At 38.2% G+C, this 509,814-nt stretch overlaps 1 protein-coding gene across 10 annotated transcripts; it reads right to left on the bottom strand.

Moving 5' to 3' along the window:
- Window positions 1-22,784: 22,784 nt before the first annotated feature.
- On the bottom strand, window positions 22,785-290,994 carry GLRA2 (glycine receptor alpha 2). Of its 10 annotated transcripts, none has more exons than XM_070502445.1 (11): window positions 290,648-290,992; window positions 248,835-249,023; window positions 197,026-198,277; window positions 194,744-194,877; window positions 148,400-148,467; window positions 139,808-140,031; window positions 121,289-121,371; window positions 118,483-118,620; window positions 116,622-116,836; window positions 56,766-56,915; window positions 22,785-24,317 (listed from the first exon to the last, which is right to left on the bottom strand). In XM_070502445.1, exons 3-11 carry the CDS (start codon window positions 197,091-197,093, stop codon window positions 24,039-24,041), a joined length of 1,359 nt encoding a protein of 452 aa, XP_070358546.1. In that variant the 5' UTR covers window positions 197,094-198,277; window positions 248,835-249,023; window positions 290,648-290,992; the 3' UTR covers window positions 22,785-24,038. The 10 variants fall into 10 exon arrangements, with proteins under 10 accessions (XP_070358546.1, XP_070358549.1, XP_070358548.1 ...); XM_070502448.1 differs by lacking the exon at window positions 248,835-249,023 and adding an exon at window positions 195,934-196,146; XM_070502447.1 differs by lacking the exons at window positions 148,400-148,467; window positions 248,835-249,023 and adding an exon at window positions 148,237-148,304 and having other exon boundaries at window positions 290,648-290,994.
- Window positions 290,995-509,814: the final 218,820 nt, after the last annotated feature.

The raw sequence follows: 509,814 nt of genomic DNA, 5'->3' as shown, positions 1-509,814 counted from the left end.
AACCTGGGAAACCCTGGGCCGCAGAAGCAGAGCACGCGAACTTAACCACTCAGCCACGGGGCCAGCCCCCTTTTCACTTTCTTGATAGTGTCCTTTGACGCACAAAAATTTTTAATTTTGATGAAGTCCAGTTAATCTATTTTTTTCATTGCTTGTGCTTTTGGTACCGTAACCAAGAATCTATTGCCAAATCCAAGGTTAGAACTACTTTTAAATGTCTATTTCCCACAATGAAACTTCATCCTGTAGTTTACCCAAAGTGAATATCAAATGAGTCCCTGGACATGCAGTTTCCTTTACCTGGCAAACCTTTTCCCTTCCTTCCAGATCCAGTTCAAATATCACTTCAGTAAATTCTCAAAACCCACAGGGAGTGTTACTTGTTCAAATACCCGCCTCCCTCAGGCACTGATCCTACCTCTGTACTCACCTGGTATATAAATTTATCTGTGTCTTTCTTTCCTTTTAAGATTGTGGTGCTGTGAGCACAGGGATGAATTTCATTTTGCTCTGAAGCCTATGCCTTTAGTAAATGCTCAGTGTTTGTGGAATGGATGGTGGAATGAACAATTATGAGAAATAACACATTCTCCTATCATTTAGCTTTAAAGCCATTCCTTGTATCCTGTCAGTTTTGTGGAGAAGGGAGATAGATTTCCCACTGCAAGGGTCAGATAGATGTAAGACTGAAATACATGGCGTTGTCATTTAGTACTGAACACCCAGCATGGTTCTTCTTGTCTCATCTACTCCCCATGGCACTTTTTGGAGACCTTTCAATTCTCTAAGACTGCCGTGACCCTCTTTACATGAGAAGTCAGGAGAGGAGAATCTCACACGAGGTCTAACTTGGCCTTTGTATTTCTAAAAAGATAACCCACATCCTATTTTAGTTAAAGCTAGGGATATGCTATTAATAAGAATAAAAAGTCAATCATGAAAGTCAAGAATTCTTTCACAGAAGTATGTAAAAAATGAATGCTATCCAGAGTTTTAATCTATTCTCTGATTCTAAGCATAGTTGTAATAAGACACAAGATTATATTTACCTTGGTTTGTTTTTTTCTTTCCCTTTCTGTTTCTCATCAATATCCCATGCTTTCTCTTATTCTCCTCTTTTGTCCTTGTATTAGGGCAATCAGAGAGACTATGCTTTCAATGAAATACCATTTTTTGTACTTACGGTTTTTGTAGTTCATGAGGGTGGGAACATTACCCTTCAGAGGAGCAAGATCCACCTGTCTACATTGATAGAGCTTTTCTTAGGTTGAGATGGGAAGTGGCCCTGACTTTATACTTGGACAGCCGTGACTTCACAGGGGAGCCACACCCCATGTGGTAATATGCTCATAGCCCATTGTGAAATAGCATCTATGACCATGTGAGGTCCTGATAATGTAACCTTTGCCATGTCCTCTATTAGTTTTACAGAGTTAGTTCTGAGAATTCACAAAAAGCCCCCATGCTTCTAGGAAGACAGCCCATTCTCTAGCCATGGTTAACAATCAAACCCCAGAACAGGATCTAAAGCTGTTTTATCCATCACTGATTACTCTCTGAATGCCAGCCAATCAGTGACAGTATCACACTTTGACAGTCAGCCAGTGGGAAGCTGCTGACTCTGAACATGTTTCAAGGGCTGACTTACTGTCTCTTAGACAAATGGAACCTCAAAACAAACCCATCCACTAAATCAGCAGTTTGTTTTGCTCAGAGAGACTCTGCCTGACCAGCAAAACTCTCCCCTACTTAAGTAAGAAATAAATTCAGGCTTTTGATTTCAGAAATTGTGTGATGGTTGTATCCTTCATCAGTTATCCATGACCCCTTGAATGTCTGTGTATGCCAGTATTATAAAGTTCAGTCATCTATGTTATATATGATATATGATGCTAAAGACGGTAGTTATTGAGCATAAAGGTATATCCATGCTTTATATATGATGCTAAGTCTTATAGTTATTGAGCATAATAAAGGTATATTTTACATAGTCACTCGTTAAGAGAGGTTTTATATCTCTCTGAGAGAACTGGATAAGCATTCCATTTATTCAATTTTTAAACCCTTTCTGTTCTTATAATTTGATTTTTTGATGTTAGATTAGAAAAGTCAAGTTTTCAAATTCATGGCCCTTGGGCCTAATTCAGCCTGTAAATGTGCTCTTAAAAATACTTAAACCAACATTTAGAAATCTGGAAATTTCACATTTAAGTATAGATTTCCATATTTTCTTGAAAAAATGGTAAATTTGTTATTCCAGGGCCTCCATTGCTGCATTGCAGCACTCATCAGAATGAAGGAGCTGCTGCTGTTGCCTTTAAAGGGGGCGTAGGCTCTCTTCTCTACCATAGTCTCAATACTCCCTATCATTGCCCCAAAAGGAGGAAGATTGTCAATTTCCCTTTATCATCATTTCATAGTTGTTGTTTTTCTTATAATAGGAACCGATTACTCTGTACAGAATTCTCTGTGATTCAGTTGTTTGCGTTAATTCCATTATAGCTTCAGAGAGTGAGCCTTATAGTTCATTTACGCACTTTTAAATTTGGCCGCTTTGACCAATAAAAAAAGCAGGGTGGAAAATCCTTTAATAGTCAGCTTGTGTTATATGCCCTTTTCCCTAACTGATGTGGCATCTTGATTTCATATTCTTTCAAGGCTATACATTAAGTGTTCGTACCTCACTATTTTGGAGGCTTTTGTCTTTTTCCCTCATTTCTTCCATTAATAGCATATTCTTTCTCCTTTGAAAAAATATTTTATCCCTTGCCTTTAGCTGATGTGGTAGAGTGTAAAAATGGCCACAAATTATTCTAGTTCTTTTATCCATGATCTATGGGCGTGCTCTCCCACACTGACTCTGGGCTGGCCTTGTGACTTCCTTTACCCCAATGGGACATTAACAAACATGATGCAAGCAAAGGCTTGGAAAACGTTTGTGCATTGGGCCTTGCTCTCTTGCTGAGCTTTAGAACTGTGACCACCACCATGTGAATGAGCCCAGGTTAGCCTGCTGGATGATGAGAGACACCTGGCTAGGTCATCCTTATCATTCCAGCTCATAGTCAGCCAACTGCCAAACATGTAAGTGAGGTCATCCTAGACCAAGCTAGCCCAAAACAGAAGGATCATTTAGCTGACCCATTGAATTGTTAGAAATGATAAATTTTTGTTGTAATAAATTTTTTCTAAGCTACTACATTTGGGGGTAGTTTATTATATACCAAAAATTAACCGATACATCCTAAATTAAAGAACAGTCTAGTACAAATAAAAGCCCTGCATTTTTCAAAAATGTCATCATGAAAGAACAGAAAAACTAAAGAACTGTTCCAGATTGGAGGAAAGTAAAGATATGAAAATCAAATGTAATATATTATACTGGATTGGGTCTTGGACTGGGTGGGGAAATGCTCTAAAAGATATTGCTGGGACTGTTGAAGAAATTGGAATATGGACTATAGAGTAAATAATAGTATTGTGACAACATTAATTTTTTTGAAGTTGATAATTATACTGTGGTTATGTAAGAAAATATTCTTATTCTTAGGAAATGCACACTGAGGCGTTATGAGGTAATGGGCATGATTTATGCAACTTACTCTCAGAGGAAAATAACAATAAAAATATTCTCTCTCAGAGAATAAGTAATAATATGTGTGTGTGTGAGAGAGAGAGAGAGAGAGATTGAGAAAGAGAGAAAAAAGAAGGAAGGTGGGAGGAAGAGAGAATTACAAAGCAACTATGGCAAAATAGGGTTAAAAATTGATCAGTTTGGGTAAAGTATATGGGAGTTCTTTATACTATTTTATATCTTTTCTTAAAGTTTAAAAATACTTCAAAACAAGTGAAAGAAAAACCTCTACAATTGAGGAAATAAAAAATTAACTGGCATAGTTTCCTTCAGGAACTTCTTAAAACATTATCTCAATAAATTTGTTTTAGGCAAGAGCCAAAACATTTATTTATGTAGATATCAGACCTGGGGGCTTATGATTCAAATGGGAAATGGAGAATTCTGGAATCATGTTCCTTTTTTGCCAGATACATGTGGATATAAGCAGAAACCCTTTAAAGGTATGGGGTAGTGGAGAGGATGCTGGATAGAGAACAGAAAATCTGGGTTTTTGTCTTGGTTCTGCCACAACTATCTTTATGTTTTAAAGCAAGTTATTCAACTCTCTTGACTTCAGTTTTCTTTCTAGATTAAATAGGAAGGTAATCTCTTAAGGTTCCTACTGATGCTAACATTTATAAATACTTAAAAAATGAAACCAAGTGTGTTGATAAATGACTTCTAGTGTTGTAATCTTAGTGACTCTTTGTTATTATGTGATAACCACATGACGTGTATTTATGGTCATAGAAGGGGAGCTTGTTAAATATGTAGAAGTATAGTGAGCATAGGCTCGAGTTATTACATGGTTGCCCCCATGGAAGCTAGGCTGTCTGGGGGTGATATTAGCAGAGAATGATTTTTGCATAATCATGATGTTGAAAGCTCTCATTGGTGATCAGGGTGAGTGATATAGATTGCAAGGATTGGAACTGGTAAGGATCAACCTCCCTCCCTCATACATGCACATGCATATAACCCAACTCCCCAAAATGACACAGGAAAGAAGAATCACAATGACAGAAATGACAGGGTGGCATATGGAATGGAAAGATACATTATAATCTGGAAGACATGTAGTGGATTGCCCATAGGGAAGATTTGTATTTTTAGCAGCATTAAAATTTAGCCCAAATAAGAATGCCAGTGTCACTGTGAAAGAGTGTCCTGAACCCTTTTGTTATTGTCAGAGATTTGGGGCATATAACACAAAATGGCATTTTTTAGAAAAGTGGTAGATATCTCTCGCTCTTGATACTCTGCAGCCTTATTCTGCGTCATTACCATCTCTCCTCCTCTTTGTGGCTTACTTTCACATATCTCCCTTCCTGCTCCTTTTACTCTTTTTTTTCCCTTCCAAAGGCTGGTGGTACTTGTGAGCAATATGTAAACACTTTGGGAGTCCCTTCAGGGAAGGACAATAGTTTTAAAAACTTTCTATTGATGTAAGTGCTCAGCTTAATGAATTCTCAAAAACTGAATGTACTCTGTACCCAGCACCCTCATTCCAAAAGAGAACATTACCTGCATCCCACAAGCCATTCTCACATCTGCTCCCATTCAATAGCTCCCAAGAGTAACCATCATTGTGACTTCTAGTAGCATAGATTCATTTGGTCTGTTTGGAACATTGTATAAGTGGAATCACACAAGAGGTATTCTGTTGTATCTTTTGCTCAATATGTGTGAGATTCATTCATGTTGGTGCACATAGCTGTAGTTAATTTTCATTGCTGTGTAGTATTTCATGTAAGATATACCACAATCTATTTGTCCATTCTATTCTTGGTGGGCATATGTATTGTTTTTGCATTTTTAGCTATTATGAATAGTGCTACTCTGAATATTCTGGTACTTGGCTTTTGGTAAATATGTGTATGTGTTGGATGTATACCTGGAAATGGAATTTCTGGGCCGCAGGGGATGTTTGTGCTCAACTTCAGTAGATGATGTGAGGACACTATCTTGTGAGTGCCTCTTATGGGCCAAAGCACTTGCCATGCTATTTCAGTGAGTCTTCACAAAATCCTTTCAGGATCTTTTTGAGCTTATGCGGCTGCTGAAGACATTGAGATTTAGAAGGGTTAAAGACATCATGCAAGGTCCCTTATTGTTTGGGCTGCAGCAGAGATTAGAACCCAGCCTGACTTGACTTCAAAGCCTTTTTTTATGGTGCCCTCTCATAAGCTTCTGATCTCTGATTTAGAACCATGCCAGGCTATTTTCATATGATTTAATGATAAATGCCAGTGGCTTTCTAAGCAATGCTATCTGTTTTATTGGTAATGTTTCTAGCTATAAAAACCTTTGATGTTTTCATTCTAGAAATGCTGGCAAAAGGTAAGGGTGCAAAATGGTAGAGATCTGTATTCTCTCTGTTCCCAGGTGAGGCAAAGGTGGCTACATGTTCCCCCTAAAATTTCAGCTCCTCTTTCATAGTGTTGAGTTATTGCTGGCAAACCAGGACCATCCTTCTTGTATCTAGTGGAACCATGTGACAGGTTCTTACCATAGCAATGTGAGTGATAGTGATGTGTGTCATCTCCAAGCATAAATAGTTGAAAGCAGGTGTTCCTTCTTCTCCTATCTTTTTCTGTACATCAGGCATATACAGAGGATTCAGCATGGACTTTTGAGCCCGTGGTGATGCTAGAGCCATCAAAAGAGCCTGGGTCCCAAATCACTGCTTGGAAGAGAGGAGAGCTACCTGTCAATCAGAAACGTCCGTTTGGACTTTGCATGAGTGAATGATAAACTTCTATTGTGTTAAGCCTCTGAGATTTTGGGGCTTATCTGTTACAGCAGCTAGCATTACCTTAACTAATACACCAGGGAAGTCTCCACACTCATCCCACTATTTCCCCCTGCTTCCATCATTCGGATTCTGGTACTTCTTCCATGGCTGAAACCTTGAAGATTTACTTCCCTGCCTCTCCTTATTGGACAGGATCATGGGAATTAAATGCTCTGCTTTGCAGGGTCTTGATCCTATTATCTTTGTGAATCATCTTCAGCCCCATTATTTATTACATGTACTGTGACAATGTGATGTAATTTTATGTAGTTTAGCCTTTGAACTTCTTTGTTCTTTGTGAGGAAAACCATTACAGAGTGAAAAAAAGGCCTTTTTGTGGCAACAATGGAAAATTTAGGGGAACTTCTTTTTATATATAGCCATGCATTTGTACAACTCTTTTATGCTTTTCAAACTTCAACCCTCACAGAAGCTTTGTGGCATAGGACAGGCAGTGTTTGTTATCTCCATTGGGCAGTTGAAGAAAATGAAGTACAGAGCGGTCCGGTCACACTAGACTGGAAAACAGACTTATGACTCCAGTCCACTGTCCTTTTGACTCCTCTCTGATGCCCCAGTTTTTGTGTCAGGAATCAGGGAATTATCACAGAATCTACCAAAGCACATTACGACATGCTCTTATGTTTGGGATTGTTCAATCTGGGCCTGAGGAATCAGTAATATGAAGAAATCAATAATTTCTCAATAATTTCTTTAAAATTGGCTTCTTGTGAGCTAATTACACATGTTAGTTCCCAAAGCTTTATTAGCCTATCACAAGACTGATGTATAGCTGTGTAGACTGGACACTTCATAACCATCTGTCAGCTCATATAGTCATGTAATGGATGATACAAATGCCACAAGATCCAGGTAAGGGTTTTGGCACATGCTAAGCACAGATTTGAGCCCATCTCTATAGATGTAAGTCCTTCCTCTTTCCTTCTGCTTCAAGACTGAAACTAGCCAGTTTCCCCAATTATGATGCCCACAATCTCTTCCCATGAATCCATTTTTCTTATTTCCAGATTCACTCTGGCTGCCTGCCATAAAGTCTCATGCAAATATTCCTTCCTTAGTTTACCTAACAAGATTTGTCCTCCTTTCTCTGCTGGCCTCTGTTCCTTATAGGTACCATTTCTTTCCAAGGCCTCCCCATCCTCAACTTTCATATGAGCTTCAAGATGATTGACCAAACCATGGAGATTTTGATGTTCAGCACCCTTCACGGGAGGCGTAGCCCATCACTGCTTTTCTGTCATGTAGACCTCTCATGTAGAGTGCCTTCCCTAATCCTACCCACTCTTCTGGGCCCTGCTTGAGACTTACTTTCTGCATTCAGGGTTCCTCCAGCCCTTTTAGTATCCCTGTCCTCTAAACACTGCCATGGGATGCTGTGGAAGAGCCCTGGAATGGGAATCAGAAGCCTTGGATTCTAGAGTGACACTTCTATGGACTCTGTGGCTCTGGGCCAGTCACTTAGCTCTTCTGAGCCTCAGTTTCCATTTCTACAAAGTGAGGATATTTGTCTAATGACCTCAAAGTTCCTTTCCAGACAGAAATTCTCTAAATTTAGGCTTGATTTAAACTGATGGGATCCAACCAAGTTTTTGGCACATGCCTTATTTAGTTTTCTACAAACGCCAGAACATATTCAGAAAGTCTTCGTCCATTTTCTGGAAGTAAGTACCTAAGGATCCAAATCAGTTAAGCTCTTTGGAGAATAATTAAGTTGTGCATTTATTCTTTCATCAGCATAATTTACTGAATGTATTAATTATCTACTGCTGCACAACAAATTGCCTAAGAATTTAGAGGCTTAATACAACAAACATTTATTATTGCATAGTTTCTGTGGGTCAGGAATCTGTGCATGGCTTAGCTGGGTCCCCTGGTTCAGTCTCTTACAAGGCTAGAATCAAAGTGTTGGCCTGGACTGCAGTCAACTCAAGGCTCAACTGGTGGAGGATTTGTTCCAAGTTCATTTACATGACTGTTGGCAGGATTCAGTTCCTCATAGGCCTCATAAGTCTGAGGGCCTCAATTCCTTGCTGAGTGTTGGCCAGAGGACCCTCTCAGTTCCTTGTTACATAGGCCTCACTATAGGGTTGTTAAAAATATGGCAGCTTGCTTCGTCAGAGCAAGCAAGCAATAAGAGCCAGAGAGAGAAAGACAGAAGCAAGAGTGTTCTGTAACCTGGTTTCAGAAGTGATATCCTGTCACTTTTTCTGTATTCTGTTTATTGGTGGAGGCCAACAAATAGCCATCTGCTTCTTCCGTTGAGTTGCAAACTAATTGAAAAATCAGACAAATAGGTGAGGCAGATGGGAGGCCCAAAATGCAGACATCTCTTGCTTAACATTGGTTTTCTGTTAAGGAAATCAGATGTTCTGCACAAAAGTGCTAAAGGAGCCCTTTTCCAATTACTTTAAATGGGAAAATTATTATGCATTACAAATCAACCCCAAATCTTCAACCAACTAAAACACATCAAAACGCCCATATGTAAAGAACAAACTGTCATATCATGAGGTAAAATGCTTAAAACATTTCTTCCTTAGTTAACATATAGACATGGAGAACCGATCAGTGGTTACTAGGGAAAAGAGAGGGGGTGGGGGGAGGGCACAAAGGGTGAAATGGTGTGCCCACAACATTACTAACAATAATGTACAACTGAAATCTCACAAGGTTGTAATCTATCATAATCTTAATAAATACAAACAAACAAACAAACAAAAAACGTTTCTTCCTTGACACCAAGTAATTAATATGGTTGTTAACAAGCAGTTGCTTTGTCTACAGTCATATCTTTCTTAGTGCCAGCAATATCCTAGCCACAAATCCCCTCTGTTGACACTCTGGAGCACTTCAAAATATCTATGTGTGTTTCTGATCCATCTAAACTTGATTTATTTTAAATGCCAATTGTATTACGAGTGAAACTTGAGATGTTTCCTGCATGCTCTTTTGTTAAAAAGGTTATATTGATTTTTTAAAGCACAAATGTAATTTTTTAATATAACCCTCATTCTCCTGAAAAGTAGTTAGGTAGAGTTTGGATATTAAAAACCAAGGGGCATTTTCCTGAGAAAACATTAACCAAGGATACATTCTGTGTGGTATACCTGTGTCACTTTTATTGTAAGTAGTGCTGATATTGGAAAATGTGATTTACATCTGTGGGCTAGCAGGCTCTAAAATTGTGTGCTCTAAAATTAGTCAGACTTATCTGTTGAGTCATAGATTGTGCTGGAGAACTGTGGGCTTTCCCCAAAGGGGAATGTTGAAAACATGTTCATGGAAAACATTTCCATTATGTTGAAAACATATGGCAAGACCAGAGTACAACATGCAATTTTGGAGAATCAGCCATCCTGCAAGAGAAAAGGAAGCAGAAGGGGCAGGAAGACACCTTGGAACTCCACAGTCAGATTCAGTTACTTTTCCTTTCTGGGAAGGAGTTGAGAGAGGCCAGAAGGAACACTCTAGTGAGTTCCCTTCACATGTAAAGAAACCACCAAGTTTGGGAGACGTAACCCTTGCCACAAACCCTTTAATGTAGTTTCTAACACTTTACATGCATGAATCTTACAATGGCATTGCAAGATGCCTATCATTATTGCTATCATTATTGACATTACAGATGGAAAAACTGAGAATTCAAGAGATTAAGCAACACATCAAAGGAACAGAAACAGAAAGTGATAGATTTGAAGATTGAATCCAGGCTTATCCAATGCTAAAGCTTGTGTTCTTAAACCACAGGGTGATAATACCTCACTGTTTTGTGTACTATGCTTAAATCTTGATTGTAACCAGAAGCGGAATGTTGATGAATTTGTAGCTAGTAACATGGTGAATTTGGACAAATTTTAACTGGTAAAAATTTTTATGCGTGTTTCTAGGGTCCATTTTGTTTCTTTGTCTGGACTAGAAGCTCTTCTCCTTTGCTTATGTTCGGCAGTAGATGAATCTTGTTAGGTTTCGATAGGAATACTTAATTTCGAATCTTTAGAGATTACACCTCTTTCATCTCCCTCTGGTCTCCTATACACTGTAGCCAGAGTTATGATCTGAAATGCAAAATCGATCTTGTCCCTCCCCTGCTTAAAACCTTATAATAGTGTACTATTACTTACAAGAGAAATCCCAAGGTCTTTAACCAGGCATGTGACTTTATATTTTCATCCCTGCTTTTCTCTCCAGCCTCATCTCTCATTCTCATTCCAGAATAAAATCCAACCATTTTAAACTATCTGCAGCTGGCATAGTTTCTCTATGAAGGAGGATGTGGAATGCTAAGAGTTTTGACTGAATGCTTTTGTAAAAATATAAACATAGAATCAGACATCCCTGAAAGACCTCAAATACATCTCCAACTTGCCCCCCAAACGCCCTGAAGGACCCCTAATATATTCATAATGAGTTGTTTCTAAGACTTTTTGAAAAAAATCTGGAGTCCTCAGTCATCAGTCTCAAGGCTTTAATTGGGTTTGGAGGCAACCAGAGGCTCCCAGCAAAATATCATGTTGTGTGTTTGTCCAACCAAGTGGAAAGGTGACTGTTGTTGCAGGATTCTGAACAGGCTGGAAGGGAAAGAAACTGAGGAGGTATAGCTGGAATAAAAAAAAGAGTCATCTCCTCAGTGAGACTACAGAGGAAAGATGTAAAATCAGCCTTACTTCATTTTTAGTCTGAGGTTTGGGATTGTCTTGCCCCCGCAGTTAACCCACAGGCTGGATGGAGCCAGGACAGAGTAACTTCAGGTTGATTTGCAACCTAGTGTTGCCTTGCCACTTCATTAATGGCTTGTTAAATCAGTTCCAAAAGCCATTAAGAAAATCCCTGTTAAGAGGAAACCAATGTGAGCACGTGTTGAATGTTACCTTGAGAGTTACCTCCCAGGATCCACTAACAGGACCTTTTTGCCTGTCTTGATGTGTGGTGTTCAGACATTTTCAGTCTGCAGACCCTTATGTGTGAGCCCATTTTAATGATACTGGAGAGCAAAAAAGAAAAAAGTTGTATCCATACAAGGCTTTCCTGAGATCAATACCATAATTACATTTTGGACCCTCCAGGTATTAATCTTCTACTTTCTTTCAGAAAAGCAATTCTATTTTCCTAGCATGGTCTCTTAGAAATAATACTGCTTCTCCATGGCTCTTTTGAATTCTTTTTCCCTGGGGGAGAAGGAAAGGCAGGCTTTTTCCTTTTCACCTCCTTTGCTCCTACAGCCTTTCTTTCTCTTAAATTGAATGTTCATTGATGCTCTAAAAAGACTATGCACAGAGAAAGGGCTGATGTGAAAATATTTTATAATATTAGCAGCTTGAATAAAGCTGTTTTCAATGCTTTCTGGCACTCCTTGCTTTCATTATTTTATTTAACAAATATTAATTGTATTTGTTGTCTAAAAATAAAATAATGCTAATAATATTTGTTGAACACTTGTTATGGGCTAATAATTATTCTAAGCACTTGACATGAATTGACCAAATTAAATCTCATTAGAACTCTGTGAAATAGGTACAATTTACACATTAGGATTCTGATGCTGAGAGAGTTTGGAACTTTTGCTCAAAGACAGAACTAAGACTTAATCTTGGGCAATCCCACTCCAGCACCTGCATGCTCAATCACTAAGCTATATTTGGCCGAATCTGTATGTGCCTTATACTGGGCTAGTTCCTGGATGGCTGTAAAAAATTAGACATTATTGGTGCCTCTGCTGGGTTGAATAGTGTCCCCCCAAAATTCATGTCCACTTGGAACCTCAGAATGTGACCTTATTTGGAAACAGGATCTTTGTAGATATAATTAATTAAGATGAGGTCATACTGGATTAGGGTGGGCCCTATAAGGTGTCCTTCTAAGGAGAGGGAGATTTGGAGACAGATAGATACATGGAGGAGAAGGCCATGTGAAGATGGAGGCAGAAATTGGAATGATGCAGCTACAAGCCAAAGAATGCCAAGGAATGTCAGCAACCACCAGAAGTTAGAAAGAGGCAAGGAAGAATTCTTTCCTAGAGCCTTCAGAGGAAACATGGTGCTGTTGGCACCTTGATTTCCTGTGTCTGGCCTCCAGAACTGTGAGAGAATAAATTTCTGTTGTTTTAAGCCACCCAGTTTGTGATAATTTGTTACAGCAGCCCTAGGAAACTAATATAGTGTCCTTGAAAGTTTCATAGGCTCATAGAGGAAATGGATAAGGAAATGAATAATTTTAAAAGATACGCTAAAATCTACAAAAAATAAATATACAAAATGTATATCCATTGTGATATTTTTTATATTGAAGAAGCAATAGAATATGGTAACTAAGAGCATGGATTGTGCAGAAAGACTGCCTGAGTTTGAATCTCGGCTGTGACATTTATAAGCTGTATGCCTTTGGCAAGTTACTTTACCACCTTGTGCCCCACTTTCCTCATCCATAAAATAGTTTTCAGATACCTGTGACATTTGTGGTTTCATTTTATTCTCACAGCCACCTTGAAATGTGGGTAGCTGGGGCAAATATCATCCTCATTCTGCAGACATTGTCTAGAGTCACACGGCTAGTACCTGATGGCTGGATCTACCTCTGTGACAGTGGACCAGTCCCTTAACTGTGCTATGTTTTGGTTTTCTTATCTTTAAAATGGTGATGATAATGATGGTGGTGATACTGCTGCTGCTGAAGGTAATGATGATGATGATGGTGGTGATGCTTCTGCTGCTGATGGTGATGGTGATGATGGTTATCATCCACTAGAGACCTACTGAGTGCTAGGCTCTCTGATGGGAAACCATTTTTCTTCTCCATTTTACAGGAGAATAAACTGAGATTGTGAGAGAAACTTGCCCAAGGACACCATTCCTGTGAACACAGGATGATCTGGTCAAATTTATGTGAAAGCAGTTTGTAAACTGTACTAGTGCTGCACCAATATTTGTTATATAGAGCGAGAGTCCTCCTAATAACTTCCTCCCACTGGCCCTGGTCATGCCATCTTAAACTTTTCAACATTTAAATCAGGAAAATGTTTTCCTTTCTGTATTAGGTCAAAGTGAAACAAGAGTTCTGTTGTTTCCTTTCACGAAAGGAGTGTAGTCAGACTGTCTCTAGATGTGGTTTATTCACTTTCAATCAGCTTTTTTGATATTCAGATCCTTTAAAATTACAGTATTTACAGTAGACAACACAGGAATTGAGTCCATTCATAGGCTTTGAGTGGTGTCATTAGTAAAATAAAAATTATTAATTGAAGGTGGGTAGGAAGGGAAATGAGAAATAGTATTATTCAGTACCCATTAGGTGTCAGGTACTAATCAATTTAGTCCTCACCTACAATTGTATGAGGTAGATATTGTTATGTGATATTTTATAATATCTTCAGTCTTGGGGCATTAAAGCATTGCCCAAGGACACCTTGCAAATACAAGACAGAAATAGAATTTGAACTCAGATCTGACTCCACAAACTGTGCCTTTATAACCATGCCACCTGCCTTCCAGAATAATGGGCAAATAATCACATGGAGGTAGAATAATTTAAAGGAGAGAAATTACCCTTTATAACTTTTCCTACTTGTGATACATGGAAAAAAGCTCATGGGAGAATTTAGAAAGGAACCAGGATAGAATTCAGGAAATTTTGGTGTGAGCCCAAAGTTACATTAACATGCTGTGTGATATGGGGCATGTCACTTTAATGCTCTGGGTCTTGGTCCTGTTAAGGTATGCTATCAATAGTCACATAATAGTTAAGCATTAAATTTGAATGGTTATTGTCTGTCCGAAAAACTGAAACTTGGAAATAGACAAAAAAGGTTACAGGTGCTCTTTTAGTGCAGTGCTGGGTTTGACGTCATCTTGTCGGGCTACTTTACCTTCTGCAGAGGCAGAGGTGAACTTCAGAATTTTGTTCAGTAGAAATGCAAATAATTTCTGTCCAAGGAAGAGATAACCCAAAAGATTATTGTTATGGCCTTGGTGAACATCAACCAGTTTTGTATCTAACCCAGGAAACTTATCCTAACATTTCTTATAAATACTTAACTTCTCAAATGCTTTTTGGATTAGCTTTAACATTTTACTGTTTTTTAAAATCAATTAATAAGTTAAATGCAATTTTTGACATGTGTTAATTTTATATTTGCATGAGAGTCATGATTTTATCTTTTGAAAAGTTATGCTTGAAGAGTATTTAGATAGAAAGCCTCAAATATAAAGCTCTTTCTGGAATCTCTGCCTTTGCTTCCTCCAAGTGACACAACAATGGAACTGGAAGTTAAGAGTGCTTTCTGGCAGTTTGGGCTCTTCATGCCAGGGAGTAGGCAGGCAAAGAAAAGGTTTACTGTAGTAGCAGGGGTGATTGATCCTGGGGATTGATCAAGGGGGAAATGAATTGCTACTACATAATGGAGGTAAAGAGAAATATGTCTGAAGTGAAGCAGTTTCCCTGAGGTACCTCTCAGAACCCATATTTTAGAAGGCCCATGTCTTCTGATAAAAGTCAATGGGAAACTACAAAAACTCAATCCAGGCAGATCTGCTAATGCGTCAGATGCTTAAGGATCTGTGGAATTAGGGTTTTTCAGAACACGCTTTGGAAAATGCTAATTTAGTACAATTCCTTCATGTTACAGACCCAAAACCTGCTTAAGTTTTGCCAGCAATTTTTATCTAAATGAGTACTATTAGGTTCCTTAGTTCTATCTCTAAGCCTCCCATGCAAACATTCAGTTAGCTCCTTAATAAGTATTAATTCAATAGTCATTGAACAAATACTATATTAATTGAATACCTACTAAGTGCCAGACACAGATCTAGACACTGGGGATACAACAATGAGCCTATGTTTCTACATTCTCACACGGAGCTATTCTTCAAGTGTGTGTGTGTGTGTGTGTGTGACAACAAACACATAAAAGCATCAGCTGGAGAGTGGCAAATGCTGTGCAAAATACAAGGCAAGAATGGAAAATATAATATAATGTTTGGAGGGTACTAGTTTATATAGAGTGGTCAGAGAAGGTTTCCCTGATAAGAAGACACTCGAGCAGAGGCCTGAATTAACTGAGTGAGTAAGCTCATGTATCTAGAGCAAGGGTTGGAAAAGTACTGCCCATGGGCCAAATCTGGTCTGCCACCTGCTTTTGTAAATAAAGTTTTATTGGAACACAGCCATTTGTTTACCTATTGTCTATGACTGCTTTCATACCACAATAGCAGAGTTGAGTAGTTGCAGCAGAGACTGTATGGCCTAAACCATTGACTGTCTGGCCTTAAAAATGTTTGACAACTCCTGGTCTAGGGAAAGAGAGTGCCAGGCAGAGGAAACAGCAAGTGCAAAGGCTGTAAGATAGAAGGGTGGTTCGCATGTTTAAGCACTGGCCAGTATGCCTAGAGGGAGTGGGGGCAAAAGGGTGGGAGGTGTGGAGGGGAGATCAGATCATGTGTCCACAGTGAGGATTCTGGCTTATTCTGTGAGTAAGATGGGAAGTCATTGAAAGTTTAAAGCAGAGTGACATGATCTAATTTATGCCTTAAGAGGAACTTTCTGGCTACTATCTTCCTTTTATTTCTTCTCTCTTCTTCACTACTCTGCCCCTAAATCTTTCTCTTCAGAAAGCAAGAGTAGCTTAAGAAATGATTATCTATTGAATTTGATGAAATCTTGGTTGGTTATGATCCTTGCACATGAAAGATCTTCTAGCCCTTGGTTCTATAATTTTTGAGGACCTGGAGCCTCTGATGAGGCTTCAGTCTTCATGAGGACTGACCAAGCTGTCCATTCCATGACCAGCCCTGGGTCCTACCAGAAAAAGGCCAGTGCAACGCACACTTCACAAAGAGCACCCCAAGAGCTTTGCTCTCTACTTTGAAGACGCATTCACCTATTTATGAATCATTTGTGCCAAAGTGATAATGTACTTTCTAAATGCTGGCTTGTGGTCTAAAAATGTCTAATACACACTACCCTCAGCTTGGGGGAAACGATATTACTTGTTATTTTGAAAATGCATTTGCACCAAAGTAGAAATATTGCATTTTTTCTTATGTGGGGGCATGTGTGACAATGTGAAGGTCATTTTTCCTCTTTCAAAAATGGAAATAAACACCTTCTAAATTGAATTCCGTTGGTCTTTCTTGCAACCCCTGTATCTTTTCAGCCATTCAACCACACAAGATATTTGCTCTCTGTGAAGATGTTGTTATTGCTGTATGCAGCATTTGAGCTATTGCTCTTAGGAATTTTCAACAGAAATATTCTAGTGTATGTCCTATTTTATCAATTTATTTTGTCATCCATAAGGGTGGGTCACTGGTACCATGATTTTTTACTTTCCAGACTTTTATTTTCCTGACAGTGAAAGGGTATAGTCTGGGGAGTTAGGAAAGAAATTATGCTGGACGTTTAACCTCTAATGTGATAGGTGATTTTGGGTGAAGTGATTAACTCATGAAGCTTCTGTTTATCTATTGACCAAATGATGGATATTGATTTTTTGTGATCTGGCTACCTTGGATGATTATTAGAATTGTATGCTGTCATAGACATCAAAACATGCTAATATGTCGAAAGCACTATATGAATATGAGGTTGTGGTGTTATCTTCAGTTCTTCTACTTTGTGATCTATGAAGAACATCCATTATTTGAATCTTTCAAATTATACTTTAAAAAACCAAACTAACCCAAATTGGTGAAAATAAGAAAAAGTTTAAAGCGGAGGTTGAAAGATTAAAAAAGAATATCTGGAAGACATATGACTTATATTCATTCCACAAATTGGCTTCAGGTTTAAGCTAGGAAATGCACAAATCCTAAAAGAACTTCTGAATGGATTTCTTTTTTATTTTCCAAAGCTGTGAATCATATGATATGGAATTTTGTGCTGTGTTTTGGTTAGAACCTTCTTATTTGATATTAATGGGGTAAGAAAAATATAAAATGATATTCATTTAATCTTTATTGGAAAATTTGCTTTCAGAATTTGGTAGTTCTGTTCAGCAGCATAGATGAGGAGCTTAATGTTTACACTGTGTGGAATAAATTTTAAAAATCTACAGCCAGTCAGGTTTGTAGCATCTATTTTGGGCCAAGGTGTTTGAGACTGCCATAAAGTCTTAAGCCTTAAGTCATCTCAATCCATTCTTAAAACCAAGTGGTACTAGCTGAAAAATGTTTAAAAGTCAAATCCCCTAGTAATCTATTATCTGAAAAATGGTAGCACTAGTTGGTTACTTCATGTCATTGCGTGGTTGGCAAAAACATATAACTTTGTCAACAGGCACAGCATATCCTCCTTCACCAATTTTTTCCTAGCTATACTAATAATATTCATTGCACATTTGAGCTTTGGCAGGCAGTGCAGAAAACCCATAAGAACATAGCTTTCTTCCTGAAGCTTCTAATCTAATGAAAACTGGTAGTAAATTTTCTTCCTTAGAGCCAGATTTTACTCTTGAACTATTTTCCTTCAAATACTATTGTGAAAGAAAAATGTCCTAAATAAAATCTACAATGACATTATATGGGAATTATCTATTTCTCCAGAGTACATGGCACTCAAAATCTTTTCCCTGAGATTTTATCTTATTTATATAACCCAAATTGGTGCATTCAAGAGTTCTTTCCACTGGATGTGGACTAGAATCAGAAAAAAGTCAAGAATCCGTCTTGCCATCCGGGATGACTTTGCCTACTTGAGTGGCTAGCAGATATATTTGGAGGTGAATCTTTCTAAAATTTTCTAATGTGGGGACCGCACCCCCCCCAAGAAATTATATGGTACACACATTGATTATACATGATCATGTAGCTTAGGATGTTTCCCCAAGGTGCCTCACCATCCAACTGTATTCAGCATCAGGGCTCTTCCTAGGACACTTATGGGATCAGGCCCATCTTTGGGAGGCATTTTAGCTTCAATTTTACTGTTTTTCAGTGGGAGGAAGAGAATTGAGCCCAATCAAAGACTGCCTTATTTATTTCAAAAGGAATGACCAATAAGACCGAAATAGTGTTTTAGGAATGATGCAAAAAGCATGGCATTAATCTTGGCCATACCAACTCATATGGGATACAGCAAAAGCTGTACTAAGAGGAAAATTCATCGCAGTACAGGCACATCTTAACAAACAATAAAAATCCCAAATAAGCAACCTTAAAGCACACCTGACTGAACTAGAGAAAAAAGAACAAATGAAGCCCAAAGTCAGCAGAAGGAGAGAAATAATAAAAATCAGAGCAGAAATAAATACTATTGAAATGAAAAAGGCAGTAGAAAGGATCAATGAGACAAAGAGCTGGTTTTTTGAGAAGATAAATAAAATTGACAAACCACTAGCCAGACTTACAAAGAAAAAAAGGGAGAAAGCTCAAATAAACAAAATCAGAAATGAGTGAGGAGAAATAACAACAGACTCTGCAGAAATACAACAGATTATAAGAGAATACTACAAAAAACTATATGCCAACAGAATGGATAACCTAGAGGAAATGGATAAATTCTTGGAGTCCTACAATCTCCCAAAGCTCACTCAAGAAGAGGCAGACAATTTGAACAGACCAATCACAAGGAAAGAGATTGAAACAGCAATCAAAAACATCCCAACAAATAAAACCCCAGGACCAGATGGCTTTCCTGGGGAATTCTACCAAACTTTCAGAGAGGATTTAATACCTATCCTTTTCAAGCTATTCCAAAAAATTAGGGAAGATGGAACACTTCCTAACACATTCTATGAGGCCAACATCACGCTGATACCAAAACCTGACAAGGACACCACGAAAAAAGAGAACTACAGGCCAATATCACTGATGAACACAGATGCAAAAATTCTAAACAAAATTTTGGCAACCAGAATTCAGCAATTCATCAAAAGAATCATACATCAGGATCAGGTGGGATTCATACCAGGGACACAGGGATGGTTCAACATCCGCAAATCAATCAACGTGATACGCCACATCAACAAACTGAGGAATAAAAACCACATGATCATCTCAATAGATGCAGAGAAGGCATTTGACAAGATCCAACAGCCATTTATGATAAAAACTCTGAACAAAATGGGCATAGAAGGAAACTACCTCAACATAATAAAGGCCATATATGACAAACCCATAGCCAACATCATACTCAATGGGCAAAAACTGAACCCCATCCCCCTGAAAACAGGAACGAGACAAGGATGCCCTCTATCACCACTCTTATTTAACACAGTACTGGAGGTCCTGGCCAGAGCAATCAGGCAAGAAAAGGGAATAAAAGGAATCCAAATAGGGAGGGAAGAAGTGAAACTCTCGCTGTTTGCAGACGACATGATCTTATATATAGAAAACCCCAAAGAAGCCATTGGAAAACTGTTAGAAGTAATCAACAACTACAGCAAAGTTGCAGGGTATAAAATCAATTTGCATAAATCAGTAGCATTTCTATACTCCAGTAATGAACCAACAGAAAAAGAACTCAAGAATACAATACCATTCACAATCGCAACAAAAAGAATAAAATACCTCGGGGTAAATTTAACTAAGGAAGTGAAGGACCTATATAATGAAAATTACAAGGCCTTTCTGAGAGAATTGGATGATGACATAAAGAGATGGAAAGACATTCCATGTACATGAATTGGAAGAATAAACATAGTTAAAATGTCCCTACTACCTAAAGCAATCTACAGATTCAACACCATCCCAATCAGAATCCCAATGACATTCTTTACAGAATTAGAACAAAGAATCCTAAAATTCATATGGGGCAACAAAAGACCCCGAATTTCTAAAGCAATCCTGAGAAAAAAGAACAAAACGGGAGGCATCACAATCCCTGACTTCAAAACATACTACAAAGCTACAGTAATCAAAACAGCACGGTACTGGTACAAAAACAGGTACACAGATCAATGGAACAGAATTGAAAGCCCAGAAATAAAACCACACATCTATGGACAGCTTATCTTTGACAAAGGAGCTGAGGGCCTACAATGGAGAAAAGAAAGTCTTTTCAACATATGGTGCTGGGAAAACAGGAAAGCCACATGTAAAAGAATGAAAATTGACCATTCTTTTTCACCATTCACCAAAATAAACTCAAAATGGATTAAAGACCTAAAGGTGAGACCTGAAACCATAAGGCTTCTGGAAGAAAACGTAGGCAGTACACTCTCTGACATCAGTATTAAAAGGATCTTTTCGGACACCATGCCTTCTCAGAGAAGGGAAACAATAGAAAGAATAAACAAATGGGACTTCATCAGATTAAAGAGCTTCTTCAAGGCAAATGAAAACAGGATTGAAACAAAAAAACAACCCACTAACTGGGAAAAAATATTTGCAAGTCATATATCTGACAAAGCCTTAATATCCATAATATGTAAAGAACTCTCGTAACTCAACCACAAAACATCAAACAACCCAATCAAAAAATGGGCTGGAGACATGAACAGACATTTCTCCAAAGAAGATATACTGATGGCCAATAGGCACATGAAAAGATGCTCATCATCGCTGATCATCAGGGAAATGCAAATCAAAACTACACTGAGATATCACCTTACACCCGTTAGAATGACAAAAATATCTAAAACTAATAGCAACAAATGTTGGAGAGGTTGCAGAGAAAAAGGAACCCTCATACACTGCTGGTGGGAATGCAAACTGGTGCAGCCACTATGGAAAACAGTATGGAGATTCCTCAACAAACTAAAAATAGAACTACCGTACGATCCAGCCATCCCACTACTGGGTATTTATCCAAAGAGCTTGAAGTCAGCAATCCCAAAAGTCCTGTGCACCCCAATGTTTATTGCAGCACTGTTTACAATAGCCAAGACGTGGAAGCAACCTAAGTGTCCAGCAACAGACGAATGGATAAAGAAGATGTGGTACATATATACAATGGAATACTACTCAGCTGCAAAACAGAACAAAATCATTCCATTTGCAATAACATGGATGGACCTTGAGAGAATTATGTTAAGTGAAATAAGCCAGTGAGAGAAAGATAATCTGTGTATGACTCCACTCATATGAGGAATTTAAAATTATGGACCAAGAACAGTTTAGTGGATACCAGGGGAAAGGTGGGGTGGGGGGTGGGCACAAAGGGTGAAGTGGTGCACCTACAACATGACTGACAAACATTAATGTACAATTGAAATTTCACAAGATTGTAACCTATCAATAACTCAATAAAAAAAATTAAAAAAAAAAGCATGGCATTAATCTTGCCAAGGTTAGGAATTGTGAAGCTTCTTGCCCAGTGGATGACTAATACTATTCATAATAATAATAATTTTATTATTATCTATTAGTTATTGAGAATTTATTATGTTAGATACCAAGCTAATGGCTTTACTTGCATTTTTCTCAGTTCATCCTCTTAAAACTCCATGAAACAGGAGCTATTCAGAAAATTCAGTTAACTTATCCAAGATCACACTGTTGATAGGTGACTGAGCTAGCGTTTCTTTTTTTTTTTTTTTAACTAGAGATTATTTTATTTTATTTTTTAAGACTGGCACCTGAGTTAACATCTGTTGCCAATCTTCTTTTTCTTTTCATTTTCCCCAAAGTCCCCAGTACATAGTTGTATATTCTAGTTGTAGGTCCTTCTAGTTCTGCTATGAGGGATGCCGCCTCAGCATGGCTTGATGAATGGTGCTAGGTCCGTGCCCAGGATCTGAACCGAGAAAACCCTGGACCACTGAAGCAGAGCGCACAAACTTAACCACTTCGCCAAGGGGCCGGCCCCTGAGCTAGCCTTTCTATCTCCAAAATTCATGCTTTAGCCATTCTGTGTTATTGCTTTCAATGGAAATGATTCAATATTTGAATAAGTTTAAAAGGCCATAAACATCAACTTAGAAATCCACATCTTTCTGAAAATATTATAATGGATGTCTTTGGTTAAGGAAAATCTATAGGGGTCAAGATGAGTTACCTTTATTTCACTGGGGCTCAGAATTTTTTTTTCATCATGGAACTTCCTGACAAAATCAGGATGGGTAGGCAGATAGGTTTCTCTTTTAAATTTCTTTTCACTTTGATATTTTCCCCAGTGCTCTTGGAACTTTTCCGTATCTCATGAAGTACCCAGTGAAATCCCAGGCCAGCTCACAATGGCTACTAATTCTGGTCACAATAGCTACTAATACTTCCACGTCTCCATTTCCCTGTTTCTACAATGAGAATAACGTATTTTTTCTTTCTTCATGGGGATTCTATAAGCTACGATTATATTATAACAATAATATAATAGCTATATAGGTGCTTCAAGCTTATGAGGAAGACCAGAAACAAAAATCCAAGTTACCGTTGTCAACTAAATTATTTACATTGTAGTGCAAAAATGGAAAGACTATTAGAGAAGTTCTGTGGCACACATAGCTTTATTGAAATTGAACAAATATTTTTTTAATAACCCCTTTTACAGCACATGTAAAATTTAATTTTTTCATTATATTTTTACAGGTTGTCTTTTATCTGAGTAAGCAAAAATACGTCTTTTATTTTTTTTCTTACTTAAAACATGTAGCCAGGATTCAAACCACGTAGCTCTGGTACCAAAAAGGCAACGGGTTATGAAAATCACAGTACAATTTTAAAATTCTTTAAGTTAGTTAAGGATATTTAAAACAATATTCACTTGGATTGACAGTAGAAATCATGGGTCAGTTGACATTAGTACTAGCAGTTACACCTACGATGAGAGCAGAAATGTGAAGTTCAAGCTAATATGAGCTACACCGTTCAGGACACACCGTCTCCATAAATACTGCAGCTGAGAGGTTGCGATGGCTGAGTCACGCTTGAGCGCTTAAAGTCGCATGTAAATATAGCCAAAGCAAAAAAAATATAGTGCGCTAAGTTGGATCTAAAATAAAATGGGCATTTTTTTTAACAGAGTATACTATCAAATCAATTACACAATACACGTTTTAAACCCCAAAATGACATCTAGGAAAGAAAAATAATATTAAAATGCACACCTACACGGACAGTAAAGTAGAAATCTGTTCTTTGTGATTGGTGTTTATTTGTTGTTGTTGTTGTTTTCTTGATAAGTAGAAATAATTTACGACCCACAAAAGGATTTCTCAGGTGAAACACTAATTACAGACATTGTAAAGAACGTAGCTTAGGAGGCTTATTTTAAAAACGAGGCAGCATTTTCCTGAAAAAGTTTGGTCCTCAACTCGCTATAGGCTAGTCACTATGGTCAGATGATAAGCATTTTCCTTGTATGTGAGTGTATTTGTTTTAAGCTAACTTTTCAGTACCAGAATTAGTCAAAACCAAACCAAATCAAAAGACAAATAACCCTCAAGAACTTGACCTTGCATATCATGTCTAATTAATGCATCATCTGAAAGAATAATCCTAAGGACTATGAAGGGAATTATGCTTACATGATTCTGCAACACCTTAATTTTGTGCAAACATTTTCCCTCATTGCCTGGATAACTTATCTTTATTCATGTAGGTGCCAGGAAACCCGCTCCCATGATCCTCCCTCCCCCCGCCCCCAGTCTTCTCCTTTGTCAAAGTGATATAAAGACAATTTCACTGTGTATTTACAAGCACAACACTTAGGCAAGAAGGTCCCAGGATCTGACGGACACATCTATTTCTTGTGGACATCTTCATGCCGAATGATCTTGTATGTGATCCAGTAAAAGATGTTGAAAATAAGGAAGGCCAATGGGAAGGCAGCTCGAGATATTGTGTCAATCCTTTTTGCCCGGTCCACAAACTTCTTCTTGATGGCATCTGCATCTTTTGGGGGTTGTGGGATCGGGTTGGCAGGTGTGGCCTTGACAGCTGTTCCATCTTTCACTTGGAGGCAGTGACCCATCCCATAACCACTGAAATTAAAACGACTTTCACGAGTAACATCTTCTTCCTGGGAGAATAAAAACAGAGGAAGCACAGATTGGTTGTCAGTCAAATCAGATGGAAGATGCTTAAAATTCTTCAGAAGTAAAAGGATAAATCACAGTTAACTGGCAGAGTGGGAGGCTTTTGGAATGGGGAGTTCTCTTTCAAGTTCAACTCAATTATTCATGGAACAGATACAGTTCATTAACTTTTCAGACTGAGAAATTAAGGGTAAGAATAATGACTTTGAGGTCATTTTAATTAATTAACAAACAGAAATACCTACGTTATATTTAGCACTGACTTTCCCAAAATCTAGTTTATTAATCCATACCTTTGAATAGACTGTTTTAAAGCCAAGTCCCCAAATCTCAATATTATACTCTAAATCTATGAAGAGGACTATTCATTTATTCACTCACTCACTCATTCATTCATTCAAAAAAGCATTTACTGAACCCCTGCCGTATACCTGGCCCTGAGCTAGGAACTTCTGATATTGTGGCCCTTTCACAGTCCAGTTTCTTCCATTGACATTGGCTTTAATGTTAGATCTAAGATTAACCCTTTAAATGTATACCTGTTTGCCCTCCAGCTCTCTAGTTCATCTCAGTTATATAGCAGAGATTAAATATTCATTATTTCTTGTTGAATATTTCTACCATAGCTAATTTTTCTAGTGTCAATTTTTTTTTTGAGGAAGATTAGCCCTGAGCTAACTGCTGCCAATCCTCCTCTTTTTGCTGAGTAAGACTGGCCCTGAGCTAACATCAATGCCCATCTTCCTCTGCTTTATATGTGGGATGCCTACCACAGCATGGCGTGCCAAGCGGTGACATGTCCACACCCAGGATCCAAACTGGCGAACCCCGGGCCGCCGAAGCGGAACGCGCGCACTTAACCTCTGAGCCACCAGGCCAGCCCTTCTAGTGTCAATTTTTAACATTGATTCTTTGGCTAGTTATTTATGGCAACCATATTTAAACATGTGTCATTTTAGCTGATGTCAGTGGCATTTTGTATTGATTATTTCTACGTGAATTAGATAAAAGACTGAAAAATTATAACCTCAGGGTAAAGAGCAAATGGCCTTAGTAGAGACAAATGTATGGAATCTGGGTGTGTGGTTGGGTCAAAATGATGGGGTTGAAAAGGTGGGGTTGAAATGACCTGCTTAGTAAAAATCTAGTTCTAAAAAGGCATTGATTGAATCATCTTCTTCTGCAACTAGATTACTGCTTTCCAAAATACTGTGCAACCCCTCTGAATCACCAAAATCACTGTGCTCTTTATCTTGCCAGATAGTGATAATGATTATGTTTCTCAAAAGACAAGACAATTTAGTATTAATTTTATTTCGTCCATGTTTAATGCATGTCAGTTGTGCCTTCAGCCACATATAAAAGATAGACTGAATGAAGGACTTTTAACATAATATGAGTGAGAAACCAACTGTAATCCAAATGGAATGGCAAGCACAAATGTGTCGGGAAAATCAGGCCGATGCTCTCTAATAAAGTAACTATAAAACTCCTCCTTTATAAAACCATCTACCCAGTACTTTTATGTATATGGGATTGTCCTATACAAGTTGGTTGAAGACACTGTGTCTCATTTCTTAACAAAATGTAACAAAGGATTTTTCATTCAACAATTAACTCTTGAGTGTTAAGTCTATGGCAAGCATTTTTCTAGGTGCTGGGAGACAGTTGATGAAGTTGAACAAGAGCCCTACCGGCATGGAGCTTTTAGAACCCAGTGGAAGTGGCCAATCTAAAGGCATTATCATATAAGGAAGCTTGCTAAGAAAACCCAGCCTGGAAGACATTAATGGAAGATATAAATGGAAGACATTAGAATATTTCCATGTGCTCAGCTATATAAGCTCAATAATGAATACTTTAACTGGACTCAGATTCAAATATTACATCTGTTTTATTTGCCTTAAGATGCGAGTGATTTATTTTATGGATGCAAAAGTTTCAAATAAGTGAAGTATTTAAAAATGTGGAATAAACAGATATATTAATCATTACAGTGTCATCCAAAGACTTATTCAGTACCTAGCAAAAATGGAAGCACACAGTCATTAGGAGGAGGGGACTTGCTAGTCACATGGATTATAGGCAGTCTTGGCTTCCTAACTATTACTGGTAATTAGATCTCAACCAGTGTGTGAGAGAAGTAGAAACGGTGCCAGTTGATTTAGTAAAGAGAGATGCAGACTAGGAATTTAGATATTTGAATTCTAGGCCTGGCTCCAAGATTTACAAGCTGTGTTGAGCTTAGGCAAGATACTTAGTTTTTCAAGGCCTCAGGGACCTCATGCCAAAAATGTTGAGGGTGGACTAGATCTGTGGGTCTCACCTTTGGCTGCTGGGGAACTTTTTACAAGTATATGTGTGCCTGCCTCCCCTCCCAGCCTCTTCCAGACCAGCTGAATCAGAATCTCTGGGGATGAGAACTGAGAACCTGTATTTTTAAAACTCCAGTGACTCTAATGCAAAAGACTGGAAACCAGTGGCCCAGATGAGCTTTAATATCCAGCTCTAAAATGCTGACCCTATTCTATATTATTGTCTAAAATTACTTTTCAAGTGGAAACAATCTCTCAAAATACATTTTCCCTCATCTGCCTAAATTGACTGTGCTGTTTTTCTTTGCCATATCTATAGAATCTTGCAAATTGCTGTTCTCACCTCTATAAACATTTAGAAACTCATGGTTAAGCATATAGTTCACTGCCTGAGTGAGATAAGAATCTCTTTAAATTCCTGGGCCCCTTAAGAAATAGAAAGAGTAGTTAGCTGGTAACCTATTTTTAGCACACAAAACAAAAGGAAACCTAAATACACGTCTCTGTTTCTTTTCAGACTGCCTCATTCATTTAATGTCTGTAGTCTTTCCTCATATACTGTGAATGGATAGCTGAAGAGGCTAACTCATTCAATTAAATACCAGAGCTAGAAGAGAATGATACTAGGTTAGGTTATCATTATGTTGTACATTGCCATGCAAACTGTGGGTGCTTAGTAAACATTTGTTGAATAATGAACTAAAGGGAATTTAAAGAGGGTTTTCTCTATGCTTGAAAATACTTTCCTCATTCATTCAACAGTATTTCAAATTATGCTTCTGAGCGTAGTTATAGCTAATTAAATCAATTCTTTAAAATTCTCAACCACAAAAATAAATCTGTTGTAGGCAGAAATTATCCATTTAATTTTTCATATGCAGGAGATATGAATGCTAGTTGAAGGGTCTTCTTATTTACCATTATGACTCATTCAATGCCTTTTAAATATAGAACCTTAAATTATCCACATCAAAGGGTATGGTTTTGATGCAGAAAACATAATTGCAACCAATTTGAATTTTTGTGTTCTAATGAATGACTAATTGCCTTTATAGCAGGTTCAGAATAAAATGTTATGGTAATATGGCATGATTCCTTTATGAGGGCAAAATGGAGATGAGCTTGAGTCATGGATTAACTGAAGCTAAAATAAAGAACAATCTGTAAGCACAGCTAGGTTGAATGAATTCACAGGGAGTCAGATCCTCTCAATAAGGAAGGAATTTTAGGCATATAGTCTCCATTTCTTCTAATTAGCCAGGAAACCAATTAGTTAATTATTGCTGCTGACTGGCCATCTTCAGTAACTTTGAGCAGTAAACACTTCTCACTCACTCTGTTTTGTTATTCACTGATTAAATTCCCACAGAAAATGAGTCATCCAAAGTTTCAATACATGCACTTTGATAAAATCTCCGTAAATCCTGTCTGCTGTATGAAGCACTGCCATGGCACTAGGTAATTCTTTTAAGATTTGTTATCTCATTTTATTTATTTTATGCATCAATTTTACTTATTGTGAAATTTACTCATTCCCGTGTTTGGAATAAGTCTTGTCTAGATGTGAAATTGGACCTAAAGCTGACTAGATTATTAGAATTGCATTGTAGTGAATTGTTTGTTGTAAGAAAATGATTTCAATATAATTAAAGAACAGGGTACAATACTTATAAAATGCAAGATTTTAGTGGGGCCCATATTTTCAATTTCGTTTTTATTTCCCTAGAGAGGAGGAAATGAAAGGACTCTTGAAAACTGGGGGAGGGCAAAATTCTTTCCATCACATTTCTCACCCAGATTCTTTGATTGGATTGAGTCTCCCTTCTGTTGGAATAGGAAATTGCTTAGTTGGAACTGAAGGTTGTAGTGAGCCTCAATCAATACAAGGACATAATGGAGTCTCCAACCCTCCTTAGGACACAGTGTAAGTCCAAACACAGCAGATTTTCACCAAAAAAGTCCCCTGAGCAAATGAAGGCTGAATAATGCTTAATCGTGAGCCTGCCGATTTCTATCACCTGGACTTGGGGAAGAAGGATGGCCTTGAGAAGTTCTCAATTCTTCTGGCCTCAATTTCCTTCTCTGTATCACAGAGACTTGGGAATAGATATGAATAATAAACAGATATCATTTATTGATTATGACTATATACTGTACACTTAAAACTACAGTCAATCCTATCTCCAGACTGACCCTGCAAATTACATGCTTCCTGGGGAAATTGAGGCTGAGAGAAGTTATGCAGCTTCCCAAAGTTATATTGCTAATAAATAATGAAGCTAAGATTACAATCCAGGTCTGTCTGATTCAAAGATGCTGGAAGTCTTTGATTTTTATGAATTTGTCTCTATAAAACCCCAAATGGCTTTCATTCAAGATTATGGATGAAGAATCTGACTGAACTTTGCAGAACAACAAAGCTGAGATAAAGTAAACCAAATATAATCCCTTATTGCTTAATGATGTGGTAAAATGAATTAAAACTGTCAAAGTGTCATTTTAGTGTCACAATTGCATAGTGAAAGACAATTTTTCCAAAAGAAAAGCATATCAATGGATCATCTCTTTTTCAGTGAAGGATATCATTATTATTGACTTTTGAAGAAGGAACTTTTGGTATTCATTTCTTGAGCACTTGCCATTCATGTGTTCATATTGCCAACAAATATTTATTGAGCACCTATTATGTGCCAGGTATGTGGTGAGGATATAGCAGTGAACAAGAAGACAAAGTCTGGTTTTATTGGAGTTTACATTCTAGTGTGGAAAACATACAGTAACAAGTAAAGAAATTATGTACACACACAAATGTATACTTATACATATACACATATATATACACACACAAGACACTTACACACACAGATAATGATGGATGCTTTGAAGAAAAACAATCAAGGTAAGAGACTTAAGAAAGGCAGAGAAATGGATGTTTTAGATTCAGTGGTCAGAAAAGGCATAAGGAGATGCCAGGAATTATGCCATGTGCTGGGGATCCCGTGGTGAGCAAGATCAGATTCTTGCCTTCAAGGAGTTTGCAATCTTGAGATGAAGACAAACATTAATAAAATAATCATATGAATACATAATTACTAACTATGATAAGGGCTCTGAAGGAAAATTATAGAGTGCTATGTGAGCTTATTAATGGAGGCCCAGGTCTAATCTGGCAAATTGGAGAAGCCTTTCCCTGAGGAAGTGATATTTCATTAGAAATCTGAAAAATAAGAGGCATTAAAGAGGTGATAGCAGACTTGGGAGTTGTGTGAGATGGGAGGGTTTGCTGCAATTGAGAGATGGTGGGATGGCTCCTGGAATGTAGGGGGAGAGTGGGTGAGACAGATTTTCAGAAATAATTAGCACAACCAGAGGCACTCACAACTAGAACATACAACTATGTACTGGGGGGCTCTGGGGATAAGAAAAAGAAAAAAAAAAAAAGAAGATTGGCAACAATTGTTAGCTCAGCTGCCAATCTTTAAAAGAAAGAACCAGGGGCTAAATTATATAGAGCTTTGAAAACCATGGTGCCTGTTTGGAGCTTTATTTTAAGAACCAAGTGAAGCAAGAGATGAATAAGACTTTTGGTTTTGGGGGGGCATAGAGAACTAAACAGAGTATAATATGAGAGAAAGTCTTGAGATTTGTACAAAGTTTTACTGGAGTTGAGATGACCGTAAGTCTCCAGAGATGGCAAGGGTAATACTGCTGAGATACACAAGGCAATGTGCAAATTATCTGTGATTCCCCTAATCTAAAGAAGACTCTGTAGGTACCTATTGGTTTTTAGTATTCATTTCCAATTTTTCTTTTTATTACTATTTTTAAATTTTGGCTTCCCAATCATATTAAAGAATAGGTAGTCAGGGACTCTGGATTTTTGTGTGTGTGTGTGTGTGTGTGAGGAAGATTGTCACTGAGCTAACATCTGTGCCAATCTTCCTCTATTTTATGTGGGATGCCACCACAGCATGGCTTGACGAGCAGTGCTAGGTCTACAACCACGGTCCAAACCTGCAAACCCCTGGCTGCTGAAGCAGAGCAGACAAACTTAACCACTACGCCACCAGGCTGGCCCATCAGGGACTCTGGATTTTGATAGCTGACTTCCACTATTGTCTTCGCTCACCGGAGGGTGAGCTCCTGTGTGCCAAAGTCATCTCTGTTGCCCTATTCCATAGTACAATGCTGGGCCCATGATAGTTATTCAATAACTTGCTTGGAATGATCCTCTTGATTAAGTAAGGGCTCAGAAAGGTCATGCTCACTGGGGGAGAGTAGGGGACAGTGATTTCCCTCTCTTTGCCAATTGCTGTCCTTTCTGTAGCCTCTGGATCAATCTTCCCCAAATAACTTCCATCTTATCTCTCTCACTACAGACTCCATAGCCTTGATATGGTAGAGAAGCAGGGGAAAACACAGATAGAATCTGAAAGGCCTGGGTTGAACTCACATCTTTACTCTTTCTAGATTTGTGAGTTTAGGGCAGTTCCTCAACTTTTTTGCTCTTCTATTTCCTCATCTTTAAAATGAAGAGATTAGCCATTTGGCCATTTTCTGAGTTTGAGTATAGGATTATAATGCTGGCTAGTATATTGCCTTGGGACTAATCTCTAGCTGATTGGTATGTTTAAGACTTTTCTTCTCAACCAGAGAGTAGACAGCATGCAAATAAGGGTCTTAATGTCTTCGTCCTACCCATGCCCTGATACCTTCTACCAGAGTTGGCTTTGTGGGCATGCATACTGTGCAGTCACACAGGGCTTAATGCTTAGAAAGGTCCTATACTTGCTTTAATGCTATGCTAGAGCCATCTTGAAATTCGTAATAATTTTTGAACAAGGGATAGATTGATGAAATGCCATTGGCCCATTGCTTCCATTCCTAGGCTTAATACTTTCCAACAGTTTCTCATCTCCTTAATGACCACTCCCAAGCTCCTTTGTGTGACATTCAAGGACTCCTATGTCCTGCCTTATACCTACTTCTCTCATGGGATTTCAAGATCTTGGACTTTAGTCAACTGCTTCCCTTTTCATAGAATACCCCTCACCTCTCTTTACTTGGCGAGCTCCTGCATATCCTTCAAGACTCCACTCTGCCATCATCCCATTCAGGATGACTTTTCTTGATCTCTGAGCCTGGGCAATGGGTTTCTCCTAAGCTCCTGTAGCACTTGGTACATCCCTTCATAATGGAACCTGCTGTATCACATTAAAATCAGCTGTTTACATGTTGGCCTCTTTTATGTAACCTTCAAGGGCAGAGACCCAGTTTTGCATATCTTGATAGCTTCAGTACATTAGAACAATGCTTGGCTGAAGCTTTCTATGTTGAATATATACAAAGTAAATTCTTCTTAAATGAATGGTAGAAAAAAGTCTTTTATAATATGAAAAATCCTTTCCTTGCTTATTTATTATGTGGCTTATTTTTGCATATTGAATTTATATAAAATTAGGGCAAACCTAAACTCAACAATGTCACAAGAACTGAGGTATTTATGATCTATATTTGAAACACTGTCCATTATTTTTTGCCCAGTGTTAAGCTAGTAAGCAGCGCAGATAGTGTGAAAATATGTAAAATTAGATCCACCTTATTAACAACCTTAGCAAAAAATGCACACTTCTTTGCAAAGAAAATAAATGGAATAGACAAACACTCAAGAATACACAGAAATATTTTTTTCATTTATTTGTCCATCAAAAGTCAGAATAATAAATCTAGATAAATTAAAAGCAAGTATGTATTATATATATGCAAATATTTCACCAAATAAATTAGACCTTATCAGTTATTGCCCATAGCAAAAGACTAAGGAGTATTTGCATAACACTAAGGATATCTGAACTCATATTCCATCCATTTGTGTTTGGCAAAGAGAGTAAAATTTCTATAAATCTGTGGTTATCACCAAACATCAGTTTTAAGTCTTGAAATTCTAATTAATAAAGCATTTTCTTCACAAATATCTTAAAACAAATTAATACCTGTACTGTGGTGCTGTGCACCATTTAGCTATCAGTACACAAAATCTCCTTCATTAGCCCTAATCACATATGTTATTTTTACAAGTCTGCATAAAAAAAGAAGCCAGCAGAGCCTTTTATTCAGGACAAAGCTCGCCCCCCAAAACAGGGGGAAAATATGTGGGTAAGGAGGACAAAAAGTATTCAGCGGTGGTATGAACAGGGACTCCAGAACTGATGTTACCAATGCCTACAGACGCTTTGCAAGGGTTGGGGCATAGGGAGCTGAATTGGACTACGACTCCTAGTTTTCCGCTAAAACCCATCTTTCTTTCTTCTTCTAGTTGTGGGTCTTCCTTTAGCTTAGGGTTGCTTAACTGTAGTGCTATTGGCATTTGGGATCAGGTAATTATTTATTGTAGGGAACTGTGTTGTGTACTTTAGGATACTTAGCAGCATCCCTGGCCTCTACCCACTCCCTTCTCTCTTCTCTCCCAGTTGTGACAATGATAAATGTCTCCAGACATTACCTAATGTCTCCTGGGAGGGAAAATCACCCCTAATTAAGAAGCCCTGCTTTATCTGGTCACACATGTGCACATGGGGAGACTGCACTTTCTAGCTTCCCCTGCACCTGTGTGGGGCTATGCAACACATGTAGTGTCAGGAGGTCCAATCAGCTCAATCTCCAAACCAGAATCTAGTCAATTCTTACCACCCCCAACACTACATGTAGGTCTGAGCCACTTGATGGTGGGTCATCAGAATCATTCCCACCAGAATAATTGTAGTAGTCTTCTATCTGATTCCCTGGCTTTTAGACCCTCCCTCCCAACAATAATGTCTGCTCGCAACACAGCAACTAGAAGGATCGTTTTAAAATGTGAGTCAAGTCAGATCTTCATCAGCTCAAAACTCTCCAGTGGCTCTCATCTCACTCAGTAAAAGATAAGTCCTTGTAATGTCCCCTTACCTCTCAAACCTCAAGTCCTGCTGCTCTTTCTCTAGCCCAGGTGTCAGCGAATATTTTCTGTAAAGTGCCAGATAGTAAATATCTTAGACTTCATGGGCCATACATTCTGAAGTATACGTCTTTTCAATGTATATTTTGAATCTAATTTTCTAAAGTGAAATAAATACTTCACTCTACTTTGGACCACACCTCTCCTAGAGCACCATATTTTTAATGGACTGGAATTATTTAAGAATAATTTTTGACTTTTGGCTCAAAATCTATAAAGCAGAAATGTTTTCGTTTAATGTCAGCTGTAGTCTTAGAAAGTAGTCTAGAAATCAATAACGTGGTTGTGATGTTTCGATTCCTCAAGAGGGAAGCAATGCCTTGCATATGGAAATTCTTTCCTAGTAGTCTCTATCAATTCTGATCTAGCTAGAATGCTCAGAAGACGCTAAATTCTAAGAAGCATGAAGGTGAACATCTTCCATCTGGAGTATGAGCTGTTCAATTATTAACATCATTTACCATCTGTTCAGGGTGCAAAGTGAACATTGAGACTGTCTACACAGCACAAACTAGAGGGGGCAGGTGATCAGGGGATGACCCCATTGCCAAACTAAAAACAATAATAATGATAGGAGCAGCAACAAATAACATGAAGCATTTATTTGCTTTCTAACTTGGATAATCAAGACTACCAAATTCTCCAGACCATTATTGTTTTCCAATCTATCTATCTATCTATATGTACACACTTGGTGTTAGAAAGTGGTTACTATGTGGGGTTATCTGTTGTTTACCTGGCACCGCCACTCCTGTAGACGTGCCTTCCTAAGGCTGAGAAGAACTATGTTGCCCAGAATTCTCTTCTTCATTGGTTCTGAGTTAGGGTTTGCCAGTAAGAGGAACTTAGGAGATTTTGAAGGTGGAAGGGAAGCAGAAGCCATTATTTTGGGGAGTATGTGGGGGTCAGATTAGGCTGCTTTGTTAGACACAACAGCATTCCAGGCCTTTCTGTGGGATCCAATTTTATGATCCCATTTTAGCAGCCAGATATGATGGCTTCTCAGATTTCCCTGTGAACACGTGCTTTTTCATCCTGAGCTTCTGGTAGATAAAGTCCCATCTTCTGACTATAGCCTTCCAGACTTTCATTTCCCCCAATTGCTCTCATATTCATATAAACCATAATTTCTATTTGAAACCCCTTATTCTGCTAGTATGTTTAGTGTCTATGTTTTCCTGACTAAACTCAGAAAGATACAGGTATATGGGTACACCATAATTTTAACTTGAAAACGTCATTTTAATGCAAGTGACTGTATTTTCTTTAGTTAAGATTTGTTGAGCATTATAACATACTAAGCTTTGGAAAGAAATAAGGATGAAAAAGACAGAGTCTTGCCCTTGAAGTCAGTGTGGAATTGGGGGATGGGGTCTAGAACATGTAGACCAGTGGTTCTCAACAAGAGTGATTTTGCCCCCCAGGGGACATCAGGCAATGTCAGGAGACATTTTTGGTTGTCACGACTGGGGACAGGGTGCTATTGACATCTAGTGGGTAGAGGTCAGGATACTGCTAAACATCCTACAATGCACGGGACAGTCCCCCACAACAAAGCATGAATTATCTAGCTTCAAATGCCAATAGTGCTGAGGTTGGGAAACCCTGATATAGACAAATGATTCCAATATAATGTGTTGTCTGCTCTTATAAAGGAATGCACAGGCCACATGATACTATGGAAGAAGTAATATAATGCTAGAGTAATTAAAGGCAAGCTAGACGGCATTCTTTCTGTAATAACATCATGGAATGTGCTGCTTCTAGAAGATATACACGAATATTACAGATATGTTACAGAAAAGCAACCCATGTAAAGGCAGCCTCATTTTATAACTGAGCCTGCTTTTTAGTACAACTACAGAACAGCTCAGAGGCACTTGTCTGTACCATTTGTCCTGGAGTTAATATCTTTTAATTTTCCTGTATCTTAATCAGGGAGGATTTGCTACAAAGGACAGAAACCTACTCATGGTAACCTAAATAAATGGGGGATTTCTTTAAGAAATTACTATAAAAGTTATTGTAAGAAAATCTCATGAGTCTCCAAGGATAGGGAAGCAGTGCCAGGTAAAGGTAAGAAGCCTGGGTTCTGGATCCAGAGCTCCTGGTTTCAAATCTTGGCTCTGCCACTAACCAGTTTGGGAGCCGAGTAAGTCACTCAAACCTCTACGTGCCTCAGTCTCTTCTGCAGTATAGTGGAAATAATGACGTCTTCCTTACGGGGTTGTTGAAAGGATTCAGTGAGATAATGCACATTAAGGGCTTATAACAGTATATGGTATATGGTAGGTACTCAATAAATGTTAGCAATGACAATGATATTGATGATGGTATAAGCAGGTCTACCCAACCCAGTAACTCCAGTGAGCGAGTCAGGAAATGGGATTATTCTCAATCTCTCAGAGCTGTTATTCTCTCCCAGTTCTGCTTCTCTCCTTTCAGCTTCCTTTACTTATGCATGTTCCAACTGGGCCACCCCGGCCTCACCCCTAGGGGAACCTTTTCAGCTCAGGTCCTTACTATCATCTAATTAGAGTACGAGAGATTCTTCATTCAAATTATTGAAAAAGAGAATCTCATTGATGTCCCAGTTTATAGACTTTTGTCCTCGGGTCAGTGGATAGGAAAAGGAGTAGGAGAAACCAACAGGGTAGCCTGAAGCCAGGGTGAGGGGCAAGGGAATCCTTCCAGGTTGGTGAATGTTCCTGAAAGCAAACCACATAAGGAACCATGGAAGGAACGAGAGGCTGGCCTTGAAAACTGGTGAGCCTGGCTCATATGACAGGAGTTTTCAAAAGAATGAAGAGCATTTGTACTTATGACTCTAAGGCTGCTAATCAGAAACAATTGGTTGACATTACAGGGACAGAATTCAACTCAATATGAGGAAGAACTTTTAACAACTCTATAACTGAACATGGAGCACAACACCTTGGAAGGTAATGAATTTTTTATTGCTAGAGATAGTCAAGTATTTAATCATTTGTTAGAGATGTTGGGTATTGATGTAACGTGGGTTAGGGGACTGGTTGACCATTTATGTACCTTCTAATTGTGGGAGTCTCTGATTGTGTATGAAAATCGCTAAGATAAGAAGTCCAGGAGGGCAAACCACATTGAAGGTGCTGACCCAAGTGCAGGAAAGATGTATTCAACAAGCTGTGCCCTGCTATGACCCTCTGTGATCTCCTGGAAGTTTCTAGTCATTCTGATCCCATTTTAAGAAACCCTGCTCTAATATAATCAACCCCACAGCAACAGTTTGGTTCAGGTGTATTTTCTCTTTCAATTATCTTTGACTTGCAAAACATTTTATTTCATCATTTCTAATGGTTTCATTTTAAGAAGCAGGTCCCTTGCTGCTGTTATAATTTTGAAGAAGATCCTAATATAGAATATATAAAATATATAACAGAATAATAAAAACCCTAAAGTAGTAACGTGTAACCTCACATTATGTAAAGAATTAGGCACCGAATGGATGTATTTTTAGAGGTTAACACACCATGTTTGTGGAGGCCTATCTTTATTGTATCTAGTTTTGACAGCCTAGAGGCTCCAAGCTGTAACAGCAACCTTCCAAATAGTCACTTTTTTCTTTCTCCTCCTCCCTCCCACTGTTCAATTTCTGCTGAAAGGAGCTCAGAGGGAGAAGAATTAATGCTGTTGGCCGTCAAAGTTTGGTGAGCTGTTTGTTTTTGCAGGAGGCTCAATAAACTCAAGAACTGGCAACGCAATCAATAGCATTGGATCTATATTTGGTCTTGCCCTTGATCCCTTCCTACTGACTTTGAAGATGAAAGCTTCATGATGAAATCACCCAGGTGTGACTTGGAGAAGCATTAGGAGGTTTTGACAGAGGGGCAGTGAGGCATAGCCTGAGGAAAGAGATGTCTGTAGACCATCACTTCATGGCTTTCCATAGCTGCAGAACAAGCACATTTTCTCCAGGTGAAAACTATAAACCTGCTTTCTCTGGCCAATCTGATTTCCTTGTGAATTTGATCCTGGTAAGCTAGGTCTTCTCTAATGAATATAGACTGTATGTTCTGTTTTAAAATTAGCAGTTACTGAAGCAGATGAACACTATAAAACATCAGGAGGCACTTTCCTATTGCTTCTCCCAAGGACATTCAAAGCAGCGAAGTGAACCGGAAACACAATCTATGCTCCATTATTGTGGCTTATTAGTTTTTCAGATCATCTAAGCCCTAGCTCTCTCCTCCCTTCCCTGCAACCATTTGTTCACTAGCACTTCAACTATAGCTTCTTGTAAGCAACTCTTACAAAAGAAATTAGGAAAAGGAAAATGGAAAATAATGGATAAAATGAGGCGTTTGGTTTTTGGAGCTTTGGTGGTGCATTTCCAAGATCTCTTCTCTCTGCTTCATTACTATGGTTACCAGATTTAAGATTTCAGACAGAAACATGTCTATAGGCCCAGAGGGAAGAATGACTGCAGTAAACACAGAAGACAGAGATGGAGCACAATTCGAAAATAATACCAGTATCTGTTGATCTAATTGTTAACCAATTAAGTTTCTAGTTTAGAAAGTGCTTGAAGGTGTCCAGCATAGTACTTGGCACTTAATGGGAAATCTGCTTTCTTTTCCTTTTCAAAGTTATAGTCAGAGGCAAAGGGGAAAGCTTATGTGGTTATAAGATATCTTTTCATAGAAAACAGACATAAGTCCTGGGTAGGTGTCTCTGTCATCCCGGTGTGTACTTCCTTCTAAGGCAGATGTCACACCCAGATGAGGATGACACAACTTCCACACTGCAGGCACAGGTCACTGCATGATAAGCCCACTGGGCATGGGCATCACAGTCCTCAGGTGGGGTGTGAGTGTGGGCTGGTAAGACAAGGGTGAGGGGCTCAGTGAATTTTAGTAAGATGCAACAGTTAGTGCAAGGTACACCTCACCTCCTGTCCCTGTCCTCGTAGCAACCAAACAAGGACCCTTGTTACCAGATCTGTGACTGTCTCTTAAGGGTATCTGAGAAGGTGTAAGCCAGAGAAGGTCACAGGAACTTGTTTACCTGGCCTGATACACCCTGAAAGCACTTTTTTGCCATAACTCAAAGTAGGAAACATTTTTCATTACCAACCGGGATGCACACGTGCATACACTCCCACACACATTAATATATATAAGAGAAACAAAAATTGCACAAGGTGGTATTTACTTTTCCAAAGCATGATGCACTCTGATATTTTCTAACTTTCTTCCTAATTTTGATTTTTCAAAACAGCTGGTGGTGAGCCACTGAACTGACTTCATGACCTACAAGTCAATCACACCCCACAGTTTGCAAAGTACTGTGTTTAATGATCTTGCCTGGTTTCTTCGTTGTCAGTATTCATTCATCAAATATTTACTGAGCGTTTGCCATATGTTAGGCATGTGCTAGTCATGGGGAAATCTAAAAGAGAGGCTTCCAAATACACAGGAGAGTCCTGACGAAGAGTCAAATGTTCTGTTTAAACTCATTGCAGCTGTCATCTGTCATGCTTGAGAAGGTGCTGGGATTTCACAGGGAGTCTGGGAGATGGCCTGCTATGTACCAGGCATTGTGCTGAGCCCTGAGACTTCCTGCCAAGTCCTAGACTCTGTGTGTATTCAGCTTTTGATTGATTTTAGCAATAAGGTAGCAGTAAATGCTTCCATGTCTTCGAGAGCTTCTCAGGAGAAGAAACCCTCTGTGATAAGAAATAAGATCCAGTGTTCAATGTTTCTGAATTCACTTTTCTGCTTATCCATTAACTGATTGCTTGCCTCCAGGATAAAAATGCAGATTCTGTTGGCACAGATTGCCAGGCCCTTTGTAATCAGGCCTTAACGGATTGTTTGAGTTTCATTTTCCATCATTTCTCTTTACATATCCTATGCTTTAGAAACTCTCTGTTCCCTCAATGGCCCAAACTTTTCCACATCTCTGGGCCTTTCCATGTCCTATTCTTTTTGTTCAGTGATTCTCTTTGACTTTGTCTGCCTGCTGAATTAAAATTCAGTGTTCTGTCCTTAGCTCAAATTACAGCTCCCTCCAGGAGCTCCTACTTTCTGTCACCTCTGTTTAACAGTAGCCCCATTTTTTTTTTCCTATTCTCTCCTAAATCCTTGCATTTATTAGGTTGGATTTTAATAATACTGTTGTGAGTCTCTTGTGCACTAAACAGTGGGCAATTAATCAAAATAGTACATAGGATCGTTTTAAAGAGCCAGAGGACATTTTACATGAACATGAGAAGATAAGTTTATATAAAGAGCTCAATTATACCATTTCAGGTAGCTGTCCATTCCAGATTTGTGCATTGGGCTAGAAGTTAGATGCTAGTGGGCTGGATTCCTAAGAAGTCATAGCTATCTACATTTAAAGTGCTCCATATAAGAAATGGCATGACTTCTGGTGACATAGTGCTGCCTAGTTTTCCACTTTTAGACCGCTGAGCTATGAGCCTTCAGTAGAAACCAGCAATTCATTCAACAGACATTTCTCAAGTACCTAGTATGTACCAGATAATGTGATAGGCTCTTCATATTGAAAGATGAATAATAGTCTGTGCTGTATAGATGATTTCTAATGAGATTTTCCAGAGGGTTTTTAAGAAATAGGTGAAGGGAAGAGAAAGGAAATATTTGATGAGTGTTGGCTGGGTGCAAGACAGTGTTGTTCACATGTATAATCTTACTTACTCATAATAGTAATCCAATGAGAAAGGGCTTTAGTAGACCTCTTTTTACAAATGAAGAAACTAAGACCCAGAGTGGTTAGACCATGGCTCCAAATCACCCAGCAAATACAGTACCAGCCAGGATTTGAATGTAGCCAGCTGGACTCCTGGCCAAAGTTCATTTCACTACACCATGCTTCTCTCCCATCTCTTTATTTGTATGATTTGAAGAGAAAAGGTATACATTTTTTAAGAGGACAGGAATTCACATGTCAAAATTATTCCAGAAAAGGTTGCTATAATGAAACATGTTGACAGGGTACTTGGCTGGGATGAAGAAAGCTGGCTTTATGACAGGGATTTTTGTAAGATTTCTTTTTCCTCATCAATATGTCCTAAAAGACGGGGAGTGTGAAGGTGCATTCAATGATTTTATGGTGAATTAAGGCATCTAAGGTCTGGCAGCCAGGAACTGGCTGTACGACATTTAGCAAGCCTCATAAACTCCCTATGGAGATATCACTGCTGAACTATCTTAATTTGAAGCATTTTGTGCTTTCCAGAATAACGTTGTATGACTATTTAGAACAATTGTTTGACCACAACACGTGCATGCCCAGTTCACTCCTGTTAACTGAAGTGAAACTCCTCACCCTGGCATGGATTCTATTGGATGGTATTTCGGATCATCTCCTACTTGGGCATGTGAACACAGATCTGAGAGGGCATCTTCTCAGTTATAGGAAAAGGTCTTGTGTGGGGTTCCCATTTGGCTCCCAATACCAGAATGATCATCCTAGGCCACTGAAAACTAGTACCACTCTTCTTAAGAAAAAGAAGACAAAATAAAAAACAACAACAAGCAACATAGGATTAAATTATTCTACAGGATTGAAATCTTTCATAAATTAAACAAATGAAATTTACTTAAAAACACAAGCAGCCATAGTGATGAACTTAACATTTCTCACCAAATGAAAATTAATTTTATTTAGAACTTTGGGGCATTTTTCCATGCCTTAATGGTATGTCTTGTTTTAGACTGTGCAGTTGCAATGTGTGTATATTTAAAAATTGGACCATTTGCAATATGTTCTAGAGCAGCACTTTTCAAGCTTCATTGAGCTTGTGAATCCCCTCGGGATCTGCTATAATGCAGATTCCGATTCGGTAGGTCTGAGGTGAGGCCTGAGAGTCTGCATCTCTCACAAGCTCCGGGAAATGCTGGTGCTTCTGGTCAACAGATGACACTTTAAGAAGTAAGGATCTACAGCAGTAGTTCTCAAATTTGGCTGCACGTTGGAATCAACTGGCAAGCCTTAAAAAATTAAGATGTTTTGATTTTTTTCCACCCCCAAAGATTCTGACTTAATTGGTCATGCATGGGGTCTGAGCATGGGGGAAAGGTCTTAAAAAGTTTCCAGGTGACTATAATGTGTAGGCAGGATTAAGAACCTTACTCTAGGGGGGTTACCTTGACTCTAGAAAATATGAGCGCTCATTTAGGGTATGACTTTTGTTGCTCTTGAATATATCCAGCAGCAGACAGAGTGAAAGTAAGTGGGAACATTCAATAACTTAACCTCCTAATGTTTACACCCATGTCAACTTCTTGAAAAGCAATTAAATTATATGACCCCCAAAATTCATACCTCTGTTACCAGTGCAAAGAACCACACTTTGAATCCTTCTTTTACTATCTGGTATAAATAAAAGAAGCTTATATAGAGTAAAGAGCTAACTTACTAAAGAGGAAATTCCTAATTAAAAGGTTTTTCTGGTTATATCATCTTTTGGTTTATACTGGCTCTAATTAATTACTCCTGACAGGAATAATATCTTTGTTTGTAAGCAGGTTGTAATCATGAAGCTAAACTTTTTTTTCTCTCAAAAACCTCTGCCCTCTGTGTGCACAGCATGTCTCTGTCCCTTAGGTCAGAGTTTCTCAACCTTGGTACTATTGACATTTGGGCCAGATGGTTCTTTGCTGTGGGCGCTGTCTTGTTCACTGTAAGATATTTAGCAGCATTCCTGGCCTCTACCCACTCAATGCCAGTAGCGCACACAGTCTCTCCTCCCGCCCCCAGCTATGAGAACGAAGACTGCCTCCACACATTGCCAGATGTCCCCTGGGGCAGGGGGAAAATAGCTCCTGCTTGAGAACCACTGCCTTAGATCAAAGGAAGTTTCCATGTCACTGACGGTAACTTTCATCTTGAATGTCTCTGAGTGGGAAGCTCTCCAGGTTCATCTGATGCAAATGAGAGATATATCAGGAGGGTAGGACGAGGCCATTTTCTGGTGAGCATTGATGCCACTTTAAAGAGTGGAATTTTCATTACCTATTTAATTATATTGTATTTATTCACAATAACAAGATGAGGTTAGAATAATTTAGTTAGCATTCCAAGATGAGATGAAGTTTACCAATGCCACTTCCTCCTTAAGAACAGCCCCTCCTCATCAGCGGGAAGTACTTTCCCTTCCTAGGAATTTCCACAGATTCAAGTATAACTCTATTATGGTTCTCAACATTCTCTACCCATATTAGAAAAATTTTACACTTAATTTTTTCTCTTATTGATCTCTAAAGTTGCAGGTTTCAAGCAGTTTTTATATCCTCACTCCCCCTTATCTAAAACAGAACTCTGTACAAAGCAAGCATTCTAAAAAATATTTGTTGAACAAATGAATTCTAGGGTTGTCTAGCGGCTTAGAGTGAAAACTAATAGGGGCCATTTCCTTATACCCACTTCTGCACAGAGCCAGGATCATTTATTTTCTAAATGGTCACACTTGCTTCTGATGATAATTCATCAATCAGGTGGGAAAGAACTCCAGCTTCACTTTAAGTGTTTTGTCCTCAAATGAGCTTGTTACAAACAAGAATAATATTGATAGAAGACAAATTAATACTGTGATTAGGCAAACCCACATCTCTTTAATGTAATGTCAGGGAAGCACCAGACTTCTCTCTCATTCAGTTTGATCTTTTTATGGGAGTCCAGTTATGTTGAAATAGCTACAGCTTGTGTCACCATGAAGAATCTACAGCAATTAAGAGCTAAACAGTAAAAGGAGGTTTAAGATATCTGATATCATAGCCTTTCTAAGATAGTAATAGAACTGAAGGCACAGGCTTGATTTCAGGGACATAAAGAAATAGAATTGTATTATAAAACCTGTCAAGTTGTTTAGAAAACTCAGTAGCACAAAAATATTTTAGCAATGCCAACTGTAAGTTTCAATAGATGGAATGCAATTGTTTATCTGTAATTTGGAGAAACCACTATTTTGCCTTCAAGGATGCCACTCACTGCTCCTGCTAGATCCTCAGCCCTCTGTTTCCAAACTTTAGGCCCAAAAGGTGCTACAGGATCTGTTTGGTATTTGGTGAGGAGGCAGAGGATGGGGTTAAATGGGACTGTGATTGTCATCAGGCCCTTGGCCCAGGAGGCATTGCACCTTAGTTTGCTTTTGTTCTCTCAGAGCAATCCTGAGACAAGGATTGGTGTGCAAGCAGTTTATCTGGGAGGTAGTATATGGGAAGTGCGGCAAGGGAGTGGGAAGTGGGACAGGGAAAGGAAGAAGTCAATAAAGAGTGTGTAAATGATCAGTGCCATTACCAACTGTTGGCAAATGGGGCTCAAACCTCTGAGAGACTCAGACTTGACCAACCAAGGAATGAGGAAGCTGGGTATTCAGCCACCAACCCCGAGCTCTCACTGGTTGAGGGGCATTCACCTCCTGGCACCTCTGGCTTGCCTCGAGTATGCATGGAGCATGCTAGAGCGGCCTGGACACTCCCGGACAGTCGCAGGAAACACATTTCTGTGTGTTTAAATGGAAATGCTCAAGCAGCAATTTCCTGATCTTGTGCTTCATTCTAACCTGACCCTTTCTATACAGAGTGATATTTCTACAGTTTCATTCTGATTAGAGCATCTTTAAAAATCTTTTGGTGGGTCCCACTTCATGAGCAATTGAAGTTTTCCTTCTTTCAAGCTCCGTCAGCCCCACGGCCCCAGCACTTTGCTGAACCCGATTCTTTATGAGGACCTGAAAGCATCATGTTGTTTCTTGCCTCTGAGCCTTTGCAGAACTGTTCCCTCAGTCTGAACATCCTCCTCACTCCTTTTTCATCTGTCTGATTCGTACTCCTGTATCAAGACCCATACGAATGATCAATTCCCTGGTGCTACCAAGTGGAGGAGATGCTCCATCCTAGTGATTTAGTCATCACTAAATCTTGCACTTAAACCTCTCATGTAGCACACAGCATTATGTTTTGAAATCATTTGTCTATGAATCTGTTTATCCTAGCAAGCAAAATACAAACAATACAAAAAGGAGACTAGATGATACAAGTTCTTATTTTAATGTTGAATTCCCTTTTAAAAAACTTGTATAGCACAAGTCTCTTAAAAGGGTCTGTGTGCAAAACTAGAACTTCAGCTGTTTGATAGAGAAATATAAAGGATCATTGATGTTAAAGGCCTGAGGTAACTTTTATTGCAAAAAAAATTAAGTGGAGGTAAATACTATATTTTATTTGTTAACATTTTCATTTATGTATAAAATGTTCTCCTTTCATTCTTCTCCCCTGTACATTATATCCGTTTCTCTACCCACCCCTACCTTGTATCATCACATGAGCCATGCTTTTGTCCATTCTGTCTGGCAGAACCCTCACTCTTTACAAGCATGTAACCTGTGCAGACACACAGGGTCCCATGCTCAGAAAGGTCCTATGCTTGGTTTAATGCTCTGCTGTTGCCATCTTGAAATTCTTAATTTTTTGAATTAGGGGTCCTGCATTTTCATTTCAGTCAGTCCTGCCTGGATCAGTTCGGGAACCCACCCTCTTGTTCTTGTTCCAAGCTGCTGAGCCTTGCTGGAGAACCTCACCGAATCTGGCACATTGATACCCCTCACAGATTAAGTCTCCTCCACCTCAGCTGGACCCTAAAGCTCTTAGGAAAACTTCTATGGGTTCCTGGTGATGTGTTTCCCAATTCACCAATATTTCAAAACTGTCCCACTGTTCTCATTCTTCCAGCTTTGTCATTTCCCCATTCACTCTCTGCAAATGAATGTGTTTCCCCTGTCACAGAAAACAGCTAGATACCATCATGTGTAGATTCTTCAACATCCTGCTGCCCACCCAAAAACTTACCCTGTCCTTATTTCTTCTTCCTTCTCCCTAGTTACTGTGGAAGAGATGTCCCTTCTCCTGGGTAGGGCTAGTGGCTCCACCCAAGAATGCTCTCCATCCCCACTTCCCAGGAAACTTGTGAAAATAAAATGATTCTATCAACAAGTTTCCCTTCAGCATTTAAATGCTCCTCAAGTCTCTTATCAAAAACAAACTTATGGTCTATGTACCTCTTCAGTCACATCTCTCCCTTTTTCTTGGAAAAGTTGGCTATACTCAAATGTCCTCACTTCCTCATTGCCCCCTTCACCACTATATTCTCTGAAATCTTGTGTCTGCCTCCATCTCTCGACTGACCCTGCTGTTGTTGAGGTTATTAATATCCTCTGAGTTTCTAAAATCCATGGCAGCTTCTTAGCTTTGACCTTATTTGAACTCTGCATCTTTGGACACGATGAACTTTCTTCCTGGATATCTTTCTTCTGGCTTCTGAGTAATCACAGACACTGGTTTTCTTCTGACCTCTTTGAGTATTCCTTCTCTGTCTCCCTCACAGGCTCCTTTCCCCTGCCTGTCTCTGATGTGCTGGTGCTCAGAGGGCTTTGTCCTTAGCCCCCTTTCTTTCCCCACCCTACCCCATCCTTCTCCTCTTCTCAATCTTTACAGTCTTCCTGGGTAATCTCATCCACATTCATAGCTTTACCCTTCATCTATATCCTGATGACTCCTCAACATGTCTGTTCAGCTACTCTTCTCTCTTGAGCTCTAGACTACCTCATGGACATCTCCACCTCCATGTCTCACATTTCAATTTATCCCACATTGAACTTAATATCTGCATATTCCCCCACCAGTCTTCATCCCATAACACCAAAGTCCCCCTCTTGATAAAGCCATATTCCTGGAAGTCATCTTGAGCTTTTTCCTCTTTACAGCCCCTATATTCAATTAGTATGTATCCTATTGATTTTACTTTCTTAAGATTTTAGAAATCATTTGATTTCTTGCTACCTCTCAGGCCCTCATCATCTTTAGTATTGATTACAACAAGAACCTTCTCCTATTCCTCCTATCTCCTGTCCTGCTCTGTCTGAGGCATTCTCCACAGTGCTCAATTGTTTTTTTTCCATAATGCAAATTTGACCATGCCACCCCTGTATTTAAAAATCCTTAATATCTCCCCATTGCCTTGAGGAAGAAGTCTAACTTTCTTAGTACGGTGTGGAGCCTTTCCTTGCCTAGCATCGGCTCTGCTCTCCAGCCTCCTGTCTTGTTACTCAACTCTGAGGGAGCCCAGGTGTTGACTTGGTGCTTGTCTTAATTGGATTTTTCTAGAAGGCTCTAAGACAAGAATTTGAGTGCAAATAATTTGCTTGGGAGATGATCTCAGGAGGCACCAGTAGAGGAGTGGGAAAGTGAGGCAGGGAAAGAAACATCAATTCACAGTGCATTGGTGAGCAGGTTTCTGTGTGGGCAACTGGGGCCCAATCCCACTGGGAATCACTGGGAGTCAGTATAGAACATGCCTCAGAGGGATGAGGAAGCTGGGATATTTATCCCCAGCCCCCAACTATTATCGACAGAGGGCTGTTCCTGGAATAAATTCTCAGTATTTCCAGTTTGCCCTGCAAAACTTGAGCATGCTTCTGGACCCTGAATAAGACACCCTCCCTCTCCCCATGCCAAGGCAGAGTGGAGCTTGTAGTGGGAAGCCATCAATGTAAACAGAAACAACGAGCACCAAGGGATATGGGTGGGGCATCGATAGTGTTTACCACAAGGCCCCTCCAGCGTGTCATAGCACTTCTATGGCCTCTATCACAATACATGTCATGTGTACATAGAAAACATATCTGCCTATGAGTCTATCTCTCCCTAGACCGTGAGCATCCCAAGAGCAGAGTCTATTGGATTTTGCAGATGGCTTGTAGTTGGTGTGCAATACATTTACACTGAGTATTTGAATGAATGAATAGATGGGATGAAATTGAGGGTAAGGGAAAGAGAAAATTATGAAGAGAAGAAAATCAGAGACAGAAAAATATGATCTAGTAGGAAGGAAGGTAGTAAAGAAAATAGAGATAATGGGAAATAGCCTGAGATGAAAGGAAGAATTGGAGAGACACATTAAGAAAAAAAGGGATTTCATTTGCAAGGCTACTTCTGCGGATCACTTTGCATCTTGTAAAAGAAAATTCCATATTGCAAGCCCTAAAATAATAGTCTGTCATAATACCTAGCAAAATGGAACAAGTTTGAAAAAAAGCACCTTAAAATATTTGAAGCCTCTATATCCCTGACAAGTGGCAGCTCTCCACCCTGGTGGTTTGGGAATTACAAAGGGCCATGACATTTATTTATTCTTGTTGGCTTTCACAATTAAGTCCAAATTCCTAATCCACACAGGTCTATAAAAGCCTCCTCTAAACCCCTCAACCTTTAAGACAAAAAACAAACATGCCTTCTGCCTCCCCGGGGAAGCAGTTACAACCTCTTCAACATCCTGCTTGCTAAGGAAGCAGTTGTTACCTTAATTAATGATCTATGAAATCCTCTTTAAACACCTTGTGCAAACATGTGGCAGAATCTGGAAAGAAATGCTAAATGACAAAAGAACACACCATTCCACTGTGTTCTTCTCAAAAGAAAAAAAGAAGCTACGATTATGGAGTTTCCTTTCCGAGGACGAGGAAAAAGGAGGCCTGTAGAGATTTCCAGTGTAAGTTACTTTATAAAGTCACTTATTTTCTGTTTGTTAATCTTTCAATGGCTAGTTTACCAACATGGAATCACTGGGGTTAATGTCCTTGACATGACTATGGACATTTTAGTATCAAAGGTATGAAGTAATCATAGCATTATTACTGAAAGCCATTTTAGGAATCCTCTGGACCCTCGCTACTCAAAGTGTGGTTCTCTGGATTAGCAGCATCAGCAGCACCTAGCACCTGGCATGCACTTGTTGGAAAAGTTAAGTCCCAGGCTCTGCCTTACTGAGTCAGAATCTCTCAGGCTGGGGCCCAGGAATCTGTGTTTTACTAGGCCTCTAGGTGATTCTTATGTGCACTAGAGTTTGAGAAGTACTGATCTAGAGCAGGACGATCAAGATGTAGTCCATAGGGGTCGACCCCATGGCTGAGTGGTTGAGTTCAAGCGCTCTGCTTCAGTGGCCTGGGGTTTTGCTGGTTCGGATCCTGGGTGCGGACATGGCACTGCTCATCAAGCCATGCTGAGGCAGCATCCCACATGCCACAACTGGAAGGACCCACAACTAAAAAATACACAGCTATGTACCCGGGGGACTTTGGGAGAAAAAGAAAAAATAAAATCTTTAAAAAAAAAAAAAAAGTCCATATACCCACGCCAGTCTGTGAACTGTTCATTGCAGTCTGCAACTGGCCAGGTGTGTTTGTTATTGGTTATTCTCAATTCCTGTCCTTATTGCTAGTTTAAGTAGTGAGGATTCTTCTATGCATTCTCCCAGTTTTAGTAAACCCAATTTAAAAGTTTCCACTGGATTCATTCTAGAATGAATGAAATTGTTGTTCTTTGTTTAACAGTGTCCTACTGCCTTCCTTTTCTCTTGAACACTAAACATCATTGTGTACACCTCTTGAACCACACATGTTCAGGAGTTAATCCTAAAAATAAGCTTTCATTATGACTCTTCACACTACTGAGCATTCCCTAAATAGGTGTGATAAGAACTTAATATTTTCCTACCTACATACAAGCATCTTCATCTCCCAGAATCTGGATATTAATTCAGAGTCTGAACCTAATATGTGGGCCCTGCCTTACTTCATGCATGAGGCTACGAATTGCATCATAGACCTGTTTTCTTCGGGCATGTGGTGTGTGGAGCCACATGATTTTTGTCTTAATAAATGAAGTCAATCAGATGGAGTTTTCCTTCATACTCAATTGAGTGTATTTGAATAAATAAATCAAAATTTCAAAGATAGACTGCTGGATAGAATTTGCTTTTTTCCAACATAAGGGAAAGACAACTGGCCATCATCCAATGGGCCCCACCTATGTATGAATTATGCAGGAATTGACTCTGAATGAGCTTAGCAGAACTGAAAGCGCTCTCCTGACTTAGTGGGCAGATATTTGCAAGGGAGACATGATTTGCATACAAGAAACAGAAAATAATTAAGATGGTTTCATATTGAGAAGTGCAGTCTAACAATATTCTAAACCAGAGTTTTCTCTGCCATGGCACTATCAACATTTAGGGCTGGATAATTCTTTGTCATAGAGACTGTCTTGTACATTGTAGGATGTTTAGCAGCATCCCTAGTCTCTACCCACTAGATGCCACTAGCACCCCTCCCTTCGGTGTGACAATCAAACATATCTCCAGATATTACCAAATGTCCCTTGGGAGGCAAAATAGCCCAAGTTGAGAACCACTGCTCTAAGCCTTTGGAGAAGAAGAGAAAAAGGTGAGAGATTGTAAGCAGGGTTCTCAAAGGTTAACCCTACTCTAATTATAGTTCAATGGGTTCCTCATTTGGTTAGATTTGTTTGGTTGATTAGGCTTAGTGGTAGTGACATCTGTATTTCAACAGCCTTCTTTCAGAGTCAGTTTACATTCTAATTGGGTTGGAAGGATCTTAATGGGTTTTATACCTTTGGCAAAAGTGCCTTTGTACTTAAGATGTAGTTAGGCTGCAGCCAGTATCAGTGGGAGGTAAAATGGAAGAATTCAGCTTGCCCCTAATTCTTTCCACTTCTCTTGTTTGGATACTGTAGAGTAAAAGCACGAACTCCTTATTTCAATCCTATGGTTATAAAAATAGTTGTACATGGGTCCCATCTTGCTGTGTAATCTAATTTCCCTTTGTGGAATAAAGACAAGAGGAGTGAAAATGGGGGAACAGGTATGTAGGCAGCCTATTGTAGCTATTCTATTTGATTTTAATCTGTAGAACATCTTCCCTAATAAATTGAGCAAAAGCTTTATCAGAGTCTGCTGCATATCTTTGTGGTGGAGAAAGTAGATACTAAAATGAGCAACACTAAACGTAGAACTTACCACCTGTGAGGGCCTATTTTATGAGCTTTACCATGGAAACTCATTTTATTCTCACTACTATCCTATGAGGTGAATATTATTTACCATTAACTCCATTTTGCAGATGAGAAAACTGAGGGGCAGAGAGGTGTTTTTTTTAAAGTAACCTGCCAAGGTCACAGAACTGGTAAATTATAGAGCCTCCATTTTAATGTTGGTGGGTTAGCCCTTCATTTTAGGAGGCGAAAATCACAACTCCAAAAGGGCCAGCCATCTCACAGAATATCAACTTCAGACCAGGTTAGTCTGAGACCATGATAAAGTGAGACAAAACAAGCCCGCTTCATAATTTTGTCTAAGCACAGACAAAAATAAGGTCACTAAGACATCCACAAAATACTGAACATCCTTCTCTCAGTTAGAATGTAACGGCTGCTTCTTTACCAATTATAGTTTTGTCCTTACTCTAGTCTGCCCTCCTATAGATAAGATTTATTGAGATACTCAAGCATAAAATTTCCTCTGCTTTCTGACAGCATCCAATCTAGAGCAAAGCCCTGCTTCCTTAGACTTTTCTCCCAAATCACCCAATTTACAGAGACCACCTACCCCCCACTCCGTGGTGTGCATTGTCTCTTACTGCAAAGAGTAGTAAACCCAATTTGTTTAGCTACACACTTGTCCCTAGTGGCCTATGGCTGAAGAGTGTTGACACCTATTTATCAATGTTACAAAGCTAGAAGTGGTAGCTAATTTTCCAGATGACTAAATCAGTCTTAAAAAGATTAATATAATCTTGAACAATGGGTCAAATCCAATGTAGTGAAAATTTACAGGAATAAATATAAAGTCCTTTATTTAGGTTAGAGAAAAACCAAGCACATAATCAAGAGGAGATAACTTGATAGATATTTGTATTACAAATAGAAAAAAAAGACCTGGGAAATTAACAAGCATTAGCAAGGTCAAAATGAGCCAATAGTGGAATATATTAAAAACACTGCTATAATTTAATGCTCTATTAAAAAGGGCAGATAAAGAGAGGTGATATTACTGCTCTGTGTTACACGTTGATAATGCCTGGACTATCTTTCAAATTCTCTGACTTTGCTTCAAGATGCTCACTAGCACACTAGAGAAAGGGTGATCAGTGTGCTGAGGGGCTGTAAGCCATATCGTATGAAGGACTAGGTCTATTTAGCTCAGAAGATCTGAGAAGACCTACCAGCTCAACACCCTTAAGTGTTTGAAGGCATGTCTCCAGGAAGAAGGGAAGGAGATTTTTACCACTAAGGAGAAGGAGTGCTGGTCTGACTGAGGACATTCCAGGACCCCATGGGTTTAAATAAGCCGCTCCCGGGTCATGATTTGCTCTGGGTCCTTGTCTTCTGGCCTTCACCAGTGGGGCCTGGTGTCCCATTGGAATGGGGAGATCAAAGACCCTTGGAATGTTGGGGAGGAAATATTGCAGTGCTTCTGGACCTAGTGAGTGGAGGGACAAGGGCTGCTTCTAAGTTGTTCCCTTCCTGGGGTATTGCATTGGGGTTTGAGGCTAAAGCTTGGGTAAAATTAAAGTAGTTCATTGTCTTTGTGGGCTTATTTCCCTCCAATGGGTCAATGGGAAGATGACTAGTTAAGAGCAGGATTCAGGTATCTCTAGGTAAAGTGTCATAAATACTATCTCCCAATACCATTTCTATTTTATATTCTGTAATGGGTAGAAAGTGACACATTATGAAAAGGAACAAATTAGGTACTATGGGTGCTTGAAAGTGTGGGATTATTTCAGCCCTGTAGGATCAGGAAATTATCTTTTGAGGAATTAGCAATTTAGCTAAGACTTAAAGGGTAGATAAAGGAGGAGAGCGGGGAGAGAAAAATCCCAAAAGGTACTGAATTCTTACTTTCCCAAGTTAGCACCATCTGAGACATTTTGATCACAGCCTCACATTCTCACCCTGTTGTCTAATTAGGTCAAAAGACCCCGTATTTTCTTCCTGGGGACGTTGAAGTCTAAACAGTGTGTTAAGATCATTCCTTTTAAAAGGCAGCTTATCGTTAGCTGGCCTAAAAGCCATAACGATGTTCTCAAGCAGCTACAATTTCTGTTTAGTCACTGAAAATAAAGAAGTCAGGGCTATGTGGGCAACTGGAAACATCTGAAATCAGGCACAGTGCCAGAAGTCAGGCATGGTGTGGTCAGATATAAAAAGAAAGGGAGAGAGAATTGCACATGAGGCTTTAAGGTTCTTGTGGGGAAGTTGTTATAACCGTCACTTGGTGTGAAAACTTCTTATTGGAGCTGAGGAGGTAACATAAAAATAGGATTTTACCACATAGACCTGGGACATCAGCTTCTACTAGACTGGGATTGGCCCAACCATAGGGATTTACAAGTTCTGTCAGTGAAGATCTGGGCATGACTGTTTCTGAGAAACTCTGTTTTGATAAAATTGACAGTGGCTGCTTCTTGAGATGTAGAAAAAATAAAGCAAATACACTTCGTTGCAAGTTGCCTGGCCCCCCCTTGAGTGTGACTCCACTTCATAACTTGATTGTTCAGTAATCACCAGGCACTCTTTCCATGCAAGTAAATGTAATCTCAGGTGTTCTCTTAATAAACATCTTCCTTGAATAAATCTTAATGCTAATGTCACTTTGGGAAATGATCAGCTCTTAGTTTTTCTTATACCTTTGAAAGAATCAACCTCTATTGTGTGGTGGAGGTCAGTTTCCCAATGGGAAATTAGGGATGGCTTTTTTCATTGGGAATATTGAACATTTTAAAATGGTGTTTTGGTTTTTATTAAACTCAGGCCACAACCTATTAGAATTAATGTTCATGACCAGCTGGGCCAGAACTAGGGCTAAGTGAGTAAGGCTTCAGGTGCAAAATTTAAGGGGATATCAAAACCCCAGCACTCCAGATAAATATTTTAAAAATTCATTATTAATGCAAAAAATCCATGGTGAACAAAATATTAAAATTTTAGATAAAAACAAGATCTGACCCTGCACTTGTGACTCACTTCAATTGCCTCACCCTAATCCCATCCGTGATGACCAGCATTAAAAAAAAAAAAACAGAATAGAAAATATTAGAGTGCATTAGAGGTTTGTTTCCTGTTTGTGTGTGTATGTGTGTGTGTGTGTGCGCGCGTGCATGTGCGAGAGAGAGAGAGAGAGAGAGAGAGAGAGAGAGAGAGACTGGATCATAATGTAAGATGTAAAACGTGAACTCTGAGCCCCAGCAGTTAAGGTCAGGGACTCTGAAGCCAGACTGCATGCCTTGTGTGGCTTTGGGCATTTTACTTAACCTCTCTTTGCTTTAGTTTCATCATTTGTAAGATAGAGAGAAAAACACTGCCTTCATTATGGGCAGGATGACCACTTAATTTATCCAAACAGGGATAGTTTTGATAGTAGAAAGTGGCACTAACAGACAATACAGCTCTAATGTTAATTATTGCAAAATAAAAAGGCATTATCAAACAATAAAGCAGTTACAGATTTATATCATGCAAAAAATGACAAAACCATTCAACCATGAACATTCAGATGTTCACCAGCAAGACTGCTCAGCCTCTTATTTTGTTTGTTTCATGTTCCTTGAACCTATGATTTTCCATGTTTTCCACTGAGCCCACCTCGCATAGTTACCTTTTTAAAAAATTTACACTCAGGGTGATCTCACCCAGTTTCATGGATTTAAAACATTATCTGTTTGCTGGTCACTCTCAAATATACTTTTTCAGATTTCACCTCTCCCTTGAGCACATGTATCTAATTATCTGCCAACTCTGTGGCATGACTTATAGGCATCTAAATATAACAACAACGTAATCTGACTTCTGAGTTCCACTCCAAATCTGCTGCTGTCACAATAGTCCCCATCTTAATAAATAGTGAACACTACCCATCCAGTTGCTTAAGCCAAAAATCTGAGTCATATTCCTCTCTTTTCCTCACCTCCCCACATCAAGCATGACCTATTGCTTTTACCTTCAAAGGATAACCACTAATATGTAAGTTTCATCAAGGGATTTTATTTTGTCTGTCCTGTTCAACAATGTATTCTAAGGGTGTAGACAGTGCCCGGCACATAGTGGGAAGCAAATATTCGTGGAATGAATGAATGAATCTTGAATCTGACCACTTCCCTCCATTCCCATAACCAATGCCATAGTCTAAGCCACAAACATCTCTCACCTACATTTCTATGATAGCCTCCTAACTGATCTGCTGCTGCTACCCCGTGGACTATCCACTCGATAGACTGATATTTGCCATATTGAAACTAACCAGTGGATTCCAATCAGTTAGAATAAAATCCATTCCTTTATACTGGCCTGCAAAGCCCTATATGAGCCCGAAATTACCCATTCCTCCAACCTTATTTCCTACCACTTTGTTTTTCTCAGTCCCTACTGCTTGCTCTAATACTGTCCAGGTTTCCCCAAACTTACCTTATAATAAGACTCGCCTGAGACTCTTGTGAAATGTACTAATTCTCGGAGATCTCCCCTGAAGACTCTGATTCATAAGGTTTGGGGTGGAACACAAGAATCTGTACGTTTAACAAGCACTCCAGGTGATTCTTATGATAAGATACAGATACAGTCTAAAAACCGTCCACACAGCATTCCAAGAAAGTCCTACCAGTTATTCAGAACTGGGAAGGAAAATGAAACTCATTTTACATCTCTGGTCCAGAAGAGCATGCAGTCAGTGGCCACCTACTATGCTAAGCCAGGGAATTCTGGGAATATAGTTTATGTGCTGAAATACCCCCACATTCTAGTAATACTTCCTGGGTGGCACAAGTGACCTCAAATTTGTGCCACTTTGTGCTAGACTCCTGTGGATGAAGTTAAAGAAATGGCTATCATCAACAAGGAAGCAAGGGAGGAAAAAATTGAGAACGGCTTGATATTCAACAATGTACAACATAGAGAATGTGTGTATGTGTGTGTGTGTATGTTTCTTTAGGCTTTGGCAGGACAAAATGTTCCTGAGACGTAAGGAAGAGAAAGAGACAGGGCAGCCAGCAGGATACCAGCCCAGAGAATGTGCAGGAGACATTTTGGTTGATGCAGTCAGGACTCCGTGAACTCACACACACATAAGCTCCTCAGTGTAAGCAACATCTAAATCACAACGAGCGTTCAGCTTTACATCAAGGAATTCGGAAGCATTAAGATTGACAAAGAGACATTTTTGTTTTTGCTCTGACAGAGTAGCATATAAGTGGCTTTACCAGCAGATTTAACTTATCATTTTGGGGGAGACAGATTTTGAAAAATATCTCTCATCTCCTATATTAAAAATTTTAACTTTTAGTTTGCTAGTGATATTGTTACAGGCACTAACATTCTCCATATCAAAGAGCATATTTCTCTCCCAGAATCTGAAACTGAAAACAAGTGAAAGCATTCTGGTGTCCTATATGAAAGTGGATTACAAACCAGAACAGTGCTTCTCAAATGTGTCTGCACACTGGAATTACCTGGGGAGCTTCAGAAATACTCCTGTGCCCCATCCTGAGACTAGGATTTAATTGGTGTGGGATGTGGCCAATATTTGGGATTTTTGAAAGATCCCCAGGCTATTCCAATATGTAGGCAAGTTTGGGAACCACTGAACTGGAGATTTTTGAGCCATATGTTTGAAACCTCAAACCCCTGCATAGAGTAAATTTTGGGTTTCTGCATTGAAGTGTAAGTTGAGACAATATGATCAGGCTGATTGGATTTATCAAGTTTCAGTCAACAAAGGTAGGAACCTTATTTACATAAAGCCAGAGCAGTTGATGAGAAAATCAAAGCAGTTATGTACACAAAGTCATACAAATTATCAATGTTCAAAACAACAGGATTTTAAAGTCAGTTTGTCAAATTGAGTATATATCTCCAATTAGAGTTACCAGATAAAACACAGAGCTCCCAGTTAAATTTGAGTTTCAGATAATAAATAACTTATTAGTATTGTCGCATGCAATATTTGGGACATACGTACACTAAATATTGTTTATTGTTTATCTGAAATTCAAGTTTAGCTGTGTGCCCTGATTTTTATTTGCTAAATGTGAGAAAACTTCCCAAATTTTAAAGTACTAACCTGAGCAGAAATTTGGTGTGGTAAGACTAATCAGGACAAAAATTAACCTTAGTGTCTTGCTCACTATGTGTGCTTCTGTTTTCTGAAGTGCATTTCGTGGTTCACCACCTCAAGCTCTATCTGACTTTGATTGCACTGAGGGCCAACTATACCTTATTCTGCCTCTTCTGTCTTCTCCGGAGCCGCAGGAACTCCTTGTGTTGCCTGGAGACGAAGTTCACTGCTGCATATTCCAGTAAGGCCGCAAACACAAACAGAAGGCACACCGCCATCCAGATGTCAATCGCTTTTACATAGGAGACCTGAGAGAGGGAGAGAGAGGCCCCATGAAAACTTGCGGGAAAACCAGGTTCCTAAAGTTGTGAGCAGCAGAATAACCACATTTCCCTTCATCGAGGATTTTCTGGCCTAACTTTAAGAAAGTACTTAAGCATTTTGGATTCTACTTCGAAGATTCTGAGTACAGCAGTGAAAGTCACACACCCACCGGCCCCGGGCCCTTGTTCCATCTCTAAGTATATCCCACGTGCTCAAGTAGCCTCACCCCTGAGACCAGCTCCAAAGACAACTATGAGAATTTCCTTAAGGAAAAAAAAAGAAAAACATAATTTTGAGGTAAAATAGAATGGACACTATTTTCGAAACTGCTAATTTCCTTCTATTTTTTTCTTAGCATTTAAAAACTAATATAATTAAGATAATTCCAAAACTTGGAAGAGAAATAAACTGTGTAAGGCCTTGGGCCCTTCAAAACCAATTTGTGATTGTCATCAATCTATTCATCCTAACTGACATGAAAACACATTTCTAAATAGTTTTAAGCTATCACAATTCAAGAATATTTAGCCAAAATAAAACCTCAGGGCTCTAGCCTTGGGAAGGTATCTGGTTAAAAAGCAAACTTTTATAACCCTTCAATGGTTGGTTGAGTGTTTAGTACATCTTACAATTTGATATAGCAGATTCTGAAAGCAAATATTTTTTACTTGCAATGGAAAGTGACCCCATCTCATTTAACTTCCAGTTGTTTTTTAAAGTATAAGGGGGAAAATAACTCAAAGTTGTAACATATTGGACCGCAGACTACAAAGGATGTTTATCAAACCACCAGCTGAATGTGTACTATCTAGTTCTAATTTTTAAATAGGGTTTCCTATTTTTTTGATAGCTGACACTGAGTGCTTGCCAGCCAGTATTTTAAACATTTTACATGTATTCATTTTCTAACCATTACAACAACTATATTACCCCCATGTTCTGATGAGGACTCTAGGGTGCAGGTGGGTGAAATTATTACCCAAGGTCACAAAGCTAATAATTGGCAGAGCTAAGATTGGAATTGGAATCCAGTCTGACTAGTGATGTTCCTTCCCAGACACACACCAACACCTTACTAGGATTATACAGTTTGTATCTTGCGTTTCCCTTTAACCTGTGTTGTGAGCATTTCCCAAGTCATCTAACTTTCTTCTAAATCATAATTTCCAATGCTTGCATAATGTCCATACCTTGATTAGTTATTCTGTATTACAGGACATTTAGGTGATTTTTAGCTTTATTTTTTGCTACTATAAACTTTGGGGTTATGAACATTCTTCTTCCCCCCAAATATTTGACAGTACATCTGATTATTAAATCAATTTTTAGACTGGGACTATGGAAGTAAATGATAAGAAAATAAGCTCTTGACTTAGAAAGTTAATAGCAGCACAGAGGATGTAAAAGCAGAGACTCTAGAGCTAGATGCCCTAAGTAAGAAACACTGCTCTGTTCCTATCTCTATAACTTTGCCAAGTTGTTTAACCTTTCTCTGCCTCCCTTCCTCATCTGTAAAACAGGGACAATAATAGTACCTATCTCATAGAGTTATGTGGATAAAATCACTTAACATATGCAAAGTGCTTAGAATAGTGTCTGGCACAGAATAAGTGCTATATAAATGTTTGCACTTGTTTGGCGACATAAGGGTGTGATTTTGTTAATGGAGAAATTTTGGAAGAGGCAGAAAAATCCAGGAAAATAAAAATCACCCACAATCCTAATATATTCCAGTTATCATTTTTAAGGTTACCACCTGCCTTACACTATTGGTTTCAGTCAATCTGAATTACTTGTCAGTTCTACATAGGTTGTGACAAAGTAGTCCAGCACTTTGTCATCTACAGCACTTTGAATGTATCACTTTTCCCACCTGGGATGCTTATTCTCATTCTTATTAACAGACTTCTCAGAATCCTTCAGGATTTGGCTTAGATACCAGCTCCCCTGGGAAGCCTCCCTAACCTTTCTGCTTTCTCCCATCTGGACTGGGGGCTCTTATCACTCTCTATTGAACCTGTCTTTTTCTACTTAGACCACCAGCTGCCCTGACCCCACGACTAGACTATAAGCTTTGGCTTTTTTTGGACAGACCCTGTGTAGTATTACTCTGTGTATCACCAGCACAGGGCCTGGAAAATAGTGAGTAAGCATTAGATATGTGGGATGGATGGATAAATGGATGATTGAATGACAGACAGATGGGAGGATGGATGGATGGATCTGGCCATCTTTCCATCTTTGTGCTTTAATTTCAACAGTTCTACACTATGTGACGTGACACACAATTGCATATATTTGATATTTCTAAGAGTGGACTATTAGCACATTTTAATTCTCTCAGCATGCCTAGTATTCTTGGAATATTTCTTTCCTTAATAAACAATAATTTACACTTCTGGAGAAAGCATATTCCCCTTTAATAATAGAACATTACCAATCACAGCATTCCCAGTTATATATTATTCAGATGCCCTGTAAATGTTTTAAGACCCAATAATGAGAAGGATTTGTCAATGCCTGAGATATGTCTACACCAAGAGCTAAGTCCAATAGAGCTGACCATCATTTCTCCCCTTCCTGGTGTTTACAGTATTCAGTAATTTATAAACCTTTTCCCCATCTCCTTTTGGCCATCAGCAAGCCAAGCACGTATTTGGCTTCTTTTATAGCTGCTCATAAATGAATCCTTTCAGTCTCTTAATCATTTTGGTTGGTCTCTGAGTTTCCTCCAAATCACGAACATCTTCCCAGCATTGAAATGCTGGTATTAAATGCATTATTCACACGGATTTAGAGTGTGTTTTGAGACATCGATTACATATGATGTGATGTCCCTCGGTGCTGGTCTCTCCGGATTGGAATGCCTTTTTGTTGCTTTTACCCAGCTCTGATGCCAGATTCTTTCTCTTTGGCTGCTCATCCTTAGATGTTTTTAGCTCACATCTTCCCCTGTCTCATTCTTTTTATGATTCTTGGGCTTACATGATCCCTTCCTAAACTACTTTACTACAGTCTTGCAAAATAGTTTTCAAAGGTAATTAAGCTCTCAAAATGCTATTATGATCCACTGATTTGGTACCTTTCCAGGCATATTTAATTTGGAAAAATAAACACTGAAGGCCTATCATGTGCAAGGCACTATACTAGGTGCTAGTGGGAGGTGGGGCAGAAGATACGAGGATAACTAAGATGTACATTGATTCTTCCCAGGACTTCACAGATTACACTCCAGGGCATGCCGTTCACACCGTGCTTCAGAAAATATCATTCACATAGGTCAGAGAGTAGCAAATTATAGCCTATGGATCAAATCTGGCCCACCACATGTTTTATAAATAAAGCTTTATTGGAACACAGCCATACTCATTCATTTACATATTGTCTGTGGTTGCTTTTGCATTAAAATGTCACAGTTGAGTAGTTGTGACAGAGACCACATGTCCTGCAAAGCCTAAAATATTTACTATGGGGCCCTTTACAGATAACGTTTGTCAGCCCCTGACCTAGACTATAAAATTGTCTATTTTGTCCTGGGGTTGTAAATCCCAGCGACCCTGTTTGGTGCTTGAGAAACCTGTGGTCTACTGAGGGAGACAGTCAAGTGAACATATAACTGATACAGAGTGGATGGTACCATGTGCCAAAGTACAGGAAAGATCAAAAGGCTGCTGGAAAATGGGGAGGTTGATGTTGGCAGGGAAAAACTAGAAAGGGTTTATTCCTAGGTGTTGTGGCATTTGACTTAGGGCTTGAGGAAGGCCAGGACTTTGATGGGTAGAAGAAGCTGCAAAAGCAAAGCCATGAAGATGGGAGAGAGTAGGTGAGCTCGGGGATGGTGAACAACCTAGTGACCAGGATATGCTGGGTGCCTGGGAAGTACATGGTGAGGTGTGAATAGATAGGCTGGGCCAGCACATTGAAGGCCAGGCAGAGAGGTTTTGGTTTCAGACTGCTCATAAAGATAAGCTAATGGTGGTTTTGAGGTGGGATATAGATGTATAAGTCCTTTTCTAATTATCCTGAATTTCTTTGTCTCCAAAAGCAAGAGTCTTAGCAAAAGCAGGCATTTTTCCTCCTCATAGAAATTTGTCTCCCCTCCTCTTGCCACTTTCAACTACACAGGGCTGGTTCTCTTCCAAGCTTTCTAACAACATCTCTGAATCCTTTGCTGGATCTTGTTCTTTTTGTTATTTTTGTGTTCCTTAAACTATCCTCTTCAATTTTCCCTCTATCTTCACGTCCTCAATGAATTCATCCACTCCTGTAGTTTTCTTCTTAGTCTTCTGTATGTGTGTCTCCTATTGCAGAGATCGGCCAAGTTCTTATAAATCCCATTTTCTCTTTCTGGAACACTAGTAAACTAGATTTTATGGTTCAGTTGGATCACCCACTGGAGTGTGGGCAGAAGTAATATATGCCACTTCAGGGCCTCTAAAATCTCCCATGGGGTCCGTAGGACTTAACCCTTCTGCAGCCACCTTGGATGTCACCCATTTAAGATGGCAGTGCCATAGATGGAAGAAGCCTGGATCCCTAAAAGATGCAGGGCCACTCATTCCACAGAGGAGTATAATGTGAGTGAGAAATAAACCTTTGTTATATTAAGCCACAGAGATTTCAGGGTTTTGTGTTTCCAAAACTCCCAAATCCATCACTCAGCTCCGACCTCTCACCAGCATTCCTGTGCTAATTCTAAAATGACTGTAGTTAGTATTTGTAAAATCAAATTCATTAAATGCCCCTCCTTTCCGTTCATCTCATTTGTATCTTTTTTCCCACGAGCAACCCTAGTTTCATCATTGCCTTCATTGTTTCCTTTCCTAGTTGTTTCCTTGCCTTCATCTCTAATATTCAATCTGTTGCAAAGCTCAACATTTCTTTCTGCAAAGCACCCTTGGGTTTACTCTTTTCTCTCTTCCCAAAGATGTCACTACAACCCTGGCCATCAACACTTACACCTGGTTATGATAACAACTTCCTAACTGATACCCCGGTATTCATCTCTTCCCCATGGCACTTTATCCTTTTGCTTCTGCAAGATTACATTTAAAACACCAATTTCATTTTGCAACACACCTTTTTAAGAACTACTGTGGCTGCCTATTACAGGCTCTAGTATCCAAGATCTCACACAGCATGTGTCCACCCTAGTTACTCCATCTTATTCCACTCTTTCCTAACACTAACCTTGTATTTTGTTTAAGCAATTCTACTTACCCTTGAGGAAGCTAAGCCCATTCCTACTGAGAATCCCAGTGGTTCTCAAACAGGTGTGATTTTGCACCTCAGGGGGCATTTGGCAATGTCTGGAGATATTTTTGGTTGTCTCAATCAGGGGGAGGTCCTACTGGTGACTAGTCTGTTGAGGTCAGGAATGTTGCAAAACAGCCTATAATCCACAGGAAAAGCCCCCACAATGAAGAGTTATCCAGCTCAAAATGTCAATAATTCAGAGGTTGATAAACTCTGGGATAGAGAAAGCAACCCCCCTTCCCTGCCAAACCTAGATATCTATGCCTAGTCCAGTGGTTTTCAACTTGGTATGATGTTACCCTGAGAGGACACTTGGCAATGTCTGAAAATGTTTTTGGTTGTCCCAACTTGGGAGTGGCGTTTTGCCACTGGCTTCTAGTAGGTAGAGGCCAGGAATACTGCTAACGCTTGACAATGCATAAGACAGCCCCCAAGACAAAGAATTATCCAGCCCCAAATGTTAATAGTGTTAAGGTTGAGAAATCCTGGTCTACACGCTTCTCTCAGCATAGAAGTTCTTCCTGGCTTTTCTCTACCTGTTTATTTCCAGGAGTAGTATTTAATTTCTCAAGGGGTAGCTCAAATTCCATCTCCAGGGTGATGCTTCCTCTGCATATTCTAGCCCACAGTGGTCTTACCCATCTTTAGAATTTGTAGTTCACTTACAGTTAGGATCAAACAGTTTAGTGTTTGCTTCATGAATGCGTGTTTTATCCAGTCAACTGAAGTATAGGATACCTGGAGGATAAAGACCCAGTAATGTCTTTTGTATCTATGCTGCCAAGGACAAGTCTTTGTGCATATATTAAGAGCTCTATAGTTTGATTGATTGACAAATTATCCAAGCTGTATATAAATTCAAATTCCTTTCATAATCACTGCTTTATATGGAGGCTTAGCTACCAAAAAAAAAAAGAAAAGAGAAAGAGAAAAAAACTAAAATTAAAAAAATTAGCTTAGGTCTTTTAAAGCTGATAGGTAATGATATCCAGATTACTCTTGATTTATTTTCACTAAGGGAAAGAAGGATATTTATTATTCTCATGACTTTATAATTCATGTAGTTTACAAACATATCTGGTGAAAAAGTAGAGCCAGTTAAGTGGTTTAGGTTTTTGTGGCACTAAATAAACATTTATCTGATATTTGAACAGATCAGTTAGATGGTGGAGTTTAGCTCATTGCTCAGTTGTTTTGGCGTCATGTTGACATTTCTTAGTTTTCCGTTAATGTTCTTTTCAACACTGTCTTGGCATTTTTTGAAAACTTTGGCAAGTTTTCTTGAGTCAATTTTTTCATTAATTATATACTCAGATCAGTTTCAAAATGGAAAAATAAAGCCATTAATTTATTTACTCAAGTCCCATAATTTGTTTTGTCTATATTCAAAAAGTACACCACCTCCTGTGTCATGAAGCCAGTTATTCATGGGTTGGGCCATTTTCTACCCAGTGTTTATCCCCAGCACAGAAGAGTGGATCATCATTCTACAAGCATTGCCTGAACGTTTTTACAGCTTGGATACCCTCTCCATTCCTTATGGGCAAGGCACTCCCATGTAATGATGTGCCAACTAAAATATGTCCACGTTCCCAGCCCCTAGGCTGACCCCGGAAAGCTATGACATTTCTCCAGCAGCCAATCAAGGAAGATTTTGTCCTTGGAGAGAAGTTCTCTACAGTGGGGAAAAACCATAAATGACTATGATCAACCAAGCATTATTTTTTAATAGAAAAGAGAAAAAATAGAATTCATAGGGCAATCTCAAAATACTTAGATATTTTTTGTTAAGTGGAATGATCTCTCACACCCACCTGCTTGAGTCAGTGTTTAATTATTCTCAAACTATGCATGCAAACCATTGCTAAACAAGAATAGAAGATTTTCTGCTCCATAAAGTACAATTTTTAAATCTAATTTAGAAGGAAAATCTTTAATTAACCCTGATTAATGCTGCTGTTGAAATGAAGGATACCTGTTGGTCACAGTACCCTGACTTGTGCTTCCATTATACAGGAACAGAAGCCTTTGGTAGCTTCAATCAACTTGTCTTTCATTGAGTGCTATGTGAGTACACCACCACCCTCTCCATCCTCATTTTATGGGGGAGAAAAATAAGTTAATTAAATGCATGTCTAAATCTTATACAATTAATAATCAACAAAAGTGGAAATGAGAATTCTGGCCTGATTTGCTGTTTTGCCTCTTACCTACATTCAGTCTCTGTAAAAATACTGTCAGAAAAAAACATAGATAGTCAAATTAATCTTCATGCCAAAGATTCGTGGTGTTGTACAATTTTATCTTTACAATTTCACTGCCAAGTTGCCATTTTTATTGCCTAATCAAAGAGCTCACGTCTGCTGTTTAATGCCAGGAAAATCAGATTTCCTTGGCAGATAGGGATGGTGGCAGCACTGACTACCTGGCCTATCCCAGTGTCACCACCCCCACCCCATTTTCTCTCCACGTCTTGTACTCTTGTTGGGTTCTTGGTAGAGTATTGAGTAAACACAACTCTTGTGAAGGTGCTGTTTGCAGAAACAGCCATTGGGTGGCAGTGCCTCCAAGCCTGGTATCTGCAGGAGCCAACTGGTTACAAATGGTACTCCTTAGATTACAAAACTTTCATCAGGACAGGACCTGAACAACCTTCAGGAACTAATTAGTTTGTTGGGTGTTAGGTAGCACATAGGCCTAGTTAACTGATAAACTGATATTATTTCCAAAGATGAATAAGCTTCTCTCCATTATGGTGGTCAGAAAACTGTTCAAGAGCCAGCCTTGATGATCTAGTGCTTGAAGTTCGGCGCTGTCACTGCTTCAGCAGCCCATGTTTGCTTCCTGGTTGCAGAACCACACCACCTGCCTGTCTGTTTCCATGTTGTGGTGGCAGCTCATATAGAAGAACTAGAAGGGCTTGCAACTAGGATATACAACCATGCACTGTGGCTTTGAGGAGAAAAAAAATACCATTCAAAGTAGCTTGCCAAAGTACACTATCCATGTGAGTTTTGTAAGCATGCAGGTAAGAGAAGGGTAGAACTGCCAGCTCCAGAATACATGAGGAATACTAGGTGATATCCACTGTTAGGGGCACCATAGGGACACTCTTTAGAAAGGCACCCCCAAGTCTCAGCCTTCTAGAAATGCAGGCATCTGGGGAAGAGAGCCAAAGTAAGGAGGGAGTGGCATCTGGAGGAAGGGGAGGAATCAAGACCAGGGGGCATCTTCTTCCCTGTGCTTATGTCTGCCACATGTCTCACCACATTCTCAGCTGATGGACAAGAATACTGATTTTTTCCATAGTCTACTTCCTGTGACTGTACCATCAGTGACAAAACAAGGGCAGCATATTGCTTCTCAAACAAGAGCAGGAATGAGGAAGGAGTGGGAGTCAGGAGCAAATTGCCCAATAGTGTGAAAATAACCCCAATGAAGAAAAGAGTCAACTGGGTTATCTTAGCCTTGGAAAGAAAACCATAGGCTTTTGGAGGATAATGATATGATGCTCCACTTAATAGATATTTGCATAGTCAGTGTTTGCATGCATGTATGATGTGTGTGTGAAAGAGAGAAAGAGAGAAACAAATTGGGGAGAATATGAATATGGGAAAGAAAGGAAAGAAATGAGCAACTTTGGAGGCAGGCCAACTTGGATTTGAATCCTAGCTGAATGGCTAATGAACTTGGGGAAATTACTTAGCCTTTTGGAATCTCAGTTTCCTCTTATTGAAGTAGGGGCCCAAGGATTCCAGTGTTATGGGGTCGTTGAAGGATTGAACAAGACACTTTATGTAAATCTTAGCACTCATTTGGCAGACTGTAGACTCTCAGTCACATTAGGTTGCCAGGGATGAGATCCTGAAGACATTGCATAATTCAAAACTTGCAGAAATCAAGAAATTTCCCTAGAGAAAAAATGTAAAGTAGAATTTGTTGTATTTCATGTTCTGTGCATGCGTTAAGACTTTATTAGTATTTTTATATTGCCCTATTTCAAGTTCACATAAACTAAGTTCGCATAAAATGGAAGCTTGTTGTAGTGAATACTCTTGTATATCAGAGGGCCTGAGATATGCCATTAAAAAAACAAACCACCACCACGATCATCAACAAAAAGCTTGCAACACCACAACTCTGAGTTATCTCTATTATAAGAAAAGAAAAGAAAACTGAGTTTACTCGTTAATTTTACCAACATCACACAGTGAAAGAGTAGTTGAGCTGCTATTCACATCTACTCTGGCTTGACTCCACATTCTGTGCTTTTCTGGCTCACTGACCCCATTGGGAACCTCTCTCTGGGGAGTGAGTCAGAATTACTCACAGACTGGTTTTGCCAGATGACAGCATCTACTATGAGAGAGAGGTGAGAAAGTGTATGCAGTGGAGTGGGTGAGTATGAAACAGCAGCACAGTTACACCTGCAGCCATGAAGATACTGTGAAAATGAATGCTTAAAGATGAGAGAAAACTACACTGTTTTTCATTTGCTTTCTCAGTCAGCAATTAGTGCTGTTTCCACTTCTTTATTTACTCCCCCAACCCCACTCCAGGTTCAAACTTTATACTTCGGAGCAACGAAGGGGAAAGAGGGAAATTAATTGTCCTTTGGACTAAGGCTGAGTGAAAGGCCTTGGAATGGTGGATAGGGTTTACAGTGATGACAAAAGTTTTCTCCTGCTTTCCATCTTTTGTCCCCCAGAGAGAGGGCTTGATGGGAGGAGGAATATGAAAAAGCTAAGGAGTCCCCACCTCCTAGACTGGGCTTTGTTGATTTATGATTTCCAAGTCAGCTATGCTCCCTAAAGTAGGATGAGGAAGCCAGATCAGGAAGGCATCACTGGCCAAACCTCTCACCCTTGACCATTTCTGAAACTCAGAACATTATCAGAGTGAGTGAAAGGGCCAGTATTGAGTGAGTATGTGCAGACCTTTTGTCATCCCACAGCAATCACAATGGTGTACTCCTGATGCAGGCCAACTTCTGAGATGATCGGTAGGTAAGATAGGTGGGGAATGGGTGATTCTGGGCTACAAAATGGTGGCAGTCTTAGAAGCCCAGTTCAATCTGCAGTGATCAAGAAGCCATTTCCCCAAGAACACCTAGAATCCTGTGATGACCCCAGGGTACAAAGAGGCTTCTCCAGGTGCTGAGCTTCCCCACAATGTACCTGAATCCTCTGAGCATGGGGATGCTACATCCTGGGGATGAGGACAGATGTTCCTTTAGAGCAAAGAGTATTTCACAGCTGAGAATATAATTTTAATAATTTAATTTTAATTGAATGGCAGAGTCACTGGTAGCTGAGAAGCTTTCCAACACAACCCCTGGCCTGTGGCCTGGTTTAACGTTAGCTCTATACTTTAATCTGAGCTCACAGTAGAGGCAGCAGGTCAGTGAGGATGTCTCCATGGGAGCCACCTTGACAGAAACCTTCCCTTCTTGGCATGGCACCCTGGGCACTCCTGCCTGGTGCGTGCTAACCTAAAGCTCTTGAAGCTAATCAGCTACCTACTGTTTCATACCATCCAAAGTGAAACTGAAATGGAAAAATTCTAGGCCCCCATCATGCTCCAGGTTACACGTAGAGAGGAGGAAATAAGAAAGGAGCTACAGGTCAATCAGAGGTTGGGAATTAATGTGGTACAAAAGCGTCTGGCTGGGCTGGTGATCTCACTTTTTGTCGGTGTAAATTACCAAAGATCTGGCCTCTACTGTGTCCATTTCTTGTAGCTGAGCAGCATTTTGATGCAAGTCAGCTCCATGTCTTTCTCCTCACCACAAAAACCAGACGCACAAATCACCCACTAATAATCAGATACTTATTTGCAATAGATACTAGCCTGCAGGAGTCTGTTAGTAATTAAAAAGAAATCCTACAACCTCCTGAATAAAATGACACAAATAGATGTGCAGGCTATTTGAAGAAATAAAAAAGGCAGTGTCATCAGGAAGCATTATTATATTTCAATATGGAAGTATACAGACTGCTAAAAAAGATAAATTGTAAATGTGAAAAGATTTTGGTTAGGCATTGAGCACATCAGTTTCTAAAATATTAGTTGCATATATCTGCTTCAGAGAGTTTAGATCAATCTCAGTCCCTTGGTGGAAACCAATCTTGTAGGATTATATAAACTAATAAGAGGCAGCAGGGCTGTGATAGCAGTGAGAAGACGCCAGGGATGTGGGTCTTGGCTTTGCCACTGGCTGACTTTGCAAACTTGGCCACATCATTTCACCTTTCTGGGCCTCAAGTTCCTTCTTGGAAATATAAAAGGGTTGGATGATCACCTCCAAGGTTTCTGCTATTCTATGATTCTGTGACTCAAGGGAAAGAGAAAGTGATGAGAGAGGAAACAAAGTCTACAGCGGGATGGGGTCCCAATCTCAAGGTGATCAGAGCTGTGAGTCCCAGCCTTCTGACTCTCTGCTTTGCCATCTTACCACTTTCAATGTCATCTAGTAATGCTTATTCATTGAGCACCGCTGTGTGCCAGGCAGAACTTGCCTAAAGTAGTGAATTCCTTGCTTATGAACAAATTGTATTGATGAAAAACATTTACATGTGTAAGACTACGTGTAGTAGATGCGCTGATTTCACCTGCAAATTCAGTGAGAAAGTCTCCTGTAAACTATCAGCAACTCACTTCGAGCCCTTGAATCTATCTGCTTTTCTGCCTAAGAGATTTTTCTGGCACGTTAATTGAGCTTTCTCAACTTGCATGCAAGGAAGCCTAGAATACTCCCAAGGACAGCCCTCAACAATGGAGGGATGGGAGTTGGTGGATAAAGACCCCAGATTTCCAATTACTTGGTGGACAAGTCTGATGAGAATTCTATAGTTTTTCAGAGGATCCCCAGCAGGATTGAACCCTGTTGCCCTCCATGGTAACCAACTCAGTGATACACTTTATTGGTTTTTCTCCTTTCCTTGTTTACACTCCACACGCTCTCACTTGTCTTTCCTGAGACCACCTCCCAAATGAACTATCTGTATCCAAATACTTGTTATAGGTCTGCAGTTCACTGAAACAAATGACCCAAACCTAAAATTAGATCAGGGAAGCCTGACACAAAAATGATACCTGCTACATCATGCACCATTTAGAACCAAGATGGCAAACAAACCATGAATCCTACTGAAAATCCCTTTCTTATTGACTAAAGCCCTCTATTTGGCTGGTTTGCACATCATCAATAAGAACGGAGCATTGACATGATTAAAAAACCAACTGGAGAAGTAAGTATCAAATCAATTTGAGATCTATATTACCTATAAAGTTTAACACCCATCATTTCCCTTTTTGCTCTGCATACCTAGTTTTAAATTCATGAATTAGAATTGAGTAATTATAACAAAAACTAATATTTCCTATCTAATACTATGCAAGAGTTCTTCAGTATGTATCAACCCTCCTGGGGTCAGAGAAACAAGGAGAGCACCTTATTTGCAGAAACATAATATAAGTGATCTGTTCCATGCTAGATATGAAGTTTGTTAGGGAGATTGAGTCATGGTTATATTTTGAGCTTATAAGGATGTAGATATTATGAAGGTATAAATTATTCCTGTTGACAGGATATGAATTAAAAGTGTTAACAGTGTTACACTAAAATACCAATGCAGACTGTTTTCATAGTGTGTGGTAGGTAGCCTCCTAAAATAGCCCCCAGTGATTCTTGCCTCCTGGTATTCATATCCCTGGGTAACCCCTTCCTCTTGACTGTGGGCTGGACCTAGCAACTTGCTTCTGACAAATATAATGTGGCAAAAGTGATGGGATGTTACTTTCATGATTAGGTTATAAAAGAACAATTTCCATCTTTTTTGCACTTTTTTTCTTGCTGGCATTCTCTCTCTGGTTCTTCTCATGTGCTTGCCTTGGTGGAGAGGGCTGCCTGGCAAGGAACTGAGGGTAGCATTCAGCCAACAGTCAGTGAGGAACTGAGGCCTCAGTCCAACAACTCAGGAGGAACTGAAACCTACCAACAACTATATGAGTGAGCTTGGCAGTGGATCCTTCTCTACTTGGGCCTTCTGCAGTCCCAGCTGACACCTTAATTTTAGTCTCCTGAGAGGCCCTGAAACAGAGGTCCCAGCTAAGTTGTGCCTGGATTCTTGACGCATAGAAACTGAGATTAAAATATTGTTTAAGCCACTAAGTTTGGGGAGGGGTAATTTGTTATGCAGGAATAGATAACAAATGTATGGTATCTTAGGAGAGAAAGGGAGGGAGAGAGAGAAGAGAGATAAGTTGTTTACTTTGGGTCTCACAAATCCAGAATTTAGTAAGATTTGATGATTACTTTTGGACTTTTTAAAGAGAAATTTAAGAAAAGTAATAGGCAAGATACCTGGAAGGATAATTAATCAGTATAAGAGAACAAGAACCATAATATATTCATTTTTAATCTATTCATTCAAGTAAGCTTCCTACTTGGACGTGTATAAAGTAGCTATTCAAAGTCAATTTACCTATGCTGGAGTCCAGGGGTTGGTAAACTACTGCCCATGGGTTACATCTGTCCTGCTACTTTGTTTTGTAAATAAAATTTGATTAGAATGCATCATACCTGTTCATTTACATATTGTCTATGGCTCTCTATTCTCCACTTACAATGGTAGAGTTGAGTAGTTGTAACAAAGATCTTATAGCCCAGAAAGCCTGATATATTTACTATCTTGCTCTTTACAGAAAGTTCTTTTTAATGAACTTCTGATTTAATCATATATTACAATTTGAGCTAGCCACTACCGAAGGTAGTCTGAATTAATAAATTTTCTCTATATTTTGATCAACATAGAAAGTAAAACTGGGTCATTCATACTCTAAAACATTCCATTATAAGGATTTTTTGCTGGAATCACTTAAATTCTCATCTCAATTTCTTGTTGCCATTGTACACACAGATGTAAGGTCCCAAAATGAATTGAATATTTTCAACAGTCAGTCAACAAATCATTGTAATCTGTTCCCCATGTGTGAGATGCTGAGAGATACATGAAGATAATTAATATTTGGTTCCTGCCATTGAAAAACCTGTTTTATAGAGGTAAAGACAAGAAAATAGATGGTGGCCACTCTATCAGTGCTGGATTGGTGTGGTAGTAAAACCCATTAACACCAGTGTTGGACTTTGAGAGTCCAAATCAGGCCTTGTCTCTTCCTATCTATACATCTTGGGTAAGATACTTAATTACTCAGTGCCTCAGATTTCTCAGCTGAAAAATGGGAACAATAATGGAGCCCATCTCATAGGTTTGCTGTAAGGGTTGAGGTACACATGAAATAACAAGTGAATAGTGCTTAGAACTGGGTCTGGTACCTTGTAAATGCTTAAACATGTTAACTCTCATCGCCATGGTGGAATTGACCTCTTGTACTCCCATCCTGCCATTAGAGTTGATGCCTTGAGTACTGCAAATTAGTTAGATTAATTAATAGTTTAATCCAATTTAGGATCTTCATTATAGTTAAATGTGGGAGTTAGTCTCATGTGACTTCTTCCTAGATGGAAGCACTTAAGAGATTTTTGGCAACTGCTGTATCTTGAAATCAATGCTATTGGGGAGGGGCTAATTTTCCTGCTACTATTCTTGTTTTAAAATTACTCTTTGGCCTGAAATGACTCAGTTTTACCTTTAAATTCAAAACTGTTAATTTTCAGAAAACCGGGAAAAATTATTCCTGTGGCGTTTTAGATAAACAGGATGCAAAGTGTATGGTCTCTCAACTGCAACTTAGAGATTCATTTATGCTTTTATAATTCATAATTCAATTTGATCCTTTCCATACTTTCCATACATTCCAAAACTTTTGTTGAGTTTTACCCAATACTGTGACTCATGGTGGTAATATTTAAGACATTTTGTTTATAAGTAACATTATGAAAATACTAAATTTGCGTAATTTTGTCTAATTTTCTGTAACATTTGAAGCACATTGTAACCATGAACAATTGGTATTATGTATATTGTGTAGGGTACATTGATCTTTCAAAGATCTTTCAACATATAATTCATTCTATCTCCACATAATACAGTCATGCAGATACAGAGGTCAGAGAGCTTGAGAGAGTTTCCTAGTGTCAAAGAACCAGTTAAGATCAAAGCCAGACCTGGAACAGGATTCTTGGTACAGCCTTATTTCCACTGTGACATTATGTATTCATTCTAGTTTTAACACTTGGAATATTTTTATTGTACTCTAATTTTTTCAACATTATATTTTCTGATATCTTAGACCTAACAGTTAATGGGAATATTTTATTAACCAGAATGCTTCCTACAATACCTCTTTCCAGGAGATTTATGCCTAGGATAGGGTTTGCACCAAATGATCTCTTAGACCCTTCCTCATTCTTTCGTCTTTGATCATTGATAACAGATTTTTGTGTTATTCACTGTTAAGATGATTTGTGCTATGCCTCAGTGCTGTGGATAATCAAAGACTAACTATACAATTCCCTCCTCCAATTTGAGGATTTATTATGAGTTCAATATTTGCCTTGCTTGTCCTTACTAACAGTGATTGGAGTTATTTAGAGTAATTTGCAAAGGCTAGGTGACAGAATACCAATCATAGAATTTTAGAGCTGAGACAACTTTCTAGATCAGCTAATTGAATTCCCTCATTTTTCAGATGAAGAAAGGAAAGGAAAAGGTCAAGATTGTATATGGTTGCCTGCTTTAAACTATTCTGATTCCATGCATTCTGAAAGCATAATAAAGCATGGAGGTATATGGGGCTTTATGTAAAAAAGAGATAAGTAGCAACTAACCCAAGACTTATTTAGATTAGCAGGCTCCCATTTGGGGATGAACATATATCCTGAAAAATAAAGTTGATAGAGTCAGTCACAACTTATTGCAAATTACTTTAATAAAACCAACACTCAACTGAGACTGGCCTAATTGGCTGGAATTTCCATTGCAGAAGGGAAAAAAGGACTGAGGAGGTTTCTGAATATTGGAACCAGAGCAGTCTTATGAGATTAGTGACTTCTTGAGGGACAGGGTACAGAATAAGGGAAGTAGAAAATGCTGGTGAACATTGGCCACTTTGCCATTTTTCCTGGTGCACTTGGGCTGAAGGTGTGCTACTGACCACATCTGGGTACCAATATGGTAGGCTGCCAGTGTCTGGATGGGAATCACAGGACTTGTTTGGAAGACTACTTACTTGCCAGACACATCCAAACTATCTTTAATATTTTCTTCCCAGTGTTGTCTTGCTTCCTCTCTCCAGTATTCTCTAAGAGGAATTCTAAGGAAGGGAAAGTTATGGAGATATTTATCCATTCATTCAACAAATGATTCTGAGGACCTTCTATGTGCCAACAGGATACAACAGTGTACAAAACATGCTCCCTGATTTCAAGGACCTTGAATGTGTTGACAAGTAAATAAATTATAATACAGTGCAAGAATTGTTCAAATAGCAGGAAGTACAGGTGCTAGAGGAGCAGAGAGGAAAGGAGCCCATCTGGGCTTAGAGTGCATGTGGTTTGAAAACATGTATTAGAGGAAATGTCCAGTAAGTTGAGACTTGAAGTGAGCACAAATGGAGGACCTAATAATATAATGAGGAAGATCTGATACTTCCTGAACTCTTTAAATAAAGAATATGCCTTCTTTCCAAATAGCCATAGAATATTCACAAACCCAACCATGTACTAGACTGCAAAGACAATCTCAATAAATTTCAAAAATTGGAAATAGTACAGCAAACATTTTCTTATGATAAGATGGCAAAACTAGAAATAAACAAGAACAACAAAACCCAGAAAAGTTCTTACTTTCTGGGGGAAAAATTAATTTCTCTTAATCCTTGACTCAAAGAGGAAATATAAACAGAAATTGCATAGTGTCAAGAAAATAATTATAAAACAATATGTATCGCAATTTATAAGGCATATCTGGGGCACTACTCAGAATATTTATATTTAATATTTTTATCAGTAAACAACAAAATAGACTATAGGAAAGTAGAAGGAAGGAATTATGAAGATAAAAGCAGGAATTAATGAATTCGAAAAAGGAAAGTATTTGAAAAATAAATACAATGGAAAACTAGCTTTTTATATAAAACAAGAGAAACTCCTAGCTAGACTAATCAAGAAAGGGAAAATATAACTATATAAGAAATGATAATGGGGAATAAAACAGAAAAATAACATTAAGACTCATAAGAGACTACTTTGTTCAACTTAAACGTATACATTTGAAAGCCTGGATGAAATGGACAATGTTGTAGAAAAATATGATTTGCTGAAACTAATCCCAGAAGTAATTTTTAAAATATCTAAGTAAACCATTTCCATAGAAGAAATAGAGACATTCTTTCAAGGGCTACTTTTTTCAGCATATAGATAACCATGATATCTCTCCATAGATAGATTAATATGAAGTATTTTAGTAATAGGTTTTCTTATAGCAAATTATCATTGCATTCTTGAACAAATCCCACTTGGTCATAACTTATTTTTTAATGCCTTGCTGTATTGTTTGTCACATAATTCTTGTATCGACTCTCCTAAGTAGGACTTGTCTGCAGTTATCTTGTGTGTGTGTGTGTGTGTGTGCAATCTTTTTGAGGAATTTTGGTATCACTGTTATGTTTGCTTTATGATTTAGAAGTTTTTCTTTCATGCACTAGATTCTGGAATAGACAAAACAGATTCAAATTATTTACTCTTTCAAGGTATATGAGAAGTCCTCTCTGGAACCATCTGGGCCTGGAATCTAATGTGAAAAATTATAAGGTCATCTACTGATATGCTAAACAGATATTTGTAAAATTCAGCATAAATTCTCGATAAAATATTCAATAATATTAATTTATGGAAAATATGTATGCAAAAGCCAGAACTATGTTTAATGGGGAAACACTGGTAGAATTACAACTAGTGTCAGGAACAAGGCAGGTATGCCCACATTACCATTATCATGCAACATTGTACTAGAGGTAGACATTAAGGCAATTAGGCAAAAGAACTTAACTAGAGGTATAAAAATTAGAAAGGAGATGATGATACTATAATTACTTGTGAATGATATAACAATCTACCTGGAAAACCCAAGAGAACCAAATGAAAAATCTACAAGTAATAAGAGAATTCAGTAAGATAGCAAAGTACAAAATTAATATATATAAATCAAAGACTTTTATTCATATAAAAATATAATAACTTATCCACAATAGCAATAGAAAAAGAGTAAAATATTTATGAGTAAACTTAACAGGAAACATGCAAGAACACAAAAGTTGATTTGAACAAATGAAAAGACAGTCCATGAACTTGCGTAGGAGGTTTCAATATCATGTAACTTTTAATCCTTTTATAGGTTAAATTTGTAACTGTAATGTGTTCCTGATAAATATATGAAATCTTTACTTGTTCAGAGGGATACAAACTTAGGAACTGGGCCTGTGGAAGATGGGGTCAAGGGAGTTTTTTTAATACCATATATGGCATTCATGTAAAAGTATTACTTGTTCAGAAAATTAAATAAACATTTTTACAAATCAAGCACAACTAAACCTCTAAAGCATGAACGTTCATATACATTTTGTTTGGGGCCTGGAATTCTTACCAGGCTAACTTCTCTATTTTTTATCCTCAATCACATCTGAAATAATTTTGAAACTGAGTTAGCTTCAGTGAATTGTGTTGCTCATCTTTCTGTGCAGTAATATATAACCTGAAGTTGATGTGAGAAAACTTGAGCTTTCTGGAACTCTGAAATCAAGTTATATTTGGCCTTTTAAGTAAAATTGTCTTCTTGATCATGAATTTTCATTAATATGTCTTTGTGTATGTGCATGCGTATGTGTTTGTGTGTCTATGTGTGAGCGTGTGTGTTTCATTCTCTTTCAAAAATTCTAAAGAGATGGAGATCTTAGAATGTATAATGCATCCTCATTTATCACAAGTCAACAAAAGGAATTATAGTGACAAACTGGGGAGTATTCAGGAAAAAAATAAATCCCAGATGTCCTGGCACTTCAGTTCTATCCACTTAACTATTCTACCTCCTTTTTCAAATATGATCTGGAAGTAAAAAGTGATAAAATATTTAGTATTAAATTTGTTTGGACAGAATTGCAAATTTTAATAAATCATAGGCTTGAGATATTATTTAGCTCAAAATTATTAGTAATCTGTGAAAATATACTTAATTCTTAGACTGGATGATATTGACAAATCTTTTCTATTTTAACATTAAATTTTAGCGCAGTTATCTTCTTCCTAGAATTATTTTTCTCTTGGCATAGTTTTCAAATATAGAGTTTTTCCCAGATGGATGAATTTTCCTGCCCTTTTTCTTTGGAATTCCATTTCTCTGATCATCCAGCTTGTCCAGAAATTGACAACTCTTCTTTGATCAATATGAGTCATTCTCTTATATCAAGACTAACAAGAACTAGGACTGCCAATGTGTATATAATCTCTTTATCCAACTAAAATGACAGGAAAGACAGTGCACTGCCAAGTTTGGAGGTCATATTTGATCCTTTACCGTGACATCTACTTGAACATGGCTTCCTAATACCATTAAAGGTAAATGAAACAATTTGAATTCTTCTCTCTTCCACAGAAGGAAAATATTCCTTTCTCAAAGTGTGTAAATTGGTCTCATGTAAGTATCTGCCCATTCATCCATTTATTAATTCAACCATGTAGCATCTTTGAATTCAGTAAAAGACAGTGTTATCCATTGTGCTCCTGGCACCTTATTAAGAGATAGAGATAAAAAGATGAATGAGACGGGGTCCTGCCATCAAAGAATTTACAGTCTAGTAAAAGAAACAAAGAAATGCTATGAGCTGTATTTCAATCAATGAAATTTGCATCTCTAGCCAGAAACTTCTATTAACTCCACACTTGTATATCCAATGCCAACTCAATAACTTTACTTTGATGTTTAATGCACATCTATACTAACCTGCTCTATCTACAGTCTTTCCCATGGTCATGTTGGTTGATAACTCCATCATTCCAGTTGCTATGCTAAAAAGTTTAACTACTTTCTTTCATTTAAATTCCATATCCAATCCATCAGGAAGTTGTCTTGGCTCTACTTTAATATGCATCCAGCAGAATGTGACCGTTTCTCATCTCTCCACTGCCAGCCACTGGTCCCACTCTCCATCATCTCTCATTTGAATGACTACAATAGCCTCCTAACTGGTATCCCTGTTCCTTCTCTTGTTCTCCCAGAGTCTATCATCAACAACGTAGTTGTAGTAACCTTTTTAAAACATAAATTATATCATGTCACTTCTCTGTTCAAAACCTTCCATGGCCCATATTTCACTTAGAATATAGGCTAGAACCCTTCCAGTGGTCAACAAGGACCTGTATGGTCCATCCGTCATAATAATTTTGACCTCATCTACTAATTTTCCCTTCACTCTCTGCTCTAGACACACTGTCCTCTTTGTTGCTCCTGCCTTAGAGTCTTCTCACTGACTGTTCCCTCTGCCTGGAATGTTCTTTCTTAGATATCTATGTGCCTTTCTTCTCACTCCATTCAGTCTTTGCTCAATATCATCTTCTCAATGAGGTCTACTCTGACCACACTATTTAAAATTATAGCCCTCCATTTGTGCTCTTGATCTTCTGCCGACTTTTCTTTTTTTTACCCCACAGCACATATCTCCTTCTAAAGTACCATACAATTTACTTAGTTATTAGATGTATTGTTTATCTGTCTCCTTAAGAGTATGGGGGTCTTTTTCATTCATAAATCCCAAGAGAACCTGGCACATAGTAGATACTCCATAAACATTTCTTGAATGAATTTGTTGACTGAAAAAAAAATTGCCAGAACCTAATTTGCAACAGATAAATTTATCAAATGACTAATTTACCATATTTAATAAATTTATCAAATTAAAAAGTTATTTAAAAACCATTTGTGGTGAATTGTCCTGTTTCCAGTTAACTGTTACATGTGCATGAGGGTCTTCTAAAGTAGGAGTCAGCAAACTTTTTCTGTAAAGGGCCACATAGTAATTATTTTAGGTTTTGCAGACCATTCTCTGTCACAACTACTCAGTTCTGCCTTTGTAGTGCAAAAGCAACCATAGATACTATGTAAATAAATGACTGTGACTACATCACAGTAAAACTTTATTTACAAAAACAGATTGTGGGCTGGATTTGGCCCATGAGCCATGGCTTGCCAACCCCTATTCCTAGAGGACACTAGAACCCTTAAAGGAGATTGAAGGGCTTAGGTCACATACCTAGTATTTGGTCTGGCTAAACTGAAGGGCTTTTATCTACTCAGACTGGATTCAAATTCTGGATCTGCATTAGTTTACCCTATCCTGTTGGGTAAATGAATTAACCCTCATTTTTTCTTTGTTTCTTTCTTTTCTTTTTTTTTTTTTGGTGAGGAAGATTGGACCTGAGCTGATATCTGTTACAAATCTTCCTTTTTGCTTGAGGAAGATTGTCCCTGAGCTATCATCTGTGCCAGTCTTCCTCTATTTTGTATGTGGGATGCCTCCACAGCATGGCTTGATGAGTGGTGTGTAGGTCCATGCCCAGGATCTGAACCCGCAAAACCAAGGCTGCTGAAGTGGAGTGTGCGAACTTAACCACTACACCACCAGGCCAGCCCCTTAACCCTCATTATTTTCATCTTAAAATGGCAAAAATTTAAACCAATCTCAGAGTAGTGGTAATAAATTGAGAAAGTGTATATGACGAGGGCAAAATATAAACATGGATGGCCATTGTCTACTCTTTTCTCCTTTTCTTCTAAGAAGAAGGTTCTTTTGTTGCTAGGGCTGCTGCCTCTGTAATGAGGTCCGTTGATTCAGTGTTCATCCTATTGACCATGTAGAGCCAAGGCAAAAGCAGCCTAAAACATAGTAGATTGATTTATACTGTAGAGGATAGAAAGCTACTCTAGAGAGAAAAAACTGGACTTGGAGGAGGAAGGAGGAGGAGGAGGGAAAGAGGGAGACAGAGAAGAAAAGCCGTCCTGGGATGGGTTTCAGGGAGAGAGTTTTAGGAGTTTGGAAGGATTGGGATTGGAGGCAGCTTACCTGCACTGCTTTGTAGGCTGGAGGGATGCTAGAGGGTGCAGGGAGGGAGGGAGAGAAGGATTCTAAGAAGTGTTGCTCTGTGTTATGAATGTAATTCTCCTTCTGGAGTTTTTAGAGAGAATGCAATAAAGATTAAAACTACAATTTAATTTTACAGTGTAGGACTTAGAATAAAGCCATTGCATTGCCTGGCTAGGAGGCAGCCTAACTTTATAAGGGTTATATAAATACAGCACCAAGCACAGAGCCTGACACAGAATAAGAACTTAAAATGGTAATTATGCAGTTTTTGCTATAGTATTTATACCTGATGAGGAGGAGCTAAGAGAGAGCTACGTAGAGAGTAGACTCTTAAGTTGAATTTTGTAAGATAAGTAGGTGTTTGTCAAGTGGAAACCAAAGAGTCTGGAGTTTGAGGCCTGGTTTGGTTGCTTCTTATATGCCTTTGGACAAGTTGCCCAATCTATCTGTGACTCAGGTTTCTGGGAATAAAGATGACAGTAACTAATGCATAAGGGGATTGTGGGGACCAAATTTGATAACACGCATAAGGTACTTAGAAGAGAGATGAAATGGAATTAAGTTTATCTTGTTAGTCAATGTTGTTATTAGGAATGTTTAATCCTGCACTACTGAAGCCAAATAGCATGTGAAAAAGAGAACTGTCATTGATACATTAGTCGTCGTCATCATCATCATCATCATCACCAATCATCATCATCAAGCATTGTTTCTTTGGGGGCTTATATTCTAACTTCGAGATTTTGCAATGAAGACTCCTTTAATTGGGACACAAATCTCTGAACCCTAGATGGACTTTAGCAGTTAACTGTAGAAATAAACCATGACATCTGAAAAAAAATAAGCAAGAAGCAAGAAAAAAATTAAGGTTCAAGAAGCAAGACAGCAACAAAATAGTGATGTTCTGCTTCTTGGCTGGAACCAGAGCCATGCTCCAGCACTGTGGATGCTAGGCCCAGAAGGCTGGCTTTCTCCTGATCCTAGTTTTTTGAGCAGTTCATAGAGCTTTGATAAATCAAAGAGGAAAAGACAGAAGCAGGAGAGTGCCTAAATGGACCTTTCCATAATTCAAGAGAGCAAGAGTAAACCTGCTGAACTCAAGGCACTACCTGGAGCGGTAAATATTATCTCTGTATGTGTTTGGGGGCACAGTCCTGCAGACTCCAAAGTAAAATATTACTATATTGAGGAGTACAGAAGTTGAGCCAATGATGATGATGCTCTGGTTTTCTGTTACTTTTCTGCTTCCCCAAATATTAGATATTTTTGCCTTCAGCTAACTTATGTTTCCCATAAATGCACTAAAGCTTTGATAGTTTCAAGACTTAAATAAATCTACCGGATCCTTTAAGTCATAGACTAGAGACATCTACAAAGAATCCTGCTGCAGCCACCCTTGCCCTGCCTACCCCTTGACCACTCCTAGCTTGTTTCTGCCTCAGGGATTTTATTCTTGCAGGTTCTCTGCCCATCTTTGCCTGGCTTGCTTCTTCTGTCTTTCAGGTCTGCTCAAATGTCCCTTTCTTCTCTGATCAAGCAGCTGAGTTAGCTCTCCTCACTCCTACCTAACAATTTACTATTCTTCAACACTTTACTAATGCTTTCTTTCTTTTCTTAGCACTTATTACTGCCTATGCCTCTATTCGGCTTTATGTTTTTGTTTATTTGTTTGTTTGCTATTCATGTCTCTCATTATAATATAAGTTCTATGAAGACAAGAGCTTTTCCTGTCTTGGTTATTTACCACTGTATCCTCAGTACCTGGAACAGAATAGATGCTTGTAAATATTTGTTGAATGAATGAATGAATGAATAACTACTAGAATAGGAAGTCATTCACATTTGACTGACAAAGAAATTGACTTCCCAACAAGTTCAGTGGTCTGTCCAAGGTCAAAGACGTCATGTCTTGCAGAGCCAGGACATGAACCCTAGTCATCTCTCTCCTGCTTTAGTACCCCATCAACCATGAATGTGTAATTGAGCAACCACCGTATGCTAAGCACTGTACAAAGGACAATTTGAAAGACACATAGAAAATAGAAGAGGTGAATTTGACTCTCGAGGGTCTTCTAGTCTAACATTGAATACACAACACGTACAGCTAAAAGGATATAAATTTTACTTACTATTGCTTATTCTAGAGAAGTGTTTCTTACCTGTGGCTGCCCTTTAAAATAAATGTGAAACTTAAACATAATACCTATATTAGGGCCTTGCCTCACACCAATTAAATTAGAATCTGGTATTTTTTTAAGTTCTCCATGTGACTAATGTATAGCCTCTGTTTCAAAAACCACTGCTTTAGCCCAATGTGTCTCAAATTGTAATGTGCACATGAGTCAGCTAGGGATCTTGTTAAACTGCAGATTGTGATGCAGTAGGTCTGGGAAGGGCATGAGATCCTACATTTCTAACAAGCTCCCAGGTGATGCTGATACTACTGGTCCTTGATCACAGTAGAGAGGTTCCCAAGTGTAAGAAGTAATCTGTGTTAGAAAATAAAGTCTTTGTATAGTTATGAAATAAATATGCAGAGAGCCATGTTATAACAGATGGATCCATGGCATAGACTCCATATTTCATAGTGAGTTTCCATTATATTTGGGGGAAAAAAACAATGTATGAATGTAAGCCACTGAGCTCAGTATTAAACATAGCCCAGAAGTTCTGGGAAGATGCAGAAGGAAGCAATTAAGAAAATATCCTAAGAACTGAAAATAAGTACGAAGCTATAGAAACCTCCTTCTGGACTGAATCTGAGAATGGAACAAATCCAAAAGTGCAGTTGCAGAAGCCAACTTCGGATTCCTCCAGGGAACAGTGGCCATCAATGAGTCAAGAGGAGTTTGTACAGGAACCCTGAGTTTGGATTATTTTCACCAACAATAACAGACTTCTCATGGGAATCTGATCTGGTCCTCACCTTTCCAGGCCTACAGCAGGGAATAAATCAGAGGTGGCTGAAAAAAGAAATGAGTGAAGCCCATTCCAGGTGTCCTTGCCCAGAGTACAGGAGGGAGAAGAGGAACCCACCACTGCGGGAGTAATAGAGAGCCTTGGCAGGCACTCAGCTCCCTGCTCCACACATGCTCCATACAACCCAGCTTGGCTCTGGTCTCACCTACTTTGTTTTTACCCAGATTTTCCTATTTCCAAAATGAAACTTCAGGGTTCTAGGATTTACCCAAGTAAGTACTTACTTCCATCTTGAGAGAATTGCTAATGTGCAGGTAGCCCCTGATCAGTGTGAATATCACACCTGGCTTATTTGTTTCTATCCAAACAGCTCTCACTCTCCTCCATTTTGGAATATCTTGAAAATCCAGGGTACCATGTTCTTCATCTCCAAGTATTTTCAGTATCTCTCACGCTTAGGGCGCTGAGTGTAAATGTCAGTTCATTAGAGGTGGATACTGATTTCAAAGACTAAAAATGCATCAGGGATAGAAATGCCCACATGCTAACTATGTGTGGAAAGAGGAGGGAGAACAGAGCAGTGTTCTTCTCCTACCTCAAGGACATCAGAATGATTCTCTGCCCTCATTTATGTCTAGTAATCCCTGATTCAATTTCTGCTCGGGCAAGCAAAGCAGTGACTAGATGACAGCCTGGAGAAAGCACACTAAGCAAAGTTAGTCACATATATTCTAAGTTAGGTTTGTTCTTTGGAGCTTTACATTTCAACAAACCTGATTTTACTGTGGGATATTTGAAGATAATAAGATGGAGTTAAGCTATAATTAGGTGATATATATTATAATATAAAATATAAATTTACATTTTAATATATTATGTGATATATTTTGTATTTTTAATTATATATTACTGTAATTTTATATTGTAATTTAAAAATTATAATATCATGCATAGTTTTACTTTGAAATCTCTCAACACTCGGATTCTTACATCTAAAAGGCACACTGCTTTGGAATTACAAAGTGTAGGAAAAACAGTTTTCTGGAATTATTTAAAAGCTCTTGCTTTAACTTCACTTATTAGCAAATTTTTCCCTCCTGAAACAGTAATATCACTTTCACAAATGATCACAGTCTTGGTGTTATTCAAATTCAACGGGAGAAAAATAAAGAATATATTCACGTTTGCATGCAGTTATCTCAGAGATAGCATACTCTACAGTGAATACTACACTATGATAGTTGAACTGTTGATATACACCTTCTGGAATATACAGAGTTTTACTAATATTATGTAGATAATAAGCAAAAGGGTATGAGAAAAATCCTTTCTTCTACCTTCTATCCAAGAACACACTTCTCAGCATCAACATTCACAAAAGGATCTTTTGATTTTTAGTTAAGCAACATAACAGAGAGGCCTCCATTCCCTTATTCGAAATTATAAATTGACGTTGATGAAGTCACTAAAACAATAAAATCCCATGTCACAGAACTCAAGCTTGGGATGCCACAGCTAAGCTTTCTCTAGCCTTACAAATACAGGCAAATGTGAGTCTTCCTGATTTCTCTTTTGGGAATGCAAATGAAAATGAGACCCTTGTGCACTTGAGAGCATTGAGGGTGGAGATGAGGAGATTGTGATGAAATAGAAGGCAAAGGATTGAGCTGTCTTTATTATAATAAAAAAGGCAGTGCACAGCTACCTTCTCTTTTTTTTGGTCCATGCTGAATAGATTACCACTAGAATTCCTTGGTGGGTAGAAAGGAGCTGGGATCCACTCCTTAGGTCTCAATGCCCAGGCTCCATTAGGGAGGAGGCTGGAAGGAGAGGTTGGAGGCTGTGTCTAATGAGACGGAGACTTCTTGGTTTTCTCAAAGGTGAAAAGGTACTAGAAACATTCAGATGTATTTTCCCCTCTTGCCATATTTACTTGATTAACATGTCACTAAAGAACAAAAGAACAGAAGGGAACAAGGCAACAGGGATTTTGTTATTTTTTTTTTTCGGAACGGAGCTTAATTTGCACGCCACGAAGAAAAATTGATCCTTTTGTTATGTCTGCTACTCTATTGAGAGTGTCCTACGCAGAAAATCAATTTCCTTGTCTCAAGTTGGTTTACCTATTTAATTAACTTAGAGGTTTAATGGAGACAAACATGATTAAAACACAGTTTGAGAAAGCTTTCAAAATTGTCGTTTATTATATATAATAATATTTCATCGGAGATTTCCCTGTAGTCATTATGGTGTGTTTAGATTTTGTTGTCCCTGCACCAATGTTTTATTAGTTCTTGAAGATGGTTAGTGTAGTAGTCCTGTGATAATCAGAAACTAAAATATTCCTATTATGCTTTAATATATGCGATATATTATTACCTGGGCTGGAATGTTATGTTTCATATGGCTGTAACTTGGTGTTTTATTTGGCTTATCGAGAATTCTTGCATTGAATAATCATTACATATTTGCCAAGAAACTAATTCAAAAGAATGAATAATTTTAAAGGTAAATTTTTAGGAAATCACTTTTTATATCTGCTGAACATTTTTTAGCTCTACTTTTTTTTAGAGTAAGTGATCAAAATCCATATATCCCTGATGAGATAGAGAAGATTTAGGAATATATGTATGGAATCAGATTAGGTAAGTCAGAGAAAACTTAAATATTAGAGAGAAAGATGACATATTGCACCTTGGATTTTATTTACTTTAAAAGTTATTTGAATTCTCAGCATTAAAAATAAATTTTACTTAAAATTGCTTAAATATTTTAAAATTATTAGGCAGTGAACTTATTCTTCTCATTGTCCTCTAATTTTTGCTAGCTGTGCTGTATCTACATTGTCAAAGCATAAAGATGTTATGTACTATGTTTTCTCCTTTATAGCCTTAATTTAGTCTTAGTTCTACAGATAAATAAGGACCACCAGTTCTTATACTCTTAAATTTCATAGTATAGATATACTATAGTGTGCTTATTCAGTCAACTATTGATGAACATTTGGGTTCTGTTCAGTTTTAGAATATTGTGAATAATACTACTGTGAACATTTATATACAAGTCTCTGTGGACGTATGTTTTAATTTCTCTTGGGTAAATACCTAGGAATGGGATTGTTATGTTATATGGTGAGTGTCTCTTTAATTTTATAATACACTGCCATATTATTTTCAAGTGGGCTTTAACATTTTTCATTCCTGCCAGCAACATATGAGGATTTCAGAAGCTCCACCTTCTCACCAACATTAGGTATAATCAGTCTTTTTAACTTTAACCATTCTAGTAGGTATATAATGGTGTCTCATTGTGATTTTATTTTGCATTACCCTAATGACTAATGATGTTGAGCATCTTTTCTTATGCTTGTTGCCTAATTGTATATCTTCTCTGTCGTGACTATTGAAACTTTTTGGCCCATGATTTTATTGGGTTGTTTCTCTTGTTATATTGACTTGTAAGAGCTCTTCTTATATTTTGGATATAAGCTTTCTGTTCAGTTATATGTCTTGCAAATATTTTCTCCCAGTCAATGGCTTGCTTTTTCATTTACTTAAACATCAAATTTACATTTGGTAAGGTCCACGTTAGCAGTTTTTTCTTTTGTGGTTTGTGCTTTTTGTGATTTGTCTGAGAAAACTTTGTCTAATCCGATATCTCAAAGATTTTCTCCTATGTTTTCATCTCAAAGTTTAGTAATTTTACCTCCTACGTTTAGATTTATGGTTATTCAAGATTTAGCTCAAATATCATTTCCCCTGTTACTCCTCCAGGGTCAGAAGACCAAATGTACATTTACTTCAGAGTACTTATTTATAATTATTTATTTAAATGTTCATTTTCCCCAGTAGACTGTGAGCTTCAGTGCACAGCGAGAAGTCTTGTTCATTTATGAACACTAAATGCCTAGACCTTGCCTGATATGTAATAGGCCCTCAAATAATACTTGTGGAATGAATGAATGAGTGAATAAATGAAAGAATTCAATCATATAATATTCCTTAAATCATATTTTTACACAGCACTTTTGCATCAACATTTCATTAAAATCTCACCAGAAACCCATGGGGCAGATGTTGTGTTACCTCCGTGTTTATAAACTGCTATTGGTTCTCCAAAGCATAATGAACTGAGATGGAACTATTTAGCTTGAAATTCGAAAGTGTCTGTGATATTATCCTCCCCTCCTTCCAGCTTTATTTTCTGCTATTCCCTTTCGCATATACAATGCAACAGTTGCACTGAGCAACTGACTGTTCTTCATCTATGCTCTTGATTTCTGCCTCTTCACATTCATTCAAATTGCCTTTCACCTTAAAATTCTCTCCACCCCATTTCTGCTTAAGAATATCCTACCCATCTCAAAAGCCAACACTTTAATTTACCCTCCCAGGATCTGACCAGATAAATGATCAGGTAAATGTGAGTGCTTCTTCATTTATACAACCACAAACCTCCATCTATCTTATCTTAAATGAAATAAATGGTGATTTCCCTTAGCTTTATATCATTTTCTCCTGATACCTTTCTCCTGGCTGTGGCATGCTCTCCTCGATTAATAGGTTCCCCTTGCTCCCCTGTTGCTCCTCTCTCCAAATTGCCCTGTTCAGTCTCATATAGTCTCAGACAAGGAGTTGTGAGATCTGGATTCCAACTCTAGCTCTGTCAGGCACTGGCAATGGGACTTGGGACCCTTAATTGTTTCCTTTGCAAAGGAGATCTAGTCTGGCCTACTTTGAAGGCTGCTCTGGAAATTAAATAATACAATGGATGGAAAAGTCGCTTATAAATTTAACATACCATACAAATATAAACTATTATAATCATGATTAAAATCAACCTTTAGCTTGAAGCCATGAATCTCTCAACCCCGCAGTTGAAGACAAATGTGTTTAGGAGGAATGTTTTAGGGCAGATGTATTTTTGGGATTTCCTCAAATGGCCCTTGACTCTTGAGTCTTGAGGCCAAGGCAAGCCCTGAACACCACCTTCTCATTCCTCCCTGAATTTTGCTGCATGTTTAATTAGACACTTTTGAGACTTCTGTGCAATGCCCAACATCTGTTCATACTTCCTCATGTGAGGCTTTCTACAGCTATTGTGAAGGGGAATGATGGCTTATTTTGCCTGATTTACTCAGGTTTTTGCCGTTGTGAAAAACTGGCCTTGAAAGTGGCTGTCACTCTCTTTTTGAGGCCCAGGAATACAGATGGCAGGAAAGGGAAGCTGAAGCCCAGAGTAAACAGTCCCTTCTGATTTTCAAAACCATCAAAGGATCGTGCCTCCTCAGGCAAAATTGCAAGGTTATCACTTCTGGGCTGCCCACCTTCCTCCGCTAATGGACCATCCCCACCTGTGTTAAACCTCCCCTGTGGACTATATCACCCTCAGTCTTCTCTGTCACACGTCCACCTGCACATCCCAGTCATCCTCTTCCAAGCCCTCTGGATTGGTGTGAGACTGAGTCTGGCTCTCTAGATTGTTTGCTTTCCCAACTCCTTCTCAAAGGGAAGATTCAAGTTGGTTATTTAGTGACACAAGGAAAGGCCATGGTTAAAAGTAGAGCCTCTGTTGCAAGATTTTCTGAATTCAGATTCCAGCTCTGCTATATTCCGTTTCTTATGATTGCAAGTTATTTAATTCTTGCCTCAGTTTATAAAACTATAAAATGGGCTACTGAGAGTCCCTACCTCATTTGTTGTTTGATTAAATAAGTTAACTAAATTAAGGGGTTTAATGAGTTAATCACATAAAGAATTAATTACAGTGCCAAGTACCAAGTAAGCAGTCAATATAAGTAGAGTATGCCAATTAACTGAACTAAAGGAACCTACTACAGAGCCATAAAACACATGGCTTCAGACCCTTAACTGTCTAGATTCTAATCTTGCCTCTGCCACTTACTAGCCACACAATCTAAGTCTAGTTAATTAATCTTTGTAGGCTGAATTTCTTCATCTATGATAATAGTACCTTCACCAAAGAGGGTTCTGTTAAGCGTTAAATAACATATGTATAAATCACTTTTAGCACGTGCTTGGCATATAATAAGCATGCAATTGAATTGGCTGTTTTTCTTAGGTTACTGGAATTCTCCTCTCTGATTATTTAGTCATGGTCTTCTGGAGTATTGTCCAATTGTCTATACTTATTCCAGAGGGATGGCTTTCATGGTATATTCTTAATGTCAGGTTGGAAGGTAGAGGAGCTATTTTTGCATAGACTAGATTTGTGATACTTCTCAACTCACAGAGGATCAACGGAGGTATTGTACAAGAAAGACAAGCAAGAAAGGTAAGAAAATGGGCAGTTTTAATTAATCCAAAAAATAAAAGCCCTTTAATTATTTTTCAAAGCACATCTGTCTTGCTCTGTGGGAAAACCAGCCATCTAATGTTGCACCAAGTCTGGCAAGCCCCAGGTGGACTCTGTTCCAAGAGCTGTGATGAGTTCTTGTTCTAATCTTTCCTTTAGGTTAATTACGAAGAGGCAAGATAATGGATTGAGAGCTGTGTTTTGTTTGGATCTATGTTCAAAGTATTTTGCTTTGAAAAATGACTCTGCCATTTGCACACATATTTGCACAGTGTCTAATTACAGGCTCAAAGAATAAAAGACCAAAAAATAGTTTATGGTCATTTCTCCATATTTTTTCTCAGTTTTCTATTGCTGAAAGTATAGCTTAATTCTCATCCCAGAGGAAGAGACTGGAACATATAACCCAATAAGAATATGAAGCACGTACAGCTATCAGGAATGGCGAAGAGAAAAATGAAGGCATCAATTAAGTGTTCACCTTTACTAGTGTAAGAAAGAACATTTATTAGATACTTTGTAGGTAAAGAAGGTCTATGGCTCAAAACAAGGAAAATATACATCCTCTTCCTTGTAATTATCTTTTATCTACCCAAGCCAAGTAATCAAACCGTGGGCAGAGCAAGCATGGACTTTTCTGTTCACCTTTACCTGGCTATGCCATTACTATGGATTAGGGAAGTCATATCGGTTCTACAAAATCAATATTTCTCATTAATGCCCACATATAAGAGTCATTAAGCCCATTTTTATTTATGCCACCATCAAAATTCTTCACATGAAGAAGGCTTAAGCATTAATATGTTTTCAGAGATTGACCAATGAACACTATTTACAACACCCATTAAAGTGCTGTGATTAGTACTAGAGATTAGCACTAATAAGGTATAGGACAAACAAGCAAGAAATAAATTACTTTTATCAAACTGTAAAGTTAAAAGCCAATACTGAACGGAATTATCTTTTCCTGTTTATTCCTTTACCTCAAATCAGCATTTAATTTCACTTAGTAAGAATGTCTAAGGATAGAGCAATACTTTAAACAATTTATAACCACTAACTTAGGTAGAAAATAAAATTGTTTGATAGACCAAGGAGACTTCTAGGGTTTTTTTAAGCAAAATAATTAAAAAGATAAAATCCATCCCCTGAAATCTTATATCAGCAAAAGAAATATTGTAAGTTAGGACAACAAAATAAATTACCTGGTTTGGTGCCTTGGGATTTTCCGTTTGAGATTTTGGCCCTGGGGAATACCATACTTCTTTACCTTGCTTGAACTAGTAGGCTTTTGAATCCACATTTTTTTCCATGAAGAATTCTCTATTTTTTAGAAAGCTTGCAGTATTATTTGAAAGAGCAATTTGCCAAATATCTAGATTGCCCCATTAGTTTATTAAAATGCATAACCCTCGATTTCTCTACTCCTAAAAAAAAAATCTTCATTCCTTTGACTACCCCACTAGTCTATCTAAACTCCAGTTTTCCATCAGACAAAGCAAGAGATATGAGCTCTGGTGAGGAGAGGACTCTGGAAGTCGGAAGAATGTCATTGGGGCACTATCATGGGGAATCTCTCTGAAAAAAAATCTGGACGGGCTCTCCTGCTGGCCACAGAAGGAGAAGGGAAAATGAGGTCAGGAGTATAGAGAAAATCCAGCAAGATTGGTGGTACATCTGAGGAAACAGAGCCCAGTGGGGGTGGTCTGCAGTAGAGTAGAGGGCCTGCAGAGCTGTTCCTAGGAGCTGTAGGGGACGGAGAAGTGTATTCTTCACTTAGTGGCTTCCTACTTTAGCTCTGTGTTAAACACATACAGGCCCCATACTCCTATCCTCTTTCTCTTCCAAGATTCCTGAATCTACATATTATACTTTCTTGTAATTCTGCAAATTACTTAATTTTTTTTTGAGGAAGATTAGCACTGTGCTAACATCTGCTGCCAATCCTCTTTTTGCTGGGGAAGATTGGCCCTGAGCTAACATCCGTGCCCGTCTTCCTCTATTTTATATGTGGGAAGCCTGCTACAGCGTGGCTTGGTAAGCAGTGCATAGGTCCATGCCTGGGATCTGAACTGGTGAACCCTGAGCCACTGAAGAGGAGCATGCGGACTTAACCACCATGCCACCAGGCTGGCCCCAGGAAAATACTTAATATTTTTTTAATCACCAATTCCCATCTTGTACTTCTCTTACACTTTGTGACACCTATGCTGTGTATGCCTTAATAATGGGTTATGTGACAATGCATGATGCCAGCATGTTCTCATTTTATTCACGGAGCTGTCATGACACTCTTGACCTTGGCCATATTGCTACAGGAATGAGAAAGAGTCTTTCTAAGCCAAGAAGGAAAGGGAAGCACAAAAAGCAAAATGACATTCCTGGTATGATTCAAATTTGAGGAAAAGTGATTGTCAACCCCAGCATCTGGTGAACTCTCTTACTCTTCCACTGGAAGACTCAATATTCTTTTCCTTGCCCCAGATATATTATGATAGTTACTAACAAGATGGTGTCAATTGGAGCCACTTCTTGAGATAACCCCGGGATCTGTAATAACCTGGGTTACTCCCTGGGTGTTTCTCAGGCCTTTCAATTTTCTCTACCCAATCCTCATCTCTTGTTTCTCCATTTAGAATAATGCAAAGAGAATGAACCAGGTGTATTAGTTTCCTATTGCTATGTAACATACTACCATGAATTTAGTGGCTTAAAACAACCCTCATTTATTAGCTCATTTCTGTAGCTTGGAATCTGGCTCAGCATCACTTGGTTCTCTACTTAGGGTCTCACAAGGCTGAAGTCAAGGTGTCAGCCAGCTGTGTTCTCATCTGGAGTTTGGAGTAATCTTCCAAGCTTATTTCTATTATTGACAGAATTCAATTCCTTCTAGTTATAGGACTGAGGTACCTGTTTCCTTAATCACTGCCAACCAGGGGTCTCTTTCAGCTACTTAAGGCTGCCCACACTCCTTCTCTTGTGAACTTCTCCATCTTTAAGCCAGAGTTGAATCTCCTTTCTGCTTCAAATCTCTGACTTCTTCTGCAACCAGACAAAAAAAGCTTTCTACTTTTAAGGGCTCATGTGATTAGACCTGGCTCACCCAGATCATCTCCCTCTGGTAGGGTCAATTGTACCATACAACATAACACAATTGCAGAAGTGATATTTCATCACATTCACAGATTCTGGGGGAAAATCGCATTTTTGGAATTCTGCCTACCATGACAGGTCAATGAGCATGTGAAAAAGGATTCCAGGACTGTCTTTCCTTTGAGCCAAATAATTCTCAAGAATCATTTTCTTAAAATCCATGAAGTAGAAAGTTAAAAAAAAACCCTAAGCAAAATAAAAATAATTATCTGCTCAGTGGACATATTAATAGCAAGAAATCCATCTAGCCATAACGATGAATTGTGGGGAAAAAAAAGACCAAGTGCAAATCATTGCACATTCTTACATGAGCATTTATGGGAAGCTAACATCCTGATGGCATCGGATAATAAAGAATGTGATTCCCTTATGAATCTAATGAGTCAGGAGATGAAGGACAGTCAGTCAGCACTGTCTTCTGTCCTCATTGCATCCAATGACTAAGGAGCTGGGTGACTGAATGATCATACCTGGTTGCCTTGAAATGTCTCTTTCCTGAAAAAGTTTTTATGACATGACACTGGCACATGCAAAGAGGTAGAGATGAAGACTTATTTCTTCCAGCATTAGGAAGAGCAGATTCTCATTAGCAGAAGAACTGCCAGGCACCTAGCCTAGTCAGATGGACTTAGTGATAGAAAAAGTCCATGGCTCCCTTTAAGTTACTGACAGAGAGGAAGTGGTCCTACTTAAGCAATTTCTCCCCTGCCACATTTGACTTGTGCTCTCTGGCCACTTGGATATCCTTGAATATATAACCTTTATAGGAATTCATTATAGATTTTATGAAATTATTCTTATGGGACCGAAGTTCCCATTTTATTAAAATGTTTCTGTGTCTTGGGCTGCCTGGAAGGGGAGCTGCTGCACTTTTTTCCCTAAATATTTTAGGTTTTATTCAGAGCCAGACTGAACAATTTACAAGTCATGAATATGTATAATTTGGCCTGGGCCCTCCTAATTCGTACACCAATGGAGTCATTAGGCATATGCTGGGTCCTCAAAGCCAAAGAACCAGAAAGAACATTTTCAACAGACTTCAGTGATCATTTCCATGGTCATTTCACATAGCCAGTTCTAGAGAGTCACACCCAATCTCCCAGTTTTTGTTTGAGTACTCCAGGTCTACATGGGAATGCTTCCCCAATTCATTGGATAATATTCTAACCTTTTCTTGATTGAACAGATACAATTAGGACCTAACCTGGCACCCCAAATAATGTTCTCAATAACCAGTACTTATCAAGGGTTTGCTGTACACTACATGTCACTCTAAGAGCTTTACATAGGTTAACCCCAATGATCTCCACAACACTAATGATGCAAGTCCTGTCATGATCTCCATTATACAGATGAGGTATCAGAGGCATGTAAGTACAATGAACATCATACGTCTTGAAACCAGACATCTTGGCTTCAGAGTTTATGCTCTGAACCACCAAACTGTGTGGTATTTTACCTCACTTCTGATAATATATGCAGGATCCTACCGTATAGAATTCTGCACTTGAAAAAGATGGTCATTTTGAAGTCACTGTTTTTGAAAACACCACAGAGAACTTATAAAAAGGCAAAAATTATCGCCCTTGAAAAACCTCATTAGATTGGTTTACTTAAATTATGTAGAACTCAACATAGAGTACTTGGATAATAGAGTTCAAATCAAAAATTGTGTTTGGGTAATAGCATAAGGGGCAGAAACTTGGAACAAGCACTTCACAAAAGAAGATAACTAAATATCCACTAAACATATGAAAAGGTGCTCATCATCATTAGTCATTGAGGACACACAAGTTAAAACCACAATGAGCTACCTCTAAACACCATCTGAATGGCCCAAATGAAAAAGACTGACAATAATGAGTGTTGACACAGATGTGGAGCAACTGGAACTCTTGTACATTGCTAGGGAAGTGTAAATTGTTTCAACCAACTGGGAAAATTGTCAATAGATACTGGAGCCAACCATATTCATTCCCTGTGGCCCAGCAATTCCACTCATAGATATATTCTCAAGATAAATGAGTATATATATCCATCAAAAATTATGTATCAAATGTTCATAGCAGATTTAACACATAATAGACTAAAACCTGGAAGTGATGCTCATCAATAGGAGAATGGACAACAAAAGGAACAGATTACAGCTATACAAACAACATGGATACGTCCCACAGACATTAGGTTCTGTGAAATAAGACAGTCATAAAAGAATAATACTGTAAAATACCATTTATATGAAATTCAAGAAGAGGCAAAACTAATCAATAGTTAAGTCAAAACAGTGGTTACTTCTGGGGAGAGTTTTTGACTGTGAAGGAAAAATAAAAAATACTTTCTAGGGTAGTAGAAATACTCTCTAAATCTTAAATGTATATACATGTAAAAATTCATTGAGCAGTACACTTTACATTAGGGCATTTAATGCATTTTAATGTGTGTATTTTTTTACTCCAATAAAAAGGAAAAGAAGACTTGTGCCTGGGAAATTTTTTACCTGTGATTAAACAGAACGTTTTAGCTCTTTTTTATTTACTCTTCATTTGTATGATACTCCTTTCCTTACGGGGCAAGCAATATACTTGTTGATTATTTTTGTTATGATAAGCTTACCATGTAATTCTAGACATCTTCCAAACAAAAATGTTGAGGCATTGCACATGTCCTTCCTTAAAAATACCTGCTATATTTTGCCTGTCTCCTGGGAAAGCAACTGGCAGTTTGAGACTTGCTTCTTTTTTTTGGACCACAAACACAAATCTTTAAGGAAAGCAAACATTACAATTTTTCTCTGTTTAAAATGTGTATCCACATGCTGTGGTTTGGGTTGGATGTTTCTATACTGTGGCCATGCAAAGAGGAAGAAACCATGCAATGGCACTCTGTTTAGAGTTGCAAAATACTCTTCCAATTAGGAACTAAAATTGAATTTCAATATTAAAATAGTGAGTGGATCACCAAATATGTGAAATTCACATATAAAATATACTTGTTCTAAACATCATGCAAAACTTTTTTATATGAATAGTTTGACATCTGTTATAGCAATTCTTTTCATTACAAATATTCTGCAAAGTAATACAAGATTTTTTAAAAGCTGTGTGTAAACATTCACATTAAAGATAAAAACAAATATAGCAAACAAACAAATGAGAATTTATTTAAATAGGATTAAACTCTCCTCAAGTTTAGGCAGATTTCAGTCCTTTCTATGGGGTTTTCAGGCATTTATAAGAATTTTGAATCTTACAAAGGCAACACAAGTCTCAGAATTGCTAATGATGGGCAACATTTGAGGAGTAGAAAATAGAGGGGCACAGGGTCCAGAACTGAAGAGCTGGCTTCAACAGTTGTCCCTGGGGTTCCCAACTGACACTGAAATAGAAAAGCATTATCACTGAATAGAGAAAACCATAAATAATCACAGTGTAGGAGGGAATTTTTTCTGAGTCTTACATCGCATAATTTAACTAATTAAATGTCGAAGATTTCCTTGCCTCTGATGTGAGATTTCCTCCAAGGGGAAATCCCCAATCTTCCTCTCGTTATCCATTCAACAAATATCATATTGAGCCCCTGCTTCATACCCAGCTGTGTGCTATGCTGGTACCCCATGGATCTCTACCTTCATAAGGTGTGTGGTCTACAGTGTCATATTTCCAAGCATTGGGGGTGTGATTCCTATCAAGAGTCACCTGGGAAGGAAAGTTTGGGTGACTTCCTGAGAAAGATAGGCAGGAGTTTGAAGAAGAAGAGAAGAAAACTACCCTTTATGGAATACACCATGCAAGACTTATGGAATATTGGAATATGTCATGCAAGACCCCACAGCAGCCTTGAGAAGTAGCTATTATAATAACTGGCTTGACCAAGGGCACTTAACAGCTAATAAGGGATCCAGATCCAAGGAAATCTGAGCCCTGGATATTTTATCCTACTGCAGATGGCTGCCTCAGCACCACCTTTCCCAAGGATCCTTGGCAAATTTTCCTTTTCATAGTCCTCAAAACATCAAGGAAACCACATATTAAGTAGCTTTAGTTTTTACCTACATGCTAAATATGCCAATTCAGTTACCCCTTTCTGTCTGAGATACAGAGTGGCAGAGTTCAAGGGCATTGAATTAGTGATAAGGAGACATGCAATTGAGACCCTACCTTTTCTCTGGTAAAATCTTCTCTAGGTACCCCTCTCTTATCCATAAAAGGCAATAATAGTATTTGCCCTGCTTATGTCTAAGATTTGTTTTGATGATTAAAAACATAAAGAACATAAAAGAGATTTGAAAACCATAAACATTATGTAAAAATAAGGTATTATTATTAATAGAGAGCCTGTCCTCCAAAACTAGCATAGATATTGTGTATTTTCCTTTTAATGTTTTAAAGTTTTGTTTCTTTGTTTTTTTGTATGGTTTTTCTTTTTGTGGCTATTGTTTTCAGAGCTACATAGAAATCGACATTTATGTTCTTCAATATATGTACTATTATATATGTATTCCTTAAATGAAATCCATGGGAGCAATTAAGCACTGTGATTCAGAGTTTTTTCAGATTTCATTAAGGTAATGCTGTAACATATACAATTTATTATATATTACTGCTAGTGGGGCTTAGGGAAGACACTGTAATCAAACACATTAATATTTCTTTGGCAAACGGTATGAATATTCACACTAAATGGGATATGGAGAGCCTATAATTAGCCTCCCATCAGTTCAGGACAGGTTTGCTGCCAAATGAGCTACGGAAAACCTTTTGGTTTTCAGAGCTTTGGGGATTTCCGAAGTGTGGATAAGGGATTTTGGACCTGTACATTTTCAGAAGTGCTAAATATTTGTTTCTTATTAAGTCTACTTTTTCCTCCTCAATCTTAGAGGATTTATGGTCATTCCTTTATTGGGTGAGAGCTCCCCTGTGCTCCCCACTACTCTCCCCAATGGGAGAAACTCCTTCTCTTCCTTGCCCCCACCTCCCCATGGCCCCCCACGGCTCCCCACAGCTCCCCATCATCCACAGGGGAGGGTGTCGGGGCAGCCATATACATATATGTAATTCTATTCCCTTGACGATAATTGATTTGTCCAGGGCTAACAGGTAACCTAAGCTAGGCTAATTAGAATCCTTTCCCTGGCCCTGCCTGATGGAAACAGAGGGGGACTCTTGTCCCCAAGTGGACAATCCTTTCCTCTGGCAATTTGGAAGTGGGCCAGAAAGAAAGAGCAGTCTCTCTTCAGGTGCCTGGAATTATGTAACATGAACATCTCAGCACTGTCTACAGCCAGGCTTTCTACCCTGTGTGGATAAGAGACAAGGAAGAGTGAGAGAGAAAACAGAACAAATCACGTCTCTTATTTAGAGACAGAGAAGGAGGATTCCCCTAGTCCTTTCCATCCCTCCAGTCCAGTTTGGATGTCCAGGGACACATCAATTCTTAGATTCTACAAGACATTTCAGTTGCTTTAAAATAGATATCACTTTTTAAAATAAACTGTCAAAAAAGTTTAGAATAATTTTAGATTTTTAGAAAGTTGCAAAGGTAGCAGAGAGAGTTTCCATATACCCTACAGCCAGTTTTCCCTGGTTAACATCGTACTTTGCTATATATAGTACACTTATTGCACCTAAGGAACCAATACTGATACCTTAGTTTTCACTTAATTTTTGTTGTTGTTCAAGGATCCCATCCAAGATACCATATTAGATTTAGTTGTTGTCTCTCCTTAGGCTCCTTTTGGCTGTGATATTTTCTCAGACTTTCCTTGTTTTTTATGACCTTGACAGTTTTGAGGAGTACTGGTTAGGCATTTTGGAGAATGTCCTTCAACTGGGAACTGTCTGATGTTTTTCTCGTGATTAGACCAGGCTTATGGGTTTTGGGAGGGAACACTACAGAGGTAAAGTGTCCTTCTCATCACATTGTATCAAGAATATATACTATCACCATGACTCATCACTGTTGTTGTTGACCTTGATTACCTGGCTGAGGTCGTGCTTGTCAGGTTTCTCCACTGGGAAGTTATTCTTTTTTTCCCTTTTCCATACTGTCCTCTTTAGAAGGAAGACTCTAGGCATAGCCCACACTTAAGAAGTGGGGAATTATGCTGCACCTCCTTGAGGATAGAATATCTACATAAACTATTTGGAATTCTTCTGCATGAGAGATTTGTCTACTGTCCTGCAATTATTTTTATCCAATCATTTATTTATATCAGTATGGACTGATGGATATTTATTTTATACTATGGGTTATAATCCAATACTACTTTATTTTGTTGCTTAAATTGTTCCAGCCTTGGCCACTGGGAACTCAGTCAGTTGGCTCCTATGTCCCTTTGACATACCCCTGTTGTTATGGGTTTGTTTTTTTTCTTAACCCAATCTCAGTATGGCTAGGGAAGACCAGGAGCAGTGATTCTGCGTGAGCATGAGGGTGAGTACCGCTGTGCTCTTAGTTCAAACCACAGTATTTGATCCCCATGATTTGGGGATGGGAGACATATACTCAAAACTCCTCTTTAGGAGTTGTTTCCAATAGAGATAACACAAGACACACATCTCACGTGACCTAATTAGTTTCACATGAAGAATAAATTAACATTTCTCTGGAGGCCCTCAAAGACCATGACAGAAATTGTCTTGCATTCTCATATTTTGAAGTGTACATTATATCCTTATTATACAATACATTTTCTTCTGAATAGTGACATGGACTTTGGCCCTCATATTTCTCTTATTTGCTTATTTGGTGATGTTTACTAACAAAAGAAAGTTCCTACTTGTAAGCTACCAACTACATAGTCTCACAGACACACAGGTGTTCTATAAACAGATCCTGCTGATGGATGGTGTCCCTATTTGCTCCTAGAAAATCTTGATTAAATGATTCTGGGCCACCTCTTCTCTCAGCCACATGTGTGCAGTCAGATTTCATTTTTGCTCTCTATCTTCATTTTCTCACTGGACAGGAATGAGCCGATTTATAATTCTGCAGTTATTTACTCTCGTTGCAATTCAGAAGGTTCATTTAAATGCTAACCACTTGATGTTTTTCTCGAAAGAACTGCTCAAAAACTATGTCTTTGTGAAACACTATACATTTTACAAAATGATTTTTATGGAGACACTAGCAGTTACAGGGGGATTTGAGAATCTTTATCAGCTTCCCTGTCTTCTCAGGTTAAACTTGCCATACGCAATTTTATCTGCTGTTGCATAATTAATAGAACACATAAGATTTTTACTCATTTCTTAAGCTTTATTATTCATTTTAATGCTACACTGATTTGATTTTAACCCATTTAAATTATTTACTCCAAATTCCATGCAAAAATGTATTCAAACATAAAGATTAATTCACTTAATTAACCTTTCGATTAAAAAATAAAACCCAGTACTTATCTATATGGATTTTCCCCTTGAAATAGACTGTGGAGAATTTCAACTTGGAAGCTGACTTCAGGTGGCTACTAATTATGGTCAAATCTACATAATGGAGGAATTAAAGAAATTAACCCATGCACAATTGCAAAATTTCTTCCCAAGACCCTTGTTGAAAAATAAAGGTGCCACTGTCGTAACCAGTGAAAATTTCCACCTCTTGTCAGTTAGCTAGTCTTTAAACTGTTTCTATGGGACCTCAGTATCTAGTTAGTAAACACAAATGGTTTGGACTGAAGTGGATGGTTTCATTTATTAATCTCACAAATATTTTAGCTCCGCTGCTGGATTCCATCTTTGTGCTAGAAACAGTGGAGATTCAAAGATGAGCAATAGATAATTATTTCCTTAAAGGTGAGGATTGTCTAGTAGAGGAACAAAGAGAAGTGCAAAAATAGACATAACATAAGGCAGAATGAGAGAAAGGACCAAAGAGAAGAGCTTAACCACTCTGGAGGAGGAAGAAATTATTTCTCTCTGGGCTGGATCTGAAGGGCTTACATTTCCTCATTTTTCCGCCTCACTCCTGAGTATAATCAACATTTCAGCTAAATAGGACTACTTACCGCTTCCCCCAAATTTTCAGTACTTACTCATCTCTGATATTTATTTCGTCTTCCCTGTCATTTCTGCTTATTTTAATTCTATCTAATCTTAATACCTCAACTCAAACACCACGGTCCATTAAATCATTCATGGTTTTTACAAGCCAAGTATTAAGATATGAATCTCCCTTCTTTGACATCTCATAGCACTTGCTTCTGGTCATCTTTGTAATACATATATTGTTCTATGTACTTCTCTGCTTCTTCCTATTAGATCAGGGTTTTATTGGAACACGGCCACACTCATTTGTTTATGTATTGTCTGTGGCTGTCTTTGCGCTACAACTGCAGAGTTGAGTAGTTGTGACAGAGATCTTATGGCCCACAACACCTAAAATATTTGCTCTCTAGCCCTTTGCAGACAATATTTGCTGATTCTTGTACTAGATCATAAATTCCTCAAAGGCAGGGACTATCTCACTATCTTTTTGGCCTACTTCATGTCTAACATAGTAGGTTTACCTTGAATATTTATTAAATTTAATTGAACCTATTTAAAGTAATTAACTATGTGATTTAGTGACCAAATCCATAGGGTCAAGCAGGAACCACTAAGAGAAATTGACATGTGAGGAGGAGTTGCTGAATGGGAGATAAGGTCCCTTCTTCCCAAAGCAGTCCAGTGCATGTTATAAAAAACAAAGAGTCAAGAATAATCAGTCAATTATAAGCCTAAATATCTTGGAATATACCACTTTGAAGCAAATCTTTTGATGAAACATTTTGTAGAGCAAAACTGATTTTCCCATTAAGATATTAATATTTATGCCCATACATACCAATTATTAATTTCTCTACAAAATATTTGTTCTCAGTCTTAGAGATGGTGGACCATGTATTTAATAAATGTAGTCTTCATTGGTTAGAACAACTGTACTCTTAGCATTTACAAGCTAATGCTGGTTCTGATAATTTTTTCAATTATCTAAGTTGTCACATTCAATTTATTTACATTCCATGTCAAATTCCAAAAATAAATCAAGGATTCAAAACCATGGCTGTGACTTCCACTTAAGGCCAAGATAGAGTAACAGGGACCAGATTTACCATCCATCCTGAATCAACTGAAAAATCTGGACAAAACATGAAAAAAATGGTTTTCAAGGCACTAGACATTAGGCAAAAAGAACAATGGTCCCTGAAAGATGGAAAACAAGTGAGGTCAGTCCTACTATTGCTCCAGCCTACTGTCTTGGGAGAGTTTTCAGGTATGATGCAGAGGGGAGGAACCTAAGCAGAGCCCAGCAAACTCCCAAAGTTGGAGAGATGGAGCTGAGGGTCTGGGGAGTCCACAGAAGCTAGAGTTCACAGGGTAGAGTACCAGAGTGGAGAGAATTGCAGGGAGAAGGAGAGAGGGAGAGAGAGAGAGAACTCCAGAGGCCTGAAGAGGGTTCCTCTGGAGCAGTCAGCAAAGTACTGATAAGTGTATATGTGTGAGGAAAGCAACTGAGGCCAGGGAAAGAATGGCCAAAAAGACCTAAAGGAAACAGTACTTGGAGTTCCTGAGCCTATCTAACAGATCTTAAAAGCAAGATCAAAAGTATCAAGCTGTTTCCAACTAACCTGTGGCTCAATGCATATCAATAATTTTCATAGAAATAAAAAAAATCCAGCACCCAACAAAGTAAAAACCACAATGCCTGGCATCTCACAAAAATTGCCAGGCATGCAAAGCATGAAAAGACACACAATTAGGAGAAAAATAAACCAATTGAAACCAACCCAGAATTGACACAGGTGTTAGATAGAATTAGCAGATAAGAACATTAAAACAATCATTATATAGTTGTATTCTGTATACTCAAAAAGCTAGAGAAAAGGGTAACGAAACATGGAAGATATAGAAAAGACCCACATCAAACTTGTAGAGAGGAAAAATATAATGCCTGAAATGAAAAATACACTGGATTGGGATTTCTGGCAGGTTAGACATTACAGAAGAAAATATTAATAAATTTGAAAATACGACAATAGAAACTAAAATGAAACACACAGAAAAAAGAAGATCAAAAAAAGAACAGAGGTTCAGTGATCTCTGGAACAAGGTCAAGTGACCTAATATATATGTAATTTAATTCTCTGAAGGGGAGGAGACGGGTACAGAAAAATTATTTGAAAATCTAATAGATAAAAATTTTCTAAATTTGGTGAAAACTATAAATCTACAAATCTAAGAATCTCAATGAACCCCAAGCACAAGAAAAGTTAAGAAAACTACGAGGCACATCATAATCAAATTGCTCAAAACCAGGGATAAAAAGAAAATAGTTAAGATGACCAAAGGAAAAAAGACATTATGTACAGAGGAAAAAAAGATAACAGCAGATTTTTAAATTGGAAACAGTGCAAGTGAGAAGACAATGGAGCAACATCTTTAAAGCACTGATTGGAAAAAAATATCTAGTATTTTATACTCAGTAGAAATATCTCTCCAAAACAAATGTGAAATAAAAGACTTTTCAGACATACAAAAGCTGAAAGAATTCATCACCAACAGATTTGTACTATAAGAAATGTTAAAAGAAGTCAAAATAAAAATGATCCCAGATAGAATTATGTATCTCCCCAAGGAATGAAGCACAGTGGAAATGGTAACTGTACAGGAGAATATAAAAGATATTTTTCAAATTATTAGAATCATTTAAAATATAATTGTTTAGACAAAAATAACAATGAAATGTAGGGTTTACAATATATGTAGAAATAAAATATATGGCAGCAGTAGCACAAAAGCTGTGAGAGACAAAATGAAAGTTTGCTTTGTAGGCTCTTATAATATATGAGAAGAGATATAATGTTAGTTGAAGGTAGACTGTGATGAGTTAAAAGATATAAACTCTAAAGGAATCACAAAAAGAGTTATGGACAACAGGCCAATGAAGGATATTGCATACAATAACAAAAAGCACTATATCCAAAAGAAGGTAGGAAAAGAGGGAAAAGGTTAAAGAACAGATGGAACAAATAAAAGGCAAATAGTAAAATGGTAGATTTAAACCCAACTATATCAATAATCATATTAAATGTAAATGATCTAAACATCCCAATTAAGAAAACCCTTGGTGGGATTTTCTTCCAAGGGCTAATGGTCATGAACCCATAGGTTGGTGGTGTCACAAAAGTGGGGCTGCACTTACTGTTTCCTGTTAATGCCAACCATAGGCAATGGACTCTCCTATCACTCCTCTGGTTCAAATGGGCACTACTCAATCCACTGTGCTCTGACAGTAACCCTGAATGGGGAAGTACGCTTCAGTACCCAATGACACTACTCTCTGATATGTAAGCTACAAATCAGTGCTTCTTGTGCTCCCAGTGCTTTGTGGAGGAGGCTTTCCATTGTTCTTCACAGCCTTCCTTCCCTAGTAGTCATGTCTGAGTTTCGGATCTGAGGCTGTACTCAAAACACCTACAATTTCCAATCCTGAGATGTTGTCCTTGGATCAAGCATATGGCCTCTAATTTTTAATTCCCTTAAAATGAGTTTTCCTCTAGTAGTTGGTTTTGGCTCCATTTCTGTCTCTACCAATTCCTTATATATACAGTCATGTACCACATAAGGACGTTTTAGTCAACAATGGACCACATATATGATGGTGGTCCCATAAGATTAGTACCATACAGTCTAGGTGTGTAGTAGGCTATACCATCGAGGTTTGTGTAAGTACATTCTATGATTGCACAATGACAAAATCACCTAGTGACACATTTCTCAGAACATATCCCCGTCGTTAAGCAATGCATGACTATAGCCATGACTGTGTCCCATTCTACCTCCAAAATTTATCTCAATTGTATCCATTTCTCTTTATTCCTATCACCAATACTTTATCCAAGCCCTCTCTCCTTTGTTATTGCTGTAGTGCCCCAATTAGTCTCCTTGCATCTACCTTGGCCCCTCTCAAATCTTACTCCACACAGTGGTCATCATGGCCTTTTTAAAAAGATAGATCATGTTATGTCCCCATGATAAGAAAATTCAAACATCCTACAAAGGCCTACATGGCCTTGAGTGACCTGGGAGCTTTTGTGTTTGCCACTTCCCCTTTAGTTCTCTACATTCTAGCCACATTTTCTTTCATTCTTTCTAATTCCCTGAAGTTTACTGGCTCTTTCCAACCTCAAATTCTACAGACCAGCTCTTTTCTCCTCTGGGATTGTCCTCTGCCACCTTGATCTAGGCACCTCTTGCTTAACTTTCAAGTCCCACTCAGACTTCACCTCCTTGAGAAGAGCCTTTTCGGACCCTTGGACAAGCACCAGTTTCCTTTTCACATGCTCCCATGGCACCCAAAGTTACTTCTTAATAAACATTATCAGCTAATTACATGCTCAATATTTGTAACTGCAGTGGGATATCAGCTCTCTGAGGGCTGGAGCATGTCCATTTTACTCACTTCTGTATGCCCAGTGCCAAGCATAATGGCTGGCTCTAGAAGCAGCTCAGTATAGTAGTTCATGAAATCTAAGATGCTAGTGATTGTAGGATGCACCATTATTTTACACACCACTAAGAAAGAAAAAACACCTCCAATTAAACTCTGATTTGCCTTCCATTTTAAGCTGCATGAGAGCTGTGAAAATAGGAAAAAGTGTATCTTAGAATACAGGATATACTGTGAATACTAAATAAACTGAATGAATGAGTAAAGACTAATCCTATAACACATATTTCCATATTTGTGGAGCATTACCTTCTATGGGGTCCCACAAAAAGAGAAACCCATGCATATGGTTTGGAACTAACAATAAAATTTATGGGTGAAGGGGAATAGTCTTCTATATGGGTCAATTACAAAATGTTAGTTCCTTTTTTTAGGGATTTTTTTTTTTTAAAGATTGGCACCTGAGCTAACAACTGTTGCCAATCTTCTTCTTTTGTTTTTCTCCTGCTGTTTCTCCCCAAATCCCCCCAGTACATAGTTGTATATTTTAGTTGTGGGTCCTTCTAGTTGTGGCATGTGGGACGCCGCCTTAGCATGGCCTGACAAGCGGTGCCATGTCTGCACCCAGGATCTGAACCGGCGAAACCCTGGGCCACCGAAGCAGAGCGCGTGAACTTAACCACTCGGCCATGGGGCCAGCCCCAGGGATCTTTTAATTTAGGGTTACACAGGGCAAGAAATGTTAGACACCAATTTCTATTCAGTACCTTGTGCCTTCAGATTCTCTTGAATGACAGAAAGCTTTTAATTTCCCTTTCCATAAGAAAGGATTGTTTAGGACATGAGCAAGAAACAGTGGTGGGAAGCAAAATAAAGGGTGGTACTATTCCAGGGAGAAGTCAAAACTGGACAGATTCATTATGATTACTCGAGACTGTGAGCCATAGTTTGAGAATATGGAAGGAACTCTAGGTTACTGAAGGGACATTACTGATTATAAAATGAGAAAGAGAGTAGCATGGTAAGGAAGGAATCGAGTGTAGGGTCCAGTTAAGTTTGAATCCTGGCTTTGGCACTTATTAGTTCTATAATCATGAGTCTTAATTATCTAGAAAATGGCACCAATAATATCTAGCTCATAGGATTGTTGATAGGATTAAATAATATATAAATGAAAAGCACTTAGTAGCAGCTCTGGAACCCAGAGTCAATAAATATTAGCTTTTGTTATTTCTATTCTGAAAAAGAAAGAAGAGGAAACTGCCTGAAGTGTATGAGTATTCTCTCTATTGTTTATTCATTATTGGTGCAATCTGTTTTTTTAACTTCTTTATTAAAATATTTTAAAGTACCAGGATCAAAAAAATAAAAATGAAAAGAGGGGGCTGGCCCCATGTCTGAGTGGTTAAATTCATGCACTCTGCTTTGGCGGCCCTGGGTTTTGCTGGTTCAGATCCTGAGCATGGACCTAGCACCACTCGTCAGGCCATGCTGAGGTGGCGTCCCACATAGCAGAGCCAGAAGGACCTACAACTAGAATATACAACTATGTACTGGGGGGCTTTGGGGAGAAGAAGAAGAAAAAGTAAGATTGGCAACAGATGTTAGCTGAGGGCCACTCTTTAAAAAAAAAAAAAAGGAAAGAATGGGCTTTTGCCAAAATGTTCCTGTAAGTTTATTTGGGTAACCTGTACTTCTTTGCTTTACCAAACAATCTTTATTCATCTTTTTATAAACAAAACATCCCATTCATACTGGGAAAAAAAAGTACCAGGCACACAACCGTATAATTCAATGAATCACCACAAAATGAACACAGCCATATCAACACTACCCAGGTCAGGAAATAGAACATTACTTGCCCCCGAAGCTCAGTCCCTTCATGGTCACTCCCAATGACTAGTCCCTCTCTACTTACCAAATCCAACCATAATTCTGGTCCAAACACCGTATATTAATTTTGCCTGTGAAGTTTTTTTTGTGCTTGTTAACTTTTCTTCAACATTAGATTGGAGAGGTTCATCTCTGTTATATGTGACTGCAGTTCTTACATTTTTATTTCCATCTAGTATTTCATTGTATGAATAGGCCACAATTTTATTTGACCATTTTATTGTTGATGGTCATCCAATCTGCTTTTATTCAACTTTTTAGTTGCCATTAAATGATAGATAATGGCTTAGACCTGGTTGGGCTCTTAACGTAATCACACATGTGAGTTGATGAAAATGATGGTTAAAGTGGTTACAGCTGATAGAAGCAAACAGCAACTAAGTTCAGTTATAAAGTCTGCTGAGGAGGAATGTGCAATGGAAGCCTCTGGAACCATTATAAATTAGCATTAATATGAAAGAGGGCGGGCAATCAGGCAAGCATTGTCTCTTCATCAAAATGATGAACAAAGATGCCAACTGCATATAATACACAGTGAATGCAATATGCAAAGCCAAAAGACAGCAATTTCAGAGCCTGAAAAATAACTTATCTCACAGTCAAAAGCTCCCACCTGTAATTACCAGGGTATGGGCAATGTGATGGAACTTAAAATTCTTAGTTCTTCCTTTGGGAGGATTTGAGTTGACCAGTGGTTTGAATCTTGGTTCTTCACTTGCTAAAAGCAAAACTGCTTAATTTTGCAAATTGCTTAACCTCTTTTTGTTTCAGTTTCCCTACCTGTAAATTGGTGATGCAAATAGTACTTCATATGTTTGCTGTGAGATAACCAATGTAAAGGGTTTAGCACAGTGCCAGGCATGTAGAAGGAACTCAACAACTGTTAACTATGAAAGGTGGTATGGCATAATGATAAAGCATACTAGCTCAGATTCAGACTGCCCAGATTCAAGGTCTAGCTCTGTGTGAACTTGAGCAAGTTATTTAACCCCTCTGTGCCTTAGTATCCTCATCTACAAAGCGAGGATAGTAACAGTGTCTAGTTCATAGGTTGTTGTGAAGTTTAAGTGAATATATATTCTGGGACATGATAAACACAGTGAAAACACTTCCCCAGACAACAACAAAATTTAGAGCTACAGTTCTCAGCCCTGGCTACACATTAAAGTCACCTGGACAGCTTTAAAAAATTCTGACACCTGCATCTTACTGCCAGATAGTTTGAATTTGCCTGTGGTGGTGTTTGGGAAAGCTTTAAAATCTCCTCAGCTGATTCTAACGTGCAGCAAAGGTTGAGACCCCCACTTTAGTGACACTTCCTTATCAGGCCAGTTAAGCTCCAGCACTAATTCTTACTCAGATCACAGACCATCAGGAAGCACTGAACACAGTCTCCTTACAGTAGTTCAACAATAACTACTGGGGGCCTTTTCTGTGTAAGTCGCATGGGTCATGCAGAGTTGAACAATACTTGGTCCTCTCTGCAAAGAGTTTACAGTATATTAGGGCAAGTACACAGGGCCCTGATCACTAACCCACAGGTCTGAATGCAATGATTGATTGAAGACTCAAAGTGCCATGGAGGCAAGGAAGAAAGAGGCCATTTACATTTGATGGAGATCCATGACAACTTCAGGTAAGTGGCATCTACTTCAGCAGATCTTAAAAAATGGGAAGTGAATTACCCTTCATAGTCATCAGTTTTCCCATCCCTAACAGGATTTCTGAGGTCCCTCTTCTGCTAACAACACAAAAGTTTAAGATTTTATAAGATTACTTCATGCGTAGTTTGGAAAATATTTTGATATCCCAGTTTCATTAAGGCATAATCAATTTTGGAAAGCAAACTGGGGTAGCCCCTCCCCCCCTTTTTTTGGTGAGAGATGGAAAATGGTTTGCTTCAGATTGGAGCTCATGGCCTCTCAAGTCCTAGATGCAGGCCAAAGCAACTTTTAGTTTCAAATGTACAGATATTCTTTAGTGACACATTAAAATCAGAGGAAAAGAAAAACCCACTTGGTTTTTGTTAGATAAAGAAAAGAGGGTATTTTATGATGTTTGGGCCCCCACGGAAGAGTGGGGCTGCACCTCTGGCCCAGAGTGGCTGTAGAGAGCTCAGATGAGGAGACCTCTGGATGCCTTTATCAGAATTCAAAGAATACGCTTGCATCCAAACAAACTGGCGTAGCGGGAAGGGGAAATGGACGCTTGCCTCAGTACACTGAGAAACCTCCAAATCAGCTGTGACACTGCTGAGGAAGCAAAACTGAGATAAAAATAGCCTATCTGTATGCCCTCTCATCTAAACCATTGCTGTTTTCTTATTATTATTTCTTTGGTTAGATTGCTCTATAAGAAATAGCTATCAGGGGCCGCCCGATGGTGCAATGGTTAAGTGCGCGCGTTCCGCTTCGGCGGCCTGGGCATGGCCGGTTCGGATCCCAGGTGCGAACATGGCACCGCTTGATACACCATGCTGTGGTAGGCGTCCCACGTATAAAGTAGAGGAAGATGGGTATGGATGTTAGCTCAGGGCCAGTCTTCCTCAGCGAAAAGTGGAGGATTGGTAGCAGTTAGCTCAGGGCTAATCTTCCTCAAAAAAAATAGCTATCAAAGAAAAATGAGTATAACGCTACTTGATACAATCAGTCAGAGAAGTAAAACTTTATAAAAATATTATGATGTTAGAGTAACATAATGTAGGCAGCCAGGATTCTCTGTGGTAAAGAACAGCCAGTTAAGGAAAGGTGGGCCCCTGGCTATGTGGGTTCCTTTTATGTGTTCCATATCCTAGAGAAAGGTTACATGGATTTTTCTCAATGACTAGACTTTAGAGATGTAAATATTCATTCATTCAATCAACAAATACATATTGAGCATATACTATAGCCTAGGTGCTGTTACAGGGAGCAAGCCAGATAAAGATCTTTGCCTTCATGGAGCTCATAGTCAAGCTAAGGGAAACAGACAATATACAATAAACTTAATCCATAATAGGGTTTGATATAAATCATAGTGTTGCTATAAGGTGATAAAATGTGGTGGGGAAACAAAATTGAAAAATTGAGTTAGGTCAAGGTGTTGATGAGGGCATGGGTGAGGTGATCATGGTCAGAACAGGCTTTATTGAGAAGGTTAAATTTGAATAAAGACTTGGAAAATGTGGAGAAGTTAGTCATGTGACTATCTGGGGGCAGAGCATTCCAGGCACAGAGAATAATCATTGCAAAGACTCAGGGATGACAGCATGTGCCTGGCTCATTCAGGAAACAGCAAGGAGGCCAGTGTGCCTGAAACAGTGAGCAAGGAAGTGGTGGTTAGCTGGCTGTCATCTTGGTAATTGAGATAGGTGAGCCAAGTGTCTCTCATCATTCAATAGGCTAGCCTGGCCTTCTTCACATGGTGATACTCATAGGATCCTCAGAGCAGCAAAAGAAAGCGAACTACAATATGTGAGCATTTTTCAAGTCTCTGCTTATGTCATGTTTGCCATTGTCTCACTGGCCAAGACATCTCACCTGGTCAAGTTGACAGTCAATGTGGGAGGGAGCTATTACGCAAAGGGTATGGAAACAGAGAGGGGAATTATTACAGCCATTTTTGTAAAAGATCTACCCCATTGCCCTTATTTTACTGAATTATAATCTTTTATGTATATGTCAGACTTCTTAAGCACAGAAATTCTGTTTCTTTATGTTTATATCCTGAGTATATGTTACATGCTCCATAATAGTTTATTTTTTCCTCACTATGTGGTATTTATAAGAACTGAAGACATTTAGGCTGTATGACCCAGATAAAGCTACCCATTTTAGTGAAACGGAAAGAGAGAGAGAGAGAGTTCAAAATAATCCTGAACCTCAAAATGCTATCCCAAAAAGATTTATAAGCCTCACCAAGACGTGAGCACAAGCACAGCCTGGGTAGCTTCTCCCACTGTCAGCTTCCCTGTAAAGGCTGCCAACAATATTCTTGAACTAAAGTGCCAGTGGTGCTTCAGCTCTGTCCCGAGAGAATTCACACTTGTCATCTCTTTGTATATTTTTGTCACACACTCACTACATCAACAACTCTTCAATTTGCTGTGGCTCAGGAAATGTCAGAAGGGAAAGTTTATGAAGTCTCCCACATATGCAGACATCTGGCTAAAGCAAGCAGGACTGCTAATCAATTTGCCAAAGCTTGGCTCTTGTACTTTTCAATCTTTTATCCAGGAACTTAGTAAAATCCTGACTTTACAAAACAAAATTTTTCCCAGCCTCTTTCAGAAATACCAATCTTACCTAGGAAATTCATTCTAATCAGCTTGGAATGTACGTGATTCAAGGAGAAATATTTCTATTTTGTAGAGTTAAAACAGACATCCAAACACATCCTTATTTCAAAACTTTTGTAGGTATCAGTCTTACTGCTTTCATAGTTTCTCTTACTGCAGTCTCGAGACAGAAACATTCTTGTGGGGAGTAACGCAAGACCAAATGTTGTGGCCTCTTTTGTCTTAAATCCAAGCTGTCCTGTGTTTGGCAGCTGCTTGAAATGTTCCAGCTGGTCTTAGTTGACCAGATGGCTGAAAAGTAAGGAGAAATTTCCTTATATAGGAAATAGGGCATCTCAGTTAATAATGGCTAAAGATAATGCCTCTGGATCCTTGCTCCAAGGAGATGGTTATGGACCTGTCAGTGTCACCTGCACACTTGTGTCATCCCAATTGTCCCCCACCAATGCTTACTCTCACCTTTACAGTCTCTGGCCTATAGCCACAAATGAGGACTCAAGACACAGTTAGGAGTGGCTGCAAATCATTCAGCTATAATAACAAACAGAGTAAAGGAAAATAATTGTTTAACTCCCTTTGGCTACACTCAAAGCCTGCCTGATGTCTCACAGCCTTCTATTCAATTCATCCTGATATTTTCCTGTGAGTTGGAAAGACAACAATACACCCAGCGTTTAGTCTGCCACTAGGGGTTTTATGCTCCAAATGGTTAGAACATTACCAGCAGAACAGCTTCTTGAGGGTTGGCAGAGACATATATTTAAAAAAACCAATTTTACAACTTCAAATGGGAAGGTACCTATGGAACAGCTATCATGCTGTATTTCATTTTCCTGTATTTAGGGAAGAGATTGAACTTCTGAAAATCAAACCAAACAAGACAAAAACTACAAAAAGCTTTGGTTGGCAGGAAGGCAGGAAATTAACTCGGAATCAGTAAATACAAGTTTCTTACTTGAAATGCGTTTAAAATTTGTAAGCCATTTTGGAAACCTGCCCAGATTGTCTTCTAGAAAAGCTTATTTTGTAAGTGTAGCCCAAATATTATGAGTAGGAAGTCCTCATTGCCTGGAGTGACTTTTATGTCCTCCTACTTCACCTTTTTAATCTGCTTCATTGATTCAGCTCAGGCTCCTCCCTTCAGGCCATTTTCCTAACACTGGTCCTTCTCTCCCTCCTTCTCTGGCTCCCTTCGTCTATCCTTCTTCCCTCCCTCTCTGTTTTCCCCTCCTCTACTTAACAGGTTAGGCATCCTCCTTGATGTCCTTATATTCCACATTGTTTAGTAATCATCCTTCCAAGTATCTCTCTCTGGCATACCAGATTACAAGCCTCTGAGGGCAGGAACTATGCTTTGTTTATCTTTGATTTCCCCCAGCCTCTAGCCCAGTGTGTGGCACAGAGGAGACATTCAATAAATGTTAGTTGAACAAATGAGTGGATGAATTAATTGCCAATTAAATTACACCTGGTACCTGGAATACCACTTGACTATAAGTCTTTCCAACACTGTCTATTCATTCACTAACCACCTCTTTACTGAGTACCTACTATGAGCCAGGTGTTGTGCTAAGTGGTAGGTATGTAAACATGGACAAAAATCAACGGAGTCCTTGTCCTCATAAGGATAAAACTCTGAAATTAAGTATGTTTATAAGTGTAACAGTATGGGAATGGGATATTCTTGTCTCAGAATTTTGACAAAAGTAGTACTCTGAAGGGATACTATACATATGCATGCAGGATTCAGGACTTTCTAGAAGATAGCAAATGCTATCTAGAGACCATTATACCCAATGCCCTATATTGTAATGGAAGACTAGACATTTGAAAAAATTAATTGAAGTAATGGAATTTGTGGATGACAGTTCCGGGCATTTTTCCCTACTGTTCTAAAGATGGGGAGAGGGTGATTTACCCCCACCCCAGTAAGAGAAGAGACTGGCATCTCCTCCACATGTCGTATATCTGCTGAGCTGCAGAAATTCCAACAAGCTGCCCCTGGATCAGAGAGTAAAAGGGTTCTTAGGAGAGCCTGTCATGTATCCTCAATAGTTTGAGTTTTGTATGAAAACATGAACACCACTACTTGTTTCTTACCCGAATAAATTCTGAATGCAGTAGGCTGGCTGGAATACCCAAGATGGTAGGGTGAAGGTAGAAGAGTTAACAGTTGTATTGCATTTCCACTATTTAGCAAGGCAAGAATGCATGTTCTTGGTGGACCAAATAAATGGTGTGGAAGATAGACAGATGTAAATCATCTTGAAAACATGTCAACCAGGAGAGCTATCTACCTGAGTAAGGAGACCCTAGGAGTATGAAGTTGTATGGGAGATGCTGCTAGGAGGCAATAGCTAAGAAGAGATTGTGACATCAACCAAAATGTTCATTATTCATCCAAGAATGGTATAGTATGTGGGACCCCCAAGAATCTCCAAAGAACTCAAGTTCAACTCACAAGAAAGCCAGCATTTGAAGGCTTGCCATTAGAGAAGGCAAGAGTTACAATACAACAGTGTCAGTCACATACAACTTTCTTCCATCCACTCTTTCACCCTCAGTCCTCAACAGTGGTGAAGTCAGCAACAGGAGTGGGGAAGAGAATTGGAAAGGCAAGGGGAGGAACTGTGAAAGAACAGACAATGTGCCTACCTTGCTGCATATCTTCAAGCCAAAGGTCAGACCTGAGCTAGGGGCAAGGGAGGGAAAGAGCATTGAATTGGGTGTAAGACTGAAGTTTTGTTTCAGGCTAGATGATTTTTCAAAAATTTGAATGGACTGTCCTAAAGTATTTAACACCAATACTTTAGCTGCCTATTGAATTGTAAAATACACGTTTGTTCATTCTGGGTCTAATGCCGTGGCATGTAGTGACTGAGAATCTATGGAATCTGCTTGAAGTGTCCTCCGTAGGCAGAGAAAATAGAACCAGCTGAGGATGTTTAATGGCAGTGATTGGAGAAAAACAGAGCTATTGCTTATTCAGACCCTGTAGAGCTTAACCGATTCACTAAACTGCCTACCTATGAAAAACACACACATGCGTGTATATACATGGATACAATAAACTTTTGCTTGTCTCATTGGCAGCATGACTATAACCAAATAATGGGCCATCCAAAGAACATGGCTTCTTCTATTCATAAGGCCCTTCATGAGTCTTCTAATGTAACTTCCCATCCCATGGAACAGTGTTTTCCATTACATTATGGACAGGGAACAATAACAACAAAAATAACCAGAATGAATTGAGTGCCTCATGTACAAAAACTGGGCTAAACAATTTATATATGTAATACCTCATCTCATCCTCATTTAATTTTTGAAAGGGGTAGATAATATTATCCTCATTTTAGAAATGAGGAAACAAGCTTAGAGAGGTTGAGTGAAGTGAAGGCTCTAACATTTAGATCCAGGCCTACCTGTGTTTCAAACTACATCATTGTGGGTATATTCTTAATTTCCCAAAGTCTACTTGAGAAGTTCTGGAAAGGGAGACATACTCCTTTAGAGTGATTCCATTCCTTTATAGCATATGTCATATTATTATGAGATTCTTTCATATATTAAAGCTCTGATATTTTTCTGTAAAACTTTTACCCATAGATTCTGCTTCAGGCCTACTCTTACCTTCTATATCTTCTCACATGGGGGGTTCATTCATTAATTAATTTATCCATTCAATGAGGATTTATTGGTCATCTAGTCTAAGTCACACACTGTTCTAGGTGCTGAAATTAACATGATGAACAAGACAAAGTTTTTGCCTGAATGGAGCATACATCCCATTGGGCATCTTCCCATAGATCATCCCTGATTCACTCTGGTAATCCTCGGTTCCTTCTTTTTTCCATTGCAAAATAAGATTTTGAAAAATATATACATGTGTCTTCTAGAACACAGTGAGACACAAACACTCATATACAAATATATTTATAATGATCATACTTACAAAAGCAAAAAATAAAATCCTAAATATCCAAGATGGTAAAATAAATGATGATTAATACATCAGATAGACTAAGTCATTGCAAATTATGTTCATGATAGATTTTAATGCCATGAGAAATGGCACATAGTATAGAACTGTATAAAAGTTTGATCTCAATTTTTTGTGTGTGCATGTGTATGGGTTTGCCTACAAATGTGCATAGAAAAAATGACTGGAAGGAAATATACCGAAGTCTTAACAGTTATTTACTCTATGGTTAACATTAATGCTATTTTCTGTATTTTCTATCTTTGCTATGATGAGCATGTCTTACTTTTAAAGTGCATCGTGCATGCCTACTCTGTGAAGGGTGTTGCCATAGGCCCTGGAGCAACTGTACAATCATCATAGTGGAGCATCTGCTCAGGGACTGCAGTGTTTATAAATTAAAATATTTATGTGTGTGTAAAGTAAGTGTATGGTCAATTCTTTATTTTCCATGACTCACTTTTTATCCCATTTTCCTTTCTCACTGTCATCAATATGAGTCACATCTCCCCGCAGTCAGTTGAGAGCCAACCACGTTTAATAATTGCCTAAGAAAAATACACATAGGAAGATAAACCTGCTGATGGCAAAAGCATAACCACTATGAGTTCAGAGCCAAGTATGAAATAATTTTTTATTATACCCTCTTTTGGTTTATCTAAGTCCCTATTTGCCTCTACATACAAAGATCACTGATCAGTGACCATTTATTTAGCAATAGTTTTGACGATTAATGTAGAATCATAATAACTAATAAGAATGAATAACAAATTCATAAAAACTCAAGCTCCCATGTTGAAAATAAATGGCTTCTCTTTTCATAGCAATGAGTGGTTGGAGGCTAAATGTCTTACATTTTGACATTATCTGCATATAATTTGTCACCACTACTTTAGCTATCAAATCGTAAAATACATGTTTATGCATCCTGGGGTTTAATGGCATGGCATGCAGTGATGGCAATAACTAATAACTAATGACAAATAAGCAAATGAACCTGTTTGGGATGGGGCACAGAGTAGATTAGAATTTCTGTTAGATAAAATTGATCTGTGATTATGAAAAAAAACTGTTAGTATTTCTGACATCTGCATTCCAGTAGAAACATGACACAGGTATTTTGTACTATTTGTTATTCTAGAAAATAAAAAAGTATCTGAGACAGATCTATTCCTTTTTCTGTGAGCAGACAAAATCTAATATTATCTAATATGTATACTGTTTTCACAGTATACAATCCACCTCCATTATAGCCACAGACCTCCTCCATATGTCATCTTATCTTCCAACATAGGAGATAATGTGGAACATGATCTAACACTTCTCATCATGTCAAATGCAGCACAACTGAACAGAAGCTCAAGCCAGCAAAGATATGGGATTACATCTCAATTATTTTCTGGAACTGGGTTTTGGAGAGACTGCTCAAGCAGTATGAGACAGTGTACGCTGAATACTAAATTGAACTCACACTCCTGAAAAATTGAAGCCAACAGCTCAATGTACTCAGTGAAAGGGGGAAACACACATAGGCACACTTCTGGGGTGCTGGGGCACTTCACAAGCAGGACGTTTATAATTACTTGCTTAAGCAATGTTTATAAATTCAGAGGGCCCACCTTACATAAAAATAGATTATGAAGCCATTATGATTATTATTTGAGGTGCTGCAAAATGTCTGTGTGTCCCTGGTATCCACCCCACACTTCTCTGTCAACCTGCCACAGTTGCCAGAATTTTTACCATCTTGGATAACTCCACTGCTCCTTCTCTAGGTAACTATGTCACTCAAAAATAGTAGTGTATCAACTATTAAGGTAAATTAAGGCATAGAAAAGATTCATGTATCTGATTTGCTGCACCTTAATATTGTACATTCATTTCTTATATATACTCATTGACATGGCTTTTCTGTATAAACTTCCAGAGGTTAATTCAACCTTTATTATTGTAAATGACTTCACTGAGTGTATGAATCACAATAGACTCACCAATAAATATTTGACAGTACAGCATAAGTTGCACCAGTGTTACTCTGATTCCTGCAAGCTTCATGGCTCATAAACAACATGAGGTCAAAAGCACTCAGTGGCTTCCTAGACAGAATTACGGAGCCATGTTTCTGCCTCCACTCATTCCTCTTCTCTCTCAACCTTGATTCCCCTTTCCCCTAATTGATCTGGTTATGAAGGTCCCTTACGTCCTCAGAGCTCTAATTCTCTCAAACTCAGCTCTTTGTTCTCTTACTGCATTTGCATCTCCCACAGTGCTGCAGGATGGCAAATGTTTCTGTCTTCACAGAATTCTCTAGCCCACAAGACCTTTGACAAACCTCTCAGGTCACTTGTTGTCAAGCTAGGAGATTCTTACCTTTGGCAGAGATGCCCTGGAACCTGAACTCTGGGTGGTCATCGTTAAGACTGTGGTGATGCCCAGTGCAACCCTGGCAGGGGCTGCATCCATGTTTATCCAAAATGAGACCCAGGACAAAATGACTATCAACAGACTGGGGATGTACATCTGGATCAGATAATATCCCATCTGGCGTTCCAGGTGAAACTTAACCTCGATGCAGGTAAACTTTCCTGGAAGCAGGAAATGATGATTTAAAATCCAATTTGAATTTATCTCTCCCATTCCAGCCTCCCACTTTATTTTTTAAAAAAAGTATTACAGATGGATATGGAAGATTATACAAAATGCTCACCCTACATAAGCAATTCAGCTCTTTTCCAACTCAACCAGTAATGGAAATGACAGTGTGAGAATGAATAAAGAGTCACTGGACCAAAACCATGTGGCATATTTAATTTTCTAAATCTGTGCTTAGTGCAGCTTGATTATTTAGACAGAGCTATGGAATTTGCAAGACTGTCATAAACTGACAAGTGGAAATAAAATATTCACATTTTATTATTGTATGTAATATATAGCACACAATATATAACATACAGCACATATGTATAGCATATACTATATGCATATAATATATAATGGATAATACATAATAGTTGAAACCATTCCCTTCTAGGTAGTAAAGTTCACATGGGAATCCCAAAGTGTTTGGATAATTGTGTATCTATCTTTGTGGTATCAATAGCAAGAGAAAAATATACATTTGTATAAGCCATGCATATAATCTAGTTGTCTTAAAAATTTCCTAGCCTTCTGGATAATTGCTTGAGGACATTTAGAATATTCCTAGAATCTGTTTACAGTGTTATATTGCCTATAAAAAGGAGTACATCTAAAAATATTAAAACTTTAAACACACTATTAAGAGACAAATGTTCCTGCCCTGCCACTTTTCTTCCTCTTTAATATGCTTGGAGTTAGAACCTCAGGAGGTAATTTGGCTTAGTCCACAAAAATTATAAGAGATAGGGTTGGATTCTTCTTGGTCAGGAAGAACATCTTGGAATCAGGTTTTAGTTTGTAGGAAGCACTGTTCACTGCTGGAACAAGTGTTCATGGACCATTCTACTCAGCAACAGACCTGGAGCAGTCACTGAACAAACCATCATGTCTCGATTGCCTTTCCATGATCAGCTTGTGTGGTGTCAAAGACTGGGACATTTGTAGAAGCCATCAACTTTACAGGCATAATCTTCCAGGTAACAACAGATGCCCACTTGTTGCTACCACCTCAAATTCTTCTCAGCCTCCCCCCCCCCCGCCCCATGTGTCTGTCAGTATTGCCAAGAATGCATGAGTTTAGAGCCAGCTGAATTCCTGCCAACTGATTTTCATCCGAACTCCTATTACTGTCCAGGACTGGAGAACACAACAGCTGTATTTCTGGGTTTACAAAGACTTCTGTTGTTATTCTTCTCTTCCACTAAGGCAGAGAGTGCAAGTTGACCTGAGGATCCAATGTCAAGAGTGGATGCCAGGAACGGGCCAGGATTTATACGCTTCCTGCACCACTTACAAGGTCTCGTACATCTTTCCTCAAACTCATTTGACAGCAGATGGTCAGCGAGAGAACAGCAAGAGACTCCTAAATCTCTTTCCTTCTCTTTTTGTTTTGGAGAAAATTATCTGTTGTGCTCACTGACCTATTCCAGAGGGTACAGGCATCTTATCTGTTGAGGGGGCTTTGAGCCAAACTCAGGTCCGTGCCTTGTAGCTCCATTTTCTTGGTAAACATGCAACAACTAAGGTGATGGGATGTATACTCCAAGCTGCATATGGAGCCCACTTAGGTTATAGCAGCCAAAAGAAAACTTACCAGTGTTATAGTGCTTTGTGCAGTAGCCGAGTTCCTTCTCTTCTTTCAAAATAAACTGGGGCAGGGTCAGTCCTTCAGCAACTTGAACTGGACCATCACTTAACCATTCAAATATCAGGTCATTCATCGTGTACCCAACTGGAGTAAACAAATAATAATGGAAAATTGAATGCATCTTTCCAAGTAAGCTTGAAAGTCTAGCCACGTAAAGAAACAAACAAGGAAATCATCTAAAGCAGACACATGCTCAGCTAATTCAAGAGCATTTTTAATAAAAGAACTGCAATCATCATGATGACTATATGTCATTGGAGCCAAAGAAATTGAAGACAGCAAGCTATTTCTGAATGATTTTTTTCTGTGTAATGAGAGAATGAAATCTATAAAGTTCATTTTCTTCTGCCCTCTTTATTCACTAAATCTCCCTGAAGAACAAACAAGTAAACAAACATAAAAGTCCTTTGAATATTGTCTTTACTTAAAAGAGCTGTGTCTGTGGCCAATCCAATAAGACAATCTAATTCATGGCACCAGTGTTAGCCTTTCAAATGAAAAGCATTCTTTTTTTTTAAATGAGAACGAATTCATCACAGGCCTACCTAAAACATTCCCATTACAAACTTGGCCTCTCTCCTAGGGTCTATTATCTTTGTTTTCAGAAAGCTTATGCTAAAGTCCTTATGGTCAATCCTCAGTTACTTTAGCAAGTGGGGAAAGCTATAGATAGGTAGCCTCTTAGGTAGATAACCTATTAGGAAGTTGCGGAATTTGCAAATCAAGTGCTAGTGTCTTGCAAAATGGGCCTATTCATCACAATGATTAATATGAAGTGAAACAGATTCTCTATTATATAAGGTTATATTGTTATATGACTCTTGAATCATACAAAGTAAGATGGTTATCAGTTTAGTAAACCAAAATTAGCTCTTACTCTCCAAGCTCCTGCTAATTAGGTCACTATCTGTCAAGTGCTTCTAGATCTTTTTGCACCCCAGAAATCAAGGCTACTCTTCCTTCAGGCATCATTTCTCTCCCCTCCCCCTTCATGATATTTGAACTCTGAAATGAGAGTGAGGAGGACAGGGATTTTATGTGAGGTCTTGGCTGAACAATAACCTTAAGCATGTTTATTAAATTTGTAGATTCTTGTTTACTGCAAGAGAGTGACTCACCAAATCTACACAGAAATCAATGGCAAAGTTAATTGGAATCTACTTTCCTCTTTCTTTGGACCACCTTTTCCATTCAAAGCCAAAAAATAAAAACAGGGAAAGCAAGAAATTACAAAGAGGACCCTGTACAAGGGTTGATGGTCCACAAAGAGAATGGTCAACCTATCTCTTCTCCTGAACGCTTTATGAGTACTTCTTGGGTATCTCCAACAAATACTAGAAGCTCACCAAACACCCTATATCCTTGTCTGGTGAACTTCTTGCTGGCTGCCACAATAATGGTCTTTGTCAGCCATCCTGAAGCCCCAGGCTGGGACATACAGAAGAGGTAAAGAAGTGGGGAAGGAGGAGGTAATATGAGGGTAGAAAAGTAAAGAGTAATTCCCACCCTTCACATTCAAAGTTAATAGCAAACACATTGCTGCTGCTTTGTTTTCATTACTTCTGGGTCCTGCAAGGACCAAGCATATTTACTAATTGGAGTTTTCTAAGCCTTGGAAGAGCCTCAGATGACAGCTAGGCTGTTTCACAGAGAAAATGTGTTGAATTGAGGCAGGGGAGAGTTTGGAGCAGTAGAGAAGACACAAAGAAGGAATCATTACGTAAGAAAATGTTTTTCTCAACTACCTTCTTAAGAGAAGGAGCGAAAGGGAAAATATGAATACATAAAACCTATTGTAAGTCAGAAATTCTCATTTTACCCCTGACAACTTCTTAAAACAAAGATGTCTTATTATTTTGTTTATTTCTATAGGAAGTTTCAGGGGAAATCTACAGTGGTTTTAAATGATCAGAAGGAAACCCTGTCACCACCTCTTTTTTTAATAATAGTTGATGTGTTTTTTTACATTTATTATTTTTCTAAACTAAGAAGTTAAAAATATTTCCTTGCCCCTGCCTCATTAAATCTCCTAACATCCCTGTAGATCAGTAGCACTTATTCTCTGCATTTTGCAAACAGAGAAACTGACAGAGCAAGCCTAAAAAAATATCATGTGTCTTGACTGAAAATCCCTTTACCTTGGAGGCATCAGCAACTTATGGCACATGTCAAAGATTTCAGTGGCATCAGGGCTAGAGCATAAAGGGGACAAAGTAGATAGCATTTCTCTACTTCCTTCACCATGCCTTTGTGTATGCACTGCCTCTAAGGGATATGCCTCTTATTCCATATTATCTCATGGCCCTCATTCTTGCATCCTCCTCTGGCTAAGGCGCCTGTATCTTGTCCTCAAATCAGTTACCCCTTCCTGCCAAAATTCCTTTGGGGTGTTGGTCTATATGAGCATAACAGAAAGAAATACAATTTTCTGATTAGAGAGTGATTCATTATAGAGGTTGAATGATAAATAATCTTAATTTTCCCAGGAGGCGCTTTCATTTCAAAGAAAAGGTTACTAAATCAGGCTTGTTTTTTGAGGAAGGGTGAGCTATTTGGCATTTTACTTTGAAAGATTGTCTATGTTCTGTTGGGAGTGAGACATGCACACGCACTTTTGCTTGTCCTTCCATTAGTGACTTGGGAGTTGGTAAGTAGGTAAAGAATGAGTCTTATTTTCTCCTTAATGACACACTAAAAGAACCAGGTCATTGGTTAAAACAAGCAAGCAGTTATTTTAACAGTGGTGACTTACAACTCTCCAGCTGCATTGTACAGGTCTGGACATCCATTGGAAAATTCTTCAAGTCCATGGGACAGGATAAAGTCAAGGTGAGTCTTAGCAAAGAAAAAAATTTTAAAAACAAGTTTTAAATCTGTGAGGTGTGATTCTTGAAAAACAAACTAAAAATACGTTTGACATTAAGCAACATGACACTGATTCAGATAATGAAATCTAAGCTCTCAAGACAATGCCTTCTATTTTTCAAAAGAACAGTAGTCATAAATTTTTTAAAATTATGGAATTTCACTCTAACCCTTTATTATTTCCCATCTTCCAGCCTCTGACTAGCACCTTCCCAATGGCACTGGTCTCAAGTTTATTCTAGAATCAACAAGAACACTGAGAAATAGTGTAATGAGAGCAATGGGCTATTACCCACACTGATGTCCAGAAGACAAAGTTTCTACTGTTTTAGAATTATACATCGGATAGGTGAACTTTAAGGACAAAAAATGATGTGATAAGCATAATTGGTTGCGATAAGTGTTGGGTCTCCTTCCATCAAATGGGCAAATGCTTAACTCCTCTGTCTTTTCATTTGCTAATCTACATGGATGGGTTAACAATAAATTGTAGCATTCAGTCTAGAATTGACAAATCTGGAGCAAGCAATTCTTGAACTAAAAAAGACATTTAAGGATGGTGGCTTGTATGTAGTCTTCACCTCTCTGACCCAAGAGGGGCTACTCTTCTCCCCCTTTCCTCTTTCCTTAACTTTTCCAAGCTCCAGCCAACTCTGACCAAGCCTTAAATTAGGATATTTATTGAGCTGCCATCTCTTTTCTATTTTTTCTTTTAATCCTCAAGGAGATGGTACACACTTCTTGCTCTTCAATTTGTTTATACCTCAGAGATTCAAGGAAGGAAATTAAGATTGAGAATCAGCAGATCTGGGTTCCCTTCCTACTATTGCCTCAAACTATCTCTGCCTCCTAAGCAAGACTTTAAACTTGATAAACATTCATCTCCTTATCAAATGGTGGGGTAGGATCAAATGATGCTTATTCTCATTTAACTTTAATACTAGAATCCCTGTTATTCTAAAGTTTACTGTTTCAAATTCTGTTTATTTTCTCTCAAACATCTTTTATATCAGTAGACCCCTCCAACTCTTGCTGTTACCTAAACTCTCCCTTGTTGTCATGCTTGTTCTCACTCTCTCCTCCTGGTTCCCTTCTCTGCTTTATTTTATACATTCTATACAAGCCAAGACAAAACAGAAAGTAGTGGCACACTTATTTTAAAGAAAGAAAAAGTTTGAGATTTGAAGTGAGATTAGACAAATAATCCATGCTGGCAATCTTCAAAATCCTTAAAATACAACGATTGGTAAAAGCAAGATACAAGACTGCAGTGTAATCTCAATTACGTAAACATATGTTTTTAATCTCGTATATAAACACAATACTATATTAACAGTAGATATTTCTGGTTGGTGGGATGATTCATATATTTTTTTTGTTCAATTCTGCATTATCTGTATTGACAAATATAGGTTATTTATAATTAAATGTGCCTTTCTTTAAAAAATAGCTAGAAGATAAAATTCTGTTTTGTTCAGTAATCTTTTGCTATTATTATAATCATTATTATTAAAATTTTGCCATAAATATACAATATTTCACCTTGATTGCTAAATAAATTTCCTAGCTTCTGTGGGCTATTCTGAGAACACAAATAGCATGTTTCTAAAGGAAAAAAAAATAATTTTGAGTTGTAAACACCTGACTTAAAGATAACATTTTAGACAGAAAAAATAATTTTTGTCAATTGTGGAGTTCAATTACACATACAGATATTTAGATTTTTTCCCCCCAGTATGAAGACTTTAATTTTTGTAAAACACAATTTTATTGAGATTAATGCCGTGAACTCTTTAAAGCAAGAGCAGAGTAAAAGAATCAAAATGAAAATCTCTAGTAATCAAAAATTTTAAAAACTCTGACACTTTATTAAGGGGGGAAAAAACCTCAAAAGGATCTGTGAGTTTAAAATTATTATTAACACAATTAGAATTTAGTCTCCTGTTTTTTAAAGAAGAAATATTTTCATGAAACAAAAATATGTTCATACAAAACTAATCATTGGACATGTACATAATTTAATTGAATCAAAATCAGAAAAATATGGAAATTTAATTATTATGAAAAGTTTACTTTTTAGAAATTAGGAAATAATAAGTGGAAACTAATACAGCTTTAAAAAACATGCAACAGTGAATTCAACTGTATTTTGTTTGCTATTGGAAACAACCCAATTTTAATATTTTTAATCATAGGCTTGCTAAATCTGATTCTTTGGGGAAGTAATTTTTCGCATTTATTTAGGGAGAAGAGGCCTCACACAGGATTATTTCTGCCTTTGTGGCAGATTCTGACAATCCTACAGAGACCCAGAATTCTTGGGGTCAAACCTATTAACAGCATGGAAAACCCCACTGAGAGAAATTTCCAACAAGCATGAAACTATGTCTGAATTTTGTCTCAGCTGAAGACTCAGCTCCCTCCTTCCTTATTTGTTTTTCTAATTTCCTTCCTAGATAGGTTTTGTATTGGAACTCAACAGGTGCCAATAGTAAGGAGGAAAGTTAACAGCTCCATAGTTTGCTAAATCATGTCATCAGCTAAGCAAATAGGAAGAGATTGTAAAGATCTAATCAGTCCCTTCATGGGCCACAGAGTCCATAATTTATGATGTCTAGTTTACCACACATCTGCAGGCCTAAGATTCAGACTTGCATTTTACTTATTTTTTTCATTGAAGTATATGTGAAACACAGTAAAAACACACAAATATTAAGTTACAACATGATGAATTTTTATGTCTCTATCCACCTGTTTAATAATCACTGAGATCCAGATTTAGAATATTCCCATCAGCCCAGAACAGTCCCTTGTGCTCTCTTCCCAGTTAAAAATCTTCAAAAGTAACCACTACTACTACTTTAATTATGTTTTTTTAAAGCTATTTTTAGATTTGAAAAATAGGAGTTTTGGGGAAAATGAGCTTGATATTATTTTGTACAGAGATGCAGAAATTGCATCAAATAAGATTGACACAACATTAAACTAAAACGTGAACAATTATCTCCTTTAGTCTGGCTCATCGTCTATTTTTGGTGAATCTCACAGAATTAAATATTTTAATTGAAACTCAGAATTTTCGCTGGCAGACACTGCCTAGAGCATGTCAGATTTGCTCCCCTTTCCCCTCAATCTAAAATATTAAGGCCATTGCACCTGAAGGCAGTGGGCTGAGCCCGCCCATCTTCCCTTTGATTTTTGTTAAAGAACTCATTTCCTGAAGCATTATCACACATTCCCCCACTGTCATTGTGGCTAACATGCTTGCATTCAGGGTGCCCTTGCCCCTGTTTGTATAAGGAAAGGAATAAACTTCCCTCACAGAGACTCTGCTTCTTTACTGAGAGTAAGAAGGCTGAGCAAACATTTTGATTTTAAAGGCAAAAGAATAAAACAAAGCACAGGAAGTCAGTCTCCCAAAATCTCACTTTCCTCTGCTCTTCAGTTCACCTTACTCATAAAACCAGCTCTTGGATTTATATTTTACTTGAAGTTTAAATGTCTGATAGATGCAGACATTGTAAAGTGTTTCAGTTACCTTTACAGTTTTTAAAATCAAGTATTATATTTTTATGTACTTATTTTCCCCTATTACAATGCAAGATCCACAAAGGCTGAGACTGTTTTTTTTTTTTTTGGCTGAGGAAGATTCACCCTGAGCTAACATCTGTACCAATCTTCCTCCACTTTATATGTGAGTTGCCGTCACAGCATGGCTGATGAGTGGTGTAGGTCAGCACCAGGGATCTGAACTCACAAACCTGGGCCACCGAAGTGGAGCATGCCAAACTTAACCACTATGCCACCGGGCCGGCCCTGGGGACTCTCTTTTTTACCATCTAAAACAGTACCTGATGCAAAGTAGGTATTCAATAAATATTTTTTGAACAGATGACTGAATCAGCATCCTAAAGGTCTGTGGCAGAATTTTAGGCTTTTATTCTGTAGAAATGAGAAAGGACAAAGGATTTAGAAGAGAGGAGCCTGGTCGCCAGAGCCCACAGTGTGTGGCCAAATTACAAGACTTGCGAAAGAAGCCAGCAAAGCTTGCCTGGCTCCTTCTGTAAGTTACTAGCAGATTCCCACTAGAAATAAGGCAAATCGAGCTAAAGGAAAGCCAAGAAGCTGGGTCCACCTGTCCTAGAGCCTTGATCAGGTAGCTGGATCCACAGCCAGGACTGTTCTCATGTTGCTAGAAGGATGCAAATTAATCATTTAACTTTACAATGGTATGACAGACAGAAGGCTTCTTGATGCACAAAGCAACTATTGGTTCATAAGGACCTCAGTATTAGAAATGAGAGTCCATTCCCAGTGAAAGATTCTTGAGGGAAAACAAAGCCATTTGAAGAGAAAATGAATTTTCAGGTAGAAAATTTTAATGAGTGATTTGTTTGCCTAAAGCAAAGATTGCTAACATACTATTTTGGAGAGTTAATTCTAGTGGTTGCAGTAGTCTGTCTTATTTGTAAAAGAAGGACAGGCGGATGCTTCTGTGTTTTTCAGGAGAAGCAAGTGTCTCGGGTATATTGCTGTTGTTCCTCTGTTAGGGACCACGTTTATCACTCTGTAGCACACTACAAACCCTCAGCAGTATGTAGATATATCAGAGGGGATAGAAGCTATGGTGTTCTTTTAGGATTAAAATTCTCAATAAGGAAAAATAAAAATTAACATGTTGATAGTATTATTAATCATAATTCTCTGAGCACCTGCTGTAGGTCAAGCACTCTCATTATTTTACGATCATGTAGTATTGTCACACGAGGCAGGTAGCATTCTCTCTGCTTTTGAGATAAGCAAATTTAAGCTCAGAGAGGTTAAGCCATTTCCCAAAGTCACAAAACCAGTAAGTGACCAAAGTTAGATTTGAACTCAACTCTAATTGACATCAAAAAGTCCATTTATTATTTTCTACTCTACCACATTTTCTCCCTAGAAAAAGAATCTGTTACTAATTTATCATCCTCCTTTGTCTCAGAAGCTAGCAGAGTGGGTTGTAGACACCGTAGTTACCTTGCACCTGCTCAGGGATCCCTCTTTCATTTTTCTTCAGGCATACAGTCTTCTCATGACCTGTCCTTTTCAAAACTCCTCCAGCTTCCCCTGGAAGCCTTGCAGAGTAGAAGCATCATTGACTGGGAATCCAGAGACCTGGGCGGTAGACCTGGCATACCTGTAAAGAGCTTTTTGACCTTGACTAAATCTCTGGCCCTCATTCCCCACCTACAATCCCATCCTGCTCAAAATTTCTATGATTCTAAACTGTACGTGAAGGTGAGTAGCTTAAAAGATTTCCTCTTGTAGATGAATTTGCATTCTTGAATATGATGAAAGCCTTAAGTGCAAGTAATCATGCATCTTAAAATAGGAACTTTCTGCCAATCTGGGTATATAGGTAAGATATTTATTGCCCCCATAGTGCTTTGTCATCCAACATCCTACAACACAACCCATGCTTTCCCCAAGAACATAGGGACAGCCTTATTGTGTACTGCAGGTTTGTTGAGTCTTTCCTCTCAGTTGTACTTGGAAATTTCTGAACCATGTGACATTCTAATGTCAGGGAGATTTAACAGGATGCATCAAGTATCGAACAAGGGTGTCATCTTAACCCACCTAGACCTTAAGTGAAATTAGCCTGGGGGCAAGTAAGAAGTTAAGTTGAAAGTACATCATTAATATAATCCATGTATGGGGAGAAGGAGGGAAGGGGTAGGAAGTCAGTGGGCTAAAAGACAGGTTGGTTGTCTGATCAAGACACCCTTTAGCACAGTGGGTTTCAAACTCTGGTGGGCATAAGTGTCATCTGAGGGGCTTGGTAGGAATGCAGATTCTCAGGCCCTCTTGATAAGCAGCTCAAGTAATACCGATGCTGGTGTCCTAGAGCACATTTTAAGAAGCACTACTTTAGCTTGTCCCAAGGGATGACTTTAATTACCATCAACATGATGGACTAAAAGAAAATTTTGAAAGGGAACTAGGGAAGAGGATTGAGAAAGGGGCCTGCATTTTTTCAGTAGCACTGAGGCTAGTAGTAGCTGAAGTACAGTATCTCTTTAGGAAAAATTACTGTCTACTTGAAACCAGGGCAGGACAATTAGACCAGGTAGGCTTCTAAGTGATTGGACCAGGGGTAGTGAGACAAGCAGGGGTTAAAAACGAGCCTCAGTCACAATGGAGAGGCTCACTGGTAATGTCTGGGCAGTGAAACCAAGGTTAGTCCACTGGCGACCAAGAATATGGTGAGTGTGGCTAGAAAACTTGGATAGCTGCTAAGAAGGGTGGGAGGACATTTCCCTGGTGCAGCAGAGAGGAAACCAAACCAGCATGCCTGTTAGCACATGCAAGTGTGCAAAGGCGGTAGTGGAACTCTACTCAGGGTAGTGGCAGTGTATCAGGGCACTGTCTCTGACTAGAAAATCAGCTATTGAGAAATTTCAAAGTGGAGGAGGTGGCTGTAACATGCATTGGATAAATCTCAGCTAAAAATTTACGAAAGCTCATGGTACTGGTCAGGGAGGAGGACAGAGCACAGAGGTCCTTAGTGAGGAGGGATTAATGTTAAACAGAACTCCACCTGGATTGTAATCTGGTACATCCACTCAGCAATTTTTGGAAAGCGTTTATTGGGTGCCACGCACACCAGACACTTGAAATAGTTTCTCTCTTGAAGGAGAATATAGTTTAACAACATTAATATATTATTAATATATATTACATGTTAGTATATCTTTATATATATATTCTTTTAATGGAATATATCCCAATAGTTGTGCATTTATTCTTCAACTTTTTGGTTTCCAAATCATCTAAAGAACCCTTCCAGAATATGTAAATCAGACTTACCTGAACTGAATAGAATAAAAAACTTTTAATTATTCCCTTGGGGCCTAGATAAGTGCTCACACTGATTGGGTGGAGCGGATAACCTGCCCTTACAGACCTAGATCCTGAGAGGGCCCGTTGGGTCTATCTGGGCAGTATGACTTGCGATAATAATTTGATGTTCCTGAATCAAAACCCAGGGTACCCACAACAGGATTTTGATCCATGGAGAACAAAAATAATTTGTCTGAGTTTGGCTAGGCAGGCAAGGAATGAAATTTTTATACTCGTCTTCTGAAAGCTCTGTAATTAAATGACTGCTTTGAACTCACTCGTCATATGAAGCATAGAGAGCCCTGCTTACTCCAGACCTTATCTGTTCACTTGGTCCATGGGCAGGCACGAATGTGGCTGCACCTAGGAAGGCTTGCCACATAGGTAAAAGTTGAAAGTTCCTGATGTGTAAATTATTAGGAGTTCCAGAAAGATCCCAATGCATATTCTTGCTCAAACACCTTCCCAATCTTAGCATGTAATCAATGAAAAGACATTCAGCTAAAGGCTCCCATGATTATTAAGATGTAAATCTAGAGAGAGAATAGTATTTCAAGTACTGCTAGTCATTTCCTCCTTTGTGTATATGAGTCGATAGATTCCCAAATTCCCTATCGATATCCCCAAGAGCAGACTTTGATACTGAGAATATCAAACAGAAGGATGAAACTGGAAGGAAAACAGGACTCAGAAAATTTTGACTAGGGCACCAGAGATAAAATTTTTTCAATGTTGTCTAGAGCTGAACCTAAACCCCAGGTTGCTCCTAAGCTCTATGGTTAGATTCTATCCTCCTAGTTAATTCAAAATAAGTGTAAGACTTGTTTTTCCCTGTTGACCTTAGGATTTGGAGATGAATGACAATGATGCTGGTTCATCAGCTGTTTCACTCCTCTCCCCTGACTAAAATGCCAGTGGCTGACTAGGAAGGCTCATGTTTACCAAACATTGTAAAGGCATCACAGAAAATACCCATGTGCATTGAGCAATACTAGCTGGGAAGGACAAAAATATAATATCTGCTCCCATCTGTGCCTGGTCCCTTCAGAAAATGTGCACACATATGGTTGGCCCATGTTAATTAAGTCCAAATATGGATTGGATTCAACTTGGAGAGCAACTGATAAATCTGCAGCTAAAACTTTTCCAAATGCTTTGATATTTCCTGAACGAAAATGTTTTGAAGGTGTTGAATAGGAGAGGTCTAAATGGAACACCACTAGAAAGAAGAGCTCAATTACCAAAGAAGCAAATAACCAATAATGCCCACATTTTAATTACATTTTAAATTTCAAAGTCATTTCACATCTAGTATTTATTTATATACCCAAACGTTCATGAAGATAAAATGTTATTATCCCACATATAAAATAATAAGAACTGACTTGTCCATGGTCATTATGTATCTAAATTCACAGCTATTTAGTGGTGGCATTGAGCTGAAGAAAGAGAGAAAAGCACTGTATAGCAATTTTCTTAACGTTTTGTTTGGGATTATTTTACTTTTGGTAAAGGAGAAAGAGAACAGTACTTGTGAACTGCAAGTATGATTTTGAGAAAACCAATGTAACTTTGTGTCTGCTGACAGCTGAGAGCAAAATTGTGTTACTTTGCTGGTATTTTGCTGCATTAAGACTTCTATTGTGGTAACTGGTAGAGAGTTGCTGGCCACTGTTTCTGATAGCAAAGGCTGGAGAGAGAACAGAGTCCTGGTCAGATGGTAGGATGGTCCATCATTGATTAGATAACACTTTGAAACCAAGCACAGTTCCTCAGTTTTAACAAGCAGCTAAAGAGGAGGCCCAAGCCATTATCTGAAAGAAGATGCAACTGTCACTTCTGTTATGAGCTACATGCCTCGCAAAGGGAAAAAACCCAAGACAAGGAGAGTATCCATCTGCTTGAGACTAAGCAAGGAAGGTGAGTGGAGCCTGAGTGTAACAGGTACCAAATAAGGAAATGTCCATGTGTATGAGTTAGGGAGAATGGGGAGACCTGTATCCCCACTTTCCTCTCCTTTATCCTATAGCCACCCCACAGTGATTATGACATTCACTGAACATTTAGTATGAATCTGGAACTGAGAAAAACTGCAGATCAAAGAAAGGTTAAATGACTTCTGGTAAGATTGGATTTGAATCCAAATCTTTCTGAACCTCAGAACTGACATCTGCCCCACCCCCATAGCATTCTGTCTTTAATCTCCTAGCTCAATTATTGCTTTCTATTTTTCATGTAACTGCTAAAATTTAGCAAAATATCCCTACTAAAATGAAACATCAAATAAAACATTTGTTTTATTGTCCTTTGAAAGGAATGATCAATCAGTTACGGGATAGCCTGGCTCTGAGTATGTGCCATGTGTGATCCTTCACATAATTATATATGTCCTTAATTGCCTTTCAATGACTGTCCATTGAAAAATGTTGTATCCTCTTCAGTACAGATGCTGGTTTGTAATTTTAAATGCCATGAGCAAGGATAGACTTGTTGGGAAGACTGCTGAGCTTTGAGGGCAGACTTTTTTTTCCATTTTAAAATGGAGCATCTATCCTTTGGATTATGCACTATGAGAATACTCTAAAGTAATTCACGTGTCTCATAAGAGCCATGGTGATATTATGTGTGTTTATTTTTGGATTAATGCCATCCAGGGAGCCTTTCAAAAGCAGCACTATGGACCAGGCAGAAGCTCACGTCAACATAAGTTGAGCAGGCTCACCAGGACCTCTGAATTTCCTTTGGCTTCCTGCCACAAGAAAAGTCAGATAATGAGTAACAGCAGATTAGCCCTTCAACTCTGCTGGCTCAAATCTACCATGTGATTTCCTTTAGCTTACATATCCCATTAATAATTGTCCTAGCCAACCATCTTTGTATAATTGTCTAAAAGTATATAAACTCATAATTCATGAAACATTCTAAAATAATATCTCATGGATGCTCCTGCTGATTGAATAAGAGGGTACAAATGATCTAATTTGTGATTGGGAAATTTCTCAATAGGGAGTTCAGTATTGAGTATTTGTCATTGTGTAAACTATATGTTGGATGTAAGACACCTCTTAAACCACAGGTAATCCAATATTCCCTACCCCACTCCAAAATCAGGTTCCTCTCCTCGTGAATTGGATATTCAGTTTGGAAGAGAAAAGTTCAAAGATCCAAAAGTAGTTGAGATAAGCAACTTAAAACTCAGAATCTCTTCTTGCTGACTCCCAAGCCCTAAGGGACGTGAAGACCCACTCTTATTTCCTCAGCTAGAAAGAATTTTGTGGTTTTGGAAGGAGGACATCATTTTGAGTTATAGACTTATAATATGATAGAGCTAGAAGAAGCTTCAGGCTTCATCTAATCTCCTGGTTCAATCTCATTTTATAGATAAGGAAACTGAAACTTAGGATGATGAACTGATGGGATTAGAGAGGCTGTTCTATGAACCTGGAGGATACAGTAAATGATGGAAGGAAATGTGGAGATCCTGATGTCCTGAACTACCTTCTTGGTATTCTGTTCTTTGCAACATCGCCTTCAGAACAAACTCTGATGAATGTTAATGTAGCGGAAAGTTACCTTCAAAAGGAGGAAAAAACCTACTGGTTACCATTGCTAGTCCAATGAGGTAAACAGTCAAGGACAAGTGGTTATGCCAGCTGCCATGTATTTCATTACACAATTCCCTCTTTTCCTTCAAACAAGGGTAAAAATCCTTACTCTTTTGTGTTTGAACCAATATTATGCCCTCGAGTGTATGTGTATTTCTGAACCCAATAAGGAGCTCAACAGAGCTTTCCAGCACTTTAAGAGTCTGTCATGTACAGAATACACTTTCTAGACTTTAATACTTCTACCCTTAGTCACACCTTTTTTGAGGACCACTCTCCAAAAATACCCACTCTGAGCTCCTTAGCTCAGCTCCTGCTGAATCTACCAGCGTATGTGCACGCCGGTACCTCCCACCCTCCTGACCTTGCTTGCCTCTAGGAAGCATGGAATCATTGTGGTTTCCATGGCATTTCCCAGCACTTCTCTGAAGACTCACTGCTTAATTCTGATGTGGGCGCTTATGTTACAGTCATTAATTACTGCATTAAGTCAAGTCACAGAACTAATGAGGATTTGGACACAGGGTTGGAAAATGAGAATGTAATTTTGCCTGGATTATAGGATATAAAGATAAACATGGTCCAAATATGCAGAGAGAGAAGAAATCGCAGCTTTTTATAGCTGCCCTTCTAACAGAAAATATGGCTTACGTGTCTCATCAAAATTGAGATTAAGATAATCAAAGTATCACCATTGGTAACAGGCAGGTCTTAGTTCACTGTACATTTTATTTTTGGTTCTGACATCTAAATAGAGAACGTTCTTTTTTCCTATGCTGTAAAAATCATTCTATAACTAAAGTTAGAATCTTTTGAAATTCTTGCATCAGTCCATAGGATGAGTCAAAGATGGAAGGCTATGTGAGAAAAGTTGGCCTTTTATGTGTGTGAGTAGAGTCAGTCATTAGACAAAATTGGTTAGGGAGCACTGTTGAATGTCTATCTAGAAATCTACACTCCACCTACTCTCAGTGGTGCCTATAATCTATCATCAGAGGGAGAAGGCATGTCAATCCCCAGGAGTTCTCTGTTACAACGCAAGTACTACTGGGAAGGCGAAACACTGAATCAACACCTGGAATTATGAATTGAATCAAGAGGGATTAAGAAGCAAATCACCTCTAATGCCATAAAGGAATGAGTTTCAGTTCAGATAACGTTTGATGATGAGGAGAGTAGATACCTTGGTGATATGGGGTGCTGTTGTGGAGGAACAATCCGTAATTAATTATGGTTTGGAGGACTCTTTGCAATTGGAGTGTAGCATAAGATCCCCAGTTATCTAGTCAGTCAAATAAGACACTGAAGGCAAACAACATTTCCTTAGCAACGTTGCCTCAGGAGGCAAGCATTGCATTCTGGAGACAAGCAATAAACCTTGAAGCAAAATTGTTAACGGTTGGAGGGTGATAGCTTCCTTAAGAAAAATAAGAACTTTTCCTCTAAACAAACAAACAAAAAATAGCTTAAATACCCTAATACATGAGATATGCATACACTTTTAGGGAGATTCAAGGACCCCCTGGAGTTTTGACGTAGTCCTCACGTAAAGAACCCCTGCTCTATAGGGTCACACTCAAGGAGTGGGTCAGTCCCATCCTTAATGTCTAGAGTTTGTAGTGATCTATCTTGGTCAGTTTACTCTTTGTCTTAGAGGCTGGAACAGAAAGCACAATCATTAAATGACAAGAAAATACCACGAGCTCTAGAGTATATGGCAATGGTACTTTTGACTGTCTATTCATATAATGTATATTGTATTCTACTAATGTTCTTAACCAAATGATTGCTTTTTCAAAGCTGAGAAAGTAGAGGTTTAGAGAGAGAACAAATTTCTCTAGGTCACACAGCTAGTTCTAAGGGTAAAGACTTGAGCCAAAGGGTGTTTGACTCTAAAACTCACGTCTACTATAGCAGCAGAAGTAGGATAACATTCAGCATCATAAGATTCAGAATAGGGGCCCAGAACTGTACAGCAACCTGTACAAACTGTGAGATGAAGAACATCTTGGTACTGAAGTGGAACACACTGTAACATTAAATCAGCAACATAGTGTTGATGACCAATCATATGTCCACTAACTCCGGTGGGACAGAAACATATAAAAGCAAAAACAGCGAGATAATCCCTCCAGCCTTCCAAAAATGTTAGCCATTTGTTTATCACATTAACAACTGTAGGAAAAAGTGACTGATTTAAGTTGTAGCAATTGTGGTTTAAATTGTATAAGGAAGAATTTCTGCACAATGTTAGAGTAACTTATTATAGGATCCAATGAAAGAATATAAAATCTCCTTCTCTGAAGGTCTTTAAAAATAGAATGACTTCTCAACAGGGTTGCCTGAAAGTAGGAATTTGACTTAATGACGTTAATGGGTCTCTTTGGCCCTTTGATCCCTGAGATAGTAAAATGTTTCAGGAAGTAGGTATGCTATATAAGCTACATATGCTACATAAAACTATCAAATATATCTTCCTATTTGAAAGTCAATTGTTACACCTTGAGTTTAATCACTTCTTTCAGACATTTGCAAAATTTGAACATACTTTATATTCTCATCTTAAATCTTACCTTCTTCCTCTAATAGTCCTTTGAAAAATGAGTCCCAAAAATGTTGGTTCCAAAATGACATGTCTTTGGAATTGTATGTGTCTTTGGACTTGAGTTGCAGTAAATGAAGGATTAATGTTGAGTAGGAGATGATGGCACTGAAATAGAAGTCTAGAGCTTTGACTCTTGTCCTATTTATGGGTTCCATTATTTTGGCTCACCTAACTTCTGAAAGAAGTCATTTTCTTATCAGTGAAACAAGGGTGTTGGATTAGATATTTTGCAAAGTAATACCTTCAGGTTAAAAAAAATCCTCTGCTTCTATAAAAGTCATAATTCTGGCAGAAAATTCTCAGAAGCAATGGGAAGTAAAGGAAGAAAACAAATATTAGCAAAGACATTGTGGACACAAAAGACAAGATGCTCCTTTCCAAAAATTCTCACAGTCTCCTTTTTTCTTTCATATTGCACACCATATGTCATGATTCCCTGACTTCTACTGCAATTCATCATATTCAATTTAACAAATATTGTTTAAGCAATAATATGTACGATACTAAGGCTCACTTAATTATTCCACTATGGATTCAGGCCTTTTTAAGTTACATGAATTTAGAATTTGACTGTCTCTGAAGAGGGTGTACAAAGCAACATGTGTGTCCTTGTTTATACTTTGGTCAGTGATGATCAATACTTAATGGGATCGGTCAACAAAAAACTTAAAAAGAGAACAGAGTAAGATCCAACATATTAGGGAATTGAATATTAAAGAAGAAATCAGAAGAGAAGTGGACAGAAATAGACTTGACACTTTTTCATCAACAAAGACTATGTCTTGCATCACTGGATAGAAACTTTCTAACATTGAGCTAAGACCTTTGGTTCCTGTTTAAAAGGTTTGTTTGAATTTTACTGAAGTACCCCTAAATGTTTGAATCTGTAGGATATTTATGGAGTTCTGGCCTATTGTCCTCTCTTTTTTTGAACTCTTGCCTTTTGGGAAACAGATATATAAAATCTTGGGAGAAGTGTGATCTTGCTTGTTATCAATTCACAGGACTGCAGAGTTCTCTTTATGTTTTGTTCAGCCATTAAAGCCTTGGGCTTTGGTTTCTATGCAGAGTTAATTCTACCTCTGTTCTTACAAAGCTAAGAAAGCATGGAATTATTCCTGAATGAAATGCTGTCATACGTTTGCTTTAGGTTTCAGGAAAATGAAAATATAAAACATTTCCATAGAATGTTATTTTTTTAATGTGGACCAATGTTTAAGTAATTAAACGGGCCCTCTAGGACCTGTTCAACTGACCCCATCTTATCAACAGAGTGATTAAGAGTGATTTTTCAGGAACTGGGACCCCTTGTCCAGTTCAGGCTGGTTGAGGCCACTAACCCATCAACTGGGCCTGTGCAAATGCTTGATAAGTGACCTTTTTGATATCAGGGAGCTAAAAACTCCACCCTCAGATTATGTTAATGCTGCCTTTTTTGTGAACATGTGTCCTATGAAGGGGCATGAAGCTTGACTAAGCTTGCGAAGACCATCAGTTACCTCAGTTCTCACCTCCAGTCATCTAGCTCCACACTTCACACCACCCTGCCCTTCAGCCCATAAATTGTGCTCCAAGCCCTGGATCGGGGAGACAGATCTGGTAGTCTATGCCCCTGTCTCCTTGCAGATGGATCTAGCAATAAAACCGTTTTCTTTTCCCAAAAGCTGATGGCATAATAACTGGCTTGTTTTATGCACATCGGGCAAGAGAACATCAATTTTGTGTGGTAACAGAGGCAATTCATGAATTTATCTTTGGTACTTCTATTGTATTCCTTCCTTGTGTCGTTCTTAACTCTCTTTGTCCTATCTGATTTCTCCTCTCAGGCGTCCAACATGCTTGTTCTCACAATTCTTCACAGATATCAAACCTACTATCAGAAAGAAAATTTCATATCAGCTTTTTAAAACTTAGTATGAATTTAGGCCAATGGATTCCCTCTCCAAGGGGTATTTTCATTGTAAACCTAAGAATAGAGGGAAAGTCCTTCCTAATGGAACGTCAGCAGGGACTTTCCAGAAACTTTAAGACAACTGTAGCCCCCTTGGCCTTAAACCTGAGTCAGACCTGCAGCTTGGCATATATTAGCACTAATTACTCTTTGTCCTCTAGTTAAATCGAGTCCAGTGACTCAAGTAAACAAGAGTGTGGGTGCCAACCCCAAATTCAAACAATATTTGAGTCACACAATTCCCTGGCAAAGTTAGAGCCACTTTTCTTTTCCTTGTTCCCTATTTATTCCTATTACTTAATTTATCTTATGTCTGCATGCCTTGTTAGGCTAGAGCCCTCCCAGGGCAGGGAGCACATTTTACTCTGGATCTTTAGGCCCACCACAGTGTCTGGCTCATTGAAAATCCTCCCAGGCAAATAATTAGATTCCTGCAGCAAATCTGCCAAGGGCTGTGTTTTCCTAAAATGGCATGCCCCATTCTCCTATACCAAGGATCTTTCCTCTGATTTCATATAATATCCACAATAAAGGAAAAGTCTAAACTAGCCTGCTACAGGACAAACTCCACCCAATCCAAAACAATTGTTAGGGTATTTCAGAGCCTGTAATATGCTACACTGGGAACCAGAAATAGAAGAATTGCATCTGAACCCAGGTCTAGGGAACATTATATTCTTCATGGTTCTAGAATGGAAAGATTTTCATAGAACAGAAGAAAAAACACCTGCTTTTCAGTAGTGCACGATGCCAGGTATTTACTAGAGCAAATGCCATGCAAGGCCCGGAGGGTTAGCTGGAGCAGCTGATACCTTGTGCTGCTTTTTATAACTCTCTTTCCCAGCACCATGCTCTACATATGTCCCATTTCATCAGGTCACATCAACTTAGGTTGTTCCCTGTACTGCATCTTATACCAAACGTATCACCGTGCAGAATATTCTGTTTCCTTAAAAATGTTTATAAAAATAAAAACCAAGTTCCTTAAAAATAAAGTGGGGGAAGTTTCTTGGTTCTTTGTGCAAGCACTGACTTTGCCACTTTTACAAATGAGCAGCCTCTTTCGTTCCATAAGACATTGGGGCTGTCGGCCATCAGCAAGCTGTGAAATTACTAGGTTAAGAATAGAATATACAGTACAGTCCTAGATTGTATCCAGAGTTGAGAAATGAGCTTTTGATAGTGATGAGTCTGAAAACTTGTGGAAAATATTTGCAAAGACATTAGCTGTCCACTTTTTTATGGTAATAAGATTGGAGATAAAGGGGGAATTCTATAAAATACCTTTATTTATTCCTTTTTTTTTTTTTTTTTTTGAGGAAGATCAGCCCCGAGCTAGCCGCCGCCAATCCTCCTCCTTTTGCTGAGGAAGACCGGCCCCGAGCCAGCATACATGCCCATCCTTCTCCACCCCATATGTGGGATGCCCACCACAGCATGGCGCGCCAAGCGGCGCCACGTCTACACCCGGGATCCAAACAGGCAAACCCCGGGCCGCCAAAGCAGAATGTGCGCGCTTAACTACTTCGCCACCAGGCTGGCCTCTAAAAGATCTTTAAAATGTCAATATTTATTCATTATACTAAATATCTCATATATACAATACACTGTCTTAGCCCTTTGGGAGGAGTTAAAAAAGATGCAAAATCCAAATATCTTGGCTTAAAGAGCTCACTATTTAGAAAAATGTTAACTTTAAAATACAGCCATGATTTTATTTATTGAGCACATACTCTGTGTCAGATACTGTGGAAAGTATTTTTATATACTCTATATCAGGGATTGGCAAACTAGGGCCAAAGGGCCAAATCTAGTTCACCAGGGGTTTTTGTAAACAAAGTTTTATTGAAACACAGCTACACCCAATTGTTTGAATGTTGTCTATGGCTGATTTTGCACTACAGTGGCAGAGTTGAGTAGTTGCAACAGAATTGAGACTGACTGTCTGGTCCTTCACAGAAAACATTTGCTGATCTCTGCTCTATATCATTTATTCTCACAAGAATATTCACAGATACATATAGTGTTTCCTATTTTACAATTAAGGTAACTGAAGTTTATAGGTTATATAATTTAGTAAGTGGCAAAGCTTGGATTTGATTCTAGATTTGTCTGACTTCAAAAATCCATGTTCTGTGGCTGGCTTGGTGGTGTAGTGGTTAAGTTATGTGTTCCTCTTCAGCAGCCCGGGATTCTCGGGTTTGGATCCCAGGCACAGACCTAGCACCACTTGTCAAGCCATGCTGTGGCAATGTCCCACATAAAACAGAGGAAGATTGGCACAGGTGTTAGCTCAGCAACAATATTCCTCAAGCAAAGAGAGGAAGATTGGCAACAGATCTTAGGTCAGGGCCAATCTTCCTGACACAAAAAAAATAAACATGAAAAAATCCATGTTCTTATGCTATATTTGTTTACAGAAATAGCCAAAATATGAGGTAGGAAGAAGTAAGAGCCTTACGGATTCACAGAGAAACTGTTATTAGAGTTCACTAAAGAGAGAGATTATTTTGAGCTTGGGGTGACAAAGATTCTGGAGAAGATATTTGAATATAAAAGCAAAAATGGGGCCAGCCCAACAGCATAGTGGTTAAGTTCACACACTCCGCTTCAGTGGCTAGGGTTTTTTGGGTTCAGATCCCAAGTGCAGACCTACACACCACTCGTCAAGCCATGCTGTGGCTGCATCCCACATATAAAGTGGAGGAAGATTGGCACAGTTGTTAGCTCAGCAACAACCTTCCTAAAGCAAAAAGAGGAAGATTGGCCACAGATGTTAGCTTAGGGCCAGTCTTCCTCACTAAATAAATGAATGAATGAATGAATGCAAGCAAAAATGGATCTCAGGAATTGTCTACTCCAAGCTCAAGCCCAAGAAAAGTTAAGAGATCAAGGTCACATGTTTAATTAGAAGCAGAGCCGAGATTAGACCCAGTTTTCCACTCACCTAGCCCAAAGTGTGCTGTCAATGACCATGGCTGAGCCATTGAATTTGTTTTGTGTGTGTGGTTAAATGTTATGGAATGGTAGAATTATTTGAAATTAAAATTTGTACGTTATGCTCAATGGTAATTGAACTAAAGGACCTGTCCTTCCTTAATTGAAGCAATCAAAAATACATTGGGCAGGTATTTACACAATACCATCACCCACCCACCATCCTACCAGATATATTTTTGTTGTGTAGAATGACGCTTCTGAGACCATGGGGACCTCTGGCAGTCTCACACACTTTAAGATTCAAATGATAGACAAGAGACCACAAAAGTCAAATATTCATATACATCTTGCCCTACAGAATCAGGCAGCTCTAAGCCAGGAGAAAAATGGAGAAGCGGACAGGTGTAGCCAAAGGAAGCTTACCTGATACTGTAGAGCACTTTGCCATTTTTTGAAATCCGAAGCAATTTGTTATCGGTTGTGACATCATGGAAGTTGGCACCCTTCTCATTGGCAAAGAACAAATCTGGTTTCCAAATGGAGTCCAGCATTGATGGGTCCAAGTCCAGGGAATCATCAGGGTACTCACTATATGCCAGCCGTGAATCATTCCATTGTTGTCTCAGAAAAATGTTCACTCGGTAGTCCTACAGAAATGCCATGCGTAAGAGTTACTTATTGCCCACTCTGGCGTAAGAGGTCCAACTACATTTCCCCTTCACTCTTCTCCCTGATATGGTACAGGGTTAGTGTCTCAGTAAACCAGGCTGTGTATATCTAGGTCAAAATAAACCACTATTATGAGTGGGAACAGAGGAGAGAAAGAAGGAAGACTCAACCAAACCAGAACTCTAATGGAACAGGTTGACTTGGTTGAATTTTTTTATGTTTAAAGTATTCATTATGGGAGAAAATAATACTAACTCAAGCTGATTTTGCTATAGAAAAAGGTAACAATGAGTACAGAAGTCAGTCTGTGATGGCAGATTGTCAAATAAAACTGATTCATTTTCTAAATCAGAAATGATACGATTTCTATTCTCATTCAACTCAGATGCTCTGGGCAGAAGGAAACCCATGCTGTAATTTTGGTAGTAGAAATCTTATTATAAAACTGTGACATGATGGGGCAATATTTTTAACTTCACCAACATAAACATAAATATTAAAATGTTTCATGTTGACAAGATAATTCCCTCACAGCTAAACTTTTTAAAAAATGTTATGTATTTATTTTTTTGTGGGAAAGATTCACACTGAGCTAACATCTGTTGCCAATCTTCCTGTTTTTTCCTCCTCCCCAAAGCCCCAGTATATAGTTGTACTTTCTAGTTGTAAGTACTTCTAGTTCTTCTATGTGAGCCACTGCCACAGCATGGCAACTGACAGACAGGTGATCTGGTTCCACACCTGGGAACTGAACCCAGGCTACCAAAGCGGAGTGTGCCAAACTTTAACCACTAGGCCATCAGGGCTGGCTCTCACAGCTACTTACTTTTGAAATTCTTAAATATTTTATCATTTCTCTGAATGGGTTGTATCTACAGTAGTCAACTTGATGCTTCATCAAAACAGAGATCTTTTTCATGTTTTCCTAATCTGAGCAACTTCTGATAAAGGTATTCCTCCCTGTGGGAGCCTCAGGTACACCTGTAATTCCCATTTAGTCTAGGAATTTCCTTCTGTGCTAATGAGTCTGCTTGAGGCAGTGAGCGCTCTCCTGGGGATTTCTACTCAAAGGTCTAGGTTCATGGGAACTGTTACTTTGCTTGATAGAGTGGACCCCGATAGAGACTTCAGCGATATTCCCTAGTTAAGCAGGACTATGGTTCTGAGCTAATAGTTGTCCATTCCTGTCACTTGTGGTGATTTAGGATGATATATACTCATTCCTTCTTACTCTTTCTTTTACTTTTTTCATCCTCATTTGCTCCATCTCTGCATCTTTGGCACCTGGATTTTTGGTCATTGTTTAGTTTACTCTAATGGTGACCAACTTCTCCTGGTTTGCCTGAGAACTTTCCAGTTTTAGCCCTACATTCAGGGAACCCACTCAGCCTCGGGCAAAACTGAGATGGTTCGTTAATCTACCAGGTACAATGGAGACCACCTCAGGATGATAATTTTGGGTTAATTTCCTTAGGGCCAAAGGAAAAAACTAAGTTTTAAAGATCATGGTGTATGGAGAAGAGCTTCAATCCAGTTCCTTCTACCTATTACTAAACTATCCAAATTCCTATGACTTTATTTCAAATATAGCCATCCTGAAGATCAGGCTGATAGAGTATTTTGGAGGTGGCAGTTCTTGGAAAAAGTGCCCAATGTAGGCCTAAAGAATGTTGCTAATCATAGTTACTAACTTCTGAAAATCAGTCATCAAAACCCAGTTCATTTGGAAAGGCTGAAATATTGAAAGCAATAACCTTAAGATTCTCCATTGTATAACATAAGGACTTTCTGATTTGGAAAATTGTATCAGCTGACTTTTATTTGGGATTATAGCAATCCTGCACAGCAAATTCTCAGACCTAAGAGGGAACTGTTGTTGGCCCAGCCAGGCTTCCATCCTATCCTATTTGCTCACTGGTTCCACCCACGAGTGAACCAAGGGAATGGCAGAACCTCAAAGTTCTCCCCATCACGTATTTTTGGAACTGCCCAAGAGGACCAGAGGGTTATAACAGGAAAGAGATTACCAGTTCAGTGTGTTATTGGCAACAGGAATTACTGGAAGGTTTGGAGTGTTGTATGAATAAAGAGTGGGAATGTCTGATTTGTGGAAAATCAAAAAAGGGGCTATTGAAAATATGATAATTCAATTTACATATAAGTATGCACTAGAGACATCAACTGTGAGATTTTGTTAAGGTTTCCTGAAGGAAAAAAATGGAGCTTCTCCAGTGTTTGACATCCACCCCTTTTATTTCCCTTAGAGTGAGAATCAGTTATCCTTAACAAAATTTTTTGTTTGGGGTCTATGAGCTTGTATCAGTAGGAAGTAGGAGAGAAAAGGATTTTATCCCTTAGCCAATTCTGGAGGTGGAAAAACTCTAAGTATGGGAAGTAATGACAGCTGGGAATAACAGAGGTGAATAGGTTAAATATCTGAGGCCATTGGGAGGCCAATGAGGGCCCCCCAGGAAGTGCTGTAGGATGAGAAGGCCAGGAGAAGCCAGATAGAGAGTGCTGGGCAGCAAAATCACCAAGAGAACATCATTGCAATCCTCCCTTGAGCCTGAGGATGATTTAAAGATGCATGTTGAGAGACTCTGGAGAATGTTATATTAGTGACATACCATATGAAAACGCTCACCTTTAAAACAAATCTCAATACAAATTTTCACAGCTAATGTACACCCTTTTAAAAAGACTTTCCCGTGCGTATTCTTCGCTAGTGTTTCCTGGTTTTCTATTTTGAATTTTATACATAAAAATTAATAAAATAGATTCTCCCAATATTAGAACTTTAAAAAGAGCACTATAAAAAAGAGCACTAACTTTAAAAAGAGAATCTATCATATCACAGTAGAACCATTAAATATCTAACAGTTAATTTAAAATAAATTAATCCTCCTAGTTGTAAGCAAGAATAAGTGGAAAACTTAGAGGAGAAAATATATTTTATGCTACAATGATGGGAATTATGTAAAATAAGACTTTTATTAGATCTTTTGGCAGTATTTGTTCTTTATAATGTATAGAAATTAAAATTTTCGATAATTTTGTTTATGATGATATACACTATTCTAAAATAAATAGCAACCCTTGACACCTTTAGGAATAGAAAATGACACCCAAGGATATAGAGAAGTAGATAGCCAAAGAAAAGATTTTCTGGAGCTGTGCCTCTGTAATTCTTTCAGTTCACTATCATTTTCAATGCAGGGTAAAAGTTTGACATGTGTGATTTATCTATGCGTCATCTCTGTTTATTTACAGGTAGATTTATTCTGTCGTGATATTCCAAACCACAGGAGAGTTATATTGTTCTGTAGTCTTTCTTTGTCTTTATTTTTGCTTCTAGGTTTAATGCAATATTAAAGGGGAAGTAAATATTGAGAGACATGCTTAAATGCAATCTGAACTTTTTTTACACTGCCTTCTCTCTCCAGAGACGGATTCCACTTCAAATAAATGACATACTTCCTTGTATTAAAATTTGTTTTCCTGTGATTGAGTATCTGGGTATTGGACTAGGTAAAGGAAACATTCAAATTTAAAAAAATGTATCTATATATATGTTTTATTTTTTCAAAAGCTATGTGTAAGTCATATAATCTTTATTATATTCTTAACACAGGTAATACAAGTACCTACATTCCATACTATTATTTCATATCACATTTAGAATTTCTGGTTTCACTTTTTGTGGTACCTTCTAATGCTATGCCCATGCCACAAAGATCATTTCCTTAAATTGAAATATTTTGGTACTATTATATTTAGTCTGGCATTTGTACATAGAAATTGCCATTCTGTCTCATACATACTCTTATTAAACCTTACTATTATGCTCTTATTATTATTATTTTGTGTGTATGTGAGGAAGATTGTCACTGAACTAACATCTGTGCCTATTTTCCTCTATTTTTTGTGGGATGCTGCCACAGTGTGGCTTGACTAGCAGTGCTAGGTCCATGCCCGGGATCCAAACCTGTGAACCCTGGGCCACTAAATCGGAGTGCACACACTTAACCACTTCACCACAGGTCTGGCCCCTATTACTCTCTTATTATTTTTATGTGTATACATTTTTCAATCCAGTTATGTCATAAAGTTATCAAAGACAAGGATATGCTTTGTTGATTCCCCACAGTGCCTCTGTGGCACTTTGGTTTTAACCTCTGGCTACACTGCAGTACAGTTTTCATCATCTTGATTCTGTGCTAGCTTTGATATGGGAAGTTAGCCTTGAATTTGAAATTATAGAGCGGCACTTGCTTTATGATGAATTCAGGCTTTAACATTGCATTGTTAATTTAGAGACCAGGGTCATTTTATATCTCAGTTTAACAAAATTCCAGGCTTTTGGTAAATTCTTGGTTCTTCCTAAGAAGTCAGAAATAAGATACGTACCTACCCACTATTCCTGATAAATTAGCATCTCCTTATGAATTACTCATGTAGCTATAGAATGAAAAGGAGTCCATAGTGTTATTTCAGCAGTTACAGCACAGCATGCGTCCTCATAAGGGGCTATCTACCACTTATTCAGTTCCTTAGGAATGTGATTTCAGATCAGAGATAAAACAACTCTTCACTCTGCAGCAGTAATGAGTAAAGCATATGGAATTTATCTTTTGGGGCAGAATTTGGGGGAGACGGAATCATATTCTGGAAATGCCCTATGAGTAGACACATTTTGTACACTTTCAGCTCTTGCTCCCCTGCTCCAATCTGTTAAATGAGGAGGGAGTCAGGATCTGCTGCTGTGGCATGGGTAAGGTTCCAGTACCCACAGGCCCAAATCACACTCTATCTACCCACATCCTTCCAGGCAGTCATTTGGAAGCTTTGAGAAGACTACCTCTTCTCCATTTTCTGATGGTCCAGCCTTGGGGAGAGCTGCATGTAGATGGCATGCAAATACTCTTGACCTTTACTGACATTATTAGTATTCCCAAACTATGCCTTTATCTCAGGAGACAGGGAGTTGCAAATACACTCCCCATCCTGTAAATTCACTTGCCATCAGCAGCTTAATAAAAGGGGGAAAGAAAGAAAAGGAAATGGTAAATTGACATTCCAAAAACAAAATATAATCTGTCTCATCATATATCCCTTACTAGTCTTCTAAGTCTTTTGGAACCACAAAAAATTTGTTCCACTGAGTTATTCTTAACACAGGGTCAACTAGCAATGACCATCAACAGATCTCTATGACTCTTAATGGACAAAAGTGTATATTTTGGAATAATGTATGTCATCATAATGATCCATAAAAATATTCCTTAGAATAACACAAATATGTTGTCCTCTGAGCACACATCTTCAACACTAACATATTGAAGTAGTGAGAGGCAGTAATGGGTCTGTAAGTGAGCCTATACTTTGTGGGCAGGTAGTACTAACAATAATTTAGTGGGATTTCATCAAACATAAGAGACTGGATAGTACCAAAAGAAAGTCATGTTGAGTTCTTAAAATAGATAATCATTGCCTCTTATTTAGAAACAAACACCCAAACTAAATCCTTCAATAATGCCATCAGGGTCGAGGGGTGAGATTTAGACATGAAGGAAAAGAGGAAAATCAACACGTTTAGAAACTCAAAATTCTGAGGCATTCTTTGAAAAATTCATTCCAGAAAACGTAGAGGAAGCGTAATTATTACCCTACCACCACCACCATATAGCACTAATCAGTGTGCTCAATGACCACATACATTATTGTGCATAAAAGCTAAGGGCATGATGTTCTGACTCCATCTGAAGACAGGTCAGGGAAGAATCTGGTTCTGTTTAACTTTTTTGACCAATTTCTTTTGAGTCAAATTTTGTGAAAGTGTGGGTAAATTCATGGATGGTAGAATCTCAGGGTTTTGATAAAGGAAGCACCAGGTGTGTTTACACTCTGTGGGTGCAAGTGGATTCCCAGGCAGGGCCTCAGGGATCTGGGAAGATAAGGCCCTTTCAAAGTGGAGCAATTCTCACATTCTTAGAGCATTTGAATAACGTCCATTTAAATGTTGATGCCTTAGATACTAGATACAGCAATGGCAATGTATGGCCTGTGGACCAAATTTGGCCACAGCCTATTTTAGTAAGTAAAGTTTTTTTGGAGTACAGCCATACCCCTTTGCTTACTATTGTTTAGGGCTGCTTTCATGCCAAAAGGGCAGAATCGAGTAGTTGTGACAGAGACTATCTGGCCCTCAAAGTCTTAAGTATTTACTGTCGGGCCTTTTACAGAAAAATGTTTGCCAGTCCCTACCCTACAGGGTATGAGGATTTCTTCCTTGATTAAAGCATGATAGAGTTATAAAAAATATTTTTTTAGTTTCATACCAAAGCTATAATTGAAGAAAATAAAAGATACTTTATAAAAGCCAAATGAAGTTTGTTATTACATCAAAAGCTAAGAAAGAAAATAAAAGAAGTGCAATACGCATCGCATCCCTCTTCTGACCATGTGATTCAGTCTATCTCATACAGCAGAAGAGACAGGCCGTTGATATTACACTTGAGCAATGATATCCAAATTTTCTCATAGGAAACATACAAAGTCCACCTTAATAAGTGGCCAGGAAGCATTTAAGCAGCCCATTTATTAAACACCTTCAGTAGCTGTAAAAGACACAGGAAAACAAGGATATCCAGAGTTTCCATTTTCATCTCCTTAAATGTTTAGCTTTTTCTTGTGTTAATGAACATTGAAAAGGTGCACATTTACATTTTTGATTGAGGGTAAAATGCAATAAGGAGATTTAATCAAAGCAACTTAGGAGTCTAATTAATGCAATCAGCATTAGGTCGTGCAAATATTGTCATTGAATGCCATCGTGTAAAGCTGGTGACAGCGATTTGGGTTGCTGGAAGATTTGCCCCTCTGTTATCAAGATAAACCAAGAGGGGAGAGACAGAATGAATGCCAAGCCCGGAGTTGGATTTTTCTTTCTGTGTTCAGTTTTTCTTATGAGTCATTTAATAACCCTGTCAAAACTATCTTATCTGGGTAAAAAAATTTAATGCACTACATCCTGTCAAAGCCCCAGAAGTCTCATTTCTGGACAATGCTGTGTCAGTAATATTAAAATGGGTAGTGGAATTGCATTACCTCTAATTTTGCCAGTGAAAAGGAGTGGTAAAAGGTAAATTATTTCTTTCTATTATCAAAGGCACCAAAAGGTACAGTAATTTGTTAAACACAATCCTAGTAGCCTAAAAAAGAAAATCCATAAAAATGGGAGCACTGTTTTTTACTTCTCAATGGTATTGTGCTCATTATTTCACTTCTTGTTTCTAGGACATCAACCACCATAGTACTTAGTCAAACTCAACTATATTTTGTTTTGGTCTCACCCAATAATATGGCTGTATACTTTACATAGTCATGAAAATTATAACCAGCCAGTTGACTTAGGACGTAAAATAAATTGTATGGGGACCAAGAAAATATTTCATCCAAAATGCAATCTCCACACTATAGCCTAGCACTGTAAGGCTACTGATCTAATGGACTGTGTCGCAGGCAACACCACCATCATGATATTTATAAGGAATCTTGGTGGATTTTATAGTATCTGAAATCTTTTTCATGTACATGAAACATGTTTGAACATACATTACGATGAGCTTTTAATTAGTTCTGTGTTTATGTTATTTTTTTTTTTCGGAAAAGCCATGCATGTGATGTAATTGCTATGTACTTGGGACTACTTTCTATCGCCAACAAAATTGTGCGTGTGTGTTTCATGTAAGGTCTACCCTTTGGCATATATCTGAAATGTAGCATATCCAAGGCTTGAATGCATTAGAACTTCCATGATATGAAAAAGACTGGCTATAAAAAATTCCCCCCAAACTTTGAAATTTATGTTTCTGAAACATTGGACATGCAAATATTTAAATATCCTTAACTATACACCATGCTTATTACTGATAATTCTACCTAAATCTAACCAAATATCAAGTGTTTCCAAAATTTCTCTGGCATGATGGATAAAAGATTATTGAATCTTAGGTAATGAACACTTGGCTAATGACTTTAAGTCAAAGAGTAAGTGAATTGCTTTCTAGAGGTGAGTGAACTTGGAAATTGGCATTCAGTGACTCCCACAAAAATACAACAGTGCTCTTCAATCCCATATCTCATTCCTTCACACGATGGCTTCAATGCTCAGTCCCACTCACCATTGTAGTTTCTGCTATTGACCCAAAGCTGTTGATAAATATGTTGCAGGTAACATTTACAGGAGGCCCTGCAATTTGAACAATAAATAGAAAATTTGACAGGTTGTGTTCATGGCATAATCAAGTCACGTTTTTCTCTTGCCAGTGGCGTTGTAGCACTTACCATGGTGGTTTCTGTGACTGATCCAAAACTGTTGATAAAAATATTGCAAGTAACGTTTACTGGAGGACCTGCAGAATGCAATAAGAATATTGCAATAGACATTGAAGCAAAAATACAGCTCCATCAACATCTGTGCAAATGACTAGAGATGTAAACAAAATTAAAATGATGGTGAGATTGCAAAAAAAAAAAAATGTTTTACCCAGAAGTTCATACTGATAACATTCCCACTAGTATTTTGAATAACGACAGTTAGGCAATGATAACTTACCCTGCAGAGTTTTGGATTTGGAAAATATAAGCTGAAGGCTATTAAACTGAATTCATTCTCAATAGTTACTATCAAAATAGCCTTTTGGGTGGGTGACTTTCTTTGACCTTAGGCTCATCAACATTGTAGATGTCAACAGTGGGTGTCCCATGGTGATGAAATAGCCTGGATCATCAGTTTGAATGGAGCTGCATTTTGAACTGTAAATGGGTCAGGAACATCCATGTCCTTTTGTATGACACCCTTTAAATCAGTGGGTCTAGTTTGATTTTCTTGATACCTCTGAATTTACCCCCTTCCTTCTTTATATCCTCTGACCACCAATGAAAAATGTAAAGAAATACAAAAAAAAAATTAGATCATTTTAAGAAATAAACACAGGAATGTCACTTAATGTCCAGATTGTTGCCTCAGCAGATACAGTGTAAAAACAAGGGTCATTAATTCTAGATGTGCTTTGAACAAAGAGCCTGCTTTTATCTCCAGAGACTCAGGGACTAGCTCTCTTTTCCTCTTGCCCTTCGTCTTCCATCCAAGCACTAACCAGACCCGATTCTGCTTAGCTTCTAAGACAGACGAGATCAGGTGTGTTCAGGGGGTTATGGGCACAGACTCTTTGCCCTTTAACGATAGATAAATCACTGTCTGATGATTTCCAGTTTCATGTTTGCTGGGCAGTATGTTTATTGCCCTCATGTAGTTTCCCCTAATGCTTTCTGAGATAAGAACATACTGCCATGAACCATCTAGTCACTCACTGCTTTCCCTTGTGGAAATTTGTCTCTCTTCACTTGACAAAGTCTCAGTAACCTGCTGCAAGCTACACTCCAGTTGGCTCTGTACCCAACAAGCCAGTAGGATCTGAACGAGGAGAAGTTTGGCTTGAAGCCTCCCTCAAAGGCTGGTAGTAAAACACAGTTGTGGCAGCACTTGAGCCCCATGTTTTTAAACTCTACAAGTCCACGTCAGGTTCTCAAAATGAGGAAAGGAAACTTGAGCTAAGCAGCTAATTTAAGTCCCCAAGCAAGGACTTTTGGTAAAAGGAGTAAGGAGTTTTGGTGAAAGAGATGTCTTAAGCTGTTTTTCTTTTTAACACAACTAACTTTTCTGTTTTTAATGAAAATATAATTGTGTTTATTAAAAAAAATGTTTGCAGGCATAGTATCACAGGCACCATCATATTACCAAAACATTTTTCCGCCTACATCTTTGAAATATTCCAAATTGTTTAGTTCAACCCTTCCCCTCTTATTTCAGCATCTGTCAAGGTGACTTCTTCTCCATGGTCACTTCCTATTCTGCTTGATTTTGTTTTTTTCTTTTTGCTACTCAAAACAAAACAAAACAAAAATGAGTCTCTTTCTTGGCCATAAAATTCTATTCTTTAACAAATATATTTTTCTGCTAACAAGAAATAAATTGTACAAGGTAGAGGTAAGTCATGAGAAATTGTATATGTTTGGTTTTTTCCTCTCTTCACAATAAAAGATTTCCTTTTAGATAGTCCAATTCAGGATGGAAAACGTTCATGAATTTTTGCATGCAAGGTAGATGCAAAATGAATGACGGGAGGAAAGAAACAGGAAAACAAGAATGTCCTCTTTGCAGGAGGAATTTGAAAATTCAAATGTAGGTTGTCTTGTACTGTACATTATCTGTTTGTCTGGGCACCTCAACTGGCTTGGAAGCATTTAGAAGGCTGGCTCATACCATCACATGTTTATTTTCATCCTTCCCAGGAAACAGCAATGTGAATATGTTGCCGGAACTCAAAATATTTTTTAAGCTACCACACCTATTGACACACTCTATTAAGCACATTTAGAAAGTTATATAGTTTAATCCTCACGAAAGAGGAATTGTTTTACTGCTCCAGTAAATGTTTTCAGATAAGGAAACGGGGGGTTAGAGAATTAAGTAATTTGCTTGAAGTCATGCCACAGTAGTTAGAAAAGCTGACACTCGATGTCTTGTCATTTTGACTCCAAAAATCTAAACTTTCAACCACTGTGCTGCACTGCATTCATTACACAATAGCCTCTCTCCCTCCTGACCTGCCAACCATGGAATGTTCCATTGGTTTGTATGTTTCTGGAATAATTTGATTCTTTACATCTCACCTCTTCAGTCTTGGGCATTATCTCAAGGTTCATTTGCATTTGGATATAAAACCTTGGAAAGAAAAAAGTAAGATATTTTTGGATGAGGGATTAGCACATGCATATAAGAGCTGACATATATTAAAACCTCTCTGTATGCCAATGAGTGCCTTATTTCATTCTTCAGTAATTAGGTGCTACCATGTCCCCCATTTTCTAGGTGAGGAAACTGAGGCACAAAGTAGTTAATAAAATTTCCCAAAGTCGCAGTTTGTAAGAGGCAGAAATTGTGTAACTTTAGGGACACTTCTTAACTATAGGGGTAAAATGCCTGAGGCCAATAGAATTATCCTAATGATAGAAGCTACCTAATGTGGGACTCAGTCTCTGAGTTCTTTGGGTTGGATGATAGAATTGTTTTTCACTTTTAAAGTTATCCTGATATGTGCCAGCACAACCTTTCATCTGTGTTTTAGCACAATAATCTGCTAAGGTGTTCTAATTAACAAAGACACATTCTTAGATGTCATCACCAGTGAATGAATGTGTTCTGTAAACTGTAGAAAGAAGTAGATAACACTGGGTAACTTCATCTAATTGGTTTAGCAGTAAAGTTATGATATTCCAAAGTGAATTGGGTGAGAATTTGGCTGGGAAAAAGAATTATGTAGACATCTAATCTCTCATATCACTATCCTCCCCTTCTTTCCATCCTTGTCTCCTCTCTCCCCTCTTCCCTCTCTCACTCCCTCTTTCCCTTTCTCTTTCACTCTCTTTCTTCCTTTATTTTTTGCCTTATGAGAAAGAGTGATCTTACCATAACTCAGGTATTTAATTCAGTATAAATGGAAGTAGAAAATAGATTTGGAATACTTTAAATGTATTTGGAAGAGTGGCTCCCCTCCCTGACCCCCAGGCCAAAGTATCACAAGACCCATCCCGTACTGATCCTCTTTGTTCCTGTATGTCACTCTCTTAGATTATCTTCTTTGGAGTCAGGCATTTGTCTTGGTAACCCAAGTAAAGCTACAATTATGCTACTTGGGAGAGATAGTAGAGTCATCGATTATGGTTCATTAACATCTTCACTTTTAAATCAGTTGATCAAATTGGCTGAGAGAGAGAATAGGATCACAACGAATAGTGCATCCAATATTCTATCCCCTGCTATTCAGACTGTGGCTGGAAGATCAGAATCAGCACCACCTCAGAGCTTATTGGAAAATGCAGAATCTCAGGTCCAGTAGTGTCCTATTGAAGCAGTCTGCACTTTAACAAGAGGGATTTGTTCCTGAAGATCGTTTTCTCCCTTTCAGGATCAAGATCACTTGTACTTTGTTTCAATCTTTCATGAGTGTTCCTTGAAATGCTAACTGTAATCCATTAGTAAAACTTCTAAGGTCAACCAAGTCTGGAAGACACTGGTGTATAACGTTAGGCAAGTATTTTTAATGTAGGTTTCCCCAAAGTTTTGCAATCATCACCACTATCTATTTCCAAAATTTTTCCAACACTTCAAAAAGGAAATTTGTAACCATTAAACAGTAGCTCCCCATTCTCCTCTCCTTCTAGTTCCTAGTAGATAACTTCTAATGTACTTTCTGTGAGTTTGTCTATTCAAGATATTTCATATATAACTGAGATCATACAATATTTGCCCTTTGTGTCTGGCGTCTTTCACTTAGCGTGATGTTTTTAAGGTTCATCCATGTTGTAGCATGTATCAGAACTTCTTTCCTTTTCATGGCTAAATAATAATCCATTGTATGTCTGTATTCCATTTTGTTTATTCATCTGTTGATGGACATTTGGGTTGTTTTCACCTTTTGACTATTGTGAGTAATGCTGAAATGAAATCTTTGAATTCCTGCTTTCAATTCTTTTGGATAGACAGCTAGGAGAGGAAGTGCGGGGTCATATGCTAATTCTATGTTTAACTTTTTAAGGAACTGTCACACTGTTTTCCACAGTGGCTGCACTGTTTTACATTGCCACAAGCGTTGTATCAGAGTTCCAATTTCTCCACATCTTCGTCAACACTTATTTTCCATTTTTTGATTGTAGCCATCCTAGTAGGTGTGAAGGGGTATCTCATTGTGGTTTTGATTTTCATTTCTCTAATGACTAAGGACATTGAGCATCTTTTCATATGATTATTGGCTATCTTCTTTGGAGAAGTCTATTCAAGTTTTTGCCCATTTTTTTATTGGGTGGGTTGTCTTTCTGTTGTTGAGTGGCAGGAGTTCTTTATATATTCTGGATAATAAACCCTTATCAGACATAAGATTTGCAAATATTTTCTCCCATTCTGTAAGTTGTCTTTACTCTTTCTTTTTTTTTAAAAACATTTTATTTTTTTCCTTTTTCTCCCCAAAGCCCCCCAGTACATAGTTGTATATTCTTCGTTGTGGGTCCTTCTAGTTGTGGCATGTGGGACGGGACCCTGCCTCAGTGTGGTTTGATGAGCAGTGCCATGTCCATGCCCAGGATTCTAATCCATGAAACACTGGGCCACCTGCAGCGGAGTGCACGAACTTAACCACTCGGCCACGGGGCCAGCCCCAATCTTTACTCTTTCTTGTTAATATACTTTGATGCACAAAAGTTTTTAGTTTTGTTGAAATCCAATTTACCTATTTTTTGTTGCTCATGATTTGGTGCCATAAAAATAATCAAGTGACAAATCCATGGTCATGAAGATTTACTCCTGTGTTTTCTTTTAAGAGTTTTATGGTTTCAGCTCTTATATTTAGGCTGTTCATTGTGAAATAATTTTTATCTATGGTGTGAGGTAGAGGTCCAACTTCATTCTTTTACATGTGGAAATCCAGTTGTCCCAGCACTATTTGTTGAAAGACTCATCTTTCCCTCATTGAATGGACTTGCCACCCTGGTCAGAATCAATTGGCCAGTAGATGTATGAGTTTATTTTTAGACTCTCAGTTCTGTTTCCTTGGTCCCGTTGATGCCAGTACCACAATGTTTCGATTACTGTAGCTTTGTTGTAAACTTGAAATCAAGACTTGTGAATCTTTTCACTTTGTTCCTCTTTTTCAAGATTGTTTTGGCTATTCAGGGCCCCTTGCAATTCCATATGAAGTTGAGGATTGACTTTTTCACTTCTGTGAAAGAAAAAAAGGTTGTTGGAATTTTTATAGGGGTTTCATTGAATGTATAGATTTCTTTGGGTAGTATCCCCATCTTACCAATATTAAATCTTTCTACCCATGAACATGGTATATCTTTCTGTTTACTTAGGCCATCTTTAATTTCTATCAGCCATGTTTTGTAGTTTTTAGTGTACAAACTTTTACCCCCTTGGTGTAATTTATTCCTAGGTATTTTCTTCTTTTAGATGCTATTGTAGATGGAATTGTTTTCTTAATTTCCTTTTCACATTGTTCTTTTCAGTTGTATAGAATCACAACTGATTTTTGTGTGTTGATCTTATATGCTGCAATTTTGCTGAATTCATTTATTAGCTATAGTAGTTTTCTTTTGGATTATTTGGGGTTTTAAATATATAGGACAATGCCATCTGCAAAAAGAGATAGTTTTACTTCTTCCTTTCAAATTTGGATGCCTTTTGTTTCTTTTCTTGTCTAATGTTCTGGATAAAACTTCCAATACAATGCTGAATAGCATTGGTGAAAGCAGGGTCTTCTTCCTGATCTTAGGGCGAAAACTTTTAGTCTTTCACCATTGAGTATGCCTTTTGTAGATGGCATATAGTTGGATCATGTTGTTCGCTGTGATTTTTTTCATAGATGCACTTTATCATGCTGAAGAAGTTCCCTTCTATTCCTAGTTTTCTGGGTGATTTTCTTTTTTTTATTGTGAAATGGTGTTGGACTTTGTCAACTGCCTTTTCTGCCTCAATTGAGGTGATCATGTGTTTCCTTTCCTTCATTATATTAATGTGGTGTATTACTTTGATTGATTTTCTTATATTGAACCACCTTTGCATTCCTCTGATAAATCCCAGTTGGTCACAATGTATAATGCTTTTACTATGCTGTTATATTTGTTTTGCTAATATTTTGTTTAGGAGTTTTACATCTATATTCATAAAGGACATTGGTCTGTGATTTTCTTTTCTTGTGGTGTATTTCCTTGGCTTTGATATCAAGGTAATGTTGACCTCGAAGAATGAGTTAGGAAGCATTCTTTCCTCTTTTATTTCTTTGAAGAGTTTGAGAAGGATTGGTGTTAATTCTTCAAATGTTTGGAAGAATTAACCGGTGAAGTCATATGGTCCTAAACTTTTCTTTTTTGGAAGGTTTTTATTACTCATTCAATCTCTTTACTTGTTATAGGTCTGTTGAGATTTTCTATTTCACCTTGAATAAGTTTAGGAAATTTGTATGTTTCTAGGTATTTGTCCACTTCATCTAGGTTATCTAATTTACTTATAATCTTCTCTTATAATTCTTTTTTATTTCTGTAAGTTCAGTAGTAATGCCCCCACTTTCGTTTCTGATTTTAATTATTTGAGTCTTCTTTCTTTTTCCTTTGTCAGTCTAGCTAAAGGTTTATAATTTTTGTTGATCCTTCAAAAGAACCAACTTTTAATTTTCTTGATTCTCTAATTGACTTTCTATTTTCTTTTTTATTTTTCTCCACTCTAATCTTTATTATTTACTTCCTCTGATAGCTTTGGGTTTAATTTGTTCTTCCTTGACTAGTTCCTCAAGGTGTAATATTAGGTTACTGCTTTGAGATCTTTCTTCATTTTTGATGCAGGCATTTACATTACAGTTTCCCTCTGAGTACTGCCTTCACTGCATCCCATAAGTTTTGGCATGTTGTGTTTTTGTTTTCATTCATCTCTAATTTTCCTTGTGATTTCTTCTTTGACCCATTGGTTGGTTAAGAGTGTGTTGATTTCCAAATATTTGTGAATTTTTTGGTTTTCCTTTTATTATCAATTTTTGGTTTCATTCCACTATGATTGGAAAAGATAATGTCTATGATTTTAATCTTTTAAAATTTATTATGATTTGTTATGTGGCCCAATATATGTCTGTCTTAGAGAATGTTCCGTGTGTACTTGAGAAGACTTTGTATTCTGCTGTTGTGGGATGAAGCATTCTTTATATGTTTGTTAGGTCTAATTGGTTTATAGTGTTGTTCACATCCTCTAATTCTTACTGATCTCCGTTGAGATGTTCTATCAATTATTGAAAATGATGTATTAAAGTCTCCAGCTGTTATTGTAGAAGTGTTATTTCTCCCATCAATTCTGTCAAGGTTTGCTTCATATATTTTTGGGCTGTGTTGTTTGGTGCATCTATTTTTAGAATTGTCTTATCATCTTGATGATTTGACCCTTTTATCAATAAATTATGTCATTTTTTACCTCTTTTAAGAGATTTTGACTTAAAGTAAATTTTGTCTGATGTTGGTATAGCCACCTCAGCTCTCTTATGGTTACTCTTTGCATAGAATTTTTTTTCCCATCCTTTCACTGTCAAACTACATGTACCTTTGGATCTAAAGTAAGTCTCTTATAGACAACGTATAGTTGGATCATAGTTTGCTTTATCTGTTCTTCCAACCTACATCTTTTGATTGGGAAGTTTAGTCCATTTACATTTAAAGTAATTACTGATAAGGAATGACTGACTTCCACCATTTGGTATTTGATCTCTCTGTATCTTACAGCTTTTTTGTCTCTCATTTCCTCTATTACTGCCCTCTTTTGTGTTTAACTTTTTTATAGTGAACCATTTTGATTCTCTTTCCTTTCCTTTTGGTTTAATTTTTAGATATTTTCTTTGTGGTTACCATGGAGATTACATTTAACACCCTAAATTTATAACCATCTAGTTTGAATTGAAACCAACTTAATTTCAATAACATAGAAACTCTACTCCTATACAGCTACATGCTCCTCCCTTTATGTTGATCTTGTCACAAATTATACCTTTATTCATTGTGTGCCCAATGAATAGCATGGATTAATAACTTTTTAAATACATTTGTATTTTAAATTCTATAGGAGATAAAAAGTGGAGTTACAAACCAATAATACTGTTTTTACATTTGTCCAGGTACTTACCTTTACCAGAGATCTTTATTTCTTCATTGGGCTTTGAGTTACTGTCTAGTCTCCTTTTATTTCAACCTGAAGAACTCTCTTTATTGTTTCTTGTAGGGTAAGTTTAGTTATAATGAATTCTTGCAGCTTTTGTTTATCTGGGGATGTATTAATTTTCCTTACATTTGTGAAAGACAATTTTGCTGGATATAAACTCTGTTAGAGTTTCAGGTTTTTTTCTTTCAACACTTTAAATATACCATCCCACTACCTTCTGGCCTGCAAGGTTTCTGCTGAGAAATTGGCTAACAATATTATTGGGGCTCCCATGAAAGCAATGAGTCACTTTTCTCTTGCTGTTTTAAAAATTCTCTCATTGTTTTTGGCTTTCAACAGTTTTATTATAAAGTTTCCAGTGTGGGTCTCTTTGGGTTTTCCTGATTGGAGTTCACTGAGATTTTTAGACATGTAAATTTGTCTTTCATCAAATTTAAGAAGTCATTATTTCTTCAAATATTCTATTCAAATATTCTTCTTGCCTCTTTCTTTCTCCCTTCTCCTTCTGGGACTCCCAGAATGTGTATGATGGTCCATTTGATGGAGTTCCATTGGTCCTTTAAGCTCTGTTCAGTTTTCTTCATTCTTCTTCCTTTATGCTCCTCAGACTCAAAAATTCAATTGTCCCATCTTCAACTTCACTGATTCTTTATTCTGCCTGCCCAAATCTTCTGTTGAACTTCTCTACTGAATTTTCCACTTCTGATATTGTACTTTTCGGCTCTGGAATTTCTGTTTGCTTCATTTTTATGATTTCTGTCTCTTTATTGATATTCTCATTTTATTCACATATCATTTTCTTGATTTCCTTTCATTCTTTGTCTTTGTTTTCCATTAGATCTTTAAGCATTTTGAAGACAGTTGTTTTAAAGGCTTTGTCTAGTAAGTCCAATGTCTGAATTTTCTCAGGGATGATTTCTGTCAATTTATTTTATTCATTCTAATGGAACATACTTTCCTGTTTCTTGTATGCTTTGCAATTTTTGTTGATAATTGGACATTTGATTATGATGATGTGATAATTCTGTAAATCAGATTCTCCTACTTCCCCAGAGTTTGCTGGATGTTCTGATTATTGAAGGCTATGTAGGCCATCTGTTTAGTGACTTTCCCAAACTGTGTTTGCAAAGACTATATTTCTTCTCATGTGTGGCCATTATAGTCTCTGTTCCTCAGCTTTTGTTCAGCTAGGTTTTGACAAAGATTTCCTTGAACACCAAAAGCTAAAAAATCAACACACCAACCAAAGAAACACACAAACAAAGAAAACACACCTCTCCCAGTATTTACAGATTGTCTCTGTGCTGTGGCACTCCATCAATACTTAGTTCAATACTTAGCCAGTCTTGAACTGAACCTAGGGATCAACCCAAGGTGAAATCTTAGGATCTGCTCAGGTCTTTTCTGAGCATGCATCTTGCCCTGAGCATACATGTGGCTTTCTAAATTCCCCTGCACACATGGCTGATTTTGAATTTCCTAATTTCCCTAGGAAACTCTCCTCAGCTTTTGCTCTCAGGCGTTAGAGAATCTATTATATGTTTCAACTGTAATCTTTTGCCCCAGGCATCTGAAGATCTTTAATGTTTTTTGTAGCGTTTTTGATCAATACCTGCTACTTTTCCATCCTGAGTTCCAAGTTAGGTGGAACAGAGATGAGCACTATAATGAGCTGAATTGTGCCCCCCCCATTCATATATTGAAGTTCTGACCCCCAGTACCTCAGGATGTAACCATATTTGGAGAGAAGGTCTTTAATGAGGTAATAAAGGTTAAATGTGGTTATAAGGGTAGGTCCCAATCTGATACAAATGGTGTCCTTATAAGAAGAGGAGAAAAGAGACACCAGGAATGTCTGTGCACAGAAGAAAGACTATGTGAGGACACAGTGAGAAGGCAGCCATCTGCAAGCCAGGGAGAGTCTCCTTGGGAGAAATCAAAGCTGTTGACACCTAGATCTTGGACTTCTAGCCTCCAGAACCATAAGAAAGTAAATTTCTGTTCTTTAAGGCTCCCAGTCTGTGGCATTTTGTTATAGCAGCTCTAGCAAACTGATACAAGTACCTTGTATCAGTCTTTCTGGTACCACACAGGTTAGACTAGACAGACAAAATAATTTGTGAGTAATGTTTGCACTGCCCCCTCTGGAACCAGGGATCTGGATCCCACACTGAGAATGCAGGCTGCCACTGATTCAAAACCAAAACCACTGCTGGGGAGGGGATGCGGCAAGGGAAAGTAAAAACACCACAAAAATTTCCTACCAATTTGGAAGTTGGCTTTTTCTTGATTCAATAGTCTCTTGGTTGCTCTAAACTTTTCACTATTTTCCAGAATTCTGATAAAGTTAGTTCTGACAGTTTCAATTTACTTCTTGATGTTTCTGTGGGGAACAAGAGCTTGGAGCTGCCTAATCTGCCATTTTGTCGATGTCAGACTCCTCCTCCCCAAAACTTTAATACACTCATGTGAATTATGGTGCTCCCGAAGGAGAATATAGTGTGTTGTTGTTTGCCAAATTTATTTAACCATAGGAGATTTTTGTTTTTTAAATAGACCATCCTTTTCATGGAGCACATTTCAAAGATGATGAGCATTCTGCAAAACATAGCTTTGAAAATGCTGATCCATGTTACTCATTTATTAACTCAATTAACAAATTATTGTTGAACGATAAATATGTTAGATAATAATACAACTATGAGTAAGACTAAAGGCAGTCATAGGGCTATTATAAAACCATGTACTCCTGCCAGAGAAGGAATGTTTTATTGGAGGCTGCATGGTAGGTGCCTGGGGTGGAGAGGTAATGGAAGAGGAACAAAGAATCAGTAAAGATCAGCTTAACTTCTCCCAGTTATTTGTTTAAGACTAAATTTATGTGTTGATCCTGTAGTCTAGAGATATAACTCAAGGATGCAAGTAAAAAACTAATCAGATTAGACAAATGTATTAATTCCTGGATGAGTTCTTTTAAAAACTTAGTGCCTCAGATGACAGGTTGGCAACATTTTGTGTTAAGGGCCAGATAATAAATATTTTAGGCTTAGTGGACCACAAGGTCTCTCTCACAACTACTCAGTTCTGTCTTTGTAGTGAAAGTAGCCTTAGACAGTATGTAAACAAGTGAGTGTGGCTGTATTCCAGTAAAACTTTATTTACAGAAGAGGTGGCAGAGTCGATTTGGCCCATGAGCCAAGTTTGCTGAGCCCTGCTCTGGACTCTTAGAGTATGAGGTTGGAGAACAACAGAAATTGTTCTGGAATTCCATGATCTTTCCATACCTGGAAGTGAGGACTGGCCATAGACATGGATAAGCATAGGGACTGTCTGTTGGACTATCTGCAATGAGTTTGATATTGTGCTTTGTGGCATGAACAAAATCCACTTTAGCAGAAAGGTTGGATAAAAAATGATGTCCTTTGGGCCAGCTGTGCTATAGTGGGCCCAGGTGAAAACCGTCAAGTTAGAGTCAGACCACTATGTTATCATAAGAGATAGAAGGAATTATGGAAGTAAAATGGGGCCAGGTCAGATAAGGTGGACAACACATACTTAATATATTTGACTAAGTCATTATATTTAATATGACTCAGGCATTGCTCATAAAAATGAATCAATGGTAAGAACTTTCCATATCTTGCATATTTAAAACCTGGAACCAAGTGTTATAACTTCTACTATGGTAATGAAAATTTTATCTATTATTCATAGTGACTATATTAAAATAAGCATATATATATGTTGTATTTGTATTGACCAAAGCTTCCTAAGTTAACAATAAATATTATTTTTTAAAAGCTTCATGATGAATTCTATTTAAAAATCAGCATCATCAACAAATACTGTATGATATCACTTATTGTGGAATCAAAAAAAGCCAAACTCATAGCAACAAAGAGTAGACTGGTAGTTACCAGGGACTAGGAGGTGGGAGAAATGGGGAGATATTGGTCAAGGGTACAAACTTGCAGTTATAAGATGAATAAGTTCTAGAGATCTAATGCACAGCATGGTGACTATAGTTAACAATACTGTATTATGTACGTGAAAGTTGCTGAGTAGATCTTAAATGTTCTGACCACAAGAAAAAAAATTGTGATTAAGTGACGTGATGGAGGTGTTAGCTAATGCTACGGTGGTAATCACTTTGCAATATTAATGCTATGGTGGTAATCATTTTGTAATATAGAAGTGTATAAATGAACATATTGTATACTTTAAATTTACACAGTGTTATATGTCAACTATATCTTAAAAAACGGAAAAAATTTAAGTGAGAGCTACAGCAAAGATAAAAAATAAGCATTCAGAAAGAAGAGGGAATCTTGTGTAACACCAAAACAACTAGTCACTATTTGTTAGTTTTGCCTCAGTTATGTTATTTTCCAACATCATTTTAAGGTGAAAGACTTGAGAGAAGAGGGCATTCTTTGACTTCCAAGATGAAAATGTTATTTTTTCTCTCTTGTCACAAATATACAAGGATAGCATTTTCATTTTGCATTTTATTTCTCATACATAATTTAATGTGTCCTCAAGTACCACAATTGCAGTGTAGGGCTCTTGGATAGGAATGGAATATTAAATATATGTGCTTGATTTATACAGAAATTAAATTTCCTTTGGAATAAGGAGATTTTTGTCTAGCAGAAAGATTCTTGCCATTAGCTCAAAAGATAAAGGGGAGAAATAGAGCACATAGAAGTAGCAAGATGCATAGTTAAGGGTCAGAGCCTTCCTATTTGAACATGGGGAAGCCCTGTTTCTTATGATGGCTTCCTGTGTTGCATGGTGCTTTAATGCCCATAAAAGAGATAGCCTTGGAGGATGGGAGGATTTCAAGGGGAGGGAATGGTTTTCATGGTGGTATACCCTTTGTGAGGGGTGATTTGATGTATCTAACCTGAAAGGATGGAGAAAGGTTTTAAAAACGTCATGACTATGATTAGAAATGACCACACAAACTAACCCATTGCATTACTTTAATCTTCTTGAAAACTCACCATGAATGAATTATATGCCATTGATTCTTCTGCCCAACACACGGTCAAAATGGCTTTACCAGTCCTACTAATTTCAGTTTGGTTGCTGACATCCAAGTCCATGCAAAGGGCAAAGTATTCAGAGAAGTAAAGAAGTTGGACATTTGCTGATTCCCACAACCTGATGAGATAGTCCAGCAAACCATTTGCTTTGGACCAGTCATGTTGATAAAATGATGAAATTGCTAGACGAAGCAATTAACTAGCACCTAAAGTAGCTTAAATATAGAGAACCAATAGCAGCTTCTGTAAGTAGGTCCCACTAATGGCTACCAGTTGTCAACTGCTCTCACACAAGGATGAGTGACTGGATAGATGTGCATACAGCTCAGATCCATGTCAGAGGGCTTTGAGAATGCAGCAAGTTTCTGTCTTTGTATACTGTGGATTTCTCCAGGATTTAAAGACAAGAGATAATACAGGGGGCATTATCTCATATAGTATGATCACTTTTAAAAGAGAAAGTAGATGTTATTAATAATTACACAGAAACACCAGGAATAAACCGGGACTGTCCTGAGAAAACCGCTAGTTTTTGCCACTAACTCTGTTTATTACCACCTGTGAACTTTAAATAGATTACAGAAACTCTCTTAGCCTGTTGATTATTCTCTGGAATGGGAATAATGATGCTTGCCTTAATGTAAATTGTGAGAATTAATTGTAATGTATGGAAAGCCCATACTAGTTGCTCACTAAATTGTAGTTTATTTATAGTAATAGTAGTAGTATTACTATCATTATTACAAGTTCACTGGATTGTCAAAATATGCCTATGCAGGAGGTACATCATTAAACCTATTTTAATGTAGAGTAAACAGAAATGTTGAGACTACAAATTAATCGCCCATTTTCTATGCTAATCTTTACTGAAATAATGCCTATCTCATCCAATTTCCTTTCTGTTCTCTCCATAAACTCTGTTTTTTCTCAGCTCTGTAGAACTTTTTAGCAGGATCCAACCACCTTTTATAACATTCTTGCTTTCAGGAATTATGCATAGATGTTCTTGGTGTCTGTACAACCACATAGCACTATGGGTTTGAGATAATTGCTGCTAGCTTCTTTATTTAAAATAAAGTTTCTCAGCCTCAGGACTATTGGCATTTTGGGCCAGATCATTTTTTGTTGTGAGAGGTTGTCCTGTGTATTGTAGGATGTTGAGCAACATCCTTGGTCTCTACTCACTACACGCCAGTAGCACCCCACCTCCCATGCCCTCTGTTGTGACAATCAAAAAGGTGTCCAGACATTGCAAAATGTCCCCTGGGGGAGAAAATTACCCCTGGTTGAGAACCACTAAATTATAAGAAGGTAAAAATGTCAGGGTGAATGGAAAGGTTATTCAACAAGGATTATATGTTATGTAATAATAAAGTGAGCTTCAGATTATTCTTCTGCTTAGCCTGACAAATGCTAGGGTCATATTAAACTATTTTTGGTCATATGAATTTTTCATTAGAAAGTCACCTCTCTCATATATTTCAACAAAGAATGTGGATTTTTAAAACATTTAAATGTATTATGGTTGAAAACATGGCAGTATTATGGAACTTATACTCCTTTGTTGGATTTGTCCATCAGGAAATTAAATTTGGTGCCTCTTTGCGGGCATTTGCTGGACTATGTACATTTCCATCTTATAAACCTTCAGTTGTTCATTAAATCAACAAACATTTATTGAGTACCCATTATGTGCCTGGTATATACTTGGTCTTCTACTAATTATGATTTACAATTAAATGGTGAATTGTGCGACTAAATATAAGAAAATCAACCATTAAGGACAAGTCAGAAACAATTTACTGAAAAGCCCTTGAGTCATTCTGCTAGAAATGTCAGATGAAACAAAAAGTGTGTGCCCAACCAAGCATCACAGAGAGGGCATTTTTGTTAAGCCTCTCTAACACAAGTGAACTGCTGCTTTTTTGTTCATTGCAGAATCATAGTGACCTTAAAGTAAGAAGTTTATGTTCTGAGAGATTTAGGGCACTTTGTTTGTGGTGACAAGGTTCATTTCCTATTTTAAAGATCTCAGAGACTAAATGGAAACTTTCATGTTGGGAGCAATTTGTAAGTGTAATCTACACATATTTCTATTTATGCTATAATAAAATGTTATCAGATGCAGAATTTCTGGAAAACATGAGATTCTTGCTATCTTGGGATTGGGGTGAATCATAAACAAAGGCCCATTTAGCCTTAGAAGGAGAGTTTTAGAGGGGATCTCGTCAATATGGTGGCATAAGCAGAACCTGAGCTCATCTCCTCCCATGGACACAAGCAGATTACAACTATTTTTGGAAAAATTACTCTGGAGAGAAAACTGAAAACTGGATAAAAAGAACCCCCACAACAAGGGACAGTCCTGACTAAGACAGAAGAGGCAGCAATTCCTTCTGGAGAGAAAAAAAGCCACTTCAGTAGCAGCAAAATTTCTCAGCCAGCCAGGCGGGAGCCACCCTAAGGTACACAGCCCTCCCTGGAGGAGTGAGGTCCAGAGCAGGGGCAGATACTGCCATAAGCATCCTTCACACTCAGCACAACTGAGATAAGGGTGTTACTATCTGGCTTCGCTGGCTAACTGCAGTGGGGAATACCCCCAGAAAAGCTATCAGATGAAACCCGAAAAGACCTGCATCTTAAAGGGCCAACACACAAACACCTATCTCAGCGATGTACAATCACCAGAGGGAAGGCTGACAGTCCACTTGTGAAAACAGACTCACCTGGTGGGCTCTGGGTGCATCTTGGTGAGAGGAGAGACTTCTCTGGAGACTGAGACATTGGTGGGGCCATTGTCATCACCTAGTCCAGGCATGCTGACACAGACCCCAGTAGACACCGTTGAAATTCTTCCCCTGGCCTATTAGCCCAGGGGTCTGCCACACCCTTTAGAGCACAGATTTAATCCGGTTCAGCCAGGGCAGGCAACCCACCCTAGGGACAAGCCCCACCCAACAGCAATCCCTCAGGCTACTTTTCAGCCAGCATTGACTGGGTGCCTTGATCCTCTACAGGCAGGTGAGTGTGTCTACCTCTGTGGGGCAGGGCGTGTGTGAGGACCAGGTGAACTGTGGGGGGCATTGGTGGAGAGGTGGGGGGCCTACTGCAGTGCAGTGTCAGGGTACACTCCAGGGGGTTGGGAAGTGTGCACAGACCAGGACTGTGCTGACAGTGTGTGTGGTCCTGTGGGGGGTGAGGTTTATCAGCAGCAGAAGACCTGGCCTTCACAAATAGCCATAAAAAATAACAGCCCCACCTTCCAAAGCCTGAAACAATTGAGTGCTCCTGTGCCTAGGGACAGCCCCAATCCGCTGCACACCTAAGAGAACTGACAGCAGCCTTGTAGGCCTGAGGCCTATAGCAACTGTAAGCCCCTGAGCCTAGCAACCAGCTATACTGGGTACCTACACAATTAAGAGGAAAACTGCAACAGGAGTGTGCTGTTAGGCCTTGTAGCCAATGGTGCTGAGGCTCCGCAAACCGGATTTACAAACAACTGGCCGGGGAAGAAAAGACAAGACTCCCTGTGTACCTGCATTAAGAGCAACCCTGCCACAGCAGAATAACACAAGTAGCCCACAAAGGGGTCACTCCTGGATCATTTGGAATGGTGACGAGAGGGAAGCACACTGCTGGGCCTCAAAAGGCATCTCTTACGTAAGGCCACTTCTCCAAAATCAGGAGACATAGCCAACTCACCTAATACATAGGAATAAGCACAGAGAAAGAGGCATAATGAAGAGACAAAGGAATAAATTCCAAACAAGGGAACAGGACAAAACCCCAGAAAAAGGACTAAATGAAACAGAAATAAGCGACCTACCTGACAAAGAGTTCAAATAAAAACTCATAAGGATGCTAACAGATATTGGGAGAAGACTGGATGAACCCAGTGAGCTCATCAACAAAGAACTGGAAAATATAAAAATGAACCAATCAGAAATGAAGAATACAATACTGGAAATGAAAACTTCACTAGAGTGACTCAATAGCAGAGGAGATGATTCGGAAGAATGGATCAGTGAGCTAGACAAAAGACTAGAGGAAATCACCCAAGCTGAACAGAAAAAAAAAAAAACAATTAGACAGAATGAGAACAGTCTAAGGGAACTCTGGGACAACATCAAGAACACTAACGTTCATATTATAGGTGTCCCAGAAGGAGAAGAAAGAGATAAAGGGGCAGAAAATTTATTTGAAGAAATAATAGATGAAAATTTTCCTAACCTAAGGAAGGAAACAGACATCCAAGTACAGGAAGCACAGAGAGCTCCAAACAAGATAAGCCCAAAGAGGACCATACCAAGACACATTATAATTAGAAGGTCCAAAATTAAAGATAAAGAGAGAATCCTAAAAGTGGCAAGAGAAAGGCAACAAGTGACATATAAAGGGAAGCCCATCAGGCTATCAGCGGACTTCTCAGCCAAAACCCTACAGTTGAGAAGAGACTGGCATGACATATTTAAAGTGCTAAAAGGAAAAAACCTGCAGCTAAGAATACTCTATCCATCAAGGTTGTCATTCAGAATGGAAGGAAAGATAAAGAGCTTCCCAAACAAGCAAAAATTAAAGGAGTTTATCACCAAGAAGGCAGTTCTACAAGAAATGCTGAAGGGACTTATTTAAGTGGGAAAACAATGACCACAAATAGGGATAAAAAAAATTATAAAAAAAAAACCTGGGGAATAAAATCACTGGTAAAGGTAAAAATATAGTAAAGGTAGCAGATCAACCACCTGTGAAGATGATATGAAGGTAAAGGACCAAAGTACTAAAATTACCTATTTGAATGATAAGAGGAAAATGGATAGACACACACAAAACAAGAGATTAGATATGATTTCAAAAACATAAAATGTGGGAGGGGAGTGAAAAAGTAGAGCTTTTAGAAATAGGTCAAGCTAAAGAGTCTATGAACTCAATACAGACTGTTATATACAAGAATATTATATAAGATCCTCATGGTAATCACAAATCAGAAACATATAATAAGCAAGCAAGACAAAAGAAATCAAACATATTACTAAAGATAGCCATCAAACCACAAGGGAAGAGAGCAAGAGAAAAAGAAAGGAACAGAGAAGAACTATTAAAACACCCAGAAAAAAGTAACAAAATGGCAATAAGTACGTATTTATCAATAGCTACTTTAAATGTCAATGGACTAAATGCTCCCATCAAAAGGCATAGGGTGGCCTATAGGATAAAAAAACAAGACCCATATATATGCTGCATACAAGAGACACACTTCAGATCTAAAGATACTCACAAACTGAAAGAGAAAGGGTGGAAAGAGATATTCCATGCAAATAACAAAGAAAAGAAAGCAGGGGGAGCAATACTTATATAAAAAAATACTTTAAAACAAAAACTGTAACAAGAGACAAAGAAGGGCACTACATAATGATAAAGGGAACAATCCGACAAGAGGATATAACACTTGTAAATATCTATGCACCCAACATAGAAGCACCTAAATGTATAAAGCAATTATTAACAGACATAAGAGGAGAAATAGACAGTAACACAATAATAGTAGGGGACTTGAACACTCCACGTACACCAATGGATAGATCATCCAAACAGAAGATCAATAAGGAAACACTGGCCTTAAACGACACACTTGACCAGATGCACTTAGTACATATGTATAGAACATTCCATCCAAAAACTACAGGATACACATTCTTTTCAAATGCCCATGAAACATTCTCCAGGATTGATCACATATTAGGCCACAAAACAACTCTCAATAAATTTAAGAAGATCGAAATAATACCATGCATCTTTTCTAGCCACAAAGGTATGAAACTAGAAATCAACTACAAGAAGAAAACAAAAAAAGTCACAAAAATGTGGAGATTAAACAAAATGCTCCTGAACAATGATTGGGTCAATGAAGAAATCAAAAATTCCTGGAGACAAATGAAAATGAAAATATGACATGCCAAAATCTATGGGATACAGCAAAAGCAACTCTAAGAGGAAAGTTTATAGCAATTCAGGCCTACATCAACAAAGAAGAAAAATCCCAAATAGACAATCTAACAGCACATCTAAAGTTACTGGAAAAAGAACAACAAACAAAGCCCAAAACCAGCAGAAGGAAGGAAATAATAAAAATCAGAGCAGAAATAAATGAAATAGAGACTAAAAAAATAGAAAAAATTAATGAAACCAAGAGCTGGTCCTTTGAAAAGGTAATCAAAATTGACAAAGCCTCAGCTAGACTCACCAGGAAAGAAAGAGAGAAGGCTCAAATAAATAAAATCAGAAATGAAAGAGGAGAAATTACAACAGACACCTCAGAAATACAAAAGATAATAAGAATACTATGAAAAGCTATATGCCAAAAAATTGGATAATCTAGAAGAAATGGATAAATTCTTAGAAACATACAACCTTCCAAAACTGAACCAAGAAGTAGAGAATTTGAATAGACCAATCACCAGTAAGGAGCTCGAAACAGCAATCAGAAACCTGCCCCAAAATAAAAGTCCAGGACCAGATGGCTTCCCTGGTGAATTCTACCAAACATTCAAAGAAGACTTAATACCTATCCTTCTCAAACTCTTCCAAAATATTGAAGAGGAGGGAAGGCTTCCTAACTCATTCTACAAAGCCAACATTATCCTGATAACCAAAACCAGACAAGGACAACACAAAAAAAGAAAATTACAGGCCAATATCACAGGTGAACATCGATGCAAAAATCCTTGACAAAATACTAGTAAATGGAATACAACAATACATTAAAAAGGTCATACATCATGATCAAGTGAGTTTCATTACAGGAATGCGGGGATGGTTGAGCATCCGCAAATCTATCAACCTGATACACCACATTAACAAGATGAAGAATAAAAATCACATGATCATCTCAATAGATGCAGAGAAAGCATTTGACAAGATACAGCATCCATTTATGATAAAAACTCTAAATAAAATGGGTATAGAAGGAAAATACCACAGCTTAATAAAGGCCATATATGACAAACTCACAGCAAATATCATTCTCAAGGGAGAAAAACCAAAGGCTATCCCTCTAAGAATAGGAGCCAGACAAGGATGCCCACTTTCACTTCTCTTATTTAACATAGAATTGGAAGTCCTAGCCAGAGCAATCAGGCAAGAAAAAGAAATAAAAGGGATCCATATTGGAAAAGAAGAATTGAAACTGTCACTCTTTGCAGATGACATGATTTTATATATAGAAAACCCTAAAGAATCCACTAAAAAACTTTGAGAAATAATAAATGAATACAGTCAAGTTGCAGGATACAAAATCAACATACAAAAATCAGCTGCATTTCTATACACTAACAAGGAAGTAGCAGAAAGAGAAATTAAGACTACAATCCCATTTATAATTGCAACAAAAAGAATAAAATACCTAGGAATAAACTTAACCAAAGAGGTGAAAGATCTGTACACCAAAAACTATAAAACGTTGAAAGGAATCGAAGAAGACACAAAGAAATGGAAAGATATTCTGTGCTCTTGGATTGGAAGAATTGACATCATTAAAATGTCCATACTTCCTAAAGCAATCTATAGATTCGATGCAATCCCTATCAAAGTTCCAACATTTTTCACAAAAATAGAACAAAGAATCCTAAAATTTATATGGAACCAAAAATACCCCAAATAGCCAAAGGATTCCTGAGAAAACAGAACAAAGCTGGAGGTATCACACTCCCTGATTTCAAAATATACTACAAAGCCATACTAACCAAAACAGCATGGTATTGGCACAAAAAAAGACACACAGATCAATGGAACAGAATTGAGAGCCCAGAAATAAACCCACACCCTTATGGACAGCTAATATTCGATAAGGGAGCCAAGAGCATACAATGAAGAAAGGAGGGTCTCTTCAATAAATCGTGTTGGGAAAACTGGACAGCCACATGCAAAAGAATAAAAGTAGACCATTACCTTACACCATGCACAAAAATCAACTCAAAATGGATTAAAGATTTGAATGTAATACCCGAAACCGTGAAACTTCTAGAAGAAAACATAGGCAGTATGCTCTTTGACATCAGTCTTAGCAGCATATTTTCAAGTCCCATGTCTGACCGGGCAAGGGAAACAAAAGAAAAAATGAACAAATGGGACTACATCAAACTAAAAAGCTTCTGCACAGCAAAGGAAACCATCAACAAAATGAAAAGACAACCTAACAATTGGGAGAAGATATTTGCAAACCATGTATCAGATAAAGGGTTAATATCTGAAATATACAAAGAACTCATACATCTCAACAACAAGAAAACCAACAACCCAATTAAAAAATGGGCAAAAGATCTGAACAGAGATTTCTCCAAAGATATATGGATGGCCAACAGACATGTGAAAAGATGCTCAACATCATTAGCTATCAGGGAAATGTAAATCAAAACTACAATGAGATATCACCTCACTCGAGTCATAATAGCTATAAATAACAGGACAGGAAACAACAAGTGTTGGAGAGGACGTGGAGAGAAGGGAAACCTGGTACACTTCTGGTGGAAGTGCACACTGGTGCAGCCACTATGGAAAGCAGTATGGAGTATCCTCAGAAAATCAAGAATAGATCTACCATATGATCCAGCTATCCCACTGCTGGGTATTTATCCAAAGAATTTGAAAATGCAAAGGCATAAAGATACATACACCCCTGTGTTCATTGCAGCATTATACACAATAGCCAAAACATGGAAGCAACCTAGGTGGCCATAAAGGGATGAGTGGATAAAGAAGATGTGGTATATACACACAATGGAATACTACTCAGCCATAAGAAATGATGAAATCCGGCCATTTGTGACATGGATGGACCTTGAGAGTATTATGCTAAGTGAAATAAGTCAAAGGGAGAAAGTCAAATACCGTATGATCTCACTCATAAGTAGAAGATAAAAACAATGACAAACAAACACATAGCCACAGAAATTGGATGGGTGGTTACCATCCGGGAAGAGGGTAGGGGGAGGGCAAAAGGGGTTGTTAGGTTCACATGTGAGGTGATGGACTATAATTAATTTTCTGGTGGTGAACATGATATAATCTACACAGAATTCAAGATATATTACAATTTACATCTGAAAGCTACATAATGTTATAATCCAATGTTACTGCAATAAGTAAATGTTTTAATTTTTAAAAAAAGAATACAAAGAGTGAGACAGAAAAAGCTGGTCTAATAGAAAGGGACAAAAGAAAGTGATAGAATTAAATCAAAATTAATGTAAATTGACTAAAATGATCTAGTTAAAATATATCGTTAAAAAACTCCAGCTACATAGACCAGAGAAACACATAAAATATAACGGTACAGAAAGGTTGAAGGCAAAAGGATAAAGGAGACATACCAGACAAAGAAAAGTAGTGTACTTATATTAATATCAGACAAAACTGACTTTAAAGTAAAAAGCATTGACAGAGGTATGGAGGGTTACTCCTAATGATAAAAGATTCAATTCACCTGCCTAGTGATAAAAGATTCAATTCACCTGGAAAATATAACAAATACCTGAGTACCAAATAACATGGTCTCAAAACATACAACGTAAAAACTGACAGGTCAAAAAAAATTTTCCAAAGTATTAACAAAACATTTTTATAAAGAACCTGGCTCTGTATTTAATAGATCAAATAGATAAAAGTTTGTAAGAATATAGAATACTTGGATAATGTAGTAATCAAGCTTTATCCAATGAACACATCTACAGAACACTGCACTCAACATGTATAAAATGCATATTCCTTTTAAGCACACATAGAGCATATACAAAATACTGAACACGTGTAAGGCCGAAGAGCAAGTCACAGCAAACCTGAAAGATTGAAATCATATAAAATATATTTTCTGATGACAATGGAATTACACTAGAAATCAAAAACAGAAAACTAACCAGAAAATCCCTAAACATTTAGAAATAAAAACCAATACCACCTTCTAAATAATCCGTGAGTCAAAGAAGAAATCACAATGGAAACAACGTAAGTGTCCATTGGTAAATGAATGGATAGGGTATGGTATGTATATACAATAGAATATTATTCAACCTTGAAAAAGAAGGAAATCTTGCCATTTGGGACAGCATGGATGGACCTTGAGAGTGTTCTGCTAAATGAAATGAGCCAGAGAAAGACAAATATGATCTCACTTATATGTGGAATCTAAACAAACAAACAAACAAAATCAAGCTAATACATACAGGGAACAGATTGGTGGTTGCTCGAGGCAGGAGGGTGGGGAGTGGGCGAAATGGGTGAAAGGGGTGAAAAGGTATAAACTTCTGGTTATAAAATAAATGTCATGGGGATCTAATGTACAGCAAGGTGACTATAGTTAATAGTACAGTTGTGTATTTGAAAGTCACTATGAGAGTAGGTCTTAAAAGTTCTCATCCCAAGAAAAAAATTTAGAACTTTGTATGGTGACAGATGTTAACTAGACTTATTGTGGTGATCATTTTGCAATGTATTACAAGTGTTGAATCGTTATGTTGTACACCTGAAACTAATATAACGTTATGTGTCAATTATACCTCAATAACAAAAAGACATCATAGTGAAAATTTAAAAAAAAAAGATAATTTTAAATGCCATTTGGAATTAGTTTTGAAATGAAGAGATCCAAGAATTTCTCATGAATCCAAATGATATTTCCTTTCATTTTAGGAATAACAAAATAGAATTAAAGATGACTTTCTTTCACATTAATTGAATCCTCTACTAATTTGCTAAATGAATAGCAAGTTCATCAACTTGTTAGGTCCTGACAAATTAAAAATAGATATTTTTTGCATAAATAATTTTTAAAGAAGGAACCATCCTGTGTTTGGGGCTATAATAATGGAATTGGTGTGTGCAGTACACACATATATGTTTCCATGTTCAAGTCTTCTCATCCTCCGAAGTCCAGTTCATATGATACCTACTCAATGAATTTTTCCATGATTCTCCCCCACTTGAATGCCATTTTTCTTGGCACATCCACAGCCCCATAACCCTTAACATGTTGTATTATAGTCAATTTTTCATATGTGTCTAATCTTTTCTAGTATGCTGTAGACAGAGTGTGGTTCAGATCTGTTTCATTGGAATGTTTCCCAAGGCATTTAGTATAGTACTGAGCACATAGTAGGCATTCAGTAGATGCTCAATGAATGCTGTTTATCAGACTATAAGCCTTTTTGTGTAAATAAATGCCAGTGGTATTCCAAGAAATCTGTGAATTTCCATTTCATTTCAGAGCAACTTTCAATACAAGGCATTTTAACCCTATCAGTCGGCCTCTATCTCTTCTGCTTCAAAGGGTAGTTCATTCATTTAAATCAATTGTCTCATCTCAGCCTGTGAAATCAGAAGTGAAATCTGTTGTCTATCTTTCCAGAGCACTCAACAGAATAAGAAAATTATGACACAAACATGACAGTCACCAATGAGCAGCATTGCAACATGGCCCTTTGAAACTACTACTGAGCTGCCCTTTTTGAGGTAGGGGTTGGGAAACTTCTTGACTGCTGCCCTCCCTCCAGACATTATCCCTCACCAGTGAAGCATGGAATAATGGGAAAAAATCCTAAATTTCAGAGCTAGAAGAACTAGATTTAAATCCTGGCTCTGCTATGTACTATTTTTATGACCCTCTGTAGTCTCATTAATCTCTCTGGGCTCCAGTTTCCTCATGTATAAAAGAAGAAATATCTTCACCTAACTCTCAGGTTCATTGGGAGGACTGAATGTAATAATGTGTGTGAAATGCCACCTATTTCTATTCTCTTACCATCTCCTTTCCCTATCAGGGCAAGCTCTTCCTCCTAAACCTTGAGATTTTTTTTCCTTTTATTGAAAAATCAGATATACTTTTCTCAAGCACTGTATCTGTGCCCTACATTTTATTACGCTCACCCCTACTCACAGTGTTAAGAAAAAGACTTGGATTTTAAAAGTATGAATAGGCTCTAGAAAAAAATGTTATCTAACTCTGATTCTTTGGGAACTATTTTACAACTCTGTAAATTGTATAACTGATAGCAATGTAAATATCTCTTGCTCATGGACATGCAAATTCTGTCCTGTCGTATCCTATAGAGGTTCAAGTGACTTCTCTGCCCCAGTGTGAAAGAGGCTGGTTTTTGCCTCCATTTGCACGTTCATTTCAATATGCTTGATCTATAAATGTGTCTGTTTTTGGATTTTCTTTGGAACTGGTTAAACAGTCCTCCTGTTTCCCTCATTGACTGAGTTAAGTAAAATCTTTAACATGTATTCATTTTATATCTGCCTAAGAGTCATGATTTTAACTTTTTAAAAAATTATCTTTTAATGTGAGGTTTTTAAAAAAGAACTTATTACCTTTTGGAACTCTTAGAAGTCAGGCTTTGGAAACTTGGAGAACTAAATCCTGTTCAAGGCCATCGCACTGCCAGACAACCCAGCACTTGCTGTTTCACTGTCAAAAGAGATCTTAGAGCACCATGTCTGCCAATGAATAGTACCGAAGCTCTTATTTCCCTCTGTTCCTCTGTGGCTTCCATAAATGGGGACTTGTTTCCTCATTAGGCATTCTGCACCATTTCTCTGAGGGTAGGAAGGTCACCATTGTACTGTTAGGAAACAGAGGTTTTCTATGTCAGCAAGAGATCTAAAAATAGAAGCCAGAGTTCCTGACATGCACTCTTCTCTACTAACAAGTAGGACAGCTGCTTCCTTACTGCAGAGGGAAACCCTGAAATCATGGTGCTTGTTGTGTTTATATGTGCTCAAATTTAACTGATAGGCCCCTAGCACTTATGTAGCATAGTACTTCCATGTCTCTTATCTCATGCTACACTATGCATCTTCGTAATTCAGTTTAATTAAAAGGACATTTATTGGACTACTTCTGTATATTGGGTGCTTGCTTAGTTTGTGTTAAACCTAGAGTCAAGGATTCAGGTGAAAGTAGGTTATTAAGGAGGTGAATCATATACCAGTTGGGAAGTAGGGAAGAGAGGCAGGGTAGGGAAGGAAGCCAAGAAAAGGTGATTTAGCAAGTCCATTATCCCCCTAGGGCAAATGAAGCTTTATCTCATGAGCAACCTAGAAGACACACTCTTCTGAGCGACTCTGCCCAAGAGGAGAAGGAGCTGGGGTATTTTACATCAACTCCCATTAGTCATTAGATGAGAATATTCTCAGGGGGCATTAATTCACCTTCACTTCTGGTCTGCCACAAGGGTGGGCAAAGTGGCTTGGGTCAGAGAAAGCCCTCAAGAAAAGAGATTCAAGTGCTGGTATTTGAGAGTCAGATGGTGCACTGATATGGGAAGGGATTGGGGATATGGCCTGGGCACTGACAGTAGTGCCTGTAAGGTGCTGGGAATATCAAAATGTATTCAATCTTTGCATTCAGTAAACTCACAATCTGTCATGGAAGAAAGACATGAGTTACGCTAACTATAATGTAATGTTATAATAAGACTAACGTTTTAAGAGAATGTAGCAGAGGAGGCAATGAATTGTCCATGGGAAAGGAGAAGGGGAAAGGAGAGGAGAGATTCTTAGTAGGGACGTTAATGTATTTCTTTATATACAGAAGGGGGGGAAGATATGGCTCTATTTTGTAAAAAGTGTGTATCACTAGCCAAAGTGTAATCAACAATTGAAGGTTGAACCTGCATTATTGCACTTTTTATTGCATATCTTCCTAGAAATTCAAAGATCATAAAATTTTGCATTTTAGAGATTTTTTAAAGTTGTGGAGAAACTGTCCTATGTCTGTATTTTAATATCATGTATTTCAACCTCCATCTCAGTGTGACAGGATCTCTGATGCTGAGCTGAGTAGATCTGATCCTCCAAAAGTAAGAAGCTGAGTGGCCTCCTCTCATTCACCGCAGTTGAGTTCGCACTGGAAGTGGAGAGTGTCATTCTCTTGTTAGACACCATCACTTCCTGTGGGCTCATAACAATGGGCACCAACATTACCTTGGGACCTTGAGAGGGTTACAATTTGAAGACATGAGAGTTTGGATGTTTTGCCTAAGAAACAGAATGGGGTTTGTACTCACAACCCTTTCATAACAGAGACAAAATTTGTTGGGGCTTTTAAAAGGCTCTAATTTTGTGTGTTGTACCAAACACAATAGAGCAGTATTATAGGAAAGAAAGTCCTTTGATAAGAAATTTCCCCATTCCCAAACTCTCAGGTAGTGGATGTAGAAAGTCCCCCAAGTTAAAAAGCAAGAATCTTCCTAAGAGAGTCTTTTTTCTGGAGATTAGCCTGGGTTGATGCATACCTCTTCAAATGTTCCCTTCCAGTCAGATGTGCTGTGCGTTTACAAACAAAGTCACTGGTAGCCTGTCAAGGCCGCCACAAGGCACAGTGCAGGGGGTAAGTGTGTGGGCTTCAGTACCCGTTAGCCTGGATTTGACCAACTGCTCTGCCTCTCACAGCTGTGCCAGCTGTAAGGATTCTGAAACTTAGTTTCTGAATCTGGAAAAAGGGAATTGGTGATAGTAGTACTTATCAACTTTGTAGGGAATAAATGAGATCATGCATGTAACACACTTAGTATGTTGGCTGGCACATCATGAAGCACATGTTGTTTCTGTGAACTCCACCTATACTTCAAGCCCTCACTCAATTCCCACCTCCTCCTTATACTTCAGCCATCATCGACTTCCCTTACTCAGAAATCCTAGTTTCCAAGACAAAATTCCATCCAAAGCTGTATGTTTATATAGACAAGAGTTGGCTTGTGTTCCTCAGACTTGTTTTATGTGTGCTATTTAATTTGGTCAGCAAGATGACACATTGCTAGAGGACAGGGATTGTCTGTCGTTGCTTTCAGTAATTCCCAAAGTTCCTGTAAATGAGGCGCATCATAAGGGTTTATCTCAAATACTTTGTGATTATTTTGTACATTGCTACAAAGTAAACTTGACTTTGTACATAAGCAACAAGTGCTTCCTCTGCTTAAGAAAAGATCAGGTACATTATATCAGAGAGCAGTCCCCTTAGTTGTTAAAGAACGCTGCCCCAGCAAGCAGCACTCAAAATCTCCCCTCCCTTGTTCGCTGTGCAAGCTTGGACTCTTCATATATGTTGGAAAGTAATCTTAAAGAGGCTCAAATTGCAGACTTCAGGTCTCAGACTTAAAATTTTCTCCCATTATGCCCAGATGACTACGCTTATTAAATGAAAACATTCCCAGAGCCCAGATAATAAACTGCACTAGAAGTAGACTATAGGACTAGGGAAAATGCCAGATGGAAGAGCATACTTTTGGTATGTCATAGTCAGCATTTTCCTGGAATATATTTAAATGCATCACAAATTTGAACTGAAAGAAGATGTAAAAAATGACTACAAAATGCCATTAGTCAGAGATAAAATCACAGAATGTGTAACCAATGAAGGTAGCAGTCGCTGTATCCCTTCTCCTTTCCTCAGCCACTGACTGCCTCCCCTCCACAATCTACAAGCTAATTCCAATACATTCCAAACAGAAAGCTGTTGGGTGATGAAGAGAAATCAGCTTTACTCATTCATTTAATTATTCATCAAATATTTATGAAGGATTAATAATGTGCTCGAATCCGAGGATGCAAAGTTGAAAAATAAACAGATTCTGAGGCAAAACACTCCAAAGGCAGACTCACAGCCCCAAGCATGGCTCTGTAATTTAAGAAATGGATACAAGTCTAACTCATGAACTTGGTGTACAACATAAGTCATCTAGGCCTTTATTATCCCACAAATGGTAACAGGGTGGACTCATGCCAGACTGCCTGGGATTGAAAGCTAGCTCTGCACCTTTACTAGCTATATGACTATGAGCAGCCATATAAACTCTCTTTTCTCAGTTTCCTTATGTGTAAAGTAGGGATAATAATAACATGCATGTACTTCTCCATAAGGTTATTGGGAGGATTAAGTGAATTAATATGCAAAGTGCTTAGAAGAATGCTTGACACATGGTAAGGACTCATGTAATGTAAACTAATAACGTTATTATTATTAATTCTTTCTGGGCCCTGACAATTAAAAAGGTGTGAAATACATGGATGGGTGCATGAGAAATAAAGTGTTGACCAAGAAGGTCAATTATGGATAACTTGGACACTGAGCCACCACTTTATTTCCCCTCATCTTTTGTCTGAGTATTGCACATACCTTCTGGCTTCATCTTCTGGGTCTTATGTTTAAAATATGTTTAAAAAATCTTCTTACTCAATATGCCTACTGAGAAGTATATTTTTAGTAGAAAACTCTGTTTTTATGATATATTTAAATCTTTACAAATGATTCCTGAATGTCTGGTAAAGAAGGCCATCAAGACAAAACATCAAGAGCCTGCTGCTCTCTTTCAACTTCATGGTGACTATACCCAGGACCAGCCCATGCCGGTGGCAGTGGCCCCCTGTGGCAAATAACAGAGTGCTACTTCACCAAGAAAATAGAGACCATAGGATATGAATTTACCCCAACTCCTTCCCCTCCACCTGTAAAAGTTACTATTGGAGTAAGGAAGTGGTATTTCTCCTCCAGTGCAAGGGTAATCTCTCCATCTATCTTCATGAGATTTCTCCTTCCTGCCCCTTTTAGAACTCTGCTCCATCAGTTATTCTCTATCTCTCTTGTACTTTCAATTTCCCTTTTCTTTATTTCACAAACACACTCTTCTCATCTTAATATAAAAACAAAACAAAACAAAAACTTCCTTTCCCTCAAATTCTGTAAGTTGATATCTGATATCCCCTTTTCTCCCTGCCATTAGTCTTTTAAATGAGAGATTTACAGACTGACTTTCCCCCACTTTGTCAAATCTCATTCACTCTACAACCAGCTACAATCTGGGCTTTTGTCTCACTACTTTAGAGAAATTGTCCTTGCTAAGGTCAGAAATATCCCACTGACCAAATGCAATGGCCTGTTTATTTCCTTGCCTCTTTCTACTCAACATCCCTGCTGCACTTGGTATGGTTAATTTCCTCATCCATAAAACACTCTCTTCACTTAACATCAGTGAGTATACCTTTTCCTGGTTCTCTTCCACATTTTTTACCACTCCTTCTCTGTTTTCCTTGTTTTTCTTCTTGCCTCCTCTCCATCAATGTTCACACTTGTGGAAGTCTTATTTTTCTTCTCTGTACATTCTACGTATCTGCACTGAGTGAACTTAGTTAATACTGTCATGATCTGATGACTCCCACTCCTACATTTCTAGCTCTGACATCTCTTCTTGGCTCCAGATTAACATTTTCAACTGCAGATTAGACAACTCTGTGGATTTCCGGCAGCCATCTCAAAAACTACCCAAAGCTGAACTCATTATCTTCCTCCCTCAGCATCTTCTTCCTCTTATATCTCCTCTTTGAGTAAACAAAATCACCATCTGTTCAATTCTCTAAACTGGAAACTTGGGTCAAATATTACTCTTTCTATTGTACCCTCTATACCTTGTGTAATGCAATTTAACCTTAAATTTATCTTCTTAATCTGGTCCCTGCTTTCTAATCTCATTGCCATTGCCTAAATCTTGGTCATTTTTCTCTTGTGGGTGAATGTCATGGCACCCTGATCCCCCATCTTTTAGTATATCCTTTGAAAGGCATCTTGAGTTTTCTTTTCAGAAACTACATCTAATCATGTTCCTTCTCTGCTTAAAAAACTTTGTTGCCTTTCTGTTGCCTATGGGTAAATCTTACTGTCTTTATAAGCTCCTTGACACTCTGGCCCTGACTAACTTTGTTCTCCAGCATCATCTTCTATGACTTCTCTCCTTTTACTTCCTCTAGGTATATGCATCTTTTGTTATCCCCCAAACTAGCCACATTCTTTCCAGACATGGAGAGTTTCCTACCTGAAGTTCCCTTTTCAATTCATTGAACACCTACTCATCTCTCAAGACCCAATTCAAACATGACCTCTCCTATGAATCCTAGAGCTATACTTATTTTTCTCCTCTGTGGATTGAGCTCTTACATATAAAAGGCCTCTCCAGAGAACATGAAGATCACCACTATTAGTAGGCTTTGTAAAGATTTTTGGTCCATTGCCTCATAATCTGGGAGAATCCTGCATCTTGGGAACCACTCTTCAGATTTTGATGAAGCTAGGAGATGAGGCTCAAAAGGAGAATTTTAGATGAGAATCAACCACTGGCTCACTGTTTGGAAGGAGGTAATTGCTATAACTATGAAGTGAATATGATATTGCTTTATTAGTTGGAACTTACTGGTAATTCAGGTAAATCCAATATTAACAATGAATACATTAGGCGTATTGGTTTTATTTACTAAACACTGCAGGCACAGAGTAGGAGAGTTGCTTCAGCTCGGTGGATTCTATTTGGGTACGTTTGGTGCCACTACACATCCCTGTTCAGTATTGGGCATGAAAAATAAGCTTTTTATACGTGGGATGTTGGCCCTGGAATAGTGGTATAGTAAAAGGAAGTGGGATAGAAAGGTTGAAGGTTAGAATGCTGGTAAGTTAGCAATTCTCCCTTTAATTCTCCACTACGTGGTGCCTAGCACAGTGCCATATGCATAATAAGTGCTTGATATATGTCTATACGTGAATGAATCCACTTACTCAACATTAAACATTTACTAGGCTCCTACAAGGCAGGAAGTACACAAAAACCTGGGACTTCAAAAATAAATTAGACTCACCCTGTAAAAGAAATGAGAAACTGCCATGTTAAAAACACATTTAATAGGGGCCAGCCCAGTGGCGCAGCAGTTAAGTTCGCACGTTCCACTTTGGCGGTCCAGGGTTCACTGGTTCAGATCCTGAGTGTGGACCTATCCACTGCTTATCAAGCCATGCTGTGGCAGGCGTCCCACATGTAAAATAGAGGAAGATGGACACGGATGTTAGCTCAGGGCCAATCTTCCTCAGCAAAAAGAGGAGGATTGGCGGCAGATGTTTGCTCAGGGCTAATCTGCCTCAAAAAAAACGAAACAAAAAATACTTTTAATAAAGTATTGCAGATTGAGAATGATTGTCTTTGTCATCATTCTCTAAATGATGACCTACATTCTCCTCCATCTGGAGAAAAATCTTTATGGAGATCTTTATGTATCTGAAAAGGTGTTGGTCTAAGTCATCTCTGGCAGCAACGTAAATTTTTCTTCTCCCTAAGTAACAAGAATGGTAAACAAAATTCCAGCTGTTTTCTTCTTTGAGAAATGCATAAAGAATCAAATGAGATAACATATGGGAAAAAACTTCATGCATGTTTTAAAAATCACAAATATTAGCAGATAATGATTTATTTTAGTTCCACTGCTCACATCTAACTTTGTATTAGTACAGATTCTGGGGTTAAAGATTGCTATTATTAATTTTGTCTATTCATTTGATAAATGTTTATTGGCTGCCTACCTACTGTCAGGTGTTGGAGGTACAATAGCAAATGAGATAAATGCAATTTCTGGCCTCCTTGAACTAGTCTAGGAGGGAAAGAGACAGGGAAGCATCCAATCACAAGAGAGATTGTAGGCTGAGCATGTAGGAGAAGACGGACTTAGTAGTTTAAGAGAGGCTTTCTAGAGCAAATCATATTGATGCTGAGGTCTGTAGGATGAGTATGCATTAGGCTGGTGGAAAGGCAGGTACGGTAAAGGGAAATGAAAGTGGTAAGCACCAGAAGTAAAAGGTTTGAGGAATAGGCAGCATTGAGGCTGGAACAGAGTAGGAAGGCATGGCTAGAGATGTGGAATGGTGATGTTGAAGAGGACAATATTAATTCTCGACCCGATTCCTTGGATCCCATTTAGCATTTTCCACCCCAACCTCAGTGTGCTTTTGTTTCCAGTAACCAGAACAAGTGTTCTTTCACAGAGGACTGTCCTGGGGTGACTGGAGCTTACTTTGCCCACATGAGAAGAGAGAGAAGTATCTGGGAATTTACTCTCCCCACCACCCACACACACCTGAAGGCAGTCTTTACCCAATAACTGAAAAAGGAAAATGAAACGCCAGCCCTCTTGCCTCCAATAAGAACAACTCTGAGGTGTAGCTTACACTCCAGAGTTCACCTGAGGGATCAGGTTGAACCCACCTTCTATTGGACTTTGCCTAAGATCATACCCTTACTGGGCTTTCCCCTGCCCCTGTCTCATTTCATCACTCTTTTATATGTCTCTCCTGCTCACTTATCCTTAATAAGTCACTCACACACAGGGTCTGCTTCTTGGAAACCTAGCCTCAGACAGATGTAGTCAGATATAGATGTCAGATGTAGATGTAGTCAAAAATCCAACCATGAAGACCCTTGTAAGCCATGTGCAGGTGTGTGGACTTTATCTGGAAGTGATGAAAAGTCCCAGAAGAGTTTCAGGAGTCATGAGAGGCCTAGAATATTGAACATACTAGTATTTTGAGCTCTTCACTCCCTTGGGTGACAGCTCAGCTTGCTTTTCCTGTGCATTCAGATAAAGATATAGCCAATCAGGCATCCCAGAGCAGCTCCAATATGGATTTTCTAAAAAAAGTATAGGAGTTTATTTCTGATCTGAGCTTTCCTTTAGGGTCTATTTATTATCCATTCTATATTTCTTTGCCTTCTTTTCACCTGCTACATCACCCCTCAGAAGTTGATAACTTTTTTCAAAGGTGTCATTCTGCAATTTCTATGGCATTTTGCACGATGTCACTGATGGACACTTTTTGTTAATACCCTCAACTGCTTTGCTTTATTGCTTAAGCATATAATTTATTCTGACATTTATATGAAAAGTGAGACACTGAGGGGATACCTGCTCACTTGAGACTTTACATATGCACAGTTTATTACAGCACATATTGTTAGCACCTGGTTCCAGATTCTTATATAATAATTATGTTCTTTCAGAGTGTGGAAGAAGGAGAAAGTCCCATGGTCAAGGACTCATAACTCAGTCATAGAAGCTTCACATGTAATCCACTTCCACTGAGCTCCACAAAGATCCCTTCACCTAGGCTATATTGCTGTTAACTGTACATTGACACCTCTTAAATGAACTCAGTTGGGGTGAGTGGGTGCTATAGAAGACTCTTCACCCTGGGGCCCTATGCAAACCCAGTTTGAAAAGCAGGCAGTAAATGAAAAATGTGCATGTAATTATGCTATTTGCAGAGTCTAGTTGATAAGTAGAAATGTGGAGTTTTTTCCTTGAGATAAGTGTATTCTTTTGCTTAGGAAATCCTTTTTTTTTAAAATGGGCTTTGGGATATTTACCCCAAGTCACAAATTCACACTTTGCTGAAAGCCTTGCATGTTATAAACTTGGCTGGCATCAGATCTATGGAACAGGAAGCCGCCTGTTGGGTTTTAAGTGGGAATATTTGCTTAGGAGATCTGAATAAAGGATGAGCTTAAATGAGGCATATGTGCACGATAAACATGTGAATATTGGAAATGTAGGTGCTTAAGAGAAATAAAAGGAACACATATCCTAGACTGGGGGTAATTCCTCCTATTTTTAGAGAGCTAGAGAAAATATGTCTGATAATAGGATTAGTTTGGTAAGGATCAGGTCAAATATTCCACTGGTCACAGAGTGGTCACTAACTCTAGAAAATGAAGTAGGGATATTCCAGAGAAAATAAAAACTGAATAGCATAACAACTTTGTTGCTGAGAAGCTATGACCTCAAGTTTTAGAGAGAACAAGGAGAGTAGCACATTATCGATAAAAAGCCTTCCTGAAAATAAAGGAAATTTTGTTGCCAGGGCTTCCTATTCACAAGGCATAACATTGGGCCTATGACATTTCCTTTCAAACAGGGATGATCTCTTCTTAAATTTTTATATTTGAGGAAGATGCTATATACTCTATTTTGAAAGCAAATCTCAGAATCCTGGGGAAAATGTTACCTCTTGTTTGTATTCCATGACTTCTATAACTAAGGATTCAGCAAAGCCATCTCCCCATCCCCCAATATCTAATGCCACTGTCTGCCCCCTAGAAATGGAGAAGCAGTAGTGATACAAGAATGAAATGATAACAAGGAGTCTGATTCGGACATCCAGGCTATAAAACAAAATTTGAAGACAGAGTAAGCAAACTATGTGCATGCAAAATGACTTCTTTATAGTTAGTCTTCACCCAGTTCCTCTTCATGGTCCAGTATATCTAAGACTGCCAACCTTCAATCACCACAAAAGCTTAAAAATTGGTTTTCCATTATTTGTGGGTTATACAGTAGAATATCGGCAACAATAATGCCATCACTGTGGATATCTTGAAGCAATGTTTCAAATAAAGGAGTAGGTTTGACACAGAATGTGTAGTGGCTCCATCATCAATGTGTCTTCATCTACTGTATGAAACAAATGACAAGGGTCAGGAGCCATTGACTAAGTCTAAGGTAGCTTTCCTATTCCTCTACCCCGTACTTTGTTCTTTATATTTTCCTAAGACCCTGGAAGAAGAAACAGGAAGAAAATATCATACTTGCTTACTTGACAAGCTCAGAGAGAGCATGGGGGAAGAACTAGTAGTAAAGAAGTTATATATATATATGTAACTCTTTTCCCAAGACGTTTAGTGTTATTTCAAAGACATTTCTCTTTCTGCATGCATCTCCATTGAAAACAGCTTTCAATAGTTTTTCCTGGGAATTTATATATCTAAGTATATGAAACATGATCAATTTTAAGCAGACAAACTTAGAATATATTTTAATGCTAATAAATGAACACCTTAATCTTAAATCTACACAAGTTACCTAAGATTGCATAGTTTCAATTTTTAAATGAAGTTTTTAAAATATGGATTGAAATTTTTATAATTTCATTTCAAGGAAGTGATGGGAAAAAATTCTCAACAGTTTAATGGAAATTGTACAACCACAAGATTTATCCATTTGGAAAACTGCCTAAAAGAGAAGATGGCAATCCAAAAGGAAATTCTTCATAATAGGCATGAAACTTTGTCATATCCCACTGAAGAAATGTCTTTAGTTCAAGGTTTAAAGGTCACTTGTTTAAATGTGTATTTGTCACTCAGCGTTCAAGAATCATAAAGACTAAAACAGAAGGTGATTATCAGATCAAAGTTTTTTGCTGTATTGACTAATGTCTTTTGTCTTCAATATTTGTTTTTTTCAAAATGCCACTATTTGCTTGTTTGTTCATATAAATGAAGCAGGAGATAAATACTCTACAATAATATTCTAACTTGTAGAGTAATTCTCATGAGGCATTGGAATGCTAGGGTTGACCATGTATCAAAATGAAAGCCACATTTTACTGAACGTGGAGCTTTCTCACTTGTATAAATATTATCTTTCTAGCATATCATCATATTTTATGTATATTTAGGTTTCCCATTATCATCATCTATTTTCAAGGCAAAAAATTTTTTTGGATTATACCAAGACCACGTTTTCCAAAGTGTATTCCATAAAACACAACTTCCCCAGAATGTTACTCATTTAAAGAATCCATGAGCAAATAAGTATAGGGTAAGCTCCTGTGTAAAAAAAAGTTTGAAAAATATTTGTTTGTACATTTTTTTACTGCAGATTTTCTCAAAACTTTTTAATGTGCTAATGAATATTGGGAATGTCTCAGAGGATGTTTTGCAGAATTTCCCATTCTTATTTTACATTTTACGCCTTATATCTGAGAACATTTTGTGGCCAGATGCTTCTCCCAGAAGCAGCCTCTGTACATGAATTTACTACATCAACCAAAAGCAAGGCAAAAATTGTAAATGGCTGATTTCTTCAGTAATGCCCTTGTAAGTTTCCAGAGTCTTCTCAGAGAATATTGGTCATCTTTGAAATATTGGGCGTTGAAATAAGATATGAGCAACTGCAAAAATTCTGGACAGAATTATTGCTGAGCGGAGAGATCAGTTCTCTAGGAAGATTGGACGCATCCAAGCTCTTCTGTGGGTGAATCAATAATTTACAAGAGGACATACCCAAGGATATTAATTTAGACTATAAAGACCAGGGACTATCAAAGTTGGAAACAACATAGAGAGGCATCTTGGTCCAAGTCCTTTATTTTGGAGATGACAAGAATGAATCCCAGAGAGGTTAGATGGCATGCTCCAGGTCACAGCTGACAAAACTGGAGTTAAAGTCATGCCTCATGAGTCTCAGTTTAGATTTTTTTTCTCTTTTGGGACTTTTTCCCCCTTTATTTGGTACAGCAATACTGGTACACAGTATCTTGGGAAAGATACTACAAGGAAGGTATTATCCTTCAGATACAGGGGCAAAAACTTCTCGTTCTAGTCCTGTAGTTCTTAAATTGCAGGGAGTAATGAATTTGTGAAAGTGAGTATTTCAAGATCCCATCATTCAGTGGTTCTGAAGAGGTAGAGCCGGAGAAGTGTGGGGCCCAGGTATGTACTTTTTTAACAGGACTCTCAGGTGTCTCTGAAGCAGGTGTTCTGAAAAATGTGGTTTGAGAAACACATCTGGTGTATTGTTAATTTGGTTTAGTATTAAATTCTAAGTCCTTTGACTTGGCATACTCTATACAATGCTCAAGCCCTAAAACCAGAGTTAATTCACAGGAAAAAGCAGGATATAAGAAATTCATTGCCCTCATTGCACAGTATATATGTAAATTATCCTGAATCACATCATCTAACTTGAGTTAGTTAAAGTGTGGTTTGCCAAATGTGTGTGTCATTCACTTTTCAGAGACTTTGAGGTTCAAAGCTAAATAAGCAGACCCCTCATTTTCTGAATACATTTTTTTTTGGCAAAGAATGCTTTTTCTAAAAGAAATTCTGATGGAAGAAATCTCAACTGCCTTGTTGGACATGAAGTAGTTCTTAGAAATCAAAATCTTGAAGTATTTAAATGTAAATAAATCAGAAGAAGATAGATTATATTATCTTCTATGTACACTTAGTTTTTTTAAATGAAAGCAAAATTATCTGGTAAAGTGGCTCTGAGGTTTTCCTAAAGTAGCAGAATTGCCATGGTAAGTAGCCATATTTCAGGTGCAGTAATCAAACCAGCCAAGGAGTAGAAAACAAGCAACTGTTCCTCAGACTTGCCATTTCCTTGAAACACACACTATTCTGCTCCCACTCTTCATGCTCTTCTAGCCCCCCACCCAATCTTCTCTTCTAACACTCCTTCTTCAGCTCTGTGTAGAACAGACTAGCACAGAGGGAAAGAATGTGTCTCAGAAATGCTACCCCAAAAATACTTGGCATAAAGTTCCTGTGCTCAAATCTAAACCCACAACACATCCCAGCATGTGGAGCTTGAAGGGGAGTACTGTGAGGCAAGCACAATATCAGCAAACGTATGAACTTATTAAATCAGAAAGAAAACTATATTAATTATTTTCATATCCTCCACAAGAAGATCTCATTCTCTCTCCTTCTCCCCCCCCCCCCCCACAGACACACACACACACCTTAGTCCATTGGTTGTACCTCTTCCAGTTGTCTGTTTAGGAGAGAGAACTCTTTGAGTGTGTGTATGTGTGTGTTTTATTTTATTGAGGTCACATTGGTTTATAGCGTTGTGTAAATTTCAGGTGTACATTATTATATTTCAGCTTCTGTATAGACTGCATCGTATTCACCACCAATAGTTTAGTTTTTATCCAAGGAGACAGAACTCTTATGTTACATTATCTTCCTCTCTCTTCTCTGCTTTTGGAGGTATCATTTATCTTTTGGGATAATATATCCAAATGATATTCCTTTCTCACTTCCCTTCTTTCCCAGGACTGATAAAGGAAGGCTTACTAAACTGATCATAAGTTTTGGAGATGTCTGCTTGACCACCTGAAGGTTGAGGAGTGGCTTTGCTCATCAGTAGACTTTGTGCTGATTATCTTCCATTTCCCCCCAGAGACACTCTCTTCTCTGTACCCTGGGGAGCGTCACTGAGCTCCCTTTCCCTCTGACTTCTGGTTGGATTGGGCCAATGAGAGACTCCCATAAGAAGATGGAGAGCAGGAGGAGAGTGAGGGCAGAATATTTATTCCCTAGCTTCCTCCCTGCTAGGACAGCAAAACTGACTACATTGCTCCACAGATCTCATTAGGTGTCCTCTCTACATAACCACCTTCTCTGGCTTCTGGTAACCACTCCCTTCCTTGCCTCTTTAAGTCTTCTATTGATAGTCTCAGAGTACTACACTCTCTTTTATGGATTGGTTTTCCAAACCCTCTCACACTCTATTAGAGTGTGCCATTTCTTTCCGGCAAAGATCCTGGATCATACAGCGTTCAACTTACAAATTATATTTCAGTTTTTACTGAAGTGAGAACTGACATTTAAAAGCTTACATTTCTGTTTACCACTGTATACTTAGCAAGTAACATGGTGTCTTGGACATAGTGATTGCTCACTATTATTTATTAAAGGAATAAACAAATGAATTGTGTGTTTAGACTCAAATATAAAGATGTAAAACCTTGACATGTAATTTTTTGTGCCCACATATGTGTTCCTTTGCCGCAAATTTATTCTATTGCTTTGACAATGCACAGGCAAATGTAGCTTATTTTTCCTCAAAAAAATATGACCCTCCCTCCCATCATAAAAAGAGAAGAAATAGAAAACAATACTTATCCAGTCACGTTAATCATAATTGCCTATTGACTTTCCATATTTTGACTCAATCCAGGATTTTCTTTTGCCCTCTTGGATGAATGTGTTAATAAAACAGAGCCACCTTTTGGTGTACTCATGTTCACAGGGAATGGTGGGTACACAAGCCAAGGCATGAGTCAGAAGGAGTATCCAACTTCTCTCTTCTAATTTCCCCATAACCACACATGGTGGGCTAGGCAGACTAGACTCTAAGAGGGTAACCTAGTGACTTTATTTTTAAACGTCCTGTGCATTTAAGAATACCACTTAGAAAACTATTCCTTTTGCTCATGTCTTTCCATAGTGGGTTTCACATTGCTAAAAGTGTCTGCAATCAGTCACAAGTGTCCAGAGTCACCCTCTCAAGAAAGAATTCAATGAACAAATGCTGCATGCCACAGTCAGGACAGCTTCTTAGGTGTTAACTCCAAGGAGAACCCAAAATGCTTCCAAAGACCTTGTTGTTATGAGGCTTGAGCAACTCTATTTCCATTTTTAAGACCTTATCCCAAACATGTCTAATCCAACACACTAAGAAAACTATCCAACACCAACAAGAACAAACTAATGACTATTTTTTCTCACTCTCAACCTGATTGCTCCAACTTGACACATTATAATGTCCAGTCATTAAGTACCAAGACACCCTAGTATCTATGCCATTATTTTTTTAATGAAGTCTCAGATAATCAGCAAAATAAACTGAATTGTCCTTCAGGATGTGGAGAAACAGCAAGCACTATAGAATTCTGGATAAAATGTTCAGGCTTTTTCAATCATGAAAACTAGGGATATGAATTTACCCAGAATCAACCAAGGAGCAATGCAATACATCCTCAAAAACTAAATTATGGGCTTCCATTTCCAGGGCTCTTAACTTGCCATGCTGTAGACACCAAATGTTCTCTTTAAAATACTTATTCTAAAATAGGAAATCAATTCAGCACATTTGTGAAGTGACCCCTGCAACTGCAGTAACTGGACAAGAAAATACATCAGAAATGACAGTCATGTATCTTCAGTTAAATTTAGGGCCTTCTTTCTAGGACCAAGCAAAACTGGTTTTATGTCTTTACTTGGTTCATTTGAAAAGTGAGTCTAAGAAAATAATCAGGAATGGAATTTGAATGGATAAAGATAATTCCTTCCCACAAATGGCTCCTTCTTTGTTTCATATTTAGAAATATGAAATAGCCCTTTCAGTTTGGAAATCTTCCCACCAAACTAATAAAAGGAGAACCAGCTGAGACACATGAAATCTATGCTCTGGTTACTGTGGTAGGACTTTAAGATGCTGGAACTTCTTTGACTTGTTTTTTTCCATTAAAAAAAAATCAAACATCTATAAAGCCCCAATCACTATGAAGAATAAGCTTTGATAATACATAGTCGGTAGTCAGTGTTCGTTATAAAAGAGAAATGTGAGACTAGTAATAATAATTGAAGTTATTTGTAATAATCTTAATAGTTGAAAACAAATCATTCAGATTCATGATCTCATTTGAGGCTTAGAACAACCCAAATGAGGTGGACAAAGGCAGAAGAAAACCTGAGGAATGGAGAAGTGAAGACACCTTTTCTCAAAAAGTGGCTGAACCAGGATATGAAGCTGAGTTTTCTGGATCCAAGTCCAGGGCTCTTTTATGGAAGACATATTCCAATAAGATGAACTTATCAGAATATGCTTTTCCAGGATATGTTAGAATGCTATAGATGCCTCCTTCTTGATGTCATCTCAGCTCCCTGACAAGCTCCTTGTAGGTCCATGGTAGCAGGCTAGTACATACAAGTGTGTTGGTTGGTGTCCATACCATGCACAAAGGCTAAAATAAATTGTGATGTGACACAGCCAGTAGATTTTGGATGTTCAAAATTCTTCATCAACATCACCCCTGGACAGAACTGTCATATATAAATTTCCCCTTGTTACTCTCAACCTTTCAGTAACCTTTTTCTCTTTTTATCTCCTGTTGTCTTGTTCTAAAATGGCTGTACCCTTTCAGGTACCTGAAGGCTTCTGCTACTTTCCGCACTCAAGTCAAATACTTCTGATACTTGCAAGCACTCTACTCTTTTTCTCAGGATTCATAGTAATATCTGATGCCCACATCCACCAGTGTTCAAAGAAATGGTCACACTGATGCTGCATTATCTAACTGAGAGAATCACCATTTCCAAGTGTCCCTGCTGGACATTTGTGCTCAAGCCACCCCCTACAGGGACAGGTAAGCACAACATTTGAGCTTGAGCTCCACTTGGCTGTAGACAAGAGAATTTCCAAGGGGAGAAACCTGAAGACCTCTAGTTTTTTGGAAGTGGATCTATTTCTACTTATATATAAAACACCTCTTGAGCTGATAACTCTTTGGAAAATGAAGGAAACCAGATTGCATGCAAATGTAGGTTCTAATGTCACACATCACACTTTCAAATTTAGGTCTCCAGACATGGAAAAAAATTAGTGTGCATGGCATACACAAAGAAGTGAAGTGAATAATTATCTCATGGCATTATCTATTCCAGATCCTATCATAAACGAATGTTATAGTGAAATATGTTTATTCATATTGGGATGAAACTTAGGGTATAATTCCAAGTTAATTTTTTATTTTCAAAGAAAATTTTGTTAAAATAGATAAAGGCTTTGTTTCAAAGAAAGAGAATCAGAACTAATGCATTTTGCCCAGGTTTGAGCATTTCATTTGACTTCTTTAAAAGCTTAATGTTTAAAGTGGCATTTTCAAGATACAATAATACTGGCAAAGGAATATCTGATGGGATGATAGAATCCCATGATAAATCAACTGACAACGAGACAAATCATCTGAGTGGGAAAAGAGGCTCTTCTGTTGGTGTAGCATCAACATTTACCATGGTTTCAGAACTAGGTAATTGTGAATGGACATAGCTTGTGTTTTTATCTGAACTGAGGATTTTGAAAATTTATGTTTTGACAAGATCTGACCCAGGTTTCTATGGATCTTATAGATAGAATGCAGTTGGTAACTCTGACTCATGACTTTGTTTATACACCAGTGCTTCAGTACATCAGAAAAGCTATTTTTTTCCTATAGTTTCTAAGAATGGCTCTCAATTACAGAGTCTAAGTCAAGTCTGAATCATTTCTGGTTCCCTTTTCTAGCTTACGTCCATCTTCCTTCTTGTATATGTGCCCCTTATGACATCTTTCAGAGCCCATCAGGGATATAAAATAGACATGAAATATTTTCCTGATTTGTAAGTGTGCAGGAAAAATTCCTTCCAATAAGAAAAATTATGCATATGCATTTCTTTTTCCCTTGCCAATGCAAGTCAGCAAGGAAAACAGAGAAATGTGCTAATATTTAATAAGAGTTCTAGAAAAGCCATATCCTTTACCTCAACAGCCCATATTTGGCTCTTGCTTTTGTAGTCAAATCTTGCCCTTCGGTCTTCTTATTAATTACCATTATTGTCATTTGCAGCAGCAGCAGCATAATCGTCATCATGTTTATTGTTATCATAGTCAATTTATTTTTTGGCATTTGCAGGGAGCCTGTCACTATTCCAGATGCAATCACATTTCCTAATCACTCTTCACTTCTACGTTCTATATAAAATTTCTCATTGATACATTGCTAATCAACTACAGCAAGTACTATAGTGTTCTCTCTAGCCTCCTCTGTGTGTTACAAGTTCCCTATTATCTCTTTCTTTTATTTCTTTCTTTCCCCAGCTCAGCTAAGATCATCTTTGCTAGCGAATGTGACCACTGGTTGATACCTCAAAAGTTCCCACCCTTAACTTATACTACAACTAATTGGAAGCACTAATCTTCATAATTAGTCTGCATTTTTCTTTCTTTCCTGGTTCTTATTTCCTCATTCTGGAGAAAAGGATGACTTCTTTTCCCTACACTATATATATATATATATATATTATATATATATATATTAATATATAGTGTATATATTAAAAATAAGGTACCTTCTTACCCTCTCAAATATGGTATGCAGGATGGGTTGATGAAACAAATACACGAAAGAACCATATTAGACAGGAAGTTCCATGGGAACACCAAGGAAAATTATTTTAGTCTAAAATAAAGGGGTATGTTTTATATTCAGGAAAAGCCAAGATCCTCAGAGTAAAGAGAATTGTGGGAGCTGTTAGGTAATTGATCTGACATAAATGGTCTACGTAAATAAAATTTATGAAATAATATCAGGGTTCATTGAAGTAGAGAGTTAAAGGGAAAGGGAGACAAAACTCAGTGAAGTCCATTAGTTAGAGTCTTAAATGATATCCACTCCATTTGCCTTTTATAAGTCTTTAAAACATCGTGTGCTCAGGTCTTTAAGTAGTGGAGTGATCTCAAAAACATGGCCATGCTTTGCTATACTTGATATTCTTCTAATTTATTTATCCTTTAAAGTCATGAGAAATGTCATTTCTGAAGGGTGACATCCCCAGAAGAATCAGAAAAAAAAGCTGTATGTGGAAATGATTGCTCATTCTATGTGGTCGCTTAAAGTAGCAATGGCAACATGGGTGTTTGTTTTGTTACTCTTTGCATCTCCCCCCTGTTTTGAAAAATTATTTCTAGAAAACAATGAATAATAGCTGCTGCTAAATAAGATGCTCGTAAACTTGAAACAATTTTCCATCTCTGGGCCTTCTCTATGAAGCTTTCCATTAGTAGCTTAACAGGAAATCACCTCTCCATTTGTTGGAATCCTGTAGCATTTTATCTGTACTCCCTAATGTTACTTAACTATTAACTACTTCTATTTAATATTATATATTATATTTTATATCATTATATTATTATATTTTATAAGTATTCATCTAACATCTACTCTCTCCTCTAAAATTTTTGTTGGTAGCACCCAAACCTGTTTCATCTCTCAACTTTCAAAGCATAGAGTAGTTAGTATTTGGCATATAGTTCAGACTCAATTTATTGAATGGCTAAGTGAATAAATGTATGAGTAAGCAGTCCATTGAAAGCTAATTCTCAACTTGTTATTCATGGGATTTTATTTCAAATATTGACTTCCAAAGCAATGACCACAAAATTAATATGAAACAGGATGAACATGAAAATTGTTTTCAGGAAAACTGAGCTTTGAACTTAGTTCTCTTGTCTCTTTTGGAAATACTCTATAAATCAAAAACATTTGTTTTGTCAGAATTCTGATATTTTTCTTAATGAAATGTGCCCTTAGCTGGGTATATTCAGAGGTGTAGCATTTAAAGAGGAAATGAATTTAAAATTGAGTTTTCATGCTCATATTTGCCAATAATAAAAATTAAAACTCAAGGAAAGCAATCCAATTAAATCACTAATAAGCAAAACCAAAGCAATGCGTGAATTATGACATAATATCTGGAATATTATAGATTTCTCCTTTTATAAAATATTATAAACACTTCACAATGCATTATGTTAAATTACAAGATAAAATGCAATTGTCACTTAAAATATGTATTTAAAAATTAAAGCATCAAAAATAATTATTAATAATTGGTTCTTTCTTATTACAGTATTTTTCTGATTCAGAATAAAAATAAACCAAAAAGATAAAAAATAATTTCTACAAACTATTAATTACATTTTTGTAATGTTGAACAAACAAAAACACCAAACTTTTGGTTTGTTTCTAATTGAATAAAGAAAGTATCCACCATCTTTGACACGTGCACTCTACGATTCTATGATGTTTTTTGTTAATTTCAGATAAATAATTTCAAATAAACAGTATTTAGACGAGGAAAACAAAAATTTCTAATGCACTCAATTAGAGCCTCTTCTCACAATGTTTAAAAATGAGAGAGGCCTGAAAGTATGTAAAATGGCATGTTTTATATTCAGATTTAAACTTCACTTTGGGATTAGGTATTTAAAAACAAAACCAAAGATTTTGGTGTAACCATGAATCTTGTATGAGTTCTGGTAGGCATTCATACAAGTCAAGTACATCATTTGCTCTTGTATTCATTTCCAGTCACGCTCTCACTTAAGATAAAATAGAGAATGTGGCAATAATCTCTGACATTAGTTTTCTTTGTGGAATAGAACATAAATGAGGAAAGTTTTCAAAAGTGGCAAGCAATATGTACAATTTAAGCTATTAAACTGACTAGTTCAAAAGAATACCAAAATGAAGTGAATATTGTACTTTTTGCATTTTATAATAAAAAGCCCTAAAAACCTTTTTCAGAGTTTTCAAACATCTAGAAGGTTTCCCACAGGCTTAACATAAGTTTAAGTAGAACCTACCTTTAAAATTTGGCCTGATTCTTGCATCATATCCTGATGTCCTTCCCATTAATTTGTCCAAGAAATCTGAAGGGGATAGAGTCTGCGAAGGTTGTTTTCCAGATCTGGAGTCATGGTCTTTGCAGAAAGCCGTCCTAAACACATCATTAACTCTTTTAGCAACAATTCCATTCTCATCATCTGAGAACCAATGCTCACAGAATGTTTGACATGATGTTTTGTAAATATATTTGATATGTTAGTAAGAAGAAAAAGAAAATTACAAACTCTTTGATCAACTTCTGAATTTGTACATGGTCTAAAGTTAACTTTAAATGATGAGAGATATAAATCCTGAGTCATATCTCCTGTTTCCAAACCTTAGCTATAAGATGTTTAAGATGATACAACACGCATAGTTTTAGGTTGTAGATTTTATAGATATATAAAGCTATTTCTTTCTAGAGTCATGAGAGAAATGAAGATGACAATTCCTAAAATTTATGTTATTGTCTTAAAATCATTTCCCCATGACTTTCAAAAAAAGTCTTCCAGCATTTCAGCTCTTAATATGAGTCCTCTACTTTTTATAAGAAATATATAATAAGATGGGCATAACAAAGTAAACAGTGAACTAATTATCTCATTGCTTATTTTCTCACCTGCTCGATTCTATTCCAGCTGTCAACTATTGATAATTTTCAATGTGTTGTCTAAAAGAAAAATCTTCACTTGTAAATTTAATTTCATTCTAAAGTAGGTCAACAGTGAGCATGTCTGTACTTCTATTATTTTATCAGTTGTTATTTATATATTAGCATTTAAATTGTTGACTCTCCAGAAAAGTATTCATGAGAAAGAACTTCTAAATCGTTTTGTCTTTTGCATTATCAAAAACACTAAATGCTGACTGGAAAATTTCAGATTTTCATTTTCTTTAAAGGGTATATAAAAAGAGCATATTTGGTTTGTAGTAAAGTGAATTCTTTAACAATACATAGTAGTTGATTGAATGTTGATTTCTCTCCTAAAGCATAAATTCTACAAGCTTTGATTTCAGTACTTTAACAAATAATTTTGTTAATTCTATCATTAGGAAAATACCACATTCTTGCCAGTTTTTCAAAGAAGTAGTATTAAATACAAGTGCAAAGATAATATAAACATTTAGTACAAGTTGAAAATTGATGCAATCATCTAGAAATACTCACATTCCCATATGCAGATTCATCTGATTAATCAAGTATTATTTGATTATGATAATGGTGGTGGTGGTGATGAAGAAGATGGTGATGATGGTGGTTCTAATAAAACCCAGCCTACAATTTTTCTTAATCATAGTAGGAGGTGTGAACCTGAAAGGAACATAGTGGGGTTTCCCAGTACTCATAGCACTATTGATATATGTTCCATTTCTCTTGCTTCTGTGAAAAAATACCATAAAATTTGGTGAAAATTAAATGAGGAGTCATACACTTTGTTGTATGAACATCTTCTATCTCTATCCTATCTTAGAACCTCTGCCATTGGATGGCTATTTCACTCACTGGTGATAATCTGATGTTTTGAAGTATCAATTAATTTGACAAGTTGTAAATTAGGTAGAAAATGAAAGCATGCAAATAATGATTTCTCACTTATTTTAATTATGCATAGTCCATTTCTCATGCATACACAAATACAAAGATGTCATATTAATTAAATTTTGATAGGCAATCAATTTCCAAATATGCTGAACAGTAGAATATAGTGGCAAAATGAGATTTTAAATGTTTTTGGTGTTTCAAGAAATTTCCTGAATTGTAGTCCTCATAGTATGCATCTACTTGCTGAAATACAATAGAAGTCCCAAGTTGGCTAAGAATTAGGGTTCTTTTATATTTTATATAAAATAAGCATGCTCCTGGCAAATTAATCCAATCACTTCCACCTTATGAAAAGCATTGCATCCAATAATCCCTTTAAATGACTTCCAGAAGTATTTCAAAGCAAAAATATCACCATTACATAGAAATATAAAGAGCATGCAACTCATCAGACTACCCTAATATCACATTGGCTGTGAAAATGTGTTGAAATGCCTAGAGTGGGGTTAAGCATCATAAAACTTGCCTTTGTGAAAATTTACCACCCTCCCCCCATAATTAAGCTTTTTTAAAAGAACAAAAGAAATCTAACTCTCCTCTATAAAATTAAAATTATATGGTCCAGGGCATAGGAAAATAGATAAAAATTGCGCGACACGTTCTCTTTCAAACAGTTTTCATGTGCAAAATATCAGCATGCAAAGTCGTTTCACCTACCTGAAGTGGTTTGTCTCTAAGAAAAATGCAAACAAGGCTGTCAAAATGTTCACTAGCTGCCGGTTCATTCCTGTTTCTGTGATGCTTGTGGAAAATATCCCCGAAATGATTCCAGAAAGAAGCTAGGACAAAGTATCTATTTATTGTCCAGATTCGAAATCTGAGAGGAGTCTAGTTTCCTTGAAAATCAAAAAGAGATTTGGGTTTGCACAGTTTGCTGAGAAAAAACAAAAAGTGCCAGTCCTAGGCATCATGGTCAGGTCAAACTGGGGCTCAGGACCATCAGTTAACCCAGGAAAGACAGCCTTAGAACTGATGGATCCCCCAGCTGCTTTTCCTGAATAACGAAAATGCTGCTACCTTAATCGCATCACCATGCAAAGGGGGCTGGTGACAATGCCATGCTGGAAGTCGGGTTGCTGTGGCTTTTGTTTTATGTCCTTTCTGTTTAGCAAATCTCTTTTCTCTAGAAAAAGAAGTTGTAAATGAGGGAGAAGAAAGGACTCTGCGCGCTGGAGTGGGTAGGGAGAAGAGGGCAAAATTGCTGAGATCCTGTGCTGGAATGAGGTCTACAGAAAGAGACGGAGACGTGATCTTACCCAGCCTATAAATTTCAGCACTCGGACAGCTCCTAGCTCTGAAGTGCGCATGTTTCCTTTTTCAGTCGCTTGGGGCGGGGGGTCGGTGAGAGGCATTCGAGAGGGGACATGCCTGCCATTCAAAGGCACAGAGTGACTGGCCGTTCAGCGAAGGGTTGCTGAGGACGGTACGATGACGACCAGGGGAGAGCAGAAGTCAGGGTAGACTGAGAGGGTGAAGGAGGCTAGGGTCGGAGCTCCTGGGAATGCGAGTCGGTTGGTGAGTGGGCGGGACGGGAGTATGAAGCAGAAAAGAGAAGGGAATAAGGTATAGGCACTGGAAAAGGAAACTGGGGGAAGCAGAGACCACGATCGGGAGTACTGAAATTATTCTACTCCTTGTCAGTGAAACCTGGAGGTAAAAGAGGAGTCCTGTGCTGAAGAGGAGGGGACATTTCCTTGGCATAGAGAAACCCGTGTACAGAAAAAGGTTCATGAAGATCGATAATTTAACTTAGAAGCCCTTTATGCTTTCCTTGCCCCTTGAGTGTTTTCGTTTGATTTTAGCCTCCTGTTCCCAAAGGATCTCTCTACATCTCTTCTAGGGAAAGCCCCTTCCGCTTAGCTTTCTTCTGTGGCTCACAATCCTTGGGCATCTTCTTCAAGTTGCAGATCTGTAGAGAAGGGAAAATACAATGAGCCAGCAGGGGGCAGTAGCAATCTTTTCCTGCCCTGGTTAAAGGATAGCATAGGGCTCCATCTAAGAAATGGAGCAAGGAAGGGTGAGACTGTGAGTTGAGTTTCATCTGCCCACTCCAGATGTTAATCACCAGGGAAGGTCATGTAATAAAGTGTAGATATTCTTTTCCTAAATTGGCTAAAGAGACAGAAAATAATGAAAGTTTATAAATACTGTACAAAAGCAAGACAGGTAACCTTACTATTTCAAGTTAAATTTACAAATATGATTATTAATAAAAAGGAGGAAGGACAAATAGTTCAATGCAAGTAATTAGCAGCTTCTGGTAAGGGGAAATGAAAAATGGATGTTCTATCATGAGCTGGGTGAGTAACCTACTTTTTGTCTGTAAAACGTACCTCATTAGTCACCTTGGCACTCCATTGCAGGTCTTAATTTTAAAACAAAATAATATGATTAATTTTTACTCCATAAATGACTAATCTGCCCTTGGATAAGTTTAAATGTCATAGCAGAGTAACAAAGATTTCCATGTTTTTAAAAAGTAGATTCTGAGAAAAAAGTTGCAAATTCTTGTCACCTTTTTTTTTGGTTGGGATGATTGGCACTGAGCTAACATCTGTTGCCAATCTTCCTCTTTTTTGCTTGAGGAAGATTGTCCCTGAGCTAACATCTGTGTCAATCGTCCTCTATTTTGTATGTGGGGCACCACTGCAGCATGGCTTGATGAGTGATGGGTAGGTCTGTGCCTGGGATCCAAACCTGTGAACCCCAGGCTGCTGAAGTGGAGCCCATGAACTTAACCACTATGCCACCGGGCCGGCCCCTCTTTCCACCTTTTAATGTTAATATAAATCACCTGAGGATCTTGTTGAAATGCAGATTCTGATCTAGTAGGTCCAAGGTGGTTCTGAGATTCTGCATTTCTAGCAAGTTCTTAGCTGAGATTGATGCTGCTGGCCCACTGATTGCACTCTGAGTAGCAATGGTCTGTACGCCCTTTCATGAGATTTCGAAATATCCCATCAGGACAGTGAGAATACAGGAACCTCTCTTTAGATGAAAATCAGAAGTGCTTGGGCATTCTGTTTACCTACAAAATCAATTCTTTGGATGTATTCTCTTAACTCTCAAAGCCCAGAAAAAGTGATTCAATTTAAAAAGGGAATAGTATAGTGTAGTGTGAGACATCCCTGGACTGCAGCTTTGAATTTATCCACTTCCAAATTCATCCACATGGAAACTCTAGACCTGATTTTATCCCTGCAGTCCTGACCCAAAAATAAAATCAATTCTTAGAAATACATTTCTTCAATTGGTGCTATGGAAAAATCATACAAGATTTTTTATGCTCAAGATTCTTTCCAAAAGAAAAAATATATATGTAAAAGTAGAAGAAAATGATTTGTCCCAAATTTGTTTGAGGTTGTAATGATTCTTAAAGTAATAGTGTCTTTGCAAATCATTTCTTTCAACAGCAGAGTCTTTTTGTTAAACAGGAGTAGGGTGAGTAGGGAAACTTGTGACAAAGGGAGACTCTGGCCAGCAGCATGAAATCAAACCATTTATTTTAGAGTTGTAAGGGACTTTAGAGAGGATCTAGTCTAGCTTCCTCATCTTACATCTCAGCTCTCCTCAGTTTGGATTCCAGCTCTGTCAATACACAGAAACAGTTCTCGCTAAGTCTGCCAGTGAATTCCTTGTAACTAAGGCCAAAGGATATTTTCCTGTTGTCATCTTACTTGACATTTCCATGACACTTAACATCATCGGTCTCTTTTTATTTCTTTTTTTTTTAAAAACAATTTTATTTTTATTTCATTGGTATAAGAACACTTACCATGAGATCTACTCTCAACAGATTTTTAAGTGTACAATGCAATATTGTTAACTATAGGCACAATATTGTACAGTGGATCTCTAGAATTTATTTATCTTGCATCACTGAAACTTTATACCCATTGATTAGCAACTCTCCATTTCCCCCTCTCCTCTATCTCTAGCAACCACCATTCTGTTTTCTTGAAGCACTTATTATTGCTTCAAAATAAGTTACACAGTGCACTCCTGGCTTGCCTCCTATTCTATCTACTTTGCAGGCATATTCTCCTCTACCTGGTGTATAAAAGTTGGATTTCCTAATAAAAGCTATCTTCTAGGCCCTCTATTCTTCTCACACTGCACTCTCTTAGGCAATGTTATGTACATCCATAACTTCCATTATCCTTTTATGCAGATAATATACAAATATATGTTTCTATCCAGACCTTTAAATCCAACTACTTCCTAAATAATTCCTGTCGGATATTTCAAAGGCTCCTCAAACTCTACATGTCAAAAACAAACTTTTAATACTTCCTCCGAATTCTCTTTTTCTACTGTGTTGGTTGCATTGTCACCAACCAAAAGCCAAGGCATCATCTCTAAGACTCCTCTCTCCACCACCCACCATATTCAGTTCTTTACCAACCTCTATTGATTTTATCTCTCATACTTTCCAACTCTGTCCACTTCTCTCCATCTCAACCTCCATGACCCCAGTTGAGCCATCCTTATCTCTTGTTTGTATTGCAACATAAGTTAGCTTACTAATCTACTTGGACGAACAACTGATCCTCCTCCACCTCGTTCTCTACACTGCAATCAGAATGATTATTCAAAAATCGAAATCTAATTATGTCACACCCCCTGATTAACACTTTGATTCTCCATTGGTCTTTGAGTAGAACAAGAAAACTACTTAATGTGACCTAGAAGTTCCACATAGTCTGACCCATGCCTACATTGTCTTTCATCTTATCCTCTACTTATCTCATTACTTCCTCTCTAGCCATATTGTTCTTGCCATATTGCTTAATTCCATGGAGTGCTCATGCCTCCCATTTTGTCTTGTTAACATCAGCTTATTTTTCAATTCTCTGCTTAGGTGTTGTTTTCTCAAGAAGGCCTTACCTGACCTGCGTGACTCTATCAACTTTCCCTGTTACACACTCCCTTAGTATTCAGCAACTCTGATCCAAACAGCTTGTCCCCATTGCATGTATACATGTTTATGATTAACTGCTTAGGTAATGAGCTTTGTAATGAACAGGGACAGCATCTGTTTTGGGTCACCATTGTGTCTCCATACATTCAGTGACAATGACAATAATCATAATGGTATTGATGGTGATTAGGGTACAATTTTTAAAATGCACCCAAAAGTGCCACTTAAATAAAACAGTATACTTAAATATGTATAGTTCTGTCAAAAATTACTTGTTAGAGAATTAACAAGTTAAGAACTATGATTATTTGAAAGGAAATTAAGCTCGGTGACTCAGGACTCTATAACATGAGATGAAAATGCAAGTAGGAGACTATGAATCTGATGTCCTTGATTCAAGTTCCACCTCTAACATTGATCAATTATGTGACCTTGTGCAAGTCATTTAATCCCACTGAGCATCATTTTCATAACATGTAAAATGCAGATGATAATATTGCTACAGAAAATACTTCTATATGGAATACTCTTGAAAGTCACATGAAATCATAGTTGAGAATGTGTTTTAGGCTCTTAATCTCAGTTCTTAGCATCAGTTGACTGCTAAAATTCATGTTTTGACTTTATCCCTTGGAAAATTCCAATTTCAAAGACAGTAAGTCTCAGGAACTTGAAAAGGTCTCATTTCCAATACAATGGAATACTGAAGTCAAATCCACCTATGCTTCTAATTCACCAAATTACAACTGGTTGAGGCATGTAGCACCCTTGTTTTATACTCTTCTTATCAGAGAAATGAGAAGATTCTGATCCATCCTATGTCATAAGGATGAATACACAATATTTGGTCTATATGATGCTACATATTAACAAATTCTAAATAGATATAAACAATTAGAGACATTTCTTATCAACATCAGTATCATTTGAACATCAGTACCATGTACTGACACTGATAAACCTCTAACATATACATGATGCTTTACAGTTTTCAAAATGCCTGCACTATGTCATAGACAGAAAAATGATTAATTGACATATTTTTTTCCAATGAGGAATCTAAAGTTCATGTAAATCAATCAATTTTGCCAAGTCCATATGATTATTAAGTGAGAAAGTCATACTTTCTATATTTACTACAAAAGTGAATAGACTTATTTCTGATCATATGTGTGATTGATGTTATTTTTCAAGTCACTGAAAACCTACTATATACCCACCACTATTTTTTAATAGCTATGTTTATGATTCCATTACAGCAAGTGCCCCTTTCTTGATGGCATTTTTTTCTCCATTATATTGAGATCCACATACACACATATGGCAAATAGAAAGCCCATTATTAAGAGTCTCAAAGTCAGTGTCCTTAGGGAAAGAGTTGAAAGATGTCTAATATATCAGTATCCTGCATCAGATCTCCTTGTGAACGCTTATAAGTCTTCCTACAGACAGATAGTCGTCCTCAAATATGGGCATTCTTTCCTCCACTTGAAAATATGAAGTAGAGATTAAGAAAGGACTTGCTAATTTACATTTGATACCAACCAAGAAGTAGACATTTGAGACAAATTAGACAGGGCAAGAGGTTGTTTCACCAAATCTTTAGTTGCTTGAGGATGCTTCCTCACAGAGAACAATAAAGCCAATTTCATCTTGATAAAATGCACCTTCTGAATTTTAGAAGAGATTCTCTTGCCTCAAAGAGACTCTTCCCACTATAGGGCCTGAGGTTAGAATGGATTTCTGGGTGAAAAAACCCACTGACATGAGGATGTGTGGTCATTATTATATTTGTTAAAATGTGTGGCTTGTGAGATTAATGATTAGTGACTACCATTCTTTGACTATATATAATATCTCAAGGATCAGGTAGAAAAATCTCTCTCTTAAATCTGGAATCTCTAAGCTACCACTGCAGAGTCAATTTTCATGGCCACTCACTGGCCCATATGTCCTTTATCTCTGTGCAATGGTTGTATTGGAAATGAAAGGCACACTATAGAGCCCACTCTGTTGAATTAAATAAATTGCTAGGAGGACAGGAATTTGAAAAGCAAGGTGGAAAATGAAGCGTAGTTTCTGCATGTTGATTTGTGCAGGCTGCTACAAGTGCTAGTACTGATGAATTTAAAGCTGTTTTCAAAGGCCAACATTGTCCACAGAGCAGGATGCCTAAAGAGCTGATGTCACCCTGCATTTATTCTCTTTCGTTTTTAGAAATCCAGTTTGCTTCTCTCTTCTTTATCTTGTAGGATGAATAAAGATGCTCAGCATGCAGAGAGGCAAGCTTTAAGGCCATAAAGTCTAAATGTGAAATCACTGCTCTTCCAGGTTCTATGCAGATAATTGGATGTCTGTCCAGAGTATTTGTGGATTAAATTACTTAGAAGTCAAAAAAATCATTTTAGGATTGGAACTCTTCTGCTTATTAGTGTTCAATCTTCACAGACCACAAGTATGTCCAGCACTTGAAACAATTTCTATTTCCAGGGATGATTCATACAAGTGATTTCTTCTCTGTTGACTAATGTGAGAAATGCAGCATTTCTTTTCATAAACATCAAGTGGGCAAACAATAATTTGGAGGATAAATCAAATGTCATCTCACTTGAATGTATTAGAAAGTTTCCTCCTTCCTACAATTCCAAAAATAAAAATAACGAATAACAATAAAATTGATTGTTGCAGTATCACCTGTCTTAGAATCTCCTAGGTTTGGTTCTGCAACTGACATGAAAACTGCCTCGACATCACCTTCATTATCACAATCCTCTTACTGAAAATTTCTTTTGGAGAGGTCTCAGATTTTAAAGTTTTGTTATTGATTTGATTAATGTTTATCCCCTCTCCCCATAAAATGCCTCTTCTTGGCTCATAGAAGGCTGAAAAGAAGCTGATTTTGAAAGAGTGAATTATCTTAACTTGAACAATAGCAGTAGTTTTACATTTGCAAGTAAGCTAGCACTTGGGAGTTGAAGCGGAGTTCCATTCATTATATTCAATGATGACATTTTTATTATTGTTGTAAAGCATAGTACAGATACTAACAGGATAGTGCATATGTAATCAACAGCCCTGCTAATTAACCAGGCAACAAATAAATTGAGCATTTACTATATATAAAGTACTGTGTATCTCTCTGAAGATGAGGCAAAGTAATATAAGATATTATTTCTGCCCTACAAGGACTTATCTATATGTGAAGATAAGAAAAATAAATACTATAGAAGTGGGGCTCTAGGTCAGGGTATCATCTGGGGAGATCAACTTACTGACACTCAGGAGCTTCGAAATGTGGCATTCACCTATATTCTTCACAGTATAAACTCTGGGTCTTAGCTTGGCAGGTTCACAAAATTGATCTTGGGGCTTGTCAGCCCCCAATATGTTGCTAATCAGAGATGTGACATACTAACTCTGTCATACCTAAGATCCTGACAAATAAACCAGAATGAAAATATAGCTATCGGGCTTCCAAGTAACCCATGTAGTCTGAACAGTGTATCGGCTTTTTGGGTGCATGCCGCCTGGGAAGGGTTCATGATGAAGAGGAAAATAGTGTAATAGCATCTGACTGTATGGTTGAAATGTGAAAAAGTTGAGTAGAATCTATCTCAAATAGACTGATGGAGCCATCTCCAACTTTGTAATACTCATTTGTGAAACTGAATATTTATATTATCTCTTCTGATTACTCACTCCTCAGATTGGGATTTGATTTATCTCTCAGACTTCTCTTCTTTACTCTTCATTTCTAATCAACTCCACTGCTAGTTGACATATTCATTGCCTTTTGAAAAGTGGTATATTATGAAATATTACATACTTATAAAAATATATGTGTGGAATATAGATAAAGTATGCATAATAATAAAAGAAATTTCTATGTAACCACATATAGAATAAGACATAGAAAATCACCAACACTTCTGAAGCCCCCTGAATGCTACTCCATTCTCCCTTCTCTTACGTTAACTTCTATCCTGAATATTTTGTTATCGATTTCTTGCTTCACCTCTTATTCTAACACACACACGCACGCGTTGTTTAGTTTCTCATGTTTTAAACTATACATAAATTGAATGAGATTGTTTGCATTCTTCCGTGACTTGCTTTGTTTGGTCAATATTATGTTATTGCACATAGCAAGAATTAATTCATTTTCACACAATATTGCTCCATTCTATGAACATTCCACAATTTACTCATTCATTCCGCTGCTGATGGGCTTTTGCATTGTTTCCAGGTTTTTTGCTATGATAAATAAGGCTGCATAATATTCTTGTACATTTCTTCTGCTGTACATGTGCATATTTAGAGGAAGAATTATTGAGTCCTAAGGTATGCACAGCTTCAATTTTATTAGATAATGCCAAGTTGTTTCCTACAGTGTTGTAATAATTTACACTCTCACCATAGTGTAGAAAAGTTCTAATTTATTTATGTCCTCACCAACACTTGGTGTTGTCAGACTTCTTAATTTTTGCCAATATAGAGAATGTTAAATAGCATCTCACTGTGGTTTTAGTTTGCATTTATCCAATTACTAATGAGCTTGACTACCATTTCAACATGTCTGCTGACCATTGTGCTTTATCTGTGAAATACCTGCTTATTTCTTCTGAAAACTATTCAATTAGGTTGTTTCCTTTTCATTATTTATGTGTAAAAACTATTTTACAGCAATCCTTTGCCAGTTGTATGTTTTACAAATATCTTTTCCCAGTTTGTGGCTTTTTACTTTCTTGATCATATTATTAACATGATAAAATTTATTAAATTTCTCCTTATGATTTTTACTATTTTTGTTTTATAAGTATCAACGTTGAGGTTATGGTGACATGTTCCTATATTATCTTTTAAAGTTTTTAAAATGTCATTCACATTTAAATAATTAATATGTAGAGTAAATATTGCTTAATTATCTATGTGACTGTTATACACTGATAGTTGTTATTTGATGTGGTAGATATATGAAAACAAGAATTAGGCACTCCCTTTCTAAGAGTTTGGAAATGAAAATGGCCTATAACATTAACATAGCATATTAGAACATAGATTTGCAAAGTCACTTCAAAGAGATAAAATGTCTCCTAATCCAAAAAGACTTGACTGTTATTCTGGTAATGTATGGCTGTAGAATAAACTATGAAAAAACTTTTAGGGTTTAAAACAACAATTTATTATCTCTCACAGTTCTGTATGTTGAGTGGGTTCATTTGCACATTCTTGTTTGGGATCTCTCAAGCTGTTATGTGGAAGCTGAAGTTTGAGTCGTATGAGGACTTAATTGAGTCAGACTTCCAAGATGGCTTACTTACATGATTAGTATTTGAAATTTTTTGTTGGGAACTGGTTGGGAACTTAGCTGGGATAGTCAACCAGAGGACCTACACATGGCCTTTCCCTGGGGCTTGGGCTTCTTACATTATGGTACCTGGGTTCTGAGAAGGTGTGTCCCAAAGTGAGCATTCCAAAAGAACAAGGAAGATGTTGCTGCGAGGATTCTTATGACATAGCCTTAGGAGTCATGCTATGTCACTTCTGTTGCATTGTATTGGTTACACATGGCCAGCTCAATTTCAATATAAAAGGAAACTTCTCTAGGGTGTGAATAATAAAAGGTATGGTTCATTGGGCAGTTGTCTCTGAAGATTAACTACAACAGCCATGTCAAAGGATTGCCACTATTAATATTTGCAGAGAGTACTGTGTCGTCTTCTAATTCAAGCAATAAACAAGATTAAATAGACTGAAAAACCTCTCAATACAAAAACAACTAAAATTCATGAATAAAATATATTTTTGGAAGCAAAGTTGAACTGGCCATGAGCTAAGAGAAATTCTCAGAGACCCAAAACAAGAGAGCATGAATTGAGAGTAAAAATCAAATGCTAAAGACAGGAGCTACCCTAGAGTATCTTTTGGTCCCCAAGACTTACGACTTCATTTTTAATGCAGCTTGAGCCTGAGATGGAGAATGAGAGAGAAAGCCTAGAGCCCAGGCAAGGTGGATGGTCTACTTGGAGATCCTCTATATAAGCCATACAGAAGGAGAGAGAGCATGAAAGCATTTGCCTATCCAAAACCTGACTCTAAATGGAACTAAAGCATATCCGAAAATTTGTAACCACAGGAAAACATCATGCGGGCTTGTGATCCTAACTCTATAATCCAAATACCTCAAACCAAGAATTTATTTAAAGTTATTCCAGTTGCTGACTTCAAGTATCTCTGGTGGAAGCAATGCTAATCCACTTGGGGGAAACAAATTTCAACACACACCTCAAAGTTTTCTTTTAGCTAAAGTTATAATGAATATGATTTACAAACACAAATCACAGAACATGTGACAAAACAAGGCCCCCATAAGTAAGAGCCAGGAGAAGCAATGAGTAGCCGAATAAGATGCTCAAGCACTTCAGATACAGTCAGGCATCACTTGACAACAGGAGTACATTCTGAGAAATGTGTCATTACCTGATTTTGTCATTGTGCAAACATCAGAGTATACTTACACAAACCTAGATGGTATAGCCTACTACACACTTAGGCTATATGGTACTAATCTTATGAGACCACCATCGTAGATGTGGTCTGTCATTGACCAAGACATCATTATATGACTGTATTAGAATTATCAGACTTAGAATAAACGTATTAGTTATATTTAACAATTACAGAAGCAAAGAATGTGTAAGAAATAAGTGACTCAAAAAGAGCCCAATAGAACCTCTAGAAGTGAAATGTATAATAATTTACATTTACAAGTCATTGAGCTATTTAAATATCATATTAGATTGAACTTATGAGATAACTATTGAACTGGAAGATAGACCAAAGTATTATCCAGAAAATAGCACACAAAGAATTTGAAAACATGAAAGAGAAGTTAAGAAACATGGAGAATAGAGAGAGAAGATCTAACACATGTCAAGTAGGAGTTTCAAAGAAATAATAAATTTCAGGAGTGGTGATTTTTGAAGAGGCAATGACTAAAATTTTTCAGAATTGATGAAAAACTTGAATCATCAGAATCAGAAATTCGAATGAAATCCAAGCAGAATAAATGAAAAGATTACCACACCTAAATACATTGTACTGAAAGTGAAACAAAAAAACACTAAAGACAAGGAAAAGACCTTGAGATCAGTCAGAAATTGATTTTTTAAAAAAATACTAAGTGACAACAATTAGATGGACAGCTGAATTCTCAGCAACAATAAAAGGACAAGACAATGAAATGAATTATACAATATACTGAGGGAATATAACTGTTAACCTAGGATTATATATCTGGAAAGCTCTTTAAAAAAAAAAGAGTGAATATATTTCCAAAAAAATAAAACTGAGAATGTTTGCTGATAATAGAATGTCAAGAAAGGAATAAAAATAAAACAGAGTGAAAGACTGTTTCAAGAAAAAGGAAAATGACTCTAGAAGGAAGGTATAAGATGCAAGAAAAAGTACTGAACATAGAAATTACTATTTAAATAGGTAAATATGGAAAAATAATAACAGCATATATTAATTTCAGGCCAAAGTAGGTTTTAAGGCAAAAAAAATCTTCCCAGGGAGATCCAGGACCAGTACCCAGATCGATCTGATTAAAGCTGTGCTGTGACACCACATTGGAATAGAGCAGAAAGAAAAATCAAGGAAGATGAAGATGAGCAGAGAGAATAATGGAGTACCAGAGGGGCATCCTGAGTAGTTTTTAAATGCTGGAAAAATATGCTAAATAGAATTAGCATTTCCAACTGGGGAATCAAAGGCTCTCTCTCTCTCTCTCCCCCTCCTCTGGAATTAGTTCACTTTATTTGGGAATTTTAAAAGACAATTTAATTGTCACCTTCAAGAATATAAAGTGCAGGGTCCGGCCTGCTTGCGCAGTGGTTAAGTTCACATGTTCCACTTCGGCGGCCTGGGGTTTGCTGGTTCAGATCCCAGGTGCGAACCTACACACCACTTGTCAAGCCATGCTGTGGCAGGCGTCCCGCATAGAAAGAAGAGGAAGATGGGCACAGACGTTAGCTCAGGGCCAGTCTTCCTCAGCAAAAAGAGGAGGATTGGTGGCAGATGTTAGCTCAGGGCTAATCTTCCTCAAAAAAAAAAAAAACCATAAAGTCCATTTTCTAAAGTATGCCAAACCAGCACATCTCCATCTCCTTTCAGGACAGCCACATAGGGGTCATGGGTCTAGGATACATAAATGATGGAAATTCCTACCAAATGTTGACTGTTGGACCAAGCAGGGAAGAAATGGGTGGAATGTCCATCAACAGAACTTTTAAAAAACATGTGAATCTGTTATAAACCCACTTGCTTCCCTCTAGGCTTATGCATCTACGGCACATGATATTAATTGAGAATTTAGAAGTATATCCAAGTTCTCGCTCCCCTGCTTCCTAACTCTACAATCTTAGACAAATTACTAACTCTCTGAGCTGCAGTTTCTCCTTCAGTAAAACGGGAGATAATATCACCTTCCTTGTCTCCCACCCCTGGTTGTAGCAAGGATGCAATGACATGAATTGCAGGGCTATGTAAACCTCAAGGACTCCAATAAATCTAAGTTGTTGTTATTCTTGAGCAAATGCTTTCATTATCACAGTCATGAGGCTATTTATGGAATAGCCTCCTTAATCATTGGCTTAATTCTAAGGAAAGGATTATAATTTGTACTCAAAATTTCACATTAATTTAGGAAAATAGAAAAAAGAGATGTATTTTTCAATGATGAGGAGTAGTATATACAAAACATATGTGGATAAAGAAACAAGATCCTATTATTTTTCAGGTGGACAATTATTATACAAGCTTCTGGAAAGAAAACCTAATTCAACTTTTAAGTTACTAATTTTAATAATAAAAATATGTTTAAAGTCATGCTAAATGACTTGGATAAATTGCTAAATATGAATCGGAGAGAGAATTCAATTGACACAAACGAAAGGTCTTCTTGTCGGAGAAAAATTTTTAAAGGGAGCTGGAGATAATTTAATGTAACCATAAGAGCGACTCTGGAAAATATCAAGCTATGTTTGCTTGTTGACTAGCACACTAAGAAATGTATCAACTAAAGAGACTGAAACAATTGAATAACCATTCATCTTTCTCCTTTTAAAGAAAACTATTTTTGATATGGCTTACAATACCTTGAAGATAAAGCCAAATTATATTGCAGAACTAAATGAGGTTTTAAGTAAATACTAGACAAATGTAGTTGTATGGGCTCCTATCATATAATTAGAAAATAGGCTTTTCTATTTATTTATAGGGTACCATAAAGAAAGGATAAATGCAATTCTCAATGTCATGTACACAAATTCACATTGATACAGATAAAAATGAAAATGAAATATGAATAATGGGTGATAAATCATTTTCTTGGGTCCCCAGAAGCCACATAAAAATTAAAATGAAAGGACGCCATGATTAATCTTTTGTTACATAAGAACATTGCAAACAATCTTACTGTGGACTTCAGACCTCTTGATTCCACTATGTTGAATAGACTCATTATCCCCAAAGGTATATCCTTTCACCATGAAGTCCTAGCTTTTTGCACCAGGATTGCACATCCCTTCTACTTTCCAGTTCTGTTTGGCAGTCCATTGTCTTCCCAGCCTTTTCGCATCAAGAATCTACAGGGCACTCTATTTTCCCTGTATGACCCTACAGAGTTCCTCTCCACCCTTCATTCTCCTCTATGCCTCTGGAGGCTGACATCAATAGACTGCACAAATTAGGCTTTATTGACATCTGGCTTCCAGTTGATTTCAGCCAATAGAAGGCATCAGGAGAAGATCAAAGTTGGGAAAGAAAGAGAAGTTGCAGTGTTTATTCCATCAGCTCCCTCTCAGCCAAGCAGAAATTTGGTAGTAGCTTTTTTCTTCTATTGAAAGCCAAAGCCAAATCCAAAGAGACAGAAAATAGATGGGTGGTTTCCAGAAACTTGGGGGAGAGGAAAATGGGGAGTGATTGCTAATGGATATGTGGTTTGGGTGGGTAATAAAAAGGTTCTTGAATTAGATAGTGGTGATGGTTGCAAAACTTTGCAAGTATACTAAGACCATTTAATTATGTATATTAAAAGGGTGAAATTTATGATGTGTGAATTATATCTCAAAAATAGAAAATCTACAATAGAATATTATTCAGCCATAAAAATTAAATCTTACTATTTGCAAAAACATGGATGGTCCTTGAGGGCATTATGCTAAGTGAAATAAGCCAGACAGAGATGGATAAATATCATATGGTCTCACTTATATGTGGAATGTAAAAAAAGAAAAACAAGCTCATAGATACAGAGAACAGATTGATGGTTGCCCGAAGCGAGGGGTGGGGGTGGGTCAAATGGGTGAAGGGGGTCAAAAGTACAAACTTCCAGATATAAAATAAATAAGTCCTGGGCATGTAATGTACAGCATGGTGACTATAGTTAATAATACTTTATTGCATATTTGAAAGTTGCTAAGAGAGTGATCTTAAAAGTTCTTATCACAAGAAAAAAAGATTCTTTAACAGTGTATGGTGATGGACCTTAATTAGACTTCTTGTGGTGATCATTTTGCAATATGTAGAAATATCAAATCATTATGTTGTACACCTGAAACTAATAAAATGTCATATGTCAATTGTACCTCAATAAAAAAATGGATAGAAAAGTTTCAAATCAAACTTTTATAGCACAAAACAAAGAAAATATGGATAAATAGAAAATGGAAAGAAACACTAAAAACTGAAATCATAACATAAAAATACAAACCAAGAAAAACGTTATAATTTATATCAATTAAAGTAAATAGACACAGAAAGAAAGAAAAAGCCACAGTTTCTGGAAGGTAGCTCTCTCCTGCAGCTACAGCTCTTTCTAGTTTCCAGTAATGGCTCACTCTTATGCCTTCAGGCCTAGGATGGTAACAGCTCTCTGCTGTTGTTGGCTCCTGGGTGTTTTACTGTCTCTAGTTGGCTTCCTTTAATCCTGATCACAGAACTTTATACATAGTTCTTTTGGTAAACCCCCTTCAGTTAACCCACTTGAGTACACCCTCTGTTCCCAGGCAGGACCTTCTCCCACACAAGCCACCATTGCTCACGAGATCATGTCCAAACTTCTCTCTGACTTTAACTCCCTTTTCTATTCTTGCTCACTTTCCTGTTTTGCAAGCTGTGACTCATTACTTTCTCATCTTCCATATCACCTCTAGTACAAGTTTTCAATGCTCTATCATGACTGCACTTGGTTTTAAATTCACATGTAATTATTTAGTGAAGTGTAAAACATATTTCACCTAAAGATGACACATAAATCCATTCTTTATACTTCTCATAGCTTTTAGTCCAGAAAGAGACTAGTTAGGAACTGGATTCGAAATTTTAATTCATTATTTCTTTTTTTTTCTTATTTTTCTTCTTCTTCCCCAAAGACCCCCAGTGCATAATTGTATACTCCAACTGTAGGTCCCTCTGATTGTGCTATGTGGGATGCCACCCCAGCACGGCTTGATGAGAAGTGCCATGTCCACACCCAGGATCCGAAGTGGCAAAACCCAGGGCTGCTAAAGTGGAGTGTGAGAACTTAACCACTCAGCCATGGGGCCAGCCCCTTAATTCATTATTTCTTGATTTGCTTCTCTTCCTTTCTAGCCTTTCTTATTTTCTTTCAGTCTTAATCCTGCCATCCCTGTTTTTCTCCTGGACCCAACTATAACACTTTAAGTCTTGAGCCCCCTTTTATAAAGCCAGTAATTTAGATTATTGATGACAAACTCTGAGTTTATGAGCCTGAAAATTCTTTGCTCTCTCAATATAACAAAGTCTGAATTTTCCACCCTTCAGGGCGCAGTACAGAGCTCATCTTAAAATTTTCTTGGCTGATCAAAGAAAGGAGGTCAATTTATTTGGAAAGTGCTATCATGTTTACTTAAACTAAACACTGTTGTTAGTTTTTTTACTGTATTAAAAAAATTCAAATGAAGGATGCTCAAGGGTCATATAGTACATGAGACTGTTAGACTAGGGAGGATAAATAAAGATGAGTCTGGAATGGATTTTTAGAACCAGATTCCACTTTGGCTTTATACTTCAATCTATTACAGTAATGTCTTCTTTTATATCGTCAAGGGCCAGCTTGGGTTCTTCAAGACATGGCCAGAGCACATTCCACAGATGATAGAGAGAGCGAGGGCTTCTCTGCCTACAGTAAAGGAGTCCAATTTTATTTTCCTGGTAATAAGCTTAAGAGGCACCACTATATATCCCTCTTTAGAGAGTGGGAGAAGTGGGGGGGGGGGTGGCGGTAATAGCTCCATGGAGTCTGAGGAAGGAGTAGCCCAGAGTGGGCAATCTGGGGCCACCCCAATTATGGAGGGCATGACATTCAGTTCTGGTGTCACCTCTGCAGCATGCTATAGTAAAATAAACATTGAACTCTGGGGCTGGACAGCTCTGTGTTTGAATCCTGGTTCAATCATTTACTAGGACCAGGCATGCTGGACTGAGCCAGCAATGGGACCAGGTTTCTAGAGGGATGCTAGCTTTGGTGAGCTTGAAATCATTTATTCATGAAAAATATTTTATTTAGTGCCTACTATGTTCCAGACCCTATTCTGGGCATGGGGGATATTTAAAATGGAAGTAATATGAAGTCCTTAACCTCATAGAATTTACCATGACTTTGCAGGCCGGCCTTCTCTCCAGCCGTCAGTTGACCCTAAAAGGGCTAGATGGCACATTGCCCCTCCTGTGTCCATAGGCAATCATGCAAAATGCACTAATTAAATGTCTCCATAATGACTGTGCTTCAGGAATGGCCTGGTGCCAATGCCTTGAAAAGAATGTGCTCCAAATGCTGCTCTTGTCCTGGAGCTAATGGATAAAGTGACCACAGTGTACGCCTAGAATTGATTGTTTTCTTTAAATTTAATCAAGCCCTCCTCCCCTCCTCCCATGAAAATGTTAATGCTTTCTTTCTACTACAGCCACTATACCTTAACATGAAAAGAATTAAATTTTCCCCTCTGACTTTTAATTATCCCCTGACAGCTTTGGGAAATGGCATGGGTAACACAAATTAGAAATGCCAGTTGGCTTTGGAATGCATCCTGTGTGCTTTTAAAACAGATTTTCTGAGTTATGTTTTAGACAAATGTTAACGTTAATTTGTGTCTCCTTAACAGACACCAACAGATGAGCAGAAAAGGGACAGAGGTCCTTCACAAATGTGATGGTGTGACAGAGGACTTTCAAGGATTAACAATACCATGAAGGTAATTGGTCAGCAGAAAAAGTAGAGGTCGTGTGATATTTCTTACGAATGTCTTTCCAGGTGATATATGCTGAACTGCACATCAGACATTTCCTCAACAGAGGTCCCATTTATATCAGTGCTTCTCTAAGTACCTTTGGGAAAGGACTAGTTTTTTTAAAGACTATTTCCAGTCTACAAATTTCTAAGTGCTAACTCTCAATTTCTATACTTGTTTGTCATCACAGACCGGTAATGAACAACTAGCGCTGGTCCATGAACCACACGTTGAATAGCCCTGTTTTATAGAAATAATAGTCATCGCCTTTTAAAAGGCAGATATTATGCCAAATATTTTATAAATATCATAATTTAGTCTTCACAACAATCTTGTGAGGTAATTCTTCTTTCTGTTTTATAGACGAAAAATTAGGTTTAGAGAGTTTAGGTAATATGCTGAAAGTCACAAAATCAATCAACAGTGGAATGTGTCTTCCTGACTCAAATCTATCCTCCACCATCTTTTCTTAAGGACCAGCAAGTAGCAACATTGGATAGTTTGTAATGTGCAGGGTTATTGACAGAAGAATGACATCAGGCAGAATCAGATCCTATAGTCCAAGGTCGCAAATTGATGCTGGAGGCAAAAGACCAGGAGAACCAGGTCAGGCACAAGTCAGGTGCTAGGTAATTGAAGATGAGATTGCTTGAAACTGGATTGGCTGCTGGACTATGGAATATTCCTCATAAGTAACTACTCCAATAAAAAAAACTAGAATAAAGGATTTTGCTTTTTTAAACATCCTTTTTTCCTAACGCAACCAAAGATATTTTTATTGACAGCTGTCACCTGATTCTTCCACCACCTTCCAATGTACTGTCTGAGTCTCCCTATAATTCAGTGGTCCTGATCCTTTTAAGGTGATAGGGTCATCACTGTCTATCCATAAAACTTTTCTGTACATGGCAAAGGGAGGGACACATCCTTTGCCATGGTTTGAGGCTCAATTGGGAGGGTCTTTATCATTAGGGAGACCAAATGGAATACCATCCAGGGTCACCAAATTTAAGGACTTGTCTCCTCTTTATCAGAACATCCTCTTCACATGGAAGCACATCCTGTGAGGCCAACAGAACTGGGAGTAGATCGCTCCCTAAGGCTGAGAGGTGGACACAGCGTGATTACTAAGCTATTTGCAGGGAAAGAAGAGAACTTCACCAGAGAATTAGGTCCTAAGGAGACCTACTGGAAACAAAGTGTGGCGTCTTAGGGCTGGATCAGTCCCCTAGGAGCAGGGGCCATTAAAGTTAATAATAGGAACTCACGTTGGAAGCTAAACTATGAGGAAGAAATGCAAGGTGGAAAATGATATAGGAGAAGCTCAAAAAAGTGCATTATCAAATCAGGGATGCAAGGCAAAAGGGAGGAGCCAAGAAAAAAGCATCTCTGGGCAACGGGAGGTAGTAGGTCAAATGTAGTAGATGAGACCAAAGTATGTCCAAGCCCCAGAGTTTTGTACAAGATCAAATAAATATTACGTCCAAATTGTAGAAAATACAGAAAAGCAGTCACAGACACACACACACACACATTACAAGAAATCAGTCACCCATATTCCCACACCCAGTGTTTTCTACACATTATTTGACTTTAAGAGTAATCAAAGCCCAACCAAAGCTGGTTCCCTGACTGTGTTCTGAGTAGTGTGTCTGTTGGAGAAAGGGAGAGATATTAAGGCCAGGACTCTGAAAAAAAGGGTAGCTAATCCAGTTCTGACAAATAGTGACAATGTTGCAGGTAGCAAAGACATCGTGAGATTTCTGACCCAGAGAGAACCTGAAGATCATCCAATTGGTGGTTTTAAGACTGTTCTTCAGAGCTATATAGGTTCAGCACAGATGCTTCGGGGGCTGTCTCAGGGCAGAATGGGGAGGGTTGAGTGTAGAGCAAAGTGGTCAAGGTTATAGGTCACCCAACCTGGCTTCACCTCATAGCTCTGCTTTATCTCGTGAATATATTCCTTTCTGGGAAAGACTTCATTTGAAGAAAAGATTGTCCTGCTTTTAAAAGAGGAAAATAAAAACAATGGAAAGTCATTGCTCTAATACCAAGTAATCATTTTTCGGACAAGGAAACTGAAGTCCCATGGATGAAAGGACGTTTAGAAGATCCTGTGGCCAGGTATAGTAGCTATAGGGAAGGTTCTTGATTTCCTAGCTCTTCTCTGACATCCCTCCCTCAAATGATATGTATCCTTTCATAATCTTCTTTAAAATAGGCTACCTCTTACTCAGAAAGCATCTTGCCTTGGCTCAGGATTGTACAGCAATAGGGTAATCTACCATCTCTGTTTGCCCAGGTCTCAGAGGTTGCCCTGGGTGCAGGGTTTTGGGTGCTAAAACCGAGAAGTCTCAGACAAACCAGGATGGTCGGTCACCCTATCAGGAAGCCCCTAATTCCCAGATCTTTCCTTACTAGTACCACTCTGGGTTTTTTTGCTGGAATCCTGAATAAGTTTTTGCCTCACTTTAGATTATCACAGAATCTTTGAACATTTAAAGCCCAATCTTTGAGTCTGGTCCTTCTCTTTCTGCTTCCTAACCCCACGGTTTCTGATTTATACCTGTGTAGATGCATTCTATCTGCTTACTGCTCTCTGTCATGGACAACACCCTCTATTCTGCCTTGATTATTTTCCCTCTGGGATCTGATCACATGTAGTCATTGAAGATGTCACTGAGTGTCACTTGCTGTCCATGTGAATTGCACTAACTGCTGGCTACTTTCCTAATCAGTCCTGCCAAACTTTGGGTACATTCTGGAAGCTCCTAGACCCAAATTCAGACTTTTGTCAGAGCTTCTTTCTATCATATATTCTCTGGACTGCTGACAGTTTTGGAAAACATTGTATCTTGGCTGGTGGAGGTCAACTATATATTTTATCTCCCATGCAGTTCATGAACTGAGTGCCCAGACCTATCAGATTAGCAAGGAATAATTTTTTAAAACTCCATTTATCAAACAGATAGAATCTCTTTGGAGTACTGCTGATCAGTATATCTAAATTATTTTCACCACTTAGTTTTACCTTAAGAAGACTTGCTATATATCACCTAAGGAGAGTTTTGTTAAGAAACTCAAGCATGGAATTTTCGTGTTTCATTTGAAGAGAACTATGCCAAAGTGCTCCTGTTACTTCACTCAGCATTTGGCCTGTGGGGAGAGCCTTGTGGCCTCTGCTCTGCTCATCTGCCCACTCAAGTCTATTCTAGGCTTACTTCCTAGATTCTGATCTGAATTATTTTTCGGAGTTCCAGACATGTTCTTTTTCAAAAACAAAAACCTGGTTTGGCTCAACTCTGTGTCTCTCCAGCAGCAGTGATGACACTCAGAGCTAAGAACTCAAGGGATGTGATTAGAGACATGAAATGGCATTGAAATTCAGGCCATAAAGCATTGAAGTTCAGCTAGCATGTGAAAGATCATGGTGCTTTTTTTCCATTCAGTAAATACTGTTAGATTTTTGCCTCTTTCGTTCTTTGTTTCTTCGGAGAGGAAAAATCATTTTGCTTCCTTCCAAACTTATAAATAGAAAGACAGACATCACTGATGTTGTAAACATGCCATGGGGAAGAAAATCTGTTAGTTAGCATATTTTCTATAGTAGCTACATCAATGGAAGAAACACTGGAGGGAGAAGTGCCCTGGTAGTTTTGAAACAGAATTCAGGATTGTAGCTCACAGCATATTATCTTGGGATTCATCAGATACCAACATCGCTTTCTACAGATGAGGAAAGCGAGAGGCAGAGAGATCAAAGTGGTGGTTCTCCACTCTGGCTGCACATTAAATCTATCTGGGAGCTTTAGAAAATAGAGCCGCCTGGGCCCCACCTCCAGAGTTGATCTGATTGGTCAGGGAGGGAGCCTGGCATTGATGATTCTTTAAAAGCTCCCCCAGAGACTCTCATACACAGCCAAAGTCCAGAATCCCTGTTTTAAAGCTAAGTGGCAGAGTGGAGAGTAGAACAAGACCGTGTGAGTCCTAGATCAGAGGTCCACTGCCCCTCATGCTGCCACCTTGCCGAATGCTGGCTGTTGGCATTGCAGAGAGCACTGAAAGGAGGTGAGCCACAGTCACACTGGAGAGGGAAAGTGTTGCAGCCAGGGACTGTTTAAGAAGGAGAATGCCAGTCCCATGTAAGTCAAGTACAGATATTTCCCAGGAGACACAGGACACACAAGGACATGCTGACATACTACTAACTCAGCTTGGACTTCAGTAGGGTCCTACCCCAATTGTGGCACCCCCAGGAAAGAGATGCTAATCATTTAGCAAGTGGAGTGATGGTGGAACTCTTCTGCCAACTCCTTATGTCACCAGGTCATTCATTAAGCCTCTCTTTTGCCACCCTACTACTCTGTTCCCTGCTAGACAGTAAACATCACTGAAGAAACTGCCTCGTTCTGCAGTGTGCTCTAGAACCTAATACAGTGCCTGACATACAGTCAATCCTCGTTATTTGAAGGTTCCATACTGAGAAATTCATCTACTCACTAAAATTTATTTGTAACCTCAAAATCAATACTTGCGGCAGTTTCATAGTCATTTGTGGGCATGTGCAAGGCAATAAGAAATTTTAGCCTCCCAAAGCACATGCATGCTTCCAGCTGAGGTTGAACAAGACAAAGTTCCATCTACTTGTTTTAGCTCTCATGTTATAAACATGTCCTTTTCCCAGTCAATTTGCTGCCACATTTAAAGTTTTTTGTGCTTTTTGTTGGCGATTTCACTGTTTAAAATGGCTCCCAAGTATAATGCTGAGGTGCTGTCTAGTGTTGCCAAACACAAGAAGGCTGTGATGTGCTTTACAGAGAAAATACATGTGTTAGATAAGCTTTATTCAGGCATGAGTTATAATGATGTTGGCTGTCAGATCAATGTTAATAAACCAACTATATATTAAATAAAGTAACTTAAACAGAAACATATGTTAAACAAGATTATGTATGGATCAGTTCATGAAAATATTGTGACCAGAGGTTCACAGGAACCTCATCCTCTATTTCCCATAAGAACAATGTTTCAATATTTGCTATTTCAGTGTTTATGGTAACTTTATAGAACATAACTACTGCAAACAATGAGACTCAACTGTATATGGTATGTGCTCAATAAATACTTGTTAGGCAAATGAGCAACTGAATGAAAATCTCATATTTGCATATTTTTACATATACAAATTTTTTATGTGTATTCGTATTGGATTCAGTGTTGGTGGTGGATCCTCAAAAATACCCACAATAGCTAAACTTTGAGTGCTAACTATGAATCAGGCACTTCCTATGTAGTATTTTATTTAATCCTCACAACAGTCCTATGAGGCAAACACTTATCTTCTTCATTTTACAGAGAGGGTAACTGAGGCCCCCCAGAATGAAGGAACTTGCTCAAAGTCCCTCAGCTAGAAAGAAGTGAATACATTTTTGAGCCCAGGTAGATTGCCCACTGTTGTGGGCTGAATTGGGCCCCCCTAAAATTCATATGTTGAAGTCCTAACCCCTCCAGTACCTCAGAATGTGACTGTATTTGGAGATAGGGTCTTTAAGGAGGTAATTAAGGTTAAATGAGCTCATTGGGGATGGCCATAGTCCAGTATGACTGGTGTCCTTATAAGAAGCGGAGATTAGGACACTGACATGCATAGAAGAAAGACCAAGTGAAGACACAGGGAGAAGATGACCATCTACAAGCCAAGGAGATAGGCCCTCAGAAGAAACCAACCCTGCCAATACCTTGATTTTGGACTTCTAACTTTCAGATCTTCGAGGAAATAAATTTCTGTTGCTTAAGTCACTTAGACTCTGGTACTTTGTTATAGCAGCTCTAGCAAACTAATACAACTACAGTCTCAATGCCTGGCTGATAAATAAGACACGGCCCAGGCTCCAAATTGCTTGGAGTTTAGCCACTTGTCATAATCCACTGGAGGCAGTTTTCTCCAGGGAGGGAGCAGCACAATTGCGAATGAGACTATGACCACATCTGGAATTCTGAAACTGCCTGTGAGGATAAAGCAAGGGAGAAAAAGTGCTGGATCTTGGGTCAAAGCCAAGTGGAGCATAATGGTGGCCAAGGCAGAACAAAGCACCAGGAGGAGTGCCAAGCCATAGAATTACATGCAAAACAGGGAAGAGTTGTGCTCAATGAGAAACAAGCCAAATGATCCAGCCAAGAAAGAGGACAGGTCACAGAGGCAAATGTTTAAAAAGCAAAGCCCAAAGGTGTAAGACAATGGGAAAGGGGGCATGAGGACTGCTTTCTGGAGTCATAGCACACCTGAGACCCAGGTGGCCCTAACATGCAGCTTTAAAAAGCTGGATCCACAACCCTTGCATGCTCCTTTACCTGGACAAAAACCACAGTGTTGAGATTGGATTCTGACATCCCCATTAAAACATGGTTGAGTGACAGACTGATCATAAGTGTCATTTTGAGTTCCCCAGAGTCAGACACTGAGAGGAAGGTTCTGGAATGCAGTAGTTTTTAATTTTAATAACAGGGAGAATGAATCTCCCCTTATTTTCTACCTTTTCAAAAACAGTCGGCAATTTTGCATACTTTTTTTCTTATATACATTCCTAAATCATTATTTTTAATTAAAAAAAAAGCCTGTTGTGTTGCTGATTGAAATTGCATGAAATTTATATATTTACTTGGAAAGTATTAACATTTTTATAATATTAAGTCTTCCTCTTCAGGAGCATAGTATGTCTCTACCTTTATTCAGGTCTTATTTTATGTCCCACAGTAAAATTTATAGCTCTCTCAAATAAGTCTTACACTTTCTTTGTTAAATTTTTCTGTATATTTTGTAGTTTTTGTCTCTACTGTTAATGAGATGTGTGTGTGATTGTCCCACAAAATTTTTAGTAATAATAGTAAAATTTTTAAAAATTAATAAAATTTGAACCTTTTATTTTTTAGGTCTGGTCAAAATGCCCCCTTGTTAAACAGAGTGGAGTGAAAATGCTCCCAGCAACATATCCTGTGACCGATGGGAAGCTAGAGGCACAGTCTGCCATTCCTTGACTATGTCTAAGGACTGTACTGTAAGCTTGTTGGCTCCACTGTTGTTTGCAAAGCCCAGGACCACATCTCCCACCCTTCTCTGTCCTCAAGGGCAAAACCCACTTCACATAACCAGGCCCATGTGGATCCACACACTGAGAATTCTAAATGACTATACAGAGCTGGCTTTCCCCCTCTTACTCTTATGAAGAATTCCTTTTCATGCTTTAGAAATAAGTAGTGGAGGTAATTTGCTCCCTCTGCTTTCACCTTTTTGCTTTCCTGGTTTGAAATCACCATGCAAGCTCTGAGAAACTAAGATCAAGTCGGCCTGGTTATCAGATGATTTTTCTCTTCTATCTTGACCCTTCATCATTCACTTTACATCATCTTTCCATGTGGTCCAAGTATTTATTTGAGTGCCTTGGGCTGTAAGCTCTAGACAGCAAGCAGCCGTACTGTTTTCCTCTTCTGTGCTCTAAGACACCTGTAATCATTATCAGCCTAAAATTAACCCGATCCATCAGATGCATAGGGTTTGGTGCCCCTTCAAAGCTCTTTGTTTTTTCCTGGCTGATCCTGGCTAGAATGGCATGGTACTAGACTAAATTTAGGTACAATGAGAAGATTTTGCCTTATTTTTCTAGGACTTTGATGCTCTGGTATTTTGAACCAGCCAGGCTGTGATAGCTCAAGTTGCCTAGTAACCAGCCGAAGACCAGCACCAGAGTGGAACCTAGAGAAGCCACATTCCTTAATAATGAGAACAGCTGGGAACCAGCAGGTCTGGGGTCACGGTTGGGCTGGATCCTCACTCCTTTGAGGATGTGACTGACACATCTTTTGTTAAGCTGCTCAAATCCTCCATCTGTAAAATGGGCCTGACATTTGACAGCAGGTCCCTCTGGCACATATTGTGAGGATTAATAAAGAATCTAGAAAGCAGTATGAATCCTTCAGAATAAATGCACTTCGGAAATATGTCAGATTTATAATAATTTGGTGCTAGCACGAAGATAATGTTGGAAAGCAGGATTAGCTAAATCACCAATTTCCGAGATTCTAAGACAAATACTTTAATATCAGTCTCTCTGCTTGCCTTATAGCTGAGATAACTGTTTATACAGTTATGTCAAGGACAAAAAGTAGTGATAAATGCATTGAAAACTGAGGAAAAACGTGTCAAGGTATTCAAAAGCAATCTGAGTTATGATGTCTGAGGCCAATCCGCATATGTGGGATTTACTCAGCACTAATTTGGCTAATCTTTCTTAGAGGCGTCTCACTTCAAGGAGTAGAAACTCGAAATACAAGGTGTATAGCACCATGAACAGAATATAAAAATGGCTTCACTTGGCTTTCAGCCACCTCTCTTGATGCCGAGGTGGAATTCAAGGTCACCTGAGCCACCACTTACCTAGGGTGCAAGCCCCTCTCCCACTCCTGCAATCTGAACATTCGCTTTTTTCTCCTCACCACTACCCCATGCAGCCCTTGCCTTTCCTCATGCTGGTTTATTTATTTTCCCCCAAACACACTGAATTCTTCATAGTTACAAACATAAAGGCTCACAAACTTCTGCCTTAAAAATTTTTTTTCATAATTCTCTTGGATGATCTGAAACAAAATTATCCTGAAAACCCCCAGTTCAATTCCTCTTTTGTAAAATGGACTGTTTTATTTCCCAGGCCCACAGTGGTCATAAAGTCCCTGAGGTATCACCAGGCATCAAGAACTGGGTTCAAATCCTTTCTCTGCTGTTTTCTGTGCATACTTAAGACAAATTACATCTCTCTCAATCGTGGATTCTCATCTGTAAAATAGATAATAGTACACTCAAAGGTTGTTGAGAAAATTAAATAAGGATACATGTGTAATAAATACATATACACATATATATCCTTATCTATGTATATATGTGTAAGGATAGATGCAGATACAGATTAGATAGATATAGATATAAATATAGATAAAGATATAGATAGTCAGAAATTTCATAGTACAGTGTTCAATAAGCTTGTTATCCAAAATGTGCTTGCTCTCTGTCTCTTTCCCTTCTCTGGCTCTCATACCAATCAAGGCAGGTTTTCAAGGGCTGGAGTGGGACCTTATATCACCTAACAAAATAGATATGTAGATGTGTTCCTTTAGAGGGTATTTAAAATCGGGTTAAAAAGTAAAACATATTGGGCCAGCCCCAGTGGCCTAGTCATTAAGTTCAGCACGCTCTTCTTCAGCAGCCAGATTTCAGTTCCCGAGCTTGGACCTACAATGCTCTGTTAGCAGCCATGCTGTGCTGGCGGCCCACATATTAAAAAATAGAGGAAGATTGGTATGGATTTTAGCTTAGGGCAAAACTTCCTCAGCAAAAAAAAAAAAAGTTAAACATTTTGTCCACTAGCCTGCATTATACTTTTGTGCAACATTTAGAGAATTCAGCCACTTTGTTTCTCCACTCCATGCTGAGATGGCTTGTTGATCACCAGTGCAAAAAGCGTGATTATTAAATAAGGCCAAGAAACCTCCTATTAACAAAAGAAAGGAAGCAAACCTTGGTCCTTTCTTGAGGGAACACGTTTGATTGTCTTATATTGAATATTTTTAAGTGGTATTCACCTATTTTAAGAGAAAAGATCAAAAGCCACAATCCTAGAAAGAGAAACTGCCTTACACTGAAAGCCCTCAAGGGCTGATTGGCCATTTGTGCCTTTTCTCTGGGCATTAGGGAACTCATTGTATGGAGGCACATGATTGCCTTGGTGAAATCTGATCCACCAGCAAGGACTCTGAAAGACATTCATTTAATCACTTGTCCTGAAACTGCTGATACTGCAGCCAGCTGAAGTGACACAGGAAACCAAGTCCTAGCGTGGAAGACGAAAGGAGGAATCACACAGAGGTTGATTAAAGGCCAGGTGCTATGGTGGCCCTCACCCTCAGGAGTCAAGGGAGTTTCTAAACACTGCCCTGACCTGCATTATTTTGTTCAAATACAGGAACTCCTAGAGATTCCACTCTGTTTTCCTGCAAGACCCATCTGGATGCTTCTATGGGGGCAGGTGATTCCCAAAGTCCAAAAACTCCAATGACGCAGAACTTTGCAGACTTGCCCTTTTCTTTAAAAAAGCAGAATAGGGTCTCATCTGCTTCCGTTCCAGTTTGCCCAGGACTTTCCTGGCTTTAGCAAACTTCCCTAGTCCTGGGAAACCCTGTAGTCACAGGAATACACAGAACAGCTTTCTTATAAATATAGCCAGGAGTGGGGAATATCACATGACCACCAACTTCTTTAAAGAGGACAAGACTTTGACTTGTTCAATTTAGAAAAATTCAGACAAAGCAGTTTTCTGGTCAACCCACAATCCTAATGCTATCCAAGCTCTGCTCTTTCTTCTCCAATTCAATACTTACGATTATTTTTGAGGCAGGAACCCTTGGCAAAACTAATGAAAGCTATGGAAACTCTTCCTAGAAAAATCTATGCATATTCACATTATGTTGAAGTATAACACACAGAATGAAGTGTGCTAATTGAAAGGTTACAGTTTATACATTTTCACAAACTGAACACATCCGTATCAACAGCACCCAAATCAAAGATAGAACATTAGCAGAATCCCAGTAGGACTTTGCTTTCCCTTTTCAGTCACTAGCCCACCAAGGGTAAATGCTACCCCAACTTCTAAACCTTTGGTTAGTTTTTGCCTACTTTTGAATTTCATATAAATGAAATCGTCTAGTATGTACACTTTTATATTTGGCTTCTTAAAATTCAACGTTATGTTTGTGAGTAGAACATATTATTATATGTAGTTGCAGTTCATTAATTCCCATGTATATTCCATCATATTAACATACTCCATTTTATTTATCCAGTCTGTTGATGGACATTTGGGTAGTTTTTAGGTTTGGACTATTGTGAATAGAATTACTACAGGCATTTTCATGCATGTCTTTTGTGAACAGACATATGCATTTCTATTGGGTATAAACCAAAAAGTGGAATGGCTGGATCCTAGAATATGCATACGTTCAGCCTTATCAGATATAGTTTTTTGTTTAATTTATTTTTTTATTTATATACTGTAAAATTTCCTTAGCTTTGATGTAAAGTTCTGTGAGTTTTGACAAATGCATGGAGTCGTGTAACCACTACAATCAGGGGTAAACAACAGTTTTCTCTCTCCCCAAATTCCCTCATGCTGCCCCCTTATGGTAAACCTCTCACCCACCCTTTTCCCTTACAAACCTCTCATCACTCTCTGTATAGTTTTGCTTTTTCAGAATGTCAAATACATGGAATTATGCAGTAATAACCTTTTTTTAGATTAATTTCTTTCATTTAGCACAATGTATTTGAGATTCATTTATGTTGTTTATATATACTTAGTTTATTCCTTTTAATTACTGAGTAGCATTACATTGTATGGGTCACAATTTGTTCATTCATTCATCTGTTAGAAGACTTTTCTTTTCACTTTAAGACTTCTTTAAACATTCATGTACAGGTTTTTGTTTGAATATAAGTTTTCATTTGTTTAGGATAATCACTTAGGGATGTTGGTTTATTTGGTGTTTTGTTTACCTTTATAAGAAACTGCAAAATTATTTCCCAGAATGACCGTCCCATTCTGAATTCCCATCAGTAGCGTATGAGAGCTCCAGTTTCTCTGCATCCTCACCAGTGCGCGGTATTGTCAGGTTATTTTATAAGCCATTCTGATAGTTGTGTAGTGATATCTTATTGTGGTTTTCATTTACACTTCCCTAATGACTAATGATGTTGAACCTACTTTCATGTGTTTATTTGCCATCCTCAGACGGTTACTTAATGTATTCTGTCCAGGGTTTTTAGTTGTAACCAGTGGGAGGATAGGGTGAAGTGTGCTTACTTCATCTCAGCCAGATCCAGAAGTCCCCAATACCTTTTGAATTGAATTTTAGTATATTCCTCAGAGAAGGTGCTTTCTGTTGGTCTCATAGACAGCACAGAAAATAAGTGGAGCATTCAAAGCATGAGGACTCTGGATGAGATGAATGCATCTCAGCGACACTCAAGGACACCTCTTCTTTGAATCATGTCTCCCAGTTTGCTGAGAGCCTGCTATTTGTATGATAAGCTCGTACAAAATTCAAGTTGGCAGAAAAACTTGTGTGAGTTAATTGAAAATACATCCCACACCTGTTTTCTGACCATCAATCCATTTTGCTTCCCAAGGAGACAAGTTCAACCATTCCACTTGGGTTATAGTATTTTAAAGTGCCATCATAGAAAGTAACTGGATTTGCTTGCGTGCTTTCTCCCTTTCCCACAGTTCTACTGGAATGAACTCAAGTTTGATTTGACCTGGTAGTTCTCAAGGTAGGCAAACAGGCTTTCTCCTAAAGTACACCTCCTTCTCAGTTAGGCTGACTCAACAGCAGAATTGGTAGGCATGGGTCATGTTGATCAGCTATGACAACACATTTGTCAAACTGGAGCTGGTCTCAAAACTTACTATTTCAGGTATAGCCAGAGCTTAAGTCTTAAGATGCCCAAGTATTGACATCCATCCTCACTTAGTAGGCAGAATTACTTGAACTCGTATGTAATCCTCTAGGAGGATGTCAGGTGTTCTGAATGGCTCTGTTAACTCATCCAGGCTATTAGAATAGTGCCATTCAAAGTGTTGCCTGCAGACCAGCAGCAGCAGCAGCAGCAGCATCGAGTGGGAGCTTGATAGAGATCTCGATTCTCAGTCAACCCTTCTGAATCAGATTTCTGGCAGTGGGCACAGGAATCTTCATCTTAACAAGCTTTCCAAGGGATTCCTATGCATTCTGCAGTTTAAGAACCACTGAGTAGTAATTTATGCTTATCGCAAAGCTGAATTTAAAAGTTGGGAAGAGGAAATGAGCTGCCTCTCCCAATATTTTCAAATTTCTACTGAGTGATAATCTATTACTCTTTTAGGACCAAACTTCCCTAAACCTAAAAAAGGAAGAACCAAAATGGTTTCAGTAATAACAGTGAACAAGACTGTCAGCTTCCTGGAGAGTGTGTGGCCCTTCTTTTACAATCATTGGTGGTAAAATATTGTTATGAAGTGAAGGTAAAAACACAACCCTATTTTTGAACTATTTTAGAGGAAATGCACACAATAAAGTAATTTTAAATTAAAACACCTTATTTTCCTTAGAATTAATGTTTTAAAAAATAATATTCAGAAAATGTGAGGAGGGGCCGGCCTGGTGGCGCAGCGGTTAAGTGCACATGTTCCGCTTCTCAGCAGCCCGGGGTTCGCCGGTTTGGATCCCGGGTGCGGACATGGCACCGCTTGGCACGCCATGCTGTGGTAGGCATCCCATGTATAAAGTAGAGGAAGATGGGCACAGATGTTAGCTCAGGGCCAGACTTCCTCAGCAAAAAGAGGAGGACTGGCAGTAGTTAGCTCAGGGCTAATTTTCCTCAAAAAAAAAAAAAAGAAAAGAAAGAAAACACGAGGAAAAAACAGGCAAAGCTATTTGTATATTTCCCTCATGAAAGATATTATTTTCTTACCATAATACCAGAGCTAAGTGAGCATGTTTTATAGTAATCTTATATAATTTTGTATAATCTATAGTCATTTTATATAATCTTAGTCTTGAACCTAGTTAAAAGAATTCTGAGAGCTGAAATCAAGTAGAGGTAAACTGGTAAACTGGCAAACTGGCAAAAAAGACAGAAGCAGTTTTCTAAATTGGTCTCCAATTGGTCAGATGCTGCTAATAACTATTTATTGGGTACTTATTATGTGCAGAGTGTGTGCTTTGTGCTGAAGCTGGCCATCATTATACCAATTTGGAAGTATGATAAGCTAGCCTTGTAAAATGTCCACCAAAACCCACGTAGGCGATAGAAGGCTATGAAGTTTTATTCTTTCCTTCTGCATTCTCCTTCCACTTCTCTATAATCTCCCCACTCCTTATCAAGATATATTTTCTTACATATGAAGTTGGTTCTACTGACTTAGAATCAAGGCCGCAGGATTTTCATTGTTTCTTTGTTTCATCCAACCATGAAGACTCTCCGATTCACCCCCGTCCCTCCTAGTTATTACCAAGAATATGCATTTTGCAAGCTGATGCACTGAGATCCGAGGCGCAAACTGTGGGCGTGGAACTGAGCTAAAGGAGATTATTATACAGAAGGAATTTATTTTTTGGAGAATTGCCTGTCCCTGCTGTTCAAACTTTAAGCAAAAGATATATATCATACCTTTAACTGTTTTTCCAATTAATTTCTCTATGAAAAAATTTATTAGAAGTGAATTAATCATTGCATCTTATCTCCTGATCTTGGGACTGGAGCCCAGGTGCATCACCAGTTTTAGTCCCCCACTCTGCCCCCCTAGACTTCAATTGCAGCTTCTTGAAGAAGAACAGATAATGCTGGATATTTAACCAGAACTACAGAGATATTTGGCACATTGCACATGCAGCCCCTGAAGTAATCGTAGCTAACTACCCATCTTCCTACAGCTTGAATCCCAGGCAGCTGGGTAGCCTGAGATGAGGCAGAGGATTGTTTGAAAGATGAGAATGCTGACGGATGGATTAAGTAGGCACTGCCTCCATCCAGGAACACCTAGGGAAGTCAATAGCAGGACAGGGGAATACTTGGATGAGAGACCAGATGGCTAGATGCTTCTCATCATACTTCCTCTAGGTGCTATTATATTCTTATGTTTGGAAAGAAATTGTGGTGTTATAGGATTTTTCAGAAAGAGGAAGGAAACAATCACTTTAGATAAGCAAAAGGGTTTTTTTTTGGTTGCGAGAGGGCTTTGTTCATTTTCCTTTGTTAACATCCCAGATATCTGTCCCAGGTTCTGCTCCAGCAACATTCTAACGTAGTTACTGATCAGCAGTGGCTCCTGCTGCTCAAAGATTTGGAAAGTCCATTTTCAGACATTAATTCACAGTGGGAAAGGTCTCAACTCTGCATGACTTAGACTAGAGTTTCCTAACCCTTATGAGTTTGAGGACTCCTTTATATCATCAGAAAAATCTCCAAATCACCATATAATTTTACCTATGTTCCTATATAAGATATAAGCAGTCCATATATAAGAAAACCTAGTTTTATTCATTATGTGGCCAATACTAGGTGAGCAGAGGGATTAAGGGATCCTTTTGCATAGCACTTAGAGTTCCTGAGTGTCCACAATGCACAGATTTGAAACCAGTGACTTATACAATGAATGCTATCAAATAAACAAATGAATGAATAAATACAAAATAAAATAAACAATTGGGGGAAAAAACCAAACCTGGATTTACTGGTAAAACAGAAGGAAGTAGACCTCTTTGCTGAGATTGGAATTACGATTACTTTGGTTGGTAAATGGAAAATTATTTTGTGATAATTCTTATTACTGCTATAAACATCTGTGATGAGTTTAGGGGCACTTGTTTTGGGGTCAAAAAGCTGTGTTAGTAGAGCGATGAGATGAAGTAAGTCTTCTTTAGAAGTAAATTTTAGCTATTAAAATGGTGTTTTTAAGATGGTTTTTCTCTTCATGGATTCAGTACTGTAGGCCATGCAAACATTTGTGGCTTTGAGATGTAACATTGCCAGGGCGAGTAAACGTGTCCTAAGTGCCCTGAGCGAGGGTGGAAGGTAACTTGATGCCTTCTACTATACCACCTCTGGTGTTGATGGGTTGATAACCACCCATAATGTGAGGTAAACACCTTTTTAAAGAGGGATGTTGGTGGGGGGAGTGGGAAAAGTGGGTGAAGGGAGTCAAAAGGTCCAAATTTCCAGGTATAAATAAGTCATTATAAATAAATAAGTCATGGAGATGTAATGTACAGCATGGTGACTATAGTTCATAATACTATATTCCTTATTTGAAAGTTGCTAAGAGAGTAGATCTTAAAAGTTCTCATCATGAGAAAAAAAATTTTGTAACTAAGTATGGTGACAGGTGTTAACTAGACTTGTGGTGGTCATTTTGCAATACAGTCATGCATCGCTTAATGACAGGAATACGTTGTGAAAAATGCATCATTAGGCAATTCATCATTGTGTGAACATCATAGAGTGCACTTACACAAATCTAGACGGTATAGCCTACTACACGCCTAGGCTATATGGTACTACTCTTATGGGACCACCATCACCTATGTGGTGCCTCGTTGACCAAAACGTTGTTATTTGGCGCATGACTGTATATACAAATATCTAATCATTACATTGTACACCTGGAACTAATATAATGTCATATGTAATAAGTAAAAATTTTTTTTAAAAAGAGGAATATCAGCTTCTAGCAGAGCTGTGCTACAGCTAACAGCAGGCTTATGACTGCTACTACTCTAACTCCCCATTCAACTCCGAATTGCGAATCCCCATCTAGGATCTCTTAGGGGTGATGATGGGGCTTCAAGTGTCATTAAATTGAATTTTGAACAACGGATAGAACATCATTTGAATCTTATCCTGGTTCAGCCTCTCTCTTCTCTTTAACGTCCTCAGTCACTGTGCCCACAATGGACAATGGCAAAGGAAGAAGGGCATCATTTCTTTTCAGTGAACCTGTGCCTGAAACTCCAGTACAGAGCTTTCTAGGCAGCTGGACAAGAATCCATGGTTTAGACCCAAGGGAGGAGGGAGAGCTCATCCCTCCCCTAATCGCAAACCCCACTTTCAAACTTTTGCCACGCTTATGGAAACTGTATTAGGAATATGAGGCCAGGATTTAGAACATCCAAGTGTATGTGAGGTATAAAAGAAAAGAAGGAAGCCAGAGCCTACGACTGAATTCTGCTCCACGGAGGCAAGAGAAACAGAAATATACTCAAGTTTTTGACCCTCTATAACACACAGGGTCAAACATACACTAGAGTACTAGAATCTGAACCACTCAAATTAGCAATGCCTCCTTCGGGGAGGACTTAGAAAGCAGAGAGAAGAAGGCAGGTATCTTCTTCTTTCTATATAGTACCTAGAGATCTCATTCTAGAAGACCATTGTCCACTTATGAATTCTACCTTGGGGGATATATAACTTTGGAAATCTTCATACAATGAAATTTTTTGGCAGATCAAATTCTGCTCACAACCTTGCTGGCACAAGAAGCTGCGTGAAAAAGTCTTTGACTTCCTGAATCAGAAGAATAATCAGGTTCATGCTGGCATTTGATGAGTTAAGTGAACTTAAATGTGAAGTCTGACAAATTTGTTAATGGAATTTCCTTCAACCAAGAGGATCAACAAAATCCATAGGAAGTAAACCGTTGCTTCATCTCCTACTGCTGTTTTTGACAGAATTATGGAGATGTTTTTTGCAGAAAGCCAATGAATTGCTTATTTTATAAAAAGTGGATAGAAACAGTGTCTAACTCTAAGGAGGTAAGAACGTTCTGGAACAGAGCTGCCCAATAATCTGCACTGTCCAATATGGTAGCCAGCAGCCACACATGGTTATTGAGCATTTGAAATGTGGCAGTAAAACTGCGGAATTGAATGTTTAATCTTATTTAATTTTACATAATTTGATTTTAAATAGCCACATGTGTCTAGGGGCTACCATATTGGAAAGTACACTCCTAGAAGAACTGTTCCATTCATGGGTGCTATATTTTTATTAAATATATCATAGGCATAAAAGAGCATATAATATGTACAGTTTAAATAATAATAAAATAATCCATGTACCATCCAACCCTTCTTACTGAAGTTCCCCAAGTGCCCCTGCCTGATCTCTTTGTATCCCACCCCACCCCTAGAGGTAACTACTATTCTGAATTTTGTGTTCATCATTCCCTTACTTTGTTGTACTTTTTTTAGCAAAATTTGTATGTATTCCTAGATGAAATTTTATTTCACTTCACATGGTTTTGGATATTTGATAAACAGAATTAAACTGTGTGCATTCTTTGGTGACTTGCTTTTTTACTCAATATTATGTTTAACAGTCACCCATTATTGATGCATATAACTGTATTTCATTTTCACTGCTCTTATACTACATTAACATACTTTATTTAAATGAAAGTGCAGATTATGTATTCTTTTGTGTTCTGCTCCAATGAATAATATACTACAGTTTTTTTATCCATTCTCAAGTGAATGGTAATAGTGTTATTCCTATTTTCTTGTTATCACAAACACTCTACTTAGAATATGTTTCACATGTTTCTAGGGTCAGATAAGAGAATCTCTCTAGGGACATACTTGGGAGTCAAACTGCTAGGTAATGAGAGTACACATATTTTTACTTTACACGGTAATGCCAAGTTGTTTTCCAAAGTGGTTGCATCAATTTGCATACCCACTATAGTTCAAGAAGTGTTTGGTTCTCCACATTCTGGCAATAATCATCTTTGTCAGACATTTTAATTTTTGTTTATTTAATAGGCATAAAATGCCATTTCATTGTATCCTTAATTAGCATCCCCAGATTATTAATGGGGTCAGGGATATTTTCATTCATGTATCTTTTCTTTTGAAATGCCTGTCTGTTTTTCCTTTTTCATTGATTTGTGGGATTTTTTAAATATTCTGGATAGTAATCCTGTCCCAGTTGTATGTACTGCAAATATCTTCTCCCTATTTGTGGCTTGTTTTTTACTTTTTATGGTCTATTTATTGAACAAGAATTCTTAATTTTAATGTACTTAAATTTAGCATGTATTTCCTTTGTTTGTGCGTTTGTCACCTCTTTAAAGAAATCCTTTCCTCCCAGAGGTTATAGTGCTATTCTCCTATCTTTTTTCCTTTAAGCTTCAGTTTTCCATTTGCCTTTAAGTCTTTTATCCATCTGTAATTGATTTTTGTTTATGATATAAAATAAGGATACAAGTTTATTTCTTTCCATAGGGATAACTATTCATTCCAGTATTAATTATTGAATAGATGTGTTATTTACTCACTGATCTCCCATGCTAACTCTTGTATATGTGGACCAATTCTAGGCCCTCTCTTCATGTATCTTTCATCTCTTTTCATCTTTTCATGTATCTTTTCATCTCTTCAATGTACATGTGGGTACAATTCCAGCCCTTCCCTTTTGTTCCATTAGTCTGCGTGTCGAACCCTGAGACAATACCACAATCTTTTAATTACTATAATGTTAAAAGAAAGGAGCTAGACACAAAAGAATAACTAATCTATGCTTCTATTCACATAAAACTCAAACCAAATGCTCCACATACTCTCCAGTGAGGCATGGAAAAGAGAAAGAGATGAAGTCAGAGAGGTACTAGGTGGGACAGATCAAGGAGTGAGATGGAAGCCCCTGGAAGATTTTCACAGAGGAGCGACATAACCTGGCTTATGTCTTCAAAGTATCACTCTGGAGCTTAATTGAGAATAGACCTTTGTGAGGCAAGAGTGGAAGCAGGAAGACCAGTTATGAGGCCAGTGCAATAATCCAGTTGAGAGAAGATAGCAGATGGGACCAGAGTGGTGGCAGGAGAGGTACTGACATATGGTCAGATTCCAGGTATATTGTGAAGATAAAGCTGATCATATTTGCTGATGAATCCATTGTGAGGTATAAGAGAAGAAAGGCATCAAAAGAACAGAAGAGAGATCAAGAATGACACATTAAGATTTTTGGCTGAGCAACTGTAAGGATGGATTATGTAGTATATAGTATGTTTAACATATACATATAACATATATGGGATATATGTAAAGTATATACATATACATAGTGCCTAGTACAGCTTTGGAACATGGTATGCATATGTATTTAATAAATAATCGTCCCTCTCCCTCATGGGGCATGGACATAAAGGAAAACCTAGGTCAGACTTTAATATCCTATAGTTCCTAGCTTGAAGCTAGGGCACTCAAGTGACCCTGGGTTATGCTTGCCTGATGATGGAGTGGAGATGAAAGAGTGATGTCTACAAGCCTTGATTCTTAGGCAGCTGATAGGCACTAACAACGATGCCTATCTTGGGAAATAATGAGAGTCAACAAGAGTAACTGTAACAATGTGGCTTTCAAGAGGACAATTTTTTTTAAGACCAAGTACTATTTTTGCACAAGCCTGGGGGGAATGTTTACAGTGCAGAACTTCAAGATTTCTGTGGTATCTTGGTATAAATAGAACATTTGAACCCCTTGGAAGAAAGCTTAGGTATTTACCAAGATGACCATTATTTTCTGCTGCTGCTGCTGACCAGTGACATGCAAATGCTGTTTCAATGGCATCAGCCTTGTAAGATGGATGGCTTGATATAACCTTATTGACTATGTGACTTTCAGAGATGACAGACCCCATCACCAATATGACACAGTATCTCCCTGTACATCTCAATCTGTAAAACCAGTATCATGCATTTCGTTTTCAGGTTAACATTGTCAACACTAAATTAATCTTTGTGCTTGCTACAGAAGCTGTGCTTTCTCCTTTCTTGGGTTTATAATAGATGTCCATCCAAAACACTTTGCCAAGAACTGCATCCCCTGTGCCACTTTCATGCCTTCTGTACCTAACATCACTCATATCCCTAAGAATTCACACAATTGCACCCAAATTCCACTATCCATCCAGTTGGGTTAATTGCTAATATAAGAGCAGCAACATTAAGTGTTCTTGACCTGGTGTTCTTTTTAAGATAAAAAAGAGAATGCAACCAACCAGCAGTAAACATTGATAAGGTTGAAGCAAAACCCTTCCTTCAAGGTAATGCAAAGTGTGTAAGAGATGCTTTAATGTGATTGGAAGATCTGTTTCCATTTGCACCATCAATCAGGTATAGCAGCTATTTTTATATCGTCATGACTCCAGCTCTTGAAATTTGTAAACTAGTGTAAAGATGGACCAGGGTACAAAATAAAAGATATTTCCTGTCACCCACACTTTTTTAGTACAGTAAGACATTATGGAGTTCTTACACATAAAAAGGCAATTGTGCCAGGTACCAGGGGATATAAAGAGATAACAAATGGTCCTCATCATTAAGGAGTTTATTATCATGGAGAGACAGAGTTAGAAGCCAAAGATTTTAGAGACAGCAAAAGCCCAGTAATCACTTCCAGGGGACAGTTTAGTATTGAGTAAGAGATGAATGCTGTAGTCAGATAATATTACAAGTCAACATTTATTGCATAGTTCTAAGTGTGTTACATGTAGCATCTCATTTAATCTTTACTACAACCCTGTGACGTAGGACGTTTTTGTCACCATTTTGCAGACAAGGAAATTGAGGTAAGTCAGGTTAAGTGACTGTCCCGAGTCACACAGGTAGCAAGTGGTACAGCCAGGATCTGGAAGAATCCAGACAGTCCTGCTCCAGAATTTGTGTCACAACCTCTGTGTTGTTCTGCCACAGGTGGGAAAATCAGCTCTACTACTTGCTGTAGTAACAAAGGGTGGGTGAAGAGAGAGAGCTTTTTATTTTGCACCCTGGTCCATCCGTGGACCGTTTTTACAAATTTAGAAAGCAGAAGTCATAATATAAAAATAACTGGTTCTTGACTAGTCAGGTAATGGTAAAAGGATTTTTAAATAACATTCAGATATCATCTCTTTTATGTTACACATTGGAAGAGGGTTGCCCTTCAGTCTAGCAAATGTTTATTGCATGCTTCAAACCTTAAATGTGTTATCTTAAGAAGAATACCAAATCAAGAACACTTGGGGTTGCTGACTCTGTAGTGGCAAATAACTGTATGGATAGCAGAATTTGGACTTTAGTGATACATGTTTAGCTGCTCTAAGACTTAGTTTGTTCCCCTGTTAAAAGGAGAACAATAATGATATCTACCTTATAGGGTCTGTGTAAGGATTAAATGAGCTACTGAGAGTGAAATGCTTATTAACTTTATGCCTGACACATACAAAAAAACTCCATGATAACAACACTAATAATGATGATGATGGTCGTGGTGGTGGTGGTGATGGTGGTGGTAATGATGATAAATACTCTCTCTTCTGTTGGTGTGCCAAATTTTAGAAGCTCAAATTTTAGGATGCTTAGCTATGTCTATGTTTTATACTTAGGAATATAGTATTTATAATTAGAAACATTCATTTATCAATGAGCTCTTCTGTGGTCCATTACTGGCTTTTACATGCTTCATCTCTGCCATCTCTCTGAGACTGTATAAGAGCATTTGAAAGAAAAATTTTACCAGTTGCCCTATAACCAGCATTGACTTGAACAAAATTGGGTGTGAAGATTTTTGCTTAGATGAAAGTTCCTCCACCCCCTACTCCCCACATTGCTCAAGCATTAGAATTTGCAGAACATGATTCTGAACAATCTTGTGAACAGATTAGAGCATTCCCAGAGATGAAAGAAATAGTGTGATAATGTTGCCTGTAAATGGAATATCTCACCTAATTCATTATACATACTCTACACACATCTACTTCCAATATAGAGTCCACTGTGATCAGGCACACTGAATTTCAGTAAATAATTCCTTGGGCATTCTTTATCTGAATTAATTTATGATTGTGTTCACTGAGCATATGTGTTCTTTGTGACCAGTAATGAGACATCAAGAAAGGCTTTTTCGGATTCTGGAATTCTTTCCATTTACTATCACAGGAAGTTTACTCTCAGATTTTAGAATACCAATTGAGAGTTAAAGCACATTTTTAAAAATCTGGAATGTATAATTAAACTAAATGGTTAGTCCTACTTGCTATTGTGTGTATAGATAAGCATTTTAATTGTATTCAATTCTATAAAATGGAAACATTTAGTTGATTTTTTTCTTTCGGCTTTCCAAAGCAACATTTACAGTGCATTCTTAGATCTGAGAGTGGGCTAAAACACAGACTTATAAATAGGACTAAATTTCATTGAATTGGAAGAAAATTTCACCACTAAGAGGGTGTGTATGTGTGTGTTGCTTTTGCACACATACATTGTAATCACTCTTCAGGCTCTAAAATAATAAGAGTATTTTTGTGGATCTCATGGAACTAACTTACAGTCACATAGTGAAGGAAAATCTCTCAAGATCAACATATTAGAGTATCTAGTGAAGAGAAGTAACAAAGCTCTAATTTTAATAATGAAGATTGGGTGATTTTCTATCTTCCAATCTTTCTTTCTGCACAAGCCTCACTTCCCCTGCCAGTAAACATCCATTGTTAAAATGTGAAAGAGCTCAAGGGACAGGCAGCTGGATTTTCACTCTAAATTGCTTGCATGCGGTGCCGGCTGCCAATATCAAGTGTTCATCCCCATCTTATGGGTTGCCATTGACCTCAGTGAGATAAACCATTGGGTACGGGCCTAATACTGACTTATCCCTGGCTTTGGGCTGTGCGGTAAATACCAAGGGCTTAGCAAAGACTGGGAAAGGCCACCCAGGTATTAATTAGGCCAGTAGGTGAAAAGTGGAATCCAGCAACATAGATCAGAAATAAAGCCAGAAGACCCACTGAAAACTAGTCTGGACACAAAAAGAAAAATCATCCTGGGTCAACAATATTAAATCTAATTCAGTTAAAGGCGGTTTTAAATGATAATCCCTCAGTGATAGTGTAAAAACTGATAGTGAACTCTGTCTCTGATGTGCAGCACCCAGCACATTTCCTTCTAAGCGCCCAACAGTTCTCTGGCGGATAAATGAAAGAATGAATGTCAGTGTTGAAAGCCTGGTTTAGCGTGACCTTCTTCACTTTGCCTCTCTGTTTTCCTACATGCCTACTTCTATCTTCTCTCTCTCATCTGTCTTTCTCCTTTCTCCTTTCTCTCTGTCTTTCTCCTCCTCTCTCTTCCTCTGTCTTGACTGATATTCTCTCCTCTCTCATCCACGTGACAGAAAACAAAGCTATATCATGACTTGATGCCTGAGTTAATATCATCTCCATCTAAAGGACCAACCCAAGTGGAACCAAATTCCATTAGTATAAATTCCAGATAATCTGTGCCCCACCTTCTCACAAAAGTATTAGAGTCAACTTAAATTTAAAATGCATAGGCATGTGAACCTAGGCTAGTCAAAAGGAATTTAAATTGTGGTCAGGATTTGTATAAAGAAAGTAAGACTATAAGTATAACAGGAATAAAATAATGAAAGTCACCATAACTGGAGTGTAAATTTAGCTGGAGCTTCCTGGCAGGCAAGGTAATTAGGGAAACATTATAGATCATAAAATTGTCATTACCTAATAGAAGAAATAGTCATTTGTTTTAAAAACCAGGTCTTATGATAATGCTTAACACATAGTAGTGTTCAATAAACATTTGTCAGATGACTACAAGAAAATAAACGTTTTCATGGAGAAAATGTAACGTTGGGGCCAGCCTCATGGCCGAGTAGTGTTAAGTTGGTGCACTCTGCTTCAGTGGCCCAGTGTTTGCCAGTTCAGATCCTGGGTGCAGATCTAGCACTGCTCATCAAGCCATGCTGAGGTGGAACCCCACATAGAAGAACTGGAAGAACCTACAGCTAGGATATACAACTATGTACTGGGGGCTTTGGTGAGAGAAAGAAAAGAGGAAGATTGGCAACAGATGTTAGCTCAGGGCCAATCTTCCTTAAAGAAAATATAATGTGATTCTGGATCTTGTCAAGATGGTGGTGTAAGCAGACTCTGAATGCATCTCCTCCCACAAACACAACCAGGTTACAACTATTTTTGGAAAAATTACCCTGGAGAGAAAACTGAAAACTGGATAAAAAGAACCCCCACAACGAGGGACAGTCCTGACTAAGGCGGAAGAGGCAGAAATTCCTGCTGGAGAGGAAAAAAGCCACCTTTGGGAGCAGCGGAGCTTCTAGCTGGCCAGGCGGGAGTCACCCTAAGGTACACAGCCCTCCCTGGAGGAGTGAGGTCCGGAGCAGGGGCAACAGTGCTATAAGCATACTTCAGACTCAGCCCAACTGAGACGGGGGTCTTACTGTCTATTAACTGCAGCGAGGATACCCCCAGAAAAGCTATCATCCAAAAGCCGAAAAGACCTGAGTCTTAAAGGGCCCACGAACAAACTCACTCATTGCAGCAACCTAAAATCACCAGAGAGAAGGCTGACAGTCCTTTGGTGAAATGAGACTCAGCTGGTGGGTTCTGGGGGCACCTTGATGAGAGGAGGGACCTCTCCAGAGACTGAGACATTGGTGGGGGCCATTGTTCTGAACAGGTCCAGGTGTGCTGACAGGGACCCGGGTGGCCGCCATTGAGGTTCATCCCTTGGCCTGTTAGCCCAGGGATCTGCCACTCCCACTAGAGCACAGATTTAATCCAGTTCAGCCAGGGCAGGCAACCCGCCCAGGGGCTGGCTCCACCTAACAGCAAGCCCTCAGGCTACTTTTCAGCCTGCATTGACTGGGTGCCTTGATCCTCTACAGGCAGGCAAGAGTGTCTGCCTCTGTGGGGCAGGGCCTGTGTGAGGACCAGGTGAACTGTGGGGGGCATTGGTGGAGAGGTGGGGGCTTCTACAGTGCGGCGTGGGGGTACACTCCAAGGGGTTGAGAAGTGTGCGCGGACCAGGACTGTGTTGACAGTGTATGTGGTCCTGTGGGGGGTGAGGCTTATCAGCTGCAGAAGACCTCTGCTTCACAAATAGCCATAAAAAGGATGAGCCCCACCTTCCAAAGCCTGAAACAATTAAGTGCTCCCATGCCTAGGGCCAGCCCCACTCAGCTGCACTCCTAAGAGAACTGACAACAGCCTTGTAGGCCTGAGGCCTATAGCAACTGTAAGCCCCTGAGCCTAGCAATCAGCTACACTGGGTACCAACCTAATTAAGAGGAAAACTGCAATAGGAGTGTGCTGATAGACTTCGGAGCCAATGGTGCTGAGGCTCCCCAAACCAAATTTACAAACAGCTGGCCAGGGAAGGAAAGACTAGACTCCCTGGGTACCTGCAGTGGGAGCAACCCTGCCACAGCAGAAGTACACAAGTAGCCCACAAAGGGGTCACTCCTGGTTCTTATGGACTGATGATGAGAGGAGAGAACACTGCTGGGCCTCATAAGGCATCTCATACATAAGGCCACTTCTCCAAGATCAGGAGACATAGCCAACTCACCTAATACATAGAAATAAGCACAGAGAAAGAGGCATAATGAGGAGACAAAGGAATACTTTCCAAACAAGGGAACAAGACAAAACCCCAGAAAAAGGACTAAATGAAACAGAAACAAGCCACCTACTCGACAAACAGTTCAAACAAAATATGAGGATGTTCACAGATATTGGAAGAAGGCTGGATGAACACAGTGAGCACATCCACAAAGAACTGGAAGATATTTAAAAAAAATAATAATCAGAAATGAAGAATACAATACTGGAAATGAAAAATTCACTAGAGGGACTCAATAGCAGAGTAGAGGATGCAGAAGGACAGATCAGCGAACTAGACAAAAGACTAGAGGAAATCACCCAAGCAGAACAGAAAAAAGAAAAACTAATTAGAATGAGAACAGTCTAAGGGAACTCTGGGACAATATCAAGCATGCTAACATTTGGATTATAGGTGTCCCAGAAGGAGAAGAGAGAGACAAAGGGGCAGAAAATTTATTTGAATAAATAACAGATGAAAATTTTCCTAATCTGAAGAAGGAAACAGACATCCAAGTTCAGGGAGCACAGAGAGCTCCAAACAAGATAAGCCCAAAGAGGCCCACATCAAGACATATTATAATTAAAATGTCCAAAATTAAAGAGAAAGAATCCTAAAAGCAGCAAGAGAAAGGCCACAAGTGACATACAAAGGGAAGCCCATCAGGCTATCAGCAGACTTCTCAGCCGAGACCCTACAGGCGAGAAGAGAATGGCACAATGTATTTAAAGTGCTAAAAGGAAGAAACCTACAGCCAAGAATACTCTATCCATCAAGGTTGTCATTCACAATGGAAGGAGAGATAAAGAGCTTCCCAAACAAGCAAAGATTAAAGGAGTTTATCACCAAGAAACCAGTTCTACAAGAAATGCTGAAAGGACTTATTTAAGTGGGAAAACAATGACCACAAATAGAGATTAAAAAAAATTATTATCAAAAAACCAAAACAACAACAACAAAAACCAGGCAATAAAATCACTTGTAAAGGTAAAAATATAGTAAAGCTAGCAGATTAACTACCTGTGAAGATAATATGAAGGTTAAAAGACAAATGTACTAAAATCACCTATTTCAATGATAAGAGGGTAATGGATGGACACACACTAAACAAGAGACTATATATGATTTGAAAAACATAAAATTTGAGAGGAGGGGAGTGAAAAAGTAGAGATTTCAGAAAGAGGTCAAGCTAAAGAGTCTATCAACTCGATATAGACTGTTATATACATAGAATATTAAATAGGATCCTCATAGTAATCACAAATCAGAAACATAGGCAAGCAAAAAAGTAAGACAAAAGAAGTCAAACATATTACTAAAGACAGCCATCAAACCACAAGGGAAGACAGCAAGAGAAAAAGAGGAACAGAGAAGAACTACTAAAACACCCAGAAGAAAAAAGTAACAAAATGGCAATAAATACATATTTATCAATAGCTACTTTAAATGTCAATGGACTAAATGCTCCAATAAAATGCCATAGGGTGGCCAATTCAATAAAAAAACAAGACCCATGTATATGCTGCATACAAGAGACACACTTCGGACCTAAAGACACTCACAAACTGAAAGTGAAAGGATGGAAAAAGATATTCCATGCAAATGGCAAAGAAAAGAAAGCAGGGGTAGCAATACTTATATCAGACAAAATAGACTTTAAAACAAAAACTGTAATAAGAGACAAATACGGGCACTACATAATGATAAAGGGAACAATCCAACAAGAAAATATAACACTCGTAAATATCTATGCACCCAACATAGAAGCACCTAAATATATAAAGCAATTATTAACAGACATAAAAGGAGAAATAGACAGTAACACAATAGTAGAGGACTTGAACACTCCACTTACACCAATGGATAGATCCTCCAAACAGAAGATCAATAAGGAAACACTGGCCTTCAATGACACATTTGACCAGATGGACTTAGTAGATATATACAGAACATTCCATCCAAAACCCACAGAGTACACATTCTTTTCAAATGCACATGGAACATTCTCCAGGATTGATCACATATTAGGACACAAAACAACTCGCAATAAATTTAAGAAGATCAAAATAATACCTTGCATCTTTTCTAGCCACAAAGGTATGAAACTAGAAATCAACTACAAGAAGAAAACCAGAAAAGCCACAAAAATGTGGAGATTAAACAAAATGCTACTGAACGACGATTGGGTCAATGAAGAAATCAAAGGAGAAATAAAAAAATTCCTGGAGACAAATGAAAATGAAAATATGACATGCCAAAATCTGTAGGATACAGCAAAAGTGGTTCTAAGAGGGAAGTTTATAGCAATTCTGGCCTACCTCAACAAAGCAGAAAAATCCCAAATAGACAATCTAAAAGCACATCTAAATTTACTGGAAAAAGAACAACAAAGCCCAAAACCAGCAGAAGGAAGGAAATAATAAAAATCAGAGCAGAAATAAATGAAATAGAGACTAAAAAAAAATAGAAAAAATTAATGAAACCAAGAGCTGGTTCTTTGAAAAGATAAACAAAATTGACAAAACACTTAGCTAGACTCACCAGGAAAAAAAGAGAGAAGTCTCAAATAAATAAAATCAGAAATGAAAGAGGAGAGATTACAACAGACACCTCAGAAATACAAAAGACATTAAGAGAATACTATGAAAAGCTATACGCCAACAAATTGGATAATCTAGAAGAAATGGATTAATTCTTAGAAACATACAACCTTCCAGAACTGGACCAAGAAGAAGTAGAGAATTTGAATAGACCAAGGAGATCTAAACAGCAATCAGAAACCTGCCCCAAAATAGAAGTCCAGGACCAGATGGCTTCCCTGGTGAATTCTACCAAACATTCAAAGAAGACTTAACATCTATCCTTCTCAAACTCTTCTAAAAAATTGAAGAGGAGGGGACGCTTCCTAACTCCGTCTATAAAGCCAACATTATCCTGATACCAAAACCAGACAAGGACAACACAAAAAAAGAAAATTACAGGCCAATATCACTGATGAACATCAATGCAAATATCCTCGACAAAATACTAGCAAATTGAATACAACAATACATTAAAAAGATCATACATCGTGATCAAGCAGTTTTCATTCCAGGCATGCAGGGATGGTTCAACATCTGCAAATCTATCAACGTGATACACCACATTAACAAGATGAAGAATAAAAATCACATGATCATCTCAATAGATGCAGAGAAAGCATTTGACAAGATACAGCATCCATTTATGATAACTCTAAATAAAATGGGTATAGAAGGAAAATACCTCAACTTAATAAAGGCCATATATGACAAACTCACAGCAAATATCATTCTCAATGGAGAAAAACTGAAAGCTATCCCTCTAAGAACAGGAACCAGATAAGGATGTCCACTGTCACCGCTCTTATTTAACATAGTATTGGAAGTCCTAGCCAAAGCAATCAGGCAAGAAAAAGAAATAAAAGGGATCCACATTGGAAAAGAAGAAGTGAAACTGTCACTCTTTGCAGACGACATGATTTTATTTCTAGAAAACCGTAAAGAATCCACTAAAAAACTTTTAGAAACAATAAAGGAATACAGTCAAGTTGCAGGATACAAAATCAACATACAAAAATCAGTTGCGTTTCTATACACTAACAACAAAGTGGCAGAAAGAGAAATTAAGAATACAATCCAATTTACAATTGCAACAAAAAGAATAAAATACCTAGGAATAAACTAAACCAAAGAGGTAAAAGATCTGTACACTGAAAACTATAAAACGTTGTTGAAAGAAATCGAAGAAGACACAAAGAAATGGAAAGATATTCTGTGCTCTTGGATTGGAAGAATTAGCATCATTAAAATGTCCATACTTCCTAAAGCAATCTATAGATTCAACGCAATCCCTACCAAAGTTCCAACAACATTTTTCACAGAAATGGAACAAAGAATCCTAAAATTTATATGGAACCAAAAAGATCCCAAATAGCCAAAGAATTCCTGAGAAAAAAGATCAAAGCTGCAGGTACCACACTCCCTGATTTCAAAATATACTACAAAGCCATAGTAACCAAAACAGCATGGTACTGGCACAAAAACAGACACACAGATCAATGGAACAGAATTGAGAACCCAGAAATAAACCCACACATTTATGGACAGCTTATATTCGACAGGGGAGCCAAGAGCATATGATGGAGAAAGGAGAGTTTCTTCAATAAATGGTGTTGGGAAAACTGGACAGCCACATGCAAAAGAATAAAAGTAGACCATTACCTTACACTATGCACAAAAATCAACTCAAAATGGATTAAAGACTTGGATGTAAGACCCAAAACCATGAAACTTCTAGAAGAAAACATAGGCAGTATGCTCTTTGACATCGGTCTTAGCAGCATATTTTCAAGTACCATGTCTGACCGGGCAAGGGAAGCAGAAGGAAAAATGAACAAATGGGACTACATCAAACTAAAAAGCTTCTGCACAGCAAAGGAAACCATCAACAAAATGAAAAGACAACCTAACAATTGGGAGAAGATATTTGCAAACCATATATCAGATAAGGGGTTAATATCCAAAATATACAAAGAACTCATGCAGCTCAACAACCAAAACACCAACAACCCAACTAAAAAATGGGCAAAAGATCTGAATGGAGATTTCTCCCAAGAAGATATACGGATGGCCAACAAGCATATGAAAAGATGCTCAACATCATTAGCTATTTGCAAATGCAAATCAAAACTACAATGAGGTATCACCTCACTCCAGTCAGAATGGCTATAATCAACAAGACAGGAAACAACAAGTGTTGGAGAGGATGTGGAGAGAAGGGAACCCTGTACACTGCTGGTGGGAGTGCACACTGGTGCATCCACTATGGAAAGCAGTATGGAGTTTCCTCAGAAAATTAAGAATAGATCTACCATATGATCCAGCTGTCCCACTGCTGGGCATTTATCCAGAGAACTTGATAACGCAAAGGCATAAAGATATCTGCACCCCTATGTTCATTGCAGCATTATACACAATAGCCAAGACTTGGAAGCAACCTAGATGCCCATCAAGGGACGAATGGATAAAGAAGATGTGGTATTTATACACAATGGACTACTCCTCAGCCATAAGAAATGATGAAATCCGGCTATTTGTGACAACATGGATGGACCTTGAGGGTATTATGCTGAGTGAAATAAGTCAGAGGGAGAAAGTCAAGTACTGTATGATCTCACTCATAAGTAGAAGATAAAAACAACGACAAACACAAAGCAATGGAGAATGGAATGATGGTTACCATGGGGGAAGTGGAGGGAGGGAAAAAGGGGCGATTAGGCTCACAAGTGAGGGCATGGACTATAATTAGTTTTTGGGTGGTGAACACGATGTAATCTACACAGAATTCCGAATATATTATGATGTACATCCGAAAGCTATATGATGTTATAATCCAATGTTACTGCAATTAAAATAAATTTTTAAAAAAGAAAATATAATGTTATATGCTCACAGAAACACACTCACACAAATAAGATATAAGTCTGTGTAAGTATTTTTCACCCAACTAGCCATATAAAGGGGGATACTTCAACCATGTCTCTATACAAAATGCAGACATCTTAACTGTAAGGATTCAGATACAAGCTGAGAGATAACATTAGACAGTAGTTCAGAGAAGGCGTTAGTCCTACTTACAGCTCTTTTGGATGCCTATAACAGAAATGGACTCAAGTGGACCCAAACTACTGTAAGCAAAAAAACCACCATTCATTATTAAGATGTAATAACATGGACCCCAAAGGCCTTGGGAATAGATTGGAATGAGGGCTTAGGACACCATCTGCGCTCTCTCCATTGCTCATCTCTGCATCACTCTACAAGTCTTCTTCTTTTCTTTCTCTTTTTCTCTAAGTTTCTATTCTCTCTCTCCTCCTTCTGGGCTTTTCTGCTGTCCAGTCCACATGGTGAAAAACAGGATCACACTACCAATCATGAATTTATATTGCCTCCTTTTAAATTAGCAGTCCTGACAGAAACTGGAATCTCAATCCCAATTCCAAATTTTGGGGGAAGGTCCTCTCTTTCATCCAGTCTGGGTTACACATTCAAGTCTGGACCACTCAACTGTGCATAGGGAAGCCAAGGCCATATCACAGAAAATGGTTGTCAGGGTGACTGCTCTTACCATTTCAGTGGAAGTGGGGTGATGTCCCAAAGAAGGATTCTACTGTTGCCAAGGTAATATTATTGAATGCATTGGTTTCAGGGTATCTAACACTTAACCCAAGGCTAGAAGAGAGCCTAGAATTATTGGTGGATAACCTAGACCATCTTTTATAAGTATACCCCTACCCACCCATGATTTTGGCCAAGGCTGTAGATCAGTTCAAAAATAAGCCTTCCAATGAATATCTGACATGTATATATTTTGTGTTGTTGAATGAAATGAGACCCATAATCTTTTGCTTTCAGATGACTATGGTGGAAAGTTAAATAAACATCTTTTTTTAAATTAAATAACCTGATTTGTATTCTCATTTAGATAAAAAGTCAACCTACCTTTAAGTGGAAATGGGCCTCATATGGACCTGGGCACAGAGTCCAAATTTTTCACAGAAAAGAATTTAAAATCTGCTCAAAGTCCTGTATGAGAACTCATGGATCCCACCTTACTCCCGAGATAAACAGATCATAGGATGTAGGAGGGATCATTTTAGCCTTGGGAATTCTGCAGCGAGGTTTTAGGGTCAACTACCATGGGCACCGTAGCACCATTCTGGCTGTAAGGAATATCTGTGTCACAAGTGAGGGAGAGAAAACACGTGATGACATCAGATTCCCAAATATCTTTCCCTTGAAAGCATTCATGACATAAGCATTAATCAGCTCATCATGGCCAAGAGAGGACAATTGCCTACAGTGGGGCCAGAATGCAGGTTTCCCAGGACAGGAATGAGTCCCCTATCCTCTGTATTAAAACATTCAAAGCTGGTCTATTCTTACCATAGGTAATACAGAATTTTCAGGGGAGTCTAGACTTATCTGTGTCTGTCTCCCTCTTTCTTCACAGCCAAAACAAACTGGATATGATGGCTAGAACAAAAGTTACATTTACGCATGGGAAGAAGAAAAGGCAATATAATAACTTGCTGCTTTGTCCAATTCCCATCAAACATATAAAATTTCCAAAACTGTTTCACTCTCTGCTTGTTGTAGTGAATTTCCAGTAGCATAAGGCACAATAATAAACACAGGCCAGTAGACTCAGGCTGAGACCTAGCAGACCTTTGGAGGAAGAAATCATTAATAGCATCAGAGTGACATCCTTGAGGAACTGATCTGATATCTCTGAGATGACAATAATCTAACTTTACAGAACAAACAGCACCACTAGACTGGGACTTGAGCCACCTTAGTGCATTCTGAAGAAGTGGAGGAACTAAAAGAACAGCTTTAGAATCAGTCAGGAAACATGCCAGTAAGACAATGGTTGGAGTGTACTTGGCAGGCTTTAGGGAGACGCCAGCTGAATCCAATATGTTCATTATACAATGCAAGCTAAACCCGGGTGAGTGGAAACCCAGCTGAAGCAAATGCAGTTGGAAAGCAGTAATAAAAAACAATCAGGAATTGTGCAAATGTGGTTAGAAAGCAGTAATAAAAATCAGTCAGGAAACTTGGGGATTTTTTAGGGTTTCTGGACCAAATCAAAGAGAGTTGACTATATAGGGCAGTGGTTCTCAAAGTTGGTCCCTGAAGAAGCAGCGTCAGGGAACTTGTTAAAAATGCAAATTTTTGACCTCGCCCCAGTCTTGCTGAATCAGAAACTCTGGGGGTAGGACTCAGAAGGTTGTGATTTAACAATACCCCAGGTGATTCTGATGCATGCCAAAATTTGAGAACCACCAGCACAGGAGAATGAATATTAAGAGGCATTTATTAAGCATAGAGGGAGAAGCATTGTATATTTTCCATGTGTAGATGGAAGAAGAAACAAAAATGTTAAGTATGCTATAAGCATTTTCCCTGGAGCTGTGTTTTTCAAAAGCTAGGTCATGACACATTATTGGGTCATGAAATACATCTGAGTCACTGATCAGCATTTAGAAAACTTAGATTAGAAAATATCTATTGTATGCACTTAGGGTATTTTCTCCTCAAAATCTTTTTTTCAGTCATCTGCCTTTGTGTATATGTATGTATGTATATGTGTGATTGGGACGTAAAAATTACTTTTTACCTTGGATACAGGTCAAAACGTTGTGGGGGCTGGCCCCGTGGTCAAGTTCACGTGCTCCGCTTGGGTCGCCCAGGGTTTCACCGGTTCGGATCCTGGGCACCGACATGGCACCACTCATCAGGCCATGCTGAGGTGGCATCCCACATAGCACAACTAGAGGCACTCACAACTACAATATACAACTATGTACTGGGGGGTTTGGGGAGAAGAAGAAGGAAAAAAAAAAAGAAGATTAGCAACAGTTGTTAGCTCAGGTGCCAATCTTTAAAAAAAAATTGCAAAAGCCACTTCTCTAAGACAGTGATTCTTAGACTTTAATGTACATAAGAAGTATCCTGATGTATTAAAGATGAATTTCCAGGCCTCAAGCAGAGATTTGAATACACTAGACCTGAGGTGGGACCCAGGAATCTGCATTTTAACAAGTCCTCCAGGTGATTCTGATTTAGGTGGTCTGCGGATCCACTTTGAGCAACGTGTTTCTAGGGTGGAGGTTGTAACTGATACTATAAAAATTTAATAATTGTGATTAAAGATCTTTGAGCCCAAATTAATGCTAGAGGAAAGGCTGTGGAGTTTACAAAGTTGAATTGGACATGGATCTTTCTCTCAAAGACATAAAAAATTTAAAGAAGCAGTCTTTATTGTCGGGACTGCCTGATTTGGAAAGTCTGCAAAGGAGAAAAAGGATAAGTAACATCTGGGGATGTTATTTGCCACAATCTAGTTAGCAAGACAAAACATATATTGAGGCAATCAGAGTCTCTGCTAGCACATATAGTGCCTTTGTGAGTAGTAAAAATAAGTACCCGCTCTGACAAATGAATTAAGAAATGACACACCTAATGGGTGGACTGTCTAGAAAAAGTTGCCCCTTCCTCTATGCTAATGTAGGTGCAGGCCAGTGCCATGGTTCTGTGTGGTAGATTGCAATAAGGGCCACAAATTATTCTCTCTTATCCATACTCTTTGGTACTGCCCTCCCACACTAATTCTGGACTGTTGTTAAGACATGATTTGGCCAATAGGGCATCAGCAAACATGATGCTAACAGAAACTTGAAAAAGGCTTATACATTGGGGTTTGCCATCTTGATACTCTCAATAATCTTTTTTACCATGCAAACAAGCCCAGGTTAGCCAGATGGATGATGAAAGTCTATAAGCGGAAAGGTCTGTCATCCCAGACATCACAGTTGAGGCCATCCTAAACCAGCCAGCTCCAACCCACCCACCAGCTGACTATAGATGAAAAAGCAAGCTAGCCAAGATCAGCCAAGCCCAGAAGAACCATCCCGCTGAGCCCAAACCAGATTCCAACCTAGAATAACCATGAGCAAAAAAAAAATGCTTAAGCCACTAAGGTTTGAGGTTTCTGGGTATTTCATGAAGGCTAATGAGACACAGCCATTGAGTTCTGGTTGGCGTTCAGTCCTTGCTCAAGCCCCCTAAGCCCAACAATCTGTGTAGAGCGCAAGGTGTACCATTACACAAGGTGGCCTGAGGTGCAAAGCATCTCAAGCCAAACTAAGTTGCATAGGCTGCAGGGTAACCACCAATAAATTTCTGCCTGGTAGAGTGGTTGGATTTTGATTATCTGACCATACATGAGAGACTGAAATGAGTTGAAAAGAGCCTGGTGAGTAGGGAAGTTGGGTGGTCTAATGATAAGTTCAGACTCAGTCAATGCATAATGGATTGTACGGCATCACAAAAATTCCAGATTGACTGTTGTAATTCAGGTAGTCATTGTATACACATGCCCTCTTAGGCCTAAGGACTGCTTTGGGCCATTTTTATTAAGGAAATCACGCATATTGAGAAGATATCATTGCTTCAGTAGTTCATTATCAATCTAGATCCTGTGCAAAACCATTCTTAAAATCTGTTCCTATGCAGCTGTGCAGCAGGAAAGAGCCAGACAAGCTGCAGTGACAATTTCCACCCACTCTTTACTCCTTATCATGCTGTCAAATGTGAAGGGAAGAAATTAGAATCTCTCTTCTATATTTTCTTCAATTTGGAAAGTTGTATTTTTCCTTTTAAAATCTGAAGCAGTTTCCTTTCATATCAACAAATACCTGCATTGATCACAGAAAAAGGAAAATCATATCCCTGTACAGTCCCCTGTGTGCATAAATGAAGTCTGAGCAGGCTGGTTTATCATTCTAAAATGGGAGCAGACAACTGTTGAATGAGAGATGAGTTGGGTGGATAGAAGATGACAAGCTGCAGAGATGCCCATAGCACAAGGACAGCACCCTATACACCTATTGGGGAAGGGAGGAAACCTGGAACAACACTGAGAGCAATCAGCAATCATGATGTTCTTTAATGGACTCCATGGATAGGCCATACCTGGAAGTAGAACCACTGGAATTAAATGCATCAATTCATGTGGAGAATGTATGTGCTTTTATCCGTGGAGGGTTCAGTAGCTTTCATCGGATTCCTAAAGGGATCTTTGTCCTTGCCACCTTTCCCAAAAGGCTAAGAACCACTACAGCAATGGAATCTTACTTCGTGAGCATCTCAAGTCATTAGAAGATGATTTGGTTTTCTTTTCTTTTTTTGACTTTATTGAGGTATAATTGATATACAAAAAAATCTGCACGTGTTTAATGTATACAATTTGATGAGTTGGGACATATGAATATAGCCATAATACTATCACCACAACCAAGGTAATAAACTTATCTATCACCTCCAAAAGTTTCCTTGTGTGTGTGGTAAGAATATTTAATGTGAGATCTACCCTCAACAAATTTTTAAGTTCACAATAGTGTGTTGTTAACGATAGGCACCATGTTTTACAGCAGATCTCTAAAACTTACTCATCTTTCGTAACTGAAACTTTATACCCCTTGAGTAACTCACAGAGAGCTGCTGTTCAATTGTTTTTCTTTTTAAACCTAACACTGATTGTCCTTTACACAGAAGTACTTTTCACTCCATATGTAACGTGAATCTTTTCATTCCCTTGACTTTATAATGAAATTAGACGTGTGTTCCCATGGGGAAGAAAAAAAATCTTCCAGTTGTTACTTTGGAATCTCTTGGTAAGAAAAGGGTCAAGCGGGGAGGGGTAATTCTTTCCCTCAATGTCCTCTCCAATTTCCCTCCCGCCTCCTTTTGATTTCTTCTGTGGTCCTTTCACCTATTAGAACACTTTTCTTCTGACTTTAGGGCATACCTGATGCTATCTGCCTCTCTTCATGGTCCGAAGGAATTGTTCTGGGTCCTGGTTATCCTTTGTGATCCCCTCGTTCACTTTAGCTGCCAAAGCTCTGCTCTCTGTCTTCTTGTATGTGAGTATTTAGCAGAACTGAGATACTCAGTCTATTAGCTTTCCCCTCACATCCCCTAACACACAAACGATGCACCTGGTCTGAAGTTCCTCAAGTTTGAGTTGTAGATGGTACAGAGAATGTATCAGTCCCTTTCTTCCTCTGAATCTCCATGAGTTCAGAATAATGCCTACTTGTCTCATTTGACCCAGTGCACCTACCAACCCTTCATAAAGGCGATGCTATGCAGGATTGTTAAAGGTTTATCCATTCTACCATCCCCAATGCTCTTGGAAAGGATCTGGAAGCAAGGGATGATGAAAGTCCTCATGAATAACTTTAAGCAACAGACTGGCCAGCCAGTGATTCTCGGTAGTGGGCAGATGGGGAGTGTTGTTCAGCCATCAGCAACCTTGATGGCAGAGCCCAAAGCTCATTTGGGAATGTAGGCAACCTATTTTAACAGTGAAGTTGAGTGGGTCATCCATTCTGGAGAAACCTCAGATTAAGGTGAAGTAGGACCTGTCCACTCCTGAGGGAGATAGAAGAAGGATTTATTTGTTGGTTTCCATTGCTTCCTATTTCAAAAGCAGCAAAACCACATGACAAAAAAGAAATTGGAACACAGGATAAAGAAGAAAAAGAACCCCTACCTCGACCCCTGATCTACCATTCTCACACAACCCAAATTAAAATGTTGCTGTGTTTTATTCACGCAATGTAATCAACTTTTTCATTGTGTATTTATAAAGCCCAGTTGTTTCAACCCTTGTGGGTTCTCAGGTGACCCCATTCTGGGGACATCTAAAGTAGTTTTTGATTCTCCCACAGAATTTCAAATTATCTGGAAACACATGGGAAAACATCTTCCAGCCAATCAAATGAGGCTATGGGGTAAAATTGACTTGGCTTCCTCACCTATTAGCTGTGCAACTCGGCATGCAGCTCACCACCTATATGTATCAGATTTTTCCTCATAAAATGAAGATAGTAATAATTACCAACTAAGTACATTGTTGAAGAGTTAAATAAAACAAGCTTAACACATATTCCAGGGGCCCTGGAATGTAGTAAGTATTCTATAAATACTGGCTGTTAGTATTAGAAATAGCCTCCCCCAGCACGTGTTGGTTTATGTTTCCCACATACTGTTTACATCCCCCCAGCCAGGAGCACAGAGCCTCTGAGTCAGAGAAGAAAGAGGACTGTAATCACACTGTGATGTGCAGTTGTCACGGCGAGTTCCTAAATGAGAATAGGATTCGTGTGTTACGCTCTCAGCCTTATGTTTGTTCAAGATACCACATTGGTTGAAGGTGCCCTTGTGAGCCTGCTCAGCACTGCTGCAGTTTTCTATCACCATCAATCAGGCAACACATGTTAATTAAGTGATTTGCTGCTTTGGCACGTGATTTATTAGGCCTCTTTTCATTAATGTTTTTGATCAAAAAGAAAAGTAATTAAGTGGGGAGCAGTGGTGGCAACACATATTCGGCATCAGTTATTAAAAATAAAAGTTCTTACGATGAAAGCCTGATCATTCATCCTTAAGCCAACTGGCGGGTCTCAGCTGATGGCAAACCGTCTGAACTATTACCACCTCTAATTCTTAGACTCACTGTTATTTTTTAAGACTATTAAAGGGAAATATATTTTGATATTTAGAATCAAAATACCAGCAGCTGGCGAAGGAAGACTGGCATTGCACAATCTTCTCTTTATCCTTTAATCATAGAAAGTCAATAAAACTCCTCTCCTGTCAGAAACCTGTGATTTGTCCCTTAAACATCAGTAATACAACTTTGTAAGATAGGATTCTCAGAAAACAACGATTGCACAATTTTATAGGGGAAATACATTTTAAGGAAACAGTCTCCTTTATTTCTTCCTTGAATAACTTGTTTTTCTAATGGAAAGATTCATAAAAGTTGGAAGGCAACCCCAGAGGTCATTTTGTGTATCCCTCATTTTTCTAGGCGGGGTTATAAACAAAATCTCTTAGGATTTGTTCTAGCCTTTTCACTAAAAGCACCCAATGTGAGGACTATTATGCAGTATTATGATTAATCCTACTATTCTGATGAATCTATAAAATGAAGGTCATCATTTCCTACCTCAGAGATATTTAAGATGCTGTGGGTCCTTAATAGCTTAAAGCCAATGAGTTTTAATTCTTGGAGTCAATTTAAAGATACTTAGATAGTCATCATAAATTATGTTTGCAGCAAAGTAGGGTATGAATATACAAATAAATTGGATGCCACTGTCAGGGAATATTCAGATATAGCAAGAATTCAGCCTTAGAACATTGTAATAAGAATAATATATCTGACTGTAATGATGAAGTTAATTTTCTACTTTGCAATTTATTACTATCTTTCATTCTGAGAATATCTTTAAGCTTCAATATCCCACCTTAGATCAGAAAAATTTTTTATTTGAAGGTCCTTATGAAAAAAAATAGGTGAAATGTGAAAGCGGCATGGCCATAGGCAAATTGGAACGTGAGACTTGCTAGATTGGACACAAAAATCTTAAGGATGAAAACAATAAAGTTAATTTAGGAAATACTTTGATTTCTAGAAAGGTCTTTATGAAAATATTAATGATTGTGATTCTCCTAAGAATTATAAATTTTTGTGCTCTGCTCTATTTTTCAAATCGAATTCTATAGTAAAAGTGCATTGACTCTGAAATTATATGAAGAGGTTATTTTTTAAAACTGATTTTATCAAGTTAAAACAGCAACAATTTAAAAATAGTACTAACCTAATTGTATTTTAAGGTTTTTTTGTAGGTAGATTTCTGGATATTCCTGATTTAACTTTGGTAGTAGGATGATATTGTGCTAAAAGTGGAAGTAGCCTTAAAAAAGCATCTATATTTCCCAGAGTAAGTTCCGTGGAACATTAATCTTGTGAGATGGTCCTTGTAAAAAGGGTTCCACAATCAAATAACTTTTGGAAATACTGCTCTCCATATTCAGAGGCTCCACATAAAGAATTCAGGAATTTCGCCTCTAATGAAACCTGCTTAAGTGTATTTAACCCAGTATCTGCCTATCTCATTTAACCACAGACAGCATTTTCCACATAATTCCAATTAATATCCTGTCACACTTTGGAAAATGCTATAGATGAATCCTCTCAAGAAGAAAACATTCAGAGAGCTGTTACCCAATGTCTAAAAGTTCATTAATAGCAGCATTGACACTGGAACTCAGATATTCTGGCTTCCTGCCTCGAGCTAGTTTTTGTTATACCCAACTGTTCAACACCTTTACTCAAGGATGAAGAGGTGCCAAGTTCTCCTTCCATATCCATCCAACAGACCTTTCCTCACCTCAAGGAAACAGAGCAGGGAAGATTCCTTCTGACATTTCCTTCCAAGATTCGAGTCAACCTAACACTGTGATACACCCTCATGCCTTAGAATATTTGGATGATTATAAGCAGACTTGAATAGTTCATCAACTGACCCACTTAAGAAGGAAAATTCTGCCTTACCATTTGCTGTTCCCATTCCTGCCAATTTGAAATGCTCTTTTTTTCCCCAATAACCTTGAAGTAGAGGATTTTTTTTGTCTTTAAGCACTAATGCCTCTTGAAGGCCATTTATGTCACACTTCAGAAGTTTTTTCTTATTACCTGAGGAATCATGAGATAGTGAAAATCTCTGTCCATCTGGGAACTGAAATGGCATACATGTTCTGAACAGTGACTGCTTATTTCCACGAATCCTATTTTCTTATTGTACATAGCTTAAGTGATTAGACATGCAGGCCCACTACATCACCATACCTCCAATTTGAAGTGTTTGGCCCAGTGGTATTGAATTATTTGTTGTTCTCTTATTGTCTGAAAATCCAGACCTTCTCATATTTCCTTCATTGCCTGGTTACTTTCTCTTTTTCTTTTATTTTTTCTTCCTTTTTTATATTCTAAGACATTTAATAAATAGTTAGCACCTCTGTGTAACAATATAGCTTAGCTCCCCATACTGTGGTCTGTGGACCAGCAGCTCAGCCATCATTTTGGGAGTTGTATAGAAATGCAAAATCTCATCACCTGCCCCCCCAGACTCCTGAGTCAGACTCTACATTTCAACATGATCCTCGTGGGATTATGTGCACTTTAAAGTCAGGAAAATACTGGTCTAGGGGGTGTTACAAAGCAAGGATTTAATTTGTGAGGCAGAAGCTAGAAAGAATTATATTTACTTGCCAAGTCCTTCTGAACTCAAGCATTCTTTTTTGTTCTGAAAAATACACCGAAGCTAATATATTAGGTGTGTGAGCTTTTAATTCTGTGAAATAGAAACAAACCTGGAGACTTTCTGAAACATTTGAAAGGGAATATCAAAATATAGCCCACGTGACTAATTTAGTCAATTCGATTTTGATATAAAGTAAGCCAACAGGCAGCCTTCTTTCCCTCTAGGAGCTGACCACTGAAGCTGTGCAGCACAGCTCAGCGTCAACCAGAGCTATGGAAGGGTGTGGATGGAATAAATGCAACCCTCTCATTTCCTCATATGAAGCAATGCTGGCTGAGGCATTAGCATGCACAGCAGAGATGTAATCAGTCCCTGGCTTTATTCTATCCCAGCATTTCCACTCTGTGATTTCCCTGCAGCTATCTTCTTGGGACTAATGGGGAAAAGGGAATCAAGTCTTTAACGCTTCCTTGATTTAAACAAAACAAAAAAAAGTGTGATTTTCCCCAGGATACTAAGAGGTGGTGTGTGTGACTGTGTACTAACCTTCTTTGATAAGGCCACGATTGATTTCTTTTTCCATGCATTTTGAAGTGCTGTATCTTAGCAGTAGCTTTCTCTAAGGAGCTTTACACAAGCAGCTCATTACACGGTGAAAAAATCCCTGTGAGGTAAAGGGATCAATATTTATTATGCTCAATCTTGGACCAGATAGAGACAATGCGTGGAGAGAGCTAAACATGGTGAGTTGAATTTCAGACTACTAGCTATTAGCTAAATACGCTATGTAGTGGTGTCTTCAGACTCTGTTTTTAGAATTAAGGAAAACTAACTTCTTACTTTCATTAGGTTTACTATTAAGTAGTCCTAACTGTCCTTTCAGTTTATAACAGGAAGGTAGATGGATGCCAAGAAGCCATGAAGACGTGTCTTAGTCAATAGAAATTTCAAGGGTAAAGAATAAGTAAGTTTCCTAGCGATTGGTTCCAGGCATGCTGATGGCCTTGTTATCTGGCTGTTAATTACTTAATTGTTAATTAACGTTTCACCAGCTCATCTGTGGTCATTGGACATCCACACACCCTCAAGTCTGTACCTAGTGTGAGGATTCTGAATTTTCCTGCTGAGAGGTTACGCCTGAGTTAATCAAAGGTCACCATCCAGGGTTAAACATTGAAAATCAAACAGGCAAGCAAATTTGAGGAAGAAATTAGGTGTAGGTTGCCTGGGCTGGAATAAAATCTAGAATACAAAGTCTGGAATAAAACAGTAAGCCTTGATATACTTTTCAAGGGTATACATCCCACCATGATGTCCAAGGATCCGTTAGGGCTGAAACATATTGTGATAAGGTAAAATGGAGCATGTGATGCTTCTTCCATAGTGCATATTTTTACTTAACTTGGGGCCTCCAAAGTCTTACTCTAGTTGTTACATACTGTCAAGGTGGCTCTGACTCCTGGCGACCCTGTGAATGAGTGATGTCACAATGTCCTGTCCTCAACAGCCCTACTCAGCTCCTGTAGACTCATGCCTATGGCTTACTTTATGAGTCAATACATCTCATATCTGGTCTTCATCTTTTCCTGCTGCCTTCTACTTTTCCGAGAATTACTCTCTTTTCCAAAGAATCCTGCCTTCTCATAACGTGCTGAAAGTAGGACAGCCTCAGTTTTATCATTTTTCCCCCAGTGATAGTTCAGACTTAGTTTGCTCTAGGACCCACTTGTTCATCTTTCTGACGGTTCTGGGTATCCACAGAGATCTCGTCCAACACCATATTTCAAACGAATCAATTTTTTCTCTGCCAGCCTTCTTCACTGTTCAGCTTTCTCACCTGTTCATAGTAATTGGGAATATGAGGGCATGGATTATCTTGGCCTCGGTCTCTAATGACACTTCATTACTTGATGATCTTTCCTAATTCTTTCATTGCTGCCCTTCCAAGTCTGTCTTCTCTTGATTTCTTGGCTGCAGTCTCCATTTAAATTGATTCCTGAACCAAGGTAAACAAAATCTTTAAGAATTTCATTGTCTACGTTAAAGTTGTCTAGCTCCTCTGTGGTCATGATTTTTGTCTTCTTGATGTTCAAATGCGGTCTTGCTTTGACATTTTCTTCCTTCACTTTCATCAGAAGTTGTTTCAAGTCATTGCTTTTTTCTGCCAGTAAGATGGTGTCATCTGCATATCTTAGATTGTTGATATTTCTTCCACCAATTTTCACTCCTCCATCTGAATCTAGCACAGTTTTTTGTATGATATGTTCTGCATACAGATTAAACAGATAGGGAGATAAAATGCACCGTTGTCTGACATCTTTGCCTATAGGAAACTATTCTCTCTCTCCATATTCTGTCCTGACAGTGGTCTCTTGTCTACAGTACAGGTTACACATCAGGACAGTCAAGTGCTAAGGCACGCCCATTTCTTTCAGAGCAGCCCACAGCTTTTCATGATCCACGCAGTCAAAGGCTTTACTGTTGTCTATAAAACATAGACTAACCTTCTTCTGAAATTCTTTGGAGCACTCCAGTAGGCAATGAATAATCACAATTAGATCTCATGTGCCTCTCCCTTTTCAAAATCCAACTTGGACATCAGGCATTTCTTGCTCCCTATAAGGTAAAAGCCTTTGTTGAAGCACCTTGAGCATCACTTTACTTGCGTGGGAAATTAGAGCAATGATCCTTGGCATCTCCTTTTTTGGGGATTGGGATGTATATTGAGCATTTCCCCTCTGTAGGCCATTGTTTTGTTTTCCATATTTGCTGTCATATCCTTGTTAGGATTTTGACAGATTCAGTCTCTGTAGGTTGAAATAATCCTATCCATATCCCATCTACTCCTGGTGACTTATTTCTTCCCAGTACTTTAAGGGCAGTTTTCACTTTGCTTGCTAAAATTACAGGTTCTCCCTCATAGGAATGTCCTTCAAAGGCATCTGTCATCCTTTTCTCTCTTCTGTATAGAACTTCAGTATATGTTTCCATCTTCCCTTAATTTTCTCCCAATCAGATGGTGTGCTTCCCTGTTGGTAGTTCACACTCCTAATCTAGGTTTAATTTTCATCTAGAAAAGTGACTAATTGACGGAATTCCTTGTTATTGTGATCAAGAAGTAGTAAAGAATTGGGGGCAAAGAGGCTTTTGTTTCCCTTCAATACGTGTCATCTATGCAACTGCCAATTCTGACTGTGTTTAAAGCAAGCCTTACTAAAAGTAGAGGACACTTAAGAGACTGAGACTTAATTTTTCCCATACCTGGGACAGGATATCAGTCTCCCTAAATCCAGATATTGTTGGATACAATAGCTGATATAAAGAAGTTAAATATTTTCAAATTATGCTTTGCCCAAGGTATTCAAAAGCATTCAAGAGAATTACAGTTATATACCAATAGCTTTGAAAATCTACATGATTGGAATGTTTTTCAAGGAAAATAAAAATTGTTAGACCTGACCCAAGTAGAGTTAAAAAGACTCAATAGACCATAAAATAACTTTAAATTGTCAAAATTCTCCCTTCCCCCACAAAAGCCATATGACCATGTAGTTCTAAGGAATAGGGCTATCATATCATATCTTTAAGGAAAAGATAATATGTATTCTATCTAAACTATTCCAAAGCTATGGAAAAGATCAAAGTTCAAATTTATTTCTAAGAGACTAACTCTACCATGTCAATCAGATAAGGACAGCTCTATTCCCCAAAAGAAAACTATCAACCAATTTCATTTATAAATACACTGCAAACATTAGCAAATTGAATATTAAAATGGATTTTTAAAACATAATACACCACACAGAAGAAGTACGAAGATAATTCAACATCAGGAAACAATTTATACAAAGAGCAAAAGCCGTATGATCATCTTAATAGATTCATGTGCTAAAATTAAACAGAAATTCATGATAAAAAATGATTACTTAAGTGATGAATAGAAAAATATATCTTTAACTTGAGCAAGCATATTTACCAGGGACCAAGAGCAAACTTCTTACTAAATAATAAAATAGAGACATTTCCATTAAAAACAGGATCAAGACAATGGTCCCTACCATCAAATGATTTTTCAGCATCCTCTTGGGCACTAAGAAATGCTCATTCACTTATCAAAAATCATTGTTGAAAACAAACATAACTTTTACTCAAGTAATTATTGAGGCTTAATTAGTCCAATTTTATCCTCAAAAAAAGTTTGCCAGATAATTTTTTAAATGATCATCCTGCTCACTATCTAAACAGAAATTCTCTTTCACCATTCGTAGGCACAGAATACCTTTGTCCTATGTGATTTTCCAGATGTTTCTTTGAAATCATGCTGACGCTCTGGTTCTATCTTGTCCTGACATGTAGACTATGACTATCTTCTATTTGTCAAATAAATCAAACAGAAGAGAGTTGAAAGACCTAACCTCAGCCTCTCCTATTGCTTTCTACCTTCCATGGATTCAGAAATAGCAATATCCCTCATTTTACAAAGCAGATTTTATATCTTTGATCTACCACTCTGAATTGTCATTAGTACTAGAGGTATGGTAGTGGCTCTGATTTAGAAGCAAAGCTAGTAACACCACTGCAACAGGGAACTGGTTTGGCAAATCACTGCTCAGCCCGAACAGAAGGAATAAAGATATATTCTTAGCAGCGACAAATTAACAGAAGAACAAGCACATTAGGCTCAATATTTACATGGGTAATGTCTATGGAGTTCTAATTAGAAACATATTAATTAGGAATTTTGAAAAACTAAAACTTGGAATGAAAGAGCTATTTTGAAAACTTCAGTTTTCTTTAAATGTCACTCTTTTATATTTATAATCTCTGATGAGCTTATGTTTTATATTATTCTTCCTTAGTATTATAAATCATAGTATCTTGGAGGTGAGTTATGGTCTAATAAACGATGTCCTTATTTCAAGTGCTGCATTTGTATTGATGGCAACAGGCTGTTTTCTTAGCCTAGTGAAACACATGTAGTTAGGAGGGACAGTGGCATTTGCAAACAAAAATGGTAAGGTGGACAGGGATTACTATAATTTTCATATCTAGTGACATTCAGAAATTATAAATACAGATGAATATACTTTGTTTTACCTTGAAGTCTTATACTTAATTTAAAGAAAGAAGACAAAAATCACAATGGATTGAGCACAAAAAAGAAAAGGTATAATCTACTGCAAGATTATACAAACCAAACCATTAATGTCCTCAGATTATGTGGATCTGAAAAGTTTTTTAAATTTGTATTTTAAGATAATTATAAATTCACATGCAGTTGTAAGAAATAATACAGATAGTCTATGTACCTTTTTCACTCAATAATAGCATCTTGCAAAACCATAGTACAGTATCACAACCAGGGTATTGATGTTGATACAATCCACTCATCTTACTCAGATTTCCCCAGTTTTACTTGTATTCATGTGTGTGTGTCTGTGTGTGTGTGTTCAATTCTATGAAAGTTTATCACATGGGTAGGTTTGTCTATCCATCACTATAGCCAAGATCTTGAACAGTTTCATCATCAAGAATCCTCTGTATTGCCCTTTTAAAAGCATACCTGCCTCCCACCTGCTCACCTGCTCTCCTATCCTTAGCCCCTGGCAACCACTAATCTGTTCTCCATTTCTATAATTTATTCATGTTGAGAATGTTATATAACTGGAATAATATAGTATGTAACCTTTTGGAATTTGCTTTTCTCACTCAGCATAATTCTCAGGAGATTCATCCAGGTTTTTGCATGTATCAGTAGTCTATTCTTTTTACTGCTGTATAATATTCCATGGTATGGACGTAGCATAGTTTGTTTTATCATTCACCCTTTTTAGCAAGTCTGTGTTGTTTCCAGTTTGCGATTATCATGAATAGAGCTGTTTTAAGTATTTGTGCACAGGTTTTTGTGGGAACATAAATTTCCACTGCTCTTGATTAAATGCCCAAGAGTGCAATTCCTGGGTTGTATAGTGATTGCAGGTTTAGTTTTACCAAAACCTACCAAACTGTTTTCCTGAGGGGCTATACCATTTTACATTCCCACCAGCAGTGTATGAGTGATTCTACTTGGCTTGTCCACATCCTTGCCAGCACTTGCTGTGCCACTTTATTTTATTCTAGCCAATCTGATAGGTGTTGAATGTACTTTTAACCCAAGGTTAAACCTCAGCACGTTGACATTTTGGATTGGATAATTCTTTGGTGTTGGGGGGAGGGCTGTCCTATGCATTGTAGGATGTTTAGCCACATCCTTGACTTCTAGCTACCAGATGCCAGGAGCTCCCCTGCCCCACTGTAACAACCAAAAACGTCTTCAGATATTGCTAAATATCTCCTTGGGGGCAAAATTTTCCCCTCTTGAAAATCACTGTAATCCATCATGACATTCTAAATCTAAGTAAAACAAGATCATTAATGTGCATTTATCTCCTCTGTGCTCTTTCCCTTTTTCTGGAAATTAAAAACTTTTCTTAACCAGCCACTCTTCTCTTTTCCAACCAAACTCCTCAACTCATCACCCAGATCCATAAGATTATAAACCTGACATGGTGACTTATTATAGTAAGACCAAGGTGAAATTGCTTGCATGTGATCTTAACTATTATGGCTTGCCCAGGCTATTAACTCTCAGATTGTCTCTATTAGCTACAAATGTGCCTGCTCCAACTTGTTTATAAGATGCTAATCCCATGAAGGAGAAAATGCAGAATATTTATGAGATGAGAAAGGAGAGAGAAATCTGGACAATAGGTTTTCTTAAAGTTGGCTAAGGCAGATGAGAAGGAATCCAGGTTAAAATAGATAATGCTCCAAGTTGGGAAAAGCTACCGGTGCAGTGGCTGTACCTGCAGAATTGGACCTCTAAGCACACAACTCTGCACATCTCCTCAGGTATATGTCAAAACACTAATTCCCCCACTTCTCAGTCTGTTAAAATGCTTCTCATTCTCCAAAGCTCAGATCAAGTGCTCTCTCTTCTGTAACATCATCTCCAATCCTCCCTGCTGGAACAAAATAATCCTCCCCTAGGATTCTGCCGACGTTTATCTCCACCTTGAGCATTACTAGGACTTATATCATTCTGACCATGCTTTGATTATGTGTGCATCTGTCTCCATAGTGAGATGGCTAGCTTCTTGAATTTTATTTAGCAATGACTTAAAGACCAGACCAAGGGTACCTGTACAGTGGTACAGTAGGGTGCATAGAAAGAAGAAGGGAAAAAGACAGAGAAGCAACAGGTAGCTGAAAGACAATGGAAGAAAGGGTGACTTCCAAGTCAGAATTTTTAGCGGGCTTTGGGGCTAAACCCACCCTGGAATTTGGATCCAAGTAACCTGTAGGATTGGGGAAAAACCCTGTTTACTATGAAATAAGGGCAAGGAATCTTCTGAGTCAATGGCTCTCAAATTCAATCACCTAGAAGGCTTCTTAAAACACAGATTGCTGGGCCTCACCCCTGGAAATTTTGATGTGGTGTCAGGGGTAGGGCCTGAGACTATGCATCTTTAACAGGTTCCCAGGTGATGCTGATGCTGGTGATCCAGCACCACTCTTTAAGAACCACTATTCTAGCTGCCTGTGTTGACAGCATGAGATTACTCTCAAAGTTCCAACACAGCCTATGGAGGTCACCCCAGCTGCACTGAAATGGAAAGCTGTTGGGGGAAGGACTTGTATAGTGGGGCCAAACTGGGCAGTACCTCCTCTTTGCTGGGACAAGTCTAGAATCTCCCCATGAGCATGGGCTCTGGACCTCTTTAATGACTTTAACTAGACAAACGTTTAATGGGACGTTCATATTCATCTTTGCATCTCAAATGCTTTGCATAGAGCAGATGGGGGACACTCAATAAATGCTCAGTATATTTTTAAAAAATGGAGAAATGAACTTAATGTCCTTGCCGTCCTTGCATGTTCCTTACATAGAGCAGTTGCCCAATAAAAGTTTGTTGGTCTTATTGCTACTATTGATAATGATGCCATAACATCTTTCTTAATATGATACTAAACAAGGTGTTTCCTAGGGAGGACAAAGGATGAGGAACTAGTGGAATGAATAAATAGTCAGCTTTGAGGAGATAAAGGTCTATAAAGCTAATCTAGGCTTCGAATATTTCCCATGAGTTATTTAACTAGTGGAATCTTAATAGAGATGTATAGGTAGGTAGGTAGGTAGGTAGATAGATAGATAGTAGATATAGATATAGATATAGATATAGATATAGATGGGTTGATGGATGGACAGATGGATAGATATAGAGATACACCTACTTCCCTTCATGGATTCTGTGGCAGGCAAACTTCTAAGATGGCCCCAAGGATCCCCACCTCCTGGTATTCATGCCTATGCATAACCACTCCCTTTGACTGTGGCCTGGACCACTATAGCAATGTGTTCTAAAAATTGAATACAACAGAAGTGATGGGATGTTACTCCCTCTATTGGAAGTAGCAAAACTTCCAAATCACTGTGACTTTCTTCTATCTTACTTGCACTCTCTTTCTTGCCTTTTTATTTGCTTGCTCTAATGCAACCGGATGTGGTAGTGGGAGGTGCCGTATGGAGACGCTACATGGCAAGGAACTGAGGGAAGCCTCTGACCAAAGGACAGTGAGGAACTGAGGCCATCAGTCCAACATGGATCCAACAACCTCATGAATGAGCTAGGAAACAAATCCTTCTAAGTTAAGCCTTGAGATGACAGTGGCCTTGTTAGAGACCCTGAGAGAGTAGACCCAGTAAGGCCATGTGTGGATTCCTGACCCACAGAAACTAGAAGATAATAAATGTGTACTGTTTTAAGCCACTAAATTTGAGGGTAATTTGTTATGCAGCAATAGATAATGAATACATATTATTTTATAAAAATGCCAAATAATTAAGGTCTTCTGCACAGCGTCAAAGAAATAATGTGTGTGTGTGCGCATGTGTGTGATATCAGGCAGGGTTCCAAAGAGGTTTCTGATTCCCCCAAAGGGCATAGTCTTATTTCTTGTCACAAAAGACTTGTTGCCAATCTGATCCCCTAAAAAAGTAAACACCAAAAGTTCCAGGGTTGATTAGAGTTATTATTATCATTATTATCCAAACTTCCCAGTCCTAATTGTGCCATCTTGCTCACCTTATTCACAACTAATTGACAGAACTGTGATAATTGTAACAATAGTTAGTCTTACTCTTTCTGACTCACATTTCTAGCTCCACTCATATCTTCTTGCAGACTTAAGTGAGACTCAAGGAGAACATGCCTAGGCCCCAACCATAACTAGAGTCTAAAGTACTACAACCATACATAAACTCTTTTACACATCAAGAATTACAGACAGCATTCATTTAATTATCCATTCAATTTTCAACAAATGTTTACTGACTACTACTATGAGCAATGTACTGTGCCAGGAACAGTAATGGGAAAATGGCTATGACCATAATGTATTCATATTCCCTTTCAAATTTACAGTAACCATTACATGTCCTGCTCCTGCAATGATTTCTTTTAGCAGTGTCTATGTAGCAAGTATTGTGAGAACATTACCATTTGTGAAATATGCTCAGTGAAAAAGCTGATTCTTAGGAATAGACAAGAAGTCTGCCATTGGCATGTACTTTGACTGGCCCTTAAAAATGAAATACAGGGCCAGCCCAGTGGCACAGCGGTTAAGTTTGCACATTCCACTTTGTCAGCCCAGGGTTTGCCGGTTCGGATCCTGGGTATGGACCTATGCACCGCTTGGCAAGCCATGCTGTGGTAGGCGTCCCACATAGAAAGTAGAGGAAGATGGGCACGGATGTTAGCTCAGGGCCAGTCTTCCTCAGCAAAAAAAAAAAAAGGGGGGGGGGTTGGTGGCAGATGTTAGCTCAAGGCTAATCTTCCTCAAAAAAAAAAAAAGAAAAAAGAAATGTCAGCAATGGGCCTGTTTAGCTATTGCTGGCATGGCACCTGACTTGAGATTTGAAACTTTGGCTAGCTATTTCCCAAGAGGCCACAATAAGGGCTTAAGGGGTGGTTTTAGGGACCTCTTTGTAAAGATGAACCCTAGCAGGGCAGACACCAGTGTGTGTCTGAGACGGATTCAGCTCTGCTTGCACTGTCAGCAGGTAGCACAACCACAGCTCATAATATCCTATGTCCCTCAGGGTTCCCAGAAATCATAGGAAGTGAACAAATACAGAATAAGCTTACGAGGCACATTGCTCATAACTGAAAAGCAATATATAAATCTTAAAACAAATCCAGAAAAGGCAATTTGGCAATGCATATGAAAAGACTTAATTTGTATTTTGCATATCTTTTGATCTACCAAGTCTACTTCTAGGAATTTATCCTAAGGGTTGAAAATCATAGGGCTTTGAAAATCTGTGGCTACATCGGTATTCGCTAAAATTATTTTCATGAGGGAAGAAATTGGAAACAGCCTAAATATGTGCCAAGTGGGGACTGAGTAAATTAATTATTATATAATCACACAGTGGAATATAATAGCCATTAAAAAAATATTGTGGAAGAATAATTAAGAATTACGAAATGTTAATGTTCCTTATATATTATAAAGTGAAAAAGTAGGTTAAGAAATAACATGTACAATATTTTTATGTTTTTGTTTAAAAATTTGTGTACATATGTATATTATATACGTATATATATATGTGCATGTATTTATGTAACAGACTTTAGTAGTGGTTCTGTCTAGATGTTGAGCTAGATGGATAATTTAAATATTTTTTTAACTATATGGTCTATATTTTCCATAATGGGTGTCTATTGTTGAAATTACGGATAATTTAAATTTTGTTAGTTTTAGTTAATTATTTCTGTATTTTCTATAATGGCCATATATTGTTTAGAAAACATTAAATTATTATTAGAAAAAGGGATCAGTTAACTGAAAATGTACATTAAAGGGATTCTTAATCCAAATCTTGAGGTTTTAGGTACACAAAAGGGGAGTATACGTAACTAAGCATCTTCAATTCTGCCTCTGCCCAGCAACTTAGCTTTCACTCAAAGGCAATAGAAGATTAAAGGTTTTCAAATTTCACTAACTGTCAGGTAACAATCCTAGGTCCTATTATCTTTTGGAACTGGAACTTTCCTTTTGCCACTGAATGAATCAGAAGGAACTTGTCTTTGGACTGGAGCAAAAGAAGGAAATGGCCTTTCAAGGAGGAAGGAGAGAACACTGGCCCTCAGGGAAGGACAAATGCCAGCTGGGGAAGGCACATATGTGTGACTGCTTCTTAGAGAGGTAGGTCCTCAAAGGCAGTTTAAACATAAACACGTTTTCTGTTCAGGAGCAGTGGGAGTTTTTCTATTTTTTCTATCAGTCTCAATAGGCAACTTCAAAGAAACTGAAGTCATAGATGTAAATATAATAGGTTTAGAAATACTTGGTCTCTTCCTGAGATCAAGCAAAATCTGAGATTTTACCGGGCAAGTGATTTTTATTTTAAATCAAAATGACACTTCACATTTAAGTAATTTTCCCCTCTGAATATTTTTTCATTTCTCTTATCTGAATAAAAAGAGAGCTTTCCAACCAGAGTTCAGTTGAGGCATACAAAAAATATCTAAAGAGACCAAAAACATATAATTTAACAAATGCTCTGACTCAATTATGTTGCTTCTTTCTAGGAGAAACAGAACACATCCCAAGAAGATATACACTCACTAAATGTGCATAGAAATCATTCATTCATTTACTCATTTAACATGATTTTACTTACCCACTGTTAAGTACCCAGGATAAAGAGATAAAGACCAATCCTCCCCTACAGGAGCCCACAGTAAGAGAGTTGATAGGGCAGTTGAGAGAGAAGACATGTTAAGTAAGGCAGACAAGCAAATCCCATTTTCAACATAATATATTAAGTGCTTTAATAGATTAATGCCCAGTGTGAATGCTATGGGAGACCAAGAGATAGACATTTCTAAAATACCCAACAGAGGGAGGCATTAGGGAGGCTTCTAGAGGAGGAAAGACTTTTGCTGACTCTTGAAAGGATGGGAAGTTAACCCAGTAGATGAGTGGGACACATATGCAAGGGCACAGAGATGTGACAAAGCAAAGATCACTAGCTATGTTGAGAAGTTGTAGATGATATGGCAGTAAAGATGCACAGAACTCAATGATATTAGGATATAGGCTCAGCTGCTCTAACAGTGACACCAAAATTTCAGTGGCTTAAACAAGATAGACATTCATTTTCCCTCAGGTAATACATCAATCAAAAATCATCCAGGACAGGGGCCAGCCCGGTGGTGCAGTGGTTAAGTGCGCACGTTCTGCTTCGGCGGCCCGGGGTTCGCCGGCTGGGATCCCGGGTGCAGACATGCACTGCTTGGCGCGCCATGCTGTGGTAGGCGTCCCACATAGAAAGTAGAGGAAGATGGGCACGGATGTTAGCTCAGGGCCAGTCTTCCTCAGCAAAAAGAGGAGGACTGGCAGTAGTTAGCTCAGGACTAATTTTCCTCACAAAAAAAAAAAAAATCATCCAGGACAATAATATAGATCTACAGGGTGGGGTACCCAGGCCTTTTCCATCTTATTGCTCTGTAATTTCTAACCCATGGCTTCCAGGGGTTTCCATGATCTGAATGGCCACTCCAACTCCCACTACTGTCTGTATTCCTGGAGAAGGAGTGTGGAAGGCATGCTCCTTTTCTTCAAAGTGAGTGAGCCAGATATTTCCCTCATCAGTTCTGCTCACATCCTCTTGGCCAGTACCATGATTGCAAGGGAGGCGGGAAATGCAACCTTTATCTGGTCAGTCATATGCACAGCAAAAACCCAAGGATATTACTAAAGGTCAAAGGGAAGAATGGATAATGGGGGCAATTAGCAGTTTCAGACACAATTATCCAGTTAGTAAGTGGGTTGGATGGTGGGATCTAGCTGGAAAGCAGGAGGAATGGCATTATCAGATTTAGATTTTTGAAAGATCACTTCGATTAAGATATGGAATTTGGATTAGAGGGAGTCAAGTCAGGAAGTATGGAGACTAGTTAGGAGGCGGGTGCAGTAGACCAGATAAAACGTGATGGTGGCCTGGACTGTGAAACCAAGTGGTCTGATGTGAGAGAATCTTAGGAAAGATAATCCATGGCACTTGGGGACTGATTGAATATAAGGAGTGACCAAAAGAAGGAAATAATTAAGAGTGCTTCCCAGACTTCTGCTTAAAGATTTTCATGGACCATTCTCAGAGACTGGGAGGAGTGGAGAGGGAACCAATTGGTCAGGTTGAAGTTATGGTGAACCGATATCATAAGAGAGGACAGGATTAATAAAATGGATTTTGGAATCATAGGTTATAAGAGATCATATCACTGATGAAATGTCAACTGGATACATATGAAACAAAAGAATTCTTAGGGCAACATAAACATACCTGTTAACTTCTATTATTTCATTGAAACAGAATTTGGTTATACCTTGGCAGTTAACAAGTTCATATGGTTGAAGAATTTGTAAGATTTCCCAACTATGGTATATTAAGTTATTGTTAAAAATTATTCACTCACCTCTGCCCCATTTTTGTGGGTGGAGTATACTTGCCCATCCCTTGGTTCTGCGTTTGTCTGTTGACGTGCATTAGAGAGTGGGATGTCAGGAGACACGAGGTTTGAAAAATACCTAAGAAGCTGGGCTTTCTCACTTGCACCTATGCTATCACCATAAGAACTTGCTCTGACTATCTCCCTGTTTGGGGGAGTAAAATGAGAAACACAGAGAGCAGAACCTCTCCCTCCCAGTTCTCCCAGATTAGCCATTCCCGCTATCTTCAGACTTGTGAGCTTAGTGCTAGATGCATCTGAGATTCTGTGGTTGTTTGTTATGCAGCAGTATTGTGATCATAGTTACTGATACGTCAATAAAAAATATTTCCTGATAAAGTGCCTACAGTTCCCAACATAACTAATATTTCTTAAATGAGTAACTCATGATAATTCTGTATTGTGTTACTGCGTGATGCATAAGTTTTGATTGAAGAGAAGTAATATGGAGTTTGGTGGAGATGAATGCCCAGACACCCAAAAGAATTCATAAAGTTCCTGGGTTTTTGGTGGTAGGAAAGGGAGAGAAGACAAAAAGAATGGAGAGCTAATGTTCACCTTCTTCACCTATTCTTTCAGGACATACTTGGCACTCAACTAAATGCTTGAGGAGAAGCAGAATTTATTTCAGATCTTTTAAAACTTTGACCCTGCTCCTCCAGATATGCCATATTTGTGGATTAGAAGACTCAATATGGTAAAGATACTATTGCTCTCCAAATTGATGTATAGATTTGATGCAATCTCAATCATTGTGAAAATCTACAAATTGACAGCAAAATTTATATGGAAATGAAAAGGCCACGAATATCCATGGCAATCTTGAAGAAGCACAGAGCTGGAAGACATTGCCAGATATCAAGACTTACTATAAAGCTAATGGAATTAAGCTCATGTGGCATTGGTGCAAGGAGAGACAAACAGACCATTCGAACAAAATAGAGAGTCCAGAAACAGACTCACCCATATACAATCACATGATTTATGACAATATTAAGTGTGCAGTGCAATAGGGGAAAGGATCTTTTCAATAAATGGTCCTGGATTACTTAAATATCCAAATGGAAAAAACAATGAATCTTGACCACTACCCCACACCATACACAAAAGTGAATTTCAGATAGAATGTAGATATAAATATAAAAGCACAGTAATGAAGAAAACATAGGATACCGTTTCATGATTTATGAGTAGGCAGGAAGTTGTTAAACAGGATCACAAAGAAAATAAATGACAATTTGGACTATAACTTTAATCATCCAGTTTTGAAGTGATACTACCGGTACCATTTCAAGAGTGTAATGTGGACCAGAAGGCATTATTCCATTTATGGAATAGACACTTAAATTTATTATTCCCATCTCAAGTCTCATTTTATAAGATCCCCAATCCCTGATAGAAAAGATCAAAAATTTTCTCACTAGTGATATGGATGGTAAGTATAAAATGAGTTTCCTTTCTAATATCAGATATTATTCACTGGCATTAGAATCAATAGTAGTGAGCAATTTTAAAGAGGTCATTTTTTCCAATGCAGTTTTCTCCAATATTAGTATGCTCACCATGAAGAGGCATCACAGAGCAAAGAGATAATACCTTCTTACTCCATGCCCCCTAACTCTTCAGTATTGCATTACAGGCCCCTGTAAATAGCAACCTTCCTTAGTATATTGTGATGTTCTCAGATCATGGACTACTTGACTGAATAATGGTGCCAAATCTCAAGTGTTAGGGCACTGAAATGAAAATAAAACATCTCACGTGATGATCTGTGTCAAGGGGAAAGAAGATTAACCCTATATAAGCAATTCTTAATAGCATCCATCACATAAAATAAAGTAAACATATTCAATTTCAGGCATTTCAAGAGCTGAGAGGTTATATGGAAAGGGAGACTCAAAAGATTAACTGCCAAAGAAGCATGGAAATGAGCCCAGCAAAGGGCAGCCTGAGCTGTGGCCCTGTGTTCTCTCTCTGCTCTGTGATGTTCACAAACACGCAGGTGGCAGACCTCACCTGACGTGGCCCAGAGGCTGCCAAAGAAGACCGCGCCTGAGTAAATGAAACTGTGAGCTATTTTTTCTCTGCAGATGTGTGTCAGGATGGATTTGTAGTCCCAAAGGGAGGAGTAAGAGCATCAGCACTGAAGTCATTCCATAGCAAGACGTCAGCACACCCCACACAGAACCCTCCCTCTCTAACAGGCACACTCTCTGACGTCACACAGCTGACCTTGATGATTCCAAATGAGGCCTGGCAGAATCTGAAAGTTCTGATTGCAAAGGATGTGTGTGTGTGTGTGTGTGTGTGTGTGTGTGTGTGTATTATTCTGCCACTTACAATGAGGTGGGAGGTGTTTTACAGCCTATTGCATGGAAGTACTCAGACTCAACAATATTGAGCTACATAACAAAAAGCTGCCTGCAAGGATTGCTCTTTTGTCTCTTGAAGAAAAGAAGGAGGCATAATGCCTGCTGGGAGAAAAAATAATGTATATTATGAATATTAAGAAATTATTGTCAAGAGTTCATTTGTTTTTCAATATAATTTTCCCCCAAATTAAGCTGCTACAGTGACTGATACCATAAAAGGGTAGCTTCTCCACTGTCCACCTGACTTCCCCAGATCTTGGATTAAGTTAGTTAACCCCTTCTGGATTTCCTTACCTGAAAAATTAAAATGTAAAGTATTTTTCAATTGCCTGGCTCAAGGTCTCCAGAAAACAATCTATAAACATTGTGAACTTGGCCAATGACTTTCTGTTCTTCCAGCTTACTGTATCATGCAATAGTATACTAATACACAGATGTACTTAACCTTGGTAAAGACTAATTGATTGACTTTAAAATGATTTTAACTTTTATTTTAAAAGTGCACAAGTACAAAATATTTACGGCCATTACTGAGAGAGCTTTGATGAGTTATTTCTGTATAGCAGAACCGAAAGAATTTTCCTTAAAAAAAGAACTTCTTCTTAATGAGAAATGACTTTTCCCTTTAATAAAAAAAATCAGTGATTCATATGAGATTCGCGCATAACTGGTTATGTGTTAAATACACTAAGTAAGCTTAGAGGATTAATAATACTTAGAGATTTTAGCACAATTAGGAGCACATGTCACCTCCCTTTAAGTATCTCCTACAACTCAACTCCCAAATGGACCCACAAAGAAGGAGGAAGACAATCTGTCAGTTTTGAAATATTTCGTAATATAGATAATTTTGGGAAACAAAGACTATATGAAGCTAACGTGTCAACATGTATGTCTGGAAGACAACTCTTTGCAATGGATTTAGCAAAACATTAAGATTCTGACGTTGCTGTTCTAAGAAGATATAAGCGGAAAGTGGCTTTTTTGTTTTGTCTGATCAGTATAAGTTGCAGTGGTCATCAGGCTCCCAACCTCTCTCCAGTCACAGTCTCCCTCCCTGCTTCTTCCCTTGATTAAATGAGGTTGGCTACACTCTGATGGGCCGCGGAGATTAATTCTGGATATGTGCAGAATCCACCTGGCAAACCCGATAAAGGCAGCTTCCAAGAGTGGAAGCAGAACAAAGGCATGAATAATAACATAGGGGGATTTACAAAGGACAAAAATATGGGCCACCATTTGAAAGTGACATTAATTACTTAAGTAAATGTCAAAATGCTTGAAAGAAACAAGAGGAAGACAAGTCATGAATATTTAAAGTTGAAACATGCCATTCTGTTGATGTGCCATTTGGAAAGAGATCCTTCTCCTGTTAGCTCAGGTAGTGTGTTTTGGAAGTGGTGTACAGCCTATCTTTATAATGGGCAAACGGACTCATAATTGATACAAAATCCACACACATTTTATCCAGTCCCTTAGTGCCTTGCTACTTAAAGGGCTGTCTGTGGGCTAGAAGCATTGGCCTCAGCTGTGAACTTGCTAGAAATGCAGAATCTCAGACCCCATCACAGATCTACTGAATCAGAACCTGCATTTTAACAAGATCCCCAGGTGGCTTGTGTGTGTTAAAGTTTGAGATGCCCAGTCTCAGAACATTTTAAATGGCATCTCTTCAGTGATGTGTTGTTTCAATCTTCTGCATTTAGAACACTTTACTGGGTAGTAAAAGGGTTTTAGTTGCCTCAGAGAATACAACTATAAATAATTTGCTAACCTACCTGGTATGATCATGCATCAACGTGTAGGTTCCTAACTGTCCAATCATGGTAATTTATAAGAGAACCCCTGGAGAATATATAACCCCATAGCAGGTCAGAAATTAGTTTAAAGAAGAAAAGGCTGCAAATTATTAGTGTATTAAGCATAAAATTCCTGATACATAAGAACAGTCCTCAATCTCCTTGTTTCCTTAAAACATTTGTTTAGCATTTTCTTAAAAGAAATTTAGACCCCAAGTACTGACGGGAAGGTTATCAAAATGTTTATGGCCTCGAACAAGAGACTGAATCAAGTCAGTACCAGGAAAAGTGCAATGTGCTCAGAATTGTCAACTGTTAGACCTGGCAATTCCTTAAGAAATAAACTACATACCACCGCCCTATTTTTACCACGCAGAAAATAAATCCCCACATGGTGAAATGACATGTTGAAGACTTCACGAATAATTGATGATAGCGCCAGAATTATAGGTCCAGTCACGAATCAAATCAGCGCAATTTCTCCGCTCAACATGCGCGTGTGTGATCTGCGTGACGACTGAGTTGTGCAGAGATAAAAAGCCCTGAGCTTTTCCTGTCTCCAATTGCATCATCCAGCGCATTCAACAATGCCTTTACCTGCTCATTTGGAAACCGTTATTTTTAAAGGAATTTCAAAGGCAGTGTCCAAAAATAAAAAGGAGGTGTAGGCCTTAAAAAATAGAACTGTTTCAAAAGAAGCCAGGTGCCTTTTTGAGTGGTTAATGGATAATCTTAAGCATCTGATTGAAGTTAGCATTTATAACAATTATGCATGCCAATGTAAGCTTCTTTGAAGAAAAGAAGAGGTGGTTTGAGTAAATTACTTTCTCAACTTGAGATCAGGAAAGTCACAATGAGGCCTGCTATTTTTCCCCTTGCCTTTGCCAACCGGAGAAGAGGACATAAGGAAGTTAGAAGGGCAAGCAAGTGCTCTCCTCTGAGCAGGGGAGAGTGTGTGTACTGAAGACTCAGCTAGCACACTGAGATGAGAAAGCCAGTGTGCTGCTGTGAGACCTCAGGGGCCTGGGTTGACACCAGAAACACTAACCGTTAAGAAAAGGCTCATGGTGAATTGCTTTATTCAACTTTAGAAGACAAACTGGAGTTAAATTAAGCAAGATTATAGTTAAGTGTGGTGTTAAATTTGATATTGCGTTTCCCTAATCACCAATGAGAGCTTCACTAGTATATTTGATCCCGTTAAAATATTTTATGTACTTTAAATGAATAAATTATGTGTTAATCTATAATATCAGTCATCTTCAACAAGAGTAAGCTCTAACCACGTCAGCAAGAAACTGTTTTTATTTACCTGGTGATTCTTACCTAAAATACAGTGCAAAGGAATAAGTAACTTCCTAAGGATTTGATATTTACATTTTTTGTAACAGGATACTAAAATGAAACTCTCTCTCAGTTTTGGGTGAGAGACTGGAGGACAAAACAATCACTGACAACAATTCCCACATTCCAGAGTGAGCAGCTACAGCACTGCTGCAGGACTTGAAAAGGAGGAATCTGCAAACCACAATGAATTTCCTTCTCACCCGACTCTCGCCCCTCAGGAACTGGAGTTCTACTTTTGGTTTGGTCTCACACAAGCTAATCCATCATTACTGGAAATGGAATTCGTAACCCAGTCAGTCTTAACCAGGTGTGAACATCAGAATCAACTATGGAGTGATTTAATTCTGTTGCTCTGCGTAGGGAGCCAGGCATCTATCTGTCTTTCGAGAAAATAGCACAATAGTTCTGAAATGAACTCCAGCAGAGAAGAACTGCCTTAATCCAATGGAATGAAACTCTGACTGTTTCACTGGTAATATAACAAAGGGAGATTTTTTAGAGAGAATGTCTTCATAACAGTACTCAAATCACAGTATCATCTCCCGCTTTTATCAAATGGACAAGAAGTGTGGTAGATTATTAAATAATGGCTCTCAGTGACTCACCCCTTGCAGAAGTCTTGCCCTGTGTAATCCTCCTCCTTGTGGACTCTGGACTTGGCCATGTCCCTTACTTTGGCCAATAGAACATCAAAAAATGAGATTTAGACAGAGGCTTGATACATACTTGTGCATTGGGGTTTGCCCTCCCACAACCTTGAGACCGTGGTGGAGAAACTGACATGAAAGGCCGTCTGAAGAAGGAGGGCCAGCCATCCCAGCACAGCCACCAGCTAACTGAAGTGAGCTCTAGTGAGAGCAGCAGAACTGCCCAGTCAACCCATAGAATGGTGAGGAGTAATGCATCCTTGCTGTTCCCAGCCACTATATTCTTAGCTAGCTTATTATGCAGCAATAGATCGTTGAAACACAGTGTAGGGGAATTGTTCACAACGTCCGTTTTAAAAAGCAACTAATCAGCAAATAAATGAAGATGTAAGTTTTAAAGTTGATCTTAGAGAAGAAAAGTAAGATATCCAAACTTTGAGTAAATTTCCATCTCTCCATAATGGATTCCAAAAGAATTAATAAACAAAACACATACGCATATATACACGCACACCTCTCATTCAAGGATTTTCCTGTTTCAACTCTTTAATGCCTGTACAAGTCTCTGATTTCCAGTGCTTTATAAGATCATACAAAATTTACATCTTGAATGTTTTTAGTATTAAAGGGCCCCCAAATATCATTTAGTATCTATGTGTGTGTGTGCATCCAGAAAGGTCAGGTTATTTACTAATGCCACTTAACTAATTAGTAGCAGAACTGTTTACATCTCAAGTCTGAACCTTTTGAGTCAAACCTCTCTGCTCCCCATGCTTTTTAAACTGCTATACATGCATTCTTGGAGATGTCAGGAAGAGTATCAAGGGGTGTGGCAAACCAAAGGAAAACCATGGTGCATCTTTCTGGCATGTTAATTTTCCTTGATGGAATTTAATTTGATACTATTTTTTAAATGAAGCAAATATAAATATGTTGTACAAATGTAGTATTCACAAAAGGCTTAGTTCAAAAAGATAATAAGCCAGTTAGTTCCCCGAGAGATTTTTTTGTTTTTTGCCATAATGGATACTTTCGTAGAATATTTTAGAAGCAATACACTAGGCTGGTGTTCCTCTGCTTCTGGTGATCTCATCATCATGGAAAAGAAAAGAATTCTATGTGAAGAGGCATTGGAATGGTGAACTTTTCCTTTACAAGTCACTTATCTACAAAGCATGCATGTGGGGAAGGGAAGACTTGAACCAATTAGATAATCTGTGTGCAACATCACATATAGATTATCACAAGTCAAAAGTCACTGCATATTAAATATCCAAATTCATACCAAGCACCTAAGAGAGATCAGTGGTTTTTACACCCAGACATTCTGATGTAATTGGACTTGGGTGGGACATAGGCATCAGTATTTTTTAAAAGTCCCCCAGGCTTTTTTCTGACCATAGGGCAACATTTTTATGATCATACTAGGTACTGAAAATAAGAGATCTTCAATTTGTTTATTGTCTTAACTAGGGTTGGAAGTATTTTCCAAATCTATTTTTTAATTCTTCAAATGTTGAGAATACACAGGGTGAAAGGGGAGGAGGGCTAGATTTCACTATCACTGATAGAGTCTCTTTTGTATTGAGACTTTGTGTTAATAGGGGGTGAGGCTTGAAAGTCAAGAAGTTTAATTTTTTATGACTCATCTTAAATACCATCCATGTCTTGAAGCTGCCCAGATGGTCTCCATCTTAATTATGTTTTCTGCAATGCTTTCAATGTTATCTTTCTAAAAAGCACACATTGTATTGTGATTGCCCTTCTCAGAAATGAGTAATGACTGTCCATTTATTAAGAAGGTCCCAAATTTCTCAGTCCAATATTTAAGACTTTTACTGAGGACAAAACTATTCTTCAAGCCAAATTTCAATGGCCCAACACAACAGTCTCTTCTGTTATTACTACTAAACTATGCACTACACTTCCACTATCTGTGGCTTTGCCAAGAATTTCCTTCTTTTCTCTCTGTTCCCTCTCATACTTCAAAGGCTTAGGCAAATGCTACCACCTCCGTTAAAACATCTCTAACCCTAATCAGAATAAATAGTTCTTCTATCTTCCTAGCATGGATTTGCACCACAATTAGCATTTGTTGCACTATAGTTTTCACTATAGGTATTTGTGTGTCTGCCTTCCCCAGTAGAAGATGATAACAATAGAAAGAAAAAGACAAAGACAATGAAAAAGAATATTTATTGACCATTTATTTTTTACCAGTTGCTAAACTAAGTGCTTTTCACATTTCATACTTTAATTCTCACAACTCTACAAGGGAGGTCCTATCATTAACTCCACTTTACTGATGTAGAAACTGAAGTTTAGAGAGTTTAAGTAACTCACTTCAGGGTCAAATAAGCTAGGACGCTGTAGCTCTAACTCAGAATTGTCTTAAACGAGAGTCCAAACTTTTAGCCATCGTGCTATCCTACTTGCAGTCTGGGGCAGTATATAATCATTTGTGTATCCAAGATTCAGAATAATTCCTTATTCATAGAAACTCCAAAAGGTTTATTAAATTTTAGGTTCTGGAAGAGATAAAATTTATTCCATTGGCAATATAAACAACCACAGCATTTTCCCACAGACAAATTTGTCATATGTGTCTTATGCTTCAAAATACAGTCTGAGTTATCCTGGCTGGTGTGGGAATGGCAGGTGGATAGATTTCCGATAAAGGTATATAATGGGCACAAAGAAGTCTGGTGGGGAGAGGGGGCTTGGGAGAGACTATGTGAGAGCTTTCTATAAGCTCCTTTTTCCCACAGGACATATTTAGATGGGAGTTTAGTTAAATAGGCTAAGAGACCATGTGTATTTGTGGAGGGCAAACAGTGAGGTCATCCTCTGTTTGGGAAACTCAGTTATCCATGTTTGATGTTACTCCCACAAATGTGGCAAGTTGACCTTAATTGGAGTTGCTAGGATTTCCGCATTGGCATTCCAAACATGTTGGGTGCATATAAAACCTACCATCACTCTGACGGAATCAAACTTGGAAGAGAAAATTTACTAGATACTGGACAGATCTCGGTCCCTTCTGTATGTAGAGTTTGAATAATCCATCAATCATTTATAGTCATGGCAATGAACCATGACACCTATCAGTACCAGATGTGCTAATTTATGATTTGAGGTATAATTACTACTGCATACTGCCATGAGGAGGAAAGGAGGACTTTAGAATAAGTTTTGAGAGGAGAAAATTATCTAAAATCAAGCTGCGTAATCTATGTGTGTGATTATAAACAAACCACTTGAAAACAGGGGCATTTAGTTTTGTGGCTTCTTAGTACTCTTCAGCTAAATTTTCCTAAAACCACAGCAGTAAACCTCTAGGGTTGGTGCTATCCCATACTGTTACCACTTGCCACATGTGACTGTTGAATAGTTGGAATGTGATTCGTCTGAATGGAGATGTGATGCAAGTATAAAACTTTCAGATTTCAAAGAACTTGTATGAAAAAATATGTAAAATAACTCATTCATAATGGTTTATATTGATTACAGGTTAAAATAATAATATTTTGGTTTATTGAGTTAAATGAAAAAATATTAAAATTAATTTTACCTGTTTTTTACTTTTTTTCATGTGGCTACTAAAAAATTTAAATTTTCTTATGTGGTTCACATTCTATTTTTATTGGACAGCTATGGTCTAGATAAAGGATCTGACTCCAGCATCAGATTGCCTGGATTTTAATCCTGGCTTCACCACATACAAGCTGTGTGTCCTTGGGCAAATTACTGGCCTTCTCTGTGCCTCAACTTTCCTCATCTGGAAATGGTAATAATATCTCATGAGGTTTCTGAGAGGATGAAATAAGATCATGCCCACAAAGTGGCCTACTCTGTGCTTGGCTCATGGTGAAAGCTTAATAAAGTTTAGGAATATATTAAGCTTTCGGGAATAGCTTAGACACTGATCATCTCCCTGCCAAGAACCCTTCAGTGGTTTCCCTTTGCCCACAGGACTGTATGCACCTCAGTATGGCAAAAACGAAGAACTTATGGAGGCTGCCTCAGCCCAGATGTCCAGCCTCCCATTCTACTCTGCCCCACCTTGAAATTAACCTTCTTCATGCCACTCTAGCTTTTTCAACACACCATGTTCTCAGTTGCTTTTTCAGTTTTCACATTGTTAGCTCTTCCTCACAGGTCTTTTCTCCTTCCTCTTTCTCTGCCTGTAAAATTCCTTTAACACCCATGTAGGGGTCACTTCCTTTGTAAAGCTTTTCCTAATTCCTACCTTCACATTGCAATCTTGAAGAGTTACGCAATGCACAAATGTAACTTGCACATGTGTCTATTACCATAAATGCCATACTGCATTGCAGTTAGGGGATTACCTGTCAACCTCCCTCACTCACCTGTGATGTTCTTGAGGGTAACAACCACATTTTTCTTTTGTGTGTGCCTAGCAGCTAGCATAATTCTTGGCTCACAATAAGTTTACAACAAAGGTTTGCTGAACTCTTGATACAAACATGAGCTAATCTGTTAATGGAGTAGGTAATTCTCTGCTATGATTTGTAGATTCCTGAAATTCCCTCTGTCTCCCAAACATATCTCATTTTGAACTCTACATTTCCCAGCTGTCATGCTTCTTTGTGACTAATTCCAACTAATGTAGCTTGAGTAGAAGTGTTGTGTCACATGCAGTTCCAGGAAATTAAGAGCAGTTTACCTTTTCCATCCTCTCTCACTCTTAGGTCCACACCGCTAGAAGCAAAGGACTCTAAGACATCAGAGTTACAAAATAAAAGTCACTAGCCCTTAAGTCAGCATCTAGAAGAAAGACAGACAGGAGAAGCCCCCAATGAACATGAATCTGTACTTTAAATGAGATATCTGCCTTTTCTGTGTCAATCCACTGAAATTTGAAGGATTGTTACTACAACAGAGCTTTGCCTGTCTAAACTAATAAACCCACTATGGTAAATATAATTAGAAAATTTCATCTGTATGATATTCTCTTAATTTCAAATGCTCTTTGGAAGAGCAGTAACACAGGAAACTAATCTAGCCTGAAAATCACAGATTTTCCTCTTTTCCAGAGAAATCCAAGAAAAAGAGGATGTCTTAGAATTTTAGGGGACTGCAAAGGGGGTCTCTGAAGGAGAGGATTAGGAAAAGGGCATGAGAAGTGGTGGCTTAGGGCTTCAGGACACCAGAGACAGTCCTCATCTACTTCAATGATTAAAAATTATACCAAAGAAAAATAAATTATAAGCCAAAAGGAATTATTATGCACACACCCAGCTCACTCAGATATATGGTGCCTCTTCCTTCTATTTTATTTTATGCTAGATAAAGCTGAGCAGTTGTATAAATAGAAATGATTGAAGCCTTTACGTCTAATAGCAGAACTCATTTTTATTTCTTTTTTGGCCTCTTGATAAAGCTAAAGGATAAAGTCTTTTTTGGAAAGCTTTTATTTTGGATCTGTTAGGCTGTTCTACTCTAAAATGTCATCAATATTCTTTAAGGTATCAAAACTAATTTTAGCAAAAAGCCCCAGGAGTTTACTGTTGCCGGTCTGATAATGGATATCAATTTTTTAAACTGAAAACAACTAAGAGCTCCAAAAAAAGCCATAAACCAAGCAGACTTTCCTCCTCAAACGATGGGCTCTATGCTTTTATCACTTCTCACAGTGGTACCTCTTCTTATAAGCTGCAAAAGCTATATCTGAACCATGGCAATGATATAATCCCTTTATCTAGGACTTCTCACATTTCCCAATTCATTTGATCTTCTGGCCAGAAGAGAGTATAACAACAAAACCAAATCAAGGTTCAGATTTTGATTCCAACAAGCCATATTGACATATGTGTATATACATATATATTTACCAGCTGTCTTCATTTTCTACATCTTTCTATGCTATGCAAAGTCTTTTCCCAACATGATTGCACAGTAAAGAATTTGACCTTACCCAAAGAGAAGGTCTGGCCTTTGCCTTGTTTCTGGGAGGTCATCTCTGGGCTCTTGTAATGCTATGCCTGATAGAAGTGTCTTTGTTTGCCTGAGTGCCTCGAGTCATACTGGGTAGTCTAACAAAGTGATTTAGGGTAGGTCTGGCCACACCTATACAGTCGTAAGGTGGGAGCCGGCCATGCCAGAAAGACCAACAATGTGATTTAGAGTATGGGCTTTGGGTCATGTGGTATCAGTCGGCCTAGAGACTGAGATCAATCATGTGGGCAATCTTACATAATGGAGCCCTAATACAAGCTCTAAACACTGAAGCTTGAGTGAGCTTTCCTGGTTAGCAATACTCCATGTGAATTGTACATATTGACACCTGGAAAGTAACATGTCCTGACCCCATGAGGCAAGGACAATGGAAGCTTCCTGGGCTCTGCCCTATGCCATTCTTCCCTTGACTTGTTTTAATCCATATCCTTTCCCTACGCTAAACCATAACCATGAGTATAATAGTTTTTAGTGAGTTATGTGAGTCCTTCTAGTGAATTATTGAAACAGAGGGTGCTTTTGGGAACTCCCCAAACTTGCAGTTTGTGTCAGAAGAGAAGGCAGTCTTGGGGACTGTGCCTTCCAATTTTATATTTTGGCCTAAACTCTTTGCAATGATATAATGTAATTGGCAAAGGATTCAGGGGCAGAAAATCCAGGTTCGAGGGCAGGCTCTCTGACTTATCAGCTGTGTAAATTCGGGCAATTTATTTACTCTCTCTGTGCCTCCATGTTCTCACCTGTGAAATGGAAATAATACTATCTATATACAAGAAGACTATTACAAAAATTAAATAAGATAACATATATGGAATGTTTAAAAATTATGGAGTTTTATATACATGTTACTTGTACAAATGTCTCCTTGTTGCCTTTGAAGTTATTCCATGTGAAAACATGCTCCCTGTAGTCTTAATTTGCCACTATATCAAAATTATTTTTTCCTAAACACAAACACTTTTCAAATTATGAGTATTACTGTCAATATCTGTAATCTCATATCTTATTTCAAACTTATAGTGCACTTAGAATAAAAGAACACTAATCTTACTGCAATGATAGGGCATAAACCCTAGATATAATGAAACAAATAATCTAGTAAAATTGGGTATTCAGATTACAAGCATTAGAGGGAAATCACAAAGCTGTCAATAACATCTTAAACGTGTATAGTTATCTCTATGTTTAAAATCTTTATAAATACATGTTATTTATAGTGTTCCAATAATTTTCTGAAATTGCCAGAATATTTAACATTACCTCATTTTGCAGCAACTTAAATCTGAAAAGGGCTATATCGCCCCAAGTTTCGTTTGTTCATTCACTCAGCAAATAGTTATTGGGCAATAACTATCTGTTATGCAATGCACTATTCTAGGTACACTGTTTTACAGTGACAAGTAGGCAAAATCCTTGCTCTTATGAAGCTTACACTTTAGGGATTATGGTTTCATAAGTTTGTTGTGTAGCTCATTATCATAGAAGTGTCTGAGACAGGACTTGAACGTGACTTTTCTAAAAACTAGTTTAGTGCATTTTCTTTTTTTGTCATTCTGCTTCAATGTATAGCTAATATAGAGTTGATCTTCCCCATATTGGTCAGACCATATCTTTCCATTTTAGTTTAACTTACTAAATGAAAGAATGTCTCTTAGGATGATTTCTGAGAAGAAACAAACAAGTGAAAAAAAGAATGGATGTCTTCACAAATCTCATCAGACTGTAAATGAAAAAAATAGTTTTGAACCTAAGAGAAATAACCATTGAATTGTTTATAGTCCCAAATTAGTAGAAATATATGCAATCTTCCAGAATTAGAAAGTTGGTCAGGAAAAAAAGAAGAAAGAAGAAATAAATATGGAGTCATTGTTTATTTGGAACTGAGATAGGAACTGTGGAATCTGTGATAATAAACCATTCATTCATTCACCACATGGTATCATATGAGGCTTTGTGGAGATATTGAGTTAATTAAGAAAATTATAGGCTCTGAAATTAATAACATTATAGTCTAGCCAAAGATGTATTTTTTCCCAAATTATACATTCTTTATCTTTCTCTAAAAGGAATTTGGTGGCTCTTACCAAAATCATATATAGAAAAGTAATTAAAATATTAATTTAGCCATTCAACAATTATTTATGGAGCATCTATTATGTGTCAAGACTGATGCTGGGTAGTAGGAATGCAAGAGTATGTGAATCAGGAGCAGCCACTGCCTTCTTAAGTCCTACAGTGTAAGTTGGTAAAACAGAAAGTGCCCTCCAAAAGGAAGGAGAGTGCAGGAGTAAAGCAAGTGAACGGGTTGGAGGTTGAGAAGACATGAGTTTAGGGACATGGGTGTAGGGAGAGAGCAATGAGAGTGAAGGCACAGAAGCACTGGTATATTCAAGACAGCTCAGGAAGGCTGAGCATAGTGGGCAAAGAGGAAAGGTGAGGCAGAACAGGCAGGCTGCAGCCAGATCATGGAAGCCCTTATGAGCTGATTTAAGGCATCTGGCCTTTGTTGTAAGGGATTTAGGAAGCATGAAAGGGTTTTAAAGAATGGTGATATCGCCATACTTGTATTTATGTAACTGGAGAATGGAGAATATACTGGAGGGAAGCAAAACTTCAGGGAGGGCACCAGTTAGGAAGCCATGATAATGGTCAGGGTCACAAAAAATCATGTCTTAAACTGGGGTGGTGGTGTATATGGAGAGGAGATAAACTTGAGAGACATGTGGAAAAGTACATGGGACTCAGAAATCAATTGAACATGGAGTGTGGCTGGTTCAGTTGGGTGGATGGTGGCTCATTTACAGAGATATGAAACACTGTAAGAGAAATATTTGTGTGTGTGTGTGCTTGTGTCTCAGAATTTGATGACAGTTTTGGATTTACGTTGGAGACATCCATGGAGAGACGGCATGACTAATAGGAATATGCTAATTTGTAGCTCACATGAGAGGCATAAAAAAATTTCAAAACTACTCAAAAAAAGTTTTATATCCATTAAACAAACTAAAGTGCTCCATATTCCTTCACCACTTGAATGATTTGCCCCCCACCCTCTTCCTGTTCTAATAATTGGATATAAATAATTAACTCAAATTGGTAGGCAATAGGAATATTCCCTTGAATGCATATTTATTATTTGCCTTTTGTGAGTGTCAATATGGACTTACTGACTTCCACTGGCTCAGCTGGTCCAAATTTAGTATAATCATTGCTTACTTTTTGATGTTCAATTTGTCACAGGCTGCCTGAGAGGGACCGTTTTAAGGGCCAGCATCTCCAGACATTTAACAAATATGTCCTCATTTACCCACAACAAGATAGTCCAGGTTCATTTTGAGTTCTCTTGCCCCAAAGAGACCAACATCTGGGTACCAGGGAGAGCACATTGTATTGTTTCACAAGGGAACTCAAAGCAGGCAAGGTGACATAGGAGCTTCAAACCACTAACATAAAGCAGAAAGACAACATTTTCTTCAAAGTCCAAGTATTCAAGTGTCTTTTTTACCTTTCTCTAACATGAGAGTTTATTAACCTATTTTATTTATTCCTTCCAGTAATTTCTGGTGTACCATGCCATATTTTGTCACTACAAACAATGCTTTCAATTTATATTGTCACTCCAAATTTAGAAGTCTTTATTTTCTCTTCCTTCTCTTTTTCCCAAGCATCATGGAATTGGCACCAAAGTATGAAAGTCTAGATCAGGGGTTAGCAAACTACAGCCCATCAGCCAAATCTGGCCCATTGCCTGATTTTTAAAATAAAATTTATTGGAATGCAGCCATACCCATTTGTTTACATGTTGTCTATGGCTGCTTTTGTACTGTAAAGGCAGAGTTGAGTAGTTGTCATAGAGACTGTCTGGCCCACAAAGACTAAAATATTTACTATCTTCCCCTTTACAGAAAAAGTTTGCCATGCCTTAGTCTGAATGATCTCCCTTGTCTGCACCTGCGAGTCACCAATTGTCTAAAAAGAAAAAGAAATCCCAACATCCTTCCAAGGGAACACCAAAGTATGCAGAGACAGGCTACCCAGTAGTGCAGCTAGATTCCGAGCAATTTGCCAGCAATAGCAGGGAATGGGTCAATACAGAAACTTTCGGGTTTTCCCAAAGCTCTTCAACTTTTTATTGCTATGGGTCATAGTATCATGATTTATTATTTATCAAGGGGACCTTAATATTGAACTGTAACTTTTTAAAGGCCTTTTTGTTTATATGTATTTAATGGATTGATTTATCAGTAGTCCCAGTTTCTCCCCTGTGCTCCCTCTCTTGTGTCCACACCCTTATCATGTGACTTTGCAGTTTCTCTCACTAAAGAGCCAGAATGTCTTCCCATCTTTTTTATCTGAGTTGGCCTTGTGACATGTTTTAGCCAGTAGAATGTGGTGAAGGTGATGGCGTGCCAGTTCTGAGCCTAGTTCTCAAAGAAGTCTTGTATGTTTCTGCTCTCTCCCTTGCATCTCTGTCCCTATCATAAAAACATACCCAGGAGAGTGAAAGATACATGGAGCATATCTGAGTCATCTCATTTACCCAAGCCACAGGCAGCCAGGATCAACCAACAGTGAGCAATATCCACACATGTGAATGAGCCTAGCCGAGAACGGCAGAGCCTCCTTAACCAACCACTCCAGATGTATAAAAAATAGACACATTGTTTTATGCTACTGAATTTTTTGTTTGTCTGTCATGCAGCATTATTGTGGAAATAGATAACTGATACAAAATTTATTGAAATTACTTATCTCAGTGTTATGCCAGTCCATCTTTTCAAAAACCAATTAAGAGTGTTAGAAAATACAACCAAATTGATACTGAGAAATTCGAGACACTTGTAAAACTTAATCCCAAGAGATCAAGTAGAATATTTCTATGAATTGTCTGAATTCTACAAGAGCCAACTCAGAAAACACTAGCGCATTTGGATTATGGCACATTTCATTTGCAATTCTGTAACCACATTGCATTTAAATATCCCAAAATCCCTGTACAAGCAATTCCCCCAGCATTTTTGGATCTATCCAAAAAGTTTTAATCCACATATTAAAAAAATATGAGAATTTAGAAAGTTGTAGCTATAGAATTTTTTGATGCAATTATCCAACATTTTGTAGGGATTTTATCCCCTCTAATGTTTAATTCTGTGTACAACTACTACAGACAAGGAATAATCAGTCACTTTCTTCTAGAGAACTTCGTGAATAGGGCATAATAAGTTCTCCAAATGTGAGACATAGCTTTGCCCAAATCTAAACAGGCCTATTGCATGTTGAGATTCCCACTTGGATCTAGAAGAAGCCAGGAGCAATTTCTTTTTAATGGTTTGGTAGTCTGTGTGGTTCAGACTTTCTGATCTCCAATAATTTAACTGATTTGGATGCTACTTGCTTAGGGTCTGGTAAGGGATTATCATCCTTCATGTTTAATTTATATCTGGGTTTAAGTAGGGGCAACACCAATACCTGAGAGCTCTGTGGTTTCACTTACAGATAACCTGTGGTATTACCTTTGCTAATGACTGCTGCTCTCTTGAGGGGAGGGTGTGTCTCCATCTTCAACTGGTCTTGCAGATGGGCCTAATCCATCTACCCCTTGGGGGATCCAATGTACTCAAAAATTTCTTTGAGTTGTATTTCCACCCTGCTTGCCCTTCCTTCTCTCAGGATCATTTTTAATTCACCTAATGAAGCTAGAGAACTTCTTTTCTTTCTGAGTATTTTTAAATCAAGTCTCATTTAACCAAACTTCTCTTGGGGAACTTCCCCAATTTTGAATCACCTTCATTGAAAAGGTGGAGGTGGAGAGGAAAGCCCTTGCCTGCCCCCCATGCACCTTCTTACAGTTTCAAATCAAAATTCTAAATGTTCCAGACAGGAAAAAGTAGTTGGTCTTTTTCCAAGATGTGAGAAAATCTGGGCTTTGTGCCAGTGTCTCCTTCTTTATCTCAGTTGGTTCTGTCCCAAGAAGGTCATCTATTCTTAAACAAAATTTTGTCTGCAAATATCAGTTATTTAACCATTTGGTTGAATTGTCTTGAGACAATTTAAATCAGTATGCTTGGGAACTGTGTCTTACCCTGGACATAATTAGGACTATAGTTTGCAACTTCTCAGACATTCTTAGTACTGTATTTCACCAGGTTATATGCACTTTTCTCGAGCAGAAGTTTTAAAGAGATTACTTTTTGTTAATTTTTTTTACCAATGGTAATTTCATGTCTTAAATACTTTTGATTTTCCACTCAGAAAATTTTATATGTTTAGTCCACATAGAAAATTATCTTTGAGACCCAAACTTCTGTATGCCATTAAAATTTTTTTGGATGCTCAAATCACAGAGCTCCAAGTTCACAGCACCTTTTCAAGAGAGGAGTTTAAAAATCCAAAATACAGATTAGTTTCTATATGTGATAAATTCATCATAGCTTAAAGTAATAGAATTTCAATCTTATTTTTCCCTTTGAGATCTGTCTCTTTGGGTTAGTGACAACAAGGGTGTCTCAGCTTCTTTCTTCCCTTCTCACATTTAAACCCAATTTTGCCTAATAAACAGGACTTCATCAGTCTGTAGGATGCTTGGTTGGGAAGTACTTCCCTCATCCTAGATGTTACCATTCCTGATTTATCTGTTGCAGGATCAGTGTCATGATTTCAGTGTCAGTTGTCCTTAACAGTACTGCAGTACTGAAACATGCTACATTTCCCCATTGCCTCCCAACACCCTCAGCTCTAGGTAACCGCTAATCTTTCTGTATCTATGGATTTGCTCATTGGGAGCATTTCATATAAATGGATTAATACCATAAGTGATCTTTTGTTACTGATTCTTTCACTTAGCATAATGTTTTCAAGGTTCATGCAAGTTGTATCATGTATCAAACCTGCATTTCTTTTTCCTTTTTTGCCAAGTAATATTTCATTGTATAGATACACCATATTTTGTAAGCCATTCATCAGTTGATGATGGACATTTGGATTGTTTCCACTTTGGGCTATTATGAATAATACATCTATGAACGTTAGTGTACAAGTTTTTGTGTGGACATATGTTTTCATTTCTCTTGGGTATATACCTAGAGTAGAATTGCTTAGTCGTATGGTAACTCTATGTTTAGCATTTTAAGGAATTTCCAGACTGTTTTCCAAAGTGGCTATACCATTTTACCTTCCCACCAGCAATGTATAAGGATTCCAATTTCTCTACATCCTCATCAACACTTGTTATTTTCTGCCTTTTTGATTATAGCCATCCTAGTGAGTATGCAAATGGCATCATTGTGGTTTTGATTGTGCAATACAATTTTAACATTCTTAGTTAAAATGTAGACTGCAGGGTGCTGAAATGGATGTAGAAATATAATACTTGGAACCTCTCTAACTTTGTGTGATCATTAGTGCAGCTCACTTTGGGCTCTTCTGCCTTCCCAGTCCTAAGTCAGATTTCATTTCCTGAATGGCTTGTGGTTAGGTGCAGCCAAGTGACTAGCTCTGGCCAATGAGTTGTGAATGGAAGCAATGCCTATCACTTCTATATCAAAGAATTTAATTGCTAGTACAAGACCCTGCAGAGCTCTTTCCTTCTAACTTGACAACCAACAACTTTCAAGATAGTGGCAGCTCTGATAGCCTGGGTCATGGAGTAAGGAGACATTTAGCAGAACTGACCTATGATGTACAAGCTGTGTGAATGAGAAACAAACATTTGTTATTAAGAGATGGGAGTTGTTTGTTACTGCAGTATAACTGGGCATAACCTGAGTGATAAAATGATCTTTATTTTGAATTATGAATTATTATGTATGCTACTTGGTGGTTAAGATATTAGAGTTCAACAGACCTGGCAGATAATTTAGCGTCTCTAAGCCTCAGCCGCCTCCTCTATCATACAGGTGTTGTAAATCTACCTCACACAATTGTTTGAAATTAAGCAAGCCAATGTATTGTTCAGTAATGCTTAGCACAATGCATGGTACATAGCAGGTTCTTAAGAAATGATTGTTATTAATAGAAGGACAATGAGTTGAGGACTATAATATTGGAGTTAACTTTATGCAGATGATGAGCTAGACTTTGAAGGACCAGCCCATAGAAGCAGAGAGGCAGGGAAAAGGATAATAGTTTTTCTTTGGGTAGTTAGTTTTAGCCTTGCAGCAAGTCTGCCTAACAAATATCCTGGTTAGTTTATAGATGCATGCCATTATCGCAGGGTGTAAGGACCTTCTTTTAGGTCTTGACTTTTTTTCCCAGAAGAGAAGAAATGGCTGCAGTATTCTGACTCATTTCATAGAATGAGGAGCACACAATTTGGGATGTAATTACATTTAAAATATGCTGGAAAGTGATTTCATGAATCTGAAATTATCATCACTCTTCAGAATGACAGGCAAAGGGGAAAATGCCAAAACAAGTTCCCTTGAAAACATTTAGAATCAATATAAAATATGTTTTTCCTTTATGTGCATTCCTTCCTTGAGGCTTAATGAGGCAGGGACCTGGTTCAGCCTGGCAGAAGACAATCAACAGAATTACTTAATACCGTGCAAAGGTTTCCGTACAAGGGGAGGGGAGGAGAATTGAGTAAACCACAACAGTTATTTCCATACCTTGGACATTGGTGGCCATGAATTTCCTCTTTCTTGGCTTCCTCTCTACTTCTTTCTCTTCTTAGAGGCTTGACTGTTCCTCCTTGTCCTTTAGCTGACTTGCTCTCCTATTCTGCCTATTCTCTAAATATTGTTATTCCACAGGTCAAGCATCAATCTTATTCTCTCCTCATTCTACAAACCCTCTCTCAAAGTTCTCGTTCTCTGCCATGGTTTTACCTTCTCCCATAAGTTGATAACTTCTCCATCTGAGGTCTTGTTTCTAGGTGTACGTTTCTATCTTCCTGTTGGAAACCTCCACCTGGATGTCCTACAGTTTTTAACATGCATTATTGCTTCCATTTGAAATGTTATTCTTTTATCTTCACCAGCCTGACTCCTTCAGGTCTCCTCTTAAACTTTACTTCTTCAAGATAGTGTTTCCTGCGGCTGAGGTCTACTTGAGTATACTATCCAAACACTCCATTATTTTACCTTAAGCAATTCAGAGCCAACTGTTTTAAATTACACATTTGTGGACTTATTCAATTTTCTCTCTTCTATGCTAGACTTTTCACTCTGTGACAGCTAGCACAGTATCTGCTTTCATCTCCATCATTTTCCCAGTTTCTAGCATATGGTAGGCACTCAGTAAAAATTTGTTGAATAAATGAATCAGTGATACAAGCTGAACCTGAAACACTCCCCACCTCTTCTGCTCCTATTCGTATATCCCTGGACATGATGGATGTGCTCCCAAATCACTCCATTATTTCGCCCAGAATCTTGGAGCCATCCTATATACTACCATCTCCCTCACCCCTAATATTGAAAGTCACCAACATCGACCACTCCTCTTAAATATCTTCAGAATCCATTCCCTCCTCTCTCTATCCCTGCTATTACTGCTTTGTTTAGGTTCTTATCATTTTTTTTCTCAACTCATTATCTTCTTCTAACCCTTCACCATCATTGCGGGACATTTTTTTAAAATGCAAATCTGACCATTTTACTCTGATGCTTGAAACCCGTTAGCAGGCTCCCTATTGCTTTGAAGATGAATCTCACATTTTTAAGCCTGATCTACAAAAACCTTCCACAATCCAACAAATCTAGTCTCAGCCTTCCTCTTTTCATCTTCCCCCCATTCCCTCTGGTCATCCAGAACTTATGATTCCTAAACCTGCCCTTCTGCCTTTGCACAGATTCTCCTTGCCTAGAATATTCATTTACAGATGTTCTCCACCCACCCAACTTTTCACATTTCAAAAGAAAGCTTTAAGTTGCCCTCCTCTCGGAAATCTTTCCAAGCTCTCCCAGGTGAAATTTATTGTTCTGTCCTCTACACCCCCATGGCACTCTGCAAGAGTCTCAACTGTAGCCTCCAACATCTTCAGGGATTATATTTTATTGTCCTGACCCTTTCATTGAACTGTGAGCTCCTATAGGCAGGGTCCAGCTCTTATTTACTTGAATATTAGCTCCAGATTTCCAAACCATTTCTCTGATAAAAGACTTGTACTCAGACTATATAAAGAACTCTCAAACTCAAGAAAAAGTAAATAAATATACCAATATAAAACAGGCAAAAGATTGTACAGACAGATATCTTCATCAAAGAAGATATACAGATGACAAATAAGCAATAAACATATGCTCAATATCATTAGTCATTAGGGAAATGAAAATTAAAACCACAATGAGATGCTACCACACACTTATTCAAAGGTCTGAAATAACAAAGACTGAACATAATCAAGTTTTGGCCATGTTGTGCAGGGACATGAATTTTTATACTCTTCTGTGTGGGAATGAAAATGGTACAGTCACTTGGGAGAATAGTCTGACAATTTCTTAAAAAGTTAAACAAACTCCCAACATGTGATCTGACCATTCTACTCCTATGTATTTATCCAATAAAAAAGAAAGAATATGCCTATACAGAGACTATCACAGAAGCTTTATCTGTAATAGCACAAATGGGAATTAACCCAAATGTCTGTCAACAATGGATCAACAAACTATGACATACTCATACAGTGGAATATTACTCGGCAATAAAAAAGAATGAACACATAACAACATGGATGAATCTGAAAATAATTATGCTGAGTGGAAGAAGTCAGTCCAAAAAAGTACATACTATTGCACTCCATTGATATAAAATTCTATAAAATGCAAACTAATCTATAGTGACAGAAAGCAAATCAGTTATGTCCTGGAGATGGAGGATATGATGGGAAGGGCAGAAGGAGGGATTACAAAGGGCCACAAGGAAACTTGGGAGTGTTGGGTATGTTCATTATTTTTATTGTGGTAATGGTTTCACTGGTGTATATGTATGGCAAAACTTAAATTATACTCCTTAATATGCGATATTTATTATATGTCAATTTTACCTCAATAAATGTGTTTTTTAAATTCCCTTAATTTTTTTAACCATGTTGTCAAGAATTAACATTTTAAGTTACAAAGAGCTCTTTTAACATAATTTTTAATTCATTTTACAGATTCACTAAAGTCTACCTTCACTTTCCACGAGACACCCACTGTCTGCCCACCTAGGCAAAGGAATATTGGGCCAATTTCTCTTACCTGCCTCCCCTTTACCTCCTTCACATTCTCTTCCCCATCCTGCTAGAGGGGAATTTGGCTTTCCTTTCTGATTGCTCTCATTATCTTCCCCACAATGTCTTGTGATGACTAGCGTCTGACATGGTGCTTCACAAGTGTTTATCAACAATGTGTGCATAGGCTCTAGGAGGTCATATTGCCCTGGATACAATGGTTACGCTTTCCCAGCTGATTAAAATTAACCAACTCTAGGTCAAGAAGCTGGCTTTAATCCCACATATAGAAGCATACAGTGTTTTTCAGCTACAGGGTAATTGAGCCTGTAAATGAGAGAACATTAATGATGTGGCTGCAATTGATATTGGAGTAAGTTCCTCAAGAATTTAAAATTTTATCATCATTAGCAGGATGAGAAGATGAGGAAGACTACAGAAAAAGGATGAAGTATAGGGCAGGAACAATTCCGGGAGGAGAAAGTAATACATTTATGAAGCAAACCTTTAGAAATCTAGGTCACTCATTTATAGAAATGGATTAAAAGGTGAGAATACTGAAACTAAGAGATTATATTTTTTAAAATAAGCATCAATCGTGTTTACAAACAAGTGAAAAAGGAGAAAATGAACAGCAACTAAAGGCAGCACTGGAACTAGGCAGCCTCTGCTGGGAAACACAGGCAGCCAGGCTTTGCTTGGTGCTGGGAGGAAGAAAACCCACAATTCCACTGAGCCACCCTCAAGAAGCCCTGAGCAGGAAATTCCTGAGCAGCTCTTTTCAAGATTAAAAAGATACAGTTTTCAGCCTTTTCAACTCCCTCCTCATAATTCTGGTAGCAATTTTCTCTTTTCTACATTTCTCCAGCCTCGACTTGACTTTATTTTTGTAACTGGTAGCAAGCCAAGGCCAAGAAATGATCTCTTCCCACCAAATTGTCTGGGAAGAAAGCCCACTTTATCATTAATTATGTTATCCAACAGCCTCTTGCTACCAAAACTGTGGTCCCTGGATCAGCAGTGTTGGCACCACCTGAGAGTTGATTAGAAATGCATAATCTCGGGACCCATTCCAGAACTCCTGAATCAGAATCTGTGTTTTAACAAGATTCACAAGTGGTTTGTGTTCATATTCAATTTGAGAAGTGCTTGTCTAACCCTCGCAACATCCTGTATAAGGTAAGGGTTATCATTCTCATTACTCATTTGAGAAAATGAGATCAGAGAGGTAAAATTACTTGATAAGGATCAATAACTAAAAAGTGCTAGAGTTGAGACTTTAAGGTACTTCCCATAATTCTAAATGCCAAGCACTTCTCCCTCCCACTATGCTTTTCTCTATATGAAATGAATTCAGTAGTTCTGGTCATAACCAGCCCACTCTCAACCTCATTCATTGACTGATTGCCAACCCCCAAACTCCTACTCTAAGACATGTGTGATTTAGACTGAACAGTTCCCATCTCTTGAAATATTTTAAACACCAGTATCTGTGGGGAGAGTGACTTAATAAATCCCTTAAATCTTAGTGTTACGGAGTTTGATCAGACTGCTGCCTTACCCATTGATGGAAAAGCAAAGCAGCTTGAGGTCCACATTGCACCTTTAGGCAAAGGAAGGCGAGAAAGGATTGAAGGAGAAGGAAAGATGAAGGCAAAGTGGCCCAGATTTACAATTCAGTATAGATCAGCCCTTCCAAGGACCTTGGCTCTCCTTGAAGTTTGTGGTAGCCACTGCTTGAGCTTGTTTCATTACTTCTGTCATGGGCTTCTGAATACTCAGAATTAAGTCTGTGTTTTTTCCCTATGGTATTTCCAGGGAGGTGAGCACAGAAACCTCTGCAAATATTTACCACTGCTACCCAGGGTCAGAGAGAAGAAATGTGAAACAGCTGTTCTTACCAGTGTTCAAGGCAGTATCATCATAAAAAAAATGCCCCAAGACTCTATGGTTACTAGTGGTAGTTATTATTTTTGAACCTATGCTATATGCCAGACACTGTACTAGATACTTAACAAGTATCCCCACAATAGTCTTGAAAGTATGTATTATCTAGTAAATGCAGAGGGCGAGGGATGGAACCTGGCTTCTAACTCAGGCCTATTTAAGGCAAGAGCAAGTGTTCTCTATCATAACACATTGCTATGTCATGCTTAAATTAACCTCCCACTAAACCTTCAATGCCTGGCTTAAATCACCCCTTCAGTAGGCAGGTCTCTTTCAGTGACCTCTGTGATATCTTCTCTCCGTAGCCCTGATTTGTCACTTTTCATGAGAGCTTGAACTCTTGCTTCCTTTTTTATTCACATTCCTCCTACCCCAAGCTGCAATTATGTTTTTGCCTCTGTCCTACCTCCCCATCCAAAACCTTTAGCTCTTGAATGTTCTTTGGGTCACAAGCCCCAACATCATAGCAGGAGTTCAATGATGTGATCAGTTGATCTATAAACCAAGTTAGGCACAAAGTCCACCCTCTGGAAGCCTCTGGAAGTCAAGCATTTGCTGTTGGTTGAGTCACTCCACATTGTTTACATGTAGCCTCCAATAGCGAGCAATCCCCTCCCTGTAGCAATGGTTTACCCTTGGGAATTTTGTACCCATTTAAAAGTTGCTCTTGCTCTGGTTTTGTGTTGCTTTTCTTTCCCCTCACTCTCTTCCAAGAGGAGAACACGGCTTGAGTTCTGGTATTCTTTACACTTTGGATTCTAGGAAAATGAAGAAAATAGAACTTCTAGTGACTCTCTTTCACTCTTGTGTGCTTGCACTTGCTCATTCTTTCTTTAACATTTGAGAATTTACTATATGTCAGATCTGTTAAGCATTTTACATACATCATTTCACTATCATACAAACAACCCTATGAAATATGCACTATTATTATCCCCTTTTTGCTCAGGAGGACCCTGAAGTATAGAGAGGTTAGGTCCATTATCACACAGCTAGCAAATGTAAAAGCCAGAATGTGAATGTAGGCTATGTGCTGCTCTCAATCACTTATCCACTGATGTCACTGAGAAGCACGAGTGAATGTGGCAAATGCATAGGTATAGACCAATATGGTTGCAGATACCATGTGGAGCACCAAGGAAACTTGTCTCTCTAGACTTTTCTTGTAACCAGTCCTTGACTGGGCCCCATCTTTCTGCCTCTGTTACAGGTGCTCAGAGAATACAGATGAATCATTATTAGTTTGAGCTAAGCTCTGAAAGTATAAAGTCTCAGTGAATGTTGATGTTACTATTATTTTTTTATAAATCATTTATTAGGGAAAGAATCTGGCTGCCACTAATATCTTCAAAAACTCAATATAAATGATTTTTGAATAATTCAAATGTTGAATTATTTGTATCCACTTGACCTTCTCCAGTAGCAGAAATCTTTAAGAGTTGATGGTTTGCAGGTATTTGCAGAAGCCATTATGAAAATGAAAATATCATATCCACTAAGATATTTGTTGTAGGCATTATGGCAGACACAAAAATGCATAATGTAGTCTCTCAAAAGGTTCACCATCTTTTTTAGGAAAATAAACCTGATATACGTTTCTTATTAAATAAGAATGAAATTTTTAAATGGCTCTTTGAGAGGATGATGATAACCACAAGCTAATGCATGATTATACCAACAGCAATTCAGAGAAGAGATATGTAACTCCAGATTGAGATAAGTGATCTAGAGAGGTTTGGTGGAATAAATGGGTTTTAAGTTAAAGTTAGAAAGGTCAATGGAATTAAAGATCAATGAAAGGAAGGGCATAAAGGGTTGGACAGAACGGCATAGGAGACTAAACAATCCATAATAGAGAATGTCTTTATGCATAAACAAACTAGCATTACATTATTGGGCTTGCTTTGGACTTTGGGCTTGAGTGAATAGAGAATATCTATGATTCAGTTTGAACTCTGTGACTCTCAGCCCAGGGATTTTTACCAAGTTTTAGTGGTAACCAAGTTCAACACTGCAGAGGAAACAACAGGTATTATTACCTGTTTGGTGGGCTCTCTTGGGTCTTTGCAGGACTAGGTTTCAGGGTGCATCAGATGGAGTATTTTAGCTTTGGAGAAATACTGCCTAGTATCATCCAGTCTTGCTGCACTAGGCCCCCTGAAGGACTTTGCACTCATTGCTTGAAAGTGAGACATCTGGGCAGAAATATGCCACATAGTGGGTCAAACTCGATAGCTTCTCAGGAACACTACTTGGGCTTGCCCTCTAGAGGGACCAAGAGGAGCCACCACTACTAGTTCTAGGAGCAGCATAAAAAGGCAAGAGCCTTTTCAGAAGGGCAAGAAAACCAAAAATTATGGAATACCTGCATGTGGGTTTTATATCTCTACATCTATATAGATATAAAATCTATAATGATAAACTCTCATAAAATCCCTAAGAGATAAGAATTATGACCATTATTTTATAGATGACAAAAGAAGGGCTCAATAAGTTGGTCAGTGGAATTGACAGATTTGAGATTCAACAATATGACCACCCTACCTTAAGCAACTAAAAATTTTGCCCCATCAACAGAGGACAAAAAAGATGAGAGGCCTCAAAGAGGTCATCTGCCTCTCTCTGGGCACAACCAATGCACTCCAAGCTTCAGAAGTTGGTAGAAAAAAACCACAAACCTAGAACCTGGCAGCAATTCAAGTTGAAGAGAGACCTTAAGGTAACCCCAAATCTAGAAGCTACTGAAGGAACACCCAAAATGAAGAGCTTGACTAAAGACAGCCTTACAAGAACATCTTTAGCCTGCTCAATAATAATAGTTCATCCCAGAAGACAGTGAGAAATATTCTCTCTTCTTGCTGAGATGTCACTGGGAAGATTACCCAAGGGGAGACTACCTAGGAAGGGTTAGTTGAACCTTCCAGCCAAAGGAAAAAGAAGAGACTCTGGCGAAAAATTGCCCTCAAATTCCCAGTGCAAGACGTAGCTTTATAAAAGAGGGTTCCATGCATATTGGTGCTTCCTAGAAGAACATTATGTAACATTTAGCAGGCATACTAAAGTGGTCCTTTCCCTGAATGAATGATATATATGGTTAACAAGAGGACTGTGCCAGATTAAAAAAGAAAGAAAGAAAGGCCAATTCTAGATCTGTTTTGGTATAAGTGCCAGGCTTTTATCTTGCCCAAGTAGTCACTGATATTGTGCATATCAAAGGTCTAGGAAGATCTGCATCCCATTATCTGATTTTAGATATCATTCCCAATGAGACCTGAAATTCACCCATTTATGCTAAATTTTACTCTGTGTAATTCTATTTACAAAATGTAAACATGTTTGGAAAGCATATGCTGGAACTAATTTGCACTTATGCTTAAATTATTTGAGTACTTTTCCTGCTTAAAAATTTTTTTCTAATAAAAATAAAAGGATTTGAAGAAATCAGTTATGGAGAACCCCTCTACTAAAACAATTTATATCTGATAATTTAATCTGAAGTTTGAGCTTGTTGCTGAATATTAGGGGAAGATAAGAAACATTGTTAACACACCTATCTCAAGAAGCAGCTAGATTCCTACTAGAGTGTACACACTGTCTCATGCTCTCTCTGTTTAAAAGGAGTGGCCGTTTTCCCATCTTAATGGAAAAGAAGAACCTCTCACAAGAATACATACTTTTGACATAAAAAGTGCACCTATCTGACTATAATCTTTGGCTCGTGCCTTCTATCTCAGAAAGGAAGAGAGAAAAAAGGAAAGTAACAAAGTTCAGATAGAAAATTCAATCCAATGTCAAGACACAGACAAATGAAGAAATTCACCTGAGAAGGCTTTCAAAGCAAAAACAAAAACAACAAAAAAGGAAACATTTTGTTTTGAAATAATTTTAGGTTTTTAGAAGAGTTGCAAAGATACTACAGATAGTTCCCGCATGCCCTTTACGCTTCTTCCCCTAATGTTAACATCTTACATAACCATGGGAGAAGCCTTTTGATACCAAGTTGTCCTGAAGCCTCTGGATGAGTAGCTTATAAAGTAAAAGGCTTAGTAAAATGTAACTATAAGATTAAGGACAAATATAAACTGAAAATTTTTAGTAAGAAAAAAGAATAAAGTGGATACTAGATATTCTAAAAATTCATATTTTAGTAACAGTTTTAACTCCCCTTTTTAGATGGTCAATAGAGTGTTACATGTTTTGTGGAAGAAAGGGGAATCTTTTCATTTTGGATAAATCCTACCATAGCATGAAGTATAGATTATTAGCAAGTCACCACCACCACATCATAGCAACACATCCAAATAAACACAGTAGTTGTGCTGCTTCTTTTGGATGGCGACGTCTCTCTTAAAAATGTAAGCCTACAAACATAAATATCTTGTGAAATTTATGGGCAACATCACAGGGTGATTCACCAAAGCCCCTGTTTTCAATTATTTTATTCGATCACTTTCCTCCATGATAGAAAAAGTGAGGGAGACAATAGAGGAATTGTCTTGAGAAGAGAACTATGAAGGGGACATGGAATGGAAGTTCAGACATCAAGGACAAAAACTCCATTGAGAGTGGTTTCTTGGCCCTACAGACTTCAGTTGTTCCCCCTTGTATGTCTTGAATACTACCTTGCCTCGTAATTCTAGGCTGTAGTGACTTTGGAGTTCGTATCCTATTTCTAAAACGAGATAATGGCTCTCTATCCAGATATCATCAGGTTTAGCATCCCTTTAATTGAGTTCTCTGATGCATTTGATGGACTATACATTGAAATCTGGGATATTGACAGTCTTGTGTTTAGCAACGATGGTCTTGTCAGTTGAGAATTGCAGGGAAAGCTTGATTACATATATTTATTAATTTTCCTATAAGAGGTCCCTGAATTACATTGTATATAATGTGCATTTGTGCAGGGTCCTATTGTAGTTTAGATGTCCCCCAAGTAGAGTCTAAAATCAAGGATTTAGGTGTGGGTAGTTGATTTTGGAAATGATCCCAGGAAGCAAGAATGAGGAAATGAGAGTGAGACAGGGAAGGAAGGAAACCAATATGACCATGAGTTGGCCAAGTTACTGCTGTAGGCAATGAAGCTTGATTCCACTGGGATCTTCGGAGCAGCATATAAATGTCTCCAATAATTGTCCACTTATGTTTTGAAGGTTGCCCCCTGGAGTGTTGATTCTCCTGCACTAATAGATCACATGGGCAACCATGAGGTGAGAGAAGATCCTAAGAAAAATCAGGAATATGTGCAATATGGGTAGAACACTATCAACACTGTTGTGACTGAGCTTGTAAAGAACTGTCCACCTGATTCATCTGGGACTGAAATCAGAGATTGGTTCAGAGAATATAATGTAGATGGCAGAGTAGTCTGCTACTGCCCTAATCCAAAGCTATTTAAGAGCCAAGGCCATCTAGGGAACCTGGCCATAAAGGGCATGGAGGAGAACATAGGGCTTAGTTGGGCCTGTCAGACAAGGAAACATGTTAATGGTTCTCTGAACCTTTGATTTTGGGTAAAAATCTTTTTGCCATCATTAAAAGAAGATTTGAATAAGGCATTGTCTTGGACATCCATGCTCTGAAAATTTCCATTTAAGGAAGGAGTACAAGCAAAACCTCTGTGATCATTAGATAGCAGATAGACTTTTGGTGGTAAAAATGCTGCAGTCTATACAGAAGTCGAAATATAATGATGTACACCTGAAATTTATATAATGTTATAAACCAATGTCACTTCAATAAAAGAAAAACCTTCCCTGGTCAAAATCACATGGTGGAGAGAAACTCAAAGAGATTTTTTTAAACTTTTTATTGAGATTATGATAGTTTACAACCTTGTGGCATTTCACTTATACATTATTGTTTGTCAGTCGTGTTGTGGGTGCACCACTTCACCCTTTGTGCCTACCCCCCCAACCCCCCTTTCCCCCGGAAGCCACTAATCTGTTCTCTTTGTCTACATGTTTAACTTCCACATATGAGTGGAGTCATACAGAGATTGTCTTTCTCTATCTGGCTTATTTCACTTAACATAATACCCTCAAGGTCCATCCATATTTTTGTGAATGGGACGATTTTATCCTTTTTTATGGCTGAGTAGTATTCCGTTGTATATATGTACCATGTCTTCTTTATCCAATCATTAGTTGATGGGCACTTAGGTTGCTTCCACGTCTTGGCTATTATAAATAATGCTGCAATGAACATAGGGATGCATAGGACTTTTGGAATTGCTGATTTCAAGTTCTTTGGATAGATACCCAGTAGTGGGATGGCTGGGTCATGTGGTAGTTCTATTTTTAATTTTTTGAGAAATGTCCATACTGTTTTCCATAGTGGCTGCACCAGTTTGCATTCCCACCAGCAGTGTATGAGGGTTCCTTTTTCTCCACAACCTCTCCAACATTTGTTACTTTTTGTTTTGGCTATTTTTGCCATTCTAACGGGTGTAAGGTGATATCTTAGTGTAGTCTTGATTTGCATTTCCCTGATGATCAGTTATGATGAGCATCTTTTCATGTGCCTATTGACCATCCGTATATCTTCTTTGGAGAAATGTCTGTTCATGTCCCCTGCCCATTTTTTGATCGGGTTGTTTGATTTTTTTTTTTTTTTAGGAAGATTAGCCCTGAGCTAACTACTGCCAATCCTCCTCTTTTTGCTGAGGAATACTGGCCCTGAGCTAACATCCATGCCCATCTTCCTCCACTTTTTCTACATGGGACACCTACCACAGCATGGCTTTTGCCAAGCGGTGGCATGTCCACACCCGGGATCTGGAACGGCAAACCCCGCGCCACCGAGAAGTGGAACGTGCGAACTTAACCACTGTACCACAGGGCCGGGCCTGGGTTCTTTGATTTTTTGCTGTTGAGTTGTGTGAGTTCTTTATATAGTATGGAGATTAACCCTTTGTCGGATATATGATTTGCAAATATTTTTTCCCGATTGGTGGGTTGTTTTTTGTTTCAATCCTGTTTTCCCTTGTCTTGAAGAAGCTCTTTAGTCTGATGAAGTCCCATTTGTTTATTCTTTCTATTCTTTCCCTTATCTGAGAAGACATGGTGTCAGAAAAGATCCTTTTGATACTAATGTCAAAGAGTGTACTGCCTATATTTTCTTCTAGAAGCCTTATGGTTTCAGGTCTTACCTTTAGGTCTTTGATCCATTTTGAGTTTATTTTTGTGAATGGTGAAAAAGAATGGTCAATTTTCATTCTTTTACATGTGGCTGTCCAGTTTTACCAGCACCATTTGTTGAAGAGACTTTCTTTTCTCTGTTGTATGCCCTCAACTCCTTTGTCGAAGATTAGTTGTCAATAGATGTGTGGTTCTATTTCTGGGCTTTCAATTCTGTTCCATTGATCTGTGCACCTGTTTTTGTACCAGTACCGTGCTGTTTTGAAGACTGTAGCTTTGTAGTAGTTTTGAAGTCAGGGATTGTGATGCCTCCAGCTTTGTTCTTTTTTCTCAGGATTGCTTTAACAGTTCGGGGTCTTTTGTTGCCCCATATGAATTTTAGGATTCTTTGTTCTATTTCTGTAAAGAATGTCATTGGGATTCTGATTGGGATAGTGTTGAATCTGTAGATTGCTTTAGGTAGTATGGACATTTTAACTATTTAACTATGTTTATTCTTCCAATCCATGCGTGTGGAATGTCTTTCCATCTCTTTATGTCGTCATCAATTTCTTTCAGGAAAGTCTTGTAGTTTTCGTTGTATAGGTCTTTCACTTCCTTGGTTAAATTTACCCCAAGGTATTTTATTCTTTTTGTTGTGATTGTGAATGGGATTGTGTTCTTGAGTTCTTGTTAGTTCATTGTTAGAGTATAGAAATGCTACTGATTTATGTATGTTGATTTTATACCCTGCAACTTTGCTGTAGTTGTTGATTATTTCTAATAGTTTTCCAATGGATTCTTTGGGGTTTTCTGTACATAAATCATGTCATCTGCAAACAGTGAGAGTTTCAAAGAGATTTTTTTTGGATGAATACTATTTATTGATGATTTTGAAAATTTTTTAAGATGACCAGATGACTGGGTCTCACCCTACCCATGGAACTTCTAAGATGAAAAAAAAAATGTGGTGGCCATTAATAAGGGAACAGGTAGAGTCTTAATCAGGAAAATCTTCAAAAAACCAGACCACGTTTGAATAAAGATAAAAGGTAGCCAGGTCTTGGTCTGTTAATAAACAGGGGGCCAGGTAGAAATTTCTGGAGTATCAGAAAGAGAGCTCCAGATTAGAGCAGGCATTACATTTACATAAGTCCAAAGATTGCCTAAGCCTACCAGAGGTAGGAAATAACTAATCCATCAGTCAGGCAGCACCCCATTCAAGTAGCATCATATTCGTCCACAGGGAAGACTCTTCTCCAGCACTTCATTTAGCCTTCTGGGTCACTTTCTTACCAAAAGGGACAGCTTCCAGCTGAGCATCAGACACAACACAAGTGCACCCACTCCTCTCTCTCTCCAAAAATTACGCTATTTGTGTGAGTCTAGTTCCTTACTCTGTAAATGAATGCATGGTCTTCCAAAAAAATGTAAAGATGTGTTAAAAATTTACATATATGCCTTTGGGGTTTTCTTTTTTTTTTTTTTTTAAGATTTTATTTTTTTCCTTTTTCTCCCCAAAGCCCCCCGGCACATAGCTGTATATTCTTCGTTGTGGGTCCTTCTAGTTGTGGCATGTGGGACGCTGCCTCAGCGTGGCTTGATGAGCAGTGCCATGTCCTTGCCCAGGATTCGAACCAATGAAACACTGGGCCGCCTGCAGCGGAGCGCAAGAACTTAACCACTCGGCCACGGGGCCAGCCCCTTGGGGTTTTCTTTTTTAAGTAGTAATGGATGAAATCAGCTTACATTCTATTGACTGTTTTCATTAAAATTCAGAACAACAATATTCTCTCATCCACTCCTACCTCTCCTAAGTGATTCTCCCTTTGATATCTAGCATTTCAGTAATGAAATACATTAACCAATATGGTGTTCTCAAGGGCTATTTATAAAGCTCAAGCATACAAACAAAAACTTACAATCGCCAGTTTGTTTGTTTGCCTGTTCTGAGCTCACATTGGTTTATAATGTTGTGTAAATTTCAGGTGTACATCATTCTATTTTGGCTTCTGTATAGACTGCATCATGTTCACCACCAAAAGTCTGGTTTCCATCTGTCACCATACATATGTGCCCCTTTACCACTTTTACCCTCCTCCCACCTCCTCCCCTCTGGTAACTACCAATCTGTTCTCCATATCTATGTGTTTGTTTATTTATTTATCTTCCACATATGAGTGAAATCATGCAATACTTGTCTTTCTCTGTCTGACTTATTTCGCTTAGCATAATACCCTCAAGTTCCATCCATATTGTCGCAAATGGCACAATAATCATATTTTTATGGCTGAGTAGTATTCTATTCTATATATATATACTACATCATCTTCTTTATCCATTCATGTGTTGGTGGGCACTTAGGTTGCTTCCGAGACTTGGCTATTGTGAATAGCCAATTACCAGTTTTGTCTGGTGTTAGTAGAGGTTTTAGTGAAAGGTTTAAACTGGTACTATGACTGTTTGCTCCCTTATTTCAAGACAAAGGTCTATAGAGCATGACTTTCTTGAGAAAGATCCTGTCTGGGTGGGCTTAGTCACTAGCTTTACTCATTACGTCAACCTAAAAGGCAAGAATTGACAATGAACAAGAAATAATTCTAACCCCAAACCTGTTAGCCGAGGGTGCATTTCTGCTGAAAATTAGAATCAAAGCCTCCAGGAGTGAAAATAAACTAAAACTTACTCTAAATGAATCTAACCTAGTTATTTATGTAAACTTATCAAACTAAATCTAGAAGTTTATATATGAGTAAGAGAAGATGTAACATCAGTCATGCAAACAACTAAGGGAATTCTGCAACATGGAATCCTAATGATCCTGAGCAGAAAGAATGAGTACTTTTAGTTCCCTAAAAATATTTCTTTCTGGAAAAAAACAACCAATACAAAGAACTTAATTCCCTGCTATAGATACTGCTCTTACAGATCCATGATATGGTGAGGCCAATAAAAAATAATGACATTAGCTATTATTATTAGTCATTTCTCCTCACTTACATGTGCAGAAGGCATGTGAGGTGAAAGTATAATATTCAAGGAATAGAATTCTCTCCTTGCCCCTCTTTATTAGCCCACTTAGGAATAATCAATGCATCACATGTCATTGACGGTTTAGCTTCTGTAAGTAAGCAAATGGAGAATGTAACATTGCTTGATTGGATAAAATGGAGAGTTAGGGGAATAAAAGGATGGACAGAAAATCGACAGATTTGCTCATGATAAAAGCAGTGACTATAATAATAATATGTTATTATCGTAAACATTTGGTTCTACGTTAAATGACTCCATGCTCCTGAGCTTCTGCAGCCTGTTCCTGAATATTGTGTCATTCTGTCTTCTTCCTTGAAGCTGGTTATCATTTACTATAGCCATTGAAATGCCTTACTTATAGTATTTTTCAAAGTATAATATACATGCCTTTTATACAAGAATTTTGTGACCTTTTAATCATGAGCATGCAGGTAAGTATGTTTGTGTCCACACATATGTGTGTGTGTGCCCATTTATGTCTGAATATTTGCATTTTTCTACTTCCTGTGGTTCAGCTTTATTTCCATTAATTGAGGTTAGCAAGTAATTGAATTTTGGTGAAATGCAACTCTCTTGTCATCTTGGTGATAGTTGTTTGAGAGAATTTGGGCTTTGGTGTATGAGTTTTTATGACTTAGTAGTAACCAATGCTTTATATCACTTTTATAATTTTAAATTTTATTTTGAAATATTTTAGTCATGCAAAAAGGTATTGAAATAATATGACAGATACATATGTACATCTCACATAACTTAAGAAATGATATATTACCAAAAGAATTGATGCTCCCTGTTGATACTTCTTTAATCAAAATTCACACTATTCCATGAGTAATCATAGCCTAGGATTTGGTGGATTTCTTTGGAGTTTTATTATGTATGTATGTTTGCTTGAATAATACTTAATGTTTTAAGCTTTATATAAATGGTATACTGTTTGTATCCTTCTGAAACTTGTTTTCCTCATTCAGTATTAAATTTAGATTTTCACCCATGTAGATATTAATATTAATCTAATTTCATTCAGTATTAATTTTAGATTTTCATCCATATGGGCCAGTTGATTTTTCATTGCTGTATATTATTCTGTCGGATAGCTAAGCAATAATTGAAGCATTCTCTTGATGGTTGACATTTGGGTTCTTCCTAATTTTTGCTATTATAAAATTGCTTCCAATAGTAGGGTTGTATTTGTGTCTGTATATGCATGTGTAAAAGTTTTTCCAGCACATAGACCTGGGAGTAGAATTTCTGGGTAATAGGATAGACATGACATTGATAGGTATTGCCAAGTTAATCTCTAAATTTTTGTACAAACGTATACCCCTAGTATCAGTGTATTCTTACCATAAGTAATATGAGCAGGTTTTAATTTGCATTTCCTTGATTACTAATGAATTTGAGAAAACTTTACACGTATACGTACATATGCTTGCAGGCTTGCAAGGTCTGCCTAAGTTCGAATGTAGAACAAACTGCATAAGCACAAGGTGGTAGTTGGCTGCTACTGGAAGACAGGCAGGAAACCTGCCCATGTCCTAGACCCTGCCATGGGAATGGAGGGTGCAGGTGGGGAGGGGGAGTGGTCAGGATACGTATAGCCTCTTAACAGCTATCATGATAGCAAATTTCCCTAGGATGATACCCTTGATGCTATTTGGACTGTAGCCTTATCCTTCAAGTATTATATGACCTATAACATGAATTCAATAAATATAATATCCCTACCCAATCACTTAGTTCTATGAGGGTAGGGGAGCGGAAATAGGAGAGAACATGCAGATGGTAATTCCTAGCTCATTTATTGAGTGACATCTAATAAGTAATGTATAAAGTGCTCAGCCCTGAAGTTGGAAAAGAGTATTCACTCAAGAAAGGTAAGCTTCAAAAGATTTTTTTGAAAAGGAAAATAAAGATAATGTCTCTTAAAAGTAATAAGTCACTTACCATGGTCCATGAGGTTACATAAGGACCTCTTCCCTTAATTCACTGCCTCCAGGCTGTTTTGGACTTGGAGGCCAGACAATCCACCTTACTAGAAGTATGTATAAAGTAAGAGTAAATAAGTGTTGAGGGTAGTCTGAGTAGCTTTCCTGTAAGTAAAGAGTAGAGCTATTGGTACTTTGGTCACTCAGAAACATTTTTGTTACTTATTGTTTGTTCTTGGCTATGTTCCTGATAGGTGACAACTTGAGAACTGAAGAAATAGGGGTTTTTTCTTTCTTCCTTATAAATGTCAGTAGACTCTAAGAGCTTACTCTCCAAAAATAAGCATTAGTCTGGAAAAGTACTGGAGAGAGGTTTTTCTCTCCCCAACGAGCTGAGTGGATATATTAAGACTTTAACTCAAAGAAAGAGTAACTAATAAGTGAGCATCTAGGTATTTTACTGTACATGGCCTCAAAATTTATATTCCAAAGTGACATCAGATGATGCACATAACTTATAGACAATCTATAATATCAAAAGTATGATTATCTATCAAGGTTTGAATCTCAATATATCTTTTCAAATAAATAAAATGTATTTAAATGGCAGTTAGGTCATATAGGTAGTTTTAAAAGACTGTGTAAACCATGATTTATGCAGACCCTAATATTAATAGTATGTGCCTGACTACTGGGTTAGTTCAGGTTTTAGGAGGAAGAAGAAAACACCCTCTTACTTTAGGACTTTCCCATCTCTCTTCCTGAGTCTTATATTGCCTTTTGCCCCTCTCTTAAGGATATCTGTATCTTCATGCTGTCCCAAATCCTCCATCCCTTCCCCATGAAAGCTCTGAATCTCTGAATTGCTCAGAGAAATTGAGATAATATTAAAGCAGTCTGATTGAACTAATTCACACTAACATGAAAATTGTTTCTTAATCCTTCCAAAGGAATTTGAATTCTTAAAAGATAGCTTGATAAGATAATTGAATCTTTATTATCAGAATTTCAGGCACATTAACTAAGTAGAAAATTCAATCAATATTTGGTGAGATATTTGGAGTGAAAGGAGATTATTTAGATGTCATCACTGCCTTGGGAATTGCTTTTCATAACCTATTCTCCCCCACTAATAGAGACTTTAAAAATTCTCTAACGTCTGCTTCCCATAATAGTAATAGATATATCTCCAGAGAGCTTTTTAAATGGTCATATTTTAATATCAAAGACCACTATATCAGGGCTTCTTTCAGAAGATAAAAATAATCACTTTTGAAATGTTTGCGTTTTGTTTATTTTTATCTTTTGCAATTAGTCTTTTTGGCTTTGTTTTTTATCTTCCTGATAGAGTTGATGGGAAAGGATAATTAGTAGACTCTGAAAACACCTCATTCTTTATGCTCCATCTCATTCTGCCTCCACTAATAAATAAAGAAATAAATGAAAAGGGGAGGATAAAAGAAAAGAAGCAAAGACAACCCACATATTGGAAGTAATTATTCATCCTGGATTTTGACACACAAGGAAAGCTTTAAAAAGAGGCTTGCATCTGTGTCTTGCCGTAAAAAATGAATATTAGCATGAAAGGATGTTATCTGCAAAAACAGTGAAAGATTAACCTTAAAGTTAAAAGAAAATAGAATCGAGTCCATGAGGTCATAGAAATGTATTGGACATGATTACAAATTCTGGTCTTCTAGTCAATGAATGCCTGATTCTCGAAATAAATGGTTTTAGAGATAGCGCTGTGAGGAGTATCTTGACACGATGGTTATGAAATCTAAATTGTATGATTGATGCATAGTCCAGTGAGTCCAGTGATTCTGTACTTGATGACAAGACGACCTGCTCTTTGACAACACAGTAGCGTGTCTCCTAAGCCTTGTCTAAGTCTTGCTGGAGGTCACTGAACCAGAAGAAATAGAAAATCATTCTTGCTCACCTTTTAAAGATTCCTTTGTCTCATCTAAGCATTCTCATTGATTGAATCTCATTACTATGCCTGCGCTGAAGTCTTGTAAACCATGCCTGTCTTTCTCTCTTCTGGCCTGTTCAGCCCAGAGCCTTCTTTGCACAAGGCTGAACTGAAAGAGGAATTTGGGTTTCCACTTCACTTTCGTCTTCACTTCTCAAGGATCAGAATTCTCCCAACACACCATTTATTTTTTAAAAGAGAAACTTCTTTAAAGAGTTGTTCTCTTCTTAAAACTGATGGCAGCAATCTGCTGTTCAGCCAAGCTTCAGTCAGGGAACTCTATTCACGAATGGAGTGCTTAATTTGTTCATTTGTTTGTTCACAAAGATTTATTAAGCCCTTACTATTTGCCAAGTACTAGATTCATTGCTAGACCGAAAGCAATGAGCAAGATAGACAGTCTCACTTCTTAGGAAGCTTAGCACCGAGACAGAAGGATAGATCTTGAATGATAATTACAAGATTGAGGATGTTATAAAGCGGAAAGTGCATGTGCCATCAGGTGTACATAGTATTTTTGGAAGAAGTGGCATTTAAGCATAAACCTGAAAGATCAGTAAGAATTGAAAATGCTATAAGTGGGGAGGAGTTATGCAGAAAGAACAGCTTATGTGAATGTTCTGATGTGAAAGAGAAGATGACCCATTTGCAGAAAAACAGTTCTTTATCACCAACATGTAGAGAATGAGGTCAGGAGTGCTAAAGGTGAGATTTTAGAGAGAGTTGTGATTCATATCACAGGGAACATTGTAGTCATGCCAAGAAGTTGGTCTTTGTCCTTAGGGCCTTGACAAATTTTTAAGTTGGGAAGTAACATTTGCATATTAAAATTATCTCTCTGGCTATAGTTGTAAAAATAGATCTGAGAATTGTGAGATTAGATACAAGGAATCCAGTTATGAAGTTATTACAAACCTCTGGTTCCAGCAACACGGTAGCCTAAGATAGTAGAAAAAATTTCTTGCTAACAATGTCTAGACATTCTGAAAAGAAAAAATAGTTTAAGTAAATATGTGTGATCATAAGGAATACAGATGACAGAAATGAAGGAGCTAAAATCACAGAGGAGCCAGCACCGTGGCTGCCTGAGGGAGTTGATATGACTCAGTCATTTGCAGACTTGGATTTTAATGCCCAGGTAGGGACAGAAGTGTTATTCTGAGCCTGAATGAGGTGAGAAGTTGGAACTAACATCTCAAGGGCCTGCAGCCTCAATGAAAGGGTGAAACAGATAAAAATCCACTCATCAGCAGAGGGACACAGGAAGAAACTTTGAGTCCTTGACTTTCTTAAGCTGGTCTTGAGAAAGGGTACTCTCATCTGAGAGTTTTAGCTCTTGGACCTTCATCTCACACATATCTGGGGTTCATATTTATGCTACCAACTTGGACCAAGAACACCCAAGAAACCAGACACAAAATTCATCTGGAGAAATGTTCCCATAACCCATACCACAAGAAATATTCTTGGAAAACCAAGCAATACAAATGTCTGCTAAAAATGGTTTCAAGAACAAAATCCAAAATTTCTAGAAGGAAATAGTCTACTGTTGATGAGAATCGTTGGATATAACAATCTGCAAAATTAAACCAGAAGAATTCAGGAAAATGAAATGACATTCTAGAAGGAAATAAACAGCAGAAAAGAAAGAACAGACTCTAAGAAACAGACACTAGTAAAAACTGATAGAGAAAATTTGGGAATAAAAGAACTTCTAGAAATGAAAGACATAGTCACTTAAAATAAGTCAGTGGACAGACTTAAAATTCTATTAGAAATAACTAAAGAGATAATTAACTAAAATTTGGACTGAGAAAATTACCCACAATGCAGCATAGAAAGCTAATGAAAACACAAAAGAAAAGTTAAGAAAAACAGAAGATAGAATAGGCAAGATCAACATACTCAATAGGAATTCCTGAAATGATACACAGGGAATCAGAGACAGACAATAATCAAAGAGAAAATTGTACTAATTCTTTAATTGATGAAAAAACATAAACATTCAAATTCAAGAGCCTTGCCCCTCCAGGTACCAAGCAGGATAAATGAAATGAATTTGCACCCAGACATATCATTGTGAAACTGGAGAAAATCAGACATTGGGAACATCTTGAAATAAACCAGAAATAAGACCCATGAAATAAAAAGCAATGCTAATTAACCTGCCAGCAGACTTTCACAAGTACCAATGAAAGCTGTACAACATTGAGAGAAAACTGCCAACTGAGAAGACAGTTAATCATTCTCAGGCTTTTACTCAGAAAAAGAAATTTTTAAAGGATATATTTCTATAGGAAGGAAATTGAAAACAGAAGGAAGGCGTGAGGTACAAAAATTAATGCTGACGCCAAAAGACATTGATGCAAAGATATAAACATATTAATTCTAACAAAACAGTAATCAGAATGGAATAATTTGGGAAATAACAAAAGCAAGTTGTACTTTAAATCCTGGAAAATGATACGTAAAACGGAAGTTAGAGGATGCGGCTTATTATGCTGTAAGTAGTCTGAGTCCCTTGTATTGTTTAGAAGGAAGATAAAAATATTGTTTTAATAATATTAATTTAATATATACATGTTAAATACTGAAAAGTAATAACTATCATAGAATGGAGATATTTCCAAAATATTTCCAAAATAGTAGAGGTGAACATAAAGAAGCATAAAGAAAATCCAAATCTAAACATAAAGGAAATCCAAAAGAAAACATTAAGAAATCCAAATTTAATATAAACAGAGGGAAAAGATGCAAAGAAAAAGTAAAGTATAAAGCACAAAATAAGATCGTTTGAGTAAATCTAAATATATTAATAATCAGGAAAAATACTTTCACTAGTTAAAAGCAGAGATTGTCAAGTTGAATTTTCTAAGTCTACTTTATATGCACAGACAGCGGAAGAATAAAAATGTGCCAGGCAAATATGACCCAAACAAAGTGAATATAGCTATATATCAATATTTATCAAAATGAAACTTTAAGAAAATAAATATTATTAGGTTTAAAGAAAAATATTTCATAACATTAAAAAGAAACTTCAGTAGATGATAGAGCAATTCTCAACCTGTATACACCTAAAAATGTATGTCCAAAATACTTAGTTAAAAGTGACAGAATTATAAGAAGGAATTTTTAATTTCACAATCACAATGGAATATTTTAATACATTTTTTTCCTCAGTAATTGGTAGATCAAGAAGACTAGAAAAATGTAGAATGGAGAAGTTTTGAGCAGCACTGTTTAAAACGTGACCCATTATACGGTTCTTTACACTTAAGGAACCCGATACTCAGCATTTAGGGAATGTACATTTTTTTCTAACACATATGGAACATTTAAAAAAATTCAACATAAAGTGCCACAAAACAGGACTCAATAAATATCAAGGAATCAATTTTACATAGCTAGGTTCTTATATAATGTTGAAGTAACATTAGTAGTTAATGACAAAATTTCTCTTTCCATACATTCTGAGAAATTTAAAAACAGTCTTTTAAATAAATCTTATGTCAAAGAGCTCAAAATCTGAAAGAGAGCAAAACAAAAATGTGTGTCATCACAATACCACATGGATACGTTATTCCACAGAAGTTATGAGAGCACGTGAGGGTGACATGAAGGGAGACTTTTTGAAGGAGTTGAGACGTGTGGAATAGCAAATTGCAGATAGGTGTTTGCCAGCTAAGACCTTTTTTGCCTTTTTAAAAATTGTGACATAATTTACATACCATAAAATTCACCCATTTAAAGTGTACAATTAGTAGGTTTTAGTATATTCACAAGGTTATGCAGCTATCACCACTATTTACTTCCAAAACTCCAGAAAGAAACTCCATACACATTAGCAGTCACACTCCGTTCCCTCTGTTCTCCCAGCCCCAGGCAACCACTAACCTTTCTGTCTCTATATATTTGCTGATTCTGGACATTTCGTACAAATGGAATTATATAATGCATGGCCTTGTGTGTCCGGCTTCTTTCACTTAGCATAATGCTTCAAGATTCATCCATGTTGTAGCACATATCAGTACTTCATCCCTTTTCATTGCCAAGTAATATTCCATTTATGGATATGCTACGTTTTGTTTATCCATTCATCAGTTGACAGACACTGGTGTTGTTTCCACTTTTTGGTTATTATGAATAATGCTGCTATAAACATTTGTGTACAATGTTTTGTGGGAACAAATGTTTTCAATTTTCTTGAGTATAGTCTGATGAATAGAATTCTTGGGTCATCTGGTAACTCTATATTTAGCCTTTTAAGAAACTTCCAAACTATTTTCCACAGCAGCTGCCCCATTTTACATTCCCATAGCCAGGTAAGACTGTATGCAGGTATGTGTACATGCATAAGGGAGGGAGAAAAGGAAAGAGAGAGATACTTAGGGAAGTCACAGTGGCCAAAAGTAAAAACAATGACATTAGAGTCAAAATAGCATGAATAAAACCCCAAAGATGAATCATCGCATTTTGCATTGAGGGAAACAGAAATTGTTTGGTATTGCATCACAAAACTGCAAGGCAGAGGCTTAGAGGATTTAGAGACTTGAGGAAAGCAACGTTGTTACCACTTGTTTTGTCACCTTGGGCACTTCAAGTAACATCTCTGAGCTCTAGTTTATACATCTGAAAAGTGGGATTAAGTGGGATTAACATTTCTTATCCTGTCAACCTCCCAGGATTATGGGAATCAAATGGCAAAGAGGCCACAGAAGTGCCCATAAGATTTAGGGTTTGGTAATAGCAGAAAGCTATCTACCACATAGGCCTAAGGAAGTTGATGCCCAGGCCCAGCCTCAATACAGCTCATATAATTTTGATTTCAAAAAAAGCCATAAATTCATCCTGTTTTTCACTTCTTAAGTGAAAAACATCGATGTATACCAACCATCCTTCAGAAAACAATTCATGTCACATATCCTCCTGATAGTGGGTAAACATCGGAAATAATTATTTATTGATTAACCATCAACTTTACAATCTGTTTAGACATTCTTATTAGAAAAACTAATATGTACCTTTTCATGGTAATTTTTCTACCTAATTTGTCTCACTGTATTTCATTTAGTGTTAAATACTCTAATAAACAAACCCAAAGTCTCAGAGGGTTAGCACAATAACAGTTTATTGTTTGTTTCTAAAACAGTCCAAGATGGTCAGAAGGGGCAAGGGGAGACAAGGGGTACACTGGGAGACTCTGTTCCATTCAGTCATTCTGGGACCCAGGATGTAGTCCTTTCTTGCTAGGAGCTTCTAATGTCATAGTAAAGATGAGGCATAACAATAAATAATCGAATAAATATATGAGCTACCACATGATGTTGAGGTCTGGGAGATTGCAATGGAAGAAGCAGGTCCAAGGTTTGGAGTGGTCTGATGGCTTTCTGTGTGAAAATGGGTGACTTAACATAGTGGAGAGGTATTCCACGAAGCAGAAATGAGATGAGCAAAATTTTGGAGGTGGAAGAAGACAAAGTGATTTCAAATGAAACACACATTTCTTAGTTTTTATAAGTGTACCATGGTTGTGTAAGAGGTTGACATTAGAGGAAGCTGGAAGCCTATACAGGAACCCTCTGTACTATCTTGCAACTCTTATGTAAATATAAAATCCAAAAAGTTTAAAATAATTGTGTGTGTGTGTGTGTGTGTGTGAGAGAGAGAGAATGTGTATGTGAGAGAAAGAGAGAGAGAATTTGTGTGTGTCTGTGATGAAGAACACAACTATGAAGGGGGAAATGAGAGAATTATTGTAGTTCTGTTACAATTGAGGTAATTGATGCAGAAAGAACAGTGTGTGTCCAAAGTCACACAGCCGCTTAGATGCAAAGCTGTGACTAGCCTACTCCAGCGGTCCTTACAGAGAATAAAACAAGGGATGTGAGCTTGAAAAATGGGAGAGATCTGTGAGTGGAGACTATTTGGGACCAAATACATTATCGGTAAATTCATGCTCATTATGGTTTCAGACTGTACAAGTTAAGTCATGGGAAGCAAACTTTTAAAAATGATCGATGTCAAATTTAACAAATTAAGAGTTAAAATATGCTCCTCCCCGTAAATACCTATAGGATGACTTACTTCACCATATGTGAATAATGTTCTGCTTTTTATCAGAAGCATATTGCATAGCGAATGCTTACCTGTGACCTGGTCCATTAAAATTAATTGGTAAACATGGCTGTATTTTTAGAACATCATTGCAACGTTTATTAATGAAGGCATGAAATGACCTTTCATGGTTTCATGTCTGCCAGTTGAGATTTCATAAGTTCACTGAATAATATTGTTACAGGGCCCAGGGTCGAGCCCTGACATTGCATTTTAAATTATATTATTTTCATGCTTTCTTGAGTGGAGGTCAGGGATCATATATGTTGGAAAAAGTCAATGTAAATATGCAGCAAAGAAAAATGTATATGTATGTATGTGTAAATATGTAAATACGTATAAAATATATATGCATAAATATTTATATATATAATCTGTAGATTTAATCCTCCTTTGCTTAACCAGTCACTAAAAATATTAACAACAATAATTTGTTGTGTTATTTTATATACTTACATTATATGATAGCCATCATATATAGAACTATGAGCCAGGTACAGTTTTAAGCCTTTCAGACGCATCAACTCGTAAAGTACAGGGAATGTCTAATTTACAAGTAGTTAGCTTATGGATGGCATCCTCATTCCCTGTGCACAGGATCCTGCACACAACCACTAGATTACCACCTGCCATGGAAAGAAAACCGGTGGGGAAAAAAATGGTAAATTTTCCCCAGGTTCAGACTTAGAAGAATCAAGAGTGTAGGGAGGGGATTTAGGAGGCCTGATCAGGAAGAGACTTACAGGCTATTGTGCCCCTGTGATGTCCCTCCCTAACCCTACAACCCCTGCAGTCACACACACCACTGCCCGGTATAAACCTCCACACCCTCCAAAGCTGCCTAACTTTTCACTTCAGCTGTTTATACTCTGAAGATTTGCCAATAAGAAATTTACACACACACAAAGAGAAATTTACTTGTAGTAACAAGGATCCTCTTAAAACATTGTTACTTCCCCAGTCTAGGACATTAGAATATTAATCAAATAAAAATTACTGTGCATTCGGGGAATTATTCTTCTCCCTACTTGGTGTAAGAATGTTTGTTAGAATCCTGTGGAGCTAAGGAAGGCAGTAAAAGGGAATACTGAGTGGGGGTGATGGGGAGTAAGATGTGCTCTTTAGAATAGGCTTGTCAAGAAAGACCTCACCAGGATGAGATTGGAAGTCAGTAGAGAGCAAGCCCTGTGAATCCTGGGAGAAGAATGTTCCAGACCGAGGGAACAAGACAGGAACTGGCCTGGTGTGTTGAGAGAACAGTAATGATCCATGGTGGGAGACGGGGGGAGGGAGGCAGTGGGGAGAAGAGTAAGAGAACAGGGCAGTTGGGGAACGGTGGGTGGAGGTCATGGGGTCTTGTAAGATATTGTAAGGACTTTCATTTTTACTCTGTATGAGATGGCAAGACCTTGGAGAATTTTCATCAGTGCAATGATGTGACCTTGCTTACATTTTGCAGAATCACTGTGGCAGTTCTATTGGGAAATACCTGTATAGGGGCAAGGGTAGAAAGAAGAGAGGCCACTTAGAGTACTGCGAGCAATTACAAAAACCTGGTGGGAGATGCTGATGGTTCTCTGACAGTAGCGATTCATAGGTCAAAGTGGTTAGATTTGCTGAAGGAGTGGACGTGAGGTGTGAGAGAAAGAAGAATCAACAATAACATCAAAATGGTTGGTCTGAAAAACTGGAACCATTAAGTTATCATTATCTAAGATGTGGTAGGGGAAGGTATTGAGGAAAAGATCAGGAGTCTAGTTTTGTACATGCAGAGTTTGAGATGTCAGTTAGATATCCAAATGGAAATTGTGAGAGGAGAGTTGAAAATGGGAGCAACAGTAATTGTAAAATTACGTGCAATCTTAGAGACTTGAAAGATGGCCAGAAAACCCCAGAGAAAGGGTTTTTTTCTTATATACTTTCAAATTAGTGGAACACAAGCTTTTGGGAACAGGGAATGATAGTCTTGAGTAGGCTGCTGAAAATAAAAGTTTCACTAGGACACAGGGATCTAGAGAGAAAGGCAAGGAAATAGAGTTGGAGGAGCATCCAAGACAAGCTTCAACAATTTTAAATATTGCTCTGAAAGAAAAGGAGAAAAATCCCCAACTTGCACCTCACCTTTGCATGCCCTGGACTCCTCCTGCCCCATCCAGCTTTCCAGAATGCACACTAATACCATTTGTTCAGTTTCTAGGGATCCTTGGTCTCCCAAGAAACCAATAGTTATGTGTAACATTATTTCTATGGATAATTCCAAACAAAGCCCACCTCACTTGAAAATACAGTACTGCATGGATTTTAAAAGCTAAATCATTGCTAACTAAGCAATTCAGTTGAAATCTCAAATTGTCTGGGCCCCTTCAATATCACTTGCAGTTTTTTCCTCATATAGCTGCCACTCGTTGTTAGAGGGCACATGCTTACTACAAACAGAAGGGTCGTGGGGCTTCACCACAGGGCTTTAGAGGTAAGACTGTCATCCCAGCAACTCCCGACCTTCCGAGAATAGAATGCTCTGCCACTGCTAGATTTTGTGACAAATCAGAGTCCTAACTCCCCCCACCTACTGTCTCCAAAACTCCTGCTTTTCATTAATGAATTGATTAGAATTTTGTTTGGGGAGAATGTTGTGACACCTCTTGAGATAATTGGAGACGTCCTGGGGAGTTGCAGAGCCAGAGTCAGGAATCGCTTCTCTGAGAATTTTCATCTGAAAACTAAGAAAATTGACACAAGAAAAATAAATGACATATGGAGTCTTAGGTGATTAGAAAAAAAAAACGGTCTCTATTGAGAAGCTGAGTGAAAGCACAGATAATTAATGATACAGAATTATCAACCTAGTTCTGATGATCAGCTGAACAACTTGAGATGGAGGTTCGGGTCTCAGAGTTGTGTGTGGGCTGACCTTGTTCCAGAAAGAATTCATGGAGACAGGATCCAGGAGGTATTATGCAGTTGCATTGCCCTGAATACATAAGTGCTAGGGAGGCACAGTAGGGAAGGCCTCCAATTTTCCAGTAGAAATGGTGGAACGATGGTTGTTATCAACCTAGTGCTGCTTCACTTCTTCTCAAATGTAAATATGGGTCTCCGTTATTCATGGCAGTCTGTTAGGGTTTGTATTTCATTCCCCACGCCTCCACCACGACACCAGCCAGAACCCCATATGGAATGAATAAGTGCTAAACAGGAACATGATTTGCAAAGCTATATACTTTTATTTTGATGGCTTCTGGCAAATGTCACAAAATTTTAACAATTTAGACTGTTTTGAGGGTTTCCTTTTGTTATGACCTCAACCTTGTACTTAGACCACCGGTTTTCATTCTAGGCCAAAAATCAAGTAATGTTAAGTAAGGCAATGAAGTTGATTTTGATGCTAAGGGAGAAAGGAGAGAGTGCCATAATTTAAACCTATGGTTATCCCCAATAGTTATTCATTTGATATAAAGTCCAGGAGAAAACATAATCAGATGCTCAGCTCACTGCTGATGCTGGCCAACTTCCTACTTCCTGTCCTATCCCCCTCTCCTGTGGGGCTTGCTATTCCAGCCATTGGCCTGGGAGCAGGTTGAATGAGTTGTGTTTTACAATCATAAAATGATATCTAAGGGGAGATGAGAACCAATAAAATAAAAATTGTACAATTGCAAAAATTCTTAGTGTCATCCAGTCCAACTCCCTCATTTTACAGATGAGAAAGTAAAGTCAAGAGAAGCAGAGTGACTTGCCTAAGATATAAAAGCTGGTTAGATGGAATGCTACTGAGCAATGAAAAGAAAACAACTATTGACACCTGCAACAAGGTGGTTGGATCTTCAAGGAATTATGGTGAATGAAAGAAGCTAATCCCAAAAAGTTACATACTGTATGATTTCATTTATATGACTTTCTTAAAATGTCAAAATTACAGAAACAGAGAACAGATTAGTGGTTGCCAGGGGCTGAGGGGGTAAGTAGGTGTAAAAGAACAACAGGAGGAATCCTTGTGGTGATGGAAATGTTCTGCATCTTGACTGCATCAATGTCAATATCCTATTTGCAATATTGTGCAAGATGCTACGAGTGGGAGAAACTGGGTAAAGGGTGTGTAAAGGGTATATGGGATTTCTCTGTATTATTTCTTAAAACTGCATGTGAATATGCAATTATTTCAAAATTAAAATTTTTAAAACACAGTTTGAAACAAAACTGATTGTTACATTTACAATCATTCATGAATATGTTTCCTATATCTTGATTAGGTGATAGTTACAAGGTTGTATGGATTTGTCAGTCTTATCAAATGATATAATTAGTATCTGGGCATTTATTTTTACAAATTATATCTCAATAAAAAAAGAAATACAACTATAAAACAAATATCTGCAGCACAATTGTGGCTACAACATTTGGACTTGAAATATGTATAAACCTTTTATGAAAAGATATTTTCCTCTGACTTGCCTTCTTAGTCAGGACCAATAGACATCCTGTTTGTGTACCACCATCTCCTCAAAAAAAGCAAGTTAGAGACAGAGCGAAGTCTACAGCATAGATAGTGTGACTCTTAGCATGCCCACTCTGGGGCTGGGAGGAGGTATCTCAAAAATGGCCTCAATCTGTGAATTACACTCTATAGGGTTGCAGACTGAGTAAAAGGAGGGTAAAGCAACACCGGAATAAAACAATAGGGTGGAGCAATGTAAATCCGAGACCAAATGTGGGTAACTAGCTACAGAAATAGACTTGGTGGGCCTGAAGTTTGAGACTACTAAGAGAGCAGTTTGCTCACGAAACTGACCTGAGAAATTTATCTTCAATTCATCAAGGCTTTCCTCAGCTTCATTATGTCGGTCATGTTACCAATCATTTGCACCAGTGCCTGGGCAGACATGTGGTCGGAGCTCCAGAATAGTCAGGAGAATGAGAACGGGACGCTCTGGAAGGACCTAAAGGGATTTAACCTCAATCAGGCGATCTTGCTGGGGGTCTGTAGGCCACGGAAGCTTGCTCCTTTGCTTGGGCAGCTCCTGGGTCCCCTGGTCTGTGTGTTCATGTGTCCTCATCTGTGGGGAATGTGTCTCCTCTTTCTTCCTGCCCTTCACTGATATCATGACCCCTTCATGACAACCATGCCAGAATCACTGCTGCCATTCAAATGAAAAGGTGCTGGTAGGGTGATCAACTCATCCTGGTTTGCCTGGCTCTGTCTCAGTTTAGTATTGCGCGCTCTAGGGATGGCTGGTTACCCTAGGAGCTGGTCAAAGTTGGAGGTCACCAGAGAAGGTCCTGTGTCACTAAAAGGTTTCCCACAGTGTCGTGTAAGCTGATGAATTCACCCAAGTCCAGGCTTAGAAATATGATTTTTATTCCCCACAGTGAAAGTAGATCCATCTTAAGAGAGGACACATCATTAGCATTCATTGAAACTGACACATAAAGCCAAATACCACTGTGATTAATTTATACATAAAGCCAAATACCACTGGAAGGCTGGCTGTGGGAGATCATGGCATTCTCTCCACACAGGGAAGCTTCATGCAAAAACAAATGATTGGCAGAAATTTTTCAAGTGAGCAGGGAATCAGAAGAAAGGGCCTAAACTTTATGATCCATGACAGAGCTCACTGAAGCAGAGAGAAAAGTGCTGGATACACACACACGTGGGCGCACATACACACACCACTCTTTCTCTCACTCATACCAACTGAAAGAAAAGTTTCGCTAAACAATTCTCACCCTTGCAATGCATGATACTCTCAGATATTTTATATTTTTTCTATTCTATTTTATTTTCAAAATGTTGGCCATTTAAAAATGTTTGAGGAGCACTATGATCAAACCTGACAATCATATCTTCACAGCCTTTCTCCAAACAGGTTAAGTTACAATGGATGAGGTTTATGCTACTAAATTGCACTCACTTTCCCACTCAGCCTCTGTGTACACTCAGGTCCCTGTGATTGAAGTTATGTGTTGAACTCTGCAATCTGACATTTCAGATGCAGGTTTACCCGCAGCTGTTCCCCTGCATGTCCTCTGTGTATGATTGTGTGTGTGGGTGTGTGTGTGTGTGCGCGCGTGTGTATTACTGGATTAATGCTCATTGAGACACATTCTCCCCCAAGTTCTTGGGGAGCATGTCACTCATGCCTCCAAGGAACATCCTACAATCATTAACTAATAACTCATTTTCTAGAACTTGACAGTCAGCCAAGTGCTTTGCCATATGTTATTTATTTGCGTATCCATGAGACAGATCAAGCAAGTATTATTGTTCTCAAATTTTACAGATATAGAAACTAAGGCTTAAAGAAATTAAGTGACTTCCCCAAATAGCACAGCCAGTGAATGACAAATTCTATCTACTGATAGGATAAGCACCAAGATTACAGGAGGAAGACTTTGTAAGACTTTGTATTATTTCACCTCCCAATAGTTGTCTATCTCAGCAGCCTCTTCGATACACCCTCCTTATCTTTCTCCAAAGAATACCCCCTTGTGCATCAGGACCTTGTATTGAGGAGGGACAGGAGGAAACGCCAACATGTCGATACCGTTCATAGTCCAGCCTCTGTTCCCATGTCAACCGTCCCCTCTGTTATCTTACTTTTGATCTCTTTTACTTTGCCCCTCTATCCCACTTAATCACCTCAGTCACTACTTCAGTTCTCCCCCACTGCCCTCTCGTCAATCTCTTGCCTGCTATTGTTTAATCTATTCTCATCAATCTGATTTATTTATGGAACCATGGTCAGGGACAACACTTTCTGGTACCAAAGATGGTTCAAGTTCACTGCAGACCATCACTGATTTACAATTTAATCAGGGGCCACATGGAGTTTTTAAGATGCCCCAGAAGTAAGAAATGCTACATGGACTGCTGGGCTGATTTGATAAAGGCCAGCCAAGACAGCAGGCAAAGTATTTAGTAAATTATCCTGAGCCACCCTCTCCCTCACCCCTGTTCTTGCTTGTGATACCTGGTCATGCTGACTGCCTTCCAGCTTAGTTTTGTTCTGGACATTCAGGTTTCTAGTTTTCTCCATCATAAGGGCCTCCTCTGGGGAGAGTTTGTTAGTGCCTGTCCCACCACCCCCTCCAGGAGGTAAGACAAACCTGATGTTCAACTCCATGCCCCTCTTGCTAACTGAGTACATCCTAGAATTTAATTTTTGCAACTTTGTCTGTGCTTACCACCCTGGCTTTGTAGTATCACAGGATGCTTCCATTTATCTTGAGGAGAAAAAAGTTCACAAAGTAATGTTAGCTTTAATATATAAAATCATAACTCACTTTGGAGGAAAAGAATGATGTCATCAAATCAAATTATATTAGTACTTTAAAACTTCAAATTGGTTAGGAACCACTCTTTTAGAGGACTGTGACTATAGCATTTGCAGACTAGGGAATGTTGTATGGTGACTCTGACCATATATTCATAATAGTAAAGTAAAAATGTATATGTGTAGAAAAATTCACACTGAGTATGAATATATACGGCAGTCTTTTGAGGGCCAGGAAGCTTTATCAATGGGCACATTTACATTAGTAAGGGATTGATTGAGTAATAACATTTTTAATGCCCAGAGCAGAGAAAAAATTGTTTGCCATGTTCTGGTTTCAAGATGGCAATGCTGTCTGAAACGCAAGCCATGCATTCCCAGGGAGCCTCCTTTCCTAGTTTGGTGTCAGCTCAGTACAGAGAAAACCAAGCCCAGGCTGGAGGAAACTGGGTCTCCCAGGGCATGCGAAATGCAAAATATTGAGGCACAGCATCTCAAAATGTCTTGCGACATGGTCGAGTCTTCCCACATAAACAAGGCTACAGTCAAAAACTCCAAGCCTGCCTCTAGTCCGAGCACACCCAAACCAGAGATTTTCTTCCGGAAGCTCTTTAAAAACAAGCCAACAAACAAAACGAAAGAAGAGCAACTACAGCAGCAGCAAAACCCTCAATCTGTCTGTGTCTCGTTGCAATTTAATGTACTTTCCTGTGGCCGGCAGATCACAGTGGCTAGGTGCCGGGCTTTGGGTAGAGATAGAACAATTTTGCACCCTGGCTCCTGCATTTGCTGGCTGTTTATTTATCTCTCTGTCTCTCTCTCATGAAATCACAGTTTTTCTATTTTTAAAATGGAGATGATAAACCCTAATTTGAGAACTATTGTAGAATGAAAATGGGTTAATGTATCTACGGCTCCTAGCATATATAAGATGTTCAATAAATGGAAGTTATGATTCTCTTCCTCTGTGGAAAAAAAGGATTTATAAAAAGAATCTTCATTCACCCCTTAAAATACTAGAAGATAATACAGTAATCATCCTACATCCTGAAGTCTTTAGTCTTTTTTTTCTCTTCACACCAAACACGTTTGGCTCTTTTAATTTTTCTTATACAATTTACATCTTTGTTAATACTTTTCGGTATACTTACTCCTGATCCTGGTATAGCAGAAGTGAGTAGTTTGTAGAAGATTCCTCCTGGATCCCCCACTAAATAGAGTGTTAACTTTGGGCAAGTCTCTTTAACTCTTTAACCCTCTTATCTATTACAAGGAAAATGCGTAATTGTAGAGAGGAATAAAATGAGAAAGTAGGTAAAAATGATTTGTTTACCAACAAATAGCTCTATAATTATTAGTAGGGATTAGTATTATATAACAATTGATTTAATAGAATCTTCAACTCTAGAAATATATTCATAAGGATAATAATGCTCTCTTGAGACACTGTTTACAAACCTTACTTGTGGTCCTTTTTCATAAAAATATATAATAATCCTGTAAACTTTAAGACATTTCTTAAAATAACTTGGCATTTTTGCCTGGTAAGAGATAAGGAAATAGTTTTAAGGAAAAACATACACATATGCTTTACTTAAAATCATTATACTGTTAAATAATTTAATATAAAGTTTTATTAAAATAATTCATAAAGACAAATTTTTCTTTCAAGATTTAAGGGTGATACAGGCATTTGATTTATTTTAAATTAATTTTTAAAGAAAAAGGTATAATTTTTTAACAAATTAAATTCAAAAGTTACATAAATATTTGATTTGGTGATTGAATAGTTGAACCATAGATTAATATTGAACAATGTGTGATGGTATTTAAAGTTGGTAAGAATCATTTTGTATTCGAACACCCACTTTGCTTATTTGTATAATTTGGAGGTTTGCTGCTAACTGACAACAAGTAGAGGTAGCCACGGGGCGTTTGGCCGTTGCCAGCGTGCAAACAACACCTGGCAGGTGTGGATGGCCTTCATTTTCAATGAATGAAAAGTCACAGTTATGTAATTTTCACCACTTAATTTTTCACACCATCTTTGGGAGTCCTAGAGTAATCTTGGCGTGCAAATTGAGAATTTGGACCAAATGGATGCAACTCATGGCTCTGATAGAGGTCATCATTAGGCTCACTCATAGAACTATTATCCTTCCTATGCTCCTTATTAACCAGTGTTTCAACATCACTGTGCTTTATAAGTCCTACCTTAGCCATCAGTTCATTAATAAATTAAATTAAATAATATTTGACTCAGAATAGAAACAGTTTGAAACTTTATAGTACTGATAAGCTCCTTGGGAACTTTATAGATAAGTGACAATTTGAGTCACTATTGAGTGTGCTCATATGATTTCCATTAAGTGTCATACATACAAATATCATAGTGAACTCAGATAACCTTAAATACTTCTCTTTCAAAAGAAAAATATTCATCTTATGATTTCATCTTTCAATCATTTAAAGAAAGAAATGGAAACTAATACTCTATCAGTAAGGCTGGGCTCAGTTAATGCCACAGTAACAAACAGCCCAAAACTCTCAGTGGCTTAATATACATAAAAATTATTTCTCACTGATAGTATAAGAGCAACAGAGGTCAGCAGGGGTCTCTGCTCATGGTGTTCACTCAGCTCTTGCTTTGTAATCACTACACCAGAGGGGTAGGACTGCGGCAAATCACTGGCTTTTAAAGCCGGCAACTGGGAATGACACAGATTCTATTTCCGTTCCCATTTCATTGGCTGAAGCAAGACTTGAACATGCCTGCTTTGAGGAGGCAGGAAAGTACAACCCTATCATATTCCTAAACAATATTGGTAACTACCACAGATACAATAGGTGGAAAACTTCATACGCTGAGACTGAAAAATGCTGCTCTAAAGGACCGCTCTTCCCAACCTGACAGATTTAGACGTTCCTGTGCTGGTATTTTGCAGGCACCAACTTCTTTTTTGTGCCTTTTCAATAAGTCCCCAGCTTCTCCTTCAACATTTATAACAGCTAAACATTAGCAAGTGTATCATAACTTTTCCAAGGTTTTCAAGTTACTTTTTAATGGGTGTACACTCTTTAATGAGGATTCCAGCCATAAAGTTAAATCGTTAAGATTTAAAACAGAGCTGTCAGCACAGATATGACCCACTTTTTCTGATAATCACTGGATGTCTTCAGCTGACTGCCTAATACTACCTGACTCAAGAGACGTTGTTAATAGGGATTTGGCATTTGAAGCTGATTTTGTGATCTATTATCTTTATTTTCCTGGCATGTTAAAACTAACTGTACATCTATACTGAATAATTCCATTCATATAAAGTTCAAAAGTGAGCAGAACTAACTTACAGTGTTAGAAGTCAAGATACTTGTTATATTTGGGGAGAAGTGACGGAGAGTGTATGGGAGTGCAGGCTTCTGGGGGTTTTTTGATACTGTTTTCAAGTATTTAATGTAGATGCTGGCTACACAGATGTGTTTATCTTATGAAAATACATTATTCGTACACTTTTCTGTATGATATTATATTTCAAAGTAAATATCACTTTAAAAGAACTAACCGAACTTCTATGGCAGTTCTGTAATGTCTCTGATGAGATTTCATCCCGTAGGCAGGATAAGTAGAAGAGAATAGTCTGTGCCCCTTCCTCAGCTGCTGCTATTCCATCCCCACATCTGCTCCACAAAGGACATTTTCTTAATACTTTCTCTAATCTATTTTGTGTGCACCTGGGGGTCGAGTGTGGAGAAAAATCTTGAAGAGGGTTCAGACTCACCCAATTATGCAGTCCCCAGATGCTGCACACTCTCATCAGTGCACAGAAAACCTCTGCAAATTTGCAAACTATCCTAGCTGATCTCTTCTTACTGGTGTGCGGTTGGGTCTAGCCCGGATAAATCAGTACTTGCTTCTCATCTGTCTCTGAAGGTGCCTGCCTCTCGGTGGATATTGGCTCAATGGTTACTCTGAAAACTCAGCTTTCCAGTTGTTCAAGAAACTCATGAATTTGCAGTTCTCCCAGCTTTTTGTCATTGTAAAAAAGTGTGGTGGCAACACTCTTTCCAGCTCTCTGTATCCACGATCCTCTTTGTCCTTTTAAATCTTGACATTATTGAAGAGGCGGGCCCACGATCTTGGAGAATGCTCCTCATGACGTCTCCTCATGACTAAATTCCAGGTTGTTCTTCCTTGGCAGGAATACCACAGAAGTGGAGTGTCCTTCTCAGTGTATGATATCAGGAGGCACCTGAGGTTGGTTTTCCCCAGTACAGATGGTGTTAACTTTGATCCCTTGACTAAAGGGGAGTCTTCCAGGCTCTTCACTGTGAAGTTACTCTTTTCCCCTTTGTAGTTAATGAATAGAGGTAGATACTCTTCCTCATCAGATGTTTACCCATTAGTTTAAGCATCCATTGATGATTTTCTAACTCCATCATTCTATATTTATGGGTTGGCATTTTTCTGTAAGGAAGAGTTTTTTTCTTCCACATCATTTATTTATTTATCCATTTATTTTTTTCCCATTTGTATAGACTTATGGACTCTTATTCAATAAGTTATCCATTAATCTCTTCATTTATTTTTTGCTCATGTTGTTCCAGACTTGACTAGTGGGAGCCTCCTCAAACTGCTACCTGTAGCCTTTTGAAATGTCCCATAAATTATATTGAGCACTTGTTACTTTCTGGTGAATGAGATCTTTCAAGCTAATCTTGTATTTTCCTGTCCTGTCCTTGAATCAGCCTTTTCTCTAAGGAGTCCTGGTTCATTTTATTGGAGAATATTATTTAAAAACCAAGATCTAGGGCCTAGCCCTGTGGCCTGGTGGTTAAGTTCAGTGTGCTCCACTTCAGCAGCTGAGGTTTGGTTCCTGGTGTGGGCCTACACCACTTGTTGGCAGCCGTGCTGTGGCAGTGACCCACATACAAAATAGAGGAAGATTGGCATGGATGTTAGTTCAGGGCAAATCTTCCTCAAGCAAAAAGAGGAAGATTGGCAACAGATGTAAGCTCAGGGTGAAACTTTCTCAGCAAAAAAATAAATAAAAATAAAAACCAAGCTCTAGGCACTATGTATGCTTATTTCTGCTGATTATGTATTTGAATTTACACTGATACCTTCAATTCCAATCCAATACAATAAAGTACATTCTAAATTTCTGCTTATATATTAATACCTCCTTTATCCAACAGTGAGAATCCTGGCTTCAATTATCTTCAATATATTTACTTATAGGATCAATTCCCTGGGATGAAACCAATCTTCCTATCAAAACCTCTGCCCCCACCCAGACACCTTTCTTAACTTACTTGAGGTCTGACCCCACACTCTGGGCTGCCACTACTCCTCCATATGATTGTCCTTCTCACCCCTGTAAGGTTCCAATGCCACCCTTGCAGGCAACTGCCTTGCATGGCTTTTGGACTAAATTATTAGGGAAGGAGAGAAGGCAGGCAGGAAGGAAGGAAGGAAGGAAAATAGCCTTCGTTTTTAGTGGATGTTTAAATAGAATTCTGCATTGATTCATTTTTTATCACTACAAAGATTTCAATTCTATGTCTTCGAGCCTCCATTGTTTCTGATGAGCGATCAGTCATTATTTGAATCATTGCAATATGTTAAATGTATCATTTCTCTTTTCTGCCTTCAAGATTTTCTTTTTATCTTTGGTTTTCACCAGTTTAACTATGATGTGCCTGGGTGTGGTTTTCTTTGTATTTATCCTGTCTAGGGTTCACTGAGCTTCTTAGATAGATGAGTTTAACTATTTCACCAAATTTAGAAAAAAATATTGTAGAGAGTCTAGATTATATCACCTTCCATTGAAAAGGGATGATTTTTTACTCTAGTAGGCAATTAATTTGGCTGGACTCAAATTCAAAATTCTTTTTTGGCAGTCGGCAGCAGCTGAACCTGCTCAGTTCTTTTAGCTTTCCAGATCTTGGCTTTTTCTAGGAATCTTGGAATCTCACTCATATATGCACAGTTCACAGTATTTGGGTGATATGCAGATTTCAAGTCTCCTCCTTCTATGCTTCTTCCCTTTAGGATAAGCCCCCTTCACTTTCCAACTGCTCTAGCAGCTCAGAACTGCAGCCTGAAATTCTTCAAGCAGATAAGCCTGTGGCTTTCTGCTTGAGTTTTAGCAGCCCCATGATGGGCCGGCTGAAGAGTGCCCTCAGGCAAAAAGTCATATAAATGCAAATTTAACCCAGTGCAGTTTTCTTTCAACGGTCAACTTCCATCTAGTTTCTTCTTGTTCTTTTCATTCACCACACTTTCAAAATAGTTTTCCTTAAAATATGTATTTCCAGTTTTTAATCGTTATCTATGGGATTGATAGTTAGATTTAAGTGACTCTGGCATCGCCTGAACAGAACTCTTCTGTTTCTTATATTGTTTTCTGAATGCTTTCATTTTGTGGCATTTTACCTGATATATCTTATTCATATGTTTACCTGGATTGTAGTTTACAGACACATTTATTTTTAATACTAATATATTTAGATCTATTATATACTATAGCCATCTTTTTTTCCTTTTTACTATAGCTTCTTTTCTGCTCCTCTTTTTTTCTTTCTAGCTATTTGATGATTTGAATTTTATTTGCCCTACTCTGAGCTAAAGTAAATCGGAATACAAATCCTTCCCTGAATAGAGCAAAAGAATTAGCACGCCCAGATTTACCTTCTTTCTCTGTCAATCCGTTGATGTGGAGATGTATTATGGAATATGTATTTGAAATTTATAATTAATGCTTATTTTGACATAACAAGAAGTCTTGCTAATTTCTCTGCTTAGCTTTGCTCCTTGAACTCCACTACCTCCTTCTGTATTCATTTTTCTTCTTGCTTGAGTACATTTTTTAATTGTTGCAGAGCAGATTAGTTGCTGTTAGTACTTCTGAGTCACAATATTATTTTTGTTGTCACACGTGATTGATATTTTAACTTAATGAAATTTCTAATGTCAAAGTGACTTTTTTGCTCTGCACTTCAAAGATACTGCTCAACTATCATGAATCCATAGCTTCTGATGTTTATTCTGCTATCAATATAATTTTTATACTTTCATGTATTTTTTTATCCACTCAATCTTCTAGGATTTTCTCTTCAATCCTGATGTCCTGAAAATTCATTATGATATGTCTAAATGTGTGTGTGTGCGTGTGTGTTTGCAGTGGGGAGAGTATTGTTCAACTTATTTTGCTCAGCAATTGGTTGGGCCATTTAATCTGTAGACTATTCTTTATTTGCCATTGGAAAATCCTCACATATTGAATCATACTTTCATTATCTCTATCGTCTCTTACATATTTAAGGATATTGGAATTTCTGGATCTGCTATGAAGTTCTTTTGTTGAGGTTTTTATTTTATAATTATTATTTTTAATATCTAAGATTGCAGTTTAGTTCTTTTTGATAACACTGTTTCTCTTCACGGGCACAAATTCTTTTTATTCTCTAAGGATGCAAATTAAGCTTACTTTAAAATCCTGTCCCATTTGCTCTTCTTATTCTGTTTCCTTGGATGTAAATTCTTTCATTTGCTGGGTTTGTTGTCTCTCCTTTATAACTGGCTTTCATTAAATACACAGAAATTTGAGCTTGTATACTCAACTTTGTAATCAAAATCTCTTGATAGACAGAAGATACTACAGTGAATTATATTTTCAATTCCTTTTAAGTAAGAGTAGAGGATGGACAAGTGGACTGCCAGTCACTGAACCTTCAGCAGTTCCTCTTCTGTGCTTGGTTTCCCTGTTCCTCTCGGGGGCACTATTTCTTCTTTGATTCAGTTCCCTTGCTCATTGCTCCCACAAGAGATTGACAGACATTCCCCTTTGCTATTGTGTGGCACAGTTCATGCAGGAATACCCCTGATTAATCTTGCTGCACCTCACTAACCAACATGCAGGAGCCAACTCTTTTCTGCCCCTGGTATCAAGGGCATTCAGGAATGAAGAATCCTTAGTGTTGTTCTCTCCTTTTGATATAGGCCTCAATTCCAAGCATTTGGGTCTACTGTTTCCTTTTTCAATACAATCCGCTTGGTTTTCCATCTTTTAGAACTTTCTTAAGAGTTTCTGGTTTGCTGAGGTTCCTCTTTTGGTTTTCGTGATTGATTATGCGTTTATTAACTTATCTTAATCTTTTTTATCATTTCTAGAGATGTTCTTAAGGACGGGAGGTTATGTGTTCACTACAGAATTTTGAAACAGAATTCATCATTACTTTTTCCCCTCCAGGGCTAATATATTTTATATTATATAATATTTAATATTGTGTAATATTACCTGATATGAAAGTAAGAATCATTTAATAGAAAATGTTTTATAAAAGGAGTCTATGCATCTGTCCCTTCAAAAGAGGCATATTAATCATTTTTTCAAATGCTAATATATCACAAGAAAGCCATTCCCCTTTCAGGTCACAAGCTAATTATTTTGCTAGCGAGTTAATGTAACGAGTTAATGCTACCAGTACACTGAGAACTACTTAATTGTCATAATTAATTGAAGCTAAACATAATCATTGCATAATCAAGCAAGGTACATTTTGAGATGTTGTTTCATTGATTTTTCATGGTAGTTTCTCATTCCTGGAACTTAATGATAAAATTGAGCAATTCACAGGGTGCCTCTCAGCAATTAGTTCCAATTAGTCAGATTCAAATTCTGTCATGAGTCATGTACCTTGTTTCTTCAGTTATTCCTCCAGCGTGGTCTGGAAGAACTTAAGAACATGTACCCATTAATTAAGAAAATCACATTTAATTGCCAAAATACACTTCTCAATAATTTTAATCTTGTAATTTATTATAAAATATTTGGTGAATACAAATCAGTATGTGTATCCTATAAAATATTAATAAAATAGTTACTGTGTACGAATCACCAAGCTAAGAAATTTAACATTGCCAAAATTTGAAGCCCTCTCTTTGTGTTTTCTTGACACCTTCTCCCTTACTCCTCCAGGGTAGTCATTATCCAAATTTAGTGTTTATACTATTATGTTGTTTCTCTTTGAGATTTTTGTGTTACATGTGGACATATATATGAAATCTTAAAATGCAAATGGTTCACTTAAAATGGTTTTTAAAATTCTTATAAACGGTATTCTTCTGTAATTAGCTTTTTTATTCAGCGTTATGTTTCCATGACTAACCCATGTTGATGAATTTAGTACTAGGTTGTTAGCTTTCACTGCTGTCTAGTTTTCCATTCTATTGTATTCCAGAATGTTCTTACCCATTCTCCTATAGCAGACAATTATATTATTTTTTGTGTTGTTGTTGTTGTTCTTGGTTTTTGGGTTTTCTTGTGTGTTTTCTCTATTACAAAAATGTGGCAAAGAACATTTTTGGTTATGTTTCCTTTGTGCTCACAGAAGTAATTCTCTATCTTTAAAATTACTGTGTAATGCCAAATTTTGTCAAAGTACTGATTTATAATTCCACTAGGAATCTATAAGATTTTCCCTCACTCACATGCACACCACTTGGTATTGCCAGACTTTGAAATGTTTTGCCTATCTGATTGTCTTACTCAGCTTGGGCTGCCATAACAAAATACTATAGACTGGTTTAAACAATAAAAATGTATTTTCTCACAATTCTGGAGGCTGAAAGTCCAGTCAGGGTACCAGCATGGTTGGGTTCTAGTGAGGGCTCTCTTCCTGGCATGCAAATGGCCGCCTTTTCACTGTGTCCTCACATAATGAAGAGAAAGAGCTCTCCATGTTTCCTCTTATAAGGACACTAATCCTATCAGATTAGGGCCCCACCCTTGTGATCTCAATTAACCCTAATTACTTCCTTACTCCAAATACAGTCACATTGAATGACTTCAACATATAAATTTTAGGGGAACAAAATTCAGTCCATAGCACTGGTGGAATGTGAAGACATCTCCTTGTAGTTTTTCTTTAAGTTTCCCTGATGGGTAATGAGATCAAACACGTTTTTATAAGTTTATTGGTCATTGAGGTTTCTTCTTTCCTCAAATGTCTCAATCATTTTTCCTTGGCTTGCTTATCTTTATGTGGACTTATATGGATTTTTATATCTTTATATGGATCGTTATAATTTTGTTAGTGTCTTTTGGATACTAAATCTTTGTTGGTCATATAAGTTGTAAATATTTTCTCCCAGTTTGTGGCTTACTTTTTCAATTTCTTTTTAGCATATTTTGCTCACCAAAAGTTCTTTATTTTTTAAATGTAGTCACATTTATCAATTGTTTGTTTCATTAATAGTTTATACTTTTATATATAGTTTATAAAATTCTTTCCTACCCAAAATTCATAAAGGTAGTCTCCTACTTTTCTTTCAGAAATTTTAAAGTTTTGCTTTGTCATTTAAGCTTTTAAACTACCTTGAACTGATTATGTGCATGATCTGTGATTAGAACCCAATTTTTTTTCTTTATAGATCAATTAATTGTCAGATCTCTGTTTACTGAGAAGCCCATTCATTCTCCACTGATTTGAAATGCTGTCTTTATGTCTGTTTCTGGGCTCTCCTGTTTCATTGGTCTATTTGTTCTGTCCCTGTATGAATTCTTCACTGTCCTAATTATCCTGCCTTTGGCTTTATGATATAGTGATATCTCCCATATTAAATAAGCCCACCTTATTTTTCTTCATGAATGTATAGGCAGATTTTCTTTTCCATATAAATTTTTGAATTCTAAGAAAAATCCATTTGGGTTTTCATTGAACTTGCGTTGATTGTACAGACCAATTTGGAGAGAAGTGGTGTATTTACATTATTTTGGCTTCCTAACCATGAACATTTGTTTAGCTATCGTTAGTGACTTTTAATAAGTTTCTAAAATTTTCCATATGTAAGCTTTGCACAGCTTTTATGTTTGGACCTTATGACATGCTTCTGATTCCAGGTCTACAAATCTACATCAGGAAGGCCAGAAATTGTGCTGCTCAGTAATACTGTGATTAAAAAAAAAAACTGGACTAAGTGGACGATGCTTGGGGCACCAACATAGAAAATCTTCCCAATAATCTCTCAGTTTCCCCACCTACTAGAAAAATACTGAAGGAGCTCTAGACAAAGAGAACTCCAATCCTGGTTTTGTAATTAAATCACTGTGTCTTTAGGTTTGTTACTTTACGTGTTTGAGCCTCAATTTACTCATCTGAAAACTGAGAAAGTGAAAGACGATCCCCAAAAGTGTTTTAGTCTAACATTACATGAATCTTATTTCTAGAAGATTCATAATAAAGAGAAGAACTAACAGGATCATGAAACTTGAAAGCATTATCTTCTAACTTAGTCAGCTTTCTTGCCTTAACAAACAACCCCTCATTTACAGTGGTTTCCAAGAACAAACATTTTTTCTTGCTCACATTACAAGTCATTAGCTATGAGTTGGCTGTGGCTGCTGCAGCTCTGATCAGCTGTGCATCTTTTGGAGCTGCACCCTGGAACGCACTCTGTGAAATGTTGTCCCAAAGCACTACTTCCTAACATAACAGTTTTTGACATGAATTGTCCATGAAAATTAAAATTGTGTTAGCTACAACGTATTTGTTCTGCTTATAAAAGCAATACGTGCTTACTAAAAAACATTTAGAATCCATAAAAAAATGTAAGTAGATAATCTAGGTGTTTCATAAATTCAACACCTAGATATAATTAATATTCGTTTTTTGATATTTTTCCTTTTAGTTTTCACGTTTGTGTCAAGGCATATATAGAAATTTTAATGAAATCAGGATTATATTGTGCAAGTCATTCTGTATTCTTACAACAAAACCTAACATATGCTGTAATCGTATATTTCTTTGTCATTTAATGAACTTTGAAAACAGGAGTTTAAATGGCTGCAGAATATCCCGAATATGCATGGTCCATAAATTAGTTAACCCTTTTTCCATTGTTTAGAGTATTTCTTTTGTTCTGCTACTATATGTAAGGCTTCTATTAATGTTATTGCAAATAAATCAGAATATTTATCATTTGTTACGTCCTTATGAGAGGTTTCCAGAAGAGTAATATGAATTCTGGTGTTAGAGTGAGTTTACGTCAAACTTACCACGTAAGCCTGACATCTTGATGTAATGGAGGATAAATATACTTGCAGTTTAAGTCACATGACCGTGAGTCATCTGGTTGTTGACTGTAAACCCAAGGGCAGGCCGTGTTCACTTGACTAGGAATAAGGAGTTTAGTTGGAGGAGGTAGGTAGTTAAGAAATGTAGGGAAGAGATCTTGCATTATGGAGTCCCATTCTATGCCAAGCACTGTTCTTGTTTCTGAGCTCTCTTCTCTGTCTTCCTGCCAGCATTAAGTCCTCCTCCTGCCTTGGCCTTTGCATTAACATTTATACCGTCTGACTAGCCAGTCACATATCCTCAGTGGGTACACACTTACAACTTCATCTTCCATACCCACGCACACACGCACACCAAATTTTAATTATTCTTACTCATCTAAACATCTGAAATATTTCTTATGACAATCAGTATGGATCGTATCAGCTTATCTATGCAGGACTTGTCTTTTATTGTAAGTATTTATCCTTCTTACTAAGTTGGACTCAAGAGGATATTTAGTTTGTATTTGCCTTTTAGAAAGCTTGACAACAAGGACATGGCAGCTTGTACTGATACCATATGTAGCACTAGATCTTCAGGAAACAACTGAGCAGTGGCCATAAGTTGTATCAATGCAGATGGGAAAGCCTTCTGTCAAGGTCAGAGCCACATAATGACATAATCATTAATAGAAAGGGCAGAATCCTGATTGGTTTCAGCTGGCCAAGTAAAATACATTTAGTGCAAATATTTATTTTTATTAAACACTTATATAGTGCTTACTATACTCCATGCACTGTTCTAGGAACTTTATTCTCATTTGATCCTTACAACCACTCTATGAGGTAGGTACTATTTTTATTATCTCCATTTTATAATTTAGGAAACTGAGGCACAAAGAGTATAAGCAACTTTCATAAGGATAGTCAGCAATTCAACCAAGAGAGTTGGCTCCAAAGTCCAGTATTTTAGGACTGGGACAGATAAAATTATTTTAACAAAGTCACTAACCTTAACTTCATAAAGTATAAAGACTAGCATGGACCTGGATTTACAAGTTGAGCAAAACTGTGTAAAATCTTGTGACCAGGTCTAAAATAAAGAGACATACAGAAAGACCTTTATGACTAAAAATGAAGAAACTATTAATACTGCAGGGGATTAATGAAACTATAAATTCTGCACGGAGCATGTGGGAAGGCTACAGAGAGGTGTTGATGTTTGAGCTGGATCTAAGAATGAGTAAGACATGAAGGACTTACATGACAGGGTGGAATTCCAGCACCCAAATCACTCCTCAAACTAGAAGGGAAAATAGTCTGCCAAACTATGTATATCAAGGGCTTGAGAATGTGTCTCTGGGTACACAGCATGGCTCTATTTCCCAGAATCTCTTGCAGTTACACGTAGCTGTATAACTAATTTCTGACCAATTAAATGTGGACAGAGGTGCATTCCCTTTCTAGGCCTGACCCAAAAAAGCTCCTGTGTGATCCTCTACCTTAGCTCTTCCTTGATGTATCAGTGGTGTGCATAAGATCCAGGAGAGGTTAGGACTCTGACAACACAAGGGCTAACAAAGCCATAAGAAGGAAGGAAGCTGGATCTCTGAGTCACGCCGTGGAAGGCTGCCCACTAGTCACAAACACTTGCATTGTACTTTCTATGAATGAGAACTAAACATTTTATTACATTAAGCTGCTAAGATTAAGGAGCTTGTTTGTTACAGCAGCTCAGATTTTTTATACCCTAACTAATTAAAAAAAGTCATTAATTTACAAGTTATGTTTTTATCTCCCTACTGCCCTGTGAATCAAAGACTTACGAGTTATAGGAAGAAAATATGAAGCTATTTTTTTATATTTTTCCTTTTTCTCCCCAAATCCCCCCAGTATGTAGTTGTATATTTTAGTTGTGGGTCCTTCTAGTCGTGGCATGTGGGACGCCACCTCAGCATGGCTTGATGAGCGGTGCCATGTCCATGCCCAGGATCTGAACTGGCAAAACCCTGGGCCGCCGAAGTGGAGCACGCAAACTTAACCACTCAGCCACGGGGCCGGCCCCTAATGAAGTATTTTATGAAAGAAAGTCTGGAAAGACATGTATGCTGGTTAACCTGGGTTGTGTGTATGGAGTGGAATTAGAGATAGTTGGCACATGTGTGGGGAAAGGGAGAGAGGAGAGGTAAATAGTGAAAGAAAAGAAAAAGAGATCTAAAATAGGGGTTGACAAACTACTGCCTGAGGGCCAAATCCAGCCTACCATCTGTTTTTGCAAATAAAGTTTTATTGAAACATAGACATGCTCATTCATTTATGTATCATCTCTGGCTGTTTTCACACTATATTGACAGAGTGAAGTAGTAGCAACAGAGACCATAAGGTTCACAAGCTGGAAATATTTCTCTTTGGCCCTCTAAAGAAAAAGTTTGCTGACCCAAGATCTAAAAACAAGCATGCACATATTCACATTCATGCATCTATATAAAATTATGTATATGTATGATATATACATAAGTGCTTATAAAGAAATATTAATAAGAGAAAAAATAAAGCTATGTTTTTTTGTGCAAAAAAATTACCTGTAAGTAATAGTGTGTTTAAACTTTAGCCCATATCATGGAAGTTGCACCTACAAAAACAGTTCACAGTACTCTCCAAGCCAAAGTTAAATGATTTTTCCAGTGTTTCATTCTACCCTGTGCATCTCACAAGGTCGCCATGTTGTCTTCGCATGACGTTAGACCTGCAGTTATCAGCCCCTAGCAGCCCTTTGTTCACTTGTCGACATCTTGCTCCTACAACACTTGTGCTCTGCTAACTAGTGCCACACATGAGTTAGGCAATCAAGTTTCTCTATTTAAGAAGCTCCTCTCAGTAAATACTTTCCAGGGACACCAGACAGGGTAATTTTCCTCAGTAATTTTTCTCCTGACATTCTTTCTCCATGTAGCTTCAAGAACAATTATGTCCTGATGGGGGAAAAAAATCTAAGGAAAGGCTGCAGAACTTTCAAAGTTAGGATAATATTTCTCAACCCAAGAATCTCTTATTACAAACATATAGGGGATAAAAAACTGTGTAAAAGGCCAGATAGGCATTTTTATCCATGGCTCTGTTAGCCCAAAGGGAGAATCCCAGATAAAATCACTAAGTATGAACACTGATTTGAAAAATTGTCTGAAATATGAGCTCCTTGCAGTCATCGGCTCTGCCAGAGTGGGAGAGAGAATAGGGGAAGGAGAGAGAACAGAAGACAGAGGCGGATACTCTGTCTTTGACCAAAGCAGGCCTCCCCCTCTCATCTCCTATTCCTTCCATCAGGCCCTTTTAATGTTGTGTATGCCTGCTCTTTTTATGGGAGAGCACGAAGATAAATCTAAGATGATCTCTCTTTCTCTTTCTCTCCCCATCTCTCTCTCTCTCTCTCTCTCAAACACACACACACACACACACACACACACACACACTGTTCTAACACTCTGAAGTACTGTCTGTCTTCTATCAGCCCCCAAAATTATTTCTTTTCACCTTCAGCCACATGCTAAACTCAGTCAGCTGCTGAGGATAAGCTTAAGAGTATCATTCTTTATCTGGAGAGCTGTTCAACTCTTATAAAAGGAAAACTACTCTTACAGACTTGCATTTTAACTTACATGATTTTTATCATAATGTTATATAGTATGTACAAACACAATATATGAATAGGTCTCATGAGTTGAGTGCTTTCTAAGAGCCAGGAATTCTTGTAGGGGCTTCAGCAACCAAGCTTGTTTCATCTGCACAAAAACTTGATAAGGTAAAAACTAGTATTATTCTTATTGTATAGGAGCCAGTTTTCAAACATGCACATGATCGTTGCAGATCCACAACCTTAACCAGTATTCTCCTCATAAATGTTTGTTTCTTTAAAACAAAGATAAAAGATAATTGAAAATTGCATATGAACAAAACAATAACACCACTAAAATTAAAACCACACACACACCATACACACACTCACATAAACTATGCATGTATATGTGTGTGTAATTATATAAAGAGAAAGATAGAAAGAGAGAGAGGAAGGGAGGGAGAGAGTGTTGTGGCAGCATGCCATTTCTATATACTAATTTCTGTATTAGTCAGTTTTGCTTGCAGTTATAAATAATCCCCAAAACTTAATGGCTTGTAATCATAAACATTTATTTCTCACTCATATTGCACGTTGGAAGCTACAACTTAGCTGTGGGTCAGTTGCAGGGACTGTGGCTTTGCTCAGCTGTGGTTGGCTCTCCTTTGCTTTACTTGTCTTCTCCTGCTAGCACACAGGCTTAAGGAGCACTTAAGGTCATGTTGCCACACAAAAATGGGGTTCTTCTACCCGATGCACATAAACAAGCCAATTAATTACAGCAGCAGCTTTGGGGAAAAGAATTCAGCATTAATCTGCAAGAATGATCTGCAAGGAGACAGGGGGCATGTGCCCTCAGATTTGTCTCCCCAATTCAGGATTTGGGGTGAAATTTAAAAGGTTAGGGAGAACAAGCTGGCATGCAGAAACACTGGAAAGACAGTTTTGATTGGTGGGCTTCAAGCATTTATGGTAAGGTTCTAAACATTTATGATGAGGCTCTAAACTTTTAAGGTAAGGTTTCAAACATTTATGGTAAGGTGGGGAAGGAATTTTAACACCAGATCTTCCTGAATGATGGACCGCTTGCTTCTGATAAGAGTCCAACTTTTAAGTTCCGGTCATGTCCCAGGCCTTTGGTTCCGGGCTTAGGAGAATCCTGGGTTCCACAGTCATTTCAGGTCAAGATTTATTATTCTGCACATGCTCTGGCTACATGACTTTGCAAATTTTCTGAAAGACAATTTCTTAATCACTCTGTTGATAAGATGGGGTCTGTTCAAACTGGCTCTAATTGGCCCCTTGGTTACAGTAGGATCTACCCATTTTTTTGGCAGAGAGGAAGAGCAAGAGGCTAAGCCAAACCACACAACCATATTTAAAGCTTTTGTTTGAACTTCGTCTATGTCACGTTATCTTATATTCCGTTGGCCAAAGTAAGTTATGTGGCCAAGTCCAGAACCAGTGGGACAGAAAGGTATAGTCCTCTTAAAAGGAAGCAAGGGAATGAAAAGTTGTGATTAGTTCTACAACAGACCACATCTTCTTTATGTGTTTAAAAATTGCAAGGCCAAATCCTGTTATCAGCTACCGCACAGCTAACTATCTTAATGGCATTGTCACATTCCATGCTTATTGACTAAGAGAGCCAATTCACATAGGAAAACTTTCTCTGAATATGTATGTGTGCATTGCTTTTATCCTTCCATTTAATTGCAAAGATTTGTGCATTATCAGCATGCTAATTTGAGGAACATTAGAGGACTGAAATATTTTTTAAAAACCTGGTCGTTTTCTGGCTTCTGTATTAGCACAACTTATTCTGCACAGGCTCCAGCTAGGGGAGTTCTTTAAACCAAAGTTCTTAGGATATATTCAGAGAATTATATACTTTTACATCCTTTTTTGTTACCTTAATTACTTTCCTATTTGCATTCCAAATGCTGCTTTATTGAAATCCGATTCATATTCAGATTATTGTCTCTGAATAAGAAGGCTATACTAACCTGTGCTTATTGTTATAAAGGGCCCTTGGAAAAATCTGGAGCTTCTGTTGTGCTACCTAAAAATGTGAATGTTCCTTTTGAGCTAGACAGAGGACAAGTTGGACTAAAATGCCTATGGCAGTAGGAAGCCAAACATTCTAAAGAAGAATGTGATTTATGTAAAGCTCATTTATTTGAGCATTACATCACCAGCACTGGATCAATTTGATGTTAATGTTTAATTCAAAATGTCCATTTTGCTAGGAAAACTAGAAGTCCTGCTGTTAACTTTTTGGGTAATTCAGCTTTCTACAATGTATTTTCCTTTCACTGGAGCCTTTAAGGTATTTGACCTCAATCTATTCCACCCGCACCCCACTTCTTTTTATTGCATGGATCATTTGTTCCAAGGGGCCATGGAACAACCTTCTGAAAGAGTTTCTTTATTTTATTGTGTCCCTGGCCATTCTTTCTCAACCTCAGAGCTTCAGTCTCAGTATATGCAACATTCAAGAACTCCACATTACTGAATCAGAAAAACTGAGTTAACGGTGGATCATGGCTTAGATGATGCAAATGGAACTCTGAAATTTCATTGTGGGTGGACCTGTCTGGCCAGATAATGGGACAGAAGGTATTGGGGTTAAGGACACACTACCTCAAAATCTGGAACATTGGCATATTGAGTATTTTAAGCCGATGGAATTTGAGAAACAGCGTGTGCGGGAAGGATTCTCTGACCTCAACCTTCTCCCATGAGACAGGTCATAAGACTCTGACGTGCGAGGTGCCCTCCCCATCCCTGACGAAAGGAGCACCGTTGTCTCCGCAGGCGGAGGGACACCAAGAGGACTCTGAAGGAAGAGGCCCTGCTCGGTTTCCCCCAGTTTGCTCCCCTTAGCTCATACCCTTTTGTCCTGTCACATTTTCCCACAAATTTCCACTCTTCATCAAACCTAGTATAAAAACACTCAGGTTTAACTGTTTCTTCAAGTCTTCATTGCCTTATTAAGCTCCCATGTCACGTAAAACTTCTATTAAATAAATATGTACGCTCTCCTCTTGTTAATCTCTTTCATTACAGAGACCCAGCCAAGAACCGAAAGAGGGTGGAGGAAAGATATTTTTCCTCCCCTACAAAGGACATATGTCATCTGGTCATGTTCAATCTTTAAGAAACAGAAAATTTATCAAATTTCAATATTTTATTTGATTTATAAGTTAATAGGGGAAAATTAGGCTGGTACTCTATTGGAGGAAAAATGGTAGCATCCTATGATATATTGCATAATTGGTACTCACATTTCATCTGCAAAGCAGCAGCAGCATAACCTTAGTGATTATTAGAAATGCAGAATCTCTGGACTGATTGTTGACCTACTGAATCAGAATCTGAATTTTTACAAGGACCGCAGGGATTTATAGAACTTTAATGTTTGAGAAGAATATACCAGAGAATTTGACATGTCATTTTGTCAGATACAAACTAGGCATAGACCAAGGCTAAATTGTGAAGGTGGAGATTTTTGTTCTTTTGGTACAAATCATTTCTGGTACCCTACCAAACTCCTCTTCCACCACAGTCTCTCCCTTTGGTTTTATCCCAACTCCATGCCATGCCCAACCTACTCTGCCCTCCAGCTTCCAAAGCCTTTCAGCTGCTTTACCTGGCCAATGTCTCCGAAAATGCCTCATCAAGTCCAGGTCTCTATCTAAGCTATACATTGCAATCACCATTAAAGCTTGAAAAGATCGATACCAGAATCTCATCCTCAGGGATTCTGATTTGATTAATCTGGTGGAAATTGTAAGGTGCAGGTAAAGTTTAAAACTAATCCACTAGTCCTTCTATTTAACTCTTTTAGGAGACATCGGGATTGATTTTATCTGATCCACTAGTTAACACTAAAGTGTTTATGGATGTTAATGATTTACTTGATAAATCCAAAGAGTATTCACATTTTGTCTGGAGACTACCTCAACCAGGAGACTAATCTCTAGTGGTTTTGAATTCTATACTCCTCATAAGGCTATTCCAATCAAACAAAGAAAGTAGCTGCCATCTTCTTCTACTGAGGCTGAGGGACTGTTTTCCAATGAGCTAATCAGTAGCCATTGCTTTTAAGATGAGGAAGTAGGGTCTGCTCTCTTGGTCCCACAAATGAGGAGTTCCTCACTCCTTGGTACATTCTGGCTGACTAGGTGGAAAACACCTGTGTTGCTCCCCTCTTCCTAGAATGGTTAAGACGGCAGAAGAAATCCAAAACTTCAATAATAATCAGACGTTGATGATGCTTACCCACCTGCATGGCTCATAACTTGGAAAAGAAAATGTCAAAGCTCTTCCTCTTAGGAGAAATCCAGTTCTATTCTGCTACCAATGAGGAAACAAAGAATAGTCTAAAGCATGTTCTGCTTTGTCTCTACTCTTCAGTGGATATTTGTTTATTGCCTCATCAACAGCTATTCTGTACTTCTCCCTTCCTAACAGGACACAGTCCTATTATATTATGGGGAAGCCACACTTTCTGGCCAGAATTATCCTCCCTGCCAGCTCTAAGGGTGAGTCCTAATTGATCTAAACTAAATACTTGTCCCAGTAGTTGGTTCAGGGATGAGTGGTAACCTAGCTCTGAGCCAGTCAGTACAAGAGAGTCTTCTGACAAGTTAGCTAATATCATGGGCTGAATGACTGTGTTCCCGCTAAATTCATATGCTGAAGCTCTAACCCCTGATGTAATGGTATTTGGAGATGGGGCCTTTGTGAAGTAATTAGGTTTAGAGTGGCTCATGAAGGTGATGCCCTCATGATGGGTTTAGTGGCCTTATAAGAAGAGGAAAAGATGTGAGAGCTCTCTCTATGCACACACATACTGAGGAAAGGCCATGTGAGCACATGGCAGAAAGGTAGCCATCTGCAACCCAGGAGGCAGACCCTTACCAGAGAATCTCTTGGCACCTTGATCTCAGACTTCCCCCTCCTGAACTGTGAGAAATAAATGTCTGTTGTTTAAGCCACCCAGTCTGTGGTATTTTGTTATAGTAGCCTGAGCTGACTGAGACAGCTGGCAATTGGTTAATATGTGGATGGAGAGTGGCACACACCTAAGTTGATCCAATCAAAGCAAAGCCAGGACATTGTGCAATAGTTGAGGGAAAGAAAGCTTTCTCTCTTGGGCTGAACCTGAAGGGAAAGCATATAGCCCAGGTGCTTCTGGGATGCTCTCCTAGAACGGCGAGTGATGACACTATGGTTGGCAGCATGGAGAGACAGAAAGAATCCTGCCGTTGAACTTTCCATTTGCATGAGACTATAAATGGTCTTATCATGTGAACTGGTTTGAGTCAGGTTTTCTGTTACTTTGCAACTGACAATGTCTTAACCAATATATGTGTTGATGTGGACTAAATGTCCCCAACTCTTACAACAGTGTGATTGCTTCTGTGTGCCCCTGGATGAGCAGAATGCTACTTTATCAAAATCAAGGCTTAGAACGCTGGTTCTCAAACTTATCTGTACATTGGAATCACCCAGGAGTTTCAAAAGATATTGATGCCTGTGTCTTATCCCCCAAAGATTGTGATTTAATTATTTGGGGTATGATTTGGGCTTTGTGTATCTACTTGTCTTATCTGCTTAATTTTGGTGGTGAGAAGGCAGGAAGCAACTGGAAGGAGAAAATGGGGGACTTCAATATAACAAATAAATAAGTAAATTTCAAATGTTTAAATTTTAATATTACCATGCCCGGGATGCTGCTTCTCCTAATCATGACCCCTAGGACTCTGGAATAAGAGAAAGAAGAAATAATCCCAGTTTATAGAATCTTGTGAGGATTACATTGACCTTGTGATATTCCAGAAACCACATTAATGAAAGATGCAATTTCTCGAGTTAATTTCTAAGAAGCAAATGTTTACAAAGGCTTTATAGGTCCCTATATGACAATATCTTCTCCAATCTCTTCTCTGTTCTCCATCTCTTCTCCAGTCACCATGACAACCCACATAGGTCTTAAACAAGAAACCCAGAAGGGACACTTTTGGTGTTTTACCTCATCTCCTTTCTTAGACGTTTCATAAAATGATTCATATTCCAGAATTTCCTGGGATAGATGAATTAGAAATTCTGAAGCTCCAAAATTATATGGGTCAAGTTGTGGGGAGGGGCATATCCCTATGAGGAAGCCATTGAAGACGTAGCAGAGGTATGCCAAAAAACTATCAACTGCAATAAAAGGAGGAAAAGGGAATTTCCTATGCAAACTTAGGATCAGTTAACTTTGGGGAAGGAATGTCAGAAGCCTTATTGGATCTCAGGAAGAAGAGAAAGAGCCAAGAGTTTTCTAGCTAAATTCACTAGAATTTTGCTTTCATACTAGGCTTCTGGAAGGTTAATATAAAGTGCCTTTAGCATTAGGTCTCAGCAACCTTAACTTGCTAATATTCTTTAGCATTTAGTTATAAGGAAGTGTATCTAGGCTTGCGCCTAGCAATTTTCTCTCCTCAGCAGCTACTTGATGTATTAGTCAGCTATTGCTGCTTAACAAACAATTCCAAAGCTCATTGGCATGTAACAATAAACATTTTTTAACACTCTAAAAGGTCTGAGAATTGGCTGGGATGGCTCTGCTTCAGACTCTGGGTCTGAGGTTTGGTTTTGGTGGCTTTCCTCCACATTCCTTTCATTCTGCTGCTGTAAGAGATGTGTCCTTCTAGTGACAACGACAAAATACAAGAAGGAAAAGCAAAACATGTGATTTCTGGGCCAGCCCCAGTGGTCTAGTGGTTAAGTTCAGCACATTCCACTTCAGCAGCCTGGGTTCAGTTCCTAGTGCAGACCTACACCGCTCTGTTAGCAGCCATGCTGTACTGGCGGCCCACATACTAAGAAATAGAGGAAGATTGGCACGGATATTAGCCAAGGGTGAGTCTGCCTCAGCAAAAAAAAAACCCAAAACAAAAAACCCCCACATGTGATTTCTATCATTGCCATAGTTTGCAATGTGTACACTATCACTTTCTCCCAAGTTCCATTGACCAAAGCAAGTCACATGGCCAAGCCCAACATCAATGAAGCACAAAAATATACTCCACCCAGTAGTATGAAGTTCAAAGCCACATGACAAAGAGTATGGATGCATGGAGAAGTGAAACATAGGAACAATAATGTAGTCTATCACTCATGATAAAGTCCAGACTCTAAAGGAGAGGTTGGCAAACTTTTTCTGTAAAGAGACATAGAGTGAATATTTTTAGGCTTTGTGGGCCATATGGCTCTGTCACAACTATTTATTTCTGCCATTTGCCATCGTAGTGCAAAAGCAGCCATAGACCATACATAAATGAATGAACATGACCGTATTCCAATAAAAATTTATTGGCACTTGGGAAATTTGAATTTCATATAATTTTTATGCGTCACAAAATATTCTTTGATTTTTTTCAGCCATTTAAAAAAGGAAAAGCCATTATTAGTTCACAGGCTATACAAAAACAAGTAGCAGCCTAGCAGCCAGGTTTGACCTCTGCGCCAGTTTGCCGACACCACCCCTCAGTTGTCTGCTTGCCTCTCAGGCCTCACCTGCCATCTAACACTCCAACCATACTAAAATATAATTTCCCAAATAACCCATTCTGTTTAGTGATATCTTACCCTTGCATTTGCTCTCACCTGTCTCCAGAATTCCCCTCCCCTCTCCCTTGCCTGATCAGAAAATTTCTAGTCCTCCTTCTACTCCATTGACTGTTTTCACATCTGCAATGCCTTCCCAGATTCCCTGGGACTAAGGTAATTCATTCTCTATACCCTCATTGCGTTATATACACGTGTTAGTCCGGGTAGATTAGCTATTGTAGCATACAGCACTAAAATTTAAATGGCTTGGCATAATAAACATGTATTTCTCACACATATAATGGGGCCATGGAATCAGTTGAGCATTTGTGCTCTACTTCATTCAATCATTTAAGGACTCAGTCCCCTGTCTTGTGGCTCAGTCTTCCAGAAGATGCTACAAATCTTCTCTATTGTGCAGTCAAATGAAGAAAGAGAGCAAGGACTGTGAGAGAAAGGGTTTTATGGGCCAGGCTTGGAGCACATCCCTTCTGCTCCCATTCCATTGGTGAGAACCCCATGCTTTGGCTACAAGTAACAGCAAAGGAAGCTAGAAATGAAGTTGAATGAATGAATGAACGAGTTGTGAGTATAGGAAAACTTCGTTCATTCAGAACAGTACACACATTGCTCTTAGTAGATGACTAAAATATTAATATGAACTGAATTTGTTAAAAAGCAAACAGGACTGAGTTATAACCAGCTAAATTTAATTTCATGTTCCCTTTCCCCTTTGTATTTTGAGAGGTGTTGTAGGTCTTTTCCAAAATGTGTCCTTCTCTATTTCAAGTTCCTTTCATCAGTTAAAAACAATGATTTTACTCAGGCCTGCCTTACTTTTGCCCCTCCTCTGACCCCGTGTTTGCTCACGTTGGGGACCACAAAGGACTTAAAGTGGCAGCATTTTTGCCTGGCGGCTTCCTACCCACCCACTCCCCACCTTCCCCCGCCCCATCCCCGACTTTGCTGCCCTGAGTGTGGCCTTGCCTCTCCAGCCCATCTGCCCCTGCTCTTGGCTGAAATGGATTTAATGACATTCGCTGTTTGCCTGTTTGTCTCACACAGCTCCAAGATGTGTCCCTTTGTCCCTTTGTCGGCATGCTGGCTCATATAACAGCTGCTGCTTTCAGCCATCCCTACTGAGAGAAAACAACAGTGTTTCCTGTTGATAGAGCTCCTTTGCTCTGAATCAAAGGAAACATGTTAAGGCCGTAGAGTCCTTTTTAATGCTGTCTCTGGGCACTATTGGTTTTTTTGATCATACATACACTGGCTAGGATTAAATTCAGCATGAGTCTTAAGGGCATATTCTGGGAGCGGTTACTAAACACAAAGGGCACAGAAAAGCTGAATAACACCATGGGTTCTCTTCTGCTTCTGCAAGGATTCCATTCCCCACTTCCCAGGTCATCCGGCGCACAGACCACAGAACAGCCAGCAGCTGGGACTTGCGTGCCATTCTTTACCTGTGAAATGATGTGGAAAATTCCAGAAAGCAGTGCCTTCTCCCTTCCTAGCTTTTGCTCTTCTGTTCGATAGAGCCCCTCTTCATGCCTCTGCGTCTGAACAGTCTGTTCTGTTCTGGTTCCCTCTCTGCAGCTCTGTACCCCTTATACTTCAGAGGCAATGCTACGAGCAGTGCCCATCTGAGTGTCTGGCTGTGGCTCAAGTGACTGATCCATAACAGCATTCTTCATATCCCCACACGGAATGCTGATTTGCAGCTATAATATGAAACTGATGATTTTTGATGACTATGTGCCAGGCACTGTACTAAGTGCTCTGCCTGTGTTATATTATTTGATCTCCACAGTAATACCCAAGAGTTGGCACCATTTTGTCCCATCTTATAAATGAGGAAACTGAGACCTAGACTAAATACCTTGGTCAAGGCCACACATCTGAGGAAAGCAGAGTGGTGACTTGAAGCTAATTCTGTGCGATTTCATAATCTTTGATCCAGAATTCTATGCTGCTGCCTGTCAAACTAGTACAGCTGCAAGGAATCTAAGAGAATTTCTAGAATTTTAATACTAGAGTGGGGTCCACAGACCAGTAGCATCAGCATCACCTGGGAGCTGATAGTAGCAATGCAGAATCTCAGAAAATCCAAACATGCATTTTAGCAAGATCAGTGTGATTCACAGGCATATTAAAATTTGAGAATCTCTGATCTAGAATGCCTTCACCTTTTATAGAAGAGTAAATCTGTCAAATGGTGAGCCTTGGCTCCATCAATTGGTGCAAACGCAGGACTGAAATCCAGGTTGCCACAGAGATGAGGCAGAGGATGTGTTCTAAGCAGAGAGAGAGAGAGGTGAGGCAAGAGAAGTGGTGATGTCTTAAACTAGGTTCACAGGAAACAGCCTCTAAGATGGAGATTTGAGTACAGGGGCTTGTTAGGGTGTGAACCAAGAAACAATATCTCTAAAGGATTTGGGGGGAGGAAGGACTGAGCAGAGGGAGAGTTTGAACTTCAATGTAGTTGCAGTATGGGACTCAGCAGATAACATGGGGTGCTGGGATGGCCCTTCAGAGTTGTCCGAAAATGAGGCAAGGGGGCCAGGCCTTTGTATATCCCTCCATTGACCAGTGGTTAGATGATAACTGCCCCTGGCTAAGGGTGATTCCTGGGGAGAGACAGCTGTGAGCCCTCAGCAGTCAACAGGGGGAGGGGATCCGGGCACTGCACTGCAGTGTTCACTACAGAGGAGAGGAGGCTGCATAAGGGTTTAAGCTTTATTCCAAGAACAACAGGAAGTCATTCAGAATAACATCATCAAATTTGCATTTGATAACAATCCCTTTGGCTCCTGTGTGGCAATGGATCAGAAGGGACAAGAGTCAAAGAGAGGAAATCCATTAGAGAAGAGTGGTAGCTCAGGCAAAAGGAGCAGCCACCTTTAGAAACGGGCAAATTCAAGAGATGCTTTGGGCTTAGGATGTACAAGACATTGTGATTAATTTACTGCTGAAATGTAGAGAAGGAAGTATCCAGATGGACCATGGGCTTCTGGGATGGTTAACTGGAAGGACGAAGGTGGATATCTGGCAATAGGATCACTGAAGATTTGCAAGAAAAGGTTAAAGTCATCTTTGATAACTTAACAGCACTCAATTTGGCCACAAGATTTTAAACCCTTCTTCAACTCCTCTTGTTGTTTAGAATCATCATCCCCAGAAACTACAATTCCTCCAGCACGTACACCAGATATTTGGTGACTGTTCTCCAAATGAGTCTTCAAGAAAATTTGAAGCTCCCGGATTTCTTTGTTTTACCCATTGTTATTTTATTTAAATATATCATGCAAATGCTTTTGGTGAAATAGTTCTAAATTATCATTTTGTTGAGCATAAAAAATAATTCAGAAGAACAATCATAAGAAAATCAAGTTGATATCAGGATGTTTCATCTAAAAGAACACACCTGTATGAGTAAACCAAAACCACTCATGAATAAAGGGCCCTAAGAAAATAGTGGGCAAAGCAGAATTTCTGTTTGTGTAGGTGTGTGTTTGTGAGTGTGTTCCCTTTACTATTCCTTTCCCTTTCTGTAATCACCCTGGTTGACAGAGTTGAGTGCTCCTATTAATTAATCAATGAATTAATGCCATTGTACGTTCAACCTTATATACTTCAAACACAGTTGAGCACCTGTGATGTGGGGTGCTGAGGAGACACAGATGAATGGGGCCCATTCCTACTCTTGAGGAGCTCACAGCATTGGAGGAAATAAAAGTAAATATTTTTCTGTTATAAATTACAATTCAACTTAATAAGTGCTAAAATAAATTAATTATCCTTAATACTAAGTGAGCTTTTTTCAGATTTTAATATTTTTGAAATCAATATGTACTTTAAAAAATAATGTCAGAAGAGAGAGAAAATGCTGAGTTGTTATTGCCTGAATATTTGAATTTAGACATATTAAAGGAATTCGTTAATCTGATTGCCACCTCCATTGAGATATTTGCTTTGAAAGTGCTACACACAGTTGAATTTTAATTTATTTTCACATCCTTAATTTTTTTTAAATAAACTTTTTACTTTAGAACAGTTTTACACTTACAGAAAAGTTGGAATATGATACAGAGAGTTCCTCTATACCCCAGACCCAGTTTCCCTTATTAACGTCTGACATTGGTATGGTATATTTGTCACAATTAAAGAACGAATATTAATACATTATTACTAACTGAAGTCCATATTCAGATTTCCTTAGTTTTTCCCTAATGTCTTTTTTCTTTTCTAGAATCTGGTCCAGAATACCACATTACATTTATTTGTTGTGTTTCCTTAGACTCTTCTTGACTGTGACAGTTTCTCTGAATTTCCTTGTTTTTGATGATCTTGACAGTTTTGAGGAGGACTGATCAGCTATTTTGTAGAATGTCCCTGTATTGGATTTGTCTCATGATTAGATTAGGGTTATGAGTTTAGAGGAGGAAGACCACAGAGGTAAAGTGCCTTTCTCATCACATCATACATGCTATCAAAATGACTCAACATGATTGAGGTTAACCTTGATCACCTGGCTGAGGTAGTGTTTGTCGCATGTCTCCACCATAAAGTTACTCTTTTTTCTCCCTTTCCATATTGGACTTTTGGGAAGGAAGTCACTGTGCACAGCCCACACTTAAGAAGTGGGGAGCAATGCTCCACCTCCTTGAGGGCAGAATATCTACATAAACTATTTGAATTTCTCCTGCACAGATTTACTGATTTTCCTTTATTTATTTATTTATTTAGTAATTCAATTTATTTGTATCAGTATGGACTCACAGATATTTATTTTATACTTTGGATTGTAACGCTAGACTACTTTATTTTATTGCTCAAATTGCTCCAGCTTTGTCCATTGGGAGCTCTTTCAGTTGACTCATGTCCCTTGACATACCTCCATCACTGTCGGGGTATTTTTTTTTAGCCCTTTCTTTATTTCTGGCACTACAAGATGCTCCAGGCTTGTCTTATATATTTCCTGCCCAGCCCTAGAATCAACTCTTTGTCCAAAGAGCCCTAGTTCCTTTTATTGGAGAATGGTTTTACAAACCAAGATTTGAGCAGTAGGTACCTTAATTATCTTTTTAAATGGTTTTTTAAAATATTTCGCTCTTATGCTGCGTTGGAAAAAGAAGTTATTGTGCAAATATAAGATTCCTTGTGAAATACCAGGACATGCAACTGAAGGCAGTAGAAATGAAAAATCTCAGAAGAGACCACAGGAGTCTGAAAGCCAGGAGTGGTTGGTGTGTCTCATACACGTGTGACAAGGGACTATTACCCACGCACCAAGGAGCTATTAGTCTAAAGCTTCTGGCTGACTTTCAAAAGAAGCTGAATCTCTTCCCGCAAATACGTGATTTGATTAAAGTAAAGAATTAAAGCCAAATAAGAAATGCAGGCACCGCCTTGGTATTCTTAGATAGTTCTCCAAACATACTGTCATCCTAAAGGTGGTAGAAAGGTCAAGTCCAGCAGCTCAGATTTTGAAAAGCAGCCCATCACTGTGTGCTGTGCATCACTGCAACCGCTGAAAATGGGTCCCAGGAATGTTCAGACTCTGCAATGTGAAGAAGCCTTAGATGCAATCTTCTGATATTGAAAAGAAAGTGGTATATAAGTATATGAATGCATGTTTTCTTGTTTTAGGTACACTAAGTATAGTTTGTTTTATCCCTAAAATGTCTGTAATTAGATGGATGGTTTTATAGTCAATAGAGATTTAGAGTTAGGGAAATACTTACTTCCCCCAGGCCATTCATCCTGGAACAATGGAGACTCCAGAAGGCTCAAGGCCTTTTCCTGGCCTCACACTTGAGCCAAAAAAATTTAGTTTTCCTTAGATCCTTTTTGTGAAGTCTTTGTGAAATCACCAGGTTTTCCCTCTCACCCCACCACTATCGCTCTTTTTCTCTCTCCAGTCTATGAAAATCTTTGAATGTCAGGTATGCTTGTCAGCATTACTCTAGCTTCTGGCTTTGTAAAAAGATAAAATGTTCCTTTTTTTCTCTATTCCCTGGATCTGTCTCGATAGTTTAGGAATATCTGAAACTTGAAATTTGAAAAAAATACACCTGTGAAAACTTTTTTTTTCAATTTCTCCTATAGTTATTGGTCTATTTAAGTATTTTACTTCTTTCTGGATCAAGTTTTTTGAAGTATGTAGTCCTAGAAATTTTTCCATTTTATCCAAGTTTTTAAAAATTATTAGCATAGAAGTATGTCGAGTATTTGTATAATTCTTTTCTATTTCTTCTCTACACATAATGCTCTTATTTTATTCCTAATTTTGTTTTATCTTTTTTTCTTAATTAGACTAGTTAGTGGTTCGTCTATTTTTTCTCATTTTTAAGGAAAACATGCCAATTTTTTCTGCATTTTCATTTATTAATTTTGTTCTACATTTATTAATGAATTTGTTCTGCTTTCCTTTGGTTTATATTTCTTATTTATTTCTTGAATTGACTGCTAAATTCATTTATTTCATTTTTGCTTGTTTAGTAAATGGCTTATAATCTGGAAATAATATTGGTCATATCCTCCATGTCAGATCAACGTTGTTATTATTTTTGCATGTTCTATACCTGCTCCTTTTAGTATTTAGTTATTTTGGTATAGTTTTAAAACTAAGTAGCTGAAGTTCTTGTTTCTGGTTTTGTTCTTTATTTTTAGCTTTCTTTCATACCCGTTATCTTTCAAAGTGTAGAACTCGACCATCTCCCCAGGCATAGGATTTCATCTACTAATGCAAAAGGGCCTGGTGTACCTGCCACCACGGACTTTGGCATAACATAGAAGCATGTCTGTGTGTGTACAGATATTTTAAGGATAAAAGAAACTATATTTTAATGTATGCAAAAGAATACATATATCCATACAATTATATACCACTCTTTTCAGCATCACAAAGATCATGTCTAAGCTGGCACTATTAACACCATAGAATTTTCCCAAGACAAACACAACAAACAAACAATTTTTCCACCAAAAAGAGGTAAATCTAACCTGAAAGAGAACTAAGAAGTAGACAGTCATCCTCCATACCATCAAAGATATTTTTTTTCTGCCATGTCTGGGTTGGAGTATGGCTTCTTCTACTCCCATGTTTACTAAACACAGCTGCATGGTAGAATCACCTGGGAATTTTTTAAACATTCCAAAGCCCGGGCCATACCCCAGACCAGTTAAACCATAATCTCTGAGTGGGACACAGGCGTCCGTATTTATGAAGTACCCTAGGTGATTCCAATGTGCAGTCACAGTAGGACCCATCCACCTATGGTCTAGGAGCCACACAGCTGGACCTCACTTGCAATCAATCCTCAGTGTTGTAAAGCAGTAGCTCTCAAACTTGAGCTGCGCCAGAATCCCTGGGAGGGCTTGCTAAAACGCAGATGTCTGGGCCCTACCCCAGAATGCCTGATTCAGCAAGTCTGAGGAGAAGCCCAAGTATTGGCATCTTCACAAGTTCCCTGGCAATGTTGATGCTGCTAGTCTGTGGGCCGCACTTTGAGACCCACTATTGTATAGTACTGAGCTTTAGTTTCAGAAAGGAAAAAATATTTGAAATTTAGCTGTGGCATGAATTCTTTCAAGAAGCTGCCATGACTAGAGTTTCCAAAAAGAAGGCATACTGGGTACATTTTTCCAGACTGTATAAACTTACATTTTCTAAACCTGCTGTGCTCTCATTTAACAGAAGTCTTTATGAAGTATTTATTAACAAGTACTTTGTAGGCAGCTGAGCTAATTGCCATATTAACAATTCAAGTGTGGTGTAGTTGCTTCAATCCAAGAACTTCATTTAGCATTTTAGCATTAATTTCTAATTAACTGCTAATGTTTTCTTGTTTTTTTATGAGCCCATCTATATTAGATTAACTCTTAATCTGACTGATTTCTGTAGTAAAAGGATCCAATGTTTCTTTTCTAAGGATGTATGATACTAATTAGAATAAAAGAAAACCTCTCTGTGGTGACTGTGTGTGAACATGGGTGTGTCAGCAGGTGTAAACACTAACACAGTGTAATGGAATCCCGTAATTAAAGAAAACAGTCCACTTGCAGACTGAAGGTTTTGAATTCTTATGCTGTACAGGTCACTAAAACTTGCATGAGATAATCATACCCCCAGTAGCTTAGACCCTAAGACAGGGGTCAATAAACTATGGCCATGGATCAAATCCAGCCCATGCCTATTTTGTAAATAAAGTTTCATTGGAAAACAGCCACACTCATTTGTTTGTGTATTGTCTAGGACGGCTCTCAGGCTACAACGGCAGACTTCAGTAGTTCAGTCCACAAAGCCTAAAGTAATTACTACCTGGCTTTTGATGAGAAAAATTTTCCAGCCCCGTTAATCAGCTTCCTATGTGTAGGAATGATTAGCCATTCACATAATGATGCAGCCATAGGACTATCCTCTCTGTATACTTCCTCACGGTTTTCAAGGCTACCAAGAAAACGTTGTCAAATATTTCATGAAGTCCTGAACCTTCTACTGGCGTGGAGCCCTAGTTGACTAACTCTAATGCTCTTTGTGGGGCATTTCTGAAGAATACTTTTTGCACAGTTTGTCTTCATTGCTAATCCTCTCTTTCATGATAAATGGTAGATAACGTCAGGGACAGTTTGTGAAAGGTCAAGCAAATGTGTTACAATGGCAACAATGGGAACTACACAAGTGGGTCCGCATTGGGCGAGGACAATATTAACCTTGATGGGCTCAAAGATGTGAAAGAGATAACTGCCCATCTCTTTGCAACTTGCTATTAAAATGAATTATATAGATGGGGGGTTAGCACTTCCCGTTGGATCAGATACTTAAAACAGTAATAATTTGTAAGAGAAGAAACATGCAGATGGGAAAGCAAAAGAAATGTGACTAGAAAATTCTCAGTTCTCATGTCCTAAGAGGAAAATAACACATGAGAATCTGTGTATGGGGTGAGGCGAGGTGTGGTTGAGGAAGCAGCTACAGCAAGAGGAAGTAAATTAAAAAAGTGAAAGAGGCGATTAAGAAAAGTCAATAACAACTTGGAAATGAATGTGATAAGATGGCAAAAAGGAAGCCAGCCAGTGAAGGAAGCTGGAGTCATCTTGTGCCTCACTGCTCTAGAGCCTGCACCGTGAATACCAGATTTAGCTCTGTTGTGAGACAGCCAGGATTTGCAGAAGACATGAGACTAGTGATGAAAATTATTGAGCCCTGAGAAAAAGTAATTTATAGATAAAGCAGTGCAATATTTCTTATCAGATGGGTGATGAGTAGAGAACAGTGCAATAAAAAAAGGGGCTTGAAATAAATACTTCTGCTCCACTAAGAAAATAAGGTAGATTCATGCCCATTATTCTTCTGTTTATATTGTATTTTTGTGACCACTCTGCATGAGTAGAATCATACTGTAAAGCTCAAATCCTGCTCCCTCGCTTTTACCGAAGAAGAGAAAAAGAAAGGAATATAAAGGGAAAAAGGTGAGTTGGTGGAAATATTCACTGCTGTTTTGTCCTTAAGCAAAGATATAAGTGGCAGGGGAAGCACGTGTTGATATTGATTGATTTAAATTTACTTATTGAGACGTTGCTTGATTGATTTCTATTGTGAATTTTAAATTTAAATTTACCTGTAACAGCCCCTGCTGTTGCCAGGCATTGTGCTAGGAGGTGACCAAATAAGACATAGTCTCTGTCCTCAAGGACTTACGTTCTAATTAGAGAATCAGATAAGTAGTCAGATATTTAATATATGTGCTATAATGATGAGGCCCAGAGGAGAGACATCTAGAGGAATCTAGGAAAGTTTCCCAGAAGAAGTGACATCTAAATTAAGACCAGAGAGATAATTATGAGTTTTTAAAGAGAAGGGCTGGGGTACAGGTATTCTCTGTAAAAGGCACGTAAAAGATGATGTGGTAGGCTTATTGCAAAAAAGGCCCGGATTCTCCACCCATTTATGTACCCACCCTTTTGCCATGTGGGTTTGTAGTTCCTCCCATCAATTGATGGAGTTTAATTCCAACTTGTTAAATCTGAGCTGACCTTGCGACTTGCTTTGGCCCATGGAATGCAGCAGAAATTATCATATGTCAGTTTCTTGCGTAGTAGGTATTGGGAGGCCTTACGTGCTTCTACTCTCTTTCTTTCTTTTATTCTTCTTTAACTCTGACACCACCATGAGAATAAACCAGGGCCTGCCTATTGGAGGCTGAGAAACCAAGTGGAGGAAAGCCAGGTCATGCCAGATGAGGCCATGCTAGATGAGGCCATGCTAGATCCTGCTGGCTGAGCCAGCCTGCAACTGGCCCACTAAATGAGCAAAGTAAAGTGAGCTAGTCCAAGGGAGATCAGATGAATCTGGCCCAAATCAAAAGAATTGCCCAGCTGGCTCACAGGCTCAGGAGAGCACCTTGGGTTGGAGATCGTTTGGCAAATTATCAGCCCGTGGCTGGTACTTGAAACCACTTAAACATTTACTGAGCTCTTGCCATGTGTCATGTGCTGTACTACATGCCAGGAACATGGAGGTTAGCAATACAAACTAGGCTATGTAATCTCTTGGAGAAGATTCAACATTGGTCAAATAATCACACAAATATAAATACACTGTCTTAAGTCCTAAGAAAGACAGATACAGTAAACCATAATAGTATATAACAAAGAAACGTGATCCCATCTGAGGAACCAAGGAGCAATTCCCTGAAAAAAAGGATGCTTAAGCTGAGATCATAATTACAAGAGGAGTTTCCAAGGTCATAGGGAAAGATAAAGCAGAAAAAAAGAATGTTGCAGGAAAAGGGACAGGAGCAGTGTGCCTAGTTTAAAGGCCTCTAAAGTCAGTACAGCAGGATCACAGGAAGGGAAGGAATACTGGTACAGGATATGTATAGAGGAGTATTAGTAGATATGGAGAGAAATAGATTTTGAAGATATTTGAGAGGCAAAACTGACAAGACAGCAGGATAAATTAGAGGGAGGGGGAGAAAAAATTATTGAGAATAATTGGGGAGAGAGGATATTGGTTTGTGTATCTGAATGGATGATAGTGCCATTCATTGAAACAGGAAACACTGGGGAACTAGATGTAGATTTAGAGAAAAAGATGCAAGATATCAGTTTGGGAAATATTGAATTGGAGAAGCCTTTAAAATATCCAAGTGGCAAGGTTGCAGGGGAAATTGGATATGAAAGTTTAAAGCTCAAAAAGGAGATCTGACTGAACATTTAATAAACTTGTGGATCATCGGGATATAAATGGTAACTGAAGTAAGGGGCAAAGAGACTGAGAAAAAAATAGGATTCCTAAGATGAAGCCTCAAAGAACCCAATATTTGAAGGGCAGATATGTTGAGATGAGCCCACAAAGTAGCATAGATGGAGCAGTCAGAGAAGTGGGAGGGAAAGTGTGGCATCAGAGAATCCAAGGCTAATAAGCACTCACTCCATAGGCTTTAGGCCACTAAGAGGTCAGAGGAAAGATGGCTAAAATGTCCACCAGATTTAGCAGTATAAAGGTTACCAATGATCTTCTCAAGAGCCATTGTAGTGAAGTGATGAGAGTAGAAGCCAATATGGTGGAGTGGGCTGAGGAAAAAGTGGGAGGTGAGGAAGTGGAGGGGAATTTGTAGATAATTATCAAGAATTTTACCTAAGGAGAAGGAATAGCAAAGTAGGTGGATGGCATAGCAAGGGCTGAGAGACAGATTTTTGTTGTTAATGGTGTTCATTTTTTTATTTCTTTGGTTTTGGTGGGAGAGATTTGAGCTTGAGGCTGACAAGGATCCAGTAGAAAATTACATATGGAAGAAAAAAGGGAGAATCCAAAGAAGTGGAAGAGATCACTTAAGAAAAAATATATAAAAGGAGTAGAAAAGACAATCTAGGAAGCAACATTTAAGAAATATTGTCATTTAAGAGAATGTAGAGGACAAATACACTAAGATCTGAACAGTGATAGGAGAAAAAGCAGAGCATAGTTTCACGGAAGCCATGGAAAGAGTATTTCAAGAAGGAGAGGGAGATCCATGGGGTCAAAGGTGCTGAGAAGTCAAAGAGGATAATGCCTGAGAAATGTCCCTTGGCTTGAGTCGGTGGTCATAATGGCCTGGGATAGAATTGGTTCCCTGAAGCAGTGGGATGGAATTCAGATTACAGTGGATTAAAGTATAAGTGGACAGCCCTTTCACAAAGAGTTTTCATGAAGAGGAGAGTGAGTCTGGAGATAGACAAGAAGTCAAATAGAGCCATGGGGTTTTGCTTTTGTATTTGTAAGTAAGTTGGAAGAGACTTGAAGATAATTAAATGTTGATGAGAAAGAAGGGACTGAATACACAGAGAGAGGGAATAAGAAAAGAGTGAGGTCTCTGATAATGGGGAAGAGAGAGAGTGCAAGTAGAAGGAGTAGGCCAAGGAGAGGGGAGACATTGCTCTCCTGTGGCAACAGAAAACAGGAGAAAATGGTTATGGAAGCGGGGATGTTTGTATTACTGATGGCAGAATACTGAGGGAGTTATGATACGGTGGACTTTTATTTTCTTTGTTAAATAAGAAACAAGATTACCTCCTAAGAAAGAATCAGGGATAGATATACAGAAAGTTTCAACTGTCCTTGCAAAATTTTATTCCTAAGTGTGTGGTGGATATACAAGTGAACTTCATTCATTATAGTTTTTCATATGCCTGAAATATTTTATTTTTAAAAAAGAATAATGGGAATAATGGTAGAGTCATAAATTTGGGAAACACTAAGATTTGAAATAACCAATATGAGAAAGAGTTGGCTAGGGTGATATATGATGCTAGGAAGGCAGCATCCCAGTTAATTTTAGAGACCACAAATTTATGGTGGATGGCCAATTGTTCACCAAATCACTTACCTTACCTCTAGAGTAGCCAGCTAGGCTGCATTTTCCAGCATTTGATGCAGCCAAATAATTCAGTCTCAACCAAAAGAATATGAGGTGAAGGGATATAAGCCCCTTTCATGACCCTCCGTAGTCCTCACATGTATGGCCTTTTCTTTCTCCATTAGATGGTTGACTAGAGAAGACTGCAAGGACTTCGAGGAAGATGAGTCACAACACGGCAGGAGCCTGGGTTCCTAAGTCAGCAGTTGAAGAGGAGACTCCCAGGAGAACCATTTGAGTGAGAATACACATGATGCTTTCTTATGTAAGTGAGACATTCATTTTTACCATGTTAATCTGATAAAATATGGGGGTGGTTTGTCATAGCAGTTACTCTATCCTTGTACTCATCTTCACAAGTGTGTGATTTTTTTTTCTAATAATGCCGAACAGCCATGTGCAGATGCTGAGAACTGTTAAATTTCATTCTCTGTATTAGATAATTGAATGGGGTGGCCCAAAGGGCAAAAGAATGAGAGGAGTAATGAGTAAGTGATTGGATTTGCGAACAATTACATTCATTGAATAATGAGTACATAACTAATTAGGATTCCCATTTGGAGGCAGAGGACTTGAGAGACTTCAAGAGCATGGTTGGTATTTCACAAACATAAAACAAATTCCTGTCCTCAGGAAGGCACTAGGGAAAGTGCTCCCCAGCCATCTAAGCTGGATGTATAAAAGAGAATACTGTATTTCATCCAACCACAATTCCTGAGATGTCTGGACCTGCACAACCATAAAGTCTCCCTGCAGAGAATTAGAGAAAAAAGTCCCCTCCTCCAGCTATGGCACTTTGTGTGGGAGAACCAACCCTCTGCCTGCAGGGAAGAGCTTCTTGTCCAGGCCCCAGACACTGAGTTCACTGGTCCTGGTGGACTCACTACAGTCCAGTCCAGTCAGCTGGAACACTCTCGGGTATTGACACCATAAACACAGAGTGAGGGAGACAGAACAAACGACATAGAGAACCTGATCTGTAGAGGCAGAAAGCCTATAGGATCTGCAAGTGACAGGCCCTCCTCTATCATAACTTGCTCACTCCAGGGAAATCCACTTTGTAGACCATGAGATGTGCAGTCTCCAGGCCATAAACTCCTGGATACCAACAGGCCAGTGAGGCAGATGAGCTTCCCCTACTTCTTCCTGTAAGGCTTCCCACTGTGTGGTCACTCTCAGGGCCTGGCCAGAGGCCTCTAAAAATTGTTGGAAGCAATACAATCATCTGGGACCTACCCAGCCCCCTGCCCCAGCAGCCTTCCTTTTCTATTCTCCTTATTCCTGCAAAATGGGTCTTCATTTGAGCCTCAGAACACATCTAGCACAGGAGAGTCAATATGAAGAAAGAGGCTAAAGCTGGAGAAGACTGAAAACTTTGTAAATGATGGAAATAGGGCAGGCTTCAGAGCTCAATAGACTTGAGTTCAACCACTTACTAATTGTGTGGTCTTGGGTGGGTCACATGATTAGTCTAAAATGAGAATAAAAACACTCACCTCCCAAGATCATTTTAAATACTGTCAATGACTTATGTAAAAATCTCTGGAACATAGTAGATCTTCATAAATATGATTTTGGGGGGAGAGGGATCTCTTGGATTAGTTTCAGGCAGCATGCTTAAACTTTCTGAAAGGAAAAGAAGGAGGAGAGCAGGATTAAGGTTGAAGGTTGACCTAAAGGGTGGCCCATCTGTGCTAGCCTAGAAGCTCCACCCATCCTCTATCCTAACCTACTCCCAATGCTTTGCCCATGCCTTCCTTCTGCATGTCTTCTCCAAGACTAGCACAAGGCTCATTCTCTCACCTCCTTCAAGTCTTGTCTCCAAAGTTACATCCTCATAGAGGCCTTCTTCTCTCTCCGTCCTGTCTGTCTACAGTAGCAGTCTCTAGCTGTCACTCTCTATCCCCTTAGCCTGCTTTAATTCGCTTTATGAAGATGGTCACAATTTGAAAATTATATATGCATTTCTTTATATGTAGTTGATACACAGCAAATAGTTTTTAAATGAATGAATAAAGTTAAAAGTCTACCTTATTAAATATAGCATTTTTATCCCTTTAAAAGCATCTATTATCCATATGATTTTCTCAAAAATGTAAAAAAAGTCTCAAAAATGTAAAAAATTATGTATACTTTTTCTCATAGTAGACCATGATCAAGCCTTCCATTCACAAAAAATCTTTTGATCTTCTGTAACAGGGGTCCCTGGCTGAGTCAGATTTCAAAGTTTGGTAGATCAGACACACACACACACATTTATTTGTTTGTATCTACATATTTACTTGGGGACTAGGAAGTTGGGGTGGGGTATATTTAACCCTGACCACAACTTGAGTTCAGATATGTATAAACAAGTTCAACACACTGGCAAGGCCCCAAAGAAGGCTAGATTGAAGAAAGGGCTAAGCAGTCCCCTGGGAGTGAATTTATGATGATGGAGATGAACTCCTGAATGACCAGCCAGACTCAGGAATATGACCTGAGGGTGGGAGAAGACAATATTTTTAGCTTTTCTGGTAACTCATGACCCTTGTGGTATGATGAACCTAGGAAGGCAGAGGAACCACGAGTGTGAGTGGGACCTGTGGGTTCCCTAAGCCTTGTGTCACTGTAGTTCCCAAGCAGCCTTGCTGTGGGTCAGCCCCAAACTGAGGCTCCTTGTCAGCTTGAAGGGGCCTGTTTGGATGCTGACATTACATGATCCACCACAGTGAGGTTTTGGAAGCAGCAGCTGCAACTCTTTCTCATGGGAGAAGCAGTGACACACCTCTGCAGGGCTTTCAGGGCCAGCAGCGTTGTGGAAAGTTCCACAGAGGCAGCAAATCTCCAGCTCAGCAACACTGAAGGGGAAGAGGCAGCTATAGCCGGTGTGATGACACAACCCCACAGCCCTCCCAGGAGATGTAGGACCTGCAAATTTGGAGACTCCACTTGGCTTGCAGCCACAGCAAGCCGGGACTGAGTCTGATAAGCAGGCACCTGCAAGGCAGATCTGAGGACCCCCAAAATGCCTGGGGAGGGGAAATTTGCAAGGCACTGACATTTCCATGTAAGCAGATGGAAACTAGGAGCTAAGGGGAATCTGATGTTAATATTAATAGATCCATATTTGCAAACATTATAAATAAAACCACGTTTGTCCTCACAAGCTGGTAGAGATGGGAACTTTCAGATGTACCTATAGCCACAAACAATATTAAACTCTATTGGTTGCTGCATCATCAGAATGGAGCCAATGATTTCCATGTTCTCCTGAACCCACAGCAATGATCCAAAAGGTGCAGATTCATTTGGAAGAGGTCTTGTAGCATATATACCTCTTGATGGCTTAAGAAGAAAAATTCAGCACATTCTAATAAAAATCTGGAAGAGAAAGGTGGCTTTAACGTTTAAGTCAAATATAGACATTTAATTCTCTATTAGGTGCAGTTTGGTTTTATTACATTGAAAACAATTTGAAGGAAAACTCAGTAAGATTGGAATCTTACTTAAATTAATGAATAATGCTTACTACTCATTGCCAGATATACGGCTCTCGGATGATGAGCTGTTTGCAAGACAAGAGACATTTAACAAGGCTGTGCAGCAGCAAAATTAGAAAAAGTGTAAAGTGTATTATATTATTATAATATAATGAATATATTGTTATAAGATTTATTTTATTAAAAAAACTATCTGTAGGAAAGAAATACTGTTGCATCTCTAATAAAAAAAACACAGCAAAGTAACTGAAGTCAGGAGAAAGCAAACATTTTCTGTAACGGGCAGATCGTAAGTATTTTAGACTTTGTGGTCCATGCAGTCTCTGTCACAAATACTCCACTCTATTCATGTAACACAAAAGTAGCCATAGGCAATATGTAAACAAATGAATGTGGCTGTGTTCCAACAAAACTCTACCTTTGGGCACTGAAATGTGAATTTCACATAATTTTCATGTGTTACAAAATATTAATCTTCTTTTGTTTTTTTAACCACTAAAAATATAAGAACCATTCTTAGCTTGTGGACCGTGTAGAAACAGATGGCAAGCCAAATTTGGCCTGTGGGCTATAGTTTTTCAACCCCTGTTCTAAGTGGTTGACTTTCTTTTTGAGGAAGATTGGCCCTGAGCTAACATCCGTGCCCGTATTCCTCTATTTTTTTTTAATATATGGGACTCCTGCCACAGCATGGCTTGATAAGTGATGCATAGGTCTGCACCCAGGATCCAAACTGGCAATCCCTGGGCTGCCAAAGTGGAACATACGAACTTAACCACTGCACCACTGGGCTGGCTCCCTAAGTGGTTGACTTTTGAAGACCTGTTGCAGGTTACCTCTGCTTAACTTGGAGGTATTTGCAAATCATTTATCAGACGAGAGGTTGATCTCCAAAATATATAAAGAACTTGTACAACTCAACAACAACAACAAAAAACAACCCAATCGAAACATGGGCAGAGGACATGAACAGACATTTTTCCAAGGAAGGTATACAGATGGCCAACAGACACATGAAATGATGCTAACCATCATGAATTATTAGGGAAATGCAAATCAAAACTAAAATGAGATATCACCTTACACTGGTCAGAATGGCTATAATTACAAACACAAAAAATAGCAAATGTCGGAGAGGATGTGGAGAAATGGGAATGCTCATACACTGCTGGTGGGAATGGTGGTATGGAGATTTCTCAAGAAATTAAAAATAGAAATACCATACGATCCAGCTATCCTACTTCTGGATATTTATCCAGAAAACTTGAAATCAGTGATCCAAAAAGATTTATGCACCCCTATGTTCATTGCAGCATTATTCACAATAGACAAGATGTGGAAGCAACCCAAGTGCATTTCTACAGATGAATGGATAAAGAAGAGGTGGTATATATATATGCAATGGCATACTACTCAGCCATAAAAAAGACAAAATTGTCCCATTTGCAACAACATGGATGGACCTTGAGGGTATGATGTTAAGCAAAATAAGCCAGGCAGAGAAAGACAAACACCTCGTGATTTCACTCCTATATGGAAGAAAAACTAACACATGGACAAAGAGAATAGATTAGTGGTTACCAGAGGGGAAGGGGGTTGGGTGATGGGTGAAAGGGACAAATGGGCACATGTGTATGGTGATGGATAAAAATTAGGCTACTAGGGGTGAGCATGATGAAGTGTATTCAGGAATTGATAAACAATAATGTACACTCAAAATTACACAACATTATAAACCATTATAATCCCAATAAAATTACTTAAAAATAAAGATTTTGCAGGCGCTCTTACAGTCACCCACTGTAGGTGGTGCTCTATTTTCACTAGTCTATCAGCTTTCTGTTAAAGCTAATCCCAAAGTCTGGTTTGAAACGATGATCCTGTTTCTCTTCTAACCTTCCTCTCATCTATCTCTCATCTTCTGCCCCATAGCTCTTGGGTTTACTTTACTTATAGACTCTTAACACTTTCCTATAACCCAATTACCTCCAAGATGTCTTTATTAGGTGCTCCACATTGTGCATTAAGGTATAATCAATGGTATTGGCCGAAAGAGCCATTCTGAGCTATAGAGTGTGAAAGAAATTACACTTTGCTTTCAAAGAGCCAATTAATTCACAGTGAGCAGGCTTTTCTGATAAGAACACCATTTCTAGTTGTTTGTTGCCCATCCCTCCCCACTTGGTCATTTGGTGTGCAGACCAACATGGATTACTAGAGCAACTGGGCATCTTACAATTGTGTATAGAGCAGAGAGAATGATTTTCATGTTCATTTTCTCAGAGAAGCATAAATGTGATTTCTCCCAAATGAATTGCTTTCTCTAAAATACTCTAGTGGCCCTGCCTTGCAAGGGAAGGGGGACATGTGTTTATGTGTATTTCTATAGATGTGTATGCGTGTGTGAGAGAGAAAGAGAATTCAACCAAGAAAAGACTTTGTGCTATGACATTCATGAAAGCTCTGAGCTTGACCTCCCTCATTTCCCAGTTGTTTTTAAATAATTCCTGGGAAAGTATCTTCCTGATTTATTCATCAAGCTAAGTTTACTGAGTGTCTACTGTATGCCAGGCACAGTTTTAAGAACTTGGGGTCCATCAGTGAACAAAATAGACAAAGATCCCTTCCCTTGGAGTGTTTATATTCTAGTGGGGAAAGACAGATAATAAACAATAAACAATAGTTAAATTAATCAGGTGGTGTGTTAAAAGTTGATAAGTGCTATTTAAAAATAAAGCAAAGGGGGATCAGAAGTTCTGGGGCTTGGGGCTTCTAATTTTAAATAGGGTAGTCAGGTTAGGCCCATTCAGAGGTTGACTTCAAGGAGGTAAAGGAGTTTGCCACGTTATCCTAGTTAGGAATATTCAGGCAGAGGGAACAGCTAGTGCAAAGGCTCTGAGGTAGCAATACACATGGTGTTACCATTGGTAAACTATTTCTGGATTAGAAAAGTTTAACCTTGAGAGCTTATCTCTTATGAAATTACTAGCACCTCTAGATCCTCTCCCAAATAAAATAACTCAAACTGGTTCTTGGACTGCCTACTTTTAGCTCACTCTCTAATTGGATAACATCATAGTAAAAGTTTCTGGTTCCAGGCTTAATTGACTCCCTAGAATCTCCTCTCTTATTCTGACATGAGAGGTAGCATAAGAAAGAAATTAGGATCTGAAATTGGACAGTTAAATGTTTAAATCCCAATTCTGCCTGTTAAAATCATGGGACTTTAGGCAATCTGCAAGTTTCGGTTCCTTTAACTGTAAAATGGAGATAATAATAGTAATACCTAAATGAGAGGGATTTTTATAATGATTAAATACAAAAGTGCATGTCAAAATAATATTAGTAATAATAATAACAATAATGAGAGTGGGAAGAAACTTTGAGAGGTGATGAATACGTTTATGGCCTTGATGGTGATGATAGTTTTCTGAGTATATACTTATCCCTAAACTCATCAAGTTGTATACATTGCATATGAACAGCTTTTGATATGTCAATCATACCTCAATTAAGTGGTTTAAAAAATATAAATAAAAATTGAACAGTGCATGTAAAACACAGCACAGGGTCAGACATAAATATTTACAATTATTATTAGGTATTATTTTTGCACTTTCTACCTTGAAAAAACAACTTTGATGTTTTATAAAGAACTTGATAAAAGGAATTTCATTGCCCAAGATTTTGATGCTGAATTTGTCCAAAAAAATTTATCTCAAGTGGAATAAGATATAGATGAATATGCCCATGATAGTGATATCTTTAGTTTCTCCGATGAACCTTGGATGTAAAACTATTATTTTCTTGAATGCAAAAGCTTACTATTTACATCAACATACACTCAAGGGAAGAAAATGATAATGAAACCAGCTGCATGGTTTTAAAAAAAACCTTTAAATAATTTTCTCCCTTTTCATTTTATAGAATTTTAAAATTACATGATCAAATCTCTTCCAGAGAAAATTGCCCAAGATGAGAATCTTGCCATCTATAGAGAAAAGATGAGTCCTGTAAATGTTTTAGAAGTAATTGCCATAAAGTTTAATGAAAATCTGTTCCAATGTGGTGAAAATCAAAGAACAAGAAATATCTACTATGCTGGCAGCAGCAGTAAGAGGGAGAAAAACCTACCATGTTTTATAAATAAATGTGACGATTTGAACTAATGGGCATAAGAAAGGGAAGAAATAATTACAAATCCATGCCTCAGAGAAAGTTATTTAATTAAGCAAAATGATAACAAACCTCCAGTCAGGATATAGTCTCACGTTCTTAGCAATTTACACTAAGAGGGAAGGAAGGAGCCAAAGTAATAACTAGACTGAGATAAATTAGTGTTTTCATTCCTGGTGAGCTTCCCCACGCACATTAGTGTCAGCATCAGTAGACTTGGTTCTCTGTGTGCTTTTAAAAATGGATAGACTGAGCAGAGAAAAACATTTTATTCTCATCTCACATTCAACAGGCTAATTGCATTATATGAACAGAAACAAATGACCTTCCTCCAAAGCCTTTCAAATCTTTCCAAACAAAAGCTTCATTCCACAGTGCATACAGCAAACACATTCAAAATGACTTCTCCCTGAAGCTGGGTCTTTTCCACATGCTGGGAAGAAGGAGTGAAGGAGCAATGTCTTTGGATGCAGACAGGCTGGGCTTCCAGGCTTTGCCACTTGGGTACTGTATGATCTTTGGCAATTTACTTGAACTTCTGGGTCTCTTCTTCCTCATCTGTGGAAAGGAGGAAGATGATACTGTTATACAATGGCAACCTCCCAAGGGTGGCGTGGGAAATATGCTCTGAGGACTTCCATAATTTCCATTAACCACCCATGCCCAAAGCCACCACAGGTAAAGATAAACTAAGTAAAAATAGTATGATTGCCCTAAAAACAAAGCTTCAAGCTAAGTCCTTAAACTCTTCCTTCTCATTGCCTTCATCAAACCCACATGGAACTCGATTACTGCCCTCCCATGTATCCAGTCTTAGTTAAAAGATTTTGGTTGTAAGTTACAGAAGTCCATTCAAGACAGCTAAGCAAAAGTTTATTAGAAGGATACAGGTGTATCTCTCAGACCCCATGGAAGGTCAAAATTTGGAACTGGAAACCTGTCGGCAACCCAGACTGGTCTCTGAGTACTTCCTTCTGCCTCTTGCTACATGGATATTTCCAAATTTGATGTTTTCAAATCAAAAGAAGACTCTAGGGCACAGCTTTAGAATATAAACATGAAAAATTATTTTCCTTGGATTTGACAGTTCTGATCAATTCTAGAAACAGCCACAAATTTTAAATAGATAATTTGAATGTCTTCTACATTCAAACAGTGTATCACTGTTCAGCAGGACTAGTGGGATGCTGTCACAAAGCAAGTACATTTTTGTGTCCCTTTGCCCTCTTTAAATTCCCCCAAGTGAGGCTAGCTTTTCCTTGCCCCCGGGAATAAAACTGGGAAATGCAATTACTTTTCTATTTATTCTTGGGTAATACAAAGTCTATGGTCACTTTAAATCTCAGAACACAGTCTCCAGTCACATTGTTCACTCCCATATAATAATGAACCCTTCAATCTTCATTTGAAGGTTCTTGTTCTCCTCCCCTGGGTCTGGTCTGTTGTACAACAAAATAGAAGACAACACCTCGCTGGGGCTTTCTTGCAAGTGAAGATTTGCCCCTTGGTGAGGCTGAGAGGTTGAAAGAGCTGTTTACAAGTGCTGCATGATGCTGAGCCTCAACCTAATTTGGACTCTGATCCCATAGCTGATGGTATTGGTCCCATGGGTCCCTTGACTAGCTGCTGTGAATGCTGCTGCTCACTCCCCTGCAAGCTTCTCCATCTCTGGAGAATTGCCCTTGGCAACTGGAGTAGCCTTGCTAGAGATGCCTGGGAGATTCACTCCCCTACCCAAGTTGCCTCAGGACTGTCTGAGGTGAGGGAACAAAAGTCCTACTTTCTTGCCGCAGCACAGGGCAGACTCCCTGGTGTTATTCTTGCTCCAAAGCTCCCCAAAGGTTCAAGCTAAGGCTACACTTTCCTTGAAACCACATTCTTGCTTAATCTCTCCCTGCTCTATCCTGCTTTCTCCACTCCTTTACAGACTTCTCCTGTAAACACTCTCTTAACAAATTACTTACACAAAAATCTCTGCCCTGGGCTCTATTTCTAGGGAATGTGATCTAAGACAGCTACATGTTGTATCTTTGTTCCTCAGTCAAAACTTTCAGTTAACACCTTTTATACCAAAAGCTGATTATCCTGTATTATCCTCGTCCTTTTCTACCAGAACGATAATGAAGTCCCCTAATAAGGTATTGCTTTGCCTCAAAAGAAAGCTTGTATTTCTAGATCCTCTCTATTTTCTCTTTTGTCTCTGGTTTCTTCCTGCCAAAAATGAGAGAGATCAGTGTGGTTTTTATTTTTTTCTCCCTGTTTAAATCATATATTCGTCTGTCCAATACCTAACTCTGAATACCAGTATTTTCCAGTAAATCAGAAAGGAGGATTGTCTGTCAACTCCAAAAGGAAAATCAAACGAAGATGCACAAGCAGAAAAAGAATCAATTTTCTCCAGGTCATTCACCTACATCATTCCTTCAGAATAGAAACAAAGCAAAAGAATTGCATTGTTCTTTCAGACAACCTGGCCCAAAACGAAGCAGAAGAGAAAAGATGAACTCAGAGTTGTCTGTATTTAAATAAAGCCTTCCTGTGAGGAAATAATATGCATTCAAAGGTCACTCTTGATACTTTTCACTCAGTTATGACGCAGAAAAGTGTCTGATTGTCAAGAAGAGCATTTTGTCCTAGTGTGAATCCTAGCCCACAGAAAGGCAACATTAATCTCGATGGCCTTGAGGGGTGAAGGCAGCCTTAAATGCTTCCCACCAAACCACAAGAAAAGAGAAGGGAGGTAAGAAAGAAAGTTCTCAATAATGCTCTAGCACAGAGGTCAGCAAACTTTTTATGTAAGACACCAAATAGTAAATATTTTTGGCTTTGTGAGCCATATCATCTCTGTCGCAGCTACTCAACTCTGCCATTGGAGCTTGAGCAACCACAGACAATACTTAAAAGAGTGAGCATGGCCATGTTTCATTAGGACTTTATTAATGGACACAGAAATTAGAATTTGATATAATTTTTATATATCTCAAAATATTTTTCTTTGAATATTTTCCAACCATTTAGGAATGTAAAACATTCTTAGCTCATGGGCCATATGAAAGCAGGGGGTAGGCTGGGTTTGGTCCATGGTCTGTGGTTTGCCAACCCTTGCTGTAGGTTATGGGGTAGAATTTCTCCTCTTCAATCCATTTAGGACTGGAAGTTGGTTGTTAAATGGAAAAAGTCAGTTAAAGTAAGGAATCATAAAAATAATAATAGTCATGTTTAGTAAACTACGTTAAATAACAATATATCAATATATATGGCCCTTACCAATTCTTTCTGTATGGGGCTATGACTTTTTATTTTAGCAGAAGTCTGCCAGTTAGATTTCAGATGGCTTTCCTTAGAACCTTGGATAAAATTTCTAGTTCAGTCTCAAATGGAATGAGAATTTAAAGCTGCCTGCAAATTCATTCATGATACATAATGCTTCTAATTTTTACGAAACTTCCTGATCTTTTTTTTTTTTTAAAGATTGGCACCTGAACTAACAACCGTTACCAATCTTCTTTTTTTTTCCCCCAGCTTTTTCTCCCCCAATCCCTCCAGTACATAGTTGTATATTTTTCGTTGTGGGTCCTTCTAGTTGTGGCATGTGGGATGCCGCCTCAACATGGCCTGATGAGCGGTGCCATGTCCGTGCCCAGGATCCAAACTGGCGAAACCCTGGGCTGCCAAAGGCAGAGCACAAACGCAACTTTAACCACTCGACCATGGGCCAGCCCCCTTCCCGATCTTTTATAGCTGTGCCCCCCCATACTTTTTGACAGCGTGTTTGAGAAACTTGCCTTTACAAGTGTTTTTCCAAAGCACCCACCTCAGTTTCTTAGAACAGCAATTTTCTTCCCTATTAAATTGCGTGATTGCTATGACAAAGAAAACTGGCATAAACAGGCGTAAAAGCAAATGCAATGAACACTTGATAAGCACAGAACATAGTGGTGGGAACAGGTGTGTGTGTGTGTGTGTGTGTGTGTGTGTGTGTGTGTGTGTGGAATTGAGACTAGCTTACCAGGCACAAGCATTCAGTGGGCAGTGGACATCAATCGCTACCTTCCATAGAAGGAAGGTAGTGCCCATTAATCCAGTAGTCAGTTGAGTGGAGTATCCTGCTTTATGACCATACTCTTCCAGTGCTTGAACTAGATGTGGGGAGGGAAAATAGTAAAAGATTTTACATCTTTTTATTGAAAAAAGTTAGTGGAATTGCATTTCCTAGTGTTTAAAGTTAGAGTATGCCTAGCTCCCCTCAAAAGAAATGTAGTTGCCATTTTCTTCCTCAACAAAGATAAAAGACCAATTCAAACGAGTTAGCCCATGATCCAGGAGGTACATATTGAATCTTCCCAGGAGGGAATGCTCTGCTTGGAATAGCAGTGAGAGTGAGTTTTATGGATGGAAATTCATACAGCTGTTGATGGAATGTCAAGAAGATTAGAGCATAGTCATCACAAAAACATAGTCAAGATGTAGTGGAATGAGCCAAAAAGAGATTAGGAGAGAAGAGAAACACGAGTAGTCCCAACAAAAGAAGTGCCAAGTTTCCCAAAACAGATGTGTCATCTCTTTAGCAATTAAATTCCATTGCTTTTCTCTTCTCCAATGAGCACAGTATTGGTGAAAAACTAATTCATATATTTCAATTATTTGTACATCTCTTCCTAGATCTCTGCAGTAGAATATGAACTTCCTCTGTAATTAATCCTTGTTTATTCTCATGAAATAAAAGCGCAAGTGGCTTTTAGCCTCCGTTTCAGTACATACAGTACGTTCCTGCTGAAATTTAGCTGCTCTCTGATAGATGCTATGCCCATTTTTTCCTGAAGGAATCATCCTATTTGACACTATCCTTACTACTAATATAACCTGAGATAATTGACAAGAAAAGGACCAACACTTGAACACCCAAGCTTCTGATTGGTGCCTCAATTTTGATTTGATCATTTGGGAAATTCTTCTGATTTTCAATTTGAGCTTTAGCCTGTTGTCACTCTTTAGATGGATGCACATTATAATACCCATGGGCTATACTAAAACCTATGACTTCTTCAGGACTGGCTGGATGTGAGGAGAGAGAATAGGAGAGCGGGCGTGTGGGGGAATGCTCATATTTAGTCTTATAACACTTTAAGCTATTGTTATGCTCTGTGAGGTTCAAAGATGTTTAAAGCTGTCTCCTGGAACATGCAAGGTCCTCTTTAGTGTTTCCCTGCTGGTTTACTCTGTCCTGAGGCCCCATAACTAGAAGATATATCTTATTTCTCCCTTAGACCTTGGACATCTCATGGCATTCCCCTCCCTTCCCTTCCCCGCCTCCCCCCCCCCCCCACCTCCCTGCTCTCTCTCTGTCTCTCTCTCGTGGTGCACAGGAAACACTGCTACTTGCATGTGTTACATCCACAAGATAGAAATTCAGGTCATCCAAATACAGAAGCCCTCTCTTGGCTCTGGAAACAAAGTAATTTCCCAGCCCTTCCTGAGCTCTCTTTTCCAATTCTTGAGCAGGAGTCTGACTTCGGTCCTCAGCCCTCTGAAGCTTTCTCAGGCAAGCGTCAGACACCAGTCCCCAGATCTACCAACAGCAGGAGACGCATGTCAAACTCTATCAGTGCTTTCTTTCATGGCCCCCTGACTAGGATGGGACTAGAGTTTAGCCCCTTCCTACCCCACCTCTAAAGGGAGCAAGGACCCATAGCTCAGCAGCAGTCCTCTCCAGAGAAATTTCTTCAGCAATCTCCTTTACAGAGTCCTCTCTCTCTCTGATGCGTTTTTATAGCCTCGATATGGCTGAAGAGTCTAGGAGTTCTGGAATAAGATCTTGGACTCATTTCCTTTAAAATCACTTATGATGATTTGGCTGACTCATTTGGGGCTTTTATGTCTATTGTAATTTCTTGTCTGGCCTGAAACTTCAATCTTAACATAGTTATCTATGCAAAATTCCATCATCCAGAGACAATTGCTGAAAACATTTGGATGTATATCCTTTTATATATTTCAAGTATATTTTTCTTAACAAAAATGAGGCTTGTAACCTGAATTTTTTCAATTAACAATATATTCTGAGCATCTTTCCATGTCAATAAATCTCTACATCAACATTTTTAACAGTTAAAAGCTATTCCATTTTATAGAAGCTACCATTATTTAATCAATTCCTTCTTGACATGGATTGAGGCTGTTTCTTCCTTCTATTATGAAAAGTGATCCTGTGAAAGACATCTTTATTTATACACTTCAATCCATTCAATTATTCAACTAGTATTTATTGAGTACCTATTATAAAAGTGTACTATGATTTTCTTGGGATAAATTTCTATATGTGGAATAGCAGAGTCAAAATGTGTGCGTATTTTAAAGCATTTGATATATATTTCCAAATTGTCCTGCAGATATATGTGCATTTATATATGTGTTTATGTGAGTGTGAGAGAGAGAGTGCATTTAGTCCCTAGAGAAGAACAATATTTCTTTTTGGAAACTTCTTTACTATTTGGGGGAATTAATGTAATATAATTAACACAAGTCATAAATGTATTTATTAAGTTCCAACAAATGATTGTATCTGCCTTCTTACTCTAAATTAATTTTAATTTACTCTAAATTAATTTTAATTTACTCTAAATTAATAAAAGTTGAAAAAATAATACAGAGTCTTCTTATATCCCTCACTCACTTTTCCTAATGTTTACAGCTTACCATAGCACAATTATCAAGAACAATTAACATTAGAATATTATTAACTAATCAGCAGAACTTATTCAAGTTTTACCAATTATTCCCCTAATGTTCTTTTTCTATTCCAGGATCTTATCCAAGATCTCACCTTGTACGTAGTTATTATTTCCCCTTGGTCACCTCCAGTCTGTAATAGTTCTTTAGTTTTTCCCTGTCTTTCATGACCTTGAAACTTTTAAAAAGTACTAATCAGTTTTTTGTAAATTGTCCCTCATTTGGGGTTTGTCTTATGTCTCTAAAAACTGGAGTGAAGCTATGCATTTTTGGAAAGAGTACATCATATTAAGGGGCTCATGAGGTTGATATGTCTTATTACTGGTGATGTTTATCGTGATATCTTGGAAATGCCATTTTAACGCTGCAGAAGGAGAGTGAAAATAGCATTTATAGGGTATCAACTATATACTAGGCACACTGCCTTTCTTCTTTCTGAAATCCTCCTAAACACTCTGTAAAGTAAGTCTCATTATCCCTATTTTATTGGACCTTTTGAAAATTATGTAGCTCACTCAAAGTCATAAAAGATCTGTGTGACTCCAAAGCCAGGGCTTTTCCCAGCACAAGATAAGCATTTCTTCAACAAGGGAAACCATTGACAGCAAACCCAAGCACACGTAGGTGTTAGTTGCTACTCTTCTGGAGTTTGGGCCTCAATTTTGTTTTCCTCAAGGTAGAGGTCTGTAGAGTCACATTTCCAGAAACTGTCTTTTGTTATTGATTAACAAAGTCAAATATTTTGTAATCAAAATTTATGGAAATAAGATATGAGAACAATAACTTAGGAGGGGAGGAGGAAAGTGGCTGAATCAATTTAGACTAAGGAAATAAGAGGCCATCAGAAAATGGACTATGGTATGCATGAGATTCTGAATACAAACTTCAGGGTAGTCACTAAACTAAAAAGCAGAACAGAGACACAAAAAATAAATAAGGAAAAAAACTAAGAAACTGCATAAGAAACTGCACAAGTCAATGGGTAGACCAAAACACACAGGATGAGAAACAAAGGAAATGCAGGAAAACTGGAAAATGAGTGACATAATGACAGCATTAAGCCCTCATACATCAATAATCACCCTCAATGTAAACGGACTGAACTCTCCAATAAAAAGACACAGAGTGGCAAGATGGATTAAAGAACAAGATCCAACAATTTGTTGCCTCCAGGAAATACATCTCAGCTCCAATGACAAATACAGACTCAGAGTGAAGGGGTGGAAGACGATACTCCAAGCTAATGGCAAACAGAAGAAAGCAGGTGTTGCAATACTTATATCTGACAAAGTAGACTTCAAGATAAGGCAGGTAAAGAGAGACAAAGAGGGGCAGTATACAATGATCAAAGGGACACTTCATCAAGAAGAAATAACGCTTATAAATAGCTATGCACCCAACACAGGAGCACCAAAGTTCAGAAAGCAACTATTAACAAACCTAAAAGAAGATATCAAAAATAACACAATAATAGTAGGGGACTTCAACACCCCACTCACATCATTGGACAGATCATCCAGACAGAAAATCAACAAGGAAACGGTGGAATCAAACAAAAAGCTAATACAGTTGGACTTAATAGATATATATAGAACACTCCATCCAAAAACAGCAGAATACACTTTCTTCTCAAGTGCACAGGAACATTCTCAAGGATAGACCATATGTTCGGAAACAAGGCAAGCCTCTATAAATTTTAAAAAATTGAAATAATAACAAGCATATTCTCCAATCATAATGTGATAAAGCTAGAAATTAATTACAAGAAAAAAGCTGAGAAAGGGACAAAGACGTGGAGACTAAACAATATGCTATTGAACAAGCAATGGATCATTGAAGAAATCAAAAAATATCTGGAGACAATGAAACATGATAACATGCCATACCAACTCATATGGGATACAGCAAAAGCTGTATCAAGAGGGAAATTCATCACAATACAGGCACATCTTAACAAACAAGAAAAATCCCAAATAAGCAATCTGAAATTACACCTAACTGGATTAGAAAAAGAAGAACAAACAAAGCCCAAAGTCAGCAGAAGGAGAGAAATAATAAAAATCAGAGCAGAAATAAATGCTATTGAAACAAAAAGGCAGTAGAAAGGATAAATGAAACAAAGAGCTGGTTCTTTGAGAAGATAAATAAAATTGACAAACCCCTAGCCAGACTTACAAAGAAAAAAGAGAAAGCTCAGATAAACAAAATCAGAAATGAAAGAGGAGAAATAACAACAGACTCCACAGAAATACAATGGATTATAAGAGAATACTATGAAAAACTATATGCCAACAAAATGGATAACCTAGAGGAAATGGATAAATTCTTAGACTCTTACAACCTCCCAAAGCTAAGTCAAGAAGAAACAGACAATCTGAGCAGACCAATTACAAGGAAAGAGATTGAAACAGCAATCAAAAGCATCCCAAAGAATAAAACCCCAGGACCAGACAGCTTTCCTGGGGAATTCTACCAAACTTTCAGAGAGGATTTAATACCTATACTTTTCAAGCTATTCCAAAAAATTAGGGAGGATGGAACACTTCCTAACACATTCTACGAGGCCAACATCACTCTGATACCAAAGCCTGACAAGGACAGCACAAAAAAGAACTACAGGCCAATATCGCTGATGAACATACATGCAAAAATTCTCAACAAAATTTGGCAACCCGAATTCAGCAATACATCAAAAGGATCATACATCAGGATCAAGTGGGATTCATACTAGGGACACAGGGATGGTTTAACATCCACAAATCGATCAACGTGATATACCACATCAACAAATTGAGGAATAAAAATCACATGATCATCTCAATAGATGCAGAGAAAGCATTTGACAAGATCCAACAGCCATTTATGATAAAAACTCTTAACAAAATGGGGATAGAAGGAAATTACCTGAACATAATAAAGGCCATGTATGACAAACTCACAGCCAACATCATACTCAATGGGCAAAAACTGAGTGCCATCCCCCTGAGAACAGGAAATAGACAAGGATGCTCTCTGTCACCACTCTTATTCAACATAGTACTGGAGGTTTTGGCCAGAACAATTAGGCAAGAGAAAGGAATAAAAGGAATCCAAATAGGGAGTGAAGAAGTGAAACTCTAGCTGGTTGCAGATGACATGATCTTACATATAGAAAACCCCAAAGAATCCATTGGAAAACTATTAGAAATAATCAACAACTACAGCAAAGTTGCAGGGTATAAAATCAACTTACGTAAATCAGTAGCATTTCTAAACTCTAATAACGAACTAACAGAAAAAGAACACAATCCCATTCACAATTGCAACAAAAAGAATAAAATACCTTGGGGTGAATTTAACTAAGTGAAAGACCTATACAATGAAAACTACAAGACTTTCCTGAAAGAAATTCATGACAACATAAAGAGATAGAAAGACATTCCATGCACATGAACTGGAAGAATAAACATAGTTAAAATGTCCATACTGCCTAAAGCAATCTACAGATTCAGTGCTATCCCAATAAGAATCCCAATGACATTCTTCACAGAAATAGAACAAAGAATCAAAGAATCCTAAAATTCATATGGGGCAACAAAAGACCCTAAATTGCTAAAGCAATCCTGAGAAAAAAGAACAAAGCTGGAGGCGCCACAATACCTGACTTCAAACCATACTACAAAGCAACAGTAATCAAAAGAGCATGGTACTGGTACAAAAACAGGTGCACAGATCAATGGAACAGAATTGAAAGCCCAGGAATAAAACCACGCATCTATGGACAGCTAATCTTCGACAAAGGAGCTGAGGGCATACAATGGAGAAAAGAAAGTCTCTTCAACGAATGGTGCTGGGAAAACTGGACAGCCACATGTAAAAGAATGAAAATTGACCATTCTTTTTCACCATTCACAAAAATAAACTCAAAATGGATCAAAGACCTAAAGGTAAGACCTGAAACCATAAGGCTTCTAGAAGAAAATATAGGCAGTACACTCTTTGACATTAGTATCAAAAGGATCTTTTCGGACACTATGTCTTCTCAGACAAGGGAAACAATAGAGTAAACAAATGGGACTTCATCAGACTAAAGAGCTTCTTCAAGACAAAGGAAAACAGGATTGAAACAAAAAGCAACCCACCAATTGGGAAAAAATATTTGCAAGTCATATATTCAACAAAGGGTTAATCTCCATAATATATAAAGAATTCACACAACTCAACAACAAAAAATCAAACAACCTGATCAAAAAATGGGCAGGGGATATGAACAGGCATTTCTCCAAAGAAGATATATGGGTGGCAAATAGGCACATGAAAAGATGCTCATCATCACTGATCATCAGGGAAATGCAAATCAAAACTACACTAAGATATCACCTTACACCCGTTAGAATGGCAAAAATAGCCAAAACAAAAAGTAACAAATGTTGGAGAGGTTGTGGAGAAAAAGGAACCCTCATACACTGCTGGTGGGAATGCAAACTGGTGCAGCCACTATGGAAAACAGTATAACAATTTCTCAAAAAATTAAAAATAGAAATACCACATGACTCAGCCATCCCACGACTGGGTATCTATCCAAAGAACTTGAAATCAGCAATTCCAAAAGTCCCATGCACCCCTATGTTCATTGCAGCATTATTTATAATAGCCAAGACGTGGAAGCAACCTAAGTGCCCATCAACAGATGATTGGATGAAGAAGATATGGTATATATATACAAAGGAATACTACTCAGCCATAAAAAAGGATAAAATCGTCCCATTCACAACAACATGGATGGACCTTGAGGGTATTATGTTAAGTGAAATAAGCCAGATAGAGAAAGACAATCTCTGTATGACTCCACTCATATGTGGAAGTTAAACATGTAGACAAAGAGAACAGATTAGTGGCTTCCAGGGGAAAGGGGGGATTGGAGTGGGCACAAAGGGTGAAGTGGTGCACCTACAACACGACTGACAAACAATAATGTACAAGTGAAATGCCACAAGGTTGTAAACTATCATAATCTCAATAAAACGTTTAAAAAAATTTATGGAATATTCCCCCATCTTACACAAAATCACAGTGCCTTTGATCTTTCCTCTGCAAAGTTTGTGATATTATTTTCTTTTAAGTTATTGTAATATAGAAGCCAAAATACAAGTGCAAAATAATTTCCTAAATTGAAAACTGTGAGATGTTGATATTTTTTTCACTCAGTCATATGTAGACAATACTTGCATCAAACTGATTGCCTGAAAGTCAATGATTTATTTCTCTCTTCAGATAGTTTGTTTTCCAGGGAAGTAGAACGCACAAAGCATGATACCTGCATAGCACTTACCATTTGGGATCATTAATGCCTGTGCCCTGTGACTGTCCCTGCAGTACTATTTAAAGGGTTAACCCTTCAATCTGATCTGATATGATGCCTGAATGTGAAGGAAAAAACAAGATGTTGAACCCCTGAAGCAAAGCAAAATGAGATAATGCATGGAAAGTGGTTAGCATAGTGCTTAGTACCTAGTGAACACTCTATAAATTTTAGTTCTTCTTGCTGCTGCCCAAGCTGTCCTAGATGTCACTGTTATTTAACCTGGGGAAGAGAATATGTGGCCGGCTCATCCTCTGCTCCTTGAAACAAAAGACAAGGCTACTATAAATTTAGAAAGGAAGATGGCTGATCTCTGGCCAGTTTGACAGCTGTTTATCTTCTGTAAGTGCTCTTGTGCTATTCCATTGCAATATAATATAAAAGCGCCATTATGAACCCATTTGGGAGCAAGGCTTGGAGCTAAATCAAGGCAATGTGGCAAGGAGTAAGTTAACACAGTTCAACCACTTTTGCAGTTACTTCCTTTTGGGCTTCCCACCTGAGAAAGTGGCTTTAGCATATAAGTAATCATAGTGGCCCTAGCTATAGGGCAGAGTCTCTCAACCTCAGCACTACTGATATGTGGAGACTGATAATTTGTTGTTGTTGTTTTGGGTGGCTATACATTGTGAGATGTTTAGCAGCATCCCTGGCCTCTACCCACTAGATGCCATTAGCACCCACACTCCAGTTGTAACAACCAAAAATGTCTCCAGACATTTCTGAGTAAATCCTGGGGGACAAAATCACTCCTGTTGAGAACCACTCTAAAAGGTAATGACTAATTCCATGCTCAAGATTAATGATCATTGTTTCAAACTAGAACTATTTAGGGGATAGGAAACAATATTTATTGAGCAACAGTGCTTTGACAGATATTACCTCCTGTATTTCATGTAATTTTTCACAACAGGCCTATGACATAGTTTTTATTCCCCACTCATGGATGTGAAAACAGTCATAGGAATCAGGTGATTTGTCCAATCTCCCACATAAGTGTTCTGTGGTGGGATGGAAATTTGACAACAAAGCACATGCTCATTCTATTATGCCCTCATGATTCTCAGTTCAAACAGAGAAGGCTCAGCCTCGTCATACCGTTTCTTCTGCCCAGGAAGGGGAGAATAACATTTACCAAGTACAAATGAATATTAAGCTATTGTCTGTCACAACTAAATCCACCAGTCTTATTCTACTTCGTGAAGCTGCAGCTGGGACTCGGTCTCTTTTTCCAGTTAGCTTCTATTTGGGTTTGCCAATAGGGGGCGCTAGAGGAAAGTTAGTAGGTAGAAGGAGGGAGAGGGAGTTCCTTCTTCCATTAACTAGCTGTTCTTGTAACCAAGGCTGATCCAGCGACTGCCACTGCTTAGTACCTAAACTATTATTAGCAGAAACCAACACTAAGTCTCCAATATGGCAACATTCTCCCAAGGGACCAACCGGCCACCTGGTGGCAAGTTAATTACACTAGATCCCTCTGTCACTCACGGAGTGGTGTTCTCTCTTCACTTGAGCAGACATGTTTTCTGGATATTGATTTGCCTTCTCTGCCAATAATACTTCTGCCAGCACCACCATCTGTGCACACACGGAATGCTTCATTCACCTTCATGATGTCCCACAAATCATTTCTTCTAACCAAAAACAGTTCACAAAAAAAAAAGTGTGTCAATGAGCACATGCCCATGGAATTCACTGATCTTACCACATACTCCATCATTAAGAAGCAGCTGGTCTAGTAGAGGGAAGGAAAGCCTGACCAAAGGTTTATTTATGACCATTTAGGAGATAAACAAGACAAAAAAGATCGAGAACTATCTCACAGGAGGTAGAATATTCTTTGAATCAGCAACCAATATCTATGTCTAGCTCCCATAGGTGGAAATCATGGGTCCAGGAATCAAAGGGTGGAAGTGGAAGTGGCTCCTCTCACTATTACTCCTAATGTCCTACTCACAGAATGTTTGATTTTAAACCCGTTACTTGGATTTTGCTGGTTTGGAGAACTTAGTTCCAAGCAGGGGACACACCATGATTTCGTTGAATTGGAAGTTGAGACTGGCACCAGATACTTTGGACTCCTGAGACCCTGAATCCAAAGGCAAAAAGGGTAAAGTCCTGTCCTGGTTGAGATGACTGATCCAGATTACCAAGGGGAGTTTGAGTTGCTGCTGCTCAATGGGGTCAGGGTAGATTACATCTGCAATCCGAGGGATTCTCTCAGAATCTTCCTCGTACTTTCTTTGTCCAAGAGTAAAAGTTAAGGTTAACAGCACCCCCTGACACACACACACACAATGACAGGCAGAACCACCCAACCAGGTAAAAGAATAGCAACCAGCTGGTGCAGGGAAAAAGGGATATGGAATGGCTATTGGAAGAAGGAAGTTATAAATATCAGCGATGGCGTTGTGAACAGTTATAGATCATCAGTTACAGAAATAGGTCTTCAGTTAGATTTTCTTCCTTGCCTCCTGCTGTGTGTGTATAAGTGTGTATATGCATTATGTGGGTGTATATACTACTAATTCTTTTTTTCTCTCTTCTTGTTTTCCCTTATTATTTTATGTGTTGTTGGTAGTAGTCAACTTCAAAATTTAGTCTTTCTTTTTTTAGTCTGAAATAATTTTAGATTCATTTAGAAATTGCAAAAATTGAAATAATTTAGCTTTTAGCTTACAGAATTTTCAAGTGTGATTGTGACTAAACTCAAGGAGGGATAAAATTCACCAGAAAGAGAAACAGTGATTGCCAACTAGGGATGACTACCATGATAGTTGCGACTTTGTCTTTCCGCTTTTTGAAGAGAAGATAAGAGCATCTTTGTTTATGCAAAGAAGAGTTGTATATTGTTAGGCAGAACAATAAATTTGTTACTTTGCTTGAAAGGAATTTAAAATATGTGTAGCAGAGTGTGCGTGGATCCTGAGGTAGCACAGGTCTAGACTCTGTCAGTTTTTAGGCCATTAATAACTCAAATCCACCCTTCTATACTCTGCTTTGGGACCGGATCCAGCAAACTACATTTCTCCTTTGCCAACTGGCTTCCTGTGAAGTTCAGATGGTGGGGGGAGCTAGACAGAGGTTAAAAGGCTGAAGGAGAGAAAAAGAGAATACCTTTCTCCTTGCAGTTGCTGTGAGTGTCATCTCAACAGCAATAGGCCTTTATCCCAGCAGTGCAGTTCGTTCCAGCCTCCAACATTTTTTTCCATCCTCAAACCAGCTTTATCGTGTTACCTCAGAAGTACCAGAAGTTGTCAAATTAGGCCCTTCACCAGTGGTCTGAGCCCTATATCCACAGAGCCTCTCTTCAAGCTTCTTTCCTTTAACAACTTATTGGGATATAATTTACACACCATTAAATTCATCCAATTAAAGTGTACAGTTCAGTGGTTTTTTAGTAAATCACAGAGTTGTACAACCATCAATACAGTCTAATTTTAGAACATTTTCACTATCCCAAAAAGAAACCCAGTACCAAAAGTCATCACTTTTCACCCCTCCTCTAGCCATAAGCAAGCATCAATCTGCTTACTGTCTCTATGGATATGCCTATTTTGGACATTTTATATAAATGAAATCATATAATTTATGGCCTTTTGTGACTGGCTTCTTTGACTTAGCATAATTTTTTCAAAGTGTGTTTATGTTTTAGTATGTACTTCATTCCTTATGGCTGAATAGTACTCCACTATATGGATATACCACATGTTGTTTAACCATTCATCAGATGATAGACATTTGGATTATTTCTACTTTTTGGCTATGATGAATACTTCTACTACAAACATTTGTGTACAAATTTTGTGTAGATCTGTGTTTCCATTTCTCTTGGGTATATACCTAATGGTGGAATTACTGGGTCATGTAGTATTTTCCAAGCTTCTTAATATGATAATCTTTATCTCTTTCTTTTATTTCCACAACCCCAGAAGTAGCAGCTTCTTCCTGCAGATATAATCACTAGATTGCCTCAATGTTCCCTTTTCAATCTTTCTAGCCTCCAATGACTGTGTGATCAGCTCCCTGCATTAAGTTTCTTCAATTGAAGTACCTAGTATGGTTTCTGTTTTTCTCACTAGACCCTGAATAATATAATCATATGAAGCATTACAATCAGTTTATTCATCTTCACTGAACAAGGAATAGAAATCTCTTTATTTTTTTTTCAATTATTTTATTGAAGTTATAATCGTTTGTAACATTGTGTAATTTCAGGTGAACATTATTATGTATTGGTTTCTGTATAGACTACTTTATGCTCACCACTAATAGTCTAGTTTGTATCCGTCACCATACATATGTGCCCCTTTACACCTTTCACTCACTCCTGAACCCCCTTGCCCTCTGGTAACCACTAATCTGTTCTCTTTGTCCATGCGTTAGTTTTTCTTCCACATAGGAGTGAAATCACAGGTGTTTGTCTTTCTCTGTCTGGCTCATCTTGCTTAACATCATACCCGCAAGGTCCATCCATGTTGCTGCAAATGGGACAATTTTGTCTTTTTTATGGCTGAGTAGTATTCCATTGTATATATATATATATATATACCACATCTTCTTTATCCATTCATCAGTCAATGGGCACTTGAGTTGCTTCCACATTTTGTCTATTGTGAATAATGCTACAATGAACATAGGGATACATAAATCTCTTTGAATTGTTGATTTCAAGTTCACTGGATAAATATCCAGTGGGGATAGCTGGGTGGCATGATATTTCTATTTTTAATTTTTTGAGAAATCTCCATACTGTTTTCCATAATGGCTGCACCAGTTTGCATTCCACCAGCAGTGTATGAGTGTATGATTGTACTCTTTTTTCCACATCCTCTCCAAAATTTGTTGTTTTTTTGTCATGTTAATTATGGCCATTCTGACAGGTATAAGGTGATATCTCATTGTAGTTTTGATTTGCATTTCCCTAATAATTAGTAATGTTCAACATCTTTTTGTGTCCCTGTCGGTATCTATATATCTTCTCTGGAAAAATGTTCATATCCTCTGCTCAATTTTTGAGCGGGTTGTTTGGTTTTTTGCTGTTGAGTTGTATGAGTTCTTTATATATTTTGGAAATCAGCCCCTTGTCAGATGTATGATCCACAAATATTTTCTCCCAGTTGGTGGATTATCTTTTCATTGAGTTCCTGGTTTCCTTTGCCTTGCAGAAGCTTTTTAGTCTGAAGTAGTCCCATTTGTTTTTCTTTTGTTTCCCTTGCCTGAGTAGACATGGTATTCAAAAAGATGCTGCTAAGACCGATGTCAAATAGTGTACTGCCTATGTTTTCTTCTAGGAGTTTTATGGTTTCAGGTCTTACATTCGTCTTTAATCCATTTCGAGTTTATTTTTGTGTATGGTGTAAGATAATGGTCTACCTTCATTTTTGCATGCGGCTGTCCAGTTTGCCCAGCATCATTTATTGAAGAGACTTTCCTTTCTCCATTGTATGTTCTTGGCTTCTTGTCAAGATTAACTGTCCAGAGATGTGTGGTTTTATTTCTGTTCTTTCATTTCTGTTCCATTGATCTATGTGTCTGTTGTTGTGCCAGTACCATGCTTGGATTACTATAGCTTTGTAGTCTATCTTGAAGTCAGGGATTGTGATGCCTCCAGTTTTGTTCTTTCTTCTCAGGATTGCTTTGGCTATTTGGGGTGTTTTGTTGTTCTGTATAAATTTTAGGATTCTTTGTTCTTTTCTGTGAAGAATGTCATTGGGATTCTGATTGGGATTTCATTGAATCTGGGGATTGTTTTAGGTAACATGGACATTTCAACTATGTGTATTCTTCCAATCCATGAGCATGGAATATCTTTCCATTTCTTTATGTCTTCTTCAATTTCTTTCAATAATGTCTTATAGTTTTCAGTGTATAGGTCTTTCACCTCTTTGGTTAAATTTATTCCTAGATATTGTATTATTTTTGTTGCAATTGTAAATGGGACTGTATTCTTGACTTCTCTTTCTGCTAGTTCATTATTAGTGTATAAAAATTCAACTGATTTTTGTAAGTTTATTTTGTACCCTGCAACTTTGCTGTAGTTATTGATTATTTCTAATAGTTTTCCGATGGATTCTTTAGGGCCTTCTATATATAGCATCATGTCATCTGCAAACAGTGAGAGTTTCACTTCTTCCTTTCCAATTTGGATACTTTTTATTTGTTTTTCTTGTCTAATTGCTCTGGCCAAAATGTCCAGCACTATGTTGAATAGGAATGGTGACAGTGGGCACCCTTGTCTTGGTCCTGTTCTCAGAGGCTGGTTTTTAGTTTTTCCTCATCAGGTATGATGTTGGCTGTGGGTTTTCATATATTGCCTTTATTATGTTGAGGCAATTTCCTTATATACACATTTTATTGAGAGTTTTTATCATAAATATATGTTGGATTGGATCTTGTCAAATGCTTTCTCTGCATCTATTGAGATGATCATGTGATTTTTATTCCTCATTTTGTTATGTGGTGTATCACATTGATTTATTTGCAGATGTTGAACCACCCCTGCATCACTGGTATAAATTCAGCTTGGTCATGGTGTATGATCCTTTTAATGTATTGTTATATTCAATTTGCCAATATTTTGTTGAGGGTTTTTGCATCCATCTTCATCAGCAATATTGGCATGTAATTTTCCCTCTTTGTATTGTCCTTCCCTGGTTTTGGTGTCAGGGTAATGTTGGCCTTATAGAATGAGTAAGGAAGCATTCTATCTTCTTCAATTTTTTGGAATAGTTTGAGAAGGACAGGTATTAAATCTTCTTTGAATGTTTGGTAGAAACCTCTTTAAACCACAGCACGTCAAATAGAAATAACTCTCACACCTGTTAAACATCAACATATATCCAGTTAGTAACAGGATTTAATTGGAATCCGCTGAATGATTGGCCACCCTGAGATAATATTGTAAGCATCTGTCTGGAATGATTTAAGGTCAATACCACTTAAATCCTGGAGGAAAATCTATTCCTTCATTTCTTCCTTCCTTCACTTATTCATTAATTTAATAATTATTTATTTATCACTTAATTTGTGCCAGGCACTCTTCTAGGTGCTAGTGGTATAATAGTGAATAAAATAGACAAAAATCTTAATACAGTTTATGTTTTAGTGGAAGAGAGATGGTAAACTAGTAAGTATAGATGTAAGTGTCAGATGGTGAATAGTGATATGGAGAAACTTAAAGAATGGAAGGAAGATAGGAAGGGCTGGGTTTGGGGGCACATTTTTAAGTAGGCTGGTCAGGAAAGACTTCACTGTAAAGTTACTATTTCAACAAACTCCTGGAGGAGATGAAGGAGAAGGGCTGTGGATATATGGGGGCAAGAGTGTTCCATGCAGAACGAACAGCAAGGCTTCTCTCTTAGGGCCTTGAGTTGGAAGGATACCTGGTTTGTTCAAGGAACAGGAAGGAGGTCAAGGTAGCCAGACTTGAATCCAGGGGGAGAGCTGTAGAGGAGATGTTAGAGAGGCTATAAAGGATCAATCCTGTAGGGCTTTGTATTTCATTATAAGGACTTTGGCTTTTATTATGAGTGTGATAGGAAGCCAGTGGAAGGATTTTAACAGAGAATGACATCACTTGACTTACATTTTAACAAGATTTGCTATAGCTTCTGTGTTGAGAATAGATTGTGGTAGTGCAGTTAGAAGGCAATAATCCAAACAGAGAATATAGTGAAAGCAGTGGGGAAATAAGTAGTTGAATTCTGTATTCGTCGACAGAGTGCAGCTGGTTCCACCACAGATGGTCAGGGAGGCTCTTCTCCATACAGTTAGTCTGGGAATGTGTAAGATGAGAGAGAGAAGCTAAAGGTGACTCCCAGAATTTTAGCCTAAGCAACTAGAAATAATGAATTGCCTATTACTGAAACAAGACAGACTGCAGGAGGAGTAGGTTTCTAGGAGAAATCATGAATTCAGTTTTGCTTATGGTAAGTTTGATGTGTCTGTTAGACGTCCAAATGGAGATATCAAAAAGCTGTATATACAAATCTGAAATTCAGAGGAGAATCAAAACTGGAGATACAAATTCGGGAGTTCTTGATGTATATATAGTATCTATAGTCATGAAAATGAGTTAGAAGATCAAGTGAGGATTTTATGTGGAAAGAAGAACAAATCCAAGGACTGAGGCCTGGAGTAGCTGGACCTTCGGAGTTCAAGGAGATGAGAAGAAACCAGGAAAAGAGACTTAGAATGAGTGGCTGTTGAGATTGGAGGAAAAGCAGAAGAATGTGGTGCCCTAGAAATCAAGTGAAAAAAAGTTTCATGAAGAAGGGTGTGATTAATATTGTGATAACTTCCATCCCAGGGCCTCATGACACTATGGATGTACAGAAACACACAGAGCAGTGAGATCTCTGTTCTGTGTTCATTTGTGTTGGTAGTAATTTGCTACATGTATGTATGGCTAACATAGGTCAATTACTCATTGCCTGTGGAGATATTATAAATATAATAAATTCCTATGTTAATAGGAATATTTCATAGATTGCTATTATCATTTTGCTATGGTAAAAGATTTTGGTCATTTGTCTTCAAAAAGCTATTCTATATCAAACTTCGTATTATTTTGTCATTTATATCTTGAAGAGAAATAGGAAAAAATGGAAATGAGATGTATTAATTGGATGGCTAGGCTATTCTATAGTGACTAAAATGCTCAATGGTTTAACCAGGTGTATTTCTCCCCCATTAAAAATCCAAACTAGATGGTCAGAGAGGCTTTTCTCCTCATCTCATTCAGGAATACATGGTGGTGGAGACTCCATCATCTTGTAGCCGCATCATCTAGAGCACACGGCCTCCAAGGGTGCAGCAGCAGGGGAAGAGAAGACTGGACAACTGGGTGGATGCTTATAAGGACTTGGTCTGGGAATGGCTTAGATGGCTTCCACCAACATCCTAGTGGACAAACCCCAGTTATGTGATCTCAACTATGAAGAAGCCGGGGAAATGAGTCTCCCTGTCTGCCCAGGGAGAGGAAAAGAAAACAAAGTTTGGTGAACAGATAGCCTTGTCTCTGCTACAGGAGTAGAGAGTAAGGAAAAGGAAGATGTCAATGAAATACATTTCTTTATAGTATTTCTGATGTTTTGGTTTAGAACTGAGCTTTGTATATTTCTTTCAAGTGAATTCCCTTCCTTCTTTCTAAAGAACTTGAGGAAAACTTTTACTTCTTTTTCAAATCATGTGACTTGAAGAGACAAGAATTCTGACATCATTTACACATACCTGAGTTCTTTGAGTAAAAGTATTTTTCTATATAAAATACATGGGCTTATATAAATTATGGTTTTTCATATCTTTGGACACAATCAGATACAGCCCAGGAAACTGCAACATAATGAGATAGGCTGAGTAAGGCAGGTGCTTAGAATGAATGAGATTGGTGCTCTGGGGTACGAAAGGTGCTGGGAAGGCAGGCAAGGCCTTGGGAGGCAGAGTGTGATAGCCTGTGTTTGGTAATAATAGGCAAAATAATAGATGCCACCAAGCCAAGCATGTAGCACTTAGCAGTCCAGCACAGAGTGCATTTTAACAGGCTGGTCCAGCAAAGACTCCACAAAGAGCCCAAACTCAAATTGTAGGCATATAGAATAAAGTTCAACAAGCAAGTAAGCAGCCTTAGCTACAAGACCACTCAAAGATATATCTCTGGTCTTCAGAAAAGGCAAGGTCCCAGTCCTAGAAAGACCTTTGAAATGGGGAAAAAGCAAAATGGTTTGAATTAGAAAACCAGGTTATCAGCAAAGGACGTAAAGTGAAAGTTTTTAGCATTGTATACATGTTAGAATCATCTGGGGGAACTTACCAGAGGACACCCCCCCCCCGACTCCCTCCCCAGACCAATTAAATTATCGGGGGGGGGGGGGGGGTGAGACTTAGTCAAAAGTGATTTTTCAAGTTCCCCAGTGTTTCCAATGTTAAATTAAGGCTGAGAACAGATGAGTAGAGGGTGATAAATTATACATCTTTTATCTGCCTAACTAAAGTGAGGACTAGCTTAGAGACTGGCAGTCTGGAAATCCCACGGGAGAATAAAAAGATGTCTCTAGGTACTAGGAGCCCTTACTTAGCTGTGCCTGTGTATATGTGTGTAAAATATACAGAAACTGGCATCTTATTTGGCAGCTGTTCTGTGGTCTGATAATACCTACATAATCATTGTAATTGGGGAAAATAAATTAGGAATTTACAATGGTTTCTTTCCACTTTTGATTTCAATTTTAAAATATCTAAACTATTTAACATACTCAATCTTGTTATTCAAAAGGGGGACCAAATAGCTGAGTGTCTTTAAACTAAGGAAGCGTGTTGGTAATTGAGACATTCAATGGGAAGCCTTGGACTATAAAGCCTTGGCAGTGCTGATGTCTTAATAATGAGATCCACGTGTAATCCCCACTGCAGTCACAGCTGCTGTTCCCCATTATTCCCAAGACATCGGTCTTGGTGCCTCGAGCAATCCAATAAGACAAAGGGAAACAATATTACCATCCTAAGTATGTCTAGCTCCCCCTTTTCCCTTCCAATAACACTAGGAATACCATAAACACAATTGCCATGGAAACGATAGCATCATCGAAAACACTGTTGGGTTTTTGAGGACTCTACATATGAGACTGTAAACAAAAATAGTGAGAATTTTACAAGTATTGCCTAAGGAAATTAAATGGCCATTGGGTCTTTCCCTGACTTAAAGGTGTCATATAACTTGCTTTTGCCAGTATCCTGAAAGAAATTAATCGATGTACAAAAATAAAGGTTATTATATCCATGACAAATTATCCATGGTGGCCTTATAGTAGTAGTCACTTAAGCCTTGGCACAATCTCAATTGAATGATGGTTAAGATTTCTACAGTAATTCTTTCCTTCCTTTCTTGATTCACTTGTTTACTTATTCCTTCAACAAATATTTTTTGACTAGAACTGCATGCCCGACGTATACTAGATGTTGGACACACGGAGATGAATAAGACACCAGAGTCTTGTCATACGTCATGTTACTCCAAACCAACAAATGCATAAAGGCCTTATTTGTATATGTACATTTTCTTCCTACTTTTTAAAAGTTGATATATGAAAATCTGAACTTACGAAAGATAAATGAGGAAATGATGTTTCTGGTTTCCAAAAAAATTTCACGAAATAATTCACCTCTGGGTTCTTTCAAATAGTGAATCCCCTTAGGACACTTAAGGGTTATTGATGACTGATCACTTGGTTAAGGGATTACAGGGAGTCTAAAGCAGTGGTTCTCAATTCTGGTTGCACATTCGAATCACCTAGGGAGCCTGTAAAACAAACCAATGCCCGTGCCCCATTTCAAACGAAATGAATAACAATCTCTGGAAGTTGGAATTGGGCATTAGCATTTTTAAAGCTTTCCAGGATTATTCTAAATGTGCATCCAGGGTTGAGAATCACTGCATTGGAGCCAGATCTTACCTGCCACTTGTTTTTCTTAATAAAGTTTAGAACACAGCCACTTCCATATATATTGTCTATGGCTGATTCCACACAACAAAGGCAGAGTTGAGTAGTTGCAACAACTGCATAGTTGAGTAGTGTGATGGAGACCATATGACCCACAGAGCTGAAAATAGTTACTATCCGGCTCTTTACAGAAAAAGTTTGTGGACCCCTGGTCTGAAGAAAAGAGACATGGAAAACTTAAAATGTCCATCAATCATGTCTGCAGCTTTTTTCCAGGAATATAGATAAAGCAGCTATTGAAATGATTCTGACAGTTGGTGAAAAAATTTTATTCCATTTAATAAAATTTTATATCCATGCAACTTTTCAGAACAATGCTCTTAAAGGGTGCGCCAGTTTTATGCCCTTGACTCTCAGCTTCGAACTCTTCCATCCTCAGCCCAGTGGTGCTGGAGCTGGGACTTTGCAAACCAAGTTTCAGCTTACCAGCTGCTCTTCCTTAGGCTCTGCCAATAGGGGGCGCCAGAGGGACATTTCGAGCCTGGAGAAGGAAGAAGGGATTTGTTTTCCTGTTTACTTTTATTTTTGTCAGCATCATTCTAGCAATGCTTCTTTGCCCTAGCAGTAGCAATTCATTCCAGTAACAACAGTTGATTCCACTTTGAAATTTTGGTGACACTCTCAGAACCAGCCTCATAGCCTATCCTTGGAGATGCCATCACTCACTGGCAAAGTCCTTTTTTCAGAGGTCTCAGTCCTAGCCCCATGCTCCCCTTCTCCAAGCTCAGAGACACCACACCAGCCAAGCATTGCACCTCCCCAGAGGCCTGAGTCCCACTTCTGGGGCCCCCTCCTTCAAGCTTGTAAGTTTTAATAATGTCAACCTCTTCTCTTCCACCTCCTCCTCCCCTCCGTTTTTTTTTTTTTTTTTTTTGTCGAGCAACAGAAGTGATAATACAGTTGCTGCCTCTATGATACATGTTTCATTTTTGCCTTTGTAGTTTTCCAATGCCTAGGAATATTATTTATATTAAATTTTCTCTGTTAATATTACCGGCATGGTTTCTATCTCCTGTGTGTGCGAGAGCTATTGTCTACCAAAGGACTTAGGAATCATAAATTATCATTGTACCCTGTATTCCATAAAGATTGATGGATTCAAACTGTTGTGTGGGAAATGGAATGCTAAATTTGAAGATATTATGCTCTCTCTAATATAATCTATCTACATATTCATTAATAATGTCTTATTTATGCACTACATAAAAGACTGGCTTTGTCACTGTACATAATATGGATCGTGACTTCTGAGGAAATGCTTCTTTTACTCTTGTTGGGAATTAGTGAATAAGAATTCACTGTATGTTTACAGTAGTATATGCTGCAAAGATGCAATTTGGTGACTCTAGGGAACATCCCACTCCAGCCTGGTCAGCCCCAAAAGATGAGGGTCAGAACATGGGGAAATCAGATAACTTCTATCCATTCACTGAACCCAAAATGTAACAGGTCATTTCATCCTTGTAAATGAGTTGAAAACTGGGGTTTGTTAAGATGGAATTAGAGCCAAGAAAGGGGCAAGTGAAGTAGAGACAAGCTCTTTTATGGCTTCTCTTTGGTCCATGATTTGTTCTCTAACATTTATCTTCTAAGCTCATTTACATGGGCTAGTTTATTTTTATTTCTTGGTTAAGTTTCCTTTTAGAAAATGACTGCTTTACTACTATGGAAGACAAAGAAAAAAAGGGGCAATTAAACACTGGATATGTAAAATAGAGAAGTAGTCAGCAAATGACAGTTCACAGGCCAAATCTGGCTTGCTGCCTGTTTTTGTAAATAAAGTTTTACTGGAATACAGCCATGCCCATTCATTTACATATTGTCTACTGCAGCTTTCACTAAAATAGAATTGAGTGGATGCAACAGAGACTGCATGGCCCACAAAGTCAGAAATATTGACTCTGGCCTTTTACAGAAAGGTATGCTGACCCCTGACATAGAGAGAAGGAGCAGGTGTCTGTCATTACAGTGCGGTGTGGTGCCAGTCATTAAGGTGTCAGCCACAGGGCCCAGGGGAAACTCTGTTTCTCAAGCTTTCCATGGCAACTGTGTGCTCAAATGAGAATGCCCTGCTGGCTCTTCTGCACCTATCAATCTCCTACTCAGTTTCTAAGATCCTGTGTATGTCCCTCTGTGTCATTCAAACTCCCCTGACTAACTGTGGCTGGAGTCATGCCTGTCTGCTCTGCTGTCCATTTGTCTCCAACTGGATCTTAAGCTCTTTTAGAAATTGGAAGTATTATTAATCCTTCCGTTACAAAACACTTGGTGAGGGCCTGGCACAGAGCAGCTAATTAGTAATTATGATTTCATTGATCAACACTATCCAGAGGGACCCATAAGAGCTGTCCCAGGCTCCAATGCGTTTGTTTACTTTAGAAAAGAACACTTGAGTTGTCATCACCTGCTATCGTGTGTATCCTATATGTCAGCAACTACCTTCAAGTTACCATCACCAAAATAGATCTGGTAATTCTTAGTTAAAAGACTGGACTACATAAAAATTAAGAATAGGGAAGAAGGTTATTCATCTTTGTAACCCTCATGTTCCTACATCGTTCCTGGTTATATTAAGCATAAAGGTATATATACTAAAAGAAACTAGATTTATAGATGATAGATAGATGATAAATAGATAGATAGATATAGACAGATGAAATCATTGATGTTCTAAAGCAGCCTAAAGATTGTTTTTCTTCTCCCCAATGATTTCTTTTATTAAGAATTTCCTCCATAATAACACAACATAATCTATCTTAAGTACCGTGAGTTCAGATGGTATTCATGCTGGATGTTAAAATCAAGTACAACATGCAAAAAATGTATTTAGTAAAATTTCGCTTTCTCAAACATTAAGAAAAACAAGCACTAAAGGAAAGAAGGAAAAAATAAAATTTATGCAATTTTGTAAGTAGAGAGAGTCTTGAAATGCCAAGCAATAATCCTACTAAGGGATAAACATGAGTGACTCTTTAAAGTATTAATCCATGCAACTGGAGCGCCACGGGAATGATGGAGGCAGCCAGCCCTTGATGTGCCATGCCATTCCATTGAGGCTTCATTTGTTGTCTCTCATTTTTTCCCTTCTGTAACCCGCTGAGATTTGTTATCTTCAAAAGCTTATCAACCATCTCTTGAGTCAAACTGCCTGGAGTGTGCCGATTGCCAGAGCTTCAATGCCTTAAGGCTCTTGTGAAAACAAATATAGGCAGAGGCCTCTATGATTCCTTTTTTTTTTTTACAGACTCAACTAAATACCAAAGTGATAGAAAAACAAGAGAATGAGAGGTGAAGGTATTGGTAGCAATTTTTAAAATAAGATGTTCTTTATCTTAAAAATTATTTTACCATGTCTCTTCAAGCAGTTTTTACTGTTAGTGCCATTGAGTGGATTCTGACTCCTGGCCACCCTGTGCACAGCAGAGCGGAACCCTGCCCTGTCTTTTTGTGCCATCCTCTCAGCTTCCTGCGCTCTATCAGACAATGCTCCCCTCTATTCACAGGGTTCTCATGGCCAATTTTTTTTGAAAGTGAGTGGCCAGGTCCTTCTTCCTAGTCTGTCTTAGTCTGGAAGCTCCAGCAAAACTTATCCACCATGGGAGACCCTGCTGGTATTTGAAATATTGGTGGCATAGCTTTCAGCATCACAGCAACACACAGCCACCACAGTATGACAGTTGACAGACTGGTGGCGTGGTTCCCTAACTGGGAAACGAAGCCAGATCATGGCAGTGAGAGTGCAGAATCTTAACCAGTAGACCACCAGGGCTGGCTCTTCAAGTAGTACCTTGTTTGTAATAAGTTTTCAGTAAGCATTTAGCCTACAAATTAAATAATATTCAAACATAGCTGTTTATGTGCATGAAAACAACTATATTTATATAAATATCACTTGGATTGTGTTAAAGAGAACTACAGGGCCATGTTTACTGTCAGCAGATTATTTGGTATCCTATATACAGTGATATAAGGAAATCCAAGATGACTCAAAAATTTCTCTATAAATGCCTAACATTCTGAGATTGATAATTCAATCATTTTTGTTAATGAGAGGTCCATCCAAATGTCACTGCCATGAAGTCAGGGACCATACAATGCCTTGTTCACCAGTGTATTCACAGTCAATGGCCCGGTGCCTGACATAAAGGGACTCAACTACTTGTTGTATAAGTGAATGGGAAGCACTACCCTTGACATGCAAACGGCCTTGGGACATCAACCCAGGAGCTTCTTAGCCGTTCAGCATGAGTGAGTGTCTCAGATTACCTTTATCCCTGTAAGACCTATCTGGTCATCATTAACACCCAGAAAGGAAAAGGGTATAGAGCTGCTATGGATATCTACACACCTGTCCTCCTCCTTGCTATTAAAGGAAATTATATCATTATCTTCTTTTGGAGATTTTTTCAGAAGATGTATAGGCGAACAAGCCCTAAAAAAAAATGAGGCGGCCCAAGCTGGGCGAGTGACATTTTTCACTGGTGACATTCCCAAAGATGAGAAAAGGCATCAAGCTGCTGAGATCCCCGTGAGTGGTGACCAATACCTGAAGTGAGAAGCTTCAAATGGCTACTTCTAGTCTCCTATCTCAGTGAGCTAAAAGAAAATGAGACCAGGAAGGGAGAGTGGCATTCCAAAGTTCTATGCAAATTTTGCTCACTGTTAGAGAGCTACCCCTTTTCACAATCAGTGTTCCTTCAAAGAATGGCTTTGTCATCAAAATGGTCTTCAATCTTGGGGACTAAGGAAATGATTCTGATAAATTTAATCTAGTTAAAATGCAGGCACCATTTATCACAAATAGGATATGAAAGAAAAATATATCTGTGTCATTTTACCTTTGGAGGCTCTGACATCAGCACAGAAAGTTAGCACCAGTTCTCAGCTTCTGGTTCTCACCCTTGGTTGCACGTTGGAATCACCTGGGTCCCACCCCCCAGAGTTTCTGATGTAGTTGGTCTGGTGTGTGGCATGAGTATCAGGATTTTTAAAAGCTCCCCAGATGACTCTATTGAGCAGCCAAGGAGGGAGACCAACCACCCCAGTTTGCCTAGGACTAAGGGGGTTCCTGGAATGTGAGACTTTCAGTGCTAAAATCAGAAAGTCCAAGGCAGACTAAGACGCGTTGGTCACCCTAACCACAGCTCCATGGGGTGTGTGTTTGATGGGGGTACAGAGGAAGGGGAGAAGCACATGTGCTTTAGCAATGGCAAGGTTGGTAAGGAGCCAATTGCCTACCGCAGAATCACAGGAGACGTCTAAAATAGATTTGTGTCAGATGGCATGTTCTGAATTTTATCATGTACGATTTCTTGGAAGGGCCAATACTTTTCATATTTGCTTCTTCCTCTGACTTTTGCAAGTATGGTCTTGTTCCTGACTATATGCTCTCTTCCCTTAATTAAAAAAAGAAATCTTCCATAGCAACTGCATTAACTTGTGCTTCAGAAAGGTGAGCCCCTTCCTTTCCATTGGGTAAATGGTAATTGACAGCTGCCAGTATTTCGGTCAGAGAGATTCCACCATATCACTCCTTTACAAGTCTGTCTAATGCAGACTTTGACAAACTCCAATGACAATTAGCTAATGATGGTGACCCCTCACCAAGATCACTCTCTTTGGAGGAATTACCAAGTAAGGGGTACATGGTCTCTCTCTTTGGGAATCTCTCCTAGCAAAGACTGACAGAGAAATGCCAGTAAAGAAAATCCAAATCTCATCACAAAAAGTACTTCTTTTTAATGTCATAATGATTCTTTCAAAAGACATACAAAATCAAGAGATTGATTCCAACCCCAATATGGCAAAACTATGGGGGCTGCAGAAGGTTGACAACAGAAGGAGGTGTCAGGTGAGGACAGGCTTCTTCTGACCATTTGCCAAGAGGTGAGCTTTGCTAGCAAACAAGGCCCTCCCCCAATTCCCAAGTATAGACACACTCAGAGGAGATCTCCATTGCCTGAATCAATCCTTCACTAGTATTCAAACAGCTTTCCTCTTATACTTGTGGAGTGAGAAAAATAAGCCCCCTTCCCCCATTGTTATAAGGTTGCTCTTTTCCGAACTAGAGTCTTCATTTCTATGAGTGTACTTTCTAGAACTCATTTTGTGATCAGTTCATCTTAGTGCCTTTCCTATGAACCTATTTATGGGCTTTTAGGTTGGGAATACTGGACCTAAAATAGTAAAATAAGATGAGAGAATTGGCTCTGCCTTTTGTGAGATTAAGCACATCTTCCGGAATGAAGAGTGCTGAGGGAGTAGCGGGGTTAGCTGCCATGTCTTATATGTTATTTCTGGCTGATGATGCTGCAGCTTGATAGATAGATAGGTGATAGATAGATAGATAGATAGATAGATACTCAATTCATTTTCCTCAGCTCATCTACAACACTATTTTATTTTATATAAAACTGCCAGAGTGTCTAAAGTTACTTTCTGAACGTGTTGAACCTGCCTTAGCTTCCTGGGCTTCTTACACCACAAGTCACAGAGTCACATCACTTTGCATAGCAATCAAAGAAAGGGATGGCTTCCCGCCATGTGTGCTATTTCATCGCTTATAGCATGGCAAGATGACTTTTAAATTGATCTTGCTCATGTGTGAGATAAAGAAGTTTTTTTTTTAAGTTTGAAGGTTTTATATTACTTTACTTTCAGGTCTGTAGCTTCAGAAAATGATTGATGAGAAATAGGGAAGGTGGGGGTCTTTAAGCTGTGGCCAGCATCTGTGCAGGGTAAATTCGGTCATACCTGAGCAGAGAGAATTTCTAGATCATGAATCAGAGCAGGGGGCTAGTGTAAGCTGGGCCCCAGGGGACAGAAGCAGCAGCGGCCTGGCAGCCTGGCAGTACCATTGAGCATCACTGCCTGAGTTAATGTGGAAGAGCCCCCAGACAGCAGGAGAGGAAGAAAAATAAAAAGAAAGCAGTACAAATAAGAAATCAACAGAGGAGAGAATCTAATTAAAATAGAGTAACTGAAGAGATGACTTCCATTGCATTAAGGATATTTTTAGAAGCACCATGTTAGCATTTTATCCCTGAAAACACCCACCACTCTCACCAACATATTAAAAATCTCTGGGTGCCTTCTCAAGATTGAACATTGGCCAATTCTCGCCTGCTCTTGCTTAGAATAGGAACAGGATGTGCTGTGTCTGCTATTTGAAATCTTGATTTTTTTTTTCATCCTTTCCTTAGAGCCCAAGTCAGGATTTATGATGTCACAGATACTGTCTAGGTAGGTTTCCATTTTGTTATTTTTTCCCATTTATTCTCATTTTTATTTCCAGGCCACCAAAAACACAGAATTCAGCCCACTAACACAATGAAAAATATATATGTATGTTGGCTGGGAAGAATCAAAATCTGATTATACATATTCTTCATGGAGAACATTTTATGAAGGAACAGAAGCTGTAATTAAGTGTTCTTCCCACTTATAGCAATTTAATTAAAAAGACTAAAGTTATTGATTTTTTAAAACTATTAAAAGGCATCCATGCTGCTGGTTCCAGGCTGTTGCTGGCAGACCAGTCACTCATGGAGTATAATTTTCCATTTCCTTCAGTACAATGAAACCCTTTATTAAATGCTTTCTCACTGTGGACAGATTGGTTTATAGTTGAAGCAAGCAGGGATTTATAATCCCTTGCTGCTATTTGCTTGCCCTTCAATTCGGATTCTGCCAACACCACACAGATTTATTTCCTTAGCTTTGAAAGAATTTTGGATTTTGGGTGATTTTATTCCACAGGCTGAAGTAGGCTCAACACAAGAGATTGTGCCAACCAAGTGGAGTTTGGAAGGACTAAATAACCTCGGTTTGCTCAGGATTATACATAAATCAAGCCAGATGAGAGTGGAAGAAATATTACCATTGGGCTGTTTGAGTATCCTTACAACATGGCAGTTGGTTTTCTGCAGAGCAAGTGATCAAAGAGAAAAGTCAGGGAGGAAGCTGCAACACCATTTATGATCTAGCCTTAGAAAGCATACACCATCACTTCTGCCATATACTCTGTAAAAAAACAAGTCACTAGGTCAGCCCATACTCATGAGAATGGGAAGTAAACTTCCATCTCTTGAAGAGAGGATATCAAAGAATTTGTGGACATATTTTAAAACCACCACGCACTTGCTTTTCCCTGTACCTGAATTCCTCCTTCTATAAACATTCAAATATCTCATTCCACTTTATTCAAGCCTTGGCTCAAATGTCACCACTATAAAGAGGTCTTTCTTGACCCTCCCCCTTCCATATAAAATTATATCTAGGTCCCTCTCTACACTATTTCCTTGCTTCGCTTTTCTTCAAAGCATTCTCTCATCACCTAACATTATATTCTGTGTTCATCTCTCTCTTTATAGTCGGCCTCCTCCACTAGAAAGGAAGCTCTACGGGGGCAAGAGATTCTGTGTCTTACTCATCATTGTATCTCCAGTGCCTAGAACACAGTAACTGCTCAGTAAATACTCACTATTGAACGGATAAACTCATTAATTTTCTCATTTAGCAAACATTTATTGAAGACATTATTTGCAGACAGATACCAGACCATAGGGAAGGGGGTTTACACTGGGAGACAGGATGAAAAAATTATTGAAACAAGTTCTCAAACTTCTAGACGTTCAAGTAACATTTTCCAAAACGTTGCCTGGAATGTTAATAGGTGTTGCTCAAAGAAAGGGTTCTACAGTTAATGAGAAACATTAGTTTAAACGAAGTTAAACATTTTTTTACTGCACAACTTTTCAAAGCTTTTAATATGCTAATGTGCCACGTAAATCCCCCAAAGGAGAAGTATAATATACTGGACTTTCAAAAATTATTTGGTTATGAAATTTTCTTTCATTGAACCCAGATGTAAGAATTAGCCTAGAGGGAAAGAGATGAGTTCTTGAGACAAAAGAGATGAGTTAACTAGGAATATAAATTTGGAGCAGTGAGAAGGATATAATGACCTAGAGGAGGGGGAATTAGAAAGTTCAGCTGAGTCTTCTAGATATTCTACAGAACATAAGAGACAAGCTCATCTGCTCAGAGAGGAGACAGGAGTAATACTGAGGCCTTGAGAGGTGGAGAAAATATCTGCAAAAGCAAGAAAGGAAATATAAATAAAAGAACAGCAGAGCCTCTGCAAGGACCAAGCAGAGGCCACAGAGGATGGATTTGGAGCAGTCCCAGCCAATACATTTTCATGACTTTCTCTACCCCAATGACCATTGCACGGGAGTGGAGAAAGCAAATATAAATGCAACGCAGCAGCTTGAATTTCCCTGGCAAGGTCCACATAAATTCAAGGAGAAAAAAATTCCAAAGCTCAAGAAGGAAGTACTAAAAGGGTGCATCCACGGTGAAAATGGGTAAAAGGACAAGCAAGGCCCAAATCAGTCATGAAAAATAAAGTGGGGAGAACAAATGCCAGTATGAAGCTGAGGAATAGGTGAGAGAGAGTTGGAGATATGGCTGATAAACATATCAGGGTCTAAAGAGGCAAGGTGTGGGTTCAAGGTCATGAATATGGGCTGTTCTGGTTGATGGGGAGATTCAAATTGAGAATACACTCAGGAATGGCCACAATGGAGGGAAAGTGAAGGTGCTTAAAGGAGCAGCTTGTACATTTCCTTGGCTCCTCATAGACGGGTCTATTCTCTTCTGATGTCCTTCAAGTGCAAGAACCCTGTCTCTTCATCTTTGAATGCTTAGTTTGGAGTTCTGTACCAGGAACATAGTGGGACTCTCAGAATACGTATTGAATGGATTAAAAGCTGAATGAATAAACACATAACGATGCAGATATTAAAGTTGTCAAGGATGTTTAAAGGACAGTGGTAGAGGCAAACACAGGGCCGTGTGCAAATATGACTGATGAAGTGTGTCCACCTGTCCATGTTGTGAAGTCTTCATTTAGGGAGCCCTGTTGAAAAGCTCAGAGTCATTTGCATATCATTGCATTCTGGATATTGGTGTCTTGACTTAACTAACTGGATTCCTGACCACAGCTCCTAGCCCATTTCTCCATACCTTGCCTCTCTCAATTTCTGTTCTCCTTCCTATGGAAACTTCCATGACTTATGATGAAACTAGGGCCTTAAAAACTCCTCTGGTCTTTTGTCTGCGCCAAGCCCTTCCCTAGGCTGGCAACTCCTCCATCCTGGGAACACTGGCCAAACAAAGGAAAGGTTAAATCAGAGAAAGGTTCATGCTTAATAGCGGATATTTAGAAAATCATGAATTAGGGAAACATACACAGCATATAGCAAGTCTCATATCCCCAGAATTACTAGGCACAAGTAAAACTTCATGCCATTAGGAAATCAAACAAGCACTTCTTGGACTTTAGTGGATATAGGAATTATGTGAATATCCCACCCTCAGATTCCAATTCAGTAGGATTTGGAGGAACCTGGTCATATGCATTTTAACAAGCACCCTCAATGATTGTTATGCAGGTAGTCTCAGATATTGTGAGAAATGCCACTCTAAGCTTTTTGCCAATGGATTTCAGTATTGAAGAGACTTAGGGACAGCAATCTGGCACAGAAGAAGGGACTTGTGGTAAAGCTCAGTCAACATAGCAAGAGCAGTGGGTTTTTTCTGGGATAGTATCTTTCTGGAGGAGATTTGGGGTGATGAGACTGAAGAGTCAGATACAGAACCCCAGCCACACCTCAGGGTGTCTCTGCCCTTGAGCTTACCACACTGTGCTGCACCGACCCCTCTGATTATAGCTAAAGAAACCTCCGAGGAGCACTTTTGGGGAGGGGCCTAGGGAGTTTTCTCCATTACTGACAGAGGGTAGGTGAAGAGAAGCTTTATATTATCCAGGACATAGCCACACTCCAGAAAAGCAACTCCTGGCACTTGCCAAGTGTGTTCAGCATCAGACAAAATAAACGATATAAATGCAAAGTAATACTCATTGAGAGCACCTTATTGTGAACACCAAGTGAAAATTATCCAAAGTCTTAATGACACAGAATGCTACATAAAAAGCAAAAATCTACGACTCTTTCCCAAGGAATCTGCTTTGCTATTCTCTGGACTTCTCAGTGCAGAAGGACAGAAAGTGCCTCTGGGCACATTCACCAGCCATTAAGAATCCACACCAGGGCCCTGTCCAGTGCTTATGTTTCCTTTTTCCCAGAAGCTCATAAAGCACCTTGGCTGACCCTTCCCATCACCTCCTAAAAAGACAAAAACGCTGTCACTAGCTTAGCCATTAGCAGGGGCACAATCAATTCTTTGATTTTCTTTAGAGCTGGTTTATATATGTCAGTGAGACGAATTAGCATCCATGTCACATGTGAACTTCATTCTCTTTCAATCTCTCTCACTATAAGCAAACCCCTCCAGGTCCCTGCATCCATTCACAAAGTCACAAAGTTTTCGGCATCCTTGAAGTTTGCCCCAATTCTCCTACAACCAAAACCTCGAAGACACTAACGGGCCTTTTTTGACAGGAGCTATATTTCTTTGTGCACACAGAGCATAAGAAAAGAGGGAAGCCCTCCTCTGGGGAGAATGTTTTAAAATGTAATCAAATCTGCTCCTGGTCTCAGACACAAAAGCCCAGAACTAGCCATAGCAATCTGCAATGGCCTCCTCCTTTGTCTAAGAGGCAGGCAGTAATTGATTTGACCTGCTTTATGGGGACAGTCTTCCAGGCATGACAGTACTAATTGCTACTAATGAGGCGGCATTTTAAACTGGCTGTGGTCTTGAGCTTCCTGTCCTCTTTCCTCCAAGCGGCGTTCCTGCCACTGGGTTAGATGTAAAGCTTCCAGCAAGCCCTCACCCCATAACAAGCTCCACTTCCCCAGCTTCTAAGAGTTGTGTTAAGAAGGGCAAATTCCATTGCATTTCAAAAGGGCAAACTGGCTGGATGAGCAGCGTCTAAAGATGCACTGAGGCAATGCAGCTCTTGAGGAAATGAACTCTAAATGTTACAGGATCACTGGAAATTACTTTCATAATGACTTTTACTGGTACAGCCCATTTCCCAGCATCCATGTCTCTCACCCGGAGGAAAACGCACAAGCCCCAGTCCATGAAAGAATGTTTTCTTGCTAACAGTTACTTCAGGGACTCTTAAGTTTTACATGAATTCCTTTATGTCTCAAAATTAACACGTGCTGTCACTCCTTAATTTATAATCAATTGTCAAATTAATTTTAACTCTAGAAAAGCAAAAAATGCAAGCCCCCTAGATTGGCTATGGAATAAAATATATCTTAGATAATACACCTACATAGATGAGGGATCAGCAAACCTTTTCTGTAAAGGATCAGATAGTAAATATTTTAGTCTTTGTGGGCCATACAGTCTCTGCCACTATTCAACTCTGCTATTGTAGGTGAAAGCAGCCATAGACAATATGTATGGGCATGGCTGTGTTCCAATAAAACTTTATTTAAAAAACATGTGTCCAGTTGGATTTGGCCCATAGGCCATCCTTTGCCAACTCCTGATCTAGAGTAAGCTTCCAAAAATACATCAAACTTGGATGTATACAAAATTATTATAACCACAAAATGTCTCAAAAGGCCCGAATTCCCCTGTAATTGTTCATTTTAATCGATATATTCCAGGTACCATGAGAACCATGCTTTATATTTATGAGTTGCAATTTCCTCACTTGTGAAATAACATGCTGGGCTCTACCAATCCTAGATTCTCTTCCAGTCTAACTTGTGTAACTCCCTCCAATTCTATAACCCTAAAGTTCCAATCATGTGTATTAACCTTACAAGCTATTTCAGCGTTGACCACACAGATGCTTCCCATTCCTCAGTTCTAATTATTTTTTATCAACCACAAATAACACTCAGAGAATCTTTTAAGAGCCAAGACCACTACAGATAAATGCAAATGTGAGTAAGACCATGTCCTCTACTGCCAAGGATCTCACAAAGCACCTCCAACTCCAAACTAGGAATTCATTCCTATGTACTCTTTGCCAACATATACATTCTTGTCTTCCGATTTCTAGCCTCCATGAATCCCTTGAAAACTAATTCCACATTTGTGCTATATCTTTCAACTGCCCTACCTCCTTTTCTAGGTGGTGATTCAGCACACTTGTTGTATATTTCTATACAGTTAAAGTTGTTCTTGAATGTATTGTTTTCATATCTTGTGCTTTGGGCAGAACAATTTAAACCCTTCTTCTAAATGTCTGTGGATGTAGATACACTATATTCACAACCTAGTTGGAGACAAAGGAACTGAAGTATAACTGAGATGTAGGTACGCAATTGTTCTGTGTTAATGTAGAACAAGAAGAGATAATAGCTTGGAACTGGGTGCCTTGAGTAATGTTCTTGTTAAATATAGTAAAAAGGACTGTGTGATGTAATTAAGATTGTGTGCTTTAGGCTACTTTTAATTTCTGGTTTAATTTTACTGTTTTAGCTATCTATACTGATAAATTCCTGGGACTAGGGTGCAGTGGGTTTTTCTGAGAACCATAGGCCTCTTACCATTATTGCTGCCACAGATTACTCCCTAGTATACCTGCCTTGTATTAAGCAGGGATAAATCCTCATTATAGAAGGTTGGGAGCTTGCTTTAGTACCCTGGTGGTACAAATGGGGGAAGAAAAGTGTGGCGGTATCCATGGAAAAAACGGAGAGAACTTTTTGAAACATCAAGGATACAAAATCAACAAAAAAGCTCAATAAACTAAAAAATAAACAATAGAATAAATGCAAGAAAATAAAAGGAATAATATAACAAAGGTAACATAGAAATTCAGATAATAAAAAATAAAACAACAGAGAGATTCGACAAAGCAAAAAGCTAGTTTTATGAAAGAAATTAACAAACTAAATAAGCCTCCAGCAAGACTGATAAATGGATAGAGAGAATATGCCAATAAACACTGTTATAACCACATAACAAAAAATATAATAGAGATTTATAAAAATCATAAAAGATTCAATGAATAAATTTATGCCAATAAATATAAAAATGTAGATGCAATGAAAATTTTCTAGAACAATATAAATTACTGTAGCAGACTACTACTGCTAATCAATATCTGTGTTCTTCTTTTCTTTTTTTTTTTAAAGATTTTTATTTTTTCCTTTTTCTCCCCAAAGCCCCCCAGTACATAGTTGTATATTCTTCATTGTGGGTCCTTCTAGTTGCGGCATGTGGGACGCTGCCTCAGCGTGGTCTGACGAGCAGTGCCATGGCCACGCCCAGGATTCGAACCAACGAAACACTGGGCCGCTTGCAGCAGAGCGCGCGAACTTAACCACTCGGCCACGGGGCCAGCCCCTGTGTTCTTCTTTTCTTACTGGGCATACAGCCGGACTCTGTTTCCCAGACAACCATGTGGACAGTGATTGAGTTCTGGTCAATGGACTGGACCATAAAAATTTTCTGAATATTACTACATATATATATATATATATATACACACACACACACATATATATGTATACTGTTTCAGATACCAGTAAGAAGAGAAAACTATCAAATTCATTTTACAAAGTTAGTGTGAACTTAATATCAAAAACAGTCAAAAACAGTACAAGAAAAAGGAATTACAAATGCACATAAATTTTAAAAAATAATTCTACATAAAATATTAGTAAATAAAATCCAACAGTGGTTTTTAAAATTAGTACATCAAATTTAGTAGAGTTTGTTTACACTCAGGAATGCAAGACTGATAAAACATCAGAAAAGTGCATTGATGTAATCTGCCATGTAAACAACTTGCGTGAGAACAGTCACTTGACTATCTCAATAGAAACAAAAAAGAAAACACGTGATAAAATTCAACATCTGTTCAAGATAAAATTCTTAGAAAACTTGAAAGACCTTTATTAACATCAAAAAAAATCTTTTTAAAAAGCCTATGTTACATCATATTTAATGGTAAATCTTAAGAATTACCCATTAAAGTCAAGAAAAAGACTAGTTACCCTGTTCTCACTATCACTGACCATTTACTGGGGGCCCTAGCCAATGAAATAGTACTAGAAAAGGGGGATACAGAAGGTATGAGGGCTAGGAAGGAAGAGATAACTGATCCTAATTTGTAGATGATATGATCATCTTGAAAAATCTGGAATAATCAACAAGCCCTTATTAGAACCAGTAAGAGAATTCAGCAAGGTTGTTGGTACAAGATCACCATACCAAAATCAACGTGTCTCCTACACATCAGCAATATCTAATTAGAGAGTGTATATAAATGTTTCAATCAATAATGACAAAATACTGGAAGGTGCCTAGGAATAAATTTAGCAATGCATGTGCAAGTCCTTTTTGGATGAATTTATAAAGTATCATAGTATGGCATAAAAAGAAGACCTGAATAAATGGACAGAAGATCAATATAATAAATATGCCAATTCTTCCTAAATCAGTCTGAAAAGATGGAACTAGGAAATCCTCAAAAGAGTGTGTGGTGCACAGAAAGGAATCAACTGATATTAACTAGTATTTCTAGATTTGATTGCATATCAATTTTTTTTTTTTGAGGAAGACTGACCCTGAGCTAACATCTGTACCCATCTTCCTCTACTTTATATGTGGAAAGACTGACCCTGAGCTAACAGCCATACCCATCTTCCTCTACTTTATATGTGAGACGGCTGCCACAGCATGGCTTGACAAGCAATCTGTAAGTCCGCACCTGGGACCCGAACCTGCAAACCCCGGGCCGCTGAAGCAGAACGTGCAAACTTAACCAAGGCGCCACCAGGCTGGCCCCTCAATTCTTTTCCTAAATTTTGTTTTATTGTGGCAAGAACACTTAACATGAAATCTACCCTCTCTCTTAACAATTTTTTAAGCATACATTATTGTTGACCATAGGCACAATGTTGTACAGCCAATCTCTAGAGTTTATTCATCTTGCTTAACTGAAACTTTATGCCCATTCATTAGTAACTCCTCATTTCCCCCTCTTCCAGCCTCTGGCAACCATCATTCTACTCTTTGATTCTAAAAATTTGACCATTTTTGATACCTTGTATAAGATGTCATATTTGTTTTTCTGTAACTAGCTTATTTGACTTAGCAAAATGTCCTCCAGTTCGATCCATGTTGTCACATATTGCAGAATTTCCTTTTTTTTTAAGGCTGGATAGTATTCCGTTGTGTATATAGATAGATAGATAGATAGATAGATAGATAGATAGATATAGATATAGATATACCACATTTTCTTTATCCCTTCATCTGTTGATGGACATTTAGGTGGTTTCTACATTTTGGCTATTGTGAATAGTGCTGCAATGAACATAGGAATGCTAATATCTCTTTGAGATCCTGATTTCAATTCTTTTGGATAAATATCCAGAAGTGGGATTGCTGGATCCTATGGTAGTTCTATTTTTAATCTTTTGAAGAACCACCGTACTGTTTTCCATAGCAGCTGTATCATTTTGCTTTCTCACAAACAGTGTGTAAGAGCTCCAATTTCTCCACCTCCTTGCCAATACTTGTCTTTTGTTTGTTTTATAATAGCCATCTTGACAAGTGTAAGGTGATAACTCAGTGTGGTTTTAATTTGCATTTCCCTGATGATTAGTGAAGTTGAACATTTTTTAAATATATCTATTGGCTATGCATATGTCTTCTTTGGAGAAATGTCTATTCAAGTCCTTAGCCCATTTTTTAGTTGAGTTATTAGTTTTTTTTACTATTGAGTTGTAGGAATCCCCTATATATTTTAAGGATTAACTCCTTATCAGATATATGATTTTCAAATATTTTCTCCCATTCCGTAGGTTGCCTTTTCATTTTGTTGGTTGTTTCCTTTGTTGTGCAGAAGCTTTCTAGTTTGAGGTAGTCCCACTTGTTTATTTTTGTTATTATTTCCTGTGCTTTCAGTGTCAGACCCATGCAATCATTTCCAAGACCAATGTCCTGAAGTTTCTCTCCTATGTTTTCTTCTAGGAGTTTTACGTTTCAGAGCTTATGTTTAAGTCTTTATTCCATTTTGAGTTGATTGTTGTGTATGGTGTAAGATAAAGGCTCAGTTTTATTCTTTTGCATGTAGATATCCAGTTCTCCCAACATCATTTGTTGAAAAGACAATACACAGTGCCCATTGTGTATTCTTGACACCTTTGTCAAAGATCAGGTGACTGCTACATATCAATTCTTGACCAGCTATCATTAACAGTTCATCGTGTAGAGAGTATAAATTATCTTTGCTGTTCCCTTTGTAACTCTTCCTATACTTATCTCATTACTTGGTTGATTCTACCAGACTGTCTCTTTGAGTGTACATTCTGTGGCTATTTCATCTTTTGTTTCCTACAGTATCTAGTTCATTGCCTATAAGTGCTGAATAAATATTTATCGAATGAACAAACACTGAATATTGGTCAAAATTATAAATGCTTGAAATATTATTGCAATATACAGTTTCTTTCTTTTACATACAAAGCTGACACTTTGATTTAAAAGCATTAAACTTCAGTCAAGTTCCGGTTTTACCATGAAATAGCTCTTTGACGTGAAGCAGGTCACCTCTGAGTTACAGTTTCCCTACCTGTAATATAAAGGGGTGGAGCTAGACGCTATTGGAAGGTCTCTTCTACTCTAACATCTTATGAATAATACAAAGGTAGATGTGCTAATTCATGTTCAAGTTCTCAGCCATTCCTTCTTGTGATTATCAAGATATATTTTGGGGCTAGCCCTGGTTGCCTAGTGGTTAAGTTCAGCACACTCCTCTTCAGTGGCCCGGGTTCAGTTCCCATGTGCCAACCTACACTGCTCTGTTGGCAGCCATACTGTGCTGGCAGCCCACACAGTAAAAAATAGAGGAAGATTGGCACAGATGTTAGCTCAGGGTGAATCTTCCTCAGCAGAAAACAAATATGTGTGTGTGTGGGGGGGGGGGGGGTTGGGTAGGAAGTATAGGGATGAAAGTATACCTTGTGACCAAGAGTGAAAGAAAGCTATTTTAAGACCTGAAATTGATGATATATAGTAGTCATTAAGGTTGTTCCTCAAGAGTCTGGCTGTCTCTCCTGAGTAAATGATAGTTTTGAACTTCACTACCCACCTGAAGTTAGGTGTGGCCACATAGTAGCTTTGGCCAGTGAAATGTGAGCAGCAGTGACGTGTATCACTTTCAGGTGGAAGCTTTAAGAGCAAGTGTGTGTTTTGTCGTGTTTTCTATCCCTATATCATGATGATATGCATTGTTTCAGATTGACGTTTGTCCCAGGTTGAGGGTAAGGTGGAGCAAAATTCTTTGGTCTGAATTTGGGGTATTATTTTTGCCACAGCAAATCCCAGCCCTGTCCAGATTAACACTCTGTGTTAGTGCCATGTTCTGATTTAGCGGTTGTTAGTTTTCTGTCATAATACACTAGTTATCCTGATTAACTGTGGATATGTTGCAAGTATTTTATCACTATCAATGATGTAAAGTTCCTTTAGAATAGGGATGTAATCTGTCTAGTTCACCATTGTTCTCCAGAATTTGGAATGATTTTCCCCTCTGCTATAAATTAGAGAGAATGTACAGTTTCTCTGCAATAAAGTTAATGCTTGATTTCTTACATTCCAATATGCTTTTTTTTTGAGTGGGGGAAAAACAGGAATGGCCATAAGGCTATTGACCTGAGAATTGAATGTAACCCTGAGTTTGCTGATCTGAACAGGTGGAAAAAAGATTGAAGACTGCTGAGACACTCTGTCCAGCTGGTATACAACCCAGCCCTTATACCAAACTCAGCCATTTGAATGCCAACTTCATAGCTCAGGCAGGATGGGTATTTTAAAAGCATGAGATTTTAATGTGCCCATTGTTTTAATTATCTCTGGGTGTCCTGTTTACATTCACATAAATGATTGATTATTTCAGTCTAAACATATAACAATGGAAATTATTACTACACACATAGTCTCTTTTGGGAATGCGAAAGGGAAGGATAAATATTTGAAAGCCTGCTACGCATAGGTACTTTGAAGTATGCTATCTTTTATAAATGTTTTAATTGGTGTCAGACATGCATACAAAACAGGGCTTAACTCATTGGAGTACAGTTCAATGAATTTTCACAAACTGAACACACCTGTTTAATCAGCACCCAGATCAAGAAACAGAACATGACCAGTACCCTTGAGATCCCCCCTCCACCTTGCGCCCATTTCCAATCTTTTTTATTCCAAAGGTAACCACCATGCTGATTTCTATTAGAATAGATTGATTCTGCCTGTTTTTGAAGTTTATGTAAATGGAACCAGAAAATATGTACTTCTCTGTGTCTGGCTTGTTTCTTTCAGCATTATGCTTGGGAGATTCATCCATATTATTGCATGTAGTTGTAGCTTGTTCATTTTCATTGCATGTAATATTCCACGGTGTGAAAATACCACAACATATTTATCTATTCTAAATAGACAAGCTAACGGGCATTGGGGTAGTTTGCAGTTTGGGGCTATTATGAGTGGTGCCACTATGAACATTCTAGTGCCTACGTTTTGAGTTCATATGAATGCATCTTTTAGGTGTATATCTAAAATGCTATTACTGGGTCAAAAGGGATGCATGTGCTCAGTTTTAGAAAATACTGACAATTTTTCAAAGTGGTCATGTGATAGATTTCAAAAATGGCCACAATTTCCACCCCTTCCCATACCCGTATCCCTTTATGATTAACTTTGCTGCTCCTTCCATCAAGAGGTGGAGTCAATTTATCCCACCATTGAATCTGGGCTGGCATCATGACTTGCTCTGGCTAGCTATCTAGGAACCCTACTCAGCCTCCATGTAAACAAGCTCAAGCTGCCATGCTGGATTATGAGAAGCTTGTGGCCAGGTGAACTCTCTCATCCCAATCAGCAGCTGGCCAGCCAGCAGACATATGAGTGAGGCCGTCCTACACCAGCTTGTCCCCGCTGACCTGCAAGCTGATGGCAGATGCACAAGTGAGTCCAGCCAACATCAGCCAAGCCCGGTCCAGATCAATAGAACCAGTCAACTAACCTTAGACTCATGAATAAAAATAATGATTGTTTTTTTAAGCCACTAAGTTAAACATCCATAAACAATGGTTGTATATTTCATTATCTTGGCAACATTGCCTTGAGATTGGTAGTGTTAGCTTCGTTTTATTCATGAAGAAACTCAGGTTCAGAGAGGCTAGGTGACTTGCCCCAGAATGCCCAGCTAGCAGAAGGTGGAGCCAGGAATCAAATCCTGCCTGATCCCGAAGCCCTCTTTCTCCTATATTATATTGCTTATAAAGTAAAAGGTACATAAATAAATGGAAAATTTAGAGGTCTCAACTTCAACATGATCTCAAAACCCCTTGAGGACAAATTCAATCATGCTGCTCAGTAGCCAACATTGGGAGGTGCTGTCATTTGAGCCCCAACTACCTCTTCTAACCCAGAAGCTAGTTACCCAATGGTCTAATATCTAGTAAAAGTCCCTTGAAAGACACTCATTGGTGTCACCCTTTGGGATTTTATTTACAGATATTTATCCATGTTCCTCACTCCGAAAGAATTTTCACACGTAAGTTGCCTTCATTTTATTATACTTGATATTTACACATCTCTTGACCTTTATTTAACATTAATCTTTTATCACATTTCCAAGTATAAGAGCTTTCTCTGAGGTGATGCCAGTACCATGTACATAAAAGAGGATGTGAAAAGAGTCAAGCTGGAAGAACCAACCTTAGGCACACCCAGCCAGCTTCAGGCCTTGCACAGGAAGAGGTCAAGAGGCACCATCCTTGAAATCAAGTGATGTGTGGGTGTAAAATTTAGGCAAATTCTAAACGTTTGTGCAGAATTGACAGAGAATTATTTTGAACAATTGGCAAGGGCACAGAGTGGTGAGTCGTCCTCCCATTCCCAGGTATTTCAGTGCTAGAACTACCCTCCTTCCCAAACAGATGCTAGGGACATGAGCTTCACTTAAAGGGAGTCCTGAGGTAAAAATTCTAGCAAAGGTCACAAAGGTCACTTAGCTTCTTTGAGGTGAGGTTTACTCATATATAGTGCATCCCTCGCTGAGTAGTGAGGATCAGGAGATACATACATATATATACACACACACACACACATACATGTATATCTCACTTAGCAAGTGTCTGACAACACAGCAGACACTTATAAATTATAATAAATTATAACTATTAATATTGTTACATTATGTTATGTTAATTTTCCCCACCCTGGCAATCGACATTCCACAGCATTTTTTTTTCCCTCACAGCCCCAACAAAGTTAGTCTGGAAGAAACTCTCTAAAATGCGGCTGGCTGCCCATCTCAATAAGTCAATAAATATCTCTATACTGAGCACTGCAAAGATGCAAAACAAATGTAATCCATGGTCTTTCTTTTCTAGCAAGAAGGATAAAACAATTACCGAAATGGCTTATAAAAGGTAGAAGGTGCTGGGTGCCATAAAAGAAGAACAGTAATTCCATAGAGGTTTGCAGCGAGGAAGGATGGAATCTGAATGGAAAGCTGAGGTCAGCAAAAAGTGACTTAACTGGTGAAAAGGTAATTCCAGGCAGAAATAGTAGAATGGGTAAAAGTTGAGAGTTGGAAAAGGGAAAGGCATAGTCGAGAGAAAATGACTTTGACTAGTGTAGGGTTGAGATTGGAGTCATGGGACAGACAGTTGGAAGGTAAGACTGTGAAGCCAGGAGAAGACATCTGGGCTAGATTCAGGAGGCAATGAGAGATTTTAGGCAGACACTTGAGGAAGATAAACCTCACAAAATGAGCAGATTGCAGGAGTCAGAAGCAAAGAGGCAGAGAGGAAATCATTGCAGTGCCCAATTATAAGACACAAAAGCCTTGTTAGTAGAGTTAGTGTGGGGCAGTTGCATAGAAAGGAAGAGTTCCATAGAAAAAGGGCAGGGAAAGACAAACACTGTATGATCTCACATATGTGGAATCTAAAAAAACTGAACTCATAGAAACAGAATAGAACAGTGGTTGCCAGAGGCTGGGGGGTGGGCGAGATGGGAAGATGTTGGTCACAGGGTATAAACTTCCAGTTATGAGATGAATAAGTCCTGGGGATCTAATACACAGCATGGTGACTATAGTTAATAATACTGTATTATGTACTTGAAAGTTGATAAGAGAGTAGATCTTAAATGTTCTCACCACAAAACAAATTATAGGATATGATGAAAGTGTTGGCTAAGGCTATGGTGGTAGTCACTTTGCCATCTGTAAGTGTATCAAATCAGCATGTGGTACACTTTAAACTTACACAAGGTTATGTGTCAATTATATCTCAATAAAGCTGAAAAAAAATTTTAAATAAAATAAAAGAAAAGTTCCTTAGAAGAAAGAGACATCTTAGCAAGTCCTTTCAATGACAGAATTGACTAGACTTGGCCACTGAGATGAGAGAGAAAAGTCAAATATGACTCAGAAGTTTTAAGCGTGGGTGACTAGGTGAACAGTAGGGCCACCAAGAGAAGCCAGAAAATCCAGTGGGCTCAGCTTGTTTGGAGAGAGTATGATGAGATTGTTGAGACCAAATTGAGGTTCAAGGCCACCCTGGTGGAGATGTTCTTATAGACAGTTGAGGATTCAGACCTTGTATCAGAAAAGAGTTGTATGCTAGAGAGAAGAGTTGGGTGTGATCCAGAAATGAAGCTCAAATGATCTTACATCGTGGAAATTAAAAATTCTGAGTCATCTAGGGAAGTGAGAAAAGAGGAAGTGAAGTTTAATAGGCCTGAAGCAATTTATAGCACTAAAATAAAAACAGCATATATATCTGTGAGTTGTCTAGGAAAAACACATTGGTGATCAGCAATGAGAAACATTATTCTGGGACTCTGTCCAGGAGCACAAGGCCTTCTTGCTTGTTGCTTCAGGCTCCAGATCTCTTTCCTAATTTTGTGGTAGCTCCCAGTTCCTGCCTAGTTCCTCTCTCCAGCCCTGGCTTCAAAGTCTGGCTCAGTTTTCCAAATTTTCCCCTTCATAGAGTTTCACAAAGAAGCTCACATTTTCCTTTTTTTGTTGTCTAAGTATTCTTATTGCAGGCACAGAAATAGATAAGAAGTAACAAACGGTGAGTAAGTTGTAGACTTAACACAAAATCTTCAAAGTGCTGATATTCATTATCCCTGGTCTGCATGCAAATATCAGGCAATAGTGCACTGGACCCAGCGTGTTCTGGCTCATGAGAGCCAATTGTTACATATTCAGAAATTTTGCAAGCCAGTAGTTAAAATTAGCTATTATTAAAAATTAAATTATACAAACTTGCAATGAAATAAATTATCAAAAACAAAGGTAGTACTCAAACTCATCACTTCCTAACTATTTTATTATTGTCTATGCACTTGAAGTTATGTGTTTGAAGTGCCTATTATATCTGTATGATGGAAGTAGTATATAATGATGTGCTACTGCGCATCACTTCCCAATTCTGGTTACAATGACATCGTATTGGTAGCTTGATATAGGCCATCGTGGGAGAATTTACTACAAATCAGAGCTTTTTCATTTTCCCTTGGAGACGCAGTTGTTAAACATCTACCAGTACACCAGTGCTGTTAGACATGTGTAACGTCATGGAAAAACCAAAATATCATGGATTGAGGCACTAGGATGGAGTCCCAGTTCCATTCTTTGCTGATAGAGCAACCAACCTTGAACAAGTCACTAAATGTCTCTTGAGTCCTTGTGAAAGAGTATATTAATACCCTTCTCCTGGGATGATGCATGTTGAAAACTCTACTCACATAGTCCCATGGGAATCCATCTCCATCTCGTATCTAGGGAATTAGCCTGCCCAACTATATCTGGCTGGGACAGTTGACCAGGCTGTGTCTAATGCAGTTCCAGGAACATTTGGGTTGTAACTACTATGTGATTTGGTGGGATACTTGATCATTCTAGGGTCAGCATTTAACCTTCTCCCTGGTAGCACATGAGACCAGTCAGGAATGTTATCACCCTCTAATGACGGGGAAGGGTGATGGCCTAGATGAAGTCAATAATGGTAAGGTATAACCAATATTCTCTAATTTCCCTCCTCACCGCAAGAGAGCATTCTTAAAACCTCTCATTAAAACATTACAATATCAAAATACTTTAAAATACAATTACATGAATATACACTCTTTCTAACAAGGGAAAAAGTGTGGATGGGTGTATTGTGTACATGTGTGTTTTTCAGGTTCTATCATGAAATACGTAAGATAGATCTATTTTTATAACTCTTGTTAGTAGAGTTATGAGCTAAAAGAAACCTCTGGGATGGAATCTAAAAAAAAACAAATATGTATTGAAAGAGTGCAAAAAATTATTTGCATCCTACATGATGACATTTTGTCAAACCATCTGTAAAATTTATTTTGATGGGTTTCAGAGCCTATGTTTTCAGCCTGAAAAGTACATTCAAGTGATTTGTGTCAGCTTGTATGATTGGACGGTTGGCCTAGTTAATTCTACCACCTGTCCCAGCCATCAGTTCTTATTAGCTCTCATTTGATGAGGAAAACAATCTCTGAAATTCTATCTTCCTTTCCAAATACCAAAGGATGTTTCATTTTTATTTAGATATCAAAGCATATATTCCCATTTCTTGTAGACTGTTGTTATAAATTCAGATTCTCCATTGTTTGTTCGTATAATCCATTACCATTTGTGTAACAAAAATAACTTTTTCTTATTAAAAACAAAACAAACATGAACCTTGAATGTGTCCTAAAACTTCCACATATTCAAGTAACATTTAAGAATGCGTATCTTGGGGTTAGCTATTGCTAATTTCAGATTTCTAGAATTTGTTATGTTACTACATTGAATGTTGTATATCATAGGATATATATACTATGTTACAGGATGGAAACTAATAAGTGGCTAAGAGTTGAAGCAAGTGACATGATTGAGTCAATTTCAATGCCAAAAAAAATGAAAACTAAAGGTCAACGTATTGCTATGTTAAAGAATAATCCTAGATGACAAATGTGCCACAATCCCACCCAAAGCAAAGGCAAGGGAGCCTAAAAACAAATATATCTAAGTGAGATTCCAGGGAGAGTTTCAAATTACATGTATACAGAAATGAATGCAGAGATTGCAAAATAAGTACATTGGATAGAATAAAGATAACCACAGCTATGGAATGCATCTTAGAGTCATGATACTTCAGACAATGGGCTATGATTAAAACTGGAAACCTAACATTAGTTTTAGCACATACCTTAACTAGATAATCTAGAATACTGGGCACATACTTGGATTCTTCTTTGGGAGATCGACATGCATATAAGTGCATAACTTAATGCGTGAATATGTGAGAGAGCTTTAAAAGAATCTTTCTTTCAGTCTCTCCATGTGGCATCTATTGCATTCGTGTTTTCAAGAGACACAAGTCCTTGTATATGTGAAGCATAGGAGACAGTGCAATGAAAAAGAATAAGGTCACAAGGAGTTGCACTTACTCTGGGAGAAAAGATACTTAAATAGTATCATTATGTAAAGTAAAAATAGAGATAGACTAAAAGTCCTACAAGAGTGTCTATCTACCTTTAAATTCTAACTGAAGATTTGAGTGCATTTTTTACCAATATTAGAAAGATTTGTTTAAATATCTCTAACTAAGGTTTGAAATTCAAGTTGCCTTTTCAAACTGTTTTTGAGACTTTCAAAACTAAAAATGCAATGAATCAGAGGGGTTCAAGGAAGTAAGGAGAAAGGCATCTGGGTAGACAGATGGGACCCGAGGGGAGAAAGACTAGGCTGTGGGGGTCTTTGGAGCCAGCCCTTCTCCCTACCGTGCCCTCATTTCCCTCTTCAAGCAGCAGATCAACTGGTTTCTGGCTTTGTTCCAACCAAAATAAAGTTAGTAAGTTTTTGACAGAGCTATGCATGTTCATCTACAAAGGTCAACACCATCCAAGTCAATTTAGAGCTTCTAGTTTGCTCAGAACTGGGATTAAATCCATCCATCAATCGTCAAACACAGACATAGTGACTTCTCATAGTGACTGTCAGTTAATAGTTGTCTTCCTAAGAGTTCTTAGGAAGTTGTTCCACTTTTGAGATGATTCTTTTTTGGGTTTTACGCCAAAAAGTACTAAGTAAATACACTAAAGAAATAATATATCAACATTACCATTTCATAAAAAAGACGTATTCCACAATTTACTCGAAACAATAATTTCCTAGTCCGAGAAAATCACGTGGAACATCTTTGAATTGTGTGACTTATTGGAATGAACCCAAATGCTTTGCTTTGGCTTCATATACCCAGTGATGGAAACTGCTTACAGATCTTCAAGCTGTTGGGTACATGAGGTATTTCCACATGTATCAAATTCCTCTCATAAATTAGCCTTTATTTTTACCTATAAGTGGTTTTCTGTGCTATAATATTTTTAAGGCCAGTTTGAGTGCAAAATAACCAGGATCTCCCAAAAGGCTGAAAAATTAGTGGATAAAACTGGTCAGAAAGAAAAATATACCTTATAAAGGATGACTCCCTGATACCCCTTCTTCGCCACCCCCAGCCACTCTCAAGACTTCTCGGCTGCCTTTGTCAAGTGTAGTAGCTTTTAATATATTTCATGTCAAACAGTATTCATTTACTTTCAAGTTGTTTATTACTTAAAAAAGCTTATTTTCATTGTTCAGTTGAAATATTTTTCTACCTATAAAAAATTAATTAGGGGTCTTGGGTTGGCATGGGATGCAGCATAATCTTTCCCATTAATGTTAATGGAAATATTTTGTCATTTAAAGACTTCTGACTTTGCAGTCAGGTTTTCAGGTGCAATTTAAAGTCAATAAGTGAGAGATAAGTATGTTTATTGAGGGACTACTGTGTTTCAGAAATTGTGCTAAGCACTGAGGAAAAGTTTGTGGAAAAGCCTGGTGTGGTCCCTGCCTTCTTGGTGTTTGCAGTTAAGCTGGGAAGATGGTTGAAATCATTTTTTGTTTTCCAGAGATATGGCTCTCCCTACCTGGAGTTGATGGGGGGAATTCTTTTACAATATACATGTATATGAAGCCATCATGTGTGCATTTTAAATACCTTGCAATTTTTTTTCAATTATACCTCAATAAATAAATAAAAAGATAAATAAATAAATGGCTTCTGGTTTCCATGTTGGAAGCTGCAGCCATCCGAGGGGTCAGGTGTATTTCTCCCAGGTCAGGGATCATCGGCCCTCCTCTCTCATAAGCCATAAGTAAAGGGAGGCTTAGGGTAGGCCCTCAAGGAAATTTGCGGCTTCACAAATATCCCACAAGAAATCCTTCCGTTAACCTCCTGGACACTCCAGTTCAGACTGAACATACGGCATGGCAAGTTGTGACCAAGGGAGTAGAGAATATGGAACCTGAAGTTCTGGTTGAATTCTGCCTTTACCATTTACCGGCTAATAACTTTGGACAAGTCTTTGTACCTTTCTGAATTTTGGCTTTCTTAGCTATAAAATGGGGACAATAATTTCTACCACATGGATTTGTCATGAAATCCAAATAAAATGCACGTGAAAGAATTTTGTAAACTGTGTCTTTACTAGCCCTTGCTAATTTTCCTTAGCAGTCACTCATTTATTTATTCATTCACTTATTCATTTCTACCAGCAATCATTTATTGAGAATGTAACACTTAGTCTAACTACAATGTATAATAAATAGTTTTGTCCTTTAGGATCAGCTACTTGCCCCATCCCTGAAAGTCCATGATTAGCCAAAGGTCCTGCTCCAGAATCTGAAGCCATGAACTTCCCTATGTTCTTGCCAGTTCTTCACCAAGGCAAACATACACCAGACCTCTACCTTCAAGGAACGTTGTTTTTATAAAAAGATACAGTTCCCCAAAGCTGAATTTACAAAACTCTCAAAGTGTAGGAAAATTCAAGTCATTTTTTCTGCACATTTTTCCTTCCAGTATATTACTCATACGTGCTCAACAGAAGCTAAATTTGTCTACCCCTCCCAGCTAAGCCATCTGTTGCATGTAAACATCAACGATGCATGCATCTAGTTAATTGTGGTTCTCAAAAAAATCTGACAACTAAGGGACATTAGGTGTTGATGCTGACATTACAGTGGAAAATGAAAAGATCTTTGTGTCGAATAGATCTGTAATAGGTTTACCAATAAAGACAGAAAATTTGGAAATAGAAGGAAAATATAGGTCTCTTGAAAGGAAGCATGCACATCAACACAGAGGGGCAAGGAATGAAACTTTTTAAAAGTGTCATTCATGTAATAGGAGAAAATAATTCTACAGTCATCCAAAGGTAAATATTGGAAAGGAAAATATAACTTTTCAAAATCCAAATTCACATATGCAGTCTTGCCTTCATGAGCCCCCCAGGCCAAATGCATATCCATAACGATCATAAGGGTATGGATAAACCTCCAGTGAGGAACAACTCTATGAAATGCATTTTTATGGTACTCATTCTGTCAACAAACATTCATTTAGTGTAAATTATTTATTGGCCTAAATTACTATTCCAATGAAATAAATGGCAAATTAGAGTAGTGGTAAAATCAATGTTATCTCTAAATTCTCTAAGGGTATCACTAACTTGCCTATTCAGTTTAGTGAATTTTCTTTTTTCTCTTCCTTACAATACCAAAGGAGAACTCTTCTCTATGCCAGATTAGAAAGAGACTCAAAATAGGGAATATTAAATCAATTTGCAAAGAATATCACCCACACTTGAACAAGTAATGATAAAATGAATACATGACATTGATTCACCTGAATTCTTAAAATAGACACAATGGCAGCTGGTGTCAAATGAGAGGTGGAAAACATTATACCACACTACATCACGTTAAATGCCAGAGCCCAACCAAAGTCGTGTCCTCAGTATCTTAATATCGAAAGCAATGAACTCACTCTTATTCCCACCAAAGCTTAGTCTGAGGGATCTGGATAATTCTAATTTATTCTCAACTGTTGGTGTGGCTATATACCACATGAAGATTGCAGACTCGCAAAAATTAATGAGGTCATTTGTTCTTATGTATCCTGACTGAATCAATATACAGTAAGTAAATAATTACATCTATTTCCTCACTTGTTTTACAGGCAGCATTCCCACTCCCTAAAGAAAAATCTTGTCTTCATAAGGAATTCACACATATTCCATTCTCTGCTCTTCACTGCAGGCACATTTGTCATTCTAGATCAGCAATGACTCCTGAAGTAAAGACTTCCAGACTGTCTGCAACTCTTCTACGACCCAGGAAAGCTTTCAAATGTTTGTAAAATATATCTTCACTGTGAATATTAAAAATCCATGCGTATAGTTTATTAGTTTAGTTTTATTCTAAATGTTCACAGGAAATTCTGAATACATATTTAAAATTAATTGTAAATCTTTTTTTGCCAAGCAAAAAATAATAATACTACTCCTGTATTTCTGTTAATCTAGGACACCATGAGTTATAAAAATTATGATTGAATCAATAACAGCTTTGGGGGAGAAAAATAGAGTATCACATTGATTGTATATAATTATTTAAAAACCATCAAAATATCTGGGGCAGGCATATGCCGTAGTATTGAGGCAATGTCTTAATTCATCTGTTTTATAAATATGAATTATAAGATTTTGTATTTGCTAAAAGAAGGGAATACCTACCAATGTTTTGTAAATATGAAAGATGTGAGTACCATACAAAAATTATGAAAACATGTACTTGACTGGCCCAGGTATCCAGATATATCATAATGGACCAAATGATGATCAGAAAGATATTCTTAAGAAGAATCTATATATACATTTATTTTTCCTTAGTTTTCACAACAATCTGTACAATCTATGTTTAAGAATGAGTAGACAAGTCTCTGTGAACTTAACCAAGAACAGTGTATGCAATTTCTTTGGCTGACTATACACAATACATTTGGGTTTCATTTATCTTAATAGTTTGAGAGTTATGAGACCAACACACCTGAAGTTCTATTGGTGAATCAGACCAGACCTGGTTTTACGTTATGACTCTGATAGCTACACTTGAATCAACAGCCTAGGGTCAGCTGACTTGGTACAGAAGTGGATGGAGTAAAGATGATGGGGAGATGTTGAGGGGTACTGTTGAATAGAGTGGTGGCTGATGCTAAATCTACGGCCCATTAAAAAGCTTGGAAACTTCATTTTTTAAACTGTTTTACCAATTTCCTTAAAGGAAAGAGTAAATAATTGCACTCTGAAGCATTGATAATAATCTTTTGCTCGGGCAAATTGCATTAGGAGCTATGTTGACTCTTACCTGCTGTACTTGTTTCTTGTTGATGCTGTAACAAATGACCACAAACTTAGTGGCTTAAAACAACACAAATTTATTCTCCCAGAGTTTAGGGGCTCAGAAGTCTGAAATGGACCCAAGTGGTCTAAAATGAGCTGTCATCAGGGCTGCATTTCTTCTGGAGGCTTTAGGAGAAAGTCTGTTTTCCTTGCCTTTTCTAGCATCTGGAGGTTACTTGTATTCCTTGGATCATGGCCCCTTCCTCTTATCACTGCAACCTCTTCTTCCATTGTTACATCTCTTTCTCCTTATCTGCTCCTGACATCATATCTCTTTCCCTCTCTCTCACTCTTCTATCTCCCTCTTTCCCTTATAAGAACACTTATGACTACCTTGGGCCCGCCCAGATAATCCATGATAATCTCCCCCTCTCAAGGTCCTTAACTTAATCACACCTGCAAACTCCCTTGGCCATGTGAGATAACATATTTGTAGGTCCCAGAGATTAGGACATGGACATCTTTGGGGGCCATTAATCTGTCTACCATGCTTCCCATCTGTCTTCTCCATTCCTTTTAAATGGGAGCGCTCAAGTCAAACGGAAAAAGACAAATACCATATGATTTCACTCATATGTGAAATATAAAAAGTAAAACAAAAACAAAACAAATGAGCAAATAAAACAAAAACAAACTCATGGAAGCAGACCACAGATGGGTGTTTACCAGAGGGGAAGGGTGGTGGGGGGAGGGCAAAAAGGGTAAAGGGGGTCAGGTATATGGTGATGGATGGAAACTACACTTTTGGCGGCGAGCACACTATAGTATATACAGATGTCAAATTATAATGTACTCCTGAAATCTATACAATGTTATAAACCAATGTTACCTCAAAAAGAGAAAAAGCAAGGGGCCAGCAAGGGATGGTGTAGTGATTAAGTTCACATGCTCTGCTTTGGCTGCCTCCGGTTCACAGGTTCAGATCCTGGGCGCAGACCTACACACCACTGATCAAGCCATGCTGTGGCAGCATCCCACATACAAAATAGAGGAAGATTGGCACAGATGTTAGCTAGGGGCGAATCTTCCTTAAGAAAAAAGAGGAAGATTGGTAACAGATGTTAGCTCAGGACCAATCTTACCCACCAAAAAAAAAAAACAAGACACCAACAAGTAAATAAATAAATAAGTAATAAAATGGGAACTCTCAAGTGATGTTCTGTGGTTCATTGGCAAACTACAAAATTCTCTGAACTCCAATAGATCTTCTGTTACACTACTATTTGCAGTGTGGCAAAGTCTAGGCCTCAAAGTATTGTCCTCAAAGTGTGGAAAAGCAGATCAGTACCACCTAGGACTTGTTAGAAATACAAGTTTTTGGACAAAATCAGAAATTCTGGGAATGTCGCCCAGCGATTTGTGGCCCCCTAGGCGATCCATGCTTAAGTTTGAGAACCATTGGTCTAGATTTATGTTTCTGATATGTATTATTTATGTTAGCCTTCATAATCTTAAGACAGTGTTGGTCACATCTTCTTAGTTCCAGTGAGCTTTACCAGCTCTAGCAAGGATGCAAGTATTGGGCAGGGTGAGTAGGCCTTGAGCTCTTTTGCTAGAGCAATGCAATCAAAAGACACCGAAATCTTATGGGAAAGCCATTTCAAATTGGATCCAATTTCCTTTTTTTCCTTTTAACTACATTATTATATTTGAATTATTTTCAATTTTGTTGAGAAATAATTGACATACATCACTGTACAAGTTTAAGGCACACAGCATGATGGTTTGATTTACATATATTGTGAAATGATTACCACAATAGGTTCAGCTAACGTCCATCTTATAGATACAATAAAAAGAAAAGAAAAAAGGAAAAAGAAATTTCTCCTTGAGATGAGAACTCTTAGGATTCACTCTCTTAACAACTTTCCTACATATTACACAACAGTGTTAGCTCTAGTCATCATGTTGTACATTAGAGCCCTAGGATTTATTTATCTTATAAGTAGTTTTTACCTTCTGACCACCTTCCTCTAATTTCCCTTGCCACCATCCTTCCAATTTCCTTTTAACAACTCTTTTACCATAAAGGTTCCCTAGGGGAGTCTCAAGCACACATAGGGCCTGTTAGAGAGTGCCTGTTTTGTGTCAGGAATGTTTCTCATTTAGTGTCTCATTATATTCCTCAACTCAATCTTATAAGATAGATAAGATGCTCCCCATTTTAAATATAAAAAGATTGAGGCTTAGAGAGACAGGTTTCACATCAATTTTTTTACTCACAGTATAACCAGCTAAACATAGCATGAATATTTCTGAATGAAGCAAAAGAGGAAAGAAGGGAGAAAGGGAGGCCCCTAAGGTCAAAAAAGTACTAAGTGGAAGAGACAGAATTCAAAGTCATATCCATGTGATTTCAAACCCAACTTCATTCCATTATGCAACATTGCCTCCAGAGCATGTGTGCCTGTGTATGTGTGTATATACACCCACATATAACCATATGTATATGCCCTATACTGTTAATAGATGATTACTATAAATAGTGGCTAACTTAAGCTAGCAATCATGAATTACAAGTGGTTATTATCAGTTTTTATTTTGGGTCACAATATATCCATTGAGTTACGAGGGAATCTTTTCAAACACACAGACAAATAGAAATTCAGTACAATAAAAATATCAATTATGTATCAGTAGTTATAAATACAGCTTTATATTTTCTGTTTATTTTGTATGTGACACATAAAAAGACTGAACATGTCTTCAAGGAGGAATATCTATGGTGAACTTTCCTTTTCCCACAAAAATCTGTGCAAATCATTTATTCATTAGTCATATTCTCATTTACTTATGTCAAAACATCTATGTTTCATAACATAGTTACTTAATTATGTTGTTGATACTTTTAGAAAAACTGATTCGACTCTAAGATTTTTATCACAAGTAAATTACATGAAACTTTCCATGGAATGTGTACACATGGTGGCAACAGCTATTGATCAATTATGATTTATACATTTTATTGGGCTTTCATGCTCCCAGTGCAAGGATTCATAACGTGGAGTCCATGGACTAGGGGACCCATGGACAGAATTCAAGGCATCTGTGAACTTGATGCTACCAAATTCTATGCATTTTATTTCATACATTTAAAAACATTGATTCTGAGAAGGGGGACGTAGATTTCACCAGACTGCTAAAGAAGTCCATGAGACAAGAAAAAACAACCTGATTTAATGAGACTCTATTTTATAATAGATCATGTATAATCAATGTTTCATGCACATTTAACTGTATTATTTAATTCAATTTAGTAAATGACCAGATTAACAAAGAGTTAATGAATATAACCCTTATTCAAAGCATTGTTCTAGGTGACCAAGACAGTTTTATTCTTGCTCACAAGAAGTTTACTATTCTTTCTGCCAACAATTTTACAATTGATCAGAAAGATGATATTTTTAAAAATTAAAAATTTATTAATACCATCACTGTATTGAATGACTAGAAGTAAGGTTTTAAGAAGGATCTTGATCTTATACAGATCCCCTGACTTGTTCAAAGTACAATATTCTTTACTGGAATAAAATAAAAGATTGCCTGGGGGCCAGATTTATGTATTTGTATTTCTGGTGGAAAATTCACTAACATCAACTATTCTCTAATGGAACTGCACCTGCAGCTTTTTCGTGTAAGTGTTTAGCAGGGTTGTGCAACTAGGCAATGTTGTATTATGTTTCACACTTCAGGCATTAGTCTTGCTAGGAGCATTGCTTAAAATTCATAACCAACAATTATGGTGAGGTGCTATGGAATATGATGGATGTGTGAATTTGGCAACTCTTTATTTTTATAAGTGATTAAATACTCTAACACGAGCTTCAAGATTTAGAATCATTTCACTGTAATTATGATCTTAATATGAACCCTAAATTTCCAATTGATGAATGTAATAAAGGCATATATACGTATACATATATAGATACACATATATAATTTATGCTCTTATTTATTCATTCTGTCAGTCAAGGATCATATATTTACTATAATGCTTGAATAAATGTATCATTCAAGTATTTATCAAAAAAATGTATTAAATATCAACTTTACTGCTAAACATTATGGAGTATATACAATAATTACTAGGGAACTCTCTTAATTTTTCAATGAACTTACTATTCACACAGCCAGACACACAATCAAACACAACCCAAGAGCCAAGATGATTAGTTCAGGCCACAAAAGCTTCTTTAGGAGCTCAGAGAATTAAAAGTTCACTGTGATTTGGGAAGCCTGGGGAAATGTTTAGTGAAAGAGGAAGTACTCAGCTAGGCCTTGAAGATTGTTATAAGTATCATTTTTCTTTTTCACATCTATGATCAGAGATGGAATAGCAGTCAAGATGAATAAGTGATGGGAAAGGTAAGAACAGGATAAAAGAGGGCGTTTTTTTTAAATTTGGCCCCCAATATAAACAAGTTTAACTATGACTTCCTTATAGATGCCAAGGCCATGATTCTGAAATACAATGACAAAGCAACTTCAAGTGTATTGTGAATGTTCAATTTATAAAGCACATTTATTTAGTAGGATAACAGTTTTATGAAGGTCTTAACTGAGATGTAAAAAACTATGTAAAAATGATTAATTACTAAATAGATATAAAGTGTTATAACAATTATAATTATTAAAGACAAGAATATAACTATGCAAGTGCCCAAACTCAGAAGGATCATGCGCAACCTGAGTTTATGGGAAGGGGAAGAAGCCAGAAGCAGGCAGGATACAGGTAACGGGAATAAAGTGATGGTTCATGGCCTTTGTGGAGATGCTGGACCTTGTGGGCTTCTTAATGATCAGTGTTCCAGCAGTTGTAGCAAACACAGGCTCAGAACAGTGGTGGGATTACACATATGCAGAAATCCAGATGCTAGAAGGTAGGCAAAGCAAACAATGAAAGCATCCTTTTAGAAGAGGGCCCCAAGAAATGGGTTTGGTTTGAGTAGATCGCATAGGGAGCAGGATGCAGACCCTGGTGTAGGAAAATTAAATAAACTAAGCACGATTGTATTTATTCACTTATTCATTCATTTGACAAATATTTATTTAGTGTCTGCTATGTGCCAGGTACTGTTTCAAGAACCAGGTATAGAGCAGTAACCAAGAAAATGTGCTTGCCCTTGTGAAGTTTATATTCTAGTCACTCCTCATTTGAGTTTTTTACAAATTCCATTAAAACTCAATTTAATAAATAATGATATCTGGGGCTCAGACCTATGGATTCTATTTCCAACTTAATTGCAGTGAAATATGGATATTCCTATCTTTTCAAACTCCCTCGGTGAGTCCAATGTGCAACTGGGGCTGAGAGCCGTTGTCCCCAGACCTGCTGCAGGAACAAATAATACTAGAATCTCAGTGGCTTAAAATTAAACACGTTTATTTATCCTTCATGTTACGCATGTGTTGCAGGGCTACAGGGCTGCTCTGCTCACCATATTCATGCTAATGGAGCAACTGCCACCTCAGATGTTGCCAGTCACTATCCAAGAGGGAAAGAGAGCCCTGGAGGCTCTCACTCCAGGGATTAAATGCTCCTCTGGTCTGAAAGTGACACACATCAATTCTAGTCACAATGTCTTGGTCAGAACTAGTCACATGAGACAGCCCATCTATAAGGGGGCCAGAAAGTGCGTACCTATCATGTGACCAGAAAGTAGAGGAAACCATAAATAGTTGCTAAATATAACAACATTTATATGGCATTAAATATGATCATTAAGGGTAGGCATTAAGAATAACCATTGTTGACCAGTATTAATGATAACCATTGTTCACCACCACTAAGGGTAACCATTTTTGACCAGCATTTAGGATAACAATAAGGATAAGCATTACGTTGACCAGCATTAAGGGTAACTACTATTGACTAGTGTATTCAGGATAAGCATTATGTTAACCAGCATTAGGATAACCATTATGAATCAGCCTTAATGATAACCATTAAGGATAGGCATTACCTTGAGCAGCATTAATATAGCCATTCAAGAACCAGGTATAGAGCAGTAACCATTTTTTCCTGCAGCATTAAGAATAACAACCAAGGATAACCATACAAGATCTATCCTTCAGACCAGGTGACTCAGATCTTGGATTTGTTGTCTCTATGTAGTCCATTCTGATCAGTCAACCTCCCTATCTCTGCTATATTTCAAACTCCAAATCTTCCTGGCCCATGCTCACCACCCAAGAGGCATGAGGTCACTCTCTTTTGTATTTCCATAGAATCTGTGTTCAGTTCCACCACAGTATACACTACAGTGACTTGAAATAATCTATTTTCATTTCTGAGAGAAGGAACTATGATTTACCTTGGAGTCTCTAGCATGTAGCATACAATCTGGCATATGATATATGCTCAAGAAACGTTTGTTGAATTGATCCGAATTAGTGCTGTTCCTTAAATGAGGCCTAAGATCTGGAGCAACTCCTAGCAGCCAGCTTTCAAACTACTCCACCTTCCCTAAACTTATTCCTTCAACAGGTTAAACTTCTCTGCCCTGCACACAGTGTATCCAAATGCCCAGGCTGATGAACTGTTTCCACTTAATTCCCTTGATTCAATGTTCGGCAGAGGTAAAAACAGTGATGACTCTGCCAACATATAGGTATGAATTCACTCATTGAATTAAGCCTCTGCTGTCAATACTAGGGAGACTAACTCCAAACAGCAGCAGAAGCACCCATCTTACTATGAAATACAATCCGGGAAACTTGTTCGTCATCAACTAATGATTTGCCACCTTGGCCCATCAGATAATATTTCCTTACAAATTATAGCTCAGCAAAAGCCTGGAGATAGAGGCACGGTGAAGGATCCAAAGTATTTTCAGATTCTGCCTTTGTTTTGTGCCCTCTCCCTCTCTCTGCACTTCTCTCTTTTTCTCTCTCTCTGCAACTCTGTATATGGTGTGTGTCTTAGCTTCTCTGTGTGTCTCTCTTTGCCTCTCTGTCTCTGCATGTGTGTCTCTCTTTGCCCCCTCCCTGTCTCTCTTTCTCTCTCCCTTTCTCTTCCTCTCCTTCTCTGTGTCTCTCTCTCCACAACCCCTCCCCTCAATGCCTTATTAATAGGGTAACTGTGTGAATATCCCTTTAAGAATATATTATATCCTTCATCTCTACCTAGATAATAGAGTAAAAACCAGGAAAATTGCTCTCAGTGGAACAAAACTCATTTATCACCAATAAACAGCAGCTGCTGATGCTTGATAACAACACTGTCCCTCAGCGACTGAAATATTCATGCAAGGCTATGCTAATATCAGAGCGTGTTACACTAAAAATGCTTGATAAACAGAAGTGAGGATACAGGTTGAAAGGGATGTTAAATGAGCAAAGATGGCATCTTTTTAAACTGAAGAATTAAAAGTAGGTATCTCACCTCTGAGATACTAGTGGTGGGGCTCTAGTCAGATTAGACAGTTATTAAGCATCTGTAACCTCACAAAGAAAAATCAGGCTAAGAGATAAATTTAGATGGTCTAAATGAACCAATTCCCCTCCAGCTGTATGGTTCCTACATTTAAAATCCCTTTTGTACTTAACAGGGAAGTTCATGCATAGGAATCCAACAGAATAAATTAATGAACGTTGAATTCATGTTCATGTAATATCTATTCTATATTATTATGAATTTATATCTATCCCAAGAGGGTGTCCTTTTAAGTTTCTTTTTTCAAAACAATCTACAATCTCTTCTTTCATTTTTATTTTTGTGGCCAGAAATCGGCACCTCCAGCCCCCAGTCATAGTAAGGACGTAATCTTGGAAATAGGATGTTTGTGGAGCACTGACAACTCTGGCCATGACAACCGCATCCTCCCATCCTTCAACCAAATGTTCTTTTTGTCTCCCCAGCATGTTTACTCTCTTCCAGTAACATCACAGCCCTTCTCTTAGAACTGCTTTTTCCTTTACTTCAAATGTAGCTCTTGTAGAGCCACCATGTTTTTATATCACCCTGTTCCCGAGACCAGAGTTGATTGGTCCAAAAGTGGGCACTGGACCCAAACCAGGACAATGCACGTTCCTCCTCATGACTTTTCTAGTTGGCACTGGGTGCAAAGCTCCCGATTTGGTAGTGAAAGCTATGCGATATGATACTTAGAAATTGGCAGCTATGTTCCCTGACTCGTGGAAGAAGCTGGTGTATTGGGGAAAAGGTAAAGCCCACAGGCAGAAAGAGATAAAAGACAAAAAATAATTTCAGTAGTGTTTGTGGTGGATAATGTCAACATCCCACGCATATCCCTCTGAGCATCCTTTTAACCATTTCTGTGCATCCCTTCCCCAGTTTCTGTGTGCTTTAGCTTGTAATGGTCTACACCTGTGACTCTATTAGGCCAACAGCTTTTGCATGCCTGGAGCTTCTCTGTGCTTTGGCTTCTGACGGTCCACACCTGTGACTCTTTTAAGACATCATTTTTTTGGCTACTGGAGCTTCTTTGCCCTGACATGTGGAGCCAGAAGTACCTGGGGTTACGTTTCCCAGGGTGAGGGTTGGGGGCTTAGTCAATAACTGCCTGGTGCTGGCGTGTGAAAACCAAGCTTCCTTGCCTCCAGTTGAAACAAACTGAGTTATAATTTATACTTTGGAGCTCCCCTGAAGGATCATGCTGAAGCTGGGAGTTGGCTTGGAATAGCATCCTTGTTTGGCTTCTTCCCCTTCCCTGGCCTGCTTCTCACACTCCCTTCCTGGTTTCTCCAAGGAGCATGAAAGACAGAAACTAAGACAGCATTCAGGTGAGTCACTGGACCCAATTATCCCTGGGACTGTTCCGTATACCTCTGAAGTATCGTTACTAAAATGCCCAGTGCTCTTTCTAGCCTGTTTCCTCATTGTAAACCAGTTCAAATAGGGGTTCTGTCATTTGCAACCAAAAGAGACCTGATTAATTCAACAACTGAGACATGCAGTTCAATGGAATATGGTGTAATTCAAATGATTATTTTATAGAATATGTTAATATGAACAGAACAGTTTGTGTGCTTGACTAAACGGTTTGGCAGGTCTTTATATTTCAGAGTTGATTAGCCAACCCCATGAAAATGATCAAATCAATTTGTATATTGTCAAAAATCCAGAAATAGCAAAATTAAACCCACCCAATCAATAAATAGTATTTAGTAGGAGTTTACTGTGCATAGAAAGAACAGTTCACAAAATGGGAGGCTCCAAAAGTAAAAACTGATACAAAGCTCAGGGGCGTGAAGTTACAGGATGGCTTATAAAGTGAAAACGAGGAAGTTATTTAATCATTAAAATGATTGGTTATTACAATGGGGCTTTCCAGATGGCAAGGGACTGGTTAAAAGTGATTATCTCATACTATTTTTAGGAAGGTGACTTAAGTTTCTTTTATGATTATCAGGGGCATTTACAAGAAATAACCTAAGTTTCACTTACGTTCATGAAATAAGGTGGAGTTAATTTTGCTTACATAGCTTAAATGCTTTTGTCTGCCCAGGGAATTCTCAAGTCCGCTCTCCATTTTATATTTAATTTAACGATATCTAGATATAGTCACATTTACCATTTAACAGCTTTGAGACAGCACAGTAGAGAAGAATTGGCTCTGTTGGTCCATGTAGTTTTACAGAAACTGATGTAGCAGAATACTGAGCAGGATATTAATAACATTTCCGATCTTATTATGATTATAGACAACATGTGATTTGCAATGAATTTTCAAGGCCCAGGAGAAGTTTACTGATGCCAATTATAAGAAACATTTTGACAGCCACCATCTGGAGCAATGCTTAAGTGAATATAAGCTGCTAAAAATGAGTTTAACATGATAACCAGTTTATTGGGCAGGTTACAGAAATCTCTCTCTACAAACTATTCATCAGGGATTGAGATCATTTGCTCAAACTTTTCTAACATTTCCCTACCGGTTGGAAAGGAGGAAGCACAAACACCAAAGACCAGACTGAAATGAGTTATAGATTTGGGACTAATTGGTGCCTGATTAAAGCTGTTCAACCATGACCATGTTGTAAAATAGAAGCAAAAATGGGACCCTGGCAGGAAGACCCGTAATTACTATGACAAAGAAACAGCAATCTCAGTGCTAAATTAAAAATGGAAGTGTTTTACATTTCCTTGAGAAAGGAGGTTCCATAAGACTGTCTTTTACTCGTATAAGTAATCTGTGAAATTGTTATTAAATATTAAATTTAACATTGGAAAAAGCAGTTTGTGCATCATTCTCACATAATTGTTAACCATTAATTAATCCACTAACTTCAAAATAATTAAGTGATGGCATAGATACAATGCCAGTTCACAAACTCAAGCTACGCATTAGTGACTTTCAGATATGCAGATTCTACTTTCTATACGATTTATAATAGATGCGGGGGGAGTGTGTTCATCTTTCTAATGTGTTTTATTCAGAAATAACTCTCCTAGTAAAGCAGGTTTAAGGTATTAAGCCACTGCCTTCTATATGTTTCATTTGCAAATGAGTTACCTTCATGTAAAGATTTCTCTCAGTTCTTATATTGTTTTCACAAATATTTCACAAGGAAAGAAAGAACACTCAGTGGTGCTGATACGTTTCAACCATTTGGATTGTGCTTTTGTTTATGATCTAGGCTGCAATTCATTCATTCATTCATTCATTCCTTCAACCAACATTTGGTCACCTGCAGTTTGCAGGCACTGGGAATGCCATAATAGCTAAGACAGGGCTCCCTCCCTCGTGAAGTTCAGAGGCCAGCATGAGAGACAGACAACATAGAACAACCACCAATATGATGTGATAAATGCTAAAATAGACACATTTATCAGATCTTAGAAGACCTTAGTTGGACGGCAAGGGAAAGAGGATGGTGGATGAAGCAGTAGGCATCTAGGAAGAGAAAACTTAGACACTTGCCATTTGAATTTGGTCCTAAGTGAAGAGCAGGATTTTTTTCAAGTACAAAGGAAGAATGAACTTTTGCAGGTCGAGGAAACCTCACAAGCAAAGTCATGAAGGTGGTGCGTAGTAGGTAAAGACTGAGAAACTCTGAGTAGGTTTTTCCAAGATTGACGAATACACAGACCTCCTATATCTGGCTAGTCAGTGTAGGGAACGCAGAACAGGACCAGCATGTTTGCAAGCTAATGTAGTAGTTTTTGAGCCCCCATGATGCACCCGAGTAGAATAGTCTGTTCATGAGGAAAGTTCTCCTGCCACAGTAGAGGACCTGGAACACATTTGGGGAAACAGAGTAAGCTCAGTCCTAATGTTGACTGGCAGCGTGATGGGGGAAATAGTTTGCATACCTTCATGCTACTTGGGCTACACTCTACATATGTGAGACTTTTGAGCTTAGAAGAAGGACCATTCCCAGACACCACCAGCTGGTGAGAATAGGGGTCCTAATATAAAGGCATAAAAGCAGACTTGGTCTGGATTAATTAAATGGCTGGACAGAGAAGACCTCACTGGGTAAAAATTGTCAGTATCCGTAGCTGGATAGAAGAGGAAGAGGCAGGCTCAAGCACACTCAGCATATGCAAAAGAATGAAACTTCTCTGGCAAAGTTACAAACGCAAGACGAAAACAGTAACCCTCAAACTTTAGAAATTGCTACCTACTCTTCTATGTTTATATTCTAAATTCTCTATATCTGAAAACATCTGCAGAATTCAACTAAGTGTTATTAGGGGGCTCCTACATGCAGACACTAGTGAAACAATTCCAATTATAACCTTGGTTCTCAAGAGAGCATGCTAGAATCCACTGGAAACCATAGGACAAAACTAGTACATTCTCCTAAAATGTCAATTTTATTTGACGAAAAATATCTAAGATATTACTATAATAAAACTGTAATGAACATAAAATGGATTTGTATGTAGAATTCACTTGACATTTTATGGTAAAATAAAAGACTTCAAAGAAGCTTTGAATTTTCCATGGGTACCTTTGCTCTCTCTCTGCCATTAGGAGAACATTAGAGGAGAAATTTGAGAGGAATTTCTTTTATTTAATCCTAACAAATGTGCAATGCTCCCTACTTTACACTTGTAGAGGTTAAGGCTCACAGAAGTTATTAATTTGCCCAAAATGTTACAGCTCCCTTAATTAGAAAATTTCCACTGATATTTCAATCTCAGCTTGAATGGAAATAAATGTAAGACAGGCAGATAAGAGCCAACCTTAACTTCTCAATGTATATTAGTATATATTAGCACTGACATTTCAAGCTGTCATTTTATTCCAGTGTTTCTGTCTAAACAATAAAGAACGGAAACATTTAACTAAGTGTTCCATATGTACTACAAACTGAAAACTTTCAAAGCTCCTCACATTGAACCACTTCCGTGTTTAAAATTTGTCCTAAACTTTGAGTTGTCTTTGGAAAAGCAGTGCTTAACTGCTGCCATCAGGGATGCCAATTTTTCACGCATTAATTTTACTTAGGGAAATTAACCAATGAGCCAAGCACACACAACTGGCATGAGTCCACTTTAAGTGTGACTGACATAACAAGGCATCTAAGGAGCTGTGGGCCACAAATGGAGCCTAAGATGTAAGAACTCCTCTGAATGAACTTGCTCTCTCAAGATCTGGATCTTTTCTGTCTTTGTAACCCAGACACAAGGCAATGCTATTGACATAAAACATTATTATTTTTCACTAACAGCTCTATAGTGGTTGACCCATGGGCTTGCTCGGAAATGTATGTGAGGTACTGCCTTTTGGCATTCAGAATCTGTATCTACCCACAATATCTAAAAGACTGGAAGTCTAAAAACTACATTTATCAAACTCCCTTGACACTAATATTCTAGATGTACTGTCGGTTCTGCCAACTGTATATGCTCACAGAAGATATGGAAAGCAGGAGGGAGATTGAAGCATTCTCTTCTACGTTCTTTGGGCATAAAAATATGGCCCAGCAAGTATGATGCTGGCTGGATCTCATAGTCACTGTAGTAGTTTCCTCGTCTCTGCATTGCAGTCATGTTTGTATATGACCTTGAAGTCAGACTGGAGGGGACCTCCTGATTTTGATCCCTCTAATCTTTCCAATAGTTCTGTAAGCAACTAATTGCCTATACTAAATTTCTTTCTGCTTGAAACACCTACAGTGGTCTCTTCTAGGGAACATGATGGAAATCATACCTGAGTGCCACCATGAGTTGTTGTTAGCAAAAATGAGATTTAAAAGGCCCAATGCAGGGATCTGAAGTTATGGCGATAGATGGGTGTTCCTTCCTTATTTTCTGTTATTTTCTTTAGCTGAAGATGATGCAGGGCTTGTGTAGGATGGCTCAGACTGACTGCTGTTCTCTGCAAAGATTTAGCTGATCTTGACATCATGCGAACCCTGACAACAATTTAATCATCCTAAGTAGTGAATCCCGTAATCATAAGTAACATCACATGCTAATGAAAAGCTCTTTCTAGTGTTGGATATTTCTCTTTGTGATAATAAAAGAATCTGTTTTCTAGAGGTAAGTAGTTACAACCACTGTTCTATTCAGTTGTATCTCAAAGCAAATTCTCCAATCTGGCTGTACATTAGTATCATTCAGCATTCTTAAAAAATAATATGCGGGGCTCCACTTCCAGAGATTCTAATATCATTGGTTTTGTTAGAATCCAGGCATTAGTATTTTGTAAACCTTTCCAGCAAATTCTAAAAAGCAACCAAGGCTGAGAACAGCTGGACTGTACCAAACCATAGCACTGCAGTTGAGCATAATTCACAGAACACTTCCATAGTGCACAGATAAAGCCAAATACAAAGATATGTAAAATGCTCTAGTGACAACTTAAATACTCATAAAAGTTCAAAGAAGGGTGATAGCAGTGAAGCCTGGAGTTGTCCAGGGATGATGAGGGAGAAGTGACTTAGGCTGAACTTTGAACAGTGAATGGAATTTGCACAGATGAAACAGAAGGAAGGGGAAATCCAGGCAGTGCAAACAGCCAGGATAAAGGAACAAAGCAGACATGAGCATTTTATGTGATGCGCATGGTTGAGAGTCAACCTGGTAAGGGGGGAGTATGAAGGCTAGAAAGTGAGGGGGCGAGGGGACAGATTTGGATAAGGTAAAATGGGTCAGATTACAGAGGGCCTCAGAAGCCAGGCAAAGGAGCATAAACTGGTAGCACAATGCAATTGGAAGGTCAGTGAAAGGGATGTCCTTGGTCTTCTGTCATGACAGATGGTGCCATCTTTCGGAACCTAATATTCCTAAATTGAACAATGTTTGAGCTGGATAAAGAAAGCAAAGCTCTGGACATAGCAAGTCTCTTATCTTGAAATGGAGAAAGATGGGAAAGTAACTTGGAGTTTAAGCAGCATCACGATCATATATCAACTGTTACTGAACTGATGTTAACGATTCTCACAAAATCCTCAGGGAACAGTAAGAATCTGTTGGGGAAGCTTAGTCTTTCCTCATCATATGAGCTCACATTAGTTTGGTTAACACATATAGTGAACACTCTTAGTGCTCCACCTAGAACCCCTCTGATCCCTTTTGCCATTTCAGTGCACACCCCCTCTGGTTTTGGTGTGCCTTTGTTTCTAACACCTGCACCTTTGGATCTCTTTTGAGCATATCTCACAGTCAACTGGAACTGCGTTTTGTGCTGTAGAGAGCCAGAAGCATGTGGGGTTGATGTTCCCCACACACCCTGCTCCCTCTTTTCCTGGCAGCCCTGAATCAATGACTAATAGATGCCAGAGTATGAAAGCCTAGTTCCTTTCCTGCAAGTTGAGACAAAATCTGGAGCATAACTTATACCCCATATCTCCCCTGCAGAATCAGACCGAAGGTAACTTTCAGGGAACTTTGCCTAAGATTGCAAACTTTTGTGGCATCCTCTCTTCCCTGCCCTGCTTCTCCCACTCCCTTACCAGTCTCCCCTAGGAGCGCTTCCTTAACATATCATGTGTACAGGAATCCTTGCCTCAGGGTCTTTTCCAAAGAACCCAACCTAGAACAGAATGCTACCATTTGCAAAGTGCTCTTACATACGCCATGTTGACTATTATTCATTGTAGGCTTTTATTGTCTTTTCTTGCATATCATGTTTTGTTTTGAGGAAGGTTAGCCATGAGCTAACAACATCTGTGCCCATCTTCCTCTATTTTACATGTGGGATGGCTGCCACAGCATGGCTTGATAAGCAGTGCTTAGGTCTGTGCCTGAGATCCAACCTGGCGAATCCCCGGCCACTGAAGCAGAGCATGTGAACTTAACCGCTATGCCTCCAGGCTAGCCCCCACATCAGATTTTTTAATGGATAATTTTTAAAAACAAAGCTGAGAATCTGACTTGGGAGTTTGTCCAATAAGTCAAAACAGTTACTCTCTATTTTTACCAAATCCTATGTTGTGAATGAACGCATCAAATTTAAGCCCTAAATCTGATGTTGTTGGACGCAGAAAGGGCTACTTTGATAAGAATCACAACTTAGCGAAGACTTTCCCATTCATCTTATTCTCAGCTTTAGTACAAATGATTTGTCTTATGCTTCAGAACCAAATGCATTGCTGTAAAAGCTAAGAATCTTGACCACAGTTATCTATTGGTAGAACAATTTTTTGCAGATTCAAGTGATCCATCACTCAGTTTTATATGCCATCCTAAAAAATCTCTCTTCTGTTCTTTAATCTACTCAAAAACATTGTGTAATAAAAAAATGTTGTGTAAATAATTTTTGTTACACTAGACGAAACTGTTTCCTTGCACAGCCATATGCAAATAGACACACATACCACATTCTTCTTTAAACAGAGATATCTTTGCGAATAATGCTATACTTCACATTGAAATACATAGCTTAGTGCCTAGCATGTAACAGGAAATTTTTTTTTTTTTTGGTAAGGAAGATTGGCCCTGAGCTAACATCTGTTGCCATTCCTCTTCTTTTTGCTTGAGGAAGACTGTCCCTGAGCTAACATCTATGCCAATATTCCTGTATTTTGTATGTGGGATTCTGCCACAGCATGGCTTGATGAGTGGTGTGTAGGTCTACGCCCAGGATTCAGACCCACAAATCCTGGGCCGCTGAAGCAGAACGTGCAAACTTAACCACTGTGCCACCTGGCTGGCCCCCAGGAAAAGTATTTTTTGATCTTGTATTATTAGAAACACTGTTTTTCTCCCTGCATCCCATTTCAATTGTAAACTCAGTGAGTAGGGCAGGGAAAATAGTATCTTATTTAGAGGGAGGCTGGGATGTATTGAGAATCCCTCTCAGACGGGAAGAAGGATTCCACTCCTGCCCTAGGGTGACGTGAGGAAAAGAAAGGAGGACAAGAGGAAGGAAAGTATCAGAATACTTGTCTTGGCTTCCCTGCTTTGAGTTGAATCCTGCAGTGGAGAGGTCTGTTACATGGTCTAAGAGAGAAGTTCAAAGCTGAGTAGTTTGGGGGGGTATGCTCCTAATTGGGAATTCCTGAGATGGCAGCCATGTGGGGAAGAAGGACACTTTAAAGAGTGGTCCTGATGTGACACTGCTGTGTTACTCCCAACTTCCCATATGTGGGATGAATCTGGAAATTTCCCCATGCCCCAGGGAAGGACCAGAATGAAGCTTGAGAATCTACTGTGGAACTTGCCACAGAGGGTTCCTATGAAGGAGAAAGTAGCCTAGTATCTGAGGGATACAGGGATGGCCACCCAGGGAGTGGATGAGCAGAAGAGTGGCAAACCTTGAAGGGTGCACAAAGCCAGAGAGAATCAGGGTGGGACTCAGGAAGCAAGGAGAGATGGCTGTCTGTAACAAGAAGACAGACCACAAGACCTACAAGCCATGGACTTCAGCAGTGGATGCCAAAGGGCAGTCAGTGCCAGGACCACAGCAAGCACACCCCAGGGAATACAGCAACACCCATCCAGGGACCAGATCAGCCCTATAAAGGAACAGCCTGGGCCCCTCACCACCCACTTCTAACATTGGAAGAGCTTCAAGTTTCCCCATCCAACCACAATTGGGGAAGAAGGATAAGCAGGAAAACAGCCTTAATGGGGAGTTGAAATTTGAATTGACTGAATATTGCATAATATGGACTGAATCATACAAAAGAGATTATTTAAACCAGAAGAGAGAGAAAATCTGTTAACTGTTCTCTCTTGTATCAGTTATCTGTGGCCATGCATAATTTTCCGTTACCGCCGTAATAAATTATCACAAACTTAGTGGCTTAAACAATGCAAATTTATTATCTTACATTTCTGGAGGTCAGAAGTCTGACACAGGTCTCGTTCGGCAAAAATCAAGATGTCAACAGGGCTGCATTCCTTTCTAGAGGCTGTAAGAGAAAATCCATTTCCTTGTCTTTTCTAAATTCTAGAGGTCACCCATATTACTTGATTCATGGCCCCTTCCTCCATCTTCAAAGTCAGCATCTCTCTGACCATTGTTTCATAGTCACATCTCCCATTGACTGACTAGGAAGGGTTCTCCACTTTTAGGGACTCATGTGTTTAAATTGGGCCCGCCCAGATAATCCAGAATAACCTCCCCATCTCAAGATCCTTAACATAATCATACCTGCAAAGTGTCCTTTACCATGTAAGGTAACACATTCACTGGTTGTCAACATCTTTGGGTGACCATTATTCCACCTGGCACAAGCCACAATAATGTAGAGCATCGGAGGACAAGCTTAAACAGTCAAGGCCCCTCAAAGCCTAGGCTCAGAAAGAGCATACTACCACTTCCACCTCATTCTATTAGCCTGGCCCAGAGTCAGAGTAGGAGGCATCACAGAATTGCGTGGCAAAGGGCCTGCATCTAGGGAAAAGAAATGGAGCCATTTTTGCGACTTACCCCATCTCCCACCCATGTCCCATACCACTCCCTTCTAGAGAGCCAAAGATAGGTGCTGTTAACCAACTCACACCACTCCATGCTTGCATATTACTAAACTGAAGCTGTGTTGTAAGGTACAAAGATACAAAAAATGTTAGTTAAGTAGAATTGATTTTAATTCTACAGTGAACAGGATGGTTATTATATAAGCCTATCTAAGCTGAAGAAAATATGAGCTAAGTGAGGATAATATAGCTGAATCATCTTTGTTTATTTGGCCACTTTTGTTAAAGTGATCATGTTTTCTACTTAACCATCATCACAATTTTGTGGCTTCCAGCTGGGTTTTCTCCATTTATAAATGTAGCATTTCCTACACATCTACAAGCTCAAAAGTAATAGAATCTGCCTAGGCAAATTGTGGACTTAGAGGAAAAAGCAAAATAAAATACTAGCAGAGAAATAGACATAACTATTTAGAAAATAGTGAAAATCCAAACACTTTACAAAACTGCATTTTTTAAATCATGTTTTAATCAATTTTTATTTTTATTTCATAGCAGAGCTGTTTTATATGAGCATATTTATTGATTTGTGAAAGAAAACGTTTATATATTAGTTATATAATAAACTTTTTAAGATTTTATTTTTTCTTGAAATATACTCATTTTGAACAATGAACCCAAATGTTTTTGTTCTAAGAAGATCAAGGCAAGATCAAAAACAGACATCATGTGAGTGTATTTGAAAGCAAATTTTGATTCTTTAACTATAATGCAAAAGGTCATGCCAACACAGTGCCTCTGATTGATCGGTTTTCCAATGCAATCATTCATTTTAGCTGTCCTGGCAATTGATTATCTGACAATGTGTTTTTTTCCTCCTCCTCCCTCCTTGTTCCTGCATTTTCATGTCCTTTCGCTGCGTTCACTCCTGGATGTCACCTACACATCTCAGCCTCACTCCTGATCCTGAGCTGCTCACGACTTGGGCATCCTCCAATTCCACTGGCTCCAGGGAGGGTAGAGTTAAATTGAGATGCCTATATCATGAATAATCTTGCATGGCAGGCTGACCTGAAGCATCTGGTAAGCCCTCCAAGTCATAGCTTCCCATCCACCTTTCCCATGCCAAGTCATCCCTTTGCATCCCCTGGTAACTGGGTAGATAAACTAAAAATAAAAATCTGATGAAATCACTCCACTGCTCAACAATCTCCAGTAGGTTCTCATTACAAGTAGAGTAAAAGCCAAAATTTTTACATTACAAATAGAATGAAAGCCAAAACGCGAAAGTTGACCCCCCACATATCCCTCCAGTCATCTCCTTTGACTCTCTCTTCACTCACTCTTCTCCAGCCACACTGACCTTTCTGTCTCAGGGCCTTTGCACTTGATGTTCCCTCTGCCTGAAACAAATGTTTCTTATATGTGTCAGGCACTGTTCTAGTTTGTGTGATCTAAACACGTGAAAACCCCTGCCCTAGTGAAGAATACACTCTCTTCCTCAGGACTTTTTTTTGGCTGCTCTCTGAGTCTTCTCTGGTTTTTCTAGGTAAAGAAATTCATACCTTTAGTCACCCTATGCCAAAACTCCCTTTGGTTTTCTTCATTTTTATCATGCACAAAATTATTTGTTTACTGCCTGTCTCATCATTTTAGAATGTGATCTCCATATCTGTTTTGCTCTTTACTGGTGCCAAGAACCGTACAGGCAGTTGGAGAGAGAGGAGGTGCACAGCATGGTTCACTAGGCTCTGTAATTGGTGCGTCAGAACTCAACCTCTGCTTAGATGATTTTTCACAGGAAATGCATCTATTGGAATAAATTACCATTTATTATAATTGCCCACTGAAATTATGCCTGGTAAGAATAGAACTATATAATTAAAGAAAGTCCTAGAGTCAATTTTATAGATGGCTGTTCTAAAACTTGTTTGCTTTTGAACATAACGAAGTAATTCTGGATAAGATGGAAAGATCCAGATCTTCGGAAATATTTTTTAAAGCTGTGATTGTCTATTTCCAAGACGTATGGTATTAAAATGCCCAGTCATCTCAAGCAGGAATGGGTAAGCCTTGTTGGGGTAGATTAGGGTTAAGGTTAGGGACAAGGACATCAGGACTCAAGAAGACTGGAGATAATAGGTTATTGGGGTTATGGGTAAGCTTCCCCTGGCCTTGTAGAGGGGAGGCACAGTAAACACCACCTTGGCACCTCCTTTTTCCCTCTGCCTTCCCACTTTGCTGGTGAGGTATCACAGTTGTAAAATTCAGCACCACTGGAAGCAGCATGAAAGCCAGGAATGGCACTTCTCAAATACAGATAAGCTATGTCCTCCTTAAAGGTTGTAAGGAAGACTGATCCTATTCCCAGTGCATGGCTGATGCTAGAATGCCTTCAGATCTAGACATTTCTGTGGGTATGTGGAGACTTCTTCCTTCCCAACAGCACCCAAGAAGCTTCCAGCCCAGCAGTGGCAGTATGTGCTTGGCCTCGTCTTCACAGCAGAGGAGGACTGCATCATCAGACTGCTTGACTCTCAGCAATATCATGAGACAAAAACAGCAGCAATGGAAAAGCCTGGGACTCCTGGGCCAAAGCAGCAACAATAACAAAATATTTCCAGTGTTCTTTGCTCAAGGTCATAGTAGTCAGAACTGAGTCCCTTGAATCAAACAACCAACACTAAAGTTCTTAGAATTATCATCAAGCTAGACTGTATGGAAGGAAGAAAGATATATTTGCAAATAGAAGGTATCAGGGCTGGGAGGTGTTGGTTAGTACAAATAAAAAAGTCATGAGAAATACCTTTATTTTGTATCCCAACCTAGTAGAGCAGGACATATCAGTTTCATAAATATTTAAAGTACAATTTTGAAATGAACATTTATTTCCCTTGAAGTAGGATTGCTTGTACCCATATAAAGGACAGTCTTAGAAACACTTCACTGTATCAAAAGTGTCAGTGAATTTATTTAGAACCAAGTCCAAAAATCCCATTGACATTGAAAAACTGCCTGTTAATCTGCTTTGTCTCTGTAAGAGATTAAAACTTTTCTTCTTACACAAGCCTGAAGGTTATACATAAAAAACTATATAGATGGAAAATAGGTTAGTGGTTGCCAGGAGTGAGGGGTGGAGATGGCAGTGGGTATGCCTCTAAATGAGTAGCACAAGGAAGCTCCTTTGTGGTGATGGTTACGTGAGCCTGTACACATGATAAAATTTCATAGAAGTACACATGCGCATACCCACATGTGCACACAAATGAGTGCATGCAAAAATTGGTGAAATCTGAATAACGTCTGCAGATTGTACCAGTGTCAATCTCCTGGTTTTGATATTATACTGTAAGTAATGTAAGACATTACCATTGTGAGAAGCTGGGTGAAGGGTACACAGAACTTGTCTGCTATTTTTCAGCTTCCTAGGAGTCTTTATTTCAAAATTTAAAAATTTCAAAAAGGTAAAAGGAGTATGACTTTCAGAGGCTGGAGTCAGAAGTTCCTCACTCAGAATTTGATGAGAAACAGCCAAGAAGAGGCTGAATGAACTATATCCTGCTTTCCTCATATATGTCTCATACAGACATAGCCAAGTCACTTGGTAATTCAGAGTTTAAAAGTCTGAAAATGAAAAACAATACTCCCCCTCCAAAAAAAGTGTTTATTTAAAATCGGTGGACAAAAATTATATATATAATTTTTAAAAGGCTAAACTCTTTTTCTTTTAAAGATTGGCACCTGAGCCAACAATCTTTTTTCTTTTTCCATTCTTCTCTCCAAAGCCCCCCGTCCATAGTTGTATATTCTAGCTGTAGGTCCCTCTGGTTGTGCTATGTGGGACGCCTCCTCAGCATGGCCTGATGAGTGGTGCCATGTCTGTGCCCAGGATCCAAAGCGGCAAAACCCTGGGCCACCGAAGCAGAGCACACGAACTTTACCACTCAGCCGCGGGGCAGGCCCCCCAAATTATATTTTTTTATGTCTGTCTTAAGTTGGGTTCCCTCAAAGCAGACCTTGACACAAGGATCGTGAACGCACATAGTTTATATGAGACATCAGCCCAGGAAGCACCAGTGGGGAATTAGTGGAAGGAAGGAAGGAAGCCAATTAAGGATACATTATAGAGCAAGTTACCACTATGGGAAACTGAAGCCCAGGCCCCCTGGAGAACTCTTCAAGATAGTTTATGTGCATCAGAGTTATCCAAAATGAGAGAAGAGGCAGTTGGGATATTTTCCGTGTTGTTGGTTGAGAGTTTTACCACCTCCCCAGAACTCCCAGCCTACTCTCCTGGGTGACAGAGATGGTCCTCAGGAAAAGAGTCATGCTGCAGACTTGCAGTTGAAAACTTTTGAGTCCACAGGAATGGTGAGTGCCAAGGGGGTACAGGCAGCCCACCAATAGCGACTTTATAGTGAGTCATCAAAAAATATTAAAAGGACGATAAAACAAAGTGAGTAAAAATATGACATCTCAAATTATGATATCAGTTATTGATAAAGGTTAAGTGACTTGTCTGAGATTAAATTATACACCTTCTAAAGCCTAAGAACTGTCTTTTCTTCTTGGTTGCTTCAGAAATTATCCCATTGTCTTTTGTGTCCTGGAGTTTCAGAATGATAAGTCTAGGTGTGCTTTTAGTCTTCTTAATTCTCTCTGGGATACTTGTGCTTCTGAAATCTGAGGATTAATTCCTTCATCGATTATAGAATAATTCCTGCGACTATTGCCAAAAGAATTGACTCTCATATTTCCTCCTTTTAGAACTCTAGTTAGAGGTATGTTGGTTCTTCTCATTCTATCCTCCAGGTCTCTAAATTCTCTTCCTGTTTCTGTATCTTTAACTCTCTGTGGTTCATTCTGGAGCTATTTTCTAGTTACTAGCTCTCTCTTCCGCATTGTCTATTCTGCTTTAAAACTAGCAATTGTGTTTTTATTTTCTTGGCTATTTTGTTCCTTTCAGAAATCCATTTGGTTACTTTTCAAATCTGCCAAGTATTTTTTCATAGTTGACTTTGATTTCCTTCTTTACATCTTTAATTATTTCAAACATACTTATTTTATCTTTTTAATCAAATGGTTCTATTATCTGAAGTTCTTGAGAGTATAATCCTGCTATGATTACACCTGATATTAAGGGTAGTTCTCACTTATGATGGATTATTATCCTGTGAGTTTCCTAATTTGGGATTGTGAGCTCAAGTTCAATGGGGTTGTATGTGTAACAATCTATGTGTCCAGGACTGAGGGTTCATCCCTTCAGAGAGGATTTCTATAAGCATCTTCCAGATACACCAGGAGTTTCACTTCTTTATGATCACTTTTATGTTAATTCTGTGACCTTGTGGTTCCTGGACCATCTGCTTGAGGAGCAGATCCATTGTGACAAATTTTCACAGGAGACTTTTACTCACCCAGAGCCTAGGCCAAGACAGACAAGCTTCCTTTGATGTCTACCTGCTCCACTTGAAGGATATTTTTTTCTTATCCACCCTTTAACTAGGTCTATCAATCAGGATTCAGTCTAGGTATTTCTTGCAAGAATAATGGAAATACGTGCTAATATAAACCATCAGAGGTTTTTGAAGTATGAAGTTGAGGGAAGGCTGTTATAGCTCCATTTCACTGCTAGGTTTCAGGGGAGTAGGAAGTTAGTATAACCATTCGGGTCAATCACTTCAAAAGATACCTCAGAGGCTCACTGCTTCTGCACAACCTTGGAGGGTGGTTCACGGTATTACACCAAGAGGCCACTGCAAAACTTCACATCTGCAGCTTACACATCTGTGCATGATCACAAGGGGAAAAACAATGACTTCACCTTCTCTTCTGTACTCACCTCTCATAATTCTATACCATTGGCCAAATCTAAGCCAAAATACTTTTTCACAAGAGATTCTCAGGAATGTTGTTCTTACACATCTACTGCTGCAATGTTGGGCAGAGCACAGGAATTGAGAAAGATGATTCATGCCAACAGACAATCTAGTAAATTAAAGATACCACTCTTGAAATTCTTGGGTTTGCTTGGAAGACATGGTTCCAAATTTCCTCCTCATTTGGAACCAAATGTTCATTGCCTCTTTCTGCGTATTAAAACCCAAACCTTGATGATTCTAACACTTACAACCTCCATTGCATTCACCCTAGGAAAGTGGTAACTTCAGATCATAATTTTATTTCTTGTTTACAGCCACCTCTTTATTTTTTCCCTCTGTGGACTTCCCTCATTTTTTTGTGAACTACACACTTAAAATTTGTTATACATTGTCTGGCATTGTCTAGCCATTTTAGCAGGAGAGTTGTCCCAGTAGCAAGATCACCGTGTTGCTAGAACCATAATTGTGTATGATTTTTGTTGTGAGTACATCTTTTTTTGGGAAGCCAGGGAGTTGGGATGGAATCCTATATTGCTCTGGATTTTATAACAGACTTTTCCGCAACTGGAATTTGATGGCTTTCATTCACTTTATTTAAATTTTTTATTTTAACGTCTCAGCTTGGGGTTTCTGGACCATGCAGGTAATATCAATACAGAACCCGTTCTTCATGATTTTCTTTCTTTCTTTTTTTTTTTTTTTTTTTAGGAAGATCAGCCCTGAGCTAACATCCGTGCCCATCTTTCTCTACTTTATATGTGGGCTCAATTCTAGTTTCCTTAAATGTGTAGGCTCAAGCACACATCTTCTGTCCCTGTGTGGGCATCAAAATCCAATCTCCAGACTCCTGGACCTGATACTCCCATAAGCCTTCATTGCATCAGCTTCTGCCTTTTGCTCTGGTGTTCAGTTTCCCCTTCATTTCTAGTCTGAGGGGATTTTCCTTACTTTCTTTCAAGTTAAGCTGTATTGAAAAAGATTGCTACATGTTGTCCAGCCTCTCTGCCTATTTGCTTTTCCTCATCAGCTCAGTCTGCCATATTGCTGGAAGCTTTCAGACATTTCCCATTTTATCTAATATCATCTATAAAGGGCAAGGGGGTATGGCCCTTCAAGTGCTCTCTATACTATATGCTTGTAAACATAAAAGTAAAATACAGTGAAAAAGATAAGGAACATAAAAGGAATCCATGACATGGAAAATATCAGAAATGTTTTTGAAAGAGATGTTAGCTCAATTTCACATATTTTAGTTTAGCAAAGAAAATACATCTTGAAAACATTGATAATTTGGTAAATAAGAGGAATCATGGCAATATAGTGCATCTTGAAGTCAAGAACATATTTGCTAAAGTGTTTTGTGACACTCATGTAGATGACTTATGGCATGTTCATTATGGACGAATAGGCTTAGGTAGGGGCATCGTTTATTAAGGAGCACCACTGCAGGCATTTGATAGAACAGCCTGATCTCAACCTGAAAGGAGTTGCGGGGGGGGCATATTCTCAGCATTTATATTGATAATATGGGTGAAGACAGAGAAGACAAAATAACAACGTTAACAGACAACAAAAAGCAAGGAAAGAACACAATTTTTAAACCATCTTGATGTGCTGAAATGCTGAGCCAAGCGTGCAAGTTAATTTTTTGCGAGTGAAGGCAAATTTACGGTGTCCTTCATGTAACTGGCTTCAATGTGCCTCATGCCAATATTCTGCAAAATCCGTCCAGTAAAATCTAAGTTCTTTTAAATTATTTCTTGAGGTATAATTGACATACAATGTAAGCACATACCAGATTGGATATGTTTTGATAAATGTATACAGACAGGGAACTATAATCCAAATCCAGACAGAGAACATCCCCATCACCTCAGTGATGCACATGCCCGGCCAGCCCTCTCTCCCAACCAGAAACAGCCACGGTTCTGATTTCTATTATGAAAGCTTAATTTTGCCTGACTTAGAACTTCACGTAAATGGTTTAATAGAATGTGTAAACTTTTTGCCTGGCTTCTGTTATTCAAAATAATACTTTTAAGATTCATCCATGTTTTTGTGTGTAGCAGTTGCAGGGGGGTTTTTTGGTTTTGTTTTTTGTGTGTTGTTTTTGTTTTGTTGCTGAAAAGTAGTCCATTGTATGAATAGACAATTTGTTTATACCCATTCCCCTATTAAAAGTGCAAAAAGGAAACTCCAGACTGGGAGGTGAGAGCATTTCAGCATATCAAGATGATGTAAAAGGGTTGGAATTAATGATGCCAGAGGGAAATTATCTTTGGAGAGCATTGATGAAGTCTTGTGGTATTTTCCCACCCTCTTCCCACACTGGGGGAAGGGAGAGAGATGCTTCCCAGCTCACCTCAAGCCTAGGGAGACAAACTTTAAGAGGACTACTCAGAAGGCTCAATATGTATAGCATAACTGCAGGGGTCTTATTCACACTATAGTCTATATAAATGGTGACCCCAAAGCTGTATCATTTGGCAATCAAGGACACAGTGAACTAGGGTCTCACTCACGCTCACTCAGACCAGGCAAAGGCTGATGAAAGAAGCCCATGGCCTCAGAGTAGAAGGCAGTGTCGAGAGCTATGCATTTCCACCCATTGTAGAACAAAGGTGCTCTCTCCATCCTTTGGGCAAGATGTGGGCTCCGAAAATGGGAGATAGATCTATTTTAAAAGGAAAATTGCCTAAGAAATCTTCCTGATTTGGAACAAAATGATCTGAGCAGAAAGAGGTTGGAGATGTATTTTTGGATGAAGAAGTTGGGGAGAATGTTCCTAAGCAGCCAGCTAGAAGAGATAGTGTACTCACCAATATCAGATGTTCCCCCTGAGAAACCTCTGAAAAACTCTGAAGTACACCAAAAGACAGCTTTAACTGCATGCCACACCTGGCAAGTATAAACAGGAGATCACAACAGTACGAGTCATTTAAGACCTTTCCTGCTCCCTAGCTCCATTCCTTATGTTGGAGAGTTCTGAAACTAAGGCCAGCCAACTGCGCAGGGAGGAGGAGATGGAGCTAATCCAGAAAGAATCCTAGATCTTCCCAAGCTGTATTTTCACCCCTCCAAGCCCAGTCCACTCCCCAGCTTTTAGATCTGAAGTAGGCCGGAGAAAAATTAGAGTTTGGAATGGAAGTATCAATTAACAAAATAAGACTATTCTTATGACTGGAAGGCTTTTATTACATGAGAGTAACTGGAAACATTATGGGACCTGCTCTGAGATTTCCTTTCAGAGGAAAACTTAGTCCACTAAGCAATTGGAGAAAAGAATAAAGTTGTTTTGTGTGCATATCCATTGAGATCTATGAAATAATTACAATCTGTTGTTAAAACATTTGATAATAGTAATACTGTCTATATTTTTTAAGGCTTATTTTAATGTTTTGAATAAACCATCTAAACTTAGGACTGAAGCTAATTAAAGATGAGGTCCGGAGGACATCGTTGGAATGCCAACTCAGTTGTATAAGGATAGACTTGCGGCCTCTGCACATATGAACCACAGATGTTTTCTCATTTAAAGAAGGGTGAGATTTTTGCCCAGCAAGTTTTTGTTGAAATCTTGACTACCCATTATATTTTATTCTAGACTAAAATGTTCAGATAAAAAAGGGAAATATAACATTTATTTTCAAAAAAGACAAGGTATGAGGAAGTGTAATTCAAAACTGCAAAATTTAAAGTACAAACTTTCAAAGTGGTTTTTTTCATCCATTTTTGACTAGTGGCTCTACAACCAATTAGGTTGTACTACAAGAAAGATTTAAGTGTCATGATAACCAAAATCTCTAGGTTGATCGTTGTTCTACGTCCTCATTTGGCCATAGCCAGAATAATTATTGCATTTATGAAAATACCAAATCTCTGCTTGTGAGATGTGACAACTTAATGGCAGATGGTTGGGTAGTTAACTAGAAAGATTTCACTGCTGAGTTATCCACCGTAACTGTTTCAAAATGTCTTTCTCATCAGTAAAGATGAAGAATTCTGCTTGCCACCTGCTTCTTCATGAAAACATACTCCTCTAAATAAAAGACATACATTGTAACTGCAAAGCACTGTGGGAGTAATTAGACCTTCCTAGAAATTCCAGGGCTTTAGCAATGCACTCCTTAAAGCTCTGCTCAAAACATTCTGTAGAAGAGGAAACAGATGTAGGGGGCAGTAAATAATTTGCTTTGAAAAAAAAATAAAGTTAGAGACAAAATGCCTGAAATCAAAAACTTAGATGCCAAATTTCATGGCTTATGCATTCTATTGCAGTATTCATTATCCCCTTTATTCAAGATACGTGGCATTTAATAAGCAGTTACTATGTGCCTAGAACTATATCCTCGGAATTTCAAAAGAAGAATATAGTATCATTCAGGAAGTAATGCTGGTGTACATGAAATAAGTAACAGTATTGGACTTTAGGAAAATCTGCAAGTAGGCAGTGGAGCCCAGAACCACCTCGCTCTGTTTCCAGTTTCTCAAGCTAGTTCACTCTGCTGGAGGAACTCAGTTCCTTGAGGACTACCCTTCTTGGTAAGCCATGACCCGACTACCAACAGTTACGCCCCTTCCAGGGATACCCTATGAATTTCAATTGACCAGGGACCCAAGGTACCCTCCAAGTCAAAAAATTTTCAGCCCTTTGATAAATCCAGCTTCTAGTGCCATGGTGGAAACCCCCACTATTATGGTTCACCCACTTCAAGCATTTCTTGATTTTTCCTTTGGAAACTAGAATTTTCAAGTGGTGTCTTGTGTGGATAATGATGATTTCATTGCTCCTTATTCCTCTTCCACCTAGTGAGCTCTAAGTACTTTTCAAGCTCATTTCTAAAGCTCCAAAAGTATTTCTCTAACATTCATATCATGACCATCTAAATTGTGACAATTTTGGGAATGAAATGGGTTGCTATGAATAATTCTGCTAGAACAATACACATAACCTGTGGCTGTCCAAGGCAAACCAGGATACATGGTCTTGCTACCTATAAAACATGGATGTAAAACAAAAAGAAAAGACTGAAAAAATGCTGGAGCAATGAAAATGCAAGTCATCCCTATTAAAGGGCTGCTGCAACTCACTAAGCCGACAATGGAATTCCTTGGCATATGTTGAAGTTGGGTGATATACAGAAGGGATCTTTTAACAAAACAATAAGACCTAATGTTTAGATATTTTTAGACTACTTGGAAACAAAATAAAGTCAAATGGACAGACGTTTTTGGGTTAAAACATATCCAGTGCCTTTCAATCCAGGAATTCCACTTCCAAGAAATTTGTCCAACGAAATAGTTAGGAATATGTGCAAATATTTGGCGACAAAAAAGTCCCTCCAACAGTGTTTTAAAAAAAGGAAAAAAGGGGCCAGCCCGTTGGCACAGCGGTCAGGTTCACACGTCCGCTTCAGCAGCCGAGGGTTCATCAGTTCGGATCCCGGGTGCGGACATGGCACCACTCGGCAAGCCTTGCTGTGGTAGGCGTCCCACATATAAAGTAGAGGAAGATGGGCACGGATGTTAGCTCAGGGCCAGTCCTCCTCAGCAAAAAGAGTAGAATTGGCAGCAGATGTTAGCTCAGGGCTAATCTTCCTCAAAAAAAAAAAAAAACGGGGGAGGGACCTAATTTCCAAAAAGGGTGAATTGGACTATATAAACTGTTATATCCATACAACGAAATTCTATACAGTCATTAAAAATAACACTATAGGTTAAATATTTAATAGCATAGGAAGAAGGTCTCACTATATAAACATTTTTAAACAAGTTATGATGTACTATATTGATTTGGTTCCTGTTTTATTTATTCTTAATTTTTGAACTATTTATTGAATTATATCTTATTTTTAGTAAAAATAAATTTGTCTCTCTTCCAAGAGAAAAGCCAGGAATGATTACTAATAAAACATCAACCAGAGGATGGGGTTATGGCTCACTTACAATTTTCTTCCTTTGGCTTGTCCATATTTTGTAAGTGAGAATATTTGTAAATACATAAAAATGATTATAATGATTTTTTTAACATTATGTAGAGTGAATTACAAATGTCAGCAGACCCAAGGATGACATTCTGTCTTCTGATCAAAGGGCAGACTTTGGACACATAGGGTAGACAAATTTCACCTCCATCTTTATAACAGTCATACATGAAGTTGTCTTCATTCTCAAAAACAGCACCTCAAAGGCTGATGCAATTGAATAAACTATCTGGACGCTCACTCTGACATTCAAGCTATCCCCTGGGATCAAGGAGCTGACATGTGTCGTCCTAAATGACCAAATCATAAAACAGCTCCTAGCACATTGACCACTGAAGATTTTAAATCTTCCTAACGTTTCAGGAAAGCAATCCCCAAGGTGCACCCTGAGGACATCCCTGTAATAAATAGGACTCAGACAGATAAAAGGATATGGGCAATTAATGGCATCCTTTCAGAAGGGGATGTGAAGTGGTGTCAGATACACAATTTCTCCCATGGTTTAATTACACTTACAAATTGGTTTTAAGAAATAAAGGGGTAGGTCCTTGGCCACTGGAGTTATTTCACCATATTGTGCAGTCTATTGAAAAACTGAATTATCATATCATTAAATTCTGAAATAGGTTGCAGAATTGTTGTAAAGATATAGAATACAAAAGAAAATAGCCTGTTCTCATGAACTAGAAGATACTTTTTGGGGTAAGTTTCGTGACTAAGGAAGTTGATGACAGTGTTTTGCCCATGAATGACCATTATCACTTATAGGCAAGGATGATTTTATTTCACACTGAATTTAGTAATTATTTCTCTTCTCCATACCTCGCTCCCTACTCTGTTGGTACCTTTTTATGAGAGGGAAATGGAGGTAGGTCAATATAGGATCCTTGACATAAACAGCATTGGTTTAAGTGTGGGTTCAAATCAGAGCCTTCTCTTTTTTAAAGACCTGACTACATTTAAAGTAAAATGTAATCTACAAGCACGCAATTTACTTAGATTTGTCAAACAAACTTCTGGTGTATAAAGCAAAGATCCACAAGTTAATACTCTCTCCGGGTTCTAGGAACCCAGAAAAAGCTAACCTCTGACTTCAGCTCTTCCCTCTTCCTCCTAGTTTCAGGTAGAGAGAAACACCCTATGGTAGGGACGAATATGTTGGCTTCACTGCAGGGAAGCATCTACTCTAGGGGGACCAACCTCCTTGGTTTGCCCGACTGTCTCTGTTTCACAACTAAGTGGTCAGCTTCCTGAGAAGCCCTCAGTCCCAGGTAAACTGGGGCATTGGTCACCCTACTGGCCATCCCTCAGTATAACCTGACATTACATCTAGATCTTCTCATTTGGACAAATGATTCAAGCTCTCTGGGCCTCTCCTTGCAAGTAGGTATAAAATAGCACCTATCTCATAATGTTGTAGTGAGGACTGGATGAGTTTTTATATATAAAGTCATTATAACACATTTGGCCCTATTAGCACTAAATGAACAGCATCGTTATTAATAACTATGAGAGTCATGGAAGAAGTAACATTTCAACTGAGCCTTAAGATATGAGCCAGGAAAAGAGGGTGAGGAGGAAGTGATGGAGAAAGATAGGCCACAATAAATAGGATATATAAAAATAAAGCAGGATATTTACTTAAAAGCAAATGATATAAATAATGAAATAATGCCAACACCAAAGAAATATTTTCCTTTCTCTGATAATTATTTTTAACAGCTAGATTTGCCCTCAAATGCAATGCCTGTTACTCATGCCTTTCTAGAGTTTATTTATTACAAACTGCAGTCTGATTCTTAATAAAACATTGAACTGACAAGCAAACCAGGTTTTACTTATTGAAATAGAAGGAGGTGAAGAATTGCAGAACATGAAAAGGGGATCCTTGTTTATATCTTGCCTCTTATGTTCTGTTTGAGAAAAATAAAATCAAAGGCTGTCAATCCAGCCTATTTCTGTTGCAAAATCAAAGGAAAAATTAGCCTAGGATTTTTATTAAAGTAAATAAATCCATGGCAACTTCAAATTAGCTGAAGCATCAAATATGCTTTTCTTGTATTACACATAAATGTAAACATAAACTTTTATGTCATTATAAAATCGCTGTGCTTTTACCAATATAAAAAGTGTTTACATCATCAAAAAATAACGCAAAATAATCGATTTGAGTTTGGGGCAATTTTTGAAAACTTTTGATAACAGAAACCTTCAAGCAAGCACAAGAGGAAAAAATATATATAGTAAACTCTCAGGTACTCATCACTCAGATTCAACAAAGAATCAACATTTTGCCATTTGTTTCATTTATTCACACATACACATGCACACACACACACACAAATACACACACACTTTTTTCTTTTGCTGGAGCATCTTAAGCCAAATGATAGACATCATGTCATTTCACTGTAAATATTTCAGTTGTGTCTCTATCTGATAAGGCTATTATTTGTAACCCAACTACTATGCCATTAACCCACCTAAAGAAATTAACAATTCCCTAATATCATCTCACAATTAGTCTACATACAAGTTTCTCCATTTGTCTCAAAATGTCATTTTTGAGTTAATTTGTTTCAATCAGGATTTACAAGGTCTACTCATTACCTTTGACTATGGCTCAAAGTCTCTATTAATTCTATTACTGAGCTTTGTCCTTTTTACTTTTTGGTTCTCAAGATACAAATTTGTTGGATAAACCTGTTTATTTGTCTTGAAGAATACAGCATGGTTGGGATTTTGATGATTCTTCCTCATGGTATCGTTTAACTTGTTCCTCTCTTCCCAAATATTTTCCATAAACTAGTAGACAGAACTTGAGGCTCAATTCAATTCAGGTTCAATTGTTTTCAGCAAGAATAACTCAAAGGTAGCTCTGTGAACATCCTATTGTATCTCGTGATGAGGCACCTAATGTCTGATTGGGTTTTTTTTATTGATGTGAGAATGATCACTGGGGTCATGGGCCATCAGCCTAATCCATCCATTATGAAGTTATCAACTTTTCACCCAATGATTTGGTATTTATTAATGGTCATGGCTACATTCATTATTTCTTTAATAGTTCCTGAAATAATGATTTTCTAATTTTGTTCTGTATTTATTATCTAGAACTGTTTTATGAAGAGCAACTTCCCTTCTTGAACTATTGTTCACCCTCACATACCATTCATACAGGAAAGTCAGAATAAAAGCTTGACTCTGACACTTTATCACTTTCCAGCAAAATGTGTAACCTACAGAAACAATCATTTTCTGGGCTCTCATCTCATTATCCTTTTGACACAGTCAGCACAGTCTTGTATAGCATCCCCTGCCTTCTGGCGCAAAGAGAGTCCCAGGTTCGTCTTTCCCAAGTCCTGCTCCAGACATAGAATCTGTCATTTCTCCAAGCAGACTTGGGTCTTTTGATCAAGGAATTGTATTTTTACAAAATAGACTGGGCCATAAAAGAGCTTGTTGCTACTTGATTTTCATTAATTAAAGACCTTTTTAGTGAGAAGATTTGGGGAAAACATTTTATGAGAAAAAAAGCAGTAAGTTCATATTATATTTTCCTATTCACATCTATGTCTATAAGGTTTTAACTTCTTTGATTTTATACTTATATCTCTTTTTTTAACACTGAAAATCTTGATTTCTTTATCTTTAACAGCTTTAGTGAGATGTCTTTAACATATAAAAATTGTGTATATTTAAGGTGTACAACTTGATGTTTTGATATATGTATATATTGTGTAAGGATCACTACAATCAAGCTAATTGACATATCTATCACCTCTATGTAATTACCATTTGTGTATGCGGTGAGAAGATTTAATTTAAGATACATCTTCTTAGCAAATTTCAAGTATATAATACAGTATTAACTATTGTCACCATGCTGCACACTAGATCTCTAGAATGTGTTCTTCTTATACAACTGAAACTTTGTACCCTTTGACCAACATCACTCCCTTTCCCCCTTCCCCACGCTCCTTGCAACCACCATCCTACTCTCTGCTTCTGTGAATTTGACTATTTTAGATTCTACATATAAGAGATATCATATAGAATTTCTTTTTCTGTGTCTTGCTTATTTCACTTAGCATAATGTCCTCCAGGTTCATCCAGTTGTCACAGCTGGCAAGATTTCCTTCTTAAGGCTGAATAATATTCCATTGTGTATATATATATATATACACACACACACACACACACCCCACATCTTCTTTATCCATTCATCTGTCCAAGGACCTAGATGTGGAATTGCTGGATCATATAGTAGTTCTATTTTAAATTTTTTGAGGAATCTGCATAGTGTTCTCCATAATGGCTTACTAATTTACCTTCCCACCAGCAGTGTACAAGGGTTCTCTTTCCTCCGCATCCTCACAAACACTGAAAATCTTGATTTCTGATGACAGTGACACAATTACTTATTTGCTTTATCTAAAATATATCTATAGTAATTGCAAAACACCAATATTAATGTTATTACTACAATAAAGTCACTAATACAATTTAAGATTTCTTTGTGGCTCTTTCTGTCCTTGGAAGTTATCCCACTAGAGACATGCAGTCAGTACATTGTTTTTAAAGAGTCATTTGAGGTTATTCTTCTTTCTATAAGCTTATGACATCATCTTGTATATAATTAGGTTTATTTGTTTCAGTTTGTTTTCAATTAAGTTCTTTTTTACTTAATTTTGTTTTTTAATTATGTAAAACGTTACAACATTCAAAAACAAACTGAATAACAAGGTACATTCACAGACTTCTTCCTTTACTTCTGTCTTCTCCATCCTGAGTCCTCCTTCCCCCATAGGTACCCTTTTTTAAAATTTAGTTGATTTTTATTTTTTAAATATAAGTAAATACGGACATACAGATTCATATCCCCACATTTATTACATAAAAGTTAGGATACTATAATCCTCGTCTGTACCTTGGTCTTTTCACTTAACAATTTAGCCTGGAGATCATTCCATTTCAGTATATAGTTTGTTCTCAGTCCCTATACAGCTGCTTAGTGCTCCATTGTGTGGATTTACCCTGGTTTATTCAACTGGTCTTCTATTGATGGGTATTTAGGTTGTTTCTAATCTTTTGCTATTAAAATAATGCTGCAATTATTAGCCATGTGCATATATCATTTTGAATTTTTGTATGAGACCATATAAATGGATGAATTAACCAACTCCAAGCCTATCTAATATACTGTATATATTTACTTGTTTGATATGATGACCCCCCCACAAAAAATTGATGGAAACAGTTAACTCCATAATCATGATGATGTTTGTGGTTCATAATAGAAAATCATAATCGTGTTTGCTAATTTCACAATTACACAAACACGCACACATATACACCCATGGTAGTGAATGCACACACAGCATTGTAATGATAATCAATGTAAGTGCTCACTGGATGTTCCTCTTCCTTTAGCATTCATAAAGCTGAAGGTTGGTATGATGCCATCAACTGCCTTAATAGGTTGAGTCCAAGCATGAGCTTCATAGCAACACTCTTTGGACCATTGTATAGAGCCAGCACCATGATTTCCCACATGACAGCAGAGGTGATTCCAGGCTATAAAACTGTTCATCAAAATGACAGTAATGTCCTTAGATTGCAGGAAAACCAGCAGAAGCTGGGAAGAGGCAAAGAATTCTGGCCAAAGGATGGCCCTGATGATATCTTGATTCAGACTTCTAGCCTCCAAAACTGTGAGAAAATAAATTTCTTTTGTTTTAAGCCAAAAAAAATAATGACAGTAGTGTCCCTGACAGTTGAGGAAGAGGAGGTTTGACCATTGTAAAGTTGGAACAGTATGATCCTGAGTTCGTGAACCTGGGTTCAAATCTTGGCTCTACCACTTAGAAGCTCTTAAATCTTGGGTAGAAGAGGATGTGAAAGCTGAAGAAATTCTTAGAAGGGTGTGACCCTCAGACCTGACTTGCCATGCCTCCGATCTACTACAACTGGAGCTGTTTGTAAATAAAACTTTTGCATGCTGTCGAGCCTCAGTGGAATACCTGGACTTCCCCTGGGTACATTCAGAGGGCAGGTAGGACAGGCACATGGTGAGGAGAAAAGAGAAGTTTTGTACTTAGCATTTTCAGATGTAGCAACTCCTAGAAAAACCAACTGAAATTGCATCTGATTCAAGGTGGACATGAATGAAAAGTCACTGAGAATCTGGATGTTCCCCCATCATCCGTGAACTTCTGCCTGTGTTTCTCAGGGTAGATGATTTAAGATTTATATTCCTCAAAGAGAAACCACACGTTCGCAGGGCTTTGAAAAAGCTCACAACATTTATTTGTAAAAAGAACATCATGGGTGTCATGCTAGCATTTTGCTACAAACCATAGGTATAGATATTACCAAGGGAAGTAGTAATTTTGGTAGACAGATACAGAAGTTACTGGAGGACAAATGATCCAGAATCTAGATTTAGTTATTGGACTATTGGAGAAGAATGAGTTTGTGCAATAAACAAGTTGCTTTGGCATTCTTTTTTTTTTTTTTTTTTGCTTATCAGTTGGATCAAGTTGCACCATCTCAAAAACCAGTTGCCAAGCAACAGATCAAGCTTCCATTGGACCATGAAAGATCCAGCTTAATAAATCTTTTAGCTAAAACCTCTTCCTTTGGAAATTATACTCCCCAACAGTCCCCCACATATATAACCTGTAAGGTAGAAGATTTTAGTTCCATATTTTATTGTCTAAGGTGCAAATTCAAATTGGAAACTGATATGATATTATGGTTGATATTTCATTAGCCTTTAAAATGAACTCAAAGCAGATACCCAGCAGGAAGGTAGGTGGGCTGGTTTCCCAGGTGTTTTCTATGAGTCAGGTTCTGGTGGGAGAGGAGACTCCAGAGGTAACTCAGGCTCAGTAGTAGCATATGTACTAGTGAAGACAAAAATAACCAGATTTGAATCCTAACTCTGTCACTTATCAGCTCTGGATCTTAAGCAAGACTTTTTAATCTATCTGAGTCTCAGATTTCTCATCTGTAAAATAGCAATATTAATGACAGAATGTGCCCTATAAGGTTGTTGAGAGGATTAAGTGAGAAAATGCATATAAAGTGCTTACTAGGATGGCCAGAATACAAAAAAACACTCAACAAATATTCATAGGTATTATTTTTACACTCCAGACACTTTCTTCTCTTCCTTATTCTGGCCCACTGCTTCTAGCTCATAAGCCTCGTACTTCTGAACTCCCACATTCAGGTCATTGCACATCTGCCTTTTCCCAGGGCTCGATCAACTGTTTAGTGTAGAGGAAAGAGCAAACCACTTGGAATCATGAGACCTGGGCTCAAATCTCAGCTTCACCTCATAGTCATCCTATAACCTTGGAAGAAGGATGGAGCTAAACCCATGCAGGTGTGGCACTATCGACCAGGGGCTGTGAGTAGACCACGCAAGCCTATGTGTATCCCAGAGAGGGATACAGGGAGGACTTGCTGTGGCTCTGAACCTGCACAGTGACAGTCAGATGGGACAGGCCCCCAGTCTCTGCTCAGATCCTTATCAATTCAGCAGTGGCCATGGGCATCTGTGGATTAATGGAAGCTATTCATTAGCAGCCAGGCTCATACCCTTGGCAGTAAGGCATCCACCTTCCCTGCCATCAATCTCCTTATTTAGTCAAACCTACTTCCCCTGCTCATAGGTGGAAAGAGGGAAGCTTGATTGTATTTAATTATTTATTTATTTACATGCAGGACAAAGTATTTTAGTCATCACATCAGGACATAGTTTACTAGCTCTGTCATCAAATTTTATCATTTCTTGAGTAAGCTCTCTGGCTCTCAATTTCCTTATATTTAAAAGAGAGATCGTCACACTATGCTATTGCTTCCTGCAGTTGCTACCTCCATAATGCTCTGGAGTACTTGTTATGCTTTGATTTACCTGGTTAAGCAATGATCAATTGTGGTAGCAAGTGAAAGCACTTTACTAGATTCTAAAGCATACTACAAGTCTTAGATATTAGCTGCAATAATCTGTGACTGACTTCCCTACCTCTCTCTGCTCTCATGCTACACATAGCTCCTCCTTTTCCTCCACCACCATTTGCACCAGGCCATGCCAGGCTCATCCACCCATAACTCCATAGTTCACACCACAGGAAATTTCGGCTCATCCCCATGGACACCAGAGTTCTCCAGAACCGGGTCCCATTCTTACTATCAAAACTTATATCCCATTGAGATAGCACATTGAGAGAGACATCTACAAACACTGCAAGATATTTGTTACTCTTTACCAATGTGAGCTAGCTCGATCAGATTATCGCCTAGATGCACCAGCCGTAGAGTCTTGTCAAGTGTGGCAGGTAAACTCTAAGATGGTCCCAATGATCCCCACCTGCTGGCATCCACACCCTTATGTAATCCCCTTCCCTTTAGTGTGACTGAACATAGTGACTTGCTTCTTAACAAGTAGAATATAGCAAAGTTGATGGGATGTCATTTACATGATTAGGTTACAGGAAACTGGGACTTCTGTCTTGCTATTTGATTCTCTCTGTCACCTTCTCAGCTTGCATGTTTTGATGAAGCAAGCTGCCACATTGGAGAGGCCTATGTCTTAAGGAACTGAGGGCAGCTTCTACCCAAAAGATAGCCAAGAACTGAGGCCATCAGTCCAACAAACCATGAATCCTGCCAACAACCACAGAAGCTTGGACTACATCCTTCCCTAGTTGAGTCATTGGATGATTACAACCCAGCCAATGCCTTAATTGCATCCTGTGAGAGACCCAGAAGTAGAGGACCAAGTTAAGCTGAACCAAGATTCCTGACTATGAGATAATAAATGTGTATTGTTTTAAATCACTACATATTGGGTAAACTCTATTACACAGCAATAGATAACTAACAAAGGAAGTGAGGTCAGTTCTCTGTACCTTAGTCTCTCCATCTGTAAACTGGGTTTGAAAATGCCATTCTTAGGGCTGGCCCAGTGGCAAACTTAGTGGTTAAGTTTGTCCACTCCGCTTCAGCGGCCCTGGGTTCATGGGTTCGGATCCCAGCCATGGACCTACACACCGCTCATCAAGCCATGCTGTGGCAGCGTACCACATACAAAAAAAAATAGAGGAAGATTGGCAACAGATGTTAGCTCAGGGCCAATTTTCCTCACCAAAGAAAAAAATGCCATTTTAATAAAATGGTTGTGAGGATTAATGAGATAATGTTCATTAAAGTTCTCTAAACATATTAGATTCTCCATGTAAGCTAATTTATTCCCTTTGCCTCCTTCCCCTAAAGCTTAGTTGAGATTCAACGCATTGAGAGCATGAATATTTTGATTAGAGTGTAAAGAAGTGAAAGGAAAGAATACTGAATCAGAGCACTCTGGGAAACAGGAAAAGTCTAGCTCATTACTCCACAAACTAGAACTTAGGACAGCATAAGGATTCAGAAGGTCAGGAAAGAGAAGCCAGGAAGGATGCAGAAGGAGAGGTTAACGAGAAGCCAACAATAAGCTGTACCAAGAGCGAAAATTTATCTAGGAATGGGCTCAAACCAGGAATAAGGTAGAATTCTCTTCCTCTTCCACTTTCCTCCTGTTTCACAAACTTACAGGTGTTAGAATTATGCCATACTCTATACAGAGTATGGGCTCAAGATACTTCTGTAGTTGGTTTGACACATAACCATCAATTACAATATTGTTGCCCTGTAACAAGTGGTCTTAATTCCAAATAGCCAACTTATCATTAAAAAATGTTTTTAAATTAAAACTTTAGCTTTCTAACTCTTTCCAAAGTTAGGAGCTGGAATTACTCAATGAGGAAAGACCCTTGGAAAATACAGAAATTGAAATACAAAATGGAAATAGAAAACAGTCAAGTAACTATAGAATGAACTTCCATTTGGGGGAAAGCCGAAGCTACTGTTGAGTACAGGAAATCTGAGGAGAAAGGGAAAGTCATGGGAAAAAACAACAGAGGTTGAGGGGAAGGGACAGAAGAGAGAAAATCAGCAGAGCAAGCAGTCCTCAGAAGGAAAATCAGAGAGGACCCTTTCTGTTTTAGAACAAGGATCATAAAACTTACTCTCTCAGAAATAATAGGAAGATAGGTAAGATCAGAGAGAAATGTAGGATGTAGATATTTAAGCTTCAGTCACTACTATATGCAGGCTAGGGACAGTGACATGGTAGGGCCACCATAGAGGTGGGAGGGGATTGGCCTTCCCTCTATCATCTTCAAATCACCATTGTCCTGTGCAGTGCAAGTGAAAATCGAGCTCTTCTTATAGCCAGGTTCTAAGTTATTACAAAATGCAATAATTTTTTAGCAGACCTCAGTTCCCCCGGGATTTCTCCCATGAGGGCTGAGTGCGGTACTAAGGATAAACTTATTTCTTGTGAGGGCTGGAAAGCTCTCATCTTTATGCTTCAGTTATTCCCTGAAACTCTCTTTCTCATACTTTCATCCTTATCTTGTAAAATGGAAAGAAATAAATTTGGACCCAATCCACCACTTCTCTTGCTTACCCTTACTGGAGTCCTCTCTGACAGTTTTGATAAACTCAAAATGATGCAGAAGTAAGATATTCCTTATAGTCTAAATGCTAGTTACATTTATAATGTTATGCTTCCAATCATACATAGGAAATGTCACTTTCCTTAAAATATAAAATCTTGATTTAAGCAGGCTGGTTAAAAATCTTTTATTTCCTCTGGAAAGGAGGTGCATCAAGAATTTGCTCGCTTGCATATAGGCAGAAAAGTTAGCATTAAGAAGAGAGGGATTGCAATATTTGTTAATGATGCATATGTGTCTCCTCCCCCCAGCAAGTTTTTCCATTCAAATCTTCAACTTCTATATTAAACAGCTTCATTTGTAGCAGTGGACAAGGTTGAGGGCCTGACATGGCATTAATATAGAGCAGAGACTGGCAAACTACAGCCCACTGGATTTGACCACACAGAAGTCATTGGTGACCTGGCTAAAAAGCAGTGTCAGTGCGGTAGAGAAATGGGTAGAACCAAGCATGGCGGAACAGGAACTTGCACAGATACTACTGTGGAGGGAAGAGGAATACAGTGCCAGGTCATGTTGCTTTTCAAAGTCTCATTTTTCTCAGCTGAAAACGTGGGACGCCGCCTCAGCACAGCTTGATGAGTGGTGATAGGTCCAGGCCCAGGATCTGAACTGGTGAAACCTTGGGCTGCCCAATTGGAGCACGAGAACTTAACCATTCAGCCATGGGACCAACCCCTTAAATACACTTCTTAAAAATAGATTCTTCAGTTTGATGGTTGCTAACCCCTCTGTGTTTTGCATCTTTTGACTGTTCCTCAAAGTGAATCATTTCTTCATGTGGTTTGCAGATTTTTACTATGAGATCATCTTCAGCAGGATCCTCCCACTCTAAGTGTCATAGCCACCTTAAATTGTGGAAGTGTTGCAGTAGGACAGTTTTAAATTGCTTCTATTAAAGTGCTCATGGAATTTCATCCATTCTTGATCAATTTTTATGTTAATTTCGCAGCTTGGAGAAATCCTGCACAAAATGAGTAGTGTAAATTTAGACTCCACAGCCAGGCATAATGTTGGCCTGAGGCTTCAATTTTCATGCAAGATTGTTTTTTCATCTAGCCCCCTAATAAAGGCAAGAAAGGCAAGCTTCCTAGTGCATATCTGGGATGGTGAGCAAAGTGTTTCTAGTTCCTCTTACCAAGGGAGCAAGACTTCTGTGTCCTGGATATATGCAGAGGTCTTAGTTCCAGCATCTCCCTTCTGCATTGGTGGGGCTAAAGCCATACATTCCGTTACTAGGTGGGCATTAAAATCTCAGGCCCTATTTTTGTTATCTATTGCTGTGTAACAAACTACTCTGAAACTTATTGGCTTACAACCAAAACAAGCAATTATTATCTCTCATGAGTCTATAAGTTGACTGTGCTCAGCTGGGTGATTTTTCTACTCCATGTGGGTATCAGCTGGGCTGCAGTCATCTGGAGGATTTACTGGGGTTGAAACATTCAAGATGGCTCACTCATATGGTTGGAAGTTGATGCTAACTGCCGGCTGGGGGCTCAGCTGGGGCTTTCGGAGAGGATGTGTTGGCATTCCTCCATATGACCACTCAATGAGGCTTGCTTGAGCTTCACACAGCAAGGCAGTTGGATTCCAGGAGGAGAAGGTGGAAGCTATGGATCTCTTAAATCATGACTTTGAATATTACACAGCATCATTTCTGTCTCATTTTATCCATCAAAGCAAGTAATAGGCCAGCCTAGGTACAATTGGAAATTCTACTTCTTGATGGAAAGAGTGGCAAAAAATTTGTGGCCATCTTTAATCCATCTCTGACTCAATCCCACTAGGGTTTATATCTGGTTCATTTCCCTCAAACCCCTCTGACCTTCCATTCATAAAATTCCAATATGAATTTACATTCCTTCTTTGTTTTTAGCAACTGAAAATTAATCTCATTTTTCCTTTTGAACTCAACTTAGTACTTAATATTTTTTTTCATTTTAATGTAGTCATTTCTGAGTTTTTTATTTGAGGGTAGGATTGCCAGCTATCCTGCCAGGACTCCATATTTCTTTTGTGTACTTCAATGTTTAGGAAACTAAGATATGTCTGTTAAAGCCAATTTGCAGTTATTATTTTTGATAATGCAACAAGATTTTTCTGCTATGCTAATAAGAAATTTCTGCCACAGAGAAGAAAGATACAACATTTGTACATGTGCCCTGTGATACTAAGGCACACAATTTGCCTGATATTGCTCTTTTTTCTGTCTAGGAAGCATTGCTCCTAAGTTGTTCATTGTCTGCTAAGCAATAGAAAAACTCCATCCAACAATGGTGCAGCAATTTGTCTCTCATTATTAGAATTAATTGTTAGAATCAGGTCAAAAAGAATCTCATTTGAGCCCAGTGTCGTGCAGAATCAGGAATCATCAGAGAAAACCAACAGGTGAGTTCTGCCTTGTAGCTGCTGAGCAATAAAGCAATGAAATGGAACAGAGAATTCATCCTGTTTCTGTTTCCATCCCAACTCTCATGTTCTTTTTTAATGGCTAAGACTTCTAAAAAGATGCATTTGGGTATGGAGTATTGTTTTGGCCCTGCTGACAGAAGGAATGCACTTTCCCTTTAATTCCACAGTTGTAGCCATGTCCATTTTGTGTGGCTCATTTCCTTTCCAAATGAAATGAAATTTGCATTTATATAGCCCTAACATACCACATGGGAAACTAAAAAGCCCTACACGGCAGAAACTATTCACAAGCTTAGAACTGAAGCTCCTGTAGCAGACGGATCCATCTTCAAAGTCTTAGACCATATAATGCTACCTGCTCTGAGGGCTCAATGGGTTAGGAATAGGAAGGCAGGGAAGTCAAGGTTTATGTATTTTTCCCCAGATTTATTAAGATATAATTGACATATAACATCTTGAAGTTTAAGGTATACAACGTGATGATTTGATACACATATATGTTGTGAAATGGTTACTACAATATGGTTAGTTAACATCTCCATCACCTCACACAATTACCATTCATCTGTCGTGAGAATATTTAAGATTCACTCTCTTAGCAACTTTCAAATATATAATACAGTATTGTTAACTGTAGCCACTATGCTGTACATTAGAGCCCCAGAACTTATTCATCTTGTAACTGGAAGTTATTCCACATATATGTGGAATCTAAACAAGCCAAAATTATAGAAACTGAGAGTAGAATGGTGGTTGCCACAGCCTAGGGGTAGGGGTGGGGAAAATGAGGAGATGTTAGAGTATAAACTTCCAGTTACAAGGTGAGGCAGTTCTGGGGATCTAATGTACAGCATGGTGACTATAGTTAACAATACTATATTGTGTACTTCAAAATTTCTGGGAAAGTACATCTCAAATGTTCTTACAACAACAAAAAAAGATAATTAAGTGAGATGATGTAGGTGTTAACTAACCTTATTGTGGTAATCGTTTCACAATATATACATGTATCAAGTCATCACGATGTACAGCTGAAACTTACACGATGTTATATGTCAATTATATCTCAATAAAGCTGGGGGAAAAAAACCTTAATGAAACACTTCTTCACCTTTTTGTCTTTCCATTCCTTTGACAAGAGGAGGAAATCCAGAATTTTTTATCCACCACCAAAACTGTGACACAGCCAACTTCGTCAACAGAAAATAAGTATCGTTCATTTGGTTTGTTCATTACCATAGTGGCCAAAATGATTAGGTTGACTGTGTTATAGCCAATGTGGACTAGCCATACTTAGGTGTAAACTTTTACTAGTTTCTCCGTATGTTCATGGGGCTTAGAAACAATGGAACACTTTCTGTTCCCGTTTTGGTTTTGGCTGATATATGAAAATAATAAATACTGCATTCCAAAGAGAACAAAAATGTCAAAATTAGTGCTTCAGAAATAATTCAATGACTGTCTCTATTGAAGATATAAAGCATCAGTGAAGGTGAGATTTAGGGAGAATTTTTGACAAGAGTTTCTTTGGACAGAGTTAGTTGAATTGTGAGCCCCGTCATCTCAAGGAGTGTGTGGAATGCCTGTCCTTCATTTCTAGTCAAGAGAGGCTTGACACGTTCCATAGCATCAAAGGGACACATTGGCCAGATCTCCGACTTCCACCTGCAAAAACTGAAAGCAGAAACAGGCCCTGAAGATGGGAGCAAAAGACAAGTGGCTGGTTTGGGACTGGTCTTACCAAGGCAGAAAATGCATGAGTGTTTCCCATGGACCAGCTAGGAGACCTGGTGCCATTTTAAATCCTACCCGAGAGGTCAGTGTGGAGGGGAGCTGGGACCTCAACAGAGGGAGTTCATGTAAAGTGGACCACTGAAAGGTCAGAAGCTGAGGGGAAGCAGCAGTCAGAGACATGCGCACTCCACATCACGAGAAGTGCCATGAAATATTCCCAGTGAGGGCCCCTGCAGGACTCAGGCCCAGAATTGACACAGCTTATAACAGTGCCAGATATGTAAGAACTTTCCTGCTTTAGTACCTCTGTACTCCCCTCCACTCTTTAGACCCTGGTCTTGTCAAAACTGTGGTTAGAATGATGGAAGAGGAAGGAGTGAAGGGTGCCTTGCCTCCCTGGCTCCTCTCCTGAAGAAGGCTCCCAGGTCAGGCAGAAGAGAAGAATTAAGTGAGAACTGTTTAATATAACAAGGCCATGATATTGTAAATTCTGAATTGGGACTATGCTGGCAACTTAAAAAGACAGTTAGGCTTTTCTTTCCCTAAAAGTGGACATAAAAGTCCCAAGACTGCCTGAGTTTCTGTCCAGGACCAGAGGTGGCATTTCCCCTACTGCATAAGTTGTAGAGTGACTGGGAGACAAAAATCAATGTGCTGTCTGGTCATATCCTACAAGTTCGGTTTGTTAATATACTGTTTCCATCTACAAAACATAACTTCCACATAGTCGTTTTTTTTTTTTTTTTTTTTAACTGAAGGAGCCTTAGAGAGCATCCAGTTTTCATTTTACAGATAAGCATTCTAAAACCCAGAGGCTTGGATTCAAGTGCCAAACATTTCCAGGTACTAAATTATCTTGGCCAAGGACCTTCGTCTCACGAGTTTCAGTATCCATACGAGCGTATATAAAATGTTTTAAAAAGAAAAAAGTAATAATGCGAATATCTTCTTCCCCAAGTGTTGACATCAAATGATACAATATATGTAGAAGTGCTTTAATAATAGTAAAAAGATACATGTGTATATATTGCTAGTGACAGACTCAGGATTAGAATCAAGGTGTCCTAACTTAATTGGGTGCACTTTTCACTTTACCACACTAGCTCTGTTTTGCATATTTGTGATATATATCAACAAGGAGATGAAACCATTTAAACAATAGATACCTCAATGTAGCTGTTGCATTTAATTGACAGATTGTTGGATTGATCTGGGAAAATGTTCCTTCCGTTAGGTTTATACATGTATTCTGAAGTGATCCCATAGCTTTAAAATACTGATTTGTCTTCAGTTATATTAAAATAAAGCTAACATTAAAGCTTACCTCAATTACCAGAATACATAGTTAATATAGATCTCAGGGGTTGAACCACACCTTTCTGACTCCAGCACATAATTTACTACACAAAATCTGATATGAGGATTTTATTTACATGGGTAGTTTGCCATAGAAGTAGGGTGAACATATTTTTTAAATCCAGTTATTTGAATTTTCTAATTTTTGATACTAAATTGTATATATATGTACACATATGTTATACATAATGTACATACATACATAAATTAAATACCCATACTTAAATAAATTCCAGCACCATTCTGCCAGAAGCGTTCTGTCACCATTCCACAACCACTTTCCCCAGCCACTGATCTGCTTTCTAACTATCTCTAGAGAAATTCCTAATTAACCTAAAAAGTAGTTTTTTAAAACATGATTATTTGGAAATTACTCAGGAAGCACCACATGACACATCTTTAAAACTGCCAGTTTCTTGGGATTAAAAATAAACTACTATGAGATTATGACCTCCAATTTAAAAAAACAGCAATATATTTGTGTAGTAGAAGCCAAATGAATTGGTAAGACTGTACAAAGGGAGGAGAAAACATTTCTCCAGCAATATTTCATCCTTTGTTAGACTGGTACAGTGGAACAGTTATTATAGCCAAAAATTGCCAGTAAATGTCACAAAAGCCACAGTCTATTTCTAAATTGCCCCTAGCATTTGTTCTACCTAGCTGAGGAAGAAAATAGCTGTTTTTCAGTAAATGGTGAAAAAATCTAAATTAAAATGCATGCATCCGGAAGGCCCACTGTAATGACAATTAAAAAGAGATGATCTGTGTCCTTTTAAGCCCTTTTTTTTTGGCAAACTGTATGTTCTTTTATGGAAGCGATTCAGAAGAATTTTGTTTTAATTATGCTCTGGAGACCAAAAAGAAGCCACCAGGTTTCTATTCCATATAATATCAGAATGAGTCAACAAGATGATTTTGTGCAGGAATGACATATGGGATAGGAAAAATTAAACATGTTTCTAAGAGGAAATTGCTATCATCAAAGAAACAAGGAAAGTGAAACAAGATTTGTCACCAAATGCACAGATAGAAAAAAGAATTAAGTTTTTTAAAAAATAAAACTCTGTAGCTTCCTAACCCAGAAAACTTCTCTAAGGTTGACAAGGCATATAGTTTGGCCACAGAATTGCATTTGTTGGTCATTTTTTTCTATATCCAGGTGCAGAAAATATTTCCCTGACTTCCAAGGTAATGGAAAAAGCTTGCAACCAGTTGTGTGTGTGTGTGTGTGTGTGTGTGTGTGTGTGTGTGTGTGTAGATAGAAATACATATAGAGATAGAGGTAGAAATATATACTTTTTCACTATAATGCCAATTAGTTTAAACCCCATGACGTTTGGAGTTGTGTCTTGGGAATCTTTATTTCTCCCCAAATTACACTTCTTCTCAACCAGCACCTAACACAGCTCTTCAGCAACAGACATTCAATAAATATTTGCAGGATAAATTTCATCTTAGACTACCCTGAAATACTTGTCTGAAGAGGACCTTGACACACTGCTCAAGAGAGATACTCAGAGCAGGAGAGATGAAGCATCAGTTTAAACAAGTGTCTCAGGGGCTCTATTTTTGAGAGCCCTAGCCATAAAGAGAAATCCAGGAGATTCAGATAAGGCTGCAGGTGTCTGGAGGGCTGTGGGTTGACTTCTTAGGGCTCCTCACATAAGAGGACAATGTCTCCCGTAAAATAACACATCCTAAGGAAACAAAGTTGAGCTTGGTACTCATTTGACCCAAGGACAATGGTTCTGTATGAATGGAGAAGGCACTGTTTTGAGTATGAGCTGCTCAAGTTGGTGTCAGACAGGTAGTATATCAAAATGGCTGGAATCCGGGGCTTTGGGTATGAACTTGAACTCTGCGTAAGTAGCTCTGTGACACTGAGCAGATTCCTTAGCCTCTCTAAGCCTCAGTTTCTTTGGCTGTAAAACTGAGTCATCACTACTATGGAATCCCATAGGGCTGTGAAAATTACCTAAGGGTGGCTTCTGGTTTCTGACAAGTTGACAAACCACCTCCTAGAAAAGTAAGACAAAACCATGAACTGAAGAAGTAAAATAAGGAAAGCCTCAAGATGCCCTGAGGGGCTGAGGGCGAGTCTGTCATAAATGAGCGAAGTAATGAGAAGGCAGCCTCCTGGGGTGGAAGGCAGCAGCTGCAGCAATGGAAGCTCGGTTGAAAGACAGCTTTAAAGTTCTCCTATTGTTTTTATTTCTTCACATTACCTTGAGGCTATCATTGCTTGTTCCACCACTAAAGAAATTCAGGCTGCTGGGGGTCTGTGAGGGTGATATCCAGATAGCAAAGAAGTTCTTCCCCGTGGTGAGCAGCTAATGAAAACAGGTGTAGGTTGGAAAGGGAAAATGGTTGGAAAGCGAAAATAGTTACTCTACAGCGGAGAGACCTGGAAAACACATGTTTAGCCAAGTGATCAAGCTTAACAACATTAGTAATGTCACAACTATATCATGTATCCCTGATATGACAGAATAAGAATGGAAATTTATCTCTGTGGTATTTTTCCCCAAAACACATGACCCCATTCTAGTTTTGAGAAAACATCAGACATACACAAATTCAGGGACATTCAACTAAATATCTGACCAGTACTCTGGTCATGGAAAACTGTCAGTCATGAAAAACAAGGAAAGTCTGAGAACTCTCACACATCAGAAGATATGACAAATAAATGCAATGTGGCATCCTAGATTGGATCGTAGAACAGGAAAAAAAATGACATTAGTGGGTAAATTGGTGTAATATGAATACAGTCTGTAGTTTAGTTAATAGTATCGAGCCAATGTTAATTTCTTAGATTTGACAAACGTTCAATGATTATCTTAGGTTAATAGCATTAGGGTAAGCTCAATGAAGGGTATATAGGGACACTTTGTACTATCTTTGCAGCTTATCTATAAATCCGAAATTATTTCAAATTTCAAAAAAATTTTAAGTAAAACAGGTGCAGGTGACTCTGCTATCCTTAATAGTCACTCCTTCTCCCCCCATCCCCTCAAAGCCCCGAGGCTGGAGGAGATTGCCTCATTCTTGTGCTGCTTCTTTCTAAGAGTTTACTATTGAATTCTCAGCAAGAGGAGTTGCCTGGTGGAGTAGCAGCTTATGGGGTTAGTCAAAAATGGTTTGTCAAGTTCTGTTTCTAGCAATAACAAACTAGGTTGTTTTGGGCAATACCCTCCCACTGAGGACAACTAAAATACTGGACTAGTATTCAAATGTCTCCTTCAAGTCATTAGAGAGCTACAAAGGAAGTAAAGAATGACAAGACCAAGAGTCAAGAGAGAAGAAAACTCAAGAGAAATGAGCTTGGCGTTTGGGGCTTCATTTCTACTCAGGCTAACTTTTAATTCAAAATATAGTGGTTGAAAGACTATGAAACTGAGAAGAGATTTTAAAAGACCCTTGGTGTTAAGTAGACACAAATTGGAGTTCAAGACCACCCAAAAGAGGAGACTCTGAGGAACACTACAGGTTTTGCAGTTGTGACAACAAAGGACTACACTCTGCAAATAAAGATAAACCAGAAATAAATCAACTCTCTCAAAGTTAGAAGTCCAGGGAAATTTGTGCAGACATACAAGTGGCTGACAGTTATATGAAAAGGTGATCAACATCACTAATCATCAGGGAAATGCAAATCAAAACCACAATGAGCTATCACCTAACACCTGTTAGGATGGCTATTATGAAAAAGACAAGACATAATAGGTGTTGGTAAGGATGTAGAGAAAAGGGAACCTTGTGCACTGTTGGTGGGAATGTAAATTGGTACAGCCATTATGGCAAACAGTGTGGAGGTTCCTCAAAAACTTAAAAACAGTACTACTGTATAATCCAACAATCTCCCTTGTGGGTATATGTCCAAAGGAAATAAAATCAGTTTCTCAAAGAGATATCTGCATTCCCATGTGAAATGCAGCATTATCACAATAGCCGAGGTATAGAGACAACCTAAGTGTCTGTCAAAGGATGAATAAAGAAATTATGGTGTGTACATATATGTATAATAGAATATTATTCATCCTTTAAAAAGAAGGTAATCCTGCCATTTGTGACAACATGAATGAACTTGAAGGACATTATGCTATGTGAAATAAGTCAGACACAGAATACGTATATTACATGATACCACTTACATGGTTGCCAGAGGCTGGGAGTGGGGAAAATTGGAAGATGTTGGTCAAAGGGTACAAAATTTCAGTTATAAGATGGATAAGTTCTAGAGATCTAATATACAGCATGGTAACTATAGTTAATAATACTGTACTGTATACTTGAAATTTGCTAAGAGAGTAGATCTTAAGTGTTCTTACCACAAGAAAAAGATGGTAACTATGTGAGGTGATGGATATGATTTGATTGTGGTCATTACACAAACTTTATTTATATCAAGGCACTACATTGTACACCTTAAATATATACAATTTTTGTCAATAATATCTGAATAAAGCTGGAAAAAAATGAAGTCTCAGCAAAACCACTAATTAAAGATCAACTTACAAAAATCAATATTTTCCTATAACAGCAATAACTAACTAGAAAATATAGTATAAATAATATGCCATTCATAATGGCAATACAGTGTATAAAATGAATATACAAGACTTCAATGGAGAAATTATTGAACTATATTACATGACATGAAAGATCTGAATTTAAAGAGAGATATTTCATGTTCTGGGCTGGGTCAGCTTAACATTGTGAAGAAGTCAATTCTTCCCAAATTAATCTATAAACTCAATGTAATTTCTATCTAAATTACAGGTAGATTTTTTCGGAACTTGATAAAATTATTTTGAAAATAATATGGAAGAATAAATATGCACAAATAGCTATTCAACTTTGAAAAAGAAGAGCAAAGAGGGGCCAGCCTGGTGGTGTAGTGATTAAGTTCACACACTCTACTTCAGTGCCCTGGAGTTCACAGGTTCAGATCCCAGGTGCAGACCTAGCACCACTCATCAAGGCATGCTGTGGCAGTGTCCCACATACAAAATAGAGGAAGATTGGCACAGATGTTAGCTCAGTAACAATCTTCCTCAAGAAAAAAGAGGAAGATCAGCAACATAGGTTAGCTCAGGGCCAACCTTCCTCACCAAAAAAAAAAAGCAAAGAGGGGGACTTGGCCTAGCTAAAATTTAAGATTTCCGTAAATCCCATAGTAATAAACACAGTAAGAGATTGGCCAGAAAAACAAGCAGATATGGAAAAACAATGGAACAAAATGGAAACTCTAGAAACAGACTCACAAATGTATGAAAACTTAATATCTGAAAGTGCACCACAAAGTCATAAAGGAAAGAAAGACTGCTCCTTGTATGGCCTCAGGGAAAATTGGCTTATTATACAGAGGAATATAATACTGCATTTCTATTATGCATCATATACAAATGGGATCTTGACCTTAATTAAATATCTAAATGTGAAAAATTAAATCTACCAAATAATAGAAGATAAGGTAGGAGAATATCTTGGTGGTGTAGGTGAGGGGAAGAGCTTCTTAAAACTATAACACAAAAATTTGATTAATTTTACTATGTCAAAATTTTAAAATTTTGTTTAACAAAGAACACCATGAAGAAATTTGAGGAGATGAAAGATGAGTAGTTCAAATACCTTAAACCGGAAGGGATCTCCCTGCAACTATCCAAACTCTATCTATATCCTAAAGCTTGGACATTTGTTGAATACTTCAAAATGGCATATGGGCTAAAGCCTTAATGTGAAACTCAGTGACGTTATGATTGTTTCTTTATAATTCATTTTAAGAAGATCACTGGTGATTACAAGTGCAAGAGAGGGAATTTTGAAAATAGCTAAGCCTGTCTTATCAGTTGACAAAGAAAAATGAGCCCAAAGACATCAAATGACTTACCTAAAGTCACAGTCAGGTTTTTAGTTTTGTCATCTGATGGGAATTATGAATGCAAGGGCAAAAGCTAAAAGTCTGCATGTTCAGATTTTCATGTCTTAAAAAATCATTCTCCACGGGTTTTGTAAATTTGCTCAGCCATTTGGCAACCTCTAAGTAACTAAGGCCCTTCTAATGCACCTTCAAAATAAACAAGAAATAAAAATAAAATGAGTTACCTCTTAATACCTTCCTGCACATTTTCCTCAATAAATGAATAAAATCACATCTTATTTACATTTTAAAAGAAGCAGAGAGGAATACAATATATTAATGTAGTCACACGGACCCAGGGGCAAAAGCAGAGTAGCAAACTGCATAGTGCACCTAGGGGGGCCTGAGGAGGCTTTTCTGTAGATTGAGTGATATTTCTCCCTGCTGAGAAAGAGAAAATTGCCTAGAAGATAACTTTTATAACCCTGAAAACCACTCTGCTGAATTCCCCAAAACTGTTGAAATCCCCTTCGTAAGACCTCAGTAAATTTTCATCCAAATTTTGTAGATAGAAGCAATTTCAGTGAGAATACTCATAATACTCAAGCATTCACAGTAAGCGAGTACTCTCTTAAGCTACATGCCCCCTCACCTCCCTCACAATCACCACCACTTACACACTGAGCTTAACCCTTAAAGACTTCACTTGAAGGCATCACTTGGGACTTACTGTTAAATTATAGACCCAGTAGGTCTGTAATTGGTATCTAGCTATCACATAATATAAGTCCCTCTTATACAGCTTGTGTTTTTCCACATATGGTGGGTTGAATAATATGACAGAAATTCAAGTATATAATGAACTCTAGATGTAAGTATTGGTGTAAAAGTAAAATCACCTTATTATATGACACAAGAAAAATGTTTGCTGGTAGTATTTTAAAAAAGATATAAAACATTGTCACTCTTCAAGAGAAAGTTGTAAAAATTAATGCTTGAAAGAATAGAAAAAGCTGGAAGATGAAATCATGGCAGTGACATCATTTCTGAATCTTTTCAAATTTTCACATAAAGATGACAGAATAGTTAGAGAGAAAAAAACTCATAGACGATATTTTCAAACAAACTGGCTGATAAGTTATCCCTATGAATCCAAAAATCTAAGCAGGTGGGGAAAAATCACTAACTCTGAGACCTGCATGGTACCAGCTTGTGAGAGAAAGCAGGAAGAAGCATTGGTGTCTAAGGGACTAAAGAATACCAAGCTAGCCAAGGCATTCCCCTGAGAGAGATCAGGGTAGCTTAAGTTGAGAACACCAGTTGAAACTGCAGGGGGTTGCTCACTCTAATAGGAAATGAGGACAAGGACCCACTGATAAGAACACCAATGGGGCTGGAGCAACTAAGAGCGTAAGGACTCTCAAAATTGACATGCCAGGGCTCTTTTCCAGGACAAGGTCCCACAATTTAGAAAAGCTACTAGGAATGAAAGCAACATTGAGCAGGATGGGGGAAATGGAGATTCAGGAAAAACAGAGTCAAGATAAAAGGAGGAGAGGAACAGAACCAAACAATAGCAAAAGGTAAACAACCATGTTCTTGAACACTATATGGAACCAATACACAAGGGAGCTCTGTGAAGCTAGGAAAGATATACTGAGCCCCACCTTCTCCTAAAAAGTTCAAGACAATTAATTTCACATAGAGATAAGCAACCAAAAATTATCAAAGCCAAATGCCATAACAAGTAAGAAATGCCATAAAATAATTTTTAAAAAAGAGAGAATGAGGAGTCAAATAACATCCCTATGGAAAATGTAATCATGCCAGAAAGACATACCCACAGAGCAGGTCCAAACTTTCTAATTCAAAATGACAGACAGTGTCAAGATGGCAGCATAGGTGGACTCTGAACTCACCTCCTCCCACAGACAAAACAAATTTACAACTACTCTTGGAACAATTACCCCTGAGAGAGAACTGAAAACTGGATAAAAAGAACCCCCACAACAAGGGACAGTGCTGACTGAACTAGAAGAGGCAGAAATTCTTTTCTGGAGAGGAAAATGCCACCTTTGAGTGATGGCACTTCACGGCCAGCTGGGAGCAATCTTAAGGTATGAAGCCTTCCCTGGAGGAGTGGGTGACCTGAACGGGGGAACATTACCACTATAAGCAGCTTTTGGACTCAGCACAACAGAGATGAGTGTCATAATATCTGGCTTTGCTGGCAATTAACTACAACAGGGAATACCCCTAGAAAAGCTATTGGACATAAGCAGAAAAATCCTGATCCTACAGGGCCCATGCACAAATTCACCCATTTTGCAAAGCAAACTAAAATCACCAGAAAGAAAGGTGCACAATCCTTTGGTGAAAAGAGACTCACTTGATAGGCTCTGGGTTCATCTGGGTGAGAGGTGAGACCTCCCCAGGGACTGAAACATTGGTGGCAGCCATTATTGTAACATAGCACAGGCATGCTGACACAGAAGCTGGCAGATGCCATTGGCATTCTTCCCCTGGTCTGTTAACCCAGGGATCTTCCCCACCCACTAAAGCACCAATTTAATCCAGCTTAGCCAGGGCAGACAGTCCACCCTAGAGATTGGCCCCACCCAACAAAAAGCCCTCAGACAATTTGTGGGCCCTCATAGATGGGGTGCCTGGAACCTCTGCAGCTGAGCAAGTGAGTCCACATCTGCAGGGCAGAGCATGTGAGAGGAGTGGGTCTGCATTAGCAGAGTATGTGGGGCCTCTGCAGTGGGGTGACTGTGTCCACATCAGTGGGTCAGGGTGCACACATGGGCCAGGACTATGTTGACAGTGTGTGTAGCCTGTGGGCAGTGGTGCATGTCATCTGCAGCAGACTTGTGCTTCTCAAACAGCCACATAGGAGATTGGCCTCACCTTCCAAAGCCTGAAACAATTGGGTGCTCTCATGGCTAGAGCTGGCCCCACTCAGCTGCAATCCTAAGAGAGCTGACAATAGCCTTGAAGGCCTGAGGCCTACAGCAATTATAAGCCCCTGAGCATAGCAACCAGCCAGGCTGGGGGCCTACTCACTTAACAGAAAACTGCAACAGGAATGTGCTATTGGACCTTACAGCCAACTGTGCTGGAGCTCCCTATGTCCAATAAAGTGATTGAAGGGTCCATAGCTGCCACAAAAAGCTGAGCATTACAACCAACCAACCAGGGGAACAGCTTAGCCTCCCAAGGCATCTGCAGCAAGAGCAACCCTGCCACAACAGAAAGACACACATAGCCCACACAGGGGACACTCCTGGAACATTTGGAACTGGTGACAAGAGGGAAGCACACTGCTGGGCCTCATAAGCATCTCTTACATAAGACCATCTCTACAAGATAAGGAGATGCAGCTGACCTACCTAATGCATGTATATAAGCACAGAGAAAGAGGCAAAATGAGAAGACAAAGAAATACATTCCAAGTGAGGGAGCAGGACAAAACCCCAGAAAAATAACTTTAAAAAACCAGAGATAAATAATCTACCTGACAAAGAGTACAAACTAAGACTCATAAGGATGTTCACTGATCTTGGGAGAAGAATGGATGAATTCAGTGAGAACTTCAACAAAGAATTGGAAAATATAAAAAAGAACCAATCAGAAATAAAGACTATAATACTGGAAATGAAAAATTCACTAGAGGGACTCAATAGCAGAGTAGATGATACAGAAGAATGGATCAGTGAGCTGGACAAAACACTAGAGGAAATCACCCAAGATGAACAGATAAGAAAAAAGAGAATAAAAAGAACGAGGATGGACTGAGGGACCTCTGGGACAACATAAGGTACATTAACATTCATATTATAGGTGTCCCAGAAAGAGAAGAGAGAGACAAAGGGGCAGAGAATCTATTTGAAGAAATAATAGCTGAAAACTTCCCTAACCTAAGGAAGGAAACAGACATCTGAGTACAGTAATCACAAAGTGCACCAAACAAGATAAACCCAAAGAGGCCCACACCAAGACACATTATAATTAAAATGTCAAGAATTAAAGATAAAGAGAGAATCCTAAAAGCCACAACAGAAAGGCAACAAGTTACATACAAAGGAAACCCCATAACGCTGTCAGCTGACCTCTCAGCAGAAACCTTACAGGCTAGAAGGGAGTAGCATGATATATTTAAAGTACTGAAAGGAGAAAACCTACTGCTAAGAATACTCTACCCAGCAAGGTTATAATTCAGAATGGAATGAGAGAGAAAGAGTTTCCCAGACAAGCAAAAACTAAGAGTTTATCACCAAGAAACCAGTTTTACAGAAAATGCTAAAGGGTCTTATCTAAGTGGGGAAGAGAAGACCGCAGATAGGAATAAGAAAATTAACCCCAAAAAAGGTAATAAAATCACTGGTAAAGGCAAAAATATGGTAAAGGGAGCAGATCATGCACCTGTGAAGATAATATGAAGGTCAAAAGACAAAAGTACTAAAATTACCTATTTCCATGATAAGAGGATAATGGATACACACACACACAAAGAGGTTGGATATCATGTCAAAAACATAAAATATGGGAGGGAGGGAGTAAAAGAGTAGAGCTTTTAGAAAGAGTTCAAGATGAAGAGACCATCAACTCAATATAGATTGCTACATATGAAGATTATTATATATGAACCTCATGGTAATCGTGAACCAGAAACCTGTAATAAATACACAAAAACTTAACAGAAAGGAACACAAACATAATACTAAAGAAAGCCATCAAACCACAAAGGAAGAGAGCAAGAGAAGAAGAAAGGAACAGGGAAGAACTACTAAAATACCCAGAAAAAAAGTAACAAAATGGCAATAAGTACATACTTACCAATAGCAACTTTAAATGTCAATGTACTAAGTGTTCCAATCAAAAGGTATAAAGCGGCGGACTGGATAAAATAACAAGACCCATATTTATGCTGCATAAAAGAGACACAGTTCAGACCTAAAGACACTTACAAACTGAAAGTGAAGGGATGGTAAAAGATACTCCATGCAAATGGCAATGAAAAGAAAGATAGGATAGCAACACTTCTATCAGACAAAATAGACTTTAAAACAAAAACTGTAACAAGAGACAAGGAAGGACACTACATAGTGATAAAGGCAACAATCCAACAAGAAAATATAACACAAATAAATATCTATGCACTGAAAATAGAAGCCTAATATATATAAGCAATTATTAACAGACATAAAAGGAGAAAAAGATAGTAATACAATAATAGTAGAGGATTTTAACACTCCACTTACACCAACAGATAGATCATCTGAACAGAAGATCAATAAGGAAAATTGGCCTTAAGTGACACATTACACCACATGGACTTAGCAGATATATACAGAACATTCCATCAAAAAACCGCAGAATAGACAGTCTTTTCAAATGCACATGGAACTTTCTCTAGGATTGATCACATATTAGGCCACAAAACAAGTTTCAATAAATTTAAGAAGATGTAAATAATACCAAGCACCTTTTCTGACCAAAAATGTATGAAACTAGAAATCAACTACAGCAAGAAAATCAGTAAAGCCACAAATATGTGGAGATTAAAGAAAATGAGATTGCGTCAATGAAGAAATCAAAGGAGAAATCAAAAAGTACCTGGAGACAAATGAAAATGAAAATATGACATGCCAAAATATATGGGATATAGCAAAAGTGGTTCTAAGAGGGAAGTTTATAGTAATACAGGCCTACCTCAATAAACAAGAAAAATCCCAAATAAACAATCTAACAGTGCACCTAAATGAACTGAAAAAAGAAGAACAAACAAAGCCCCACATCAGTAGAAGGAAGGAAATAATGAAAATCAGAGCAGAAATAAATTAAATAGAGACAAAAAAAAATAGAAAGTATCAATGAAACCAAAAGCTGGTTCTTTGAAAAGCTAAACGAAATTGACAAAACTTTAGCTAGACTCACAAAAAAAAAGGAGAGAAGGCTCGAATAAATAAAATCAGAAATGAAACAGGAGAGATTACAACAGACACCTCAGAAATACAAAAGATTGTAAGGGAATACTATCAAAAGCTATACACCAACAAATTGGATAATTTAGAAGAAACGGATAAATTCTTAGAATCATCCAAACTTCCAAAACTGAATCAAGAAGAAATAGAGAATTTGAATAGACCGATCACCAGTAAGGAGATTGAAACAGTAATCAAAAACCTCCCAAAAAATAAAAGTCCAGGACCAGATGGCTTCCCTGGTGAATTCTACCAAACATTCAAAGATGACTTAATACCTATCCTTCTCAAACTCTTCCAAAAAATTGAAGGGAAGGGAAGCTTCCTAACTCATTCTATGAAGCTAACATTATCCTGATACCAAAACCAGACAAGGACAACACAAAAAAAAGGAGATTACAGGCCAATATCACTGATGAACATCGATGCAAAAATCCTCAACAAAATACTAGCAAATCGAATACAACAATACATTAAAAAGATCATACACCATGACCAAGTGGGATTATTCCAGGGATGCAGGGATGGTTCAACATCCACAAATCAATCAATGTGATACACCACGTTAACAAAATGAAGAATAAAAATCACATGATCATCTCAATAGATGCAGAGAAAGCATTTGACAAGATACAGCATCCATTTATGGTAAAAACTCTGCATAAAATTGGTATAGAAGGAAAGTATCTCAACATAATAAAGGCCATATATGACAAACCCTCAGCAAATATCATTCTCAATGGAGAAAAACTGAAAGCTATCCATCTAAGAACAGGAACCAGACAAGGATGCCCACTTTCACCACTCTTATTTAACATAGTATTGGAAGTCTTAGCCAGAGCAATCAGGCAAGAAAAAGAAATAAAAAGGATCCAAACTGGAAAGGAATATGTAAAACTGTCACTATTTGCAGATGACATGATTTTATATAGAGAAATCCCTAAGGAAGCTACCAAAAAACTTTTAGAAATAATAAATGAATATGATCAAGTTGCAGGATACAAAGTCAACATACAAAAATCAATTGCATTGTTAACTGCTACTAACAACGAAGTAGCAGAAAGAGAAATTAAGAATACAATCCCATTTACAATTGCAACAAAAAGAATAAAATACCTAGGAATAAACTTAATCAAAGAGGTGAAAGATCTGCACACTAAAAACTATAAAACATTGTTGAAAGAAATTGAAGAAGACACAAAGAAGTAGAAAGATATTCTGCACTCTTGGATTGGGAGAATTACATAGTTAAAATGTTCATACTTCCTACAGAAATCTACAGATTCAGTGGAATCCTTATCAAAGTTCCACCAGCATTTTTCACAGAAATAGAATAAAGAATACTAAAATATATATAGAACAACAAAAGACCCCAATAGCCAAAGGGATCCTGAGAAAAAGGAACAAAGCTGGAGGTATCACACTCCCTGATTTCAAAATATGCTACAAAGCTATAGTAACCAAAACAGCATGGTACTGGCACAAAAATAGACACACGGATCAATGGAGCAGAATCAAGAGCCCAGTAATAAACCCACACATCTATGGACAGCTAATATTCCACAAGGGAGCCAACAGCATACAATGGGGAAAGGAAAGTCTCTTCAATAAATGGGGTTGGGAAAACCAGACAGCCACATGCAAAAGAATGAAAGTGGACCACTATCTTACACCATACACAAAAATTAACTCAAAATGGATTAAAGACTTGAATGTAAGACCTGAAACCATGAAACTTCCAGAAGAAGACATAGACAGTACACTCTTCAACATCAGTCTTAGCAGCATATTTCAAAGTACCATGTCTGACTGGGTGAGGGAAACAATGGAAAAAATACACGAATAGGACTACATCAAACTAAAAACCTTCTGCAAGAAAAATAAAATAATTTAAAAAAATGAAAAGCTTCTGCACAGCAAAGGAAACCATCAACAAAATGAAAATACAACCTAGCAACTGGGAGAATATATTTGCAAACCATTTATCTGATAAGGGGCTAATATCTAAAATGTATAAAGAACTCATATATCTCAACAACAACAAAAACTAACAACCCAATTAAAAAATGGGCAAAAGATCTGAACAGACATTTCTGCAAAGAAGATATACAGATGGCCAACAGGCACATGAAAAGATGTTCAACTTCACTAACTACCAGGGAAATGCAAATCAAAACTACAATTAGATATCACCTCACACCTGTCAGAATGGCTGTAATTAACAATACAGGAAATAAAAAGTGTTGGAGAGGATGTGGAGAAAAGGGAACCCTGGTACACTGCTGGTGGGAGTGCAAACTGGTGCCACCACTATGGAAAGCAGTATAGAGTTTCCTCAAAAAGTTAAGAATAGAACTACCCTACAATCCAGCTATTCCACTTCTGAGTATTTATCCAAAGAACATGAAAACATGAGTACGTAAAGATACACGCACCCCTATGTTCATTGCAGCGTTATTCACAATAGCCAAGACTTGGAAGCAACCTAGGTGCCCATCAAGGGGCGAATGGATAAAGAAGATGTGGTATATATACACAATGGAGTGCCACTTGGCCACAAAAAAATGATGAAATCTGGCCTTTTATGACAACATGGATGGACCTTGAGGGTATTATGCTAAGCGAAATAAGTCAGAGGGAGAAAGTCAAATACCTTATGATCTCACTCATACATAGTAGATATAAACAAAACCGAACTCATAACTAGGACCCACAACTAAAATATACAACTATGTACTGGGGGTATTTGGGGAGAAAAAGCAAATCAAAACAAAACAAACAAACAAACACATACAGACAGAGATTGGATTGGTGGTTACCAGAGGGGAAGCACAGAGGGAGGAGGATGAAAGGGGTGATAGGCACATGTGTGTGGTGATGGATTGTAATTAGTCTTTGGGTGGTGAGCATGATGCAATCTACACAGAAATCAAAATATAATGATGTACACTCAGAATTTATAGAATTTATAAACCAATGTTACCACAATAAAATTTAAGAAGGAAAGACTAACAAAAAAAAAGCACAAAAAAACCAAAACGACAAAAAATGCATTAAGAAAAAGATAAAACACACAAAAAGATCAGAATCAGAAAAAGACAGAAGTAAGGTTACAATTCAATGAGGATTTTAAAATAAAAGATAATTTTATTTCAAATGTAATGGTTAAATCAGAAGGAAATCAAGAATGAATAAATTCAGGATGCAATACCTTAAGTGAAATAGAAGGTGAACAGGAAGAAAAATTTTTTTACGAAAGTGAATAAGGAGAGAAAAAGGACTTGTGAGAAAGTATCACACACTGAAGATAAGCAAAGAAAATTGAACATATACATTGTAGGAATTCCTGAAGAAAAAAACTTAAAAAAATAAATACTACAAACTATTATTTAAGAAAACTTTACCACAATGATAATTTTTACTGTTTTGAAATTACATACTGAAAGAGGATACCACTTATCTGAGAATACTGACCCAGAACAACCAACACCAAGACATTTTAATAACGTTACTAGACTTTAAATAAAATTTTTAAAAAATTCTTTAGTCATGTAAGCAGAAAGAGCCTGTGAATTATAATGAAAAAAATAACATCATCGTATACTCAGCATCAATGCTTTAAGCCAGAAGAAAGTAGAGTAACACATTTAAGGTTCTCAAGGAAAGATGTGAGGCAAGGATTTTATATCCAGCAAAACTGGTTTTCCATTATAAAGGGCAAAACCTGTTATCAATGTGCAAGAACAGGGAATATTGTCCCCATGAGCCTGCCTGTTTAGTAATCTACTGCTTGCATGTTTAGAAATCTACTAAGCAATAAACTTCAGATAATCAAAATAACTAGAAAGATATCAATACAAGGACTGCTGGTGAGCCTCTGGTACATAGTTTCTTGTACAATGAAGAACAAAATGAGGGTTAGAAGGGAGAGAGTATTGTATATAACATCTGTATGCTCAGATAATATGCATGTAGTTCAACTGTTAAAAAATGGGGAGGAGGGAGCCAGCCTTCACGGCCTAGTGGTTAAAGTTCAGCATGCTCTGCTTTGGTGGCCCAAGTTTTCTTCCCTGGTGCGGAACTACACCACTCATCTGTCAGTAGCCATGCTGTGGCAGTGGCTCACATAGAAGAACTAGAAGGACGTACAAGTAGAACATACAACTATGTACTGGGGCTTTGGGGAGAAAAAAAAGAGAGGAAGATTGGCAACAGATGTTAGCTCAGAGCAAATCTTTCCCAGCCAAAAAAAAAAAAAAAATGGGGAAGGGGACAATGGGAAAAACATAAGCAAAAACTCTTTAATGTTTTTTGGCAATTACATTGGTGGCTGAGTATTAGTATTGTTATTCTGAGATTTTTGTGTATGAAATGTGGGGTAAAGAAAGTAAATAATTATGGGACATTCTATAATTTCCTGTGTCCTTGAGAATCAAGATTCTCTGTGTAGAAGAAAGGAAACAAGATGTTATATGGGACAGGTTAAGCAAATATATATATATATATATATATATATATATATATATTCCTGAATTTGAAATGAAAATATCAGTAAGACCTGATGAAGTATTTTCATCTTTTAAAAAAACTGCATAGGGGCTGGCAGAATGGTGTAGTGGTTAAGTTTGCATGCTCCACTTCAGCAGCCCAGGGTTCACAGATTCTGATCCCAGTTGCAGACCCGCACACCGCTTGTCAAGCCATGCTGTAGCTACATCCCATATACAAAGTAGAGGGAGATTGGCACAGATGTTAGCTCAGGGACCATCTTCCTCAAGCAAAAAGAAGAAGATTGGCAACGGATGTTAGCTTAGGGCCAGTCTTACTCACACACAACAAAACCCTGCATAGATACATGTATTTCCTAGCTCTATCCACTGAAGAGGCTTAGAAACAATCACCAACCCAATAGCAATGGCACCCAATTGTGGTCCTAAAATATTTCCCAATAAAAGAAACCAGGACAATCAGGAGAAGTGAATGATTCCACGTCTGGGACTAGAAATGCACAAGATGATTTGGGAATATTTTATTACACCAGATACTAAGGCAGCTATCAAAGACCACAAGGGTCAAGTCAAAAGGACTCGGAGCTAACTTGAGGACACTCCCACAGCCAAAATGGGACAAATTGAGTTTCAAAAGAATAATGATTTCAACTAACTGAAGCTCATCAAATATCTTTAAACCTATGACCATATAATAATATTTTTTAATGTAATCTGTCACTTTTGAATGATGAGGATAATAATGAGCCAATTCATTACCTTGAAATCATGTAAATGAAGGGAAAGAATCAAGCATTTATCCTACCTTTCCTATGTGGACTGTACCACTGGGTAACCAAAGAATGGATCATAAGTATCTCTTTCTAAAAGTATTTGAATTAATAATAAGAAAATAAATAACAAATTAGAATAGCACCATTTTGCAACCCCACCGAAATTAACGGATCTAACCATTGAGAAAGAACAGCTGTTAACATCATGAAAACACAGAAAACCATGTGTCTCCTACAGAAAGAACACACCATCCTCTCTGGTTTTGTCAAAGGATTCAACTTGAGTCTGATCAAACTTCTGAACCCACCTGTTAGTTTGTAGGAAATGTAATGGACAGAGAAACATATTAACCTGTACCGCAAGTATGCCATCAGCAAAACCTAGAATGCATGAAATTCTGTATGTCAAAAGAGGTAATTTGTAAGAAAAGAAGGGAATTGAGGGAGGACCTGTATAATAAAAGAGACTTTAAAAACATATCAATTTTTAAAGTAATTTTATTGAGATTATAATGATTTATAACATTGTGCAACTTCAGGTGTTCATTATTGTTTATCAATTCCTGAATACACTTCATTGTGCTCACCCCCAGTAGTCTAATTTTTATCTATCACCATACACATATGCCCCTTTGTCCCTTTCGCCCACCCTCTAACCCCCTTCCCCTCTGGTAACCACTAATCTGTTCTCTTTATTCATGTATTTTTTATCTTCCACATATGAGTGAAATCATGCAGTATTTGTCTTTCTCTGTCTGGCTTATTTTGCTTAACATCGCACCCTCCAGTTCCATCCATTTTGTTGCAAATGGGACAATTTTGTCTTTTTATGGCTGAGTAGTATTCCATTATATAAATATACCACATCTTCTTTGTCCATTCATCTATAGAAGGGCACTTGGGTTGCTCCCACATCCTGGCTATTGTGAATTATGCTGCAGTGAACATAGGGGTGCATAAACCTCTTTGGATCATTGATTTCAAGATCTTTTGATAAACACCCAGTAGTGGGATAGCTGGGTCATATAGTAGTTCTATTTTTAATTTTTTGAGAAATCTCCATACTGTTCTCCATAGTGGCTGCACCAGTTTGCATTCCCACCAGCAGTGTATGAGCGTTCCCTTTTCTCCACATCCTCTCCAACATTTGTTGGAAAACATACCAATTTTTTTTAATGGGCAAGACTAAGCTATAGTTTCTAGACATGCACAGTTGGATAATAAAACCACAAATATATGCAGGGAAGGATTACTCTAACAAGTGAGGATAGTGGTTACTTTTGAAGGAAAGAGAATATTGAAAGGGAATTTCAGGGTGTGACTGGCAAAGTTCTATTTCTTGACCTAGTTAGTAGTTAGAATCGTGTTTACCTTATAAGAATGCACTAAGATGCACATTTGTTTTGTGTGGTTTTCTGTACATGTATTTCATTTCACAATGAAAAGATCTAAAAAGTAATGTTTATACTCATGTTACTATCAATTTTGGCATATTTTCATTGCATTTTTTCTCACCTACCTCCACTCACCCCCACATTTACATCAATATCGCTACGGAGATTCACCACCAACAAAAAGTCTTTCTCAACTTGTAGAAAGCAGAGCAATTGAAACCTCGGGGTAGGATGTGTAGCTTATTCTACATGGAATTTTTGTGATGTTTATTTATGCAATCTAAAAGTTTGTTAAAACCATTTCCATTGCAGAGATATAGGGGCTTGGTTTAATAGAGATTTTGAAAACAATGGCAGAAGGTTCCAGAATAGTGGGAATTGAAAGGCATTACTCTGTGAACTTTCCTGACAGGCTTTGGTTTCATAACAGTGGTATATATGACATGTTCCCTAGGTTCTTTTGAGACCAGATTGTGGGAACATTTTCCTTTTTTTGCTTTTGCTTCTACCTGGACTGAATCTGATTTTTCTGCTTTTGGTAAGAATAACAATAAAATCTGAAAAGCCTGTCTATCTTGAAGACAAGTCTAGACAAGTGATTAGGTTAAATTCCCCAAACATTTCACAATAGTAATATAAGGTGACATGCTAGAGAGGCATAAAGAATAATCCTATTATATTTACATGCAGATACTGCCCTTGGGGCTGGCCTAATTAGTCCCGTTAATCACCATGGCCCTTTCAGCACTAAGCTGGTGAAAAGCTGAACCTAATTAATACTCGCTATGGTCAAGCAGAGTTCCGGCTGTAGCAGTGCCTAGGCTGGCAGCTGTCAGGGAAATATTGCTGCATTATTTTTTCTTTCCTTCCATAATCTCTGCTCAACTCTCCCCTTCCCAGGTTACAAGCATATAAACAACTTGAGGGCAAACACTGTGTCTCATTTACCTTCATAGTCTACCTACCCTTAGCACTGCACAAAGCAGAGACAAGGTGTTACCTGTTCAATTCCTTTGTTACAGAAAAAAACTATCTGCAGGGGAAGTGTGCAATTAAACTAGAAATGTACTTAGCTTTCATTTTTATTCTTGTTTTTTTTTTGAGATGTAATTTACACACAATGAAATGTGCAGATTTTAGGAATGTAGTTTGATGAGTTTTGATAAATGCGTACAGCTGTGTAACCCAAACACCTATCAAGATAGAACGTTAGCATGACCCCAGAATATTCCCTTGTGCCCCTTCCAGTCAATCAGCACAGGCCCCCAGAATCAACCTCTGCTGTGAGTAATACTGTCATAGATTATTTAGGCCTATTCTGGAAGTTCATGATATGAATGGAATGATACAGTATGTTTTCTTTTGCATCTGGCTCTGTCACACAACATGGTGCTTTTGATATTCATCCATGTTGTGTGTATCACTGATTCATTCCTCTTTATACCTGATTAGTAGTCTATTGTGCAAATATAATACAACTTGGTTTATCCATTCTCTTGGTGATGAACATTTGGTTGTTTCCAGTTTAAAGCTATAATGAATAAAGCTGCCATGAACATTCTTGAACAAATCATTTTGTGAACACATTTTCATTTGTTTTGAGTAGATACCTAGGAGTTGGTTTGCTGGGTCACAGGATAGGTATACATTTTACCTTATAAGAAACTGCCAAATAGTTTTGTAAAGTAGTCATATCATTTTACATTCCCACAAAAACTATATGCAAGTTCCAGTTGTTCAATACCCTCTTCTAATGTTAATGAGTGCATAGTAGTATCCCACTGTGGATGAAATGTGCATTTTCCTGATAACTAAAGATGTTGAACAAGTTCCCATGTATTTATTGGCCAATTGTATATGTTATTTTTGTGAATTGTCTGTTTAAATCTTTAGCCCATTTTTATTTCATTGTTTGTCTTTTTTTTGAATGATAAGAGCTCTTTATAGATCTTAGATGTGAGTTTTTTATCTGTGTTTTATAAATATGCTTGCCCAGGCTGTGGCTTGTCTATTCATTTTCTAGACATTGTCTTTTAATTTTATTTTTTTTTCCCCTTTTTCTCCCCAAAGCCCCCCAGTACATAGTTGTACATTCTTCGCTGTGGGTCATTCTAGCTGTGCCATGTGGGACGCCGCCTCAGCGTGGCTCGATGAGCAGTGCCATGTCCGCGCCCAGGACTCGAACCAACGAAACACTGGGCCGCCTGCGGCAGAGCGCGCGGACTTAACCACTCGGCCACAGGGCCAGCCCCATCTAGACATTGTCTTTTGATGAGCAGTTTTTAACTTTTTTTTTTTTTGAGGAAGATCAGCCCTGAGCTAACTACTGCCAATCCTCCTCTTTTTTTGCTGAGGAAGACTGGCCGTGAGCTAACATCCGTGCCCATCTTCCTCTACTTTATACATGGGACGCCTACCACAGCATGGCTTTTGCCAAACAGTGCCATGTCTGCACCCGGGATCCAAACCGGCAAACCCTGGGCGGCCGAGAAGCAGAACGTGCGAACTTAACCGCTGCGCCACCGGGCCAGCCCCAGTTTTTAACTTTGATGAAGTCCAATTTATCAATTTTTTTCTTTTTCGGTTAGTGCTTTCTGTGTCCTGTCTGAGAATTCTTTGCCTATCCCAACATCACAAAGATATTCTTCTGTTGTTTTCTTCTAGAAGCTCTACTACTTTAACTTTTATGTGTGTGTCTCTGTTCTATCTTGAATTAATTTTATGTGTGTGATATGAGATAGTGGTCAAATTTCATTTCTTCCCACACAGATAACTAGTTGTTCAGGACCATTTGTTGAAAAGGCTATCCTTTCCCCCTTCAAAATACCTAGCACCTTCACCAAAAGTCAATGGACCATAATGTGTGAGTCTGTTTGTGAACTTTCTATTCTGATCCATTGATTTGTCTATTTTTATACCAATACCACACTCTGATTACTGTTAATTTGTAGTAATTCTTAAAATCAGAGAGTGTGAATCCACCAAATTTGTTCTTTTTACAGATCATTTTGGCCAATCTAGATCTTTTTACATTTGCATACATATTTTAGAGTCAACTTGGCAATTGTTACATAGAAACCTGTTATGATTTTGATTGGGATTGCATTGAATATATAGATAAATTTGGGGAGAATTTAAATCTTAGCAATATTGATTCTTCCAAACCATGCAATATATATTATTTCTGCCTTAAATAATCAACTCTTGTAAATAAATTAAGAATTATTATTTAAAAGTCTTTTATATTTACTAACATTTTTATCACTTCTGGCAGTCTTCATTACTCTAGGCAGATTTTTTGAATTTTCATCTGTACTTAGTTCCCTTCAGCTTTAAGAATTTTTATAGTGCAAATCTGATTATCATGAATTCTCTTAGCTTTTGTTTATCTGAAAATTTCTTTATTTTTCTTTCTTTTCTGATGGAAAATGTCTCTGGATATTGAATTCTCACTTAAAAGTTTTGGCTTTTGACACTTCATGAAGTCATTCCATTGTCTCTGGCTTGCATCGTTTCTGATAAGATATCAGTCATTAATTTTATTATTGTTCCTGTGTGTGTAGTGTGTCTTTTGTCTCTGGCTGACTTTTAAATTTTTTCCTTATCTTTGGTTCTCAGAAATTTGATTAAAATTTGCCTGAATGTGATTGTCTTTGTATTTATCTTGCTTGAGATTTTTTGAGCTCCTTGGATTTGTGAGTTGATATTTTTCAACAAGTTTGAAATTTGGGGGGCAATTATTTCTTTAAATATTTATTCTGCCCCAATAACTCTCTCTTCTCTTTTTTTAATTAAAAATACATATTGTTATACATCCTGGTCTTGTGCAACAGGTATTTTACCTTTTGGTCTTGTTTTTCTCTTGGTGCTTCAGTTTGGATAGTTTCTATTGACATGTTTTCAAGAGCACTGATTTTTTTTCCTGCAGTATCCAATCTGCTATTAAACCCATCTGGTAAATTTTTCATTTCAGATGTACATTTTAACTCTTCACTTCCTATTTAGTTCTTTCTTATAGTTTGATCATTTTCTGCTGCGATTCCTCACATGTTCTCTCATTGTTTCCTTAATTTTTATATTTGTAGTAGCTATTTTATAATCCTTGCTCACTAATTTCAATGTGTGTATGATCTCTGAATTTTTATCTTGGTTATGTTTCACATTTCTCTGTTTATTCACACACATTATAACTTTTTTAAAATGTATACTTCACATCGTGAATGCTGTGTTTTTTAAAGTCAGGATTTGGTTGTCTTCCTATAAAGGATGTTGGATTTTATTTTGGCTGGCAGATAACTTCTGGCGGGTCAGCTTGAATCTGTTGAATCTGGCTTTTAGAACTACTCAGAGTAAATCTGTAGTAGCCCTTCCTCTAGGACTAGGAGTACCCTATCTCCAGGCATGGTCTTTCTAGGGTCTCGACTGAATGACAGGTATTGAGCAACATTTCTTCATTTTGGCCAATTGGACCTCCTCTGTCTCTTTCATCTCCCACATTCCCAGCAGCTGTTCTCTGCTAGACCTCACAGAGTCTTGCTCTACGCTTATACAGCTTGTATTTGACCAAAAACTCAAAGGGTCACCTATGCAGATTTCTGAAACTCCTGTTCTGCTCAAGTCCTTCTCTCAGTAAATTCCAACCAATTTAGCAATCCAGAAATCTGATCTCTGTTTCCTGAGGCCAGAACGACTGCTATTCTCTGTTTGGGTTACTTCCCTGTGCTCTAGTTTGGAAAGTTCACTCAAGCAGAAAGCAGAGCAAATAAGGAGTTTACCTCATGTATCTCCTCTCAAAGATCAAAATCCTGTTTTGTCTACTGCCTTAAACCAGTTACTTTGTATATTTTGTCCAGTTTATGATGTAAAGGTAAATCCAGTAGCCATAATCTTCCTTGATCAAAAACAGAGTCTTTAATTTTTTATGCTTTAACATTGTCAAAGATTTCCTTGAGGATGCATCTAAAGGCTCTTGATAATCAATTCTGGTATCTTTCATGTGGTTGCCCTCTCCCATGTATTTTGCGTTATAGATACCTTTGAGAATCTAATGCAAACTCAGGAAACTTTCTTCAGAAAAAATGTGCAAGGTCCCATTTTACAGGCAATTCCAGAGATTTCTTTGATCCCCTGAAGCCCAGCTGTGAACTGTTGCTATCAATAGACTGATAATTAAGAATCCTTGCTCCATATCCTTTCTACAGTTATAAATATCTGTTTGTTTTTGTTTTGTTTCCAAAAATAAAAACAAGCTGATAATAGCCAACATAGAAAGTTTGGATAAATTTTATAGACAGTAAATACCTTTGGCTACCAAAGCAAATATATTTCTGTGCACACCTTAACAGGTTTGTGATTCACTTTCTGAACTTAGGAAAAGGTTTAACATCTTTCAAAGTTTTTTTCAAAGTGAACCTAAATTATATCCACCTTACGATGCCTTCACTTCCACTTATCTTGTGGGTGAAAATTGATCAAATTGATTGTTGTATGGAAACCAATTGTTTTTATGGTAAAAATAATTGGTTATTATATAGTTAACCTTTTCAATTATCTGCCTACGAGTTTACCTGTGAATAATAAAGGGAAATGCACCAATAAAATACAGTTAAAAACTGTACCACAGGCTCTCACTTTGTCTTCACATCAGTTTCTCCAGAAGCCAACTGTGAGATAAGGACTCAAATACAAGAAGTGTATTTCAGAAGTAGTCTCAAGGAACATTTGAAGAGGAGAGAGAAGTGAAATGGGACAGGGAAGAAAGCCAAGAAAGGGATTATGGTGAAGCAAGTTACTAGTTTGCAAAACTGGAGCTTCATCCCACTGGGGAGCTCTGGAGCCAGTGTAAAATGGCTCCTGCACACCTCAGAAATATCACATCAGAAGGGCAAAAGAGCTGGGTTATCTGTCTCCAATTCCCATTGGATATTGGTTGAGAGCTGCACTCAGAGAGTGTTAATTCTCTGGCATGTCTGGCCTACCGTATGAGAGTAGACAGAAGGGATTCAGTGGCCAGAGAGATCCTTGAAAGATCACAGGTGCTGGCAGTTGAAAGTCAAGCTGTCACACACATGCATCAGCACTGAGGGAATGTAGGTGGGGCACTACTAATAGTAGCTGCTATTTCCTCAAGCCAAAATGATAGCTAGCACTGGTGACACCTGAGTAAACAGCAATGTCTTCCCCCATTTTATCATTTCATTTTGTTCTGCAGGATGATGATGCCTCTCCTGGAGTCCCAAAGACTTGGTAGCTGTCAAACAACATACGCTCCCTAATATATCGTGTTCAAAAAATAACGTTCAAATTTGCTGATTTGCTTTGGTTTGTACATCACTTCCCTCTGGCTATGGCAGCTAAAGCATCATCAGAACATGTTTTAACAACAAACAAATAGGGTCCCTGCCAAACATAATTAATTTTCTCTCATATAAATTTTTTCTTGTGTGATGTTACCATAGGATTCTACATGAAAAGGAAAATAAACATAGTCTTAGTGGAGACTACTTTAGTTCATCCTCTAAATTGAAATCTAGAATAACTTCCAAGGAAAATATTTTCCTGGTATGCTTTGCTTCCTTTGAAGTAACTACCTAACAATGACTAATGTTCTTTGAGTGTCAGGCTCTGTTCTAAATACTTTGTATGTATTAATTCGTTTAAGATTCATACAGTCCCAGGAGGTATGTACTATCATCAGTAATATATCATAATTAAAGACAAGGAGGCAGATAAAAACTTATTTTCCTTCCCTAGTAAGGCCACAGAAATGATAAGTAGAAAATTCTAGAATTGAACCCTGCCTAACAACTGCAGCACATTGTTTCCCACCTGTATCTCAACTAGTATAAAGTAACTTTATCATCCAGCAATGTAAGCCCAGAGGTGACTTTCTCTTTCTTCTTCTCAAACTTTTACCAGACTTGTATTCCAGTTGGGTTTTTTGAGAACTTCCCCCAAGAAATAGGTCACTTCAGAATCATGATGTGCCTCATGGTGGAGGCTGTTCCCATAGATATTTAGCAGACCAAAGCAATGTGCTCTAAATAGAGGTCAACAAACTTTTTCTCTAAAGGACCAGAAAATAAATATTTTCAGCTTTACCAGCCATATATGGCCCTAAAACAGCCATAGACAATACATAAACAATAGGGCATGGCCGTGTGCTAATAAAACTTTATTTACAAACACCAGCAGCAGGTTGGATTTTGCCCACAGGCTAAGTTTGCCTACTCCTGTTGTAGAACCATACAGTAAATTATATTCCCCATCACTAACTGCCTATGAGTTCCACTTTCAGAAAACCTTGAATATGTAAAGCCATTATTACACAATTTGTGGGAAAAAACTTATGTAAAGTTAAAACTAGAAGGGACTTTGAGATGTACTGGTCCAATGAGGAAATTAGTATGTAAAATGTTCCCACTTGATTTTACCTCAATGTAAAGAAAAGGCGTCATTTTGCACCACTGAGCTTTGTTTATAAAGTTAGCTACTGAAGGGAAGATTGTGAGAATGAGGGAGATAATATTCAGGGAAAAAATGGATGCTTTGCTTGTTAAAATTACACATAGCCTCACAAAGTTCATTGAAGTTCTTCAAACTAATTAAATGGGGAAGTCAGTTTTAAAGCGTTAGGATCAAGTAAGAATGCCAATAAAGCAACCTTTACTTTTTCATGCAGGATAGAAAAGAAAAAGAATCCCATTTATTAAAATTTAATTTTTATTCATATTTCTTACAGTAAAATGAGATGAATATATAGTTACTCTTTGAAGATAACCAAGTGGCATAAGCATGCCTAATTTAGGAGATATTTTATTCTCTGGACAACAGCTTAGATGTGGAGAAAAATCGACTCAATTATATGTAAGAAGTTATCATTGCAACATCCTAAACTAAAAGATACCCTAGACATTAATTATTTCACTTCTTTCATTTTACAAATAGGAACCTGATGCTCAAGGGGTTTGATGTTATGCCACAGGTCATTCAATTGGAAATGAAGCTGGGCTAGAACTTGCATGCATTAATGAGAGTCGTGTTCCAATTTTAGACCCAGAAGGGTTCCATCCCAGCTCTGCTACATATTACTTTCTAACTTCCGGGAAGTAACTTAAACTTTCTGAGTCTCAATTGTATTATCTGCAAACTGGGGGTGACTACTGACCAACCAAGGTTTTGTAATGATTAAATGAAATAGGTATGAAGACCCAGGAAACTGATGTGGAGACAAGGTGAGAGCCTGTAGTACAGTTTTTAACTGTATTTTATTGGTGCATTTCCCTTTATTATTCACAGGAAAACTCAGTAAATGATAGCTATAATATTCCATTTGATAATTATTTATTGAGAACTCACTAAATGATAAGTACTATATCAGGGAGTGGGGATGCAAAGACAAATAAGACAAACTCCTCACCCTAGAACTTCTCATAGGAAACAGACACATGAACAGATAACTTGTAATATAATCTGTTTTAAGTGCTATAATTGAGACATGCACAAAGCGCTATGAGAATATAGAAGATGACGCATTTAGAGCCAGCACTGATGGCCTAGTGGTTAAAGTTCAGCACTTACCGCTTGGGCGGCCTGAGTTCCCTGCCCACTCACAGAACCACACCACCCATTTGTCAGTTGTCATGCAACTGACAAGTGGTGGCAGCTCACATAGAAGAACCAGAACGACTTACTACTAGGATACACAACCATGCACTGGGGCTTTGGGAAGGAAAGAAAAAAAAGACAGGAAGATTGGCAACAGATGTTAGCTCAGGGCCAATCTTTCCCTGCAAAGAAAAAAGAAGAGAAGGAAGATGAAGCATTTAGAACTGTGTTGTCCAATCCAGTACCTACTAGCTATATGTAGCTATTAAGCACTTGAGATGTGGCTAATCCAAATTGCAATGTGCTGTACATGTAAAATACACACAGGACTTTGAAGACGTAATACATACACAAAAAAAAGAATGTAAAATATCTCATAAATAACTTTCCATATTGAGTACATATTGAAATGAAATGTTTAGATAAATAAGGCAAAATCCTGTCTCTCAAGCATTCTAAGTCTGGCAAAGACGACAGACAAACAATTGCTGTAATGCAACGTAGGAAGAACAATATTAGCTGTATACACACAGGGGAAAGCTGTGGGCATATGTCACACATGATGTGACATTTGAGCTGGATCTGAAAGCTGAGTGGTTCCACAGTGAAGGAGGGAGGAAGAGCACTCCAGCTATCCAAATGGGAAAGGCAGGAGTCAAGACACGGCAGTGTTCTGGAAAGAACAAGCAGTTGTTCCTTTTTCCAATTTTCTAGGATATCTTGAACTCAGTGTGAAGAATTTAGCGCTATTTGCAAATCCCTTCCTTCGTTTAGTTATTTAAGCAATGTTTATTCAACATCGAATAATATCATAGCAGCAAGTAATTACTGAGTTCTTATAACCTGCCAGACACAAAGTGCTTTTCATTTAATCTGCAAAGTAACCCCAGGAGACAGGAAAACTTATTTCCCCATTTTATAGATGAGGAAACTGAGGACTACAAAGATTAAGTCACTTGCCCAAGATCATGAAATTAGAAAAGAACAGAGCCTGCCTTTGATAACAGGTCTGCCTGATACCAAATTCTGTCACTCAACTCCATGAGGATGCTGCCTGCCTGCCTGGCCTATACTCTCCCAGGAGGCCTTGAGTAGGAAAAAAGCAGAAAGGTCACAGCACAGCCAGAGGGAGCAGCTCCTACTGTGGCCACCTGGGATGTGACAGCCAGCTCTCATTTTAAAAACAGCTCCATATAAAGCACATTTTGGAAAAGCAGAGGCTCAACAGGGAAGTTTCTCTGGGGATATTTATTTAAGCTTTCCGTGGAGAAATGGTCTGGGAGGGTAAAACTCCAGAGAGCGGCCAACAGAAGCAGTTGGGAGCTGCCCTCACCAGGAGGAGATGTTCCTGGAAGCTGCTGTGACCAGAGATAAACAGGGAGCCACCATTGCCAGAGATGGCTGCTGAGGCTGCTGCTAGTAGAAGGGCAGGCTGAGGAGAAGTGATCAAAGGTTTCCTGTCCTCTCTGCCATCCCGAGAGAAAACTCTTGAAATCAAAGCAAAGAACTGACTCCATTGAGTTTTCAGCAGCCTGCTTCCTAAAGTTGTGGAATAAAATTCTCTACCTATAAATCTGGTGAGATTGCTCCCCAGAACTTCTGAGTAGGTGTTTCTTAGGCCAACAATACGGAAAAAGAGAAAAGGACAGTGTTGTGTCAAAGAAAGTGAGCTGAGCTATGACCCAGCTTGTAAGTTTCTGGTGGAGGCTAAGCCTTCAGAGGAAAATATAGGGTAACATATTGTAGGTGAGGAAAAATAATTTCCCCTCACCCTTCCAGGTTCTTGGCTGAGGACCGCCCCCCGCCCCCACCTCAGTAATAAGAAGGAAGATTAACAAGAGAAAAACAATTTTAATTACATACACATATATGTACATACGGGAGCCCCACAAAGATATGAAACTCCAAAGGCATCCAGGCAATTGAGGCTGACACACCATCCTGAGCTAAGGAAAGGGTCTTCTAAGGGGAGGAAGGAGTTTCACAGGAAGGTAAGAAGAGGAAATATATGGTAAACAGAGTTTGCTCTGCCATGTCGAAGTCTCTCTTCCTGGTACGGACCTCCTTTCTAAATTCTTTTAGGCAGTTAAGGGGGAGGTAAAAAGCTTTTCCTGAGTCTGCCGGGTCTTGATTGCCTTCAGGTCCACATGCCAAAGTGGCATATTTTGGAGTGGCACATTCTGCTACCCTTCAATATATATGGCATGCGTAGAAATAATCTGTTCTATAGGATTAAACCAAATGAATCAAGTTTCACTCCATGCCAGCTTTGACTCTTAAATAGACAACTTCTAGAATGTGGGATTTCCATATTACCAAGTGATGATCAAAAAGATCTGAGTCACGTTGAGAATCAGGTTGTTAAACAGAAATTCAGCACATTTGACTGCACTTGTGCCTGGGCTGATTAGAGTAGGAGCTGAGAGCCTGAGCCTCAGAGAAGACTGCCTGGTCCAAATTCCAGCCTTTCCACCCAATAGCCATGCAACAATTAATTACTCCTGACTTCTCTGAGAGCAGAGATTTTCTTTGTTATGTTTTCTACTGAATTTCCAATGCCTAGAATATGCCTGGAACATAGTTGTTACTCACTAAAAATCTGTTGAACTAAATTGAATTGGATAGCATCATCAGAATCATTCTTGTTAAATATCTATTTGGTATCCTGTATAGTGTGATACACTTGATACTGGAAAATTCAGAATTAACGTAAAAGAATTCCAGCAGACTTTTATCCAGAATCTACAAATAACTCTTACAACTTAATAAGACAAACAACCCAATTAAAACATGGGCAAAGGATTTAAACAAACACCTTACCAAAGAAGGTATATGAATGGATATTGAACACATGAAAAGATGCTCAACATCATTAGTCATTAAGGAAGTCCAAATTCAAATCACAATGAGATACCACTTAACACCCACTACAATGGCTAGAACAGCTAGAATCAATACAACAGATACTAACAAGTGTGAAGAAACAGGAACTCTCATGCATTGCTGATAGAACTGTAAAATGATACTGCCATTTTGAAAAATAGTTTGGTGGTATCTTAAAAAGTTAAACTTAAATTTACCATACACTCCAGCAATTCCACTCCTAAGTGTCTACCTAAGAGAAGTGAAAATATATGTCCACACAAAGACTTGCATACTGTGAGGGGTATAATATGAGCCCCATCAACAGTTGAATCAACTGATGCTTAGCTAAGTTCAGTAATTTTTCCAAGGTCATGGAGTTAGTCAAGAGCAAAGCTAACATTTTCAGTTCATCTTATCTGGTTCCAAAGATTATGCTTCTTTCCCTCATTGCACCACACTGTTCCCCAGATATGTGCAGATTTTTTAAAGCATTTCTTATTATTAAAAATAAAATATATTCAACTCCATTAGAATGGATATAATCACCAAGACAAAAAATAGCAAACGTTGGAGAGGATGTGGAGAAAAGGGAACCCTCATCCACTGCCAGCAGGAATGCAAACTGGTGCAGCAACTATGGAAAGCAGTAATGGAGATTTCTCAAAAAATTAAAAAGAGAAACACCATATGACCTAGCTATCCCACTACTGGGTGTTTATCCAAAGAACTTGACATCAACAATCCAAAGAGGCTTATGCACCCCTATGTCCGTTGCACCATTATTCACAATAGCCAAGACGTGGAAGCCACCCAAGTGTCCTTCAACTGATGAATGGATAAAGAAGATGTGGTGTATATATATACAACGGAATATTACTCAGTCATAAAAAAGGACAAAATCATCCCATTTGCAACAAAATGGATGGACCTTGAGGGTACATGTCAAGGGAAATAGCCAGAGAAAGACAAACACCACGTGATTTCACTCATACGTGGAAGATAAACTAACACATGGACAAAGAGAATAGATTAGTGGTTACCAGAGGGGAAGAGAGTTTGGGGTGGGCATAAGGGATAAAGGGGCACTCATATATGGTGACTGACAAATAATATCATACACCTGAAATTTCACAATGTTATAAACTATTATGAGCTCAATAAAATAATTTTTTAAATAAATAAAACATAAAATACATTCAAAACTGATGGTAACATGGACAAGAGATAAAGTGCTGTATAATAAAGTTGGTCTTTTATTCCATAAAGTTCTATAGTAAGGCAGTTTTGGTAATCTCTCTATATTTCAACTTCCTCATCTGCAAAATGGAGATATTAATAGCCACTAATTCATAAAATTGTTTTCAAAATCAATGAATGAGGTAACACAAGATTAAGTGCATAGCACAATGCCTCACCCATGGAAATGCTCGATACTTTTTATCTATCATTCTGTGTTATTGTTATTATTATTATTTTAATTTATTTCTCCATGGAAGTTGAGGAAAGGAAAACAAGCATCAGCTAATATCTGGGGAAATTTCTCAAGAATATGTTGCATATTTAGCTTTGGGAATTATGAAAAAGTCATAATGGATGCTTTGATCATCTCACGTTAGATACAGGAAAATTGCAAACATGCTGAATATGCTTGGGTGGGGAATGTACTCTTTTGAATAAATTAATTTGAGATTATGTCATATTAGTCAGCATAATGTGGCCACGAAAATTATTTACTTCCCAGCATTGCTAAAATTTTTCTTAAGCAAGATAAAGCAGTTAAGCAACAGTAATTAGAGCCCTACGTCTCTCAAGTGGATTTTGCAGAAGGCAAACCAATGAGAAATAAGCTCTCAACTCTGATTTAATTCATGGAGAAGCCTGCTCTGGAGGATGGGACAAGGAGGCTGGGTTACAAGAGGAAGCAACGTTACATGAGAGCTCGGCCCAGGTCAGAGGCTGGGACTGCTCTGAGTGTGACCTGTGGGATGTGACCTATTTGTGTAAATGATGCTTTGCTCACCTGAGGCTGGGTCACCCAGCTGCTGGCAAAAGTGTTATCACCATCATGCCAGTTGCCAGCCACATTCATCCAGAAAGAGAAAGAGCAGACCAGGATAGTACTATACCTTGGGACCAGAATTGGGAGAAGGGGACTTTATTAGTTCGCTAGGGCTGTCATTACAAAATTCCACAGACTACGTGGAAACAACAGAAATTTATTTTCTTCACACTTCTGGAGGCTAGAAATCCCAGATCAAGGTGCTGGCAGAGTTGGTTTCTTCTGAGGCATCTCTCCTGACGTGGTCGTCCCCCTCTGGGTGTCCATCCCTGGTGTCTCTCAGTGTGTTCTAACCTCTTCTTTTAAGGACACCAGTCAGATTGGAGTAGGGCCCGCTCTAGCAGCCTCGTTTTAACTTAATCACCTCTTTCAAGGCCTGTCTCCAAATATAGTCACATTCTGAGGTACTCCTAGGCCACTATATTAAATGTATAAAACATTTTTGTTTTCCTAATGAACTAAATCATGATTGGCAATTGGAAATTTGGTTTTTATGTTGAGATTGAACCCAGAGGGATCATGATTTCTGTCTGGCATGTACTTGATGGCTATATCCTACACTAGACGGAACAGGTGGTGGCCAAAGGGTTAATTCTTCTATAAAGTCATGTAAGAAGTCCAGGGAAGATGTCATAAACTATATTTTCTTTGAAACAATATCATTTCTGAAGGAAAGGAATTTAACAAAAATATGTGCTATGCTCTCAGCGTTGCCTAAGAAAAAAAATTGATAGAGAAAAATATATTTCTATATATATATATATATATATATATCATTAAACCTGAAATTGCCCCCAGTAAGACTGTAGGGAAGCAGTGATATTCTGGGCCAAAGGCCCCAAGCCGAATGTGCTTAAACGATGCACTTGAGGCTTCCCTTGAAAAGCTCAGTGCCATCATCGGTCATTCTCTAGTTGAATGGACAAGGTGACCCAAGGCATCTCCCCAACGCTTTTTCATTTATACTTTAAAGATAAAAGGCAGAGCTCCTTCTAACACATTAGATCAAGGATGCTGGACAAACATGGAGAACAGAGGACAACAATAAGACTACATTTATCTACTTCTGTGGTGGGTGACTAGCTTCACTCCATCAGCTTTCTGCTCCAGCAAAGCCTCTTCATCCCATAGTAATAATAATAATAGCTAACATTGATTGGGAGCTTACTGTGCACTGGACATTGTTCTAGGTGCCTTATGTATATTAACTTATTGGATCATCATGACAATCCTAGGAAGTCAGTTAGTAGTATTGACATCAGCATCTCATTTTGCAGATGGAAAAAGTGAGAATAGACAGGTGAATTAACTTGACCAAGATCACAAAACTAGTAAGTGACAGAGCTGGAAGTTGGACACAGTCAGTGTGGCTCTGGCACTCATTCATGTTTATGCTGCTCTATACTGCCTTGCCAAAGCACTTTGTTATCTACCAGGACGTCACCCCCACCTATAGACCTCAACCCCACCTCTCCCACTTCTGCCCTCCGTAGTAACAAACAAATGATTCTCTAGGCAGCTTCATTGTAGGTTTATTTTTTTAATAGCATATTTGAATGTCAATAAAATCAACAGAAAGCATGAAAGTTGGCCACATTTTCCTCTTTGTGACGCTTGTGTACTTGTCTTCCCCTACTGGACTTAAATCCCTTTTGAGAACGTAGATCATTCAACAAAGTGAGCCATCATGTATTGAAAGGAGCCTACTTTGACTGCTTTCACTTTCTGGGCTTACCAAGCCCCATTGCCAGACATTATACTGGGCAAGTAGTAGAGAAGGATAAAACAGAGACAAATAAGCACAGTCTCTGCAAAGAGCTGACATTCTAATCACAATATTTCTCAACATTGGCTACACATTCAAATCTCCTGTGGGAGCTTCAGCACAAATACTAGTGCCCTCACCCCACCCTAGACCTTTTGAATCAGAATCTCTGAGGGGTGAAGCTGGGACAGGGGTAATTTTTCTGGGGCTCCCTCAGGTGATTCAAATAAGGAGATCGGGCTTGCCTGTCGTTGCAGAGAGACACACATGTAAATGAGTAATTCTAAGACCCAATGGTTAGGGTAAGAGCAGAGTATTATAAAAAGCACAAGGACAGAACCACTGCTTCTGACCAGGAACCCTGCAGAGGCCTTTACAGAGGAGACACTGACCTGGTCTAATTGGATGAGCAAATGTTCACAGGGTAGAAGGGAGAAGGGGGCTTGGATATCCCCGGCAGATTGAATAGCAAGTGCAAAGACACAGAGTTAGGGAAAAGGAAGAAGCATTCTGAAAAGAAATGTTGTTCCCCGTGGCTAAACAGTAGGTGGGTGTCAGCAGGGCCCAAGCCAGATCATTAACGGCCTTGGGTGCCATGCTGGGTGCTGCGCTTTAATCCTGCAAGTGAGGGTCCTGGCTGTCGTAGCCTAGGTATGAACAAATACCCTTGTTCCCTTAGGTCATGTAAAAGGGGACTTGATATTTTTCTACAGGAATTTTGCTAGAGAACTAAGGGAGGAAAAATAGAACTAAAAGCAGAGAAAATCAAAGGCATAGAAACCAAATAATTTTTGCTATATAGTTAATGTACGGAAAACATATTTGTCATCCCTAAAGAACTCTCAGACAACAGCCCTTATCAAGCAAGGACCATCTTCCCTTCTTTCCCATGAGCGTCTCTGAGCTTGTGTTAACCTCCAGAAGAAAGAAGAAATTTCTTCGCCTGATTTAAATTCTCCTGTGGAGGAGGAGATAATGTTAGGAGTCTCCTATTTGTGAAACACGGGCTGCTTCTAAAGTTTGTTTTATTTATCAAGGACAGAAGATGGTCAAAGACTTCCATCCAGATGTGGGGGTCCCATTTTTTCCCAGTTCCCCAAATGCTTTAATAAATGGGAGATGTGGGCTCAAAATTCTAATTCTTAGAGTTTAACAATATGATTATTTTGCACAATCACTAGTATAAAGAAACTATATTAAGGGTGGTCATTCACTAGTTGTATGACACTGCAAGTCATTTCACCTCTTTGAGTCTCACATTTCTCAACTGCATCATAAAGGTTATGCTCAGTTCCTACCAGTTCTGAAACTCTGTGACTTCCACGGATACTAAATTTTTTCCAGCCCTAAAGTTTGGTGATCAAAATCACTTCTGATGCTAACTCACCATGATTCCTCTGACAGCCCATGAAAGCTATTTTACACCTTGACACCCCCCGGAGAAATCAACTTAAAATGTTTCTCTTTGACAAAAATGTGGGCTTAGTACTTAAAAATGCTGTCAGGTTGCATGCAGTTTGATGGAGCTGCTTAAGAAATCTGTCAACAGCATCCTGGGTTAAATTGTTGAGCAAGCGACCGATCCTGTACTAATGTAGTTGAATATTTTCTGACAGCCTGCGATAGCTTCTTTAGCTCTTTATGTTCTGTCAACTACTGGAGATAGCTTCTTAAAGAGGGGTAAGTCTTTATGTATTAAAGAATGTCAAATGTGGTTCAGTCACTCACATTTCAAGGGCATTCTATGCAAGTCTGCCCTAGGTCTCTGTTGGAATGCCCAGAAAAGTTCTGCTATAACTTGCTCCAAAGAAAACTATTCTGATGTTTCTTCCTAGAAAATTCAGGTTAATTCCTGTCTGAATATTTGAATTTCACCAAAAAAGGTTAAAAGCCATCGCTTTTCATACACAAAACTAAAACAAACTACTCAGTACCTCTTTTGGGTACCCCAGTCTCTTACCATGTCAAAGTTTCATACCCTACCTCTTCCGTTCCAAGAGCCATCCCAAAGGCTTACATTGACAATTTAGAATTAAAGCCCCAAAGACAAACTCAGGTAGCTATTAGTCATACTTTACCCACACTCCATACATGTGAAACATACTGTTCAGCTCTTATTGCTGCCAAAGTGACATCATTACTATTATTAAAGTGTTTATAACAATCCATGTTCATGTAAGTGTTCCAGTTCCCTGTTACTCAAAGAATGGTTTGTGGACCAGCAGTATCAGCATCACCTGGAACCTTATGAGAAATAAAGAATCTAAAGCCCAACTCTAGACCTGCTGAATCAGAATCTGCATTTTCACAAGACTTCCAGGTGAGTTGTAAGCACATTAAAATTTGAGCAACACTGGCTTAGAGTATAGACTTTGAAGTCAGACTAGCTGTGTGACTAGGCAATGAAAATAAAACCTGACATTTACTAAGAGCTTAGTGGTGCCAGAACTGTGCCCAAGTCATCCTAATTAAATAACACTTCTGAGCCCCTGTTCTTTTTCCATAGAACAAAAAACAAAGATAAAGATACTTACCTCATATCCAAACTGCTCCATCCTAAAACCGGGCATCACCCTTGATTCCTCCCTTTCCCCCACCTTCATCCAGTCCTGACTGCCCTACCTCCAAACTCTCTCAAGTCCATCTACTTCTCTGCATCTGCACAGCCAACAGCTTAATCTTAATCATCATTTCCCTTGCCTGGACCACTAGAGTAGCCTCTGGACTGGTCTCCATGAACCGATCCATTTTAACCCAATCCATTCCTCACATAACATTAAAATATATATGATTTAAAACTTTAAACATAAAATGCCATAGAAACAACCTAGGCTAAAAGCTGGTTTTTAAGATGTAATCATTTCTGAGTGTAAGCAGGGTAACCTTCGGGGAGGCATATTTGATGCAGGTCTCATGGATTCTAGGGAAGGGGAGCATCCGTGCAGGTGACTGCAGCTTCTCCAGGGACGAGGAGCCTCTGTCCACACCTGGACATGATATTTCTCTCTCTCTCTGTCTCCACCCACCCCCCACCCCGCCATCTCTCTCCTTCCCCATCTAATTTGTAAATCTAATATACTATGAGAGTGGACATGGATGCAGCAAGCTAGCACTGAGATCAAGCAGTTACCTCCCTCAGGCTGATTTTTTGCCATCAAAGCTGCCTTTTGAATATAATTTGGATTCCCGTGAAAATTCTCCTGGAGGAGAAAATGCACTGATAATCATCCTGTCTTCCTATCAGTCTTGCTCCTTAGCATGTTAATAAATTTGCATTGTTTTATTCATCTGTCCTTCATGAAGTCATCCCCCAACACCAAACGATTCTGAGTAGACTGACTAAATAATGTTCTTGATATCTATATTGATTTGGTTGCATAACAAACCACTCAAACACATAGTGGCTTAAAGCACAACTTTTTACTGAGCTCATGATTCTGTGGGTAATCAATTTAGATTGGGCTAAACTAGCTGGTTCTGCTGATTTGAGCTACCCTGGTCAACCTTGGTTGGGACTCACACATATAGCTGTAACCAGCTTCCAGGCTGACTAGGGGCTGGTTGGCTGTCAGTTCTCCTCCACTTGGGTCTCATCCTCCTGGAAGCTAGTGTGGGCTTGGTGGCAAGATCCCAAGAGCACCAAGAGGACAAGCCCCAATGCACAAGCACTTTTCAAGTTTCTGCTTGTGTCTCATATGCTATTGTCCCATTGGCCAAAGCAAGTCACAAAGCTAGCCCATTTCATGTGGGAGGACACTACTAAAGAATGTGGATACCGGAAACCATGAACAAATTGAACCATCCTTGCAATCAATTCACCAAGCACCTGAAGCTGATAGCCAGGACATAGTGATGACATCAAGGAACCACCATCAGGAAAACCAGGCAGCTTCAGACATTCGTGAGTCATTGTCTCTTTTCAATACAACCAACAATTGCGATAATCTACACTATTTCCCTAAAGTAAGGTCAACCCATGTGTATGAGATGAATTCAAATAAAAAAGCCCTTAATCCACAAAGGGCACTGCCACCTCTGTCTGTCCTATATTTGAGTGTTGTTACTGTGAACACAAAATGTTAATGGCATGGCTCACATTCATGCTGTATTGTCAGGAATGGGAGCAGGCTGTGGGGAGCCAATTCCACCCTTTGGCATATAAGGAATCATAAAGTTTCAGCATCCACAGGAGATGTCTGATTTTTCTGGCCCTTCATGAAATTTGACTCACTGTGTTATGCTACTAGAGCAAAAAGAGTACAGAAAAAAACCATGTGTGTGTTTCCAAAATATAGTTGGTGAAGAGAACTCTTTGTACTAACAAAACTAAATTAAAAGCTGTCTAAAGCAGTTAGATCAGAACTCTATGGCAGATTTCAAAAAGATGAACTCAATATCTTCTGGAATATTCTGAGTATGGTGTGCCTGTAGGGGTGCCTTGTGAGCTTTCTTCCCAGAGTCCTAAATAGGAGGCAAGACATGAGCCCCTCTCTTTTTGGCATCACCCATAAAACTGTGGAATTCTTTACTAATGCACCTTCACCTCTTGAGATTCAGCCATTAGCATGAGAAGAAGTAAGGACACTGGTGTCTGATCTCTTAAACGTCTTTCTCTTTCCTTTGGTCTTTCTCCCAGAACCGAAAGAACTTCCGGTCCCAGTGGAATAGAAGCATCTCTCCCTCATTTCCTTCTTCCTCATATATGATCTGTGATTACTCCCATCCCTTCCCTGGCCATAAACCTTATGACTCACAAGATAGTGGAAGGGGAGCAACACCTACAAGGAAATAAAAAATATATTAAGTTATGATTTTCAAAATATTATTCCCATCTACTTGCCTTCAAAATTATATTTTTGCTTCAGCAGAAATGGAAACATTTCCTAAGTACAACATAAAAGAAGTAGTGCCTGTGTAATAGCAAGAATATCCCAAAACTTGGCATAAAGATGAGCCAGAAAAAGATTTGTGTTGGTTACAGCATCAGTCTTACATCTTCTCTCTTGTCATCTCCTTCCTTCCTTTCTATTCGCCTCCCAGATATTAATGGATGCAGAGCTGTATAGTGGCAAGAAGATAGTTGTGATTAAGAAATACAGTTTTGAATCCTAGATTTTGTCTCGGCAATTGTATTACAGGGAGAAAATTCACCACATTTCCCTGAGCCTCAATTTCCCATTTTGGGTTATGGGGATAAAAGTGCCTTTCCTCACAGCATTGTGATAAAAATGGAATAAGATAAGCAGACAGCTAGTTCAGTACCTGACCTGTAGTAGATGCTCAGTAAGTGGTAATATTATTATACCCTCAGCTAATACATTTTTCTACTCAAAGTATAACATCCAACCTCTCAATCCATCTCATCCCATGGTGCTCCCTCCAACTTGCAGGTATTACCAGCTTATGTTATCAACTTTACTCTTTTAACAGCTCAGCCTTTCTCTGCAAAGGCTTCCCAGCAGATCTGCACTCAAATTCTTCCCAGAGCTGGGGCAGGTAGGAGGAGAGGAGAGGAAATTTTCACCACCTGCCTGCAATGTGGATGCCATTCTGTTGGCATAATCTCTTTATGCAGCGCCTCGGGCCCAAATAGCTCATGAAGCACTTTATAAACTTTCCTGACTCTACAAAGCATGCTGCAGAAAGACAGCACTAGGCCCGCCGCTGAGATGGCGCCCCTCCAGGGTACGGTGAAGAAGTTGCAAAACCTGGCACAGTAGCTCTTCCCAGCAATTAGGAAGGCAAGTAAGGAGAAATGCTCTGACTTAACCTCAGGGCACAGGGGAGCTGGAATCTTAGGAGGAAATGACCGTAGCTGGAAGTGTAATAAAAAAAAAGAGAGATGCCTGGCTTTCATAACCATGGGTAGCTGAGAAATTAGATTTGTGATGCACCCAGAGATTTAATTTATTTTCTTCAAGCCAGAGTAATGCTAGGAAAATAATACATCAGGGTTTCTCACAATGTGGTTGGGGAGGGCCATATCAGAGTCATTTGAGGTATTTTTAAATATGCAGATCCTAGGCTCACCCCACCTCTGTAGCAGATCCAGGGAATCTAGATTGAGGCCTGGAAATCTGCATTTTAAGGCCACCTCCACTGGTCATTATGTCCCCAAAGGTTTTGTTTTTTGTTTAATTTCCATCTCCTCTCTGGAAAGGTGGGGGGGGGGGGGTAGGAGGGAGCAGCAAGGGGACCAGAAAGTCCAGAGAGCCCAAGAGCGACACTGAGGCATTGAGCTTCATATGGGCCGTGGAGATAAAGAAAACCTCCTCCCTCCCTCTCCCTTCCCTCAAAAGAAAGGGAACATTGAAGAAAAAGCCTTCTTCCCTTCCGCAAACTAAGAGACTCCCGTGGGTCCCCACCATAGGTATCTCTACTAACCTCTTTCCAAATTTGTATTTTCAAATCTTGTAAAGACTTCTTAACTCAGGTGGTTTTACCTTAATTTTCTTTAAGGCAGTGGTTCTAGATGTTTTCCAAGTCGCAGACTGCTTGAGACTGATGAAAACTGTGAATCTTCTCTCAAAAAATGCACATGCACACAATATTTAGCAGATAGCTCAGAGTCTTATGACTTAAAGTGTGGTCCCCACACCGGGAGCATAGGCCTCACCTGGAAACTTGTTAGAAATGTAGATGCCATTTGCAACAACACGGATGGACCTTGAGTGCATTATGCTAAGTGAAATAAGTCAGACAAAGGCAAATACTGTATGATCCACTTGTACATGGAATCTAAAAAAAAATGAACTCATAGAAACAGAGAACAGATTGGTGGTTGCCAAGAGTCGGGAGTAGAAGAAATGGGTGAAGGGGGTCAAAGTGTACAAACTGCCAGTTATAAAATAAATAAGTCTTGTGGATACAGCATGGTGACTATAATTAACAATACTGTATTGTACATTTGAAAGTTGCTAAGAAAGTAGATCTTAAAAGCTCTCACCACCAAAAAAAAAAGAAATTGTAACTATGTGAGGTGAATGATGTGTTAACTAACCTTATTGTGGTAATCACTTTGCAATATATACATATATAAAATCACTACCTTGTACATCTTAAATTTATACAATGTTACATGTCAATTATATCTCAATAAAGCTAGAAGAAAAATGTAGATGCTTGTCTCAATAGATGCAGAATAAGCACTTGACAAAATTCAACATCCTTTCATGATAAAAACTCTCAACAAATTGAGTATAGAAGGAATGTACCTCAACATAATAAATTCCACATGTGACAAACACACAGTTAACATCATTCTCAATGTGGAAATGTTGAAAGCTTTTCCACTAAGATCGGGAAGAAGACAAAGATGCCCACTCTCACCACTCCTATTCAACATTGTGCTGGAAGTCCCAGCCAGAGCGATTAGACAAAACAAAGAAAAAAAGGAATCCAGATCAGAAAGGAAAAAGTAAGACTGCCTCTGTTTGCAGATGACATGATATTATATATAGAAAACCCTAAAGATTCCACCAAAAAACTGCTAGAACTAAGAAATGAATTCAGTAAAGTTGCAGGATACAAAGTCAACCTACAAAAATCAGTTGCATTTCTATACACTAACAATGAACTATCTGAAATAAAGAAAACAATTTCATTTATAATAGCATCAAAAACAATAAAAATCCTTAGGCATAAATTTAACCAAGGAGGCAAAAGATCTCTACACTGAAAATTACAAGACATTGATGAAAGTAATGGAAGAAGACACAAATGAATGGAAAGATATCCCATATTCTTGGATCAGAAAAATTAATATTGTTAAAATGTCCGTACTACCCAAAGCCATCTATAGATTCAATGCAATCCCTATCAAAACTCCGATGGCATGTTTCACAAAAATAGAAAACAAATCCTAAAATTTGTATGAAATCACAAAAGACCCCAAATAGCCAAAGCAATGCTGAGAAAGAACAAAGCTAGAGGCATCACACTTTCTGATTTCAAACTTTATTGCAAAGCTATAGTAATCAAAATAGTATGGTATTGGCATAAAACAGACACATAGACCAATGAAACAGAATCAAGAGCCCAGAAATAAACCCATGCATATATGGTAAACTAGTATTTGATAAGGAAGCCAAGAATACACAACAGGGAAAGTCTCTTCAATAAATGGTGCTGGGAAAATTGGATATTCACATGCAAATGAATGAAATTGGACCCCTATCTTACACCACGCACAAATATTAACTCAAAGTGGATTAAAGACTTAAACATAAGGCCTGAAACTGTAAAACTCCTAGGAGAAAAACAGAGAATAAGCTCCTTGACATTGGTCTTGGCAACAGTTATTTGGATATGACACCAAAAGCACAGGCAACAAAAGCTAAAATAAACATGTGGGACTACATCAAATTAAAAAGCTCTACACAGAAAAAGAAACAATCAACAAAATGAAATGCCAACCTACAGAATGGGAGAAAATATCTGCAAACCATCTATCTGATAAGGGGTTAATATTCAAAATATATAAGGAACCCATACAACTCGATAGCAAACAAAGTAATAATCTGATTAAAAAGTGGGCAGAGGACTTGAATAGTCATTTTTCCAAAGAAGACATACAAATTGCCAACAGGCACATGAAAAGCTGCCCATCACTAATCATCAGGGAAGTGCAAATCAAAGCCACAAAGAGATGTCGCCTCACACCTATCTGAATGGCTTTTAGCAAAAAGACAAGAGACAAGTGTTGGAGAGGATGTGGAAAAATGGGAACCCCTGTGCACTGTTGGTGGGAACGTAAATTGGTGCAGCTACTATGGAAAACAGTATGGAAGTTCCTCAAAACTTTAAAACTACAACTACCATATGATTCAGCAATTCCACTTCTGGGTATATATCCAAAGGAAATGAAATCACAATCTCAAAGAGATAGCTGCACTCTCATATTCATTGCATTATTTACAATAGACAAGATACAGAAACAACCTGGTGTCCATCGAATGATGAATGGATAAATAAAATATATACAATGGAATATTATTTAGCCATAAAAAAGAAGGAAATTCTGCCTTTTGCAGCAACATGAATGGACCTCAAGGTCATTACACTAAATGAAATAAGTCAGGCAGAGAAACACAAATATTGTATGTTCTCCCTTATATGTGGAAGCTAAAAAGAAAAAGCTGAACTTATAGAAACAGGAGTAGAATGATGGTTACCAGGGACTAGGGGGAGGTGGAAATGGGGAGATGTTGGTCAAACAATACAGATTCTAGTTATAAGATGAATAAGTTCTGGGGACCTAATGTACAGCATGGTGACTATAATTAACCATACTGTATTTTATATTTGAAAAAGTTAAGAGAGTAAATCTTAAATGTTATCACCACCAAAAAAGGTAGGTATATGAGGAGATAGAAGTTTTAACTAACCTTATTGTGGTAATCATTTTGCAATTGTACACCTTAAACTTGCATACGTTATATTACAATAATATCTCAATAAAGCTGGAGAAAAAAGAAACGTATATGCTTGTCCCCACCCCAGACCTACCAAGATCAGATCTGCATTTTAACAAGATTCCCAGAGGATCCATGTGTTCATTACATTTTGAGAAGCCTTGACTTAAAATACATCTATGTCTGTGGTACTCAACCTGGGCAAATGTACTGTTCAACAGGTCCCCCAGGTGATTCTAACACACTATCAGCGTGGAGAGCCAAAGATTTAAACCAGCACTTCTCACACTTTAGGAAGCTTGAAAAAACCCAGATTGCAGGGCCACGCTCCCAGAGTGATGAAGTATGGCCAGAGTGGAGCCTGAGGTTCTGTAGCGCTAACAAGTTCCCAGGTGATGCTAATGCTGCTGGTAGGGAGTAGACTGTGAGACTCACTATTCTGAGCCCATCATCCATGGCCCAAACCTCTGATTCAAAGACGAGTTGAAGAAGCAGGATGATTCTGGGGATAAAAAGAATCATCCTCCACAATTATTCCAACTCTCTCTGGGTCCCAGCTTTGCCACCAGCTCAGGTAGAGGATAAAGCACACT

Source organism: Equus asinus, chromosome X (assembly GCF_041296235.1).
Source record: "Equus asinus isolate D_3611 breed Donkey chromosome X, EquAss-T2T_v2, whole genome shotgun sequence".
In the NCBI taxonomy this organism is placed as follows: domain Eukaryota; kingdom Metazoa; phylum Chordata; class Mammalia; order Perissodactyla; family Equidae; genus Equus; species Equus asinus.
The sequence above is the reverse complement of the archived record's forward strand: the minus strand, read 5'-3'. Positions and strand labels throughout refer to the sequence as shown.

Coding starts and splice junctions, on each gene's coding strand:
- GLRA2 (XM_070502447.1), bottom strand. CDS start 197,093: ATGAACCGGCAGCTAGTGAACATTTTGACAGCCTTGTTTGCATTTTTC. Junction 148,305..194,743: donor AATCAGGCCAAATTTTAAAG/GTAGGTTCTACT, acceptor TTCAAATTGCAG/GGCCTCCTGTAAATGTTACC. Junction 24,318..56,765: donor GACAGAAGAGGCAGAATAAG/GTATAGTTGGCC, acceptor TTATTCTCCCAG/GAAGAAGATGTTACTCGTGA.